This window comes from Plectropomus leopardus, chromosome 3 (assembly GCF_008729295.1).
Source record: "Plectropomus leopardus isolate mb chromosome 3, YSFRI_Pleo_2.0, whole genome shotgun sequence".
NCBI lineage: Eukaryota > Metazoa > Chordata > Actinopteri > Perciformes > Serranidae > Plectropomus > Plectropomus leopardus.
The window spans coordinates 22,623,299-23,170,298 of record NC_056465.1 but is presented as its reverse complement, the minus strand read 5'-3'; the positions used below and the strand labels follow the sequence as shown (position 1 = coordinate 23,170,298).

Genomic DNA, 547,000 nt, shown 5'->3' with positions numbered 1-547,000 from the left:
ATCTATGTTCAGCATCAGTAAAAAGGGTCAGTAAAAATACAAGATAGCTCAGTTTCATTCCACATGTTCAAAGTCATGCTTTTATTTTGATAGTGCTGCAAATCCTCCCCCTGTGAGGATATTGAGACACTGAATACACTGAGACCTGATATAAGCACTTTAAATTACAAACCAGTTTCATTTAAACAAATAAAATGAGGTGCTACATAAACATATAATAACAATTTATATAATATTTCATAAGGTAAAATCTAACAATTAAATCAGCTTGACAATTTAATAAATATAGGCTATGTAAAAAAAATAGCACAGCACTGAGACAATTAATTCTGACAAAGTTTTTCATGTAACAAATCTAGACACTATATATCCCTGCTCTTTATGTAAAAGAGATATTTACAATTCATCATACACACACACACACACACACAAAACATGCACTCACACACACACAAAACACGCACTCACACACACTCGTCATAGGTCACAAGAAGCAGAGGGGTCCCAAAACAACAGTGATCTCAGGTACAAGGAGAGATAATGACCTCATCTCTACACCCAGATCTCTGACAGGAAGTAACTCCATATCACCTCGATGTAGCTCCGTGTTCCCCCGAACCGTCACAACCACCTCCACCTGCCAAATGATCAGACAGAAGAGAAGTGAGGAAAAAAAAACCGTGCACTTTATTTCTTGTTTATTTTTTTCTGTGAGCTAACCCTTTAGAATTTTTTATAAACTACAATAACTGTCTTGTGGTTTTTCTGCTTGCGCGCAGCCGTCAAGTCGCTCTTACAGTTTACATCCATGTCTGTGAGAACATGGCCTTCTGTTCCTGAGTTATGACGCCAAACAATGGCCAGAAAAATTGTTTTTGCAAAATATTTTCATATCAGGGTGAAGCTGACCTTTTGGCATTTGACTCTTATACTCTTCATCAGTATATCCTCTAAAACATTTATGTGATTTTTTTTCATAACTGGCATATTAATTCTTGAGTTATGGCTAAAAACATATTTTGTGAGGTCACAGTGACCTTGACCTCTGACCACCAAAGTCAAATCGGTTCATCCTTGAGTCCAAGTGGATGCTGAATTTGAGGAGATCCGCTTGAGGAGAAATTACGTTCACGAGAATGAAGGGACGAGGTTACAGCAATCTTGACCTTGGACCACTGAAATCTAATCAGTTCATTTCTGAGTCCAGGTAGACCAAATTTGTTTGCACCAAATTTGAAGATATCGTGTTCATGAGAATGGTACAGATGGACAACCAGAAATGTTGTTTCCATATCTATTCAACACTGGTGATTTGGGAGAATTCAGTGGTTATGCTGGAAAAAGATGCAACGTTCACATCGTGTTTATTCATACTTGAACTACCTGTCTGATTTATACGAATTTGCAAGCTGTCATTTTCTTTCATCCAGTAACAAAGGGCTTTCGTCTCACACAAATACAGCACCAGTTTGGTCTACAGTAGCAATTTCTATTTCTATTTTTGTTCTTGAGCTGCCCTCTACACACCTTTGTATTATTTGTTATACAGTTTTTACAGTTACAGAAAGCTGGTAAACCAAAAAAAAATCGTTTTTTACCACAACAAAAATATTTTAGTCTCACCTCGTAGCCTCTCCTGGACACTCTGGTGAGGTGTGAAACAATTTCTTGGCCAGAGTCTCCCAGGAAGTGAATGATCCTATTGGCTGAACTGGTTGTGCCAGTAGTTGTGGACTGGTTTGCTGCACAGCTGACAGTCATGTGCTGGAAAGATGTGTGGCTGTGTAACCGTAGAAACCTCAGCTGGACAACGTCCATGCCAGCGTACTCAAACTGTAAGAGACAGAAATCATTCCGTTTAAGTCTGAGGAAATGGATCACTGATGTTAGATTCACTAAATGTTTCTCAATTAAAACACAAATGTGTTTCAGTCTTACCTTGTTTCCATCGTGCTGCTGACTGAACCACTGCACAGAGACTTTTGATTTCTTCTCTTCTGGTTCCCAACTTAATTTAATCTAAAGAACAGAGTATTACTCGTCTGTTTAAAGCCATCAGTGTATTTATATTACTGAAAAAAGTATGAATCAGTATTTCCAAAGAACTGTTTTTATCAATAGGCTCACACTGCTTTGGGTAAAACTGCTTTATGCATTCTGCTTCCTACACTTGAAATCTACTAAAAAAAAAAAAAAATTGCAAACATAATACCACCTGACCAGCAATGTTATAGGGCATGCTATATATTTTAATGTAAAATCATGGGAATCATGTCATGTTTTTATGACAGTTGAAACAACAGATAGATTATTTTCTTTTTTCATATAACTGTGCTGCCACAAGAAAGTGAACCCATAACTCACTAGAGCTGGGTCTATTTCCAGGTTTGCCAGTACAGTCAGAAGTACCAGTCTAAACTGGTACTGGTTTGATTCTATGCAAACTGGCTTCACCGCATTTGTCATTATGGCACGTTCTTGCAAATTAAGTAGTTTACCTCAGCAACCCATGCAAACAGTGTGACGGCACTAAATCCATCTTGTTTTTCATTATTGCGCAATATATCAAGAGCAACTGACCACTAGCGGTGGCTAGTGGTCAAAGTCAGTATGACAACCTGGTCCAGTTTTTAGCAGAACATCATTTGGAAATGTTTACACTGGACCAATCCTGCTCCTCATACAGCAGCTTGCTTGCCAGTTTTAACCCTTGTCGGTGAAAATGAGAGTACCTGAGACTGTAAAGGGTCAATGCAGGTTGTTCCTCCTGCTGTGAAGTTACAGAACACCTTCACAGCGTCATAGGGACAGCCTTGGTTGGGGTCCATGTAAAAGTAACCTGAAAGAAAATCAACTTGAGATCATATTCTTATTTGGTGTACAGTGTGTTGTTAGAAACAGATCTACATATGAGACTATTCAGACCCTGACCATCCTTCAGATGTGGGTGTATGAGGCCGAGCTCGTAGCAGGTGGTGGCAGGGTCATCTTTGGTTCCCTGGGGCCAGCTGAAGGATTCCTCAACCTCATCTACTTCAGACCATCTTCTGGACACCGACCTGGGCCGCTACAGAGAAATCCACCAGACATTCAATCATCCAATTCAAGCTATCATTATGCATCCCCATAAATGTAAAGGATAAATAAACAAAGTGAAATGAATACATTGTGTAAATAAAGTGTAAATTGAGAAGAAAGCTTGTACCAACTTTTTGTTGTCCTTTCTGTTGCTTCAGGAGGCCGGGTGTTTGTCTGAATCTTTGCAAATGTTTCAGTTTCAATCTTGTACTTGGTCTCATTTCAGGCCTCAGCTTATTTCTCTGACCTGGTTTTGGCTTGTTTTTTGATCCCTGTCTTTGTGTTGGCTTGCGCTTGCCTGGTGCACCTGGTTTTCCCTGTGAAACAAATGACTTTGCTTGAAGATCAAGTTGTAAATCTCTCTGCAATTAGGCAGTATTCAAGTTTCAAATGCATCTTCAAGAAATAGTTCAGATTTTTTGAAGTGGGATTTCCACAGTCAGAGTATTACATACAACAGATATCAGCTGGCACGTCCCCAGTTAGGACAAGCAGATAGGAGTGCAAACACAGAGGCTCAGTAATGTACTGCTTTGAACGGGGGGAAGCAACAAAGTGTATTTTATTCACAAAAAAAAGCTATATTTAGAATATTTTCATTGCTTTATCTTGCTGTCAGTAGCCCTTTTGTCAGGGAACCGAATCTGTTATCTATGCTCTCTTCAAAGCCTCTAGACTCCTTTGACAAAAACAGTAATTTTACGTCGCAGAAGACAGGAGTTGGTGGTCTCCTGCTGCCTTGATAGGTTAGTTGCTTGTTATTGTGTCACTTTAAAGGGTTAGTTTGGATTCACCAAAGTTACACAATAACACAAACAAACTAAGCAATCAAGGCTGCAGTAGAGCAGCAACTCCTGTGTTCTGTGAGGTAAAATTGCTGTTTTTGTCAGAGACGACTGGTGGCTTTGAAGAGAGCATAGATTGATATACAGCTTCAGTTCCCCGTCAGAGAGGGCTGTTTGATGGCAAGATAAAACAGTGAAAATATTGTTAATACAGCTTACACTTAAACTAACATGCATTTCTGTTATTAGGTTAACCTTTTTTTAGGTGACAAAAATACATTTTGCTGCTTCCCGCATCCATATTGTTAAGCTTCCGTGGTGCAATTCATTCCTGCTTTCTCCAAACTGGGGGCTGACCACCATCTACTATGAATAAGTAGTCAAGTCACTAATAAAGGACATTTAAAAACCAAAGTGCTCTCCAGTTGAGCCAGATGGGTTAGGATCTGCCACAACACAGGTTTACATGATTAAAAAAGTAACGTGTATAAGGCAGCAATACAATAACAGAGATAAGGCAGGAGAAGTTAAAAAGCTAAATTAACTTTCGCGATAAAAGCAAGAGCAAAGTAAAGAAAGATAATTCAAAGAAAAAAATGTGAACTATACCTTTAAAACTTTACAGTAAATTGCAGTTAAGATTTTGAACAGTATTTGTCTACTTTTACTGTGTGAATACAATGTCTTACTGGAGGTCCACGCTTGCCCCTCACTCCCTTTGGTCCTCTTCTGCCTTGGACACCTTTCATTCCCTAAAAAAAGAGCAAAAAGTCAGTCAGGCTCATCAGCATGCGTAAGGAAACTTTCACTACTCACAACCAAGTTAATGACAGACCAGACTAAAAGACTGATATCATGTCAAGTTGACTACAACTGTCTACCAAAATGCTAAAATTGCCTTCAGGATGCTTACTTCTCCTATTAAACAAATAAAAAAGGACCATGACCAGGCCAGGTCCAGGAAAACCCACAATCCTGCAAACTCATCCACACAAATCCAAAAACACATCTCACCTTCATTCCAAGCTGGCCCTGTAACAAAGACAACATAATTAACTTCAGTACAATATACTAGTGAACTATTGTATATAGCAGAATATAAAGACAACGTACAGTTAGTCCAAGAAAGCCTTTTCGCCCACGTGGACCACGAGGACCAGCATCCCCCTATCAAAATCAGTCAGAATAAGTCAGTTGATTAAAAAGTTGCTTCCTGGTGAAAACAGTTTAAAAAGGAAAGTAAAACACAACTCGCCTGCTTTCCTTTATGACCTCTTTGACCTTTCAGACCCTGCAAACCAGGATTCCCCTGAAATAAAAGTTAAAAAGTGGTAGATCAACTGAAATTATGCCTTTTTTCTTTGCATTTAAATCATTTCATGTTTCAAATAATTTCCACCAACCTTTAACCCAGGTGGCCCGATTGGTCCCAGTGTTCCCATATCACCTGGCAGACCCTGAAGAAAAGAAGGTTGAGCATGGGTTAAAAAGTGCTCCTCCTTCAGCAGTTTCATTTTTCTTAGACAATGTGACTGTATTTTTCGTCTGATTTTTACACATTTGTCAGGTCTTAATGTAAAATTAAGACCTGACAAATAGTCACCTATGCACTTAGCACTTGCACATAGCAAAATCCAGAAGAATGCCATTGTTGTCAATGACATTTTGATGTTTTTTTGTTTTTTTGGGTTTTTTTTGTGCCCTGTCTTTTGTTGTTGCCATGGAGCAATTAGGGTGATGTCTTGTGTAGTGTGATGTGTTTGTATGTTACTGCGAGGTAAGCAGCACTGTGTCCAAGACAAATTTCCCTTCAGGGACAAATAAAGTATAATCAATAATCAATAACACTGTAAACATCAGCAGATTATGGGCAGGATGTATTTAGGACAGAAACATGAGAAGCAATGTGAGAAACTACAATAAAGCAAAAGCACTCCTTACGAAAAGTATACATGAAAAAGGTTGGTACCTACAGTACATGAGTAAGGCGAAATCAGTAAATAAGACAAGATATTCTAAATATCTTATTATAAAAACAAATTTTGGCAGAGAAAACTTGTCTTATTCAGGTAAGTGGTAGCAGTGCACTCTGTGCTTAACTTTTACCTTTGGACCAGCAACTGCAGACTCGCCCTTCTCTCCCCTCAGTCCTGGAATACCCTGTTACAAGACCAGGAATGATGCAAATGTTAACCAGAAAAGGTATGATTTAAAGGAAAAGTTTGCATTAAAAAAAAAAGTACTAATTTCTCCTCCTACCTGTAGTGCTATTTAACAGTCTAGACTGTTTTGGCGTGGGATGCAGAGTGTTGGAGATAACGTCCATAAAGATGTCTGCATTCTCTCCAGTATAATGGAACTACATATCACTCAACTTGTGGTGCTCAAAGTGACCCAAAAAATATGTTTCAAAAACTCAGCTGCAACATCTCTTTCCAGAAATCAAGACCTGGTTACTCAAGATGATCAGCACACATTGTTATGAGAAGTTTCACGAAGGAACTATTTTCTTTCTTTCAAACTACAATTGCCAAACGTATCACAGAGCACAAGACAGCGTGCATCTACTGCAATCTCATCAGCTAAGCTCCCTGATGTTACAGCTCAGCCAAGGAGGGCTCTGATAATGTTTATATCTTGGCCTGTCACGAGGACGAGCCTCACGTTCATGAGTAGATGTATGCTTCCTTCTGCACAGTGATACGGTTGGTATCTGTAGTTCAGTTGAAAGAAAATAGTTCCCACATGAAACTGCTCAAAGCAAGGTCTGTGGATTATCTTGAGTAACCAGGTCATGAGCACCACCAGCCAAGTGCCATCTAGTTCCATTATATTAAAGAGAAAATAAACATCTCAGCTGCTGATATCTCCAACACTCAGCAACTTGCACCAAAACAACACGACTGGTGAGCAGCACTACACGTAAGAGGAAAAATATGTCTTTTTCATTTTAAGGTGAACTGTCCCTTTAAGTCTATTAGTGACATTATTACTATGCTGCTGAACAAACGTATGTACCTTTGGCCCCATCGGTCCAGGGGGCCCCTGTTTCCCTTTTGGTCCACTTTTACCCTGAGAGACACAATGGGACATCAGTAAGACACGTTAACTACGGTTTTTCTTGTCACAATGAATTACATATTATATTATAAAAATCTTCAGAGTGAACATACTGTACATATAATTATGAACATTATTTTAAATTTAAATTAATGACATATTATTATACCTTGAACCCTGGTGCTCCAGTGGTTCCCCTGATCCCAGGAGATCCAGGTTTTCCCTGCAACATCACATTTCAAATTAATTTGACTTCACAAAATTAGGCCAAACTGACACAGATACTTGTGAAAATTAAAAATTCCCATGGTTTTTACAGTGCGGGTTTGCAAATTATCCACGTCTGTTTTGGATCTTACCATTTTGCCTGGCCTGCCAGGTGTTCCAGGAGCTCCTCTGAAACCAATATCACCCTTTGGGATAAGCAGGAGAAGGACTGAATTTAGTACAAAGTATGAACAGCAGACTAATCTGCAGTATGACATATTTTTACTTACAGGATCTCCTTCATTACCCTCTACCCCTAGTAAGCCATCCAAACCACTCAGGCCCTGAGAACAAGATCAAAAGACGAGAGACCAGTCATCAACACATTTCCTCACTAAAAAGTTTTTGTGTGCTAGAATAAAACTACATCCTAACAGCATGGGATACAATGCAAGCTTGCCTGGTTTGCCTGTTATTTCAAATTCAATATTTGAAATGATCAGTGATTTCAGGTAAGATTTGGTGATATATGTATGTATTTGATTGGCCTAAAGGGATACTTGCGGGTTTTCCAGGTCGTCCAGCGCGTCCTGGTCGACCGAGTGGGCCTGGAGCTCCCTACAAAACAGACCGCATTACCTCAATGTCCAGACCAAGACTTCAACATACAGAATTAAATGGATTTGGGTTATTTAATGCATTAAAAAGTTCAATACTCAAAAATAATGACAAACATTGTGTGAATATTGGATTTCAGAACTTATTTTGATTAAAATAAAACTCACACTTTTTCCAGAAGCTCCTTTGTTTCCCTTTCTTCCGTGCTGGGCTCCTTTTCCCTTTACAAAGAAATTATCTATATTTTTCCAAGTTGTTTATTTCTGTTTTAGATTTTCATCTGAGCTGAGCTGGGCTTTCTCTTACCTTTGGCCCCCGAATTCCTTTAGTTCCTGGAAGACCTGGAGGACCAGCAGGTCCAGGTCGACCTTTAGCACCTGAAGTGCCAACGAACCCTATCTTCCCCAAAGTCCCCTAAAAAGTAAAGTTATACAAATAAATGGTACCATAACATGACCTCTGTTTACTAATAATATAGATATTTTAAACTGATTAAATACCAGAACATTAAGAAACAATGAATCATAATTACTCAAGTTAAAAATGGCAAACTGAATACTTATGAGCTCAAATATGCTGTTTTACCATTGTGCCTCTTTTTCCTGGCTCTCCTTTTGCACCACTTTGACCTCTAGCGCCCTGGGGATTAGAGAGGGAGGCATTGCGTCACTGTAGTTACATTTTTACACGCATTATTAGTTATACTTCATCAGATTAGCGATGCAACATAAAATTACATCCCACCATTTTTCCTTTTATGCCTTTAGGACCGAGCTTTCCCGCCTCACCATGACGACCCTGAATTACACAAACAGACAGCCAAGACAGTATTAATGTATTAAGTGAACCCTCTTAGTGGGACAGATCACACTTACAGCACTGAAGCATTTCAATACATCCGAGTGAATGAATAGTACATTACACCTTTGTTCCAGGGATCCCAGCTCTTCCTGCAACACCTCTCTTGCCTGGCAAACCCTAAAAAACACATCAATAAAGTTAAATTAAGTTTTAAAATATTAAGAATAAAACCAAAACAATAAAACAAGATCGGGCCTTAAATTGAAACATGTCTATTTTGTACAGCAACCAATTAATGAAAAGCAGGTTTATGTACAGTATATTCACTCTAAATGTTAAAGTTAAAGCAATAGTTTACCCACAAACTTATCATATGTGTATTGATTACTCATCCCTGGTTAAGGTGAATTGCCAAAGAAAACTTTACTTTTCTCCCATGCCTCCACTGTGGATGCAGAATCCTAAAAAGGTGAACATTCTTCATGATACGGAGACGGAGTTTAACAACAGCAAAACTATATCAAAACATTTTCACAAAGTCTTACAAAACTCTTCCCAAACACATGCACTTTTGCTAAAACATTATGATTTAAAACACATTAGTAAAAATACTCTCATGCATGGTCAAATAGCGTGCCTAGGCACATTGCGTATAAACCTTCAAGCGGAGCTCATACATACGTGTGTGCAGCATACTACTGGATAAATGAGGCCCAATTATGTGAGGGTTTGTAAACTAATGTTCTGATATTGTTTTGCTGTTAAAAGTGGATCCCATCTTATTCAATTCACGAACAATGTTTGCCTTCTTTGAATGGCTCTTTCACTGTGGAGGCATTTTCTTCATGCGTAACGATATACAAACGGTCGTTTTGCAGGTAAAATGTTCGTTTAACACAAGCTGAAACACTGCTTTTGTTGCCAGTAAAGAGTTCACATCAGGATGTAACTACACTGAAACTTTCAGCCAATAAAAGTCATCATAAACATTGTATAATGCCATAAAAATAAGTGGGAAAATGTGGTAAATATGTTAATGCAAAATTAAACTGAATAACACATACTGGTGTTGGTGGTCCAATATTTCCTGGGGGACCTGTACTGCCAGGGGGGCCCTGAAATGAGAAGTCATAAAACAGTTTATTACCAGCTGTGTCATGTTGAAACAAAAGTATCGACAGCATCTAAATAAAGAATACAATATAGAATTTGATTATGTGTGTCAGTGACGACACTTGACACAAAAAAGGTACTATGACTGTAAGCATACTGTACAGATATATCTAACACGTAGCTCATTATGATTAGTCGTAATCATACAGCATTTTGGCAACAGTGACAACCAAACAATCAAACTGTGTTACTCACAGTGAGTCCCCGAAGCCCCTTCTGGCCTTTGGCCCCTGCAGCCCCAGTGTTGCCCCCCGGTCCAAACTGTCCAGGCATGCCCGATGAACCTCTAGTACCTGGCTCACCCTGAGAAAGTATCATTGTTGTCGTCGTCGTCATCATCATCATCGTCACACATTTCGGACTCGATCACTTTTTAACCCTTTAATCACCATTTAATGCATGCATATGACTAAATACAAAGTCAGCAAAGTGATTATATTGGATTTGATATTGGATAAAATTAAGAAAGCAACAACAAAAATTAACATAGATAAGATACCTTGAGAAAAAAAACAAATAAAAAACAAAAAAAAGAAAATTAAAACAAAAAAATAAACAAATAGTGCTTTGATTGCTTGGGTTTAGTTATATGTCATGTAGGAGTTTTGAGGATGGGTTTGGTTTGGTGTTAATGATTTTTTTCCGTTCATGCCTACACACACTTTAAAAAAAAACCAAAAAAAACCCAACCTTTTTCTTTTCCTATGCTGCCTCCCTCCTTTTCTTTTCAAACTCTATACCAAACATTCAGCATTCACTTTGCAGACTTTGAAAACAGTACGATTTCTCAGGTCATGTTCAACATTTTCTGACTAAAATGACTGACCTTGAGCCCTGTAACTCCTTGTTTTCCTCTGTCTCCTGGTGAACCCCTGTATCCCTGCAAAAAAGGGTTTAATAGTGAACACAGGGCAGAGGAAAGACATTGTGCTGTTTTGATTCATTTAATTCAAAAATATTCAGCACACTCCAGTGGGTCTGTATTAATATTTCAGACATCTGTGGCTGCAGGGCTGCCTGACTTTTATAGTCTAAAGATGATTCTGATGTATTTTCCAAGCAGAAAAAGACAAGGATGCAGATAACACTGTCCCGTGTCACTGTATGAAAGTGAGAGAGAACAGTATTCCAGGAAACTACATTTTAGAAATAATTCCTCACACCTGTTTCCCTGGTGCACCTTTTGGTCCCTGTGGCCCTTGGTTGCCTCTGTCTCCCTCAGCTCCCTTTGACCCTTTCTGTCCAGGAGGCCCAGTGTTTCCCTTGTCACCCTGAGATGTAAGTAAAACAGAAGGTTTCCAAAGTTTAATTGATTGATTACACTCTATTTTTTGCTGCATTTTTAAATTCTTGAAAAGGTAGCATCACGATGAAGAATGTGCAGAAGAAAAATCACACTTTTATCCACAGTTTTGAATAATGAAATGACAAATTTACTCACAGAAAAACCTTTTTGTCCAGCAGGTCCCTCAGGTCCCTTCAGTCCAGCTGGACCCTAAACACAAAAACACTGGGTTACTCGTACATGTGATCGGACTTAAACCCACAGACTGCATCAACATATAATCCTGTAACATTTTAGTGCCTTTGCGTTCAGTTAAATGAGAAAAGAAATGAATCAAATCTGTGACAAACACAGTCTAATCAATCTACCTCCTCACCATCGAGACCAGCAACTCCCTCCTGCCCCAAAGCTCCTCTGGATCCCTGAGAAGACAATGGAAACAACTGAGAGATGAATCACTGAGCTGATTGTTTCTTGATACAGTTAAAACAAGCTTTACCTTATCTCCTTTGATACCTGCTGATCCAATTGGTCCTTGAGGTCCATCTTTACCCTAAATGCAGAAAGAGTAAAGCAACAATTGCACAAAAATACTTCCTATTTCTGCCTTAAAATCTCTTCTCAAAGTGTCCCGAAGAAAGCGTGCTCATCTAGGTGAGCTAATTTTTGTGTACCTAAAAATGTATTTGCATTTGCATGTAAGTATATTACAATACTACAAGTAAAGACTGTGTGTTTATTTTATTATATGACTTTTATCAAAACACATGCAAAATACCATGTTATGAACTATTCTATCATATGGCATACAGGAAATGATACAAACTTTGGTGTGTGAATATAGCTAAAATATGTTACAGTTTCACAGTTTTTATGGTATCTCTGCAGCACATTTTGGTCTGTTATCTATTTTTGTTTTCTTTCTTTTTCTTTTGTTTTTGATAGCTTTACTAGTTTATTTTGAAAGGCAGGTGGTGACCTTGTTTTCATTTTTCTCTAGAGACCGACATATAATGTGTTCATGCTGCTATCTTGGCTCAGGCCTCTGTCCCAAACCCTCCCTCAATGGCATGACAGGTTATTAAAGGTGCACCCAAAACCTCCATGTAAAGACGGATTTTTCTTTAATTTTTCTTTTTATGTTATTGTACTATTTTTATCTTCTTGACACTCCTATGACAACAAAAGCATACAAATAAACTTACTGGGTAACCTGTAACTCCAACCGGGCCAACTGGACCTTGTGGCCCTTTGTCACCTGAAAGACCACGGGGCCCACCTTCACCCCAGGGTCCAATGTTCCCCTGGATACCCTGGAGGAAAGAAACATGTATTCAGTCAGGTTTTTTTGTGTATCATCTGCAATGTTTCAACCGGCCTTACAAACACGCTCATGTGTGACCGTGTGCAAAAACTAACTGAAAGCAAAAGACACAGAGGCTGCACCATGACAGAGGGCACCTTGAAAAGCTTGTTTGTGTTGACTGCTAGACTTTTCATTCTCATTTTAAACCCAGCACTGCATTAATCTAATCTCTTGACTTTTTTGAATCAAACAAAATGCAAAAATGCCCGAAAGGGAACCACATCTATGTTTTCCATTATGAGAATTCAAATTGTATAAAATTTAGAGCACATCTGTAAGACAGGTTCAGAGGAGAAACACTATCATACACTGTACACACAACTTGTATAAAAATCAAATGCTTTTTTATCATTAGAAGCCTCATGAGCCTTTTGATATTTCAATAATAAAAAGAAGTTGACGAGAATGAGGAAGTAAAGGACTGGATGCAAAGAACAAATGACATCATCTTACATCAGGTCCTCTGTATCCCTGTGGTCCGGACATGCCCATCTCCCCCTAAACACAGAAAAAAAGAGCAGACTTGCACTCAATAACATTTACACAATGACATAAAGTAGCACAGATTCTATACAAACTGTTACAATGAAAACAACAACAGGAAATAATTTACTTACTGTGCGGCCTTGTTTCCCCCTTGCTCCCTCCTCACCTCTCTTACCCTTCACAACAAATATAACAAGGTGAAGAAAACACGTGACATTACAAAATGTAATGAGTGAGTAACCATGTGAACACATTTGTCCAACATGACAGACCAATATTCTGCATATAATAAAAGCATATACAAACTTTGAATTAACAAATACCTTTAAGCCTTCAACTCCTGGAAGTCCTCTTGGGCCTTCTTTACCTTTAACCCCCTAAAGAAAAACAACAGTCCTTTAATCTCAACGTGCATTCAAAGTATCATGTTGTGGCACTACCAAATATTCAGAGCAAAATTACTCCAAGTGTTTACACTGTAACTTCCAAAAGTAAAAGATGGCGATGCCATATCTCACTCTCTGTCCGGGTTTTCCTGGTGTCCCCTTCACCCCCCTGCTGCCAGCTTCTCCCTTTTGATTGACACAAATGTTTGGTTATTTTAATTTAACGTATTCATTCACCACCACATACTCAGAAAAATCCCATTTCATTCCAGGAAACAAAAGTGAATAACACTCACACTCTTCCCTACGGGTCCTTGAAAGCCAGGGGCTCCTGTCTTCCCAGGTAATCCCTGTGCAAAATATGAAATAATAACTTAATAATAACTATATTTGTAAAGCACCTTTAAAAAAAGAGTGCGCAAAGTGCTTTGAACACACGCAAGAAGAAACTAGGGTAGAGCAGAAAAACATTATAAGCTGTGGACAAATAATGCAGGATGCAGGATGCTTAATGTCAGTATACAATAATACAAAGAAATAGACCAAAAATAACAATAGAAACAATAAAAGCAATAAAACCGCAAGTAAAAGGAAATCAAAGAGATAAAACATAAATTAAAAAGGTAACATTTTATTTTTTATGTATTTATTTATTTAACCTTTATTTAACCAGGTAGGTCCCACTGAGATTAAGAACCTCTTTTAAAGGGAGACGTGGTCAAGACAGTCAGCAGTGAAAAACACAAAATTGCAGAAAGAGACACAAAAAGAGACAAAATACAATTAACAAGCACTAAAATAAGCATTAAATAGATAAAAAAATAAAAGAAACAAAAAAAGGACAAAATAAAAAGATGGCGTCACATAAAAGCAAATCTAAAAAATGGGTTTTAAGAAGTGATTTGACTGAAGTCACTTTAGTAGAGTATCAGTTATACATTTGTGACACTGTGAGGCAAGCAAGTCAACTCATCCAGTGTTTTTACGTTAGTAAAGTAAACTCACTTTTGGTCCTTGCGTTCCAGTGTCCCCATTGATTCCATTTGCACCAATTGGTCCCTGATAGAAAGATCAAACTTGTTTAACACCATCCTTAACCTGGTCAACCCTTTAATATCAGTCCTACTGAAGAGTAATTTCTGAGAAAAATGAATGTTTAGCTCAAAAAAAGAAAAAAAGAGAACATTAAATTGAAACTTTCTAAGTTTGGTGTATTCACCAACAGTTTTTATTCAGTTTGTATTGTATATCTTTATGAAACAAATCTTATTCTAAAAGCATTTGGACACTTTATTCATGGATTTGGACAAATCGCAACATACTAAAGAGGCCTTTCTCATTTAGAGACCGGGCTACGTTAAAATAAACACGCAGATGATCTCCATGAGGTGATCTGTGATTGTTTGAAGTTGGAAATAAGATCATAAGTCGACATACTGTTTGTCGATCTTACCAGGACTCCAGGAGGTCCATCCTGTCCCCTGTTACCTGAATGACCTTGAAATCCCTAAGATGGCACACAGATAATATTAATATGGCTCATTAAATTCCAAATTTCTGTTCACCTACACCGGAATAAAAGGTTTCCATCACATTCAATAACAAATATTTGGGTCTTTCTTATACCTTTAGGCCTTTCGGTCCAGTCACTCCAATGAATCCAGGCATTCCCTACACAAAAAATTCACACATATAAAAACAACATGGTCCTCGGAAACATCTACTTTAGCAGTTGAGGGAAACCATTAAAAATAGAAATTGACTTACAAATGGGAAACTAGCGTTTGAAATAAATTTGACACTGTAGTCACATAAGGACAGAGTAAGAAGTGTAGCCACATAGGAACCTTAATACCAGGCTCTCCTTCACGTCCTCTCTGTCCAGATTTTCCCATCTCTCCCTGCAAGCAGAAAACACAGCCACACCATTAACATGAAGCATACTGATCAGCATCTACAATAAACTTAATCTCTACTGACTCATACTCACAATTGGACCTGGCACTCCAGAAAATCCTGCTCGACCTTCTCGACCCTTTAACAGGAAAAATGATCAAAATCGATCATAAAGTAAAATCCACACTAGCATAGCTTCAGCACATGAAACAGGATGTATTTTTTGCCAGTTGCAACAATGTAGCAACAGCTGCTATTGTTTTCATGTTGTGAGTCTATGTTTGTGCGTGCGTGTGTGATCAAGTCTTATGTCCAGGTGGTCCTATTGTGGCGGGAACTACTACAGAAGTGGTTTTGAGGGTTTTACCAGATGTTTACAGTTTTTTCTAGGTGTCTGTCTGCTTTTTTTTTTTTAAACAAGATAACATCACAACCGTGCAAAACAAAGTCATCAAACTTTACAAAAGTGTAGCTGAGATTAAAATGAAGGCCGTGTTCAGTGAGGGCTGTGGTCTGAGTAAGGGGGGGCAAAGTAGGGAGCTAGGAAGTACCTTGTCACCTCGAGGCCCAGGAACTCCTTTAATACCATTTTGCCCTCGATCTCCCTATAAAAAAACCCCAAAAACATGTACATTCATGTATTCAACACATGTACACGTTTACAAACATTATTCTATTCAGCTGTCTTGAAACCCACCTTTGATCCATCTTTTCCCTGCTTCCCTTGCTCCCCCATGATGCCATCTAAACCCTACAGCAACAAATGCGGGCGCAAAACAAAAGCTGATTATTACATTTGCATTAGTATCGGCAGTAAACATGTCTTTTCATTAAGCTTATTTTCACTCACACTGGGTCCAGGAGGTCCTGATGGCCCTGTTGGTCCTCCAAGTCCCTCAAGTCCTGAAGGGCCTCGTCGCCCCTTTAATCCTTGTTTACCTGGAGGCCCTGGAGGTCCCTGTACACAAACACAAGATGGTGAATCAATTCACAAGTAAATAAACTGATCAATTATCAACTGAAAAAAGACCGAAAAGATTAAACTCACCACGTCTCCTTTAAACCCTGGATCACCCCTCTCGCCTTGCTTGGTTTTAGGGCCCTGGTAGAGACAAGTGCACACAGACACACAGACACACACACACACACACACACACTTACACATTTAGCTCAATCAACTGTTACTGTATAACGGATAATTGATGTAAACATTTTAGCTGCAGTCAATATTGAAATTGCTTTAAGTAATCTTACTGGATCACCTGAGGGTCCAGGCTTTCCTGGATTCCCATTGGCTCCCTGAAATGAGAAGGCAACTAGAATTACCGCCTCTGCAAACCGCAAAAAACAATGCAATTACAGTTTATATCCATGTCTGTCAGGACTCATATGTAGCCATGACAGCAGACAATGCTTCAAATATTGATGTTGGTGCAAAGATGCTTCAAATTGTAAAAATTTGATTCTTCATACACATCTTCAACCTGTTGGCTCAGAAGATCTATACGATCAGCAAAGTTTTAAAATCAACACCAAAGTTGTGATAATGAGTTGTGATGTTGAATTATGGCTAAAGAAGTGTGTTTGCAGAATGTCAGTGAAGTTGACCTTTGACCCTTTGGATATAAAATGTCATCACTTAATCATCTTACTGAATTCCTGAGTTATGGCCAAAAAACATGTTTTGTGAAGTCACAGTGACCTTTGATCACTAAAATTGGTAAATCAGTTCATTGTTGATTCCAAGTAGACATCTGTGTCAAATAAAAGAAATTCCCCCATGGGGTTCTTAAGATATGACATTTATGAAAATGGGATGGACATATGTACAGTACAGTACAGTACGAACAACCTGAAAACATAATGTCTCTGTCTGTGGCTTTTGCTGGTTTGGACGCATAAAAAGCTCCAACATGACAAACACATGACAGAACATTTGAGTTCATATTTTCTCTTAATGCAGCTCGTGCAGAGGGTTTTGCCCTGTTGTCTTACATTAAGTCCAGGCGGTCCAGGTTCCCCTATGTCCCCTTCATCTCCTGGATCACCCTGATGAAACAGACCATCAATGATAGAGTTAAACGATGACTGCAATCTACTGCTGCCTTTACAATTTTTGTTTTCCCTGTATACTCACAGGGTCTCCTTTAGGACCTGGAGGTCCATCTGGTCCTGGGCTTCCCTGTGAGAAAAAAAAATCATAATCTTTTTACTTATATTGATAAAACTGAAAAGTATGAGTCCTATATGTGGAGAACTTTTCACAAACTGACCATCACTACTTTGTCAAAACAAAAACTTGCAAGAAAGTAAAGCACATTATTGATGGTCACAGTTGAAGGAGGGGTGGAGTAATATTCCTCTCCTTGCCCCTATGCAAACCAGCTCACAATACTTTGCATACTACTTTTGGTTTATTTCTTTGTATTATATCATATTGACATTACAGATTTTGCATTATTTGTCCTCTGGTTTTAATTCTATCCTAACTCTACCCTAGTTTCTCCTTGTTTATGTTCAATAGGACTGGTTGGCTTTCATTGTTGTATAAAGTTATTATTATTATTACACTGGGCTGTTAGACTCTTTATTCTACATGTAATAAAACACTTTTAAAGGTTTCGCTTTACCTGAGGGCCACGGACACCAGGTAACCCAACCACTCCATTAACACCAGGGTCTCCCTTAAGAAATACAAATATATATGTAAACAATAGGCTTTTATTAAGGTAAGTAAATGTCCTTAGCTTACCATTATCTGGTCTCTGTAAGAAAGAGTACATCTGTAAGTGTCTCGTCACCTGAGGTCCAGCTGCTCCTCTTGCGCCTAGTACACCTTGATGACCCTGATAGCATAAAATATTGTTTCACAAACATCTGTTTATTAGTCAGTTTGGATTACAACTTCATCAACTAGATCTTTACTTACCGGAGGTCCTTTAACTCCTAAGACACCTTTTACTCCTCTGGGGCCCATTTTGCCCTAAGCAGAGGACAGATACATAAACATATGCACCAGCATAATTATTTTGTCCATTTTCTGTAGACAATATGATACTAAAATTGTATTAGAAAACTTACAGGTGGACCTGGTGGTCCACTAAAGCCTTGAGCTCCAATCTCTCCCTGAAAAAAAACAGCAGTGTATTGAGAGAGAATATCAGTTATTGACGACATCAGGGACTTTGAGTGTGATAATCTAGGTGATTGTTATTTATATAGATAGTTGTCATTTATATGGATAATTGTCACCCAGTGAGCTGTCTGAAACTGACCGGAGGTCCGGATGGTCCTGGAAAACCAGTAGGACCCCTGGCTCCTGGCATTCCCTATAAACATGCGACAGTCCAGATGTTTCAAAATACAAATTTACAGCATAAAGTAATTGTTTTCAGCACAGAAAAATGTAAATGTTTATTTGAATTGTCCTTTATAGTGACATTATAACGATGGGGCCATGAAAAGGGCTGTCAGCTTCTGGCATTAATTGGAAGATCAGCCATGTGATATCCAGCTCCTCCTGTCAGCATGTAAAACTATCCTTGGACAAGATAATGAACCCCAACTTGCCCCCAAATGTGAGTGAGTGTGCATGTGTTTAACTGATGAGTGGGTGGCACATTGTACAGCAGCCCCAGCAACCAGTTTATGAATGAGTGGTGGAATTAATGGTCAGAAGAAAGGTGCTATACAACTGCAAGTCCATTTTCCATATAAATCATGAAGTCACCCATACTTACAATGTAGCCAGGAACACCATTAATGCCTCTGACTCCTTTATTCCCCTGGTTAAAGCAAAGACAGGAAAATCAAAATAACACACAGTACCCCCTCTGCTCCTGAAGGATATGTGTTTGTGTGTGGTGAATTCTGATTCTGACCTTGTCTCCTTTTTGTCCTCTATTTCCCTGCAACCCAGCCTCCCCATGATAACCCTGAAAACAGAGAAAAATAACTACAAATGCAATGCTTTGGTCCAGCAATATAGTGACTTTTCAAAAGAATACAAAGCACTTCTGCAAAAAAGCTGAGACATTTAGATGCAGAGAAGAGAGATAGAAAGACAGACAGATACATAGAAAGACAGACAGATACATAGATAGACAGACAGATACATAGATAGATAGATAGATAGATATTAAGGCCTCCAAAATTTCTGTCCCCATAACATTAGAAGTCCAGGCCACTCTTACCCACTCACCCAGCTCCCCTTTGCTGCCCTGCTCTCCTCTGTAGCCTTCGGGACCCTATGGAGCGAAACACAAAGTGAATTTATCAAGCTAAAACCGGATTACACTTGGATGTACAATATGGGTGAAAAGGAATTTAACAACATATTAAAGGCCTACTTGATAGCATTACAATGATGAAAAAACACACATCGTTTACATGTTTCTATGCAGATTTACCTGTTCTCCAGGTGGGCCTGGAGGGCCTGGATCACTGTCCTCTCCTGGGGTCCCATCTCCTCCAGGTCGGCCCTGGGGTCCTGGCAAACCCTGTGGTCCAGGATTGCCCTGAAAAACACGAGATGTAACGCAGTTTGCCCGGTCTCATGAGAACTTTGATTGCAGAAAAAATAACTTAGAATTCACAAAATTCACAACTAATACATCCAGGTTTTCCAGCAAGTATCCTGAATGACAATTTCATTACAATAATACAGTGACAACAGCCCTGAACATCCTAGCCACCACCTTACAGTATAAGTCATCACAACAATTATTTAATACACCATAACAATCACATTAATACACCCCATCAACTTATAACCAATCAAACATAAGGGAAATAGTGCAGTGGAGTGTATGCGGTGAACATGAAACTAAGAAGGCAAAAGCCATCTGGAGCGCAGTACAAAAGCAAGAAGAAAATGAAAATTTTAAATTTGCACATACCATATTCTCTTATTTTTTGTCATTAATGACTTTTTTCCCGTTTTCTGTCAGCCAAGTTGTTTCTTTGTGCTGATTTCTCATAATAATAGTGGCTTTTTTGTGGCAAGGAGAGCAGAAACTAAGTAATGTACGGTGCATGAAGCGTAACATTGTCTTTCTAAATGACTGACACTTGAAGAGGTGTAAATAATAAAATCCTTGAGGAGGTGGTGCGTGTTGATGTGATGAGGTAGCAAAGCCTCATTGTATACTCGCCTAAGATGTAAATAAAGTGGAGATACCTACGATTTTCCCCTGAACTCCTTTTTGTCCTTGCTTCCCAGTAATTCCAGGTGGCCCCTGGAATACAAATTTAGCCACAGGAGTCCTCTTACAATCTCTCAATGTTTTGTATTCTTATGGTATGATAAAGTGTAAATAGATATAGCTTTTGTTGACTTACAAGTGGTCCATCATCTCCAGGAGGTCCAGGTGGCCCTGGAGGCCCTTTAAGTTTCTGAAAATTAAAGAAACGCAGTCATAAAGTAATAATAAAGTGTGTTGATGGAGTTCTGAGCAGGTGTACAGGATGTTGACTGAGTTGTATCAGTGAAAGAAAAACACCTACCGGCCAGGAAGAAATCAGCTTTTTATAGAACTTCTTTTTCTGCGAAATAATGAGAAAGAAAGTATTCCTTTAACAGAGCAAACCTATTTATCTCACAAATAATCCTCAAACAGAAGTGCATTGAATAAAACAAACTTTCAGGGCAATAGCCCAAGCATGAGAAATATAATAATGCAAAAAAAAAAAAGAAGAAAAAGACGCTAAATATGTATCTAAACTGGCAAAGTTGAAGTTTTACTAATGAAGCACCTTCATCTAGTTTGTGGTATATTAAATCTTTTACCATAAAATATATAGAGGTCACAATAGTCCAACATGCAAAACATTAATATGAATACATGTGTCACAATGTGACTAATATTTACAAGACAGTGTAATAGTACTCATACTACAAAACTGCTATTTTGTGAAGGCTCAATACACAAAGACTCACAATATTTATGTGAAAATCAGTAAAACTGACAGTCTCTGCTGTTTCAGCATTAAACTAAACTACTTTTTTTCCATGTAATGTATGTGTTTAGTATACTGCCGTAATATTGCGCATTTCTGTATGTATATCTCCATATTTGTACTTAGAGCATAACTTCAAGTGTGTAGCACCACCATGAAACGACTTGTTACTGGGTCAGAGCTACAACAGCGGTTTACCTTGAAAGCCTCCCACTCTTCTTCAGAGGTTTTATATACAACAATGGCAGGCATTCCAGGAGGACCAACGGGGCCTCTGTATCCTGTCCGCCCGGTCCTGCCCATAACGCCTTGATAACCCTGGAGGACAGAAAATATAATTATTTTTGATGTGGAATAAAGGAAGAGTCTTGATTACACTGTTGACATTTTGATCAACACCAGCATAGATAAAAATCTAAATTTATCACTCAAGGCTGCTACAATTCATTTTTTGAGGAACTCAAAATAAAGGTGACAAAAAACAGCCCTGCAATATGAACTGCCTACCAAACCCCTGCGGTTGTTGCCATGTCATTTAGCTTCAGCATGGCAAAGATTAATTGTTTAAAATGTGTAATCTGGAAATGGATTTAATCTGATTGTGGTTTCCTCACAAGATTAAACTGATGTGGTCTAAACCAATTTGCTCTCTCTGCAGAAATCACCTCACATGGCAGACAAAAGCCACTCAATCTGAGGCTTAATTTGGGTAAAGGTTTTGTTGATTGTCTGAAGTGAAGAGGCCACTTCACATCTAACATAAATCAACAAATGAAACAAACTATCACAAATCATTTTTGTAAAAACCAGTCCCAGAGTTAGTTTGGTTTTAGAGATGTAGGCCATGCAACAGTTTTATCAGGGCTAATATATTTCTATTTACTTGATATAGATGAGGCAGAAACGCAATTTAAAGTTATATTTAATAATTAAAAACAAACTTTTAAGTAAAATTAAAACTTAAACATACATAAGCATGTGAAGAACTACCTAAAATTACAAAAAACATTTGACAAAAATGATTTGACATGTACTTTAAGATTTTAGTTTGTACCACCTTAATTCAATTTTATTATAAAGCGTGGAGTTTTGGACCTAAACTTCAGTTTAGGGATGTTTTGGCTTCACTTGTGTGGAAGTTTTCCATCTTTATGTACAATGTCTCTAAGCTACAATTGCTCTGCTGTTCACTAATTTCTACACAACCTAAAAACATGGTGTTTAGGTGTTTTAGTAGATTTTATGAGAATATATATTTATTTGAATTCAAATTGTAGTACAAGTACAAGTAGGCTTCTAAACTACTGCTTGGCTGACAAGAGTCTATGAACCAAAGCAATGACGTGACTCAGACCATGCTTAAAGCAGTTTCTAGCTGTATACTAGGGCTGCATAGTTGGACACTATCTTATTATCACTATGAGGAATTCAATTTGAGTCTTTCGATTCGACGTTGATGCGAAAAAAGATGTCTTGATTCAAGTTTAGTTTAATACATACTTTGTCTCCTTTAGGCCCTGGTGGTCCTGTTAGCCCAGGTGGACCCTGCAATCCCTGAAGAAAGAGTGAGGTGCTGCAGTTAGATCTGGATTTACATCAGTAACAAAAAATAACTGTAACCCAACTACAAAAACAACCCACTAGGACTTACTGATTAATGACTAAACTTTAACTTATCCCCAAGACAGAAGACAGTAAAATTAGAGCACAAATGCAAATACTCAGGGGCTATAGTGTCTATGATTATGTTACTGTTTGTTTTTTGTGATAAAGGGAAAGTGTATGGGCTAGAAGAGTTTGTTAACTTAAGGTGTCAAAACAATCTTTGGTCTGAGAGATCAGATGAGCTACAGTACCACAGTTTGGCCAGGAGAGGGTGACAACGGCTTTCACTGAAGAGAATAACCCCTCCCTTCTTACACAAACTCACACACACACAAACTCACACATACACTTGCATGGCTCTCTAGGTGCTAGAATTGACACAGATATATGTTGCCATCTAAGTCATCAAATCAGCTCAGCGCAAACTCAATTTCATCCAAGGTCATGACAGAAAACGAGATGAGAATATCACACAAATGTGATTAAAATTTCCTATATGGTTTGTTTATGCATTTATAACATCATTAACACTCTGTCCTCAGTGTCACTGCGAATAATCCTGACATTTAAAGTATACCCAGACCTAAAGTGACAAAAATGACTTTTAATGTGAAATCCAGCTTTGATTATTGATTATGAAGCTTTACACAGGTAAACGGTGTCTTACCCTCATCCCAGGTCTTGATCCTGCCCTGTGACGTCTGGATTCAGTCTCTGATTGGATAAAGGAGTCTACAGTGCTGAACTGGGAGATCCGATCAATTGAGGAATGATTATAATCCTCAGAAATGTCAGCGTCATCATCATAACTCTCTGTTTCTATCTCTGCATGTGTGTGCACTTCCTCCTCCTCCTCCTCTAAATCTATCTCATCTCCATCTGTCTCTGTCCCACTTGCCTGCTCTCCACCTGGAAGTGGTTGTTGTGGTGATGTTTCTGCTCTGGGCGAAACAGTTTGCAGTCTGTCCTCCCTGTCCTCCGTTTCCTCTTTTTCTTTTATCTCACTGACTGAAACATTACCTGTCTCAGCCTCTATATTCCTGGCGCCTAGTGCTTCTCGGCTTTGTAGAGTGGTGGTTAAAACAGTCAGGTTTGGGGCTTGATCTCTTTCTGGTACATCAGAGTCCTCAGTTACATTGTCTTCTCTCTGTCTTAAGAGTTTTGCTGTGGGGTCTCCTGAAACTGGAGGTATAATGACTAGTGATGATGCCTCCTGTCTTGCCTCGCTCACTCCTCCTGCAGTTGAAGGGTTCGTGCTGGAAGTGACAAGCCCTGGTTCTGTGATGGGCCCCGAGATAAGAGTGGATGTCGTAGCAAACTGTGGCCCAGTAGAGAAAGATGTCTCTGTTTCTGGATCTCCTGATGAGACACCTGGAGCTGTGGGGATCTCAGGTTGAACGTCAAGGCTTGAAATGGCTGTTGCAACACTTTTCAGGACAGGTGTGTCACTTGTTGTTGAGTCCTCCTTTGCTACAATGATCAGCTGATGAACTTGTATTGGGTACTGAGCAGTTTGCAGTGCGTGGACAGAGGGAGTACTGGATATGATACTCCCCTCTGTGCTCCATGGTTCCTTCATTGTCCCTAATACATCAGAGGTCACATTAGAAAGCTGCCCTTTTTCAGTCAGAGAGGGAAGCTGTGGTTCAGTATCTCCTCCTTGTTTTACCTCCTCACTCGCAGCTGTTGGTTTTTCTTTTTCTCCGTCGGTCGAGCCTTCAGTCAGAGTGTCTGTGTCAGTGAGGCTGATGACTACAGCTTTAGTCTCCTCTGGATCAGGGTGGGACTTCACAGGGGACCTGTTGTCCACCGGATCCAGTCTGGGTGTCAGCTCAGTGGGAGCAGTCTGTAGAGTCGTGCCGTACAGGGGATTTTCTGCTCTGGATGATACCTCAATCTCAGGCTGATTGGTTGCCTCATCTATAGCTACAACCGCCTAGGAAAAATGTACATAGGGAAAAATATCACCCTGTGTCCCCAAAACTCCTCTTTGAGTCTTCATTTTCAAGCTTTTGTGAGAGGGACAAAGACCTGAGAGCAGGAAATTGTAACCAACAACTGCACTGATGTTATGTTATATTATTAATGCCCAAAGGATATGATTGGGATCACATACAAGTAAAACATGCAGTTAGTGTCCAAAGCAAATCAAATTTTTAGGATGTTAAACCTCTCTGAGACAAACACTCCCGGTGTGGCTTCCACAGACAGACAGGAGTGGTGCACCCACAGATGCAGTACTGTGGATGAATACTCTGAAGGATCACAAATTCACATTAACATGCCATCAATAAATAAACCGCACCGCTACCATCTCAGGTAGAACAAACTCACTTTTTTGGAACTGCAACCATTGGATGATGGCTATTATGGAGTGCAGCTGAGAGAGATTATTTAAGGTCCTACACTCTCAGTTCACCAGCAAGGGTGCTTTCAATTATTTTGCCTAATCAGACCTCCTTTAATAAGACTGTATGGGCGTGTACAAACTGAGATTAACTAATATCTCCTTAAACTACCGATTAGCTTTTTCTTGCATAAAGTTTGGTGACATCCCATAACCCCAAGCATAGCTGGCATAACTTTTTCCTGTTGACTAATTTCTCAAAGATAGATTTTGACAGTGTCTTAAATCAGTTCATCTTTTCCATATATCTGTGTCTCTTCCATGACTAGACGCACGCTTCCTTCTGCACAGTTACATGGTTGGCGGATGTAGTTTTGTAGAAAAAAAAGTTTTTACATTAAAATATGCTTACAACAAGGCTTGTGGATTATCTTGCGTAACCATGATTTCTAGGAAGAGACATTGCTGTTGAGTTTTTCAGATCTTTTTTTTCTTTTTTTTTTGGTCACTTTGAGCAATCACAAGCTGAGTGCCAATAATATTCGAGAGCAGGCAGACATCTCTACGGCTAATACGTCCAACACTCTGCAGCTCACACCAAAACAATATCAAATGATAAACTACACTAATACAGTTTGATTTTGTGGTGAACTGTACCTTTAAGTCCCCCCTCCGCCTTTATTTTTGTGAAACTGTCTATCAGGCATTAGAGTAAAAGTAAATAAAGACTGGCCTAACTACGAGTCGACAGACCACTGGGGCCAATGTTTAGCATTTTGCATATTATCTGTATCAGCATTTTATTTTAATGATCCCCGGTAAAATTAATTAATTACAAAGCGCCATGGAAAGTGTAAGCGTGGGTGGAACTTTTACTTTGTAAAACCTCGGGGAGCTATTTTTATTTATTCATATTTTATCAAAATGTTAACTTTATTTGATTAAAATTAAAAGTTTGCTAGGAACCTGCTGGATATGATGTTAAACATTTCAGTTTTGATTAAACATTTATTAAAGGCTTTTAAACAAAGTTTTATGTTAAAGTTTATTATATTCCAAATTCTAAATATTGACGGAAATATTTTAATTTTTATTGTAAATGCATATCGGTTCCAAACGTTTGGCTATCGGTCTCATTAACTACTAAAAATCAGCATCGGCCCTGAAAAACAGTCAATCAGTTGACCCATGGGCCAAACACTACAGACCAATGTAAAATATCTAGAAACTGGCCCCAGAAGTCTCATCAGCCCATATGAATGTAACACCTGTGTGGGTGTGCCAGGGCTTTATCAAGATTCAGTGATAAATATTGCACATAAAAAGCAAAAAAAAAAAGGACATGTTTTTGGATTAGCAAATACTATGCTTGATGGAGCATTGTGCCTGGCTGTAGAGTTTATAATATCAGAAAAAAAGAAACAAAAGAGACGTTATTAGAATGTAAACCTTGCGAGTAAAATCCAAAAGTTTCGTAGCAGTGTTTGGTAGCAGACAGTGGTGTGTTTTTTGTACCTGTGTGTCTGTCAGAGCCGGGCAGGTGCTGCTGTGATCTTGACAGTGCTGCTCTGCTGCTGTAGGATCTCCCAGGACAAAGATCATCTGCTGGACGGTGCCCTGAACACACCACAGACACACAGGAGACAAAACAAAACCAGCTTTCAAGAGTTTAATCCAAAATCTGGTTTTAAAGCTTCAGTGATGTGAATTTTATTTTAATGATAGCAGTCAGTGTTTATTGCTGTCTGCTACAGTGTCTGTTTTGATGCTTCCACTAGAAGGCGCAGAGGTCAGACATTCAAATTTTACATATACAGCTTTAAAGATACATTTGGCAACTTTTACAAAAATAACTTTGTCATATTTGCTGAAACTGTCACTATATTCTGAAAGACATACATGAGATAGTTTGTGAAAAAAATCATGTCCCTCCTCTTCCTGCTGCTTATAATGGGATTGTCTAGAATAAAGTGTGGCATGCCAAAAACATCACTGCTTTTGACCTGTCAAACTGGGCAGCGGTGATAAAATATGAATCAAGATTCTGTTACTGCATTGCTTATTTTTCACCTCAGATGTTGACGTTTTAATGTACTGTTTAGCTGTAAAATGTGAAAGTTTGTGACCCTGCCACCATGTCGAAAACGGTTGACCAACATACCTAGGACCGAACAGTGCACTAAAATGGTAAGAAAATAAACAATACTGTAACATAATCTTGATTTACATTTTATTTGTGTTGCCTAGTTTGACAGTTTGACTGCAGATCACGAGCAGCGATTGACATGATTGACAGCTGCATTAGAGACTCCTTTGCTCCTTGACTCCTAAATGGCTGTTTTTGTTTATATGCAGTGAGATGTAGAAATTAATCTGAAATGCTACAAGGCAACAGGGTAAGTAGATTATCTGTCTCATTTAGTGCTGTGTGGAAACAGTGACAGAAAATATGAAACAAAGTTATTTTTATTAAGTATTCTTTTTTAAGATTACCATTAAATTTATTTAAATAATATGATCACAGTTGGAGTCCCACATACGTTTTCTTTGCTCTCTCCTAACGGTCTGACTTTGGATTACATAGTACTGTCATTTCTTTTAGCCCTTTTCATTGAGAGAAAGTGAAGGTGGAAAATAGAAAAATGGAGACATGAAATGTGAGCAAATACGGCTCAACTGCAGCTGTGATTGTGACTCAGTGTAGATGTACAGCATGACTAAGTTAACTAACTGACTACATTTTTAAAAAATAGATAGATGGATAGATAGAAATGGCCATGCCTGAATTGGAATAAAGATAAAAATAATAAAAACGCTGTTAGCACTGACTTTGTTAGGTAAGTTTATCCACTGCTTTGTAAATATGTACATCACTCCTTTAAGTGCAGAGGCACGGAGCCAAGAGATTTCAAGGTTAAATTAGTCTTTCTGCAATTGCCCATGGTGACATTTTCTACACCGCATTTTATGAGATTTACTTGTTGATGCGAAAATCTTTCACTGCCTTTCATCTGCTCACATGCACATGTAACAACCCCCTAAACCGATGCAGAAATATTTGAGCTTCTGGTGATACATAATGTAACTAACAAAGAAACTGCACAGCCAAAAGCAATGCCTCCATTTACAGAAAAAAACCCACTTTAACCACCTTAAAAGCTACAGAATAGCTAGTTTAAGATAAGAAAGTCAAGTTTGACTTCAAAGCCAACATGTTGATGTATATAAATTCATTACGTATTTACACAAGGCATGAGAAAAATAAAACAAAAATTGTAACAGTTACAAATCATCTTGATCTATATAGTGCTCTGAATAAATGACATTTCTAAAAAATAAACATGCTTTTTAGAGCCGTTTACAATTTACTTAGACATTCAAAATCTAACAGTTTTCTCTGTTTTACCCTAAATTGTCAGGAAGTCTAAAAAATGTAACCTGAATCCATCATCGACATTTTAACAGAGACCAGTGATAGAGACGGTCAGACTTACGCAGCTCAGTAGCAGTAGCACCACCGCAGCACCCTGCATGGCTTCTGATAAAGGTAACTTCTGCACTCCTCTGACTGTAGCTGCCTTACACACTTAAGCTCAGGAGCTGAACTAAAAAAAAACACACACACACACACACACCCCTCCCTGGAGGACTAAGCCCAGCACGGGGCTGGCTGACCACACGTTTACAGCCCAGAGGGGAGAGATGATGAAAGCAACAGACCAAGCCGGACACCCAAAGTCTCCAATAAACACACATTGACACACATATACTCAGCATATATCCCTCCAGCTTCCTGTGGCAGCACAGAGCCAGACAGCTCAGGGTCGACCTCTTAATACTCAGCAGGTTAGAACAGAGTGTGAACAGCAACAGACTAGAGCCGTCCCTAAACATAAAGCAATATAACCAATTGGTCTCTGGAGGCCCCCTAGAATTTTTTTTTTTTAAATAAAGAGACAATAAAACAAAAATTTAACTTTATAAAAAAAAAAATCCTGTGCCAAAAAAAAAAAAAAAAAAAAAAATGTGACAAAACAATGAGCTCTGAGACTGATGAAATAGATAATTTAGGAAGGCTAAGGCCCGGATGAGATTGAGCGGGTTTCAGCAGCCTGAGGCAGATTTTTGTAATGGCCTCTGATGAGAAGGAAATGTTCTGCTCGCTGCTTTTGCAGTGCTGAGTGCCACGTACAGTATATTCTGCTCTATACACAACGCAAAAATCACATTTTGAAGTTGTGTTGAATGTAAGTTAAGCAAAATTAATGAACAACAACGAAAGTCAAAACAAACTGGGTATTCTTCACAACTTCACAAGCTATTTTTTGACAGTTTGCCACCATTGCAGGCTGTGGTTTTAATTCAAAAAAATAAACAAATGCATCTTGGAGGTTGGTTTAAGAGGCTCATTCATGGGATAACCCTAACCCTAACCCTATGAACAAGTGCCCCATAAATGATGCTACATACTCTAGGTTAAGTTACAGTAACGTTACTGTGGTTAGGTTTAAGATAAGAAACATGATGACGACGGTTCTTAATGCATTAAAGTTCATTTTCTCCTTCAGTCCCACCCTTTACTCATGACACCACAGCCGACCCAAGTACACAGGTTATACATGAATTACTGGCTCATGATTATGTGGGATATGCACGAATTTTGGTGCTTTACTTTTCATAGAAAAACGTACAAACACTGCATGAAAGCCTGAAAAGTCTATTTTAAGATAGTGTATCTGCTAATAGGCCCACTCCAGAATTGTCATGCTTATTTGAACATTATGAGTGCTTAATCTCGCCCTGCAGCAGACACTTATGTGTGGTTTACCAGGTCTGTTGCTGTACAGTCAGTGTAAGTCCTTTGTGGTGATGGCAGATTGATGGTGAAGGTGAGACAATAGGAAACACAGCTGTCACTGCTGTGGGCTGATGATGAGGAATGAGTTTCCTGAGAAGCTCATCTCATCAGCCTCCTTTCATTCTAGTCTTATTCCCACTCCAACTTCACCCGTGCGCACAAAGACCTCCAGATTTGCCGGCTCAAGAGTTACTGTGAGACGAGTAAGAACCATCTGTTTTTTTTCCAAAGTTTTCACAGAGGACATCATGAGATCGTTCACAGGGATCCTGTGATTACAACAGTTTTAAGTGGTTTGAAACCCCAATTTCTGACTTTTCCTTTAATTTTTAACAAATTAACCAATTAATGACTGCATTATGCCAAAATTTGACACTGAACTTCACACTGAGCCCTCCTCCCTCCATCGTTTTTGTCAGGGTCAGGAGGGGAGGACTGTGGCCCAGGTGAGGAATGTGACATGAAGACCAGAAGAGCGAGGGGCTGCTGCCCGAGGTCGCTTGGGGCTTACGGTAAAGGGTGTGTGATGCAGACGTGAAGCTCCTCCCAGCAGCGTCAGGCCTAAAGTGTTGATCTGCAGTCCCAGGCCCAGGCGCCAGGGGGTGCTCTCCTTCAGACAACAGTCCAGATACAACTCCAGTCTGGACAGAGAGACGGACAGGGAGAGGCTGTGCCACAGGCCATCCCACAGAGGAGCCGCAGGAAACCTGTCAATCAGACCTGTGAGAATTTTACTGTCACATACCACAAATATGACCAATGATTTTGTGGTTCAGATTTTGAAAAAGTTTCTGTTGAATCTCAATCTCAGGCTGGAGATATACTTGCTGCTGTTCAACCTAGTGTTTGTGTACACATCCCGCATCCAGCATGAGTGTTTTGTATATATACTTGCCTATACACAACGCGTGTTACTGGAGGACCTCTAGAGGGCACACGAGAGAACTCAGGCTGTACGCAACTACACAATGAGTGGGATGTAAACAACAGACATGCAACGCTCTCTTGTTTTGTTTTGTTTATATACATACTGTGTCTTGCATGTGCGTTGCGTTTATTTTTGAGGACGCGCATAGCTGACATGCCAAACTGACACAGAGGACATGTGGCAGCCATCAAGCATACACTTAGTTATATTTCTGGCCTTACAAGGTAACTTAAAGGCAGCGTATGCAGGCTTGTTGGTTGCTATTTGTAAACTCAATCGCCAGAAAAAGTTAAAGTAAAAGCCAACCAAGGATTTCCTCTCATTTGGCATTTCATTTTGCTATAGTTGCACTACTTTTGGGGCAGTGTCTCTTAAATCCCTGCTGCTTAGACATATGCAGACATAGAGTACATACAAATTTGTGCAACGCAGTCCATAATTTCACACCCTCCTTGTGTCCTGAGTTTAGGAGATTCACTAACAGAGAGATGACAGAGTTTTTATACCTACTCAGGCATCGCCTCCACATTTAGGTGGAACCCCTTTAGTATCTATACTGGATCATTGTGTCTTTGTCTGTGGTTGTGTGAGCGTTTTTGTGTTTTCTCACTCATAGTGTTGTTCCCAGGCACTGACGACAGTGAAGAGTCTCGGCCCCACCTTCAGCTGAAAAAGCTCCTCCCCTTCCTGCCCTAAAATGACCAATAGGGGCGTCTCCTGTGACCACCGTTGACCCAGACGCAGACGCATCAGCACACTGAGCTCATCTGGAAAACTGTCATGTAAACGTTAGCACATACACAAATAAATGTACATATACAGACGACTCTTACACACACACACACACACACACACACACACACACAGTCATACACGTGTTCATATGCACATTTCATTTACTGGACATGGACAGTTGTGAGATGAGAATCCAGGACGGTACAGATTTTAAACACACGGTCGTGGTGTCACTGAGTGACCGAGGACTTTCCTCTTAGAGAGCCGCTTCACACGTGAATGTAAACTGTATCACAAAGCTGACACATTCAGACGGCATTAGCACCCCGTGTGTGTAGACACTCAAGGTCAAGTTAAACACCAAAGCCTTCAGCTAAATCCTTTCAACCTACACATGATGGAAAGAAAAACCGCCCCAGATAAACAGGTTCACCGCGGTCACGTATGACCTTGTCAGCTCTCTGGAAATGAAAAATCAGTCTTTGTTAGAAAAGATATAGATTTTTAGTTCAAATTTAGCAATGCTAGAGTGTAAATTAATAATATTTTACAAATTGTGTTCGATTTTCAAGAAATAACATGAATTAAAATTGGAATACATTGACGGACAGTGAATATTGTGTTTGTTAGTAAAATATGCTGATAGAAACTTTTTATAAAATGTTATTGCTGCTAAGAGTTCTAAGGTAAGAAACTCATAGTACTGTAGTTTTAGTTTTAGTAGTAGTTTTTAGTACACAAGCATAGCTTGGTTCAGTGTGGAGTCAAGTGAGTCTGACATGACTTCCTTTTGGGACCTTTGATGTAATTTTGTCATGACCACAACACAGCCAAACCCTATCTACTAACTGAAAGTGATGCAGTAGGTTTTGACATTAGCTCCTGCTTTCAGCCGAGTTGAAAATACTTACAGAGGGCCAAATATCGTAGCTGTTGGTAGGGAGAGTGTGGCATATTGTCCGATCTGATATGCCCGACATCCTCGGTCATCTTGTGTAGTTGAGATATTGTAATGACTGGCTGACTGCATGTCCAAGAGCTGTAATAGATCCACAACTGCAAACACAAGATGATGGATTATTAATGCGGTATCTGATTTTAACTGACATTTCTCACAAGACTGACGCTGCAGAATCCTGCACTGCACTGTTTGGAAACTTACCAAGACTATCCATAAATAAAGTGCAACATTGGTATCATTAGCTCTGGGAATCCTAGCTTCGGCCCCAAATGTTTTATAAATAGCCCCCAATCTAAATATATAGGCTTTTTTTTTTCTTTTGTCCCCAAAAAATAACAATAGGCCTAACAGCCCTGAATATAATAATCTGCCATTCTGTTTATACGTATACTTAAATTACGTTCTTAGTTACATTTCACCATTTTGAACATACATGAATTAAACAATTTTCCATTGATAGTCATTACATTGTTAGAGATGGCAGTTGTTAAGTATTTTGTCTCTACTCAATACTTATTACTAACAACTACTGATATTTTCAACATCACCATTAATTACTTAAACTGGATAGTTAAAAAAAGTTTTAAGGGTTAACAATGTGCCAGAGTTCATATATATGTAGGTGAAGGCAAAGCCCTCAATGTTGTCAAATCCTAAAATCTAGGATATTTATCTGGAAAGGTTTTGGTGGATGGTTTACACCTCATATGGACAAATCACAGAAGGATTTAAGTTTTTTTCACCCATTTAATTGCAATTTAAAACGCTTCTTGACTTCAGAAATTACAAATGTGGGAAGTAAACAATACACTGACATTAAAAAGGATACATCGCTTTTTTCAACCAGCATTGTATCGCAACAATGTGGGTATTATGTGCAAATAGAGTGTGATAAACCTGTGAGATAGATCTCCCTGCTCACCTCTGAGTTAAAATCATTGTGGCTGTTTCTGGGGCTTCAGTCAATCTACAGTTAACTACTGCGGCACTTTCATATGCCATCCCTCTGTCTTATATGCAGACCAAACGGTAAAACTAGGCATTGCTGATCAAATATAAAGCAAAATTGTGTTACTGTATTCCCTATTTCTACACAAAAATGTCTTTATAAACATAATAACGAATTGTTTGGCTCTAGTCGGAGAATTTATGAACAAGAAGCCAGTTTCCCTGTGTGATAAAAAAAGAAAAGAGACTGAAAAACTGAGAAAAAAACGGTAAAAACAAGTAGTTCTGCTAAAATATAATCCAAGATTTTGTTACTGCGTTGCCTATTTATCGTCTGAAATGGTTTCAGAAACATATTTTAGCTTACCGGTTAGCTGAAATTTGAGGCCGTTTGACGGTTGGTTGCCATATTGTTTTCTGTGGGATAAATGCATCACCCAGCAGCATTGCATTCTGGTAGTTGTAGGTTTTCTACCTCTTGGGCAAAAGCACACAGTGTCTATGTGCAGCACACTACAGCCCTCTTCCCTGTTTTCTCTGGTCATTTAGGACCAGTTTTAATAGTATTGTTGTTTCTCTATCACATAGATAGCCCAGTTTTATGAAAACACCATCTTTCAGCAGGAAAAATGCACTGCAGGAAGTGCATGATTTCATCAGCAGCAACATACCCAAGCAACCAGGTGGAATTTTAATTAATAATAATAATAATTTTTCATCCTTCAACTCCAAAGATGCAGTTAGATGTCCAAAGATGTAGCAAGATCAAGGACAAATTTTTATTTCATTTTTTACAATTAATTTTTAATACCCAAATATCTACCATTATGATATGTTATAATGGGTAGTCTTTTGACCTATGCAGCCTGTTGGTGGTAGAGATTGCTGATTAAATAAAAAAAAATTAAACTACTTGTTATGTTAATGAAGTAAAATATTATGAAAAAGTTTTGAAAATGTATTGCTAAAAATGTGTGGGAACCCTGTTCTTAACACCTAGATGAGATTTCTGACTAATCATTCACTCAGCAGAATACAGGAAATTGCCTTTTTTTTTTTTTTTTTACAGTGGATGAGTAATGCTCTCAGTCACAATAACTTGGTCATTCGAAGCACAGGTTCTTGTCAGTCTTGCCCAAAAATGTTCCTTTGTGTATCACTGCCTTTAGACTGCCCTAGAAGTACTGAAGTCACATTGGAACAAATGTAACATTTTTCCTCACACACAGCCATTAGACATTTATCTCATTCTTACTTTGCTTACCTTTCACGCCTGCAAGTGTCTCATTTCCTCTGTTCCTCCCACGATCCTCTGCTTTAGGATGGAGATAACACTGCTGTGGAGTGCTCACTGCCTGAGACAAGCCATCTGGTTTCACTATAAACAAATAAAGTTGAACCCAGCAGAGCACTGAAAGCAAAGATGAGCTCAGCATCATGTTCTCAGCAGACTGCAGAGAGAGAGCTGGTGCTGGAGGAACATCTCAGCTGCTGGTATACATGGACCAGAGGGCCGGGTCTAACTGGCATCTCTGTCTTCTCACAAACACACTCGGCTCACGTTCTGATCTCTCAACAGCAAACTAGATATCTCACCTACATCACTGCTCTGTTTCCAGGACAGTGACACCTTTGCACCTGGTTATTTTGGAAATATGTGAGCATACACACAGAAATGCAAAAACACACGTTCCCTGTAGGAGTCAGTGAGCTCAGTCAAAACCATAAAATATCACAGTATCATAAAATGCATTACATTCATTTAAGTTTTTTCCTTTTTAATGTGTACTAATTCAGAAGAATGTTTACAGACAGTGCATATGTGTTGGTATCCAATTTACAAAGGCCATTATATCCTTTGGGGTGTCACATGCAGACTGAAAGTTCTCCTAAATGCTAACTGTGTAGAGGAACTACTGCGGCAGACGTTAAAAAAACAAATAGCTCTATGAAGAAAGCTTGCAGCAGCCAATGACGGTACGTCACGATTGTACATCATGATGTATCTGCTGAATCTGCTTCCATTGCACTTATTTGCATTTAACTTTTACCTTTTTTAGATTTTCCACCACCCCTAAAAACGTAAGCAAAACATATCTAAAGTGTAGCTAATGACAATGCAAATTGTTTTGAAAAGCATTTTAAATGGCAACAATATATGGTTTTGATATGGCTGTTTTCTTGCTTATATGGGCTAGCTACAGCTGAGCTAAGTAAGTTAAAACTAGAAATGAGCGAGTGTCACGTTATCTGTATCTGTATTAATCAACCGACAAAATTATCAGTAGCCATATCTGTATTTGGAATATGCGGATCTTAAACTGGAAGTGGTTTGGGTTGTCCTGGAAATGGGTGTGGTCTAATCTTAAGTTATTTTTTAGCCTGAAATCGATATGAGTTGATCAGAAGTTTTTAGAAAACTGTTCACAGAACAAACTCAGAATTGAGCATAAGCTCATTTTCAAATGAGAGTGAGAGGATTTTCCTTCATCACGACACTCGTACTTGTACTAAAAAGCACATTATCCATATTGGATACCTGTTTCATCTAAATATTCTGCTTAACCCCGGCTATAACATAAACTGTAGGCTGACACCTAGGAGTTTAAGGGCAGATGCCCTAATTTCCTATCAATTTACTGTCAAATCTCTGATAAAGACAGAAAAATCCCCTAAAATGTTAATAAAGTGAAATATTATGCATTGTTAAATTCTTGAGAGTTTAACGGTAGTAATATCAGCCAGTACAGAAAAGACAAGTGATCTCTCTTTAATGGTCCTTTAAACAGATATGTAAACACTTCTTATGTTAAAGTCATAGACAGGCATCATATTTCAAATGAAATATAAATGGTGCAATAAATTAAACATGGATTTATTTTGTACAGTTTATACTACATATTTACCAGAAAGCTTCTCTATCTATGAAATCCAGGCTTGACAGGGAACTCTTTGGGTGAGCTTCCCCAGGCACAGAATAGGTTGTTCTGTACAGAGATGGACATCAATGTTACGTCCTAGGCTGCACTGTACATGGCCTAACCCAACCCTCGGCCCTATAAACTACAGGCTAAAGCCTTAACCTAACCTGTGCACTGAATGAATCCAGCCTTGGAGTTGACACGCTTCAAACGGAGTTTTCTCTGCTGAAATACATCTTTTTTTTAAGCCCAGGACTTCCTGTGGGGGACTCCAGCAGGTGACCCCTTCTGGCCTTTGGATCCTCAGTACAGATAAGTCCTGTGTTCACATTTCAGAAACATGTCAAACTCAACATATTACGTTAACACAACAGCACATGATATAAATATACATCTTATTTAGGGGGAGCATCATAATGTTTGGAATGTTCAGAGATATGGACAGTGGATGCTGTGAAGTTTCTCTGCCTGCTGTTTGGCCTATTCTGTTGGTAAAAATCCAATTTAATATCATGAATACAGTTCAGATAAGACCAATCTGGCAACTCTAAGACACATCTCTCTCAGATACCTCACCGTGATCATGCATGTGGGAAATACTATAACTCTGGAGCATAGAAAATACTGTAATGTTTGTTTCTACCAACCAAAAAACGTGACGAAAACAATGTGGCATTTAACATACAGACAAACCATACTGTGCCTGTGACTCCTCTTTTGTAAAAGCATCCGTGTTGCATCACATGTAAAAAGGATGTTAATTTCTCATCATCACATGAAAAAAGGCAACATATCCTAAAGGAGTTGCGTTCCTGGCTCTACGAACCGAGAGAAAATGGCTTTAGTCACCTTTTTGACAGCGGTTTTCCAGCACAGAAATGTGAAGAGGGAGCATCCGTTTCCCTTCACGCAGGCTGTCTGTCCTACAGATGGTTGTAGTCCATGGACAGAGTAGACGCAGAACACTTGGCCTGTGTGAAATCTCCACTGGTCCCGTCCGTGTGATGGTTGTGTCATGTTGATATTATGCTGACTGGCCTGCAAGAGACACTTCTGATTTTCACACACCTTCATTTGGGTCCATTTTCTCAGAAGATTTCAGTGGGTAATATATTACAAATTCAACGGTCCAGTATCCTGAGACAAAACATCTCTGATTCTGTAATCTTTTCAAGACCTTTAGCATCTTTTTCACGCCACGGAGTCAACAAAAAACAACATAAACCTGCACTGTGCTACTCCAGTTGAAGGTACACTGCCATCATTTTCACATAAGGACAGAAAAATAACCATTGCTAGAAGTTTTCTTACTTTAATGCCTAGAACATGACTTTCTGTATTGACTACTTATTGATTAGTGACTGTATAATGCCCATGAGCCACGTGGATACTCTCCTTGTAAACAGGAACTGTGTGGAATGGCTGGTTGCCAGTTGCACACTGACAAAAACTGTCTGAATCAACCCCGGTTTCATTGCTACCCTTACAACCACACACAGTTAAGACCAACAGCAACCTTCTCAAATGACCTGAACATGAGAACCAAAAGCTAAAATACATTCATCGTATTACATTTGTACATGCTACCTCTATGTTCACCTACACAAAACGCACTTAGATCAGTTTCTTGGGTCGACGTCTCACCGTATTTTGTTCAAATAACAATCAAAACACTAACTCGTGTGGGAAATCTTGGCAATGCTTAGGTTTGCCTGCAGTGATATAGTACAGTCAAGTCTCTGCTGTTCTCTTGATTTGGCAACTTTTCTCTATTGAGAGCACACACACACACACATAAATACACACACACGCACACACAGCTCCCTCCAGCTAAAACACACACACAAGATCACGTTGCAGACAGACACCCAAGTATCCAGATAATTAGCAATGGAGTTCAGTCCTGCCTGTTATGCTACTGGTGCTGAGAATACAAGTCTCTCAGAGCCACAGAGGAGCTGAAGCCTTGTTGCGCCACGTGGAGTGTCTCTGAGGTACCCAGTCGCTCTGTGCATCCTCTTCGTCTCTGGTTTCTAGCAGCGGTCATCCTCGTCTGTATCACTTAGCAGCTCGCTGGCTCCAGCCGGACTCGCCTGGCCCAGGTGCTTTCGGAAATGCCCGTTAGGAACTTGCCAGGAGTGTCTGAGCTGAGGGGCAGAGCTTATGGCGTTGGCCCGTCCCAAGCTGGTTGCCATGGCAGTCTCAAAAGTAAGGGTCTCCTGCCCATCGCCTGCCTCTCCACCGCTGACATCCTCATGGAATGGGAGGTAGGGCTCTGAGATATAACGGTGAGGGGACGGGTGACTTGGTCCTGAGACCTGACCTCCAGATGACCCTTGACCTGCAGTAAAGGGGATGCTCTCCTTGTCAGGTCTCCACGAGGTCTCCGTGGAGCCACCAGCACCATCCTGAGGCACAGTCTGTCCCTCAGAGGAGGCTGCTGGTGTGGCAGAGGAGTGGGGTTGGCAGACCAGGGGGGAGTAGGAGATGTATGGTCGTGGGCGAGAGGGTGTTTGCGGCAGCTGGCGCCGATTACGAGGAGTACTGGACTCAGAGGCTGAGTGGGCGGGGCTGCCTGATGTGTTCCCCTAAAAACAACAAAAGCACAAAGTCTATAAGACTCATTTTCAGATTTTTCCCTCTGTAGGAGAAACTGAGTACTGCTGGTTGCTTCCAGGTGATCCACTGGATTCACCTCCAATCACAGGTAAGAAACAGTCCCTTATTTCATTGAGCAACACAAACCTGCACACTTTGGGTCACAAATTATGGTCACAAAAACTGGCATAAGACTGCTTTTGCTTGTTTATCTCTTTAAGCACTTTTTTCTCCGAATGTATCTACTAATTGTTTTTTAATGCAATTTTAATGTTTTCTGAATGTATTATATTTTATGTATTTCTACGCTCCTGCAAAGCACTTTGCCTTGTGTCTGAATGGTACAATCTAAATGAACTTGCCTGGCTTTGTTGTACTCCTACCTGTCTCTGTAAGGTGTGGGTGCGTCCTTCGCTCGGTGAACGGGATTGTCCCCTTTCACACGATGGCTCACGGCTGCGCTCCTCAGAGTTGCAGCGGGACACATCGGGAGAAAGCAGGTGGCGCCGTTCCTTAGATCGCCCTCTCTCATGACTGCTTGTTTCTCTGTGGTTAACTCTAGGACCTAAGAGACATGTAGATTTTAGTTAATCCAAATATTGAAAAAAAGTAAAGAAATACATCCTAACATATCAGTGTAAAGCATATCCCACTACATCTAAATGATCCAATACAAAGGCCCAATTCATACCGTTAACTCCATAAATTACAGGTACAATGACATAATTTAAACTTAAAGAAATTACATTTCTTAAACATATTCTGACAAAATCAGTTCAAGACTGGTGCTCAACTACTTTGAATTAAATCAAATATATTTAGTCAGACTTTTAACATACCGGTTCTACATTGAAAGCTAATAATAATATTCAATGTTCAGTATGCAATGAGGACTTTTCACTCAATCCTTTAGGCCACTGCAGCTAAATGTGTTGATTTTAATATTAAAGTCAACTATGATTCTTAAGCAGTTGAATTTAAGCACAATAGCTTAATGCAGATACTGAACATTTACTTTACTTCTGTGATTTTTAAACATTGTTATGATTATGTATCAGACCATATAAAGCGATGCAATGTGTATTCAGTGACCTCTGTAGCTCCTTTGACGAGGCCTGTATGTGTCGTCGGGGCTGACTCTCTCCAGAGAGTGTTGCTCCTGCCAGAGGCCGTTCACACACTGGTCTCCGATGGTGGAGAAGGAGCGCTTCATCAGCTTACTGTCTGCTGACATCCCGGGCTACAAACACATCGAAAAACCAGAGGAGGAATCACTTAAGTAACAACGACTTACATGTAATCAGAAAACACACTCTCTCATATACAAAAATACATACATACTGTAGATCACAATATGTAGAGTCAAAAGCCCACAAACAAATTGGATTATTAAAAAAAAAAAAATGAAACACTTTCTACCACAAGATTTGTTACATATTGAGTATAGGTTTGAATAAATATTCAGTCTTTATTACCTGTGGATCAACAGCCAGTCGGGGCATGGAGGACGCTCTGATCGATGCAGTCCGCTGAGGTGATTTAATAACTGTTGCATCTTGCCTGGTTTGCTGCATCGCTTTGTTATACTCCACTACATCTGACACCTACACAAAAACCACAGAAAAGGGCTGTTTGTTACTCATATATTTCTCCTTCCAAGTCTCAAGAGTCAAACACGGTCTCTATAGAGGTGCTTAACATGGTTTAACAAGAAGAAAAGTAATAAACATTGTGTCCCAGTACAGCTGTTGCTCATAGGTCTTGTGTTCACTTAAAGGTTAAACAAACACCCCTATATTATCATCAAAAACAAACTTTTTCCACCAAAGAGTCCCTTGTGTAGTTTCTCCTCCTTATCGGCAAAGCTTCAGAGCCACCAGCAATAAGTTTCTTGGAGAGAAGTTTGGGTCAAAAAGAGGAACCAGCTGACTGTTCACACTGTAAATGATCTAATAATGCTGAGCAGTCCGGCTTCAAAAACAGAAAATCTATATGTGGCGCTACATGTTGATACCATGGTGGCACAAATAAATGAATGTGTGATAAACCTGGCCATTACATTGTGTACTCAACATTTATTTCATTAAAAAATGCATTTTCCCACTTAAAATATATAAATTTATTATTCTCCTGCAGTAGTAAAATTAGAAAATAACACAAGACTTCCACAAGGCTACTGTGGGATTGACTGCTGAGGGGTTTTGTTGACCTTATGTTCACCTTCAGATAGCTCGAGCAGATTCACCAGCTGCTGACAGCGATTAGGCAGAATGAAAATGGAGATGTAGGTGTTTACCAGTGTGTGTAAATGATGGTGATGGTGGTGTGGGTGGAGGTAGGGGTGGTAGGGTGAACTGTAATCGTCGTCCTCCTCCTCTTCCTCCTTCTCCTCCCTAGAGCGGGACAGCGGCTGCAGGAACATCTCTTGTGGAGAGATGGGGCTGAGTGCCACAAAACCTCCTCTGGTGCTGAAGGAGCACAAACAGACACAGACAGGGCAACTGCATTACAAACCCGCTAAATCAATTATTGTTAATGACCAGATTCCAGCTCCAGAAAACCAGATTTTTGTACTCCTGCTTGAATAAATAACTACAAACCAATATAAATAACTGTGTGGGGAAAATCAAAGTTGAATATTTACAGAGCAGATCCGGCACTGTGCCTGAGGAATGAAAGGGATCTGGCATTGCATAGGATTTCTTGAGGCAGAGAGGAGGCATCCATACGCTGGAACATCGGAGCATGTTTCTGCGGGGATTAAAAAAAAACACACGGGGGAGATGGGAAATTAAAACAAATACGCTCCTTTGGACATACAATTCACATTAAATGTTGGATGAACGTGCTGTCTCTCCAGTTTGTACATACATTACAAACTTAACTCATTTCAATTAAAATATGACTTATTTATAGTACATACTAATCTTAAGCTAAATTTTGAATCAAACATAAATCATCCATAATGTAATATTTTAAATGAAGGTGAAAAAGAGCAAATTCATGCAATAAAATCCAGCACATCAGTGGCTGCTGGGTGTTTCTTGAGAGTATTGTAAACTCAAAATTAGTCATAATACATGTAAGAAAGAAAAGTACCTGTTCCTCCAGTTGCTGTCGGAGCTTCTTGGCTTTGCTCTGCTTGTAGTAGTCCATGATCATCATGGCGGCATAGATCTTCCCAATGGTCATGTCACTGGCTGAAATGGAGAAACCATCAGACCAGGCATGTGCACAGAGAGACCCGAGATGGTGCTCAAGCACCTGCCCTTTTGATGTCTGACTAGATAAGTGCCCTTTTTGCAAGACCTTTTTTTTTTTTCTTTTTATAAGTTTAAAATGAGTTTAAAAATTTGGACCCAGGAATCGATTCTCAACAAAAGCAGGTTGTAGCGGCGGACAATTGCATCTATGTTCTAATTCTGCAAGGCTTCAAGTTGCCCTGCTCTGTGCATGTAGCACAGATATGATTGTGGCTTACAAAAGTAGAGCGGGTCGTCCTCTGAATGGAGGTCAGCAGTTTGATCCACATCTCCTCCAGGCAACATGTCGAAGTATACTTGGGCTTGATAATGAACCCCAAATTGCTTCCGTTGCTGCGCCATCGCAGTGTAAGTGCGTATGATTGTTTACTGATTAGCAGGAAGCACCTTGTACCTTTTTGCCTTTTTTCGCCTTTTTGTGTATGTGTGAATGTGACGTGTAGTGTAAAAAGTGAGTTTGAGTTTGAGTGGTTGGAAGACTAGAAAAGCCCTATACAACTGCAGTCCATTTTACCTGTTGAGACGCCATACATGTAGGTTAGATAGAGATTTCTGCTGCATATTACTATATACAAATGTACTGTCTGTACTTAGGCCTCAAGGGCCCTTCTGGTGTCGACAGAAACATAGAAACCTCTCAACAGGGCGTGCTTCGCAAGTTTAAAAACTCTTTAAAAAGCATGCATTGCGCAGATGGTTGACCTTTTTTTCTTTTTACTTGAGCACCTGTCCTCAAAAATGTCTACGCATGGCACTGTATCAGACCATAAACCCCCTCAGGATTACATTATCAAATGAATTTAACTAAATGGAAATTACCATTTACTGCTACAACTAGCTATGACAGCAAAACATATTTTCTTCTTTTCACTGATATATGGATTAGAGTACTGTAAAACTTTAGAGTTTTGAAGTGAGATTGTTTGAGAAACCTATCCATAGTCGGTGTATTACCTACAGAAGATGGTGGTCAGCATGTCCCCAGTTTGGAGAGGCAGACTGGATTACTTACACAGAAGCAAAGCAATGCATCACTGTGGACAAGGCAGCAACAAAACGTATTTAAGCCACCTAAATAAGTCAATATCAGTGTACATGTACAATATATTGAGAATATTTTCACGGCTTTACCTTGCTGTCAGACAGCTCTTTCTGAAAGAGAACAGAGTTGTTCTCTATACTCTTTTTAAAGTCACCAGACTCCTTTGACAAAAGCAGAACTTTTATCTTGCAGAACAGGGGACTTGCTGGTCTATCGCCGCTTCGATCGGTAAGTTTGTTTGTGTTATTGTTATTTTGTCAAAGGACCCTGGTGGACAACAAATGCCAACTGTTACATTGTCTTATATCACCTGTGGGTTGGCCAAAAAGTTGCACCTGAACACACCACAAAGACTACAGCCGACAACGTTCTGCCCCTGTGTGAGATGAAATACCTCTCTATGGCAGCAGGCCAAATAAACAGTATCTGCTTAAGAGCTTAAAGCCTAAAAAAATCTTACCAATTATGACATGCTTGTTTTAATCTCATGCCCTCTTGACTTTGGCCTTTTTTTAGCTTTCTGTTTCTTGTCCACTGAGCTGAACTGCCAATCAGAGTGATCTTATTCAACAAGCTGAGTCGACTGAAAAAAAAGCTGACAAGGAGCGACTAGTGCCAACAATGCTGGACACACCACAAAAACTGAACAAACAGATGCTAATAAACGACACAACATTAATTGACGGTCAACCGTCAGCGTGGTGTGTCAGGGCCCTTGAAGGAAACATAGATGACTGCATTAGGTTCTTGTTGGAAAGGGCTCTCTGGCGGCAAGATAAAGTGGTGAAAATATCCACAACATATACACTTAAACTGATATTTATTGTTTTAATTGTTTAAAATAACTGTTTTGCTGCTCCTGTCCAAAACAGTATATTACTTTGCTTCTGTGTTGATACTCCTGCCTGCTTCTCCAAACTGAGGGTGTGCTGAGTGGCATCAAGGACCTCATACAACCCCACTTAAAAAACATCTCTTTAAGATGCAGGCTGGTGTCACCTTTGTGGATGGGAACCAGCAGGTCCAAAGTCTTCTGAGAAAGATGAGGCCAAATAACACCGATTTCCTTCTGCAGGTCCAGATCCATCTGATTTCTATCCTCCCCTCCTGAAGAAAAAAAACCCATTAAGCGCAATTTAATGAGTTAAACATCACAGCGCATGTGTGTCTGTCAAGTTTTGATACTCAATCTGACCTCGGGCTATCTTAATCTCCAGGGCAGTGCGGATGAGGGCCATGAGGGTGGAGGTGAAGTGAACGGACATGTCGTCGTCCACAGGCATGTTCATCAGGACGAGTCTCTGATGGCAGCAGAGAGAGCATCGTAGTGAGACACAAACCACCACACCGACAATTATACAACATGTCACAATGCAAAAGTGGAGCCCAGAGCGGCTGTGGTGGATCATCATGTTTTAGGACATCTTATAATGTGGTCAAAAGGACTCAATATTGTCACCATATTAAAGTAACAAATTACCGTTTTGTGGTATTTATCTTTCAAAACCCAAGATGACAATTAATTTAGCTGACAGACCGTTTAAATTATCAAGGTCACACACAGGCAGGAATGTCACTGTGTAGCTCTGTTATAAACAGCATTTGAGTACGTTTCAGATCAAAGTGGAAACGCTCAGCTGGAACATGATAAGTGAGTTGGCCTATTTGTCCATTAATATGTTACAGAGTTAATTAGAGAATCACATTGTGATTTTAGGGCAACTAGCTTGAAATAAATGGTGAGCAACCATGACCTTTCTGGGCAACAGCTTGCATTTTAATCATGATTCCATATAGCATAGTTTGCACTATTTAAATTCCTTCAAATCTGAAATTAGAGCACAAAAGACAGATACAGAAGGATGGAGAGGGCAAGTTTTTAATTATACTATTATTTATTTGATCTTGTTTTGAGAAAACAAGTGACTGTCAAGATTAAGAAGTTATGATGTATAGCAATTTTGCAACCTCAGCAAAGTGAGGTAAGGATGGGAAAGAAGATCCAGCTCCAAATTCTCTATTGGAATTGAATGCCTCCAAGCTTATCAGTCCCTTTTCTTGATGCTGGCATGTTTTTCAGACAGTTACACGGTGCAAAACAATGACATCCAACTCATGCTCCATGCGCAGCTGGAATCTTGCAACAAAAAGGAGTCATGGCGGAGAGGTAGAATTGGTTCAAAGTGTGACTACTTTCACGGAAAAAAAGATGACAACAGTGGTGCTGTAATGTCTGTAGATGATAATATCAAGTAATGGTGAAAACACCAGCAATATGCTGAAACATCTCAAGTTGCCAAGTATCTGACAGTATCAGCCTGTGCTTACCAACCAAGCACCATGTCTGTTAGCAAGGATAAATATCCTGTCATAATGACGTCTGTGTCATGCAGGCAGGCTCAGCAATTGTTTTCTCTGACTTAGAACACTAAATGAAAACAAATGCTATACAAATAGACTCTCGTTTTATCGACAGAGGGTTCAAACTCAGAGATAACTGAACAGTTGCATTGACGCTGAAAGGCTGTGCTGGCCTACATTTGTCCTCACAGAAAACTGATCAGGAATCAATAAGGGAATCGATAATGAATCTGACCAATAGGCAGATCTATAATGCCAAAGGTATCAATACAATCTTGTCAATTCCCATCCATAAAACAAGGTAAAAAAAATAATTACAGACAAAATTACTTGGCCTCTCCTGTCCTTCTGCAGAAGAAAATCTAACAGTGAGTGCAGTTTATTTATCTTTATAGAAAGAGACAGAAAGCACTCTGCAGTAAGAGAACAGCACTCATCTACGATGAAGCATGCTCACAGGCTCACAAATTCACACAAGCAACACACATACACAGTCAGTAGGTGATTTGTTAATTTTTAACAGGCTAAAGAGTTTAGAGAATATTATAGATCCAAGACGAAACTGACAGAAGGGCGGCAAAGTACAAATTCGTCTGCTGCTTCAGTACCACGGACAGCGCCATGGATTTATCAGTACACAGCACAGTTAGACTGCTGATATTTCAGAGGTTGTTGCACAAACCTCAGTCACATAAATGATCAGCGAGTCAAGCAGAAGAGAGTAACAGATTCAAGTAAACAACCCTTTTGCCCCTGCATTCTTTCTGCTACTAAAGGGTGGAAAGAGGGGACGCAAGGTTAACAAGAAGTGTGCAATTTGGTCATTTTGCTAATAAGGGGACGGCATCCCCACTCAAATCGCCTACTGCACACAGTACATTTTATATTACACACAGATGTAACACTGGGCTGAGGCAGGAGGAACATGCATGCATGTAAATGCAAGAAACAGAGAAGAAGGTATGAAAGGAATGAGAACATTTAACGCAGACTTCAACAAATGACTAAAGATGAATTAAGCATGTAGATGTTTGACAACTTTCTGATTAATGTTCTCCAACAACTGCTCAGAGAAATAAACTCCACCAAGACTCTTTCATCAGATAACAGCAAACAGATAATGATGTCTTATTTTTCTGCCAAGATGCAAAGCAAAACAGGCAAATCATTACTGTAGCGCTCATCATCTGCCAATGAAAAACACTGGAACTTCAACAAGCCATACTGCGTCAGATAAACAACATAAAAAATGCCTGCTTTCCAACGTGTGACACATAAAATGAGAATTGATGTGCCTGTCCTCGTTGATTAAAATACGAAGGCCGTGGCTCTAGTTGTAAGTCTACCTTATATGCCACTTTGGAGGGGCATTTCTTGCCCAGGCCTAGAGGTGGCGACATGTTGGTCAACATCTCATACATGTCAGTGTAATGGATACGACCACTGGGGGCGCCAGGTAGCCATGATGATGGAGGTGAGAGAGAGGTAAAAAGAGGGAGGGAGAGGAAATAGGGGGAGGAAGGGAGAGGGATGATGTTGGAGGAGAAATTAAATAACAGTGGAGGAGTTGGGGAATGCATTCCCAAAGGATGGAGGAGGAAAAGAGCGCAGGAGGGGGCGGAGGGTAAAGAAGAGGAACGAGCATGGAGGAGATACAAGAAAAAGGATTATTACAAGGCATCGCACAGGAGTAGGGAATAAAGTAGGAGGAAATAAAACTGGCTGTATTCTTTCTATGCTGCCATCAGGGCATAGAAATCTGGGAAAGGAGAAAACCTCGGACAAGATGAGCAAAGGAATGACAGCCTCACTGGATCTGGTGCAAATATCAAATACTTACGTTGCATGTGTGTTGAGAGAGAACTAAAAACATCTTTAAACCAGATCCAAAAGGTAGAAAGAGACAGGATTGCCCCAAATTGCACTGCACAACTGCATAAAAAATAAGCATTTTAAAATGACATTTGTTGACTTATAATCCTCAATGAGGGACGTCCTGTGCCTTAGTACCCTGAGACTCGAGCTTCGTCATTCTTTGACTTGAGTAACACACCCCTAAAGGTCAAGTGGGGCAGTGACAGTTGGTGAAGGGAAGGAGAGAAGGAATAGGAGGAGGTCAGGAAGGATCCCACACGAAAGAGGCAGAGGGGGTTTGTTGATACGGGGGAACCAAACCTTGCATGCCACCCTGTGCGGGCAGTTCTTTCCAAAGCCCAGGGGAGGTGAGATAGTGCGAACAACTTTGTACATCTCCTTATAGTGGATCCTACCACTAGAAAGAACATACAAGGTTTTAGTTGTGTGTCATTACAGCCTTTTAGTGTACGGTGAGGTTCTTGTCGTCTAAGAACAGTTTCAGAACATTTTAACAGCATTAAATCAAACTTTTTTTAAAAATCTGTAACACGTGAATAAATATTTTACATGAACAAAACATGTCATTATTATTGGTCTTTTAAAGGAGCTGTAAGCGTCATTCAGTACATGTATATGACTGCGTTAGGATTGTCTGCGCAACATTGGAGTGGCTGAGCTGGCAGCTAGCAGCTAACAGTGCTAACAACACCAGTGCTAACAGGGCAAACGGTGTTAACCCAACCCATGTTCTTCACCCCGTATATCAGCTCCTTCCCTCAGGCAGAAAGTGGTGACAATTAGCTAGCCAGTTGGATACACATGCAGGGACTCTCACTATTATGCACAGTTGGACTTTCTACTAGAAAACAAAAAGAGAAGCTCAGATTACAACACAGAGGGAGAGTGACGTCATTCTCTGGTCAGGACGCCATCACTAAACTATGTCTTAAAAATCAGTAGTGTTTTTTGCACTGAATGTTCCATACAGCTCCGTTAAAGAGTACTTTTCTGTAGGTTGGTAAAATTGTTTGGGCATGGTTGTTGTTATTCATGTATGTTGCTGCTATTTCAGATGCTGTTAAATGTGCTAGACACAGACACCCTAAAACAGTTTTTCACCTCCAACATTGTCACATTGTCAACTGAAGTAGATGAGGACTAATAAGAGTTTATATTTCACAGCGTGACCTTAGAACACAATTTAAAGGGGATCGATTATATTCATTACCAGGTTCACGCTTGCATTTTTGGTTTCTACTCAAACATGTTTACATGCTTTTACATTCAGAAAACACTTTACTTTTCTCATTCTGTCTGTGTTGGAACGCCTGCATTGTCTGAAACACTCAGTTTTAGTGCCTGTCTCTTTAATTTTCCCACAAAAAAAGCCCAGTCTGCTCTGATTTCCAGGTCTTCCATATCTCTTTACCGCACTTTCTAATGCGAAAAATCCTCAGTTAAAGCTTCTCAAACAAAATCTTCACAAGCAGACATTTTCAAGCAGGAACATGATCCGAAGTTGGGGAGAAATGATCTGCAAACAGTGTTACATGTTTATCATGTGTTAGCATGTGGCTACATGTAGCAGTGTAGTCTACATAATGTAAGCACTTGCAGTAACATGACTGGAGCGGATGTCCATATGAAGACATCCATCTACAGCTGACATCAGCTTCTCTCGAAAGTAAAAAAAAAAGTTGGAAATAGAGTTTTCAAAATGGTCTGAAGCTCACAGAGATAACTTTTACCTGTGTTGAAACTTTGGTCATGTGCAATATGAACACTGGACATTGTAACATCATATACGTGACAGAATATACAGAAAAGTATAAAAATTCCTCTTTAACATCACAAAACCATAGGATTTGTATATGTACAGCTGCAGTGTTGATGAAATGTTGGTGTAGAATAAAAACAGAGACACTGACCAGGCGGCTCGGTCATACTCCCCCCAAATCCGGACAAACTCATCCAGGTGGTGAGGACCCAAGATAGAGGAGTCCCTCGTCAGATATTCAAAGTTATCCATGATCACAGCCACAAACAGGTTCAGCATCTGGTCAAAACATCAAGAGAGGAAGGAGGGGCAATGACATTTATTCATTTGTGAACAGCTGCTCCTCCTACACTAGACAGTAAATTTATTACATCAGGTTCAAACATTAAAAGAAGTATCATTGCAACTTAGCTGAGTCATTCACTCTCCAGTTTCCTGGTCTTACCAGGAAGGAGCTGAAGAAGATGAACGAGACAAAGTAGAAATAGGCAAAGTCAGAGCCACAGCCCCCCTGCTCAGACTCTGGTACTGCTGGGGAAAGCGAGGGGTCCGTCTCACACTTCTTTCCCCCCAGACACGACAACATGATCTCCTGCCATGACTCCCCTGTGGCACTCCTGGACGGGGACACACACACACACACACACACACACACACACACACACACACACACACACACACACACACAACAACACAGGACTTGAGCAATCCAGCTCACAGTTTATTCACAGTTACGTCTGCCATCATCTGGAAGGTGGTACTGAAGCATTGAGTCTCTCAGCACTCGCTTCAGAGACAACTTTCAGAGGATCCAGATGTGAGACCTAGATGTGTAGTCTAACATACATTTACTGTACGTTCTGTACACAGTAGTGCTGAACATTTAATGCCTTTAAACATTATTCTAAATCTTTTGTCTAGTTGCATTTTCACTTTCATTTTACTGCAAATGTAATGCATCTAGTTAGTTATTCTGTCATGTTTAATTTAAAAGTTGTTTAGATAGCCAGAGTAGGGTTTTGGCTCTCTGCCTGAGTTGACTGGCTCTGACCTGGTCTGCAGGGTTTGGCCTTGGCTTGCCTGTAATTTCTCCCCTGAGCTTGAATCAGTTCAGGTTCTTGCCAATTAACTGGTGTTTGTTTTTTCATTTTTTAAAAGTAATTAATCTTATTAAACTAGCACAATATTCTTATACCTAAATGGCAGAAGTTGCACTGGATTGAATCAAGAGGGAGGGGGGCCATGAAAGAGAAAAAGTGATAGAACAATTGAGCAATATAGTGGATTACTGGGAAGGAGAGATAGAGCATGCATGAGAGAGGCACAGAAAATGAGAAAAAGAGAGATGGGGAACTGCAAGGTGACTTGGTTTGCAATGTTTGCTTTTGCCTCAACAGCAGGGAAAACTGTGCGTGATGTGCAGCAGAGAGTGGTGATCATCATCTGCGGACCACCGTGTGCACTCAAGGACAAAGACATACAACAGACAATTGACATAACAGAAGGAGGAGAAGGAGTTAAAGTGGTGCAAGAAAACACTTCAATCCTTATCTTGTAATAAATGTTTTAACATAAAAAAATTACTATATCATTTTAGAAATTCAGATTTTAATTGGTCTTGGGCCCAAAACTGTAGCCGTGGTTCAAGCTCAGGTCACGCTTGGACAGAAACTTTGTGTGTTCACATAGGGTAGGGACTTTTAGGGTCTGATCAAAGCTCTAAGCCAGAGCCAAAGGGACACAGTTCTTATCTTGTGTAAAATATACATATTTTCTCCACGGCTTAAGAGAACAACTTCAATTTCAGAAATAAATCTAATATAAACACTCAACACTTTAGTCCATATAGCTATTTCATTATTTGACCCACTACTCTGCTTCGCAAAAATCTCAAAGTGTCTGTGACGCTATTTGTTGAGGAGGTAAGTGGTACACTGCAGCATCTAACAGCTCTTGACACTGAGTAGCCCCTTGAGAACTTAGACAGCAAAGTCTAACTGCGGCAACCTAGCAACATTATTCAGACAACATTACGGAAATGTTTTATTTAGCTTGTAACAAATGGTGTAGTTTGGATCACGACTGGATCTCAATTTAACTGAGACACAAAGATGGTAAATACTCTGGGGTAACTGAAACACGTGTTGAAATCAGATCGGATTATTGGAAAGCTCCCACTATTGTTTTTACATTAATCTCAAGTCCAAAGTTACCAGAAGAGCGGGACTGTAGATCTAAAGGTGTCCTACCTGAACAGCAGCATCAGAGCGCCAGAGAAAGTCTTGAAGTTGTTGTGCTGCGTAATGTGAGTCTCCTCATTAAGCTTAATGTTCCCAAACACCTGATTCACACAGATATCAACAAAAACACATTTAAACTGTGTAGGGCATGACATAAGCACTTCCACTGTTAAGGATTTTATATGATCATGAAACAAATATACTTGAATTAAACTGGTAAATACAGTATACGATATGCCATCTCCAGTGAGACACAGAGATCCATCAAGCATCTTTCTAACCTGCATGCCGATGATGGCGTAGATGAAGAAGAGCATGGCGATGAGCAGGCAGACATAGGGCAAAGCTTTAAAGGACTGGACGAAGGTCCACAGAAGAATCCGGATGGTGTAACCTTGTCTGAGCAGTTTGATCAGACGAGCTGCTCGGAACAGCTTCAAGAAGCTCATGTTGAACTTATCAGACTAGAGTGAGGACACATGGGAGGGGAGGGAAAATGTTGTTTACAGTGAAGAATACAGTTCTGATGTTCACATGAAACCTTAACATTGAGGGGAACTGCAGAGAAGACAAGAAGCGGAAATGCACTCTGTTATCAGAGTAAATCTGTCGATAGTTAAAGCTGGGGTAGGAAGTTTTCTGAAAAAGGCAAAAAAAACCCAACCCTGCCGGAATTTAAAAATACACTTTTCCTGCAGCTCTCCAACCTCTGTCCGACACCCCTCCCACCAGACGAGCACAGGCATATGGACAGACTACATACACTAACATGCCATTTACCTAAATGTACATATACCTACAAAAAGTATGTGTAATTTATATGTATAATCAATGTAATCATGATCAAACAATTCACATATAACCCAAATAATTAGACAGACTGCCATTATGTGACAAATGCGCTGACGAGAGTAAAGAAGGAAGCAGTACAAAGACCAAAAGTCTGTAAAAGGAGGTAGGTTGGTGTCTAACAGTCACAGAAATTTCCCCACGACACCTGTGATTGAAATGGGAAACCAAGTGTGCTTTAATGTAAGGTACGTCATCACCACGTTTCTTTTCCTAAATCTAATCTATATAAAGTTACGTGCCCAAAGCTAACTTATGTAACTTTATGTCAAGTACATAATGTCATTTGTGGGGCGCTAATTTGTTGGGTATCATACGAACCGTTCTATGAAGATACTTTGAAACTGTACAAGTACTAGTCATTCATTTTGATCATCCTGTGATACCAAAGCTGTTACCATTTGGATTTCTTTGCAAACTTTTGGGCCTGTAAAATCCTTTCAGATGACACATTGTGAGTTCAGGCTCTAGCTAATGCTAGATACATAAACATGAATTTGAAGCTGCAGCCATGAGCTTTTGGTTCCAGTTAGCAGAAGGTTGAACTATCAGGAATATTTTCTCTCCATCACTGAAATGCTTCAGTGACAATGACATGCATTTTATTTCATTTATTATCAGACTCTCTTTTATAAGGCTTTTTCTGGGCTGCTGGCAGTTGTAACCAATGCATGAATGGTAACTTTCACCGCAGGATTTTTGGAGATTTAATCAGGATTTCACCAAAGGGCCGTTCACATGCAACTGCATATGTAGAACAGCCAATCAGAGCCCCTTCTCTACGACATGACCTGTCATTGGCCAAAGTCTCCCATCAGGGGCTAGATTTTCTAAAGCCTGAAAATCAAAGCCAAGAGGAGGCAGAGAAGTCTGTTTTTTTCAGGTTAAATACATTTCACTTAAATATCAAAATTATAAAAAGAAATGTTTACAGAAAGATTTTTTTCCAAAGACCAATCCCCACCCCACCTGCTTAACCCAGCCTGAATCATGTTTTTCTTATTACCTGCAAGTCTACGACAATTTCTGTGATGCTTCCCAAAACAGTGATGAAGTCGAAAATGTTCCATGTGTCTCGAAAGTAGTTCTGTGGAAACAGGAAAGATGCTGAGACATTTCGAAAGAAGATCATGAATTCACATTCAGGCCGTGTGTTGCTCTTTTCTCTCACCAGAAACCCGAAGGCCATGATCTTGAGGACGCATTCAACAGAGAAGAGAACAGTGAAAGCTGTGTTCAGGTGCTTCAGTACGGCCCCGTATGCCGTCGGGGCAGGATAATACTGAAAACAGAAAGGCGGCAGAAATCTGTGTTATGAAAACTGTAAAAAAGTGGAATATGCCCCAAGCAGCTCACTGCAACCTCATGATACCAGTCTGATATGAGTGTGAACTTCAGCCCCGCACCCTGCAGATCTACAGGTTGATGGAAGATTCCTCCAGACCCATAAATAGTGCCTCAGTCTCTGCACCTCTCATCTGTCGCACTATAAAAGGAGTCATTCCTCTAGGGGTGGCAGCCACAGTTAATGAGGTCATGCTAAATAGCAGCCCCTGGACATTATAGATCAATATTTAATACAGGCTGAGTCACCATGCGTCTGTCTGTCTGTCTGACTGAACAACCAGCACAGGCCAAGAAAAGACCAGAGCAGGAAATAAATAGAAGTGAGAGAGGGGCGAAAAAGAAACAAAAACACCAGCAGATCCAAATGAAAACATCACAGTGTGTTGAGATGGTGCTGTGGGGCTTAAAAAGGACACAACACTTTCTACACATCCATGTTTCCAGTAAGGAGTGACACATCTCGGCTCATTTTAAAACCAAAGTGTTAACAGTCGCAAGTCCATGACAGAATATGTTGCTGAGAAGCAACACACAGTGTGTTTTTCCTGTGATAAGCAAACAAGGAAATGTGGAAAATGGTACGTCAGTTATAGAAGTGAGAAGACAGACGTATATAACGGTAAAACCTGTCACACCAGTTGTCCTCTCATTCTGGTCCTTCTAAAATATACTGTTTAACTGCTTTTGTGATTTTTCTTTCTTCTGTATCCTCACCTTCATCATCAGCACAATGGTGTTGAGAGCGATCATGGCCAGCACAGTGTATTCAAAAGAAGGTGACACCACAAAATGCCACAGACGGTACTGGAACGTGTGCCGGTTCTGGGGCATGTAACGGGTCAGGGGCTTGGCACTGATGGCAAAGTCAATGCAGGCCCTCTGAAAAACAGAGAGAGCAAAAAAAGAAGAGTGAAACAGTAAAAACACACAGAACGCAGTCCAACTATCCACCTTGTTCATTGCTGAGTCTCAACCAAAGCACAGATACCAAAGACCTTGAGGTGGTAGTCCGACCAAACCACCAACTGAAAGCCTTGGTATTTGATGACCTGGGAAAGACACTCAAAAGTCTACTATCTTTCTTGAGAATTACACTTTGCACCTTCAACGACAGGCTTGTTTATTTTTTCTTTTTTTCTGTAAGCTATACACTGGGGCTGCAACCAACAATTATTTTCAAAAACGATTGATCAATATTTTCTCAATTAATCGTTCTGTCAATAAAATGTCAAGAAATAGTACTAAATGCCTCGAGCAATTTCCATGAGCCCAAGGGGACGTTTTTAAATATTATGTTTTATCCAACAAATGAAAGCATCAAATTCTCACATTAAAGAAGCTTGAAACCAGCAATGTATTGCATTTTGCTTAAAGAACTAAAATGAATTGATCAATTTATCCATTAATCGACTAATCCAGGGCTGGGCAGCCTGTTGCTATGGAGCCACATTCTGCTCTTTAGCCTGGCAGAAAAACACTTTTTTTTTTTTTTTTTACAATTTAAATTTTTATTTATCATTGTTGTAGGCCCTAACTCTTACATTCTCCAGTTGTAAAAATGTGGAGCATAATGACTAAATAATAAAAATGTGCTTCATATGTCTATGGCTTGGCACCTTTTAATCTTTATTTTGACAGATCTCAATAGTGTTGACTAGACTTGAGTAGGCTAGCTAAAGATTCCAAATTCACAAAAGGAAAAGTCTTGGAAGAGAATAGAGAATGTGTGGACATATTTGTTTGCTTTCACCACCAATGCTGCTAAGTTAAAGTACCAAATAAGAACAATAGCCCATCACAGAGAGTTTTTACCTTTGTGGTAGAAACATTTAGACCTGTTTCTTTCACAATACAAAAATCACATAATAAGTATGTAATAATTTAAATGATACACAGTAGCAAAATGCAATGGATGTGTTTCAGCCCTTCAGGCTTCCTTAGTCATTACACAACCCAATTCAGATTTTTTTTGTTTGTTTGTTTTGGGCCAAAACATTTATGGCTTTACAGTCAAAGTAAATTTGATCTATTTAGGCTTCAGACTGTAAATCTATACTTTGCATAAATTAAAGGCAGAGAAAAGAAGAGACAGGGAAGAAAAAGTGTAACCAGATTATGCGTGAAAAAGTAAAATGAAAAGGCTGATTAAAGAGAAAAACTAAAAGGAAACTTATGAGTCATTAACCACATAAGACAAATAGAGAAAGTGTTTGTTTTTTCACCTCATTCTTTTCCAGACTGCACTCCTCCATCATCTTATCCCCCTGTTCCTGGAAGGTGATGATGATGAGAGCTACGAAGATATTGACGAAGAAGAAAGGAAAGACGACAAAGTAGATGACATAGAAGATTGACATCTCCATCCTGTTTCCGTGGCTTGGACCTCTGTCCTCCTCTGTCACATCCACTGAGTGCTGCAGAACCCTGGAGGAGCAGAGACACAATGCTCACCAATGTTAATGCTATTAGGAGAGCTTCCACTGTTGAGCATAACAGAAACAGTACAAGAACAGCAATTATTTATCAAAAAAATCAATAACTTTAGCAATAAATCTAGACTCTTGCATAATCACTGCTACTTATTGAAGCTATTAGTTTTGAAGAAACTGTTAGAAAGTATTTGCTCAGTTGGGGTGGGGATCAAGTACCAATTTGCAGTTTGGAGGAGGATATTATTTCAATTAATTTCCACAGCGGCAGTCAATTAACGAGGGTTGGAACAGTACAAACCCACAAGCACTGTCAGTGAAATATTAGCGTAACCTTATTGTGAGATAAATGAATGGCAAAATCTTTGTTAAGTTAATCACATCTATTATATTTCCTTCGTCAAAGGTCAGATTTGACCATTACCAAAGAACAAGCCAGATGTTAAAAGGTTATAATGCTCATAAAAGCTAATGAGCCCTCTAAGAATGGAAAATAAAACGTGGGGAAAGTTACTGCTGAAGTTCCACAATCAGCATGAGAATTGGCACTCAGCCGCTGATTCCAGTCAGACACTCACTGAGGCCATCCCTCTCCAGTGGAGACGGTGAACAGAGTCAGCAGAGCCCAGATGACGTTGTCGTAGTGAAAGTCGTGTCTCTCCCACTCTCTTTTCTTCACCTCTTTCTTGTCCTTCCCATAGTCAATGTAGTAACCCCTGGAAGAGGAAGAGGAGGAGAAGACCAAAGACAACAGAAGAAGAAAGGTTGTAAAAAAAGAAACATCTCATAAGAGAAACATCAAGAAACTGTAAGGATTATGGAGAATTTGGAAGGATCTGGTAAGATAATAACCATGTTTATTGTCCTAAGAGACTAATTTAAGAGGATATGGAGCCAAAACAACAGTGCCTATAACAAATAAACCCAAAAAGGGATACGTGGAAGAAAAGGGAAAGAGAGATGAAGAGAAAATAAAACGTTTTTAAAAAATGGTTTATTTGATCATTTCAGTGTGTAATTTCCTTTTTTAAAAACTTTTTCTCATAATACTTCTTCACTTTTCATGAACAGTTCAAAAAGAATAAAAAAAAACTAAAAAATGCCCCTCCTCTAAATAAACAAATAAATAGAAAGAAAGAAAGAAAGAAAAAGAAAGAGTGAGTATTACTGGCAGTCCTTCTTTGTGTCCTTCGAGCTGTCGGTACAGTAGAAAAACTTCCCCTTGAAGAGCTGCACAGCGATGACAGCAAAGATGAACATAAAGAGCTTGTAGACGATCAGGATGTTGAAGACATTTTTCAGAGACGTCACCACACAGTCAAACACCGCCTGGAAGAAGGACATGTGGGACAGACAACATGTGGTGAGATCAGGGAATAATAAAATATTCAAAATACAGAGTACACTTAAAATGATATTTATATTTTTTTAGGTGGTTAAAATACATTTTGTTGCTGAACCTGTTCATGGCCGTGCATTGCTTAATGTCTGTATATCTACCTGCTTCTCCAAACTGGGGGCGTGCCGATCACTTTACTGTTTTTACTTGTACTGTGTGAACAAAATGCCTTACTGGAGGTCCATGTGTGCCCTTCCCTCCCTTTGGTCTCCTGCTTTGGAAGTTAACTCATTCAACCCCACTTCAAAAAATCTGAAGGTTGAAGTTTCTCACCAGCACTCACAGACAGCAAGTATGATTTTTTTTAATGGCAAGGATTGAAACCAGTATCTGCCTAGATGGTAAGAAATTAATCTAAGTACATGATGTGATGATATGTCAAACCACTAATGGCCCTTTTGGTAATGTTTATGTTCTTTACTCCCGCTCGAAGTGAATAGAATGAGATGTATCTTTCATTTATAGCTCTGTGTGCATGTGGCAATCCCAAAATGAGTACCTGTTAGTGCACTCAGACAATCCTCCAGCTGCCTCTCAGGCTGCCTGATTCCCTCCTCTCTCTTTTTGTCTGTTTTTCCTTCATTCTCTTTAGTTCTCCTGTCTGAAAATCACCACCTCAGCTTCCATTTTCTATTATTTCTTTTCCACTGAGGGGTCTGTTTGAAGACTTAAAGTTTTTCAAGAACTATCCACGTGCGTATGCAAGAGCTTTTGTGCTTTGTTTTCTCCCTGTAGACAGACAACGTGTGAGGTTTGACAACAAGTCTTCATGCCCTGATGCTCACAGTTTGTCACTTCACCGTTTATCCCCTCATCTGTCTACTTGCTATGCCGCTGCTCTCAGATCTGCAACCAAAGAATCTCTGACCTTGAGTTTTGGAAGTCTCTTGATAGTCTTCAGCGGTCTGAGGACACGAAGCACTCTCAGAGATTTGATGGTCTTAATGTCCCGTCCTTTATTATTTCTATACAGAAAGACAGACATTGTGAGCGTCACATCACTGCAGTGAAAAAAATCACATTTGTTTTTCCCATCTTATTCTACCTTTGTTACTAGGGATGTCCCGAACATGTTTTTTTTTGCCCCCGATCCTGATCCAAGACATTTATATATTGAGTATCTCCCAATACCAATTTGTGATGCAATACTTTTGTTTTCCCAGATAATACGGCTACACAGCGCACACTTTAAGAAGGCTTCTTCATTAAAACATATGTGCATCCAAGCTGTTCTTTAATGCTTTTTTAAAAAATGTATTAGCTTATTTTTATTATTTTTCAACAAAATAAAGTATAAAATGTTCAACCCTCCCTTTATACTTGTTGGCCTCCTCGCTGTCTCGAGGGAATGTCTCTGTCCCTTTCAGCTTGTGTTCCAGTATCCTAAATGTTTTGTTTTCTTTGAGTGTTTATTTTGATCGTCTCATCTGCACCTCTCTTGGGGCGTTTTACTCTTCATTAAAAAATAAGCCATGTTGGCTTTTGACCCACGGTACTTTTGTTTTACTGTGGTCAGTGTGGCTGTAGTAAGCTGTGCAGCAGTCCCCTCTGCTTTTTCTGAGCAGGGTGGAGAAACACCATGTGCAATAGCTGAAAGAAAACCATTAGACTCCCATACTGAGCAGAAATGAAACAAGTTGTCATAACTTCGCTAAATAATGTAAATAAACAGTTTCATACTTCATTTTCGTGTATGGTGTGTGGTATTTCGCGTTGGGCAGGGCTAAGCCGCTTCTCTAAAGTTCAGCAGAGAGGAGAGCCAAGGAGCATTAAAGTAATAACATTTATATGACATCTGACATAAAACAAAGGATCAGATGCTCTATAAGCTAAATATTCCTGATCCCAATCAGTCAGAAAAAGCATTGATCAGCCCCCGGTCTGATGTTTGAGATGGGATCGGGACATCCCTAATCGTTACATGATGGTTACTCTGCATTTTGCACATTTAAATATGGTATTTGTTCTGAGAAAGGAAGACTTTCTGGATTTTTACCCCAATACATTGCTGCTGGTCAATCCCACAGGTGCATCACCCACAGATGGAGAAAAACAGGAAAGAGGGACAAGTATATCAACAGTTAAAATGTTATAAACAATATGGAAAAGCTGACTGCGTGAAGTGAAACATTTACTGCAGAAAGGCTAATTTATGGCTGATTAAAAGACACCTTGACATTTAGACATGACTAGTGCATGTGATAAAATAAATCATGTGACTGACGATAGGGCGAAGGCCACCAACGCTCCCACCACGACGATGAAGTCGAGGATGTTCCACAGGTCTCTGAAGTAGGAGCCATCGTGGAGGATCAGACCCTGGTCAATCATCTAAGACAAGAGTGTAAAGAAAAAAAAATGTCCTTCTCCAGGATAGTTTGACGTCATCTATGAATTTATGTATTTTAAATGAGCACCGGGCCTGACAAAGCTGTTTGTTACATCGAGGGTAACATAAATCAGTGGCCCCCAACTTGACACAACAATTGGACTATTTCTTTCAGACATTTCTTGAATCTTTTGCCTTTTTTGGAAACAAGTACAGTACTTAAAACAAAACGGGCCGACCTCTTGGCCTCCGGTATTCATGCTTGCCACTTTCTCAAGAACTGCTTAGCCAAAGAACTTCACTCTCAACATTTTGCTTCTTCGGGTCCTGAGCAATACGCCTGCCATGACATAGTTGCAACCCCTAGCAGTACAAGAGTACTGTATATGCGTAATTTGCTAAAAGTTTGCTATTTGGACCCAGGCTATTTCTGGGAACAAAGGCGTTCATTCCAAAAGTTACATCACTGATGCATGAAATGTTTGAGTCTGCTATCATGTAAAAACTGCGGTCTCTCTTTTTGCATCTATTCTTGAATTTACTGTAGTGAGTGATAGAGTATGAGCTGTGCCCAGCATGCCATTTGATGGTGTAACAGTTAATAAGGGTCCCTTCTAAATACACCACACAGTGTGTATTTCATGCAGTAGTACGCACGATTTATAAATATGCCTCGTAGAGCTCACACTTGACACTTCACTTCCTTGGGTCCTTAGAATTACTGTCGCCAAGTGTGAAGTCCATTGGCTGAACAGTTGCAGAGTAAATCAAAGGAAAGACAGACAGACAGAGACTTGTTCCATTTTAGTTAGATTACTGGTAAATTTGATGTCTTTGGGAAATTACTTAGAAGAAAGAATGAAAAGGGAAAATGTTTTAGTTAACTGGTCACAAGTAAACACTGATTTTGTTAAACAGGGGTCATGACCTGACATAGTTGGAAACTGTGTATCAAATAACATACTTTGGTTTTAATTGGATATCAATTGTCCCATCTTCACTGTTGTTTTATATACGGTAGACAAGCAACAGGACTTTTAAGGGGACTTTTAAATATCTGTGGCTCTTTGGTCAAAAAAAGTACATTAACATGTTTCACCACCATCTTGTGGTCAATCACAACACATTTCATTATCATACCATATTTAAACTCACCTTTATAATCATTTCAAATGTGAAGACTCCGGTGAACACATAATCAAAATACCGCAGAACCTGCAATGAGTGTCAAACAGCCAAAGAGAAAGATGAGAAAATCAGATATATCTTTGATGAAACATAGATAATGTTTAGTTCTTTACAAAAAAGGTGAAATTCTCTAACTTGTTGCATTGATTTCATTAAAATTTAGGACTATTTTAGTTCACAGTATCAAATCTTGGTATAAAACAGTCCCCTTAAATGATGATTAGCGTAATGCCTCCCATAAACAGCAAGGCTCAGTGTGTCTTAGACTCTAATTTCCTCACTCATCAACAATTTAACTGCCCCCCATCGAGTCACATTAGCAGCCTTTTGCAAAACAATTTAGAGATAGTTTTTTCTCAGGGTACTTTTGCTGCTTAGTGTAGTTGAAGCTTTGAGGCCCGAGGCATAGATAAACAATGACTGAAATCGAATCTCATAGGGATCTAGGAGATGGTAGAAACAGCAAGAATATTATGGTTTCTAATGTCAAAGCTGTCAGACAGATGGTATTAACATGAATGTGAACACACAAACCTTATTCCGGTCAGAGGAGGTGGCCACAGGGTCCTCAGCAGCCAGCGCTATACTGCTGGCAGCTATGACCAGCAGGATGGACATTTCAAAGTACCTGAGGTTCACCACGTAGTGACATGCTCGACGCACCCTGAGGGAGAGCAGATGGCAGAGTGGAGATGTGATACAAATGTCAGGTTCCATATCTACTAAGAGTCAGTCTACAACGGCTTAAAGGGACAGTTCACCCCAAAATTGAAAATATACATTTTTACTCTTACCTGTGGTGGCATTTATCATTCTATATTGTTTTGATGTGAGCTGCAGTGTGTTGAAGATGTTGGCTGTGAAGACTGCTGCTTTCTCTTGAATATTATGAAACTAGATGGTATTCAGCTTGTAGTGCTCAAAGCACCAAAACAATGAATCTGAAAAACTCAATAGAAATGTCTCTCCAGAAATCATGACCTGGTTACTCAAGTTAATCAACAGACCTTATTGTGAGCAATTATACATAAACGATTTTCTAACTTAACTATGATTTCTGGAAAGAGACATTGCTGATGAGTTTTTTAAATGTTTCTGGGCAATTTGAGCACCACCAGCTGAGTGCTGTTTAATTGCATTATATTGGCAAGAAGGCAGACATCTCCACAGCCGATATATCTAACGCTCTGCAACTTACACCAAAGCAATCTAGACTGATATGAGTAAGAGGAAAAATATGTATTTTTGATCTTGGGGGAACTGTCCTTTTAAGATGGCTGAAATTTAATGATAGAAGAGTTAAACAACATCAATTTTTTTTGCAACAAATTTTAACTAAAAAACTCATGAAAATGTCCCAGTGTTGGCAATTTTTTCCAAGTACATGTGAAGTTTGGAGAATTATCACTCCTCAGTATCATAAAAGTCCATCCTGGTTATAGCAACTTACGGGTTGTCAGGTTTGAAGATGAACATGCTGACTGGAGTCACAGTGTTGACAGGCTTTGTCTCCTCTACATCCTCTTTCTCTAACTTGCAGGTTTCAGGGTCCTTACTGTTGACTGGAGGACAGGATAAGAGGACGATGAGGAGGAGAAGAAGAATGAGGAGATGGTACAGTTGATACAAATAAGGAAGGAGGCCTCACATTATAACTCACAAACTTAGTTTTCAAACCAGGATTTTAATCTGGAAAAAATCAGCTGAGAACAGACCAAGCCCAGCAGCAGCAAGTCGAATCAGTGAGCTATAGGCCTGAGTTCAGGTGATAACATGACTCACCGCTTCTAAAAATGCCTCAGCTGTGGAGGCAACAACTTAGCTTAGGTGTAAAAGATATAGAATGAAGCATGACTCTGCATGGCCTATTTCTCGTCTCAAATACCTGTGATTGTAGAGAGCTCCAGAGATGACTGAACATTAGGAACCTCGATGATCACACTGGAGCTGAGCTGAGATTTGTTCTGGTCTTGCTCTGTGTCCTTCTCTTCGTTGTTACTCTCTGGGATGATGGGAGGAGACGGCTCTGATTGCTGAGGTGGCTCTTCCTGCCTCTGAGGACACTGGTCACCAGTGTGACTCTGGTTGTCTTGTGGGTCATTTTCTCCTCCTTCAATGCCGTCACCCTGTCTGAATATACAGAGACAAAAAATTTACTGGGCAGACAGGAGGAAAGTGACACACTTACAATAGGGTCAGTGCTGTCAGATGGTGAATCTATTGCTGACCATAAACCACAGCGTCCCTTTGTTCATCTGTGCTCAGCTGCATATCGTTTCCCATTTCTCTTTCCTCATTTCTGTAATTTCTCTACGTTGACTATTAGTCCAGGTAAAGCAAAATCAGTGATTACTTTCTAAACACATTAGAAATATTAGACAATACTTGTTGAAATGTGAAAAGACTGGAAACTGTGTAGTACTGCATTGTGGAGTTAGCAGATTTATTATTATATATTATATTATTTCATGTTTATTTTAAGTGACATAGCATGAACATCTGTATAAAATACATAAAATACAAATGTAAATATGCCAGAGTTAGCAGGACTGCTAATTTACATCTATAGTCCCTTGGCAGGTAACAGACAATAAATATATGAAAGACTGAAAATAAGAAAGAGTGAAAAAACAAAAAAACAAAACAATACAACAATTCATATGCAGAAGAGTGCATTAACAGTAGCAATGTATACTGTATGGCATAAAATGCATGGTATTAAGTGCAAGGTGCAAGGTACCTTGTCTATGTGTCTACAATTTTGAAAGTTAATTTTATATACTTGGCTTTTTTTTTTTTATAATTTCAATTTGGCTGGGTGGTTAATGACACGTTTAATGACAGTCAAACTCAGGACACATATTTATAAATTTATCTGCTTTACCTGGACTTTAAGGCATAGATTAATGCCTTAAAGGTAAAAAACAAGAAAACAAAAAAGCCAACAAGCAACCAAAATTCAATAGATGTTGGTAATTTGAGTGTAAAATAACGAGCACTGACATGTCTTGCATCTAAAAACATTCTTGCTCTGTTACGTCCAATGACATTTCTCTGGCCTCTTCATGGAAGACAGCTGCCTCTCTAACTGTGTTTCAGCTCTGCCACGCCCCTCTTTGAGTGCCTGGATCCCCCACACCTGAAATTCATTGATTATCAGCGGCCACTGAGCTGTTTATTGGCCTGACTTGTCTGCTGCTGAGTTTTGAAACTGTACTTTTTGATAGTAGCTTGATACAACTCTGTTAATCCATCCTTTGTCTCTGCTGACTAGTTAGTAGGAGTGCCTTGTTCCTTGTAAGGGTTCATTTATCGTCCCTCAAGGTGTGAAAAGAGATGTGTCCTTTTCAAATGTTGTCAACATCATTGTCCTCATTCTTTCATGTGTACTTTATAATAGCCTAGATAGAACCAAGAAAGCAGTGTCAAAAGTTTTGGACAACGAGGCGACGGTAGAGGATGTCGAAATAATGTAGCTTTCAATGCAGACAGCATGTAGGCGGCAGTGGTCTATGAGGCCATTAAATACATCCGACATGTGAACGGAAAATTCCTCAGCTATTATTTAAATTTCTTCGTTGTCTCCAACTGTCGTATCTCGCTCTTGTTTTGTTTTTATCCAAAACAAAAAACAAGCTCAAATACAGATGAAATGAATGCAGAGTACAGACAAAAGGCTCCATCTGTCTCCCCATCTAATGATGAGCATAAATGAGCCCTTAGTCTCGCTAACTTTAAGAAAGCCTTTTAGGAGTTCTCTGCCTTTATTTTACTTCTCCTTTTTATTCATTTTTTTCTGGTCAGTTAGGGAGTTATTATGGTCTTTTTGTTTGATTCTACAGACCAACTGAGTTTTGATTTCATAGTTGTTGTGGACTTTTTGTTCATTATTTTGACCTTGGAGACCCTGGTGCTTTATTTGCTTCAATTTCTGCATTTCTGTTAGCTGGTTTATCTCTGCTTATCAATTTTCTCTTAATAATTGTCAACCATTTTTTGTTACAATTAAAAGTGTTTCAGCAGCCTCTTGTCTGTGTGGTCCCATTTTTTCAACAGTTTTGGCTCAAATTATATTACTCCCTGTGGTCATTCAGACATTAAGCAAAGGTTGTAATATGTATTCACGAATCTAGTTTGTGCAGGGTGCTGAAACATAGTCAACATATAAATGTGAGATTAATCTTCGTTGCATTTTATTTTCCTCTCCTCTTCAAATTAGAGCTGCTTTTCCTTACTTTGACTTCATCTGTTTCCAAAATCTGAAACATAATGCCAAACAAATGGAAATGAACATGTTGGTTGAGCAGGTGTTTGTGTGTCTCACCTGCTCTCATCAGGTTTGGACACCTCTTCCTCCTTATGTGTCTCTGCCTCCTTCTCCTCCACTTTCTCTGGAGTTCTTCTCCTCTCTCTGCTGACCGAGCGACTTTCCAAGTGGTTTCCATTCCCAGGCGATGACCCCTGACTTCTCGCCCTGCTCTGATGGTCGCAGTGATGCAGCGCCCTCCTGCCCCTGATCCCACCATGGCCTCCCATCTCAGGAGTCAAAGAGTCAAGATTATCTGGTGGTCTGAACTTCTTTACTGCTCTGTGTTGACGCTCAGCATTCAGGCGGGGGCTCCGGCGCTCACTAATGGTGTTGTGACTCTTATTAGCAAGTTTTCGGCTCTCAGTGATGTGGTCTGATTCAGGAGGCTCTGGCATGGCTACAGACACAGATGCATCAGGAAGGGGCTCGTTTGTAGGATCCAATGACTCTGGCGCTAGTACTGATGGTGGTTCAGGTATGTCACCACAGAGGGCAGCGTCCAGAGGCATATCCAAAGACATGGAGGAGCCTGAGGCCTTGACTGGAGAAGTTAAGGGGTCCATCGGGTGCTTCAAACTCCCAGACTGTGTGTGCTCCATGACCTTGCGGTGCAGTGACACGGGACGTCCATGGTGGGCCTGCGCTGAACCAGGGGGCCCTTCCTTCTCCTCGCTGGGGCCGCTGAACAGGATCTCTCGGCTGGACATCTGGTGGTGTCTCCGCAGCTGGCTGGTCCTCTGCTCCCAAACCGACATGGTCATCCTTTTTCTTCTCTCTCTCCTGGACATGAAAGAGTTAGAGGGGTTGAGAGGTGGGGGTGGGCGGCCCTCCCTGATGCTGCCCTGGGCCTCCTCCAGGGAGCAGGAGTAGGTCGGTCGACTGCGGTGGATGGCTCTTTTTCTGTACAGGTAGGGCCGCCTCCTCCGGCTTCCCCTGAGAAGAGAAAGAAATGACATAATGTCAGTATATAGAAGCAATTTATTATACGCAGCCCCACAGTTAAAGCTGGAGTAGGCAGTTTAATTTTGGTGTCAAAAATCCCATAATTAACTTTGAGTATATTGTCAGTACAACTGACTGAGAGAAAATGAGTCTTTTGCACCTCCTCATGACTCTGTGTTCAGGCTTGAAAATTTCTAATCAGTGATGGAAAATTTCAGCCAGTCAGAGGTCATTTGAAATAGAGCGCGTTCCTATTGGCTGTTCTACAAATACAGATGGGAATGCACATTTCTTCGGTGAAATCTTGATTGAATGGCAGACAACCCTGAAGAGAGAGTTTCTATTTTAGCACTGGCAACGACTGCTTAAACAGGAAAGCAATCCAAGAAAGGAAGATTGACTTATCAAAATGATTACAAAACGAGTTTAAAAAATGAGTCTGACAATAAATAAAATAAAACATATCAGCAAAGCTTTGCAACGAAGGACAGAAAATGTTGCTAATAGTTTAGACTGCTGCTAACCCAGATCTAAAGGCTTACATTTACAGCATCAAATTCATGTTTATGTTGCTGACATTAACAAAAGCCTCGAATCACAGTGTGTCCTTCACCTCATTCCCCACCACTACAGACCATCTTCCCAGGAAGACAAGGGCAGCAGCTCTGTAGACTGACCCGCAGTCATCAGCTGCAACAACCCTGAATCCAGCCAGTGCAAACTCCAGCTGCGGGGGGACCGGACAGCTTCAACTCCCCCCCAGATCAGCTATCATGTTAGGTCCAGCGCTGCAGCTGGCCACCAGTCAGTGCTGGTGAGAAGGTTGCCGGCTGAATTTGAGCCTGGGCTGAGAGCTGGCCCCTTTCCTGAGCTGCAGCCTTCTCCCAGGGAAGCAGTCCACAGCTGTGGGGAACAAGGTGAAGGGACGGTGGGGTGGCTAACGTTAACTCCTTCCTACATACATACTAAGTTTAGGGCCTAGTGTGTATGTAGCAAGTGTGTGGCCGAAAGAGAGAGTGAGAGAGAGTGAGAGAAACAGTATATATGTAATATGTGTCTAAAATATATTTCTGTAAATGTATGTAATAATTTAATAATCTGTTATTTTGGTTTGGCAACAATGTGACAAACATTCATGCCAATGAAGCTGATTTGAATTTGAATTTAAGAGAGAGGCAAGGTGGGGCTGAGTGAGTGAACGTGCTGTGTGCAATTTTACATTGGAATAAGATTAAATTAATCAATACATCGGAAACACTGGGTGAGTGTAAGAAGCATGTGTATATGCCAGTGGTTTCTGGTGGGACAGAGAGAGGGAGCTACTGGAGGAGGGTGAATTTTTAAACTCTATGTTTGTTTTTTGTTTTTTTTTTTTAAACTTTTACAGATTTCTGCTTACCCCAGCTTTAACACACATAAGGTTTAAATTAAGGTTTATTTTTCAGTGTTAGATCTCCATATGAAACATTTTATTTTAGCTTGTGTTGTTTACAGATTTAAGTCTCTGACCATTTTTGTTTGCATGCTGTGTATTCACCTAAAAGTCTAATTTGTCTAATTTGAGTCAAGTTGAATGAATTTGCTTTGTTGGACTTGAAATTCTCCTTGGTTCCCTTTTTGTTTAATGAAATGTAAATTAGTGATTGAGACATTTGAACCAAAAAAAGATGAATATCACAGTACATGTACTCAGAAGTGCTTTGACCTGATATTTGAGTGGTTTACCAACAACAAAGCCCTATTTAATGTCAACATGAAGCATTTTACTGGATCAATGAAGATGTTAGGTGGTAAATTAACCAAGCCAGGAACTGTTGTGTGATTGTATTAACAAAAAAAAATGCAGAATGAAACCAGTGAAAAAGATAAAAAAAAGTGGAACAAAATAAGGCTGGAGAGTTTGGAGGTACAGGACAGAGCATGAACACAGGGTGAATCTGGGACATTTAACCATTTAAGAGAAATCAGACAGGCATTAGTGAGAGATTCAGAGAGCTGAACAGACAGTGTTACTTACTGGAACGTGGACTCTTGTGTGGTCCGTGTTATCAATGAGCGATTGGTTGAAAACAAGACATTAGTGCTTTTGTGGGCAGAGACAAAACAGACTGGGAGACACACAGCAAATGATCCTCAAAGATAAAGACCAAAGTCATCAAAACAACTGTATGAAGACTGTTAATGCCATTTACCAGCTGTTTGGAATTTGTTATTCATTGAATGTGCGTAAAACTGCTCTTTTATGAAGGACTACATGCTCATTATTAATCATTTATTCAACATTTAGTTGCTACATCGTGTATTCTGTTTGCTGCAGAATATTTCCACCACACACATCCCTTCTTTAAGTGTTTGCAATGATTAAAGATATATTTGAAGGTCAAAAACTGATACTTCGCTGTGTGTCTCCACCGGAGCCAAGCGGCACATTGACAAACAAGATGGTAGCAGTATTAGAAACAATTAAACAACATTCATAAACATCAGCAGTAAGCGCAACATTGATAAGAAGACATATTAAGTAAGACTGAGATGTTAGACAGTCTGAGCTACAGTATGGGTACAGGTAGAAAACATAGAGATGGACTCCATCAGCAAACACAGGAAAGAGTGCATATTTAGAAACCCTTTGGACAAAAACCACCACACTAGGATGCAGCTCTGAACACCACCCTCACCTCAGAGCACTCACACGTTTGCATTCTTTTCAGACATGCTAGTAGAGCTGAATGAGGAAATTTATGCACAGAGCTTCAAAATATTACTTAAAAAATATTCAGAAGAGCATTTGGGAGAGGGTTTAAAGACTCCACAGCGGAAGAAAAACTGTACACACACTGGAAAAAACTATCCAAATATTCCACAATATTAATATCACTTGTTAAACTGTATGTGAATAACAGCATGTGTAATTTTGTTTTTCTTCCTTTAATCATGCCAGCCAGATGCATGCGTTCCCAAAGTGAAATCATCATCAGCCTCCTACATGCTGCATCTCTTTTTTTAGAGAGCAAATGCTGTCATGCAAGTTTCTTCAAGGTCAGCGGGGGCAGGTACCGTCGGGGTTTCATAGCTGACATCGGAGATGAGACCAGAGCCCCCAAAAGTTCAGAGTGTCCTCCCTGAATGCAGATGGCGGCCCAGACGACCCCGTGGTATTCCTGTCTTCTCTATGGGCTCTGACAGGAGCCTGACCCTCAGCTGGCTAAACTGAAACTGATGCACATCTCTAGTTTTCTTTCTACTCTGTTCTAATTTCATTTCTGTCGTGTAGGTTTTAGGAAAATGGCAAGGCCTCTAAAAAGAAACAAAGTAAAACAGAAAGTAGGGCTGGACAATCAAAGTAAATATAATCAAAAACGCGATATGGCCAAGTGAAAAATCTTAATCACAGCTGCAATATTTGAAATAAATGTGTCAAAACATACCATCATGAATGAAGATAGTGCTACAGAGAGGCTGCAGCCTAAAAATCATATACTAGATGTAATGGAATATCCTTGTTTGGTACAGACTTTAGCTGAAATCACATCATTATAATTTTTTAATGTTTTTTTTTTCAGTGAAAATTAAATCAGTCTCTCCAGGATGTTGCAATCGCAATAATTCACACCAATTCGGCTAATCCCTGTGAATTTTTTTCAACCTTGCAATTTTCTCCAATCCCCGCCACTTAATAGCAAATTTGACTATGTAAAGTTAGGGAAATGTAATTTTATTGCAGAGCTGCACACAAGGTATTGATTTGCCCACCCCCCCCCCCTTATTATGAGACTACTGCTGCTAGACTAGAGCTCTTTTGCCTGGGACAGTGTTACACACACAGTGACACGGCTAACTGTTAGCATCACACGGCTGACATCACCCATCGGTTATTAGCATGTTTAACGACAGAGCAGAGCATTTTTGGTGTCAGTTTGAGATTAATGGCTGCTGTGGGGCTTTGGCCCAAGAGGAAAAATATGATGAATTGGGACTAGATCAAGTTGTTCTGTGTTATCTTGTGGTAAATAGGCAGACAGAGTTGGAGGAGAGCAGCTCCAAGACACTCTTTCTGTGCTGCGTCAAAAGATAGCAAAAGCTAATTTACGGCGATGCTGACCCCAACTCCGGGACAGCATCACAACTATTTTTGCAATTTCTACTTGTGCCTGCAATTTCACTGCAAAAAATATCTATAGATATCACAACATGCATTGCAATTCTTCCAAAAATCTGCTATGAAAACAGGCATTTCGGGCTACAACAATCCAAAAATCTACCCTGCAAATCCTGGAGGGACTGTGAACTGCAAAAATGATCATTCCTGCTTAAATCACAACTAATTGCAATCACAGTAACGGTCAAAACAATCACAATATGTTTGTTTTTACATATTGTGCAGCCCTAACAGAAAGCAAGAAAGAAGAAAGTGCTATCTTGTTAAATCTTCCACATGCCCATGCAACAAACTGCTTGTTTCTCAATACACAGCGTGCATACATAGCTGGAGGTCCTCACTTCTGTGCATGCACATGCACTTCCACCACCTACGACGAAACACTGTGCAAATCAATCCCTGAGAAAAAAAAAACAAAACACAATCTACTCTGCAAGCCGGAAACCTGAGCATTGAGAAAACAAGGTCACGTTATCAAAATTATCCACAAGTGAGATGAACAGATCATCTCCACACACTTTATTACACCTCCTTACTAGCAACCACTTTGCAGATTTCAGAAGTATACTACTTTAATGGACACACCATGTTAATTTGGACACTGAGTAACCCTGTCGCCATGACAATATCATAAGCACCTCCCACCCCGGAGTGGAGCCAGTAACCATGGAGACATAGACTTCAATTTGGAGCAAATTACAGTGCGTGGAGCAGGCAGAGGCTACATAGTAGATCTTCAGTAAAGATCTATTAACAAGTCTCTAGTGGGACAACATTGAATACTGATTCTGTCAACAAGACCTAAATGACATTTGGATGCACAAGTTGAAGCTCTGTATTGATGACCCTATGACTGTTCTGCATGACGTGTCCTGTTAGCTTAATCTGCTGCACCTAATGATGGACTCGCCTTTTGCTGGAGCAACAAGTGTTGCTGGGTCAGTCCTATATACACAATCCCTGGAGGAAGGAAGGAGGGAAGGAGGGAGGGAGGGAGAGGGAGGAAGAGGCAGAGGGAGGAGGTCAGGCAGGGAGAGCGGCTGCAAACAGCACTTACTCTGAAGACATGAAGGAGGACAATGGTCCAACCTCCTTTGCCTTCTGCAGAGCATGCTTCTGGTTGAACGCTGCCTCTGCTTCCTCTTCATCCTGATCAAAAGAGGAGAAGAGTCAAAGGCAACCAAACAACTGTAGCATCTGTGAGTTTAAATAATTGAACAGAATCAAAGTACGGAGAGGATATGAGTGCAGGACTGGACATGGCAGAGTGGGGAGATTATTAAGACTAATTTGCATTAAGTAACAGACTCGAACAAGAATAAGAGCAGGCTTGTTCTTTTATTTTCAATTTTTATTTTACCTTGGTGAGTTCTTGTGCATTGGCGAGGTTATCCACAGCAATGGCCAAGAAGACATTCAGCAGAGTGTCTGTTCACAGCTGAGTTAAAGTGCAACTGTGCAGCCCTTATAATACTGACAGACACAACACTGACAGACAGGTTCACAAGGATGGATTGCGGGCACTGATAGCACTGCGAAATGCACATCACTTGAAGTAGCTATTTGCCCCAGCTCAAGGTGCAGTTCACTACAGATAAACAGGCTTTACAGCTGAGCACAATTTGCCCTTTTTTGGGTCTGATTGCAAGCATCCACGTACCAAAGTATAAATGATGTCTTTGCACAATGAACACACTATAGGTAGAACAATGGCAAAAAGAAATAGGAAACTGACATTTTCAGACCACCAGCTAAAGGTCCTGACCAATGAGGCGTAGAGGAAACTCTTAAAAGTTGAGGTGAAGAATTTAAATGTGAAAAACAGAAGCCTAACTTGGGTCAGTGCTGGGTGGGACCGCCTTTACAAACGCACGTCAGTTAACCGCCAACTCTCTGAGGACACTTATAATTTTACTGTAACTGCATGCAGCTATTAGCTTGACTCTTTGTGAACTGGACTGTTTTTGCAATAAAGCTTCTTTGCATTGAAAAGGGCCATTTTTTTTATTTTGGTCTCTTTTAATATTTTATATATATATACATATATACTTAAGCATGACGAAACAGGTGAGAACAGGCAAAATGGACAGAGCTTAATACATCAGGTGACATGTCAAGGACCAGTTTTGTGGCTGATGTATATATATTACCTCTTTTAAATGTATGCAAATAGCAGAGGAGCCATGAACAGCTATTTGCTTTGCAGCACAGTTATGGCTGCATTCCGAATTTTGCGAGTGTAATGAGAATTACAAAGATTATTTTTGTCTTATTTGTGCAGCTTTATTGTGCTTGCAAAAGCTGTGCAATCCTTTTGTAAATTCACCCCAGGTAGTGGCACTAGAACTGCAGACCCCCCCTTTTTATCAGGAAACACACATAAGTTTTAAGAAATTTACTCTAAAATGACTGCTAAAACTTTAGTTGATAAAATAAACTGCAAGGAGACAGTTGCACAGTCCTCAAACTAAAAATAAAGACCATTATTAAGACAAGGTATTCACAACTTCAAAAATATATGACACAAAATAAGAACAACTTACTGTCCCTTTTTAGAATATTTTAGTACTAATGGAAGTTAGTTTAGGTTACCCTCTAAAAAGAAGGTACTGAGTGCTGTATCTGGAAGCTAGGAGTGAAACCTTTCACATTCCAGTAGAGTGATAAAGGATACAGTTTCCAAACAGTGTGAGCACTATAAAGTAGATAGAAGACCACATGCCAGACTTCACTCCTCCTTGAGAACGAATGCCATTGTACATCACCTCGTTCCAGTCTTCACCAGTTAGGATCTGATAAAACACAACAACTCAGAGTATATTATCTACAAAACTATCCTGAGCATCGCTGTTGAGCTTAGCTCTAAACTCCACATCTGCCAAAACTGCATTACCAGTGTATGTGAGTAATAAACTTGTGTGAAGTAGAGAGCAATAAATTGTCAGATTTATTTCCAGACCTGAAAGACTGTCATGATGGCTGCAGGAAAGGTGTCAAAGTTTGTCGGGGTGTAGTCTTCAAAGATGAATCTGTGAAAAAGAGACACACTTAAAAAAGCAGAGCTGGGTCTACTTCTCAGTTTATTTTATTTTCTCGGTCAGAGAGAAATCAATTCTTCTCCTCTCCAACTGGCTGGCTGATGTTTTTTTTCTATGTGCTCTGTATTCTTGAGGCCGGCTCATACACAAGGCCAGCCTTTATTGAAGTGACAGCTTGTGGGAAACAGCATCGACTCAGGGGAAAACAGAGCCACAAAAGCTGTATGTGTGACGGAGAAAGTCTGAAATCTCCACCGAGCTCACACAGTCTGTTGGTATAATGAAAACAACTGTGAACAGGACACGAACAATCTATTCTCATCTCAGCTGTGTGTATTCAGTAACAAGGAATGTACCTATCCATGATGTCTACTTCAGCCTTGTTTATAATGTTTGTAAATGTGTCTTTACTGCAACCACAAGAAATGAGTAATGAGCTGAGTGGGAGAGAAAAACCATCTATGTTTTCTGCCAGACTGATTAGATTTGTCTTTCTGCCCAAGTGGTTCCTCACTTGACTCAATTTCTTTATGGACTCATCTGGAGTGATGCACAGAACTATAAGCATTTCATTCTGTAGGTGACTATTTAGTGTTACCTGCCACCGAAGAGCTGCATGCCAAGGAGTGCAAACACAACGATGAAGAGGAAGAGGAGGAAGATGAGGGAGATGATGGATTTCATGGAGTTCATCAGAGAGACGACCAGGTTTCTCAGAGACGCCCAGTACCTTCAGTCACAAAATATCACATTAGTATAAAAAATATTTTTAAATGTCAAAAAATGTGACAGTTTACTTTTATATTTTTTAAGAAGAGATTTTTTGAAGTGGGGTAATATGAGGTACTTATCCATAATCAGTATATAACCTAGAGCAGATAGTGGTCTGCAGTGAAGTAAATACATTTACTCAGGTACTGTAATGAGGTTTTGTACTTTACTTGATTATTCTAATCTGATACCACTTTATGCTTCTACTGCACTCCATCTCAGCAAAAAATATTGTACTTTTTACTCCAAATTTGTCTGATAACTTTAGTTACTAGTTACTTTACAGGTTAACATTTTTGCACACAAAGCTTATGAAAATGTAAAAAGAAGTGTTGCTGACATGATTAGTCAATTATTGATTGAGAAAAGATTCATTAACTGGCAACTATTTTGATGATCTTGTAAAGTTATTTCTCAAGCCAACACATTACTAGTACTTTTACGCAAAGGATCTAAATACATGTTCCACCACTGGAAGTCGGCACACTCCCAGTTTGGAGAAGCAGGCAGGAGTACAGACACAGAAGTTGAGCAATGTACCGCAGTTAACAGAGGGCAGCAGCAAAACATATTTTAGCCACCTGAATAAATCCATATCAGTTTAAGTGTGCGCTATTTTCAGAATATATTCACTGCTTTATCTTTCTGTCAGACAGGCCTTTCTGGCAGTGAACTAATTATTATGTTATTATATCCATCTCTTCAAAGCTAGACTCCACTGACAAAAACAGTAATTTTACCTGTAGAACAGAGTTGCTATATAAGCATGCCACTTTGTTGCATGTAGCTTTCTTTTTGTCAGGATTCTGAACATTATAGACATATATCTAAATTCTTAGGTTCCTGTTAGTCCTTTGTGGTTGTGTTTCTTATTGTTTTGTTTTAGGCTGGAAGAATTTATTGTTTGCTGCATAAATATATATTTTTTAAGAAGATATGAAATAAAAAAGGACTCCCTACAAAACACAAATATAGAACACTGCATATTACACTACACTACTGCTAGCTCTCAGTCAACAGGGAAATGCTCCATGTAAATAACATGAAACATCTCAACAGATGGCTTAGAGTGAAGAAGGCTGCAGCTCTAACTTGGTGATCTTGAAGATCCTCAGCAGACGGAGAGCACGCAGGACACTGATGCCAAAGGAAGTGCCAGGCCTGAAGAAACCCCACAGCACTTCAAAGATGCTGCCAATGATCACCTACAGGCACATATATGAACACACATCATCAATAAAAACAGAGAGGAACGAATGAGTCTATACCAACAGCTATGACAAAGTGATGGAGAAAGAGGAAAAAGAAGATGAAACACAGAGGAGGCGAGGGATGCTGCTACATATTTTAAGGACACAAGCAGTTGGATTTTGAGGAAAACAAATATGTAGATAGAGAGACGGAGTACTGACACTGCAGTCAAAACAGTTGAAGGAAGAGTGGAAGTACAGACGCGGTCCCAAGCTGTACATCTTCAGAAACATCTCAGTCAAAAACAAAGCGAGGAACAGGAACTCTGCATAGTCTGGAAAAACAACAAAAATAGGAAACTTACATACATGTAGACAGTCATATGATAACTTTCATAGCTAATTGACTGATGCACAGCACATACACCAGGTGCCTCAAGGTGTTATTGAAATGAAGTGTGACTCACAGAGGAAGTTGGACAGCCAGACGGGCTGGTTGTGGTGAACGATGGCCACACACAGTGTGTTGAGAGCCACTAAACCGAGCACTGTCCAGTAGAAAGTGTGTGTCTTCACCACACGGCGGATGGAGATGCGCAGGAGACGCTCTTTGCGGCGAAAATATGCTGTTGGACCTCGCTTGGCACTCCTGATACTCGCTCTTGCCATGGGGATGCCTTGAGGGATAAGCAGGAGAGGGAGAGGGAGAGGTAGGGAGATACTGTGGTTGAACTAACATTTCTTGTACAGCATGTTCCTTCCAACACTGTTTACAATGAGGCTGCAACAGAGCTCAGTGTGCCCTACTAGAGTATGCCTTACACTTTATGTGCCCATATTCATGAGGCTGTCCAGACTCCCACTCACCCACAGAGGAGATGTCACCATATTGTTCCTCCCCTGGTTGTCCTCGATGCACCATATCCATCCCTCTCCTCTTGATGGTAGTGGCTCTTTTCAACACTGCAGACAGAGCATGTTGAGCATAAACACGATGTTCAAACTCAATATACAATACATTCGGTGAAATTAGAGGGAACATATTGTGAGGATAATAACAAAATAATGATGAAAATCTTTTTTAATATAGCTCTTTGCTAAAGAAGGTTTAATTATTAAAAAAAAAACAACAACAACAAAATAACCCCAAGAAGATAAAAAACAACAATTAACAACACAATCAACAGAGGGGTCATAAAAACATAAAAACACTAGAGGGGGAAGATTAAGTTACTGAACATATAAAAGCCAGGCATATTATAAAATATGTATAATAGGATGGTGACACAAAGCAGCAACATGGCCACAAAACACGATTTAGTTTTAACATTAATTACAATGGGCCTCATTCACTAATAAGTGCACAGGAATGTTCTTACTTTGCATACAAAGCAAGAGTGCACCCAAATTTACCATAAGATTCATGACACATGCACATTGGCCAATTTAGTTTTTCACATGGTGTGTCTGTCAGTGAATTAAAATCACTCTAAATTGACAGTCACATGCCTGTTTTTTGTAACTGGCATACTGCTATGCCCCCATTTCTCTATATAAGGAATCATTTTCACCTGGAGGTGTATCATGGAGAAAACGGTGAAGTTGTTTCTACGCACATAGTTAGTGAATGTCTAATTTATATAACTGCAACCAGACACAGCTCATGAGGAGACCATCCCTCACTCCTTTAGGCATAATCTTCCTTCAAGGCCAGATATCTTAACACTTGTTTAGAGTTAAAGCAGAATGTTTTATAAACCCTGCCCATCAACAGGCACTGTTAATGTGCTAGCAATTACGACTGGCTATATAGTATGTGCAGTTTATATGGCAGTAGAAACTGGTGGGAGTGGCTGACCATTATAGGCCAAATAAATAATAACAATGAAAACAAAAACTTATACATTTCACTGTGAACATTTTCATATTCTCCACTATAAGCTTTTAAGCTTTTATAAGTTATTTAATATTTTTGGCCAATCATAATCAATATTAATCATTATTAAAGTTTGTTTTTATGAATATGGTTTTAACATGCTATGTTTTTAGATAAAAGGTGTGAGTTTACATTTTCTCAGACAGCTGGGCCTTCATCTCTTGTGCGTGCCATGGTCTGAGGCAGTTCTAAATTTGTTTACAGAGTATGAACAAATTCAGGTAAGAAAAAATTGATGAATCATGGAGTTTGTACACACGGTTTAAGCACAGATTTGTGCAATGTACTGTTTGTGAATAAGGCCCATTGTGCTGAATCAGTAAACAGATGTTTAATCTTTTACTGATTTTATGTTTACATGGCTCAAAAAACTGCTTTGTGTATGGCCACCTTATCATCTTTAAGACACTAATAGGGAGACTCAGGCAATATGCAAGTGTGGAAACTTACAATACAATGAAAAGAAAATGATATAGCAAATGATGAGAAGAAATAAAAACGAAGACACTGCACAACAAGCTAGTGTCTTTGAAGTTTCAGCTGAGAGGGAAAGTTAAGCTCATTAACGCTGTAGTTGAATGGGATAAAAATGATCATTTAATGTGCAATGTGTAATGATCCAAAAACCTTCTGCTGCTGTTTTATGATCTCGTCATGGCAAACCATGCTCCGAGGCGACTTGACGGTCCATGCATTTCTCTTACTAGCGCTGCTGCCACATGGTATCATATCAGGGACACACCGTGCAGTGCACACATGCTGGAGTGAGTGTGATGAGTGTGTTCTGACCTTTTTGCTGTCTGTTCATGATTACCTTTCTTCCTATCCTACCCCCACTCAAACACCTTTCTGCTACCTTGTGATTTCTGAATCTACTTGCAGTCAATATTTGCTTGGGGACTTTTTTTAATAAGCTGTTGATCAAACACACACAAAAACACACAGATACACAAAAAGATTGCTGCCATTGCACACTCACATACAGGAGTGTTTGCTAAAGGCATGAACATGGAGTCCTGTCAACACACACATACACACACACACACACACACACGCACACGTGCTGCTGCCTTTTCAGACCAATGGTTGCTAAGGCAACCACAGTGCACCGCCTTTCTTTCTAATCAAAGCTATCAGAGCTTCTGCATTTATTTCCATCCGAACAGCTGGAGCCACTATCTGTTTCTACTACAGATTTGCATCATTCAATATATTTTTACCTTGTCAGAGTGTCTTTGTTCTTCAAGTGAAAAAAACATACTGAACAAGAAACACAAAGCAAGCAAAGGATTTTCTTTCCTTTTTCTATGTAAAAGTGTTCATATTTGTGAATTTGAGTGGCTCTGTGTGTGTGTGTGTGTGTGTGTGTTTGTGGTAGATGAGGTGGTGAAGTTGGTGAGGGAAAAAGCAGAACAGAGGACGGTTCTCACCATAGGCACCACCTGTACTCCACTCTGGGAGGCTCCTGAGAGCTGCCAATCAATCAACATTATATAAAAGCCGTGCTGGTTTAGCGAGGAGGAAAGGTCACAGTAGAGTTGAGAGGGTCAGAGCAGGCACTTACAGTCGCTGTCTGTAGGGCACCATGTCTAGTGGCACTAACAAAGCTAAATGTCTCTATGTGGCACTGAGAGTTTGAGAGTGATGTAATGGTGTGGTGATCTGTGCAAGTGCACTACACTTAATGCAATATGTCCTGAACTACAGTAATATACTGGGGTGTATTTTTTTCTGTGTCAACTGGGGTCAGTTTTAAATCATTTTAAAATATTCTAGCTGAGCGGTCAAATTTCAACAAGACTAAGGGTGCTTTCACACCTAACATTTCTGATTCCAATAAAAAAAATGCCTAGTTATTATGATTAATTTAGGCTGGTGTAAAAGCTATTAAACAAAGCGAACCAAACCGAGTCCTACCTTACTTCCAAATGAACTCTGGTGTGGTTTGTTTCTGGTGTGAAACTTACCAAAGGATTTTATGATAGCAGATATGTGGTTTTACCAATAGGTCCATCGGCTGATCGGGAAATTTGCCTTTTTTTTTTTTTAAAAAAAGGCAAATTTATAAGGCCAGGTATATAACCCATTTATGCTAATCATTTGGTAACCATGGTAACACATATGTATGTCATTGTAGGTATTTGCCCTAATAAAAAACCTATTAAAACTGCTGCGCTTGTATCCAACACCATGTCCTTTTTCCACATCATTTTGATTATTTAAAAGTGTATGACAGCTATCCTACATTATTAATTTTTTGAAGACCTAAATCATTTCTGTACAAACGCATCCTCTCTGTCCTGTCTCTTTCCATTAGTTATTAATTATAACATGCAATTCATTTGCGGTCTAATACTAACGATGATTATAATGAGAAAAGTATTTGTAATTTTTTTTGTGACACCAAATAACAAACATCAGACACATTAAAAAGCTGCATAATTCCATGACTTTTGCAGGCCTGGAAAATGTGACTGATAAATTCGATGACTGTGGGAACCATGTGATTAGCACTAATCAGTTTAGAATAGCTGAGACTGATGGGAAGGTAATTAGTTTTGCAGGTATTTGGTGATAAATCAAAGTATTGGACAAATTAAAAATTTGATGTGATGATAGGACTAGAGCAAAAGTTAGATCACCTAATTCTGTATGATTCATCAGAACAATGAATGTTTGAACAAAAATCCATGTAAAAGTTATTGAGATATTTCAGTATGGACCAAAGTAGTGGATAAACAGTTGTTTTTATTTTTCCTATATCTGTATTTTTAAAAATGATGTGTCAACCTATAATCACGGACAAATACATAATACAGACTCTAACAGCATTTGCTTGGATATCCTTTACAAAGCACATTTGCAACAAGTGTACATGCCAGCATTAAACTGATTCAGTCAAAGAGAGACAGAATGTAAAGCAATGTGAGGATAGCAGAGAGACAATGTGCACAATGACAACAGAAAAAAATAAAGATCTTTGCTGACTTACCGTCGAGGGCAGAAGGTCCTGAATTCTTATTCTCCTCGGCGAGCATCACTTCCTCTGGAAAGAAAAAAGTCAAACCACAATCAGTCCTGTGCAGCCGATGATGGCTCAGACGGAAACAGATATACTGGCATCTTTTGTGACTTTATCTATATCTCAATTACAGTGGGACAAACAGCTGGCAGAAAACAGGTTGCATCAGATAGTCCTAGTTCCACTATTGACAGGATCAGTCTTAAAGCTTAAAGTGAAATATCGATTTGCTTTTCTCATCAAGAGCCTTGGTCTCTCTGCGCTGTGACTACGACTAAAGCCACCTGCTCTGTCGATCCAGGCCCGGTAACCGTTGAGCTCTCTCTCAATCTGCTGTTGGCGTCTCAGTTTCATGAAGGCCCTGCGGTTTTCCACCCTCTCCCTCTCCTTGGCAAATTCCCTGCAGAACAAAATCAAACCACAGAATCATTTATTTACTCTTTGAGGGCACAGGGATTTATAGTCACATGGGTAAATAATTCCTCTTGGAGACAATCACCAGGGGAAGAGCTATTGTTGTATTGAACTAAGCTCTTCTCATTGTTCATTCAACCACAATAGGAGAAGAGAGGAGAGCATCGCAAAGGAGGTCTCTTCTCTTTCTCAGTGGAGATAATGATAATGTGGATCCCCCATTAACCTTTCTGTAATACTAATTAACTCCTATAGACTTTAACACCATGCACTGAAACAACACAGTTTGGCTTGACAGGAGCTCGTTTGCCAGCCACTCCACCTGCAAGTGAATAAGCAACTTGTAGTGTGCCGTTTGGCTTCCAGCCTGCCAGGTACTTCATCAACACGACAACAAAACCAACTGACTGTGTAGCTGTAGCCCATTTTTAGGTCTGTCCATTTTACAAGATGCAATGTAACCTTGGAAGGACCTGAAAACTACAATGAACCTGTCCACATTTGACAAAAGAATCAGTCTTTCTTGACAGAGACCATACTTAACGTTGCATTTGAGCGACCCTTAGTGAAACTAATCCCTTTGTCCTCTTTGAAACATGAGGCCACACAGAGATCTCTGAGCAGTTTTGATAACATTTTTTTGTAAGGCTGCTAATGCCATGCCCAAACCCCCGAACCTAGAGTGTCAGCATGCTGTCTTTCGAAGATAATCAACTGAGACAAATCTGGCCTGGAAGCTGAAACTCCCACCAGCATAACTCTCAGCCTCTCCACACTGTCTCCAAATGGTCCTCTTTAAGTCATTAAGTCAAACATTTACATGGATCACCAATAAGTTTAAATGACCACCTAAAGTTCCATAGGGTGGAAGGTGGAGCGGTTGTCTAAAGGTTGGAAGGTCAGTGGTTCGATGCTTGGCCCCTGCAGTCTGTAAGTGTCCTTGGGCAAAATACTGGACCCATTTAAGTTTGTGATTAACTTTGTATGGCAGCCTTGGGCACCGATGTTTGTGAATGTTAAGTGCTCTGAGTGGTTGGTAGGACTAAAAAGGATCCATATAAGGCATTTCATTTACCATTAAATAACTGACTGGCGTGCTATGGGTTGTAAAGGCAACTAAGGGCCAACAAAGATATGCAACAGTGGTGTCCTGCCAATTCACTGGCATTACTTAAGGCCCTTTCACACCTACATTATTTGGTCCAGACACTCAGACTTTTCAGTTTGATCTGAAACCAAAATTACAGATGTAAAACCCCGTGGTCCGAACCAAAACATCCAAACCTTGGTCAGACAGAAAGAGGATGTCTTGGTCTCGATTAAACCTAACCATGGCTATGTTTGTTTCTTGTGTGAAAACACTTCTAACACGGTTCTTACTTTCAGACTAATTACAAGATGTTCTGGCAGGCTGTTGTCATGTTATAAGAGTAAGGGAGCTCCAAGCTCAGGGCTTAATCTGTACATAGCAAGTGTGTGGCTGAGAGAGAGAGAGAGAGAAAGAGAAAGAGGACATGTACTCAATGCAAACAGGTGTTGCTGATCAAAGAACGGGAGGAATTAGCGGTAAAGTTGCCAAGTGGTAGTAAATGAACAGTGACGGTTTCAGTGTGTCTCTGAATAAAGACCCCATGAGACCCTGGTAAAGTTCCAGTACCTTGCCTCTGAACTGCTGAAGCAGGACATGGTTAACAGAACCAGAAAAGGGAAAAACAACACAACAAAACAAACTAAACTGTGGTAGCATGGGCAGAGCAGGAGTCTGTTGGAAAAAAATCACAAAAATTTGGACACTAGAGAGAGGATAAGAGAAGATGGTAAGCTCATTGACAAACCAATCATCTACAAGTATCAGAATCAGAATCAGAAATCAGAAGTATCAAGGGACCCTACTTATGTAGGTGGTGACAACAGGATGTAGGTAAGTCATGTACACTCCTTCTGTGCACTCACAAAACTGCAACGTGAAACCAGAACTAACCAGATCAAATTTACACTCTGCAATGAAAAAGCAAACTTGGTTGGGACCTTGGTTTGGACTTTCAGGATTGAAAAGGCTCATGGACATAAATGGGCTCAACTGAGACAGTTTAAATCTTTCAGGAAATCAGGGACCTTACCTTCATAGAAAGTTGCATTATTGTTGATAAAAGACGATGAAGTCAACATGGCAAGAATTATAAAAAGCTAGTAAAAATGTATATTGATGATCTATGAGCTAGAAATGCCTGATAAATCTCCCCACAAAAGGCTGAGATATTGATAGTTTAAATTAACCTGAATTTGAGCTTAAAACTTTAGCATGCAGGATTGCCGGTTACTTTTTATAAACGTGCTCACCTGCAAAAGTGAAAGTAAAAGCCAGCCCAGATTAATTTGGCATTCAGTCTCGCTGTATTTGCATATTTTCTGGCACTGTGTCTCTTGGATGCCTGCTGGTTAATGTCTGACGTCAGGTTGCTACCTTTTTAAAAGCACCAAACTCACTTAAGTGCTGTGGTGATACACACCCACAAATGTCCCAAACACAGAAAAAAAAGAAGAAAATAAGAAAAAATTCAGGCAGAGGGAAGAGTCTCTTTAAACGTGAACCTACCCAGAGAGGACTCCCAGCACCAGGTTCAGGACAAAGAAAGAGCCGATGATGATGAGAGGGATGAAGTAGAGCCAGTTCCAGTTGGAGCCCAAGGCATCATTGGTCTAAAACATCAAAATAAATGCTAAATTCAGCAAAATCACGTCACGGCAGGAGCAGACTCATGCTGCCATTGAAATACGAGACAAAAATATACAAGTGTAGGTGTTTGGGTTACTGCTGAAAGTTTAAGTCAGAGTGCAGTCAGGGCACCGAACAGAGACATTATTGATCTACTCTGGCCTCACAGGAAAAGTGTGGAGGAGAGTGGAGGTATTCTGCACCGGACAAACTACTGTATGAAGTCAATATAGAAACAGTATTACATCTATACTTTAGTCACTTAGTCTGTATGGTCAGCACTCCTTTTTCAGCTGCAAAGTAGCAGCATGCTGTCTTTCTCTTTCCTCCCTCCCTCACTGCTCAGCAGCAGAGCTCATCCAGCATCACTTTAGACAACATAATACAATCACTCTGGAAAATCATCTGCCTTCATCCATCTCAATAAAAACTGAAAGAGCAGGCAGCTGACCACAAATTACACCCCGGCACAGCATTTTGTGTGTGTGAGTGTGCTTTCGATTGTTGCTTTCCTGAGATAATCTGAGGTAGAGGGAAAACAACAACAAAAAATGAAGTTAAATTCATCATAGGTGCCTACTGCACAGGGTGGGTAAGGCTTATACTTTTACTCCTGTGATTGTCTGTTGATTTCCACATATTTTATTTATTGTACCTGCAAGAAGCATACAATAATGCCCTCCAGCGCATACTTGTCTATCCTTTTTTCTTTTCTTTAGATTAAAACTGGCTCAGTTGATGAAAATATTTAGACTACAGCCTAATAAGGATTTTGCATAGAATCCACTATATCAATGCTAGATTAGCAAAGATGTACCCGGAGGCTAGGGATTCCTGTAATAGCTGTAAACACTCACCCGTGAACTTCATCCATATGTCATAATACTTTACCAGGATACTACATTACTGGGCAATAATCTTTGAAACTCTGCAGGATTCCTGCACCATGAGCATCAATCCCAATCCAATCACAGTAATATTTGACGTCCCTCCTAAAGCAAATTTCTCATGCCACTGCAAACATCTCATTCTTTTTAAGTGTTTCAATCCACATCCATGATGGATGGATTAAATAAGTTTGACAGTGTATAAAACTTGAGAGACTAAGACTCTCTAAAAAAGGCACCTTGAATACCTTTAAAAGGCATGGAGCCCCTTTTTGGATGCATAAGTAACTTAATGCCTGACCCTGAGGAAAGCTAAGCTCCGGCTCTTCTCTTATCCCATTTTCTTTTTGTTTGTTTGTTTGTTCTTTTGTTTTCTGTGTGTTTTTTCTTGTGCTTTTCTTATTCAGGGTGCAGCTAGGTGGGAGGTGCTTAGACCGTGGGCACTAATAGTTAGGTTGGAAGGTCTGGTTCTCCTGGGTGATAACTCACAGGCCCTGAGCATGTTTGATTTGTATTCTTATTTACCTGTGCAAATTTGCAATAAATAGAGTTGGAAAAAAACTTCAGCCTAATTAAATTGACTCAATTCAGTTCATTTCAATTTTATTTATAAAGCCTCTGTTCTTGGACATTCAAAATCATAAAGTCCACCACTCTGACTTCCAAAATACTATTTTCCTAATACTATTTTTGGCCTTGGGGGAGTATTGCAACTATTATTATTTTATCCTAATAAATCAAATTTTGGAAAAGGTTCCTTAGAGCACTTTAGACCTTGAGTAGCATGTTTCCTTATTTGTTTAAAAATGAATCAAAGATTGAGCACTCCAAAATGTCTGGCTACAAAAGCTTCTGAACACATAACTTTTTATAATTTTCTATGTATTTATTTTGCCAAAAGTATATTACAGTAAAATGCACAAAAGTTTGGAAAATGGTCTAATCTCGTCTAAAATAATGCAGTATAAATTAAGAGATCAGTTGTGGTTATGGCAGCAATAAACCAGGAATTTGAATGATTAAATGAAATAATTTAATATAATAATGTATCCATGCTTAGCAAATTTTAAAGGTATCCAAGCCTTCATGAGCAGAAGGATAATTTTTTTGGAAAATTATATGTTCTTTTGGATTTTCAACAGTGTCCCTGTCTGAACAGGATCTTTTCATTTAGCTGCAACCAGAGGTGGTCATCATTGGACTTGATTTGTTGGATGGTCACACAGGCAACAGCTTTATCAAATTAGCAAATGGTGCCACTGCCTGCCTCTCTGACTACATACTGTCTGTCTGTGTGTGTGTGTATGTGTGTGTCTGCTCCTCTTACTCTGACATAGACTCTCAAAAAGCACACTGCAGTGTCTCACTGTGGACTGAAACCCAAGTTTAGTTTGAGTGAGACAGAGACAGCTGCTTGGAGGAAGAGAGACTTAAACTAGTCAAGCTCTGAGAAAATGTTGTCTTCTGCCTTCTACTTAAAAATGCTGAATTTAAACCTCACAACAACTTAAAATGTTGCAGTCTTTAGCATTTGTTTCTATTGTTGGCAAAATATGCTGCACATTTTCTATCCCTTATTAGCATAGTAGCCCATATTAGCTTGAAGGGCTAACTTTTACTTTATTATGTGATTGTCTCTGTCATCCTGAACATCCTGCTGAACCCTGTTCAAATTCTCAAACTCTATATAGAAAAAAAGGAACAAATAAAGAAACATCTTGAGCAGCCAAATATGATTTGACTGACATAATTCTGAGTCAGGTTCAGCCCTAAAAACTAAATTGTACCTGGTTTGACACTCACTGGTGAACACTGAGTATTTTGCTGTTTTCTTTTTTGCATAACTGTAGAAAAATTCAAAACACGTCTTCTTGCTTTTGCTGTTTGACTAAGAGTCCTTGAGCATAAAAGTCTTAACTTCCTATCAATCCTACAGCGCAAAAACATTTCTGACTCAGCCAGCTCTTATTCTGAATCAATCTTTGAACGATCAACTGCTCCGGAGGATGCTCCCGGAGGACTTGACGATGTCAATCAAGCTGGATGCCAAAACTACACACCGTTAATAGCATTATATATACTGATCCACTGTATCACATGAAGATGGGGGAATAATAATTCTTTGAGAGGCATGGTTCAGGGAGACAGATTTCTGCTAACCTTGCCTGCGATAAAAGAAATAATAAACATTGGTTCAACATACTAAAATATTTTAAAAGAGAAGCAGAAAGAATATTTATAATCCACTCTCTTTGTTCATATTCACACAGTACATAGCAGAGGTGTATACAGTCATTAATCCTAGATTACATTTATAGAGATTTTAAAGCGTGCCATATTTCATAACTAGTAAGTGGGCAGTCTAATCTCTATTCAGCCCTTGCAGCATGTTGCAGCAGGTTATACATTTCTAAGGATAGATGGAATAAAAAAGGCAAGCTGAGTGCAAAACAGGAATCAACAGAGCACTCTGCAATTTCAGCACTTAAATCACAAGCCAGCAACCCTCTGTCCCCACATATTCTCCATCCACAGGCAGATCGTCTGACAGGGGAGGATGTAGAGGTGGCAGACCTTCACTCAGCTACCATCAGTGTGCTGGAGCCAAAGCTGCATGTCCTCTTTAGGGTAAATTGAGTCGATATTGTGACAAAAAGCTGCTGCATCTCAATAATTTTTGTAAACTGAGAAGAATATTATGAGTGGCACGTGTGTGTGTGTGGTCTTACATTGTAGAGTACAGTGGTCCACCCCTCCATAGTGATGCACTGGAAGACAGTGAGAACAGCAAACAGGATGTTGTCAAACTGAGTGATGCCGTCATTAGGGCCAATCCAAGTATCGGAGCAATTGTACTTGGGCGGACACTGGCGCTCGCCACATGGGAACTTGTACTCAGAGGGGTCCACCGTCTCATTTTCTGAACAGAAGGTTCCATAGAGGGAGAGGAAAAAGGTAGAAATATGTCATATGTCTTACATGATATCGAAGTTCCAAACAACAGACCATGCTTTGTTCGATAAATAAACTTAAAAACTATCATGCATTGAACAGTTTTCACACAGAATCTGAGCGTATAAATCTGTCATTTTCATGCCTGGTGGTCTTTAAGCTTCAGCACATAAATATTATTTTTAAAGATATATTTTAGGACATTTTTTGCAGTGAAAGGAAAGAGGGGAGAGAGAAGGGATGACATGCAATGGACAGCCATGGGTTGCATTCAAACCAGATCTTTGCCAAGGACTCAGTCTATATGGGGTGCAGACTCTACCAGTTGAGGGAAAGTTGAATCATAAAGTTTGACTCTAAGAAACTCACGGAAATACTGATGATCTTAGCCGATCCATTGGAATCAACCATGTAATACTAACTTCTCATAAAGAGGGCTAAGGGACAAGTCATACCAAATTTTGGCATGGCCATTTTCACAGGGGTTCCTTGACTTCTAACCTGAAGATGTCTGAATTAAAATGGGTCTACAAGTCTTCCCTTTACAGATATATTCACCGTGCAATTTTGGGCAAAAACATGCAGTACAGATGTGTTATTTTTGCCCATTGTGTTTAAATATTTCTGCACACTGAGTCCCTAAACAGCCTTGAAATTGCATAAATTGGATATGACTGGAAAGCTAAGACTTTTGTGGATTCAGTGAGCTAAGCTTTAACTATGTGTGAAGATGTTAGACCCCTAGTAGCCATTTCATTGTGGTAAGAATATTTTTTCGAGAGGAAAGTGTCTGCATAAACTGATATATTGTGACCTAATAATCACAGCCAAAGGAAAACTTTACAAAACTTTACACCCACAAACTAGAGACCTTAGCATTCAGAGGATGTATAGCTTTCATAGCTATACTGACAATAAGAGGGCTTCTCAGCAGTTTCCAGAGCAGAAGTGCTTACCATCCAGTCCTCGAAAAATGCAATTCTTACCAAATTCTACAAATGTCAAAAGGTTTTTATACTAAATCACAGATTCCTCACAATCTTCCTCAAATTCTTAGTGTCTTAATGTGATATTATGATATATACCACTTTGATTTGGCGTATACTGTTGAACTGCTATCTCCCCCTAAAGACCCCCTGTCCCCCTTAAGAAAAGGGAAAAAAGGGTCTATGATGGCTCTCAGAGGGTGAAACCAATATACAGTATATACCCAGTGAGTCACTCATTATTGCTGTACAATTAAATTGTGTGACAGTGATTTTTTTTGTCTCAATGAAGTGTTATTAGCCACATGTCACAACATGCAGAAAAAAGAATCAAGCAGAATAAAACACAGCCCTCTCTATCGAACAGTGGAGCAGCCTGTCTATCTGTAACGTGACCACTTAGTGACAGAAAATACTCACTTCAGACTGTCTGTTTTATCTAAATGGCCATTCAGATTCAGTGTGACGGGAACAGCTCAAAGGTTAATGACAGCCGTGAATGTACAATGAGCCATTGTAGCAAACTGCATTGTTGGTTTTAATTATACGGGACAACACTGCTAGTTTAGTTTGATCAAGCCTGCAGGTGCAGGCTGAGATGCCATTCTCTGCATGTGTGAATGCATTTGTGATTACAACAATGAATCTACTACCTAAAGAATTATGCATACGTTAGACAGCCACACACATAAAATATACACCCACTCAACAAGAACAACAACAGAAGCTCAGTCTTGACTCTGCTTTTCAGTTTTTGATGCAGTTTGCTGTCAAAAACAGTTCTAATATTAGTCTTTTATCTGTTTACATTTATGAATTATTCACAACCATTTCAGGCCCTTTCAACAAATTGCTCTCTTTTGTTTCATTCATGCCATCAGTGTGTGGCAGAGGTGCTGAGACAGTTTGCTCTTTTGTCATGCAATTCATATTAGTGCTTGGCTTAAGAGTAATCACAAGATGTCACTATTGGCTACCAACACAAATGGAATTGTATGAATCATTGCTTATGTATATGTATATGTGTGTGTGTGTGTGTGTGTGTGTGTGTGTGTGTGTATGTGTGTGTGTGATTTAATTAAGACAAATAACTAATGGGCTCACAACATATTATAGGGACTAACACACACTTCTATAAGCTGGATGACAATGTCTGGGCAGGTTTGTTATATTGTTATATACAGTCAGTGTGTCTGTACCCAGTATTCCAGGCAGTGGCGTGCAGGTGAAGTGCAGTTTGCCGCTGTAAAACTCCAGGCCAATGATGGCGAACATAAGGATTGCAAAAAAGAGCAGCAGGCCGATCTGCAGCAGAGGAACCATGGCCTTCATTATAGACTTCAGGACTATCTGCAGACCTGGAAGCAGAGCACACAGTGAGCAGCAGAGTTAAGGTCAAAACACAAAACACTAATGTAAAAAATGTGGGTGTCATAAATTGTAATGTTTTCAATGTATTCAAGTAGAGCTGAAGTGATTAGTGAATTAATCCACTGGCTGATCAACAGAAAATTAAATGAAGCTATTCTGTAAAAGATGCAGTATGTAACTATGGAGGCTGATAGTTGTTTGTTAGGTCTCTTTCCCAGGTCATCACACTTTGGGTTGGTAGTCAGACCAAATGTTGGTATGTGACGACCAACAAATGAGAGCGCATCTGTATTTGACGACCTGGGAATAAGACCCAACAACAGGCTCAACATCTTTTTCAAGAGGTACATACAGAACTTTTAATAAAGGTAATCAAGTAATTTCATGATTCACTGATCCAAACTTCTAAATTGTAAATATTTACTTGCTTTTCTTAGTGGTTTAAGATTATAAACTAAATATCTTTGGATTTTTGAATACTGGTCAAACAAAACAAGCAATTTGAAGATGTCAATTTGGGCTCTGAAGAACTTTTTGGTGGAGGAAATGTTTTTACAATCAGCAGATTCATTGATATTGAAAATAATGCTTAGTTGCAGCTCTATGTCTAGGTCAAACCAATACTCCATGCAGACACTGGCCTAAGATGTAACATGCCTGGTTAATTAAGTAGTTCAACCCTTCGTTAAATAAGGAATTCCAATGGCAGTTGTGAATGGACCAAAGTACAACAAAAAGGACAACAAAAAATCTAGTTCCACAGACAGTTTTGGTTTTATTTCTTTGGAAATGCTTTCTGTTAAAAAAAATAGTCCAAATGAAAACTGTTTAGATTGTGCATTATGGATAAACAGGGACATTGTCTCTAAAAAGAAATTTATAATGATATATTTTAATATACTACATAATATTCTACGTTTGCCTGAGGACCACAAACATTCAACGGAATGGACACTAAAATTTCAGAGGCGATGTCTGAAAACTATCTTCACGATTAGATAGCACTAGGATAATGAGAGATTTTTTTTTTTTTTTTACTTGACCCTTCAATTCCTCCTCTTTGGTACTCACTGGGGATGCCTGAGACCAGTTTCAGGGGTCGGAGCACTCGTACCGCCCTCAGGGTCCTCAAGTCCACTGAGATATTCATATGCGCCCCTGCAGCAGCCAGGATCCTGCAGAGGTGAACGCAAACCCACATACACAGAAAAACAAAGTCACGGAGCAGAATGCTACAATGTTCCGCTTTATAATCTGCTGCAGAGCCGTGTCAAAAAGGGGGAGTCACACACATGCATGAACACGCGAAGGCCATCGCACACAGTGTTGGAGGAAGGCTGCAGTGCTTAGATATGGAGTGTGAGGACATGAGGGTCTCCAGCAAGCAGAGAGAAAACAGAGAAAACAACAGGGGTGTTTTGGGGGGTTTATGGCTGTTTTGCAGTGTGTGGGAGGATGGCTGTGACAACTGCTATTTAGAAGAACAAAGAAAGACACCCTCAGGCTGGAGAGACATGAAGCTTGTGGACAAACACATACGTGGACACACACACACTTGTCGCAAACACACCGACTTCTTATCTGCTGCACAAAGTCGTGAAAAGTTTCATTTTTACTTTATCTTGTTTTGTTTCCTCTGTTCCCCCTGCCCTCTAAATATACCTCTGTGGCTTTCAGCCATCACACTGATGAGAAAAAGAAAGACAGTGTCTGGTGATCTCCCCCCGCCCGGCATCCTCATTAGTCTGCCCTCTTCCTTCTTTTTCTCTCTGCCCTCTGTACCCTCATATCTCACTCCTCATCCCTAAACCTCTCTACTCTCATCTCCCTCTTCCTCCACCTGTTTTTAAAACCTCATCCCCAATTAGACTTGCACCTCTGACTCTGTTTCTCCATTTTCCACTGACCTGAACACACATTTATTCCCCTTTCACCCAGATGCCTACTGAGAGAAAGACAGAGACAGATGGAACAGTGAGGTAAAAACAATAGAAAAATTGCAAAAGGGGAGTAGAGGAAATGTTCTTGCCAAGGAGAGAATGGAGCAGCGTTTTCTATCAAGACTTTTGATGACAAAGTTTCATAAGATTTACACTCTCCCAACTCCAAAACTTTAACTGTAAGTTAGTGGAACTTGCTCTACTGGCCAATTGAATCCATTGACAGTTAAATAAACATTCTCATTAAAGATTCTGTATCTAACTTTCACAAAATCCTTTCCCATGACACCTCATTTGAGGCTGTTAATTGTAAAGTTGATGTTAGACTCAATTTCTTAGCTAATGTTAGCTACTGTTGCTAATTGTAGTGCTGTAGTGGAGAGGGCGGCCTTAATGGCTTTCTGCCAAGAAGGGATTTTTTGGATATCAAGCATCATCATTTGGATTTTCCAAAAATTTTTGGCCTGTGTAGGAATCAATCAACAGGCTGTTACAGGCAACTGAGAAAATGGTGAAAGGACTTACTGGCAGCAGGAAACGATTAATACATATGAAAAGTTACGTACAGTACATTTAAATTCACTTTAATCATGAAGACAGGATGAATATAAAGGCCACAAATTATGAAAGAACAATTTCTAAGGCAATTGATAGGTGGATTATGTAAAATGATTGCAGCTTTGTAAACACATGATTTATGTGGTACAATGTTAAAGAACCATCTTTAAGTGCAGTACTATAATTTGCTGTGAGACGATAGCATACTTGATTATCACACAGCTAGAAAACAGACCCAATTACATTCCTGTGATGCAGTGGTGAGAATTAGCCTTGTCTATATTATTAGGAGACACAAAGCCTCATCTGATTTAATTAACAGAAGAAAGAAAGAGACAGAGAGAAAAGAGAGAGTGAGAGAGAGGGGGGGGGGGGGGGGAGAAAGATTAAAATAGCTCACCATCATCTACACAAATACAGAAATAGAATGATCCTCACAGGTTTCACACGTCTTACTACACCCCTTTGGATTTTCTCCCCCTTCCTTTCTCACCCAGCACTCTACGTCTTTGTACTTTTCTCCACCTTCCCTCCTTTTACTCCAATCACTCCCTCCGCTGCCTCCTGCCACCTCTGTCATTTCATCCCCCACTTCCTCCATCTCTCAATCTTTCTCCAGACCATTAGTCAGTCTTGGCTGCTCTTTAGTTGTTATGGAGACTAGGGGATGGAGAGCCTAAAAATGGCTTCCTCATTTGGTCCGCAGTTATTCTGTGGATGTCCTGAGCCCTGTTTTACAATGGTGACAGTCTGTAGAAGTTAAAAAACACCCAGACAAACTTGTTTCTTCTTGGAGACAGAAATCATGTAAAAGCGACTTTTGTTTGTCAGCTTGTTTAGGCCAAGATGTTGTTTGTGTTCATGCTTGTGGTAAAGAAAGAGACAGCTAGAAAGATAATGTTTGCTGCTGGTTCTCAGTCTGTGTCTCTTTAGTGTCTGTGTATTGGGCAGGTTTCTGGGTGTTAGTATCACCATTACACTAATAGAACATTTGCAATTTTTGGTCAAGCAAATACAGATTTAAATTCAATGTTTACATGTGATGTAAAATTTATGCAGAAACTTTCCCAAAATTACAGTGAGGCATGAGCACGCGAGCACAGCTATTGAGCTGTCCATGGTGCTGAAGACAATGATGAATTCATACTACAGTAAACTGGACTGTTTCACTGCCTGTAAGCCACTTTTTATTTTATATGTAAAAAAAAATCTGCCATAAATCAAAAGTCACAACAAATTTCACAGTGGGATCTCATTGAATTTTCCTGTCCTTTCTCCTCAGGTGAAGGTCCAGTCTGATGCCAATCTACAACTAGAGAGGCCTCTCTGCTCTCCTCTCCTTTCCTCTGTAAGTTGGTACTTAGATTTGGGTGCCACACACAAAAATAAATCAAAGTGTTTGCCTGCTACCTCCTGACTGATTAGTTTTTGACCTTTTGGTTAAACAAACCTCTTATATCATCTCTCTTGTTATCATTTCCCTCAACATCATCATAGAGTGCAATTACTAATTTCACACTTACCATTATTGTAATATGACATGCATCTGTTTCTATTATTGCTGTGCCTCTCTCCCCCTCTCTCTCTCTCTTTCCTTTTTTGCCATGATTGTATTTCATTTGCTATTTACGACATCTATTGCTCGTCTGTCTGTCCTGGAAGAGGGATCCCTCATCATCCTCTACCGCTCTTCCTGAGGTTTCTTCCTTTTTTTTTTCCCCGTTACAGGGGTTCTTTTTGGGGAGTTTTTCCTTGGGTGATGTGAGGGTCTAAGGGCAGAGGGATGTCGTACACTGTAAAGCCCTCTGAGGCAAACCATGTTTTGTGATAATGGGCTCTATAAATAAAACTGACTTGACTTGACTTGACTTATAGGCTGTTTTGGCCAGGAACTGGACATTCCCCATCAAAGAGGAGAAATAAATGCTCTATATACACAGTGCAGCATGAAATGAGATACATTTCATGAATTTATATGAACATATTGTCCAAAATAACCCAATAACCTTTACTTCCCTCCTTCCCAGTGCTTCGCAATCATCATTACGACAGCTATGCTTCACACTCCTGCCGTCTGGACATTGGCACCCTCTATATGACTGAGATGAGGAAGGTGAAGGTTGGCCACACAAACTGGCAGATGTAAATCAGCCAAGGGAAGCACAACACATGGCAGATTTGGCACAAATGAAAGATTTTGGCAAACAGTTGATTTCCTCCCTCTAGTTTCCCCTCTCCCTTTCATAGGACAATTCATTGATTTGTTTAATGTTAGTAGTAGTTTAGATCTTTTTTTGATTTAAATGGAAACATCAACCACTTTTATATTCATAGTGAACCTCTGTGGTTATAATGACAGTATAGGCTTAGATTAAATGAAATGAATGATTTGTTAGTTTATTATAATTTCTAAGAGTGTCTTAATTTCAGAACACTAGTGCAGTGCTCATTTAAAACATGCCTGTTTGGAAGGGGCCGATTGCTTGACCTCCACCTCAACAATGTACTTCCTTGAGTCCTACACTTGCCATTATATAACTACATCGCCAAGCAATACAAAAGCATATATGTCATTTGCTAACAGCTAGCTATTTGGGACCAGGCCTTCTTTTTTTTTTATACTTCTGCTTTGTTTTAAAAAGAGAGTAAATACAGGGGTGAGGGAATGGTGTATGCATCAATGGCTCCCTGGCTAGAATCAAACCTGGGGTGCTGCAGTAGGGACTCAGCCTTAATGGTACCTGCTTTATTCTGTAAGCTACCGGCGCACCCTAATGCTTGAAATGTTTGAGTTTGCTCTAATGTAACATCTCCGCTCTTTTTTCATCTGTTCTTGGATGTACTGTAGTGAGCAACACAGGGCACAGGGCTTTACCCAGCATGCTAATTGGCGATGTAACAGCTCATTGGGGTCCCCTCTCAGTACACTACACGGTGTGTACTCCTGGCGGTAGTAACTAGGGCTGTAAATCAAAAGTTTCATCACTATACAAGATTATGTAGATTCTTTGAAGAGCAATACAAGACATGGTTATATCATTAAGTCTGCCACGATACGACAATGACTCAAATCAAATCAGGGGCCTGCGATCGATATGAGACCATATTAGTAAATATCCACATTGCCTTTTTCTCAGCCGTCACTATTGTCTTCCTGGTGCTAGGCCACTCACAATATTTAAATGTTTACACACAAATGGTTACACAGACGTACAATGGGAATTTAAAAATAAATCTTCAAGATGACAATATGTAATGATATTTTCACTTTGCATTGATAATATTGGATTGTTGATCACTGAATCAAAATAAAACATATAGTTACATACCTACCAGTAACACTCTTCTAATAAATCTGATCTCAGAGCTCATTTTTGACACTGCATTTTCTTTGGTCCTCAGCAATGCACCAAGTGGACCAAGTTGATCGGATGAACAATTGTTGTAATTTTTGAAGGACAGACAGAAAGACAGACAGAGACTCCTTCCATTTATGTTAGATTTCAGAAACCACCTGACAGTTAAAGATCAAATAGATTTTGCAGCCCAATTCAGTTCCTGTACCTCTCCCAATTTCTCTATTTTGTATCTTCCTCCCAACCAAAGTAGAGCGTAAATAAAACTTGGGTTTTGGATTGGTTGAACCCCGGCAGTCACTTTATCTACACTTAAACTGATGTCAGAGACAACACCCATCTGACAGGTGCCTGGTGCATCTACAAGTCATTTTTAGTCACCGGTAGCCGTTGCGCAGGAAAAACATCTTTGTTCACCGTGCACGTATCTGCAGGCATGATGTGAGATACACACTGCAGTGAACTGAGCTGATGCCCTGGTCAGAGTTGTCAGCCATGATAAGTGAGTAACAGTGACATACCCTGCAGAACTGACAGCTTGCTGCTGCGTGACAAATCTGTCGTGACAGCCGGCATGCCGTGATACTGATAACGTTGTGACTTATGCTCCATGTCACTGTCAAGCTGCTAACTAATGTGATATGAGTGCACCTGACTATTGTAGTGATATTAATACCACTGCATGTGTTTTTTACACCACTAGGTCTGAGCTCAAGGTTTACAGTATAATTTCGATATATCACAAGATGCTGCTTAATAATAAAAAGCTGCAAGGACATATCTACTTTTATTTTTCTTTATTGCCACTATCAATGTTATCAGTTAGACATGTGCTTTTCCTGCAATGACATGTCAAAATATCTGCTTCGAAAGAGGCCTTTTCAGGTTATTTCTATGTATTAAGGTCAGCTAAATGACTTCCATACAAGCTATTTGGTGATAGAGATACCTTTTTTTTGGAAAGGTGGGAGGTTTTCCACCCAACAAAAAGCAATATACCATATAGTATATAATCATTAATGTTTCAGTGTGTACAGTTCAACAGTATGACTTGCAGTAGATTGCATCAGCAGGAAGAAATCCAGCAGCACTAAGCACTTTGAGAGACACACCAATAAATGCTGAAGTCAAGCTGGATGAAAATGTGGTTTCTTTTTTTTTTACCTCCCTTGTTATGATTTAAGGAATATTTTGGTGTAATATTGTGAAAGAATGACAGGGGATTTTATACAGCAATAGATGATGCAGTTTTCCTTTGGCATTTCTTGGCATGTTCCTTCACTGTAGGTTGTGTTGCTGATATCTTCCAATGCTTCCGGCTGTATTCAGTTATTTTCTGATCATAAATCGCTCCCCTTTCCTCACCCTGAACGGACTGGAGCATCTGCTCGTCACAGGCTCCAACTACTGGCTCAGTTGTTGCTTTCAGACGTGACATGAAAAGAAATTTGAATAAGAGTTTTCCTGCAGTTTATGACATTTTTAGAGCATTTTAGCCACAGGGCCACAATCATTTTTGACAGATAATGAGCCTCTTTTCTCATGGTATTTACATGCATCTTGTGTCTGTCTATTCACACCTGGTATTAGAGTGTGTCTCCACATGTGTCGAGTGACCATTTGTGATCCGCCTGCACGCACACAATAACGGGGCTAACCTTTAGCATCACACAGCTAACATTAACTAATGGTCATTGACAGACAGAGTCGAGCCCTTTAGATGTCGGTGTGAGTTTGCTGGCTTTCAACAGCTGCTGCTGCTGTGTTAGCTTGTGTTAACTGGGGAGACGTTGAACTGACTATTTGCCAGGAGGAGGGCGGCTCTGGAGACAGTCCTTCAGTACTGCATCTAACCTGTGTAACAACAGCAACAGATGGAGTCGGAAATGCAAGAATACCAGCTTGGGCAGTGTGGTCCAGGACACATTAGCATACACAATCCATAAAAATGTGGCACTGAGGATGCATTTGGTGCACTCACATCTTTACTTAGAGTTGTCCACTCATGAACCGAACACCCAAGGCACATGTTAATATCAAGTGCAAAGAGGACCATGATCAGCAGCAGTGGTGAGATAAATTTGCAAATGTCTACATCTGTCTGTAATATAATATTGTGACGGAATAGCTCAAGTGAACATTCAATACTGTGGGTGCAGATTTTGATTTTTAATTTTTTTTTACTACAAAACAAAATATTCAGAAGAAATTAAATAACAACCTATCAGTCTTGAGCAAGTTTGTTTCAAGCTACCGGTCTGTCACACAGTGAGTTGTCAACATTTAGCACCTACACTCCTGTACACTGCAGTCTGACCTCTTACACATTCCTACATCATGAAGGCCTGTGATTCTGCAGGACGATGGATTCATATATCTGCTTTGGTGGCCCACAGTGCAGTGGGTGGTGTGTGTGTACAGCAGATTGTCTTGACAGAATAAGGAATTGTGTGGAGCAACTCCTACAGCGTTGCTCTGGATGGTTTAGTTAATATAAGCCTCTCTACCTCCCACAGTGTACTCTCTCGTTTTTACCTCCCCCCTCATTCTTTTTACTCTCTCTCTGAAACACACACACACACACACACACACTGAACCCTCCACATTCACACACAAGATATCCAAGTTGTTATGCAAGATCAAATGCTACCGCTCCTTATATTGACAGGCTGAGACACTGGCCCGGCTTGATGTGAATCAGCTGAGTATCAGCCTGCATATTGGTTTATGTGTCAGTTAGGTAAATGTTTGCTCTTTGGCCAGAATGAATAATTGATTTGGGTAAATGATTTATTAGCCATCTGTCGGAAGAGAGAGAGACAGAGACAGAGAGAGAGAGGGAGGAATGTTAATTCAGTACAGTACAGAGATGAGTCGTTAGCGCATCAACTCTTTCGAGATCTCAAAAGTTCACATGAAGCATGAAAAACCAATGAAAAAATTAAAATGACACTGTTGCATCATATCATTATCCAACTGCCTCCATACTGTATGTTTGTATCAATATACCCTATTACAGGCGAGGCACGAACCCTGCTGAATTACAAAGTTTAAAGTTGAGAAAAACATAGAACATGTTACTAAATAAGAAGACATTAAAAACTTCAAAGCAAGGTCATGAAATCCAATTCAGATGTGTTCTATGGTCATGAGAGGATTGTGAAACTTTGCAGGCAGGGGTTTTAGACGTATCAAGATTATACAAAAATAAAATACAATAATACAATGTAAGAATAATCAATTACGAGAAGAAGACTAATATTTGTTTCATTATATTATTGGATTATTGTTACTGATTATTGTTAAAAAGCATTTATTCAGCATTTAATGTCAGTTCAATTCCCTTTTTTTAAACTGTTGAGTAGTTAAAGGAGTATTTCACTGCTGGAAAGATGGTCTTTTCATAAAACTGGCATTCACTCAGCTTAAGAGACCAATACACACTTCCACTGGTTTGTGACCTAATGTGAGCTTCTCGGAAATCATATGGCGTCTGGCTGGTACCAAACAATCTTGTATTGCAAGTAAACAGTGTAGTAAAATATGTTTCTGAAAACATCTGGGATGAGAAATAGGAGACACAGTTACAGAATCCTGGTTCATATTTTATCAGCACTGCTTAGTTTTACGGTTTGAGCTACAATACAGAAAACAGTGTGGCACCCACTTCCTGTTCACAAACTCCTGTATTACAGCCAACCAGTGCACTAAAATATGTTTCTGTAGATATCTGAGGGTACATAGTGAAATAATCTTGAATTATATTTGATCAGCCCCGCTTAGTTTTACTATTTTAACTGGGTTTGAGATTGAGAGAGTGGCCGTTCTATGTCTTGATCCTGTTCTTTGGTGATTGTGGTGGCGTAATTCAAGCGACAGCCTAGCTGAAAATCTGACTGAAAATCCACAAACTTTCATTTTAAATCCAAAATAATGTAAAGCATTTTATAAATAATAGCGGAGTTACTTCTATGATACTGTTGTGTATGTACAGTCTTTCAGTGGAGCAAATAGGAACAACAGCTGTCAGATAAAGGCAGTGGATTACTTCTCTTTGAGATGTAGAAGACTTTTTTAGTGGCTTATTGGGTTTTCTTTGCAAAATAGTGTGGAAAACATCTAAAGAAAATACACATCATAATCACATCTATCACATTTATGTACTGTATATATTCTTTAAATATGCAGAAATAAATGTAAATGCATTTAGGCTTGGTGCTCTGTCTAGTCCCCGGCAGACAATGAAGACCAGAATACAACACATTGTCTTCTTGGCAATGATAGCACTCTGACAGCACCACTGCTCAAGAAGCTTCCCCAGCGCTGACTCTGTAGTGACAAGACATGGTGTCCTCAGAAAACCCTGCACTTTATTTAAAGTCTCTCACTTGTTATCATCTTTATACATTTTTTAAAAAAGTGTACATGCTGGATGCACTTAGATTGTTTCAAACTTCAGACATAACTATGATGATTAATTGGATATGTAATTTTACTGGTGCTTATTATGGTTGATTAACTGGGAGATCCTTTGATGATGTATTTTCCAGTACAGGCGGACTCCTGCAGAGCTCAAAGGGGATTTTCTGTGGGTCAAAGTCTGTTTAATTCACCATCAGCCATAGTTTCTGCATTCAAGCTTAGGGCTTAATTTAAAAGAAGTACTCGGATTTTTGTGTTGTTTAGGGTTCTTATCCGTAGTCAGTGTATTGCATACAGTATATGTCAGACTGCATGCTCCTATTTTTGGAGAAGTGGCAGAAGTGCCGATACAGAAGCTAAGCAATGTACTGCTGTGGACGGGGGAAGCAGTGAAACATATTTTAGCAACCTAAAAAACAACCCACCTAAAAATAATCAATATCAGTTTCATTGTACGCTACACTGAGAGTATTTCCAGCAATTTATGTTTCTGTCAGACAGCCTGTTTTCCGACGGAGAAACCATTAATGGATTCATTTCCACATCGATGCTCTCATTAAAATCACCAGACCCCACTGACAAAAACAATGTCCATGATTCTCTCAATGGATTATGGAATGGAAATAGAGGAATAAAAATGCTTCAGTTCCTCATTGGAAATCACTGTTTGATGGCAAGGTAAAGCATATACTGTATATATAGCGTACACTTAAACTGATACTTATTTTTTTAGGTGAGACTTTTTTTGTGGCTAAAATATGTTTTATTACTGCCCCCGTCCACAGCAGTTTGTAATATCCCCGTAATATTTGTGTCAGTAACCAAATGTAGAGTGTTAGACTGAGGCTAAGTGAGACTTGTTGTTTTACTACATTGAGGTGATTTTGTTGTGCTGCACGAATCCAAAGAAAATGTTTTTGTCTTTTATTTCACTTCATTTTCTGCCAATGACAATTCAGCACACTGGACCACGGTGCACTGAACACTGGAGATATTTCAAACTACCTGCAGTCTCTTGAATTTCTCTCTGGTACGTTTAACATCCCTCCCCTCTGGACACTCATCCATTCAATCTAGCTCCTTGTCAGAAGCTCTCGCTCTAATAATTCTCAACATCCTTGGCCTGTAACCAGGTAAAGCGAGGAGACACGGGCGTTAGATAGAATCATGAAATGTCCAAAAACAATTTCTCCAAATTAGCTTTGCTTGAGACTCCCATATGGACTGTGTAAAAAAATAACTGACGATTTCTAGAGAAACTGAGGCTGTAACAGAGAACACACTTCTTTCTTGCCAACACCACTGATGGTGATTCTGACGCCTCTCATAAAACATCTGATGCTGGTTAAAACAAAATGGACTGCCATATAAACACTGCACCCCCCTGTGATTTTCATTCAGCAATAGAAACAAGTAATTATTTTAAATGAAAAAGACGACGAAGAAAAATATCTTTAGCTGGGGCTAGGTATTTCAGAATCCGGTTGTTAGTAGCAACAATTACAAGGTTCAACCCATACATCACAGCAATTAGGTTCAATCATGGGCCATTATTTTGGCATTGTTCACTGGCATATGAACAACCGCTGTGAGTGAGTGGTTATAAAGGATCCCATTAACTGACATCTAATTGAACAATAAAAACAACATTAACTACCAGGTTTTACAAATTAATGAATAAGGCCATTGACTTCTGGAGAAAACTGATTTGCATTGTGTTGTTCTGACATAAATTAAAAGCAAAATCACCAAAGTGTCACATAAACCGAGGAGGCAAATAAAAAAGCAAACAGCAGCCACCGAGTGCTTTGCACATCTCACCACAGGTGAGGACTTTGATTATCACCTCTGTCAAGGAGATTATGTTTTTGATTTGGTTTGTTTGTCAGCAGGATTACAGGAAAACTATTGGCCCAATTGGAAAGGTAGATCATGGTCCAGATAAGAAGAACCCATTCAATTTTGGAGCAGGGTTGATACACATAGTGTTTTTCACTTTTGTTAAGTTTTGGAGACAGAGCATTTGGCTCTCAGGAATGTCTGCACTCTCTGGGTGCCCTTCTAGTTAGTAGATGTTGTTAGATTACATGTGTCAGTAAACTCGTCCTTCACCTCCAAGATATGCAGCAGTATTTAAGGACAAATTTTGATTTCATTTTTTAAACTACATTTAGAAAAATAACTAATACATCTACCTTGTGCCTTGGATCTTGTGTATCTGTATTTATATAAGTATTGTATTTACATTGTTATCTACAGTAGATCTGTTAACATTATGTCAGAGGAATAGATCGACATTTTGGGATATACACTTATTTGCTTTGTTGGATTTAGATGAGAGGATTGATAACACTCTCATGTCTGTGTGTTAAATATGTCTCTCGAGTCAGCAGCTGGTTAGCTTAGCTTAGCAAACAGATTGGAAACTGGGGAAACAGCTAGCCTGGCACTGTCCTTGGTGGGCCATCAATTGTCAACTATTAAATTAATTACCAATTAATTTAATAATTGATTAATCTTTCCTAGTAATTTTTCAAAGTCAATATTCTATAATTCCAGCTTCTTAAATGGGAACATTTTCCAGTTTCCTTTTCCTTCCTTAACAGTAAACTAAATATCTTTGGTTTGTGGACAAAACAAGATATTTGAGAGTTTGGGAAACACCGATTGACATTTTTCACAATTTTCTGACATTTCATGGACCAAATGACTGATCAGTAACTCGAGAAAATAAATGACAAATTAATCAACAATGAAAATAAGCATTAGTTGCAGCCCTATTGCCCAATTGTAACAAAAATATGCCTGTCAGCACCTCTTAAGCTCACTGGTTGAGATGATATAACCTTTTTATCCTACAAAAACTGACTTTAACTGATGGAGACTTTCACTTTTGCCAGGGAACAAAATTCTTGTTTGAGCTGACAAACTTGGCCCACAGGCCACTATCAGATTAGAGATGATCCAAATGACAAATTTTGCAGATGTTTAAAAGGAAATTGAACATTATATTAGTTGACTAGTCTAAGTAAGCAAGAAAACAGTCAAAATTGTGCACAATTTAATGTATAAGGCGAAACATGGGCTGAAAAAATTTTTTTTTACATAAGAGCCATTTGAAATCATTTATCGTAGTGACCAAATCTTATTTAAATGCTGCTGGGGTGTGTGGCACTTTGCACCATGCATTATAAACATTGCACTTATCCTACAAAGATAGCAACAACTCACTAAAACATATTCTTGAGGGAAGTAACTATTTAGGAAAAGTGCCTGATTATTACAACGTGATTTTCATTTGGTGAATGCAACCACATGAATCAATAATAATCTGAATAATACATTTAACCAACTAGCTTTTCTGGTGCAGACTAGCAAATGTAGCAGTTTAATGGACTTGATGATTAATCCCTAATTGGCATACCAGAGTTTCATATTAATACTTATAAATATCATGTAATATAAACTGTCATCAATCCAGTGCAGTGTGTGTGAGCCCCACTCACTGTGACGTGAACAAGGTCTTTAACTCAGACTGCAGTCTGCCCGGCGCTGTCACCTGCTGCGCCTCTATCTCCGTCTGTCTCTGAAACATGTAATTTCATTCTGAACTCCGTCTGAGGAGATTCAACAGTAATTTCAGTTCTTGGAAGACCGCGTTCCCCGTGTATTTTGTTATGCAAGTCTTTTGCTGGAGCCTGTTCAAGATGAAAATGTCAGACTGAACTTAAAGGGGTTGTCTGCCTGGAATTAAATTTGTAAAGACAAATTGCTAGTCCATCATCAAGAAATGCTCTTGTGAATTTCAGCTCAACCCTTTTCTAGTTTTGTAACTTTCACTAGGATCTGAACTGGATTTAATTTGACATGAGTTCCAGTTAACACCAGGACCGCTTTCATCTCAGTGTAGCACCTCATCGTCTCTGATCAGATACTAGACTAGACTGCATCAAGGCCCTTGACATAGTCTTTGTTTCACGGCCCACTCAGCCTCTTTATGATGACTAGAAACACGGAAAGAGAGAGAGTGGGGCGGGGGGGGGGGCGTACAAGGACAGAGAGTGAGCTTGTTAGACTGTCAGTTTCTTCAGCACCATCATCATTATTCACTCACTTAATTCAGGATCACAGCTAAAACACCACTTTTACTCTGAGGATTACATTTGAATGTCACTCTGTCTCCATCTCAATCACGTCCATATTCTTGTTTTATTTTGTTTGATTTGTGAAACAAAGGTTTGTTGAAAAGTGAAAGAAAAGTGTTGCCAGTGCTCTGCATGTTCCCTTTTCTGTCACACACACAAAAAAGCAGGTGTTTAAGTACATTCCCTCATCAGACTTATAGGAAAAGACAAATCTATCTGGTCTGGTCTAATTGTAGAGTCATTGACCATACAAGCAGCAGGACCGGAGCCAGTGACAGCGTAACCTGGGGCGGGGTCCTCCGTCACCACGGTAACTGCTCAGGGGGACATATCCACCCCATGCTGCGTCTGAACTCATCAATCGATCAGACAACAGATGGAAAATAAGATTGGAGCGGACAGGTCTGTCTGTGTAGCCGTGTCTGTGTGTGTGTGAGACAGTTTGAGATAGCCGGTCCTAACAGGTGTATGACTGCCAAGCAGACAGACGGGGGTGTTGGCTAAAAGACATGCAGTAGTGGCACATTCGGTTCATACACATGAACGCTCCAACACACACACAAGCAGACACACACATCGAACAGATTGTGGTTTCAGCTTTCAGTGAGTCAGGTACAGTGACAGTGTGTTCACACCCCGACAGCTTCTCTGAGATAAGAATATCATGTAACTTTAGCAACACAAGCAGAATGTTTCTGAAGGAAAGAAAAGGAAACTACAGGAAATGAAATGAAAGGGGAAAGGGCAATAATGTCAGGAAAGAAATAAAATCAAAATTTCCTTATATAGGCAACAAAACTCACAATATTCTTGCATTTGTCCCTCAGGCTCATATTGAGGTTGGTATGATTGATGTGAAGCTCTCATGTTACCTTTCACTCCTGACAAGAAGTGGTGATAGAGTAGAAATAGTCCAGTTTTGACACCCAGTGAGGGATAAAGACTGATGGCTGCAGTGTCTATCTGTTGACACAGCAAAGGGGAGATGGACTCTCTCTGTTAATCAACACTGGAGGTCTACGGGGTTGAGCACAACTCCACCATGACGAGTTATGCACCAAATGTCATAGAAACAACTTTGAAAAAAGAAATTCTTAATTTATTTCAACAGATTAAAAAAATGCATATTGCTGTTTGAAATGAACTAACATTAGGACATTTTCATTAACTACTGAAATGCAACAGATCATTTAAAATCCTTTGAGATCTAAACAAATTTTTGGAGTTTTATTGAGGGGTTTATCTAATTTACTCTTAACAGAACGAGGTATTTGAAGCATCCTCCTGGTCCAGTTTAAAGGGACAGTTCAGCCCTCTCTTTACTGAAATCATGACCTGGCGAATCAAGACCATCCAAAGAAGTTATTGTGAGCAGATTCATGTTTCATGTGGAGCTATTTTCTTCTAATAAACCACACCCGCCAACCTTATCACTGCACAGATGAAGGCGTGCATCTATTGCTAGCTCACCGAGCACCACTGAACTAGCTGTTACAGCTCAGCTGAGGAGGACGCTATTAATGTTTACATCTTGCACTGACATGAGCATGAGCCTCTTGTCATGGTTTTTAGAAAGAAGACATTCAGTAAATACAGTATAGTCAAAGCTTTATGAGGTTATCTATTCTTCTCAGCATTTCCTTTAAGCGCTTTTATGAATGAGTCCTTAAAGACTCTCCTCTCCTGTCGCCTTGCTTGCATATTAATGCTGTTTCTCATCTTCAATTTTAAAAGAAAAAATGCTGAACCATCTTGATTAAGCAGAAATATCTGTTCTCCTAAAACTATCCTGTGGGTAACAGTGATAGAGAAAAGAAATGCTACAAGGCTCTTGCTACCCCATCTTAAGCTCTTATCAACTCCATCCGAGCTAACTCCTCTCCCATCCCCCTACAAGTTTCTGGCACACAGTGGTGACACAATCGCTCGGAGGGCGTCGCCCCCTGCCAACTGTTGCCAGTCTAATGGAGGGCTTGCCAGCAAATGAGACTGCCAAGGTGCCAATTAGTACGTACGATTACGCAAAGAGGCATCCCTCTCATTTCCTCCAGCTCTATCTCTTCTCTCATCTCTTTACTTTGTTTCTTTTCTGTTGTTGTTTTCGTGGTTACAACCTCCTCTGTTTTCTGTCCCTCACAACTCACCGTTTTAGCAGGAGTAACAGGCTGGTAAGTAAAGCAGAAAACCCACAGCCCCCCTATTTGAATTTCAGTCACAACATATCTCAGCTACACGATAACAGCCTTTAAGGAAACAGCAAGTGCCATCTGTTTTTTCATACCTCCCTCCCACTCCCTCGCTTTCTGTGTAATACAGGCCATCTTGAAACACCGAGGAAGCTCGCTGAGGTAATCATGGCCTCAAGCGGCGACACTGTTCACAAATGATTCCATAATTACACATGTTCACACGTAATGTTGAATGTGAGTCAGGGGTATCCACTGTGGAAAGGTTCACATGCTTTTGTAGTCTGAGAAGTGTGTTCTGCCTCTAAGGGAAAAAATGTCTACAATACAGTAAAAATGAGGGTTTTCCTGCCTCCTGTATTTGTGTATGATTCAAGCTGTCATGTCAACATTCAATCAAATTGATCTCTGAGCAGTCGTGTGAGTTGAATCAACACCTCTCTGACAAAATGTCAACAAGACTAAACATGAGCTTCACAGATTAAAGGATTTACTGCGGGGCAACTGCACTGAATTAGATCATACAGGAAAATTAATAAACCAGTAAGCCAGTGTTTTGGCAATTTTTAAAGACATACTATACATTGTATTTTCTGCAGGGGCTTATTTTCTTCTGCAGAGTTACGTTACATCTGCAAAAAACTCTTCTTGCTTCTGCTTTGCCTTGTTTTGTCAAAGCACTTTGTAAACTGTTTTTAAAGGTGCTATATAGATAAAGTTATAATAATTATTATTATAGCCCAATTACATTTACACCTGTTATTAATATGTCTGCAGTGTCCACATTAAGATCCAATTGAGATCCAGTCGCTTTGACCAGTTCAAACAACCGAACGGTTGCTTCAAAAATGAGTCAGCTGCTATATGAATGGACAAGCTTTGCTCGTCTATCTTTTCTGGATCAAACTGAAAGCACTTTTTCTCGTCTTGACTCCATCCATGAGTCTCCTTGACATCATAAAGGGTTTCTTTTGCCACCAGCCCAGTTTGCTAACTAGCTAATGACTGCTACCTCACTGGCTTGGAACAGTCACACGTGTTTAGGTATTTCCACTCAAATAGTTGTTGTATGTGGATTGAAAACATGACTGCATTTACATTTGTGTTCACAATGCATCCCTGACCACCTGTGGAGGTGCCAATCTGTCCTCAATGCATTTTGGCTGACTGTACAACTGTACTTTCATGTGGTCAAGCACTCCCCAATTTGATCCAATTACCCAAAAGACATTTTGATGCATAGTGTGCAAGGGGTCTATGTTTCATGTCATCCCCCTTTCTCTCTCCTTTCATCTATTTACTTCTCATCCACAATAAAGCATAAAAATACCCCCAAAATATGTCATATTAGTAACTTGACCAGTAGTTCTACTTTTCCTTCTTTTTAAATCCTCTTGCTGCCACTTGAGATCAGTTTCTCATTCACTCACATCTTTATTCCCCCTTTGGTAATTATATATGCAACCATAATGTGTCTTTGCAGTTACATAAAGAAAATGTTTAAAAATGATTATTTTCACAACACAAAATATTGCTAATATGTGCCTCTAAAGGCAGGGACTCTGGAGAGTTATTACAGAAAAACAAATACATCTACTGCTTATTCTTTAAAATAATTCCTATACCGTATACATTATGATGGTAAATGTTTGCATGCACACTGTGTGTGTGTGGGGGTTTGGGGGCTCTGTGTCTGTTTGTGTAACAGTCTGTGACCCTTTCTGTCTGTAGAGGCCTCCTAATTACTAACTGATGGACAGCACTAGTGACTCATCTAATATTATCAGCAGATCTCATAATCTTCATTCACTCTCTAATAAGGTTGCAAACCTCGAGTGATGGCCTGCAGGTGAGTGAATGTGTCCATGTGAGTGTGAGTGCGTGGTGGATAGTGTGCGTGTGTTTCAGAGACAGAGAGAGCGAAACGGACCGAGAACATTTTCATTAATTTGTCTTTGCTGTGGCCAGAATGATAATTTAGAGAGGGCTCTATCTGCAGCTTAATTCATCATGCTGAATATTAATAAAATGAGAACTGGAAGGCTAATTCATCCAGATCGAGCACGTCTAAATCACAATCGGTAGCTTGAAATCAACCCACAAAAGATGCCTTCATCTTACTGCCAAATAGTGATTCAGTGAATTACTGAGAACATTTCGAGTTTGTGTTTCCAAAATGAGTATCTGCCATTTGAAAACTATTTGAGGAAATATGCCACTGTATTTAGATTGCAATATTCTGAGCGGTCAAATGATTTCAGCCTCAGCACAGAGTGATGTCTACACCAGGAGAAGCTAACACATCAGTAAGAGCTGCCTGATCTATACACAGAGCAAACAGAAAGGTAAAGTCTGATTACAGCATCTGTCACCCTCGGGGGGCCTTGACAAGCCCTGGTCTCCTCTCCTCTGTTCCCATTCAGGAAGGTGAGATTAGAACAATCCATTAGTATGTGTCTGTCTCACTGTGTTTTAATTAAGCTTCTAATTTTGGTCGTATGGTTACAAGCCGCGGGGTTGAGTGCCCTCAACACTGTCACACATCAGCTGAACAACAGGTGAGATGAAGCTCCCTAACCAAACCTCTCCCTACCTTCCACAACACTTCTCTTTATGTCATCCCTCCCTCATACTCTTTTCTCCTCCTCCAATCACGCACCCTTCCTCTCTCCAACAGTGAGTGGAGTATCGTTAAGAAGCCTGAGCTCAGCTCATCAATAATTGAACAGCCAGAATCATGTAGAATTCTCTAAGAACCCTGCCGCCCTTTGTACTTCTGCGCTGTGAATTGATTAATATTTCCTTTGTGTGTGTGTGCGGGACCTTTTTTTTTTTTTGGAAACCATAAACATTTCCTCTGTCTGCTCTGACGGTGAGGCACCTACCTAAGGTAACTGCTGTAAAATGCTCCTTAATTTAACACCTTACCCCCACAGAACAGACTAATGTAAATGTACTGTACCTCAGCTGGACCTTTAACTGCCAGGTCACTGAAGTACTGTAAGTGCTCAGAGTGAGGCGATGGTTTACAAGCTGTAACCGCCTACAACAACCCTTGGCTGCTTGTAGTATGACTTCATCTGGTCTTTAATACAACATGTGTAGTGTAAGGCTGCCTTCTTCCAGCCTTAACTTCATTTTTAAAGTTTTTTGGGGGGGCTTTCTGCCTTTAAAGGACAGGACAGCTCAAGTGTGAAATGGGGAGATAGAGATAGGGGATGACATGCAGCAAAGGGCAGAAGTCAGAATCAAACCCACGGCGGCTGCAGTGAGGACACAGCCTCTGTACATGGGGCACCCGCCCTACCAACTGAGCTACTGGGTGCCCCCTTCCAGCCTTAACTTTAAAGGTTGGATTACCTTAAGGGCTATGGGTAAGGAAAGTACAGGGACTTCTTCTCAGTTTCTTTGTCTCATTTCTTATATGTCCACTGCAACAGTAGGACAACAACTGAACTGAACTGCACACATGAGAACATCAGTCATATCACTCCACCATCTAAATAATCCTTGCCCTTAAAGGGAAGGTGCACCACATTAAGTAGATCCTTTTAATTTAAAGTAGGAGCGACTTAAAACACTTTAATGCATCTATTTAGCATTAATGAAATTAACTTCTCTAAATTATTTAGAGAATAAAATAAGGTTATCCACCAAATAAAAATCAAACTTCCCAAAAAGAAAATCTCATCTTACATTCTTCCCCTTCTTCAGATGAAACGTCCTCATTTCAAAATCTCGTGAAAAAATAAATCTCATTTTAGCAACTGTCAGTAGCAACAGGTTCTAGTTAAAGAGGCTTTTTCTGAAATCTCTGCATATTTGTCATCAAGAGGACGGAGCAGTCTTTGCTGCTCTGCACTGGCTTCCTGTGTAATTCAGAAGTGATTCCAAGGTCCTCAAATTTGTATACAAATATCTCGATGGGCTCAAACCAAGCTACATTGCTAACTCCCTTGTCAACTTCATGTCTACATCTTTTTATCTTTTCAAACGTTGCAATCATCTGCTGGTGGTTTATTGAAGGTACACAGCAACACACACACACACACACACACACACACACACACACAAATCTGTTTTCTTTCCTAAATAACTACTTTACTGTGTTTCACTAATATTGTTATTTATGTGATCTGTTGTTAATTTCATTCCCTGTATTTCAACTGTACTTGTGCTTTGGCAACGCATGTCAAATGTCCTGCTAATAAAGTCTTTTGAACTGAATATAAATGTGATATCAGTTTTGGGCAGAGTCATCTGTACTCTTTGAGCGTTGATTCAACCACCACCTTAACAATTCTAATATTGCAGGTAAAATGTTTCCAAAACTTCCCAGAAACCTTTGTGTGACTTTTCTATGCAGGACAGTGGTATGTTCTATCTCGAGTTAATAGGTATGAATATTCAGGAAAAGACCAACAAGCAACAAGGATGGAAACTGTCAAACTCGAACAAACAAACCAGCTAGAAAAAAAAAAAACTGAGAGCCTCAAACAAGAGCTCAAGAACATCTGCTGTTTTGAATACAGTAAATCTCACAGAATCACCACCATCCCTTTCAATTCATAACACTAATCCTGTTTCACAGATCTGCATCCAAATATATATACACACACACACACACACACACACACACACACACACACACACACACACACACACACACACACACTGTTGGACTTACCCACTGAGAACCACAATGAAGTCCATGACGTTCCATCCGTTTCTGAGGTAGGAGCCTTTATGAAATACAAAGCCCAGGGCAATGATCTTTATTCCAGCCTCAAAACAGAACATCCCGATGAAGTAGGGCTCTGTCTTTTCCTGTAAGGGTAAAGCACATAATCAGAGTGATAATAAGCTTCCAATGATTTGAAATGAAGCGCTGTGCATGAAGGTGTCATGTCTGAATTCTCTAAGGAGCTAAAGGCTCCGTTTGAGACAGTTTGGAGTTGTTTGACAGAAAAGACTTAAAAGGAAAGTGTGAAGTGTGGTTGGGTGTGTAGATGTAACCATGTGTGAATCTCTTACCAGTCTCTTAGACATGGGCGTTTTGTCCTCAGCAGGAAGGTGCTGCTCCAGAGCCAGGACGATGCAGTTGGCAATGATGGTGGTGAGGATCATGTACTCAAACGGAGTGGAAGAAAGAAGTTAAGGAACTTATGACCGACATAATGTTGAGTGTCTGTTAAAGTAAGTTAATTTTAAAGGTTATGGCTGGTGATATTGCAGTCTCCCTTACTCCAATTCATCAGGAATTTTCTCTGATTCTGGATTGTTCATTTTCATCTGTTGACAGTAAGAAATTTAACATATATTGCCAGCCTCATCCTTTAAGTGAAGTATTTCAGCAACATATGGGTTATTTAAAAGAAAAGCAAATAGACAGAAATGGAGTAAGCTATAAACAGGTTTCTAGGTCACAGTTAAACAGAAATATGATGTGATCCATTCATCAGAGCTCAACAGTGCTTCAAGAAATGTTTAATAAATAAATGGCACTGCAAATATTCCCAGAGCAAAGAAACTCTTCATTCTTAAAAAAGAGAAAACATTTTGACATCTTTACGATATCATTGAAAATATAATTTCGTTAATCACAGTGAAGCAAACTCAACAACACAGCAATTACAATGTCATGTAAGCACAGACAGACAGGCTCACACTGATTCCTCAGTATGAAACAGAATTAACCTGCATGTTATGAGCCTTGGGGCTGTAGACACAACCAGACACGAGCTGTACCTTATCTGAGGTCAGCTGCAGCAGACACACACACACAACACAAACACAAACACACACACACACACACACACACACACACACACACACACACACACACACACACACACACACACAGAGACAGACATCCGCATGCACACAAACACACTGAGGCAACAGAAGGCTTATCGGGGAGGGATGAGTGGGTGGGCCAGAGACGTGATCCCATAAACAGGGTCACTCTTACTACAAGCTTCACTGCCTGTTCCCTGGGACCTGCACTGGTTGTCGGTTCAACACCAGCCGCTCTGGGGTTGAGCTAAGCCAGCAATGTGCTCTTTATCTAATCCCTGCGTGGGCAGACCATTTTCTCCTGGTTATGTGGAGAAGAGGTAGGAAGGATGGGAGCTTAAATCTGCAGAGTGGAGACAGGCAGGGAGAGTGGAAGTCAGAGGGAGGCAGAGATAACAGGGAAGAATGAAACAGGAGAAAGTGATAAGAGGGGATGACGGGTGATCAGTGGAGAAGAAGGTGATGCTTATATAGAGTGTCAGAAGCTTGCTAAACAGGTGGGTGAGGAAGAGGCAATGAGACCAGATAAGACTGACACCGGACAGATCGATGCTGTGCTGGCAGCTGTACCCAGCAGGGTTACTCAGGGACATGTGAGGGACAAAAAGCTAAAAAAAAAAAACAAAGCAAATAAAATCTTACTCCCACCAGCCTGTAGGGGTTCCAACTTAAACCCGGGCTGAGACACAGATTGGACTCAGTGATTGCAAGTTAATCACTGACAGATTTTTGGGGAAAAAAAACTACAGTAGCCACCAGAAACCTGTTCACGATGAGCATGAAAACAAAACGTGGTTCAACTGCGTATCTGTCTCAGTCTGATGGTTTGTTTTCAAGTTTGTTTTTATTTGCTTTTCTTTTGATTTCCTACAATAACTAGCATCACTTTAGTCTCGGCGAGAGCTCTGAGCAGCAGCATGTCATCACGCCCTGCATTCCCTCAAACACACATAACAAGCAGGAGGAGAGGAGAGGGGAGATGAGACGGAGGGAGAGACAGAAGAGCAAGGAAAAGGCAGGAAAGAGAGAAAATTAAGATAGAAAAAGAGGGGTATCCACGGCAACAGGCTTCTCCTCCAGCCAAAAGTCAATGCCACAACACGGTTACTGGGCAGCTGAACTATCTTTGCAGTTACACACACACACACACACACACACACACTGAGGCCACAGCATTTAACCACAACATGACATTAACAGGTATTAACAGTAATAACAGGTTAGTATCAGTCAAATGATCAATAATCAGACTTCATCATTATTGTCAAATTCATCACACACACACAAAAAGTTTTTGACACTGTCCTATTGTAGATAGGAATGTTCCTACAACAGAAAGTGATACATTCATAACCCTTTATCACCCACTTCAATTACAAAAAAACATTAACTCTTTATGCAAACTAGACTGAATTAAATGCAAGTCACATAAGCAACATTGACTTATTTGACATTACTTACTTTTTTTTCTTCTATTATTCCCCCTTTATTTTTGGCCAATTAGGTGCAGCTGGAAAGGCTATAAGCACAACACTAACATGTCATCACTCTTCAAGTGGGTAATGCAAACATGTCAATTAAACGCTGCCAGGGCTGTTACACATCTAGCAGATAAGGAGCAACATTAGCACAAATTCAACTCAAATATTTAATCTCATTTAAGCTCTGTTTTTGGTCTCTACCAACTCCTCCACCAAATAAGCTCTTAAGTTGTGTTGAGGAAGTTAGCTGCTAAATGCTCCATTATATTTCCAGTTAGTTGCTAAATTTGTCTACTTGCCACTTGATGTTGGGCACATAGTACTTTGTTGATTTTTTCAAGCTTTTTTTAAATGAAAACAACTGTCTGCATTGGTACAAAGTGCTGCTATGTTAGCAATTAAACCTTTGAAACCTGAGCAAATTGTCTTGATTTCTTTCAATAACATGGGGAGTAGGCAATAAATAACAAAAAAAGAAATGACGCAGAAATTAGAAAAAAAAAAAATTCAATTACCTAAAAACTATTTTTAAAACATAAATAAATCAATAAAATGTAAAAAAAAAATAAAATAAAAATAAAACAAGGACATGATCTGGAAAGTGCTTAAAAATTCTAATAATTCTGTAACTGTAAATCTGGTATTATGATGATACATACAGTTTGTCCCTAGCTTTGTTTCATATTCCTCCTTAGCTTTTTAAAAATATTTTGCAATATGTGGAACATTTCTTACCAATATGTTCATTGCCTTTTTTCCCATGTTTTTTCCCAAATCACACCAATGTGCTCAGGGTTTAAATACTTGCAAAAGGCATCTGAAAGCAGCAAAAGTAAAATGATGTTGTTCCAGGTTTCAAAGGGTTAAAGTGAACAAAAAACAGTTGTGGGCTGGAAAACAAAAAAAAAATGAGCTGAAAGATGGTAAAGAGCTCTGTAGAGCTTTAATTTTGAGAAAATTTCATCACAATAAGCAACCCCCCTCATACAGTCATATTATCTACTGTTAAAACTGATTTGGCCTCAGCAGCCTTACTGATGCTCGCTGACTCCCTAAAAATTTTCAATAAATTCTTTCCATGCAGCACACAAAGTTGAGTTCATCAGCAGTTTAACACTCAACAAGTGTCTTTAACCCATCTTCTCTCCTCTGTGCTGCTCTGGAGTGTGACGCTGATTATGCATCGTCTACCAGCTTTAGCAACAAGGCGTCTCGTGACCAATCCTGTGAGTCACAGTGACGCTGGCACTCTTCCTCGACTCTCAAACATGCGTGTAAAAATAGACATGGAGACAGAGTGTGATGCCCTGTGCATCTGTGAATACGCTCAGGCCCAGACTGGATCCAAGCCCCTGTGATTGTTATTACGTTCGAGTGAAAATTAAACTGACTCACAAGCATCGGAGCATGGCTTATTAGAAATCTGTGAATTATCAACAGTGTGTGTGTGTGTGTGTGTGTGTGTGTGTGTGTGTATCAAAGGCGGAGAGAAGCATTAAATATACAAACATAGATGAAAGCCACCATGTAATCTCCATTTCGAGTCAAATTAACTCTATTTCAGCCTAGGGAATGAAAAGACTAATATACTACACCTTACAACTCTATTGCTGTGCTGTTATTCAAATACGCAAAAGATAAAAGATTTTGTCAACTGAATGGATTCAACGGACTGTGGTATCAAACACTGCCCAATCTATCTTCAGTTCAACATCATCTCCACACCTCAGTGGTCTGCTTGAGCCAGCCGATCAATCCTGAGAATAAATGTGGCCATAGTCCAGTCAGTCCTGTTTATATGCAGCAGCTCTGTGAGCAAAACATGTCAACTCTGAGCCATAGCTGGTCTTAAACACACCTCTCTGTGAAGACATAGGTGGGTATACAGTAATGATACCAGAGGAGTATTGAGCATACCTCATGTGATGTTTTGTGGATTGGTTATATCACCTCTCTGTGAGCAGATTAGAGATCAGTGCACACTTAAGACACTGCACATTTACTAGCTTGATTTTCTTCATCTACATTCACATTGAAAATCTGCTCCCATTGATGGAGTAAAGAGCAAGCAATAAGCAGAAAAACTGTTTTTGTAATTGGAGATAAATGAGAGTCTGACCACAACTACACTGGGGACACCAGGGTCATTTCCTTGCTAATTTTCCATTTCCATTTTTCATGCAAGGATGTGATTTAGTTAGAGGGAAATTAATGGTCTTTCTCAAGTTTGAGCTGACTCTGGAGACATTTGCAAAGGATTTACAACCTTAAATGCACCCTCAATTAAATTACCATAAATCCCAGTTAAGACTTTGTGTTTTAAAAGAGCAGTGACACTTCCTGTCAAATATCTAAAATGTCTACCCGGTTTCACACCTAACTCAAAGCACATGGTTATTTTAGTGTGTACTGATGAAACAAACTATTAAATCTATCTATCAATTATTTAGAGGAGTAGCTTCTCAATGGGAAACTTCCCACTGCGGGGGATCCCAGTGGGGATCAGACAGGAGGAGCAGCTGTCGGTCCTCACCACGCCTGCCTCACTAAACTCAGACAGTGGGCTTAATTAGCCCTGCCTCAACCCTGCCAGGCCCCGATCAGCCCTACATCGACTGTAACCTCAGCAGGTAGAGTACGCACATATGTACACACACTTTTAACAACCTATTACTCACGTGAGCTTGTACAACAGCAAGAAAGAATATGTACTCATATAAATATCAAAACAGAGAATAATGTGCTCTTAAGAGCCCACACACAGCACTCAGGCTCCAGACGTCTCTGGATAATTCCTGAACTGATCATTTGTTGTTAATTGAGCAATCAGAAAAAAAAGGTTCTCTGACAGCGAGGTGACAGCGGCAAGTTGTTCTCCAAACACATGGCTGACCTTTAGCAGACATCCCGCTGAGAGTGAGCGCATGTGTGTATGTATGTGTGTGTGTGTGTGTGTGTGTGTGTTCGCTCTTGTATTTCTATCTGTGAGGACGGATTAGAATTTTAGGCGATGGAAGCAATGGCATAGTACAGTGCAACAGAGCCGAGAGGCTGTCAGGGGCCCATGTAGGAAGCTGAATTTTCGTAATTTGGAAATCAGGCTGCGGTGGTTTGAGTTCAGGGCAGGCTCTTAGATAAGGGGTGACAAATTTGTCTCTTCGGCTGATTTTTATGTTGCTGATCAAAGGCTGGTGTGAAGGATAGCTAGGAAGCTGCTGTATTTTGGCCTTCGCCGGGAGGAGAGCCAGCAGCAGCTTACGGACCGCAGTGGAAATAACACACCAGATCAATCCTCAGGACGGGTCTGATTCTGAGCGGTCCTGACTCAGGCCATATTTAACCCCTGGTTGTGTGTGTGTCCATACTTAAGTGTGAGAAAGAACGTGGACATGTGTGTTTGGGGCAGGCGTGGGCCCAAGAAAAAAAAATGGCACCAGAGCCTATCGTGATTATGTTACACTCCTGGGTAAGAACAAGGACAGTGTGGAATATGAGGATGTTTCATAGTGGTTTTTAATTATTTAAATGACTGCTTATATTTAGGATTAAAAATAAAAGCGGGTCTGTGTTAAGTTTAGGGTAAAGGGTGAGGTTAAAGAAGTGCAAAAAGGGATTTGTACTGGGACTCACAATGATGACAACAATGCAGGAAGTCACTTCACTACCCCTGGTCAAGTGATAAACCCCTGTGAAACTGTAAAGTGCCATTTTATACTTGGGTTTTACAAATGAGATAGGCCGTGTTATCTGACAAGCTATAAAGGTGATGGTGTGTGTGTGATTTTTTTAACCCATGGACCAAGCCAGGCTAGCTGTTTCCTCCAGCCTTTAGTCTTTCAGCTAAACTACAGTAAGTTATTTATGACGAACCAAAAGAGGATTATCTCTTGGTTCTGCAGCTCCCCTTTAGCTTTATGGAGCTTTATAGCGAGTTTCAGCTCATTGTTCAGCTGTCTGACTGTTTTGGTTCACTCTCATCACTGTCATAGCTTCACTGTCATAAGTTGTAGGCAGCTGTTTTCAACAAAAAAAAAGTTCTAAAAACCCACTAACAGCACCAACTCAGCACCAAACAGCAGACAGACACGGTCATTAACTAGGTGGCAAACATAGAGGAACACAGACTACCTAAGTGGAATAATTAATTAATGCATTGAAATAAGAATTTTATGTTCGTTAACATTTTAACACCTGGACTGACATCCGTTTTCGTGTGCTGCATTGAGTCACCTTTTAATAGCATTTAAATGTCAAAAACCTGGGATTTAAAAAAAATATATTTCAAAAACACAGGAAAATGTATTTAAAATTATATTTTAAAAAAAAGGAAAAAACGTATCAATTTTTCTCTAGCTGTTGATATGTATGCACTGTAACCAAATGCCACAGGGAAACTGACACCATATTCTACAAAAAGTATCGAAACTCTAAAAGTCTGAAAGGTTCAATACACTGACATGAATCAATACAAAGGAACTGACACTGTGAAAAGAACCAGTCCACGAATCATTACTTCATATTAGTTTAAAAGGTGATGATATGGCAATGTTGTGTTCACAACTTGTTTCTGCTGCGTCCTGGTGGCCAAAGAAAATACATTATTGCAGGTCTTAGTATAATTTTGCCTGCAGGGCAAACATTAACATTGCTGCTTCTACTAAAGTAAAAGATCTGGATACATCTGGGCATTAATTAATGTAAGGAAAGAGGCAGAATGCATTCTGTTAATAATGGTCCTCACAAATATAGAAACACAAACGTGTGTGTGTGTCACTACTTACATGTTCATACGTCTCTATAGGTTCAGTGTGTGTTCTAAGTAGTGTTTTCTGTGCATGAATCTTCACCCTCCAGACATGATTCACATACTGCAGAGAGCCACTCATCACAGCCACAGTGGATATTGACCAGAACACAGAAACACTCAGCTCAGCATCACTCCCTTCAAAACCATATTAGCAAACAATATAATATAGTATGACTCAGTGAGTAATGACTTGTTGTAATAGCATATGACACTGCGATCAGACATCATTACATATAATTCCTGTTAATGTCTGTTAATCAGATACAGTAGAGCTCATTAGATGTAATGAGACACTCCCTTCACTACAGCACATTAACCTGGAGGTTATTCAGTCTGGCTGCTTTCCTTCTGGTCACTACAGCACACACTATCTTTAAATTGATGCAGTGTATAAGATGTGCCTATAGGTGCAGATGTAGCATCAATATTGGTTATGACCAAACCACTGGGGAGCTGAAATATCTGTAATATGATAACCAACACACACACACACACACACACACACACACACACACACACACACACTTTAACGCTTTCTTCCTCAGCTGTTGATTGAAATTCATCCTGTTTCTATTTTTAATCACCTCAATGGATGGGCAAGCCCAGGGAAAACAACAATAGACCATCATCAGCAATAGAGACCCACTCTTTCTATTTGCTGGGTTTTTATAATCAGCAGTAGGCCAGTCAGTCAGTCAGGAAGCTTCTGAATAGAGCAGAACAATGGCAGAGAAGAGGCCACACCTGGTCCCGGACACCTGGTGAGTTGCACAGCAGCAGCACAAACACACCACCAATGGACATTTGCGTGTGGTCGTCCTCCTCCGCAACAGGCAGGAAAAATAACACAGTCTCTCCCTTTTCAATAATGCAGGAGCGAGTCATGAGGTTTGAGAAAACAGCCAAATAATTATTACTGAAAATCATTAAAACTGTTAATATACATATATGGATAATGCCACACTCTGATTTAATAGCAGCATTTAAGCAGATAGTGTTAGATACATTCTAAGTGGCCAGGGCGTGATGTGTTGTTGAGTTTAGGGCCATAACACAATGTAAAATAAGGCTAAAATACTGATCAGAGTTTTCAAAAATCCAAGGAAATGTCTTGTTTTGTCTGATCAGCAGTCCAAAATCCAAAGATATTCAGTTTACTGTGATATAAAACAGAGAGAAGCAGCAAACTCTCATACTGGACAAGCTGGAAACTTCTTACTTCTAAAAAATGACTGAAATTATTAAAATATCAAAATAGTTGCAGACTCTTTTTATGTTGTTTGACTTTTCTGTTAACCACTCAATCCTTGCAGTTCTAGTTGAGCTTGATATATTCATTGTATATAACTCATCGGGGGGGGGCAGTATGGTGGCAACAGCAGGTCCTCATAGCCTTTTGTTGACAGAAAAGATTTTCAGCCATAAACAAAGAAAGTCCTGTGTGTTCCTCTAATCCACTTTCCACTGACACCTCCTCCCTTTCTGCACTTGTTTCTGTATAGATAAAGCTATTGTCATAACTGCATATACAATTTAATTCACTAAGGGATAACTGTTCCATAAAATAGCCAAAAAACGCCACTGGTACCCCCAAAACTCAGATCAAATGCTTGTTTTCATGCCCTAAACTACTTGCTTGATCCCTAATTCCTTGTATTGGATTATATTAATATTGATGTATCAATATTATAGCGCCCAACATCATGTATTTCCCCATGTGTGCTGTCCATGGTGCTGAAATCTAAATTGCACAGGCAAACTAGGGGCTACACACTAAAAGTGAATTTGGCTGTTTAATTAAGGACCTCAGCCTTCTGGGACATTGTGTGCACGTGTGGAAAAATGTGTTGTTTATTTGTTGAGCACAGTTTACCCACCTCCTACGTGACTCCATGCACCTCTTGGATGAATGTGTTTGTATATTTCACGCCTTAATAGACGCTTCATTTACACCGTGAAGCAGAAAAAGGATATGGCCACTCAATGATTTTCTTGGCGTACTTCCTCACCACGTTGTCCTCGCCAAAAATGAAGAGGGACCTGTTGACGGTGAAGCAGTTCTCCCGGACCGGGATGGGGTTGTACAGGGCCATGGTGCGGGCACGCTGTGCTTTGGTCTGCTTGAAGGCTGGGGAGATGCCACCTGTGGACACGGCCGCCCCATCGCGGTTCCGGTTGCGCTCGGACCCTCCATCCCCTGAGCTCAACAAGCCCGGGACATCGTCTCCAAAACGGGCCATTCTGTCGGAAGGGGAAGACAGGGAAGGAAAAAAAAGGAGGTTATAGTCTCCTAGAAAGCAAGGGCGCGGTGCTGCGCTCGGTGTGACAGCGGCGGAGTGGCGAGACCAGTTTCAGTCCATCATCAGTTTTGTTCGCAAAAAAAGCACCGAAGTCAGTGTTCCTCAACTTCAAAAATGCTCAAACATTCACCGATTTTCGTCTCGAGTCGGTCCCGTAAGAAAAGCACCTCAATTTCAAGTGCGCTCTGCGTAAAATAAAGGACACAAATCCAAAAAGTACTTCAATCCCGCCTCATTTAAATCCGTAGCTGTAAAAACGGTTTCATTTCGCTGCGTTTTATCCATCCAAACACTAATATCTTAAAGAAAAGCTGCAACAGGTCACGTCTTCAGCCATCCTCAGTCCCCCGAATGAGGAGCAGAAGAGCAGGTTGATCCATGGATTTTAAAATAAACTAGCAATAGTCCTCTGAGTAATTCAGAGCACATCACTCCTGTCTCCTCTCTCCTCTTCACTGCTGACCACCTACCATAAGAGCACTATCCTACTGCGTGCGTAAGAGGACGATCGGGGAAAAAAAACTTTGGTATTTTGTACGACATTTTTCCTCGAAACAACGGGAGCAAAACAAGCTGACAATACGTGGCGTAAAAGCAAATCCGTCTTGTCTGCAGTGAGAAAGTGAGGGAAGTGTCTCTCTTTCCCCTGCACTGTAAGAGCAGGAGGAGACAACAGTGTCTCCTAATGCGACAGGCACCTCTCCTAACCTCTGTCCAACCCCACACATACACTGTCATATGGGCAGGCTGTAAAGGATAAACAGAGATCAATTGATTAAGTCACAATGTAATGAAAATAATGAAAAGATGCCTTCATCAAGTTGAGATTATGTAAACCAATTACACTGAACATTTGATAGCATGTAAACCTGCAGATAACAAGACCTTCACTGACTTGATGTTTTTGATGAAACTCTATAAAAATCTTGCAAAATGCTAAACGTTTATTGTGGGATCACTCCAGCTCTGAGTGGTCATTTGAAGATGGGCCACGCTGTGATATTTAGTTAATTTATGTTATTCACCCTGCACGGTCCTCGGCATCAACAAACTGAATGCTGGTCACGCACCGAGTCTGGAGAGGAGTAAACACCTGTTGTGAAATAAACCACTGCCAGCAAAGACACTCAGGGGGCATCAGCAAGCATCTTTGGCTAATTAAAGGGTTCAAAACCTGCTATTGAAAGGCATGATAGTGAGGGGGAGTTGTTCTGCTGTGTGCTGGCTGGAAGTGATCGTATCTGCTCTCATGAGGATGAGGGAGAAATAAGATGAGAAAGGGAGGAGCAGGGACGCATGGTGAGTCGGAAGGGTTCAAATGTTTTTTCTGTCACATCTGAGAAAAATGACTATACGTCAAGCAATAAAGAAAATTAGCCTGGATGTTAAGTTTGATGATATTATATATTTCTTTTATTGTCAACAAATACCCCGAAAAGAGAAAAAAGACAATGATAAACAGTATGTGTTTATCATTAAAAAAATCCAACATGTTTCGACCATACTGGTCCTTGTCAGGGCTAGAAAACTAGTATGTTGTAAACGCTATCTTTAGCATGTTAACAATGTCTGAATGATACACATAATAATAAATACAATTAAAAATGTTAAAAAATAACAAATTGTTATGCCAATCAATATACTGTAGTAGATACAGAGATATTTTACAAGATAAGTGAAAACGTTCACCTGCTGGTGGTGCAAAAGAAAAATTCAGAGGATCATCAAAGTCATGAGGGCACATTCTTAAAACTTAATAATTATCTACTTAAAAGTTGTTGAGCTATTTCAGTCTCCATCAACCCAAGTGGTGAACTGACAAGACATTGCCATCTGGTAATAACTATTAAAAACAGATCAGTGTAACGCACCTTTGCAGAGTATAACATGTTCTGTCATTATAATGAATGTAGGCACTGTAGTTTATTTTGAGTCAATCACACATACTGCCCACCATCCTGCTGCTGTTGGTACCATAGAGCACCAAATGTGTATTAATCCACTGCTGAAAACAGTCCAACAAATGCACTTTTAACCTTTATTTGAGAAAGAAGAAATTGTTGAGCCATTGTAAAAACTAGAAATGATTTGTCTGTGAGCCATTTTGTAAAGATTTTCATCGTCAGTAGGAACCATTGAGCTTGAGGCTGTCTGCCACAGACAATTTAAAGTAACTTTAGAGATGGACTAAAGCAAAGGTGATTTTGGTCTTTGCATGAGATTAAGATTGACAATGACAAATATGTAGAATAACACCACTCTTCTCCTCTAAATGAGACCCTGAGGCTCCTCAAAAAAACTCTCCCAAAAGATGTAAAGAAAAAAGTTTTTTAAAAACTGAGATGATAAACTGATGTTGACAGAAACAGCGGAGACGATGAACCGCAGGAGAGAGTTAACCATGACGCTGACACTGATGGGTATTTAGTGATGGTGGTATGACGAAGGCAGTGATCAATGGTGTGTGGCCTCCAACTCATTAGAGCTCCAACACATTATGGGCATTAAAAATAGAACACATAACAGACAGATTTCTGACATCTCCTCGTTATGAATGGTGAGAAGAGACAGTGAAATTTTCCTTAACGGTCTCCTCCAGTTAGGAGGCGAAGAACAGCTGAAAGAAAAATCACACTTGACTCTCTTTTTGTTATTTCAGTCTCAGCTAAGTGAGATAGGAATGTTACTTGTGCCACTTCCTCTGTGCAGCAGTGATATCATTACATTGTTTTCTGTCAGGAGGATAGCATGCAGCAGCCACAGCTCTTTTGGCTTAGAGGTGAGGGGTGAATTATGGTAATTAGGTGTTAGCAGCAGCGATGATTAGGGTGGAAGGATGATGGCTCTTTCCTGGAAAAAAGGCAGAAAGTGAGCTGGTGGAGTATCTTTGTTGTAGATGATGCTTTGAGTCTTTGTTCTTTAATTAAAAAAGGTTACTTTGTTTAAAGAACAGTGACTGAACCCAAATGAAATATGACTATTGTCTTTGCTCAAAGGCGCAGATCAACCACTCACTCCAGCTTTGAAGAAATAAACAAAAGTTTTAAAGAGACAATCTGATCCTAAAGCAGCTGATAGCTGATAGCAATTTCTAATTTACAAAGAGCTAAAAAGTTGTAACCAACAGCTTTATTGATGGTAAATAAACAATTTAACAATGCTTCACAGATCAGTTATGAGATATTAACAAAAATAATATTTGTGTTGCCAGGTTGTAAGAAATCAACAAAAAGTCAGTGGTATTTTTTGGATTTGGTATTTTGGATTACTGCACAAAATAAACTCTGTGGCAAACAAAAAATCATGATACTTTCACATTTGCTTAGCAAAATACGACTTCTGTGATTTTTGAAGTGTAAATGCAATCCCCAGGAGTAAAAAAGCTATGTTATGCAATAAACAAACTACACCACGGTCAAATGACTTACACATTGCCATCACTAAGCTTGTTGATTTGCATGATTATGTTTTATGTCCCTGAAAACCTCTGTAATCTCATTTACCAACAGCCTTTGTAACACACTTGAATGCCACAAATTGACAAGCGAGGTATTTGCTGAAGGTTTATGTCATAGATCAAAACTCTTAAATTTCTGTAAACAATAGATCTTATTTCATCTAACCAAAGTTTGCAGTTAAAAATTGTCAATAATTCCTGATTCTCTGCAATCATTTTTCAAAAAGTGGTCATACAATCCATTTAGGTGTCTCCTGATGAACTGAGGAGTCATCTGAAAGATAAAGCATGCGTCATGCTGGAGGAGGATTTTTCACAACCTAGCAACCTAAAAGTTGTTCTGATGAAGTGGATAAAACTATCCAACCAATAAGGTCATTAGTTATAGCTTCTAAACCCTTGATAGAGAGGGTTGAATTAGAAAGTCTGTGTGAGATGGACTGATTATATTTGAAATCATATAATTCAAAACACTGGGTATTGAAGCTAAAGTTGTGTAAATGTTTCCAAGAATCTGATCGAATTAGGTTGGAGACATTTAATTTGACATCATAGACATGTCGTCAATGTTGGAAAATCTTCTCCTAGCTCTAAGAGACGTCGAGCTTAGAAAAATCTTGATGAGGAACGCGAGGTTACCAAGGTTACTTGCTGTTATGACAGCAGTTTGACAGTCTCTGCTCCAGTAATGGGACTAAGTGACACAGGCCTGAGGTGAGAACAATGATTTCAATTCAAAAATAGAACGTGTGAACAGAGATACCTGGCAGGCTTGTATCTGAAACCTGGTCATTATCAGGCTCCTCGCTTAGAGGAGCAGTGTGTAGGATTTAGAGGGATCTATTGGCAGCCATGAAATATACAATTTCTAATTATGTTTTCATAAGAGTATAACCACCTGAAACTAAGGATCACTGTGTTTTTTTACAGCTCAGCTTTTACACGTGCCTGCAAAAGAGCAGTGCAGAGCATATAGTTAGAGAAGAGAATAAAAACAATGAAGCTTGTGCAGCCTGGATCTTATAAATCAGTTCTGAACAGAAGAAAAACTAAATGAAAGACTTGTATTCACAAACACCTCTGGCTGTTAATGTAGGTGTTTTATTTTTGCTTCTTTGTGGAGCATTTTAGTTTGAAACCAAGTCAGGTAGGTGAACAGTAATAAGGGAGAGAAAAAATAAATATTAATCACTGAATAAATGACAGGTAGTGTAATTGGAGGAGTGTAAAGGCTGGCAGCTATAGTAGAAACACACACAGCTAGACTCATTATTTACACAGCGCAAAGACCTCAGATAAGGAATCTGTGTGTCTGTCTGAGTAAGACATGTCAACACATTTTCATCAGTGTGGAGAACACACTTGTTGACAGCCATGGGAGGGGCTTTTAATGTACAGGTATAAAAGAGCGGAGCACAACACACAGGAAGAACACTCAATACAACAGCATTAAAGTGTTCATGATTTATGCCATCTCTTTTATCCTAAACACCTCTGATGAACTAAATGCATTTTTTCCCTCTGTCTTAATCTCAGTCTACATTTCATTTAATCAGGAGGTCTCAAAACCATGTGACAAATAGGAATATTTGCACCAAAGAATCCTGGCTAGTGTGGTGTGTTGTATATCTCAATCCACAAGCGATGAGCAATGAGGAATGCAGTATGGCACAATCGTATTTACTAGTCTGGTTTAAACTGAGCATTATCTAACATAAAATTGTTTTCCACCTCTCATTGTCATATTGGTCTTTATAGCAACAAGACATCCGTGGAGAGATGTTGTCCAGCTTCAACACACTGCCCAATTTTGCTGCAATAACTGTACTTTGATCAGGGCACAGCTGGGGGGGAAGAAGGGGTCCGATTTTGGGACCCCAGAATTGTATCTCTATTCTTTGCAGATGATGTGGTTCTGTTGGCTTCATCACACCACAACCCTCAGCATGCACTGGGGCAGTTTGCAGCCGAGTGTGAAGCTGCCGGGATGAGACTGAGCATCTCCAGATCGGAGGCCATGGTTCTCTGCCAGAAAACAGTGGATTGCCCCCTCTGGGTAAGGAAAGTGTTACTGCCCCAAGCGAAGGATTTCAAGTAGCTTGGGGTCTTGTTCACAGGTGAGGGTAGTATGGAGCGTGAGATGGACAGGAGGTTTGGTGCAACATCTGCAGTGATGCAGGCGCAACGCCAGACTGCCATGGTGAAGAGGGAGCTGAGCCAGAAGGCAAAGCTTTCAATTTACCAGTCCACCTATGTTCCAACCCTCACCTATGGTCATGAGCTCTGGGTAGTGACCGAAAGATTGATTTTGCAGATACAAGCAGCTGAAAAAAGTTTTCATGCGCAGGGTGGCTGGGCTCAGCCTTAGAGATAGGGTGAGGAGCTCAGACATCTGAAAGGAGCTTGGAGTAGAGCCGCTGCTCCTTTGCATTGAAAGGCAAAGGCTGACATGGTTTGGGCATCTGCACAGGATGCCTCCTGGGTGCATCCTGCTGGAGGTGTTCTGGGCATGTCCAACTGGTGGGGGGACCTGTGGCAAAGACTATATATCTCATCTAGCCTGAGAATGCCTCAAGGTCCCCTAGGAGGAGCTGGAAAGTGTGGAGAGGAATATCTAGAGTATAAGCGGATGACAATGGATGGATGGAACTGTATTTAAAGTACACTTACCCATCAATGTTGTGTCTCTGAGAGGTTATCAGAACATTCAAACACATATATAGTATATTCTGAAGTTAATTATACACCACAAACGATCAGTATCATTAAATGAAGACACATTTTCATAAATAATGTCAAATATAAAATAAATACATCCACAAAGTCTAAAACTGTCACACACTACCACAAAACAAGAAAATGCTGGATACGAAAACATCTCCTCACTTATCTTCATTCAACATCTATTCAACCTCTATTGGATTATCTAAGCTTGCGGTCCCAAAGACAATTGGATTCATCCTAACTCTCACAGTAATTCATAATTCACAATCAACATTACAAGACAACCTTAACACAGAGGGTGTCTCATTTCAGACAATAACCTCTAAGCTCAGTTTGACTATTATCTAAAGGTACAACCTGTGTGTTATCAATTGTGTGCCTGCCTCCTTTATGTTTCATGCGTTTAGGGAGGCTTGTGCGTATAACTGGACAGGATAACTCCAGCTGACTGCACATTCTGCTGGATTTGCAAGCTACACAGTTGGCAAGGGACAGCTGCAAACCCACAGGTGTATTGAGTAGGAGAAACTTTAACTTAAAATTCAGAGAAACTTGGAAGGGAGCTGCACTGAAAAAGTTTGAAAAAGACTTTTAGAAAGAGAGCGGCTAACATTTGCTGGGCTTTAAGGTTTAGATAATGCATTACATATATCAAAAGAGTTAATTCACCATCTCCATAGTGAAGCAACGGCTATACAATCAACATATCGAATTCAACTTCAAGTTGAGGATACGTGAACACAGAGCCATAACCTCCTGTCTGCTCTTTGTTTGGTGTTTTAACACAGTCAGATATCGTGTTCATTCATCTCTCTCGCAGTTTGTGAAGAATACTGGTTTATTACTTTTTCTCTTTCCCACTACCACCTTCCCACATACCATTTGAGAAATTAGCATCTTTTATATTTTCGTCTGTTATTTGCATGCTTTAATCCATACGCAATTATGGAAGGGCTGATTATTAGATGCAAGATACCCTTTAGATCAAACAACACTTACAGGGCAGTGTGTATTTGTCCTTTGCCAGAAAATGCACCAAAGATAAGATGCAAAAGGTGCTAAAGCAGTGGCAAAAGCTGAGCTGTTGTCTGTGTTGCTGTTACACCCAAAGACATCACTCCAACTGATTCAAATTCAAATTAAACTTAATTTGATCTCTTGAGCTTGCAAAGATACCGTTGTGCTGTTATAGAAAACAACATGTTACCATAATTATGCAGATGACACACAAATTTACATATCCATATCACCAGGGGATTATGGTCCAATACAAGCACTAACAAGCACTAAGTGCACTCAAGAATTTAATGACTGGATGTGTCAGAATTTTCTTCAGTTAAACAAACAAAACTGAATGGGTTGTTTTGGAGCCAAGGAAAAATGATTAAAAGTCAGTGCTCATCTTCAATTGTCAAAGTTAAAAACTACAGACTAAGCGAGAAATCTTAGTGAAATTATGGACTCATATCTAAATTTCAACAGTGACATCAGGACAGTCACCTTAAGAATATATCAATGATTGCAGGACCTGGATCTCAGCAAAAAGTTGTCCATACACTTTCTGATCTTTAGCTACATTATGAACCATCCAGACCTCTCAGGTAGTCTGGAAAAGGTCCGCTTTCTGTCCCCAGAGTCCAAATTAAACACTATGAAGCAGTTTTTAGTTTTTAAGCACCATCTGGAACAAACTTTCAGAAAACTGCAAGTCCGCTGCAGCTCTCGGTTGTTTTAAATGAAGGCTGAAGACTTTAGAATTCCGCTGTCTTATTCAAAATCAAATAATTATTAATCTTTTACACTACATTTTATTTTCATATTTTACACCTGTGTCATATTCTATTTTAGCTTGCTTTAATTTTCTGTTCTTAGCTCTTTAAAGATTGCTTGTAATTGCATTCAAATGCCCTTTTATGATGTGTTTTTTTCTGCACTTAAAGCACTGTTTTTGCTAAAATGTGCCATATGAATAAACTCCCTTTGCTTATGTTTGGACTGAAATCAACTCTGGTTTTGCATATCATTTCACAGATATGGCTTGATACAAAAATAATCATGGACTGCTGGAAAATGTAGAAATGCATCAGCACAAAAACAATCTGCTAACACAGTCTGTTCCTGCACAGCTGATATGCTGAATGTCTGCAAAACTAATTAATATGAGTGAAAACAAAACCACATTGGCAAATCTAAAAACAGAATATTTTGAGTGGAAATGAGGTCTGAGCACAGTTGGGGACGCAGATGACCACAGAGTTTGATCTTCTGCATCAACAACTGTTTTCAAACTTTTACTGATGCAAATATTGATACTGCATTATACTGTTAATCATCCATGTACAAAGCAACAACTGACACATGACAAGGTATGATGTGTCAAATGTCATGCTCTCATTATTTAGCCAATATATTAGGTGCTGCTTTTAAATCTCCAAAAACCTAACCCGTCTTAAACACATTAAGGTCCTCAAAATAACCGCTGTGCTGGGTCAGTGTGCCGTCGGCAAGACCACAGACTTCAACCTGACACAGAAAAGCCCTGGGCAAACACAGAAGGACAGACAGACGACAAAGCCAGAGCTATTGATGTGGCGAGATGAAGGGGCTGGGGGATTGGACTATATTTAGCTTCATTGAGATGGAAATGGATGGAACATGAGAGGACTTATGTGTATGTGTGTGCAGCTTTGCATGCGTTTGGGTGTGTGTTAATGATGAGCTGCACGAGAAACACCGTTTGAATTTCAGGGCTTTACGTTGAAAAAGTGTTTTTGATCATAGAAACAGGAATAATTACAAGTGGGTTTGGCATAATCAATAGTCATCTCTGTTATAACAGCGTGGAAATAGCAGCACTGTTGATGTCTTTTCTGGTCTTGATCAGCGCCCGAAGGAAATATGATGAAACACATTTACCCTGTGGCATGATTTCTCTGCCTGTCTCTCTCACTCTTTCTCTGTCTCACCCTCTGCTATCTCTGCAGCTGTCTTACCCTCTCTCCTCTCTTCCTTTACCCAACCCAGATTTATGCCTTCCACTGTTGTCTTCCTCCTACTTGTTTCCTAGCAACTGAACTGACATGCCCCCTATTCTCAGCCCCGTGAATCTGTCACCATAACCCTAGATTTTATGGAATAAGCTATATAAATCATTGTTCCCTGTGGGGGGGGCTGAGTTATGATCGTTGTCTCCAGACAAGCGTCTCCCTCTACAAGCATGTTGTTAACCTGGTTTCCGCCTACTGCAAGTAAAGAGTGGTCAAAGCAACAGATGGGCGGTGAATGGTGCACTGCAAGCATCAACTAGATAACAAAATGCTGACATTTATAGGGCTGTTTGAGATGCTGTTTGGATTAGCTGTACACTGACCAGCTGATTTTGAGAGATTCAGTCATACAGACTTTACACAGCTTTTGAAGCTTGAATAAGTTTACTAGCAGATGAAAACACTGCAGTGCTGTCTTTGGCAGCACACTGAGCATATGCAAGTATGTGACTGCTGGAAAGATGGTCTTTCCATAAAACTGGGCTGTTTTTAAGCCAGTAGAAAAATGTGAATACTATAGAAATTTGGTGCTACACTAGAGAAGACAGAGGAAAGGTTTGTGGTATCTGCTTTTGCTTAAGAGGTAGGAAACGTGCAACTACCAGAAAGCACTGGGCCACACTGGACTACTAATTGCTCCCGCTGGTGGGTTACTTAATTTGAGTTTAGCTATTTTGACACTGTAAACCATATGGTGGCTGGCTGGTAACAGGAATTTCAAATCAGAGTTACACATTAGGTTAAAATATGTTTCTAAAATTTTTTTAGGTAGGCAAAAGTTAGGGCAGTAACAGAACCAGTGCTGCTTAGTATTACAGTTATTTTTTCCAGCCTCTTTTTTTTATACTCCAGGAAAGGCACCTACTTCTTGTTGGCAAATTCTTGTGTTACAACCAAACAATGCACTAAAATATGTTTCTCATGGCAGTTTAGGTGAGAAAGAGGAAGCCCAGTGACAGAATCTTGGTTTAGACTCGATCAACACTGCCTAGTTTCCTCCTTTGATCTAGGTTTGGTTTGAGTTGGTGGGGGGGCATAGGAAAATGTGGGAGTACGATATGTAGTTCAGGCAACAGCCCGAAAGCCAAAAAAAATCTGATCAGAGCTGGGAGATGAGCAGGGAGACCTGCATGATGGTAAGATGGTGGGAAGTTTACCATAGTTAATTTACACACCCTTGTAATGATACAATGCTGACTGAAAATCGGTAAAGCATCTCTTTAATACACTCAGTTTATTAAAAAGCCCCATCTAAAATTGTATTTAGATTTTATAAAAGTCAAATTTATAAATTTTGATAAATCTTGTCCAATGTTTGTCTTTTTAGTACAAGAAATGTGAATTATTACAGAGTTTGAATAGCATTGGGATTAAACTTTTGTTTACATTTTAATCAGAGATTGCATGTTTTGGTAGCTGTTTCTTGCGGCTATGTGAAACAACACACAGATGATACAGAAAACTCTGGGAAACATTACATCTTGAATCCTTTGTCATGAAAAAATCAGAGGTAGTATTTCATATTCAATAAATGTCTTGTGTATCAGTCTGATGCTAATCTGTGCACTAGCACAACTATCACACTATGCATCCTAAAATCCGTGTGATGCTGCAAAATCCTCTCCTTGAATGAAGTCAAGGGTGTTGAGAAATATGATTACTGAGTGATTATCTCCATCTAGTGGGAGATAGGGGTACTACATTGTTTAATGGGACAGAAAATACATCAGGTTTAAAATTCTGTTTGGATACTTCAAAGATGTACTTGTAATTTGACAAATAGAGTACATGGTTAGTCATATTTCTATATTTTATTACAAACTATTAACATTAGCAGGATAGGCCTATATATATTTTCATGGTTGTGACCCACATGAAGGCCATTTAGTGTCATGACAGCTGCCTCAGTTGTTTTTTTTTTTGTTCAGTCGGCTCCTCAGTCCCTGTCTCCAGATGCTTTTACCAGAATCATAATGCATTTCTTAGGAACTTTCCAGACCTGTTATTCTCCATCCATCCACTAGATGCTCTCAGACTCTCCATGTCTCCTACATCCACCTGCTCACCTCTTCCTCTGCTCCAAACTACCCTTTGCAGGATTTATAACAGGTCATCTCCATGTGCTCCTGACCTGCTCAACAGTTTTACATTTTTAGATTTATCTGACTTTTCAGATTGTCATCCTGTTGCCACCCAAACCTCTGTGTGACTATTTTGTTAAATTCCCTTCATGCTACCTACTTGCATTTTGTGTGTGTTTGTCTCCAACTGAGTCCCCCTCCATCTATTGCCTGAATTCACTTGTCATTATATTTACTTTTTTCAGCCCCCTTAAGCAATGCAAGCATTTTCTCCCTGGTTGCAATTGTCAAATTTCATATGAAAGAGCTGAAAGTAGCTTGAGTGGAGGAAAACACAGGTCTGCAGAATTAACACCTCAAAATGTAGTTTTCATGTTCAGCAACAGTAACACATTTATGAGATTTAGGAAATGTTTCTGAGACACAGCATCAACATGCAGTGGTTTAGACACCATTCTTAGTCCAAATATTTCAGGAAAATGGTGCCAAGAAACCAAGAAAAAACTCTATTAAATCCTGATGAAGGAAATCCATCATAATATACAGCAAAAAGGAAGCAGGTGGGTTAATCAAGAAAAGCCATGAATGAGGATTTCTCAGTGACGGAGTGGTGCTGCACCTATTTATTTTTTAAATTAAACCATCCATAAGTCCATATATCTATCTGGCTCAAAATTAGAGTGAATGAAAAGGGTGTTAATAATCAAACTGGCAGCACGACAGATCAATACTGTCAACAGGCAGCTGTAAATTTATCACAGAGGTGTGCAAGGGTCTGTTATTCATAATCAGAGGGCTGGTAGGCTGCTGGATGCTTTACTCAGATTACTAAAACTGTCCCAGCAGTTGCAAATTGGGTATGCTTGATTTTTCACTCCACACGACAGTATTTCCCCACATCATTACCTAATGGCTTCTTAAGTGGCAGCTGCTCTGATCTGGAAAACATACTGTGCAGACAGGCTCAGCTGAAGCTGCAGTGAATCACTAAGTCTGCGGATTATGACTGGCCTCTGGTGGGCTAAACAACGTTAATCTAACACATGCAGGATCAAATCAAACTTTGGCTTGAGATGAATAAGATGGAGGAATGATTCATCAGTTCTCTGTGTTTGCAATCCAGACAGCTGCTTCTTTTTACTGATGTTTCAGCATGCAGGAGGAGCTCCATTGTGACTACTTAAATATAAAAAGAGCTTTAAATATGTGAGGTGTCACTTTTTTGTTCTCATTGTACCTCTGCATGAATAATTCTCAAGAAAATCAATTTCAATTATTCCTCCTCGCCTGTGAATCACTCCAGCTGGATTTTGATGCCTTATTCAACACATTTACCCACTAATTACAAATGACATCATGATATAAACAAATGATTACCTCTCAGGTTAAAACACCATCCATTTGTCTCATGAATGCATGCATGAGCCTGTCTGTGCAGTAAGCAGTCCTCAGCAGCTCCACTAGGGGTCACAAACATGACGCTGAAGTTGCAGTTTGCTGCTATGTTGGATATTGATAACGACTCAGTTTGCTTACCCAGCATCCCTCTCCCCATTTGTCACAGCAACTCCCCTCCTGGAGCAACATAAGTCATGCAGCTGCAACATTAGGGCTCTCTCTGGTTTTGAGCTGAAAGTGAATGTGATGAATAACTTGCACACACACTTCAGGCGTGTCTCTGGCTTGTTTCACTGCATATTATTCCCCAACAACAGCTAACGTGTGGATCTCGATGCAGGCCACATACTCCACAACACGTCACTGAATTGTAATCTGAAAACAGAGGCCAAAAAAAGGCAATTTAGATGTAAAGCTAAGGCCCCCTGCGAAGCCCATTTGGCTTGAAAGCATCAGTGGCTGAAAGAAATCCTGTTGCACTACAAAGCTAGTATTTGCTCCAATAAGCTAACAGCATTGAACTCTCAGAGCACAGCACAATCATCTTTGATATTTAAATCTGAAGCTTTGAATAAACGGATGTAAGTGAATTCAAGGTCTATGACGGGGCGGACATTCATCCCCCTCAGCGTGTCAGGACTTTAATGTCCAAAGAAGCACATGACATGTAAGCCAGTTCCAGCATGTATGGAAACAACACATAAACACAGCAGAATCCATGTATCATTTGTGCTTTTGATATTCAATTTGAAATACAAAATTGGAAAATTAAAAAACTATTTGTTATTTATTTATGAATAGGATAGCAAAAAGCAAATAACGGTTTGTATTTCATTCTGTGGACTTCATTCTTAGATCAAAATATGGCAAGGAAAAAACAGGCCATGAGCTGAACTTGATTTTGATATCTGTCTGATTTATTATGACCTGGAAGTTGCTCTTATGTGTTAGCTGCTATCTCGTGGTTCCTCTCTGCCTCACTACCAGAAAAAAGGACTACTTTTGCTGTAGGGCGAGTTCCTAGCACCTCCAGAGAGACGGAAACGGACTTGCTCTACGCTCTAACGACTCGAATTCACCAGAGCTAACCTGCTAACCCAGCGTGGGGTGTCACAACGGGCTGTCAGCTTCTTCCCAAACAGTTTTTTTTTTTTAACATAGAGTCAGTACTAAAGCTTTGTTTGAGGCATAATAGAAAGGAGCATGAAGGACTTTTTTTACAAGTACACTTGAGATGATATTGTCAACTAGTTCCTGACATAAAGGCATTATTGCTTGTTTGCAGTCATGTGTCTATTAAGATACGCAAATAGAGGGCAGGAAGTAAATAATGCATATACTGCTTGAATTGGAAATAGAGGAATGTGAACACATAAAAATTTTAAACTTGTGTTGGATTTGATCCATACAAAATCATACCTACTAATGTAAAACATTCAACTAGTCAGGTAGGCAGCGTCAAGTAAAGGAGACAGTGGAGCATGCAGGAAATATATGGTAGAAAGAAGGGCGATGAGGGTAGGTTTAGGGATTAAAGAAGTGCTTGAGTGTGGGGACACCATGGAGGGAAGGAAATGGATATTTAGGTTTTTGAAAGCAATGAGACTAATTAGAGGACTATAGCAGCAGAGACAAATACTGGATCTAACCAGAGGGAGGCAATAATGCAATTTAAAGGATGAGAACTAAACTTAACTGAACTAAAAACCCAGGGACAAAAAAGAAGACTATTTTGTGTGTGGTAAGGTCCACAACAAGGAGGGTCAAAAGAGGAGAGGTCACGGTTTCAAATTATGCCACAGCAGTGGGGTACAACACATGCACTGTAAAACCTGGACTGCAGTTGCTGAAAGGCTCATCAAACCAAAAAGTCTGTGATAAAAGAAAATAAATAAATACTGTTTCTATGGAAATGCGCTATTGTGTATTGGCCACCATCAAATTGAGTGTACCTAAAAGTTTTGTCAGGTTTAGTCCACCTAAAGAGGCTAAAAATAACACACCTAAAGACCACCTCAGCATACACTGTCCCTTTATTACTAGCGCCGGCTGCTGTATCTATCCTGACGGTGCTACAATGTATGATGTTATATGCAAAGAAGCTTTTATAGTAACTTTCCAAAAGAAGCAATGAAATTATGACAGTGTTTTTGTTGTTTAAACAAGTGATGTGAATGTAGTTTTCATTAATATTACATGTTTCTGGAACTGATGATATGACTGGATTTCTTATTTTTAACATTTTGCAACCTGACAGTCAACAGGAACATTCAAGACTGACTTCCTTCCTCATGTTAGCTGAAAGCATGCTCCTGTTTTAAAAGGGGGGTTTCAAGGGGTCACTTCTCTAACCAAACATCATTACATGAGGGTGTTTTATCTGTTTCTCTGTGTGTGCACAGGTTGACAGGTCACATTGCTTCCTGTGCTAAATGGTTTCATATCACAGAGCGGAGCAGGAGGTCAACACAAAGTACTGCTTTATCCTGTGCAGCAAACCAGCTGTTCAGAAAAATCTAACTCTCCAGCGAATAAATCTGTCTGCAAGTAGATCAAGTTAAAGTAATTATTTAACAGGAATTCATTTCTATTTTGACAGAGGCTGATAGAAGATGCTTTCAGGTCAATAAATAATGGATTTCTTAATCAAGTGTTCAGAGTAACATGGACTTAGTTTTATGTTCCTCAGGCAGCTTTCTGTTTTATTTCCCAAAATTACAGTTAAGACATCTACGCTTCTCAGAGTGGATGCACTTACTTAAAAATAAATATAACATGAAGCATAGAAGTCCATCCAGCACAAAGCCTGAAACATTATTTCAAGATACTGCATGTGGCAAGTGAGTTATTGGCACATCTATGGTCATGTTAATTATTAAACAGACAATAAATGGTCTACATTTGCAAGTGCAAGTGCCTGCAAACCAAATGCATCTTGACTCGAGCTGCACATCGTGTGTGCGTATCTGAATGTGTGTGCAATAAACGTGCAATAGTAAATGAGAGAGCAGGTGGCTGTCGTGGTGTTGAATAGGAGATCCAGAGGCCATATTTCAAAGAGAGCTCCCTCAGGAGACATAGTTGGTGTCAGTAAAACGGGGCATGTGCTGGAGATGCATGGTAGTAACATTTAAGGCTGTAATACTGAAAGAATGGGGTACAGAGAATAGGGGCATGCAGATAGTTTTCTGTGTTGAGATAAAATATAGGTCATATGAGGGTGCAAAGCCCTGAATGAACATCACTTTATGAGTGAATCACAAAAAAAGCAACATTGATATGTTCATGATCCCCTCAGGATGAAATGTAAACACTTTAATAATCTCTTAAATTGTCATCTAACATCATCATCAGGTCATAAATTTAATTTTAGCCAATACTTTGGTTTATGTCTATCCTGACATTCCCAGAGCAAATGGCATCTATGACTTAGTCTGGAACTTCTTGGTTCATTTTTGATTTCAGAAGGGCATTATCTAAGGATTATCAACATGTTACGCTGGGCATTTACTGTTCAGGTCCGACCATGGCCCGCATAGACAGCCAGTCACAGCACATTAGAGCGGAACTTGACGCTAAGGTGGGCAAAAAAACAATACCACCTAAGTGATGGAAAAATGTAAAAAGACGCAGCGCACAGAGATGAGCTGGTATATTAAGAGTTGGTATAGTAAACTTTTGTCAAATCCTGTCAGTGGATCGACAAATACATCTTTCTTCTCAAGAAAAGCTTTAAAGGTCTAGTGTGTAGGATTTAGTGGCTTCTAGCAGTAAGGGTTGCAGATTGCAACGAACTGAAACTTTTCTTATGTGCCAAGCATGTAGAAGAGCTAACTGACCAACTGGCCAATGAGAAAACACAAATGCCCTATCTAAAGCCAGTGTTTATTCATCCATTCTGGGCTTCTGTAGAGACAACATGGTAAACTCTGTGAAAGATGACCAGCTCTCTATTTAGAAATAAACAGTTAATTCTAAGGTAAGAAAAACACAACAATTCTTATTTTTAGGCGATTATAAACTAATAAAAAGCATAGTCATGAATATTATATTCCATTTCTGCCAATGGATGCTCCTAAATCCTACAAAGCAGACCTTTAAATGCAATTGATGGTTCTTTTAGGAAAATTATACAATTGTTCAATACTGACACATGGCGGCTTCAACAGAAAGTTTCACATCAGCTATAGCCATTTTGGTTGTTTCTGAAAATGCCTAAATGGCATTCCTCTTTACGAGCCTTATCTTAAACATGTCATATGTGAGATTAACAGCTGTGATTGGCATGGCATGTCTTAGGCTGATGGAAATCAGTCCAAAGTGATGGGAAACAGACACCGCTGCCACAAGCAGCAATCTCCTGGGCAGAAAAATTAAGCCAACACGTTGAGTGCCAAAAGCTGCAGTTCCTTGAACGGCCACTTGAGGCTGGCTCCAGAAGCAAGTTATTGCTTTTAGACCTTCATGTTAAAATGTCCAACTTTACAGCAAAAATAAAAATGTTTACAGCCTGGTTAAAGAAAAAAATTTGGTCTCTACAGCTAAATTCAATATTTATGACAACTTTGCTTAATTATTTTATATACCCGTTCACGTTTTACTAAAGCATAAAGTTATGGATAATTAAGAGATGGCTGCTTTGACTGACAGGCTGTCTGTGAGGCTTTGCTGCAGTCTATGAGTAAATGGAATGCACTTGTATAGCGCTTTTCTAGTTTTCCGACTGCTTCACACAAACATTCACACATTGGTGGCCAAGGCTATCGTACATGGTGCCACCTGCTACTCAGTAACCAATCACACACACACCGATGGCGCAGCATCGGGAGCAATATGGGATTCAGTATCTTGCCTAAGGATACTCTAACATGTTGAATGGAGTAGCTGGGAATCTAACTGCCAATCTTGCAATTAGTGGACGATCCCTTTTAACCCCTGAGCCACGGCCGCCCCAAGTCAGATCCACCTACCTCTCAAGCCACACATTCACCCTCTCATCCAGATATAGTCACTTCTTGCTCGAGGCTTCAAAATGGGAGTCAACAAACCAACGTGCGACATCAGGATCACTACGTCGAAACACCAGCATATTGTCATTGCTGGCATGCTGACATTAGCACTGCTGGGATTTTTGCTTTTATTGACAGTGACAATAATGATTGACAAGTACAGGGGGGCAGAAAGGGGGAGGGATGACATGCAACAAAGGTCCCTAGCCAGAATTGAAGCCAGAACATTGTGATAATACAAAAATGTGCCACTAAAGCCATTTTTAAACACTAATTTAATCAATCTTCGCAGCAGCTTAAAAAATCAAAACCAACGAGGACAATGAGTATCCAATAATAAGAGCAATAAAATATAATTGTTATTAATCACATACTTTTTAAAGTTTGACAATAAAGAATCAATCTATCTAATCTATCTACCTAAAGTTCACAAATATGAAAGCAACATGAGGTCGTTCAAACACGCACAAAAAATTCTGTCATCACTTCCCTCTGTATTTGTATGTCTTTGCGGAGACTTTCCCGTCCCTTCACTGTCTTTATTTTAGACCCCAGAGCAACATTTAGTCAAACTTGGACACCATCATCTACTGACAGATCACACATCCTGGTAACTCATGATCACCCTCCATCTCTGTGATGGTCATCAACAGTGTCAGTTTGCAATGTTTTGCCATCCAAACACAGGAGAACAGACACAGAGAGACAACAAACATAGAAACAGGGAAGGGTGGAGGCAGAGTGTGAGACTGAATGCAGCAGTATATAATTTTATCACTTAATGAGAAGCTCTCCACCCTTAACGCTGCACAAACAAATACATTCGTGTCATAAAACAAATATGCCACCTTGAGTGAAATGAAAACATTATTACAGAGCGTGCAAGTGATCAAACATTTCTACCCTTCTCCCTCGATACACACTCTCCCTCGATAACGCCGCCTTGGCCATTTCGCATATTGTTTGACAGACACATGGTTTTGTGGCACGGAAAATGGCTTTTCAGCGTGTCATCATTAATAATTCACTTATGACAAACAGCTCTGACATTTACACTGCGCTGGGTTTCTGTCTGACTCTGACAGGGAGACAATAATGAAGGAGAAGGAGACAGATACAAGAACAGACAGATTCTCCTTTAGTCGTATACTGATGAAATTAGACAGGGCCAGGCCTAATAAAGTGTCAAACCTTCAGGAGTAAAACACTGATGGTAGAAGCAAAGCTGCTTAAAACTACCTTTTTGGAAAATCATCAACTGACCTCAAACTGAGCTTAAGTCAGTCACTGTACAACAATGTGGAAGAGTGAAGTGAATCTAAATTTAACTTAAGACTGCAGTTGAGCCCTTTAAGCAAATTTGTGAAATTGGTATGAATGAGCAAACATGTTTGCACAATATTTAGATTGCATACCCTGCTCTCCAATTACGCCTCTGTTTGAAACATCAATCACATCCCCTCAGTTTTCCAGAGGATGTGTGAATGAGCCGGTGGCGGACTTGCTGGCTGGCTAAGTGACGGACTTGTAAATCCCTGAGTCTTCCCTCCTGAATATCTGTCTCGCAGCTCAACAGGTTGACAATAAACCGATGTGTGAGGCCCTCCAAGGGCAGCAGAGTGCAGACGGTCTTTCAGAGCTAATGCTTTGTGGACAGACAAACACTGAGAGAAGCAGACAGATTGAAACCAGAGGTGGTGTCACTGTTTCCCTGACGAGATTATTGCTCTCCACTCTGCAGAGCAACTTCACAAAATGCTCAAGGGCAAATTTACAAAAGGATTGCACGGCTTTTGCGGCCACTAAACCTGCACAAATAAGACAAAAAGAAACTGTGTTATTCTTCAAGCACCCACGAAGGATGAAAAGCACCTCTAACTGCCAAGAAGATAGCGTCTCCTGTGCTTTTTTCACGTATTTAATCTATGTCATATGTATACATTTGACATGTGATTGGCCCTGTTCAATGCAAATGAGCCACATGAAATAATCAGCAGTTGGTGGTAACTTAAGCATATTCATAGGTGGTGTCACACCCAGACTTTTCAATGATCAAATTCCTGGCCTCAAATGCCTCTGCTCAGTAGGTTTCAGAGTCTGAAAATAATCGCAATCGAATGCAAATAAAGGGCAAATTGCACTCAACTGCAAAACTTTATGGGCATGTTTGCACTGTAATGTCATTACCACAACCTCTTTAATGAATCAGATCTTGAGACACAGTCGATAGCGGTTACAAATGATGCACAATTTATGGTGCCATTAGCAGCCGCAGTCTACTCTTTGTAGACGTTTCATTAACAATAGACAGACATGAAAGCAACAACCCGCACAGATCAAATTGTGCAGATATTATTTTGTAAATGCAATGTCAAAAAATTATTACAAATCTGATAGAAAAGGAAGAAACAAAGCTAGAGGATTTTTCTAAAACTTATTGGCTAAAAGAAAAGCTTTAAGAAAAAAGGAAAAGAAAGTCAAAACCACAAACCTAATGGTGGCACAAGAGGAAAAGTCAAGGGAAAACCAAGTCAGCCTGCTTCTTTCTTTGAGGACCAAGAATGCCTGTATAAAATGTAATGGAAATCTATCAGTAACTAATATTTGAGGTATTTCAGTCAGGACCAGAGTGGTCGACCGACATTGATATTCCAAGAGCCATGCCGCTCACAACAACTCATTTGGTTATGGCCTCACTATACTCAGAATGCTTCATGTAGACATCAACGAAAACAATAACCTTGAACCCTGTTCTTTTTGTGGAAAATAATGAGGCTTGTGCTTTGTGTGTAAAGAATGAAAACACTGACACTGCTATAAATAGGCAATTTTCCAACTGCAGCTGTGAGCAATGAAGTCAGGCGGACGCTTTATGGATGGCCAGCGGCATAGCCAGTGTGCTCCAATCAGGTTGTGATCAGAAGAAATGAGGATCACACACACTGTGTCAAAGTCTGTAAACACCCCTGCCGAGAATAGAGCCAACACGGATGGGACGCACAGCCCTGCACAGATAACCACTGATAACACAATACACACACAAACACACACCCAGAGTGGCCATAGCAATGATGATGTGCTGGAGTCCTCATCTTTCATGTGTAACCTCTGAGGCCTGCAGCAGCATATACAGAATACATCACCTGTGAAATATTGCAGGGATTGTTGATTTGACATCCCTCAATCTGTCAGTGTGTACATTTTTATGTACGTGTGTGTGTGTGTGTGTGTGTGTGTGTGTGTGTGTGTGATTTTTCAATAAGCCAAACACCACACCAGACATACAAAATTTTACAAGGTGTCGCACATAACTCAGTAGCAGCTTCCAAGTACAACATAATGACCCCTCACCCCAACAGCAAGCAAGCAAGTTATGTTTTCCCCACAATGATCATTTTTTTCAAAGAAGAAGAAAATTTGGGCCAATTCTAAGTTAGCAACGTTAAACAAACTTTGAATAAAATAGAATGCATTGTGTCCTTTAGTCTGACTTTTTACACTGTGACAATATATTGGAATACACATTTTTTTTTTATCCATCTTTCCCAATGCTTCTAGTAAAACTTTACAACAAAAACAGATAATTACTGATGTTAACTCTGTGTTTGTCCTTGTGTTTGTGAAGAGGAGGAAAAGCAATTGCCATTTACTCTTTTTTTGAAATCTCTTTTAAAAACACCATGAAGATGCTTTAGTAATTACTGTCCGATTGAATCATCCAGAGACTGTGGAGAGCTGCTATTGTAACATCACTGCACTCAGCCACTTCAGTCTCATTCATCCTGCATTTGCTTGCTGTAAATGTGCACCGCCAGTGCTGAGGAGAACGTAAAGACCCTCAGACATGTAAGTTTTTCAGTGCTGAAGACAAAAACATAAATGGAAGTGTGACATTAGACCCTGAAGAGTGTAAATCAAAGCAAATCAAGGAGCTAAGACACCACATTAGGATTACTCCCACCAGTACACAAACAATCTACATGCCACAAAATGACTACTAGCTGCTTCCAGAAAACATTAAAAATCACCCTGGGGTACAGTCTCATTCACAGTGCTGTCACTTGGAAACTGGCCTTGTGCTCAGGCTCAATAGTCTTGCCACTCTTTCAGAAGTCTGCTCTGGCTCAGTTTCCAAGTTCAGTTTAATGAGTCATGGATTTAGCATATGCTGCCATTAGTTTAACAACTCTAACTGCCTTGAATCTTTGGCTTGCATCATTTAAATTAACCACACAGCCAGCAGCTCCCCTTTTAATGCAACTCTCTTTACTTCGATGAGACCATTCTGAAAATGGGGTTTCTGTCATGCCATACCAGCCACGACAAGTGAGCTGGAGACTCTTCTGTACATGGACATAAATAACCGTTTTATGATCGGGTTTTTGGAGTATCCATTTATGTTTCTGTATTTCAGCATGTAAACACCAGATCCAGTTTCTTAGACTGGGAAAAGACCTTATTCCATTTATGAGGCTCCCGTACATGCTAGGTCGAGTACTCCAAAGGAAATTGGGATAATACAATGGCAGCAGCTATAGCATCTCTTCTGAAGCAATTAAGAAAGAGAGCTGTGTCTTTCGTTAATGAAAAGCTGCGTTTTCACCAAGCAGTTTGGTTAAGTTCAGTTCTGTTCGGTACACATTTTTTGCATCGCCATTGTGAAAAGTTGTGGATGGTACCAATGGAACCATTCTTTACCATCCCCATTTTTGGTCACCCCTCTGCTCAGGGTACCTGGCACACTGATCCGGCACTAAAAGGTGGAACTAGAAACACTGGAGTCCTTTGATTGGTCAGTGGGAAGTCAACCCTCTGTGCTCAGGGCTGAGTTGTGGCTGGTTTAACCACTGTTCATACCATGACAAGTTTTTTATACATTAAACAGTAAACTATAACTATAAAGTAAAAGGATGTTTTGCAGCCTCTAGCAGCAGCTGTTAACTGAGAAAAAATAATTTAATTCACTGGGCCGATTCCTGGCAACTTTTAGGGTGGTACATTTACTTGTGATGTTACTCAATGCATGAGCTGACGATGTGAATTGATCAGCACACTTTGAATTTCAATAAGACAACTTTGACCACTCCATCTGTTTTTATAGTCTCTCTTCAATGGCAAGGAGTATGTAAACTACATATATATTTTTTTTATCCTCACTTGGAGAAAAAAAAAACTTGGTGGAGCGTTGTTCCTGTGCACTCCAACAGCATTAACCCCCTCTCTTGCCTGACAAGGAGTCAATGCACAAACTAGCTATTTTTTAATATCCCATTAAGAGAGAGACTCACTCCACCCTTCTCTTTTTTGTTCTGAAAACGTTGTTGTGCAGCCCCATTCTGTGAACAATGCAGAACTCACTCTGTATCACCGGTGAACAAGGAAATACAGCGTGTGCTGCTGGATGGAGTGGTGTCAAGTCAAGTTTTATTTATAAAGCCCATTATCACAAATCACAATTTGACTCAGAGGGCTTTACAGCATACAACATCCTTCTGTCCTTAGACCCTCACAGTGAGTGACAAAATTCCACCATCATGTGAGAGTACTGTCTACGCCAAACAGATCTAGGTTCTAGTTGCATGGTCGTAGGTCTTACTTTGGTTCAATAGGTACAATACCTAAAGCTTTTCTCCATCCACTGCTACCCTGTCCTACGTGTTGGTATTGACAGTGACAGACGGGCACTTGCCAAGTGAAGGACAATGTTGTAAGAGTAGCAAAGCTGCTTTCAGGAAGAATGTCAGATGAATTAGGCAGTGTGTGTGCTGTTGAGAGAGAGGGAGATGGATGCGATTAGAGCAGACAGCTGTTGGCGATTGGAGCACAGAAGAAATTACCTGTTAAGCTGTAAAATGGATGTAAATGTGCAGTGTAGTGTTCAGTATTTTCTGTCACTCTCATCTCCCATTGTCTTTTTTTGTGAAAAACACGCTGTCGTAATCACTAGCAGGCTACTAGTATTTATCAAGTATATGGGGATATGAATTACCCAATTTCTCTGTGCTCATGGAAACATAATAGACCGAATATGGTCATAAGCAGGATACGTTTAATAAATGGGTTACTCATGTCCATGTAAACACACTCTGTGTTTACAAAGATTCCTCATTCTGTTTGTCAGGCCTACTTATTGTGAAATGTGTATAAAATAATATTCTCTCTTCCTCTCTACGCTACCCTTTCCCTCAGAAGTGGAAAAACACACGTTTCAAACACAAAAACACACACCGCCCCAAGGTCAACGCATTTTTAGTGCTGTCCTCTATTTGTGACCAGCATTTACTACTGATGCTGTTTAAATGCCAGATTGATTTGGTCTGATTACTGTCATTAAGGCCATGTGAACCAGAACTCTAAGTACTGTTATTTCATCAAGCACTTCCGAAAGGATGTTTTCATCCAGACTGCCAAGTGTCAAATGTACATGCACCCATATTTACACACGCATGCATCTGCAAATACAGACACAAACATACAAGACACACTTTAAACCTCTGCCGAAAGCAGAACAAGACACCAGGATTGGAGGCTTAATTGCTTCATTTACAAAGCAGTGTTAGCTGTTTCAATATTTCTTTCACGTGGAGCTTTGTTTGTGACATGCAAATCTCTCAGATTGGAAGCGCATTAAAAAAACAAAAAAAACAAGACTAAGACAAAGTCAGGGGCTCACAGAGGCTGCAATGCTCATTAACATCTACAATACAAATGGTTCAGAGGGAAACAGCACACTGATGGTTTTGTTTTTCTTTGAGCAAACCAACCTTGGGCTAAAAATGAGCAGTCTGACAAAGTGGCACTTCAGACCAGGGGACTTAAATAAGTTCTTCCTCCTGAGATAATGAATATACTTGGCAAAGGTTATCAGGCAGAGTACATATCTATGTATGAAGTGTGAAAGTAGAACTGTTAGGGCCCTATTTAAAAGATGGGAAGTGCATGGTCTAAAGTGCATGGAGCAAGTACATTAAGGATGTGTCCAGCATATCTATCTGCACGCAAGGTAATGCACAAGGGGCAAAGGGGTTTTATTAAGTCCCTTAATTAATCATAGGTGTGTTGTGAGTGTAACATGAATTCAACTAATGTCATTTCTTATTCCCTTTAAAAGCCAGGGGGCCTGCACCTGACAGTGTTAATGACATGGTTGATTCTGCAAATTGAAGAAACGAGTAGTTTTCTTCTGAAAGTAATGCAGTAAGAGCAACTGCTGCTACTTGTACAACAGGAGTGCTGACTGTTAAAATGACAACTGCGTCAGTCAGAAACTAGCAATGACAGTTGTGCTGCGCTGTTTGCCTGGTATAAGATAGGGCCCTTAATTCAAGAGAGGTGAAAGAGGAAACACAATGCTAGCTGGTAGTTATCTTGTGTACAAAAGTAATGATTTGACCACCGGGTGAGCAGAAGGGAAGGTTACGTCAAAGCCACTTTGCACAGAGATTTTTTTATGGCCCACTGGGAAGTCTGGCCGGATGATGACGCAAGAAAAATTATCAGGGAACGTCTTCTGGGAGGCATGAATGTCCACAGCAAATGCCAAGTCAATATAGCCAGGAGTTTTTTAAACACTTTGAATAAAAGTATGAATTGAGGGGGGATTTTAACATGATGGTAGCTCTCCATGAACGGTCATGCGGTCACAGTAATTTTAAAAGTAGTTCACTGGGGACTATAAACGTCCATCCAAAATTTCACAGCCACAACCAGCTGAGATATCTTGCTACAGGCTAAAGTGAAGCAAGAGACAAACTGAGTGATGAACTGAATAATATTTCCATGCCTGAGCTCTGCTGATAGCTGGGCAAAACTGGGCAAAACTCACATAAACTTCCCTTTTCATAACAGCTCTCATTTGGATTGAAAACAGGCTAATTTCCTTTGAAAACAAAAACAGGTGCACACTCTGGCTCAGGTGCAACACCTCATTTTCCGTCCTCCCGTCAGGTGGCTGTGGGTTTGTTGCTAAGTGGCCCTGAGAGGTGGATGTTCATGGTTGTAATGCATCCTGACTCACTCATTGTCCTTTCTGCAGATGGAGTGTACATCTATCATGAAGTATTGTAATAATCATATCAGGCAGGGGAGTGAATAGTTATTGGGTCCATGACGGAGCATCTCTACAGGTCTGGTGATCCAGTAATCAAGCACATCAATAAAAGTGTCACACGGACTTAAATATCAAATGCAAATTACGTAGGAAAGGTCCTCATCCGCAAATTACTCCTCTTATTTCAACTTCACATTTTGTCTCTCCCCTCCTCATCTCTTCCCCTGCATTCACTGGACATCATCCATCTCCTCTCCACCTCCCATCTATCCTCCCACTTTCTCTCTGCCGTCACGCTCGCCAAGCCTGTCTCTTCAGCTATAGACACAACTCATCATGGGATGTGCCATCCTGTACCTGTGGTGAGGCAGGAGGGAAGGCACAGAGGGTGCCAACACCACAAGAGGTGAAGCCTCAGCTTCAGCAGGGCAAACAGAGGGGGGCGTCACTGCTATAATCAGCTAGAAATTCCACAGCGCCACAGGGCAGGAAACCAGAGAACACACACACATACACACAGAGAGGCTCTTTAACATTCATGCATGTGCTATGAACATGTGAATGAGCATACAGTACACACACACTCACACACAGAGCTATCTGTAAAGGATGCAGAAGCCAAATGTTTATCTCGGATTATTGAGAATAGTGGCCATAATCCAAAAATCTTATTCAGCACCATTAAATCTATTATAACCTCACTCTTAGACCTGGCCTGGACTGCTCAGCAATCAGCTACAAGGACATCACAAAAAATCCTTTTAAACGAGGATGAAATATCAGGCTGACTATATCTCCCCCTGATTAGCCAATTGCCATTCCACAAAAGAGTCTGCCAGCATTTGATATCTAATTGCCTGTTTCTCTTTCCATACTTGATAAAATTATTTTGGCCATAAAGCTCATTACCAGCTGCATTGATATTGCTCTAACCAGGTTGCTGAAAGAGGTTTTTGGGAAAATTGGCTGGAACATTCTTGATATTATATATAAGTATGAAATCTGGAGGAAGGTGTGAACACAACTTTTGAATATTTTCTCACTGAGACTTTTTCTGTATTCTCAACTGATTGTCTAGAAAACTGACATAATCACAATAAAATCACTGTGATACCACATTTTGTTGGTATCATACATCTGACCTCTGGCTGAATACTGTCATTGGACTACACAAAAACAGTGTTACCCAAAGTGTGACCTTAACAAAGCTGAACCCATTTTAGCACCACCATAGGTTTTGATTCTAGGAACCAACATGCTGACTATTGAATTTTGTCACATGATGTTAATGGGACAGTTCACAGAGAAATCAAAAATACAGATTTTTTCCTCCTACCTGTAGTGCTATTTATCAGTTTAGATTGTTCTGGAGTGAGTTGTCGAGTGTTGAAGATATTGGCCAAAGAGATGTCTGCCTTTTCTCTAATATAATGGAACTAGTTGCCACTCGGCCTGTGGTGCTCAAAGCACTAAAAGATTACAAAAAAATACATTTGGTAAACTCAACAGCAATGTGTCTTTCCAGAAATCATGACCTTGTCACTCAAGATGATCCAAAGACTGTATTGTGAACTTTTCCTGTCGGGAATATTTTTTTTCTACCAAACTACAACCAACTACTGTATCACTGCGCAGAAGGAAGTCTGCATCTACTGTTAGTTCATGTAGCACCACTGAGCTAGTTAACGTTAGAGCTCAGCCAAGGAGGACGCCATTAATGTTTACATCTCACACTGTCACGAGCACAAGCCTCTTGTTCTTGGCAGAAGATGCGCAGTGATACAATTGGCAAGAGTAGCTGCAAAGAAAATAGTTCCTACATGAAACTACTCACATCAAGTTCTATTTGTGGATTATCAGGATCATGATTTCTGGAAATGTATTTTGTGCCACTTTGGGCACAAAATAAATTTGCCGAGTGGCAACTAGTTCCATCATATTGGAGAAAAGGCAGACATCTCTCTGACTGATATCTCCAACACTCGTTAGCTCACACCAAAATAATCTAAACTGATAAACAGAGGAAAAATATGTATTTTTGATTTCAAGGTGAACTGTCTTTAATAAACCAAGTTACAGTATTCACAAATGGTTAAGACGTTATGCAGCTGTATTGCTGTTGTCTATTTGTATATGTCTGTATTTAAGATACAACTCAGGAAATTTAGCCAGGGTTCTATACTTATATTAGCATTATACTCACTCCCACTCCTTGCGTCGAGCCTGCGGTGTGCTGTGAATCTTATGAGCTTGGTGCGCCTTGACAATGTCCCTCTGCTCAATCAGGCCGCCTCGACGTCTCTTCATCACATTGGGACTGACTGCCAAATCCCCATCTGCCACCAGCATTCCCCCTCCGACGTCAAAAGTCGAAGCCACATCAAGAGAGAGGCCGAGGCGGCTCGGATGTAGAGGGGGAGCGTGGTCAGACATGTGTGGGAGGTAGAGGGTGTCGTAGCTGGTTGAGAGACTTTGGGGTTCCAGTAGGGAGTGGGACTCAGACAACAGGCTGGACCTTCCAGCCAGCCCTGCACGATGCTTCTGCCAGTTCTCACAGTCTGCTGGGGACGACTTGAGCATGTGGTGCCTCGGGGTGCTGCTACCACACATCGCCCCCATGCCCAGACCACCCACCGGACACTCCGGTCCTGATGAGGCTCTAGGTAGCCCCAAAGCATTGTGGTCCCCTGTCAGAGACTGAGAGCTGACCGAACAGGAGCCCATTTCCAGCATGGTGGGAAGGCTGCCCGGGATCTCAGCATAGTGCTGCAACAAGGAAACAGAAAGGGAAAGAAGAAGGAGTGGAGAGGAAATGGAGTACAAGGAAGGAAAAAGTCAGTGACACATAGTATTAATGTTAAACTAGGGGTGGGAATCACCAGAGGCTTCACAATACAATACAACCACAATACTTAAGTCACGATGCAAAATTGTGATTTTAATTTTTTTTTGCTATATACTGAGTACCGCAATAACATTTTATGATATATTGCAATTCATTACCCTTTTTTTAACTGTAAATTTTGTCCCAAATGAAAAAATTGCCAACATCTGTTTTATCTAATAAGATAAAATGTTTATTCTTTTCATCTCACTTCAACCCTGTTTATTGTTACAAAATGTTTCTAGTAGACTGAAAATGCAATTGATTTTATTAATCTAATTGGCTACCAAAAGTAATTTGTATTTTCAATATTAGTAATCTATAAAACAAAAAATCTAAACTTGGCATCTGTGTATCATTACAATATTGTCACGTAAAATATTCAAATACACGTTCTAAATATTAAGGGGGCCGTGTCCCTCCTGAAATCTGGACCTAAATTAACACTCATCTGGCCCACTGCAATCCTGACTTGTATATTCCTTATGTTAAAACCCCCTGTTCTATTTACCCCAAAACAAAAAAAACATAGCTTTCATTTCAACTCTGTTTAGATTTACTATTTAATTTTTTAAAGATGCAGTTTATATACAGATTTAAGAACAAGATTTTCTATAACTTCCAGAATAAGCCCTGCTCACTTCCAGCATGCTGAAAATCAGTACACATAAACAGATATTGTCATAAAATTAACAAATACAAAAAGTTTGCATTACAAATGCAGTGCAGATATATGATGTAGCAAAAATAAATTCTATTTACAGGGTCACTCTGGCTCACCAATTGAAAAATATTCCTATGTCTTTTATGGTGTGACAACACTGTGGCTGGTTTAGGTTTAGACACTAAAAGCTTTTGGTCAGGGTAAGGGAAATCTAATGGTTTGGGTTAAACGATCACTTGAATCATGAAACAGGAAATCTTGTGGGAGTTTTCATGGATCTGGGGTTACCATCTAGACACTAACAGGGGCAGAAAATCATCTATCTTGAGCCTGGGTGTTCGATCATAGTGACAGTACATTAGTCAAAAGCCTGAACAGATCCAGCTCCAGGGTAAATATGTTTTGTTCAGCTAACCCTCTGAGGCACTTTGCCAATGGCCCAGCAGCTCTTGGTGTCTTCAGTGAGTTTAAATATTACCAGTCCTCTGAGCAGCAGAACCAATTAGATAAGCTGTAACACAACCCTCAAAACAAATAATCATATGATACTGCCACTGCTGTGCTTGATGTTGCAATTAAGAAGTGGGAAGAAATAGAGGAAAATTAATTAATTAATTTTATCAACACATCTTCTCCCTTATCAAGTAAGAACATTAAGGATTGAGGACATGTGCTTAGCAAGATATGCACACAATGCATCATCACAATAATAGGGGGCGTGTAAAAACAAGAAAATTACCCCAAAATTGGCAAAAAAAACCCCAAACAAATACCGACAAACAAATGAACAAAAAAAAACCCAGAAAGTATAAGACAAAAAACAAACAAGGAAATGACTTGGAAAAGTGCTAAAAACTAAAATATATATCTATATATTCTGTAACATATTTTAATAATATAATTATAATAATCACAAATACCATTGTTTCTGTACATTTTTTCCTTTTTGGGGGGAAAAATGTTTAATATTTCTCTCTCTCTCATTTATTTATTTTTTAACATTATTTTTCAGGTTGTTTTATTGTCATGATTTACCTGTTTCTTGCAATGTGCTCATTGCCTTTTTTCTGATGAATAGAACTGGAAAATGAAACCTCTGTGCTCAGGTTTCACAACTTTAAATACTTCTTAAATACATCTAAGTGCAGCACAAGAAAAACTGATGTCCATCCAGGTTTCAAAGGGTTAAAGCCTGGCATGCTGCAAAAGCCTTTGTGCTGCTGCTGTATCTACTGCTTGATAGAGCCCTCACTATTTCATTTAGCCTAGTGATAGATTTCTGGTGTTACAGTCCCTCAGAGAGAAATAGTTCTAAGTTACTTGTGTGGTGAAGATACTGAGCTGTAAAACAAGGATGTCTTGTAGTTGTACAGGATTGATAAGAAAGGATGAACGCTATTTGACTGTCTTGAGCATCTGCTTAAAATGCATCAGTGTGTTTAAGCATCCTAAGAGCCTTTAATTAGACTGCTGTCAATAGGTGGACACACTGCTATGAATGAGGCACTAATGATCAGAAACTCTCTTGAGCTGATGATGGTATCACCTAGCTCTGACTTAACTGCGTTGCATTTGCTTCACACTTATGCACTGCTGCACACCTTTAAAATGTTGTACTTTCCTCAGTTTTATACAAACTATTTTTAGCTTTATTTTTTTTATTAATATTCTCTCAGTGGGTTTTATTTCCATCTTATGTTATACATTCTGTGCATTTTTTTTTTTAAAATCTTACTTTTACCACTATTACCAAGTGTGTTTTATCCATGTGGAAATACAGTCTATGTATGCTATTCTGATATTATCTTATTTTTTAATGCAGGTTTATTATGTCTTTATGTCTTCTGTCTTTTAATGTAAAGCATGTAATTTCTTAGTTGTAAAGCATGTTGAGCTGCATTTCTTGTATGAAAGGTGCTGTACAGATACAGTTTTTTGTTGTTATTATGATGATATGATTATTATTATTATTATTTTTATAATTATTATTACCTGTACAAGAAGCTGCACCTCATTGATTTCAGGAGGCCTCCTGTAACACCTCTATATATCAACATTTTTGCCCAAACTGAAATAACACCCTGCTTGATTTGCTAATATCTTGTGTGTACTGAAGAGGATAAATCCCAATAAGCTTCAGGGTGAGAAGCAGCATATGAGAGATTTGTTTCTTTGGACTTTGTTTTCCGACAACACAAATAAACCAACATCAATTTGATTTATTAAACTAATGAAGCAGAAAGTGACATAAATTCTACAAAACTAATTAAATAAAATGAAAAAATGTGGCAAAAATCTAACCCAAATTAATCAGACATCAATCTTTTCCTGGGGCAAGAGAGGCTCAGCTCATAAGAGAAACAAAACAACTGGTAGTACAAATGTTTGTCAGCTGAACAATGATTCACAAAGTCTCACATTAACATTGTAGTGTCTAACTCTATGTTTTATAGTTTTACACTTTTTGACCGCTCTTATTAAGTTAAACCAAATGTAAGCTAGCAGCTCAGCACAGAACAGCAGTTAGCCGACAGCAGCTAGCCGACAGCAGCTAGCCGACAGCAGTTAGCCGACAGCAGTTGGTGAATAAAATGGAGCATTTAGCAGTTAAAAGAACCAAATATTTCCCTCAAGAGTTAAGAGACGATTCAGTATTCACTTACATCTGTCAGGTGACCAAAAAAGAAACTTCATATGAGTGATGGTGTCGCTATCCGATGATGTCGCTCCCTGTCTAAACTGTAATACAACTTTAAACGCTGTATGTAGGTACGTCCCGCCCGCTCTGGTCAAAGCTCTTCCTGTGTGGCTGGAGGTGAATCATCCTTAACCCTCTATGGTACAGCGTTGCCACATGGCAACAACCCCATTTTAAGCCTTCTACACACAGATAATACATCCTAAGTTATGATGCAATGCATTAAAAAAGAGGTGGGGTTCTAAGTAAACCAATAGCAGTGTTTAAATTTGTCACATTACTTTCTATAGGCCATTTTGAAACCCTTTTCTGCAGACATCATCGACGGGAGGAGCCTCACCATTTGATGCCTAAAAATTCAACAAAAAAAGTGTTTTTTTGAAGTTTTTCAACGGGAAAAAAAATATACACTCAACAATAGGTTAGTTAAGTTCATTATCATGTAGTTTCTTGCACTGTAGTCGATCAATAAATAATAGAAAATGTTAAAAATGTGTACGTTGCCATATGGCAACACCGTACCATTATGGATTGCTAGCCTGGCATGTTGATAACATTTTGTATATAGGCCTACTTTGCAATTGCATTGGTGTACACTGATCTTCTATAGTCTCTAAACTATAATAATGCACTTTGTGAGTCCTTTCCACATTGCATATGATGATATTTGACACATCTTTCTTCCATTTACAGAATGAATGCAAATTTTTTTTTATGGTACATCGCGAAAAAGGCTGAACTAGCCCTCCCACTAGATGATAGTGAAGATGACAAAGAATTCAGTGACGAGGAAAATGAGCTGCTGGAAACACAGAGTGAGAGTGATGAAGACAGTGAGACGGATGAAGATTATGAGCCAGAGAATGAGGACAGTGGGGACAGTGAGGACAGAGACAGTGAGGGCAATGGAGACAGTGAGGAGAGGGAGGACAGTGAGGATGAAAGTGAAGTGACAGGTATTACCAGTAAGAGAGTGTAAAATGGGTAACACTTTACTTGACGCCTGTTCAGGCTACTGGGGATTGTTTATACTATAACATGAGTTTTAAAATAAATGTTACATACAATTTTAAACAAAACTCTCATGTTTTCATTACTTTCCATTATGGTACGGTGTTGCCATATGGCAACGAACCCTAAAAACTACTAAAAAAATAATATTTTTTGAAAATGTCTCTACATTATGTTTACTTGGTCTATTTTAAGACAAAAAAAAACACCCCAACTGGGATCATAGTGCGTACCATAGAGGGTTAAGCCGAGCTCTGCTAAAATAAGTCGATAAAATGTAGTATTTATGATTTTAACATGACCAAACTATTGTTGTGTAACATCCGATTCGTCCTCTGAGAGTCCCGTTGAGTTTTGTGTTCGTTAATATACGTTTTAATGAGTTTAGCGTCCTGCTTAGAAAGCTAACGCTAGCATTCTACGTTAGCTTCCGTTACTGACAAACGGTTTCGCGCTGTTTGATGTTGCCATTTTGTTTCTTATTAGGAGGTGTGGGCTCAACGGCCGTCACAGTGTACACACAGCTCATTGATGTCATACTATTGTACAACAGGTATGGAGATATTTTTATGATTCATTTTGTTGTTGTTTTATATATTGTAGTAAAAGTTAAGCTATTGTAGCTGTTTAATTTTAAGAAATGTTTGTTCATTTTTTAAGTTTCACATATTAAATATGAAATTCTATTTTCTTCATGTAAAATGACAACAAAAAAAAAATGTAATTCTAATGCATTGTAATTCTGTTGTACCACAGTAATGAGCAATTGAGCCAGTGCTGCTTCCTGTGGCATTATACCAACCCAGACCACAACACAGAGAGAGAGGAAAAAGTCACATGGGTTAAGATAGCTGCATATATTATTCTCAAATGGACCACTCTACATGATAAGTACTTTTGATAGTTTAAATAGCTACATTTTGATATAAATACTTACTTATTCTTCTATTTAAGTAATGCAGAGCAGCAGTTTTTTGCACTGTGGTATTGCTACCTTTACTCAAAAAATATCTGAGCACTTCCTCCACCTGTTTACTTTAAAAAATGTTTGACTGTACATTATAAATTGTACAAAAATGTAACACTTTTGTCACATTATTTTTTAAATCCATGGAAGGGAGCACTTCCATCCACCTGACAGGTGTGGCACATAAAGATGCTGATTAAACAGCATCATTACTACTACACAGGTGTGCCTGGGAATGGTCACATGGTTAAGTGATTAACCTAAAATTAAATATTGTTGTATAGCCATGTCTTGCAATGTGTTTCGTAAATAAAATAAAAATATAAGAAACCTTTCTCGGAAGAAGGGGGCTAATTCAGGACGTTTCTGAATCCTCTATCCATCTGTTGACTGACTAAGTGAGGTTGACTTGTGTTTTTGCCAGTATCGCTGTCACTTTTAGCTTTTGGAAATGGGGGTTGGACAGTTCTTTTCTTTTTTCGCTTTGCTGACTCTGCCCCAGCGTCAGCCATTACCACAAAATATGACATCAAAATTCTTGCTACCTTTTAAATGGCATACTTCTCCTTTTCCTAGATAATCCATCCACCTGACAGGTGTGGCACATAAAGATGCTGATTAAACAGCATCATTACTACACAGGTGTGCCTGGGAATGGTCACAGTGAAAAAAACATTCTTAAAATGTGCAGTTGTATCTCAAAAAAGGACATTTATTGGTGTTTCACTGAAATCCACTTAGACATTCCCATTATCACTAATTTTAAAAAATTCTGACCAAAATTTAAGAGAAATAAGTCTTTGTGTGTATAAATAAAAAAATCTTAGATCTTTAACTTAAACATTTGAAAATGGCAAAAACAAAAGCAATCTTTCTTTTCAATCTTGTAATTAGTATTAAAAACGCAGGAAACATCATGCAGTGATGCAATTAAGCTCCAAATCTAACTTAGCAGGGAACTACCCTACGACTACAAGATTTTTCCAGCTGTTTTCTGAGCGAAAGCCATTTACAAAATGCATATTAATCATAGAGAAATAATGTGACAGTCAGAGAGTTTCAACTACAACAGGTTTGATGCCTAGATAACTAGATAAATAAACTAGATAGATAAATAGAGTTGTTTTTAAACCACAGTGCTGCAGGGGGACTAATTGTCCACCTTTTTGGCAAATCTTAAAATACACATAATTTGCACACTAAGTAACTGGCAGATAAACAAAATGGAATAGTGCAACTGAATGTGTTTCTCTGTGTGACAAAAATGACTAAAATCAAAACACTGCACTTGGGGTCCTTACTGATTGAAATGACCAACCCTGCCAGAAATCAGTTAAATGTAACTCATTTAATGAAGCACACTGTTACAGGTTTTCTTTTTTAGACAAACAATCTGATGTTTTATAGCTCCTTATTGATAAATACCATTGATACTTTGAATTTCCAGATCCCTGGGGGGGGTAATGGTGACAGCGCTGCTGCTCTGAGGACTGGGATAAAAGGTAAAGAGGTGGTAAATGTATGTGGTTGTTTAATGATTAAGATCTGACAGAAAAACAACACCTGGTGCTGCCAAGTACTGCCTTCTCTCTTCTCTCTTTACTGACTCCCATAGAGTGAGATTCACTCAAAGACGGCTGGTGAAATATACATATATTAGTATATAAACTATGAATTTGTTCATACACAGTTTTCCATTGCAGTGTCCCTGGCAGGGAGAGCACTGAGAAACTGCGGGGCAGTTTCCATTGATCCGGTGCTTACTGAATCCATTTTGCAAATTATGTTTTCAAACTGGCTGAACAGGAATGCCAACACAATTTAGCTGATATATCGGGGTGTTTGAGCACAGACAGCTGAATCTGGGTATTATACTCCTAGAAAACCACCAGTCACACAGACAGGAAAACACAACAAAGACAAAACGTATCGACCAGAAAGGTGCTGCATTCATGATCAATAATAATAAAATAGGCTAAACACTCAAACCTTTTTCTCAACAAATATGATTAGTAAAGGACTGACTGACAAATAGGCCCCTTCCAGAAGACCAAAGCTACAAAATGCAGACATTGATGTTTGCAAGAAAGTATATGTGACAATAAACATGGATTTGTATATGGCCACAAGCACACGGCTGCTCTTTAAGTCACTCTAGATCTTATCAGCAAACAGGTGCACGTGGCTCATCTGTGGTGCATTGACGTAAAGGCCATTTAGCCTGTATTTATGTACCATATGTGGCCTTCAGTATAATCAGTACCGACATGCTTAAATTACTTGTTTATGGTCATCTACCATCTGCTAGCGAGATCATTACAGCGAGATAAAAAAGAGCGATCCAAATATGCTAAACAATCTTTTGTTTTCTGTGAAGGGAAAAGATATCACACAAAAAAACTGTTCATCCATGAGCTGCCCTCTGTGTATGCAGCAGCCTACAGAGCAGTGTGAAAGTAAGGAGGAGTACTCATTCTGCAGCTAAATCTGGGGAACATAAAGTCCCCAGAAGTAGACTGCACACAGACTGAAAAATAAAACAACAACAAAACAACCATTCGACTTAAGTGATCTGAGTCAACTAAGGGGGGGCTCCAACTACTGATTCGTATATTAATTTTCAGGGTTGCCTTTGTATCTTTTTGTGACCATGTAAAATTAATAACTGTATTATGGCAATGGTAAAACAAAGTGTTATTTAAGTCATTAACCTAAAATTAAATATTGTTGTATAGCCATGTCTTGCAATGTGTTTCGTAAATAAAATAAAAATATAAGAAACCTTTCTTGGAAGAAGAGGGCTAATTCAGGACATTTCTGAATCCTCTATCCATCTGTTGACTGACTAAGTAAGGTTGACTTGTGTTTTTGCCAGTATCGCTGTCACTTTTAGCTTTTGGAAATGGGGGTTGGACAGTTCTTTTCTTTTTTCGCTTTGCTGACTCTGCCCCAGCGTCAGCCATTACCACAAAATATGACATCAAAATTCTTGCTACCTTTTAAATGGCATACTTACTACTCAAAACAAAACTTTACATGGGAAATTAAAAACACTGGCTCTTCAGGTCTGCATGCCACAAACAATTTTGTCTGATTTTGCATGGAATCGGACCTAGCGACAGGCATTAAGAATAACTTATTTGCTTACGGAGGTTACATAGAGGCATCTGTATTGAACTGATAATTCATAACCACTTAAAAACTCTTTGTAGCTATAATTTAAAGGAACAATTAGATTGTTGTGACCAGGCATGAGAAGGAAAAATAGGTATTAATCTGTGTAATTAGAAAATCATAAAGGCTTACTTTTATAAAACATCTTTGTTTTATTCCGCATCCTCATGCGAGATCATCAGAACAGAACCATTAGCACAGCCAGACCCACACCACCAGTACAAAAACAGACCTTTACCACAGTGCCTGAAAAGACACCCACACTGCAGAGCAATGACTAAAACATCAACACTTCTGCACTCCACTGTGGTTGCTCCACACAATTATCAGAACCAGACTGCCAAGAAAGTTGACTGTGGTTTGATCTGATTCTCCTAATTAGCTCTTAAGAGGTTGGTTGCTGATTAGTCACCAAGCTTTCAGACTGCCATTATCTAACATTGTTCACAAACTATCTAATGTGTTATTCACAGCTGTGCAGCGACTTTCCAGTTACATAGGTCAGACACGAACAGACATTGTGAGTCTTTATGAAAACTGAACCACAGAAATTGTTTTAACGCTCTTTGTTTGGCAGCCAGGTGTCTGCGAGGTTGCTAATGAGGAGTGAAGGAGCGGCTGAGGCAGGCGAGGAACTCTCTCACACCTGCTGCCCCTGAACGCCCACACGACTGCCTGATTATACATCATATTTCACTATATCCTCCCCTCAACCTGGATGTCAACCTGGTGAGTGACCAAACATGTGTCAGGAAGTGTTATGTCATCTGAACCTACTCTAAAGGGAGATGGGTTTGGAAGGAAATCTGGCGTAAGATTTGAGCCAGCTAAAAATAGGCCTAACCATCTTTGGTACTGGAGATTTAACCACAATGTTAAGAAATCCTGAGGGCACCTTAAAGGGTCCAAAAGAGGAATCAAGGAAATATATTTCACATTTTTTACATTTTTTTAATAGTAACTGATACTATTTTCTATTATTTAAGTTTTTCTAAATATGTTTCTTTGTTTTACAGACAAAATGGAAGAATTTTGAAATAAGGTGATAGATTAAAACAGTAAGAAGGAAACTTTTCATAACTGCAGGATTTATTTTTGTATTTTTCTTTCAAATCACGTCTTAAAACCCATTTGTATAGACTTGCTTTTATGTGATGCTGTCTTTCTATTTATTTTACCTATTTTATTTATGTTTTATTCATTTCGTTTTATTTGTGGTTTGATTGCTTTTGTTGTTTTTGGTCTGTTTATTTGTCTTATTTTATATTGACATTTTGCATCTTGCATCTTGCATCATTTGCCCTCTTTTAAATTGATCCTAACTCTGGTTTTATCTCATTTCAGTAGGACAGGTTGTCTTTCTGTTGTTGCATTGCCCTCTATGTATCCCATTTCTGCTTTTGCTTTGCTTATCAAAGCACTTCGTAAACTCTGCTGTTTAAGGTGCTATATAAATAAAGTCATTATTATTATTATTATTATTATTATTATTATTAACTAGAGTTTGAATTTCAACGCACTGTAAGACCATAGTCTATATACAAAGAAGGAAGATGCATCTCCATTTCCTAAAATTGTGCAAAACAATTCTGGATATATCCTGGATATGGCTGCTGCCATCTTTGCAATGTTGACGTAATTTGGAGCCAGTATCAAATTTCTGCTCATACACCTGTCCAGCCAATGGCGAGAAATGCCATTAATCACAAACATACTGATTGGCACATGCAGCTGTCAATCATGATGTCAATTCCCTTTTAATAGCATCAAATAACTTATAGAGCCAAATTTATCAAGAAATTATCAATTGAATATATATCATATTGATAACAACTACCTAAAATGATGGAAACCTTTTTTGGAAAAAATGTGTTTGACGTGTACTTTGATTAATTTTTTTTTTTTTTTTTGCCAATGTCCCATCTGCTAACATGGCCTTTATGACCTATACTGCAGCCAGCCACCAGGGGGCTATCTAGATGTTTGTTCTCACTTTGGGACAGCTGTCATTTAATTTATCTTTATCATGCAGTTTGTGTGTAAGACCAACTAACAATATTCTGTCCACACATACTATGTCTCAAAAGTGTCAAAGTTAAAATATTTAATTATTGTTGTTCACACTGTATGCTGTGGGTTATCTTATAGTTTTGTTTGCCTTGTACAGAGGAACAAAGACCAATTGAATAGGCAGCTCATCCAAGAATAAGAAACACTGACCCAATATAAATACTTTAGCAGCTGAGGAACATATGAATGTGCAAGTATCCCTTCAATGAGAGGTCTAATTTCCTCTATAGCTCAGCCAGCCTCTAATTTAGAGCCTTGACTCTCATAATACAGCCACTGCATATTACTGTGCTGTATTATACAGAGTGCATCAGGCAGTGCCAACATTCACAATTTACAACTTTCTATTACACACTGTGGTGCATTTCAGTGAGCAAACGGGAGCTGCAGATATGCAAATATAGAGAATGTGATAGGCAGAATGTGTATTAAACTTTTCTGAATGCAGCATCAGGAAACAAAGAGGATAAAAGAATGATGATATATCTACATAAGCTAAATAATCTACAACATATTTAAAGAGGAATAGCACATATTACAGCTTTGAACTAAATGCTACTGTCAGCATGCCAACATGCTCATGGTGACAATGCTAATATGCTGGTGTTTAGCAGCAGGTAAATGTTTAAAGCTCTAGTGTGTAGGATTTAGTAGCATCTAGTGGTGAGATTGCAGAAGGGAAATTTCTCCCGTGTGTCAAGCGTGTAGGAGAACTTGGGTGGAAAACAGTTTTAAAGGTGTGATAAAAAAAAAAAGTTGTATAGCTCCAGAGGGAGCTGCATGAAGTTTGATAAATTGCCTCAAGTGATGTCATTTGGGTCCAGCTCGGTTGGAGCTGAAGAAACAATGAGATACTGCAGCTATTGAGCTATTTACACCAGTGTTGGAATGTAACTAAGTATATTTACTTAAGCACTGTACGTAATTACAAATATCAGGTACTTGTACTTTACTTGAGTCCTTTCTTTTCATGCCACTTTATACTTTAGAGGGAAATATTGTACTTTTTACTCCACTACATTCATCTGACAGCTTTAGTTTGAACAAAAATTAAGATTTTTGCATACATGTTAATATTTACTGTATAAAATATGATGATGTTTGTTTTGTTAAACTACCCAACAGTTTATACAAGTACAGCGAAATGAATAGTCAATTAATCAGTTGGCTGCAGAAAATTAATTTGCAACTATTTTCATAAACATGTGAGCCTTTTTCTTGTTGTTTGTTTCCACATTTTTTCATAGTTTTGACTTTTTGGGGTGTTTTTTTTTCTTTCTTTTTTTAAATTGGGTATTTTTACTTTTCATACTTTAATGCCATTTTCTCAATTATACTTACTTAATTTCACTTTTACTTTAAACAGAATACTTTCACAATGTGGTATTAGTATTTTTACTTAAGTAAAGGATCTGAATACTTTCTCGTTATAGCCAATCTCAGCTATTTGCTGAGATTAAAGTGGTTTTAATTTATGAGAAAAAACTCACAAATGTACCACCAGAAAGTCAGGTGACATAGTATAAAAAAATGACAGTTCACAAACTGAGTAAGATGTAGTAGGTAAACGGGTCAATCATAGGACTTTTACAGGAAACTGTACTTCAAGTGTCAACATTAGCTTGTTATTGATGGACGTAGGTGACTTATTATCTTTAGTTTTTAGGATTTATAACACTGCCAAGTGCACACTTTTTACAAACTTCAGCAGAATAGTTGAAAAGACCCCTTTGTGTTAGCCTCATGTTTTGATATTGCTATGACACCCAGGTTTAAATAAACACATGGGCTTTGCAGGTGTAAATCGTATTGTTGACTAAGGACACCTGGGTGCAAATAGTATCTGCCAAATGAAAAACAACTGGAAGTGTGGAGCCTCTCAATCACCCATTCACACACACACACACACACACACACACACAATTAAATGTAAGGCACTTGCCTGCCCATCAGGAGCATCTTGGGGTTCACTTTGACATGCAGACAGGAGCAGCAGGGAATCGAACACCATGATTAATGGACGATCCCTCCGTTTCCTGAGTTACACACACCCCAGCATAATAATAACTAGTGAAAGATACAAAGGTGATAACTAGACCAGCAAACTTCCACTGTACCTTGCCAGCACAATCTATTCCACCCACAGTCACTATTGTTGTCTCTATTATTACTTCATCTCCTCTGTATCTGGAAAAAAATGAATGTATTTCATGACATAGACAGTTCTTTTCAACCTACACTTAATCTATGCAGATGTGACACGTTCTGTAGACGTGTTAATCTGAATACCATGCACGTTTTGCACATCTTGTATGTATGATGTGAACTCCTTTTTGCTCCTGTTTGATATTATTTTGCACATCCTATATGTGTGCTGAATACTTTCCTGTAATTTGCATTCACATCTCTACTTAAGTCTTCCATTGTACAGTGTGGTGCTATAATTTACGTTCATTTCATGCATCCATTTATTTTAATCTTATTTTTAGTATCTGTATCCTTCCACTAGGATATTCTGCAACTACAACAAACCAATGTCCCCACAGGGTTTATTAAAATTTCATATAATCATTATGTAAGTGTTGTGCCATTAACAGTAAATTACCTCTGTTTAAATAGATCAGTTGGAGGCTTGAGTATAGTGAGCATAGAGTCTAACACAACTTGTGGATTTGTTTTCAGTGTTATCTCTTAACATTTGTCTTTTATAGTGGATATTACGAGAGAGTGCGCGGTCAGACCTTGTGAGAAACATTATCAAACAACATAGTATCATTTTGAATTCATTGTTTGTATGTGTTGGCAAACTTGGGAGCTACTGAGCATGGATGAATTACTAAACAGGCCTACCGGGCATGGGCCCAAGGGGCCTAAAGTGTTTGGGAACACCGTAGCCTTCACCTGCAAATGCCATTTACCATACAGGAAGAGACACAAAAAAGACCACAAAGAAATGTAAAGACACTGCAAAGAGACACAAAATAACACCACTACAAGTACCACTACAATGGGAAGTCACCAATGAAAAGACACTAATTTACCTAAAAGAGACACAAAAACGACATGTAAAACAAACAGGAAAAAATAGGCAAATCCACCACAAAAACTCTGTGCCTTCCCTTCATGTAGCAGAGGTGGTGGGGCCTTTTATCATATCTGTGCCCAGGGGCCCATTCTCTAATAATCCGCCCATGGTACTGAGACTTACACACCCACATAAGCTTTGTGCTCATTTTCTTCAATAATTTATAAGACAGTCTGGCTTTCTTTAATTTAACCTATAAGAGCAGCCATGTATACAATGACAGATGCTTCTCAAAGCTATCCTTCTGCTGTGATGACCTTCCAAGAGAAGCTATTACATAACACCACTGACACATCAGGTCAGTAATGATCAACACGACTAATAGGTCCGCCACACTGTCATGGTTCAGTCAGTGAGAGGTAAAGGAGCTGTTACTATTATTTTAGGAATTATAATCTGGCATCAAAACATATAGGGCTGTGCCTTTATATCAATATTATATCAATATTATTATGAGACTTGATATTGTCTCGGGTTTTGGATATCATAACATCGTAACATAACATAACATTCTTAACATTCTTGAGTCCAGCTTCTTAAATATGAATATTTTCTGGTTTCTTTACTCCTCTATAACAGTAACTACAAATCTTTGGGTTGTGGACATCATCTTGGGCTTTGGGAAACCCAGATCTACTTTTTTCCTCACTTTATAAAACTTTATAGACCAAACAATAAATCAGTTTACAGAGAAAATATTTGACAGATCAGCAATGAAAACAACTGCAAAATTTTATAGTGCGGGACAGCCTCACTATTGTGCAGGGTAAACTAATTAACAGATTTTATTATGAACATTTTAAATATCACAAACAACCAAAGCAAGAATACTTAAATAACAAATAACAAACACTTTAATCTAATGGGATCTGACCACAGAAGTAATTGAATTTAGTGGAAAGGAATTGTGAGAGCATAAAATCATAAGAAAAAGGCTTTTAGGACATAATAGCTGCACAATGGTATTACAGCAATTAATCCATATGTATATGATATCAGCAAGAATTGTCTTGTTATTGTTTTTTTCACAGGGAACACATTGCAATAAGGCTACTGTCATTTTAATCTTTGCCAAATTCATCTGGCTCTGGGGAAACCACAATGTCGTTTAAACATAGACTCGTTTTAGTGCATGTTTATCTTGGTTGGTGCAGAACTAACTGTGGAAAACAGTTGCAAATAAGTATCTGTTGTATTCAATACTCAGATCCAGTGTCAGTTTCAACAGGAAACCACTGTATTACTGTACTGAAAACTGTAATTGTAAACTGGTTCATTTCCTGAAACAAATGCAGCAACTGCTTTCTGAGCAGTATGTGGTCAGTGTTTTATTCATGGACCATTAGACATTTATAAAGTGACAAACTACATCCTTGCAACACAAAGTTATACTGAAGCAAATTTCGAAAACAAAATAGCAAAGCATGCTGTTGATGGAGAGATGAACTAGCACAAAAATTGTAAAGTTTAGTTCAAGTACAGCTGTGCATTTTTGTAAAAGCAGCACCGAGTCTTAAAACCAGACCTGCTCACTTGTTCTAAGTAGCAGCAGCAACTGAATGTAAAAATAATTCAGTGCATGAAATGAATGCATTTGCTAAGAGAGTTTGTATCAGATTTGGTCATATCAATAAAAAAATGACCTGCCTTTGTAGAGATGGTACACTTAAGTGAAAACAAACAAGTCAGAGTCAGTTAGGACACTTGTATTTACACAAAATAGCGTTTTATTACTCACAGACTACTTGAACAGTTGTACGAATACTCCCTGATACGGGTGTCTGCTGTCAGTTTATCTTTTTTTAATAGCATATGCCAACGTAAAAGGTACAATTTTGTAAAATGTATAAGGAGTGCATTTTCCTAAAAATCCACCTCCCCAGAATGTTTCAGACACCTTGTTCTGGGCTAAAAAAAAAAATATTTACAATAGTAAAACATGTATAAAAAAAAAAAAATACTTAAAAAATACCAATAGTAACTATTTTTAAAAATATTAATAAATATTTGGTTTATAATGTTGTGTCATAATGAATTTGTCATTTGTGGCCATGTATGTTAATATTTAGATTTCCAGTGCAAATTGTCATGTAATAAGGCACAACTTCTTTATTATCAAAATGTCAGTCAAGTTTGTAAATCCTTTAAAGGGGCAGTTCACATACATAAAAACATAATCAAACTTAAAAAAAGAAAACAGTCACATAAAAAAACACATCGTTTGGTTTTGGTTTTGTTTTGCCTTTTCATTATGTTTATTTTGTCTCTTATTAATGACTGGATTTTTTCCTTCTCTTTAATTACCTGCGCCACAGGGTACAGGGTGGTTGTGGAGGGCACGGCTTTAGTGGGTAGAGGAAAGTGGAATAATTGCATGATGAACTGTCATCTCTCTGCGAAAAAATGAATCAAATTTGCTTCAAAACTGCAAATAAAATGTGATGAATTGTCAGAGGGTCTTCACTTTGAGACCTAAAGTGAAGTTGGCGTGGCTGTGTATAAGCATGGTAAATGGCATATGCTGCTTTGTAACTTGCTCAAATGGCAGTGTCCCAAATGTCCCAATGTCCCAACCAACCCACCTCTCCTCTCTACTGAAGTCTGAACAAACTAAATAGCTCAGTCACAGACAATCTCTAGACCTATAGATTTTAAGCAGAAGTGAATACCATAGGTTGATAAAATTAGTCCAGAAGGTTTGTTTTTGCCTCACATTAATAATAATAACTGTATTTATATAGCACCTTTAAAAACACCATTTACAAAGTGCTTTGACAAACAAGAAAAAGCCGAGGCTGTAAACCCCAGAGTTAACAAAACAATTTAGTCAATAATGTTGACAAAGGGCAGACAAGAGTGAAGGCAGAATACAGTAGGGAATTCGCACAGGGACATATTAGATAAATACGGTAACAAAAAGGCAGTAGACACAGAACACTGATAATCATAACAATAACAAAAATAAGCGGGATCAGGGCGGAATTAAAACAAAAAAAGTTAAAAGATAAATTATAGGCTAAAATTAAAAGACAAAATAAAAATGTGAATAAATAAGTTATATTAAAAGATGAGACACAAAAGATAAAAGACACATTAAAAAACAACTCAAAAGAAGAATTAAAAGACGACATCACATAAAGGCAAGTCTATAAAAATGGGTTTTAAGAAGTGATTTAAAAGAAGTCACTGATTCTGCCAGCCTTATCGCCTCAGGCAGATCTTTCCAAAGCTGAGGGACCCTGATGGCAAAAGCACGTCACCTTTAATTTTAAGCCTCAACTTAGAAACAACCATAGGGGCCCCATCTGAGGATCTAAGGCTGCGGCCTGGCTCATATGGGGTTAACATATTGGTTGCCTTTGTCTTTAACAGAAAGACTGACAGTTTGTGGCAAGTTAACATGAATCCAGTGTGCACCCCGAGGCTATAAAAGATAGGATTATATCATCTTTGCAAATGATGAATCACAATTATTCAGTATTGTGAATACGCATTGCAGGAGGAAATATACAGCTCGTCACAGTTCAAGAGGTACAGTCAGGTTTCGTTTTATGCTGAAAAGAGGCACTAATTTATACACCATGAAAACCAATTTGCACCCTTTGCCAAGGAGAGTGGTGTTATTCATCCAGGACAATCAGAGCACTTGACAAAAAAAGATTAACAAGAGACAGTAACAGGAAAATATAGCCAAACTAGACTGGAGGTGGTAAGTGACAAATGTTAATGTGATGGAATAATTAACAAGATACGACTAATCCAAGCAACGGCCCACTTGCCCTCATTCAGAGGAAGACTGTTTGATCAGTTCTAGCACAAAGCTGATCACCTGCTTATTGAACCACTGATCGGTAACTGGGTGTTTTGGAGAGAGCATCATTACTGCAATGTTAAGTTCCCCACTTAAGAAAAAAGAGAGACGTGAAGTCGATGGGGAACTCAGTGTTTGCCTCCAGCAGCCTGTCATCTATATCAAACACTGACTATTCAAACTGCCTCTTCCTTTATTGTCAAATTCCTCATGACTTTAGAAAACAGGTTGTTGTTCTACATGTGATTGATTAGTTTGTCTAAATACATCATATAGGCGTCTTTCAAAGAAGATAGTAAAATAAACAAGGTCCCAGGTCGTAGAAATCCAAGGGCAGAGACAAGATGACAGATGGGTGACATAAAAAATGTGTGGCATTTTAGTATCCGAAACCTCGTCAACAACTTGTCAGACACACACTTCCTTTCTATTCACTGCAGCAAATGTAGTCTCGATTTCCTAAACTTTAATTAATTCTTCCTCCTTGAGGTGATGATCGATCAACATCTGAGATTGAACCACTGAGAGATTTCTTCTCTTGCACTTGAAATTGTATCATTATCTGGTCCAGGTCCACTTAGTAATTAGCAGAACCTAATCCCAGTCTGGCTCCGTGTGGCCCTAACTCTGACACCTGCTCCGTCACTCTGAGCAACACACACTGAATATGAAGATTTGAATCTTTTTGTATTAGTATGAGTCCAGTGACTCGGTCTCCTGTCTCATCCTCTTGCACAGTGAGTAGTTCTCTGTCATTGTCCTTGCACATTGCTCTTTGTGGTTGTTTTTTTTTTTTTTTTTGGATATGAGATTTAAAACACAGCGTGAGCAGAGTTGAAAAACAGCTTCCTGACAGGACTAAACATTTAGAAAAAGAAATATGCCCCTGCAGTCTCTTAGACACAGAGAGGTCTTATCTTAAAGGCAGGGTAAAGGGTAACATAGAAAAACACTGAAAAAATGAAATGTAATTATAATTTTTTTTTAAAAAAAAACATGTTTTTATATCAGCAACTAATTTAAAAAAAATATGCCCTCAACACTATCATAGAGACAGATGAGTTTTTTTCTTAAGGGTAAAAAGTACCATACAAAAACACTGGGGGAAAAAAAGTATTGTAATAATAATAAGAATTTAAAAAACATGATTTCATATCAGCAAAACATGCCCCTACAGGCTATTACACAGAGGAGTCTTATCTTATGGGAAACTGTAACATACAAAAATATCCTATCCTAAAGGCACAAAGTAACCTTCAAATCTGTTGTAATGTATTGTAATAACTATCAAAAAATATTTTTTTTAATATCAGATAAAACATTGAGAAAAAACTCCTCCCCACAGTCTGTCTTCACACAGATGAATTATCTTATACAATGTAACATACAAAAATATTGAAAAATGTATTATAATAATTGAAGTATCATAAAAAAAGACTGTTTTTACATCATCAAAACTGCAGGCTATTGTTTTTTTAAACACAGATAAAAGCTTCACAGTCATCCACTCATCTATTGATGATCAGTGTTATTGATCAGTATTATCACTGAAGACTGAAGCATCCTGTTCCTCACACAAACACAACCTCTGCCAAAACAGCTTTAGCTCAGTACGGCTTTTTATTCCCAGCTAACACCTGTTTGAAAATATAAACAAGGCTGGATTTCTTACCTAAAAAGAGAGAACTCCTTTCCATGTCGTTCACCTTTCCACAGAAAATGAAAATGTGGCGGCTGATCCGTACTATCGCCCTGCCAGTGCAGAGGGAGGGAGAGAAAGAGAGAGGGAGAGAGAAAGAGAGAGGGAGAGAGAAAGATAGAGGGAGAGAAAAGAGGGGGGGACGTGCCAGGTTATTAGCCAGAGGGAATCGGGGGAATTGGAGCAGTTGCCAGTTACAGCACCTTTTATTGAAAGGACCCTCAAACGCAATAAAAGCCGCTATTACATGACATGTTTGAAATCTTAATGAGATTTCATGTAACTATTTGTTTAGTTACGCAGAGTGTTCTCAAAAACAGAACAGGTAACCTACTTGTTGCCTTCTGCATGGTCAAACACGCAGCCATAACCTGGAAACCTAAATGTTATGGCTTGGTGGTTATGACAGGTGCACTGCAGTTTGTATATTTATGACTCAGCCGTTAACAGTGAGCACACATGCTTTCATCAAACTATTCCAAGCTTCTGTTTTTATCTTTTTTTTTTTCTTTACAATGTGCACTCCATTTGTTGCCATAGGGACCAGTTAAAGAAAATCTAAGCTCGAGCCCCAATAAAAAACAGTCAAATTAAATACATGAAGCGATGATGTTGGTGAAAAATCAGATAATCAGGAATCGGGGTTAATGGGCTATGGTAGATTTTTTTTGAATGAGGCAATGCGATGCGGAATAATTTGGGTGCATGTGTGTTCATGTGTGTATCTGAGTGTGATACACACTCAGGCCGCTGGGTGTCAGTATATGCATAGAAATTGTGTTGATTGTAGTAACTTAACTGTGTGTTTGTCTGTCCTGACTGTAGTATGCATGTATTTACCTACAGTTTATGACTAAATATTGTTTTTTCAATTTAACGTTTGTTTTTGCGTTTTTGTTTTGTTTTTAAGAAACTCAACAAAATTGGCTATGTAAACAAGTCTCACTTCAGACATTGTAAGAACAATTAAACTTTCAAATGTAGCCTTTATATTAAAAAATCGATTTTATGTAATTATTTTGTATATTATACTGTCAGAATTTCTTGATAAATACATATTTTTTTCTCAGGGAGCCTATCAATTAACTCTGTTCTTGTGCCTAATAATTTGACTTTTATCATACCTTGGCTTCTCTTTTTCTGTTCTGAATATGTACATTTTCTATTATTTTCTTTTTTCTAGAGTTAGCAAGAAAAATACTTCAATTTTCCTTTACATCTTAACATTATGTACAAAAAGTGTGAGCACAAGTGTGAGTTTTATAGCCTATATTTTTTTCTTGTTTATTTGTGTTTTTGTGATAATTGTTTGACTTTTATTGTCCCCTGGTTTCTCTTTCTCATGAATGTGTGAATTGTGTGAAAGATAGAAAAGACAAATTATTATTATTATTATTTAAAATAGTGAAACCCTTCAGCAAATATGTCCATTGATGTAGGGTGTGTTCAGTGAAAGTGTGACACTGATCAACAGTGCTATTAAACATCTGCAAATGCAATCTGACACTCAATATACTGTACACTTGAACATTAATTTGGGCTCATTTGTTTAATACAATTTAATTTATATACCTGTACGTGATATATTCAAATTCATTTTACGTATTCTTTTATTTTATCGTATTAATCTATTTTATTTTATTTTATTACGTGTTTATTCATTGTGTTCTTGAGCCTAATCTGACGTTTTTATTTCCTGGTTTCTCTGTTTTTATCCTGAATATGTGAATTTCTACATTAATTGAGTTATTAAGAAAAAAAGGGAGATCTTCCTTCGCATCTTTACATCTAGCTTATGGACAAATAGTAAAATTCAAAGCTAATATGCCAAGTGTGCATATGTGTGTAGGTTTTTTTGTTTTACGGGGTGGGGCTTTCCTGGCGTTTGACGTGGTGCAACCCTCGCGATATTTCGGTTTCTCAGTTATCTACCCGTCTTGGATACTCCAGTTTCAGCGTTGGGAAACATCAACATAGTAACCCGGGAAAGGCAACCTCAGAGGCGGGTAGCGACATTTCTTTCTAGGAATCTCACAGCTGACCTGGATATTTGGTTACCCGGTCAAACGCTTGGATAACAACGATGGGTGCATGTCGCTAGAAAAAGTTGCTAGCTTAGTTTGCACAACTGCTTGCTAGCATTGGTTTGCTAACGTTAGCTGGCTAACGCTAACGTTAGCAAACAGACAGCTGAACGAAACTGAAGAAGAAGTCCGGAGAAGTTGGGATTTTCTTATCATGAGGACATCGATATGAATGTGGACATCTAGACACGTCGGATCGTCCCCCCAAAGGTATGTGTTACGTCTCAACAAGGAGGTGTATGGCTAAGTTAATTCATGACTTTCCTGTCAGCTAGCGTTAACGTCAACTCTCGAGTGAGCGGCTCCGACTATTCCCTGGACCGAAAACATTTCGAAATAAGTCATCCTGAAGTTAGATGTTACTGTGAGTTTCAGGGATCGCTTTAGACTTACAGGGATTGAGCTGGAAAGGCAATCATGGTTATTTTTTAAAAATCAGGGTTGTTTAAATAATACTTGGAATTTTATAAAACATTAATACCTTGGCCGTAAGTTCACACCCGAGAGTAGATTAATGATGAATTGTGTTGTCCGAGCTACGGACGAGTAATTCCCGGACACGGCTTGTTATTCGTAGCCTTAACACAGGTTATATCTCGACTCTAAAGTGGGTATTTAAGTGACCATTGCTTGCTGTTTAATTCGCTATCAGTATAATATATTACACGCAACGTTATTAGCTCTAACACAAACGACAGTTTGCGTTTAAGTAGTCCATGTACATAATCCTATGTACATCAAACGTGAACCCACCTATTAAGTTTCTTGACATTTTTTAATATAATATTGAACATATGAAGTCACTCAATAGAAGGTAAACTTTTAAGCGACCTATTCGCGGAAAAAAGGGCGATGTTAGGTGGATGTAAAGTTATAAAAACATGATTTACTGCGATAGAGTGAGAGTCATTAGAGTTGAAGTCAATACAAACCATGTAAAGTCAAAGATGGCTTGTAATTTCTTCCTCGCTGAAAGCTGGGGTGCTGTGAAGCAGCCCTCTGCACATTTATGTCAGTAGTGGTCGGAAGCTGTATTGCAGCAGTTCAGGGGCTTACATAGTGTTTTTGTGACCTAGCATCCAACGATGGGTGGCAGCACGGAGCCGATACTGCAGAGCAGGTGTTACATATGTGAGCGAAGAAGAAATTATGCGCCATCTTGGAATTTGCACGGATTGTGTTTGTTTTCGTGGAAATCATCTGCCCTCTATTTGGAAAATTGTGTTTTTGTCACTTAAAGTTCACTCGACATTGTTTGTTTCTTATGCTGATCGGTCGCTGATGGGTTCATCTTTCATCTGATGTGTTCGTAATCACAAAATACTTTCGTTAATAATTTTTCTGACCCTAAATGCCCGATTTAGATTAGTTTACTATGGCAGCAATACGGGACCAGTACAGCGCCGAAATCATTGATCAAGGTTGCCTTTTTTAGACTTTTTGACCGTAAACTTGAGCGAATCAGCTGGTTACGGGTACCAATAACAATAGTAAGTTTGCTTTGCAAATTTCATTTCAGAAATTTCATAATTCATAAAGTTAGCTTCGAACAGGGAAGTGTTTCATATAATGCTGGCGTGTGCACTTCTTACTCACAACCTTTGACTAAAGTAGCTAACGTCAGCTTTTCTCGATGGTCAAGATGACAACCTGGAAACGTTGCTTCCGTGTGCTTTACGGGAAGTTTAACGCTATACCGTTTTTCAGCTGTTCTTGGCACTCCTACCACAAGTTTTTGGATTCAGTCCCATATGGTTTAGCAAAAAACGAACAATTCATGCGATCTGCACAATTGTTATTTTGAGTTTATGATCACAGTCTTCGCTGTTTGACCATGTGATAGTGGGAAGAGCTGTTAGTAAGAAAATCTGTTAATGTAAAGTGTAGAATTGTATGTAGTTTTCTTCCTGTTCGCCCTCTCGGCCTGAGGTGATCGTCACAGGGCTGTGTCACATGATTGTTATGAGTAAAATGCCTGACTACCAAAGAAACGGCTTGTGACTCACAGGGTGTTAAATATGAGTAAAACACTCATAATGAGCCAACTAACTAGGCCAGACTTGAAGAAGGTACTGATTAAAATGACAAAGTTGTCAACAAATTGGCCTAGTGTTATCTCAGGAGGAGGTTTTCCTGATCAGAACAAAACTCTTTAACATCATTTTGTTGTATGCATTATGAGAGTAGGACATACATGTTGGTAAGACTGGACACCTGTACTCTAGCTTTACAGGTTTTTAAAGTAAACATTACATGACTAACAAACACCAGTTCTGCTTACCTTCCCACATGGAACATTTTTGAGGAATGTGCTGTTGTAGGACCGGTTTTAAATATCACTGTGACATGTGTTATGCAAGGAAGTAATTGCGCTAAACACTTACTATTTCTTATGTATTTATGCATGTTTGTCTATATGTAATCTGTTCAATTGCTGGGCATTGATAACGGCTCACTTATAGACTATTGTTTCAAAGGCCTGTTTCAATCCAGTGTTTTAAAGTGCTTGATACGTTTGGTTCTGTGTATTATTCTTTTTGTTTTCAGTTATTGTTTTTTGTTTTATCTGCCCCTGAGTACTGTGTACATTATAATTCTGTTTAAGAGTACACGACTGCATACTTTAATTGATGTTAGTGTGTTGATATTATTTATGCCTCTTTTACCTTACATAGTATTGGTTTTCATTATCTCCTGTCTTATCTTGGCTTCAGGTGAATGAGAGAGATGAGGAGCAGCAGGAGGACTGAGGTGTCTCCTAAAAGATCTGCTCAGCAGCTTACTGATCATAATATTGGCACAGGTTTGTTTTTTGTTTTGTTTTGTTTTTTTTTTAAAGCAGTTTAGTTGCATTGTTGTTTATTCTCTGTTGGTATAGTGTTCATCCAGAAACTTAATTTCTTAATTTCATAATGTAAATGTGTCATAGGGATTGTTTACACATCAAGATGTTATCGGTTGAAATGTAATGAAATTAATTTTCTTTCTGTTTGTCAGAGCTGACAACTGCATGGAAAAGTGTGTCTCAGTCAAAAGCTGCAGTAAGTACACCGGGTACTGTTTTCTGTTGAATGGCTTTGCTTGTTTGTCAACTTCTCAGAAGGAAGTGTCATTTATAAAAGTAATGAGCTCAGCCTGCAAAATCTAATAATGATAGTAAAGTCTTTAATGTTACATAACCCAAGGAGTCTGACATGTGCATTATCTGTCTGTAGTTGCGGCATATAGAAAACCGTCTAGAGGCAGTTCCAGGGACAGGGGTTCTGCTCGACTCTGTAATGGACCCCCCCAAGAAGAAATCCACCAGGGCTGTCCGCTGCAGGGGTGAGTTACTGCAAAATGCCATTGTGATGAGTTTAATTCGACACTTAAACTATGAGTATCTTAACATTTCTGCCTCTATCACAGATGGACAACAAGCTGATGACAATGGAGGGTCCTCAAAGCGCAGGGGACGAAGTCAGCAGAGTCCAGAGAAGAGCAGCTCACGCAGCCCACTGAGAAACACCACCCAGGACAGCAATGTCCGCAGGAACAACAGCGTGGAGTTCAGGGAACCGCTGGCCTCCTACAGGTACAACTACTGCGTGAAAACGCATTTATCAAACATCCTTAGCCACCTGTCTCTTGGTATATTGATAGAGTATGCTTTAATACTCAGGACTGGATATCTGTGGTTGATGCTTTCAAGCACAGATCACAACACTTTGGTGATTGCTTTTCAAATATTCCACATTAAAAAAGCAAACTAAAACTATACCTAAAAGTATAAATCAATTATTGCACATGTATAAAAAAATTTAATCAGTACTACTATTTTAATGATAACAATATAGTCATACAATATAGTGTGTGTGCTCTGTGGAGTGACAACAGAATAAGAAGGTGTTTATTCCCTCCCGGGCTGTGATATTTTCATTGCAATTATTGCATCAGCTCATTGTTTTAACTTGATACATCAGGAGAGCCTTTTCACCTAAATAACAGTCAGTCCCCAGCGCTCTGTACTCTTCAAGACTTCTGTTCAGAGACCATATGTTCTTGACATCTCCTCTGAATAACTTGTAGCTGAATGGCTCACAGACACTTCGGTAGCTTAAGGCTCAGCTGTTTGCAGTGATGCTGCAAAACTGTACATTTTGTCTCTTAATATTATCGCTAAGTGTAAAATAATTACTGGATTTCATATGTGAACATGTTTTTTAGAGCTGGTAGAGAACAAAAGCCAAGGTAAAGGAGAATTAATTTTGTACTTACATTCGCTAGGTGTCCAGAAACACGACTCAACACAACAAATTAATGATGATGTGGCTCTGTGTTTACTGGATGCATAAAAAGTTTATCTTAGATGTAAAAGGTCATAATATGTCAATGATGTGTACACAACTTGTTTCAGCTGCCCCTAAGTTGCCAAAACATCGGTTATATCAGGTTTCAGCAAGTCAAGTCCGGGAAATGAACTGTTAGAAGTTTTTGTCTGTTTTGCTATTACTAACAAATGCACACAATTGTAACATTTTGATATTATGCTCAGGGAGCTGCTAGTAATCTTTTTCTGCTGTCATGTCAGTCGTGAGGGCAGTAGACGTGTACCCGATTTTAAAAATTCCACATTTTCTCTTCATTATTGTTATGGATTTTAAGTAGTTTTCATTATTGATTTTGGTTTCCAAAATCTACCAGCCACTCAGTAGATTACCATTGTTTCTTTGGCTGGCGAGTGATGCAAATCTAGGAGCCACTTGCACATTTTACCGGCATTTGGCTGGTGGCTGAATATGTCAGTTCCACCCTCTATACCCTTTGACCACCCAAACATGTACTGTTCTGTATACTCAGTGAGTGGTAAATTAAGAGTAAATCTTGATCCCCTTCCTGATCCCATGTAATCTTTTTTTTCTCCAGAGAGGCCACCCCTCCACCACATCCCTCCTCTCAGCTGGAGGCCTACAGTTCGCAGTCAGTGCCAGGGTCTTCATACCCATCCTCTCCGCCTCCCTCAGATCCTCTCCTCAGCCAGCTGGTCTACCAGAGAGACACCAGGGACAAACAGACAGACAGGGACCTGGACAGCACACACTCCTCGGCTCTGGAGAGCACCGAGGTCCGCTACCTCAATGATCAGCCAGCCCTGGACACCCTGAGAACTATTGGAAACCAGTCACATCTCAAAGGTGTGCGAGTCCCTGCATGGGAACGGACTGAGGAGGAAAGCACTCCACAAGCACAACGTGGCATGAATAGCCAAGAGTCAAGCTCGTGTCTAGCTCCGGCCCCGGGCTCCATACGGCGAGGGGAGAGCACTCCCTCCACCAGCCCTGGCTCAGCTTCCCAGCGGTTGGAGAACCTAAGGCGCCATCAGCCCGATGATAAGCTAGAAAAGCTCAAAGAGCGCATTCGAAGACAGAGACAACATCTGGAGGAGGCTGCGGAGAGAGAGAAGCTGCTGGGTTGTTTAGAACAGCCCGTTATGGCTGCCGTGGGGAGTAGCAATGCTGGCACTAGCAACATGCCCACAGCCAAAATACGGAAAGTAGCAGCAGCACCGCCTGCACCTATATACAAAGGTACCCAAAATGTTTAATCCCTCATTTTGACTTTTTTAAAATGAGGAGGTAATAACATGTAAATAAAAATTTAAGCCATATAGTATCTAACTGGATGCTACAGCTTACATCCTCAATCTTTTTACTCTCAGGTTTCAACAGTACTGAGACAAAGATCCGGACTCCTGATGGGAAAGTTTGGAGGGAGGAGGAGTTTCACAACATCAGCAGGGAAATATACAGAGACCTGTCACGTCAGTTTGCTGGTAAGCATAGGACACAAACATTTTCTTTTTGGTGCCCTCGTTCCAAATTTGTAATATTTTCTGATATGGTCAGGATGTCAAAGATATTTTATTTTTTATGTTTTGACCTGGGCTTTTTTCTGGGATCCTGAGCTAAGGTTTATGTGGAAAATGGCAGTGATGGGTGATCTCTGACATGCCTGGGTCCTTCTATGTTCCTGGGCTTTTATCCAGGTTTTAATGCCCTATGACATTACATATAGACAGCTATTTGATACACTGCATTGCACATCATTGCATAGCCTGGAGTTGTATTGATCCGTCAGAGACGCAAAAAGACATTGTATCAGCTGTTTTCCGTAGAGGAGGTCTGCACGAACAAACATGGTTTATGCTCAAAATCTTTGGTTTATAAGATCAGAGAATTTTAACCCCGGGCATTGGGTTTGTTTTTCAGCCAGCAGACATCTTTTCATTTAATTTAGAAATGTTTGTCAGTTTGTGTTGCTTTGTGGCTTATTCTCTGCGTGTGTCATCTGTGTACAGAGAGCACCAGATCCAGACATCAGCAGCAGAGGGAACAGAGAGCAGACAGGTCCAAAGAGAGGAGGCCTCCCAAACCAGTCAGAAAGGTCCACAGAGCTGCCCCTTCTTCTGACCTAAATGCAAAACCAGGTATAATAATCCTTTTTTATGTAGGAGGGCCAAGCCACCCTCTGATCTATTTTTAATTAGTGACAGTTGGAAAGCTAAACACGTGGAACAGTCTGGCAGGATTTTATCATGGGTCAGTGCATTTGGTCCAAAACCAAGAGCCTCAAATGTTCAACTATCGATGTGCGTAGACGTTTTTTCCTAACTGACTTTGCTGCTCTAGTTACTCAGCCTTTTAGAGGTGTACTGTGCAAGATTTCCTTAAAGAGCAATGTGTAGATTCACACCAAAGTAAAAGTAAATCATCACTCAGGACCCGTTAGAAGTGTGTGGCAGTGTATTTTTCTGCAGAGACTCTGCCCTCTGCCTGTATTTTCTTATTGTCTTCTTATTTTTGGTGCTCTGGACGTCCATTTGCGTGTCCCCCCACAGCACTCAGGTGAGAATGGGGCTTTATATATACTGTAGGTAGCAGGTACCAGAATGCAAGTAGCAGGCATCCTAGAGATGCAGCGCCAAAAAATGCAAATATCGTGAGGCAAAACGGCATGTGACAGTGAATCTGGGGTTGGTTTCTATTTTCACTTGACTTGTGTATTCACAAACAGTAATCTGTAATCATGCATACTAAGGCCCATTTGTTATTTTGAAGGTCTTATCTACCCTTATTCCCTTGTTAATTTCAGCATGGATTTAAAAAAAAAAAAAAAATTAACTGCACATAGACGCTCGCTGATGTGAGTTAAGTAGTGATTTCTTAAGTATTTAGTGTTGGACAAGTGTATAAACAAATAAACTGTACAGTATGTATTAGTTATATAACAATAAGTCAATGCATTCCTCAAACAGACAGCAGAAAACAGTCTTCAGACAGGATTCAGTGTTTTCTTTCCATGGACTCACTTGTTCCATACCAGGCCTGTGTGTGTTCTAGTACATGAACCAGAGACATTGCTGGCCTCTAAAGCCGTGTTAAGAATCTAATCCCTGAAGAAATGTTCAGTATGTTTGACATGCAGTTTGTGGAACATACAGATACCCACATAGAGGAATCTTACTGCTGTGCCCGCAGTACAGCAAACCTCTGACAGCTGGCAAGTCCCCCCTTCCCATTGACAAAGATGCTTCCAAAGGCACACGTGTAAACATGATTGGTAGTTATCTTCATCTCTGTGTCTGTGCAGACCTGAACACAAGGAAAGATATTGTAATAATGGTATTAGTTTGGCATGATTATCCTAATAAATGCTTCAGTGCAAAAGCACTTAAAACATACAGTACAGTACCAAAAAAAAAAAAAAAAGGATATCCTGAAAGCTGACTGCAAAATATCTCTCCTCTGTGCTCACTCTCTCATTCACTGTGTGCCTGGTATCCAACTTTTGTGTTGTCCCTAAAGTTTGGCTGGTCTCTGTTTCGTGCTGGCACAGCACTATAAATAGCCCTCTGAAATCTGTGGCTAGGTTCAGTTAACTCATCCACCCAGTACAAACAGCTGCTTGGTTAGTGGATGTGCAGTTTCATTACCAGGAAGTGCTCTTAGGTAGAATACAGTCATAGTGAAAATAGCTTAATCCATGTAAAGACACATTGCTGTTTTTGAAATGTAATTTTCCAGTGCTCTGAGCACCACAAATGTTATTCCATGCACACTCATTGTACTGGGCTGTTGGCATAAAACTGAGCAGCAGAGATTGTCATGGATCGCTGTGTGAAATAAAAACAAATTTATCTGCCAGATAGTTATCAGGGGCAAAGAGGAAATGTTCTTGGGGGCGATTTGGGCAAACTACAAAAACAAGATCTTTGATTTCGTCACCTCTCCCACACAACAACTTCAGCAGCTTCAAAAATGTAAACCCAGCCAAGAATTTTTTCTTATCACTAGGTCTGGGTTAAGTGGCCATTTATATTGGTCCTACTTATGCCATGCACCTTGTTTTGAAAATGCTGTCCTTGTGTCTCTTCCGTTCTTTAATCTCTGTGTATATTTATGTTCAAGTGAGTCTGGGCCTGTGGTCACATATCTAATACGCCAACACATGCCTCATGTTCCAACATAAACACTATTGAATTGCATTGCTCTTTACTGGAAGCCTCTAAGGTGACACTGTTCTTTTTCACTGTAGTGATCAGCCCTGCATCATGGCGGGAGGGACAAAAGTTGGTGAAGATGGTACTAGGTCCAGTTCCAAAACTGCCCAGGGAGGAGGACAGACCCCAGACAGCTGACAGACTGAGCAGAACAGGTGGGACCTGGAGACCTCAACTCTTACCCCTCTATACATGCATCTACAACCCTATCTTATATTACTGTGTGAGCCCATTTCATGATATCAGCAGCCGACAAAGCTTGCCTGTGACACAGTCATATCTGCTGTAACCATTTCTCGTAAAACGACATAGATAGAAAATGTGATTAGCTCTCTAGTAGGGTTTAAAGAGCCTCTAAAATGTGTGCATTATTTACATCCAGTGGCATGTAGGAAAGGACCTTAACTGCGGATAAGGTTTTCCTCTTGATCGTCTCCCTTCTCCCTTCCCTTCTTTCAGATGTTTCGTCATTTTAGTTTTCATCTTTTCATCTTAAAAAACTAATCTTATATTTCTGCACTGGCTGCAGTTACATATAATGGAGTATATCCATGTAATTGGAAGATTTCATTAAAAAAAAGTACCTCTAGTTTTGCATGTCTGGGACCTCAGTTAGACTGGCAACTGCGCCTGCCAAAGAATATCAATAAATGAAGAGTCTTTGGCTGCTGCTGCACACACACAGACTCACACTGTCTCACACACTCTTATTCTACCACACTATCTGCATCTCCATCTTTGCCAGCGAAATCTGTACTGGGTACCACTGACCGGAAGGAATAGAGATTGACTGGCTGTTCTGGTTGGGTGCACAATTAGACATGGCCTGATTTCCAGAGGTTGCCCTCTGCGCAGGCTGCATGCACTCTGGGGAATGGCAGAGTGGGGCAGAGAGAGGCTCACTGCAGCCATGTTCTGAAAAAAAAATCACTGTCTGGATTAGATACTGTAAAATCTAGATGGGAATTTTCAATTTGGCCCAGATTAGAGTTGTCGTGGCAAGTCTGCCACCCCCATCCCCCCCCAAGCCTCATTTAGTGTGCATATTTTGTCTCGGGCTACTGCCTTGGCTTGGAGTTTGTTTTAATCTGCTACAGTCACTTGTTGGAGCATCCAGTGTTTTGTGAGCTATGACAAACCTGTTTGTTTAATATTTTTATCATATGCAAAAAATTGAAATAATTTAAAGGATTTTATAGGTTACTGTTGGTTAAAAAAAGTAGTTTAAAGACTGGTCAAACACCTTTACCTCTGATTAATTATGAATCGTGAAGGAAAATAAGAGGGTCTTTCATAATGTCTGTCAATCGTCTTATCAGCAGCAGCTCTCGGGGGGGAACTGAGTGGACCGTGCTAACCTGCCTTAACCAGGCTGACTGACGGCAGGAAATTCACTGAATCAAAACAGTTTTCATGTCAGCAAGAAATCAACTGTTTTTATGTATTGATTCATTGATTTTAATTACCCACCAATAGCAAATGAGGGAAATCTGCCTGTAGTGGAAGACAAGGTCACAGACAGACTGGGAGCCATGATCAATTGATGTATATATGGTTAATAAGTTTAAAACACATATAGTCGGATATGTTTTTATATTTAAACTGCTGTTGTTAATGCAGATTATGCTTCACTTAACATGATGGAAATAGATGTGAAGCGTAAGAAAACATGGTGAGTCTTTAACTGCATTAACGGCATTAACTGTACCAACTGTAACATTTTGCCTTTCTGTAAATGTCCACCAGCCTCCCGCCATCGTTCCAGTTCAGACCCACGCTCACAATCAAACTCTCAGCCTCACCCTAACAGCACAGAAAGGCCTCGTAGTGGATTTCAATCCAAAACCCACTCCACGACCACATCTACTCCCTCATCTGCAGATCGTGAGAGGCCCCCTGTGGGTGTTAGCACGGACCTGTTGTCAGCGGACATCCAGGGGATACTTGATGACCTTCAGCTGGAGTGCAAAGCAGCTGAGAGGGAAGAGAGAGCCCGGCAAAGGTCACGGGGTGGGAGCAGTGGTAGGAGAGGGAGAGGGGGATCAGGGTCACAAACACGGACTCCAGTCTCTGTTTGGGGAACTACTGCGGCAACAGGTAGCTCCTCAAGAGGCTGCCGCAGCGCCAGCCCCACCACACGCCGATCTGAGACTGCTGACTCAGGGCACAAAAAGCGACACTATGATGCAGACACTGTTCGCCAGTACATTTCCAGGCAACAAGAGGAGAGAAAGAGGCATCAGGCAGAGGAGAAGAGGGCACTGAGGGAGGAGGCAGAAAGGAGAAACCAGAGATTGCAGGAGCTTTACAGGAAGCAAAGAGAGGTGGCAAGAACAGCGGCCCCTCCCGGCGACGCACCAGTGGCCCCCGTGCAGAAGCGACTACAGGAGACCTACAACAAACTGCTACTGGAGGAGGCACAGTTGGGTCAGGAGGCCTCCCAGACACAACCTGCTGCTCCTTCAATTCAAATGGTACAGACACAGGAAACATGGTCACTGTATTTACATATGGATGCTGTATTGAGTTGAAGGAGTAACTAAGTGAAATAAAGTAATGAAATTATCATACGTTAGAAAAATAAAGACTATTTGACATATGGTTTTACATGTATTCTGTTACAGAGACCGATGTACCAGCCCTCAGGAGAGTCCGACAAAGAGAACAAAAGGCTAGAGGCCCCACAGAGCCCCTCGAGCAGTGACCAGTCTTTGAATGATCGGCCACCTCCTCCATTATCCAGGTATACACATTCACACTGCCCGCTCACCTCTATTAGCCTCCAGAACAACAAACACTCAGATTTATTGACCCAGATAAAAAAAACAAACAACTCTCTGCACAGTACACGTATTCTTCTATCTACTGGAAATTATGTGTGGGTGGTAAATTCTAGAGAATCACCTGACTGTACCGAACAGAGAAACTGTTTGTTCCCAGATGGTTTGTTTTCATCATCACCCCTTGTAAGTGCCCCTGAAGCTGTATTGCTCTGCGTTTTAGTACAGGATTAAACAAGGGCGGTTTTGCAGTCACTGCTCCTATTTCAGATGCATGAAAGAACATCTCCGATAATTGACTCAAAATAGAGATGAGGGTGTGTAAACAGATATAATAATCATCTTTTTCTGTGTGTATTCAGTTATTGTACCTATTCTGATTCATAGCTTTCCATTCAGTTACAGTGTCGGCTCTGTCCTGTTCATTATGTTTTGTTCCATCAACAGCTACATATCAGGCTGTTGAATACATTTATTCAAAAACAATGGTTGTGAAAAATATGCAGTAATACATAAAGGGTTTTGTTGCAGGTGGGAGTGTATATATATATACTGTATATATACTACAGGTATTCACAATGACATTTCTGTCATTTGCTCTTTTCAGTAGCAAGCAGGATGAGGATACTTGGATATCTATTCTTTAAATGTCTTCCTGAGATTTTACCAGGGTATGACGTTGTTAGCATACAGTGCTACACAAACCCAAACTTGACTGAAACAAAATAAAACTCACCATCTCAATTTTAGTTAGGCTTTTCAGTCGTTTTGTTTAGACTGTTTCAGCAATCGCCAACTCTGGCTTGGTCCAAATAAAATATAATTCACAGGGTTAGATGTGAAAATATGCTCTTTTTCCCCACGGGTTCTCTCTGTCATTGCTAACCGGTTGTTTACAGTAATGTTATCCCCACCACTATCACTTGCAAGTCATGTTTGCCTCTCAGCTGTCGGTTCCATCAGTAGAGACTGACCTCTGTTGGCACATGATGTGCAGTACAATACATTTTCATTATTCTATATTATCTAGTTAAATAGAAAGGAAAAACATTGTAGTTAAAATTTTATTTTTTTGTAGCATTAAAAATCAGGATTTCAGGATTCTAAACACAGAGGTACTCCATAATACAGAGATACAGCCCATGTCTAGTTTACACCTCTTTTTCACTTCTCCTTTCTTTGTTGCTCTCTCTATTGCAGGAATGATCTGGATGTTGGAGTTTCTTCTTTGCTTCAGCCTGACCGTCTGAGCCCAGCTGTTCGACCGTCGACTGGTCCCAGCAGCAGTGCGTTAGCCCCTTTTGGTGACCATCTCTTCTCTCATCTGCTAAGGCTGGAGACTGCAGCTAATGATGTCAAGCACACCCAGCGGCCAGCGACAGCACCTTTCAACAGGTCGCGATCCAAGATGTCCCGCATTGAAGCCCTCAAAGCCACAGCTGCATCCCTCTCCAACCGTATAGAGAGTGAGGCACGGAAGCTTGCTGGGGAGGGGATCAACTATGGTACGGAAACTTCAATGGACGTGGATACTATTAGGCCTTCTCAAGCCAACCTTGATGATGGATGCTGGGCAGAGCCAGCTGCCACAGAAAACGATGATGTAGCGTTGAGGATACAGAGGATTTTGAGTAGCACAGGTCATACTTCATTCAATGGCACAGCTCTTCCAGGAGTGGGAAACCTGCACGCCCTCAGGGGACAGAAGGAAAAGAAGGGTACACACACGAGTTTTATCAATCCACAAACACCTTCAGCTGATGTAGCGGGGCCAGTTCTCAACAGGAAGGGGCTGGTCAATGGCTTGGAAAAGGCAGAAAGAAAGGATAAAATGGAACAAAGGAGAGGATATGGATTAATGGAGGACAGGAATCAGACAGATCTCCATGACTCAAGTGCCGGTTCCATCAGTGAGGGTCCTCTTCTGAGTGAAGGGAGTTTTTCTGAGGATGAAGCCAGCCCCCCTCGTCCCTCTAACAATCATGTTCCTAAACTGGCAGATTGCCTTGGGACAGTGGGATACTGTGCGGGTCAGAGGAGGGATCACCAGCGGTTGTCAGAGTTCCAGAGAGAGGCAGCGAGGTGCTCGGCCCTCAACTCACCCTTTGCACAGCATGACAGCAGCAGCAAAGCAGCCTGGGAGGAGCTGAACAAGGGAAGCCCTCTCAGTGTAATCAACATCTTCACCAAGAACCTTCATGATCACGCTAAAGGTTGGTTCACAAATGAGTACCTTTTCTCCAAGAAAAATCTGACAGTTATGTAACCATAAGAGCTACGCAGAATGTTTGACATAGTGAAACTGTATTGTTTATGCAAACAACCCGTACAACATGCTCACAGTCTTAGACAAGATCATAAATGTTTCTCTGTCTGTTCTGTCTCGTTCTTGTCCTGCAGCGAGTGAGAGGAACTCTCCCACTGCTCATTCATGGCACTCTGGAAATGGCCCTGTAGACGCAGCCATCTATGAAGATGACTTTGTATCATCACATAGCAGTGGAGCCAGTGGTCAGTTAAAGAGAGGCTCCAATTCACGCAGGTAAGAGAAAAATAAGTGGATGTTAATTTTTTAAAGTGACCACTGGAGGGCATACACGTCACACAAATAAAAAAGCTTATGCAGCCCTTTCAGAAATCAGTCCACCGCTGTGTTCTTGATCTCATAGATTTTTCTTTGCAGATTTCTCTGAATAGGAGTACAGCTGCAATGATAAACCAATTAAGCCACCAGTTTTTAACTAATAAATTGTCAATTAATTGATTTATTGCTTTGACACATGAGAAAAGGTGAAAATTATCTGATACCACCTTCTTAGATGAGATTTTTGTTTCAGTTTTCTTTACTTTTCTATGACAGTAAACTAAATACTTTTGGTTTGTCGACAAAAAAAAAACATTTGCAGATGTCATCTTGGGCTTTTGGAAATAATGATTTGGCATTTTTCACCATTTTTGGTGTTTTATTGGCCCAACAACTAATCAAGCAGTAAAAAAAAATCAACAAATTAATCAAAAAATGTTTAAAAAATAAATAAATTATTAGTTGTGGTCCTAATGAGGAGTAACTGATGCAAACACTCAGATTAACTCTGCTTTTTATCTCATGCTCACTGGACATGTTTCCGATATGTTACTTTTTTATTATGTCACAGATTCTTAATTTTATTTGAGAGTGATTAATCTGACATCCCTGTCCCCTTTTTGTCAGCGTGAACAGTCATTTTGAGGAGCTGATGAGGAGGTCTCCTTATGACAAAAGTTCAGGAGGCATCAATTCCCACCATTCGTCCTTTCACTCATCTAGTCACTCACCACATCTTTCCTCCGGTTCAGCATCTGGCTCCTCGCCCTTCTCCAAGCAATCCGCTAGAAAAAGAGGTGAGCATGAATATTTTTGCATAATTTCTTGGGCAACTGAATTTAAAAAGAAAAAAAGTTCTAAGGAAATAAAGTACATGACTCTTTGTGGTCAAATGCTGTGTTTTGACAGTTAAAAATCCCTCTGCACAAAAGAACCACTCCATTTTCCTCTGCAGGCACTGCATCAGACCAGAGTGATGCCACTCTGGTGGAAGAGCAAAGAAGCTCCTGCTCACCTCCTTCAGAGGAGTTATCCTCTGAATCCAGGAAGAAAAACTCTGCTCACAGCCAGGCCAAGAGTGTCCTCTCTAATGACACTTCAGGAGAAACTTCTGGGCTTTCTCACCAAAGGTAATGATCTTCATCAGACTAAAGTAAGGGGGAGGTTTGTTACTTTTGGTTTAGTCGAGTGCTATCAAACTTTCCACATGCAAGGTTTCGCTGTGAGTGAAAGATATCAAATTGAAGACACTGCAGTGGTGTAAGAGAGGCGAATGAATGGTGAATGGTTTTCCCACAAGTTTGAATTACCCACACATCCAACTGTCTTTGGTATTTCCTTCCTTCCTGGTTTTCCGTAACCTTCAGTGCAACACTGCTTTGTGGGAGGAGTTGTGATGGCTTACTTTGCGATATTTTTCAACTGTTGTTGTTGTATATGGTAGATTATGGATCTTAATTTCAATGTTATTCCCAGTTATTTCACTGGTTACAAATTAATTTTGAAAAGAAACCAAACTGCATTTCCAAGCATAACTAAAATGTCACTTAAAAATCTGTTTGCACTCAAAGATCAATGAGATCTTTCCAGCACCTGGTCATCTCAGCTGTTGCCCTCTCAGCCACTCAGAAACCTCCAATTGGTCTATGCTGTAATCAGTATTAGGTTAATTTATCTGGGCATGACTAATTACTAAAGTATGTAATTAGTCAACTAGAGAGCCCTAGTTGAGGCTGCCAATCTAAACAGTCTTGTGGCTTGCTGTTCTGTTGAAGGCTTGAGGGCTGAAGCAGCCATTTAGTGCCCGGCAACAGGAGGAGGCTGCAGCTCAACCTGAAACTGAAAACAGTGGTTATTTTGTGTTGAGGGGCCTGCAGGGTGGTTTGTCAGGTCAGCCAGCTTGGCCACAGCCTGGGCCTGCAGCCAAAGGAGAGGAGAGAGGTTTTTTTTTCTTCTAATCTCAGTGCCCGGTAGTGACATGTGAGCCTGTTAATGGTACTCTAAAGCCCAGGTGGCAGATTCCTGCCACTCTGTGGAGCTTATTTGTCTTACACGATAAAGGCAAGACATTCAGACAGGATCATGTCCTTCTTTGAGCCATTTACAAAGCAGGATGTTGTTTAACTTTGGTGGTGATTTAGTGTTTATAACTGTATTTTATTACTGTGCTTTATTTCTTTAGGGGCAGCACGCATTCATATCTGTTTTGGTTATGACATCTAACTGTTTTAGCATTGATATTGTGGTAATATTGCTGTGTTATGAGATGTGACTTGAAATAGGATTGTTATCCCTGAGGAAAAACAGTGCCACAGTCTGCTGTCCTCACTAGGGGAATGAAGTTTATCCTGATCTCTTCAGACATCGTCCTTGGCCTCTGATCATCTCTCAGCAGCACAATATAGCCATTCATACTTTTGGCCTCTCACTGCAGGGTTACGCTGCCTCAGTCAGTTCTAGGGTTTGCAGGATGAGGGGCCCCCTCTTTCTTTATCATTAGGTCAACCAGGTCTTCTTTTCAAACTGTTCAACCCCCTCTGCAAAGCCTGTAACATCCCTTTTCCTGTGAATAGTTTAATAAACCTATTTTGGAGTTAAAGAAACAAAAAACAATTTGTTGTATTTGAATCATTTTAAAAACATTTTGGAAAATATAACATTGAAGCCTGATACCAATGCACCCATAGACTTTTAATCTGAATGCCACAGATGTATCTACTTTAAGAGATGTTGTCTGGTTTCACAAGAGTAAGTGATCTTTCCTGTTTTACCTGAGCTTGCTTTCTTTTTCTAAATATATTTCTAGTTTGGGACTCCACAGTAAGAAGTCTTCAGCAGGCAGGCCCAGACAGGCTTCCCGATCTGGCTCTCCATACTCTGGTTCTCCTCCAGGAGCAGACTCTCCCAGTGAGCCTGTGAGAAGTGGCTCTCTAGGAGCAAATAACACAGGCACCACAGGTCGCAGTGGTAGAGCAGAGACCAAGACCACAGGTAAATGAAACACAAAATAATATAATAAACAACAGATGTTTTGTAAAGAACTTTTTTGAGAAAGATTTTGATAAAGCATCGTGCGAGTCTCCAAACAAGTTTGACCTTTTTGTCAGCACTATCTAAAGTCACAACTTTAAGACAGAAAAGAAAATATAAACTTAACTGTTTGGTGTTTTACTCCTTACACCTATTAAAGAATAGCATGATTCACAAAGTGCTACACTCCAAAGACATCCACCTTTATTAATATCGCTCTATCTGCTCCTCTCTCTACTCAGGTGAACTGCAATACTCGCCTGCTGTGTTGCAGCAGCGTATGGCAGCAGAGCTCCAGTACCTGGAGTCCATTGAGGAGTCAGTCCGACAGCTGGGCGACATCGAAAGGGTTATGGGTGTGTCCATGGCTCAGCAGGAGAGCGTGTCATTGGCCCAGATGCTTAAGGTGAAGAAAGGGTTTGTTGCTAAAAGCCCAAAACATGGAAAGCGTCTGACGCTCATGAATTGAAGTAGACCATTTTTTTTAAACTGCCGCCCCTACTTTGACCTTGTTTTGATTTGGGAGGTCAAAGCAGGGACCAACGTCAGTAAATTACAGCTTAATGTCAGACCACTGGTGGTTACGTCACACAACATCTACAGGTCTTAAAACCTAACTTGCCGCATAAACCTGACAACAGCCATTAATTATCATGGTATCAAGTTGTGATCAGCTGTGCTTTATGTGCATTTCATCCACCTGAAAGGAAAAAAAAAAGCTGAAATGAGATGGCTGGTCTCCTGTGGCTTTAATGCCAACCAACTCATGAGAGCAGCAGCACATACCCAACAGCTGCCCTCCTGCATTATGTAATGTTATAGGTGTTAAAGCATACAAACTTGTGCCCGCCTACATATTAACAGTAACCAGTAACCTCTTAAGTATTGCTGGTTCAGTGGTGCTGGAATTTTAAATATCATGCCTACAGTGCACCATAGTGGCATCTATTGAAGCATGTCAAGTGAGTCGCTTCAATGATCACTTTCAGTGCATTTGGTGCTTAGGAGGTAGAAGATAGATTTATTGGTCATTTTTTAAACAAAGTTTAAAAAACGAAATTACAGTTATCCTTGATCCTGCTACAGCTTTTGAATTGTAGGTTGAGTTGAGTAACTGAAAGTAAGAACTACAAAGAGGCTGTGCAGTGTATTAAGCTGCGTCTTAAGTGTTGTTATTTCAAAAGTTGTATTAATGTTAAAAAATTAAAGTTAAATTACACTTTTCTTTTTAGCTGACTCAGACATTTTATATTTAGCTAAATATTAATGATTATAAGAGAGCACATACTCTGTGCCTTTTTATGTACAATACTAATGGTAGTTTCACATATATAAGTTATTCCAAGTAATTATATTTTTCTGGGACTTAAATGAGTTATTGTTGCTGCATAACATTTAAACAATATATACTTTAAGAGCCTTTTTGCTCCCCATATATGTCAGTGACTTACTACCTCACTAATGTCTTTATTGATGCGCTGTATTGACCTGCTCGCTGAACTTTGACCCTGCAGGCAAGAGAGCAGAGCCATGCGCGTGAACTCTACGAGCTGAAGATCAAGGCTGAAAGAGAAGCCCTGGAGACACAGCTGCAGCTGGAGGAAAACAGGCAGAGAGTGGCCAGGGTACAACACACACACGTGCATGCATACACACACAGTTAATTAGTTAGTCTACTCTCGCCAACAATATATGTGCATTTTTAAATAATAGCTTTAGTGTTTGCTTCCTCACCTTTTGAATTCTAAAGTTTGAGTGCTTTTATTTTCCTGTGTGTATGATATCCATGCTTGTTTTTCATCCAGGCTCATTCAGAACTGCAAGAAAACTTGGCTACAAATCAAAAAGAGACCTTGGAGACCCTCCAAGAGGCAACTACGAAGATGATGAGTCAACAGGCTGAGGCAGCGCGGTACACAGCCGACACTGCCCGACACATCAAGGAGGTTAGCAATCCCTGCCTTCCTCTCTGCCTGGAAAACAGCCCGCGTCCTCATTTTATAACAAAAGCTGATTGATTGTTTAGTTTCAGTAAAGTAATAACAATACATTTAGAGGAAAAAAGTGTAATTTTCTCTCAAAGACTCATCAAATCAAACATTTGATTTGTATATTGTTCTCTGTCTGTTAGATGACTGAATTGGCACGATCGCAGATAGCGGGAGCTTTGATCGTTCCTCATGATGTCTCTGATTCCTCCATGTTGGACAAGCGGGAAGAAGAACAGAGCTCCTATTCAAAGCAGCGGCAGGAAAAAACTGACTCTGACAGGTAAACTAAAAACACCATTTGTTAAATAACTGCATTTTTAGTCATTTACACTGCATGCTGTCTTTTATTTTAAATTTTGAATCAGTGTCTTATCTGTATGTCTTGTACAGCTTCCCTAGTGAGGTGTCGAGCAGAAGAACAAGGCCAGAGGAGCCACTGTCTTCTCTGAACAGTCTCAGTCACTCTGACTCTCTGTCCTTCAGAAGACCCAACATCAGGTACGAGTCAAACCTCTCATGTAACACTAGTCTCTGTTCCCCATTAGATTTGGGGAAGATACATCTAAAGAGACACTAAATATGTCCCTTGCCTCTTTCCTCAGTGGTGCAGACTCCAGCAGCCACCATAGCCCGTCGCATGTTTTATCAGACCACAGAGAACAGACGAAAAAAGGAGCCATAGAGGCGAAACGGAGGATGGGAGCAGCCGAGGAGAGGAAGGAGAGGGAAGGAGGTAGCAGCTCCATAGAGGACGAAGTTCTTACTGCAGCAAATGACTCCCTCTGCAGTGACAGCATCCCCTCGATAGTGGATGAGAAAGGTACCAGCATGACATGTAGTTTAAAAGTTAACATGCTTTTTATTGTGGCGTTTGTTCATCTTTGAGGGGCTGATGTTACATAAGTGTCACCACCACTGTTAGACAACGTGAAAACTGTATCACTGTTATTTCATAGTTAATTTTTGATGAAATATGAATCTTATTTTTCTGGCCCTCCAGGAGACAGTACATCTGTGGCAACTGAATACTCCCTGAAGTTTGATGAGTCGATGACAGAGGATGAGATAGAAGAGCGCTCCTTCCGCTCTCTGCTGCCATCCGAGGCGCACCGCCGTGGAACTATGGAAAAGAAATCCCGCCACCATGACGAATCAGAGGATGATGGAGCCAATCACAACACAACAACAGCGTCAGGGGCACACAATATTTTAAAGGTGAGAGGGCAGTGTTGTTATACCAAAACTTACCCAACGAATGTCCTTTTTTTTGCCTTGATGAACCTTGTGGTTTGTCTTTCTTTTGATGACTTACACACAATATTACTTTTCACTGCCTCATTTTGCGTCTCCTGTTTTCCTTTGTTTCCCCTTTAATCTCCTTTTCTCCTAACCCAAATCTTTTCACCTTTGCTCTCATGCAGTCTCAGGATGCAAGCATGGCCTTTGCTGGCGGACAGGACAGCTTTTCCCAGTTCACCATGGACATGGTGCGTCAGTACATGAAGGACGAGGAGGTAAGACTGCAGCACCAGAGCTCTCTGCTGCATCTTCGACAGAAAGCTCTCAAAGAGAAGACCAGAACTGAGCTGGCTTGGCTAGAGCATCAGAAAAAGAAGCTGAGGGACAAAGGAGAGGATGACAAAATGCCACCAATCAGGAAGAAGCAGAGGGGCCTTCTGTTGAAACTACAGCAGGAGCAGGTACATGGAGGCAGAAATATAATTACAATAAGTGACAATGAGGCTTTGAGGTATAGTGTGTTCTTAACCAGCAACTGTGCTCATGTTTGTAGGCTGAGATCAAGCGACTTCAGGAGGCCAACAAAGCAGCCAGAAAGGAAAGGCAGCTGTTGCTGAAGCAACAGGAGGAGATTGAGCGCATGAGAAACTCTACATTCAGACTGAAGGAGCGTCTAAAGTGTGCTGGCGGTGAAGCGCCACCTGTGAGTAGTGCAACAGTCGCTAGTCACCTCACCACAAAGAACAGATAGATTTAAGGGATTTCTTTTTAGTATTCTTTGTTCTACACATGTCAAATCTTAATTGAATCAAGATAAAGCATACTTACAATTTCAGAACATGCCACCATTTTTTTGCTTCACTAATACTTGGTCTGTCTTCATGACCATTCGTCCGTCCTCCAGGAGACTCCTGTGTCAGAGACCCCTGTGTCTGAGGCAGCCTCCCCAAACATGAGACATGCTGAGGATCTCCGCAGCCCCTCTCCCTCTCTCTCCATTTCTGGAAGTGAGACCAGCAGCATCATGCAGAAGCTCAAGAAGATGCGCTCTCACATGGATGAGAAGTAAAGACTTTTATTTTATTCTCCTTATATTAAGTGGGTTCTTTCTTCTTACTGATAATTTGACGATTTATCAGCAGTCATACTCCTCTATTAGTGTTTTTAACAGTGCTTACTCCAGGTGTGTCCTGCTGCCTTTCCCCTTGAGGTTTGCTTCTTTTGTGGTTTTAAAAATATTTTCTAAAAAAGTAGGAAAGCTCACTAACTTGTTTTTTTTACCTTTTTTTTACCTTTGCCTTTTACATTTCTTGTTTTGTTTTTGCCACTGATCACATTCTGAGCACTGTGGGATGGACTGTGTTAACACAGACTGTGATCTAGTCTTACTATTTATTGCATTGCACTGCTGCACAATTTCAACTAAGCCTAAAGTAGGACTTTTATAAAAATTGTTAAAAATAGTTAAGATGTGTTTGACAGCATTGGCACACTGCTTTATGCAAAAGTGCGATTTTTTTTGTATTCATTCTATCATGACAAGTCACAAAAGTCAGAAATATTTTAATTCTATCCAAACGGGATTTTACTTTACAAGAAGCTAATATAATGAAAACTAATCAGTTTATGCTACCTTTCTTTTGCTGCCTAAATGCTGTAAATGTGTGAATGAGTGGATGTGAGGATAAGCATGCTCCATGTTGTTCTCCATCTAAACTAGACAAGAACACACAGTCTCTGCTGCCATGCACCCCTTAACATCAGATCTGACCTGTAACAGTGAGAAACTGTGCTGAAAGTTGCAATCTTAAACAAATTATTTAAATCAAAAACACCAGACAATATTAAACTTATATAATTTTAACACTATGTATCTTTATACGGAAACTTTCAGTTGCGGAGGCAATTATTTTTCAGATAATACAAAAAAGGTTGTGCATTTCATAATTTTTATTACACACACTTTCTCTTGTGTTGACAAGTAACTGCGTGTGCTCGGAGTCCCTGTATGTCCTCCAAGAGTTTTAGACTTGGCACCAGCTCCGGTCAGGTGATTGTCGAGCCTCTCATGACCGAATAACTCCAACAAATGGGTTAATTGTTCTGGGGTTTAGGATTTATAACTAGGCTATAAATCAAAGGCCTTCCTTGGTAGCACTCCCAACTTTTTTAGGTCTAGATTTGTTAAAAGTTACAGTAGCAGCACAACTTTGGATTTGTTTGTGTTTCTATTGATTTTTAATCAATATATTATGCATATTATTATATTATAGTCAACAGGTTTAGGTCTAAATCACAACAAAAGAAAGGATCGTGCGTTTACTGGCTTGCTGGGTTGCTTGCCTTTTTCCTTTTTTATTGCACTATCAATTGTTTCTTCCCTTCCCTCTGTCACTCTCTATTACCACTGACTATATTCAGCTTGATATAACAAACTAACATAGTTGTAATCATTTCACTTAAGGCAATTTCTTCATACTGTAGGTGTTCTGATGAATCTATCATGTAACCCCTTCCATAATCAGGTTTGGCAGTGATCTTACCACCAACCAACCCCCTGCGCTCAATGCCCATACGCTAGCTAAAATTTTCATGGTCTCCCAAAACATAGTCATTTAAAAATAGCCATATTCTAACAGAAACCTGACAGGCTGACACCATTGGTGCAATTAAACCGCGTTTGCTCATATCACTCTTCTCTCTCCCTCTCTCTACTTGTCTTTCCCCTTTATGTCCTTTGTGTCTTTGATGTTTTCCCCCTCTTACATTGTGTGTTGTTTATTTCCATACCCTTTTTTTGTGACTCTTTTCACTTTGTTGCGTGCTTGTGTGTTGTAGACACTGTTCCCCTGTCCACTACTTCTTCTCTGTGTTCACGGCCCACCACTGGGCCTCCCTCAGTGTTTGTCTTCCCAAACTCCACCCTAAATTCCAGCTCTTTATCTACAACCAGTTGGTCAGGTACTGTACAGTGCTCTCTACCTCTTGCCCAGCACCTCCACTTAGCCCTGCCCTGCCTCACTCCCCCTCCACCCCATGGAACATGCTTGTGTTCATCCACTGGCACTGGGAAGTTGAAGGGGAGGGACGGTGAATGATGATTGATGGGATGGGTTGGTTTGTTTCCAGGATGGATTTTTTGGGGGAAACAGTTTGAGTGAAAGCTTGAGAAGTGCCCAAGGAAGGCTGCCTTGCTGAAATAAACTAACCCTTTGACATCTTCACTTTTAAATATAATAATTTTTATGCCAGTTTTGCCAAAACATTCTGATTGAAAACAAAAACAGTTGTTACATTGAGATTATTAGAGGTTAGATCAGTTTTCTTTTGTGAAGGTTGAAGGTTGTGTTTATTAATATAGGAGCCTTCCTTGTTGGATGGGAATCTCAGACTCAATGCTGGGATTTCTGTGGTGTTAAATTTGTGACTCTTCCCCTCTTTTTTTCTTGCCTCTTGGAATGAATGTTTCAGTGCATCTCTCTTCAGTGCCCTTCATATTTTGGCTGCTGGTCGGTCAGCTCCGGCCCAGTCGTTGATACAAAATGTTTTGAGATCAAACCACACTGTGACATGAAAGTAAAGGACTTTTTGCAGAAAAAGACCAGAGATAGAGTGGTCTATCTCTTTAATGAGCCCACTAAATCTTAACTAGCACTCTTTATAAGGTAACTGTTGCATAGGATTGGATAATAAGTACAGATGGCCATTGGCTGTAATAGGGTTTGGGGAGGCACTAAAAGGAGCCCCTAGTCTGGTTCTTTAGTATCTGGTCTGTCATCAGTATACATTAGGTCAAGAGAAAGGCCTCTAAATTAGATCAAGGCTAAAAAATACTGCACTATAATGGCACCCATAGCTGTGGGAGACCACATTACACAACAGCTATACCTGACTGCACTTAATTCTGATATGAATATACAGAGATATGTTTGTAAAAGAGACTCAGTTGGATTCAATTTACAAATTCTGTTTGCTTTGCAAGACAAAAGAACTGTTGTTTAATTTTCATTGGTCAGCGGATGAAGATGTCTTAAAAAAGAGACATTCATACTAGGGTTTCTTTTTTGCTACTGATCCTGATCTGAGTCATTTGATATGGAGTATCTGCTTATTCTGAGTCCCGATCCATTTACCTGGATAATACAGCTGCACACTTCAAGTACTTTAAAGTTATTAAAATCAATCCAGTGTGCTTGCTTGACAGATTAATAGCTCTGTAATGCAATACAAGGAAAAATGACTGCATCCAAACACTTCCTTAAGGATTTTTTAAAATTTTATTTTCACAAAATAAAAAAGTAAACAAACTAAATATATTATTTTATGGCGCTTATCACAATTCTACTAGGTGCAGCATTTGTTTCTTCAACAAAATAACAGAATAAACAAACTAAAATGTTTCGGCAGAAATAGCTCTCAAATCCACTTAGTGTAGCATAGTAACACAAGTACAGAACACTGTAAATTCGAAATATAATCACAATTCTGCATTAAAGTAGTGATATAGCTGAACTTTAACATTCCCAGTTATAACAAAGAAAGATTGGTCACAGTTTTGCTTATTACAGCATTATAGTAGAATTAGTTCACTAAAAATGAACAAAAAAAATAAATTCCCCTTAAAGTAAAGTAGCAGCTTAAGTTGAACATGAAGATAATCTGTCACGACCTCTGTGTTATGGCAGATGTAAACAAAGGATCAGGCGGGGCTGCTCAAAATAATTGATCCCAGTAAATTACAAAATGCATCGATCAGACCCGATACCAATCCTTCCAATTCGATCAGGACATCCCTAATCATGCTGATGTAACTGCTTATGCTTAGGTTTTTTCCTGCTCCTGTAACTACTACATTTGTTTGAGGTGTGTGTGTCTGCACCCAATCAGAGCTCAACCTCTGGGTTTCAGTCTGATGCATGAATCTGACATCTTCACTGTTATTTTCCTGCTTTCCTTTTCTCCTGAGTGACATATCATCACTTTACGCTTGTTTATTTGATGGGTGCTTGTACACATCTTTATTTGAATAATTATTCCAAGGGAAGAAATAAGTCAAGCAAGTATTTGGTGTGAATGTGTGTTTGAGATAGAGGTTTGAGGTGAGTGTGCAGTGATAACTGGATGTCCAGGTGATTTGGATCTGCTTGCCTCTGCAATGTCATGTTTAACATTCCTTATGCTAAATGTCAAACTTCTCTTCTCTCCCTCTTCACTGCCACCTCAACTTATCCCTCACCACCCACCTTCTTCCTGTCCCCTCTCTCATTTTTCAATTTCCTCACTTTTCCTCTCATCATCGTCTCTTCCTCTCCTCCTTCATCATCTCTCCGTTCTTTTTTCCCTTCATTCTTATCGTCCCCTTCGCCAGGTTCCTGACAAAGCGGGAGCAGCAGCTGATGCAGCGGCGCCACCATGCCGAGGAGCTGCTGCAGTGGAAACAGCGTCTGGACAAGGAGGAGGCAGAGGTCCGCAGGATGGAAAAGGAGGCCCTGGCTGTGTGGGACAGACAAACAACTCGGGATGGGACAGAGAGTCAGGAAAAGGAGATCTCCGACATTAGCCCCAGTCACCATCAAAGCTCAGAGCCCAGAACTGATAGTGAGAAAGGTGAAGCAACAGGATCCTTGCTGGTTTTTGTCAGGTTAAAAGTCAAAATTAGGTCAAAATTAATTTGGTCAAATAAACATCACTTCATGTTTTATCTGTTTTCAGAGTATGTGAGTGAGGGCGACTGTTCCTCAGCGACTCCCGAGTCCAGCATACACACAGAAGGCCTGGGGTCCCAGCAGCCAGGAAGCCCATCTTCGGCACAACCTGCGTCAATCCCTGAAACACCTTTGGCCTCCGTGCAGAGCAGCGCTGCAAATTACACCCAGGACTTCACTTCAGCTTCCCACTCACCGACCAGACAAGTACGCAAGTTTGGTTTTCTTTCCTTGTTGATTTTCAGTGTTTAGTCTCATCCCTGACAGGGTGTCTGCAGGTCCTGAAGTTTTAAAGAGATAGTTTACCCAAAAATAAAAATTCAGTCATTATCTACTCACCCTAATGCCGATGGAAAGTTAGGTGAAGTTTTATATTCCACAAAACACTGCCAGATTGGATGGTTACCAGGATTCAAAGTTAGAAAAATGTGTAGTAAAACCACAAAATGTCTCCATACTGCTTGTCGGAAGGAATCAAAATGTCCTGAAGCCCCGACGTGTCAAGTTGTTTAAAAAAACTTCACTGGCATCATGTGTTTAGCCTTGTTATAGCCTGTAGCCTTTTTCTCCCAGTGTAGGAGCCGTGTTTATGTATGTGCACTCGTGCAAGACCAGAGTAGTTTTAAATCTGACAAAAGGACTTGTTGCGTGTTGCAACCCCTTAAAGACCCCTTTCTTCCCCTTCATTTGCAACATTTTTTTGCATTTGCAAATGCGCAACGTTTTCTGCAGATAGTTATCAATAAAAGTCAGAGACTATTAACATGCTGTAAATTCACCACTTCTTAGCCTCATGATGCAGTCTCTCCTCCTCTGTGCAACTGCCTGCAGGTCCGCAGATGCAAAGAGTAGCGTAAATGTCAAGAGCACTCACTCTGCCTTCATGACCACTCACTCTTAAGTATCAGATACCTCCAGACACCCTGTTTGATAGAAGATGAGTTAATTTTGAGAGTAAATGTTGCTTCTCTAAGACTGACCTCACATATCTGTGAGAGTGAACAGGCTTTAGTCAGTCTCATCCCAAATAATTCTATTTAAATGTTGCTGGGATTATTTCTATTTAATTGCACTGTTTAAAATACTTATGGTTTATATTGTCTGAGGGACATGCAGGAGTGTAACTACGCAGTTGTTAGTTTATCGTGCATATAAAATATTAATCCAGGCATGCCTCTATGAGCCCATCTGACAGTGTTGTTATATCTTGATAATATTCCTTTCTCTTCCGCTCCTCCTCTTTAGTCTCTCCGGTCTCCCTTCAAAGGCAGCCACAGCCCTGCTGTCTCTCCTTCAGATGGCAGCAGCAAAACCAAGATGCAGCTTCGCTCCTCCTCCCGCACCGCCAACCAGGCCCGCACTCAGCCATCTGAATCCCCCATGCCCACGCAGACTGGTGAGTTACCCAAAAACTCAACACGAATGTGTAATATTTTTTGGGTGGTCATGATGGTTCCTGGTAGGTCTCAGAGAAGGTAGAAAGGGGCAGGAAGAGAGGGTGGATGTATTGCAGCTATATTGCTGGTGCTGTGTAGCCAGGCATAATGTGATGCTGCCAGGAATACATTATGCAAGCACTTCCTTGATACATAACCTGCTTAGCTGTGTTATGGGTGGAGAGAAAGCTTTGCATTGGACTTAGTTACAGCACCAGTAAAGACAGTTCTGCTGGCCCAGTATCGCACCTGAATGTGTTTTATTCATTTTCAGGCCACTGTTTAAACCTTTAATCTTGGTTATACTGTTCGTTCATTGTGCACAAGCCAGAGCAATACGCACAAAAAGGATCCTAACTCATTCTTAGTAAAGAAAATGTACACTAATCTCCGAAGAATTGGGTTTGAGTTCGAGTGGGCACAAAGTTGGATTACCGTCTGCTAATCGGAGATCTGGCACTGGTCTCACATTCTAACTGTGATTTATCATCAAAATTTTCCTCCAGAACCCATTTCAGACCAGAGTGACATAGAGAGCCGAATCAAGGCCCTGAAGGAGGAACTCAGAAAACGAAAGTTTATGGCCTACCAGCTGAAGAAAGAGCAGAAGAAGAGGCACAAGGAGCGCCTGAAAGCACAGGAGGCCAGTTTACTGAAGCAGCTGGAGGTAAGTGTGTGGGTTTATGCTTGGTTGTGTGTTTGAATGATCAAACTTAGTTTGAATATCCAAACAAACTTGGAGGGTTTGGCTTTTGTTAATGAGTGTGTATTTGTGTTGTTTTTCTTTCAGAGCTATGACAATTTCATCGAGAAAACTAAGGCAGAACTGAACAAGAAGCCAGACTCAACTCCTGATACAAACAGAGACTCCACCTCAATCGCAGAGCAGTCCAGTATCAAACCACCTGCTCACAGGTACCAAAAACAGCTGTAAACATGACAACATATCTTATACTGTAATATGTGCTTGAAATAAATGATGTTCAATTTAAATCCTTCTTTCTCAGGTCTGAAACCAGCAAAATCTCTGACTCTGACAGGACACAAATTGATGCTTCGTTAGATCACAGTAAGTGATATACTCATTATAACTAACATTTACATCAAGTTTTCTAAAAGTGTGTTTTGATGGGCGTTCCAATAACAATGTGACCCTTTCCTCTTATGACAGATGCCCTTCCTGAACCTGATCTCAGTAGATCCACCTCAGTGCCTGAAGAATTATCTGATGAAGACCCACCAACAGTCACTCCAACCCCAGTACAAGGCAGCCCAGAGTGTCCGCCCTCAGGACAGAGGAGCCGTCTGTCCACCGTGGATCTTCTTGAACCTTCCTTGAAGGAAGCACAGTCGCAAATGATTGAGTCTGCAGATGAGAGCATTGTGTCTTATCAAAGATCTGACATTCAGGAAGAGCTAGAGGTGAACGTGAGCTCAGCGTTTGAGGAGGAACATTCTGAACATCTGCTCCAAATAGAAAAGGAGGACAGACTCGACTCCCAAGAGAAGCGGTCTACATCTGAACATGTTTCTTCTTCCATGAGAGAAGAGCATCAATATTCTCCATCTGTCAGCCCAGAACAAGATAAACAAATACAGACAAGTGAAAAATCAGACGCTGAGGAGGCACCAAAATCGAACATTATCTCTTCTAGTAAGTCACATTCAGCTGCAATGGACATCAAAACGTCGACACATCGGAGCTATAGCCCTGCATCCAGCAGCCATTCCTGCTCGCCTGACTCACTTGCTTTCTCCTCAAAGAAGGATGCTCCCATAAAGGATGACAAAGTCTCCTCTCCCATAGCAGATAGTTATCATGATGACTTTGAGTCTTCAGCAGGTTCTTCACCCAGGGAGGAACGTCACAGTTCCAAGCCTACTGAGATCAAGGCCTTAAGAAAGGAGTCTAGCAGAGCCACACCGTATGACAGCCAGGACGAGGAGGTAGAGGAGGAAATAGCTGAAGAACTGAGTCATCATTCAGGGGCAAGTAGCCACCAATCTGGGATACTGTTGGATCTTCATAACCACACAGAAGACAAACATGACAGCAAGGACATTGTTAATTCCAGCCACTCACCACCAATCTCTCCTCTGCAGACTCCTCTCTCTCCTGTTAAAGATGAAATGCCAAGTTTTACCATCGGAGATCGTGTTCTTGTTGGTGGCGTTCAGCCTGGGACTCTGAGATTCAAAGGTCCAACCAGCTTTGCTAACGGCTTCTGGGCTGGCGTGGAGTTGGATAAATCTGAGGGGAGCAACAATGGCACTTATGATGGGGTGGTGTACTTTGAGTGTGATGAAAGCCACGGTATCTTTGCTCCTCCAGACAAGATCTCACACCTGCCGGACAAGTTTGAGATGTACACAGACACCACGGAGGATGAGGACTCATTCTTTGATGGTCTGTCGGATAAAGAAGGGGATAAACGTAAAACAGATGAGCACAAATCCCAAAAACAAGGAAATCTGAAAAGTGAAAATGAACAAACATCCGATAAGATCCGTGAGTCTGGAGATAAAAAGGCCACAGATGAGTCTGTCCATAAGCCAGAATACCACATCAATTCAACGCATTACAAAGAATCCAGGCATCCCATTTCTAATGGCAACATAACATTGGATTTTGAAGATGCACCAACCACCCTCCTCATCTCTGACATCGACACTTTTGGCCAAGGGAAGCAGAGTCAGAAGGTTGTTACTACTTTTGTTGAGAATGAAGAAAAAGACTCACAACACCAGCGTAGTCCTGCTGATCTCTCCACAGATATCAGGGATGATAAGAGAGAGCAGGACAGAGACTCGCTGGACACATTTGCAGACAAGCTCCTCAACAACTTTGTGAAAGACACTTTGATGCAGTTTGTTCAAATTAAAAAGGCTAAAGAACAGAAAATAGAAGCTGCCAACCAGATGAATGGAGATCTGTTTGGAGAAAATGTTGAAGAAGAAGAATGGTTCTCTTCAGTGGAACAAAAAGATGGTTTACCCTTCTTCTTACCCACAGAAAAAGAGGAACTGTCTTCTCCTGAGCTTTGTAACCGACCGGTGAGTGTATATTTCCTATTCTTTTCTGAAAATATGTATTTCTGTCTCCATTTATGTTGTAATATCAAAGACACACTAGTCAGTGTGCCACTATCAGGGAACAAAACCTTAAAAACTGTTATAGTGCTGTGCATGATTGAGCTGTGGAATTTGCATTGAGTGGAAACACCAGTGATGACACTATCAAGTTTGTGGAAAACAGTGCTTGTTGATTTGACCTGGAGAACCCTTGTTTTCACTATGTGCTCAGCCAAAGTCCAACTTAATGTTGACAGACTTTATTGACTTTTGGTGCTCTTTGTGTAAAACCTTTTGCCTGAAACATCAGTAAGAAAGAATAATCTTTAAGTCCAGAAAAATAGTGTAAAACCATGATTTGTGATGGGGCTTGTTCTGTCATGGTTCAGTTAGACATTCAGTTCTGGAAGTTTTTAATCTAAAATTGTAATTGAGCATGAAATTCACGGTTTCCTATTTTTCTTTTACTACAGGAGAGTCCAGTGTTGGGTGCCAGCGGTCAGGAGGAGCTTGCCAAGCGACTTGCAGAGTTGGAACTGAGCCGCGAACTGCTCGATGAGCTGGGTGACGATCAGGACTGGTTTGATGAGGACTTTGGCCTCAGCTCCCGTAGAGAACAACAGAGACTCAAACAAAAACAGAGAGAGGAAGAAGAGGAGGCGAGGCTGGCGAGGTCTGGCCTATCAGCCGGAGCAGGCCTGGCGGGGCTGGTCTCACCATCAGGTGGTGAACAGCAGGTAAAGACTCCACCAAGACCTGAGCTACCTCTCCCCCTGCCCCCCAAACTACCTGAGCAGCCCGCCATGGTGGTGCCACACACAGCCTCAGAGGTGGAGAAGATGGTCCATGCAGCCACTCAGGAGATCTGGGAGAGCTATGGCCTGGGGAAAGAGGGAGCAGTGACTCTTGCACAACAGCCAAACCCCAAACCCTCAGAAGAGTATCTGGGTAAAGAGGCCGGCAGCCAGGACCAGGAGGCCCTCTGTGTCTGCAGCTACAGAAAGGTGAAAGGAGAACTTGCCTAACATTTTTTAAAAACAAAGACAACCATACACCAGAGTCCTGCACGGGTCTAATTTTCAAGACCAAGTCCAGAACCAGTACAGCAATGTGCAATATTGCAACCGCCCTGCCACCTGCACATATGACAGATTAGTTTCGCAACCTGACCTGAATCAGGAACACAAGATCTGCGGCCCGACCCAAATCGGCAAATCCTATAATAAACATGTTTAACCCAGAACTTAACCGAGAATTTAAATTAAGACACAATGCCACCCGCGAATCACCTTTATGCAGGTCATCAACTGTGTACCTGCAGGTATCCCATGCGATGCTGGACTCTGCCATACAGTTAGCCCAGTTAAATGAAATATGTGTGTATTATACCACAATCTATAAACTTGAAGTGAAGTAAGATTAGCATCCTTGACTTCTTTTTATTTCCATAACAATCATGCTGGTGAAAATCAGCAGACAGCTGTCCTGCTGGACATGCAGCAGTGTTGTCTTGAAAACAGCACTTACTCTGAGTGAGGTTAAATGCCAGACGAGTTTCCATTATTCAGCAGATTCCTCTCTGATTAGCATCCTGATTTGTTTCAAGACTACTCTGCTATTTCAATGGATTATTGTCTAACAACTACGAGATATCCCTCTGCCTCTGACAGACTTCAGACTCTGGCTTCAGATATTTCCTCAGTTGGTCAGAAGCTTTGATATGAATGCAAATACTAGAGCTGTTAAGCAGTAGATTCAGACATTTTTAAATGTTATCTCATTCAGTTATATTCACCTAATATAGGATTACCGAACCTGAGAAACCACTGTTATTTTTCAGTTCACATTTATCTAAAGGTTCTGCATGTGACGTTCAAAGCATTTATACAGCAGCAAATCACAATATGCTATGTAAAGATATCGTGGAGAATACGGTGTCCTAAGCAGAGTCATGCCTCCTCAGTTTGTGTTGTAGTTTGAGCTTCTCTGTGGTTTGTTGTGGTGAGCTGCTCCAGCCAAGCATGCATGTTAGTGCATGTGTGTATCCCACTGGCTAGCAAATTGTGCCACTCTGCACTGCGCTCATATGGCGAGTACCACTGCTCTTGGGACAGTGGCATTGCAGAAGTGTAGTGAACACCCCAACTGTTAAGTGCTGTTGATATTAGCTACCTGCTTTGCCACCTTCTTGTGGAAAACCAGTCCAGACAACTCATACTCTCTGAATTTTGTATAGAACTCCTTGAGTAATATATATATATATTAATTTATATATATATATATATATATATATATCTCTGTCTTTCTCCAGGCTGTGTATGACCTGACGTGGGAGATGCTTCAGGAGATCTTTGCCGAGGACCCCAACACTGATCAGCCTCAGTGGGTCAAACCACGTCGAGTCAAGTCCTCCTTCTTCCACAGAGTAAAAACAACAGGAGACCTCACCAAAATCCAGGTACAGTACTGCAAGATGGTCCCCTGCAACAACAAGAAAATGCGCTATATTAATGTGTCTGTATATTCTAATTGCTTTACCTTTAAAGTTTGCTAGACTAGTTAGACTATAGTTGGTTTGTTTCTTATCTTCCAAAGTGACTGGAAGAGTAAACAAACTTCACAGTTTGGTTTTGTTAGGTCACCTCACTTATCTGCTAATTTTATGGATTGTTGTGATAAAGTCCTCACTGTCTTAAAATTCAAATGCAGTGTAATGCCCTTTACACACCTGATGACATGATATTTTTCTAACATTGTGTACTAGGAACTCATCTCAGCAGAAGTACTGAAACTGTACGGTTTGACAAAAGATCACAACCAGAAGACTGACTGGCAGAAGATGCTCAAGTTTGGCAGAAAGAAGCGAGACAGAGTTGATCACATTCTGGTAGGTCCCATCCCATTATCTAAATATTATCGAAATCGAAATATGGCCAAGTGCAATATCCAAACTGCAGTTCCAATTTTCAGATAAAGATAAAGTGTGTCACAACATGCCATTATCAATATAGATGAAGTATTGTGGTGCTACAGAGATGCTTCGTCTACAAATCATATTCCAGACAGAAGGAAACATGCTGGTTTGGTACAGACCTCAACACAAATCATCATTTTTATTTATCGTTTATATGCAAAAATTACAATTTCCACTAAAATGTGACTGATGTCACAAATAAAAATGTATTTCAAAATAATGATTGAATAAGTGAACAATGATTTTATCTAAGTTTTTGTATGTTGTAGAGCCCTAGTTCATATATGATTTGAACATAGACAACATAGACATGAAGTGGACATAGACAATACTTTTTGCTTTAACTTATCATTATGGAGTAAACGTTGATTGTACACTGTAATGCAATTCTTCTGCCCACCTGTGGGTACAATTTTTTTACCATTGTCCCGTTGATAGGTTTTTTGTTTTTTTTAAATTCAGATAACAACAGAATCAAATTGTTTATTTACTGTAGATGGCAACAGCAGTTCTACAAAATGTTTGTAATTTAAATTTGGTTACATTTAAGTTAAGCATTACAGCCTTTATTTTTATTTGTTTATTTTTCAGTTATAAAGAAGTAGAACTCTATCTGGCACCCATATAGTTTCACACGTGTACAACTGTGTTTTGTTGATCCGATTCTATTTCGCAATCTATCTGAGCAAATTTAGGCAGAAAAAACTGACTTTGTCTCGGAACAACATGATGTTACAGAGGTGATTATAAATGTACTCGGCCCTGAAACTGTGATTGACTGGATGATTTTATGCGTAGGACTTACTGTTGACATTAAATTAATCCACTTTACCCTCTGAAATATGAACCACTGATGCTAGTCACTTCAATAGTTGACTCTGTTTGTCTTTCAGGTTCAGGAACTCCATGAGGAGGAAGCCCAGTGGGTCAACTATGACGAGGACGAGCTGTTTGTCAAGATGCAGCTGGCAGACAGCATCTTTGATGCTTTGCTGAAGGACACTGCAAACGTGCTGACGCTAATCTACGACAAGAGGGCCAAAAGAGAAAACTCTGTCTCCTGACAACTCCCCTGTTCAGATTTTAACTACAACCTCTAGCTCAATCCCGGTCTTTCCTCATCCCAGTGAACTCCAGTCGACCTCCCACCGCTCGGTCTTCCACCAGCTAATGTGCCAACAGCAACCCTCAGATGCCTTCAGTCTCAGCATTACCTCTCAGCTAAACAACTCCTTCTTATTTCTGTGACTTTAATTTGCTGAATTTTGCTTCAGCTTACTGTAGTGGTTATAAAATTTGTTCGACACACAAAACGCCTCTCGAGCAATCCAGCCTTCTTAAACCTTAACACCACCTAGTCTCGATTCTCACCTCCTGGACTGGTCCTTTTATAAATGCCAGTTGGAGAATGAGGAGATGTTTTGAGTGGATGGACTGTGCCATTTGTTCGCATATAGAGTCCATTAATGCTGCTAAGTCGATTGTTCCAAAGGGGACTGTAATATAAAATCCACCTGGAACAAGTTGGTTGTTATATTTGTGTTGAACCTTAAAGTAAATATATATATATATGGATTCAGAAAAATAGAGTAGCAGATAAAGAATATGCAGTGTAGTCCATATGTGATTTGACACTGACACATTATTGTGTTGGCTTTGTAATTCAGCTCATTGAAATTGAATAATGACTATATGGTTAAACTTTTAGCTTTACTTTGAGGGTTTTTACATCCATTTTGGGTGATAAGTAATCAACCCCTAATTTAAGGGATCTGTGAGCCTGCATTAAATTTTTTAAAAAATCGGTGAAGTTTACGACTCAGAAAACGTTTCTTGATATGGAAATGGTCATGCATTGAACACCCTGTTGTGTTACGCAGGCACACTGTCTTGAAAATCTGAAGGGTTTAGTTCAGTTCAATTCAAAGGGGCTTTATTGGCAAAGTAAATATACATTTACATTGCCAAAGCAAGTTTAAAATAAAAACAAAAATTGTATGTACAATAAGTAAAGAGCTACCTCAAAGCCCTTACACAGCATTTCAAGGAAACATGTAGCTCAACCTCAAAAACCTTTGCCAAATAGCGCGCATCGTTTGTAGATTGAATGTGCCCCTTGTCTTGAGCAAGTACAACACATGCGAGGTCACGCGCCTGACTCGGTTTATCACGGGTCGGACCTAAAAGTCCCTGTTTGCTTTGGCTCTATGTTTAGTATCATTGTTCTGCTGCATTGACTTTTAATTGGATGACTATGTATACAAAAAAACTGAGTCTAACTTAATAATTATTGTTGAATTTCAAATCCAATGTGCTGAAGGGGAGCTGAAACAGTTGGAATGCGTCGAATATTGTGAGACTGCGCTGCGTAGGAGCGTCACTGAGATCAGATTTGTGTGAAAACATTTTGCCTCCATAATTATATTATTTATTGCGTGAAAATGTTTGATTCCAGGAGAAAGGAACATTTTGAATTGTAAATGAACATATAGAGAACAGATTTTAACACCGAATAAAACTGTAAAAAGCACAAACTAATGCGAATGTGAACACGGCAATATATTATACAGGAGGTTTAAAGAATGCTATTGAAACCAGAAAAAAGGAACATGGCGAGAAATTAACTATTTTAATATTTAAACGTTGTAGTGTTAATGATTAATTGAAAGTGTTCTGTATGACTTTTATTGTGGTCACATCTGTCCATTTGGTCAACACAGTCAGTGTCCCACTTTCATACTGCACGAGTGCTTATGTTAACAGTTTGAAAACTACTCATTTAACCAGCAAAGAAAAATAATATTTGTGCTCTAACTGAAGCTGTTAAACACTGTTTTTCTGTTAGCATTGGGGGAAAACATGTTTTTATTGTGCTGGCATTTTTTAGATTTCTTTTGGTCTTTTTTGAATGAAAACACTACAGACTCAAAACACAGGATGAGTATACGGTATGTGGGTGGGACACAAAAGACTGGCAGTAGGCCTGACTTGATATTTTTTAGTTTCACATAACAGGACAGAACTGAAATGCTGGATTTGAGCCTTATTTTTCCTACAGTCCATTTACTTCCTATGACCTGAAAAGACACCTGTTGATGTCTTGTTTTTTCATCGCTCGCCAAGTTTGCCAGCTGAACGTTTGCCCAAAAAACACTGAGTCATGTAGCAGCATGGTTATATGCTCCACTCACTGCTGTGAAAGATTTGGCTTTACAGCGATCAGCAAGTTCAAACTAGCCGTCAGAATGTAGCCCGGCGATGTAGTCAGACAGCAGAGGTAGTCTTTCTCAACATTCGGTGTTAAGTGCCTCTTTAAGTTGATTTCTGACAAACTTTGTTGATGTCTCAACATCTTTTGGACCTATTTTCTTTGAATGTCTCTTTCAACTGCTGTATACAACCATTTTGTAAATGATCCTTAAATGACCGCTGTCCTTCTAACCAGTTTGCCAATACTTCAGTTTCTGCCTTATTAATCTTTCTGTATTGAAGCATAGATGAGAGCGCTCGTTTTCTGTGTCTCATCCCGAGGAAATGTTTATGCTAACAGAACTGCTGACTCACTCTTAAGGTTTCCTGCTTCTTATCCACGTCACCCCTGCACCTGGTCATATAGACACAGTTAGATTTTTTTATTATTGATAAACTGTATCAGGAACTAGATTGTTGACACTCCACACACACACACACACACACACACACATACTCACACACACAGGGTGAGTCATGGAGCTCGTGATGCTGAGCACGTAGGACCGTATCAAGGGCTTGTTTTAGTCCTCACTGTCAGCGCTGCTTTGATCCAACAAACTGTGTACAGACTCATTGCGGCATGACAGAGTTAATCTTCACTGACTGTTCGGAGCTAAAGTGACCTTAAACTCAGTCTTTTTTTTTTTTTTTTTTTGCCGTCAATGTTTTAAGTGTAGCTAATGTGTATGCTCAAACTGTAAGTTATGTAATGTAGAAAAAGACCAAAAACATTTGACACCAATCTTCTCCATGCTGTATGACTTGTATGTCTGGTCTGTAGGCATATGTAACTGTAATGGTGACATGATTAGGACTTTAGAAACACTTTCTATAAGGCTTTATCTCAAACCCTCTAGGATTGTCGTCTTGATTTGATTGTATGTCGGGGGAAAGTTACGTTCCCCTTTGTAACTATGCAGTACTTGGTCTTATGCATCGCTCTGTATGTGTGGACCAAACAGCTTAGACTTCTGCTGTAGTCTGTAGATTAAAGAAATCGTCAAGGAGCTTGAAGCTGTTTGGTGTAGTGCAGAGTTTCTTTTATCTGCCGGTCTGAGGTGGATAGAGCAACTTTACCTTTAAATAGAGCTTGATCTGAATAACTGAATTAAAAAGTAGGCACAAACAATTTGATCATCAAATTAACCCCAGTTAGAGTAGATTCACCTTTTGAAATGTTTATGAATATTTATAATAATGTGTTGTGAGTGTGCGCCAAGTGCACTTGAAGACTTGTACAATTCTTTTAAGGGTGTAAATATACTGTTGATCCAATCTGACCCACTGTTACTGTAACCTGAACGATTGTTGTAAAATAAAACACTGTTTACTTTGCAAATATGTGCAAAATATATATTTGTTAACTAAATGAACTTTGAAATTGTAAATAAAGCTTCCATTGTTTCTAAAGGATTACTGACTGGTGTGGTTAAGTGTCGTTAAACATCCTTCTCATTGTCCAAATGAAAAGATTTTTCTATTGGTTCCATCTAATCCATGATAGCAATTTCAAAATGTCGCAGAATTAAAGCCTGTTTCTCCTGAACAGATTAAGGAGTTCACATCATATAATTACACACATTTTTCACATGTTGTCTTCCTGAGGTTTCTTCAGTTTTTCCCTGTTAAAGGGTTTTTTGGTGGGAGATTTTTCTTATCTGCTGAGAGGATCCAAGTGCAGAAGCTGTTGTAAATCCTTCAATGCAATTTGTTATTTGTAATAGTGGGCAACATAATTACAATTAACTTGACATGTTTGGATTTTTAAGGCTGATATTTATATGTCTAACAATGCTAGGCCCTGATCAACAAGTGTTTTGAAATAAAAGCAATAAAATATTAAAGTTTTCTGATGCTATTAGCCATGGCACTCAGAGGTCCTCCTGCCTGTATCTGCAAAATGTCACTTAAATTACTGTAACACATACCAACCAGGGGGGAGACTCAAAATGACTATGGAGAGATGCATAACTTTTTACTAATTTCTTGCTAATTTTTGGGCCATTTCTTTTTATCTTTCTCGGGTTTCAAAGGTTTAAGGAGGATCTACCTTTGACTCATTTCCTATAAGGTAATGCATATTGGTATGGAGATGTGTGTATATATTTTGTATGTTTTCGTTTGCTTGTTTTTATTTTTAATCTGTTTAGTAATTTTGTTTTTATGTCCCCATTATTTATTGGTTATAGGCAGTTTTTTTTTATGATTATATATATATTTTTCATTTTCTTTTAATGTTTGAAATAAAAAATATCCAATTCAAAGTTTTGCCCAAGGTTTTATGTTCTCAGTGACCCAAAAATGATATCTCACTGTGGAGTCAGGGACTTCACTGAGACCAGTATAATGGTGGTAAAGCAAATGATAATGAGAAACTGGAGGAAATCACGTGAGCCCCCTTTTAAGGAGTTTTCACAGAGTTGGCAAAAGTGGCATGATATGAATAAATGTCTTTTGGCTGTATGGATGGGACTGAGAAGTATGTAGCCAAGTGGAGAGAGTACTTGGAGTACATAGCTGACATGAACAGATAGTGAAGTAAATTGCAGACCATGTGCATAAGACCCACTTACACACTTTATGGATGTCTGTGAGATCACCTCCTGCGTGTAGATCATGATGCATATCCATGTAGAAATATTTAATAATTTTATTGAATTTTTTTTTTTGTTTTTGTGTTTTTTGTGTATTTTTAATGTATTTTTTGATTATATATATATGATTTATGTGATTTAATGATCATAGGTGACACAAAGTGAAAAAAGTTCAATAAATTATTAATGAAAAAAAAAGAATATTCAATTCAATTAACTTTTACTATCAACCAATATTCATTGTGTAAAAAAATATTTAATATAAATGATTAATAATATTACTTCCTGTATGAAAGCCGCGAAGGGGCAAAAAACTGCACATCTCGTCTCGCGCGTCTCCCGTTATCGACATTTCATCGATCAGAAGTTGTACAGAGATATTGGTGACGGTGGAGAGGGTGTGTTACTTTGTTAACTGTTTTTTTTAAAGGACCAGGAGCTCTTCGGGGGGAGGACCCATGAAGCCTGCTGACCGGGAGAGGAAAGAGGGGGGAAAAGTTGTGTCAAGTTTTGTGACACGGAGGTGAAAACTTTAAGCTTTCACACCGACGGTTAGCAGCTCGGACGGGGAAGATGGCGCGGCGCTGCGGCCGTGCCACGTCTCGGTTTACCGGAGAAATATCTCCCAGAAAGACGGCAGCATCCGCAGTTTGGCTGTGTTTTTGTCTCGTTTTTCCTCCTGCTGCGGAGGCTGGACTGTACACCGCCTCCGACCAAGTCATCTTGCTGAGCCCGGAAAATGTGGAGTCGGTTTTGGTGAACTCCACCGCAGCGATACTGGTGGAGTTTTATGCTTCATGGTGCGGACACTGCATCGCCTTTTCTCCGGTTTACAAAAGTCTGACGAGAGACATGAAAGGTTAGTACGGACCTGCTGCAAGTCACGTAGCTGCAGCTGTCTATAGTTGTAATTAATTATGAGTGTTAGTTTTTCCTTTTACTGCAGTTTGTAAACTATTTCAGAGCTCGTTTTATTCACATGACAAGCCAGCAAAAACTCTCATAATTAAACTGTTCGAGACTAATGTGTCTCCGGTTTTAATATCGCCTCGGTTACATCCCTATGTAGCCTATTATTGTATTTTTTTATCATATGCATTGAAACAATGAGAGTACAAGCTGTTTCTGTCTGTTAATTAGAGCGTGTGATCTAATGAATGCCTTTTTATTCTGGCTCTCCATCACATCCTCCTGCTCTGCAGCTCATGAGCCAAGAGAAATATCACAGAGCCATGAGAATAAATATAATTAGGATGATAGTGGAGGGCAAAGTTTGTGATGATGGCAGGAAGCCTGACACAGTCATGGGGTATTTCAGTCTCACTTGCACACAGTAAACAGTGATAACTGATGGCTTGGCATGCTACCAAATGCTTTGCTTTGGAGTTAAGAGCTGATGTTTGAGTAGAATAAAAGGGAAACTCAGGTTGCATGCAGATGATATCGCTGATATCTTGGCCTCAACCTGTGGACCAGCTAGAATACATCTATTGATAACATGTAAAGTGTTCAGATATTTCGTAGAAACAGTCTGCAGAGTCCTATCATGTCCAAAGTCCGGTCCAGGGGCCAATTGTGGCCCTCAGACTGATTTTCACAACTTTTCACAATATAATTTGTAAGTAACACAACGTGGTTAATCAAGCAAGATTGCTTTGCATTTATTTTCATTTACCTCATGATGGCAGGACAATTATGCAGTTCGTATACATGTTTCAACACAAAGGATTTTTTTTTCTTGATAATATCATAGGGATGCACAATAATATCGGCCTGTCATCACTATCGACACTTTAAATGACACTTTAATTTTGCAAATTTTAACTAGTTGAAATAGGTCAGATTTGCCCTGGTTATGGTTACTGTCAGGACTGTCTTAGGGGGAGCATCATCCAAAAAGTGGGATGAATTTTACAGTTGTTAAGGGATGCACGATAATATCAGCAGATATTGGCTTTAAAGTGAAATATCAGAATCGGCCAGCATGCAGATTTCTGCTGATACCACAAAGTGATATTCTTTTTACTGACAAAGTGAACATGCACAAAACATCAACCCTAAGTTGAAGTGTTTTTCCTATTTTGCACAAGAAATGAATATTACATTTCTTGAAACACATTGTATTTTATGTCTCCATCTGCTGGTGGGCCTTAATGATAAGAGTATGCATGATATGACGTAATTCCACTACAGAGGAGACTTGATGATCACTAAAGTTAGGTGGGGAAAAAACTGAATATATCGATTTCGGTATGTGTTATCCAATATCCAAAAAATCCAATATGGTGCATCCCTAGTTTAGTTTAAAATTTGTTTCATAAAATAAATATTGCATGTTTTACATGTAATCTAGGTTAAAGTATTTTCACTGTTGTGCCCAGTAAATGTGTACATTTTAAAAAGCATTGACTTTTATCTCTGCGTCTGCCACCCATCACGATAAGAGTAGGTGTAATATGTTAATTCCACTACAGGAGAGACCTGAAAAACCTATGTGTATTTATCGGCATCAGCAATCGGCCAAGGTGAGTTAGAAAATATTGGCAATAATCCAGCATCATTCATCCCTACAGTATGGACTTCTTTTGTATTGATATACTGAAGTGCATATTGGCAGGCATGGCACAAGGTCAGCACAGTACCCCATCCAGTGTCAGCACCAGGTCCAGTCGACAGTACACTAAATATTTACTGTGACTCTGTTTGATGTCTGTTCCTCAGAGTGGAAGCCAGCTGTGGACCTGGCAGCTATCGACTGCGCCATATTGGAGAACAGCAAGGTCTGCACCCACTACAACATCAGAGCCTATCCCACTATAAAGGTAATACACAGTATGTAAACTGTTTACTTTACATAAGCCCTGCACACTATAGTTTCCATTCTTTTATGATGGCTGGTGTATGAAATTCACTTATTTATCCAGTCGAGCTGACGATGAGGGATGGATATGATTAGAAGATGATAAACATTTTGCACTGTTGCTAACTTTATGGACTTTCAAAGAAAGAAAAGTATGAAGCAAGTATGAAGCCAATTTTATCTTACTGTTAACCCATTTGAAACCTGGATATCACTTTTTTGTGGTGCTTTGATACATCCTTCACAAGTATTCAAACCCCTCAACTTTGATCATATTGGTGCAGTTTCTTTTAAAAACCATGGTAAAAAAGAAAATGGCATTTTGCAACTTGGAAAGAAATGTTCAGCAAATAGCAAGAAATTGGTTGATTTAGATTTTTTTTAATTAATTAGTTTATATTTTTGGTTTATTTTTTGTATTTGTAATAGAATTTTTGTGATCTTTTAAGCACTTTTTCCATGTCTGCTTTGTTTTGTTTTCACAAATTTTTAGGTAATTTTATTTTTCTTTTTTTTCAGGCCTAATTTGATGAGGAACTGTTTGGTTTTTCCTTCATTTAAAAAAACAGAGAAAAAGAGATGCTGTTGAAGCAAAACAGCAAAGGTCCAGTGTGTAGTACTGAAATTTCTCCTGTGTGCCAAGCACGTGTGAAAACACGAATGTCCCTGTCTAGAGGCAGTGTTTGATTTGTCATTCTAAACAAATGAAAACATAGTTAGTTATGAATATGATATACCATTTCTGTCAATAAATGCAGTTAAATCCTACACACTGGACTTTTAAAAAAGCCCTTTATCTTTCCTTATCCTTTATTACCTGACTTGAATAAGGGGACGCATCAGAAAGAGCTGCACCATATTTCAGCCGTGCTGCAGTCTCTATCTTGCAGCAACACACCAGACTACATTCAGAAAGCTACAATTTCTAGTCCCTTCACCTCCATGCTTCTCTGATACGTTTTCTGAAGTGACCATAAAATCAGGAATGTTCACAGTTTTGCTCGAGCATGACCAGGAGCTCCTTTTTTTCAACACTGCTACTGTATGTTTGGTTTAGATTAGCATGTAGTTTATAATGTCCAAAGGCATGTGTGGAAAACAAAGGACTTATTAGCAGGTATTTTTCAGTTATTTAACAGGTAGCAGTTAAAGAACTTTTCATTCCTAATTCACGGGGCTCTGTCTGTCCTATCTGTTAATGTGATTTAGTCACAGAGTTCACTTTTTAAAATGTATTTTGCTATTATTGATGTTTCTGACACCATTATACAACCCTAGTTCTGAAAAAAGTTGGGATGCTGTCAAAAAAACAGAGCAAAATGCAGTGATTTGCAAATCCTTTTTGACCTATATTCAACCGAAAACAGGACAAAAATATGATGTTAAATGTTCAAACTGATACTGAAACTTAACATTTTTTACTGAATTTAATGCCTGCAACATGTTACCAAAATAATTGAGACAGGGGCACATTTATCGGTGAGTTACATCACCTTTTCTTTAACAATACTCCTTCCCTCATTCCCTACTAAGAGTTTGGGAACTGAGGATACTAAATGTTGAAGTTTTCAAAGTGAAATTTCTTTCTCAAGCAGCCCCCCAAAATCTTCAAGATTTAAATACTGTCTATGTGGAAGAATGGGCCAAAATCCCACCCGAACACTGCAAGAGATTAGTTTCTTTGTACAGGAAGTGTTTTGAAGCTGGGGTTGCAAACAAAGGCTTCTCTAAGTATTGAAAAAAATCAGTTAACGTGTTGAAAAATGTTTTTTTTCTGTCTCATTTCACTTTGTTGCACATCACTTTTATTAAATAAAATGTTAGAATTTCTTTATCTGTGTAGTTTAACTGAGTTAATACCAATGTCTGGTGTAAATCTCATGCACATATATGCATTAGAAATATGTTTAATGAAAAAAAAAAAGATTAGTTGAATACTTATTTTCCCTACTGTATATGTCGAAAAGGACAAATCATGGCATCTTGCTTTTATATACACAGCGTCCAAACTTTTCTGGAATTGGGGTTGTGAATAAACACTGAAGCAAAAACAAAAAAAAACAAACGACATAAAAGTTGTTAGTAAGTTAACAAGGGACTTTCTCCTTGTATCAGTAGTAAAGTAATTTCATTTTTTAAGCGTTTAAAGAAAATGTGACAGCTTGGTTTAGATACTGTAAATATATCAGTCTATTCAAAAGTTGTGTAAACTTTTGCACACTGCAGAAGCACTCCAGCGTAAAACATCTGCGTTTGTATTTGTAGCATATCTGATTAGTCAGCAATGTTGTGTGTGTCAGCCTCTCTCCTCTCTGTCATCCAGTTAGAGCCAATGAAACAAAGAGCTCCTTCTGTTTGAACACACAACGGAGCTTTAACATCTGCGACTCATTTTAACCAGGAAGGATTTAGGGGTCAAGGCAGACAGAGGAGAAAGCTGGCCCCCCACAACTTACCACCCACCCCCACCAAACTGAATATTACACAACACGTCTTTGCTTCTCTCATGGGCCGTGTGAGGGCCGTGTCATCTGATCTCACTTCTCTATATCTCTGCACTTCCTACGTAACCCATACCTGCTCTCTCTTTCACTTTGCAGTTCTTCCATGCTTATTCCAAGGCTAATGCCACAGGACAACCTTTTAAAGGTACTGCTACACCAAAGAGGCAACAAAAATAATTATAAAAAATAATATTATATAATAATAATAATATAAAATGAAATTGTCTACAGTTTGCTGTTGTTTTGTTTACATGCTTTAGTTAATGAATAACCAGCAGCAGTGTTTAATGCTCTCTTGATGCTCTTTGACCTCCAGTTGCCACGCACGATGTCCGGGTGCTCCGTCACAGGGTCATAGACAAACTGGAAAACCATAGGGAGCCCTGGCCCCCCGCCTGCCCCCCACTGGAGCCCACAAGGTACACACGCACACACGTCTGCGCGTGCACACACACTCACACACACACACCACACACACACACACACACATCATTTTCATTGTCATATCTTTGTATATCTATATGTATTCTGTATACTTAGTTTATTTTTGATTACAGAAAGTATGACTATGTTTACAATATGTTAGTAATATGTGCTGTTATATACTCTATCAGGAGGCTGTGAATAAATAATAATAATAATAAATAATAATAATAATAATAATAATAATAAAATTAAAATATTATAATCATCATATTGTGATTCTTTTTTACAGATACTGTGATATGAGTTACAATTTTATAGGGAATGGTGATTTTTGCATTTTATTGTCACTGAAAAAATGTAAAAATTACAATGATGTGAGTTTTGCTGGTGTCTACACCAAACATTTATGTTTCCTTACATCCAGGATATGATTTAAAGGCCAGGACATCTCTGTGGCTCTACAAGATTTTATTTATAATAGTATGTTGTGACAAATTTAACCTCTATCAAAAAAAATGCAGCTCCAATAATTTGGATATTGCACTTGGCCAGACTGTGATTTTGATAATATTTCAATTAATTGTGCGGCCCTATTTTAAACCTGTAGTTACATACACAGTATAAAGACTAAATGTAAGTGAGCTGATTCAAATATTGTACGATATACCCGTACGTTAACATGTTTGTTTACGTAAAAATGGCACCAAAATTTTGTGTTTTTACATAGTTCCTAAGCCGAATCAGTAGAAAAAAAACAATGCTGAGACATGTTTTACTGTTATTTCTGGTAAATTAAGTTGGCTGATCTTTGAAAGGGTGTACTTATATTATTTTACTATGATATTATCATTATATCAGTGGTACAAAAGGGTCTTAAAAAGGCAACAATATTGTTTATTGTAATTTTTTTCTGGGACAATATATTCTAGAAGTACACCTACTTATCTTATGCTTCTGTTAAATATGTGACGAACTGCTGTTTTCACGTCATTTGATCCCACAGCGTTGTGATTTGTAGTTCCATGTTTAGCTTCAGTGTTTCTCTTATCCTTGGTTGCAGTCTTTTGCGTTTGTTGCTGTAGAAACACACACTCCCATATAATCTCACCATTAGCTGCTGCACTGTTATTTATTAGTGACAGAATGAGAGATCAAAATGTTTGCACTAGGAAGGAGAGTCTTCACTGCTAGGCCATCCTGCCTTTCCCACATACTGCCAGATACTGTATCTATTCAGACATAGATAGATTGGTGTAGAGAGTTTATTACCATAGCGGTGCAGGAAAAGGAAGCAGGAAGTCAAGTTTATTTCTTTTTTTAGTTGAAAGGAAAGTACTGTTCTCCTCGCAGAGTCATAACATTTTCTTCATTTTCTTCTTCCTCTTTTTCTCCTTTTTATGTCTTTTCTTCTTTTATAAAGAATAAACATGGATTTGAACCACAATGCTGTTTTGCATTACAACATTTCTCATCCAAAAGAACATTTTCAAGCAGAAATGACATACTTGAAACTACACAGTAGTTCTAATATTTATGGTTGTGGGTGTGGGTGCTCTTCAGATAAAAATAGGAGACACAAGGCAACCAAAACTCAGTAATAAAGATCTAAATACACTTACATCTTTTTAATTCAGATAAAATATGTCCATAAAATCCTTCACATATTTAATTTTTCCTCTTTTCTACTGTATCAATGGCTGATTCCTTTAAGATTTATTAGTAATGTTTGGCATTTTTTCACGGCTAAGCAGAACTTGTACCTCGGATTCCAGTCTCATGGGTTTTGTCTGCTCTTTTCTCTCTCTCCAGCCAAGCAGAGATTGACAGCTTCTTTGAGACCAACAATGTTCAACACCTGGCTCTGATCTTTGAGGACACTAAGTCCTACGTCGGCCGAGAGGTAACGGCTCATGTTTCCTTCGACTTGAGCTGTGTGTTATTTCCCTTCTAGAGTATTATTTATTTTTGGGAAACAGAGAAGATGTAGCTCGAGAAATACCAAATATAATTTATCTCAAGTTATGTGCCACCACTTAACAAAACTCTACATTCATGGACTTTATAAAACGATATTTAACTGTGTGTGTGTGCTGTGTTCTTCAGGTAACTCTGGACCTGCTGCAGTTTGAAAACGTTGCAGTACGGAGAGTGCTGAACACTGAGGAAGGTCTGGTAACTAAATTGGGAGTGACTGAGTTTCCATCCTGCTACCTTTACTCTCCTGGAGGCAACTTCACCAGACTTAAAGTGTGAGTATCTGTGCAGTCTTTAATGTCCACTGTATTACAAACTGGTATGCAATTTAGATTTTCAGTATTGTCATCCTGACGGTAATTGGCCGCTTGCAGTTGTCTTTTGTAAAATCCTTATGGCTTCTCCTTCACATCATTCCTTGACCTTGTTAAGATTTAAATTGAGGTCAAGCAAAAGTGAAAATTATATATCTTAAGAAGACCTACGATGTAATTTTTTTTACTATTCGACCGCAGCCAGGCTCTAGAAAGGGCCTTTTACCTTTTTACGTCACCTAAAGGCCACTGTAGGCTCTACAGGCTTGGAAAGACACGTCCAGTCATCCAATCATGCCACTTCTTGATCCACAGCACCTCCCTGCCCCCCTGTGACAGGGTGGCAATAAGGGTCTTGGTTCATGAGGAAAGCAGGCTCCTGCCACCAAGATCAGCCAGTATCAAAATTCAACTGCAACTGCCAGGTTTCAACCTTTAGAGGGAAGTCATTATGCATATTTATAACACAATATGTAGAATTTTAATACTTTGCACTCAGTCGCAAAAGTTGGACCTGAATCAATCAACAAAACAAATACCCAAATTTATTTCTTATCAACAGGAAAGAGTGATTTGGGGGTTTAGTTACTCTTTAACGTTAATGCCAATGTTTAAAAACAATAACTGAAGAGTCCTGCATGATACACCTTTAAGAAAATATAAGATAATATTTGCAAAGATTTGTAAAATTTCAGATTCTGTGTCCTTAAAAACAAACATAATGTAGTCCTGAGATTTACGACAATAATAATAATTAGCATTTTTTTACATTTTCATTACACGTTGTCCCTACTGTTTATATAACAAAATAGGGATCTGCCTTACATTTGCTTTTACAGTCAGTGTCTGGTCTGGTAGGTCCCACCCTGCTAAAGGATGTGATGTGTTAACATTTCAGGCATCAGTTGATACAGGTGAGAATTGTTTTTTTGTCCTCAACATCTGTTTTAAGTCACACAGATGTTGAGGACAGTCTATACATGTTGTAAAAAGGTGTGAGATGCATTCACCTCTCTCCACTATAACCTAAACATATGTCAACATGGTTATACCTCACTTGTTCAGCCTTTTATTTATATTACATACCTCAAAACATATGGTGTGTTCTTCTTTTAATAAGAAATTGAAAGTTTTTGAAATCCACCTTATTTCCTATCACCTCATGTTTTTAGCCACACTCCACGAGTAAATTACACCAGCCAGATTTTGTTCTGACTGCGCTATGAGGTTGGGAGAGGTTACACAGAGGTGGCGTGGTTCTGTTCCACTTTCACCTGAGCAGAGGTCTTATTAACCAGAATAAGTGGAAATACCTGTGTGGGTTTGCAGGATTCAGTTTGCAGCGTTTGCCCTGTTTTGCTTCTGTACTAAAAATGAGAGGTTCAGGAGAATGAAGTCAGCGGCGCAGCAGACTTATAGTGTGAAGTTTTTATTGTTCACTTCCATTCAACACTAGCTGGTTTAGGACAGCCTTAAAAATGACAAACCCACTATGTAAATATGCAGACACGAAGCCAGAGAGTGGTTAAGCTGAACTGTAACACTAATAATGACTACACAGTGACAGGCACCTCCTTTATAAATATAGTTAAGGTGCAAATATCCTGCAGAACTTACTGCTTCCTGTATACATTTAGTAAGTATGGATGCTTTCAGCAGCCACACAATTGTTATTCAAATCTTAATTTTTTTTTTTAACCTTTTCATTCTTTCTGTTCAACTCGTAGCTTCTTTAGTTTAAAGAAGTTCAGCTTTCATTTTTCCACTTTCAAAGATATTTCCGGCAATTTGTAATATATTTCTCCATTTTCAGCCATGGTTTTGAATTAATTTCAGCTTTAAGCATCCACACGTATGTTCCGCAGGAAATGCATTTTCCAGTTTCCATTTAGTCTGGTCTGAAATACACAAACACCAAGTTTGTTTCCCTTTGGCTCCTATTGTTCCGTATTCGACAACTTTGCTTTCTGCCGTAAACCTTCATCGTGTGCTCATTATCTGAACCCTATTCATGAGAATACTTTTAAACATCTGGCCTCTTAATGGGATCAGAGCATCAAAATCGCTCCCATTATTCACTATCATAAAGCGGCGCTGATCATTCCTCACCCTGCAAATTCATCTGCTGTTTCTGCCTCTTTGTTTGGCTGTTTCAATAACTTGGCATGCAAAGAGGACTCTTTTTAGTTGACAAATGCAAAAAGGAAATGATTTATTGCTGATTTATTTATTCACCCTCCATCTCTCCCCTTCCAACCCCCCTCATCTCCATCACTGTACAGAGGGGAGGTTTTTTAATTTCTTGCATGAAAACAATGCCATAGCTTTTCTGGCTTCACCTGCCAAACAAGCCCCAGCCGCACACGGCAACAGATGGCCTCCCATCATCACTGAATGTCTGATTGATCCTGGGAGAGCGGAGTTTGCCTGTGTGTGTGTGTGTGTGTGTGTGTGTGTGTGGCTGCGTGTGTGCGGGGGCGTCTCACATCCGTCATGCATGTAATGTGTACTGGTCCCAGGTGAATGCATTCCCTCCCAGCCCACCCTGATGCCTGCCTGCCTGCAGGCCCTGGGGATCACTGGATGAATGGCTCTCCCTCCACATCTGTACACTCCCACCAGACACGCAGGTGTAATTGAGTCCCGGGCTGGTGTGAGTGAGCGTGGGCCTAGAGTATCCATCCTCCTTATTACCATCCTGTTCCATTTTTACGATGCTCTCTCTCTCTCTCACTCACTCTCTCTCTCTGTCCCTGACAAGAGGAGAAAGCAAATGAGGGGAGGATGTGAGAGGTGGAGGGAGAGAGAGAGCACATTAATGGCTGTGGTTCCAGTTGCAGGGTTATCACATGGCTAAATGATCAGCGATCTCTCTTTCAGTTCCACGCTACTCTGGCACCATCTGCTCAGTGTTTAAAATGCATTCCCGTAAGTGTGTAAAATATATGGCCACAAAAAATACAGGTCATAAAACATTTTTTATAGCAGTGGACTGCTAAAACAAAAGGTTGAAATAAAAAAAAAAAACCAACAGTGCATTTGTTTCAGGTGCAATGCAGGATTAGAGTCTTAACACATGGCTATACAAACTGGGACAGCCAAATAATTTATAAAAAAAAAAAAAAATTGATGTTGAATTTATTTTACCAGGCAGTCCCACTGAGATTATGAAAAATCTTGTACAAAATTACAATTTTGAAAATACAGCAGCTAATTGACAATACAAAGGAAGAACAGCTATTTAACACAGTGCCCTCTCAAGAAAAACAACCAAGTTTCTAATTTTAGATCAATTTGGATTTTTTTTTTTTCCATGACCAGTGCACATTGTAGGAACATGTAGTTTTCCCCAGATCTGTCAAAACCCAGGCACATTAAAAAGCAACCAGTTGGAGAAACATTGCTGGTTACTAAGACAGATAATGTTACAGAAGTACGCTGGAAGTTTACCTAGTGCATTCGGTATTACCTTACACCCACATGTGATTTTTGAACATCTTGTTCCAAAACAATGGCCATTAACATTCTTCTGTAACCACCTCCACTCTTCAGTGGGAGCTTTATACAAGATTTTGGAACCCGACTGCAGAGATTTCCTCCAATTCAGCTACAGAGCATCAGTGTGGTCAGCCACTGCTGTTGGGTGATGATTAGGCTGTCGTTGCAGTTCATCCCAAAGGTGTCAGATGGGCCAGATTGTTTCACACCAAACCAGAAAACCATTTGTTTATGGACCTTTCTTTATGCATTTGATCACTGTCATGTTGGAACAGGACAGTGTCCACATACTTTTGTACATATAGTTTATGATGAGTGACCTAAGGGTCATCCTCACCTGTCCTTCTTTCCCTCAGCAACATTGAGGCTCGCGCTTTCTACTCTTACGCCCTCCAGAGGCTGCCAGGAGTGGTGCGGTCAGGGAAGCCTCCACCGGTCATCACAGAGGTCCTCGCCAACAGAACAGAGGAGCCCTGGAGACCCTTCAACAGGTACGAACTGCACAGAAGAATATTTGTGGGCTCTTCCTCATTGTTTTTTGACATGATGTTTTTGATCGTGTGCCCAGGTCTAGGGTGTACATGGCAGACCTGGAGTCAACGCTGCACTACTCTCTACGTGTGGAGCTGGCTGCTCATACTGCCATCAGAGGAGATGATCTGACTGCTCTCAAGAAGTACATCTCTGTCCTGGCAAAGGTAAAGTTATCAGAGTATACACACATAGACTGCACAAACAAGACACATAAAATATGTAAACCAAACAATATTCAGTGATCTGGTCTCAGTACTTTTCATTTTTAAATATTGAAAGCATTGAAAATGGGTGAATATTGTGTAATGAAATCAATGAAGTAAAATATCTGATTTAAAGAGATAACCCTTAACCTGCAAACATATTGTATTTGATTCACTTACTGTTGTCATTTTTTTAAGGACTTGTAAATAATACAACAGCTCATTCACTTTCCCCCTCATTTTACTCTTTACTTTTCATTATTGAAAACATTTTCCTGGCTGTCCTTGTGAGCAGGGCACAGAGGATTTATTTACTGTAACTACTGTGATCAGTAAAGACAACCGTTTGAATTCACAGGGATATAAAATCTGTTTGAACTGATTTGTTTCTAGAAAATAAATTCAGTTTTGTTGTCTGTAATTTGATCAGGAAACAAAACTGATGAGCCTCGTTACAAAGTTAAAACCCAGATAGTTTAATATTCAGTCAGCAGAAATGTGTAGTCACCGCAGGTCGCCACTAGATGGAGAGTGAGACAGCAGAATATCTGCTCTCATTGTAGATTTGTTGTTTTGCAGCATGTAGCTCAAGTTTCCCTCCTCCTAACATGTCTTTTTAAATTTAGAAACCAATTGATTATTTAGAGAATTTACCTAATTAATCATTTTGTCAAATGAAGTTTAGTTTTTGGCCGCACACATTGAGGCAGAGGTGGATGCCATTGAGTAGAGCAGGAGCACAAACACTCTCATGGGTGTTGTTGACCCCCTTATGTTGGCTCCCAGGAGGATTGAAGTGTGGCTGCCACCCAGTAGCTGCCCACAGACTTTACATAGACACAACTGCTCCTCCTCCTCCTTCTCCTACTCCTCCTCCTCTTTTTCCTCATGCACTTTCCCTCCTTTGGTTCGCACAGGAATCTCTGTAAATACTTGTGAAGTGATAGTCCTCTTTTACTTCTTCCTTTTTCCTTTTCTGCTCTCTTTTTTCTTTTCAGTTCTGTTATAATTTTTTAACATAGTATCATGTTTGTTTGTTTGTTTTATTTATAAGTTATTATTTACATGTGTAGTTCTGTGCAAAAGTCTTAGGCCACCTTAAAATTTGCTATTTTAGCAAGGTTAGAATGGTCATATGTATTTATTTCCCAGTAGCCTCTCTACTAAAATACAACCAGAACATGCAGGAAATATGTATACAGTAATAAAAACACAAATATTTTATTTATTTTTACACTTTTGGCCATTGCTGATCACATGCTCCCTTTTTCCCTCTTTTTTTCTGGCTAAAGTGTGCCAGCCAGGCAAACATGTTGTGATGATGAGGCCTGACCTGCTAGCCCTGTCCCTATTGGCTACACACCAGGCTGCCTCACTGCCCTAGTCTGCCACCAATCTCTCTGATTATATCTCACTCTCTAGGGAGGCGTTGTAGCAAGCTAGTGTGTATTAGTGTATGTGTGTTTGTGTGTGTGTGTGTGAGGGGGGGGGCAGAGCACTGAGGCCTCCCATTAGCTCCAGTTTGTTTAGTCAATAGCAGCAGGTCCCAGTGGTATTTTTAGCCTGTCCCCCTACCATGATGGACCAGCCGCTCAGCAGGGCTTTGTGTAGCTGAGGAGGCAGTCATTGTTGCAGCTGACTTCCACTTGTGACAGTCCTTATTGTCGTGTGACTGAGCGATCTCGCTACAAAGAGGCCAAATCCTTTCAGTCAGTCGGCTTGATAGCAATAGCTCATATAAGACAAGCAAGGAGACGTGAAAAAAGAATTTAAGGAGATTTGGGATGAGAGTGGATGATACCTACAGTGGCAGAAAATGCTCATGAGCCAGCTGGTGCACTTTGAAAAGTAAACATGTATTGAACTGGTACAGTTGATTCAAATGGTGTTCATATTCTAATATGTTTTCTTTCCTTTTTTCCTCTGCTGTTGTTTTTCGTCTCTATTCAGACGACCTTTGGTTTGAGAAACTATTTCATAGCTAAACAACACAATCTTCTTGATTACTGACGCAGTATGTAAAACTACCTGCGTGAGTCATGTGATTGGATTAGCGTGAAAGTGACTCACTATGTCCTGACCACAGTGAGTGTCATCACTTCACCTTGGTGACACATTTTCTCAATCATGACACACTTTTTAATTTTTACCAAGTGGAATAATCAGTGGAGTGTATTTGCATACATGACAGCATATATTGGCATGAATGAGTTTGCATGGGCTAGTCGTCATGCATGTTTTTAGGGGCTGCAACTAATTATTATTTTCATTGTTGATTAATCTGACAGTTTTTACTTCATTAATGGATTAATAATTTTCAAAATAAGACATCAGAAAAGTGTGAAAAATGCAAATTGGACATCTTCACATTACATTTTTGGCTGATTTACAATACTAAACTCAAATAGTTGTTAACTATAAAGCAAAAGCGTATGTTTCATCTCAACATACTAAAAGGGGGATTTAGGGGTTATTCGCTAGAAAATGTTTAGTGTCAAACACTTAATTTCCTACATTCTAGTTAATTTTTATGCACCAATTTGTGAATTGCATGCCTCAATATATGGTGTAAATATCTTTAATTTTGGCCAAAAATGTAAGTCCTCAGCTGCTTTTTGTAGTGGTGGAAGGAAATGCACATGTCCTGATTAATTTAATGATGTCCCTGCTGTGTTTACTTTAATGAAAGACAAAAAATAAAGCTGTAGGAATCAGTTTTGCTCGGAAGTTACTTAAATATCAAAATATTTGCATATAAATACTGTACCGATTGACCAGTTGTTGTTCTCTACATCTTGATACATCTCATCCTTAGTAATTTTTTCTACATGTATTCATATATTTTTCTCTGACCTAAAAACAAAAACACCCTGTTCTGTCCAAGAATTGTAATTCCATGACTTGTTTGTTTCTTTTCAATCCACAATCATCCCATCATTGCATCTCCATCCAAACATGTTAACATTGGGGTTGTTTTTTTTTCGTTCTATCTTTTTTTTTTATTGCACCCAGTCATAATATTACTAGATTTACTATCTTGTCAGGCTGAAGCCGGATTTATGAAGCCTCTACATGTATATGAGGATTAAAAAAGTGGATCTTGGGAAGCATGAGAGCATTACAGTGAGGTTTTTAAGGATTACACCTCTATCCTGCTTTTCTTGAAAGAAGCCCTTCAGCCCAGAGGGGACAGAGGGGCAGGGGTATAAAACAAAGAATTAAGAGGGGGGCTTTGGTCTAAAGGGACACAGGCTTCGCCCTTCTCACGCCAGAGCTCAGGACATAACGTTCTCATACAACTATATCACCAAACATACTCTTCTTAAAAACAGCTGTCCATGTAATTATGGATAATAAGACTGGTTTAAACTATTTTCTTACTTTCTTTTTTTTCATTTGGCTGTTTTCAGTTGTAGTTTCCCCTTAGTAATGATAGAAAACAAGTAAACATTTGTGCAAAGATGAGGCTGCTGTGCTTGGCACGTGTCTGCAGCATCCCTCCCATGCTCCCTGGGTAGAAAGAAGTTAGATTATGACCAAAGGGCCTCACCCCGGTCTTTTCCCCCGCGCCTGTCCTGGTCTGCCCTGTTGCAGCCAACAGATGCCTCTATCTCGGGAACCTCACCACAAGGAGCTTGCGGTTTCTCAAGTGCTGCTGATACTAATCGGATCAGGGATGACATATTGCTGGGGTGAAGGGGATTGTCATGGTCCAACTGGGATGGGGGCAGGAGGGATACAGGCTGAGAGGAGGGGAAGTGTCTGTGTTTGTGTGTGTTTTCCCAAGATGGAGAACAAATGTAGAGGCGATATCTAGTAGAGATTGGGGCTGCACGATATGCAAAACAAAGTCATATTATGATTATTTTTGACGGATAATACATTTTTTTGTGGGAATGGTAACTTTTAAATTTCACAGAAAAAAATTTAAAATTATGGTGGTGTAATTTTTGCTGGGGGCTTTACCAAACAAGTATGTTCTCTTATGTCTGAAACATGATTTGTAGGCTGAGGCATCTCTTTAGCACCACAGTGCTTAATTTAAAATTGTATGTTGTGACACATTTAACCTTTGTCAAAAAAATTCTGCTTCTGTGATCTGGATACTGAAATGGCCATATTGCTATTTTGATAATATTTCTATTAATTGTGCAGCCCAAGTAGAAATGATAAAATGTAGCGTTTTTACAGTATTTACAATATGTCTACAAAATGTGTGTGTATGTATTTTAGTGTATGGCTTTGTAGATGTGCATTTATGTGATTCTTTTTTCTGTTTTAACTTATGAAGTGCCTCCTGTGGAAAGGTCTTGCAAATTAGTGTTAAGACAACGCTCAGAAAACAGAGAAAACTGAGCATAATTTAATCTGTAATGTTAAACATAAATAATAAAAAATTAAACATAGAAAATATTGTGTATAGGAGCCATTTTAAATCGTTATCACATTTGTGATGTTTGGCACTTCAAATCAACAGTTTGCTTAAAAAAGTTCACAAATAAAACAGTTTTCTTTAGGAATGTAAATGTAAGAAAACCTGATTATTACAACGATATTTTCATCTGGCTTACGCAATCACATAACATAATAATAAGTTTAACCAAATAATAGTTTTGGTGCTGACTAGTGAAGGTAGCAACGTTTAATCAACGTGTTGACTATTGTGCACATCCTAATATTGACTGACATTTAAAATGTTATTGGGTATTACAAAATGTCTAGTTTCCAATAGGGTTTTAAAATGGGTTTCATGTTGTTCTTGTGTTACCATGAGGCTTGCTTTAGATGCATCATTTACAAATAATACAAACAATAAAAATAAAAATAATAGATTTTTTTTAGAGTACACTTTACATTTGAAACAAATCTCTTACACTGTAAGAATGAGCATTCATCTCATAAGCGGAAAACGAGCAGTGTTATGTTGGTATATATTTTTTAAACCTCTTTAGTGGCTCATTTTATTACTGCAAGTTTGTTAGATTCAATTTTAACTGTCCCAATTGTTGCCTGACTGTTGGCTATGACTTACCCTGTCTTGCCTTCAAAGCCTGTCACTATTTTTAGCACATAATTCATCAACATATCAGTGAAATACACTTGGCATATTGATTGAAATTGTGCACCATCAACGATCAAGGCCAAGGGGGAGGTTAGGAAGACAAATCAATGTAAAGTAAGGCGTGTAGTGATGAAACACAGCAAAACAACACTGACTAATGTGTTAGTCCGTAAATATTGTTTGTACAAATAAAAAGTTGAACGTAGTGAATGTTTCAGTTATTAGGTGATCACCGGACCCAGAGAGCTCGTGAAAAGTGTTGCTGTGGTGATGCTGAGTTAAGTCCATTAACGGGAAACACCTGCGTTTTCTCTTCTGGTTAAATTCATGTGGCTGTTTAATGAGCTTTTCTGGCCGGTTAGCACCCGGACCTCAGATCTAGACCTAAACCTATTATATCACTTTCCCAGCAGTGAGCAGAACACATCAGACGCCTTTGTCTGCTCTCTACATCCCACCTTTAGTGTCGAATTTGTGTATGTTTGTATCTGTTTTCGTGTTCATGTGTGTGTTTGTATCTGTTTTCGTGTTCATGTGTGTGTTTGGAGCTGGATCTGCTGGTGAAGAGAAAATGTTTGCTGTTGTAAGAATAGTGGAATCAATTATAGTAGAGGTGCTGAATAGTAGAGATTTTTAACTTTTTGACATTGTCTTGTCTTATTTATAAGTATACGTGCATTTGCCTATGATTTTACTATGTAAGGCAGCTGCTTATGTGTTGCTTATAGTTCAGACTGTAATGGCCAAGTACAAACTGATATGTTAAAAATCTAGTAGTTTACGCAGCAACACAGTTTTCTGCAGGCCAAGTTGATGAAAGGTGAAAGGCACTGCATGGAGTCGGGAGTGTTCTGGTGCAGAGGGAACGACGCATGACAGAGCAGGACTCTGTTGCCCTTGGACAAGAAGGTTTAAGCAAATCACTGGGGGTCCGGTTAAGTGGTCAGGGTGTAACACACCGATCCTGTTAGTGGGCGATGAATAGACGGCTGAGCCGTGGACTGAAAGGCATGTGTATGTGTGTGTGAGAGATGGCCAATGTGTGCAGGTGTATTTAGTTGGACACATGGTGCAGGCCAATTTAAAAGGACTCAGTGAAGCAAATCGAAAAAAAGTCCACATGTTGCAAGCTCACTCTCTGTCATCTGCTTTCTTTTTTTTGTATTTGTATATGTTCTCTCTCAGATTAATCACAACTTAAAAAACTATAAATCAAAATAGTTGAGTGATGCTTTTACCTTGTTCTGTCATTAAAAAATTAGTAAAACACACAACAAAAGCTTAACTGGAGCTGCAACAATTAGTCAGTTACGCTTAGTGTATCGTCAGAAACTTGCCCCCATTTAAAAAATTTAATAATTGTTTTAATCTTTGTTTACTTCTGTAAAAATCTTTTTTTAAACAAAACTGTCAAACCTTTGCTTGATCCAGCTTCTCAGTTGGCAAGATTTGATGCTTTTCTTTGTTGTACATGATAATAAACAGATTTTCTTAGTTCTGGGCTGTTGGTCTTACAAAAAATACATTTGAGGAAAACCACTATTCCCTTGTGCCCTGGGAAATTACAACGAGAATTGTCACTGTTGACTAAACAGTCTATCAGTTATTCATTAAAAAAAAACAAAAATCAGCCAATCAATTGTTAATGGAAAGTAATCCTTACTGCGTACCCAAACGAAAGTTTCCATGGAACTCGTCTATTTGCCTGTTATTTAGGTCTTAGAAGAGCTTGATCCCTTTGCTGCATTTATTTCTGAGAATCAGGACCATTATCATAAACTGTTCCACAGAGAGGCTTACAGTAAGAATAGGAAGCACATTTAGCTGAAATTTGAAAAAGTGCACTTTTCTGAAGACATCAGCTGTTTCTATTGTCAGTACCTTATCTGTGAAGACACGTTGGTCTGTGTCTGTCTTCACTCTGTCATCACTGGTCTCAGACAACCATCAGCTGGATTTCCTCTTTCTGTTCGTGTACCTACCACTGATAGTTACAGTGTCATGTTTCCTCCCAGTTGTGGTTGTTACTATGGTAGTGCTGGTTTGAACGGATGTAAATATACAACAGGAGGAAGCACTGAGTAGACATTGGCTAAGTGGTTGTTAGTGGCTTAGAAAATGGATCTTAATGAAGGAAGAGGCTTAAGTTCGGCTGCTGTCACACTCAAACAACAACGTCTGTGCAGTATGTAAACCTTGTGCACTCTGCTTGGCGCAAAGTTTGCATCAGAGTGAGAAAAATCAGGTTGATAGGAGTTTAAGATGTTTATTTGAATAGTTTATTTAGAGCAAAAGGGACAATACACCCCCAATTCAAAAATACATACTTTTCCTCTTAGCTGTAGTGCTGTTCATTAATCTTTATTGTTTTGGTGTGTGTTGCAGAGTGTTGGAGATGTCTGCCTTCTCTCAAATATAATGGAACCAGATGGCACTCGGCTTGTGGTGCTCAAAGTGCCAAAAGAATTGCATTTGAAATACTCAACAGCAATGTCTCTTTGCAGATCATGACCCCATTACTATTATATAGGAACTATTTTCCTTCTACCAGACACCACCCGCCGACCATCTCATTGTACAGAAGGAAGTGTACATCTGCTGCTAGCTCACCTACCACCACAGAGCTAACTAAGGTTACATCTCAGCCAAGGAGGACGCCATTAATTTTTACATTTTGCGCTGTCACAAGCACGAGCCTCTTGTTGATGAGTAGATGCACACTTCTTTCTGTGCAGCGATACAGTGGGCGATGTAGTTTGTTAGAAAATATTTCCTGCCTAAAACTTCTCACAACAAGGTCTGTGGATTATCTTGAGTAACCGGGTCATTATATCTGGAGAGCGACATCGATGTTATGTTTTCAAATGTATTTTTTGTGCTTTGAGCGCCACAAGCAGAGTGCCATCTAGTTCTATTATACTCAAGAGAAAGTGGACATCTCTTCGGCTGATATCTCCAACAATTGGCAACTCACACTAAAACAATCTAGAATGATAAATAACATTAAAGGTGAAAGGAAATGTGTATTCTTATTTGGGCATACACTGTCCCTTTAACGAGATCTACTTCAACAATTTACAGGTTTCAGAGTACTGTAAAAGTACTGAGTCCTTATCAAAAATTATTTTATTGATTAAGACAGAAGTGAAGAAGCAAACAGAAAAACAGTGTTTTTGAGATGACCAGCTGATGCTTTACATGTCAGACTCAAGCCAAAAACAAATCCTGCTTATTCTTAAACCTTGTCCAGTGTGAACATATGTGTCGCTCCACAACACTTCACAAACAACCAGAGGGGCTGTTATGTGGACTCAGCAGTGTGATGTAATAATCAAAGAGGTGACATAACGCTCAGTGTGATGTACATGAAGCCACCTCAAAAGGAGCTGAACAGCAGACGGCTGATCCGCTCTTCTCTGTGAAAGTTAGAGTGGACCTGCTGCCGGTCCTGTCACAGTATTCAAATTAAATGCAGAAACATCTCGCTGAATTTTTGATCAATTCACTCAATAAACACAAAACTCTCAGTGATTGGAGGGAAAAACAATCCATCTGTAATTTAAGATACAACAGAACATTTTTAAAATCAAAGAACAACAGCATATTCTCGTATTAAGGTCAAATCATTCTAGTATTTTCATGTGGAAATTAATAAAAAATTGTGACCAAAACAAACATGTCTTTTTGGTTATAATACACAGGAAAGAAGTGTAGACCTTTGCCATGTTATCCCTGTACCCAGCTGACAGATTCCACTTCTAAAGTGAATCAGCACTGATTTTTCTTGCCCTTTGTGATCGTAAATTGAATAATTTGGGGTATTGGGCTGTTGGTGGGATATTTCTGACAATTTTTCAGAAATTTTATAGAACATGTCCAATTGATAAATAATAATAATAAGAATAAATCTTTAGTTGCATTCCTTCTTGCATCTCATCTGCTTCAAAAAAAAGTTTTGTCTTTGTCATTTCATAGAGTTAACTCCTTTTTCTATTGTGCTCTATCGTTTTATATCTGCAGTACTTTCCAGGCCGTCCAGTGGTGATGAACCTTTTGAATTCTGTAAATTCTCAGCTACAGAACTTCACCGGCAATGAAATTTCCTATGAGGAATTCAGAGAGATGCTGGATAACAAAGCTGAGGTGAGTCAAGACCGAGACATGTAGATAAATATCCAATAAGTTTTGACCTTGTGCATCAATATTGCAATGAACTTGGGGCTCATTATTGTCAGTCAACATCCAAAGTATTCTTGGTTAACTTTTTAAGTCTGTCTTCCATCTTTGGTATTCACTGGATTCAGAAGTGGTCTGTCCATTACACGCTGCATCGAGGAAGCACATTAATGCAAATTGAGAAAAAGAACAGACTTTTGTGAGCCTGAGGAGGCATCTTAAAGGGAGAGAAGAGAGGAGCAGACAGGTAAGCAGCTGCAGGAAGAAGAGAGGGCAGGGCATCACAAAATGCACCCAGACTAATGTAAGGACGTCCATCTGTGAGTAGCCTCTTCAAGATATCAAGGTCAGCTGTCAGTATGGCCACACAATCAGTTAACAACCACCTCAGAGGCACCAAAATAATGCCCACTCTTTCAAAGAAATATTAAAATGAGATCCTGAAAACTTAGATATAATGGATAAAAAGATATTTTATATATATTTGGATATTTAAATATTAACTTTGTCCTTGTCTCGGTGCCAGAACATGCAGCTGACGATCTATGTGATGTTGTCTTTGGAAAGAAGCCTGCGTGCCTCCAGTACCGCCCCTCGCAAATTGAAAGAGTCACTTACTTACATCATTAGCTTTTAGCAGGCAAATCAATTGATCAATGAATCAATGGGAAGGTATGAATAGACTTCATCCTCAGAGGAAATGGACTCTGTACACACACACGCATACTCACACCAAATCTTTACTATTGACATGTGAGTAACCCTGTCAGTCACACCAGCGATGGCGATGCAGTGCAGCGAGAGAAACGACTTTATGTCAGAGAAAATATGTTATTGGATTCAACTGTGGCTCGTGGTTAGAGATCTGGATAGCTTCTGTTCATTAGTGGAGGGCTGAGCTATTAACCTGAGATTGACTTCTTATTGATCAAGAAAACTACGAGGAACAGCTTTTATTAAGTTGAACAGGTTGGGAAATGCTTGAAAGGCTCGACTTTTTAGAGAATCTTTAGAGTTTCGTCTCATTTAAATTGAATATAAACACTTTCGTTGCTTTAACGTATCATTTTAAAGTAAATGTTGATTGCACGGTGTAATAGCTATAGAATTATGACACCACTGGCATTTAGATTGGTTCCCTATAAGCTGCGCTTTCACTATGCAATTCTGTTTGCCACCAAGTATGATCTTCCTGAAAAAGACAGCTTGATTTACAGGACAGAGGACACATGTCAGCTATTGCACAATCTATACAGGACGCTTTTTCCCCCCAATAGCTATTGGTAACCATCCCTGTTACCAAAGACAGGCAATTACTATCCCCAGTAGCAGTAATGGTCAATGGTGGAGCAACTGAAGTAGAGGAGGGGAAAACAATACGCTGTGTTGTGTTTCTGTAGTACTCGAGTCGAGTCTTGTTTGAAGTCTTGCACATGTCTTGGTCTCGAATCAGCTCTGTCCTCAGACTCTCATCCACTGCCGCTGTGTTTTACACAAGCGCGGCGTGCTTGCTCGGATAATAAATAATTGTTTGGAATAACTGTTAAAGATGCATATCGCAGTCATGGTCCACAGCAGTCAATGCAATGTCTGTGTTTCTCTATGGTTTATCTGTGTAGCTTAGTTTTCCATGTAAATGTTCGTCCTGGCAACAAATCCCATGAAGGCTGAATTTCTTTTAAGAAAATCTGGGCAACATAGTTTTTAAGGAAACATTCAAACTCAAACAGGATTAAAAAATGTATTTGCTTTATTTTCATCCACGTATGACTCACAGTGATTCCCCATCCAGGCCAAATTTCCTTGTCAGCATGTTTGTCATACTAAAAGCACATGTCAAGAGTGTGGTGTTAATAGTTTTTGGCCTGCAATGGAGACATAAAACAAAGAGAAACAAGCTCTCTCAGGCTTTGGTTACACAGACAGTACTTGTTAATGGAATAAACTCTTTGTTAGTTATTGGGATTTTTTAACAATAAGAAACATATAGAATATCACCAGTCTGATCCTGTAAGATTTTTCTCTTTGTTTCTTGCTTCTCATGTGTCTCTCATTTGTGTTTGTGTGTTTGTTTTTCTTCCTCGTTCTCTCTCTCTCTCTCAGTCTCCAGACACCGCTCTGCCTGACGGTGTGAGGTGGGTGGCCTGTCAGGGTTCACAACCCCACCTGAGACGTTATCCTTGTGGAGTGTGGACTCTCTTCCATGTTCTCACTGTCCAGGCCAAGAACGCTGGAGGCAGAGGTACACACACACACACACACACACACACACACACACACACACACACACACGCATACACACTGAGATTGTATTGCTGTGAATGAAATGGGGCACTGAAAGTTCATGAAGACAGGAGCGGAGGGCTTTGTGAGGCTTTGTAAACAAATTAGCTCAGGAATGTTTGGTGCTTTTTTTTTCACACTGGCCAGATTTAACATCACACGATGAAAAGACTGAGCACACACAGAAACAAACAAATATCACAGTGAGGTGTTGATCACAATCTTTGAGTTTTTTGTCTATGTTTTGTCATTTTGTCACAACTAAAATTGAGCCTAATTGCGGCTGTGTAAAAAGGGATTATGTTAGATTAGTGGAATGTGAGTGGTTAATAAAACAGGCTGATGACCGGAGGCTCCACTCCTGGCAGGGGCGTTAATCTCCCTTCAACACACACACACACACACACACACACACACACACACACACACACACACACACACACACACATACACACACACAGAGGTTAATCCCGAGGTTTACGGACCATCATGTGACCTGCAGATGGACTGGTCAAAAAAGGGGCGTCCATCTGGCCCCCCACAAACCACCAGCTGAATGGATGGATATGTCTATATACTGCACAGTATTGACCATCATATAAAACTCTATTTACATACACATTATTAAAGGTGTGAACACATTTGTAAAGGTTTGAATACAAGCCCATCCTTATTTTCACAAAGAGCTCTCTTTCTCTCTCTCTCTCTCTCTCTCTCACACACACACACACACACACACACACACACACACACACATACACACATACACATACACACAGTCAGTACGGTTCATCTGAAGGTCCTGCTAAGCCGAGAACAAAAGCAAACAGCTCCAGGAAAATATGTTTGTGGACTGTTGAAGTCCTGAGACAACAGCATGGCCACCATTCACACAGAGGGTTAACTGTATTTAATCTCCAGATTGGGTTATCCCATTCACATAGATAATTCATCTCAATGTGGGGTTAACCCAGCTCTCTGTGACTCCTGGCCCACATAACCGTGGGAATCCAGGAAGCTCTGGACCCGCACTGCCATAAGCGAGCAGGTTAATGTATAGAAACAACCAGCTTTACAGTAGCAGTTGTGTTTGTATAAGAGAAAATGGCTGATTTCTACTTGTTGAGAGGAGGTAATGTATGAGATTTTGCATGTATTTATACTCCTCTAAAGAGACTGGGTTTTTTTTCTAAAAGAGTTAACCACCATTTTTACTTAAGATGTTACCACAAAAACATAAACATATAAAGTGACATTACCAAGACATAGAAAGCTCATCCCCATTCCCATGGCATCAAATATGGCATCTTGGTCAATGGACATCTGCGGAAGATTTGGAGGTATTTAGTGTCTGTATGAGATGCCCCGGGCTTTCAGCTCTCTCCAAAGTAAACTTTTCCTTGGCAATGATGTAGTATAAAGAGAAAGAAAGTCTGAGAAGGGTGGAAGTTAGGGGTGGTGGATTGGTCAAACAATACAGGACTTTCACCTAGGTGATTGGTGTTCATGCCCCGTGTAAACCTCAGACAATGTACGGACATTGTGCTGAGTTTCTTTCACACATGTAACACACAACAGAAGATTGTGTCAGAAGTGTTCTCATCTACTGGAAATATGGCATCTGGGTAAAACATGCAGAAGGCAGGACATGACGTGGATTACATCGCAGTCACAAAACCAGTTTGTAATTTTATGATAAACGACAGAGTCTCTTGCTATTCCTGGAATTTGTCTGACAATTTTGGCTTCGGCCTTTACTGACAAAAACTCCTGAATCTCCTTATCCTTGCAGTTAGTTATTTTTGTTGCCATCTTTGTTTAAATTGTCCTTCTTCATAACCCTCGGGTGCTTGTTTTCTTCCCTTCTTCGTGTGAGCTTCATGGTAGAAACATTCTCAACACAGCCACTTGGTCACTGTGATCTCTGGACAATTACCTGCTCGATTCACACATGGGCCTAATCTGACATATCATATTTGTTCTCAATAGCTGGCAGGATGAAGTCTGTTTAATGTCCAATTCATCTGACAGTTTCTCACATAGAGCTCCTCTGGGTAATGTCTAGTTAATTCAGATTTGCTGTGCATGTGTGAAAGGGGCTGAAGTTATGGTCATTTGACATACGTCACATGACACAGATGTTAACTTACTTAAGTTAGACAACAGACTTTCTTATTTTAACCCAAACCATGATCTTTTTTTCAAACCTAACCAAATAGTTTTGTTGCCTAAACCTAAAATAGTTTTGATGATGAAACCTACATTTACTGTGAACATGGACATTTATTTTGAAAGGCACTATGCGACCAGTGGGGATCAGAATGCAAACAGTACACATCAAAAACTGATGCTGCAGGGTTACCTTGAGTGACATAGTTTGCAGTGTAGGGCTACTGATCAGGCTGCTGCATTTGGCTAGTTGGGATTGAGAACGTGTTTACATGAAGCAAAGTTTGTGTTAACAAGGAGTTTGTGGTGTAGTTTTTATTGTGAAATACACAGTACATCTCATTTTGATCAGATTACTGGTGCTCAATAATAACTGACAGCATAAAATGTCTTTTCCTCCAGATTCCCGGGAGGTGCTGAGTGCGATGAGAAGATACATCCGCCGCTTCTTTGGATGCAAGGCGTGTGCCGAGCACTTTGAGACCATGGCGAGGGAGAGCATGGTGGAGGTGAACACGCTGTCGTCTGCAGTCCTGTGGCTTTGGTCCAGACACAATCGTGTCAACAACAGAGTGGCAGGTAGGAGCCAGAACAATCATCTTTAGCTAGTTTTCAGAATCGCTTTTGGGGCAAAGTAGAAGTGATTCTCTTTTTACTATTTTAGTTACAGCTGTGGTCCTTAAAATAACAGTAAAGCAGCTGTTGAAGAAATTATAGCATTCATAATGTGACATATCTCAGTGAAGTGCAGAGTGCAAGAGAGTGTCATCAAAAATATTTCAGTGTTAAGATCGAAGAAGAGCAAATTTGACATACATCACCCAAAAATGATTTATCTTGGCATACACTGAGAAAACTTAACCATCAACACAGGACTGGAACTTGGAAAATTTGTATGTTTTTGTTTTTTTAATTTTATGTGTCTGAAAATGAAAAACATTTTTCCCACAAACTGCTTTCTGTTACCAAGGGAATGTGTGCTTTTATTTTAAGCCCAAAAAAGACCTCAATAATAACAAACGTAACTTCAAATGAGATAAACTGATATGAACTCAATCATGTCAATCATCCTTCATGCAAAAACACCAGTCTTGATCTGGTTTTCAGTGTCTTAGAGGATCTGTTTTGTACTGGGAGTCAGAAAAAACAAGGAATTTGAAATTTTGGTTCATGGGAAATTATAATGGCCTTTTATTGTCTGTTCTCTGACATTTTATAGACAAAAAGACAAAACTGATACAATAGACCTTATGTAAATGCAGCTTATGTAAATAGCAGATGTTTCATTGTACATCATATGCTATACAGATAATGCAGTTTGTGATAATGGCTGAATTATGAGACAATGGGGCCCTCGGCATACAGACTTTATTGTTGTTTAGCCTCTTGTTGTTATTTTGCATCTCTTTGTAGTTGTTATGCTTCTCTCTAGTTTCATGTCTCTTTTTGGTCATTTTGAGTCTCTTCATAGTTGCTTTGCGTTTACAGCTCACAGCATATTGACAGGACACAGTCTCTGGCTTTTGTTTGATATCTAGTGTTGGCAAAAAATATGTTTGTGCATTTGCAATCCGTTGTTAGCACCATTAGCTTGTTTACTGTATGACATGAATGCTGCTGTCACACTGCTGTCCCACTGTGCCGCATTCAAACTTCACATGGAAAACTAAATGAATCATTTTATATTCGTATTGAACAACCAAATTCAGTTCCACTGGCATAATTCTGAGTCAGGTACAGTCCTACTGTCCAGTAATCCATAGACTATATGACAAATATGAAAGTTGTGAAGCTGATTTAAGTCCACGTTACATACCTGAGTGTGCTAAACCATCCCTGTCCCTCCCACTCCTCTTTTCACACCTGCGTCTATCCGTCCACACCTTAAGCATTACCTGACTCAATTCTGGGGGATATTTTTTAGTTCTAGTTTCCTCTCACGGTCAGTTAGTCTTTTGTAATACGACTAAGAGGGTGAGGGGAGGATGGATCCTCAGATCAGACACCAGCTGTCACCCCGTCTTAGTCCTCCAAGTATCATCTGCTTCTGCCTCACCCATTTTCTCCTGACCCCCCTTTGCCATCTTCCGTCCTTCTGCACATCCTTACTTTGATTCTCTCCCACATAATCAGTCAACCATTTCTTATTCATATCTCCTCTAGACTTATTTCCTTGAATCCTGCTGTTTGACCTTATCCTCATAGGTCTTTACTCCAAACCCCGCCCTAACCACTTGTTCACTTTTTGTAGGCTGTACAAAGAAATGAGAATCTTCACGTCTTTCCTTTTTTGCACAGGGTTCCCACGGATCTTTAGAAAGTCTTAAAAGGCATTGAATTCATTAATCCCAAAATGGGGCCTTAACTGGTATTAAAATGTCAAATAAATCATAAAATTCTTCAAATGCTCAGACATGGGAAATAGGATTTTATAATTTTTTTTCCTGAGGTTACATTGTAAAACTCTTAACTTCTAATGATAATAATAAGAACGATTATTATTATTATTATTATTAAAAATATTTTTTCAAAATTTAGCATATCCCTAAGTCATGATTTATATTACAGTAAATATTTGGGCAAAATTGTCCCTATCACTGAGTTACTGATGTTGGTTCATGGTTGTTTTTTGTTTGTTTGTGTGTTTGTTTGTTTTTTTAATTCAGTTTGGCTGTTGTGAAATTGGTCTAAAATTTAAATTCACTGGCATTAAAAAAAGTCTTAAAAGGTCTCAACTTTAACTTGCCCTGAGCTGTGGGAACCCCAATGGATCAGAATGCACTTTTTTTAAGTCTAATCACCAATCCTGTCTTGTCTATCTTTTCTTGCTCTGCATATAAATCTACAAAGTTTTCTCTCTTTTTTTGACTGTGTTGTATCAGCATTTACATTTCTGCACATCCGTCTCGAGAGCATTAAACAGCTCCTAAGCGTCCCTCCTCCCTTGTCTGTGTTCATATGATTTTATTAGGCGCAGGGCTGTCATTAACAGCCCACTTTGTTAAATCACTATCTTTTGTTTGTGTTGACTGCCCCCTCTTCTAGCTCAGGGACAGCTTGTGTCCTGAACAGCAGGGGCCAGAAGGACACCCGTCCCTGCGTGCGTCTGCTCCCCAGACACTTAAACACTATTCAACCCGCCACCTTCATCCATCCGTCTTCCCTCGCTTCCTCTATCTCTGTTGCGGTCTTTCTCTCTTTCCACTCACCTTCCCCTGGGACTCATATCCTGCGCTTGACAAGTAATGGCACAGCATCCTTGCAGGATGGGTCCCCCAGGAACCAGCCCTCTTCTTGCCCACACACACACACACACACACACAATTCCCAAGGTATTGTGTGACAGCAGGTGGCAAACACCATGACACAAGCCACACACACTCCCCTTCCTTCCCTCCCCCTCCCAAACACACACACAGCCTTTCCAAGCATGGGTCAAGTTGTGGCGTGTGGCAGGGGGAGTTAGTCATGGCGGAAGGTGAGTCAGGGTCCACGGGGGATAAGTCGGGTGAATCGGAAAGAGAGAGGGAGGAGACGCGGGTTTTGCTGTGTTTGTAGCAATGAGTGGCGGCGTCTCCCTGAGGAGAGCACACTCCATCCCTCCATCTACTCAACCCCTCCTCTCGCCTTTGCCTAAAGTGGAGCTCTTTAGCAGGCCTCCCCGCCCCTCCTTTCAGGAGCAGCCAAGCATGAAAGAGCAGCTATTTGTAAAGCGGACGAACAATTAATTTAGCTGGCAACAAAGAGGCCCCAGGGCCCTCGGCCTCCTCGCAGCAGCAGAATTAAGACCGGTGGCAGCTCAGTCCTGTTGCTGCTTGTCAACAGGCTGAGACTGATTCACATTTCTACAGACAAACGGCAGCAGGCCGGGCTGCCTTCAGGACTGTGTGTGTTCTCGTGCAGCACAGGGTCTGGCATTTCTTCATACAGGATAGAAACATCTTTTAAAATGTTTCCATTCTCGTGCGAAAACAGCTCCTATATTTTTTATGACTGATATGACATTAGACGGCATTGACTTAAAATATTTTGCATTAAATACAGTATTTTTATATGAGTATTTTATATGATTATATTCTTGAAGATAAAAAAAACATAAATTTAAATTTGTTTTCAGAATAGTTTGTCTTATTGGGTTCTTAGGGCTTCGAATCAGTTGTTGCCATAGGTGTAGATTTTATTTACAATTAAACCATGAAAGATGCAGCTGACTTTTCTTTAGATGAAAGTATTGTCATTTCTACCATAAATTGATGCAGAAAAGGCAAAAAATGATGCATTTAAATTCACCGTAGGAAATTAAGTGTTTAATCCTCAATATTTCCTGGGAGAGGACCCCAAACCCAAAATTTCTTTTGTGTCCCCTTGAAAATTTAAACAAAACCTACATCCTTAGTTGACTCTTGTTCTAAACTTGATACATCTACTTTAGATGGTAAAATAGGTTTGTTGTGTTGCCTCCTTTTTGCCATTAGCATGTTCTTGCACTGCTTAAACACTAACTGTTTCACCTTAGGTCTCACCTTTTACCTCCATACTAAACTCAGCCCTATTTTGGAAGTAATCAACAACATTACTTCTACTATCAGCCATGTATGTTTCTTTATTCACAATATTATGCATCACAAATCCTTTTAAGGAATATAAACATGTTTTTTTTTTAATTCAATAAAAAAAACAAAAGTTCTCAAATGTCAAATGTTGTCCAAACACAAACAGTCATATAAAAAAATGAACTAAGTAATCCAGAATTTGCAAAATTTTGACTTAAACCAGGAGCTGTTTGAAGAAACAGTTAGTGAGGGCTGAGCTGGGCTTAAACCCAAGGCCACATGTTGGGAGACGGAAATCCCAATATCTTAGATGGTTACCCTTAAACGAAAGAACTTTTAAAGTACAACAAAATGTGGCACATAATAATAACAGAGCCTCAATTATCTGTATGTGTGTTATTTCTGTCAGACATTAAACAAGATAGGTTTCATCCTGAGTATTTAAATTAACATAAAATATCTGACATCATGAGCTCTCCCCAGCTGCAGCCACGATAGCTCAGCGTGCCGTGCGGTGTGGGTGATCCTCACTTACAGAATTAGTGCTGAGGAAGCTAGTTTGACGTGCTGAACAATACATATTTATACCTGATGAATATGTATGTGTGGCAGCGGCGATGACATCTCCGTGACAGGCCATTGTGGCAATCTCAATATGGCTGGTATGGCTAAAGTCACCCTGGCCGCAAACGTGGCAAGCTGATTAGAATAAGGAACGAGATCTGATCTGATCTGATCTGTGTGTGTGTGTGTGTGTGTGTGTGTGTGTGTGTGTGTGCGTGCGCTCTCACCTGCTGAAATGTATAAAAGCCCCCACACACACCCACAGACTGCACTGCAGCCCATCCAAGACACAGTAAAATTGATGTATCCTTTATGTAAAGTACTGTATGCAGAGTACATACACACATGCATATGACTGAGATTAATCTTGAGCGGCAGAGAGAAGGAGGAGGGGGAGGGAGCGGGGATGGAGGTGGTGGAGGATGTAAATTGACAGTGCTGTAAAGTGACAGACCTGCTGCTGCTGCTGCTCTGCTTTTTTTCCCTCTTTTTACACACACACACACACACACACACACACTCTCTCTCTCACACAATGGCCTGTTGGTGACAACAAGCAATTTATTACTGGATGCTGCCCTGTGTGTGTCCTTGTGAGTTTTCATGTGTCTGTTGTGCATGAGTATTTTCTTGTGCCTTTTCTTTTACCAGTCTGTTGACATGGATGCCGTGTTGTGTGTGAGTGACGAGGGGCGTTAGTGGGCAGTGGCTACATGAAAGAAAACATGCTAAAGAAGGAAGTTTCTAATTCATTAGAAGGGCAGCTCCCCTCTGAGGTTTCTGTTGCTCTCATGTTCAATTTGGAGATTGGACTTTACTTTCAAAGGGGTGTGAAGGGACAAGACAGGTGGTCCAGAGCACCGAGGCCTGCAGCCTGAAAACAGGGGTGTGTGTGTGTGTGTGTGTGTGTGTGTGTGTGTGTGTGTGTGTGTGAGAGAGAGAGCGAGAGAGAGAGAGAGGGAGAGTGTATGACAGGGTCTAACAATGATCAATGGGCTTCTGGGATGTCCCAGTGGGAGGGGTGGTGAGATAATAGATGTGGCCAAAGTGGACAGCTACCCCACATGTGTGTGTGAACACACACACACACACACACACACACACACACACACACACACACACACACACACACAGAAATATCAATCCTTAGATTACATGCGCACAAACACAGACAGATGATTTACATATACACACTTAAACACATACATACACATATGCATATAGGCACTTAGTTTTTACGAGCACTGTGACAAGATCAAATGGGTTCAGCACAGATTGCATCCAGTGCTCAGAGCACTTACATCCTCAAGTTGATGCACCAACAAGGAGAATAAAAGAAACAACAATGGATACTGGGCACTTTATGTTGTGCAATTCCAGGATGTGGCAACGAATTGGGACCCCTGCAACATTGTCTGACCTTGTATATTATCTGTTGTGAGTTAGTGAAATACTTATTAGATTATTAGGGTGAGAAAACTGTATTACTGGCAGAAACACACCTCTTTAGTTAAATTCATGCATCAAAAAATGCACTTAAACAGAATACTGGCAGCCAATGTACATAAAGGGATACTTCAGCGACAAAATGAGCATTTGTGCATCAGTCATTCACTCTGTGTTAAGATGAATTTGAAGACAACTCAAAGAAAATATTGTTTTTGTGTGAGTGAGGAATCCAAAAACTAAAAAGAAAAAAAAAGTAAGGATTTGAAGAAAAAGGGGTTTGCAATTAACAACAGCCAAACTATATAGACCAGTCACTGACACACACTGACACAACTCGTGCAGTATAATCCAAGTCTCATTTTCTAGCTGTATGATCATTATTCCCAGAAATACATGAATTTTTGCTAAAGCATTACTACTTAAAATACCTCTACATGAACAGTGTCATGCACAGATGAGTAGGCAACAGGGGCAAGTGCATGCATTTGAATTCTGCTAGATATACTAGCAGAATTTGGGAAGTACTGAGCATATGACTGGATAAATTAGACTTGAATTATACTGCACAAGTTGTGTGAGAATATGTAAATAGATGTTGTGATATTGTTTTGGCCTCTTTAACTTCAATTCATCAAGACTCTTTTGAGCTTTTTAATTCTTTGTTCACTGTAGAGGCATGCCAGAAAAACATTTTTGTGGGTCAGGTATTCCTTCAAGTATCACAAGTACTGTACGTGTAGCAATGGATCATATTATCTAAGTTAATCATACGTTTAACAGTCTACAGTAACTGACTAACTATATCTGTCAAATGAAGACAGTGGAGTAAAAGTACATTTTCCTTAGTGGGGTGGAATTGAGGTCTTGTGTCCCAAAAATGGAAATAATCTAGTATTGAAGCTGCTTTTGTCAGTGTACTGAGGTTGTTTATTTGGTAGATTTATGGGAAAAATTAATAAGTCAAGAACAGATGTCAGTATGTTTAATTCTGCTGCTCTCACAATACTGAATTTTACATTTTCAATCACACAACTTCCTTTTTATAGTCACAATTTAAACTTTCTCCCTACAATACTGTTGTGTGCTCGATCTTGTCCCAGTGCCTAAGTGATCAGGGCTCAGTTGTGTTGTGCTGTGTAGATGCACAAAAACTAAGATAGCAGTTCACATATGCAGCATATGCAATTGCTAGTTATCTGGAGAAAAGATAATATATAAATATTTGGTGGTTTTGCCTGTGAAGAGCTTGTTTGGTATATTAGCTAATTATTTCCTTTTTCGCATGATTTTTTGTATGACAGACGGGAAGATGTTTGTAAAATAATGGTCTCACGTAGTCCCATGTGGGATGAGCCAAACGTTTGGCATGATACAGAAATGAATAAAAATGAATGAATGGATAAATGAATGTACAATACTGTAACTCTACTTCTGTGTTTATCTTTGCAGGTGCTTTGAGTGAAGACCCAAACTTCCCAAAGATCCAGTGGCCTTCACCAGAAATGTGTCCGGCCTGCCACACGGTGAAGAACAACGGGGATCACAAGTGGAGTGAAGACCATGTTCTTCCTTTCCTCTTGTCCTACTTCTCTTCCAGCAGCATCCTCACTGGTACGGCTTAACATCGGAGTTTCTTTTCTGAAGTGCGCATTGCTCATAAATTCAGTGCTTTTTTTACAGAACTACAGAAATGTATTTTTTCTCTCTGAGAAGCTCAAAAACACATTACATCTGCCTGTGTATCTGTTGTCTACATGTGAAGCAAGCTGCCCATTAAAAAAGATACCTGCTCCCAGCTAGTAAAGACCTAACACAAAAAAAGGAGTAAAAAAAAAAGAGAATGAGGTAGCAAAGAGAGTACATAATCCCACTGTCACCATTACCCACCCAACTTCCTTGTGCAATGTATTTGAACTAATTTTTAGTGTGTTAACTTTTTGAAACCTGAGCAAATTCAAAGACAACAACTGGCAAAAAATGTCTGAAAGACTGCAATAAATAAGTAATAGTTGACAAAGAAAATGAAAATCAGTTTTAACAAGGGGGAAGAATAATAACAAAATTATAAAAATAAAAATAAAAAAGGGAAAAATGTCCAAAAAATATATTTCTGAGCATAAATAATATAATTGTGTATTTGAAATTATGCTACAGAAAAAAATTGTACATATATTTATATTTTAATTTTCTGCTTTTTTTTCAGGTCATTTTCTTAAGTGTTTTTTGTTGTTTTTTTTCTTATTTTAAGGTAATTTTTTGTAACTTTTTTACCAGGTTCTCACTCTTTCTTTGGGTATTGTATGTTAAGTTACTCATTGCCTTCTCCCCATGTTGAAAGAAATCAAACCATTTTGCTTAAGTTTCAAAGGGTTAAATATCGTTTTTTAATTTCATGCTGCATCGTACTTGATTTGGGTGTGCCAAATTCTAGCAAATTGAAACAGTTTATTCTCTAGATTATATTCAATCTTCTCTGAATGTAAAATATGAATTATAGAGAGTAGTTTTTCTTCAATGTGAGTTTTTTGGGGTTTTTTTGCTCTGTAATGAGTGAATAGCAAAGAAATAGCTAAAGGTTCATCATTGATCCAGATGAATCGAGGATGATTATCAGATCTTCTGTTTCTAGGTTTGAGGTGATGACTTTAGAAATAATGTACCCATGTCTTTGTTTTCCTCAGACTACCTCGAAGATGAAAATGTGGTCGTGTCAAAACAGAGGGAAAAACACGCAAGTCAGCAGCGAGCTTTAGAGGCTCAGAAACGTGTCGAGAGGAAAGCCAGGGAAGCTTTAGAATCCATGACACATCCTCTGCCATCGCAACCCGCTGCACAAGAAGAGGAGGAAGAGGAGGAGGAGGAGGGAGAGGAGGGGATGCAGGATGAAGAGGAGGAAGGTGGGGAAGGAGCAGCAGCAGCAGCAGCTGAGACGACCCCATGGGCCAAGCCTGAAATGGAGATGGGTCGAGCCCGACGGCAGGCCTACAGGAAGCCGAGCATTGTGGGGATGAAGATGCGAGAGCCGCAGGAGGACATCGTTGATTTAGACTCATTCGTCAACCAGCACTACAAGGTCAAGGCGCTACGGGTGGCCGCCTCCAGCCGCGTCAAACAGCGCACCCTGCAGAGGAAGGAGGAGCAGGAGCCGGGGCCTGTGTTCGGGCTCGGCATGGAGCTGGACGCGGGGCTCGGGATGGTGGGGCTGCAGCCTGTGGATGCAGACTTTGAGCTGGATATGGAGCGGCAGAGGAAGAAGCGAGAATTGACAGGTCAGTACTTTCTTGAGAAGGCCGAGCTGAGCCACAGAGGACGCTGGATGTCCGTGCTGAGCATTGGATTCTCCAAAGTGGACATCAGCCTGTGTGTCATCCTTTATTTCCTGTCCTCCATGTGTCTCCTGGCCATGTACCTTTTCTTCAAAAACCGCCTCAGGCTACGGCGAGCTAAAGTGTCCCTGCCCTGAACCAAAGTTTTTCCTAATCTGAGTCAGCAACGATTAACATTCATTAGGTTCCTGTAGGCTGAGGTTGGGTTAGTGTAAGGGGATGTGTCACGACTAGAGCGATCTTAGGTGGTCCGCTTAACTGTTACCTGCAGACAAAGAACAGTAAAATCTGACAAATTGATTTTACTTAAAATAATCTTGGAAACCCAGTGCCTTGAAATGTATTGTAATGTGAATGCAACTATTAATCTTAATCAACTTTATATCTAATTGTTGTTTCCTTCAAATCTAGCTGTATTTACTTAATTTTGTGAAGTGGTTGAGACCTGGAAAATGACAACTAAAATGTACTTGTTTTTTCTAAGTGTTAGCAGTCTCATTAAATCAAGTTAGTTTGAATTAACTTCATCGTGATGAAAACAAAAACTTAAAAAAAAAAAACATAGGTACACATAACTAAATTTTAAGTAAACTTAACACTTAGATATAAGGTAAACATCAATTAAAATTAATTGTTATATTTACTTAAATTTTTCAAGGCAGTCAGTTTCCTTGATTTTTTTCTAAAAGTAAAAATAATGTTTTCAATTTTACAGTTTGACTGGAGAGGAAGAGAAGGGATAATTAGCAGATTATGCTCCAGATCTTTCAAAATTGGGTCAGTTATTTAACGTTACATCTATCTGGCCTCCAGAGCTTTTCAGGCAGCAGCTCAACTGTGAAAAAGTCAGAGCATATAGGTGTTTATTTCCACAAGTGGGCTTGGGATTTGCACCTTAGTAAAGGATAATCAATTTGTCTTTTTGTTGAAAAAAATTTTGAAGGAAAAAAATTTGAGATGAATATAATTTTTGCAATTTGAATGAAGTGAATGCAACTAATGCCTTTTTTTGTACTAAGTAATTTCTGTTGCTTTAAGGAAGTGATGGTCATTTGTAACATTGCGATTTTAAACTTTTTTCTTTTTTTTTTTAATCTCTGACAGTCGGGTGAAGACTTCCCTGTGTACTATGACCAAAAAAAAAACCCAACTTAATTTTAGTCACAATTCGTATATATTTACACGTAAAAATGTTTGAATCATTTGAACTTATTACTCATATAGATTATTCATTGATTTAAGAAATGTTTGGTTGTATCTTAAATTACAGATGGACTGTTTTCCCTCCAGTTAATCACTGCGAGTTTTGTTTAAAGTATTAATTGAGATGTTTCTGCATTTCATTTAATAATCAGATGTTAAAATCCGTAAGTGCTTTTTGGGGTTTAATACTTTGTTGTAGGCTCGACAGTTGCATCATATTGCTGAATACTGTGACAGGACCGGCAGCAGGTCCACCCTAACTTTCACAGAGAAGAGCGGATCAGCCGTCTGTTGTTCAGCTCCTTTTGAGGTGGCTTCCTGTACATCACACTGAGCGTTATGTCACCTCTTTGATTATTACATCACACTGCTGAGTCCACATAACAGCCCCTCTGGTTGTTTGTGAAGTGTTGTGGAGCGACACATATGTTCACACTGGACAAGGTTTAAGAATAAGTAGGATTTGTTTTTGGCTTGAGTCTGACATGTAAAGCTTCAGCTGGTCATCTCAAAAACACTGTTTTTCTGTTTGCTTCTTCGCTTCTGTCTCAATCAATAAAATTATTTTTGATAAGGACTCAGTACTTTTACAATACTCTGAAACCTGTAAATTGTTGAGGTATATCTCGTTAAAGGGACAGTGTACGCACAAATAAAAAATACATACATACATAACCTTTAGCGCCATTTATCATCTAGAATGTTTTGGTGTGAAATGCTGAGTGCTGGAGATATCGGCTGTAGAGATGTTCACTTTCTCTTTAATTTAATGGAACTAAATGGCACAAGCACCAAAAAAAAATACATTTTATAAAAACTCAACAGAAATGTCTCTTTCAACAATTCATGACCTGGTAACTCAAAATAATCCACAGACTGTGTTGTGAGCAGTTTCATGTGGGAACTATTTTCTTTCTACCAAACTACACCCACCAACTGTATCACCGTGCAGGAAGTGTGCATCTACTCATCGACAAGATGCTCGAGCTTGTGACAGCGCAAAATGCAAACATTAATGGCGTCCTTCTCGGCTGAGATGTAACGTTAGCCAGCTCAGCGGTGCAAGGTGAGCGAGCAGCAGATGCACGCTTCCTTCTGCACAGTGATACGGTTGGCGGCTGTCGTTTGGTAAAGAAATTAGTTTCTACATGAAACTGCCCAAAACAAGGTCTGTGGATTGTCTCTGGTAATTTCTGGAAAGACACATTGCTGTGCAGATTTTCAAATGTAATTTTTTCGGCGCTTTGAGCACCACAAGCTGAGTGGCATCTAGTTCCATTATACTGAAGAAAAGGCAGACATCTCTACGGTTAATATCTCCAACACTCAGCAATTCACATCAAAACAATCTAGATTGATAAATAACCCGAAAGGTGAGAGGAGACATCTGTACTTTTGATTTTGGGGTGAACCGTCCCTGTAAAGTGGAAACAGGCAGCTTTTCATTAAAGCATAAAAACTTGCCTATTTCCTTTTTAAATACCCATCAATCACACCTTCTTTTTACCAAATAACATTAAATTACACAAGGGGTGAAGCTTGATCACATCTGTATCAGCTCAGATGTCAAAATATGTTTAGAGAACCGCCCAGATGTTTTCCACTGCAGGTTTGGCAAAAACAAGATTTTGTGTTTGTTTTTTTGTTTTGACTAAGACATTCAGGACATGAGGCACGAGCACCGGGGGTGCTGCATGTAGAAACGGGGGGTTAAAGCATCCAAGGTTGAAGGAAAAAGCCTGTTGCCATCTGCTGTGCAGCGCAAGCTAAATCCTAACAATTTCATTGGGATTATAGCAAGTGAATAATCCAGCTTTCCTTTAGGACTAGAGGGGAGAGATTACCCTTGAGGATTAGCTCCCTGCAGATAATAAACTTTATTAAAACGCAATCGGCTTTCGTGGGGCTTCTTTCCTCACACACTTGGAGGTGAGCTCAGCGGGGGGGCAGGCAGGCAGCAGCAGACCCTTGGGGAGGGCGACATGGGTGAGATGGTTGGGTGAGGTGGATGAAAGCAGCGGCAACAGTGATCGTGTGCGGGATGAATGGACGGAAAGACGAGGGTCTGATGTGGTCCGGATTACAACAAGCCCATCGAAGGACAACCGACACTTGATCTTGAGCTTTGTGTTTTCCTGGAACAGGGACTTGAATTCCCTTGACTCTTGTCTACCTCACCCCCCACCGATACACACACACACACACACACACACACACACACACACACACACACACACACACACACACACACACACACACACACACACACACACACACACACACACACACACACACACACACACACACACACACGCTCACAAACACATAGACATAATCTGATCTCATTCAAAACCACACTCCATCTCTTTATCCTAAACATGTTTTCAGCAGTATGACAGGTTTTGATGGTGAATTGGTTGAGTAAAGGCAGTCGATTCCTCTAACATCACACACACACACACACACACACACACACACACACACACAGACGCACACACACACACATTAATAGGCTGATTAATAGCCCTACATTAAAGCACAGGAGCATCAAGGCAGAGCAGCTGTGGTTCTGTGACTTAATCAAACTCTCACATACTTTGAATTAGACCCTCAATGACACATTATGATCGCCAGAATGGACTGAGAAAAACAGTTTGTCACCGGGAAGCTTCTGCAAGTTATTTATACCTTTTTCAAACATTATTCCATATATCACTTGACAAAATTTAATATCAGGGTGTGCTGTGTGTTTTTTTAAACTTGGGAAACTGTCAAACTAAAAGAGGTATTATGTGTCCTTCTTAAACATTTTTTGTGTGTTCAACAACTGTTTGTTTTGAAATATCTGACCGTACGTTGCTTTTTTGTTTGCCTATGCTATGGCTTAGAACTAATGTGAAACACATTCATGACTTGACTTTTGGTATAAGTACCTTTTCCCCACACATCCGATCTGTTAATCTGTTTAAATGTTTACCTGTGTTTGTTATAGGATTGGAGTCAGCACTGCTTCGTGCTGCTTACTCCACAGAAGCCCTTTATCAGGCGCCGTGAGCCTCGGTGAGCTGCAAGTGTTATGCTGGTTCAGACTAATGATGGTTAATGAGGAAGTTGGCAGCGGTATAATATCTGTTTGCAGCTTTGCCAAGACTGAGGTGAGTGGTTCACCCTCAAGACAGACGCTTCAAATTTAAATCAGGACACATCTAGAGCTGTTTATGTTCATTGTCTGTTTCAAATCAGAAGAAGAGTTCGGGGAATTTAATTTAAGGGTTGTTCCTGCTGTAGCTTTTTCTTGAAGCTGTATTTAGACTGACTGAGGAAAATCAACAAAAGTGTCATTGTAAGGTGTTGTTTAAAGGCTTAACTAAACAGCAATTGTCCTTTAAGAGATTTAGGAGGACATATTGTTTAAAATTTAATGTAATACCTATGTTTTTTTAGTGAATAAGTACCTGAAAATGAGAATTAATGTGTTTTTATTTACTTACAATGAGCTGAGAGCATCACAATACACACAGACACAGACTGTTTCAATGTTTCCCGGCTATTTAAAACATTTATGGCTGTGGGCACAAAACTCCAACCAAAGTGGGATTTTTTGTCTGTATCTGCGGCCAGAGGGGAGGAGGATGAAGCGTGGGTTGAGGGGGTGACAGGGGTAGTGAGCTATTGTAAGTGCTCTAATAAGCTATAATAAAAATTGGGAAACCTAGTTTTCAAGGTCAAGAAAAAACTTTGAAACTCAACTTTTAAGCCAACATTGAAGTCTGTAAAGCAGGGATGCTCAGCTGGCTTTGTTTGGGAGCCACTTTTGCAAAATGACAGGAGGTGAGGGGCCAGTCGCAGTGGCCGAATACATGTTTCATGCATTTTAGGACACTTCTTAAATTTTACCTTTCTCGAATTTTAGGATGTTTTTAGGATTTTAGGACATTAGGGGCTTAGCTAGGACCTCTGTTGGGGGGTGTGGGGAATCCTCAACTGGCATTTTTTTTTATAAACAAGCACTATTTTGATGCTGTTTTATCTACTCTGGCACATAAAAGTACAACAACAATTCTCTGTGTGAATCATTTTTATTTTTATTGTGAATTAGAAAATGGTTGGTGGGGCCACCTGGCACCCATTTGGGTGCCAGATTTGGCCCACTGGCCCCTATCACTGCCTTAAAGTAATGAAGAAAGTGTTTTCTGTTGTTGTTGTTGTTTTTAAGAAAAGAAATTGGAACATGGACAACAACACTTGGACAAACTCTATCCACAGATGAAGCTTTTGATTTGACTAAAACATCCAGCAAAAAATATCACAGAAATCGCCCAGTTTGCCATCCCTCCTCCAGGTACACACGAGCCATTCAATCAAAAAGGCAGGATTACTTTCTTCAGAACTTTTTATGTGTTTATTCAGTGCAAAACAAATGCTGTGTGCTGAGATATTGTTGTGTTATGAAAGCAGAGAGTGAAGGGTAAAAACCTCACCTTGCTGCCCTGTTGTTGTCTTCCATAAATTAGACAATGTGGGGTTTTATAGTCGCTCTTCTGCTGTATGCTCTCTGCCTCGATGTTTATTACCCCTTCGGTATTGATATTAAAATGCAGGAGGGGCCTGATGCATTTTTCTGTCATCTCTCTTTCTGACTTTAATAATACTATAAAGCTTCCTGCTGTGGACAGAGAGAGAGAGAGAGAGAGAGAAGGAAGGAAGGAGTGAGGGGGGGTGAATAAATTATGAAAAAGAGGTTAATATATGGTGTTGGTATATATCACATCCAAACTAAGCCAGATCCCCTTTCAGTTTTAAACATTCAGCCTTTTAAAGGCAGGAGTCAAGTAGGGTCAGATCCATCTCATTTTACTGCTGCGTTCCCTCCCCCTTCATGTGGACGCTCATCTGCTCGTCTCCCAAACATCTCGTCTCTCCATCAGTGTGTCGCGATGCTGTTTGAACCGAAGAGGCTGCCACTTTGTTGCAGTGTTCAACCAAAAGAAACTAAAAGAAACTTGGAGTGTTGACATAGAAAATGATTACATATAAAAGTATGTAAATGTAATCATGAATAGCTGTATGAACGTATGATTCATCCATGATCATGTTTAGGTATTTTCGGAGACCTTCACTGTCTGCATGCAGGCATGTGAGGAGGCTCCAGGGTGTCTGAAGGTGAAGATACTGTAAGATAAAGACATGTAGATGTTTGGACTCCAATAGTAGACACATACAGTATGTATGACATTTGTATTACACTTTATAAGAGTGACTCATGGAAAAACATAAAAAACAGTAGAGCCACAAGGTCTGTACTGAGAGGGGACTGTGTAATCCTTTACAGGTCCACCACCTTCATGCTGCTCTCTGATAGCTTCTCAACTGCAACTCTCTTCCCTCTGATATAAGACACTGTAACACCTATCACACCTTCACACAAAGGCTCAAGGCCTGGCTTTTGGAATATCAGACACGTGAACATTTGTAATCAACACAGCATTGTTCTCTCAAACATTACTGTTATATTTGCTAACCTGCTGCTTACTCGCCTTATGTCTTCTGCCCGTTGCTAGGCAGCCAGCTTTGCATGGGTATGCATGAAATACCTATTTTATTGACAACCTGCCTGACGTTGTGTCGCATAGACTGCCTGTGTTTGAGTGCATACGATCATATTGTTAACCCGTAACTGCATATTTTAACATTTTATTAAGGTCTACATTATGACTCTTGTATTTTATCTCTTGTTGCTGTTGCTGCTCTGCATGTCTGCATGTTATGTTTAGTGTGTGTCGTTACTTCTTGCTGCGTGCATGACTATTTGTGCTAAAAAGTTCTATGTTGTTGATTCACTATTTGTGGTAAAAAGTTATACGTTGTTGCTGTGCTATTGCTTTGTACTGTTGTTTTACTGTCTGTTCTGTCTTGGGAGTTGCTGTTTGTTGTAGCTGTTGCTGTCGTTACGGTGTCCTGCTACAGTTGTTATGTGAATTTTATCATTTTATAGGTGTCAAAACATCTTTAATCAAAGACTATAGTCGAAAATTAGCCTGATGGCTAACACTGGCACATTTACAGAAATGTTCATTAATTTGTATTGTCCTTATAAATAAAATAAATCTAATTAAATTAAAACTGCGTTGTTTCTTTACGTTTTTTGGTGCGTGTAATTGTCCTGCTATGTTTGTACTGTAGCAAGAGCTTCTCAAATCTGATTGATGTTGTCATTAAACTATATAAGATCAGCTGTGGCTCATCAAGTTTAGTTATTATTCATTGAAATGAAGACTGTCCAAGAAAACAAGTTTTCTCTGTATCAAGTGTATTTTTCTGTCTGTTCTTGTCCAATCAATACCTGTGTGTGACTGCTTGTCCTCCCATGTTAGTTTGTGTACCTGCAGTGTGTGTCCTGAATGACTTGAAGGAGAAGTATCTTTGATTTTTAGCAAATTGGGAGTCCTTGCAGTTCATCTGTGCACAGCAGATAGAGCAGAAGTGAGGACAGAAGGGAGGGAGGATCAATAACTTCCTACTATCAACTGCGTTTAGGCCTTGATAATATGCTCCACTTTGCTATTGTAATTTCAACACAAATCCGACCTTTACTTTTTCTCTTTTGCTCTGTTTCTGGTCTTTTATGTTCTGGTCTCGCCCCTCCTCCTCCTCCTCCTCCTCCTCCTCCTCCTTCTGCAGAGTTAGCATATAGCTTACAGGAAGTGTAGGTAATGACGTTGGAAAAGATCCAACGCTTGTCAGTCACATTGTTTTCATTCACTCAGCAGACTTGGCTCCTGTCAGTGAAGTGGGAAGATTCACTCCTCGCTTTTCACTGGAAATCTTGAGTTATAAAAGGCTTTTAGTATCTTTTTTTATCATTTATCTTTTATTTAACCAGAACAGTCTCACTGAGATATTTCTTCTGTTAAGGAGTTCAGTTACAAACAGGCAGAGATTACATCATAAAAACATGTCAAAACATAACAGCAGATACAATACATGCAAGAATCAGGAGCTGAAAAGAGTCATGGTACTTGTTAAATGCAATAACATTTGTAGTAATGAAGGGGTCTTTAGCACATGTATGTTTAAACTTTTCTTATGTAAATAGCAAAATAAAGCACTTAAGCATGTGATATTTTAGGCTGATCAAAGTTTTAACTGAGATGTAGCCTAGACTATGTTGTGCCTTGTTAGTCCTCAAAGATTTGTAATTCAAACTGATTTAGCTACACTCTCAAAATTAAGGTCACCTTTCGGAGACCCTCATCTCGAAGACCCTAAAGGAAAGTTGGTTGCAAAAACGTATTAGCATTTTGTGCATATTTGCTCATTGTTACATTCCCTAATCAGACTCAAGGGATGCGAGCTAAATAAAGGAAGTTATTAAGAAATAAAAAGGTTCACAACCCGACACTTAAAGGCAACAACTGAAAACTACTTTCTTAGCAAAAGGGGAAAATGTCACAGGTTTAAATATTAACTCTGCATTTCCCAAACCTCCTCTCGAATACAACTTCTCCTGTTTAGATCCTTCCCTGCTTTAAAACAGCTGATTCAAATGATCAACTCCTTATAAACTCCTGCAGCTGCTTGATGACGAGCTGATCATTTGATTCAGCTGTGTTACAGCAGGCAGAGCTCTAAAACATGCAGGAGAAGTGATACTCAAGGAGAGGTTGGGAAACGCTGTATTAACTCTGAAGGAATTGCTATAACACTAGCTCAAGCCACTACTCAAATGCAAGTAAGCATACAGCCTCTCTGCTGCCGTCTGGCTCACTAACCCCATTGTCACATTTCTCCAGTCCTTCAAAACTACTCATAATGAGCAGATCAAGCAGGTGTCTGCAGAGGGAACACAAGAGAAAACAGAGCACGCAACATTATTTAAAGGTTGATTAAATATCTGTTTTTCTTTTAGAGACAGCTTTTTGTGTTGCAGTCATGGACAGATTATGATACAATCGATCCCCAGACACAGATATGCAAAATGCCCCACCACCTTTCCTACATAGAAGCAAGACACTTTTACCTCTTTGTTGTTGTGTCTTTATAGACAGTTTTTGTCCCTTTAAGTTATTTTTTTGGCTTCTTTGGTCTTTTTGTTTTTCTTTGAGACAATTTTGCCAATGTTATTTTGTGTCTCTTTTTGATCATTTAGTATGTCTTTGTTGTCAGTTTACGTCTCTTCTGAGTCAGTTCATGGTATTTTGAGCGAGCTATTGATTGGCTCAATGCAGGGGAGGTCCCTGGCACTTTGGGCCCCTGCGTGGATCTGTGCCCAGTAGGATCCTTCAGCAATTTATCATGGTTGTAGTTTATGTTGCACATTCATCTGCCTCATTCAGACATTATTGTTTACAAGGTCTCAGATCGGTAGGCAACGTTACATTTCTCTCAAAGGAAAGAGTCATACTTTTCATGCAGGGATTTGGATCCAGCATTCCAGTCATTTGCTTCCCAGGTTTATCTGATAAAGGTGGTGGGGGTCTGGAGTCTATCCCAGGATGCACTGGGAAGCATGCATGCAGGGTAACACCTTGGGCAGGTGCCAGTGAATCATAGGGTTTAAAATTAACTATATATTTAAATTATGTCTTTGCTGTCCAGAGAAATTTCTATAAAAGTATCTCTAGAGTTTGTCAGTGCATGTCTTGATTTATTACTAATAATAAAATGATAATAATGATGATGACGTCTTTTCTATCATGTTTGTGACAGCCTTTAATCCTGCAGTGTGTCTTGAAAATAATGAAACAACTCTCTCGGGTTATTTTCAAATCCTCCATCAGGTCTTTCATCAGGCAGCCTTGGCTGGACTGTTGCACGAGTTATTTGAGTCAAATGAGCCTATTACCGCCTCGTCTTAGCACGACAGGGTCAGGTTCAATCAGGGAATTGGAAAATATCATTTCTGACGGGAATAGATTTCGTTTGTTCAACCAATCTCTTCTACTAATTACCCAAATGGACAGGAGCTGTCAGGAGACAATAACTATTCCCTAATAGAATTTGCCCCACAAGTGCAATTTAATTTTCTCCTCGGTGCTCTCTGCTAAGGTTTCCCCCCTCGCCTTTCTGCCTCTCTCCCTCTCTCTGCTCCTCTGCTGCTTTCGGACCAAATGCTTGGGGACACGGTGCCGTCGCTACCTAATGTTGTTTTGTCAGGGGATGCTGGAGAGATTGTGGACTGACCGTTTCTGTGCAAGAAAAACTGCTGAGAAAACCCCATCATGGAGGAGAAGAGGAGGAGGAGGAGGAGGAGGAGACAGTCTGCCTCACCGGCGAGCTGCGGTGATTAGGTAGGTCTGCACGCTGCTGTTATATATTCATGCTGCAAATATAGATTTACACTATTCAAAAATATGCATCGTCTCTGAAATGAAGTCACTGAGATATAATGCATTTTGTTATTATCGATCACAACCGTTACAGTGGATTGTTTATGGTGTTTTGCAGCCATTTCCACAAAATAAGTGTTGTCACCATTTGTAATGCTCTTTTGCCTTGAACCCATTTGATATTTATTTTTGCTTGTGTGGGTGCAAAACTGGAAATAACGTGCAACAGGTTTATCCTGTATTTGCATACATAAAAATAATAAATTAAATGCGAATAATATATGATGTTTTGGCTAATGATAAAGCAGGCCTTCTGCAGAGTTACATGACAACAGCGTGCCACACACCTGTATTATTCTCCATATAAGCGTGCTCTTCCTGCAAAGATGGATGTGTTTCTGTATTTCCCTGCACAGTATAACACGGATCTGTGGATCTCACATGTCAATGAACTGGTCCACTGAAATATTAGATCTAATTAGAGGTGGCTGGGTCAACAGCGGTGGCAAAGGAGTCGCCCTCTGCGTGAATTATTGCTGAGCTGCTTCCTCAACAGCCCCCCCTTACAGTAGCACCTACATATGAAGAAAGATCTGTCATTGCACCTATCTCAGAAAGTGCATTATTCTAATAATTTGGTCATTATTCTTGTTTTCCTGTCTGGTGTTTGAGTGCATTGTTTAGGGATAAAAATGATTTGATATTGTGTCAAATTCGATTTATGCGAGAGCAGTAAAGAATTGGACGTCTTTTTTTCCAATATTAAAATATATATATTGTGTAGGCCTATATATATATATTTCATATTACCCATCCTTTGTTAAATATTTGCAGTCAGCTTGTGCAGTATTAATATTTCTTCCAGATGTGTTTTTTTTTTTTTTTTTTGGAATCCTCTTTGTCATTCCCATGTTTTCTTTAAATGATAAAAAAAAACGTAATTTAGCGTCCCTCTAACCCAGATGTGCGCGCTCGTGTCTTTTCTCTTTCTGCATTTTGCATCCGTCAATTATTCTAATTGTGTTGCCCTTTGCTGACAGGTTAAGAGCATTTTTATCTGCATTGTTTTCCAGGGCAGCTAAAGGGTGTCTCGATACCAACAATCAGAGTAATTGAATAGTTGAATAAATTGAATGATCTTGAGGGGAAAAGTGTATAATGAAAATAAAGTAAGACCAGATGATTTCTTTGCCACACATACATGCACGCCATGGATGGATGGATGGATGGATGAATGTATGGAGGGGACACCTTCCTGAGAGACTGCAGCTTTGAATCGGTTGTATATACATATATATAAAAATCCTGCATTAACCCAACCTCCTTTTTTTAATCAGCTTGATGTGCCTTTTCATTTTACTAAATTACATTTGAAACATTAACCACACAAGCAAACGGCTTATGGGATTGTAGGTCCCTCCAGTATATAAACGGCGTGCGACAATAGAATAAACAGTCCGTGTTGGAAATATGGAAAAAGATGGGAAGATAAATCTCATAATGCAGGAGAGAAAATGGACACGCGCAAAATCTCATTTATTTTCCCAAAGCAGAATATTTGAGTGTCCAATATAACACTAATTTGTTTTATTTGTACATTTTCTCCACGCTGTGTTTGTATTATTGATAATCAAGTTTTTTTGAAAATTCCAAAACAACAAAAAAATACCAAACATTTTCTGCGATTATGTAATAAATCTATATTATTATTATGATTGTTATTATTATTATTGTTGTTGTTGTTGTTGTTGTTGTTGTATATAATTTAGTTGATTGATACAATGATAACTATTATTTTCAATTAAACGTATCAACATTACAAAATTACTGAAATTAGGCTAAATCATATTATGTTTGCTTTATATGCAATCAAATTACATGCAACTTCAATTTTTGTTCGAAATAAAGTCTGTTGTAGTTGAGCGTGTATCCAGATGTGGTGTGTGTGCAGATGTGTGTGTGCTGATGTTGTGTGATCTGCAGACGGTCTCTGTCGATGGAAACAACCTACGTTGGTTTTGGAGGCGGACTGCCGGGAAAGCGCCTCTGTGTGCTTTTCTTTCCACGCTTGAAGTAAATTGGAAGCGAAGATTGAGTTCATCTAGCTTGAACTAGCGGCCCTCCGGGGGGAATATCTTATCCGGGAGAGCAGTCTCAGACGATGGGGTTTGAAATGAACAGTGTCAGGAGGACTGCGCCCAGACTCCTAATCCTACCTGTCACTGGGAGACATCCAGCTGCTGCAGGGCGCTGCTGGCTGCTGCCACACAGCCGGAGAGAGAGCAGCTCAGCAGGTGAAGGTGCTGTGGATTTTATTCAGACACGTGTCCGATAATAACACTTCTGTGGAGTGTGGCTTCACTTTTGCTCCGAGTGACAACTCAGTGTGGCATATTTTCACTGTGAAAACATGTTTAAAGTGATGCAACAGGGCAGATTTTGAGGGAGAGTGTGCCAACGAATACCCTGCATGCACTTTTTATATTTACAACTGCCTCTCATCCTTTTATCCTGTCTTACCTTTTTGTCTCTTTAGCACTAAAGCAGTTTAGTAGGCATGAGGGGCCCTTTTGTTTGGCATTGCCATGTTTTGGATTTTAGGAGCTCATGTTAGAAGCTTGTCTTTTCTTGATAGGGAGGTTTAGGAGTGAACGTGTGAACTTTTTTTCTGGGGTTGCTTCACACATTGAAACCTGAGAAACCTGGCAATGAGGAACTTACAAGAAATGTTCCAAAAATGTTCCATATATATATTTATATATTAAAGTAAAAATAAAAATAAAGACAATAATAAAAAACTACAAACAAGGTGATGACCTTATAAAGTGCTTAAAACGAATAAATCTGAAAAATATGTTTAGATACATAATTAAGATAATTAGGCCTATATATATTTTTTTTAGACATTTTCCCCTATTGCTTTAAAAATAATTTTATTAATAATTTCTTGCAATTTGTGGAACACTTCTTGACAAATTGCTCATTGCCTTTTTTCCTGTTTTTAAAAGAAAGCAAACTAATGAAGGTCTTTGAATGCAGCACAAGAAAAGTCATCCAGGTTTTGAAGGGTTAACCATGAAGTAACAAATAAACAGTTAAATCTTGATTTCTGATCAACAGTTTGTAGTTGGCCTTACACGGGAGTGGGTATAGTGGTGGAGTCACACTGCATGTTATGTCTACGCTCCCCTAGACATTGCACTTTAATTGAAAAAAAAACCCCGAAGAAAATCCATTTGATTGTCTTAGTTTGTCACCATCCCACCTGCTGATTATCTATAAAACTTCTATTTTGGGTTGCACCTTTTCTAAAGCACCTCTTTATCTCTCTGTTGTCTGGATGTGCAGCAGTGAAATCTCCAAGGACATTTCTTTATAATGGTATCTTTGTCGATTGCTAAAATAAAAGTGTTCCTCATTTTTACTGGCTGCATGGATGTGACCCCCCCCTCCCTCCTCTTCCTCCTTACCAGAAGGAGCCCTGCTGGCCCGGGGCCCCTCCAGGAGCCACTGCAGTGAGCTATTTATGGTCTCCACAGGAACAAGGTCCCGCCTCTCCGGAGACATTTTCATATACCATGTTAGACGCCTCTCCTCCTCCTGCTTTCTCCTCCTCGCTTGTTCACCTATGGAGGATGCTTTCCGCCCGCGGGGGCCTCCTCTTCCTGCGCTCCTATTGGCCCTCGGTGAGCCTCTGCCGCGGTGACGTCAGGCCCCCGCCGCCCCTGCAGCGCTGAATGGACCGAGCAGCCTGTCTGATTCACTCCAAAACAGCTCGGCACGGCACGGCACGGACATCATCCCGGGAATAGAGACATAACGGGGACAGAGGCTTGACCGGGGACAGCGAGGAGAGAAGAGGAGAGCCCGCAGGAAGGAGTGAGAGGCCCCAACATCAGCAGCAGACTTTGTTTTTCTTCCAGAAGAGGACGGGGGAGTGCGCCCACCGTGTTGCGGGTGTATGTGCGTGCGTTTGTCTCCCGGTTTGGATCACGATGATGCAAAGTGCGGCGGTCCTACCGACAGAGAGTCCTGTAAAGAGTTTACCGGAGATTCTCGGAGTGCCACTGCAACGTAAGACATTTTTCACACTCCTAATTTCTGGTGTCGATTGTGAAAATCAGTTGGCGGGTGCATCCTGTGGTGCAGGGCTTTGCTGTATAGAGAGAGGGGTTTAGTTTCTGTAACTGAGGATAAGGAGGCTGGAGCTCTCTGTCTTAGACTGTCACGTACAGGCCAATGATGTGTCACGCTGCTTATATTTCAGCGAGCATGACGTCTTAAATAATACTAATTATTGGCCTCAAAGCCAAGCAGGGAGCATCCCGCATGTCCATGAATCTTTGCAGCCTGTAGCCTGCAATATCCTGCAACGCTTACAGTGCAAAGGAGGGCACTTTGGTCATTTATCCCATCCCTAGAAAAAAAAACCCAACATAATGTATGTTATTTAAAGCAACAGTATTTAATTTTCCAATTTGGCTCTAAACTTTGCTGCATCCCCTGTCCGGTTGTTGGGCTCACAGGCAGCTGTTAATTTGTAAACGAGGCTGCATGGTCAAGAGATCAGACGCAGTTGTCATCACCCATCAGACAAACACACACTGACTTTGACTGACACTCATTACTGGGTCAAATAAACGCCTAATTTAGTCGTCTTCGCATCTAAAGCAAGGCCTAGAAACCTCAGTTTATATGTTTTGCAATTAAGGATGATTTCAGGCCATTTTTTACCACATATTTATGAGAGTTATTTGTGCAGTATCTTAATACATTTATACCTTGCAGCATCAAAGGCGAGAATTACCTTACATCTGTTGGTCCCGGCGTGTTAATCTGTGCCAGGCCCTTTATAATCTGATCGTGCAATCAAGATAGAAGTGCAACGGGATACATCTCTGCTCTGACCTAATTATTTGGAGGCGAGTTACTCAAATGTACAGATGGACCCTCTCTAATAAGCTTCTCTAATACACAAAATAAAAAATAAAAAGGATATAATACAGAGAGATAATTACTAGACATAAAACACTTTATTTGTCATTGTAGATGTACAACGAAATTATGTTTGGTTATATCAGGCTGACAGCTGTACACAAATGTAATAAAACATTAAATAAAAGCCAAGTTAGAACATTAAAACAAGATGAAAAAAAAACAAAACAAAACAAGGCAAAACCACAAACAGTGACGAGATAAGACAGTGACAAATAATTTTAAGCAGAAATAGTAACAATAATAAGAAGGCACCTTCAAAACACTGATAACAAAAATGTTCCTTCCTGTAACTAATATTTGGCTTTCAAATAACCCCAAAATACACATCTAACATTGTTTTCTTTGTGTCACACTGTTAAGTGTGAACTAAAGGCAAAAAAATTACACGTGACATAGAATATGGCTATATTTTAGACTCCCTCGCAGCCTATTCACAAAATTATTTAAACCTAAAGAGACTATATGTGGTCGGCTTATGCTCTTTAATTTTATAAATCGAGGCAGATTAAAAGATTGGATAAAGATCCTGCCACTCAGCCCCCTGCGGCACCAGCATTCATCCTGGATTTAAACCTGGATTATTCCAAGAATAAAAGCAACAGAGAATTTATCTAAACATTTATTTTACACCGTGGACAGAGAGCTCTGCTGACTCAGGGCAATTACACCCAAACTTTCACCTGCAGGCTATTAGTCTGGGATATAAAGTGTTTACTTCACGTTTAATTACCACAAATCATTTGACAATTGAAAGTGTGAGTGGCTGCCAGAGTGCACTTATTCTTATAGTGCAAGAAAAAAAAACTGTTAAAGCAGTTTGGAGTTCTCTGGAAATGTGTTTTACTTCCTGTGTGAGTTGACGGAGGTGATGAGGCTGAATTGTGGAGTGAATTGAAAGAGTGGAGAGTGGAGGCAACAGATACCGAGATATGAAGACCTACTGAACACACGAGGGTTTCTCTCTCTGTCTCTGTCTCTCTCTCTCTCTCTCTCGCTCTCTCACACTCACACACTCACACACACACACACACACACACACACACACACTGAAGAAGCTGGACGGTGGACCCTCTGCCAAGATCGTGCTACTTTCCTTTCAGCACCACTTCTCGGTCCCGCTCAGCTTCATCCACCCACCACTTATCTCCAGATATTTAAAACGCCTATAATTTCTCCTCACATAAAAAAAAAAAATCACAAATTAAGATGCATTTTTTAAAATAACGTCTTTTATCAGCCACGTACGAATTTACTCACTATTGAGGGGGGAAAAACAGTAATCCTGTCTGTGTCTGTGCAGGAATGTTGCTCTGTATTCTTGTGCATCGCTCTCCTTCGGTGGTTTTTATGCTGCAAGATGAAGCCACATAGGCCGAATATTTTCAAATTATATATGTTTTGTTCTTCAGAAAAACGCGAACAAATTTTAAAAAACATATAATCTGTTTCCCCCTAATGTTCTACTTTTAAATTCATTTAAATATTTCAAAATGTCTCAAATTAAAGCTGGATAATGTCGTTGCATGGCCTTCGTATCTAAGGGCTCAACATGCATTTTAAATATATGGATAAAATGCGTGTGTCCACGTTGTGTGCAGGCTGTCTCGGCCTGCATGCTGCATTATCCAAGAGCTTTGTTTTTTGCAGACTGTGTGCTGTGAAGAGATTAAGGCATTTGGAGCTTTAGACGGTTATTGTTGGATGATGTTTTGTCTCGACGGTGAACAGCCTCGCTGCCGCAGCTCGTGTGTGTGAGTGTGTGTTTATAGCTACTGGCGTTTTCTGACGTTTGCTCTGTCCATTTCTCCTCGATATTGATTTTTCATTATCGGATACCATGTGAATGTTTCACTAAGTGAAGGCGCGAGAGGAAATTTAGTAAAAAAAAAATAAAAATGCATTGCTATTTACAAAATAATTGAAGATTAAATGTTGTTTTTGAGACGCTATAGGACGAGGCCTTTATCGCGATATAAATCTCTGTTAAATAATGATCTGTAAGATATAACGCAAGGGATCTGTTTAATTATGATTAAAGAGACATTTCTATAAAATATACCAGTTCTTTTATAACATACTGTGTCAGCAGTATATAAATAGATTAAATTGTGCCATTTGGTTACATTCAACTTTGAGGGGGAAATATGCATTTTGTTGCACATCTTTGTGATTCATTAATTAAATTTTACTTTTTGAAATCGGCAATTTACTGTAACAGATCCTTAATGCCGCTTTAGGTGAAGGAAGGTCAAACACCTACCACAGGTCCCTGTTTCTGTCCGTGCATGTGGTCTGCTGCTGCTTCCCTGTTATGTATTTGTCGTCTCGTTTTTTCCGTGAATCTCGTCTTGACCCTAAATTTACAGCACAGCTCCTAGAAAAGCATCTTAAGAGATGATCAGGCTTCAGAGGAACAGAACAGGGTAGCAAAATTAAAATAAAAACAAACAATATTGTCGAAAGTAATTCTTTCTCTGCATTGCTGGGAAACAGCTCCGAGTTCAGCACCTTGGACAGTGACGGATATATTTCACAAAGTGCTTCAAAAATAAAAGTCGACTGACAATTGTTGTTATTTTAAACAAAGCGTTTTATGTTTTTTATTTTTAGGCGTAGTATGGATGATAAAAAATGGAATTCATAATGTAATTACTATGGGTTTAAAAAAAGAAAAACAGTCAGCCAAAAGTGGGCCAAAAACTGAAAAAAAACCCAAATAGGACAAAGGTAAATACATCACAGGGTGGGTCAGAAAATTAAAAGACGAGACTGATTAAAGCTTAATACTAAATACTATATACTAGCTAAAATACTTCTTGTGTCTTAGAATATCATAATGAATATATATAGTTTAGGCTAATAATATTCATAATTTAAATGTAGGCTATCACTTGACAAGTAAAGGCTTAACCATTTGAAATCTGGTGTAATGTCACTTTTCTTGTGCTGCGTTAAGATGCCTTTCACAAGTATTTTAACCTTTGAACTCTGAGCAAATAGATGTGATTTCTTTAAAAAAAACACGGGGAAAGGACAATGAGCAGCTTAGCAATATATGTTTCACAAACTGCAAGAGATTAGTAGATTTAGAAAGTTCTTAAAAGGCTAGGGGACTTGGGGAAAAAGAAAAAAAACTACTGTAAAACTATAATTCTCATAATTAGCCTATATATTTGAAATTATGTTACAAAATTATTATAATTTTTAAGCACTTTTCCAGGTCATTTATTTGCTGTTGTTGTTGTTTTTTTTAATTTCTAATTTCGTTTTTCTTTTTATTCGATACATTTTAAGGAAATTTTCTTGTACTTTTTCCTAATTCATTTTGGTGCTTTTATTGCTCATTGCCTTCTTCCCATTATTTTTTAAAAGAAAATCAAGCCAAAGTTTTTATAGGGTTAAGGTAAAGAAAAATCCCACTATTGATATATTGTGCCTTTAAAGACTGCACTGCAGGCTGACACACGATGCAGTGGAAATCCACCTGTTTTTATGTGCGACGTTTGAATTTAAATTCATATAGGCTCGCATTTAGAAGAAATTGTTACTTTTAATGTCCTGTTTCATGTTATTTATGCTACCATTTTCTATTTATCTATTTTGTTGTGCAGCACTTTGGTCAACTCTGTTAGATTAGATTATTTTACCGTTTAGCAATATTTGCATAAAAAAAGTTTATATCTGTGGATTCATGGTTGCTCACCTCTCTCTCTCTCTCTCTCTCTGTGTGTGTGTGTGTGTGTGTGTTTTGTCGTTTTTCCCCGCTGCAGAGATCCCTCAGTGTGCCGGCTGCAGCCAGCACATCCTGGATAAGTTCATCCTGAAGGTGCTGGACAGACACTGGCACTCCAAGTGCCTCAAGTGCGCCGACTGTCAGACTCCGCTGGCGGACAAATGTTTCTCCCGGGCAGGAAGCGTCTACTGCAAGGAGGATTTCTTCAAGTCAGTGTCCCATTTTTTCTGTCTTAGTGATGAAGTTATATATTTGTGCATATATGTGCATACAGAGTTAACGTTAAGCTTAAAAACCGAGCTGGTTTCTTGGCCTGAACTGTGACAGGACACACCGACTAATGTCAACAACATTCAGACAAGCTAACGTTAGCTTAGCTTAGCTACACCCAGAGGAAGTAGCATTTTGTCACTTTCGATACTAATTAGGATGAAAAGTGACTAATTATGACGAAAATAAGGCTTTGAATAATTCGACATTTTTTAATATTTACCAAATGACCGACTGGTTTTTGTTCTATCTGAAAAAATGTGACAACATTAGCATAATTTGTTAGCCTAATAGTAAACTCTAACTTTAAGTTGCTATTAGCATATTAGCATAAATCTGGTATTTCCCATTTGTATCATATGTCTAGAAATTTAAAGATTTTTAGAGATTATAATAAAAGAAGATAGTTCAGTTATTTTTTCATTAAGGTTTTATCATCTCACTTATTTCTGAACATCCACAGGGAGAGCTAATAACTTAAATTCATAATATTTTAGTGAATAATGGTCTGTATTGATTTAATAATATTTTTAGTTTAATATATAATACATTTAACATTTATTTATTTATGCTTAATTGTTAATATGATTTTGTAGTAATATAAACACCTATCACTTTGCTGGTCTGTTAGAAATTGGTGCCATTATATAGCACAAGGCACCATGGTGGGCTATTTGATTTATTTCTGAATTGAAATATGTGTATTCATAATATTTAAAATATGCCTTCATAATTCCCCCTTTAACTGGCTGTTTTGTTCTGCTGACCTAATGACAGTAATCAAAAATTTCAAAATAAGAGCGAAAAAAAATCCTTTTCTGTTTCAACACTGTTGACATTTTCTTTCTGTCTTTCTTTTTTTCTTTCGAACGATTGGATTTCTGAGGCATTACAGAAGAAAATTGAGTTTGACTTTTATCCAAAACAGGATCAGCAGATCCAAGCTTTTTACTAAATCATGTTTGAAAGGTTTTAATGCTCAAAGCTTGAATGAGACCTGAAGAGCTCTGGAGTCTTAACTGAGAGCTAACTGTATTAGCCGACCCCGGGGGACGGGCGGGGGGACGTTTGCATGTTCAGACCGTGGCGAGGGACACGTGTGTGACTGGAGAACATGCACGTACATAAACACAAAATTACACATACACACAGATTCAGTGGTTTATGCTCCTCAGTAGTGATTTCGAGGCTTCACCTTGCTCTTTTTATTTCTGTGGGTTGGTTGTGTGATTTAAAGCCTCTCCTGAGTCAGTGTTTTATTGGTTCTCCTCAGGGTGTGTTTACTGTGAGCACCACTCCTCCTCCTCCTCCTCTTCCTCTTTTCCTCTTCTTCCTCTTCCTCCTCCTCCTCCTTAGCTTTCAGTACTTCATCTGCAAACACATAAACATGCAAACATGCACATACACACTCACACAGGCGTGCACACACCACACAGTGCATTGATCCTCTCCATCCATCAACCTGCGGACAGGTCTATCGTTAACAGAAATGCATTCCAGTGCTGATTTTTCTCTCCACAACAGCTGGAGCTTCTATTAATACAGACACTGTGCCATCATTCTTGGCTGCAGTTGAGGAAATATCTGTCTGGCATGTGAAATTTTAATCTCGGCTGGTCTCGCCATCTCCACCAGCCTGTAAAGTGGGCATAAATAGGAAAGGGATGTCAGTCTACCCCGCTGGTGTTTTGCATCAGATGTTCTAATGGCAGCTCTCCTCCTCGTGTTTTCCTGCAGGCGTTTTGGAACAAAATGTGCATCATGCCAACAAGGGATCCCTCCGACGCAGGTTGTGCGGAAAGCGCAGGACTTTGTGTATCACCTGCACTGCTTCGCCTGCATCATGTGCAGCCGACAACTGGCCACTGGGGACGAGTTTTACCTCATGGAGGATGGGAGGCTGGTGTGCAAGGTGGATTATGAGACTGCGAAACAAAACGGTAGGTCTGCATGCATCCAAATACTAACATCAATTGAAAGGAAAATACAGGTTGAAACTTTATTTTATAAGATTTGTTTCAACAGCCACGAGCCATTTATATCCATACAGTCAGCCTATGTGAGTCAGCCAAAACTAAATCTGTATCAAAGTGGAGGATGTCACAAATCAAGCCATGTACACTATAATGCAGTGAAATGACCACCGACTGTGGATCTATGTTGTTTGTCGTCTGGGTGTGTTTGCTGTCTCTCTCCCTCCCCTCTCTTCTGAGATTTCCGTGCGTCTCTGATTGATTATGTAAAGTGAAGCAATGCTTTCATATGGTGGGGCCCCAATAACTCCGTTCCTCTGGCACTCCGGCTGTGTAGATTTATGTCCTCTGCTGTGGGAATGGGACAGATGCACAAGGACAATAATACACTTCCATACATGACCATTCACTTCATTTAACGCGCATACACTCCACGCAAAGGCCGAGGGGCACTGGCTGTTAAGGCAACGTGACGAATGTAAGAGGAAGTCACTCACACTTGTAATGATGTTTGTAGATGATTCAGAGGCGGGGACCAAGCGACCGAGGACCACCATCACGGCCAAGCAGCTAGAGACCCTCAAAAGTGCCTACAAGAACTCACCGAAGCCGGCACGCCACGTCAGAGAGCAGCTGTCCTCGGAGACGGGGCTGGACATGAGGGTAGTGCAGGTAGAGGGTTTTGTCTTTTGTCTTTATTCCTGCAAGAAGGCTTCCTGTTATCTCCAAGCTGTGGAAACTGCAGCAGTAAGAACAAAGCATCATTTCAGCCTGATTTGAGCATCTTTTAAGCTACGATTTTTAACACTTTAAAACATGAACAGAGGGTGTATATAGAACACTTTTAAGAAAATGATTTGACCTGATCACAAGGTGAGGTCCTTAGGTACCTAAATGTTTGTTTTAAAATATTGATTGTGTACATAGGCCTTTATTATCATACTTTTGGAGCTAAAATATTGTATTTAATATATTGTATTTTTTTTGTATTTTGATAGATGATACAAAAACGTGATAAAAAATGCAGACCCAGAAATGATAGATGTAAAAATTCATATATTTACTTACTTACTTTATTGCTTCTGCTTGAAAATTTCTTTCCACGATTTTGTGCTCTTTTTGCTGAGTTAATATTCAATGGTTAATCTTTTTGTAACAGCATTTTAAAAAGTGTTTTTTGAGATCATTATGATAGGAGTCACTTAATTAATTTAGACTAGGCTGGTTATGTCTTCTGCCATTTTTCAAATGTGTTCAAATGTGTCAAACAAAATGGTTTTTAAGATTTAAGCTTTAAGATTTTAACTTTTAATTTGAAATATGAAAATATTCAAAACGTGATTGAACTGAAAAAATATTATATTAATCATGAATTGAATAATTAATTACAATATTATTCTTCTAATGATCCAAGATCAAGGTTGAAACATAGTTGAGATTGCCCTTTTGTAACTGTAGCTCCCAAACACACTGCCTGTTTTTAAAGTACATCTTAAAACACATTTTTATTCTCTGGCTTTTAACTTACCAGGAGTGTTGCCTTTTAATATTACTGTCCTTTTGTCTGTTGGTTTTTAAACTGATCGTTGTGTTTGTACTGTTTTTTTTTTATGTTTGTGCTATTTTTTGATTGTACTGCAATTTTGTCATCTGTTGTTGCTATGCTTTATAAAAACATTTAAATTTGGATTGGATTTTGGATAATGATAACTGTTATTATTTCCATCAGGTGTGGTTCCAAAACCGACGAGCAAAGGAAAAGCGTCTCAAGAAGGATGCAGGTCGACATCGCTGGACTCAGTTTTACAAAAGTGTCAAACGCAGCCGAGGAGGAACAAAAGTGGAGAAGGAAAGCTCGGCCGATGACGCAGGACTCAGTGACAGTGAGCTGAGCTTCAGAGGTGCGTTTTCTGTATAAAACTTTAGCCAAGCCCATATCTGCTATTGCTTAAGAGAGAGATTCCTGAAAGGGAATTGTCTATTATGCTGTCGTGCTAATGGGATTAAAGAAGCCTACAAGCTGCTAAATGATACGGTGCAGCAGCACTTCAATGTGTCTTTGTGGCAATTAATTTGTTTTCTTGCATTGTGAAATGCACGGTGTCAGGAAAATCCAAAACGGCATCCTCATTTCACATTCCCCTCACACGTCCCCATAGCCGCTGACGCATCCTCCTGCTTCTGTTTGTCACCATGATAGAGCTTATTGGAAAACAGAGAGGCGTCTTAGTGGGATGCAAACGGCATTTTAGACATCCTTGTGTTATTTAATGTTCGCAAAACCCGTTTTGGGTAGTCATAAAAGTCTTCGAGCCACTTTTAAAAAGAAGGCCATTTTTATGAGAAATGAAAACATGGTGACAGAAACTCTATAAAGCATGTGAGGCTTTTAGTCAATTAGAGAGAAAGCGCTCTGGGGCATTGTTGTTATTGAAGCCGCTCGGGGGAGGGATAGAGATGGAAACAAATATTTCGTGCTGCAGTAATTGCACACAGACAGACTTCCTTTGTCAGAGAAGAAAGTGAAGCACATCCTTTCTCACCAACAAAGCTCAAGTGCTTATCAGATACTTAGCAGTAGCTCAGCGGTCCACTTACTGCACCTGTGAAATCCACGTAATGTTGCCACAATAAATCGCACTCATAAAAGCACTTAACTGTATTGAAATATAACAACTATATAATGCTTTTGCAGTCGACAGCACTGTCGATGTGTTAAAGTTTTTACATCTCTCATGCTAAGTGATGGTATCACCCTCACAGATGACCAGGTCCTGTCAGATCTCGGCCACACCAACGGGCTTTACGGGAGCGTCGGTGACGTGACAAACAGCGCAGTGCTGAACGGCGGCTTTTCTGTGGACGCGGCGGGACAACCCTATCACGACATCCGAGCAGGAAGCCCGTATGGTCTTCCTCAGTCGCCCTCCTCCATCACCTCTCTGCCCGGCCACACCCCTCTCCTCAACAATCTGGGCTTCAGCATGGACAGTCTGGTGGCGCAGGGCGGGCCCGGCGGTGTGGGACAGGCTCTGAGGGCCATGGCAGGGGGTCCAACCTCAGACCTCTCCACAGGCAGCAGTACGGGGTACCCCGACTTCCCCACCAGCCCCGCCTCATGGCTGGACGAGATGGACCATTCCCAGTTTTGAATCTTGTCAGAAGATCGCTGTGGGGATAAAACAGACTCACAAAGCTTTTTACATTTCTTTCTATCACCCTCCAAGACTGGTATGTTTTGTGACTTTGGGTGAAGAGGCGAAGGAAGAGGAGACTCCCTCAGCAGTCGTAACAGTGAGAGATCAACCAGGTCGAGATGTGTAGTCTGGAAAAAAGCAGTGAAGAACACCTCCTGAATGTTCAAACTCAACACTGTATCATACAACTTTTGGTATCACCTGACTTTATTTTGTCCTTTCACTCTGAGAATGACACTCGATGGATTAATGCTCACAGGGGAGATGATATTGTCCCCCGAAAATAAACCATCCCTGTTTAACAGCTACAACAATAGGGCTACAATCTAGATAAAAGTCCCTATGAGACCCAGGAGGCACCTGCATGCTTCTGATTCATAATGAGTAGGACTGCTGTCTGGCCATATCGAAGCCTTTTACATTGGCGATGCACTTTACTCTCCTCTTCTTTTTCTATGGACAGGAATGCAGAGTGAGGATGAGAGAGAGAAAAAGAGGAGAGACATATGCACAAGGCAAAAACACAGTGTTTCATTGGGAGAGAAATTTACAAGAACAGTGGCACAAGTGTGAATTTTGAACCATGCTGATATTTTTTAAATGTATTGCTGAAGCTTACAAGTTATTAGGAAGTAGATGGCCGTTGGTCTGTCCGTCCGTCTGTCCGTAGAAACCGACGTCTCCTCTGTTTCAATGAGGGCAAACATTGTTTGCTACACAGCAGGTCTCTCTTCTATATTTATAGGTGCTTGACTTGTTCTCATCTGTGTAAAAGCTGTCTGAGACCGAACGTCTGTCAGTATTAAATGATCCAGTCTCACCGGGCATCAAAGTTTAGGTGTTGGAGGACAGTCAAGAAGTTTGGGGTTGTGGAGAAACTCTAGTAATATATCACACATTTAAATTATTAATTTATTTTTTTGAATGCACAGAAGACAAGCAGATGTCCATTTATAAGACATGCAGATTCAGAGCAAATTAGATGGTTACACAAATACAAAACATTGTTTTGCCAATCAAAAAACCAAGAAGTATTAGCAGCAAGTCCCTTTGTGTTGGCTCCCCTGTTTCCTCAGTCCGGTCCAGGCTTCTCTTGGTAATCTACTCAGTCCAGCAGAGCTCTAGCTTTGCCTGCTATCAACCTACTTACTGACCCCAGATGTGTTGTCAATCTGTTCTCCCTCTGCCTGGCCTCCATGCCAGAGGGATTACCACAGAGCCCCCCACTATCACCCTACTGTCGCTTCAGTGCTGGCGTGACTGCTAGGCCGATATGTTTCAAACTGTTCAGACCACATCAGATACATCGTAAGCCCCCCACAACAACTGAGACTGATCTTGAAATGCAAACTTTCTTTGAGTTGTAAGAGCAACGAATAGTTTGATTTGACCGATTTAGCATGTCAAAACTAGTAGCTATTCTATTAAAAACTCCTCACCCTTATTTCTGAAGAGATAAATTCAAATCTTAGATATGTGGTCACCTTTTCATGAAAAATTGCCAAGTCCTTTTATTTTACCAGAGCATCCTATAGAGTGCTGCAGGGATGAGTCCTACAACCTGGAAACGACTGAGAATTTTTGCACTACTGCTCCCTTCGCCTCAAAGTCAGTGGGTCAATTGAGTTTTTGGTTAGAAGCCTTAAATAAGGTCTGTGGTTAACACACGCTAATGAGACTTTTAAGGGTTTTTTTTTCGATCACATAAAATACATCAGTAAGTACCAAACTCACAAGGTTTGAAGCTTTTATGTGTCTTAAAAAAGGTGTTTGCTAACAAGTGGCTTAATGAGACTACGGGGTGTCGTAACACCAAACACAGCTTTACAGCTGGCTGCATTGTAGTTAGTTTATAGCCTAACGTTAGCTTTTAATCTCTGATGATTGCATTTATGCTTCAAAAATTGTATTCATTTGTGAACATTATCTTGCTGTACAAGTAACATAAACTTTTGTTTGCCACGGAGGTTATTTTCTGCAATGATCGAAAATCCAATGAAAAAATCCCATTGGCTTTTTGATGACGGAACCAGGGTGACCCTAACTTCCTGGTTGGGCCACAAAAAATGTCATCCCTGCAGCACTCTATTTAAAAGCCAGAGAGCAAATCAGCAAACTCAAAGTGACACTAAAAATAAACTCAGTAACACTTCAGACTACATCCTGCAAACTGCAGTATAATTACCTGGTAAATACATAGAATCAATGAAATACTTACTGTTAAGATATTCTGGGATTAAAACAGTACAGCGGGTTAGGGGATTAAGGGAGTTTAAGAATAAAAATGGGTAACAGTGTCGATATTTCGGTAACATTAGTTGTGGTATAGTTCATTTTAAATATTATTGGTGTTTCTGGGGAACAAAACAGTTTTTCATGACCAAGCTAAACCCTTTCTGTGCCCTTCTCCTAATACAAATTGGTTATTATCCCCAGTATTCTCCCCTTTTACATACCATTTGATACCCAGTAAGTGTTTCATTTGTACTACATATGTGTAAACTATTTCCAGTGTAATTTGCAGGCTGCAATCTAAAGTGAAACAATACACAAACACATTACCACTACAGTTTTGTTAAGTCTGTGTTGCCTCAGAAGTTTGCATCTAAATTGTTGTAAATTTTGTACAGTTTGAAAAAACGTGTTGATCGTCTTGTTTCATGAGCGCTATTTATTATTATTGCCATGTGTCTTTGAAAAAGATGTAAAAGAGAGCACTGAATTTATTCATTTATGCCTTCTGTGTAATGGTATGAACTGTGTACAGTCAAATCTATATGAGGAAAATAAAGCTGAATTGTCTTTGGGTTACCCTCGTTTCTCTTTAATAGTCCCAGCTAGCGGTGATGAATGTGAGAGTTAAGATTTTCAGCTGAACTTTGTTTTCAATACATCAAAAGAAAAATATCTGCTGTAGGTGTTTTTATTATTTTTGCCTTATCTAAACGCTCTTAGGGCGAGTTAACCCGCAAATTCATTTACCCATTGAGAGCATTTACCACACACTTAGGCCTCTATTCAATTGTGGAGATCCATTTAGTACCACCAGCAGACAGTGGTCAGTCAGTTAACAGTGATTGATGCTGCTTTCCTCTCTCGCTCTCGGGGTGGGGGTGACAAGAAAGATACATGAAGAGAGAGAGGAAGAGAAAAAATAAAACAAGTGGGGAAACAGATGCCTCACTGGCTTCACTGATCCTCTCAGTGCTAAAGAGACACAGCAGCAGATTGCAGCGCTGCACTATCAAATCTATCCTTAATCCCTGTGCTGTTAACTAATTGTAGAGTGCTTTGTGAAATATGGGAGAATATGCTTTGTGGTCAGGCAAAGAGGGAATATGGCCCATATGCCGGCAGTTAGCTTGTATGTCAATATGTCAAGCTGCTAAAAAGAGTATAATGCAGGACTGTAGCCAGCATTTTTAACCACTGAGGTTCAATTTTCCTTACACAACAAGACACCCTTAAGGAAATATTGTTTCAAAGCCTTTCACTGCTCCTTTTTTTGTAATTTTGGTGGAATGTTACTTTAAATTTGCGTAATATCAGACAGAATTGTCAATTTTTTACACTCTGTTTCCATCATCAGTCTCACATTGTGTCCATGATATCTGTGGGAAAGAAGGAATTTGATTTTCCCTAACCAATCACAAGAGACCAACGTATTTACAAAAATCCAACGCCATTTAAGTCTACACTGACGCACAGCCATGCGCGCACACCTGTTTTTCGTGGGTTTGAAGAATGGAGCAAAGCAAAGTAAAACCATAGACTGTAAAAAAAATGGATGTAGCTACCACAACGTCACCCATTGGTTTGTGGACTCACATTTTGAAGTCTCAAGTTCAGCATTACGGTTGTGGCCGTCTTGTTTTTTTTGCAGCTGGACGTGACTATATTTGGGTGAGAGGCTGGCTCTGTGGAGGAGTAAGGGTAAAGTGTGACTGAGAAGTCAAGGACACTAGCGGCAGACAGCTTCTTTAAGTTCATCCCTGTACAGCTGACATATTAAAATTAGCTAAAGAGACAAAAATATTTCTCAATTGTTGATTTTTTTGTACCAGGCTATAAACATGTTTATTTCTCCTGTAAAGTTAGACATTTTAACATGGGGGTCTATAGGGATTGACTCGCTTTTGGAGCCAGCCTCAAGTGGCCATTAGAGGAACTGCAGCTTTTGGCACTGACGTGTTGGCTTCATTTTTTAGCCCCAGAAGTTGCTGCTTGAATAAAAGAAAGTACGATGTTGAGTGTTATTCAGAAGACATGTTGAATTATTACAGCCTCAATAGCAGCATCTATCTTGTCTACTGCGCACACCACTGTTATTATTACTCCTGTCTGGCTAATTGTTAGTCCCCTTTTGGCACTCATTGGTTATTTTTTTTAAATTTATCCACAAAACAACTGTTTCATGTCACAATAACAGACAAATCAGTGAACTCAAACTCGGTGGAGTGGGTGGATTTAAAGGTCTGGACTCAGGCAAACTTTAAGTTGTATTTCATTTTGAAAAAAGTCAAATTGATATAAAAGTCTAGGAGTCTGAGGCTATACTTACAGGCAAAGCAGTGCTTCAAGTTAAATGCTAACATGTTCTCAATAACAATGGCAGCATGCAGATGTTAGCAGGCATAGTTTACCAAGTTCATTTTCATCTGTAAGTAGTTTTGCAGGCTTTTAAACCAAAACACTGGACAAATTAAACTTCTGAGCTGATGATGGCACTTGATGAAAAGTGGAGGATCACCAAAGTTTTTGCAATTCACCCTGAGAAAACATAAATATCTGTGCAAAATTTTAAGGCAATCCATCAAGAAGAAAATAATGATAATAATAAAAACCGCTGGATTAGGAGTTAAGACTATGAACAACATTACTGGTTTGCATCCAGCCGAGGGCCTTTGCTGTATATCATTTCCCTTCTTTCTACTTTCTAATAAAGTATCCAAATGATTATTAACACATGTCTTTAAAACCCACATTTTTTTTTTCAAACAATGTGGAAGACTTCAGTGTTTTCATCTGTAGCTCTGGCCTTAATCGTGTGTGTGTGTATGTGTGTGTGTGTGTGTGTGTGTGTGTGTGAGACTGCCCCGCTTTTACTCCTAGTTGCTGCTTTGCTAGAACCTCTCAGGTTACAGTGGATTTATTCCCTGTAACTACGGTGTTGGCTAACTATGTATAGAATTATAATGAAATTACACCCCAGTGTACATCTGTATGAAACTCATTTGTATGCAGCAATGTGCAGCACTTGTCTGAGAGCAAGCCAACCTAACCCAAACTTAAGTGATATCGATTCCTTTGTGTTTTAGCTATTCCTGTTACATTATAAAAACAAAAAGCAAAGAGTCAGCCTGGTGGGAGTTTGCACGTTTGCATAAAACGCCACAAATTGAGCTGATTTTTATTTAAGCATTGATTGGCTGGGCTATGGGCATTAATGGATAGGCTCTAATAGTACGGCCTTACAAAGATGAAAAGCCACACAGACAGTTAGGATAATTTACACGCCACTTACAGCACTAGTATACAAATAAATCTGTGGAAACTCCACCACTGTTGCTTTTGCGAAGATGACAAACACAAGCACAAATGCCATTATCATCGATCGCAGGGCTTTTATTACAAACTTCCTGAAGGAAACAGTTTTGTTTTTTTTTTCTGTCTGAAGCAAAAGGGAATAAATTAACATGCAAAACAGAGAGAATTTGTTTTGGCCCGAAAGTCAATCTCGCAGCATGGAGACAGGGCATTTTTCTCCCCAAACGACTCCATCGGGCGGCAGTGAACAATGATCCGCAGGATGACGGAGTGAGTCTTAAAGAGGGGCTGGAGTCAAACAGAGGCCTCTCAATGACACCCTCAAGGTTGTGAGCTCGATGCTGTTTTAATGTGAAACAGGGCCTTTTCCACTCAATAATTATCCTGCTGCACATATTGGAGAGATGACAGGTAACCAAAGGAGGAGGGTTCACAACCCCAAAGAAAATGTGATAAATACTGCAGTGATGATAATATGTTTACTGTATTGAAGGCCGTGATCTTAAGTGTTGTTCTCAATGTATGTAAGTGACAGAGACGCTGTGAGAGAGTGTAAAAAGACTCTTTACTGTTTGTTTGAAGCTCCTCAGTGTCGGTGGATTACAGAAGCGCTTTTTCATCATCATAAACCTCTCTCTCTCACACACACACACACACACACACACACACACACACACTTGGTCACTAGTGAATGAGCCTCTGATATTAGTGGGAAGTGTTTCAGCAACAGAGGGATTTCTGCTTACTGTTGGGTTCCCAGCCACGCTGCTCAGGCTGGGTGTGGGGGTGCTGCAGCATCGAGAAAAGATGGGGATGGGGGGGTGAACAGTTGCATTAAGAGCTGGCCAAAGCAATGACATGGTATTGCTTTTACAGGAGAGAGAAAGGAGTGGAGAGGTAAAAGACAAGAGAGCCACTGTGCAGAATGACGCTGAGAGAAAGATGAAAAGGGGAGTAATGAGAGCGAGGAGGAGGAGAGCTGGAGGAGTCCCTCTGGAGGGATTGTTTAAGAGTCGTGCACAATTCTACAAATACATCACGGGTTTCATGCACATTAGTATCCCACTTATGAGTCTCATGTTGGGGATTTGCTGTTCACAAGAAACCTGATTATTGAAATTCCTGCACACATTATTCTTAAAGGTTTCTTATTGTCCAATTTCAGTAACCATCGGCTATTGGTGGTGATTTAGCCTCTGTGTGATGGTATGGGTTTTGTGTGGGTTTTTTTTTCATATTTTCCCTGGATTTTTTTTGGCTGCTGTCTTTGTGTGCTTTCAGAGGCTGGGTGTGGCTTCCCGGTGCTGGAGCTCTGCATGCACACCTGCAGCTCATTCAACACACATCAGCTGCAGCTTTAAAACCTCTCTCTCTCACTTTCTCTCTTCTGTGCTGCCAGATTGTTTCTGCTCTTCACAGTGGTGCTACTGGCTTTTCTCCAGTGTTGTTTTCATTGAAGCAACTGCCAGTGTGATTCTCCAGTGTTTTCAGTTTATGACAATTTGCTTTTTTTCCATTTCCAGTGCCTCATTCTTCCGAACTTCAGCACCTCAACCACATGCTGCCCAATTAGCCTCTCGCCACCTGCGCTGTCAGCCGCACTGCTTCCTTGCTTCAACCTACAAACCTTCAGTGCCATAAGCCACATGGTTTTCCAGCCTCAGCCTCACTTCAGGTACTTTAAGTCCAGCCTCTCACCACCAGCCTCACTTCAGTCTGCCTGCTTCATCCACCTGCAAAACTCAATAATAAACTCCATTTTACCACTTTTCCCTTTGTCTTGTGATCTTGCTCTTGGGTCCAGTAAGCTGTTACACTCTGCAGGCATTGACCAATATTTTGGGGTTTTTTGGTGTTGTCAGTGGATATCTGGATGCGGAATATCTGGGCCAAGACGTCCTCTCTCGTGCATCTGTCATTGTTTGCAGACTGATTAACAGTTCAAATTGTGGTGTCTTAGAGAAAAAAATCTTATCTCTATAAATAGAAATCTTCATATGAAGACGCAGATAAATTCAGAAATTAAAAAATTCAAATAAATAAATCTTTCATCAATGATAGCTGATGGGTTCCGACTGCATTTTGACTGATAATGTTCTAATCTCCATATGGATTGTTAAAAAGTTCACCTAAAATGCCTATCTAAGGCTTAAAGTAAACTGATCTTGTTCTATTTTTAGCACATGTACATGCATGGGCTTATTTAAAAAATAAAACTTTTTCCTAAACAGTCAGAGGTTTAGCTCCTCAGCTAATGATTGGTTATAGATCAGCTGGTACCCCATTCAAAGCTCCTATTGGCTCAGTGAGCTCTCTGCTGAAACCTTTTGACCAGTTCTCTAAGATGGCGGTGAGGATCATGGTCTAAATGGAGCTGAAGGAAGAATGTTATGAAATATGAATCTTTAAAATGATGCAATTGTAGTTTGTGGATATCTGTGGAAGTAATAATGGGTTTGGACTAAATATTTCTTGATTACTTGATTTTGAACATCTGGAGGTTTGGGAGTTTATGTGCAACATTTACAGAAACAAATATGGATATTTGGATAACAATAACACTTCATAGGTGAGTAAGACCTCTATATTTGTTTGTAGTTTGTCTGACAGAGGAGTTTATGGAGCCTGCTGTGGTGGTTTGTATGTTGTGTTGGTCAGCAGTAATAGCACCACAAGAAGGGCAGCTTTTCATCAATATGCTGTACAATACTACATAAATACCAACAACAAACACTGATGTTTTACGCTTCGTAGCCACCCTACTGAAAAAACATCTTGACCAGCTTTTTTGACCAGTTTAAGGTATGTTATCACCTAATTTTCAATGGTTTAGCTGGTTATACCAGCTTGTGGTGGTCGCTGTAGCTGGTTAATTCAATGATGTTCCTGTAAAATCGATGTCCTATTTTGAAAAATAACAGTGTCATGAGGGGGGAGTATAAAAGGCAAAGGGCATGAATCGGTTAAGTCTTCTGTCATGTGTTATGCATAAAGACAAATGCTCAAACCATCAAAGACCAGCGAGTCAGGACCACACGACCATCTTCGACCAATTAGCTGCCAGCAAAAGCTGTTTTTCTGCAGGGCAATAAAAAAAAAACTTTTCAGGGCCTGTGGATGGGCTGTTGGATCATGTAAACTCTACAAACAGATATCTGCATGTGTATGCAGAGGGATTTTGGTACTGGAAGCGTTCTGTTTGTGTTTGTAGTCTGAATAGTACTCACCGATCATGTTTGAACGACAGCTGAACAGTCCGTGTGGAGAGGCAAAACACACTGCCCAAAATTCAATCGGCTATTGTCTGGCAATGAGTTCGCTTGATATTAGCTTTTAAAAAATGTGTCTGCATTGGCAGTCCTCCACCCATGTATGTTTTCTCTTCTGTTTTTTTTTTGTATGTATGTATGTATGTTTTGTTTTGTTTTGTTTTCCTTGTGTTGTTGTTGTTTAACCCTTTACCATCCTGGCACTGGCGTGGTCTCTCGCATTGTTGTTGTTGCTGTCTGTTGACAGCTTTAGACTGGAGCTCTGGACATTGACCCTCTGCCTTTTATTTGTTGTTTTCTGTAGATGGTGCTGGGTGCTTTGTGCCTATTGTTTCTGTTTGTTTTGTGATATTATTGTAAAAATACATTAAAAATAACATATTAATTTTTTTTCCAAAAAAAGTATCTGCATTCATGTGCAGATATCTACTTATAGAGATAAGCCGAAATATCTGTTGCACAGAAAAAGAGAGGAAGTCTTGACCAGGATATCAGGTGGCTACACTGGATCAGCCTGCAATATTGTCCCTCGCTGCCAGACACTTATTGTTGTCAGACCGAAAGATGATGGGTTCTGAGATTGACCTCCATGCAACCAAAGCCAGCAAAACTTTATTGGTCAATGCTACTTGGACTATAAACAGAAACCGCTGTTATACCAAAATCTTGTCCCACCAGCTGCAGAATCTGTACTCATATGTAGGTATCTGTTTATAGAAATAAATTATCATCTGCCTGCATGTGTGGTCCGATTTCTAAACACTTCAGCCACTTATTTTTTCACTCCTTTGGATTTAGAGTCTCCATCGGATCACTGGTAATAGAAAACAACAGTCACTGTACAATTTCTGTTCTGCGTTGTTTTACTGAGGTTACACTTTCTTTTTATTTCAGCTTTTTGATCGTCATTACGTTACATCATTTACCATCATATTTCTTACTTTACTGACAAACTTCTATGTAACTTGACATAAAGATGCACATATGGCAGAGACTGGTCAGAAACCTGGGAAAGGTGTTTACATGCTATTGTATACTACTGGAGCACCACAGCTAGCATATCCAGTTTTCTTAAAACCAAGACAGGGTGTTCACATGAACAAAATATGACAGGGTTACTCCAAAAACCAGAATACTTGTGTTGATATGACCATAATGGGGCGATCTCGGGGAATGAAGCCCCACTCAGACAGTGAGTCATGAAAATATGTTGAGTCATCATCTCCAAATTACATAATTAATGTGGAACTGGACAACAAACAACCCTGTAAATTGTGCTGTATATTAAGCCTTCATTTTCCCATGAAAATCATACCTAGTGGCAGAACTGCATGGTGAAGGTGGGGCTTATAGTGAACCAGTCGTTGAAGGTGTCATTATTCTATAGCCATCACATTGTGCAATCACCATTTACTTCAGTTAAAGAAAAGAAACTTGTATATAGTCAAGTAAAGTGGAAATAGACGAGAACACTATGCCAATGATTCAACATGGGGCTGCACTTTGGTGACAGTGTAAAGAACTGTTGGGGAATAAAAATTCTTTCTGAATTTCCTTCCAAAATGTAGTGCAGTAAAAACATAAAGATGCCCAAAATGAAAGCACTTAAACAAAGTACTGGTACCTCAAAACTGTCCTTATGTTTACTACTTGACAAAATATAGTTTATTACTTTTCACCTCTGAAAAATGCATAAATATTCAGAACGGCTGAACAGTATTGGACGTGGGGGGGTGTGTGTGAGTCTGCGGTTTGTAGAGGGAGGGAGCTGCAGTGTCAAAAGTGAAAAGCTCAGAGGAAAATTGAAGCCCCATAATGGAAGCATAATGGGCTTAGTGTCAGAGTCTCGCAGACGAGCCGGGGGGGAAGCACGACTGCCGTCACCCTCTCTTACCTCGAGCCAGTATAACGGGGTTTAGGAAGCAACGAGGAGACAACAACGGGCCCCAAACAGGCTTTAGAGATACACCAACAGCCTAATGGCTGCATGTGCGTGGAATTCATAACAACAGCATGGTCACTGGTTGTCTCTTTGTGGGATTGTAGCGCATCACATCTCAGACTCAGGTTGAATACTCAAAAGGTTTTCTCTCAAATCATGTACGGTTCCTCCTCAAAATTCATGAAGGGAGAGGCAGAAAATTTCATTGAGGAAGTCTGTGTGGCTGGAGTTTGCAAAAGTGAATGATGATACTTTTGGAAAAAAATAGTCCCAGCCCTCTTCTACCGTGTGATTTTTGAAGGAGGGAGTGACAGGACATGGATGCAGATGCAGACATCATGAGGAGGCATTTTAATTCTCCTCATGCATAGCACAGCTCACTTGCATCGCAATTTACTGCAGGCACTGTACAACAGCTGTCAAGACAAAAATTGAATTTGAAGTGGTGCCCCCAGTGATGACTACAAATGCTGCATAGACCATCCACTGCTGTCATAGATCTGTGAGTGACTGACAGGCTGCAACCAGACATGTTGAGGCGGTTATCTAACGCCTTGTGTTGAGGCAGATTTCGACTTAAGTAAAACATTTGGGGGATAAGGGCAGGCGAGGAGCAGGGGAGTGTGTTAGAGAGTGAAGGATTAAGCTTTGTCCCCGCTGCTGTGTACAAAATGTGCATTTGCATCTTTGTGAAGCCGTGGTTAAGATCCAGGATCCAGATTTAGTGTATTCTCATCTGGTGGAGTGACTGTGTGTGTGTGTGTGTGTGTGTGAGAGAGAGAGATGGAGAAAGAGAGAGAGAGGGAGCTGAGGCGGAGAGAATGTGCTGATCAGAGAGGCTTGAGGATGAGTAAAGCAGATTTGGACTCAGACCATGTGTTGGTTATTGTTGGAGAACATCCAAATCTCTCCTATATGACATAACACTACAGAGGCAGGTTGTAGAGTCCAGTGTTGTGTGTACAGTATGTTGTGTCATTGAGTGAACGATGAAGACGGAAGTGTGGATTAAGTGTGGCGCCTGCTGTGTATCAGGCACCGTTTGGAATAATACTTCATTAACATTAGTCAAGAGTTTTAAACAGTTTTTTAGGCTATTTTAATAATTTTGTCATATGTTACAAAGTTGTATTAGTGCTTATTTGTATTGTAGCATACTACTTGACTGGACTTTGAGCACAGTCATATTGTTGGTGGTGACACAATCATATATTCAGGGCGCCTGTAAGAGTGACCCATGAACCAGTACGCATGCCTCATTCTGCACTGAGGAAAGTCCAACATGTACTGAAACATTTGCACTTTTTGCACCTGATGCACCATTGCACGTTTGTCACTGTCTGTACAGACCCACAACATGCAAAACAAAGACATCTGAAATCTAAACTTAAGTCTGAGTCATTTTTTATTCTGTATCCGAATCTTCCTTTGCTACATTGTGACATTTTTCTTACTTTCGCAGCAGAAAAGAAGGCAGACATAAGAGTTTTTCAAGGCACAGCTCATCCCATGTCTACCATATATCCAGGGTTCCCATACATATTTAAAAAAAAATTCAAAACACTCCATAACCTTTTCCTATATAGGGATACACATATTGTTAGATGCCTTCCCAGGCATTTGCAGATATGCAAACTGATAGCACTTGCTAACTTAACTCACTTGTTAGCCAGTAGTCCAGACCAGCACGTACAGGTACTTTGCAAAATGTCAAGGCCGTGCCCCTTTTGGGGCAAAACCAAACCAAAGATCACATAGCTATCAATGCAATTTGATGTGCGTTTGGATTATAGTTTTGACATGTCTATATGCATAAATTTCTTGTTAGACAAATGTTTGTTTTATGGACATTCATGTCTATTTATTTTACGACTTTGGCTGTACCTAAGGGTTTGCAATATCTTAACAAATTGAGGCTGATTGCTGTCATGCCCCTTCAGTCTTTTCCTCATTCAAGTGGATCAATAACCCAGCACACTGGCAGGATATCGTTCATCCGAACATCTAGTGCCTTGGCGATGTTGGTATAGTTTATGTGTATCATGGGATAGTAGTGACGTTTCAACAGTCATGGTATTTTGCATAAAATCAGGTCTGGGGATTTTTATAAACATATTTTAAACAATAGCCAAGCAATCTATATTCAGAACTTTTCTAAAACATTCTTTTAATTCCAAACCAATTTCAAAATTTCTTAACTTTATATTACCCTGTATATTTGTTATGTGTATTTTATCTGCCTGGACTTTTAATTTTGTGGCCTTTAAAATTAGAACTGGTCCTGGTAGGTGTCATCATCTGTGTGAGCCCCCCCAAAGTTGTCTTCCATTAAATCGTTTTTTTTTTTTTTCAATTTTACCTGCTTTGTAGAGGATATTTTATGAAACTTATTTGTTTTGAAAAGCACTTGAACTCTAACTCTAACCTGAATGAATGTATGGATATTTGATTTGGGTTCAATGTGGGGCTCACTAAGGTGGGCTGCAAGTTTAAGTTTTTCTAGTACAAAGGCTACATTATACATAATAAGTCAATGTATACTTGCAGTGTATGTTTGTACTATGAATGTTATATTATGATTTTCAGCATACAAAAGTGTCATCTGATTTTAAGTTATTTAATGAGCAGAGAGCAAGTCAGAGGGAAAGTTTTTGTTGAAGACTTTAATGAGATAAATGACAAATGATTAAAGCATTCCTTGAATGTAACAACTGAATCATGAACAAACGGTCAGAGAGGGCTGACCCAGACTAAAAGGCCTGGCTGATTGTCAGACCTGGGCAGTAGGAGTGGGTGATATGTATAAAGTATGCTATCACAGTATGCCATTTCATATCGCTTTGACATGAATTTTCTCAAATTTATACTGTTAACGGGTAAAATAAGTGAATGGAAATGTCTTTTTTTTTGTTCTTCCGGTGATGTAAATACCTGACAAATCCAGATATTTCATCACATCATTCCAGTATTACCAATAAGCAGTCCTGCTTATGGATTTTCAACATGGCCTACAGTAATGGAATATAACCAGAGATATTTAAAGGTATAACTACCTCAGTGCAGTGCTCACAGTAACCGTCATATCACTCATCCCTACTGGGAATGTAAAGTCAATATTCAGTATTTAGATGAACAAAAATACATGTGGTGTGCTTCATTTCATATGTCTCATCAGATGGAAGGGCTAACATTTACAACCTGAACTTCCAAAGAGCTAAGCCAACAAAATCAAACTCACCTCAAGTATTTGGAAATCAAACCAAATAAAATTGTTGTAATCCTGGTCTACTAACTGCTGGGGATGAACAGAGTCTCTTCGGGGATGAAGGAGAATTGAGGAGGATGGGCGTATGAGAGAAACAGGGATGAGACAAGGGAAGGAGTAGGGACCAGGTGGCGGCAGGTTGGTGATCTAGCCTTTCGGAGCTGTGTACTGACGCAGGAGAGAGGAGATGGCACTGGATTCAGTGACCTCCTCAGGGAGAGAGCCCTCCATGTCTTTAATGGACGGGTCAGCTCCGGCGTTCAGCAGAAGCTCCACAATCTCGGCAAACTCGCACGCTGATGCTACAGAGACAAGAGAGAAAGATAATGGAGGAGTTAGAAGGAGAAGAAAACAGTAAAGAAGATAAATAAAAGAAGTAGAGGACAGAAAGCAAATATATATGCAACAATTCTGCAAGGCATGTAACGTATTAGCCATGCTAGAAGCTGCACAACTGTCCGTCCATTCGTTGGTCCACCATTTTGGTCCACACTACAATATTGTAACAAGTGTGGATGGATTTTTATGAAACTTGATGCAGACATTCATGATCCCCAAAGGATGAATCCTAGAAACTTCGGTGATCCCCTGACTCCATCATCACTTAAAAATTTCAATGTGACTTGCCCTACTCTCCCTCTGAGTGGCTATCACTGGTTGCCTTCGTTGGCTGAGTTGGTTAGGTTCAGGCAACAGGAGTGAGATTGGTTAGGGTTAGGGTAAGAACATCAGGGTACGTCAATCAGAGGCCAACGAAAGGCCATTGCATGTCAAGTCTGTATTTTTCAGCTTCTTCATGTTGCCAAGGTGCCAAATGCAAGATGTCGTCAGAGAGTGGCGACAGCCAGGGAGGTACCTCCAGTGGTGAGAAGCAAGGCAGTGAGTCTGCCTTTACAGTTAATCTTGTGTTGAAAGTTTTCACAACGAATAGAGAAATAAGGAATAATATTTCCAAAGCAATATTCAGATGTTACTTAGATGTTATTTAGATGTTACTGAGGATGTTACTGAGGACTGAGATTACAGACATTTTTTCATGAAAATGTAATGTAATGTGGTATGTGAACAATAAGAACACATTTTTAACATTTTTTGATGTTTATAGAGAATGTCACCCTAACTTTAAGAGGAACATTCAGGGAACTAAAAGAAAACTTGCCGCTAAAAACATTACTAAAACATTGCATTGGTTGAATTGCACCATTCTCAGAACGTTTTAATTACCATAATTGCTAGCTGAGGCATCGTTACCTTGTCTGTCTTTTATTCTTACCTGGATAAATATCATAATGATTGATTTTATGAACCACTGCAGCTCATTTTGGAGTGTTATGATGATGTGAACAAGGTTTGAGTAAATATGGCTCATCCTTTTCCTCTGCGTTTAGTAGTTTAGTACAGTATGCACGGTGCTGCAGTTAATGAAAAGCCCATCTGCCGGCCCAGCACTGACACCGGCCTGGACCTGTGGTTCTCTCAAACACTTCATTTCTGCCCCATTGGCAATTTGTGTCCCACTAAAAGGGTCTCCTCTCTCTCCGCATGAGGGGGAGGAAGTGGGGGAGGCTTGCACTTTCTTAACCCAGTTAGCAGGTCCCTGCTTTCCCAATGCACCTCTGGCACCTCGCCCCCTCCCCATCCCCTCTCTCCTCCTCTCTTGTTCTGAGTGCTCTCCTCTGTCGGTGTCAATCGCTCGCTCCTCTTAAAGAGCAGACTCTGTGCTGCGCCATGATCGCTGATGTCAGCAGCCACAGTGATTGACAGTCAGGCCTTTTAACCTCCAGCTCAGGGGTGGCTGGCGGGCTGGCTGGAGTGTGTGTGCATGAGATATGATGATACATCGGAATGCACGCAAGTGTGTAAGCAAGTGTGTGCTCAAGTTGTGTCTATGAATAGCACAAGGTGTGTAAGTATCAAACACTATGAGAACCACTTATCTTTCAGCCAAATCAGACTAACAAAGCTTGGCTTATTTTTCCAGCCACGCTTGCAGTCCTCCTCTTGTTGCTCTAAACAGTATTTTATTTAGCCAGTGCCAGTGTGTGTGTGTGTGTGTGTGTGTGTGTGTGTGTGTGTGTGTGTGTGTGCGTGCGTGTGTGCGCATGTGCGCGTGGCGGGTGTCTCGCCTGGGCCTTGAGCTGTAAAAAGTGGCTGGCCCTCAGGGGAGCCGTAGAGGAGGAGAACAATTTATGGTGAGCAGTAAACCCTCAATTAATCACTTGCCAGCCACTGTGGCCCTGTGCAAAGAGAGGTGGGAATGAATTTTCATTCTCTGCTATTTGTCTCTTGGAGTTCATCGCTTATGTTTATTAGTCATCTTTTTATGCCCCATCCTCGGGGCTTCCTCTGCTGAGTGTGTTTGTGTGTGCAGATCTCCGGTGGGTGATGCAACATGCCTGCACCAACGCCACAAAGCTGGGGGACAGATGGTGTAGCCACACACACGCACACACTCAGAGGACAGGGGAAACGCCCCTGAGGGACATTTGTGTTGGGGCACGAGAGGGTCAGGGGAGTCTAAGGACCACTGCTGATTTCCTCTGGGAGGCATGCCGATTATTACACACGCACGCAGAACAAAACCAGGCAGGCATCCACACATACATACCAAAGCACACACACAGACACACACAGGACACAACAGAGAGGAATATAAGAAACTGGGTGAAAAACAACGGTAGAAAATAAAGATGAGGAATGGAGGAGAGAGCGTGGGAGGAAGAGGAAGGAAAGATGACAAATGTTAGACAAATGCTGCTTTCTATAAAAAGAGTGTGCACACACAAAACATAATGTCAGTGTACGATAAATGTGAAGAGTTTTGTTCCAAAATGAGATATTCACCATTTGCAAAATAAGTACATACACTTACAAAATGCTTTATGGCAGAAAAATACATTTAAAGTGCATATACAACACTTCGGACTGCAGAGATTTAAAAAAGAGGCCTTCTTACCATAATGTAGCGCTGTCTGTCCTTCATTATCCTGTAAGATAGAAACAAGTCTTAATAATATCAGATGTAACAAAATATATATCCTGAGCATTGGGTATGAGAGAAATTGCTTTGCTCAAACTTCCCAAGAGTAAACAGGGAAACTTTGAGCTACTAGAATACCAATCACCTCCTACTTGTTGGCTACGGACAAAGGGTGCCATGTTTTCATTGTAGCAAAGGGGGATTATGAGACGATGAGATATTGATTTGAGAAACACGTGACCTGCAAATCAAATTGTTCAACTTGCAGGTGACTTCCAGCTCTAATCAACCTGAACCAACAAGCTACTGAAACTAAATATGTTACGGTGGAGGTGCCTCCCGTTGTATCTACCTCCCAAAAACCAAATTTACATCTCAACCCAAATGGTCCCCAACACAGTCTCAGTAGAATCTAGATGGAAAGTTTTATAGAGATTAATGTTGGTATTATTCCATATGTTTTCTATCAATACACAACAATGCATTATGCTGTATTTAAGTAGTTTGGGTAGAACAAGAAGAACAGGAAAATCTCCCATTATCTTGTGACTTGGAAGTGTTCATGCTTTATTAAAATACAAATGCTCTTTTATTGTGTTACCTAAATGTATTGGTCGGTCAACAAGGGAAAGCAAAGACAAATAAATGAGGTATAGCTTAATTTCAGTTATCTCGATTGATTCAGTTAGTGTTGATATTGGACCGTGGACATCATCAGCAATTTCTGTAGCAATGTTTCAGACTGTTCACAGTTCTGAAGTTTTTTGTGCCAAATGGGAGATATGGTAGTTGTCAGAGATCTCTGATGTGAGGGTCCAAAGGTAGAGGGTGTTGCATGTTGTAAAGCCCTGTGAGGCAAATTGTGATTTGTGTTATTGCAATTTATAAATAAAACTGAACTGAAATAACTTGAAAATCGCGGATTCAGAATTATAACTCGGTGGCTTATACTGATGGTCTGAACAATCATCAGTATTGTCATTTTGACTTTTTGACCTACCTATCACTTTTATGACTTCACTATCAATCTACCCTAGGCCCATTTGTTCCAACTGAATATGCACATCTTAAAAAATGTCTCACAAGTATATAGTTTCACGTTATTATTATTTTTTAGTACAGCCCGGCACTGCAGTGTTTAGCAAATGTTACTCAAACCGGCAGAAACAGTGCATCAACAAGGGACTATTTTCCATCTTGGATTAAGATACATTTGTAGGTCTAGCAGCAGGATGATGTATGTGGGATTGACTCAAAACAAACTACAGTGTTTATGCTCATCAAAACGAAGGAACATATCAGCCTGTGTACCCTGGTATCAACATGGGTTGCGGTGATTCCAACACACATGGACAGCTGTGAGATATTGCCATTCACACTGTTTATCACACGTCTCCAGCACACTTGTGTTCTGATTTTTTGTTACTGCCTACATCAGTTACACTAGACTGACAAAAGGCCACGTGCAGAGTTATGACATCCAACACTCTTGCTAGCTGCTCAATAGCATTCTCGCTAGTTGTGTTAGTGGTTGTGTCAGTACAGCTGGAGATACTGTCCATAGGACAAAACGATGGATGGTCATGCAAACCTTCATCCAACTTGTCATAAAACTTTAAGATTAGAGTGTTAGCACATAGTCACCATACCATCACCACGTCCTGCATTGATGAAGTAGTCCTTGTCAAGGATGCATCAGGATACATTAGCATTTACATGACAAAAGATATGTGATCATATGTGCCCAAGACCAGCTCGACGAGCAGTTTAAGTGGGATCATATTACCCATAACACACATTAATACCAGTTGTAAACAGGTCTGTTGGTCTGTTTATAATAGTTTTTTGGACCTCAGTGGATGTCTGTGGAGGAATAAGTGATATCAGGTTTTAGATAGGCTGAAAATACTTATATAGTCTTGTTGGTTTTGGACTTTTGATATGATTTTTTAACAATGAGAAAAAGATATATACAGCCATACAAGAATATTTACAGCCTTGTCTTTTAAATAATTTTACCATGGAGGCTACAAGACCCTGACACACAAGAGCTCAGGGACAATGGAGAGAAGACTCAGTGTAAGAGGGTGACCAGAGAATCAGTGGTGGTCTCCTGTGTGCATGTGTGTGTGTGAGAGTGTGTCTTTTGAACAGTAAAAATGATACTTGGGGTCAAGGGGTCAATGGTGGAGATATAATTCTTGTTAGAAGTGTGGATTGCAGACAGGGATGGGGAAATGTGTGTCTCTGTGTATGTGTGTATGTGTGTATATGTGTGTGTGTGTGTGTGTGTGTGTGTGTGTGTGCAGGTATAATAAGACACAATATATGACAGGCATCATCAACAGGAGATTCAGTTCTTAATCACTGCTCCAGCCTGCCTTTGCACCTCATAATGATGATAAATGGTCAAACTGTTGCCTCTAGTCTCAGAACAAGAGCAGTCGTTAGGCCGAGCACAATGGTCTCAAACGCTCAGAGACAGATTAAAAACCAGCAGGCGCAGTGACATTTCCTTCTGTGCCGTAAAATGTCACAGCAGTGGAAATACCTCCAAATTACCAAGACTGTTATGGTGAAATTATTCATTAGTCTTTCCACCTTTGCCCTTCTCACAGCATGCACCTTCCTGTTTTTGGTTACTTCCATGTCCTTCCTCTACTCCCTTCCAATCCTTCCTCCTCTTCTTCTTCCTCTGACCCTTTTTCCTCCAAACCACACCTCCCTTGTCATTACCTTGCCCAACGTCACATCTTGCTTTCCCCAGTCACTCCTCTTCTCTCTCCTTTCATTACCACATCTACCTTTCTCCCTCTTTTTCATTCAGTCTCCTCTTCAATCTTAATCCTCTTCCTTTCCTTCTTCGTCCCTTTCCTGTCTTCCCTCTTGAGCTGGGCCCAGTGCAGAGTGATCCTATTGTTCTCTCTCTCTCTCTCTCTCTCTCTCTCTCTCTGTGTCTCTCTCTCTCTCTCAGGGGCAGCACTTCGGGGACCTGCTGATTGGATTAGAGCTTTCTATTCCCTCTGGGTGGATCACAGAGCACAGATGCAAATCGCCACCAGCGTGGAAAGCGTGCCGTAGTTAACCCAAGACAACAATGCTGTCTGTCTGCGAGTCAAATCACAACCTGCGATGTATTGTGGACATTGTGTTTGTCTCCCCCAATGATGCTGATTCTTGAGAGAGAAAAAAAGAGAGGGAGAGAGAGAGAGAAAGAGGAAGAGTGCTGTGGCTAACGTGTTTATGTTTAGGCACAAAAAAACACCTGGTTATGGTTATGAAAAGATTATGTTTTGGATTAAAATTCCTTGTTTGGGGGGCACAATCCTGACAGGAATAGCAGCAGTGTTTACGTATGAAACAACAGCTTTTTCGGCCATTATCTCAGCAGGAAAAGCAGTGATGTCTGTAAGAAACAACCACTTTTTGGGCCACTATGCTTGGAAAAAAAAGCAGCAGTGTCTCGCTAAAAATGATATGCTGTGCAGGTCACTATACCACTTGAAAAGGCAACAATGTGTTTGTAAAAAGAAAGCCCTTTTCATGCCTAAAAATCAGCTAGAAAAACACCAATGTGTTGCTAAAAACATCCATGATTGGTACCTAATAAGCCACTGGGAACACAGCAATGACTTGCTAAATCACAACCGCCATCCACCATCTCCTCCACCAACCAATGACAAAGTCTGCTTATATATTCAATTTCAAAATGTTGATTTGATATGTAAACTACAAACAAATGTAACGTATTTGTGGTTTGCAGAAATGTACAATGCCAACATTTTCTGCTGGCGACTGGGCTGAATTTAGATGCAATTGCATAGAGGAAAAAAAACTCAACTGATTTTCTTTTTATTTACTGCATGGTGTGCACGTGCACATACACACACACACACACACACACACACACACACACACACACACTTACTTGGGCCACAATGGGGCAGTGACAGATGTTTACAGCCGGGGCCAAGTGAAAGACCTTGATGCACATAAATACATACAGTTATAATTAAAGTGTAAGGGGTTTAAGCCCTAATCTGCAGTGAACGCTAATCTGCCGTTAGTTGTTCAACAAGCACACACACACACACACGCGCACATTCACACACACAAAGTATGAATGAAGGTTGATAATTCACAAACAAAAAATATATTTGCTTTAAAGTGCAGTGACTAAAGTAATAAGACAAAAGAGATACAGTATGTTGCCTGTATCCATGCATGTTTGTGAGAAAATATTTTGCCAGTGTGTGCGCGGCGTACATGCTTTGTGCATGTTCATGTGAGGGGTCAACGGCCTGTCCTCTCAGCGTTCCCTAATGCCCCTTCATCCAGGACGGAGGCTTGATGGAATCACAGGAAATTGGATTGTCTTCCATTTGCTTTGGAAGCAGCCTGAAAGAGACACTCCCTCCCCTCCTCTTCTCATCCCACCACTCTCCCCCCAATACCCCCACGTATCCATCCCTGACACTTCCACCCCCCCCCCCCTCCACCACCCCTGCCCCATCTCTAGTGCACCCCTGTTCCCATCCCATTATGGAGGCATGTCGCACCGAAACCCTGCTTTTACATGTCATCCAAAGTTTCCCCTTGCGGTGCAGAAATGCTGGGCTGGATGTCAGCAGAGTGCTCAATAAAGCCGCTGCTTGCACAATACCAGCAGCAGCAGCAGCAGAGATCCAGCACTGTGTAGTGTATCACCCTAATGGGGTGCAGCAATATGCTTAGGAGCAGCATGGATAGGGATTGATCTATTAGTACAATTGCAGTTTTGCTGAATTTAAGTCACACCAATCTATCATTTCTACCACAAAAGCGATGTGAAGCAAGATGGATGAAAGAGAAAGACAGCAAATCAAGGATATAGGCAGATATGAGCACACAGTCTAATTTCTTTGCAAATCAAAATAGTACAGTAACTAGTCCAAAATTGGCCCAAAGAAAGAGAAAACAGAGACAAATGATTGTGTGTATATGTCTTTTTTGGTCAGAGTGTCCTAATAGATGGCAGGACGGACCAGAATCAGACCGAGGCCAACCAGGATCAAATAAAACACAGTCTGTAACTCTGTTTATCTGCACAGAACACACAAAGGGACTGCCACAGATGTTGTGTTCATTTCTGGAAAGTGGTTTAACTTGTTGTCCCCGTCAGTCTGCCTTCACGGACGTCGGACGACAGGACAAGAATACTGCAAATGTTCAACCCCAAGCTGTTTACACCGGCATGAAGTGGATGGATCAAGGGCACATCAGAGGCAGAACTTAACTCAGTCGGGGACACAAATAGGACGCAGATGTCCCTTGAGTCTATTTCTATTTGAAAATAAGTCTGTCTGTCTGTGTTTCATTCGGTTTGTCTTTGTCGAGGCCAGAGGAGGGATTGTGGGTTAAGGTTAAAGGTCTGCCGAATAAATTGCAAGCTGTAGAGTCTGCTGCAGCACGAGACTAAGGAAAGCACAGTGTGTGTGCGCGTGTGTGTGTGCGTGTAGTGTGGTGGATGTGATCTGAAGGCCACTGTTAGGACCGTCACACTAACGGCAATATTGCAATATTACACTATTGACAAGCCAACTGCAGAGGTGGCAATGACCATCACAGCTGCAATGTCCTTTTTTTGTTTCTTTTTTCTCATGGAAGAACCACGAATTTACACTCTGCATCAAATGCCAACAGTGTGATGAAGTGCTGATTGTCTTTTTCTGTTTGTCAGGAGTTAAAAACTATTCAACTTTGTCTGGGGCTCCCCCTAGAAAGTTGAAGGAGATTCGAATCATCAGTCTAACACCCCTAAATTGACTGAGATTGCTTGTAGTTGAGCAGTCGTTTTTTGTTTTCTTGCTCGTCAGTGTGCTGTTCAGTGTGCGTCTGGAGATGTTTTTGTTCCCAGATTTTGCTACAGATTGAGCGTTTTTGATTTTAATGAAAATCTTTGTTACAGACTGCAGCAGTTGTGATGTGCAGCAGGGAGGTGGAGAGACTTTGCACCTTAAGTCTCTGAAATAACAGACATCTTTCTTCTGCTTATGAGTGGTGAATTTACAGCTCACATCAACTTATTACGACACAGTCTCTGGCTTTTTGCAAATGTTTCTATATGTTGTTCGCACTGTTAGCTTGTTTACTCTATCAAATGAATGCCACTGTCACACTAAACGTACTGCTGAGCCCATTCAAACTTTCAAACTTTGTATGAAAAAAAAAAACAGTTTTACTTCCCTGCATATTCTATATTATAGCAACCAGATGTTACCAAAGCATTTCAGCTGAAAAAAAATGCTGTGTCCCCTATTGTTGCCCTTCTGTGTTCTGCATTTAACAATTATGAAGTATTTCATTGGTTTCAAAATGGTTCAATGTTTGTCATTATAAAATCAACACACTGAAAAGCCTAATAATAAAGCATTTTTACAAAGCACTAAAAACAGGATAAATTAAGTAATTTTAAAAACAACAAAACTTAGCGGTAATACAGCGTATCAGTCTGTTGGGGAAATTTCTTCACTATGACAGCAGCTACTGGAAGGATTTCCTTTCCTTGACACAGTTTTCTTTATTGCCACTAAATCAAGCCAATTCTCTTTCTTATGTGTCGTCTTTTCAAAACCTATTAATAAGAAATGTGTCATTCTCAACAGTAACAATAATTAAATTGGTATTCATCTTATGATGGACAACATATTATCGGCTTCATCGCTGTCTTTCACTAACAAATGTTTAGTCTGGAAATAAAAATACTATTTAAAGGTGCTGTAATTTAACGTCAATAAATCATCGCTACAGTCATTTTGAGACATTAGTGTAATTACTGCACACAAACAAAACCTTAGCCAAGATGACTGGCAGTCATCTCTGCTAACAAAACAAAAGCAAGGTTTTTATTCTTCTAGTGAGAAGTACAACACTTTCAGAGGAAGCAGAGTACCTGCAAAAAAAATCACTTCCAACATGTTTCTCAAGAGAAGGAAACACTAAAGCTGAATACAAAAGTTAATGCAGACAAATGCTGAGCTGAAACTCCGGTAACGGCCACCACGCACTTTACTGAAATTCAACTAGATCTATTTCTTTCTTACCATTATATCTTTTTGTGTCTCAGAAAACTTTCTCAGGGCTTTTCTTCTCCTCCTTCCCCGCCTCCCCCTTTTCTCCCCCCACTGTCCCTGACAGCAACATTAAACAAGTGGGGAAAAATGGACAAGCAATTATGATTTATGATCAATGCATGCAGCAGCTGCTGACTTTTATAATGACAGTGGTCGGGGGAGGGAGAGAGAGGGTGTGTGTGTGTGCGTGCGTGTGTGTATCAGTCTCCAGGGTGTGTGTGGGGAAGATGAGGGGTGAATCGATAGGCGACTGGGATCATTGGTATGCAGATTCCGGCAGATAGCATTATGATGAGCAGGTGCCATTAATCAGAAAGCAGAACACGGATCTGAGTAAGATGGAGGAGAGGAAAACCCTCCTTCACCGCGTCCCATCTGTAACCAGAGCAGTTACTGTAGCACCAACATCAGGGACAGAACCAACTTCTGGCACTTTTTAGAACATTTATTACAAATTCTGCAGACATTTGTCATTTTTAAACATACAGTGCCATGATTTCTTTTGAGTGTTTGTTTTGTTGCATGCAGTATTTTTGGTTTTTAGAATGAGAAGAACTTTAATTTGCAGTGACTTGAAACCTGCTTGACAGTGGTAATCTACAACAGGGAACATTTATTCTGCTTTATTTAAATGTTAAAAGTTATATTATTGTCACATATTTTATTTGATAATGTATGGAAACTCTAACAGGGATATTCAACTTGCTTAGCTTGGGGGCCACTTTTGCAAAATGACAGGAGGCCAGGGACCAGTCGCAAAGGTCCTATTTCATTTATTTCATCACATTTCTATGATTTTAGGACGTTTATCTGATGTTAGGGTATTTCTACGAATTTAGGACATTTCTGAGATTTTAGGATGTTTCTGATTTTAGGACATTTCTAGGATTTTAGGATGTTTCTAGAGACCTTTCTAGGGTTTTTAGATGTTTCTGATTATAGGACATTTCTAGGATTTGATGACATTTATAGGATTCTAGGATTTCTGGACGTAAGGGCTTGGCTAGGACATCTGTCGGGGGTGCGGGAGATCCTCTATTGGCACTTTTTTGATAAACAAGCTCTATCACGATGTTGTTTTATGCACTATGGCACCTTATGTATTCTAAAAGTACAAAAACAATTCCCAGCTTGAATCTCTTTATTTTTATTGTGAATGAGAAAATGTTTGCGGGGCCACTTGGCACTCTATTGGGGGCGGATTTGGCCCACTGGTGGTAGATTGAGTATCACTGTTATAACATCTAAGATTTAAAAGTCAGCTACATAATAAAAGCTTTATCATTTTATTGTTAGAGGTATACGGGAGTAACCCCTGGGTAAATCCCGAGTTAAAATGGTATGTGTTAGCAGAAATGTTAACATCATTAAAAATACCATGCAGAAATAGTAATTTGTCTATAGTTTGCATGAGCGTACATCCCGGGGGTGACAGACTACCTTGCTCGTGCAGAGTTTTATTTGCCTCTGATTAGTCCAGAAAGAGAGACGTCACGTCTCTGAACTTGTGATTGGTTAATGGGCGGGATGAGGAAGAGAGCAGGTCCAAGTTACGACGACAGAGATAAGACTGCAGCAGGGAAGCTAGTGGTTGGCTTTTCTCCTTAAAGGTAGCGACCAGCTAACAAAAGTGAATGAATTTACTATCTACTGATAGTTAAACATCCTTACAAGAAGTCTGTCAGTCAGCTCAGCGGCATGCCCTACAGTGCCTCTGCCAGCAACTCTTAACTTTGTAAACTATCATCGGCTGATAGCGAATCCGTTAGCACCTAGCTAACGACCGGCTCGCGCTGGACGAGTGGACTACCAGACAGCGCCCCGTGTGACCGGGAAAGCACGGGTGTCCCTCTGGCTTCAAGGAGATCCGCCGCTGCCCTTCATCGTCGCCACTGAGGCTGTGATTGGACTCATGTTCGCCTGTGAACTGTGAGTAGCTCACTTAAGCAATATTACACCAGAGGGGTGTGCTTTAGCGTTATTTGCGGCACGAGCGCCTCGGTCTGTAAATATCACTGAAGTATAATATTGCGATCATACAACTATTACCAACAAAGTAAACTATATAATGAAAATATATTCATGTCTAGGGTCAGTTAGTTCTCAAAATAGCAACTTTTCGGCGACAGTTGGCTCCCGTTTCCATGGAAAGACAAGGAGTCTGACTAATAACTGAAAAACAATCACTCACGTCAGAAGAACTCTCTATATAATGAAACCTTGTTTTACTGCTCCAGAGGGTAGGTCGGACCTTAGTAACGACCTAGCAACGGGCACATATTCTATCCCCAGTTGAGTCCGCCGGCTAGTTTTAGGTTTTACTTTCCGAGATCTTGGGGTTTACCGAACAAAAAAATACCCCATATTAGTCTTGCTATGGCTAAGATATCTGTTGACAAAAATATGTTTCCATTTACAGATTAAGCTACTATGTCTGCAAACTTTCCCTGCATTTTTAAAGCTAGCAACGCTGTGTCACTGGTACAGCTAATAGAGGGTCCCATACATTTTCCTCAAAAGTCAAAATTAATGGAAAAAAAAATATATAGAAAAAGTAATCATTTCAAAAATTCACAAAGTATTGTTATTTGCACCAATCCATATTTGATGGCGTTTAGCAATTTTAAAACAATGTTTCCACTGCAGTCACATTCACTGACTGCACATGTTGTAGTGACACCCATGCCTCCCATCATACCTATAACTGAACTGAGTAGTTTATAGTTTGCAGTTAAGTTGTTTTATGCTCCAATTTGGCAGTGTCACTTTTTGTCAGTATTTATAATGTGGCTATGATCTGGGCTTTTACGAAGGACAGCATTGCTGCAGAGGCACAATGCCTCCCACTTTAACTCTCTCAGCTCTGTTAGCTCTTTTTCCGTTGTTAGCACTGTACGTGCTAGCCACTGGCTCAGCCTCCTCCATGTTGAGATCCATGTGCAGACAATCCTGGCTCAGACAATTAACCATAGAGTTGCTCTGAGTGTTGCACACAGCTGCTACAAATGATTTAAAGTAATAATAAAAAAAAAAAAAATAATAAAACAGAGGCCAAATGTAAAAACCCCCACCAAATACACACAGTACTGTTCGTAATAGTATTGTGAATCTTGTATTTCACACAAGCAGCTGATTCTGAAATCCCCTTATATGCACCAATACGTTTTCAAAAGTCTGCTGAAAACTGTATTATGATGACATAATTTTGACAAAAGCGAACATAGAAAAACACATCTGTTGTGACAGATTAATCTCAAATTACCAGCACCAATCCTGAAGTTAAGGGATTAAACTAGAAAATGTGTTTGGTGTGCTTCTGCTAACACTTGCTACTAAACAAAACATGATTTGTACGAATGTACATGCAGAATCATTATTGAAAGATGCAGCTAAAAATGATCACACAAATGTATGTATTGTGTGTAAGTACGTACTGGCCTGCATGCATGAGTTTGCCATGTGTTTGGCGTGTGTGTTAACTGACAGATGTGTGTGTTTGTGTGTGCATTGGGAAGGCCCCCTGTGTTAAAAGGATCTGCAAACTGGGGCCAGCCTTAATTGAATCTGGGTCTCCTCTCAGAGCAGGGAGAGGTAACCTTGCCACTAAGCGTGTGAGCACTGCCACCCATGGTCAAATTAGCCTGACACCAAAACTCACTGTCCTTCACACCTCCTGGGGGTGTCCTTCAGGTGCCCTGGTGATCCCCCCCTTCCCCCTCACACCCACAGCTGCCATCAGCCACATCACAGTTTGGGGGGAAATCCTAAATGATTCACAGGTCCAGAGCCTGACAGAGGTCCCAGAGGATGACAGGGATTATAGATATTTATTGTGTCAGAGTTGTCGAGAGGCCTAAAAGTGTGACACACCTGGGGCTGGGTGATATGAATAAAAATGATATAACAATAAAAATTTTTATATTGGTCTATATCGATAATTGTCACGCACAGTAATTCAATTCATTAGGCCAATTTCTTTGAAGTTTATTAGCTGATATTTGCTTCTCAGTAAACGCTGAAGAAATCATACAGTTAATTGTGGCTTAAACAATTATTTTTTGCCAGAACATGACAGAATTTTCCAACCAGCAAATCTGAGGTGGATTCAAAACAACTATAATCACAAAATATAAAAACAATAAGGAGATAAAGAAAAACAAAAACTCAACTGTGGTCGGTACTTTCTGTACAAGTTTTACACCCACTGTATTGATTTCTGTAATTTCTCAATCAAAACAATAACAAAAGACGAACTTTAATGACATTGTGAAGTAACGATGAAAGTCAGTCTGCCGTGACTGAGGCAGAAGTTTACATATGAGGAAATTTATGAAAGTTTTACTCCATACCATCATACTGGAAATAGCACTAAAAGTGGACGGTCTCGGCTTCTTCTTCTTCTACTACTAGGTCTTTTTCTGGGTAATTGTGGATTTTAACTGCCGTTTAAGGTGCATTACCGCCTACCTCTACGGGCATATGAGGAGGATTTATCAAACATTTTATATCATTATCAAGGAAAATTATATTGACATTATTATTGTTATTACTTTATCGCCCAGCCCTAGACACACTTGACTTCAGCACAGGTCGTCCTCAAAACAACTCCTGTTTGTCTTGGGTAAAGGGTAATGTGAGTATTTGAAGCTCAACCTGAGTGTAAAAGCTCCTTAAGAAAGGCTGGGCATACTTTTACCCACAATAGTCATATTTTCTCACCCTTCTCTGCCACACCAGACAAAAGAGGCCTCTCTTTCTCTCCAAATCTCAGTCCTCTCCAACAACGCTTCCCCTTTCCCCTCTTTACCCCCCCTCCCCATGTCACTGAGCTTGCTTGTTCCCGTGGGACACCTTAGCCTCCATTAAAGCCATCAGAGAGGAGGATGAGGTTGAGACTGAGAATTAACATCGCCAGAGGCCCTGTCTGTCCTCCTGCGGCTCATCGATGATGTTTAAAAAGAAATATATGAAATAAATAAATACATAAAAGAGTGTAATATGAAAATCAATGGCCAGGCAGCGGGGGCTGCGGCTGAGGCATTTGGAGTGAGGGACTCATAAAGCTGAGTACTGCGGGAGACTGATGGAAGGCAAAACACTTACTTTGTTTATTCTCTCTCCTCACCCCCGTCCCCTCCCCTCGCTGTCTGAATCCAGCTCTCACTCTCTCACTCTCTCTCCCCCCTCCTCTGTCTGAAACGGTCGAGGACAGCTTTAATGCTCCTGACAATTTATGTGGACGGTTAAGAACGATGGAAATCAAATAGTTGAGTGTAGGCAAGGCCCAGTGAGTGGCCAATAAGAAAGAAACAACAGCTGATGATGGCAAAGAGGACTGTTACCTGCTGGAATGACTCTTTAGGCCGCACTATTACTGTCAAGTCGCTGGCTCTTTTCTGAGTGCTCATATTATAGATTCACAACTGTATCTATGTCCGATAGGCCCTTTTAACACGGCGCGGCAACAGCTTTCATTTCATCGAGTCAAGCTAATGTGCAGCAAGTACTAAATATGAATCCTATAAGAGCTGCTTACAGTGTGGCATATAAAATGTCGAGTGGTGTGTGTGGTTGCTACGGTGCTTTTTATGTGTGTATTATACTTTACCAAGGTGTGCTGTGATTCCTCTGCTTTAATAGATGCGTGTAGACACAAACACACACGATTTGAAAATGCAGGAGCAATAAATTACACTTGGACCTATTATAAAGGGGAAGCAAGGGACGGCTTTCTTAAATATCTGCATTAATGTGTGCACTAAGCTGTGGGAGTGTCTGAGTCCACTATTAATCTGTTGCAGAGACACGAGTGTGTGAAGGTGCTCACTGTAGCTCTGACTCCCTGCTTGCATCCACTCTCAACTAAATAGACACAATTTACATGCTGTAGGCTGTAGACACATGCAAAGAACATGCATGTACACATTTATCCTGTCTGTGTGTATGGTCCTGCTTCTTACGCCTTGTTTTAAGAAATTTGTTTTGTGTATGTATTTCTGTTTAGTATACACGGTATGCCCCTGGTGTTTTTGCTTTCCAATTCTGTTCAGTATTCACCTGGAGCAGTAATTAGACGAAAACAGGACACATAATGCATGGTGACAAATAAGGAGGTCGGCCTGTCAGGTAGTTTTTTCAAAGATTTTGTTAAAAGACGTTTGATCCACTGTGAATGCACAATGTGTTTACACAGCTAACAAAGTTTATCAAGTAAATATGCCATCAAACTTTTACTGTAGAAAAACACGTATAAATAGTCCTTTATTCATCAGTATGTTAGCAAATTCATTTTTATGTTAACTTACTGTGGCACAGTGCATACAGTCTGCCCAAAATCTGCCATAAAAGTTATTTTTGAGCATTTTTGCCTTTATTGGATAGGACAGAGAGATAGTTGAAAGAGGGAGAGAGAAGGGACGACATGCAACATTTTAGAAGTGCAGACAAGAAAGTACAAAAATGTAACCATGTTCAGTGAAGGGCATAAAATCCTTTATCCTGTTAGAATATATAGTTAAAAACATTCAAGATCTGAGGAGTGTATCATAAAAATGTGGCTTAAAACTGAATAAAAAGTAAATTTATGACAGTTTCTTGCAGACAACCACAACCGTGACGCAGGAGCAACAGGGATGTGACCTCACTGATAAGCAACTAAATGAAACTGACCATGTTATATGACACTGGTCTAGTTGTTTTTAGATATTATATGTGGAAAAGTTAAATACTCTATCTTTGATACTCTCGTGCAAATATCATATGATACTGCCATAAAGCTGTCATGCTGATTGATTTATGAGATGGTAAATAATGTCCTAATAAACCCAGAGAGGTGAAAGGGACACATACCATGGTATAAACAGTATGTGTACAATTCATTTCTTTGTTTACCTGCTCTATTTCTCCCTCCATCCTATTTTATTCTCCATTTTTTATTCTTTGAATCCTTAAGATATTCCGTCTTCTTACTTTCCCACCTTGCTGCCTCCCCTTTCTTAAAGACCCTATATATTCTGGGGGATAGGTTTCACAATTACAAACACACGTACACACACAAACACACATGCGCGCACACACAATTATGACGAATCTTGCTGGATATTTGTTATGACTGGCCTGACTGAGCCATTAGTTATAGGAGGCAGTGCTGGGAAAGGGGAGGGATACAAACGTGTAATAATGCCTCCACCGTAGAATTTCAATCAACCACCACGGTGTGTGTGTGTGTGTGTGTGTGTGTGTGTGTGTGTATGTGTGTGTGTGTGTGTGTGTGTGTGTGTGTGTGTGTGTGTGTGTGTGTGTTTTTTGATCACACAAGTAGTTGACACCACAGTAGAGGACACAGATGAGATGGTTTAGTGTTCTTTGTTTGCTCCAATAGCAGCCTGAGCTTAAAAATCTAAAAATCTAAAATGCTCACCGTAGAGCTGCATAATATCCACAATAAAGATTGCAGTATTTAATTTTTGCTGAATGTTGCGACTTCGATATGAAATGTCATAAATATTGATACAGGTTTACTACGCTTTTTCATGAAAAATGACTATGAACAGATGCTAATGCTTACGATTTGTTCAGTTTGATTAAAATGGAATATTTTCTCTGACGTGCAACTTGATTTGTGAGCTGGCGATTTGGCACAAACCAAGAATAGCTTCTTTAGAAAGCAGTCCGAAACACTTTTCCTTTGAGAAAAAAGAGCCGCCTTGTGCTATTTGGTAATTGCAGTGGTCCATATTTATACAGCAGTCTGATGATTTATATAATTTTTCCATTCATTTAACATCCAGTACATCTGCACTGTTTTTTTTATAGCAATATGTAATTATTGAACTAATTAGCAAGATACAATAGTTTTCATTAAAAGCGGCACTAACGTGCACATCTTGCAGAACGGTCAGTGTTTTATGATGATTAAACTTTTAGTCTACTAATAGAAAACAAATCTGCAAACAATTTGAATGCTGATACATATACTTAAGTTAGCTACTAAATGTAAGATTTTTCACCTTTTTTTCTTTTCAATAACATTTAAATCTTAAATTTCAAACTTGGGAAATAAATATGTTTCGTTTATGGGCTGTTGGTTGGATGAATCAAATAATTTCCATCTGGTATTTAATAGGCAAAAAGATGAATCGGTTCAATGATAAAACAGTGGTAAGTAATGGTAGGTAACTGGTAGGCAATTGGTAACTAACCTGTGGGCAACTGGAATGTAATTGATAACTGGCTGGTAAGTAGTGGGTAATTCATAACAAACTGGTAGAAACTAATAATTGCTAACTAATTTTTTGGTAAGTGGGAGGCTATTGGCAAATAACTAGCAGAAAACTGGTTGATTATTGGTAACTAAGTGGCAGGTAACTGAAATGTAATTTTAACTGATTGGTAGGTAGCTGGTAGATATTTGGTAAGTAACTGGTTGGCAATTGGTAGGTAATAGTAACTAACTATTTGGTAACTGGTAGGTAATAGTAACTAACTTGTAGGTAATTGGTCTGTCTGTCTGTATTAGAGTTAAATATTGGTAATTGAGAGTTTTAATCCTTATAGGGCTGTCAAATGATTAGTTTTCTTTAATTGCAATTAAAGAAAACATTCTGAGAAGCAAGCATGATACTGTTGCTACCACTGGATTCCTCGGGTCTCCAAGTGTCAAATTATATCTGTATCATCATTGTAGCTTTAAAACAGACTAGTACAACGTCTTAAAGACAGAAATGTCAGTTGGCAATCAACGCAATTAAAAAGAAACATGTCATGTACAGACCTTAATCTCATCATGATTAACACATTAATTCTGACAGCCCTAATCTTTTCTTGCATAATTTACACAAAAAACAAACATTTTGATAAGAATTTGGGCAACAAAAGCTTGTGACCAAAATCTGTGCTGCTATGGGATACTTTACAATTATACAATCAACATGTCAGAGCTCTCTGGTGAATAAAAGACACAATTTCTAGATTACCTTTAGCATGCTTTATCTTTGGCATTCTGTACTGCAATGTCTTGAAACTTATTAACCTACATTTACTGAAACTAACAACTGCAGTGACCTAATATTAGAGATATATAAGTCTGGCTGATTTTATGTTCCAGCTTTAGAAGGTAACAAAGGCTAATGTGAAAATGGGATTGTGAACTTGCATGAAGTCAGAGGAAATAATCTTTTATATTACAGAAGTTCTTCACTGACATCTGATAGCATTTAATAGATAAGATGAGTTCTCACACAGTCATAAATTCACAGTTTTATTCTATTAGATAGATACATCAACAACCAGAGTTGACTCACACTACTAACATTAATTTCAAATCAGTGGATCCATACCTTAAACGAGACTATGCCATTATAAATCAGCCATTTACACATGTATATACACAGCTCCCTTGCTCTTAGCAGACAAACACAAACTACCGATACCAATGAAAAATACTTTCCTACAATTTGACTAAAATAATAAAACTGTGTAATGTAAAAATGTAAGAACATGTAAATTTAATAAGATAAGCCAGTCTGCCAGTCTTGAAGGTTCAACTCTCACACACACACACACACACACACACACACACACACACACACACAGATATTCCTGCAGGTTCCACATGCAGACTACGTGTACGAGACTTGTTGTGTGCTCTCTAGCCACCAATTGTAGGCCGCCCAGTCAGATATTTATTACTATTGATCTAGCTGGTCCTGGCTGGAGACTTTTGTTCTGCCGGCTCGAGGCTCTGACCTCAATTAAGTTATGAATTTCTATCTGATAGACTGGGAGCGCTTGGGGCCTGCCGTGGCCGTGCTACCACGCTGGATTAATTAGAATTAGCGGTGCTGCGAGTCGCCCTCCCCGCCTCATGGATCATGTTGTTTTAATACAAAGTAGAGGCGGAGGCGTGGGAGGGATGGAGTGAAGGGGACGGGAGCTTTGGGGGGAGGGGAGAGTGATGAGGAGAGGGGAAAGATGGAGACAGACGGAAAGGCAAGAAAAAAAAACAGGCATGGGTCGAATAAAAGGATGTGAGACGCAACCATGTGCTTAAAACCGGCACTGCCTTTTCCTTCAGTACTTTAAATCTTAACAATGTGTCCTTCCTGGCATTGTGTTTGTGTTGTGTTAACCTGCCTCTCACCTGTCCTTCCTCTTTGTCAGCCTAATCCTACCTCTGCTCTGTCACTTACCCTCTCAAGTCAGACATTGTATAAATCTACTCTGAGCCATTCCTGACCTTTGCTATAGGTCTACGGCACCTTCGAACTAAAGCCCTGCCTTTCCGACTCCAGTTCCCATGAATGAGCATGGCTCTTCTATTAATGCATATTTCCATGGCAACCTTAAAGCTTGTTGGGAAGTTTAGAGGAGGGCTTCAGGTGGGCTTTCAAGCTGTGGGTGTGGGATTACACTGTCTGGACAGACGATGACCACAGGGAGAGTGGACACACACAAACACGTTTTGACCAATGAAAGGGCATAATACTAAGCTCTTAGTCACACAAAAGGAAACAAATACCCACAATTATCTGAGTGTCCAATTTTGAATGTGCCATTTTCAGTGGAACACTTCAATATTTTGGAAAACGCACTCATTTGCTTTCTTCTTAGATGAGAAGATCGATATGACTCTCCAACCCAGCACATGCCAGGACTCTCATGTCTGTGCGGTTAACGAAAATGTGTAGGTGGTGCCAGCAGATGGTTGGCTTGGCTTAGCACTAAGACTTGAGAGCAGCAAAAAAACAAACAAAAAAAAAACCTGGCCCAACACTTTGTTGTTTTGGGGAAATGCAATCATTATTGTTTTAATTAATTTTTGCCTTTAAAGGAGAGGTAACAGCGTCATCACTACCAAACATTCTTATTTTTATCAATGTTTTTTTAAAAGCAAAATTTCTGAAATGCATCAGTATTTATTTATGTCCTGAAAGTATACAATAATCACTTATGACACACTACAAGTGTGTGCTGGTGTATTTTTCTGTAGAGATCCTTTCCCTGGGTTGTATTTTCTTTTTTCTTGTTATGCTATTTTCATTCAAGTTCCTGGGCACAGCGTTAAGGTGAGGTCTGGACTTTATAAAAAAATGTAGCAACCAGGTGCCAGACCATAATCAGCTTGTATCTAAGTGCAAACTACAAAAATCACTGACACAGTGCTGAAAAAAAGCAGATTTGGAAAACGTGAACCTGAGGTTGGCTCTCTCTTTCACTTTTGCTGGCAGTTTTGTTTACAAATAGTAAATGACAATGTCTGCATAGTACACCCAGTGTCCAAAACTTTTTGATTCGACGGCTAAGGTGGCTGGTAGATGAAAAAATCCACCACAGCAAAGAATATTTTTGTTACCAGCCAAAATAATGAATTGCCCACCTTGTTCCACATTTGTTTCGGTACATTTAATTGCGATAATAGTGTATGATGGAGTAAAATTCTTCTTCTGCATATATAGAACAGCTTATCACCGCAACCTCAGCATGTGAGTAAGTTCCCTCTGGTAAGCAGTGATGCAGTGCATCTGTCTAGGGCTTTTATTGTGAAAAGTAAGAATGGAAAAAGTGGTGCTGATGCTGTTGTTGACAGTGTAGGGGGCAAAAAAAGACTTTTCTGTCTTGGTTCACACTACAGGGCTCTCCAAGTTATTCTTTCATAATCTTTATCAGTATGCGCGCAACGCTACCTTGTACCAGCAGCAAGTGATAGTTTAGCGGATCATTTGATGTTCTGCACGGTAAACAGTGTCGCAGAACTAGTGGCACTCGAGGCATCAGGTTTAGCCTCACTGGCACAGATGTGTGTTTGCATGTGTGACACAGAAGCCACTCAGGAGCAGCAGAGTTGTTCGCCCCTAAAACACCAAACACCAAAACGTGGCAGAGACAATCAGTATAGTTTAATAATAGACTGTATAAAGTTTGACTAGTTTGATATAGACATTTACCTGCCAGCGTGGCAGATGACCCTCCGAGATTCACTCGCCAAACAGAAAATCTACCTGCATTTGGTGCTTGGCGGGTGTTAATTTATAACCCTGAGTATACCATCAGTAAGAAATAGCTGCTGAAGAACTTTGTTGTATAAAATATAGTCTACTTAACCGGAATTAAAGTTCATGCATTGGATATGCTCTTAGAAAAGTGCTTAGATACATAAAGTATAAACAGTTTTAAATTTCACAACTCTGGTGAAGAACAGCGACTAAACTGACCTTGTGGTCAGATATTATTGACAACGGAAAAATCATTAATCAGAGAAAAAGTGTGTAATCTAAGAATCTGAGCCAGCATTTATTGCCAGCTTTTGCTACTCAGGTACAAATAACTATTTTAGTCATTACCCCAAAAAATATATAAATGTGACATCTCGCTTTATTTGTAATGTCTTTAAAACAATTAGACTTCTCCTAGTTAGACAAAATCAAACCTTAATTAGCGATGAATCTGTACTGCGGGGTGTGTTTTCACTACTGTTGTGATATGCTGGAATGTCCTAAACATAAGCCTATGTCTCATTAATGCTCTTAAATACATTCTAGCACATAGAATGTCCGTCCAGTGTTTAAGCCTTAATTTCCATTATGACATTAAGTGAGATTTTGCTGTCATCTTTCCCACAGTTTGTGCCCCACTTTCTCTTGGTGTATTAGCTGAGGGAGCTATGATATGGGGAGTTGGTGGGGGGTTTAATGTACAGGACAAACACCAGGGCCTGATCTACAATTGGCAGGTGGCAGAGCTGTGATCTGTGTATTCAAACACTCACACAGAGCTACCTATTGTGGTCACTCCCTGCCTTGATCCTGGATTAACTATCAAACGAGCCTTTAATGCAGGTTACCCGGGTTTGGGAACAATTCACTAAAACAATCAGTTGATTAATTTCAAATGATTTTCCTCCTCTGCCAAGCAAATAATAATACTTTTTGTTTGAACTCTCAAAGTCCCCCTCCCCTTTTTAATCAACAAATTAAGCATAAATCATGTTTGATCTTTATTTACTGGTTGCTCGGCAGTTGGTAGAGGTCAAGAGAGATTACTGGTTGGCTCAAATAGCCTGCAAACAGCCCAAACATTCCTCTATTCCTCTTGTGCTCTTTATTTCATGTGGCAGGGGCTTTGAGCAGAAAGGACAGGGACATTAAGCTGCTCCATCAAGTTTTTATTTTTCTCCAATATAACAAACTTTTCTGTCCTTCCTTAATTCCTTTCCTCCATGACTTCACCCCAAGTGAAAAAACAAAACAAAAGGATGTTCGAGCAGATCCTAATGAGAAGCATATCGTTCTGTAAGCTTTACATAGTGAGATAATTTGGCATTGCGACAGAGTGGTATGATTTAGCTGACTATATTTTTCTCTCAGCCACGTCTTTGCCACCTCATAAATCTGCTACCAGTAACTCTGCTGCAGAGGTCCGGTGTCTTTAATATTCAGTCTTCTCCTTGGCCGGCCCCATCTAACACCTGAGGGACAGGCAGGTGAAAAGGTCCTGATGGCCTGAATGCATGAATTCAGGATATGTTTGTGCACAGATTGGCTAAAAAAGACATGCTTCTGAAACATTATTTTGTTTTCCTGTCTTTCCATACACATATTTGCTCAAAAAGGCACATTAATAAAGCAGAAATATCTTTAAATAATTACACTACAACAAACCTCTATATTGCTACTACCCTCTCTCTGCTACATTAAAAGTGATTCAGGATAAATTGGATTGGATTATTTTCCTCAATGAGGGTTCCTAAACCTTTTCCATTTCAAAGTTCCACGCTCTTTCATACTCAAATTTCCAGACTTCTTGGTAGATATTTCTTAGGCCATATTTGACATCTGAGTACAAAGCCAGATCTTTATCATGTGAATAAATGTAAGTATTTCATCAGTTGTGATGCTATGTATATATGCAGTTCAAAGATATTGCTGCATTTTCTTTGAAACTAAGTTGGTTGCAAATGTCCAGATTGGTTCAGACTTGGAGCGAAGCTGCAGGTTAGGACGTACAGGCTTGGGGGGGCAGCTCTGCATAAGAGTGTGCATTTAGTCACATGCCATACTTCTTGCCTTGATCTCGAGACATTGGTGTGCTTGCTGCCTGCTCCAAACGTCATGAAAAACGCACTGCTTGTATGATCAATTTTTTTTTTAAATTCTGGAATTTCATATTTTAGAAAACAGAATAGGAGCAATAGTCTGAAAACACAAATGTTTAACCTTACTTTCTTTTCATTTCCCATACTTAAACAGATCTAAAAAACACTAAAATCAAATTCCATATTTTCTTGAATTGCACAGGAACCGTCTCTTTATCTTAAGATATGAAGAGCAATCAAAAGTGTGAGGGACATCAATTAAAGGTCTGCTCAAATTCAGCCATCCATTTTCCCTACCTGGCCAATGATTTATGTTTCCTACTTTGACTGCTGAAAAATCTTGGCACATTGAGATATCAATTTATATTTCGTTGATAGATACATGACTGTAAATACGCAACATCTTACAAAAGGACAAAAGCCTCCGTCTATACATCAATCCTCCTCTGCTGTCATTATCTTGATATGGCTCTAAATCATTAGTGAAGTGTTTTCGTAGTTATCCCACTGTTAAGTCTTTTATGAACCATTCGCCACAAATCCACCCCCTCCCTGTGAGCATTCAAAACAAAAGGGGCCCACGCATGACCACAAAAGAGAAAGTCATTTGTGAAATGTCCTGATTATGTGGGGTTGTGCAACGTAAAACAATTTGCCTGATTACTTCCAATTGATTCGGCCTTACAGTTAAAGCCTCAGTGTGCAGCCCAGTGAACTGCACTGTGTCGTGCCGCTGGGCAGGGAAGAGGAGTAATTTCTCCGATGTGCAGCTGAGCCAGCTTACCGCCAAAGCTAAAGCCTCCTGGATGCTGCTAAAACCTCGGGGAGGCTAAACACTAGGCTAGCTACCAGCTAACTCTGTCTGCTAAAGCCTCGGGGGATTTGTCTGTGGTACAAAGTGAATTAAAGGTGACCTTCTGGAGGGGATGGAGAGAGAAAAGAGAAGGGCAATGGGGATGCTGGAGATGTCACTATTTGCTTTAGGTTTGAATGTACATGTGTGCACAGCAGTGTTGCAAAGAATGAAAGGACTCCTGTGACTTTCCTTTTATCCTCACCTTAAATCTTATAGTTAGACACTTAAACATGCATCGCCATATTCTGCGTTGACATCTACAACAAAATACAGCCACTAGACTTGTGTCCTTGTTAAGTAAATTGTTGCAGCATATCTTTGTTGACTTCAAACAAACACACTGAAGTTCTATGGTGGAGAAAAGCTTTTGTATTGAGTGAATATGAGTCATTACAAAACTTTGCACTGCATGAAAAAACTTAGAAAAACTGCCCCTGACTCCAGCTCTCAGGTTTAGGAATTTTTGCAGTTATAGAGGTGGAATCTAATAATGAAACAAAGAAGGCACGACCAAGACCAGAGAATGTATTGAGATTAAGACAAGACCAAGTACGAATGCAGTTGAGTCTGAGACAAGACAGAGACCTTCAAAAAGTGGTTTCGGGACCAATAACACTAGGCAGGTCTTTGGTTCTGCCGTTAACTTCAAATAACACAAACCAGGCAAATAATGTAGAGGAATCCAGGGATAGTTTGGCTTCCACTCATGCATTTACAAATGAATCATCACAGGAAAAACCCAGAAAGAGAGAAAAATGCCGCTCACCTGACTGTTGATGTCAGCTTTGTGCTGAAGTAATACAGAAACCAGCTCCTTGTGTCCTCTGTCACAGGCCCAGTGCAGGAGAGCCCGACCCTTTGAACACAAACATACACTTATTTATACAGCTTAACGTTACAAGGACAGTGTACTAAGGATGAGGAAGGTTAATTTTTATTGAAATTGTTACCATTATTGAGACTCATTAACAATCCGAGTCTTTATCTATGCCACTATTGATACTACTCAGTGACAGCATGTTTTTAACAGAACTGGTTTTGCTTTTATTGCTTAACAAGTGACTGTTTCTGAGCAGAACAAAAAAATTCCAGCCTTCAGTAAACATGGCTGATGTAACAGGGCCCCTTCATCATAACATAAAACTAACAATAGCAAAAATATATCAGCAGTACTAAATGAAAAACATTTTTTACATCTCTACTATCCATTTTATACTCCTGAGGAAACAAATTTCTCACCGAAACAACTGTATTATTCTCGCCAAAAACGAAATTTTCTTTTTCTTGATGTTACATTTGAACACATCATGATGACGTTTTATCTACCTTTGCCTAATAATCATTTTACTTAGCAAACCTTGAACACCTTGCACTTATACAACCTCGTTTATTTAGCTAACTAGCTCTTATCCTGCCGATTTCAACTTGGATTTCAACATTGGATTTATGTTTTTAACTGATGGGACTTGCAACAAAGTTTGTGTGTGCTTGGATTGAAATGACATGACTGGACTTGAGCTGTAATGTTACATTAAAGGACCCCCGGGACTTGACAGCAATATCGAAAAGCTAAAATGTTATTGCTTTTTGGATTTTGAAAAAAGTGGAACTTGGTCCTCAATAGAACCGGGTTGCAATCCCCATCCCTACAGTGCACGTTAATAAACATTTCTGTAAATGTTCCAGCTTAGCCAATACTTGACTGTAGTCTCTGGGCAGGTGTGACAAGATTTTGTATGGTATGGTTACACACTTGATTGTCCTATGGCCATGATGTTAAGTTTTCTGTATGACCGATATGTGTCACAGTCTCCGATGAGTGTTGGTAGGCTCTTCCATGTGTGAACTGCTCTCACTAAGAAAGATGACTGTCCGAATGCATCAGGTGATTGACAGGAACGTGCATACTTAAAATGCCACGTACAAAGGTTTGCAAGTACGGCTAAATATTTAACACCACAGGTGTATGATTAAATTGGTTTAATTGCCTGCAAGTGTCATGACTGTCATTTGAGGCAATGTGGATCAATAGCCTACACAGCAAAACAGACAGTGCTCCTCCTCCTCCTCCTCCTCTACCTCATGCTCCTGAAAAATTAACTTCAGCTTCAATCTGTTTCTTTGCTTTCAGACAAAATAAATTATGCACGACAATTCAGAACTCAGAGCCTTTGGGCCTCAGTTCCATAATGACCAGCGGACAGAGTGACGAGATGTGTGTGTGTGTGTGTGTGTGTGTTTGTGTGCTGATGCATGTGTATGTAAAGAGCTGTAAGGTGGAGCACAGAACGAGGAGGGCTCTGTCTGTCTGTCTGTCTGTCTGTCTGTCTGTCTGTCACACAGACACACAGACACACACACACACACACACACAATCCACTCCTTAGGTCCAAGATCCTTGTTCTAATAAAACCACGCAAGCTCATTTTTCAGTGAGGCCAATTAGGCAAAGCAAACTCTCCAAGTTCAATTCTGTTGCTTAAATCATATTGATCACTGTGGCTGCATGTTAAAATGGATACTTATGAGCCGGGCCAGAATACCAATAAGTCTCTCTCTCTCTGTCTCCCTCCCTCCCTCTTTCCTGCTCTTTTCCAGGTGTTTCTGCTGCTGACTGCCGGCCACATTTTCACCGAAGACCAGAGTTTACTACTTCCAAAGGGGTACTGCGCACACACACACTCAAATTAAGTGGGCCTTTTGGGGAGTTGCAGTGATTAATAAAACATTGAATGTGTCAAATAGAATAAGTGCAGCATTCAAAGTCTAGCACACACCATTAACAGAAACATTCAGAGTTTGGGCGAGCCAGTTTGGGCATTAAGAAAGGTCTCTTCTGATTAGAGCTCAAATAGTCCTATTCAGGAAGGTAAACCGCGGGTAATAAATGTTAAACACTCTGCTCATTTGAAGAGGTGGACAAACTCTCCTGTTCACTGTGGAGTAAAGAAGCACTGCTATATAGAAAGATCAGCAGTTGCTAGCAATGGTAAAGAAGAGGTTATCTCTTACCAGACACTGATTTGGACACAACATGCACACTGGGTCAGTATTTGTGTGCAAAATGTACTGTCTTCTTCTGTTCCCTCTTATGAATTTTCTATTTCCCTATCCTCTTCCCTTGGCTTGGCCAAAATACACACTTTTGGTTTTGTATGTTTGAGTTGGTATGAAATGGTATGTGGTTTAGGTAAAAAATCTGAAAGCTGCCAACATACAGTAATATAATAGTTAATTGCATTGCAAATAGCAGTTAAACAAAGTAAAACAAAAAAGTCATAATCTAAAAAAAGTGTTAAAATATGTTAAATACTTAAACTTTTTCCAGTTTACTATGAATCTTGAGCAGTTTCTCTTCAGATGTGTATAGATGTTGTCGTATGCAGATATTTATTGAGGAATATTCCACAATCTTGGTCAATAATAAACCGTTTGAAACTTCTTAGTCTTGACTGCATGTACACTTGACAAACACATGATGCATACTTTCTAGTAGTAGGTTTTGGGTGGTTTTCAGAGCAAAACTGTATCCCACAATTCAGGAACTTCTATTCTGCCACACCAGTTCATGTGGTAGTGAGTTGCCTACAGCTTGGTTTGTGGCAACAATGATCAAATACAAAATTGAATGTTTTTTAGTCAAATACTGTGGTATAGCAGACAGTGTTTCTCATTTAAATAAAACCACTCTGCAATTATAATAAGATTAAAATGGCTATAAAATGCAAGCATTTGGATGATTTGTGTAGAGCAGCAATGATCAAAGATATCAAAAAGAACATATTAATGACAAATAATGTAAATATATAAACTAGGCAGCATCTCCCAAACTGAAGGAATGCAACACTAAAACTACAAATGACATCTATCTCGCTTCAGAATTGTTAATCAACAGGTTTTATTTGAGGTCAGCACCTGTGTCCTCTCTTTTGGCAAGCATTAAACAAATTTCATTCATAACCAAACAATGCACGTCATCTTGTCGGGCCCTCCAGAGGTGACTATCAATATTAATGCTAGCTAGCTCCATTTAATGAAAATGTTGCATTACTCATTTGGTTTGCTATATTTTTCCTGTTTTTGTTATATTGTTGCTAGAATATTACTGTGATTTTTAGATGGCTGTAGTTTGATAATTATATGAAAAAAATAAGCCCCTAAGGCTTTGCAACCAACAGCCATGAGAAATTTGCATGAATGACAAAATGAGTTCAATAACCAAGCATATTCTCATATGTTCTTAAAGTCTAAATTGGTACTTGGCTTTGTTGGCAACTACTAGAAATATATAACATGGGTGGATATTTGGCCACACACCTAAAGGGTGAGTACTGGGAGAGAGACTCTTTCTGCCTCTCTCTCTCTTAACTGCAGAAGCAGATCAGGCTTCTTGCTGATGTGAAACTTCACCACTGCCCTCTGCTGATAAGCATGCTGTGCTGCAAGAGTGCAAACGATAACAATGGCAGTGGACAGACAAAGCTTTCCCTGCTGAGGTCCCTCAACCATCTGGCCTCTGACTGGGAGCTCACCAGCCGACTGCCCGCTTATCTTTGAGTGGCTGTGATGAAAGGGAGGCAGGGAGCGAGCCATTTGGCCAGGACGATAATGAATCAGGGACAGATGAATGGATTTCAGGGTCAATCCAGAAAACACCTCGCGATGGTAATAGCTGTTTGCACAATTTACTCATCTCCGCCTCAGGAGTGGTTCCCATGTGTTTGTGGCTGCAGATCATTGAAACCATTATGTAACGATTGCAAAAAGAGCTGCATGAACCATCCCCCAGTGACCCGTATTTTCCATCATACTCCGCTGATCATTTTCACCTGCCCTCCTGCATAAGGGGTCAGAGCACAGGACAATAACCCTGCGGCTGGTATGGTGCCTTGCTATAAGACACTTCAGCAATGTGAATCCCTTCTGAAACACTGAATATGGATCCTCTGGTTGCCTCATACCAACGTTATGATATTACAGTGTTGTCATAGCACAGTCATGTACACTAGAACTATTATTAGCAACTCTCACATGCCATCAGTACAGTTTTACTTGTTATATTCCTTGGCACTGTGTTCTGTAGTTACCTCTTCATCTTTAGTGTTGACGTCCACTTTCTGGGAGATGATGGCCTTGCTGATGTGGTCGATGTTATTTTCTCTGCAGTAGTCAAAAATGTTCTTATCCTCTTCCCTGAGAGTGATACAGAATCAGAGAGAGAAAGAAGAGTAGAAGATTGAGTCAACTTTGTTTTTTTTGGACCATCATTTGCACTAAAGAATCGTAGGACTCTGCATCAATGTCGTTCATTTTACTTGTCCATCTTTAGATCTGAGATGTCATTTAAAGAGCCTCTACATCAGAAATGCTCAACTTACTTTGCCTGGGGCCACTTTGCAAAATGACAAGAGACCAGGGGCCATATAATAAACAAACATTCATAATATTTATCAGTATATAGTAACTGTGTGTTTTCAGCCTTTCAATATTTGCTGTCATCACTCATCTTTGCCAAGAGGCATATATAGCAACAGCAGCCCCACAGGTGTTTGCAGGGGTTTCTCTAGAATTTGAGGATATTTGGGGCTTAACCTGATCCTCTGTTAGAAGGTTTGGTGGATCCTCTCCTTGCCCTTTTTTTTGGTAAACAAGCTGTTTTTTTTTTTTTTTTTTTTTATGCACTCTGGTGCCTTACATATATAAAAAGTACAGAAAAAATTCCCAGTGTGAATCATTTTATTTTTTATTGGGAATTAGAAAATGATTGGTGGTAGCGCTGAACGATAAAAGACGATAATGCATAGCATTGTGATTTTTTGTGTGGCAATATTGTGTCATACACAGATGCGTTCTGATTTTTTCATTATATAAATTATTGGTATTGCAAAAACAAAATAATCATCAAACATCAACTGCCTTTTTTCAGTCCAATAGATAGATTTTGCTGAAATATAAATAATTAAAGTGAGATGAACAGACTGAAATGTTTCTTACTAAATGGAACAACTGTTGAATTTTTTTTTTGCAGACATAATCTGCAGTTGAAACACATAATAAATCATAATAGATATTATCACAATAGTCCATATATTTCATGTTATGTGTGAAATTGCAACAATATCATATCGTGACTTAAGAATCGTGAGAATATTGTAACGTGATGCCTCTGGTGATTCCCACCCCTAGTTGGCGGGAAACCCAGCAGGCCAAATTTGAGTATTACATATCTAAACCAACATAATGGAGGGAAATGGATTTTGTTAGTGGTGCTTACAGCTTTTTAAAAAAAATCTTGAAAAATGAATATAAGCATTTCTGTATAGATTAACTTTACTGTGTTTTTACTGGAACTACTTTCATCTGTAGAATTAGTCCTAAAGATAAATGTTGACCGTATGTGTAGTGCATTATCCATAGACGCATAGACACTGAGAAAATATGCTTTTAGTAATTTGTGTGAAACAACCCTTTAAATGTCTTGTGTGTCAACTGAAGTGCTTTATGTGTGAAGTGTTTGCACACCCAGAAAAGCAAACACCAGGCGCTACTGGATCATTTAGTCATCAAACACACAGATGCAACAGATAACACAAACACATAACTGCTCTCTCTGTCTCAGACACAAGCAGCAGCCACACGTGCCGCATCCCTCGGGAACACTGGCACACAACACACACCCAACCACACACACACATCCTATCCCACCTCTGATTATATCTCTGTGTCTCTAATCACCTCCTGGCATTGGGGACAGGAGTGAGTGCTGGGGGAGACAGGGTGCAGCGGTGGTGGTGTGCTGCTGGGTGAAGGGGAGAGAAGGGGCGAAATCTCATTTAGAGCTTTACGCCTTCCCCTCCCCTCTTACCCAACGCCGGCCATTCAGATTGATTGAATTTAGTGCTCTATTGTCTGACAGAAACCCTGCATACCAGCCGCTTAACCACTCCCACGCAGTAAGTCAGTCATCCCCAAGGCCAAATCCCCCAGTTCCTGTCTCTGATGCCTGCCTGCTGCACTGCACTGGGCCTCACAAATCCCACAGCGCACACACCTGGCCTCAGTCACACAGGAGACACCGCGGACCCCCGTTAAGACTGAGGATGTTGTTTAGCTTTGTTTTGAGGATATGTGGTTTAAAGTCTGTTATATTTAGATGTTGAGTTACTTTCACAGCCCGTCCTCTGCAAGCATGTCTGGCTAAAGGCCAACCTCACAACCAGAGCTGCAATGATTAGTCAATTTATCAATTTGTCAGTCAAAAGTAAATTAATCTCCAACTATTTTGATAACCCATTCATTCTTTCAGTCATGTATTAAAGCAAAACATTCAAACATTTGTTGGTTTTAGCTTCTTAAATGTGAGAATTTGCTGCTTTTCGTTGTTATTTATGACGGTAAATTAAGAGATTTTAGGTTATGGACAATTGGTTGGACAAAAAAAGCAATCTGATGACATGTTTTTGGGCTTTGGGAAGTTGTTATGAACATTTTCACAATTTTTTGACATTTTGAAAATAAATAGCAGATTAATCCATGATAAAAAAAATAACCATAAGTTGCAACCATACTCGCAACCACTGAAATGTTTTTTCTGAGGATTTCCAAAAGTCTTTATACTAAAATTTGGTTATCAATCCTACTTGCAGAAACATGCAACTCAAATCTGAACAAAAAACATCTGTCAGCATCACTAGCAAGTAATCTGTGATGTTTAAGTGCTTAATAGGCTCGATAGGCTGTGTATCAGTATGATACAAAGAATAACTGAATCAAAGAACTCTAGCGTAGTTTTTCTGTCCCACTGCGACCCGCTACCCTCTAACATCCGCCTTCTCTCCACAAACAGCCAGATCAACTACAACTTCAAACTTCCCCCAGAGTACTTAAACCATTCTGACTCATAATCAGCACTCTTTATTGTTGACTCTGAGATTACACAAACAAAGTTTTGTCTGCCGTTTGTTCTTTAATGAACCTCTGTACTTCCCTTTCTTCAGCTTTTCATCTACACGCTTTATCTCTCCCGGCTCTCTCGTTCCTCCCCTCCCTCTTCCTGCCATCCCCTCATCAGCCCATGATGAATTATGAATAACTCATTACACTTTTATCACTGCTGGGTTATGTATGAGCACATTCATTTACATACTCCTGATTACCACTGCTATGTTTATTCATGAGTCTCCACACTGGGCCACACCCACTTCCTTCCTGATGGCCATGGTGACCCCAAGTGTCCCTGATGTGTGGCCGCCATCCGTCTCCCCGGCAACTAATCAATAGGCCAGCTCATCAGTCTTTCGTCGATGGTCGGACAGGGCTGGCCTGACGGGCACATGACATGTCCTCACACATATAAAGCACAAGCACACATCTAATGTAGTGTGAGGTTATATAATATGCACAATAAGCTCACATGTGAATGTACACACACATACAACCAACACCTGTATTCAGTCCACACCACAGTGAGAAACACACACACACACACACACACACACACACACACACACACACACACAGATCGAGGTGAGCAATGCAATTATCTCTGTCTGGTTAACATGTGTGTAGCTGTTTTATATGGTGTGTGGGAGGTCATAGGCTACTCTGTCATCACATAAGCTGAGGGTACCAAGGGTTTTGTGTGTGTTTCTGTACATCTGTGTGTGTGTTGTGTGCTCACGTGTGTGTCCGGACTGGTGTACTGGCAGATATGTCCTTCATCCATCAGGCTAAACTGGCCACAGTGGTGGAGAACACTCATCTACCTGGCCTGAGCCTCACTGATCAACACCATGGCCACGCCATCCATCACACACACACACACACACACACACACACACACACACACACACACACACACACACACACACACACACACACACACACACACACACACACAGAGCCCTACACAAGCTGTCATCACATCCCCTATAGGACCCCAGTCGACGCTCCCAACATGGCTGAGCTCCACCGAAGTACAAGAAACAATGAGAACTCAAAAATAATTCGGCAGCGGCTTCCAGCAAAGTGTCCGGACAACAAAGCCTCCAGTGTTTATGGGAGTCCTTTTTCAAGGCGGCTGTGAGAATTACAAATGTAGCATTCAAAGCCTCTTCAATCACACACTGATCAGCTCAGTAGCCCAGGGATATTGCTAATCAATCCCGCTTTTGTCGATACACACACACACACACACACACACACACACACACACACACCACACACACACACACACACACACACAGATCGAGGTGAGCAATGCAATTAACTCTGTCTGGTTAACAGGTGCTTAGCTGTTTAATATGGAGTGTGTGTGTGTGTGTGTGTGTGTGTGTGTGTGTGTGTGTGTGTGAGAGAGAGAGAGAGAGAGAGAGAGAGGAAATTGAAATGCAGCAGAGCAGTGAGTGTGACAGTTCCGGCAGGTTATGCATGGATTCGCATGCAATTGCGTCGACATATAGCGGCGAGTGTATGTTTGTGTGTGCACACGAGTGCATAAGTGTGTGTACGTGCCATGTTAATGACTTTCTCCATGCTGGATTCCCCCTCGGGGCATCGTTGCTACTGGAAATCACCAAGGGGAGCATCGTTCTGGGAAACCTGCTGTACCTGCCTCCCTCTGCACGTCTTCATCACCCCCCCCCCCCCCAGAAGTACCCCCTGAATCGTAAAGTAATTAAAAAGGGGAGACTCTGGCCGCCTCTTCCCAAGACCGTGCATACTAATCACATACAGCCATTTAGGAGGAAAACCTGCAGGATTCACACATCTCATTTTCATCTCCAAAAGAGCTCTTTTTTCATTGAAATGAAGATGAGGTTTTTAAGCTTGAGTAAGTCTGCCAGGCAGAAGTAAATGGAGAATATATTTCATTAACATAAATCAGAACTGTATGACGTCTCCAGGCCCTGACTGCAGTTACGGTCTGTTGAATAGAATCAAATACAGCATCAAGACCAGTGGTTAACAAAGCCAGACTCGGATCGAGTTGACCTAAGCATTAAATAAGTAGTGATTCACAACTGGGGGGAAAGCTGAGTCTGTTCCAGCACTATCAAGATCTGGGAAATTGCATTTAGATGCTTTGGCCTCTGAAAACACAACCTGTAAGAACTCAGAGTTAAATAACAAGTGTATGAGCCATGTATTGAGCCAACAATTCACAATGTGTGCCTGTGAAACCCTACGGGATGCTTCCCCAATTAATTATTATAGCTGTTCAGATACCATGCTTTCCTTCCTGATACTGACTGCGATACCTGAACTTGCGTATTAATGGATGTGAGTACCAATCTGATTGTGCCGATCCACTGACTAAAAAAAGAAATTTTGCAGCTGTATACTACTAACTCATTTCTGTGTCAAACAACCAAATAGACTTATATCGTATATCTTCAGCTCTGATTTACTGATGCTAGAAGAGGTTGAATGCCATGTTATTCCATTACACCTGTCCTGAGATCAGTGCTGTGACGCAGTCAGCAACACAGCCTTTAATTTGTTGACAAACTCAACTCAGCGCTACACTGGATTACAAAGCCTCCGAAAGAAATTTGATCACACTGAAGCGCTTGTTGGAAAGCTACAACAGTAACAAAGCGGAGGCAGTTTAGAGAACGTTTCTACACTGCAGTGTTGCGAAGATATTCTACAAATAGTAAAATAGTGTACTTTGATGTTGTATACAACATCAACGTCCTCAGAGGTTTTAAGTTTGTTACAAAATGAACTTTCATTGCATCTGTGCAAAGACCAGATCCAGCGTTTTAGGCAGTATCAGAGGGATTTCTGATACTAGTATCAGAGCAACTGTAGTTGCTGATGTGTGTGTGTGTGTGTGTGTGTTTGTGTGTGTTCAAATTCTGATACCTGATCATCTCTTCCTGGTATAGAGAGCTGACTGCTGCTCCTCCAAAGCCTGTTCTTCTCGTTTCTCCCCGTCTTTCCTGTCAGATACGAGACAGTCACACATTAATGAACAACATCCACCTTAGACACAATAAAAACTAAAATATGACATGTCGATCACTTTTAATAAACTTACTGCTTGTTCAATGATAGCTAGTGTGATACTCTGACCTAGTCTAGTTTGGCTTAGTTCTGCAGCCTGTGTTGCTGTCCTATATGGAGAGAGGCACTGACCTCATTGTTTTGTGTGCTCAGTGCAGTACAAAAGGGTCATGTTCTTCTATTCACTGAACCTATAGCTTTTAACCTAAAGCCTTTGCAAAGCTAATGCATGATACAGATCAAGTTCAAAATGTGCAGTTTTGAAACAAGCCTCTGTGGCTTCAGACATGACCTCATAGGCAATAAACGTCCAACAATATGCACAAGATCAATATAAAATATATAGCGCCTTAATTTGTGACTCTTGTTAATCTTCTGTGTTTTACATTCAGTTCAGCCAAGACTTTATTACCCGGCCTATTCTTCACTGACCAACGTTGACTAACAAAAGAACCCACACAAATCTGATTTCAGAAAATAGCGAGAGTGGGGGGAGAACATGACAAGCGAAGCAAAACAACTGTGCGTGCACTTTTGGGGACAACCTAATTCACTTCAGAAACTCAGAATATTCGCTGATGCACTGGCCCTGCTCCTCTGCAGTGTAATGTAATATAAAGCCAGTGTCTGCTCAACAATTGAGGCAGGACAGAGGTCAAATTCTGCCCATTATTCCCTCTCCTGCTTCTCTTGTCTATGCACTCCTACTTACACTATTTGACTGTGCTTCCACAAGAATAGCAACTGCCATGCTGTGGCGCTTTGTTAACACTAATACAATCAGCCTCTTTTCAGGGGGGCATTTGTGCATTTGCTGGCCTGTCTGCCGGCCTCTCTGCTGGCATTGTGCAGATGTGAGGGCAGAGTCAGCGTGTATTGCCCCGCAGCAGGGCCGAAGAGAAAAGAACGTGTCAGGATTGGGCATTTGGTTGACAGTGACGCTATTAAAGGGACATAAATATGGGCGGAGAGGAAAGAAGGGGGTGGGGTATGAAAAGAGTGAAGAGGGGAAGATTAATAGAGGAAAAGCAGGTAGCATAAAGGTGGAGAACAAGAGGAAAGTGGAAAACATGCAGCAAGGAAGAGGTGAGGGAGGAACCAGAGGACAAGCAGAAAATGAAAAGAACAGTGCAGTAGGTCACACAGGACACGTAACAGGTCTCTTAAGGCACACATTCTTTGGCTTTTCAGTTCATGCAAAAAAACAAATGAAAACAACCTACTTCCAACTCTCTGAGGCTGTGCTTGTAAAGCATTATGTGACTGTGAATCCATCCCCGTTTGGAGAGTATGCTACACTCGTAGAGGGAATTCACACTCTGTCCCCACTTATGAGAAATAAGGAGCTAAAGAATAAATCAGCAGGAGTGTTTCTGCTGTGCTCATAGGCTTCTCAGAGGTTTCCCACCTCTGAGGGCAGATAAAATACACAGAGTTGAGACTTGTTTAAGTTTTCTTCTGGTTCTGTCTATCACAAGAGCTGATTATTTCAGATAAAGAAGAGGGAGAGGAAAAGGCATTTTAAGATATTGAATTGGGATCAGGCTAAGACAAGATAAAGGCTTATTTCTCAGGAGTTGAGTTTAAGAAGTATGAGAAAATGGTCAAAATCTCATATTAATACTATACTAAGATAAGCTATGTTTAGGAGAAATAGCTGGACAATGAAGATATCTTATTTTGAAATGTCCTTTCCTCTGGGTTAAACTTTCCATGTTAGCAATACCACACAAGCTATGGCAACATAGCACAATACCGATTATTAGTAGTTAATGAGACCGATAACTGATATTTGGAACCATTATGCATTTACAATAAAAATGAAACTCTCTCTCAATAGTCAGAATTTGGAATAAAACAAACTCCAACACAAACCCTTGTTTAAATGCCTTCAGCAAATGTTTAATCAAAACTTAAACATTCAACATTATATACATCAAGTTCGCAGCCCCTTTGTTATAAAGTCAAGTGAAAAGTATAAAATAAAAAAGTAATAAATAAAAAAAGCTCTCTGAGGCTTTACAAAGTAAAAGTTCCTCACATGCTGACACTTTTGCACTTGCACTTTTTAATTGATTAATTTTATTGGCAATCATTAAAAAAAAAAAAAAAAAAAAAAAAAAGATACAGATAATCATCAAAATGCTAAATATCAGTCCCAATAATTGGCCAGGCTGATAATCTGCCAACCCCTAGTTTTAGAGGAAGAAACTTTTGAGAAGGTGGAGCTCTGCTACGTCAGTCATGATGAGGATCTCCCCATTTTTCTGTTCTTTCATTCTCTTTTTTTCTGTCATTTATGGACAGTGTACATTTTAACTGTTCGGCTTTGTACGTATTATAATGTTTTGATTGTCTTAGAACCAATACACAATTAGTTAAAAGATATATAGATAATATAGATATTTATTATCACAGACATAAAAGCTGTAGCCTCACAAACTAGACATATACAGGAACAGGGCACAACGGTTTATTTCTCATTTTCTTTATAGTAAGAAATTTAATCTCATATCAAATCAATATGAAGTTGAGCCCATCAAATGTTGTTTTTTTAATTTTGAAAATTCCCCCCAACAGAATGGTCCAGTCTTAATCTAAAACAATGCAGACTAAAATCAGAAAACAATTGTTGGTCTAATAGCAACCATCTCAGTTTCAGAAAAAAAAAAAAATTCACGTAAAATCCTCAATGTGTAGACAAAGCAAAACTACTTCAGTCTACCTAGTTTAATGTTTACATTCATTTTCACTTGGATCACGAAGAACAACTTCATATTCCAATAACAGTAAAACTTTGCTCTTTTTACTAAGCAGAGTACAAATTTGTTGTTGTAACTAACTGCCTCTGCTGCTGCCCCAAAGGACAGCCTATCCATGGCAACAAAACTCTCCTGACACAGTTGCATGATGTGACACAGGAGCGTGTGGAGATGTAAACAGTCCACTCATATGTCGCCATACACACAGGCACATCTCAGCGGCCACACTTTGACAGCTTCCTGCATTATTCATATACCAAAATGTCAGCTATTGAGGAAGACAACATAACCTTCTCATGCATTTTTCATGCTACATGTACAGAATAAAAAGCCACTGAAAGGCCAGGGACAAAATGACACAGTGACACTGACCTCTACTGGCAACAAAGCTGTACTGCATCTTAGAGGAGCAACAATGACATTGGATGTTTCTTTGTCAGTCTTTTTAGCTTTCTGTGGAACCGAGCTGAGTCAGATAGTTATGGTTATTTGAAACACCTCTAAGGGCTCATTTTAATGAACATGAAGGTGTGTGGGATTTGCCATTTTGCAAAATGTTATCCGGAGGGCAGTGTAGAATTTACTAAACTGTAGTAGGAGCTTTTCTCTATTTTGATGATATTGACCTTCATTTCAGTATCCTTACAGGTGACAAACTCCACTGGCACTGATTTGTAAGCAGGACAAAATGAGTGCTGTAAACAAGATATGTCTTTATTTCACCAAGTCTGCAACTGGTTCACCATCTGTGATGGTTACATCATTTACTTCAGTTTTCTGAAACCTCTCTGTTCCTGTCCTTCTGATTCCAACATATTAGGATTCAGAATAATACAGAGTTGCATAGCATAATAGTCCAATAATAATAATAATAACAATAATAATGATATAATAATGATATGATTATAATCAAGATAGCTATGGACTTCTTAGAGATGGTTCTTATTACCTTTGTGCAGCCTTCAGGGTCTAACACATTGACACAGGAAATGTACTCCTGCATTGCCTGTTCTGCGTCCATGTCTCCAAGCTGCTTCCAGGCTTGCCTGTAAGGGAACCATGAATGCGATAAAGTGACATTGTGTTTGTGCATTTCTGTTTGTACCATGAGTGGTACCATATTACAAAGTCTCTGTGGGTTAAAACAAAAAACCCCACAAAAATACCCTTTTATTGGGCTTTTAATGCCTTTACTTGATAGGCTAGATATAGTGCGAAAGGGAGAGAGACAGAAAGGGACTGACATGCAGCAAAAGGCTGTGGGTAAGCTGATGAGTCAAGGACAGCACCTTTATAAATGGGACACCTGCTTTACCAGGTGGGCTACTGTTCAACCCAGAAACACAAAAGTAACAGGATTTAACAGTCAAGAAACTTAAATATGAGCTGTCACTGAAACATAAACAGATTTTAAGAACATGTTACTTGATATTTTATAATGTATTATAAATAAATTCTGTTTCAGGTGTTTTTGGGGGGTGTTTGTATGTGTCTGTATATATGTTGAGGGGGGACTGGTTTTAGGCCTGGTTTAATTTAAAACAGTTTAAAAAAACACCACCAATCATATTTCATTTTTTTAAAGCAAGCAGTTGCCAAGGTTGCAACTATATAACATTTTCACTGTAAACATCACAGTATCACAGTATTACATAATTATTCTTTTTCTCAGTCAGAATGACCCTTAGGGGGACCTGGCGGCTCAGTGATCGAGCGGGCGCCCCATGTACAAAGGCTGTAACCTTGCCTTGGCTGCAGGTTTGATTCTGGCCTTGGCCTTTTACTGCATGTCACCCCCTCTTTCTCTCTCCCTCTTTCATGCTTACACTATCACTACAACCATAATATGGCTGCAACCCTAGCAGGTGCACGTTAACTCATGTGCAATGTGTATAGGAATGCTAGCGCTCTGTCTGTCTCTGTCTCTCTCACACACCCACAACTTCTATCAGGGGTGACATGCATGCCTGTAACGTTTAAACATATATTTAAACTATATTTAGAAGATACATACCATTTTCTCTGTCCTTCAAAGTCAAAGAAGCCAGGCTTTTGTGTATTGCACTTTCCCACCTTGGCCTGAAACCGAAACAAAACAAGTGGGTTATTCAGCTGATCCAGTATCATTTAGATCTACCTAAATCAGTTGACAACAGAGAGGAATCAGAGCCCGCCAACTGCATCTGTCAATAATCAGTGATGACTGACGGATGTGGGGGATTTAATGTCTGTAGCTCTAATGTAAAGCCACTTGGTGCCAGTATTCGAGGGGTTAAATTTGGCCTACACGACCACAGAGACATTCAGTCCGACCCTCACCTGTTTGTAGCGTGCGTACAGGTACAGCAGTTGGTCCCTGCTGGCCGTCTGGACCAGGTCTCGGACGCGATCGGCTGCAGACTCAAACTCCCGCTCCAGCTCTTCTCCCTCCAGCCGGTCCCCCATCTCCATGGCGCTGCAGTCAAACTTACCCAAACCCAGGTCCGAGTCCGAGTCCGAGCCGGCTCCACCGAGGGGCTCCCCTGTGTCGGGCCGGGCTGGGTCTGTACCTGAGCCCGTCGCAGTGTCCGGAGAGGATGACGGCGACCCAGAAGCCATTGTTATTGTTGTTTATAACGTTAGTGTATCGCCAGACACGACGTGCGCCGTAAATCCGTATGAAAATCGTTAAAGACGAACAGACGGTAGCTGCCTTAAATAAAATTTTTACGTATTTAAGCGCCGATTTTGTTTTTTAATCCGTTATCGTTAAGAATCCATGACAGTCGGATTTGTTTCCACAGTTGGTCCGTCTCTGGTACTGTCAAGTAAATGCACCGGCCAAACTTGATGCCAACAAGAAAGGTTCCGGTTGCATCCCTGTTGGTGCTCCTTTGGTGAGAAATAATAATTCGGCAGAACGGTTTATTTCGTTATGTATATGTACAAAAAAACATCTACATGTAAATAAAATCGTTGGGGGTGTTTGTCATGTATTGTGGGTGTAGTAATCATTCGGTTAGCGCGAAAACAACTTCCGTTTATTTGGCTAACTGACGGTCAGTTTACCAGTTAACGTTAACGACGCTGAAGTTAGCTTTCGAGTCGTTGTTCCCGATTCAGCAGGTAAAGAGAAAAATAACTCCCAATGTTTGGCGACCAATCCTCGGCTTTTTGCTCCTTTTACTGTTGTGAGAGCGCCTCAGACATTTAAGGTAAGGCATCGACACTGTCTGAAACCCACTTTCACATTGAAAAAATTATTATTCTCTTTGTGAAAACTCCCAAAAGGAAAATGTCACTGCTTTTTTCACGTTTACCACATTAGACCAGGTTCAGATCAAAAACGACTACACCTAGGCAGATCAAGCCTGGACTAGATTGCCCCAGAGAGGCTCAAGATTAATATAACACAGTTACAGATTTGTGAAAGCTTTACTCACTTTATTTTCTATCCAGATCTGTCCAGTCTGAGTGTAGTGGTGTTGGATCTGGACCTTTTTATACTTTTGAAAAACACAGCTGAATCTTTTTTTTCTTTTCTATTGTGCATTTTTACAAATAATAAATGTTTTCACAAATCTGACACTGTATTGTGATCTTGTTCCTCTCAGGGATATTCTAGTCCAGATTTGACCTGTCAAGGCAGGCCTACAGTGTTTTCTTTCTTATCTGGAACTGGTCCAATGTGGTCTACTTTTGAAAAACGCAGTTAAATCTTCCCTTTACATGATTCTTAAATTGTGTTTTAACTAATTTCTATAGCCTCTTTGGGATAATCTAGTGCAGATTTGATTTTTCTGGGTGCAAATGTTTTTGATCTGGGCCTGGTCCACATAAAAAAGCAGTGACACCTTTGTTTTTTTTTGCGTTTTCCCAAATGTAACAAATATTTTCTTTAGTGTGAAAGTGGGCTTTTCCTTAAATGTCTAACATGCTTTCACAACATCGAAAGGTGCAAAAGTCCGAGGATCACTGAGGCCTCTAAACAATGCTAGTTTCTTTTCCTTAACTTTAGCTCCTGAGTCGGAGGCTACGATTTGGAAACTAACTTCGGCGTGATCGGATTATTTCAGTATGAATGTTTTTTTTTGTAAATAGACAACAAAATAGACGTGAAGAAAATCTTTTAGAGCGTTTTTTATTTATTTATTGTGGGTGTGGGGAACATTCAGTTCACGTGAAAACAACGTTTTCCGTTTATTAAGCTAACTGACTGTCAGTTCACCAAAAAACAGAAAGCCTAGATTGAACATTTGGACCAATAGCTAACTAGTAAATAAGCAAAAGAAGCTTACAGTGAGTCGACTGATTGTTTGGACTGGTCAAAAATGGTTGATTGAAATCTTTTCGAGTATAAACTATTTACACTGAATGCTATTTTCCCGTATGTAAAGTGTACGGCTAACGTTTAGCTTGTTAGCTCACTAACGTTAGCTAACTACATGCTGCTGGGAGATAGGTGGTGATAGCCTCAGTCCATAGCCAGGTAGGTGACATGAATTTGAGCTTTAATCGGCAAACTTTACGTTTAATTACTTTTCTGTGCATATTGAGACCAATTTATCCAACTTCGGGCTAAAGATTGTTTCCCTAGGTTATCTTATATTATAATTAAGTCAACTTATTTCATTTTGGATTTTTTTTGTTTGTTTTGTTTATTGACACCTGTCATGGGAATATGCAGCAGCCTACACGCTCTGGTGGTAAAATGCAGTGGTGCAGTTTGTCCAGCAGATGCTGCTGTTAGTATGGGGATGAATTGTTTTCTACAGGAGACACTGAGCAGTTGTCCTAAACGCGTGAGGAGGAGGGCAACTTCTTTTTGTTTTATTTTCTAAATATATACATATCATGACCCTACCTGGAGCTACAAATATTTTTCGTTGAGCTTCCCGAGTGACTTGGTTGCAATGCATGACACCTCTTCACCATCAATAACTATATTTCACAGTTTCTAGCTGTGAAATAAGGTGCTATTATGATGATTTTTAACGGAAACATATCTTTTAACCCTGCTTGTGGGATGTCAAATCCAAAATCATAATTCCCTCTTTGCGCCACGCCTCCCCTGTTAATAAATAAAGAACAGTGTCTAAATAAAAACTATACATTATACTTTAACACTCAGGACAGCCTGCCCAGCTTGTTTGGTATGCTTTGGTATGCTACACTGTCATTAAAGTTTTTCATTGCATTTGCCATTGCTGTAGGGAACTTTGAAGGATGGACAGCATAATGAGATCCTTTTGAAATATTGTATGACTAATGGTAACCTATTATCCTAAAACTCTGCGTTTCAAGAGCACAAACAAATGCCTCTGTGAGACATCCAAATAGCCTACCTATTATGCACTGTCTCATCTCCAGGTAATATATAGAAATGGGCAGAAGGAGGAAAAGGACAAAAAGTTTGCATGCCCATAACTCGAATGGGATTGTTAATCAGAAATGCTAACACAGGAGAGACATCGAGATAAAGGCAGACAGTCGTGATCTTTAAAAGTATGTTTGCATTCATTATGTTATCCTTAAATTGAGTTTACACTCGGACTGTTTGCTGGTTGGATACAAAACACGGAGTGTAAGCTTCAATAATGTATTCGATAATGTGTTTCTTCTGTAGAATTGAACATTATTCTCTCTTTTATTGCAGGAGTAATCTGTGTGGAAGGAGAGGGGTTTCCTGACCGCACTGCCAACAACTTTTTACAGGAGGTCCCACCAACACCCGGTGCCAGTGCGCGCTCCTCTGACGCAACCACGTCGCTGTGGCTCAACGCGATGGCGGACCGCAATGTCCCCAGACCTGCCCAGGGAGGGACGGAGCAAAGTCACTGAGCCACTCTCACCGGCTCCGTCAAACTGACCACCTGTTAAAGAGAGCCCGCCGCTGCCATTGCCGTCCCTCCCGTGAAATAGTATGTGGGACGGGATCTGCTCGGAGTGCACTGACCGGGACGATCCAGAAGTGGAGTGAAGAGGAGCGGAGTGCGCCGGGCTGACGCACCGCATGTTGAACCAGCAAGTTGACTGAAATAACAAAAGTCGCGTCGACGGGGAAGGGGACAGCCGCTCTTGGATTTAACGGAGGTTTGAGGGGACAGTTGTTCCGGCAAAATGAAATTCGCGGAGCATCTTTCGTCCCACATCACTCCAGAGTGGAGGAAACAGTACCTTCAGTATGAGGTAAAGTGAAATTTATTTCGTATTAGAAATAAACTCATTATGAATATGGGAATAGCCGAAACTCCCATAAATTCACTCTTTTTAAAAGAAAGTGGGAGACAAGATTTAACATTAACCATGAAAGAATGTAAACGCTTTTTAAATAATTTGTTTTTAGTTTCAATTTAGTCTGCTCCCGAGAGCAATAAACGACGGGAGAGATAAGGGATGTCCTATTGTTTATGGAGGGGAAATTGACTGCGGGTGTTAAGAGCCTTCGGGAGCATTCATTTTTATTTATTATTGCTGTTTGCTGAGTTTTAACACCTAAAAATGAGCAGAATTAATAATTTACTGAACAATGAAATGCATTTCAACAGTTAATTCAACAATTTTGTCATTTTAACAATACACAGTATTAATATTATTAGAATTCTATAAATAATTAATTTCTCAAGCTTCTTTGTGGGTTTTTTGTTTTTGCTTTTTCTTTGCATAGTGATCAGCCATTGATTTCAGCAACATATTGTTTTGTTTCATATCTTGATTTCTTTTATTTAGTTTTTCATCAAATAACAGAGGGGTGTTATTTGAAAAGGGGGAAAAGATGCTTATTGTCAATTAGTTTGATAATTCTGTCCATTAAATTTACATTCTTCATTCATTTCTTTAATTTTTATTATTTTCAACAATCTAAACGAAGGCACAGCGAATCTCCCCCGCACTAATTATGCATCATTGCAAAATTGCAAATATTCTTCTTTAATCATTTCTTGTTTTGGACTACAGTTACATATTATTTTTAGTTTATGAGGATATAGTTGGTATTCATATTTTGCACAGTTGAATAGGAATCTCCATAAATCACCCTGCAGAACATCATCTCACAGGATATTCAGTCTGGTTTCTGATGTCTGTGGATTTACAGAGACCTTTGTGTGCACACATGGTCTTTGTTGGATGGTGTTCAGTATTTGAGAGCAGTATTTCATATTCACACCCCACTTCTTGCTGGCTTTAAGAGCTTTATTGCAGACATGCAGTGACAGGACATGCTGCTCTGTTCCATTTAGCTCTATGAATTATAGACAAAGACCCTGTTCTCTTCAACCTCAGCAGCCTGCATCCCAGACTCAACAGAAGCAACCTGCACTGGTTTTATTTTGGAAACATGCCCTGAATCTGCTTAGTAAATTGGATGATTGCTACAGCGGACATTTGGATCAGTCCAGCTGGCTGCGAGTGATATGGTGTCATCATTGTTTGATAAAAACATCTTCAGTTACAGTAATTGAAGTTGAAGAAAATTAAAGAGATGTCAGATGTGTAGTAGACACACTTAAAAGACAACTTTACTGATGAATTTAATCTGAACTGATTATGAACATTCATGCACAGCCAGTGTGAGGTATTTGTACAGACTGACGCACAGTGAGCCCAGGGACAGATGCGTGGCCATACCAGCCATTTTACACCTCCAGTCTTCAGCTCGGTACTCACTGACCTGAGATGGATGATAGATTTTCTCTGTCATCCCTGCCTAATGTTTCTATTCATTTATATTAGATGTAATCATCTTGAATTGACATTAACATTTTAATGTTGTAGTAATATTAAGTAATACAGCAATTTTCTTCCAAAAGTTGATTGCAGATGATTGCATTTTTCTTACTGGAATTGTGCACATCTCTTTTTGATATATCAGAGGATATGACATCACTTTATTACGGGAATAACTGGTTTCCACTAGCCTGAAAGATAGTTTGATTTTATCCGTCCATATTTAGTACTTGCTATTTCCTTATGATGTAAAATGAAAGTAAAGCAACTGTTATTGATACGTGATTCATATGGAGGGAAGATCTTTGTTTTTCTTTTCTTTTCTAACCATCCCAAAAACCCAGATTATACAAACATATTGTTCTTACATGTGTTGCTATTGTTGATTTATGCAGAACAACAAGGCCGGTCTGCTGTCCATGCAGTCTGCATTCTTCCTCATATCTGAATTATACATAGGGTTTTCAGGAAGGATGGGTTTGCATGTATTTGTGGAACTGCAGCTGCCTTGAGTCTTTGTCTGACCTCTGTAAATGCCGCTACCTCCTGAGTGGGTGGGAAAGAGAGAGATCAGGGAGAGAGCTCACACCCACAGATGATGGACATCTTATTCAAGGCTTTTATAACCCCTGAAATAAGTCAAGGTCAAAAACAAAGTTATCTGCAGCAAGGAAAATCAGTTGACTTTAGGTAAGTGGGTCACTGAGATTAAACAGACTTTGAAATAAATCAATTTTAATGTCATTCTGAAAAATGCAAAGTCTCGATATGCTGCTGTGATGCAACAGAAACAGTGTCAGCCCATGGACTCAGTTCAGGTTAGGGAGCATTACAGATACCTGGAGAAATTCAGATAAACATTCAGTCCTTATACATAGCCGGCAGTCCCTCATGTATTTATTCTGCATTATTTGTAGTGGTGGATACGACAGCCAACACAACTGTTATATTGTTATACAGCTGTCTGTCTATGAAATAAACATACTGACAAATTATTCCAACAACATGGGTCATTTTTACCCACACAGTAAAAGACATTTTATGTGGTACATTCAATATTACAGCTGACCACATCCAGATTGACTGTGGTTTGACGTGATATTCTTGCCTTTGTGTGCCAGTTGGATTAATTAACCTGCTGCCCAGTTTTCACTCTCCTCCTTTTTTTAGAGTGTGCTATTGTGTGGAAAGCTGTGCGCTGTCTACTTAGATTGGTCAGCCAGTTTCTATGCAGATGTGAAGGATGCGGCAAAGTGGATGTTCCAGGAAATGCCGGCTTTAGTTAGATGAACACTTCATTTAAACGTGGAGACATTGACGGGACGATTGAGCGATAGAGTAATTAGGTATCTGCTTCATCCTTTGGGATTGCAGTTATAAACCTATATGCTAAACAGCTGTTTGGTATGGAGGTGTGCATGTCCTGCCGACTTGACAAAGGGCAGGGGATGCAGGTTTACTGATAGGGAGAGGATTTGCCCTCAAATGTAATAGCTACTAGGTGCAAATATTTATCAAAAAAAACGTCTTTATGAACTGAGTTTACTGTCTACTTTTCAAGTTCATTTCTCTACATGTCCATGGGTTTTTCAGGCAAACGAGAATGTGCTTGTATTACAACATTTAAGAATTGTGCTGTCAATAATTAGGTGTGGCAACTGTTGAATTCAGATGTATATTGATGAACTAATGTGTATTGAAGATTAGAGGTATATAGGAAGACTGAGAGCCAGAGCTGCAGGTTTGTGTGTGGGCGAGAGAACAAGGCCACTTATGCATTTACCTCCGCAGTCTAATCACTCGTGTAAGCTTAGATGAGGAGGAGGAGGAGAGTGCATGTGGAGATTTGCATTTACAATTCAAACCAGCAAAGTGACATTATGTTTACGAAAAGCAGGTGCTTGTCTGATTTCAGTGAGTGATTGCTGTTTGTTCAAAGGTGAAACCTTGTTGTTTGCTAATTAATCGGAGTGATGTCGTTTAAACCTGCCCAGTGAGCTTGGTATTGTCGCACATGTCATGGAAACGGTACTTAAAATATACAGCATTGCTCTCATCATCTGTATTTTGTGAAACGAACGTGTGATTTATCAGCATGTTCAACAATATGAACATTATGTATACAACAGGCATGGCATGGTGACTGCTGAGAACCCCCCTTTCTATACCCCTCCTCCTTCCTCCCATCCTCACCTCATCGTTCCTCCCCCACTGGGAGGACATCTGGTCCCCGACCAGACCTGCCCTCTGCTCCCCCTCCCTCCATCCTCTCCACTCCTCCTTCTACGTGCAGGGATCCACTCAGACACAGAGACAGAGATTCAAGTGATCCCACTGGCTTTCTAGTTGAGCCAGAGATCTCTTCAGACTAATAATGCACTCTGTGTGATATCTGCAAGCACGGGGATGACAAGTGCAAGCATCATAGAGGAAGAATTTGACTATTTAGCACTCAAAATATTTTGCTTAGCGTCCACTCATCACTTCACTGCTATGAAACCACTGAACTCAGAAACTGTACGTGTAGAACAAGCTCAGACCCTGCCTCACCCCTTCTGTTTAAGACATATCTACATGCAATCATTCTCTCAGCAATATCCCAGTTTGGTCCCTTAGCACATAGGAAACCACTGAACCAAAAGCAAACAACAGAACCTACAAGATCCATGGAAACCTCCTCCTTTGGACTCACCACTGCACTGCCCTCTTACAGTGCATGCGCACTATACGCGAACAATTCGCCTCAGTTTGCATCCGCCCTGCCCCACTGGTCTCTTGTAATCATCGGAATCCCCTATTCTAACACTATTTGATAATAGGACATAGCTGCAGCCACTTGATTTATACAGGTAGATGTTAAGCCTGCTTGACTCTAAGCCTGCTGCACCTCCACTGTTGGAGCACCGTTGCCTGTTCAGTTTGCTGCAGCGTCATCAGCTGGGGGCCACCATTCACTGATGTTTCACCCCTTATCTCAGAACATCTCCTGGTGGTGGAGCAGTGAACGGGGACGTCTCCCTGACACTCCCTGCAGCCAACCTACTTCAGGAGTTACGAGCTCCTCATACCTTGTCCCGCCTCCTAAGCCAGAGCCAAAAGCTCGCTTGTTCTGCCTCTTCGGCCACCTCCCTGGTTGCATTGCCCAGAGCTCTTCCATGTAGCCCCAGGTGTTTGAGTAGGCATGTGGTTGGACTCTACAGATTCTCCCTCCCTGAGGAAGTGGATCCTTTGTTGGTTCCTCATTGAACTGTCCTGGCACGCCTCCAGCCTCCCTCTTTCAACCAGCTCTGCCAGTTTCCTCAGTACTTGAGTGTACCGCCACCTGTACCGGCCCTGTGTCAGTGCAGTCTTGCAGCCTACAAGAATGTGTTGGAGGGAGGTGTTGTTGGTCCAACAGAGGTCACAGGCCTGCTCCGTGCCCAGCCACTGATGGAGATTGTGGGGGGAGCGAAAAGTGTCGTACGTCGCCCTGATGCGAAAGCTGAGGAGCCTGTGGCGTTCTCCAGAACTCTGCCCAGCTGATTGCCGGGCCTGTGACAACCTCCCATGTTGTCCAGCCCCCTTGCTATGCCTGTGCCATTGCTTTTGCCCTTTACTCTTCCTGCTCCATCCTCCACCACAGCAACAACAAGGCCCTTCCTCTCCTTCTTGCTGGCTCTTGACCACAGGCTGGATGGATGGCCCCCTTAAAGGCCTGCCTGCCCTGACTGGACTTTGCCCACAACTTCCTGGTGCTGCAGCCGGCCAATAGCCTTTCTGACTTCTTCCCCTGCTTTCCATTTCCTCCCTGTCATCACTCTGGCATGCATGTCCCTCACTGTGCATCTGAGGAGTCCCTCAGCTCCATGACATGTCTATGAGGCTGCCTATGTTTTGTCATTGTCTCGTCTCTATTGATCATTTCATGTTTTTGTGTTGCCGACAGCAACACAAAATAAAAAATAAAAGAGTTATTGCCCGCTCTATACAGATTTGGCAACAAGTGGGGAAACTAGGTAACTGGGAGATGCATGTCTCAAAATAAACTCCTCCGTTTGGATTAAAAAAAACAATCATGTTTCCTACATTGTCTAATGCTGGCTTTTACACTCTTTCTCTCACGTTATGGATCATGGTGGCCTAAGATCTTTCGAGGATCTTAAAAGCACATATAATTCGTTTAGAAAAAAGAATTAAATGAAAACTCAATTGACAACAACCAGAGTCAGCCATCAAGTCTGGTACTTGTGTTATGAGCATGTTTGGTTTAGTGAGTATGCATCATCATCACCATTTTAATGCATGGTCATTCAAACTGACAGCCCCATTAGGCTTGGCTTAGTTATTGTCCACAGGTTTCACCACTGATTACTGCCAAGCCTGCAGGTTTATCCCAGCTCCCCAAGGAGCCCCCCACCCCCTCTCCCATCACTGCCACATCACCATGGCAATGCCTCCCTGTCTGAATCTGAATGTCTATTTCCCACCTATTAGTCAGGGGGGCCTTTTTGCTCACCAGAGATTAGCCAGGGCCAGGCCCTGCTCCAACGACGTGTTTGTGCACAGTTGGTCTGCTGTGATCTTCATCAGACAAAGTAGAGACAACATGCAACATACAAATAAAATGTTCACCCCACAGATTAAACTCCAGTGTCAGAGTCTCATTGTGTATGTAACTCACAGAGGAACTCAAGCATCAACTACTAATGCACAGCAGTTTCCGAGTGGTTTCTCCACCCACACACAGGATTACTCACACCACTCATTCTCTGTCATGTTACAAAAGCAGAAAGTTATATAGGAATCATGGATAGAGAGAGAGTAGTTTGATATGATGAGTGGTTAAGATGGAAAATATTCATGTGTCAGATTTGGATAACAACATTTTTCCCATTTGGCTGCTCATTTCATTTACTAACATTCTGTGGATTACTACCTGAACTTAATAAAACTTCATTAAGTTAAATAAATTATTATTTTTATTTTGCCGGGTCAGTCACAAAGACAGTCAGGAAACAGGATTCAGTTTCAGGCTTTTCTCTGATTACCACTGATATGTTCAGATGAGCGAGCATGCAATTATCTGTCAGTGTCCATTATCTGCAAGATCAATCTTATTGCGGAGAAACAACCTCATTTAACCACTGCAGCTACCTCTCTCTCTCTCTCTCTCTCTCTTTCTCTTTCTCTCTCTCTTTCTCTTGTATCTGTCAGTTAGTCTGCCTGCCTGTCTCTCTTTCTCTGTTCAATCTGCTTTTATAATTAGACAGATTTACACTGTCTATTAAACTCTTGGTCAAAGAACCATTTAATTAAACCTGTAATATATTTTTCATTTTGAAATTCTGGGCAGTCTTTGTTGTTCATTGTAAAGTGATGTGAAGTCAGGCCATCTCCTTTCCTTATTTGCCTCAGTCTTTTAGATCAACTAAACTAGAGTGACAATACAGCATACGGAGCACTAACACCCAATTTCCACCAGTATGGAACAGGTTCTCTTCCGTTTACTGTACATAATTTTGACCTGTTCAGAGCATTTTGACCAAAAATAAATTAGTTCAGAACAAGAAACTTTGGTTCCCAGCAGGAACCAAAAGAAAAGCAAGTTTCCCTTGGCCTGAAATTCAAACTGTGATGACATCAGTGGGCATGTCATACAGAGAACCCCAGCAGTGGGTCCTAAAACCCAGAAATGAATTAGCATTTCAGCACTTCCATTTCCCCCGTCACAAAGTCATTGTTTTTTTGATTGAGTTTTTGGTTATAGATGCCTAAAATAAGGTCTGTGCTGAACACAAGCTTAATAGACTTTTTGTTCTACTACATAAAATACAACAGTATATACCTGACTTGCAAACTTTGAAGCTTTTACTCGTCTTAGAAAAGGCGGCTGCTACACGCGGCTAAATGAGACTACAGAACATCATAACGTTGAGCTGCACTGAACACAGCTTTACAGCCTTGTAGCGGTAACAATGTGACCGTAATGTAGTTTGTTTATGGTTTAACAATAGCTTTTTACCAAACGTCCCTAGAACTACACTGCACAGCAAACCAACGAGCAAAAAACAACCAAACAAGCAGCATGGTTTTAAAAAAACTGAACAGAACCGGTTCAAGAACCTGAGCGACTTTGGTGGAAACAAGAAGTACCACAAACTGGTTGTGGACAAATTGTTGTTGTATATGGCAATCACCCTGTCAAATATGGCAAATTACCATAATTGACAAAGTATTGCCATATTTGACAGAATGTTCTCAGCTCTGTGAGCTATTGCAAGCTCTAGATGTCTCTGTGTATTAGAATAACTTGGAGTAAATGAGACCATTTAAATGCCAGAGTTTGTGCATTGTTCATTATGTTAACAGCTGTGTGGCGGTTGCTGTAATCTCCATATGGAGAACAAGAGTTTAGTTAATGGCTCTCAAATGGCTTTAGAGGGTTTAAATGCGACTCTAAAAGCAGATGGTGCTAATAAATGTGTAATGCCTCACGGTGTACTGTAAGCTTGTTTTACTTGTGCTAGTGTATGTAACTGTAAATACACTCTCCTCATTTGATCTAATGTGGAACAGACTGATCTTTTTAATGACTCCACAGTCACTCCATGCATGTGAATACTAATCCCCTGTATCTATGAATGCTATAACATCCATGTCAAAGTACATAAAGTACAAATCAGAATGATGTGTTACATGGGTCAGAGTTTGCAGACACTGATTTCGTTTTCTCATTTCCTCATCAGGCGTTCAAGGATATGCTGTATGCTGCCCAGGACCAAGCCCCGTCCATAGAAGGTAAGGAGACCCCCTGTTTAGATAAACAAACACAGACAGACAGACGCACACACAGCCACAGACACTTGCATACCCACTGCCCCCTGCTCAGGGCCTGTTTGGGCATCCCCAGAATAACAGCCCTTCGTCTGCTAAAAATAGGTAGAAATCATTGCTAACATGCTGCCACTCACTCTGGTGGCTGTGACTCAACCAGACTAAAGCCAAGTACCAAATCCTTACCTTCCACCTTACTGTCTTTCTTTTTAACCTGCAGGAATTGGTGGACAGCACAAAAGTTAAAAAAAAAAACATGCTGTAAAATTACACTTGGTTGAGTGATTAGGGTTTTATGTTGCACACATGCTTTGGTTGAAAAAGATGTTTCTTGAAGTAAGCGCTCAGTGCATTAAAACAACAGTGTATCAGAAGTGGCAGACCAAAGCTGAGATAAATGTCTGGCTGAGTGTTGAGTGTTGCTACACAGCAAAGATAAGGAAAGGCCTCTGGCTATAATTAATCTCTGGCTTTAAACTGCATGTGATGTGTGATGAGGAAAGAATGTTAACCATTTGTTTTTATTTTAGATACCCGTTTGTGGAGGTAAACAACTTTCTTTAGTTGCAGACTTGAGACGTACTTTATGACATGGTGACGTTCTGTCTGTGTGACTGTGGGACTGTATCTGAAGGTCCAGGCTTGTCCTGAAATATAGCTGCACAAAACTGACCCCTGTGATGGGGTCAGTGTGTGCCCTCATGTCCAAATGTGTATATGTGTCTGATAGATTTTACAGTGTTGTGCAACATGCACCCTCACAGAGCTGCAACTCCCAGAGCTCAGTTCCAGCTGAGCGGTCTCGATATGGATGGGAATATGATGAGATTCTATCCATGAACAACTTAAACGTAATAGACAGTCACAGTGTGTAGAGGATAAGGCTCTGTCTGTGTGTGTGTGTGTGTGTGTGTGTGTGTGTGTGTGTGTGTGACTGCTTAATTAATAGGCAGTCAGGTCACTTCCTTTGGCTCTAACCTACTTGCATGGTTGTAAAGACAACTATCGGCTTTCTCTTAAAGACAGAGAGATGCAGCTGTTTCTATTCGCCTCCCCGAACACAATTTCACAGGTCATTTGTTTTAAAAAATATTAAGTGCTCTGCAAGAGCCACGTTCTCTCTGTGCAAACCCACGATACGCGACCAAATTGTCCAAATTCACGTCCATCCTGCCACACTGGTCACTTGTATCATCCACAGTCCACGGCCCTCTTCTCTACCACTGAAAGTTTCACTGTAGTATTTTTCAAATTTTCTTTCCCTCTCCTCACTTCCAATACAAAATGAATAGGAGCAGGTTTTTGGTCACTTCTGGTCGTGCATAACGGCCATTCATCTTCATGTAAGCACACAATAATTTTATACCAAATTATGTTATATATCATAATTTATCTCGAGAAACAAAACAATTATGTAAAATCAGGGACCTGAATGGGACCTGATGATTGGAGGCTAGTAAGAAGTGTTAAATAGAGAGTGTTGTTTGTTAGTGTGTGTTATCTAGAATATGCGCGAGTGTTTCTTTTGTTTGTTTCTGTGAATGTTTGGCATTGTTCTGTCTGTGTGTGTGTGTGTGTGTGTGTGTGTGTGTGTGTGTGTGTGTGTGTGTGTGTGTGTGTGTGAGTCAGTTTCAGGCACAAAGACAGACATTTGTTGACTTTATTTTGACGGCAGTAGGCATGAAATAAGACCCTCAGGAATTATTACGTAAAATATTTGATGAAATGTGATTTGAATGCTCATTTTTTTGGGTGTATGAAAGCTTTTGTACATGTTTGGTTTCTGTTGGCATTGCATGGTCCTGAGGATTGCAGATTGCAACGAGCTGAAACATCTCCTGGTTAGAAATCCTTCAGTGTTCTTTGTTTTTTTTTTTTACCCGGACCTGTGTTATCCACAGAGTTCTCCTCCTCTCCAAAACAAACAAACAACCTAGGTGATTAAAACTAGTAAAAACACTTAATAAAGAAGTTTTATGTTACAAATCAGTGTTTCTTTGATGCTGTTTGGCATGTCAGAGATGGGCTGCTAGCCTAGCACCTGCTAATGTCTCCACCTTTTTTATCTAATAACTTAAGATCCAGGACATTCAGGAGGCTTTTATCAGGAACTGAATTGTCAGCAGAGGTCTCCTCCTTTCCAAAACAAATGGACCAGGTAACTTAATCTGGAAAAAACACTCAACAGAGCAGTTTCACATTAACAAAAAAAGTATTTCCAACAATCCAGTTGTGGAGGGACGGCTCACTATAGTTGATGCGAAAACACAAATGGCCTTTTATTGAGCCAGTGTTTGGTTTGTCCGTTTTGAGCTACAGTAGAAAAACGGCACTGCAACACAGCAATATTGGTTCGACAAGGCCCCACTTTCTATGTAGATTTAAACTGCTCATTACAAGGTAACAAAAACACAACAATTCTTATCTTCAGGTGTTTATACACTAAAGCAAACATACCTTTTATATTGTCTCCCATTTAAGTCTTGCACACTGGACCTTTAACTCTACTATTGAACACACGTCTTGTTCGGTGATAACATACGAGCTGTGCCTCTCCTTTGAGCGCTGTCTCCAGAGGCTGTTAGCCATGCCAGGCGAGCTCAACGTGAATGATAAATCGTTTCCTGTCTCAGGTCTGAGCTGTACCCATGGGTCACTGCTCTGCCTGTCAGCTTGTCGCAAGATAGGTGAGGCTGTTGTATGAATAGAGACTGGATCAATCAATCAGTAGAAAATCCTACTGTGTCATTCATCTGGTATTGTTGTGACGTTCCAACAGGCCCACTCAATCAAATTGATTTGTGTGCTTTTCACACTTTTTTTTCACACACCAAAACACTGTAGCAGGTGAGTGCAAAGACAAGAGTATGAGCCATTGCATTTATTTTGTAAAAGAAAGGAAATCTTTGAATGTATCAGACAGTTGTCTCTTCCTTTTGCTGTTTTATAGGAAAGAGAGATGCTGTAATGGAAACAGCAGTAAAAGCAGAGAAACTGTGTTACTGAGCCCTGTCCAGTACTCTCTCCTGTGGCGGAGAATGTGTTGACTTTTCATAACAGAAACAAGATTAGCAGGTATAAACTTGAAGCTTACTGCAGCATTTTCTCTTCACCTCTGCCAAACCCAATCTGTCAAATCTGATGGAATTTAAACTGGGGCAGAACGATAAAATGGACTGCACCTATAGCATATATAGCATGTATTTATTTATTTATTTTTTTCACCTTTGTGGACAAAGCGCATTACGATTTTCCTACACACACACACACACACACACACACACACACACACACACACACACACACTCACACACTTGCACACAAGGGCAGCCAAACTGTGCTGAAGTGCTGAAGAATCAAAAACATTTTTGACTGCAGACTTTGCTCAAGGACACTTTGACATTTGGACACAAAGAGGAGTATCTAACCAGCAACACTAAGATAAATCAACCACCTCTTTGTGGCCCGCTGTTTTATATCATATTTTAAAAATCATATAAAGAGCATGTTTGTTCGTAGTTTTTCTTTTTTCTTTTTTTTTTTGCTTTTACACTTATTTCAAAATTGAGTTCCAAAGTCTATAAATGCTTGTTAACTTTTAAAAAATGTCTAACTTATGTTGCCATTATTGAATAATCTGTCAATACATTTTCTTGAAAAATCACTTCGTTGTTTGGTGGATAAAATTCCAGGAAATGGTGAGAAATGTTGATCAGTTTCCCAAAGCCCAAAATGACATCCTAAAATGTCTTGTTTTGTCCGTAACCCAAAGATATTTGGTGGATTTTCATAGAGAAGAGAAACTAGAAAATATTCACATTTAGGATGGAATCAGACATTTTTTAACTCTTGATCAATTATAAAATTAATCGATCATTAATTTAATAGTTTTGCAAGATTATTCGATCAAAATAATTTTCTATTTATTGTGTCATTGATCAACTGATAGTTGCAGCTCAGGAAACCAGTTACCAAAACTGATTAAAATGCACTGAAAGATAATTTTTTATGATATACTGTATTTTATATATTTTTTGTTATTATTTATTTTTAAATTTTTCAAATACAGAATATAAATGGACTAGTTTTTAGTTTGTGTCACATTCCCATGCATATATTTTGATATTGATGGTGAAACAATGTATTTCAAGCCCAAATTTGAATCTTGATCATTTTATTCAATCAATTCCCTGAGAGGAAGGCTAATAATGAGGATCTGATTCAAGGGTGCTCTCCTCTCCCTCTCTCGCTCCCTCTTGTCTCCTCCCTCATTCATTACAAAAAGCAGCATTTTTGGTATTCAGAGGATGTTTCCCTTGCCTGAGGGAGACAGTTTACTGGGTTATAGCTACTTGCTCACCCACTCTGCTCTCTCACTGAACACCCTGCTGTACCTGATAGAGCTGTGCAGCAGACAGACACATCTCTGAACAGGAAGCACTTCAAAGCCTCTGTTATGGCCTCTGCATGTGTATCGTTGTCAGGTTGTGAGACTGTCACTACACATGGCCAATAATGTAGGAAAAAAATATGTCTGATAGTCATAGTTTGATGTTTCTGTAAGTGTATAATCGTCTCTTATGCAGTGCTACCACGTTTTTTGTTTAAACAGACACATTAGCACCTCCATACTTTAGAGCCTCTGTGAGATAATGCGCTTCTTTCAGCACCTTTTTTAGTCCAATTAATCAGACAGTTTCACCAAGATGAATGTAGAGTAATTAAGAGAGCTTGTTGTAGACAAAAACACATGCACATTGTGGTAGCTCTGCTGCTGCATGTGACCCTTCACCCCTCGTTAAGATCCTTTGTTCGCTTTCCCTCCGTCCCTCTATTGGTCCTTGTGTAATTGTAATTAAAATACGCCTGTCCCCGTACTGTGGAGAGCCAGAGGAGGACAACAGAGAGAACAGCTGGTTGGATCGCTGGTCCTCGCTGTTCCAACTATTAAAATGAGTTATGCCACAGTTTAGTTCAATTAGTCAATAGAATCTGAGAACAATGGCCCTGGATAATGAACATGCAGCTTTAACAGTAATCTCTCTGTGTGTTTGCTTGTTTTACTATTTCCAGCAATGTTCACATGCTGTACATGCCACACATGACTCTATTTATATTATGGAACATTTATCTAATCCTGCTGCAGGGGGGAGGAGGTTTCACACTGCAAGTCATTCAGTCGCTGTGCCATTCAGTCACTCATTCATTCATTCATTGTGTTCTTCATTCTTCTACTCTGTAAATGGTCAGTCAATTACTGTGATGGTATCTGTGCTGGGCTGGAGTGAAGGGGAGCTGTGGAAAGATGACAGCGATGGCACTGGAAGTAAGGGTGGGGCTCTGTCTCTCTCACACACACACACACACACACACACACACACACACACACACACACACACACATTGTCCGAGGAGGGGAATGGGGTGCTATGTTATTGACCTACAGCTCAGGGAACCAGAGAATGGATTTTCCTCTGAGTCACAGGGTCTAGATGTCAGAGATGAATGAATCAGACTAAAAAAAAAGCTATGAATGGATGAGTTCTCATCCATCTCAATTATCATTAACTTTTCTATATTATATAGTTAAACTCCTCCAGGAACTGTCCATGAAATGTTCGCTACTGTCTTGTGGCTTGCCTGTCAGTTGCCTTGTCCCTTTAGGGCTTTTCATGTTTTATGCAGTCAAATCAATAACAGTATAAAAGCAGTGGTGTGAAAAGAGGGTGCTTGCAGTATTTCTTTGTGTGTTGATGAATTGTTCTACCATTTCCTTTAAAAAGAAATGTGAAAGTATTCAGTAAATAGTCTAGTAGCCTCATCAGTTGTGGGTTTTACTGTGTTGAAATCCACTTTTATTTAGGAAGTCCAAATCTATCCCTGTAAGGAGTGAGAGGATGTGTGTGAAAACCGAAACCTTTAACCTTTAGAGAAGCTTAAACATGATTTAGATGTGATATGATTTCTGAGTGTCTTTTGTCACTAGCAGTCATCACAGCCATGTCTCATTTGTTGGAGAGATTGACAGTCTCATTATAAAGCACACTGAAAGGAAAATATGTCGAGACTGTATGAAACTGCTGATATGGCTGTTGAGTATGAATACACTGTGTTTGAATGCACATACGTTTGCATGGCTGTATGCATGTGCATGTGTGCAGGTTTGTCTCTGTGCTATGACGCTGTTGTAGACTTAACATTATAGGGATTGTTAATGTGCTTAAATGCATCCTGGTGTGTCAGGCTTGGGGCCGAGCCATTCGCAGGCCAGACCGTGTTTGTGTTTAAGTGGTCCAGGGTTGCTCGGCTGCTATCAGAGTGGGAAGAGAGGACAGTGCATGTAATTTCTTCAAAGAGCAATATGAAACCACTACTCAAACTTTACAGACACGTGATCGAGACAAAACAAAGACAGCAGAATGCCATAAAATAGAGCATGAAGAGTACCTCTCCATGGAGCCAGATCGATGTATGAATGGATGAAATTAATGTTTCACTCTGTTTCTCATTGAGTGAGAACAAGACAGCAACAGAGCCAGATGTTCATTTTTCCATCCCAGACCGCTACACCATCACAGCTGCCTGGTCTCTGCTGCGCAGCCTGTGAGGCTTTCATTCCCACGCTTCCTCTAGACAACATTGGTCTTCCTCTCTTTCGCGTCTTCTTGGCTTTGAGGACAGGATCATAACCAGAACAGGAAACCTGCAGACCGACTGTGACTTTTTTTTAAGCTCTGCACCGCTCTTACAGCTTCCTAATGAATATTTTTGTCTCTATGCGGGAGCCATCATACCTAATCTGCTTAATAAAAGCGCACCATGAATCACAACCACTAATTACCTCAACTACACCTTTCCGACAGCACTAATTCTGCTATTTTCTGTTGTCCATGCTGCTTACTCGCCCGCCATTTTGTCTGCTGTTGACGAACATGATGAGAGGTTTTTCAAAGGCTTCTGGCTGTGTAATACAGTGCTGATTGTTATTCTGCTGGCGTATATGATGGAACAGCAGCTGTTATTACTGTTGTTCGTCCCCCTTGCAGTTTGTCCTCGCTCTCCGACGTAGAAAAGCATTCTGATTTCTGTAATTTTCTCGCTTTGGCATGTTTATAATTGATGTTTTTTATTCAGTCTTTTTCTTATTTCAGTATCCTAAATGCTAAATGTTGCTGTTTACCTTGCCTCTCTTTGTCACTAGATTAGTTTGTTGCATTCATGGTGTCCCTTTTTTTTGATTTATTTGTGTTTTTATAGGTTACATAAACAATAAGAAATATTGTGTCCACACTGGAATACTGTATAAATTATGAACAACCTTGGATGGATCTCTACAGTAGATGAATAAATGAATACCTGCATACATACACTGAGTCCCTGCAGCCACAGCAGCCCAAGCAAACATGCATAACAGACACCCAGGCAATGAGGTTGAGAAACACATACAACTCTGTGTGTGGTTAGAAAGACAGGCAGATGCTGGCAACATGGCAGGAGGTCAGGCAGGAGCTGAGAAGGTGAGATATGGGTGGAAGGGAGACAGATGGAATGGCAGACAGACAGGTAGACAGGCAGGAGGCTTCGACAGGACAGTAGTATGGCAGCCCGGGTCTCCCACCAACCTGCATTATTGATGGGCTCTTTGACAAGCTGCTGCTCCGGCGCACTTCCATGCGCTAATTGTGGGTTTTTGTGGGGGTTGGTACTCCTTAATCTTGGTGCCATCTTGAAAGTAGATTCAGAGAAATTCCAAGCAAGTAAATCAAATTGAGCAACAATGGCTACATTTACATGCGCACTAATATTCCACTATTTTCCTGAAATACTGCAATATTTTAAATTTGATAGGAGTAATATAAACATCATATTTTGTGTGGATATGATGAATTAAGCCTTTTTCTGATTAAAGCATTTTCCAGTTGAGATTTGGGATATGCCGTTATTATTCTGGGTTTAGGACATGTGCTTTCAGAATATGTTTGTCAATTGGGGGTTTTTACTGCACTTTGTGACACACCGCCCCTTGCCTGTTTATGACCGGCTCTGTATTTTGTCTCGGATACATTGTAGATAAACAAACCAGCCAACAGTTTGCAAAGCTGTGGTATGTATGCTCAAAAAAAAAAAACAAAAAAAAAAGCCAATATTTCTGGTCAGAAGGAGGAACACAACTACATTTGACCATTATAAAAGACTTAAATTTGAACACATTTTTTAATATTAGTAAATATCGTGATGCTGACCTTTTCAAGAAGGTGGTTGAGGGAAATAATGAGCGAGGCTGCCACTGATGGAAAACTTAGGGTGAAAAAAAGCTATTTTGATGCAACGCGGCATCAAGCGGATCCAGCTGTTCCACTTTTTTTGGAATATTTTGTTGTAACAGTATTTTGAGTATGCATGGCTGCATGTGAACGGGAATATAAGTAGAATATCAATTTTAATTATCCATGTACAGCCTAATAGGAATTTTGTCTTTTCCAGAATAATGCAAAAAACTGAATATTTTGTGGATTTTAATATAGTCAATGAAATATGCCATCTGGAATTGGGCATGAAGGATCTAATGGCCCAATCTTTTAGCGATCCATGAACAAGATACATTTTATTGTTGCTGCTTTTAGAGAAAACCTTATTTATTGTCTATAAAGAGATAACTGAGGCTGTTTTTCAGCACCTGTTTCTCTGCTCCGTTACATCAATATTTTCAGGAGAAGCAAAGACACCTGAGGCTTTTTATCCAGTGTAGATTATTAGTCTACAATAGACTGCCATGAAGTGATCCTTTTTTAAAAAATTATACACCTAATGATGTTTAAACAGGCAATTTCTTGAGCAGTTACATCCATAATCAAATCAACAGAATGGGTTTCTCCTCACCCAAGCAGGCTTAGCTTCCAGAGTGGATTCAAACCAGCCTTGATCCTACAGAGCAGTGAAGAAGGGAGGTGGTAGTGGACTGGAAGATTGGTCCTTTGATGGGGCTTCTAACGGTATTAGAGTGGAGAGAAGCAGGGGGGTCAGGGTCAATACAAAGCTAGGATCACTATCCCAAGGTCAGGGACTAATCGAACTGAAGTAATGAACGATGGAAAGGGTGATAGGTAATTGGATGAAGACGTGGATGGAGAAAGATGGCCAGCACTCTTTGCTTTTATGTTGGATGTGATAATTCTGTAACAATAAAATGAAGGAAAGTGGTTGGAACACAATTAAAAATTGATTGAATTGGACTGTCAATGACCATTCTGGAGCAGAAAAAGATAGAAACATACAGTGAGAGAGATCCTTCAGGCTGCAGACAGACAAACAGACTGAGTGGGAGGTCCCTGGGCTCATCTCCAATGCATGTTGCCCTGCATTAGCACTACAGCCATCCCACAAGAGAAAGACACAGAGAGAAAGAGAACCTTGATAGATGAAAGTCTTCTATCCATCCGTCCATCCATCCATTATTCATTGGTGAATTAGATCTCGCCTGAATGAAGGAGAGGAAAGAGGAGGAGGAGAGGGGGAGAGAGGGAAAGGTTGGATGGTTTAGGGGAGGAGGCATCTGGATTGCTGTAGCAGTGTTAGGAAAGGGTGAGGAGTTCAGATAAGGATGTGGCTCCAGCAGGGATGGTATTTTTAGATTTGGGGCATTTTACAGTCTGAGTCTGGGAGGATAAGATTTCCACTGGTGCAAATGTGATATTGGCAAAATGGGATGCAGGTTTGAGGTGTAGAGAAAAAGCATAAAGAGGTGGTAGGGGCTGGAGTTCAAGAATGGGAGAAATGATAGTTATGTGTTTGTGTGTTTTGGGGAAGGGATGGATAAGAACCTTTTATAGCTACAGTTGGTAGCTTTTATAAAAATAAAATTTTGTCATATTTACTGAAACTTTCACATATCCACACAGTAGTATTTGAGAATGATTTTTTATTTTTACTTTTTTTGCCAGGAAATATACTGTACACTTTACTTCTGGGACCAGGGATTTTGTTGTAGAAGGAAAGCTCTTCACTCTCACGCTACTCTTTGGTACAAGCAGTTGCAGACATGCAGGCAGGGGCACAGAGGGGGAGAGAGAAGAAGAATCCACCCCAAAAATACCAAGCCAAAAATAACTAATCAGAGCCAAGGAGCCTCTAACGCAGTTTATTCTGGCCAGCGAGAGAGTCTTTGTTTTGGATTGACTGATTTCAACATGGAAGTCTAGTCACAAACTTTATCATTTTACTGTTAAACAGTACACTAAAATGTGTTTCTGAAAACATTTGAGCCGAGAAATCTTGGTTCATATTTGATTAGTGATGCTTAGTTTGACAGACCGATTGCAGTTCATGAGTAGTTATTGATGTGATTGACAGCTGTGTCTCTATAGGCAGGGCTACTTCAAAAACGCATTAGGCCAAACAGCGCATTGCGCCTGTGGAGTGGAGCTGCCTGCAACACCGCCAATAAAATATAATTAATGAAAAAACACACGAACTAATCTCCTGTAATCCTATAATTACATGTGGTCTGTCTGTCTCATGGACAGAAGCCTTCATTAAACAATTATGACATGAGATACAAATTTCCCCTTCCCTCACATACTCTGTAGCTCTCTCATACCAACAGCTTATTAGCCAGCTTGCCTATTTATTGCATTATACTCACCAGAGAGATTCACCCGACGGCTTACACAACTCCATATATGTTATTGCTGAGTAATATTTGAATAATGGGGTGACCTTCTTTGTGATTAATTGCTGCTTATATCAACCTTTGGTCTGCATTAGTCATTGTCCCACATCTACTGGCATCAAAACTTGGTAAATCCTGGCTCGTGCTTGATTTGAAATTTGCCTGGGCCAAGTGTGACAATGACGAACAGCACAACATGCCAAGTTGAGAATATTTTAATGTCTTAAAATGCTAGACAAATGTGACTTGTGGTGCAAGGAGTGCACATTGGGCCCGCTGTACCATAGGAAAACAATGGTTTTACTGGTCACGTTCTAGCATCGCCTCTCAGTGTGATTGGGGCCTTAGAGACTCCTCAGCCCTGATTGGTTAGTCTGTTCATGCAAAAAAGCCAATAACTACAGCTTTAAGGGTTATGAATCCTTACATCAACAACTTTTCATTACTGTGTATCCCTGTATGTGTGAGTATTTACACAGTGTGCATGTCTGCTCCAGCCTTGGCAGGAATGTCCTGATTTTTATGCTTTATGAACATGTTTTTACTCGATTGAGAATAGGCATCAGATCAGAACAGGCATCTTCAAAGATGGACAGAAGCTTTGCACTTATGCTTAAGATAAACACCAAGTAGTCTTCTCAGACGCCAACCCTTCACTCCAATAACAATATAATCTTATAAAGGTTAAATAAACAGACAGCATAAATCATATGATCTGGCTGTTTGCCAGGTGCACAATTGAAGATCATATACATAGAGCAACAGCAATCTCAACAATTTCAAGCATGGGAGGCATGTGAACGTAATGAGATCTGACTCTGTTGATTAGAAATCAGCTGTTGAGGTCTCGGGGGTTTGGATTTGTGTAGCATTAGTAGGCCCTCCGAACCTTAATCTAACCTCTGTTATGAGGCAAGTTATTGTTTTTAATCGGCGATGAGAAGCCTTAGCTTTGGCTGTCTGCCAGCAGATCGGCCAAGCTCTGCTGAGTGTAACCAATCAGTCAGAGCTGACCGCATGGCATTTATTCAGCAAGGATTCACACGAGGCTGCTGTGATGGATTAATTTGAATAGTTTTCTGTATTGAATGAATTGCTTGGCTGAAATTGAAAAAAAAAAAACCAACAACTTAGCAGTGAATTGCAATTTGCAAATTTGGATGTCATGTGCACTCATATGGCATCTGTCCTGTGTTCAAAGATATAAGAGGATTGAGAAATACAACAGAAAATACATAGAAGGGAGGTGATGATGGATAGATGAAGAGAAGAATAGAGACTTGTGACCTTGTCGCTACTGTGTGTGTTTTGATGTTTTTATCTCTGCACACTACAGTTCAGTGCTGCGCTATCATACAACTGACTGCACGCGCACACACACACACACACACACACACACACACACACACAGACACTCAAAACAGGCACACACAGGCACATAAGGAGCTGTGTGCTCCAGGGGGTGTGGGTGTGATTGTGAGCTATAGGTGATGACAGCGAGGCCATATGCTGATATATTTCTGTTTTTTGGCACTGCAATTAGAGAGCAGCCAATGAAATCATTACACACTATCCACACTCTGCTGCAACCTTTAATTTTCACATAAATGTTGTGTGGAAATGATGAAACCATTGCTCTACAAAAGCCAGATAGCGTAAAGATTATAAGTGTGTCACTTTCAGCTGATTTTTACCTGTGATATTTAAATTAATTCTCTGCTCTAGGGTTGGGAGGCTCTTAATTGTGTTATTTTTTTAAAGTGAAATGATATATTCGCAATGGATGTTTGTGTAGTTTTTGATTTGCATGTTTGAGTTATACATGATTGTACGTGGGTGGGTTTGTACTGTACGTATCAGTGGGCAGGGCACTGCAGAAGACACAGTGTCCTTCACTGTACCAGTATGCGGCATCGTCTCTCTGGAGAAACGGCCAGAACCTGGCCCAGATTAGCTCAGAGGCAGAAAAATGTGGTGAAGTGTACCGATCACATGAAGCTCATAAAATACTGTCTCCCCATCTCTATATTGCTGTATTGACTTTCAGCTGATTGTCAACACAGTTACAGGCTTCAGCACTACACCTGGCAGCAGAGGGATCTATTACAGAATTGATATTTGATGGAAACATTTCTCGAGCAGCAGAGACTGTAAATGAGTCTGTCTCCATGGGGGCCAGCGCAAGTGTGCATGATGTGCATGCATGTGTGTGTTTGGATGGTAGGCTACAGAAGTGGCATATATATTTGTGTTTGTTACGTTCACTCCATACGTATACTATACCGCTCTTTCCAAACAAAGGGCAAAATAAGAGTGACACTGTCATAGAAAGATAAAGGGCAAGATAGGGCGTTGAAGGCTAGAAATGACAAGTACAATGAGAGGGGAAGCATGAAAGACAGAAAAAAGAGAGGTGACATTGGTGGTAATTTGAGGAGAGGAAGCAAAAGCCTCAGGGAGCCTCCTTTTCCAAACGTTACTATTACACATAAAAGATGTGTGAAAAGAAAAAGAACCGCAGGCAGAAAAGACATGAGAGCCTGGCTGAGGCTCTTTCATTTGCTTATTCAATAAATTTGAATTCAAAGCACATTTTAAGTTCTTGTCAAAGATGGCAGTAATAACTAGCTGTAATTTACGTTTAATACTTTTGAGGTCAGGGCTTTGTTCTTCAGGGGTCAGAAGAATATTGGTCCAGATATAATTTCTCCTTTTATTTACACTATATCGCCGTCTTCTAATCCAGAGACAAGAGGAGAGAGAGATATCAATAATTCAAAGCTATTGTTCCCTCCCGGACAGCCCGTCTGTTTTTATATTAAATGCTGAATTATTAACAGTGTGTGAGATTGGAAATATGGCGAATCTCCCACCTGACACTCATGAGCGCTCGCAAACTGTCCTGTCAGGTATTGGCAACCACAAGAGTGCCCAAAACAGGTAGATCATTAAGCAGAAGGTAAATTAAAGTAACATGAGAGTATTTACTGTTGTAAGGTACATTTAAAACAAGTGGGGAGATTAGATACTGAAAGACAACTCCGCTTTATGATGGTGCAAACCCCTTGACACACACTCTAACACGTCTTTAGCGTTCTATCACTTAGTTTAAAGTCACCATGTCAGAATAGTTCAAGCTGATGCATGATAAGGTGCTCAACACTGAAATACAACAGAAGTGATGTAAAATGTGCCTTAACTTTTTTCCTTTTATGCACCTGAAGAATATTGCTATGAGACAGCATCATATTTTGTTTTGCAGTTTGATTAGCTAGTCACAGTATATACATATATAGAGAGAGATATAATAATAACTAGGGATACACAATAATATTGGCATCATTGGTGTTGGCAGATATTGGCTTTTAAATGAAGTATTAGAATTGACCAACATGTTAATTTTTGATGATATCACAAACGGATATAATTTTTTTTTTTATTGACAAAGTGAACATCTAAAAAGCATCCACCCTAAGTTGCAGTATTTTTCATTTTTTGTACAATGAATGAATGAATGAATGTTACATACGTTGAAACTCACTGTATTTTATGTCTCAATCATCCATCATCATCTTGTCACGATAAAAGTATGCATAATATGATGTTAGTTCCACTACAGAAGAGACTTAATGATCACTAAAATTAGGCGGGAGAAAAGCTGATATATTGATACCGGTATCGGTCATCGGCTAAATGAGTTGTTATTTATCAGCATATCAGATACCAGCAAAAAATCCAATATGTGCCTCCTTATTAATAACTAGATACTGGATGACCAGATGGCTCCTACTCATTTAAATGTAGTTGCTCACGTGGTGCATACTCCAGAAAAGTTTCTTGCTTCCGGTTTTACTTCTGCGGTATGTGGCCCACTGACTATGCACAGGAGTGTTTCGTCCCCCTGGCCCCGCCTGCAAGTTCTGCCAGGCTCATTGACTCTAGATTGTGATGGCGTCACAGATTTCCTTTTTCTCTACTCAGAGAAAGTTTTACAAATATTAAACCTCAATGGATTAAAAATGAATGATAGAAAGAGTCAGAACTGACATAGTTTACAGTTCAAGGTGTCTTGTCAAAAGTTTTTGTCTTTACAATGGTGGTCCCTTTTACAGTCCCGTGGGCCTGGCCTCTCTACAACATCTGCTAGAGTTTTGTGTATCCCTGCCTGTGCATAAAGAGCATCATAAAGGGCAGGACTCTATTGACCAGATCAACAGAATGGTTTGCGGACATCTGAAAATACTAAAAATGCATATCCTTGTCCCTTTCCCTCAGTTATTAGACCAAAACATATTCACCCTCTAGCTGTCTTATTTGGTTCAATGGACACACTGAGTACGTTTAAGTGCACAAAATAGTCTGGTTTTTGCCTTTATTCTGCAAAAGGCAATATTCTTACAAAGCTGCGGCCATGCGTAGTCCAGTTACCACGCCCTTAATGTGTCATTCAGCCCATCAAAATATGGAAAAGTAGAACAGCTCGAGCTGCTTGTTATTTTTCTTCTTTGCATCAAAAAAGGATTTCTTCAAAGTTTCCTACCATTAGGGGACTTGTTGGACTCTCTCCGTCCTTCCTTTACCTTCTTAAAAAGGTTGGTGCTGCGAAATGTGTGCATCCAAAAACCTGACGATATCAAGTCTTTAATGATGTTTAAAAGCAGGAGTGTTTCTCCTGTCTTCTTTTGCTTGCATTTCTACACCAGCCTTGCAAACTGTAGGCGAGTTGGTTTGTGTATAATATGTCTATGACAACGCACAGAGCCAACAGAAAAGAGGCCGTGTTTCACATACTACAGTAAAACCCCCAGTTGAGACTCATATTCTGAATTGGCTGTACATATGCCCAAATAATGCTCCTAAAACCCGAACAATACTAGCGTATCCTACATGTCTTAAACGGAAAATGCTAAATTCAGAAAACGGCCCAGTTCAGAATATTTAAACAGAATATGCTGTTTACATGGCTCATGTCAAATTAAGAATATTGCCATATTTAGAATAATAGGAGAATACTGATGTGCATATAATTGTAGCCAATGACAACCTCCTTTTCTTGCACTCCTGATGTCTTCTTGGTAGTAAAATCTCCTCCTTTTCATTTAACTCAACGACCTCATCAAATCCCTTAAAATGCAAAAGGATACAAAGTAGAGCAAATTTTCAAAACAAACAGCTGTCAGAAGGATAGCCTACGGATCGAGAGGATTTAACCACCGACACCTTATACGTAAGCAAAAGTTGAAACGTTGTACTGCTGCTTTATTTTTGTCAAGCGACACTCATCAAAAGTGTCTGTCACACTACCATATCAGGCGATGTTTATCTGTCTGAACAATTCCTCTTAACCATCCCTGCTACCATATGATGGCCTCAGGGAATATACATATTTCATATCCTTCTCAACATGTGACTAATGTACTCATGATGTACCTTAATAATAACTGATGACTTCAGTGCTGGCAGGGTTGACTCACTGTTAGGGTTGAGACTTGTGTGTACATTTCATTTTTACAGCATATTTGTGCCCAAAGGTATGATTTCTGACTTTCTGCCATGCCTGCCATCTAGAGAAGTGTCCTCTTGACTTCTACCCAGCTATATTATAACAGAGAGACGCTCCGTAGTGGCTGTTCAGCAGAAACAACAGTTTTTCTGTTTTGCATTTCGTCCTCGGGGCAAACTGCACGGCTTCTTCTTGACAAGTGCCATCTGATAATTAGGCTTCATAATCACCCTATTAGTATGCAGCTCAATTGAGCAGAGAACAGCTTATTGTTCCCCTGGCATGAGCAGCAGCCAGTTTTAAGAGGATTATTGTAAATTTGTTGTTGCAGGTTTTATAAGAATGAATCATATGTGTAATGACTTAAATTGCTGTATTGTTAATCTCAGAGGCATTTATTTTTTATTGTATCCAGAAATCTGGGTAGCAACATTATAGCAGTTGTGATAAACCCTCAATTAGGATGCAAGATATTTTTTTGTGAGCAGAAAGTCAGTGGGATCTGGGGAGTGGCACCACTTTAGGAATGCAACCTTATTTTGTGTACCTTTCTGTGGACACATTTAGCTGAACTGAACTCTTTTTATCGTAGTTACCATGGCACTGAAGAAAGAGACCAAAATCACTTGAGCCTTGTTTTGTTGTGTGACTTCCAAACACAATAAGGGTAGAACATGAAGAACTAAGGGCTTGGGTGTTAGGTTGAATTTTAATACTGTGCTATGAAAGCATGCTGATACCTCTTGAGAACCCAAACAATTTAGGCAAAGGAAGTAAAATTATTGATGTTTTAAACCACTATGTGCTTTCCAGTGCTCTCCTCCTTGAGGACCTGTTGATAGTGGGATAACACCAGTACTACGTATATACAGTGTGGCAAAGTCAGAATTATTTTTATAAAAATGTGTTTATTAGTGTATACTATTTATACCTGTATTTTTCCTTAATTATCGTCTAGCTAAGTCACAATCTGTTAATTGTGTTTTTTTTTTTTGCCACTCCAAATACCATAATATTTCACTACATGTCATCAAAATACCAGCAGTAACATGGCGAAATCTTTTGTTTTGTCCCGTACTTTTAATCTCAGTTGTATTTGTTTTAATGCTGGCTTTATTTGGTCATTCAAGGGGTTTACCTCTTAATTTACCCATGTTAAGACAGATCATAGATTTAACAGCATCGTCTGTGCCTGTTTGCAGTGAGCACTTGTCGCATTAAACTTCATAGTTTAAACGCTTACTAAGCAGGATTGTGGGCTTATGTTTGTAAACATGCGCTACAGTGAAAGTGAGAGTAAAAGCCAACCCTAGATTCACTCTCATTTGGCCCTTTGCTTCCCCTTATTTGCATTTTTTGTGTGTCTTTGCTGCTTATAGTTTTGCACCTGGTCACTACCTTTTCATTAATCCCTGACTACAGGCAGAGATCAGAGTCTCAGCTGAACAGTGTCACATTCTTGTCGTGGTCATAGGTGATGATTGAGAGAGGTTACTTCTGTATGAGTCTATACGTGTTTTTCTTAGTTTATCTTTAACTTCTGATGGTTTTTGTTTAAATGAGTTATTTCTGGGATCAAGTTCTCTATGGTTTTTAACATATTTAACTTACGTTTAATGACATGCTTCAAATGGCACAACATTTTCTGTGATCTGTGGGATCTCAGGCTGCTAGGTGCTACTCTTATGCTGACTCTGTAGGAGCTTTTTAGGGTGCGGAGGCAGGTTGTGTCTGAGGTTGCTAAGTGACCATAACCAGCACTGTGTTATAACCTGCTTTCCAGAAAAAAATGCTCTTCCAGATCTTCCAGGTGTTGCATTTATGGGGATGTACTGGGTATAAAATGTTATCAGATGTAACATTTGGGACAGACATAAAACTCTGAGTAGCCCTGCACTATAATGATCAACTTCTTCTCCATATTTATCATAGAGCGATGTTTATGGAACAAAGGTAAGATACCTACTGGCTGTGATTGGTTGTTCCTTGTCGCGTGACATGCAGTGTGCATTGCTGCATTAGAAAAGTTGAACTTTGTCTGTCCCAGCCATCGCGCCCTGAAAAACAGGTGCTTGGTAATGCTTGCGTGCCACAGGAGCGTCACTCTCACTTTTGAGTGTGCTTACCGCAAGTCTACATTGAAAATAATAGATCTGAGTGTGCAAGAAACTCTGCATGTGTACGGGCCCTTGAACACTTAAAATGCCTGTTTGTTGTGCTTTTCATTCTTAGTATGAACTTGTTTTGCCTTGGCTTCACTTCCCTTGTGACTTGAGGAGTGTGTAGTGTGTGTTTGTTTATGTTTGTGTGTACAACCCAGGTTAACAAGGAGCAGAACAGAACTTCAAGGGTCGATTTGTCTGTCCTGAAAAAACACCATCCAGATACTGTTTGCTGCAGGGCTTTCGGAGGCTCAGTCAGAATGGTTCATCCGCTCACACACACACAAACACACACATACACACACACACACACACACACACACACAAACATGCACACCACTCTGAAACCACATAAATCTCCGGCTCTGATTTGGTGGTCTATTTGTACTGAGGCTAGATGAAGGGGATGGATGGGAATTCAGAGCCCCAGTGCTCGTTGGTGGTTGACAGACAGTGGCTGCCTCTCCCCTACATGCTGCTCTTTAAACTCAGCTAGTATCTACCCCATGCTGCTGAGTGACACACAAAGACTCTCACACATAGCCACACACATCACACAAATGCCACTCACAACAAACGTTCCTCAGTTTGTAAGTCACCATACATATTCTACCCAGCATGCTCGCAAACAAACCATGTGCCCCATATGCTCCCCAAACAACCCCACAAAACGGTCTATCTCTATACTCTATACTACTTGCACTTTTGATATACATAAGGTGTCAGTTTTTGTTTATCAAAAAAAAGTGCCAGTGGAGGATCCCCAGCAACCCCCAGACAGTAGTCCTAGCTAAGCCCCTAATGTCCTAAAATTCTAGAAACATGCTAAAATCCTAGAAATGTCATAAGATCCTAGAAATATGTATTGTAAATATGTATTCTTACTTTAACGTTAACTATCTGTCAAAAGGGATTTTAGCTGCAACAAGGTCAGCTAAGGACATCTTCACTTTACAAAAACTTCTTATGTCCAAGATCTGAGCCCAATAACAAAACATGTCAGCCTAAACTCTTTTACAGTTGTTTGATAACTGTATCCAGGTCTATGGTTGATAATTATCCAGGTGATACATATTACGTTTCAGTAGTTTGAAAGTGATCTGGAATCAAAAAACTGCTCATCAATAATAATTATGATTTATATAAGCCTCCAAAATGTAGCTTTTAGCTTTTTTAAGAATAATGATTGTCACCTGAAAGAATGAATGAATGCTTTTGTACTTCCTGCTCATGTAAATGATTTAAATGATATTACTCTCAGGCACCAAGGTCAGTATGCTCCTAATCTGATTGAGTCAGGAAATTGCTCCTAATCTAATAATATCAAGTATTGGATTCCTTCCTCCTGCCTGGGTGGCAAAGGTAGAATGGGCACTATGATGGGTCATTCATAAGTTAGAGTTACAGTATTGCTATAAGGAAATGGATACAGAAGTAGCAATGGAAAAGTTGAGCTGCAAAATTGCTTATAACTTTAACCTGATTTTAACATTTTTAGTGGAAACATATCAGATGGGTACTTGGTGTACTTGCGACCAATACGCAAGTTTAGAAATTGGAATCGGCATCATCAGGTAAAATACTGGTATCAGAACATCTCTAAAACTAACCACTGCTTACCTACTTCTACTACTAACTACTTTGGTTATGGTTGGGATTAATATTAGGCTCATTTTAGGGCAGCAATGTTGCAATTTCTATAAACTTGTCATGTCAGTTGTACACTGAAGCATTAGTAAACATGTCAAGTACATGTGTGACACTAATGTGCTGATTCATAGAGATGTAGTATGTGGAGTTGAAAAGTCCCAGAAAACGTTTTGATTGTTCAGCAATCTTTCTTTTAATCCTCACTTTCTTTTTTGTTTTTCTTTTTTATCCTCACTCTTTGATTCTCCTGCTAATAAATCCTTTTTGGGCTCTTTGAAGCCTTAAATGCCTTTTCTTCCTTCCTCTTTTATTTGCTTTTTTCTATATTGTACCTTCTCACCTTTTATTCTGTCTGCCACAGCTTCTATTTCATCTTCACTTCTCCTTCATGTGTCTTTTTTTTTTACTCTTCATCTGCTTCCCCCTTTACAGCAATCCACATACTGTAGAATAAACATGTTATAGAAAGTTATTACACTCAGAGATGTACTGAGTGGATCACTTCTGACATAATATTGGAATGTGCAGTTTAAGGGTGCATTCACTATAATGTCAGCTCTGTCTGACTGCAGTTTCCAGACACTGCAAAATGTATTCTCCCTCTCTGAGGAAAATGCCTTGTTTCATGTCTGCTAATCTGCTAGCTTGTGAATATCTGCCATATTACAGAAATATTTGTGTGTGTGTGCATGTGTGACTGTGTCAGTGCGTTTTTCAAAATGTTTTCCTCCTTACATTTCAGCTCATTTTGTCCTCAAAGTGAAGCTGTTTAGTGTGACTCTTATCGAGAGGCTGCAGCTGCTGTTGTGAGAATACCACGGCAGCCTGGAGGGACACCTTCACACAATTGCACGCACGCACACACACCTTGGTTTACCAACACAAAGCTGACTAAGGCACACACCCCTAAACAAGCATGAATAATAGCATGTTGTTATATTTACCTGCATGATGATATGACTGAGGGATTCTCGTGAGAATGAAAGAGCATCTCATTAATTGTTCCCAAATTAGGTTGCTGCTGAAAGCATGTTCTGTGAACGTGTGCTATTCACACAGTTCTTTTAAATATGCCATTTAATCATTGCTCATGAAAATTAACAATGTTATGTAGTGATCAATATTGTTTATGCAGGATTTGAATGTGAGGCAGCAGCAGATGTTTAAGTGCTGCATATGAATTTGAGATGGGGAGCTGTAGGATACTGCATATTATTAGCTTGCTAAATAGAATATTGCACAAGTCTTGATATATGATGACGTATCGTGGCCGACATACTTGCTCTCATGTGTGATGATGTATTTCTGAATATGGCCACCATGCTGTTGGTGTGGTGGATATAATGTTACCTCTCTGACCCCCTCTGTTAATGGCGTAGCCACCCTGTAGGTTAATGGATGCTGAATCTCCTCCATGTCTACAGCGTGGCCTCGCTGCGTCTGCCATGGTTACAGTAGTGGAGCCTGGACTCTTATTCTGCTTAGATTAATGGTCTCAGCTTGGACTATTGACACAACACTTATCTTGTTTTTATGAGTGCAGCGGCTTCTATCTATAAACCTTAGAGCCACACGTGTGCACAAACACACACATGAGTGCACACACAGACACCAACCTTGTTGTGGCTCATACACATACAGTTCAATTACAGCTATAAATGCTGTTTACTCATTGCATCACAATTGATGTTTCCAGCTCAGTAATGGCTCTGAGCTTAAGATGATGTTTAGGACTGAACTGGCCTTTTACACATTGCACCCAGCACTCTATCCGAGGAACAGGGAGGCAGACAATAATATTTGATGCTCTGGAGATTGAAGGATTACATAAAAGTATAGAAGAAAGGCTGGTCGGGCCAGGTAAGGTAAAGTGGTGAAATATTCAGAATATATTGTATAATTAAACTTGAAGAAAAGGTAGTAGACCCACTCAGGTTTTATTATCACTAAACAGTGTAAATAAAATTATTGAATATTTGTATAGCATTCATTTTTATTAGGTTGTCTCAGTCAAAGAGAAAATCTGCTTTAGCCGCCTGTGTGGCCCTAATGTAATTATAACAGGATATTTACCCTCAGTAACAGATGTGTTGCTCAGTTAGGAAGCAGTAGCTCCTGCTTATGGAGAGCGAAGCATTGTATTCCTTGATTTTTAAGCCCATGTTACGTAGAAAGATGTTTCAGTATATTTCTGGTGTTTTCACTAGGAGTGTGCCGTATTATATCGTTCAAGATAATACTGGTATCATTTTTTATATGATGAAAAAAATTAATATTGTGATATTAGCGAGATTTTGACATAATGACATCATAATGTGCAAAACTGCTTCTTTAAATGTACATTTGAGATACACTTAATTAAAATCATTTACTGATTAATTAGTTTGTATGTAAATGGTGGTTGATTTCTTTTTGTTGTACTTTTTATGTTTCACAGAGAATCTAAGCTTGCTGCTGTCATTTTACAAACTAAAGAAATGAGAAATAATTTTTATTTATTTTTACTGAATATTTGTAGGCAAACTTACATTTATATTGACATATGCAGCTTTAACACTTATTTCGGGGCAGTTTTTGTTTATGAAATTATAAGTTCAGTATGTTGTCACTTTGTCAAGAATATTGTTATTGCAAAAGTACCCTGTGCATACATAGTGGTATAATTGTTTCTAAATGACCAGTTCCAATTATATAATTATTTATTACCTGTGCACCATTTTTTTCAAGGACCACTGAACAGCTTAACTATATCACAACTACAAAATACAATTATATAGGAAGAAAATTTACTTTTGAATGTTTTATTAAATCTTTTTTTGGAATCTAAGCAGTATGTGGACTCCTATTTCTACTTCTCGTTTTTCTTCTTCCTCAAACCGAAGTAGCGGGCTTCTTTCCAGAAAGACGGCCTCCTCTTTTTCTCTGGCACTTTCTCCTCAGAAACCTGGGCCTCTGTCAGGAGTTCAGGTGCCTGTAAACCAGTATAGGACTCCTCTTCATCGCCCTCCCGCGTAAGAAGGAATTCCTCCTCAGCGTCCTCTTGCTGGCAGACCTCATACTTCAACTCATCCATGAGTTGTGGTATTTCTGTGTGGGGGACAAAAGGCAGTAATAAACTTGGTGCTGAACAGAACAAAAGTAGATACAAAAATACAAAAATGGGATCTGCACACTAGATGATTCTCCCATGAACATTTATTACCTCCACGTGTTTGTGTTTCTGTGTGGAGGGCCTCTTTTTCAATGTTTGTTGAGGTCTGTTCCTGGAGTTTGACTTTCAGGTCCTCCAGTTCCCTTTGGAAGGGCTTCTCCCTCTCAGAAGCATCTTGTCGCAGGAGATTGATCTGCCGCTCCATCTTCTGTTGGAGGTTGTCCTTTTCAGCTGTCAGCCTCCTGATCTGCTCCTGGTACTCTGACTCCTTCTTAGCATGAAATTTAATTGCTCTCTCAAGTTGCTGCTGAATGGTGTCACGCTTGTATTTTTCAACTCTGAGCTCAGTTTCATACCTCTGGTGGATCTCCTGACATGAAACTCTCAGTATCTCAATCTCCCTCTTACTTTCCCTCATCAGCAGCTCTTCCTGGTTCTTTTGATGAGCCAACTGTGATTTTGTTTTTTCGAGTTCCTGGCCAAGTGTGATCCTCAGTGTTTGCTCCTCTTTGCAGAAGAGTTTGCACTGTTGCTTTGACCATGTCTTTGCTCTGTGGAGCTCGTTGGTCAAATATGTCACCTGTCTCCAGAGAGACCGGTTTTCAGTCGCTGCTGACTTCAGCTTTGTGGTGAGCTCTGTGATATTTTGCTTCAGAAGAACAAGCTGTGACGAGGTGGGCTCTTGTGTCCTTTTGTCTTCAGCCTGCTGCTCCTCTGTTTTAGGAAGATCCTCATTTTCTTCCCTGCTGAAAAGGCAGGAGAATAGCTGCCTGGCACAGTTAAAGGTGCCCACAGCTGCTAGAGTCAGGTTTAAAGTCATATTGCTTCTGAAGATGCACTCACAACAGCAGGCCTGTGTCTCCCAGAAAGGTCCAAAATAAAATAAACCAACTCTGGATTATTATTTTTTGACAGTTTGATTGTGTTGATATTCCGCAGTTGCTTAGTTACAGTTTTTTTGGCATGTTTACATTTAATTTACACAAACCTTCCCTCAAGTCTCAGCAGAGATCAGATATGCAATCCCCACTGGGAAATGCGTTGAACTTTGTGGCCAAATTAGGTGTGGCCAAACCACATAAGTACCACATTCAATTCCTTCACATGATGCCATTCAGCCCAAAAATAGTTTCCCCCAGATGTCTGTAAATCAGTCGAGTTTAAGTTTAAAGTTTAAGAGAGCACCAAGATTAAATGATTTTATCCCCATTCATGTTAGCGGACAGCTAATCTGAAAGGTAGCCACTCGACCGGTGGGAGTCTCTTGTGTGTTTGCTCTGTGGGCCCAGTGATGCAGAAGATCTGTGTAACTTTACCCCTTGGAAGTTTAACTTTTTTGGCTTCATGCGCCAATGAGCAACTTTCATAGGAATGAACGGGGTCCTGCCTTTAATGCTGTATCCAGTTCTGTTTATACATCCATTAGATAAATTTACATTAACTTTACCTAACCTTGATAACGTTACGTTAAGTGAAGATGCCATTCTTTTGGTGCTAATTCGTTAGCTATACAAGCCATTGTATGAAGATACAATATGATGCCAGCTATCTCTTTCTTTACTTTGTGTTTAGCACTATACAGCAAATTCTTAGCATATTTTTGAAAGCTTGTCTCAGATGTGCTTTTAAATGTCTGAAAAAAGCAAATCTCGAGAAAGACACAGGCTTGTTAAATACAGTTACAGAGAAGGTTCACCAAGCCCTGTGTATTGGTAATGTTTGTATTGTTATGCAGCTTTGCAGCAGATCAGAGGGAATGAGGATGAGCGGATGAGATGTCCCTGTAGGTTTCGCTTCCTCTGTACCTGGAGGATCAAACACAAAGAGTGAACCAAACATCACAGGAGCCGTCAGCCACAGTTAGGCTAACAGATTGCCTTGCCCAAACTTATGTCTGTCAAAGTCATGTGGGTGATGTGGGTGATGTGTGTTTGTTTCGGAGAGAAAGAGAGAGATAGCGATAGAGGAGAGGAATCAGTGCGATGCAAACTATTACACCTACGCCACATGCAACCTAGCTCAGTCCATGCTGCAGCGCCTCTGTTGGCTTGTGTATTCTGAGACACACATACCCACACACACACACTTGCACTGGGTCTGACCAGCAAATATGTTGGGCAATAATATGCTCCAATAGAGCTGTGTTTTCATCTGTCAGCTTCAGATAGCTTACGATGCAAGCTGCTGAGTCCCACCAGACCAAAGTGGAAATATTCCAATATCTTGCTGTGTTTTTTAAAATTGAATATGTTCGATATCATGCAGTTTTACACTTCACAGCTTAAAGACCATGTTTCTCTGCTGGGATAGGTTAGTTTAAATGACATTTGTGTACAGTTTTAGAGAGAAATTGTGAAATGTAGATTGAGGCAGATAAGAAGAGCAGAAAAAGTCATCTGGATGCTACAAAGTGAGAAAAATGAAGTTTGGGGGTATAGTAATAAGCTCTCTATAAACTGCTGCAACAGAAATGATTGGATTTAGGAAAAGCAGTAATTGCTTTATAGAGTAGCTTATTGAGCTCCAAATAAACAAGACAGAAAACAAAGTTCACCAGCTGCATTTCTGTGGCATGTAGTTTAGATGTTGAAATTACTGGCCCAGAGCTGTTACTCAAACAGCAGTATGATGACACTATTATGTATAGTTCTGCCTCATCTATAGCAAATGTGGTTAAGAAGCTGCAATCTGCTTTTAATGTTGTTCAGAGGAATCTTTGTAAATTGAGATTTTCACTAAATCCTGACAAAATCAACTATGTTCTTTTCAAAATCGAAGCAGACGGCTGATAGTGCACATCAGATTGTTACTGTAGGTAATAAGGTGATTGAACAAGTCTCAGCTTACAAATACCTCTATTTTTTCTTAGAAGACCATCTGTCTTTAAAAACGTCATCTATTATAGAAATTATAGAAACAAATGCTGTTTCTCTTTTAGTGCAAGGAAAAAACTGGTTCAAGCAATACTTTTGTCTGCAGCTGATTATGGTGACATTTTGTATGTGCATACTAATTCATCTTGCTTGAGAATGTTGGATTCATTATACCACGCTGCACTGCGATTTGTTACTGACTCAGGTTTCCATACACATTAGTGCAGTTTGCATGTTTGGCAGGTTGTAACTGCCTCTTTATTTATGTTCTCTACTGAGTCCTAGAACTGTCAGTAGCGCCAATCTTCAGTCATGTGGACTACTTATGTATGTCATTCCTCAAACCTGCACTATCTTTATTGAAAGAGCTTTTAAAGTTTTTGCTCCGTCATACTGGTGTCAGCTGCAGAGTCACCTTAAACTAGACACTATTTTAAGCCTGGGAGATTTTAAAAACAGGATTAGGGACCTTTTGACACTGAATGCACATGTCCAGTTTCTAAACGCTGCCAATTGTTTGTTTTAAGGTTGTTGTTTGCTTCTTGTGTGTGGATTTTGTTTGTTTTAGCTTTTGCTTTTGTGTTTTTAGTCTGTTTGTTCTTTTATGTGAAATTCTCCAAGTTGCTGTCATAGCCGGGAGTCCCATGAAAAATAGATTTTGAATCTCAATGGGACTATTCCTGGATAAATAAAGGATAAATAAAATATATTTTTTTAAGAAATTAAACAAGTGTACACATATGGTACCTGGACATTTGGGCATTCACTGAGCTGGTTGGCCGTGATAATAGCTCCCCGCTGAACAGCAGCTGCTTGACATCAGTCATGATTGGCTAAGGTGGGAGTTGATGCTGGTGATTGGTTGATGGTGGTTAGATACAGACTGCTGATGCTAGCCGCCTGGTTGCCTGGATACAGCCATCCCTCACTGTGTTAGTGGCCTTGGCAAAGTGACGGACAGCATAAGTGCTCTGCAGAGGAATTTGTCAATCTGTTGATTCTGCTGAGAATCTCTTTATCTGTCTCTGTAATGGATCTGTATCGTTTTCTGTGCGACTGTACCTCTTCATCTCTTTTCCACATTCTTTTTCTAATGGATAATGCTGTGTTCACGTCATTTTATCACTCTAATCCAGAGCAGCATATCTTTGTCAAATTTCCTCTTACCTGTGTCCCACCCTCTTTTCAAAATCCAGTTTTATGTTCCTTTTTGGATCACAAAAATCTAACTAAATACACTATTGTATAGCAACTGTCAGACTCTGGCTGAGAATATAAAGTGAGCAGCTTATTTTGCTCGAATACACTCCAAAAAAAAAACTGCAGAGGAGTACCATATTTAGCATCTTTAGTACTATTTTAGAAAAAAAAATGAACATCTTAATTATCTCCAAGATTTAGTTTTGGTTACCGTAGTAGAAATGTATACAGAAATGCCCTTGGTGCTGTTCATCAGTCTTGATTGTCCTGGTGTGAGTTGCTGAGTGTTGAAGATATCATCTGTAGAGATGTCTGCCTTCTCTTGAATATGATGCATCAAGATGGCACTCATTAATGGTGTCAGGGTCAACATTTATTGTGTTCTCCTCGGCTGAGCTGTAATGTGAACTAGCTCAGATGAGCTAAGAGTATTGAGCTATTTCTTAGAATATTATTGTTGCTATTTTTAAATCTCATGCAGTCACAGGCACAACCCTCTTGTCCATACGTAGATGCACGCTTCCTTCTGCATGGTGATGCACCTTGTGGGTGTAGTTCAGTAGCAAGAAAATAGTTCCTATGAAACTGCTCACAACAAGGCCAACTTATTATCTTAAGTAACTGGATCATGATTTCTGAAAATAGACTTTTTCTAATCACAAGTTATCATAATTTTGTATTTTTCATTTGATTTGAAGTTTTTCAAGTAGTTTCTAGTGCATTTTACTTTAATTTTTATTGTTTGAAAATATGTAGTATTAGTTTAGTTTTTATTGTTTTAGTTTATGCAATTGTCTGTGTGTCTCTCTACATATAGATATTTTTAAACCTAGTTTTAATTTTTTGTTTAGTTTTTGTTCACTCTAATAACCTTGGTTTCACATAATTCCACTGCAATCAAGAGAAGGCAGATTTCAACAGCCGATAACTCCAACACTCAGCAACTCACACCAAAACAATCTAGATAGATAAATATCACTACAGGTAAGGGGAGAAAATATGCACTTTGATTTTGGAGTGAACTTTCTCTCAAAGTTTTTGTCCCCTCTATGACCTTTGTGCCGCAGTCAGGTTGGATTTCAATTACATGTGCTGTGGACATTCATGTTCTCGGGAGATTTGGCTTATATTGCAGCAATGACCAAGTCACTATATATATAATCACATATGTGTAATGCATTATCATTCTTTCACTCCCATTTGTTAAGACCAAAGGCAGTAAGGTAGAAAGACTATACTCCTGTTGGGCCGGCAGCCACGAACTGCACTATGTGGTTACTTCGTCAGTACTGCATGCACTGCCCATGCTCCAGACTCAGTAGACCGCCTGCTAATTTGTTTCTCTTGGGGGTCAGACAGAGGACTCCAGGACTGCACATTCTCCTCGACACTTGGGATCTCAGTGTGTGTCTGTGTGTGAGTGTGTTTGTGCGCGCAATAGTATGGACAGTTCATCAGAGGTGGTTCGTTTTCGTCTCCCATGGAGCTTGGCCACAGACTGCTGCCATCCTGTGAATGTCTTCTGCTGTTGATTCATATTTCTGGCACGGTGTTAATCGTGCACACACATACATATGCACAAAAATACACACTGCATTTTGCTTTGAGAAACATAAGATAGCCTTTTAACCTTTGCAGTCATGTCTATTACTAAGAGAGAAGTGCAAAGGCGGGAGGAGAATGTGAAAGTGAGATAAAGACATGAGAGGAGAGAATACAGAGAGGTAGACATTTGAGAATAGAAGCAGTGAACGGAGAGAGAAAGAGAGATTTATGTCAGAGCTCTGCAGTCATTTATCTGTGGACACACAAAGTAAATTAACTCATTAAACTTAATGTGCTCAGTGGTCAGTTTAGTGGTCAGCGGAGCATAAACAGACCTACAGATGGTTCTCCACAACTGAACTGTAGTTAAATAGGACCATTATGATGTCCCTTAACCTCGTTTATCACCTGCTGTGAGGCAGACATGTGTAGTTCACAGCAGCAGAAGCATCAGGGATCTATGTGTATTTCTGTCTGTGAGATTTTTTTTAACTGACCTCACCAATACACTCTTTGCAGACATGACTAAATGACTTTCCGTCAGCTCCCTGTGTTTATGCCACCTCAGGTACCTCAGCCCCTCCCTCCCTGATTATCTCTCAAGGCCAGTGACATGCTCCCGTTGAACCCTCGCCTCAGTTGCCTTGACAACTGTTCTCGCACTGGGCGGGGTACCTCTCACTTTCCCACTGATGGCGCGATAAGTGCTACAATTATGCAAATTCTGCACAACCAAAGTGTTTTTGCAGATTAAACATAGCTAGCTGAAAAGCTCTTGTCCCGATGCTTTCAGCTCTTAAGTTCTGTAGTTAAAAATGCATCCTGCATTGTTGCATCACTGCACCCCTCTGATTCTATCTTTTGTTCATCCTGGAAACAGGTAAACTATCCATCTAAAAGCAGATAAGCGGATAGATACAGTATTAGATATACAGATAGGTCAACGTTTCCATATGGAGAGACGTATGTAAAGGAAGAAGATATAGCCCATAGCTGCGAACAGATGTCTCCCATCATCATTTACTGTCATCACTGACAGGTGTATATTTAAGGAAATGCCACTGACACTACTTTGTACTCCACTGGGGATTTTTAAGGACATTATTAAGGACACCATAGAATGCATTTACTGTATTTCACACTGAGAATTAGGACACTCAAATAACATGGCAAGGGCAAACACGGTGCACTAGGTAGATAATAGGGAGTAATTGTGAAGACAGCCCATATTAGCTATATTTGGCTAGCTATTTTGAAGAGTACAGTCATAATTTTAAGCTGCATTTTTTTTTCAAAAGACTGATTTGAAAATACTTGTTTAAATGTATTTTGTTTTAATGTCCTTAAAATCTGTATTGCTGCAATGTCTTGTTTTGGAAAGCAGAATGTCCTGTCTGCACAATAGTTTGATCCTTAGGAAACCTTGAACCTTGAACATTGATTATGTTCCAGCCCATAAAACTAATCTGGCTACTACTGTATGTTAAGCAATTTGTGTTTATGTTTTGTCTTGCAGATTTAGCTTAGATATGGAACATTTCTTCTATCGACTTTCTTAAGTCACACAAAACTTAAGGTGTACTTGCAACATATTGCCTAATCCTTGTTGGAGTGACAAATTATTTGAAGTTATTCATGCATGTTTGTTATTCTCCAGTCACCCTCTGCTCCATCATCTGTTTACAACCAAACTGTGTTGTTTAAACAATCCTGTTAGTGATGCTTTAGTCATGGCTTTCCGTGCATGTGCTGTGTGCATTTTGAGAGAGCTCTTGTTCTCACTTTCAATAACAACCCCGTCCCTAAGAGACAGACTCTCAGGGGCTGCAGCATTGTAGCAGCAGAGTTTGTCTTTGGCTCGAGCTCTACTGCTGTAACGGGACACAAAGTGTCTCCCCTGGGAGCTAAGGCTTGGATCCTGGCATGTCAATGTGTTGCCATTCTTCTCCCTGTTGTCTCTGCAGCTTCATGATTTTCTGAATCAAAACCAAATCTAACTGTATGTAATGTATAGCGTAAGGCCCTGTGCACACGTACTGATATTTTTGAAAACTGATATTTCTCCCCCTTGGATTGAAAATAAAAATTCTTTTCACATGACCTTTGCTATACAAAATATCTCCACCGCAAACATATTAACATGGTGTTAGCTGTCCTCTGCCGTCTCCCCTTGTCACAAAGGTTGTAAAATGTACAGATCACTTTTTCCAAAACACCTACTGGAGATGCCATCACTGTTGACTCCCTTTTGATAAAAGGACGAAGGATACAAGTGATGCACTGGATATGTTCAAGTTCATCTTCCACTTTCAAAATTGTGCCATCATCTGCTGGTTTCACTGGACCAAGCAATGCTTAAAAAACTTAAACAAGTCGGTAGACCGCCTTTGCTGTTACTGTTGCGGATACAGCAACAATGGGCGTATGGGCACTGATCTCCATTTTAGAGACCTAAAACTCGACAAGAGGCCAAAACGCTGAGTAAAATATCAGTTTTCAAAAATCTGGGATTAAAACAGAATAGTACTATACGTTGAGAACTTTGTTATCACTGAAGAGAGGAGAAGTCATGTTTTAGAATTGCATCTCCATGGTGAATTATAATATAGTTTATAGAGAAAGAGTTTGTGTGTATAGATATATGTATGTGAGTGTGTATATACTTGCAAAAGCAGATACTACTTGTGTAGATGAAATGAACTGGGGAATGTACATTAGAGATGATTGTTCTCCACAGGGAGCAAAGCTGCAGCTAAGACCAGAAAGCCGATGCCACATGTGGAGCTCTGCTACTTCAGCAGTGGTGTTTTCAAAGAGAGACAATGCTTTAATATCAGAGTTAAGAAATGACTCAGCAGCTTTCTGGCAAACTGGTCTGAAGGCCAGTTTCATTCTCCAATTGTGATTGCTGTTTTTGCTGATCACTAATGCCCTTGCTTGTAACATAACTACCATGTAGGCTGTGTGTGAACAATTGTATGTAATTAATGGATGACAAATGCACTTCAAATATTGAATTGACCCACATCTAAATTACAGAGTTGAAGAATGCTTAAGTCCTGCTCTCAGCCAAAGTGCACAGGTGATATTTGCTTTTATCTGTTTGTGTATGAGCATGTCTCTGTGCATTAATGTGTGTATTCGTGTGTGTGTGTTTGTTTTTGTGTGTGTGTGTGTGTGTGTGTGCGCGCGCGCATGCGTGCCTTGTTGAGAAGATGTCTATAGAGTCTTCAAGAGCCCTTGGACAGGAAAACCATCATTGAGCCTGTTGCCATTGAGTCAAAGTGTCCCCTCATTACTCAATACAGAGGGATAATGATTGCGACCATTCATAAATACACACACACACACTCAGTTCAGTGTTACTGTAGATCTCAGATTTATTGCACAACTAAACCCACAAACAATATGTGAAAATTCATTTCTACAAGTGGATAGAAGACGATTCAGGAACTATGTTTATTGTTGTATGCGTGTGGGTTTTTTTAAGCACATAGTAGATGCTTGGTTGAAAGGTTTTTTTGAACTTTGGGGCAGCATGGGTCCTTTGCTGTCTATCTGTCAGTCCCCCCGTCTCTCTACACCCCCTGTCACTCACCCAGCATCCACCCATCCTCTCCTGCCTCATCTCCCATCCTCCAACCACAGCTACAGGCTCTTTCATCTACCCTCTGTTGGATGAGGAAGAATTGAGTGAGTGTGTGTGTGTATGTGTGTGTGTGTGTGTGTGTGTGTGTGTGTGTGTGTGTGTGTCCACAGTAGGTGTACAACGGCACAAATACGAACATTTCATCAGTAGCAATTTGACCTTTCACCCTGTGTGTTGTTGCCATTCATTGTGTGACTGGCCCATCATGCTCAAATAAGCAGTCTGAACACCGGAGATGAGCGCTGCTGCTGCTGTTGCTGCTTGTAGATTGGAGATACATGTGCGCGCACACACACACACACACACACACACACACACACACACACACACACACACACCATGACATGCTCTATGCAGAGTAAGATCAATTTTGCCCCTGGTGTCCTTCTAACTGGCTTTAGAATGGCATTAGAATGCTAATAACCACGATATCAGCCGCAGAGGTCCCAGCTGATAAAGGTCACGATGGACACTGAGGGAGCTCTGTTTGTGTCACACAGTGTGTGCCATTCACTAATTTGAGAAGAAATGGTCTCACTTTATGCACAAAATAAGTGCAGGCAAAAATACTGTCTGATTTATTAAACATGTTCTCCGGCCAATTTTTTTCCTATCACAGTGCGCATGTTGGTGAGTCAGAGTCATCCATTAAATTGACAAGCACGTGCCTGTTATTTGCGATCAGCATGTCGCCACGCCCCCATTTATGTACGAAAATTAATTTTTTTAGTAGAAATGTATCATGGAGAAAGCGCGAGCTGCAATATCTTCCAGCAAGGCTAGATGTCTTAACACTTGGAGGTAAATCTGAATCTTTACAATTCAGTATAAACATATTGGTGGTATGACAATGTTTGATGATGATGATGAAAATGTATCCATTTTATCATTTTTTGAATACATTTGGACAATGCATGGCCAGTAAATTAATGGTTATATGCTATGTTGTCTAGTAAAGCTTTTTTTAATAAATGCAGCATATGCCATCCATTTAATTAAAAGATGTGTGTTTTCATGTTATATGACACCTGGGCCTAATAATTTGTGCATACACATAGTCTGAGGAGGTTCAAAGTGAAGAAAGCAGATTTTGTGTGAAGAAAGAATTTCTTTCTTCACACAAAAGAAAGATTGATTGATTAATGGAGTTGAGCAGCTGAAAAATGATTGGCAACTCTTTTGAGAAAGTGTTTAAGTAATTTATCAGGCTAAAAAATGCCAAGCATTGGCTGGTTCTATAGCTTCTTAAAGAGAGTTTTTTTCTGCTCTGTTTAATATGACTGGAAATTAAACACAATGCTATTCAACTATTGATTGGACAAAATTAGCATTTTGAAGGTGTCACCTTGGGCTCTGAATACCAATGTTTTCACATTGGCATTTTTCACTTTTTCTAAATGTAAACTATTCTATCGATAAAAATCACCACATAAATTGATAATGGAAATATTTGTCCACAGCCATCCTACAATGCTGACTAGTTGGATCCAATGCTGAACATTCATAAATTACCGAGATGAATGAGAGGATTTTACTTTTTCTTCATCTTCCGGTTATGCACGTAATTAGACATGAAAATTTCCTTGTTACGGATTTTCCAGAGGGACAAACAGGACATAATAGGATTCTCTGCATTGACATCCAAATGTATCCATGGTAATGCAATGAGGCGCCCATTACAGGGTCAATGCATTCAGTAATGTACACGCACATACGTACCACACACAAAAGACACATGTAACACACACACACACACGCACACACACACACACACACACACACACACACACACACACACACACACACACAGAGCCTCATTAGGAGTTGCAAAGGGAGGGGCTAAACCCTCCTCCTCTACCAGTTTAGTGGAGGGAGATGCAAGAAGAACATGTCACTTCAGCAACAAATCTTTGTAGGAATTGCTGTGATTGCACATGAAAGAGATGCTTTTAGTAGTAAATATACGTTGAAGGAGTTTGTGTAGATACTACTCACAGCTAATAATGCATTCCTTAATTGTAGAATGTCATAGGTCATTTAAGCGAAAAATGATCCTCATCCAACCCTTTTAGTAGGTTTACAAATGGAACTGACTCTCCAGGTTTTTTTTTTCTCTCTTCGCGCTGTATCGTCCTTCTCTCAGCAGACGCATTGTTTATCACTTGCTCTGTTTTCTGGCCTCTATCCATCTCCTGCTGGCCTCGAGACCAAAGTCCACTCAGCTGTAATCACTCCTCTTTAGCCTGCCTGCCCACACAAGACCTTTGTACTGTCATTGCCACTGTTGATACAGAGGAAGGACCGCATTAGTTTAGGCTTCCTTGTAGGATGGATCATAGGCAGAATAGACAGACAGCTGGGGAAAGTGTTATGTAGGAAATGTCTGGTAAGGAGACTAATGTAATTCAGAATAAACTTGCCCTCAGATAAAGTTACAAGTGCTTATTGCCTGAAGTCTGTGTTTGCCTGAAGCACCATGCAGGCAAAGATGTTGAATTGGATTAAAGTTTCCCGTCTGTGACACCAGAGCTGGGTGTGTGAACATTTATCACAGAATAACTGTGGTCTGCGCGTGTATGAGGACTGTCATTTTGACAAAACAGAGTAAGTTTGGTGTTTCTTCAAAGTCCTATTCATCACGTTGGGTGACTGGAAGAGCCTTCATAGAACTGCTGTGTAAAATACACTCAGGAGCTGCAGGTGTACAGACAGGCTCAGATATGATCAACATGTTTCACAATCAACACCTGATAACTGACTGAAAGCAAATGAAGCACTAGCAGGGACCACTGTAGATTTTCTCTGTAAAATATTAACAGACATTTTCCCTGAAATTCTTTCTACTAGTGTGCAAAGTTAAAGATAACATAAGATAATAAACTTGATAAATCTCACACCGGGGAAATTAAGTCGTTATAGCAGCTCAGGAGTCAAAGCAAGAGAAAGTGAAATGAAATGAAACAAGATTTTTTTTAAAAAGCATGACAAAAAATGTAATAATTTAAAAGCTATATACACCTTTCACATACAGATATATCCATCCAGAGGAACATGCTATCTGCTCCAGTGCACCATTCAGTCTGAGCTTCACAGCGGTCAACAGCAGATACATTTTGGCATCAGGTTTTATTTAAATAACTTTGTCACTTGTTTCTGAAATTCGCATCATTTCTGTTTATCAATGGTAAAAATGTTTCCTGAGCAAATCTGAAAAAATAAAAACGATATCGTATGATCAGTGTGCAGATCCCTAGATGAGATTAAATGAATCTGATTTCACACCTCAGACTTGGGACCTTATCATAATTGCTTTGATGATTGTCTTAGGCCCTTTACACATGCAGCATTTTTTGCACGCTCAAATCAATTGTTTCCAATGTCAATGCGCTGAAGGTGCATTTCGAAGCAAGACCAACGCCATCACAACGTGCAAGTGTTCCTGAGCACCTATTTTCAGTGCTCAAAAGATTAATTGACAACAACACTTAAAGCCCCCAGAGGTAGCACTAAACCAGGGAGATCTGCTTTTAGCTTCCTACAGTGCCATTTAAAATTCAGATAATTTGTATTCCATTTGGTTAGTTTAAAACCCTAATATCATGTTTTATATTTGTTATGTGCAGTAGGCCTGTATTCTTCATCTTTATTAAAGAGAGTTTTCTCTCAATGACTTACCAAGATTAAATAAAGATTGTATAAAAATCCATCATCGCTAGTCATGAAAATATTTCAAAATAAAGAAGTTACAATTAATGTTCAGATGTGTACTGTTAAATTACATAAGTTAAAGTGCAAGGCAGTACAGGACAAGCAGTATTTTGTGTATTTAGAATATGCTTCAGTGACTTCAACTACAGTATGGTGGGTAGAACACAGCTCTAATACTAATTTACAGTACACTTACTGTAGAAACTATGTGCTAACTGCGTAATTAATAAAGTGTAATTAATTGCCTCCACTTTTGTGTAAAATCAACAGCTTAAAGGCTAATCTTACAAAGGTCAGATTCTGTGCAGGAGGGTTAATACCTGTAGATCCAGTACATCCATCACAATAAAGGTGTTTATGTTGAGCACAGCTCTGCTCTGTGGCATTTTAGGGTCCTCAAAGGACAGTTGAAGCCTGCTGTAATGAATAAGCCATCAGCTAGACTGGGGCTCCCAGCCGCCACAAGGGCCTTTCCTGTCACATCCATCATCTGCTGGGGGGCTGCTCTGTACAAAGGGAGGACAGCTCAGCCAAACGACTGGGGTACAGGTGTGTGTTCACAAAGGGGGATGGTTTGTTTGAGGGTCTTGTATTTTGCTATCAGGACCAGTGGTACTAATGAGCTTTGTTGATGGGAACAAGGTTTTGAGCTTTTTTTGCTACTTGCTAATAATACATTTAGGTACAACATGTGAAAAAGACAGAAGTGAGGAAGAGGTGAGGGAAATATGGGAGTAGGAATGTCAGTAGGGTGTGGGGAGATGGTGGTGTGGGTGTGAGAGGGAGAGGTTGTCCTGGTCCACAGGGGTTTGAGAGACACAAAGAGCTGCAACTCTCAGGGGACTCTCCTCCATCAGCCCACCCTGCTTTTATTACTGGCCTGATTAAACTCAGCCGCCCGCCAGTAATGTAGCTATAATATATGTTTTTTCTCCGCCACCCACACACACACACACACACACAAGCTTCTCACAGGTATTCTTAGATCCGCATGGACACACCCCTGTGGTTTGTCACATGACTAGCTTCCATGGTAACATGAGACAAAGACTTATTAGCATACTTGATAAGTATTGTATATTTGTCTCTTTATCTGTTCTGAAAAAAATGTGCCCTGGTGTGTTTTTCACCTGTGGTGCTGAAAAAGAATCTCTCACCACATACAAGCTGTATTCTTATAGTATCCAGTCAATATTTGTGAGCATCAACTCTAAACATAGAGACCCCTGAGTCTGATGTGTTGAGTCTTCAGAAGACATTCTGTGGTGTAGCTCAATGTTAAGTCAGCTGATGCAAACACAATTATATACTGTGTATCTTTCTCCCACGTCTGTGATATTTCCTAAAATACTGCCAGAGATTCAGGCACACTAGGAAAGCAGGGAGTTTTTTAGACACACATGCTTCCAGTGGGGCCTTCAGTATAAAAGGGTTTTCATGTTACTGTGCCAATGAGTGCCTGGAGTGTTGACTCCGCTACATAAAGGGCTGGTGTCAGTGTAAAGGTTAGAAGATTGCCAAATCCATTTGTCTGTAGGTGTCTAGATGGGATAAGTGAGTCCTCTGTCAGCTGATTCTGAGGTGTTTTTTAGCAAAGAATTTCATTTCCCCAACTTGGCTGTATCAGCAGCCCAGTTGCCGGAGGAAAATGTTGGCATTGTACGTTTCTGCACACCAAGAATACATCACATTTGCAAGTTTCGTATGTATTGTATCCACATTTCTAAAGTCACATAGTACAAAACTGGTAGTGTTTTTGAAGAGTCATTGCATGACAGCTCCCCAAAAGTAAAGCCAAAACCTTTGATTGTCCCCTGATGACTGTCTGCAGTAGCCTTTAGGTCATAAACCCTATCCCCTTGATGTTAGCAGATGGGACATGGGTAAAATTAAAAACACTAAAGACTATTTTCTATTTGATCATATGAGGGGGTTTGACATCATGACTAATAGCTGAGTGCTTATAAAAAATGGTGCTTCTTGTGATTAGTCGGACAGGTGTCCAAATGATGTCACCAACGCAACATTGCCACGGCCTTGACCAGGAAATTTAGGCTTAATTTTTATACAGTGGGAGTAAGTACAGCCATAATTTATCAGTGTTTGCAGAAACATACAATGCCAACATTTTTTTTGCCGATTTGGTTGATACGAGAGACCACAGAGCTACAAATGTATGTAACTCCATTATGAAGACACATCATACATGCTCAAGTGCTGCTTATCTTAGGAAATAACAATTTGTCTACACAGAGAGCAGCTCTGCTGACTTTTCTCGTTAGGTGCTTTGAACTGGATGTAAACATAATGTTCCATCTACAACTAAAACGCTCTCCTCTGATGCCTTTATGTACATTCAGCGTAATTTGTGTTCTGGGAAACTAGGCCTGCACTATCGTTTTATTTGCCCATCTGTCATGGACTGGTGCTTTTTCAGTCTCATTTCCCAGTCAGTTGGTGTGTACTGCTCTTTTCCTCTGCTCAGTGAGATGTGCAGCGCAGTCTAATCAGAGATCAGTGTATTGATTTCTAGGCACACAGAAAAAGGGCTGTTGCTTGCCATGCAATACAAAGGTACTGAGTAAGCCTAATCAACACCCATTGATTATTTTACGCTGACCGCTTCCTTCTGGCGTGCAGTTTTCTGTTCAGCATGTCTGGTATGAAATGTGTGTGAGTGTTTCCTTCTGTTCTGTCGCTTTAGAGATAAAAAGCTGTCACTGAACATTTGTCTTAACACAGAAATAAATTGGGAATAAATGAGTAACAGTGAGGCTGCATTTGATCAAATAATCATCACAGATGCACTCAATCATGTTGTTATCATAGAGCCACATCCAGACATGGACGCATGTCACATACACACAAATGCAAAAGAACACCTGCTCATTCGCATGAATGCACACAGTGTCACACAGTGATGTGAAAGCAATTGGCTGCAGCAGAGGAGAGGCCAACTCCCGGAGTTGGTTGCTAATGGCTACAGGATCCAGGGGAGCGTGGAGAGATGTCGATAATGACAATGTCACTCCCAGCCAACCAGGACTCAAAAATGGGACAGGACACACACACTTACACGAACACATGCCAGTCTATTGGTGCATTTATGGTGCATGCAGGCACACACATACAAGCGCACACACTCCTAGACGCTGAAATGGAAGAGCAATTTTCTTCGAACCAGGTGGCTGTGTTATTATAGCCGTCAAAAAGCTACTCTCCTCCAGAGGGCCATTTTGGCTTCAGGTACAATGTTTGAATAAAGGATTTTCTTTTCTATTTTACACTGCAGTGCAGGTATAATCAGCATATGATTTCCCTAAATATTCATTTAAACTTCAAGGTCAACTTGCAGCAAGCATTTAGATCTGTTTCTTTTTGTCTTTCAACAATCTTGTCACCTTAAAGGAGCGGTGCTATGATTTAAGAGGGTTTAATGGCATCTAAGGGAGCTGAATTATCCAAGGAGGTCTCCTCTTCTCCAAAACAAACAGACCAGGTTAAACTGCTTAAAACACTGAAAAAGCAGTTTTTCCGACACTGCTCATGACAGGGGCTGCTAACAATGATGGCTGACGGGAAAACACAAATGGTCCTATCTGGATCCAGTCTTTGGTTTATCTTTTCTGGGCTACTGAAGAAACACGGCAGTGCGTCAGAGGTCGCTGTGGACAAGGACCTGCTCCCATATGTAGATGTAAACAGCTTATTCTAAAGTAATGAAAACACAATGATTCATATTGTCAAGCAATACACTAAAGAAACTATACTTATTATATTTTATTCAATTTCTGTCAATATATCCATAAATCCTTCGCACTGGACCTTTCAATGCAAGTGTCTCACTCCGTTGTTCAGTTCTTTAAATGTTATTACCAGTCTTTTTGTAGAACATTTTATTATTTAGATTGGCCAGAGAGCTCCTCTGTGTTACAGCATATTGTGTGTTTCCAGTGTAACAGCAGGCCAATGGAGCAGGCCAAGATTACAATGGAGCTGATGGAGATGATGTAAGATCTTGCAAAACCTACAGGACAGCGACTCTGCTCTGCTGTTCAGATTGTTTACTTGTTCAGGCTTTAATATTGAATGCCAGTTATCACCAAGTGAGCAACACATAAACCAGAGAAATAAAGATAAGTGAAATATTAATATATGTTGAAATGTAAAGTGCCTGTATTGCCCCATCATCTTTGCCAGGCGCTGAAGAGCAAATCAGAACTTGGTCACCAAGACAAAGAAAAAATTTGGGACACAGTAGGACACAATTTTAAGTTTTCCAGCCACCCCGTCTGACAGTAAATTGCTGTGCAGTGCAGCTGCAAAGGACCCTGATGGTTCCTCTGTGGCCTCCCTGTACAGACGTGGCCCTGACATTTTCCGTATGAATGCAGTGAGTCTAGGATGCCGCCTTTATTCCTTCCACTTGGTTGCATGTGGATCAACTGAGCAAGCTCATTGGAGAGGAAAGATGTGAAGGGAGAAGGGTGAGAGAGAGAGTAAACATGCATTCTGCCCCCAAAAAGAGCAGAGGAGGAAGTGATAAAGAGGCAATAAAAGTGGCAAAAGGAAAATTGATCATAGGGTCCAGTCGCCCCTCTCCAGCAGAGTGGTGAAAAGAGACATCAGCAGCACAGAAAAGCCTTCCTGATGCTCTATTTTCTCCACAGACTACATGATGATAAATATCAATCATGTTTACGTAACGCTGAGAGCAGAACATAAGCCTTATTGTTATCTAAATGAGCCATGACCATGTAGACCAGCCCTGACTAATGGGGTTAAGCTGTTAGCTGATGATCCTGAGAGGAGATTGGAGACTCTCTGCTGTATCTATTCACAGGGTTCACACTAATTTATTCAGTTTTCTCTGCTTTAATAGGAAGCTATATTTTTAATGGATAAACTCTCCTCATCTGTATTCTTTGCTCATTTGGCCCCATGTAGGAAGTGATAAACAAACTAATCTCCTCATATTTTTTTTTTTTTTTTTTTTTTTTTTTTTAGTACCCATTGATCTCTGGGATTCATCAAAATTTTCCCATTTTTTCTTCTGTAATAGAAAATTTAATGAGTGTTTAAAGAGCGCTCTTACCAGGATGAGAAAAAAAGTTTTCACAGTCCACGCGTTGTCTAATGCAAGGAACCATATGTTTTTAAGTTTGAGAGACATAAAAGAGGCATGGATATCATATAATCAAAATCATATGATTATATGTTTTAGAGATATCTTAATTATTAGATTTTTACATTTGTGTGATTAAGAAATACTAATGGTCACTGGATCCTCATTAAGACTTTAAAAACCATCAGGCGTTCTTTTGGTTCCATTTTCACGCTTTTTTTCTTTTAATGTCAGTTTCTTTGCATCCTTCTGCTGACACAACATACACAGCATCACAAAGGTTTTACCATTGCTATATTTTTCTATTTTCCTGTAATGCCAGTACTGACACTCTGAAAAATCAAATGATAACCTTTTTTATATTTATATTATTTATATTTACTGCGGAGGTTCTCCTTAAAGCCTTTTTTTGGTAGCATCTTTCCAATTTTTGGACATGTTGCAAAGTATTTGCATGCAGCACAACACATGTCCTTATATAGTGTTTAAGGAGCATTGCCTTTGCTAATGACAAGCACTTGGCCACGTGGCTCAAATAGATTTTAATGGATGGATAGGAATTCATCATTCAGGGAGGATTTTGTGCATCTGCAGTTGACTTCTCAAATTTTTCTATTAACAGTAGACTCTTAGAGGATATAAGAGAAATTTAAGAGAATGTTAACACATGAGGCCTTGAAAGTCATAGATGATAGCTGTTTTCAAAAAGGCATACTATGCACTACATACTCAGCAGTATACGTTTTCAGACGCACTGAGCTATAAGAACCATGTCACCTCCTGAGAGCCTTCTTGTCAGTTGGATACATGTAATCCTTGCCAACCTCAACTCTACTGACAATTTAAGAGTAATTTTAATAATAAATGACATTTAGAAAAGTGAGATCTTACACTTGCACCTAAATTGAAGCATTATTAATGTTACAGAGCTGTCTCAGTTGCTGTATGCCATTTTCCGTTATGAACATTTTGTTTCTTTTCTACCCATTTGATTTAGCAATATTTATGACAGGGCAGTGTCCAGTGTTTGCACTCTAATTTTTCACCAGAAGTTGTCTCTAATTCACACACTATTGCTTTTCAGACCCACTAACAAATCTCACATTCTGTTTTAGTGTACTAAATATGTTAGTGTGGAATTTTGGATACAGCAAAGGACTTGTGTGTTACAGCTCACTTAACACTGGAATAAAATATTTTACAAAACCACACAATACAGTAGAAGATGCATGCATCCAAAAACACTCTCACGCATAAACACACACAAACGGACAATTTTCCCTCAGGCACTGGACATATGCTATGAATTCACACTATGCTAATGAGACCTGGTGTCCTTCACCCCTCGCCCCACCAGCCTCCCTCTGGTCTCCCTCATCCTCTTTCTCTGGTACTCCTCCTCTCCTTCCTACACTGGTGTTCCTGTTGCACACCCTAATTTCTTAATAAGGTTTTGCTTCGTATAACTTAATTTTTTCCAGTTCAGTGAATCACTGAATAATTTTCCAAGAGCTGCCTGGTATGATGACTCCGTGAGCTCTGTGCTGCCATACTGTCCAGTCACAGTCACAGCAGGTTCATACATATGCAAACCTGTGCACTATGAAGTTAATGCAGTGACACTCTACTGTATGTAGGAATATCTCTAACCTCTGAAATGTGAAAAACCAAGAAAAATCCACAATTATCTCGCTTCACTCTGCTTTCCAAGACTTTAAGAAAGTTTCTGATGTCAGAGCAGAAGTTTTCATATGCATGCAGTCTTTGGAGCCACTTGATTAATGCTCTCTGTTCAGACAGATGTGCATTATCTGAGTATTACCGTAGATGTCTTATTCATTCAGTCATTTTTCTCAACCTTATCGACAGGCATCCTTAAGTGCAGGCAGGAGATGTTTCACAGGAGATGGCTATCAAACTGGCGACAGCCTCTAATCCATAAACACATGGATGTACTTCATGTACTGCACTTGAGGCTTCATGTAACCACAGTATTGTCAGATAATGGAGGAAATTCAAGTAAAAACAGACGCACTTGCACAAACACATACACAATTTGTGGTTGTACAGTATATTGTGGTAGGAAGTACTACAATGGCCTGCTGCACCTGATGTATTCATGTGTTTCTCTGTCATGCTGCTTTCTCTGCTTGAAATTTATACTAAAACTATTTTGATGTGTTAGAGTGTAGATATGTCTTTGGTATTACATGGATATAGCACATGGGCAAAATATTCTATTTTTTGCCCTCAATCCGAAAAGCACAATAATACCCTCTATGCATTTTTCATGGCTTATGAAAATGAATTTTCCTCTAATAGTTCTGTTTACATGCAGCCTTGCATACTTTTAACATGCCCTAACATATTGTAAGGTCAAAATATGGACTAGTGGAACAGCTGGAGCCACTTGTCAGCTTGCTTCTTGGTGTCAAAATAGTATTTTTTTCCAAAGTTTTACAATGGTGACAGACTTGCTGTAATACACAAACACAGCCTCCATTTTTCATTTCTTCAACAGCCTTCCTGAAAAGGTCTACATTTTGATATTTGTATCACATCTGATAATATCCAAGTCTTTCATAATGTTAAAAGTTAATGTGTTGCTCTTTCCGACCAGAAATGTGGGCTTCTCCTTTGGGTATGCATTTCACAGCCCCACAGCCATTAAAACAGTTTATTTGTGTGCAATGCATCCATAAAAACACTCAGAACTGAAACAGACAAAAGGCCAAAGAATGCTCTTAAAAGTCGAATAATACCAGTATATCCCTGATTTTAATGTGATCTTTTCAAACAACAGGAGAATAATAGTACATACTAAACTGTATTCAGATTAGCCAGCATGTTTTGTTGAAATGTATAACTCTGCATTGGAGACTCTGAGTAGAGTCATCTTAAACTCACCTTACAGGCTCCACAGTGACTGTTCTCCATGATCCTCCATGAAATCAGACCTTATCTCTTAAGATTAGATTTGCTTCAATTAATGCTTAATACGGGATCTGTGCAGTGCGTGAGTTTGCATACTGAGACATTGATACTCGTCCGCATCCCCCATTGGTCTACAGCCACAAGAATAAAGTCTGGATTATCCAAGCCATAGTAGAGTGTGAATAGAAATATGATATTGGCAATAAATATCACATTAAAAATGTAGCATTAATGTAGCTTGGAATGGGAAATATAATGCTAATCAAAGTATTGTTTGTTCACACTAGACGGTGCAGCTCAGAACAGGGTTTATAATACAATATACTTCATTTTAGTTTATAATATCCCCAGAGAGGACGTCACTGACAGATTCAAAATATTCTCAAAGGATTTAAGATGTCTGACAAAGTTTGAGAGACGTGACTGAAGCTGAAAAGTTCAGGCGAGCATTTCCCCCGATGAGATGAATCAGACAGCTTTTAATTCACGCTGTTATCAGCTTGCCTTTTCCTCCGGGCTCTATCTACCTATAGAGACACGCAGGGAGTCAGCGAGACTCTCACAGAGACTATCGTGATCTTCAAGGCCCTGTGTGGTGCTGGGAGGAAAGAAAGAGAGAGAGGTCTGAGCGAAACTTTCCCTCACTCTGACTGTCAGAGATAACACTTCACAGCAGCAGCTTTGTAAAATAAGAAGAGGCTGGAAAGAAGGGAGGGAGAAATACTGCCCTCTGAAGAATCAGGAGTGGGAGTGATTAACTTTCCCATCAGCCCCCTGGTCAATAATACTGTTTTCTGTAGACTTCATGTTTGCCTGATTGGAAGAATTTGTGGCCTACTTCTCCTTCCTGTCCAGTTCCACCTCATCTAACTTCTTAACTCACCTCCCTTTTTCCTATTTAACCTCCTCTGTGCTTTTGACCATGCCCATTTAGCCCTCCACTTAACTCCGCAATGGTTTTTGTTCCTATGGTGTGCTGACCAAATGTGTGTGTGTGTGTGTGTGTGTGTGTCTCTGTTCTGCAGGCAGCTGAGGTGTATATATGGGCATAGAGAATGCATGAACTGTCTGGGATTTAATGCAAACATGCTAAAAAAAGGTAAAGGTAACTGACAGGGCAGACTTTTTACATAAAAAGGCCTCATACATTTTTAAGCAGTTTAGTAGGTATGCACACATCCACAAACACACAATGTTGTTTTTTTTCTGTTTTATGGGAATTACTTAAGGACACAACAATAAGCCTGTGGAATAACAAACCTGACCCACTTCATGTGGTTCCCAGAAACTTTGCCTGTTAGTGCAGGCAATTTCCATCAGCCAGCTGACTCAACCTCTACGTCTTGTCTCGGGACTCACTTTGGTAATTACTACATAGTGAATTTTTTTCCTTGTCTTTTACATTCATCATTGTGTCCTACATTTATATGAAAGTAATTTTCTGTTTCTGAGCAACAAAGCTGAAACAAATTTTGTTTAGATGCAAACACACTGACATGAGACTCATACTGACTGATATCAAATAAACCAGCCATATTTTTTTCTTTTTACAGTGCAGGTGTTCATATCCCAGCAAGTCATGACAGTGAAACAACAGCCAGGATGCTAAAACTGAGCGGATGAATGGAATTCAGTCATTACACTCTCTAATGTTTACTCATGGACATGTCAAAAAAAATTTGGAAGAAGGCCTATTGCAGCTCATTTGTTATGTGATTTTAACCCAGTTGCCAGGAAAAATGTTGGCACTGTAAATTTCTGAAAACCCCATATATGTAACATTTGAGCACTGTCATGCAACCAGTATGTTTAAACTTAACATTTAACCAACTCTGTAGATAACGTGATTGGGTTAAGGGAAAAAAACCCCCAAAACACTTTGTGTGTGGAAATGCAGTGACGTCTCTGTAAAATACAAGTCCTTCTTCCTCTTTTTCTTTCTATGACTTTCTTTATGTACCATTCTCCAGTATTTTTGGCATTGTGTGTTTTTCATCTGGTCCCTGGGACCATCTCACACCCCATCTGGCCTCTTGATTTTACTTTTTTCTTTTCATAATATATTGACTTGGCTGCCCATCCCATGTGCCTCACACTCTCTTTCCCTTACACACACACACACACACACAAAAGACCACAGGACAGAGATATTAACACTTCTCAGAATGTGTTGAATTTTTTATTCTCTCCATCACATCATTTTCACCACTCTGCGCCGGTGTAGTTTGTCTTTTTGGAGCTGCTTAGCTTGCAGTCTGGCGGTATAAATAGTACACAATGGATTGGGAGCTACAGTAGTTCCTCATCCTGCCTCCGGTTGTCCCTGTTTGGCAGTCTAGCCCAGTGAGTGTGCATTCTTAATGCTCCCCTGGCCTCGATGAGAGAGATGATTGGTAGAATTAATTGTGGCTGGAGGGCCGAATGGGAATAAGTGGAAAAAAAAAGGCGAGATGGAGGGATGGAGGGGGGGTTATCTGGCTGGTTTTAGTGTTGTGTTTCCTTCCTTAAAGCCTGGCACTGGAAGTGTAGGCGCTGTTTTTATGTACTCAAACACTTTTGTCTCTCTAGATTAATATTAGCTCAATCCTATTCTCTTTTATAGCTCAGTTTGTCTCTCTTCTTTTGTGATTTACACCTGTGTGCTTGGGGGAAAGAGATAAGCGGGGCTAATGCAGCCACAATCATAATGTAACGGTCTTCTCAGCTCCCCCGACTGCAATGCTACCCGAACATAGCTTATATCCCGCAGTGAGGTGTCATTAAATGAGGTAAATGGAGCTTGAAAATGGGGACATACAATTTGTGTGTGCCTCTGAGTGTGTGGGCTTGTTTCTACTTGTGTGAGCCTGTTTGTTTTGGAGGATATTGAAGAGATACACACGGTGTCCTATCCCCTCTCTCCAAGCCCCAGTTTAATGACGGATCATAACTGAGCTTATACCTAATACAGATGTAACCATTGCTGTTCTTCCTCTTAGCAGGTGCCATTTCACTTTTCTTGACTCTTCTAACTTGACAGCAACAGATTATCAGCATGAAACAGGTGGAATAATACAAAAACCAAAAGCAATTTGTAGTTGTGACGGAAATGATACAGAGTGTGTTTGTGTTAGTTGTTGTTCTCTCTCACCGTCAGCAGACTGGAGGGTCTCCATGAAGGATTTATGTGCTGGCTTTATGGGGTCGCGTCATAGAATGCCTGTATGGGAATATAAGAAGTTGGGGGTGGGGTTTGTGTGCATGTGTGTGCGTGTGTGTGTGTGTGTGTGTGTGTGTGTGTGTGTGTGTGTGTGTGTGTGTGTGTGTGCGAGAGAGAGAGAGAGGGGTTTCGGGGGGTTAGAGTAGTAGGGTTCTGGGGAAGCTGTCTCATCATTTATTTATACAATCTACAGAAGAAGGGGTTAGCGGAGAGAGGGGGGCTGCCTGCTACAAGCCGCCCTGGGAATACTGTAGGTCAAGAGTTGTTTTTCTAGCTACCAGCACAATTCTTTGTCTGAAAAACTGAACCCAATGAATGAGTGCACTACACTGCACTGGATCTACTCTTCTTATAGCATGTTGTACTCAAGTATCCCTCATTATCTTGAATACAAAAAATCCCTTGGTACCCTTGATACACTACTGTTGAGGCTCCTGCATCTCCTGCTTGTTAAGACAGTCAGGAGACAGTGATAGTTAAAATTAAGAAAAATGGCTTGGAGTTGATCGATGGATAGATTGACACAAATTTTATTATCAACTCTTAATCTATTTAGAGAAGGTGCCAAACATCAGCTGGATTTAAAAAGGGTTCATTAGGTCATTGTAAATTCAATCCTCAGTTTTTCATTTATTTTAGGGTTTTGTTTGTCATTATTTAGTAGTCTGTCAGTTATTAAACGAAGTATATTTGACCTATAAATTTAAGACAATATTATGTTATTTTGTGTGATAAACAGTCAACAAGCACGAAGAGTATTAGCAATTTTATGAAATTGAGAAAATCCGTAAATTCTCGTTTATTTTTAAAGCTAAAGCTGAGAAGACTAAATGTAGGCCTCACCTCTGCTGTCTCTCACTTGGTTATAAATACACTGTACTTGACTTGGCCACACCACAGACTGTATGGGTTGTAGCTGCCGCAGCAGTGAGCCAAAATATGTTGAATTAAATGAAAGAATGCCTGCAGTGATTAGTTGCAAGACAAAACCATGCAAATAGTATTTTACTCTGAGTACTTAAAAGGATTAAATGCAGGTATCATTTTGATTGGAAAGTTTTGGTACTACAACCCAATAGGTTGGTTCATTTTGTTCCTGAAAGTTATTGAGCCCCAGTTTTGAAGTCATTAAATGTTCCTAAGTCTAATTAAACCACATATTGATTTTTCTGTTGCTTTAAATAAATTAGATCCTAGATGCATAGTATTTATGTCACCTTCAGCAAAGTGCAGTTTTTCAGCTGCAGTCAACGCTCAGCACTGGTTGGTCAAGTGCATAAGCACTGTAAACTCATGTCTGTTTAGTTCTTTGAAGGCAAAAGGGAATAGTGTCTATTGTGGACACTCTAAAACGCACAGTTTAAACACACACACACACACACACACACACACACACACAGGCATACACACACACAAAGCAGAGGCATATGTCACTGCACAGCCCTACAGGGACAGAACCATTATTCCATACCAAGGTGCTCCATCATCATCTCTTTGGCCCGGCCACACACACACACACACACACACACACACACACACACACACACACACACACACACACAACTCTGTTTAAGGTCCAGAGTTTATTTGCCGATGAAGCAAGCGTTATTGCTTCCCTTATCCTGGATGCCAGAGCAACTAGGACTGGGGGAAACCTTTGAACTTGTCTGGAGGAAATGGTGGACTTGTCCTCTGTGTGTCCTGGTGCCTGTACGTTAGCATAGAGGCAACATTAGTCCAGGACCTGGAGGAGGTAACTGACAGTGGAGTTGCTTACAGAAAGAAATTTAACATCTTGAAATGAGATTTCATCAGTTAAAAGGTCACGTTGAATTGTCAAACAAGTGTAAGACAGTTGTCAAAATCATCATTTTTGACATATGTTTTTTACCTTTGCATGTGCATTCTGAACATATTCTTAGGACAGTTCTCAAGTTTTCCATCCCGTCACTGTTAAGCTCTTGTTTCCCATGAAGTTCAAGCTCACATCCACCTTGATATCCCTCAGGTGAACGCTGTTGGACTCTAGAAAGACATCTCTATAATCATCCACCCAGACGTGTGATAATGAGAACCCACACTGTGTAGCTGAAAGAGGGGCTGTCAGATTTACATGAACACTGACACCCCAGATTTAATTAAAGATATGAATGGATGCCATAGTAGCTGCGTGAATTCAGAATGGTTTTGTAATAAGGTTTCAGTGCATTTACACTGAAGAACAGTTGATGTTAGGAGGCAGATAAAGCGTTGAGACAATTTAATTATGAGATGCAAATGATGCTCATTTGTGTTGATGCTGGTTGAAGGTAGAGCATGTGGCAGGTTGAGGGGAAACAGATGACAGAAGCGTTTCAGCGTCGATGATAGCAGAGAGCCTCAGCAAAACACAGCTGTGAGGATGAACCGGCTCTGACTGTGGCCTTTGTTCCTACACTTCACATGCCTCACACACTTATATGCACAACCAAAAAGAGAAGTGTGCATGTGCTGATATGTGGAAATACACATGCACGCCTCCGACGATGTGCTCAGTAGTGCATGAGGTCAGCAGGAAACAAAGAGACGGGGGAGCAAGGTCATTTTATCACCCCCTCTATACCTGCAAAGCAACCTCACATCTACACTTTGATCCACCAACACACTCACTCTGTTCGTCAGCATCCAAGTGGCAGAGAAGGTCATTCCACCCAAAATGTACACATGTGTTTTTCTGAAACACCTCTGTAAATATGATTTACACTCTGGAAGTCTGCAATTATTTTTAAAACAGTTAAAACATAAGTGCTCACTAATAGAATTTAAGTTTTTACATTATAAAATTACAAGTAATTTTGTTAACATTTCACTGTTCTCCCCACAAGGCTGCAACTAATAATTGTTTTTATTATTTATTAATTTGTCAGTTATTTTCTTGATCAGTTGATTAATTGTTCTGTTAGTGCAATGTCAGAAAATAGTAAAAAAAAAATCCCTGTGTAATTCTTTAAACACGTTTCTAAATGGTGTTTTATCTGACCAACAGTCCAAAAATCCACAGCTATTTAGTTTATTATCATGTATAACAAATAAAGCATCAAATTAAGAAGCCTTAAAAAACTGGAAAATGTTTGGCATTTTATGCTTAAAAATTTACTACAATGATTATTTGATTATTAAGATAGTTGCCATTTATTTTTTTGTAGATCATCCTAAGCTCCACATGGACACCTGGGATCAAATTCCATTAACTATTTTTATCGGACAATCAATGGTCCCTGAAACATTGCACTAATATTATCAATTATAATTGTTACTTTAGGACCATTTAATGCCACAGATATAGTAATATAATAAAATAATAATGCAAGTAAAAAATTTCGAAGAGCAACAAACTTTTAATCTGACCAGAAATGTTAGCAAAATGTGTCTGAGCATAGTTTTTTTTTTTTTTTTGTATTTTGTTAATTCAGCTTAGGCACTGTGAAAAAATGCTAAGGCACTGCATCCGAGTCTTATAATGGTTGGGAAAAACTCTGCTGTTTGTTCTGGCTACATTTTGACCAGAATATTGGGGACACTTGTGTGTCAACAAAGATGCTTGTAAACACGGGAGTAACACTGTACTGTAGATACATTTATGTTTGGTTTATAAGAAAATGTCCCATAAATGTTAAATGATCTGCTCTTCATATTTTCCCTTCTGTTGTTCTGCGTCTCTAATCCTTCAGTGCTCTTTCATACAAAGTGTTCATTAGCTGTGTAACCTTTTACTTTGAGTTACAGTACAGCTCAGTCTGCTGCTTGCCTGCAGCTCTAACTAAAGGAGCATGTTGGACCATTAGTCATTCTGTCATGACACACTGACCGTCCAGGCTCTCAGTCAGTTAACTAACCTGCTCGCTGGCCGATTGGTCAGCAATTCAAGCATGCATCCCTCCATCCAAACAGTAATCCATCCACTCGTCTGCAGCAGCCAGTCTGTCAGCTGGCAGCTCTGCATCGTTGCAGGGCTGAAAGAGTTGTGACTGCAGATGAACTGTGCAATTGTGTGGAAGTGCGAGGCAGATTGGAGACCATCTGTTTCCTTTTCTGTCTCTCTTCTTATTGTTACTTTCTCGTTTGGCAGCCTAATCTTCTTGTCCGTCTTCCATCTCTTAACCTTGGCTTCTCTTGCCCTCTTTATTAAGTGGGTTTGTCAGGAGCTCTGATATGCAAATTCCCCATTCAGCCAGGTACAGCAATATCTATGTAGGATAGATAGAAGATCTCTTTTCCATCTCCTCACTGGATCTATATCATTATCAGTGGACTGCAAGAACTTTGTTCTCTGTCTCTCAGTCTCGGTAAAAAAGTCACTGTTAATGCCAAGTGGAAGTTTGTTCTTGTTTTTAAACTACTACTGTTATGCTGTTCCATTTTTCAGTTGTTGTCATTACCATAATGATCTTGTTTTGGATGTTTAATGAGCACTCCTTTGATACACTTGTAGAAGTTGGCTAAGGTTATTATGCAGAAGGTCTCTACATCTGCTGAAGGAAGTTTTCCACTCTTATGATTAGGGTTTGTCCTTCTACAGTACAGTAGTATACTGTAGGCTGTACAGTGTTTTCCCCTGCAGATCACAGTTTAATTAACTTATAATTGATTATCTTATCGAGTGTGGAGGCAGTTTCTCATTTATTTTCCTTGTAAAGCTGTTGGACTTTAAAGCTGCATTTTTTCACCTTTTCATCACAAGCTTATACACCCCTGCTGCAAACATGCGTGAGTGCTTGTGTGTGAATAGAGCAGTAACATTGACAGGCTTCTGCCCGGGGCGTCTCTTTTCTATTACTGTGTTGAATAGAAAGCCTCTCCATTTACCAGTTGCAGCCAAGGCTCATTTTATATAATAGCAAATGTTTATGATGCAGTGTCCCTGTTGGATCTGATGCTGTATCTGCTTTATCCAGTAAAACCCTTACTTCTGCTCAGAATGAACATCTTTGTTTGACATTTAGATACCAATAACACACCAGGTCTGACTTATGACCTGGTTAGCTGTTTATGGAAAGAACACGTGAGACAAACTGTAGATGAATTATTTTGTGATATTTGATAAATGAGTAATGGGAATGGGAATCTATTAGACCTGGTTGTCACATTATGTTGTTGCTTTGGCCCAATGTAAGTTTAAAATCCTTAACTGCAACTCTGTGTGTGTGCGTGAATATGACATCGAGAAACAATGTGTGTGCGTGTGTGTGTGCGCAGTATGTGTGCTTGGCAGTTAACTCGATGCAGAGTTGCCAGAACAAAATGTTGGCTTTGTACGTTTGTGCAAACCACAAACATGTTGCATTTTCACATTTCATACATATCATATCAACATCGCTAAAGTGACATTATATATAAACTGACTTTGTCCTAAGGAGGTGAAGGGGATGGTGGATGGCTTGGCCATCCAGGATAGTGGCACGAAAATGCTTGCTTTTTACCATGACATCGCTGTTTAAGCCAAAAATTATCTTTTCATAACTAGAACCAAGTGGTTATTGTGCCTAAACATACCCATGATATAAGGTGCAAATGTGAGTGCCAATGGGTTGTAACTGGCTAAAGGCCTCATATTAAAGTCTGTCAGGTTTCAGATAGCCTGCTGTGAATGATGCAGATTACACTAGACAGAGCATCAATGCTGATTGAATTGGCTGGTTCCGAAAAAGACATCCAGGGTTTTGTCAGACTGAAGAGAGACGGAAGGAAGTTGCTGATTGAATTGTAATACCACACTGATGTCTCGGTTCAGACAAACCTACAGGAACACACCTACAGGGATATGTTTCAGTAAGGACTGGCTGAGTTGGACACTTGAAAAACATTGACACCAAAATAAGCAACTGTGTATCCTTCAAGCTTACTCTAATTTATTTTACTCATTTATTCTTATTTAATCTTTATTTAACCAGGTTGGTCCCATTGAGATTAAGAAACTATTTTCCAAGGGAGACCTGGCCAAGACAGTCAGCAGTGAGAGCACAAAGTTGCAGACAGAGACACAAGGAGCTACAAAATACAATTCACAAGCATTCAAATTTGCATTAAAAGAAAACAATCTATGAGCCAAAATAGAACTTTCTGGTGGTCAATTGTACAACCAGGCAGGCTAAAAGCATTGACATCTATAGAAGACTTAGACTTAGAAGTCTTTCATTTTAGATTTAAAAACATTTAATGACACCAGCTCCCTGAGTTTTAAGTCATTCTGCAACAAATTCCTGGCTGAAGGTGCAGAGTACCCAAAAGCCTTTTTCCCTATTTCTGTTCTAGCGTTTAGGACCAAGAGCTTCTGAGAATGCGAGTACTAATAATAATAATAATAATAATTGCTGACACTGTGTAAACTGATAGTTGAACTTTGAATGACTTTTTTCATTCAAAGATCAACTTAACTAAATTATTGCAGTTATTTAAGAGTGAGGCAAAGATTTTGACTCACAAAATTCTGCAGTGAGCTTATAGGAAAATCTACCCAGATGATGTTTCCTTGACAGTAAGCCAGCATTTTGAATGTGAGCCAACATTATCAATTTCACTGAAATTGATAATTGCATATATTAATGTATTTTATTGTTCTGTGCTGCATTTTAACTGGAGGTTGTGCTTGTTCTTTGTAATGTGTGATAGTTGTATTTGTCTGCTTACATTTATTGTTATAACAGTGTATTAAACTGGGATTTTTAATCTTAGTGCGAATTTTACCTAGTTAAATAAAGGATATATATAAGACAAACCCAAAACCATAAAAATAACAAGTGAACAGTCACAGGACAATCCTCACCTATCACTGTCTGTTATAAAGGAGAAACCATAGCTGTTAATTGCAGCTGAAGGAATATTTCATGAAGCTATTTCCACCTCCCCTGTATTGAGATGAGGTCTCACTTGTTAGCACTTGATATGTACGCATGGACAGATCTGTGGGGTACATGTGGGTAGTTTTTGTGGTGTTTCTAATCTCATTACTTGTGCTTTGGTCCTCCAGTGTTGTACAGTATGTTCAATCTTTTTATTATTGTCCTTTAGAGAATGTTTTGACATGGCTTCATCTTTCAGTGCTTCTCACCACAATATAAACTGTGCTTTTTTTGTTGCTTTTCAGCTATGTAACATAACTGTGTAAATAGGAATGAAAAAAAGAGCTACATAATCAAAGACCCCTCTGTGGGTCATTATTCTAAAAGTGCAACAGTGTTCTATATATTTACATACGTGTGCCCTTCAGCAAGCAGCTAATCACAGTCTGTTTGTCTTTTTGTTTTTTCTCCAGTCACAGATGAAGACACAGTAAAGAGATACTACGCTAAGTTTGAGGAGAGGTTTTTCCAGACCTGCGAGAAGGAGCTCCTGAAAATCAACACATTCTACTCAGGTATTTATTCCCTTCAGTTTCATTAATGACTGATGCTGACTGCAAACTCAAACTTAAATAAGAAAAACAGCTTTAGATCAACCAACTCCAACAGTAAAAGTGTGATTATTGGGCTGATAGTCAGAGAAATTCTTTAACTGATAAAAGTATCTATATTAAACTGTTTTAAAATGATTTAATTTTAATAAAAAAAGAAAAAAGTTGGATCTCATGTTATATTAACTTTACTTATTACTAACTTAACAATTTTACGTATGTTATTTAATCATATTTTGTACAAACCATAATAAAAGATTGTTAAAAGTATCAGCTGCTACTATTAATCATCATTTTAGATGTTGCAAATGTTTTCTGCTCATTTGATTTACTCTGTACAAAGCTGCCAGTTTCAGTGCTAAATGACACTGTGTCTAGTCTTGGTCATTTGATTGAAGTAGCCAGTGGTTGTCATGTTAAGGCGAGCAGGCCTGAGTGTATTTCAGGGAGTTAAGAAGTATGTGTGTGCTGTGTAACATGAGATGGCAGCCATAATATATTCTGGTATTCTGGTACCATAAGTGTGCCTTCTGGTCTCGAACTCAGGGGATAGTGGGAGGTATCGGCAGATGAGTGCTTCCTCTAGAGGCTGTTTGAAAAATTACGGGTCAGCTGAGGGCCAAGGTTGACTGGCAAGATTGTTCCAGCTCATAATGATGGGACATAACTGGCAGATTGATGGCAAGAGCAGCAAACAAACAAGATTTATATCTTTGCCGATCTTGTTATCAGGAGGTTGATTTACTGACATACTGAAGAAACTTTGATCCTCAAGTTTATTTCTCTCTAACAACAGTGCCCTGATTACTGACATATGTCAGAAGCTTCCTGTTGCTGCTGTAGAGGCCACGTCTTGTCAACTCGTCTTTTATATTCCTGATCCTTTATCTGCTGCAGATAATGAAAACATAGTTCTGCTGCTCAGGACAAAATAGTCTGTGGGTAACTATTTAGCGCTATATTTTGTGGTAGGTAAACACTAAATAAATGATCTATAATAACACACTTTCATGTAGTTGCAAACATTGAATGTGTTTATTAATGTACAGTGTTTTTCAGCAATTAAAACTCCTCCCTCAAAGACAGATTTTTCTGGTAATAATTATCTTTTGCTGCGTATGTTGTTATTCATTATCTGCATATACAGCAGCTTCAGCTTCTAAGTGCCCACAGGAGGAATCATAGTTGTTGATAAATACAGTAATAAGCATACTTTATATCTGCTTATAGCTGAGGGTGTAGCCATCCATCCATCAATGCAAAGTGAAAACATAAATACATATCATCTTTAAGATCATCTTTATTTTGAAATTCCCATGGTACGTATGTGCCACCATTTTTGTCCAAGCACACCTCCATCCTAAACATTCAAACAGGTCAGCGGTCTAGCACCAGGCACATAATGGCAAGCAGCCAGAAAAAAGACAATAAGGATATTTACTGCCCTCTCAGGAATTAAGCAGCAGCATGCAAATATTTTGGATTTCAGAGAAAAGACAGGTCAGCAGACAAAGCAAATACCATATGCAAATGATGCCATTTGCGAGATTCTATAGCAAACTGGCCTTGTGAAGAATCACAACATTGAATGCTGTGTTAGTGCAAGCATTAACGTGTCAGATGTGGGCACTATAGCGAGCAACAGGAGGTTAATTTTTATTGATTTGATTAAAAAAAAATATTACTTTCATGTAAGTCTCTGGAAGGGCTTAGTAATACAATTGTCAAATCATATTTTTGCTGTTTTTTGTTAGTGTTAGGTCATATGATATTATCTCAATTATCTAAAATAAAGCACAGAAGAAAAAAATCTGAAAAGAAAATCTGAAACATAAAATCTGATTTGTAATCAAATGCCTTGGGAAACATGTGGGTCTTTAGCATAGCACTTATTGAAAATGTTTAACTTTTCCAAAGCTATTACAATAAAACTTGTGATTTACAATCCCCACCATTGTATATGGGGAGATGAAAGTCCGGTAAAAGGCTTAAATAGCCATTTTCCCTATTTAATCATTAAAATATCCTCAAAGTTGTGAGATGCTTGAGTTTTAAATCAAAAGTTTCTTTCTATATGAATAAAAACAAAATAAGGAACAGTACAAAACCATCACTTGGTTGTCATTTCTGATGTTGTCAGTGCTACATGTGATTTGTGTAAGTCTGTTGACAGCAGAGTTGCATCATATCGGTATCACAGTCAGTGAGTCACCATTTCCTCAGCAGTCCTAGGCTGCGAGGTTGGTTAAATGTTGTGTATGAAAACATCATCTTCTCCTTCCTGCTCTCGGGCGCCTTGTTTATCCGCCACACACAGGAGGAAATTTGTGTCCGACAGGCAGCGTTATCTGATGCCAGTTACTGGGTGTATAGTGTGTAGTAGTTTGAAAAAGCTGGATAGGTTGTGAGAGACACAGCGTGGGTCGGATGGAGATAAATCGTGTGCTGACTTTACATAAGACACTTGCCTCCACAGAGCTCTCTCTCTGTCTCTGCCTCTGAAAGGGGTCCTTGACCTCTCAAAGCCATTCTGCTGCATTGCACTGAAATGCAGCCTGTTGAGGAAACTTTCATCTTGATGGATTAAACACACAAAAAAGACATTTTTGCAGGCTTCTTTTTTAATAGAATATCCTTTCATCCTGAGGTATGAGGAAGAACAACAGGCTCTTTAAATTTCTCTGCTAGCCCCACACCAGGGGAATCCTAAACCATCAACACCTGTCTATTTACGGTCCATTAGCTCCACACACATGAACTGTCTAGCCATGTCCTCTGTTGAGAAGTGCACTGCAATCCTCAGATATAATCTAAAGCTACTTGTGGCAGTCAGTCAGGGTCTTGACTTTCTCACGCCTCCTACTGTTGTCATGTGTTCATCCCAGCATTGCTGTGACAGCCTGTATGCGTCGAGTAGAGGGATTACTGTGAATTTAGATGTCAAAGAAGCATTCCTGTGAGGAAGGTGGTGTGATATCTGGAGAATGTGTGGGTGTGTTGAAGCAACAAAGCGTGAAAGTCACCAGTGAGCCCTCCACATCATCACTGCTGCTTTTTCCCAGTTTAGAACAGAGGAGCAGCTTTTGGAGCCTCGGCTCCCCAGACTGTCGGGCTGCCAGTATGCTTCAAACCAAATCAGATTTGGTGTGTTATCAGACTGCTGTCACAAACAGCACGGCAAGGAGATATCAGTGTTGTTATTGTGAATCCAGGTCTGTTCATTTAATGGTTTCCACATCAGCTGGAAGAACTTGCAAGTCACTGAAGGAGCAGACATGACTTGCAAATTTCTTAAAGCAAGAGGAAGAACAACAACTAGCTTTACACTAAAGATAGTTAAAAAGGTACCTTTGCCAATTTTAACAGGCATAACAATATGAGTAGTATGTCTAAATGAACTCTGGTAAACTCTTTTCCATCTTACCAGTGTCTGGATCTCTCTGCACCTCTTTCAGCTCAAATTGAGCTGATTTTCACTGGCTCTGGTGATGTTGCTGCAGATTGTGTTTCAATTTTTTATATGCCCACAACCACAGACACAAAGAGCATAAAAGTGGATAAAGAGACAAAGACCCGCCTCTTTGTCTCTCAAACTCAGATCAAATGATAGAATTAGTGCTGATCAAATAAAAACCAAGACTCTGTTACTGTATTGTCTGTTTACTGCCTAAAATGTCTTGTGAAATATGTTAACGCACTGTTTGGCTGCAATACGAGAATTAGTGAACAGAAAAACGTTGGCATGATGGTTCCTGTATTGTAAAAATGGTAAAGCTAAGCAGTGCCGATCAGTGCTGATATGAATCAATATTCTGTTAATTCATTGCCTATTCCTTGCTTCAGGTGTTTTTAAAACATTTTTAGCTTAATTTCAATTCAAGATCATTTGTTACCAGCCGCTTACCATATCGTGTCCTGTGTAAAAACATACATGCGCATTGTGTTACCCACCAGCTGAAACATTGGTGTGACGCAGTGCATTCTGGTATGTTTTCTACCTCTTGAGAAAAAGCAAATGCCACAGCCCTTTTCATCTCTTTTCTTTGGTCATGGAGCACCAATTTTAAGACAGACAGCCCAGTTTTATGAAAATATCATATTTTCAGCAGTGCAATACTTCTTTAATTAGTATATCTGTGACCTAAAAATACATCAACAAATGTTGACATTGGCCTGGTGGTGTATCGAGGTGACTCGAGGTAAGTCCACCGACTGATGGCCTAATAACATCAGCAACTCCATGGTGGTTCTTCTTTGGAATTAATGAAAACTGCCGACAAGTACCTCTGTTTTTAGCATAAGAATAGAATATAGAGGAGAATAGGTGTAGGAGAAAGTAAAGGGGCAATAAGGATGTGAGCTTCATTGTTCAGTGACTGAACATGTTATGACTTTTAATTGGTTTAAAAAAAGAAGCAGCAGTAGTAGAATGAGGGCTAATCTGTGTTAGAAAAGCAGGTAGAAGTACAAGAGAAGTTAATGAAATGCAGGTTACTGCCCAGGCCCTGTGTGATTCCTCCCCCCTCTCTCCCTCTCTCTCTGGGTATATTAACCCATCTCTGACCCGGATAATGATTCCTCCCTCTGCAGCATTTACATGTCAGCTCAACCTAATAGTCTCCATGCTTCTGCTTCCTGGAACAGACAGCAGGAGATGGAGGAGAGCAGACGAGACAGGGTGTATAAAAGGTTTTTTTAGTTGTCACTTCTTCTGTAATTGCTCATTATTGAGATCTGTCCTCTACTGAAATTGCTGGGGTCAAGCTGAAGTAGTGACTTGACGTTCCTTCCCAGCAGATACACAGGGAAAAGCCAAACTGAAGAGCCTTCTCTCTTGTCTCCCTTTGGAATAATAATTTGATAATCTAAACATTACCAACAAAGTGAAGAACTGTTTTCTTAATAGAATTAATTTGTAATTTGCAATTTGTGGGACATTTCTTGCCAAGTTGCTCATTGCCTTTTTTCCTGAATTTTTTGCAAGAAATTTTCTCAAGGTTCAAAGGTTTAAAATAAATACTTGTGAAAGGCTTCTGAAAGAAGTACAAGAAAAGTGACATTGCTTCAGGTTTCAAAGGGTTAAAAGCCCTTCCCACGCAGTTATAGTTACTTGAATTAAATTAATCAAAACCAGCAATACAATAACAACAAAAAACACTGAGTAAGAATAGTGGGTTCACTTTATTCTGCACACCTTGTAAGTGTGGTTATGTGCATTACAAATATGTCTTGTGAGCAGCACCACAATAATAAGCAATAAAACAACCTAAAACTTCCTTTAAATACTTTTTTCAATTATTGTCTCCCTCTTGTAGAAAAGCTTGCTGAAGCCCAGAGACGTTCTGCCACGCTGCAGAATGAGCTCCAGTCTTCACTGGATGCTCAGCGTGAGAGCAACGCTCCGCCTGGCCTGCGAAGACGCAAGACAATGTTCCACCTGTCGCAGGAGGAGCGCTGCAAACACCACAACATCAAGGACCTGAAGCTAGCCTTCAGCGAGTTCTACCTCAGCCTCATCCTGCTCCAGAACTACCAGGTATCACTACGCACACTCAAACATTCACAGACACTCCTACAATGGATTTATGTTGAGAAGTTCTGTAATATAAACAAGGAAGGAGGAAATCTTAAGAATAATGATCAGTAACATTTTAATACAAATAAATGTGTCATCAAGTTTCCTGCAGCAGATAATTTGAAATAAATGAGCCTTTCAGTCTGTTTGTCTGGTATGTAACAGTTGTTTCCTTGTTGCCGTCCACAGAATCTGAACTTCACTGGCTTCCGTAAAATCCTGAAGAAACATGACAAGATCCTGGATACATCTCGTGGGGCTGATTGGCGTGTGGCTCACGTGGAGGTGGCACCTTTCTACACCTGCAAGAAGATCACACAACTCATCTCTGAGACAGAGGTGCCTGCTGACATATGCACAAACACACATAACACACTATAATATTATGAAAAAATCGTAATTTCTTTGTTGTTTGTGTTTATAGACCATTGTCACCACAGAGCTGGAGGGAGGAGATCGTCAGAAGGCCATGAAGAGGTTGAGAGTTCCTCCACTGGGGGCAGCTCAGGTCAGAAATACAGCTGGTTACACTGGAAATCAATTATTGATCAAAGCATAATTTGTGCCTCTCAAACCTTATAACCTCTTAAACAAACCAGTACTTTCTTGCAAGTGTAGAAGAGGGACAGTTCAATAATATCAACCATTTTCCTCTTCAGTTTGTGTCATTTGATTTATTGCTATAAACTTGGAGGCTGTAAATTAAATAAAATAACTAAATCAAAATACACAATGACAACCAAAAAAGTGCACTCAGTAAAGTGCACATCTCTGCCAGGCGGGCCGTCTTGACTGATTGCAGCCACTCTTGACAATTATTGTAATTTGAGCAGACACACCGCAGCGTGTTTCAGAAGCTAAAAAAAATGCACGCCCTGTCTATTTTTGACAGAGCTGCAGTGCACAGAGTGCGTTGTGCAGTGCAAATTGAGCTTCTCTGCTAACATTGTATGTGAAATATGGTACAATATGATGATAAGGGTGAATGTATTTATAATAATTGAAACACAGCCACAAATCTTTGACCCATGTCATTTATAACTAGAATTTAAACTGTATGAACTTTGTCTTTAGGCTAAAAAGTAGGAAATGAAAACAATATACACAATAAAGACAGACAAAAAAGAAACCTTTTAAGCACATTTTTTATGTACTCACTTATGTTTGAGAGATACATATCATAGAGCAATGACCAAATAAACAAAATCTGCAAGTCCACACAATTGGATAGGAAAAATGATCCACTTTTGATATGATCCCAGTGTGTTATGATGCAATGCAGAGGACACAAAAAAAGGGTTACAGCTGCATCCGGTGGCATTGTCCCTCACTTAGTTACAGTTAAGATGGCGTGCAGATAACAAAAATGGGGACTACGTCATCTCTTATCATGCCTAACTTTAGTGGATCACAGCATATCAGGTATGCAATTAATGTGGATGCACAAATGAGACAAAACTTTTCTATGGATGTAAGGCTTGTTCTTTTTACCTGAGCTAATTTCCACAAAACATGTAATACCATACCAGCTGGTTGGAGTCAGCAAGTCAGCAGGAATGGAGTCCTTTGGGCATACAATCTTTAATGTGCACACAAAATATTAGGCTCATTGGTCCAGTAGTTTGCAAGATTAGCTGTGGATAGACAGATACACACACACGCACACACACACACACACACACACACACATAACCAAACACATGACCAAACACATGATCCCCTCCAGACTCAAGCCTGGCGGAGATAATAAATATGTGTCACATTTTTCAGTCTCACAAGGCATCTTCCCCTCTACAGTATTAAATTACCTGAATACAAATGTGTTGTCCGTGCCCAGCAAGAATAATCTTTGCATGCATCTTACTGTAATTTTGGTTTAAATGTTTTGCTGCTGTTGAATAAAGGTTAAAAACAAAAGGTGAGAGGTTTGTTTGAGAGAAATGGAGAGAGGGAGGAGGATGGGAAGAGACAAAGACAGAGAAACCATGAGAGCCTTTAGTATTGATTTTATAAGTGCCTTTCCATTGTTGAACAGGATATCTTTCAGAAATAATCGAGGCTAGTGGCACTTTGCCCTCCTATGTTGCATCTACTGTTATTAATGCATTAATTAATGTTTGACTTGAATTGTGATATGTGACTATTGATCTCTCCATTTCCCCTGCAAACATATATATAATAAATACATATTCAAGCAGATAAAAGAGTTAGAGCTTTATATAGAGACATATTCAATTCAGAAGGTGTAGATTTGTAGTTGTAGAATTGTAGAAGTTGTACAGTGTATTTGAGCTTGTTTATATGTCTAGTTGAGGGGTTATGTGTCTCATTAATTAATATTATAAAAAGTGTTAATATTGTTTTTCTGTATTCCTCTCTGCTGGGTTCAGCCTGCTTTGGCCTGGACAACCTTTCGTGTGGGGCTCTACTGCGGCTTCTTTATCATTCTTGCCATCGCCTTCATTCTCTCTGGTAAATCAAACGAGCATCCAGATTCTTATATTTTTCATATCCTGTTGAGTTCTGCACAATTTGTTAACTGTCACTGTACGATAACTGGCAGATTTGGTAGATTTTTAAGATTAATAAGTAGCATGATTGTCAGGTTTTTATTGCTGTTGTTCCCTCAGGTGTGTTATCAAACAGACATGCAGAGTTTTTTTTATCTTTGAAAAGCTGAAAATCTGTTGTGCTTTTATCAGGTGCTGTGTTCATCCGCTTTGAGAACATCTGGCCACTGGTGCGGATCTATCGAGGCGGTTTCCTTTTGATCCAGTTCCTCTTCCTGTTGGGCATTAACACATATGGATGGAGGCAGGCAGGAGTCAACCACGTCCTCATTTTCGAGATCAACCCCCGAAACAACCTCTCACACCAACACCTGTTTGAGGTCAGAATGGGAAAACCAATTTATTCTGTAACTGGAGGAAGTAGAAAATAACTTTTTTTCCCTGGAATGAAGAAAAACAACTTTATCGTCAGATTGATATGAGTGATCATGGAAAATGTAGAAGGAATGATTTGGGTTGTTTATTCTTCAGGGTAATCCACATTCAAAGAATACATCACTGTTTATTTCATTCAGCAGAAACAGTACATACCTAATGCCCACAGGGTTTCATTTATACTCTGGAGTTACGCAACACAACATGATTTGCACTGAATTATTCAGTTTGCTTTGTTAATTGTGATTATGTGTCAAAATTGCTTTGTGTTAATGCCAGTCTCTTCTGTTTCTCCCCTGTGTGCTGCAGATTGCTGGTTTCCTGGGTGTGTTGTGGTGTCTCAGCATCCTCTCCTGTCTCTACTCAGAGTACACATACGTCCCCATGCAGATCAACCCGCTAATCCTTTATGGCTTCATGGTGCTCTTTCTCATCAACCCCTTCAAGACCTGCTACTACAAATCACGTTTCTGGCTCCTTAAGCTGCTGGTCAGTCAGTTTCTTTTATCACTTTTGCCACTTTATTTCCAGAAATTTTGCATTGGTGACTTTTGAACTGGCACCGATCATACTAACTCTGAGTATCTGCAAAGTCGAGCTGGATAAATGAGCCCAACAGTCAAGGTTCCTGTATACACAAAGACAAATGTTGATTAAAGTGAGCCCGCAGTGGGTAAAGCTTTAGAGGACTGCCATAACAAAATGTGTGCTAACAAGATGAGAGTATGTGAGATACCTGCTCGGTATATGGGCTGAGGATTAAATATGGTATTGCAAACATGTCTTCAATGCAGCATAATTGCTGCCTGGATTATGTCAAAGACAATTTTTCTATTAGGTAACGAAAATCTAAAGTCATGTACTGCAGAGGCTTCTGACGGAAGTGTATTGGATGCATGACAGATGTACAAAGTGCAGAACTGTGACACCAGAGCCCCAGGTTTGTGTCCAGACTCCTGTCTTAGATTTAGGCAACAGCACTTTGCTTCAGGTTAGGAGAAGATTGTGATTTTGATGAAATGTTGATCAAAATAATAATAATAATAATAATAAAATGCTGCAAAAAGTTGAAAGTACCAATTTCGATGGAAAACAATTGAAATATGCTATTGTTAATCATTGTGCTGATACGTTAAGTGTAAAAAAAATTGCGACTTGCCATGTTTGTTAATTAGTAACATTTCCTCATTATGTTAATAGAAAGCACAATTTGTTCTGCAGTACATAAAACCTTCTTGCTGTTTGAAATGAGTTATATGGAAACATAATTTTCAGGAGACAACCAGCTCTTTTACTTTAAGCTTAACAAAAATTATATTTATATATAAAATTTAAACCCCAAAACAGAGACATAAAACTCAACCAAATAAATGTTTAAATAAATGTATGAGACACTGAAAAAAAGCACAAGTAAAATTTTGTACTCTATAACACAAAAGGTGATGGCGATATATATAATTTTTGGAACACTAATGTAAGTCTCTATATTTATATAATTATGTAGCTCACTGTATGTCTATCAAGCAAGTGAAGAGTCATAAGAAAATCATAGTTATCTCAGAAAGACTGGAGTTTTTTTTGACTATATCCTTAATGACAGAATGAGTTTGATTTTTTTCTGTTGTGGTTTGTAAACACAATATTCAAAGTTGCCCCTCCTCCTCCAGCCCAAACTCCTTTTGGATGCATGCATACGATCTGGCAACTGGTCACTATATTTTCATATAGTCTCGCGCTCACACCCTTCGTGTTGGCTGAGCGCCTCACACCGCTGCTGAAAGGTTGATGCCCAGAAACATCCTGAACACAGCAAAATAAGAAAATAGAGGAATAGAGGCATAGGGCAGTCTTTACCACACAGGTCTAGAGGGTCATAAGTGATATTCACAAGAAATTATTTTTGTATGAGTCTGTACATTGTGTTTTTATGAAAATCTTACTTTAATATGTGGCATGACAGGTCACTGAAACCTGGTAACTGAGGCCTGAAGAAAACAATTAAAAATGGGTTTGTCTCCTATTGCTAATTGGGAGCTGCAGTATTGTGCGGCTGACTCAATTTGAATATGTGTGTGTGTGTGTGTGTGTGTGTATGAATGTATCTCTTTCTCACACAGTGAATGCATGTACAACTCAGATATCCATCTCAAGCCTCATGTTTACAAAACCCTCCGATGTGACTCTGTTCTTTGTCTAAGCTGAGCTACAGGGCTGCAGGAGTGAGGGTGGAGTGTGTGTGTCTGCGTTTGCCTGTGTGTGTGCATGTGTGTGTGTGTGTGTGTGTGTGTGTGTGTTTGTGTGCGTTTAGAGGGGGTGTAGTGAGACAGAGGGCAGAGGGTGGAGGGATAATAGAATGCAGCCTCGTCCCAGGGGAGGTGGAGGTTGTGACTGCGCAATCATTACAGGCATAGATCTATCAGTATGCTGATGCCCTGAGCTCCTCTGTCCCTCCTCCTCATTCTCCTCTTCCTCCTCCCTCCTTCCCTCTACCCCAGCAGCAGCAGCAGCAGCAACAGACCCCCTCCCCATATTCTTGTCCTTTCCTTCACAGCTCCCCACAGTCCTCAGCAACACTCCCTCAGCCCTCCTCCACAGCCTCAGTCTTGATTGGTCCCTAGTAATCGTAACAACCCACAAGTAATTAGATATGAGATGTTTTTCATGGCTGTCATACATGTTGCCTCTTTGAATAGCCAATAGGTAATTAGGGATGTTTAAGGAGAAATTGTAGTTTTATTGGAACAAACAGTCTGATGTTTCTATGCCGGATGTTTTAATTTCCGTGGCAACAGCAGACAGGACAAATATTTCATTACAGGACAAACTGCAGAGATAGCACCTGGATTACAAGTGTTTGCTCAAGAAATGAAAACCTAACCACATCACTGCAGAGGGCTTAGCCTTGAGACGTCCACATGTATAGAGTGGATATAGGTGAGATGGCCATTCAATCAATACAGACTTTGATTGACAGATTAAGAGAAATATGTAATGAGCTGATATGTGTAAAAAATAAAAAATCAATATTCTTTGACATTTTCAGCGGAGGGAGAGTGTATGTGTGGGGTTTGTCTGAAAGTGTACATGGAGAGAAGCGTACAGTCGCTCCTGAATGTCAGATGTGGCCTGGGGGGGTAAATGGAAAGAGTCGAGCAGAGTTGGATCATTTTACAAAGCGCGGTCAATAACTGAACTCCTGCCAAAAGTCATATCCCAAATAACATGCCCATGGAAACCAGAGCACGCTACAAAACGCTGCCAGCCGCTTCATGTGTTTGTGTCGCACACCAGTAAGAAGTGACACACAAATAAACAGATACACACACACGGACACAAAGTGTGACTCATTAGGTTGTCCTGTGGTGTGCTGATAAGGTAGTCCGGGGCTCAATCTCTTTTTGTGTTACAGATCATTAATAGAGGTTGCTCCCCGCTTTGCACTTCTCTACTGATGAAGTGCAACAATTGCACGCTAATTAATTGTTGACTAATTCAGTCCCAGTGTTGAAAGCACATAAACACAGTCAGAATTTACTGTAGCAGTGAGCTCAGACAAGGTGCTCTCTGAAATGCATCAAGCATTTTTCTATAAATGAGGAAGGTGTATGTTTTTGATGATTTTATACTTTTCTCAGTGGATGTTAGACTTCATGAGAATAGAATAAATACCAAATAAGTGCTTCATTTTAACAAGTCTTTTTCACCGTCTCTCTCCCCTCTCTTGTGTGTTTTCCAGTTTCGTGTCTTCACAGCACCTTTTCACCGGGTAGAGTTCGCAGACTTTTGGCTGGCAGATCAGCTCAACTCTTTGGTGTTTGTTCTGATGGATCTGGAGTATCTCATCTGTTACTACATCTTTGAGCTGCAGTGGGGCAACAGCAAGGGCCTGCTGCCCAAGTTTAAAGGTGAGACATCAATCCATGTCCAGAATGGCTTTATAGCTCTGTCCACTCTGTGTGTGAATACACCCTGAAGGACAGGAAGGTTAATGATAAAAAATATATCCAAAAATACAAAGCTTTAGTAAAAGAGCTAAACAAATGTGATTTCTGAGCCTACTTTGCATTTCATGAAACATTAAAGAGAATGTTTTGGTAGCAGCCCCTAATCTTCAAAGAGAGGGCCTGTCTCTCTAAACTCACTGTTTCCCCTTCTTCCCTAAAGACTATTTGTATAAAATATATGTTTGTAGTCTTGAGTAAATGTTTTGTTTTGTTTTTTTTACTGTACTGGAAAATTGAGTTTGCTGTGTTCACATACTGTATATGAAGAAACATCATCTATATGCTGAGTTGATACCTGTTTTCAGGGCGTTACTGAAATGAAATTTAGGAAACTTAAAGGAAAACACACCAAATGAAGTAAATGTACGAGGCCTTTGGAAAGTGGGAACACCAAATATTCAGTGAAATCAGACTGTCATAATAACTGTTTTTGGTGGACTACATATTATCCCAGAAATAATTGTGATAAATGTAATCATTGCAATTTGAAGACCATTTTATGCATGTTAATGCACCCTTTCAAATAGAAATGTAATTTTTATTATTAAGAATAGTCAGATCTTGGAATTGGGTTATGGAAAAAAATATTTAAATAAATATTTAAAATAGAAATACATGTGTTTTTGTGGAGGAGCTGAGCCCTGCTCAGGGTAAACTTGTAAATGTTTTGGACTAAGTTGACTCTGTGCCAGACAGTCGAGATGTCCCGTCAGGAGATGTGATGTGAATAAGGTTTTAATTGCTGTCTGTCCACTCCACCAACAGTGACACTTCGGCCTCCATGCAGCCAATTAACATGGAGCTAATGGATCGTAAATGTTTGGCCACACAGAGGTCGCCATGTGACTCTCATAGTGATGAGTCTCTAAGTGAAGGGGAACATTATGCTGGAGAAAAGAGCAGGAGATTAAAATAATTATGCGCTGTTTTTATTCTACTCCAGATCCTGATGACCACGTATGCCACAGTTACTCGTACGGTTTGCGTGCCATCATCCAGTGTCTGCCTGCCTGGTTCCGCTTCATCCAATGCCTGAGGCGTTACCGTGACACCAAGAGGGCCTTCCCTCACCTGGTGAATGCTGGGAAATATTCCACCACCTTCTTTGTTGTCACCTTCGCTGCGCTCTACGCCACACACAGAGGTATGTTACAAATATATACACTCAGAGCTCTATCTTTTGTGTCATACACCGCAGGTTTGATCTGAGCTGAGTAAACATGGTGATGTAAAAATGCATCGGCTGTCAATTATGATGCTGTAAAATCCAGCTCAGAATCAGAGAGGAGCCCAGAGGAGCAGTTATATTTGTGTGTTGCTGTTAGAGGAGCATGTCAACAACACACAGGCTTTTCTGAGCCTTTGAATTGAGTCGTGTGTGCTGAGAAAGCAGAGGTGACCTTGAGTGCACATACTAGAAGTTGGCCTTGGTTTCCCTGTCAGTGCCTGGAGCTTTATAATGGAAATGGGAAAGGTTTGTCAAACACAGCCATGGATAAACAAGGTTCTGCTCTCACAATATGGCATTCAGTATGTGAGCATGAGGCCAGAGAAAGAGGAGGCAGAGTGGAGGAAAGGAGATGTAGCAAAATAGAAAAATAGAGAGCAAGAAAGAAATACTAGAAAAAGATCTGAAGGCAAAAAGAGAGGAAAAGAGAGAGCGGTTATTATTAAAAGTCAAGTCACTCTCCCTCTGACAGCTTCACAATTAGCTTGCAATTATTCTCATTCAGAAGCCATATCACAAAGGAGTTCATGTTCAAAGACACAGCACCCAGGCAATAAAGGCGTCCCTTCAGCTTGCATCCTTTGTAATTCAGTCCTCCATCACAGATATTTGTCTACGCAGTTCGTTTGAAAGCAGGTTATATATTTATATCCATCAGCAAAATGCCAACTATGAAACCTCATCTTCAACCTTTCAAACCGCTAAATGTTATTTCCCAGCTTGACTTTATTCTCTTCTGATATAAATTCAAATCAATTCGCTTGCTTCCTAAACTGACCGCCAGTGATCTGATATTGAATGAACCAGACAGAGACAGACAGACAGACAGAAAGATCTCTTTTTCTCTTCTCCAACTCGGTAGGAGAGGGATCCATTAAACCATATCCTCCTTCCTCCTCTGGTCTGAAGCCTGTAGACTAATGGCCTCTCTTCATGTGTTATTCTGTATGAAGCTGTCTTTCATCCTGCACGATAATGGAGGCTGAGACCAATCGCTGGTTAAGCGAAGGAGCAGTGTGGGAGCACATTGATATAGTGAACGGATGGTTGAGGAAATTGCCTGTTGTGGAAATTTTTGATGTATCCGCTGCAGAAGTTATTGTTCTGGTACATTTTTAAGTCTTTGATTAACAAAACAGGCATCAGTGTCAGAATGTCCTGCCTCCACACATGGAGATTATGAGTAAATAAAACAATAAAATTACAAAGAACAGGTATGAGAAGAGCCTGATTCTCTCTGTGGTCTTAATGTAGGCTAGACAGATGCTGCTCAGTTGTCCTCCATTACCCAGCATCTGCTAGCACAGACAGCAGGGTGATGTCGTGTTCACTCTGCTGGGTCCAGCTGTAAAAGGTGGCTGGAGTGTCAGTTGCTATCTGGCAGGGCTCCCAATGTCTGTATGGTGGATGTGTCACCTTCATTTCTAACCTGATCACAGTCCTGATGGTGACTGGGTGACCTCACCACTACATGGCCTCACTCATTCCTGGAACTGCACACATTCAGCTCCGGGAAAGAAAAATACTTAAATTGTAAATGCAGCAAATAAATCTTGAGCTTCCCTGTCAAGGACTGAGAGGTAGTCAGTATCTTGTTCTGCCATTTATAACCCTGTAAAATGATGAGGTACAGTCATGGGCTGGTAGTAATGCATTACAAGTGATGCACTTAAGTTAAAAAAAAGTAAAACTTTTTTTAAGGAACCAGTCCTTTAATGTTCCTTTTATTAAAATTGTACTTTTACTCTTAAATGAAATATAATTTTGAGCCAGCAATTGATTGAGTACTACATATGCTATTTATGCATACGGTACTTGTCCACTACAGATTTCAAGTTTCCAGTTGCCTGGAGGAGAAAGAAGCACCACCTGTGTTTTGACCACAATACGATGATGATGGAACAAAACCTAGACAGAAGGTAGCTTCTAGCGACAATCACTGGCCACACTTTTTATACCAAAATCTATAAAAGACAACAGTTACATGATGAAGTGCTGCTGTGGTTCCCAAAAGAGATTTCCACTTTGAAAAACTCCTCTTCTGACTTTCGCTAGGACATTGTTAGTTCAAGTAAGTTGTATACGTAGGTGAAAATGTAGTTAGTTAACATAAGCTATGTTAATTTATCATGATTAATGACACCAAATACTTTTTGTCATTATTTTGCACTGGCCCACACACCCTAAAGGAAGTACCTTTAATTTGAGTAAATTATTAACCGCTTTACTTTTGACTTTTTACTTGAAAAAACAGAACCAAAAAGAGCCAGCTTACATTATGCATGGTGTAGTAGTCTTTTGAAGCAGTCACAGGCCCTCTTGTATAAGGGAGAAAAAGTAAGGAATGGAAAGAAAAGTAACAAAAATGACAACATGTTTCAACACAGTGGCCTTTGTCAAGGCGTGGAGATCCAGGTGTGCTGAGATTATAAACAGAAGTAAATATTTCTTTGTTGAATGTCATGTGATGTGGTAATATTTTGGCTTTAGGAGTAGTGTGACTAGTGCAAAAATAGTAAAATAATTGAAAAAACATGGTAATTTTTTTACTTTTCAATACTCTATCCACATTGGGGCACAGTCTCCTCTCTGGTGTCTTGTGGCAAACTGTGATAAAGCTTTTAGTGAGAAACTTTTTTCTTTTCATGGGATTGAAGTTTGGATAATTTTTGATATGGTGCAGCGAACGAAGCAGATTTCTCCCTCAGAGGAATGTTGGTGTGACAAAGTGATTGGCCACTGTCATGAAACTGTAATCTCAGCGGATGCTCAGAGGCCTGTAACCAGAGATGATGGAGGACTTCCTGGCTGGTTCAGGCAGAATTCCCAAATCCTGTAAGAGACCATATGAGGCCTGATGATTAAGCAGATACTTTGCCCAGGATCAATACAGGCTCAGCTTTATGTACATTGGCTTGAGACTTATGGCTGCTTTAGATGCTGTGGAGTTACAGGCCTAATGTTAATTTAAACCCGTGGGATTTATCTCCTGGACAGGCAAAGGAAGAGGAACAGGATGTTGCATGGTGGGCAAGAATAGCCTCTGATAGACAGGAATGCTGTTTGGAAGGGGGGAATTACAAGATGCACCGGGTTAATTACAAAATGAGAGATCATTGATGAAGGTAGGAGGGAAGGAGTTCAGGGGTCTCGGGGTCTTGTTCAGGAGTGACGGTAAAATGGAGCATTAGATGGACAGGAGGTTTGGTGCAGCATCAGCAGTGATGCAAGTGTTTAATCAGACTACTGGTGAAGAGTGGGCTGAGCCTGAAGCAAAGCTCTCAATTTACTGGTCCATCTTTGTTCCCACTTTCACCTATGGTCATGAGCTTTAGGTACTGACCAAAATGAGTTTCCTCTATAGGGTAGAGATAGGGTGATGAGCTCAGACATTTGGAGGAAGCTCAGAGAAGAGCTGCTGCTCCTTCATTTTGTAAGGAGCCCTTTGAGGTGCTTCGGGCATCTGATTGGGATATCTTCTGGACGCCTCCTGTTAGAGGTTTTCTGTGTGAGTCCAAATGGTAGGAGGCCATGGGGCAGACCTAGGAGTGCCTCAGGATCCCATAGGAGGAGCTGGAATGTATTGACAGGGAGAGGGACTTCTGGAGTACCTCACTTAGCCTCTTGTCTCTGTGATCCCATCCCCGGATGAGGTGATGAAAACAAATGGATAGAAAGAATAAATGAGACAAAATGCAGAGGTGTTTGTCCTGTCAGTGCACAGTTGGTTTAAAAGACAACCATCGATCTGTTACATCAACATCAAAACTCCCCAAACCAGCTAATACAACCAGGACCAAAGAGGAACGTTAGTCCTGCTGGTCTCTGTGAGAGGCTGACCGTGGGAGTGAGGGGCAGAAATAAATCGAGTCAGGCTGCAGGGAAGGATCAGAAAGTTTAGAGCTGATAGAGCACAGAGGGGGAGGTACATATGAAAGGTTAGCTGGAGAGTGGAAAGAAGTAAAAGAGAAAACAGGAGAGGTAGGAAAAATCAACATGAAAGGGATGGTGAGTCACAGATTTAATAGATATCAAAGCATGAATAATGATACTGAGGAGAGGAGAGGAGAGGAGAGAGGAGGAGGGGAGAGGAGAGGAGAGAGGAAAGGAGAGGAGAGAGGAGGAGAGAAGAGGAGAGAGGAGGAGGAGAGGAGAGGAGAGGAGAGTGTGTAATTACCAGCCTGCGGCTGAACACATGTCTGCTGGACTCTGCAGGAATAGCGATGAGCCCTGAGCTGACAGCTTTTATAACTTCATTTCATGTTCTGACCCCTCATTCATTATCAGGAGAGGAATTGCTGCACACACACACTCAGTCAAACACACACGTTAACCAATGAAGATAAAAGGCACAGCTCTGAGTCAGATTTCTCACTTTGCCTGCTTGAACTCTAATTCACCCCTGCTGTGGCCAAACAGACTCCTGCCACAGTTAATATATTTACATCAGTAGCAAGAGCCTTATGCAAGTTTTTTTTTGTATTCTTATCCTAAAACTATTTTATTTTTCTCTGTGAGATTTGCTCATACCTGTGTGGTTTTATTGTCCAAGTCAGATTCATCAAACTCCCTTAACTGCACCAGCTTGTCGTACAGCCCTTGTTTCAGTCTGTTAAACGGCACCTTTTCATGTGGAGGAGAGCGTAGTGACCTGTTCTGTAAACTTTTTTTTTAAACTGTGCTACCTTTACAGGGATTTGCTTCTTGATTTGCTTCTTGACTGTCCAAATCACCACACCACAGTGACTGATTCTTTTGCATTCACTTATTATCACTTAAAATAAATTAAACAAAACACTTTCAAGTCTGGCTGCAAGGTCATAGACTGTACCGATACCCTATTTGACATATTTCTCACGTGATTGCTAAAGAGAAAGAGAAAAAAAAATCAGAATCCAAAGATAGTTACATAGAATATTAAGTTGTCATCCATTTATAACTTAAAGAAAATGTTAACATTACATTAAATAAATTAGAATAATGTGAGAATCAAATTTTAAATTAACTCAAACAAAAAAAAGGCTCTAATGTTTGAGATTTGATCATTGGCATTATCTACCTCCCTAACATTTATTATATAAAGCTACCTGGCTGCTCCATTTTGTGCAATTATATTCACCAATGTGTTACCAACTAGAAAAAAGACAAACGTCTGTGTGGAACTTTCTCCTGCTGTTGAAAATCCTCACAATTAGTGGAGTCAACTCAGTAGTGGTACTTTTTGTGTACCAGAATAATTTAGAAAATATGGTTACACTTTACTAAAAGTCCTCCCATCAATTATTAATTTTGCTTTCAATTTGTCTAAGTTATATATTTCATTTGATTTTTTTATGTAGTACATTTAAATAAATAATAAATTAATTTCAATAAATTAATTTGAGGGATTATAGGTCTAAAAGGTATACTGTGCCTTTAGTTATCCTGATCATCACTTACAGTATAATACATAAAAAGTGTGTGATGGTGTATTTTTCTGCAGGCACTCTGACCTCTGTCTGTATATTCTTATTTTCTTGTGTTAATCAAAGGCTCTTAGTGCTCAGTTGAGGTTAGGTCTTTTTAAAAAGGTAGTGAACAGGTGCCAAGACAGTAAGCAACAGGCAACCAAGTGCCGAAAAAAGGCAAAACGCCAAATGTGAGCGAATCGGCTTTTACGCCAACTTTCACTGGTGATTGTGTTTACAAACAGTAACCAACAGTCCTGCATAGTATACCTTTAAGTCAAGCAAGTGTTTTTTGACGTGCAGAAAGAATCAGAGAGACTGTGTATGACTGGTGTGACACGTCCGGACCACTTGAGAAATTTGTTAATTTTTGTTCAATTAGTGAAATCAGCAAGTGATGCTACTTAAGAACAAATCTGTTTGTATGAGACGTTTCCTGCACGAGACCCAGTTTCTCTTTACATTTCAAAGATGAAAATCTATGATTAAAGAGTGCCGGATTTCATACATGTATATTTGTTTGAATTAGGTCTCTTGTTGAGTGATCTCCAGGTGCAGGATTTTTTATTACCTCGTTAATGTGTTGGGTCGTCTTGGCAAACAGATGAGAAATCAGTCTTAACAGCAGGGACTGATTGTGAATTTGTTTTCATTGGTGGGATCTGTGCCTATTGCAAAAAATGAACCTGTGGACAACCATGTGTGTGTGTGTGTGTGTGTGGGTGTCTGTGTGTCTGTCTATCTGTCTGTGTGCGTTACAGGGTACTAGCAACTGAGTGTGTGTGACAAGAGCCAGTGACCACCTTTAGTCCTTACTGAGCATTGAATCGATGTCCATCCCACCATGCTTAACCTTTTAATGGTCCAGTGGCTAACCAGCCTGGTGGGAAGCACATCAGCCCTAACAGAAACTGAAGGGTTAAATACTTCAACACTTTACAAGCTGAAATCACATCAGTGGATATTCTCCAGTGAAAAGAGTCTATTGTCCAGGACTGAGTTTAATCTACGGCTGGGAAATCTCAGTGTGGCCGTAGGGACTATACTTCCACCCCATTGCTCAGCCGAAGGAGCAAACAGCACAATGGACGCGGCAGTTAACAGAGCAGTGCAGCAGTAACTCTCTGTTTAAAATGTCCCTGCTCTGCTCCCTGGCGTCTCTTTGGCGGATAGCGGGAAGAAGCAATGACGATGACAAATGGGAGCGAGTTTGGTTTCTGTCTGGTGGCTGCTGTCTCTGTCTGTGTGAGTCACTGCGTTAGGCCACTGGGTGCTGATTTATGTATCAACGCCTACTGAGGAACAAGCAGATCACATCCAGTTATTCTGCACGCACACACACACATACACACACACACACACACACACACACACACACACAAACACACAAACTGCTGAACACCGCTAATCACACACTGACGTTACACAGTACATCATGCACTGTGCACAGTCTGCCACTGTAATATTTTGTCAACAAATGATTAAACCTTTTGATGCTGACATGCAGCAAATGTGATGCTGGATTAAACAGTCTAATGGTGTCAAAAGTTACTTTATCTAGAAACCAGAAAACCTTTGAAGATGTAGTTGGTAATGTTCATGAAAATAACTTTTTGGGGCAACCTCTGGCTCACCTGGTGAAGACTATGGCCAATGTGGGCTGGGGCCTTTGCAGTGGCCGGAGTTCATTTCTGGCACATGGCCCTTTGCTGCGTGTCATTTCCCTCGGTCTCCCACATATCCTGTTTAACGGAAGCTGTCCTGTCAATAATGGCAAAGAATGCTCCCCCAAAAAATCTTTAACAAAAAAAGAGAAAACTTGATTTAGCTTTGCTAAAACTGTGACTTTTTTCACCCACAGCACTAAATGAAATGAAAAATGATCTGTAAAAAATCATCGTATTCCTCAGCATACTCTTTTGCCTTGTAGCGTTTCCAATGGCCTCATTGCATCTGAACCAAAACAGATTGGAATAATGTCTAACACAGCTGTCAATCACTGCCCGTGAGCTGCGGTCAAACTGTCAAACTAGGCAGTGCTGATCAAATATGAATCAAGATTCTTTCTTCCTGTTTCTCATCTCAAAGGTTTTCAGAAACAAATTTAAGTCTACTCTTTAGCTGTAAAATGAGAAAGTTGGTCCGGCTGGTGGGCTGTGCTTCGTGGCTGCGTCATAAACGTTCTCATTTTACATCTAAACAGTACACTACAATGTGTTTCTGAAAACTTTTGAGATGAGAAATAGGCCGTGCAGTAACAAAATATTGATTCATATAAGATCAGTACTGCTTAGTTTGACAGCCTGTGTTTGTCTCTTCAACTCTGACTGGTTGTTTTTGGTGCACCGCTGTCGATTCTAGCAAAAATCCAGCAGACAGATTTTTTTTTTAATTTGATTTGTTTTCTAACATCATCTGTCTCATTTACTTCTTTCAGAATATAATAACTGTTCCAGCAAATATAACAATATGTTGTCATAAAAAATACCATCTTTATGTTTCATCAGTTGAAAAATTATTTAGGATTTGCTAAACAGATAAACACATATGTGAAATGTGAAAAATAAATCTTATGCAGCTGCAGTTGCATGACATGCGGTTGTTTGCCTGATAAAGGTCTAGTACCAAAAAGTTGCAAATAAAGTGATAATGCAAGTTAGACAGTGTGCGGGAGTCCTTTTGCAGCTTTTTGGTCGATCTGTGCCTCTCCACCACACCTGTCCATCTGATAGATGTGCAAAGTTTTATCTTGTCTACGAAGCTGCAGTAAAATAAAGTTGGTAGATATAAGACAAACATTTACTCAGCCATTAATGAACTGAGTCTTTGTAGAGTCTCAGTACATTTAACACAGGCTAAAGCATATAAATAGTCATTGAAACAAATGATAAATTATACTGTAGATTGATGTAATGCATATTACCACGGTCTTTCCTTTAATGATGGTTTGCACCAACTAGGACACATATATGTGCAAACACAGTAGGCTACAGTAGATGCACAGTTTAATACAAAATGGCTTAACCTCAGGAGGAAACATACTTGTCATTTTGTTGAACACTGAGAATTTATTAGATCAAATCTACATGAAAGAATTGAATGACACATGATTTTGTAACTGTATGTAACTGCAAAAATAGCCTCTTCTCCATAAAGAGGGAGCAGTAGTAGTATTTGTAAAGAACCCCTTTATAATGCCAAAAAAGTCTGTGTTTTATTATTCAGCAAATGAGCACGCTAACACTGTGTAATTTAATGTTTGGTCACCTTCCATACGCTGGTGTTATGATGTAGGTGCAAATTAACTCTGAACTCAAAAGTGTCCGCAGGGCAGCTATTAATCATTGCAAGTGTATTCATGACAGGAGGGCTCCCTCTAGTGGTCAAAGTATTGTTGCAAATGTTGACTCACTTAAGTGAGGTCATAGACTCTGTAAACCTTCATTAAAAAAGAAGTGCAGTTCCTTCATGTCAGATCTTTGAACAGATTTTTAAAAGAAGTTTAAAATTAAAACCATGTTAATTCAGTTGTGTTTGTGTGTTTTTTCCAGAGCAAGGACACACCGATGCCGACATGTTCTTCTACCTGCTGATCGTGTTCTCCACCATCAGCTCGTTGTACACACTGATCTGGGATCTGCGTATGGACTGGGGTCTGTTTGACCGCGGAGCTGGAGAAAACACCTTCCTAAGAGAAGAAATCGTTTACCCACACAAGGTAGAGTCTGAAAGGAATCTCATGTCTGTCTCTCTCTCTGACACACACACACACACACACACATATCCTAACCCTGTCTCATCTGTGTCCAGGCCTACTACTACTGTGCCATTATAGAAGATGTGATCCTACGTTTTGCATGGACGATCCAAATCTCTCTGACCACGATGACCAAGATCCACTCTGTGGGCGACATCGTAGCCACGGTGCTGGCTCCCCTCGAGGTCTTCAGGTGGGTCTAAGTTACAGTAAAAAAAATTTTTAAACACATAAACTTAAAGTCACATGTTGCTCTTCAAGCCACTCATCTCGTTTAGTCCCCACACTGATTCCTGAAACAGTTTCACCTCTTGTGTCATGTTTGTCCCACTCACTCTCTTACTCACCCACTCTCTCTGCAGGCGTTTCGTGTGGAACTTTTTCCGTCTGGAGAACGAGCACCTGAATAACTGTGGTGAGTTTCGAGCTGTGAGGGATATCTCTGTGGCGCCGCTCAATGCTGATGACCAGACACTGCTGGAGCAGATGATGGACCAGGAGGACGGCGTCCGGAATCGCTCAGGCAAGAAGACCTGGAAGAGGTCCTACAGCCTGTCGCTCCGACGCCCCCTACTGTCCTCTTCACAGTAAGACTTAACAACTGGCTCATGCACTCATACATTTTTATTTCACTGTGATCTATCAACACTGAGGAGGTGAAAAAAAAAGCACAAACAACTGTAGACAAAAAAATCTACTGATGTTATACAATCAGATATCATGAAGAGACTTTACATTTCTTATGATTTTTGTTATCAGATCCTTGAAAAAAACAACAGGGTACTAAAAATACTACTTACTTATTACTAACAACTATTATAGTATTCATGTTAGTTTTTTTGACATCACAATAGTTTTAATGAAATTCAATATATTAGACTTTGGGATAGATTTAGGGAGTCTTGGGCTTATTTCCATTGTTCCTGGTGTTTTGTCAGTCCAGAACCCATTTACAAACATGAAGACAAATATTAAAAGTCTGTCTTCAAGAAATATAGAAAACAGGAACTAACAAACTAGAATAGTGTATCCTACAACAACCCAGGGTATCTACAAGTCCTTAAAACATTTTTAAATGTCTTAAATTCATTTGTATAAAAAGTAATCCTTACATAAATAATCTTAACTATGAACTTGGAGGCTTGATTGCCACACATATTTCATCTAATTTAGTTAATCCATATTTTAAATTATTTTTGTCAAAATAAGCTGGTGGGAAAGAGGTTGGCTTAACTTGATATGTTCCACCATGATCTAGCCTTGATAATAAAGCTTTTTATCATAAGAAGAGTGCTTCGGTTTAGCCCTGCCTACATATATCCTACTTAACTTTATACCTACCCACAATGCTTGAATAACAAAACAATGATTTGTCCCAAAAAGTTGTCTTAAAATTGGTTAATAATGATCTTTAAAAGGTCTTAAAAAGCATTAAATCATGTGTGTCAGATGCATGTGACTGTGTGACAATGCTCTTTCCGTTGTTGACAAAAGTTAGGAAACACACACACACCTATGCACTATAGTATGTGCGCATGCAGCACAATAGATGCAGTTTATTACAAAACAGTCTTACCTCAACAGAATACACTCATACTTCAAATGTCTTTTTGTTGAACGCTGAAAAATTATGTCGTCAAATTGATATGAAAGAATAACATGCATATGATTTTAGTGCATGTAACCATAGCCTCTCCTCCATAAACACCACTTAACTTTATACCTACCTGCAGTGCTTAAATAACAAAACAATGATTTGTCCAAAAATCATTTTTAAAATTGGTTAACAATATCTTGAAAAAGTCTTCAAAAGCATTAAATATATGTCTGATACCTGTAGACACCCTGCAAACAACAATGTGGGAATTTTGTAGCTGTATTACTGGTGTTGCACCACTTATAAAATGAAAGGTATCATTAGCACCTAAATTACATCTCACCACTAAAGGTTGTGTGACCTCAGTAAAACAGAAAACAACATTAATGCATCTGTTTTAATGATCATGTGAAAAAAAGGCTAGGTTTTAATAAAAAATAATTTTTTCAATCCTCTTCCAGATCGAAAAAGGACACAAAGGTGCTTATTGAAGACACGGATGATGAAGCCTTCAGCTGAATCCACAATGTCAGTATGTACAAACACAAACACACACACAGACATACTATACTTAGAGGGACCTCATTTACTAACACTCAACCTCAACCCTTCTCCCTTGTAGTGATAAGAGTAGTGACCTTCACCCTCAGTCTAAACCTCTAAAGCAGTGTGGACCTCAGACTGTCCTCACTTTGGACAATTTACCTCATCTTTACGTTCCTGTGAGTATATTTGGTCTTTATAAGTATAGAAAAACACACACTGTAACGCAGAAACACACATAAAGATAAACCTGCTGAAGCACAAACATAGTGTAATATTGCTACAGTTGATGAGAGAGCTAACACAGACAGACAGATGGACAGACGTCACGGGAAATCTTCTGCACATAAGAGGAAACACAGACCACACTGCCCTGGGATTATTCTCTTCCCCTTTAAAGGACTTTTTTTTAGTATGTGTTGTTTACTTTGAGATGTTTGCGTTTATTTAGATCTGTCTTTACTTTTCCTGGATTTATTTTGGAGACGCTGCAGAGACGACTGTTTACACGCCTTTTTAACTACACTAGGATCAACAGGGAGAAGACAAGCCAATCAAAAGACTAGTTATTAATCAATAGAAACCTGAGGAAGGACTCAACACACACAACAGCATATCAAAACAAATCAACTGGTTTCAACTTGTTGATTCTTTTTATACTCCATCTTTTTTTCTTTCTGGTTGAGTTGTAATAACGTCCGCGTACAATCACAACCTGGAGGCACTTGCAGGAAAAGTGCATTTAATATACAAAACACAAAAAAAACAAATTATAAACAAAAAGGGATGTTATGATTCAAACATTTCTAATCTGTGAAGTTGCTTTGTAATATATTTAATATATTTTGATGTGCATTATTACTCTATTGTAGTTGTTAAGTACTTCTACATGTGTTGTTTATACTAGTGAGACTAGTTTGAGCATCCACTTGATGATTGTTAATGTATTTTATAATGTTTGGAATGTTTTTATTGGTTAGACTTGTGCCATGTTTTTAATAAGCTCATAGTTCGATTTGTCACCGACCTCAAATTAGTGCAAAACTGACCTGCGAACCATCGTGTCATGACTTCTTAAAGTGCCCTATTAGATACAGTACACGTGTGCATTGCTATTCTTTGCATTAACTACCAAAGCTTAATTTTTCTGAATGTGTCAATCCACTTTATTTTAAGATTGGAGTGATCTTTAACAAAAGTTCATAACTGTTTTAGCAGGTAGGATCCGTCTTGTTGGAGTGTGTCAAGAGTGATGTGATGTACCGCTTTAAATGGTCAGTTGAATTGTCAGTGAGTCAAAGTGTGTCAGTGGTTCTCAAACTGGTAGAGGGATCGGGTGACTTTTTAAAATCATATTGAACAAGAGAGCTCTGATGCTAACAAGAATTTCAAGATCCAGGTCATCAAGGTTTATTCAGACGGAAAAATGTCATGTAAAGTACAGGATGGACCGTTTTTTGACAGGAAAGAAAATCAAATACATTGCAATAGACTAACAGAAAAACAATGTCTCTTTACACTAACTTGGTACTATAACTCGGTAGAAAACCTCCACGTCACATACATAAAATAAAACAGTCCTGAGCAAAGGCTTGCTCAATCAGTTAATAAGAGCCCCCCCCCCCCCCAAAAAAAACATTATCAGTTAAAGTGTACACTACATTTAGAATATTTGTATCACTTTATCTTTCCATCTATAATTTTACTTTGCGGAACACAGGAGTTCCTGGTCTACTTAGTGCGTAAGGTAAAGGGATGAAAATATTTCAAATATGGTGTAAACTTAATCTGATTTTGATTTTTCTAACAAGTTTGCTGATTTTCCGTATTTCTGCAATTGAAATAAGTTGCCAAGGAACCTATAAATAATATTTTATATCTCCCTTGGTTGTCTACCCGGACGATATTGTTGTTTTTATAGTGATGTCACTGTGATTCGGTCTATAGCCTCACACACGCATCCACGCATTTATGCAGCTGTTTGTGGAGTCATCTCTCCACAAAATCTTGTGCAAGTCTGTGAATCCATTTGGAAGTTATGTGCCTTTTCTGCAATAGGCCACTCCCATTACTACGCCCTCTTCAAGCCAATTGGCTTGAAAACAAATACTAAGTTATAAGGAATAAGGAAGTTTGAGAACCACTGGTACATTGCAAAACACTTTATATGGTCAACAGACACTAACAAAAGCTCAGTGTTGCCAGATGGAGCAGTTTGCACAGAATTGAGCTACTTCTGTGTAATTGTGCAGAAAAAGTGTACAATTTAGGTGGTTTCCTCCAACATAAAGTAATGCTTTCACCAAAAAAGGCAACTTCTTTACTCTATATATTATTCCCATATTATAAAACAGAATGAACATGGATGCGCACCTCATCCAGCATCTGTAACAAAAAAAGTTTAATTTTATGACAAGTAGGCAACTTCGAGACTCATCAGTGGCAATCAAATCTGGCAACACTGCAAAATCTCTCTCACCACATCATACCTGTCAGCAGATACATGTTTGTTTGTTTCTTGTGTTCAGTGTTGACTTGCTCATTTTAGCACTTTCAAAAAAAATTGATTTCAAGTGTTGTGATTTGTTAGATCAAATGTAATATGCTAATCTTTGCTAAGGAAAGTTAGTAACCACCAGGAAAAATGTGCTGTACATCTGACATCCACTTCTGCCCCTTTCTGTGTTGTTGCTGCTGTTAAAGGCCCCCTGGCTTTCAAAAGGATGTTAATTTAAATGCTGGTTTGTACGTTTCACTTTCTCTTCCTGTTTGACCCTGTCACTCTGCTCCGCTGTTCCTCCCTGTGGCTTCACAGCAGCTAGTCATGAGACTAAGCCCAGTGAGCCTCAAGTTACAGAAAGTCGTGTTTCTTTTTCTTCCGTTTTTCCCGTAGTGGCTAAAAGACTGAAAGCTTCTATGTGCAATGAGCTTAATGTGAAAACTAGAAAGCTAGAAAAAAAAGTTAAAATGTAGAAGATGGGTAGCTTCCCGATCCATTTTAATACACTAGACACCATGACTGCATACAGGCGTAAAACATGACACACACACACACACACACACACACACACACACACACACACACACATACACACAGCCCACATTGCCTCTCTCTCTTGTGTCGGAGAGCACAACTCTACAGCAGATAGTTTTGTAAAAAGGCTCTGTTGTCTTGCCTGCATGCTGCTTTAGTTTTACATTGTACATAGGTCTTAATTTATTTGACATGATGTGTATATTAGCAATCATTGTAGCTACTGTGACAATGATTGATTTCATACGTTGCCATTTTTGCTCCAAGACAAGCAGTATTTTTTAGGCGATGAGGAGCTCTTTTTTCAATTGTTCACGGTCCTGCACTTCATGTGTAAATCTGTTGACAATGTGTTTGTATAAAAATAGAAATCCATAGAACTGGAGAATGTGATTGGTCGTATCTTGTTGGTGATTCCTTCTTATTTCATTCGAGGCTTTGCGTCCAGGGCTTGTGGAGGAGGCGTGAGGGGCAGATGTCCTGAAGCTGTAATACTGTTTGTACATTTGTGAATGTGCATGAAAATATTGTGGATCTGTTGTTGTAAACTGCCCGGCTGACAGAAGCACTTTGACATACTGTAGGGCACAGGAACAGAGAGGACCCACACCATGACAAGATACTGTTAAACTGATCCCAGATCTGCCCGAGCTCCTCTTGAATTCGCTCTTAAACAGATCCAGGATTTTTATTCGAAGCTTTCTGACATGCTTCTCTGCGAGAAAAACAAATGTTTCGGTGACCAGTGTCTGTTCACAGTATGTGTAACCCGCTGCCAAAAACAGAAAAAAGGGTTATTTTGTACAGTTTGTGTCTGATGAAATGATCCTCAGCCCTTACATCCCATTTTTCTCATGGGTGATTTTGCTTCCACTGCTCGCTGAAACCCCCATGATGTTAAAGTGCTTGATATGTGTCCGCCCCTCCCTGCCACTCTCTTGATGTTGTTCGTACCCTTTCTCTAATCTAGCTGAACGTGATAGTACCTGTAGTTTGGTAGATGGATGTTCTACTTTGATAAGATACAAAAAAAAGATAATAGAATAAATACATTGTGGCTAAATGTGATTTTAAGAGACATAAAGAGAGAAAATGTCTTACAGTCTGAACCATCTCCCACCCGAGTCCCTTTTACAGAGTAGTTTGTACATGTCAAGTGTATAACGCCATTCTATGATGGTTTTCCTGATGGTATTTGTATTTCTGTATACACTTTGGTGATCCTGTCATATCTGGGTTTTATAAACCACGATTATTTTTAAAACTTGCTCTGCCTCTTGCCTCTTCTTTTTTTTCCTCTTTCACTATTGAATCTTTAAGTTTACAAAGTTTTAGTGGTGGACAAGAATGTGAACGTGAGGGGCCACATGGTCACTGAAAACTGAACAAGAGATCAAACAAATACCAATGTTAGTGTGTCCACACACTCATTTAATTCATCTTCGTTTCTCTGTTCAGTTCAATACTCACCCTCTGCTTTCCAGAGACGCCCTGTGCAAGATTTGGCCTGGCTCTATCAGGACTTTCAAAACCACCTTGAAAAGATGGTTAAAAGCTGCTCAGGTCTGCACTCACTGACCTTGAACTCTGGATTTTTCAACTTGTGTAGTTTCATGTTGCGTCTTTTTTTTTTTGTATCACTTTACCTTATGTGCTATGTGTGTATTATTTGTCCTGCATGGTTTTTTTTTTTGTTTGTTTGTTTTTGCCTTTTTTCTTCTTCAACTTTGTATTGTCATGTCATCGTGCTGTATATTTGTTCTGACCTGCCGAGGGACTGCAGATGCAAATTAGCTCTAAGCTATAATCTGGTACGATGCGTCAAATGGTAACATTTACATTTTAAACTGTTCATGGTCCCTTTTAAATAATTAAATACATAAAATAAATAAATACTCCCATCAGAGACTGATTGCTCACACCTGCACTAAAGAGGGCTCAGGTGAAGGGCACAAGGTGAAAACACACCCGTTGTGCTAAAACAGACTGTAATGATCACCACTGGGATCTTGTTTCCAATCCAAAAGAATGTTAAATGTAAAAGTTAAATGTTGAAAAAAGGGGAAGAACACCAACTAAAGTCAGAAAATTAATTTAATAAAACAAACTGTTGTTTTATGCCAAGTAGTGGGAGTATAGGAGGGGCTTAACTTCTGACCATCTGCAGAGCCACTGCTGTGGCCAAACTGAGGAGCCAATTAAAGCCCGCTTTCAAGGTGATGTAACATCTGCTCTACTTTATAATCATGATTGATATTCATAGTTTGTTTATAGTTAAGTTGAATTGGAATTTATTGTTCATTTATTTATTTGTATCAATAATACACTCTTGTTTGGTATTTTAACTTAACTTTTAACTTTGTATTGCTGTCTCCATCACAGGCAAACAAGGGACCGCCCCTTTAAATTGCCTTTTTTTGGTTTTGAGAGAATAAATCATCCTAATCTGGTACATCTGTGTCCTTGCCAGCCTTCCCATTTGTTTGGGAGGTCTAATCCAGTGTTTATTGGTACACTACCTTCACCTCAGCTACACGCGTGACAAAGGACTTTTGCTGAGTGAGTATCTCCCCTTTAATTGGGGCTTTGATTAAGCTCTGGGAATATAAGTACATGCACATTAACGTGTATTGTTGGTTGTGGTTGTCATGGTGTTTCTGTTTTCTCCTCTGACTGCATCACTTTTATTTTTAATGTCTTTGCAGTATTTAGTAGTGCACTTTGAAGTAGATTAGTCATTCACCCCATTAACCTTCAGGACTTTTCAAACTTTTGATGACTTAGTGGATTTAGGGAGACAGGATATGATTGAGAGCCACACAGGAAGAATGCACATATTGAGATATCCTCTCTATCTCACTTACAAATTAAACTATTTTATCAAAATTGTTAACTTCAGGTAACACTCACGAGGTGTCAGAAGTTACCATGCAACAATCATTGTCCACTAAATTGTCGATCCAAATCTATTAGACGCGTCTAACAAGTGTAGAGTATTAAATGTAAGCTATTCAAAGTGAATGTGATGAAATGGACCACAGATAATTAAACTATAGTGCAATCATGTTGTGTCACAGTAACTCAGCGGCCGCATAAAATGATTCTGAGTACTGCCACTGGCCCACAGGCCACAATATGAGAAACTTTTAAATATAAGAACTTTTTTGTTTTGTTTTTGTTTTTGTTTTTTTACTTATTACAAAAAGCCATTTTTTTTACATACTACACGCTACAGTTTTTTTTTAAATAGTTTTTGTTTGACACTTTATGACTTTTCCAGTATTTTATGATAAACTATAGTAGGACTTTTTCTGTCTTTTTTAAACATTTTTAATTAATACTGTACTATGACATTTTAAACAACTTATTATACAACTTTTTTTGTATGGTTGTTATGACATACTATACTATGACTTTTTTTTCTCTTTTTTATTACTTATACTAATGTCTTGTTTTTATGACATACTATGACTTTCACTCTTATGCTAAACTATATTAGGATTTTTTTTAAATGTACATATACTTTATTTACGTAATACTATACAATGATTTTTTACAGTTTAGTTTTTACAGATACAGATCAGGACAGTATTCTGTTTTATTACAGGTTTTCTGACATACTGTACTAAAACATTCTTAATTTTACAATTTGTAGCACAGACCTGCACAGGGATTAAAGCCTGACCCCTGAACTGAAAAAGCTTCTTGGATGAGAGCCGAAACGTGTTCAAGAGACTAACTTGTCCAGTTGCCAATGAAACAGCACTTATGGATACCATGACCTGGATGGCATTTTTTCATGATTTTTGATGACCTTCTATACTATGAAGTGACGACACAGCCTCTATATATGGGACGCCTGCTGACCACTGAGCCACCAGGCACCCTTTTCTCATCATTTTTGATGACGTACCAACCTATGACCTTTTTACATGGTTTTTGGATAACATACCATATGTGATGTTTTTCATGATTTGTGACACCATACTATACCATGACGTTTTATGATTTTTGACAAGATACTATACTATGATGTTTTTTCCTTGATTTTGGACAACATACTTTACTATGACGTTTTTTTCATGATTTTTGATGACACAATATGACAACATACTATATAATAGGACCATTTTTTATGATTCTGGACAACATACTATACTTTTGGGGGGAAGTTTTGACATACACTATGATGTTTTTTCATGTTTTTTTGATAACATACAATACTACAACTTTTTTGTGATTTCGGATGACATTCGTTACGATGATGTTTTTCATGACTTTTATTTCATGATTTCTATGAAGTTTTTACGTGATTTTTGACCACATAGTATACTATGATGTTTATTGCTCATTTTTGACAACATACTATATTGTGACATTTTTTCATGATTCTTGACGACATATTATACTGTGATGTTTTTGCATGATTTTTGATGACTTAGTGTACTATGATATATTTTAGTGATTTTTGACAACATATATGATGGATTTTTTCTTGATTTTTAACAATATAATATACTATGATGTTTATTCTTGAGCTTTGCCGACAATCTACACTGAGACATCTTTCGTAAATTTTGATGACATACTATACTGGGACATTTTTTCATGATTTTTAAGGACATACTGTACTATGATGTTTTTTGGTGATTTTGAACGACATGGTATACTATAAAGCTATTCATGATTTTGGACGACATACTATACTATGAAATTTTTTTCATGATTTTGGATGACAAACTATACTATGACATTTCTTTGTAAGTTTTGGACAACATACTATACCAAGACGTTTTCATCTGATTTTTGACACCAGACTATACTATGACGTTTTGTCATGTTTTTGACTGTCCTATACTATGTTGTTTTTCTTTTTTCATGATATATGATGATGTATGATGCTTTGTCATGATTTTTGGGAACAAACTATTTTTTACTATTTTTTGTGAGTTTCTGATAACACACTATACTGTGACATTTTTCATGATTTCTGACAACATACTGTACTATGTTTTTGTTTATTTTGGACGGCATACTGTACTATGACTTTTTATGTGATTTTAAAACGACATACTGTACTATGACTTTTTTTTCATGATTTTTGACGACATACTATACCATGATATTTTTTCATGATTTTTGATGTACTATAATGTAATGTTTTATTGTGATTTTTTCATGACCTACTATACTGGGATGGTTTTCTATAAAGTTTTTATGTGATTTTGGATGACAAACTATACTATGACATTCTTTCATCACTTTGTGACGACATTCTATACTATGACTTTTTTCATTACTTTTTAGAAAATACTATACTATGACGTCTTTTCATGATTTTTGACGACATGATTTTGGATGATACACCATACTATGACTTTTTTTCATTGTTTTGGTGGGCATACTATGCAATGGTGTTTTTTGTGATTCTGGATGATATAATATACTATGACGTTCTTTCCGCTAGTTTTGGCAACATACTATTGGTATTCTGTCTGTTGCTACTGTTGGCGTTTGTGACAACATTATAGTGGCTAACTCAAGTTCCAATCGTGGGTCGTGGTATTCATCTGACATATTGATAAGATGTATACACCCTTTTGTTCCACATCCATTGACGTCCATATCACTATACTATGACCCAGTTTCTGTGTGTTTTTTTTACATGATCCGGAGCGACAGTACTACAACGATAAAAGCTTTAGAGCCATGGCTTATACAGACAATCTGGATTACTTATTCCACTTGTTTTTCAGCTGTTTTTGGGAACGTGTCAAATTTTGACATTTTGACCAATACTATAGCCTTGCATTTTGGGTCATATTTTTTCGACATGCCTAATTTATGGTGTATTAAGGGGCCGTTTTTGTAACTATTTCTAGCTATGGCGTGTTTCAGCACCTATTTAATTTGTTAAAAGTGTTTTCAGCTGTTTTTGGGACGTGTCAAATTTTTTGACATTTTTGCCATACTATAGCCTTGCCTTTTTGGGTCATTTTTTCGACATGCTCATTTTATGTGTTTTTGGCACGTTTTCAAACTTTCTTTGCTTTGGCGTGTTTGTAAGCACGCTATTTAAGCTGGTTTTGAAAGTGTTTTCAGCTGTTTTTGGGACGTGTCAAATTTTGACATTTTTGCCATACTATAGCCTTGCCTTTTGGGTCATTTTTTCGCATAACATGCTATTTTATGTGTTTTAAGGCACGGTTTTTGTAACTATCTTTATGCTATGGCGTGTTTAAGCATGAGCTATTTAGGCTGGTTTTTCAAGTGTTTTCAGCTGTTTTTGGGACGTGTCAATTTTGACATTTTTGCCATACTATAGCCTTGCTTTTTGGGTCATTTTTTCGACATGCTATTATTATGGTGTTTTTGGACCATTTTGTAACTTTTCTATGCTATGGCGTGTTTCAGCATGAGCTATTTTAGCTGTTTTCACCTGTTTTCAGCTGTTTTTGGGACATGTCAAATTTTGACATTTTTGCCATACTATAGCCTTGCCTTTTGGTCATTTTTTCGACATGCTATTTTATGTGTTTTTGGCCGTTTTTTGCAAAACTTTCTTTGCTATGGCGTGTTTCAGCATGCTATTTTAATGCTGTTTTCAAGGTTTTTTTCAGCTGTTTTTGGGACGTGTCAAATTTTGACATTTTTGCCATACTATAGCCTTGCTTTTTTGGGTCATTTTTTCGACATGCTATTTTTTATGGTGTTTTTGGCCATTTTTGAACTTTTTCTAATGCTATGGCGTGTGTCAGCACGCTATTTTATGATGTTTTTAAGGTGTTTTCAGCTGTTTTTGGGACGTGTCAAATTTTGACATTTTTGCCATACTATAGCCTTGCTTTTTGGTCATTTTTTCAACATGCTATTTTATGTGTTTTTTGGCCATTTTTTCAAAACTTTTAATGCTATGGCGTGTAAGCACGCTATTTTAAGCTGTTTTGAACAGTGTTTTCAGCTGTTTTTGGGACGTGTCAAATTTTGACATTTTTGCCATACTATAGCCTTGCTTTTTTTGGGTCATTTTTTCGACATGCTATTTTATGTGTTTTTGGGCGTTTTTGCAACTTTCTATGCTATGGCGTGTCTCAGCACGCTATTTTATGCTGTTTTGAGGTGTTTTCAGCTGTTTTTGGGACGTGTCAAATTTTGACATTTTTGCCATACTATAGCCTTGCTTTTTTGGTCATTTTTTCGACATGCTAAATTATGTGTTTTTGGGCCGTTTTTGCAAAAACTTTTAATGCTATGGCGTGTTTCAGCACGCTATTTTTAAGCTGGTTTTGAGGTGTTTTCAGCTTTTTTTGGGACGTGTCAAATTTTGACATTTTTGCCATACTATAGCCTTGCTTTTTGGTCATTTTTTCGACATGCAAATTTTATGGTGTTTTTGGCCGTTTTTGCAACTTTCTAATGCTATGGGTGTGTCTCTTGCACGCTATTTTAAGCTGTTTTTAAGGTGTTTTCAGCTGTTTTTGGGACGTGTCAAATTTTGACATTTTTGCCATACTATAGCCTTGCTTTTTTGGTCATTTTTTCGACATGCTATTTTATGGTGTTTTTGGCCGACTTTTTTGCAACTTTCTATGCTATGGCGTGTTTCAGCACGCTATTTTATGCTGTTTTGAGGTGTTTTCAGCTTTTTTGGGACGTGTCAAATTTTTGACATTTTTGCCATACTATAGCCTTGCTTTTTTGGTCATTTTTTCGACATGCTAAATTATGGTGTTTTTAGGCCATTTTTTTGCAACTTTCTAATGCTATGGGTGTTTCAGCACGCTATTTAATGCTGTTTTCAAGTGTTTTCAGCTGTTTTTGGGACGTGTCAAATTTTGACATTTTTTGCCATACTATAGCCTTGCTTTTTTGGTCATTTTTTCGACATGCTATTTTATGGTGTTTTTGGGCCGTTTTTGCAACTATTTCAATGCTATGGCGTGTGTCAGCACGCTATTTATGCTGTTTTAAAGGTGTTTTCAGCTGTTTTTGGGACGTGTCAAATTTTGACATTTTTGCCATACTATAGCCTTGCTTTTTTGGTCATTTTTTCGACATGCTAAATTATGGTGTTTTTGGCCATTTTTTTTTGCAACTTTCTAATGCTATGGCGTGTGTTCAGCACGCTATTTTATGCTGTTTAAAGGTGTTTTCAGCTGTTTTTGGGACGTGTCAAATTTTGACATTTTTGCCATACTATAGCCTTGCTTTTTTGGTCATTTTTTTCGACATGCTATTTTATGTGTTTTTTGGCCGTTTTTGCAACTTTCTTTGCTATGGGTGTGTAGCAGCACGCTATTTTATGCTTTTTAAAGTGTTTTCAGCTGTTTTTGGGACGTGTCAAATTTTGACATTTTTGCCATACTATAGCCTTGCTTTTGGGTCATTTTTTCGACATGCTATTTTATGGTGTTTTTGGCCGTTTTTGCAACTTTCAATGCTATGGCGTGTTTCAGCACGCTATTTTATGCTGTTTTTAAAAGTGTTTTCAGCTGTTTTTGGGACGTGTCAAATTTTGACATTTTTGCCATACTATAGCCTTGCTTTTTGGGTCATTTTTTCGACATGCTATTTTATGTGTTTTTGGCCGTTTTTGCAACTTTCTATGCTATGGCGTGTTTCAGCACGCTATTTTATGCTGTTTTCAAGTGTTTTCAGCTGTTTTTGGGACGTGTCAAATTTTGACATTTTTGCCATACTATAGCCTTGCTTTTTTGGTCATTTTTTCGACATGCTAATTTATGGTGTTTTTGGCCGTTTTTGCAACTTTCTAATGCTATGGCGTGTTTCAGCACGCTATTTTATGTTGTTTTCAAAAGTGTTTTCAGCTGTTTTTGGGACGTGTCAAATTTTGACACATTTTTGCCATACTATAGCCTTGCTTTTGGGTCATTTTTTCGACATGCAAATTTATGTGTTTTTGGCCGTTTTGCAAACTTTCTTTGCTATGGCGTGTTTAAGCACGCTATTTAAAATGTTTTTCAACTGTTTTCAGCTGTTTTTGGGACGTGTCAAATTTTGACATTTTTGCCATACTATAGCCTTGCTTTTTTTGGGTCATTTTTTCGACATGCTATTTATGGTTTTTTGGCGTTTTGCAACTTTCTATGCTATGGCGTGTTCAGCACGCTATTTAAAAGGTTTTCAAGTGTTTTCAGCTGTTTTTGGGACGTGTCAAATTTTGACATTTTTGCCATACTATAGCCTTGCCTTTTTGGTCATTTTTTCGACATGCTAATTTATGTTGTTTTTGGACGTTTTTTGCAACATTTCTATGCTATGGCGTTTCGGCACGCTATTTTAGATGTTTTCAAGTGTTTTCAGCTGTTTTTGGGACGTGTCAAATTTTGACATTTTTGCCATACTATAGCCTTGCATTTTTGGGTCATTTTTTTGGACATGCTAATTTATGTTGTTTTTGGTTGTCATTTTGCAAATTTCTTTACTATGGCGTGTTTCAGCACGCTATTTGATAGGTTTTCAAGGTGTTTTCAGCTGTTTTTGGGACGCGTGTCAAATTTTGACATTTTTGCCATACTATAGCCTTGCATTTTTGGTCATTTTTTGGACATGCTAATTTATGTTGTTTTAGGACGTTTCTGCAAATTTCTATGCTATGGCGCGTTTCGGCACGCTATTCTAGATGTTTTTCAAGTGTTTTCAGCTGTTTTTGGGACGTGTCAAATTTTGACATTTTTGCCATACTATAGCCTTGCATTTCAAAACACTGCTGAAAATACCTTAAAATAGCATGCTGAGACCCACATTGCATTGGACGTTTCAAAAACGTCAAAAAACAGCATAAAATAGCCAAAAAAACAACCCAAAATGCAATACTATAGTATCGCAAAAAATGTCAAAATATTACATTTCCAAAGAACAGCTGAAAACCACATAAAACAACTTAAAATACCATGTTGAGACACGCCATAGTAGATAACATTTTAAAAACGTCATCACGTACATCATAAAGCAGTATGTCAACAATGACCTAAAATGCCAGTCAGCGAAAAATGTCAAAATATGACACGTCAAAAAACAGCTGAAAATCACACAAAACCAATTTATATACCCTGACAAGACACACCACAACATAGAATGCTGCAAAATCGGCCTAAACACCAACTATCATGTCAAAAAAACAACTCCAAATGCAATACTATGGTATGGCGAAAAATGTCAAAATTTGACATGTCCGAAAAACTGCTTTTTTGTTTCGATATTCTATACTATGACGTTTCAACATGGTAGGTTTGGCTCAGTGGGTAAATCAGGCAGTTAGCGTGCCTGAGGTTGCTGGCTCAAGTCTTGTGACCTTGTAAGGCTGCTGTCCAAAGCACAGAGCTAAAGGGAATGTGGAAAAATGCAACATGTCAGGAGGTTTGGCTCAGTGAGTAAATCGGGCAGTTAGTGTGCCTGAGGTTGCTGGTTCAAGTCTTATCTGGGACAGGTGAATTTTGAAGACTGCAGTTGGGTTGAGAGACAGAAAGGACAGTCAAAAGACAGGAAGTTGGGGGTAAAACAAGAAGTTAGATTAAAAGACAGAGTAAAAGGTTTGGTTAACATTAAAGAATTGTGATGTAATAACATATTTTGTCAATTAGAGAGTTTTTGCCAATTCCATTAATTTTCAGTTATGGATTTTGTACTTTGTTTTTCAAAGTTATTCTTTAAGATGTTATAATAAAGTATACTTTTTTATGCGTTTTTTTGATGACATACTACAATAAGATCTTTTTCCACGTTTTATGAAATACCAAGGTATGAGCTTTGTTTTTAAACTTGTAGCACACTATTTTTTCCACCGCTTTTATGATATTTTTCTCACATTTTTTGTCATGCTATACATTGTTTTACAGTTTTTTTTTAAAATCATCCTGACTTTTTTAAATTTACGTTATTTTTACAACATACTACACTGGCCCACTGAGAAACAATGCTTTACATAGCTGAGTGGCCTAGTGGTACAAAAAAAAAGTGGTGTTGTTGGCCCTGACAAGATTTAGGGGTTAAAAGCAGCAAATTCGACACATTTCTGCTTAAAAAAATAAATGAAAATTATATTATCAACATAATATAATATTTCTGACGATTAACTAATCAATTATTCACCTCAGCTTTAATTCAGTTTTTTTTTCCTTTTTCTTTTTTTCTTCTCTCAAACAAACAACCTGCCAGTCAACATCTAAGAAGGTCACAACTAGGTTGTTTATTTTATGATAACTGATACAGGATAAATGTTATACATTCTATTTTAACACTGATATTTTGCTTTTATTTTCAATGTCAGTATGCAAAAAAAAGACAATACAAAGTAAACATTTAGTATCATGAATATGATACATAATTTGACTGCTTCCTCCATATTAAACCAATTAATTTTAAGGACACCTTGTTGCCTTGGTGATAACTTGTTTAGCTACAACACAAAAAAGGGAAAAAATACAAAAAACAAAATGCAAAACATCAAGAGTTGGCTGACAGCAAACACTGTAAAGAACCACGTGATCTTAAGATGTATCAATCAACTCGCGTAGATGCATATATAAAAATACAGGATCCCTGTTATATATATATATATGCACATACAGTAATAATGCAATTACTAGAGTTGTAGAGCCTGTACTGGGCATACAAACAGACAAAATGAAGAGCAGGATACACATACATACACACGTTTACCTTTATCTCTCCATATAAACACGCATAAACCAACCAACCAACCAACAAACAGAAGGCTCTCTGGCTTTAGAAGCTAAAAACTACACTTGACTTAAAAAAAAAAGAAAAAGAAACAGACATTCACATTTCTGAAACAAATTTCATGATCTCATAACTTCTCACCTGATCGATCTTCTCCATGTCCATTTACTGCCATGAGAGAAGCTAGAATGATGATTCTGAGGATGATGAGCTCCATTTGTGCCATCGTGTCCGACTCGTCCCTCAATCAGGACCGAGTTCATTCTCATTGATTACTTCACTGTCTGTGTTGGTCCTTTTTCTCCACGTCATCACTCCTCTCACTGCGCACTCATTCACTGACTCACTGTCCACCGCTTTAAAGAGTCTAGAGTCTGCACTGTGGTACTTCACCCATCAGTGGAAGTGAAAGAGTGAACATGTTGTGGAGGAAGGTGGAGAAATGGGACTGCAGCTGTTCATGTCTGTGATTAGTGTATGAATGTCCTGTACGTCCATGCATTAACCTGTGTGTGTGTGTGTGTGTGTGTGTGTGTGTGTGTGTGTGTGTGTACACTGTGTGTTAAACTCTATTCACGCCTCTAGGGGGAGGCTGGCGCTTTGCTACCGCTGTAATGAACTTGGTATCTGTTCACCGCTTGCCCTTTCACCTCAGTTGACAGGCAGGTGGTCTTGCAGGGGATCATGTCCTCTGCTTCCTCGCCCATTAGCCAGTTCTGCACTGAGCGTTCAGCCAAGGCCGTAACATGATTGGCCAACCAGCCCTGGTGCCACTTGTCAAAGCGTTCGTGCTGGCTCGCTGCCACTCTGTGCTGCGACTGAGGAGTAGGAGGAAAAACTGTCAGACACCAAACAGGATTTAACAGGCAGAAAATGTACAAGCAAGGTTTGATTTTCCTGACACACATTGTCACCCAGATTTTCCACATCGCATCTCCAACTCTAAAAACCCACCAACACAGGAAACTATCGCCTGAAATTAAAAACAGACTCTAGCCTACCTTCCTGGCTTTGACCAGCGCTCCTCTGCGGTACATGTAATCCTCAGAGTTCATGACAAACACCATCTTGTGAGTGTTGAGTTTAAATCGACAGTCCAGACTCCCGGCGTTCTCCACGCCTAGCTGGCGGTGCCACTCTCTCCTGCAGCGCATTGCCTCGACCTGCCGCACCTGCCAGCGACGGAAGCGACGCAGGTTTCTGTAAGAGGAGACCAATTTAGTAAGACTTTAACATGCTGATTGGATTATGACATGTTTTGACTGAATGACATATTAATTAGACCCCATTAATTTTTACCTCCACCAAGGAAGTTGTTTTTGATTCAGTTTGTTTATCAGCAGAATTAAAGAAAAACAACTGTCCTGATTCACAAAACTTGATAGAGAGGGAGATTATACAATTTTGGAGCAGATACACAAATTATTTTTCAGTTTCATTAACATTGCAAAATATGGCAGAAGGCCTGGATGAATAAATACCATACATCTTAAAATCCAGTAGATTGTGTTAAATTTCAGAAGTGACAAAACATGGCCTTCTGTGGAAATAGGAAGAGTCCAAATCCACAGTCACTGGTACCAGGGAAGCCTACATATGTAGTTGCTAAGACTTCATACAGAAAGCAGTCGATATGGAGCACTAGGGGGAGGTGTTTCCTAGGAGAGCCGCCACAACTGTAAAACAACAACGCCTTTTCTCAAACCATGGAACCATAAACCCACACATCATAAAACAAATTCTATGTATCACACGATCCTTCCTATATCACACGATCCTCACACCCAAATGTGAATTTTCTGCAAGAAACATTCAGGAAACATTCAGGAAAAGTTAAACATATCCAATTCAAAAGTACATGATAAATACACAGCTGAGCTGATGAGGCTTTCTACAGGTACAACCACATTTTGAAATATTTCTAATAGTTTTGGAAGTATATCCAGACATGCAGTATGAAGTGGTAGCATGTGCAGATTTGCATATTATAGTAGATTGGACTATAGGCATTAAAAAAGGTCTGGGCTCTCCTAGTTACAAAAACAATATCACATGAAATTCAGATTTAAGTTTAAATAGAAATCTTACTCTTCTAGAATTTCACACTTTTAACAGGATTTTTCCAACATTTTAAACTCAGTACAACAACTTCATATATTGGCATGTTCTATACAGAAGTGTAAGGTCACTCTACCTGAGGAAGATACTCTGACCGCACTGTAAACAGAAGCTCTTCATTATTTTTTTTTTTAAGTTTCATTTCCAAGTTAATGTAGGTGAACAGTAAATACTACAAATGTTTTTTAACAGACCATGTCCTCTGTTGTGAAAACTCAAGCAGATGTTTTTTTCCAGCACAAGAGGACTCGTATAATCTACTCTCATCAATCAAACACATCAGCGTGTTTTGTCCTGCAGGTTACTTTTTGCATTGTTTGTCTGTGAGAATGTGTCAGAAATATGTGGATTTATCTTCATGGTCTTCATGGTGTTTTACTAAGTGATCACAAGCTGATCTGGCTGGATTGTTTATCCTAGATAAGTGGCTATGAGATTTGTATCTGCATAGCTAAAATGATAAGGTGAAGTCTACATCTACAAAGACGTTGAACTGTTATACCTGGGCAGAAATACAGGTTTGAAGAAGTAGCCCTCTGCTTGAGAACAAAGACTGGACTCAGTTCCTACGAACTGCTCCATGTAGCTCGACAGGCACTGAAAGAGAAGACAGCAACGACAGGAATAATAGCAAAGCATGATCCATTAAGATTAACAAATGTGTAACTATTTATTTCAAAGTGTATCGGTCTGTTTGTCAGTATTTTTACCTGTACATCTAACGGGTCGTCAGCCTGCGCCTCCTCAGTGTCCAGCAGCTCAATGGTCATCGTCACATGACCTTTGTTTTGAAGAAACATCACCTGATGGTACAACGAAACATCAGTAAGTCACCTCAAATTAACATACAACAGCTGAATAGTTTGTTGCAGGAATTAGGTTTTTTGTAGGCAGACCTGGAAGTTAGTCCTGGGAAGTTGCCCTTGTCACAGAGCCTATGGGACTTTGCGACTGGATTTTGGATTATTGCAGATTATAAACTCTGTGTTAAACAAAGGTCCATGACACTTTCATGATTTCTTCAGCAAGATAATTTTTACAAATGAAAACCACTTTTATGATTTTTGAAGCATAAATGCAATTCTCAGGAATTAAAAGTTAACGTTATAAAAGTTAACGGCTATAAAAGAATTACACAGTCACATGACTTAATGTCGCCACCATGACGAGGCTGTAAAGCCATGCTTGGCGTGATGACATTGTGTAGTCTGAATTAGCCACTTGTTTGAGACCATCTTTTTTTAAGACACATAAAAGCTTCAGAGTTTATTTACTATTTACTGACATTTAATGCTGCAGGACAAAATGTGAAAGTCTCTTAAGCTTGTGTTAACCGCAGACCTTATTTCAGGCATCTAACCAAAAACCCATTTAAAAAACACATTAACTTTTAGATGAGGGAACCGGGAGCACAAAAAAATGCCAACTCATTTCCGTGTTTTAGGACTCACTCCTGCAGGACTCTATAAAACCAGGAGATTAAAGCTGTTAAAATCTCTAAAGAAGGATTTTGGTACTAAAGAGAGTGCACGAATTATATGTAATTTAATTTAAAGTAACGGTTTATTTTGTTTAAGGACAGCTGGCTGTATATAAGCACTTCTCACGTCTATTCCCAAATAAATGGTAATATTGTAATTCAATTCTAGGCTTTAAAATGTCTAGGCTGTGATGGGAAACTTTGGCCAATCACAGATCATTTCATAAAGCATTCCTATTGGCTCTTCTACAAATGCAGATATTCGTGCATGTCCCTTCAGTTGGTGAAAGTCTGATTCAATGGCGGAATATCCTGCAAAAAAACTTGTTATTCCAGTATAGGCAACAACTGTCTATACCGCAGAGCTAGGTATGTAACGATTCACTCAACTCACAATTCACGATTCACTGGGTTCACAATACAATTTTCCCACTTTTTAAAAAAACAAAAACAAAATTAGATTAAAAAAAAAATCATGAAAAAAATCAAAGTTTACTTTTGCTTGAAGGGAAAGCAGAGAAGGCAAAGTAGTATCAAGTACAAAGTATCAAGTTGGCCATTTCCCACTCTTGAGTGGTAAGTTGGACACTCTTTGGCTCTTGTATTTTTTTGGGCAAGTGGGGTTGCAGATGCGCTATGGTTTGGTCTTGTAGTTGTTGTTAAGGAGGAACGTGTGTAGGCGGGGCTGACCGTAGCTTTGGCTCGCATGCTGCATCATGTTAGTTGTACTAGTTATGTAGTTCAACACCATATTGCAATATTTACAAACTGTTTTTGTCTTTCTGTTATCTTCTCGCCTTTATTACTTTCTGACTGGAGGAAGCTCAAATGCTGCCACACTTCCGAGTTATAACTGGAGGGTGCATCAATATTGCCTGCCGCGGAGCCTTTGCTACGTCTTATTTACATTGACTAGCTGTCTCTAGTCTCAGGCGTGTTGTGGGATGTTGAGCACATAATGATGTAGCACATCGTGCAAGGAAGAGAAAAGTAGATTACGCCCTCTGCTGTTCAAAAAGAGCATGGCGGTTCATTTGTCATCTCACCGATTTGAATCTAACATATTTTGTCTCCATTTTGAACTGCCTCGCAATGCATTATTACATCTCTTTGCAGAGTCATTCCAAAAAGGAAAGATGGACTTATCAAAAAGTCTAAGAGAGTCTGAAAGTAAAACACGAATCAATATCAGAAAAATGTTTCACATTTGGAGAGAAAATATTGCATATAGTTAAGTCTTTAATTAACCAGAGCCAAATGCTGCATACACACTATGAGCGACAATAAAGCAGCGTTACCAGCTACAGTTGCCAATGAAGTGTTGCTCAAGCAACAGATGACTGATTGTCATCTAGTTAACTAAGCTAAATAACAGCGTGATTGGTTGTCGCTTCACCACGTAATTGAAGCACTGAAGAAAGTTGAAACCAGCTCAACTTTCAACACCCATCAGCAGTGACAAGTGTCGGGCAACGGTTTGTCGCTTCATGTCACTGGCTTCCATTGAAAATGACTTGTATCCTGTTGCCGTGTCACTTGTAATATGAATGCAGCAAAATACTCACAGCTGTGACTAATTCAAGTTTATGTTTATGTAGCTAATGTTAGTTAAAGTCTCAAATCACAGTGCGTCATCTCAAAGGGCTTTACAGGCCCACAAGTTGCGGAGAAAACAGGGCGGTATTTCTCACAGATTTGCTGCTGCAGCATGAGGATCATAGTCATGATCAGGACGATTGTAATGAATGACTGGAGCTTAGTCAAGTTACTGTATGAAGCATGTACATATATCTGTGCACATCTGGTGGGAGAGGTTTAGGATAAAGAGGGAGGGAGAGAGGGAGAGAAGCTGCAGGAGGAGGGTGTTTCTTTAAACTTTGGTTTTGCCTTTTCTATAAAATTGCCTACCCCAGCTAAATACATGAGATGAATAGGCAAAGTTAGTTCTGAAATTTTAGAAAAGCAGGCAGCAGCTCTTTCTGATCAAAACACCCCATTGTGAAAATAACTATAAGAGATGTGCTTGGCTTTTCTGGGAACATGTTACTGTTGTGAGATTTTTTTTACTGTCTGCTAAAATTACTGTACAAGTATAAACAGCATATTTCCACTGCAGCCAGAATAAAGGTTGATAATAGGAAATAGTTTCTCTGCCCCAAGAAGCAGAAAAATGTCAGAGCCAAATATGTAATCCAGTTCTTCATTCTTCAGGACTGTGCTCACCTTGAAGCAGTTCTCCTCAGCCATGACCCTCTCAGCTTTCCACTGGTAGCTGGTCTCCCAGGCTGCTCTAACACACTGCGAGGACAGGTTTCCCCCCGCTGCCCCTCTCTTCCTCTCAGCCAGGTACAGATCAACCACCTGCAGACACACCTCGTCGCTCACAAGATGCTGCAGCTGCAGTCAAAGAAAAGTGGGGATAAGAATATGACACTGTTCAATGATGGAAAAATCGTAACTGTCTAATAAGAGCACTCAGAGTGTAGGAGGCGGGGAGGGGGTTCTTAGATGAATTGCGATTCTCTCTTAAAAGATTATGTCTTGATGCAGAAAAAACAATATGCAAATTAAAACCTACTTTTTGACATTATGATTGCCTATAATAATTTTGTTAAAATGGGCTGTAAGTTTCTTAAAGGTGCATTATGTAAGATCTGGACACAATTTTTGTTTAAAACATTCAAAAAATGAACTAACCCTATCAACAGAGCGTGAAGAACTTTGAACTTATGTCCAAGAAATCCATGTGTTGTATTGCATAGATACCACTGCTTAACAGCCAGACAGGGCCATCCCTTCTGTAATAATACATCCTGGCCTGAGAGGTGATAATGAGTCACTGTGGCCTCTAGTGTGCCACAGGAAAAGATGAAGGTGAGCTGGCCAGTGTTGTATCGAAGTGTGTTTCCCTGTCAGACAGTGTTTCCCCCATGTTATTGTTAATGTGTAGTGGACTGGGTGGCTGGATCTTACAAAATGCACCTTTAATGCTTAACAAACTGGACGGTGAAACAAAATACACCTAAACATGTGTATTGTGTTTGCGTTCTAGGCTTGTCTGCTGTTGTGTCAGAAATTCCATTGCAACATGCTCAGCACGTGAAAATATGTGATTTTTTTTGTTTGTCTGAAACCCTAATATAAAACCAAGAATGTAAACTGTGTACTATTTTCTGAGAAATATTACTGTTTTCAAACACTGGGCATAGCACTGGCATAAATATTCCACCATGCAATGCATTAGGACAATGTTCAAATCACTCAACAGTGGACACTGACCAAGACTGCTCTTAAATGTCAATAACACTTCCAAGCTGAGGTGAGAAAGATGGCAACTGCTATTCAAGGAGATAACGTTACAGGACAGGTAAAAAAAAAAAAAAGAAGCCTTCTGAATCAGAAACCCCATATGAAGTGGCTAGAGACTCCCAGTCCAGTCAACATGAGGGTAAACTTTTCTTACCTGTCGAATAATGTTGTGGATGACCTTGTCAATGGTGAAGCCAATGTAGGCGTGGATAGTGAACATCTCTCTCAGTGTGTCTTCATACTGTGTGGAGTCGAGGTTACCGTCCAGCAGGCTACGCACCATATCCAGGAAGGCCGGGTAGTATTCCTCTAACTCCACCTCACCTGTGGAGATATGTCACATTTGTAACAACAGCACTTTAACATTACAACGTTATGAAGTCATTTCTGCTGAGGTGAGAGTGGATCTGTTCTAACAGGAAGGCTTGGACAGGATTTAGATGCCCTCTCTTCACCTCTGACATGAATAAAATAAGAAAGTTCAAGCACAGTTTTCAACCAAAAGCAGAATTTAAAATTTTTTGTGCTCTCTGCCTTTTCTGTCAGCTGGCGTGTGCTGTTTTGTTTGTGTCCGTGCGACGTCACAGACAGGAAGGAGAACAGGTAAACAGTAGAAAGCAGCTGGAACAGAGATCTTTTACGACTTTTCAGAGGTTTCTTATCTCTAAATATCTCTTGTTTGTTCAGTCTCTCAGTTTTTCTCAGTTTTAGCATTGTTTCGGGGGATTATCGGTTCTTAGTGACGGCGCGTCATTGCGTCTCGCCAGTTAAAGAGCTGAAATTACGCGTTCACCCGGGTGTTGCGTTCCCATCAAAGCCGATCAGAGCCGGCGATAAAAACCCATGTGTACTGCAGTCATTTGACCCGGGCGTGGATGCTGCTCGTACGCATTCCCATTGCATTTAAAAGCCAGATGTTAGCGAGCGTTAGCGGTGCAAAACGTTTGAGAGTTCCAGCACAGTATAATACATTTATTTTAATGGTTCCCGACCACTGGTCGGACTAAGCAAGACATTTAATGGCAGCAACTTGTGCTCGATAATGTTGTGATGCCATTGTTCACAGTTTTATGATGTTGTATAGACCTCCCTTGAAAGGTTTTACATTAGGAAAAGCATTTGCATTATAAAATAGCCAAATCAGTTGTTGATGATGGCGCTGAATGGGATATAACAAATAAATGTTCCGAAATGGATCAGACCTCATACAGCATGCTAGAGATGAAACGGTGCAATAATCTCTTATCACAACTATAGTGACAGAAATTATCACAGTCATAAGTATTATTACATTATGGTTAAAATTTGCTTAAATTGTCCAAAAAGCACACACACGTAAATAATTTCACAAAGTTTGATGTTGAAAACCACAAATAAAAGCCCTGCTAAAGTTTATAATATAACCTCTATGATTCTGATAAATCAACGGTGTTTGTGACTGTGTGTGTAAAACTATAACAGTGCCAAAGCCTTATGTAAACATATGAAAACCATTTCAAATGCCCATTATTTAACATTGAAAATAGCCTGTTTTGTAAACACTTGCTGTGTCTCTGTTGATGAGGTCAAGGGACTGAAAGCATCACTGAGTTTGCCTGCTGTAGGGACAATGTAAACATGGGAATAACAAAACAAACCTACATTGCAAGCTGCACCACCGTATGGAAAACTGTTGCTAAGTTTAGTTGATGCTGGGACAGTACTGACTGCAAGTTTTTCAAAGCGGGGTAATCAAACATGGTTTTCATGATAATTAAATTTTTAAATGGTAATACTAATCGTATGGAATTTTACTGCAATTTATTGTAAAACTATTAATCATTTCATCCCTACAGCATATAAATGAATCCCTAAAAATGTGGCCGTGAGTGGCCTTGATACTAACCTTGCAAATCAAGACAGGAAACCAAAAACAAATTTTGTGCTCAACTGAGACACACAATATACTACACTAAGCTTATTACCAGGGGTAGCCAAATAAAATCCACTCAACAGTGTATCTGTTATTATTTTGTTTCTTTTTTTCAAAGTTAAAACTCCACTTCAAATGGCAGGAGGCCAAGGGAAAGAACAGCATCAGTCTTTCAACACATCTGGAACAAGCCTTTCTCTTTTTCATGTAGTGTGATTATGACTCAACACTGTGAAATCCTGGAATAATTTAGGTAAACATTAGAAACAGAATTAAATGCACTTTGTGACTCAGTGCTCATTACCAGTATTTAACTCATCTCCCTAATTAACTTAGCTCTTGATCATAGTTTAAGAATTTAAAACAACACAACCACCTACACTGATCTTTGTCCATTTAAACCAGATATGACTCAAACTAACTCAAATTGCTACTTTTTTCGGACCATTCTAGGATTTGCATTACCAACCAGCAGCTGGACTTACTGGGCTGTTTGAGGCGGAGCTCCATGGCGAGGTCACAGGCCTTTTCTCTCCTTCCCTCGGCCATCAGCAGCCTCTCCCTGCTCTGCTCAGCTCGGTGCTCCAACAGCTGTCGCTCCGCTTGTCGGTAAACCCGCAGCAGTCGAGAACACAGAGTCTGGTGCAGTCGCAAGAAGAAATACCAGTTGTTGTTGACGAAGAAAAGGTTGTAGACACCATCCAGCTCCTTCTGGTGCTCCGCTTCAGGGTCACGCAGGTCCATCTTCTCACCAGTTACGCCTGAACCTGTCTCCACGGGTGTAGATCCAGGGGTGGATGTGGCCGTCCCCGCAGGCTGGCTCATGCTACTGGAGGTGGTGGAGGCCTCTGTGTCTGCAGGTTGGGATGGGCTGCAGCGCCTCCGCCTGGACTCACCGTTGAGCTGCTGCTGGGGTTGGGACTGGGTCTGGGGCTGGGGCTGTGACTGGGCAGGTTGGGGGTGAGACTGACTAACTGTGGCGGCTGCTGCTGCTCCTGATGCATTATTAGAATTACCATTTCCTCCTCCTCCTCCTGCTGCTGCTGCTGCTGCTGCTGCTACTGCTGCTGCCGCCGCTGCTGCTGCTGCTGCTCCACCTCCTACTCCCCTCTCTCCTCCCTCCTCAGGCTCAACCTCCTCATCCGTCCAGTCTTCAGTATCACTGAGCTCGCCACGGCGGGAGAAGAACAGGTCAGGGACAAAGTGCTGGATGATGCGCTTGATGTGGTCCTTGTCGTCTTTGTGGATGGTGGGCTGACGTTTGACATGGTAGATGATGAGTGAGGCAGCATCTTCAAGGATCTGTTTGTCCTCGTATGTAAACACCATGTGAGGCTCACTGGCTGAGGCCGCACCAGAACCATTACGGTTCTGCTGGCCAACTCCGCCCTCTTCTGTGCTCTGCTCCTGACGCTGAGAGACACAGAGAAACAAAGAGATGATAGAAGCAAATTCAGAAAGACACACTTTACAAGTAATGAGTTTATCAATCTTAGAGAAATGAATCCCTCTTTATAAAATTTAAGAAAATATAATCAATACCCTTTCAGCTACAGTTTTCATCTAAGAGCAGAACTACACAAGAATGAAAAGAAAACAAAGAAATGACAACAATTTCAACTCAAGCTTTATTTACTTGCTTGTTGTGGACCTTGACTGCATCACACAATCATCATTAGGTGATTGCGGATGACCATAAATGGATTTATTGTTGTGAATGAATCTTGAGTTGAGATTGTTATGGCAACTGTTTCCAGAATCGAGACTAAACTGTAAAGCTTAACTGTACAAATGAAACCATAATTAAAGAAAAAATACCTATAACCTTAAATGAATGCAGAGGTTGAATATTTTTGAATATTTTTTTAAACTGAAGGAGTTACCTAAAATGTAAACTGTAACCTCTTTCACAATAAACTACAGTTAAGTTCCACATGGTTATTATTACCATTTCAAAATTTAATTATAAAAATGCAGTTATCATTAAAAACGGCAGATTACCACGTTGAAAAACTCACGGTAAATCCTGTCTAGCATCATTCAAATTCAGCAAAGGCACTTTTGAAGAGTGTTCCGTGACAGAAATTGAAGAGCAGTGCAACGTTTTAAATTTATGCTTTGGCAAAATGTTTTAGTCACCTCGATGGTAACCTTTGTTTTTTATGCTACAAGTCTATTTCTGTCAGGTTTAGTGAACCGTATTCTGCAAAGAAAGCTGTTTATATCAGCTGTATATGTGTTTGTAACTTATTATTCGTATATTAATTAGCCCCCAGTCTGTCTGTGAGAGGCAGATTCCCCTCACCCGCTACAGTGGACTGATTATAAAAACTGCTGTATCAATGAATACAAACACTGTTGATTTCTTCCTGTGGAGCTGACATGAAAACTATTTTTGTTCAGTAAATATCTGCCATCAGTCAGAATGGTGAAGGCAATGTGAACAGCCGCTGTCGTCTCAGCTTCGCAGGAGCTGCTGCTGACAGACGGCTGCTTCTGTGGACAGATACACTGACTGCAGGTCGAAGTCTGTGTGGACTGAAAACCATCACATTGTGTGACAAAATATGATGTTGCACGGTACATGACAAAACTCTCCTGGTGCGCAACACGAGTACAAAGAGTCGCGTGACACTTTTTTCTGTTGAAAACATGTCATTTCAAAAAGGTACACATAAATGTTAGTTGACACATTTGCACCTGATTATCTTTTATATCTCTTATGAGAGCTCTAGTGTGGCTGACAGAAATAAAGCTTTTACCTCGTCATAAACACTCTCAATCTCGTTGAGAAGACTCTTTGAACGCAGGGCCTTCATATCATTCTGTTTGAAGTTGACCCCTTGGTGATCGAGGGACTTCAGGTAAGCTTTCTCATACTGCTCCCTCCAAATCTTATTGAAACCCTGCTGGGCCTCTCTCCACTCCTCCTCCTTGGCTTTCAACCTGCAGAGGAAGACAAACCTTTAATGTACACAATTTACAAAATACATCTATGTATATAAATATGCTATGTTACTGAAATTGCTTGTGCACAGCAGTGTAGCTGTTAGGGTTTAAGTAGCTGTGGGAGGGAACATAGAACTTTTCAGAATGCATTCTTTATGTGAAAGACTGCCACATGTTAAAAGCACATTTCCATGTGCCTGCGTACAAAATACTGAATACACAGACACTTTTTTAAAACGTCTGGTGCTGGTATCATTCACCTTTGTTGGCAGGACGCACAAAGATCACTGCTTGCCTGTTGATACAAGGATCTTACTCATACTCTGAGCAAATCAACATTTCTATCATTCTGTCACTTAGTTAAACCTCCCTGCTGGCAATGGAAATTAAATGTGCTGTCTAAATGCAAGCAACGATCTCCTTTCCACATTCACAATGTTGATACACAAGAAAATTAGAACATTCTATCAATATGTGCGGTCAACGTTAACAGTAATACATGCAAATCAAGATCGTAAACACAAGGACACAGCCACTGAATTTCTTCCATTAAACATTTTACAAGTGAAGAAATGTGAAAAAAAGACAGCCCTGACCTCTTGAGCACCACAGGCACAGCGGTAGCAGGACTCCTCTTCAGTCCCTCGATGATCTCAGGGGCTTTGTCGCCATAGATGCGATACACGGCACGACGCTGGATGACCTCAGAGGTGCCGCCAAGGCAGTCGTCTAATCTGAACCGGTCCTGGTCCTCTGGGGAAAGGCGGGAGAGCTTCTTCTGGACGCTCTCTAGGACCCTGATGGTGGCCAGATTTGTCTCCAGAACCACATCCAACTTTAAGTGTAGAGTTACAGACAAAGAGCTTTGAGAAGGCAGCCACCAACTACTGGTTATTCAGTTCAATTTAACTTTATCACAGACACAAAGGTCTATATCTGTATATAAACAAAATAAACACAAGGACAGCAACACAGAGTGATCACAGAAGTTCACAAATCCACAGTGATTAAACATACAGAAATTTACTCCAGTGTTTCCATAAACAATATAATTTTGTTAATTTGTGTGGGCTCAGTAAATGCCAATATAATCAGCACATAAATTTGTACCTAAAATTCCTTAACACAGCATGAAGGGCAGGAACATTACTAGTCACAAACATGTGACTTGCACTTGTCTATCTTGGGAGCTTGAGCAAGATTCTGAATGTATCATTAAGAAGTATTTTACTGCTGGAAAGAACGATGCAAGTACTTTCGAAATTGGTGTTTTAAGACCAGAGAAAACATGCTGCTTGCTTTTATTCGAGAAGCAGAAAACCTACAACTACCAGAATGTACAGCACACCATCAGACGAATAAATGCTCCCGCTGATGGGTGATGTAATGTGAACTCGTCCATTTGACACAGTGGTAGCTGACTGGTAACAATGTCATATTACAGTTAAACGGTAAGCTAAGACATGTTCAGAAAATATAAAAATATGCAACACAGTAAAAACAATCTTTGATTCAGATTATATTTGATCAGAGCTGATTGGTTTTACTGTTTGATCTCAGTTTTTTCAGCCTCTGTTTTCACTTTGCTGTGAACAGTATGGTGCCCACTTCCTGTTCACAAACTCTTTTTATTACAGATAAACAGTGCACTAAAATACGTTTCGAAAACATTTTAGGCAAAAAAATAGAGGCAGAGTCTCACCAGGAGGGCAGCAGGGAAATCTAGGCACTGGTTAGATGGACAGAAGTTTACCACAGTTCATTTACACAATCCATCCAAACTGTTTTGATTCAAAGCTGGTTGAAAATAGGTAAAGTATTCCTTTAAATGCCACTTGAAGCCTTTTCATTTTTGCTCTCCTCTAACTGCACCACAACTGTGCTGTAGTGAAGTACAGTCCGCTCTAGAAAGGGCTGTTTTAACAAAATTTATACACATATAAAACTTACATGCCAACATATTGGCTTGTGCACAGAGTTTACAACACTGGCGGTGCATATCATCATCATCATCATCATCATCATCATCATCATCATTACATAGATCATCCCAGATGATGTGACCCAAATATTTTATTTTGTTCACCACATTTAGCACTCAGTCTGCCAAAAGCAATGAAGGACGTTTTTGCTTCTGATCCTCCTTGGTTTTAGCGATCATGATAACACTCTTTCAAGAGTCAAATTTAATTTGTACTGCACACAATTTATGTAGACTCTGAGCAGTCAGAGCACTATCAGGAGACAAGACGTACTTTATGTGTTAATGCTTATTACACAAGAGATAAAAACATACATTGTGCAAGTTGTTTATACAAACCTCCCTGCGCTACAAGAAGTGTAAACAGAATCCTTCATAGGTTGTACGTACCTCAAATCTTTCATCCTCGCAGCGATGCAGCTGCTCCTCATAAGGAGTCTTCTTCGAACTGACGAAGGTGGAGTCCTCTGACCAAGAGGGAAATGACACCCAGGTGTCGTTCAACACCTACACACATACAGACACAAAATCATCAATGGGAAACCGTTTCTATAGGAATATAGTTCACATTGACATACTCAGTATTTCTATCATGTGCCACATTTACGCATGAAAACAGCATAAGGTAGAAAAGAAGACGACTGCTATAATGTAAACATGGATGTAAACAATGCAAATGTTAAATGAGGTTGGAAATCCATTAAACAGCCTTCCAGGATACACACAATGCATCTTGGCAAGTAATTTTCACCAAAACAAAAACTTTTTTTTACAAGAAAACTCAGCATGGCACCTTTAAGCAATGCACTAATCTACTGACAGCTCTGTAGGAAAAGTAAAGTGGGTGTACCTCCTTGCATAGGGCAGTGCGCCCGCTGCATTTAGGTTGCTGGTAGGTCTTGGGCAGTGCTCTGTAGCTGGACCCCAGGCGCTTGCAGGAGGCATAATCCACCTCCCTGCCCCCTCCCCCCTCCATGTAGCGATCCGACAGCCCTGACACAGCATGAGAGAGCTCTTTGTCCCCCAGAAATGACTTGAACTGTGTGTACAGTTCGGGAAACTTCCTGGAAGGAGATGGATGAAAGTATGAGTGACAGATGAATCCAGAGAAGAACAGCTGAGTGCTCCATCAGTGTAATCCTACCACTGATAAAAGATAATGGGAATAAAAATCTGAATTATGTCATGTTAGTTTACTTCTTTTGGTAGTTTGGTCCAAAATTCTAAGATCTCATCAGTAACTTAAGAACCATATAGAGCATTCCCACATATTTCTAAACTTTTCCATAGCTTTTCAAGGACCCATAGTAAAACAGGTTTTTCTTGCCCCACCGGCATTTCAAATGTATCAAATTCAAACTCTATTAAAACATAATTTCAGCTAGCTGGCATAGATAGGAGAAGACAGAGCAGGGGCTGAAAATGAAGACACGCACATAAGTGATGGTAAACGAAACGCCACACATCAACGCATATCAGAGCTCTGTTATATCAACAGCCTCAGAAAATAAATTTGCTGTTATGTTACATCACTTGGAAGGTTATTTGCAGAAGATTACAGTGCCAGTTTTATTAGACCCAACAAAATTCCATGACTTTTCTAAAACTTTTTATATTTTTTCACTAATTTCATGACTTTTCCCATACCTGGAGAATGTGATTGGAAAACTCAATGACTTTTCCAGGTTTTTCATGACCATGGGAACCCTGCATGTACCTTTAAACATTCTTTAATGGTCCTAAAAGCTTTATATAAGCCAACATTTTTAACAGTGGTTGCCTTCCTGCAGTAACACCAGTATGCCTCCTCTACAACACCAGACATTAGCATCTACACTTTTTGCTGGCTCCCTGCAGCTAGTGTATCCATTTTTCTGATTGCATCCAGCTATTTCAAACATTTATGCAGCTCAACCATCTTTCCATCCACTCACCCCAGGAAAGGAGTGACGAGCTGTAGCAGCTCCGCTCCCGAAACTACTTCCTGGTTAAACAAGGCGATGCAGCGCAGGAAGTTCTCATATACCTCCTGGCTTTTAAACAGGCGACGAACCTGAATAATAAGTGTGTTGACAGGGAAGTCAGACCAGTTAATAAAAAGACATTAAAAAAAACTGTAGCAGTGGGTCAAAAGAACATTATGAACTGAGGAAGAAGGAAAGCCAATACCACTGCCATGGAAACTGATGCCTCACCTTATCAAAGAAGGAGAATTCTCTTAAGACTCCATGTTTGCCAACCGAAGCAAAGGACTGATCTTTGGTACAGGAATACTTCATTTTTTTCTAAATAAAAAAAGAAATGAAAGCTTTATGACTGTTACATTGATTAGTTATCCCAGTTATTCTACTTGAAGCTTTGAGCTGTTGCTTTAGGAACGATACAAAGGGTAAAACAAGGACATGTGTACATTGGTGCATTGCCTGAGGCCATTATTCTAAATTGAGAGTTTACCTTGAGCAGTGGGGACATGTGCTGCAGTAGGATGGGCCTGGGCCTCTTTTTGTTCTGTTTGGTTATTGAGTCGTCTTCCTCCGGCCTTTTGAGCTGCTCTTTCCCTCCCGTCAGTGAGCTCCCTGTGAACTACAGGGCACAAGGCACACAATTTTCTTTTAAAAAAGTGTCAGAAAATAGTGAAAATGCCCAATCACAATTATTGACAACTTCCCAGAGCCCCAGTTGACATATTAAAATTTCATGTTTTGTGGCAAGGGTCCTGGGAAAAACACAGCATTCACATTAGTGAAGAAAATAACTTAAAGTTAATAAATTAATTAACAAAAAACTTGTCAATAAATGTTCTGTTGATCAAATAATCTTTAACATCGTTTCAGCTTTACTTTGGACTTGCATTTTCAATTTGAAGAATGTTGAGTAAAAAGCACTGATTTGCAGCATACTGGCTACCAAGAATATATGAAAATGATGATAAACGGAGAAATGCCACAGATGCGCAACAACCTTTTTCCTTTTTTTATGCAGTTTGAACTTGCAACATTATTTATCTTCGTCTGCTGCTTTACTAACCAATGATCTCTTAGCATCAGGCAAGAACTGTCCAAACTCCGCCAGCAGATCTTCCTGCCCCTTAAAAAGACTGGCAACTTTAGAAAAGACCTCATCTTCAGTCATTCCACTGCTTCCCCGGCTGCCTCGACTCTCCTTCACCTCCAGCTGCTCCTTCTGAGGGGTGATACATGGAAAATTGTGACCAGAGGTGAGGAACCAAACTTAATTTAAAAAAGATAACATTTTTGGGCCTGGCTGCACATGGTAGTCATAGTCCTGGTATAGGAGACACACTCAAAGGAACTGACTGCTGTAACAATTTGATGCTGGACAAGAAAAACTTCAGCTATGAACTTCATTAACTTGTTCACATCTTTCTTAAAATACCATAAAGCCGGTTAGAAAAGATGCAGCTCCTCAATAGAATAATAGAGCTGATTGCTAAAAACCTTTACGAACAGTACAATCTTTAAGGTGGAACAAGAAGAATGCAAGAAACACTATAACTCAGCTACTGAAGAAAACAAACATTGTTTATATTATGTCACCTAAAGCAACTTAAATCACCACATTTGATCTCTACAGTACCTGATATGTGTGAAGAATCTCTAGGAAGGCTCTGTAGATCTCTGGGTGATCCAAGAAACGGTTTTTAATCTTGTTTACATAGCTGATGGCACTGTCAAACTCTACGGGGCTTGTCTCTGAGGCAGGCGGGGATACAGACGAGGTGGTCGCTTGATTCTGGCCCTCTCTGCTCGTCAGGGGAAGAGAAAGCCTGCTGGGAGGCTCTGGAGGTCCTGCTGGGGTAGAGGAGGAGAGGGACTCTGACGGGGCCACCTTGACTTCACTGGTCTGGGCAGGTCCAGCTTCAATGTTGGCAGCAGAGGCACTACCTGAGGTTGCGGTCACTGCAGAGGTGGTGACACTCTTCCCCTGCTGGCCTGGGGATACCTGGACAGATGAAGAGGGAAAAGGCTTAGCTGCTTGGGTTACTGAAGTTGTTTACTTCATGTAAGATTTGGGAAATAATATCTGTCAGCCAAGATGGTGGTTCAGCAGTATTGATGCTGTGCAGTTTTGAAACAGAAAAAACTTTTAAAAGCTTTTTTTTTTTTACTTGTCTCTGTAATAATATCACTTTCTTAGTTACTCGTTCACTACTCTCTATATAACACCCTTTTCTAATCCAAATAAACAAAAATGCCCCTTTTTTTAAACCAGAAAAAATGCATTATAAATAGGCAATAGACTGCTTTCCTATTGACAGTAGACTAGAGCAGCTATCCAGACAATAGACAAATATACCTTTTCTGTTTGCTTGTTTTTTGTGTGTCTCGTTCAACACCACAAACAGGCTGGAAAACAGGTTGGTAAACAGTAAAAAGCAGTATGGAGGCCAATAAAAATGTTCATCATCTTTATATCTCTTAGTTATTAAGTTTCTCGCCCAAACTCAGTGCTGATTTTTTTTTATGTCGTTTGAGCACTTCTTGGACGGAGGTGGAAAGTATTTTGTGATAGCCTTTCACTGCATTGTGCCAGTACAGAGGCTAAAACCAGCACGTCCATCCTGATGATGTACTTCCATCCCTGCCGATCGGAGCTGAACAGAGCTGGAACCGATAAATACCCTGGTATTTTGTGCAATGGGCAAGGGGCTTAATTGACTCTACAGTGAGCAGTAAATTGCACTGACTACATTTTTTGAGGAGACACAGGATGGAAATGAAGAAAAACTACAACTCTCAGTGACCACTTTTATAAATGTTGCAGCAACAAAATGTGGTACAATGCATTATGGGATTGTTAGCAGAAAGTATTGTACATGAGCACATGGGACAAGTTTTCCTAGTAGGCTTTCTCCCAGTAATCTAGTCATTTTACCCAAAACCACAACTTTTTTCCTAATCTTAACCAAGATGATTCTGAACTGGTAGAGAGCTCTGTAGCAACTTCTCCTAACTGCTGTTCATGTCATGGACACTACTTTTTCTACTGAATTATAAGACTTTATTAAGGCACTTTATAGCGCATACATTTGACTCTCAGACTTTAGAAAATGTAATAAAATGGCCAACAGTAAACACAGTGTACTATGTAGTAAATAAAGAGGGAGATAGTAGGTGTTTATCTTGAATCTACAATTAAGAAGCTTCAAGTTATGCGTAACGTTTCTCAGTTTTTAAAATTATGCATCTTTTGTGTCTACTTTACTTAAATAATATCATGTTTATAGAGTGAAATGTATACATTCAAAATCACATGTATGATGACTGCGCTAAGATGTTAAGAGAAAAATCAATACAGGAGTTACCACTTTTTCTGCATAAAAAAACTGGTCTGAACCATGTTCAGAGACGTATTCTGTTATCTGCACAGCTGTCAATAATGGCTTCAATGCAAATCTCTAGTAACATTCTGCAAGTGTGTGTGACACACAGCACTGCTGCTCCTCAGGTTGCCCAAACAAATTCCTTAGTCAAGACATCCAAATACAAAAAATCTCTTACTGAAGACTGGCCTTTGGTTCTTTACATTAAAACCAAGATTCTTTCCCTCAGTCAGGAATGCTTTTTAGGCAGCAAAGGAATATTAAAATCTCTCATTTAGTGTGGCATGTTGGTCTGCCTCAGAGTGACTGCAGAGCGGTCTTTTCTGTGACTCTTTTTTCATCATCAAAAGCACCTTAAAGTCCTCTGCACTAACTGCATGTGAAAGTGATGAACCTGAAACTGGTCTCTGCATTCTTTATGATTTTTTTTCTGTTAGCAAAACTGAAAATACAAAAACTATTTTATCATACCAAATGTGTACTGAATTGAAACTAAAAACCTCATTAGTTTTTAGCCAGTGCACCATGACAAACTTCTTCTGCATCTTTTATATACCAAATTGCACACAATGTAACTATATATCTACCAAACTCTCTACGGGATACGTGATAGATACCCACCGCAATGCATTTTTTATATACATTACATGTGCTCTGCGAGTTCATTAGTTACACCTCACCAAAACAAAGGCAGTCTAATACAACAGTTATGTAAGTTATGATGTTCATTTTTTATTAGAACTGTTTTAAACTGGCCCGTCTTGGCCCTCCTGCCTGGAGTTTGCATGTTCACCATGTAAAGGATTAGTAGTTACCGATAATGGATGTTTTAAATGTGTTGATTCATGTTTATGAGAAATAAACTGGCAAATGAGTGTATGTGTACAATTCAGCATAGCATATTACGGATCTTTCAAAACATACAGATCTTGACTACAATTTAAAATTAGTGCAGCAAATTGAAATTCAGTGCACAAGTAGCAGACCTGTTTCCTCTTAAGAATTTAAAACTTCAACATAACGTACCTTTCAGCACACTGAGTTTGTAAAGATGCACCTGCTTAAAGTTTCATACTTTTGAAGATAAATAAAGCACTAGTTTTACGACTGTATCATGTTCAGTTGTAGAGCATCTCACCTGTGTGGAGAATGGAGATTGGAGGAAGGCCACTCCATTTTTGGGGACTTCTATCCGATACCCCGGTGGTAAGAAGGCATTGAAGCCCAAGACTAGATCTGGGTGTCCATGGAAGAGCTGCGACACACGGTTTATCACCCCTGGTGTGTCGATGCTATTCAAGAGAATGAGTAGTACGAGACATATTAGTGGTGTGGTCGAGAGAGGCAAGAAAGAGTAGCCTGTTCTCTCATATGCTGCATGATGACAACCAACTGCTTATCAAAAAACAATGGTACAGCTTAATTTAAAAACAAATATAGCAATTTTAGTCACCCTACAGTGAAATTGCAAGAGTATATAAACTGCTGGATAATCAGTGTGGGGTGCTATTTGCAATTTCTTACTGATAAATGCCTTCAAATGTGTGGTTCATCCCTCGGTACTTCAATTTTGCAACGTAATCAAAGTCTACGCATAAGCACTATTCCAAATCTCAAGAGACTGTATAAAGGAATACAGTCATTAAAATGCATCACTAAAACTAACTTACTAAGTAACTTCTTGCATAAATACCTCTGTGACTTGAATTCTTTCATGATGTCGAGAAATTTGTTGTATATGCCAGGATCGTTTGCAAAACGAATTTTGACTTGGTCCAGATATGACAAGGCATCTTCAACCTAAACAGAGAGAAAAAAAATATTTAATGCAACATAAAATACAAACAGTCTTATCTGGACATGTGGAGAATTGTTATAACAAACATCCTGTTTGTGCTGTTGATGAGGAAGGATCTTACAGAGATGTCAATCTAGCTCTTGAACATGTATGCACCAATGGCTTTTTTTATTTCAAAGTAGGTAAAGGTGCTATATAAATACTGTGAAAGTATCAAAACGCTCAATCCACAGAGAATTGCACAAAGTCCATATTCAGAGAGTGTGCCTTTAAACAAGCCATTGGGACTTCCCCGAAGTTGTGATTTCACAACTACACTTTGTTAAGGTAAAAAGTGCTGCTACAGTGCCATTAAAGTGATTTTCCTGATACAATGATGGTGCAAAGACGCAGAGAGAGCGCAGTTGTTGAAGACCCCAAAACACTGACCAATCAGAGCAGAATGGGCTTTTTCAGGAGGGAGTCTTAAAGAGACAGGTGTTAAAACAGAGTGTTTCAGACAGAAGGTGAATACAGGTATATCAAGCCAACCAGTATGAGAAAAATAAAGTATTTTTTTCACATTAAAGCATGAGAACATGTTCTAGTAGAGACCTAAAATACAAATATGAACCAGAAAATAAGAATTGTATGGGACCTTTAATAGGTTTTGATAAATAATACTATTAAATTTATTGGGTGCCACTGAAATCTTCATTCTACAAATGTACATTTTTTCACATGAAGTTAGGTCATGTTTGCTTTCCCAACTGTCTGCTAAACTGCTATATCAACAAATGCACTATTTAGCAATACAATCTGTACAAGTAACCGCTAAATAAATAAATAAATAAATAGCCGAATACAAGAACCACCGAGCAGCTTTTGTTCACTGGACCTCTGCTCTCTTTATTCATAACACCCAAGCTATGTGAGGTTACGATGAAAAATATGTGCTCACACAAAGCGTTGTCACAAACAGTCCACATCTAGAGGGTTGTTTAAGCTAACGTTAGCCAACAGCCAGTCAACTGACGATAATAACTCCACGAACACTTACAACACCTACCCACATACAAATTTATACAATACGTTTAGTCACAGCTGGTCCCTCGCCAACAGTATCGTGTTGGCACAAACAGCATGATAATAATCAACAACTGCGATAACAAAGAAACGTATAATGAAGCTGCTAATCAACTGAAATAGCCGATCTTGGCTAGCCTGGCTGACGTCCTCCACTTTGTTCAGGGTGGCTGAAAAAACGAACAAGGAGGAACTTCCCACAACCGAGGTTTGAGTTAACGTTTGCTCACAGTGGCTGTTATTGACATCGTAAATAAGAAACTACCGCTAACTGTGCCACTCGACTGTCACTCAGACATTCATTAATGAAATACAGCTTCCACGTCTAACCTTAAATGTCAATGTTCGGCTGTTTAGCAATGAATTACTTTTAATAGGCCAGCGAGCTAACTAACGTTAGCCAGCCGTTCCTTTCACTACTCTCGACGTTAGAGGAGACAGAGAAAAGCCTCAAATCCAATGCAATGATCCGACGAACAAAATGGTTCTGACTCTGAGGGACTTTTCCCTTGTCGTGTCCGTTGTCTTCTTACCTTCAGCTTCTGGAAGTGCTGCTGCTGCACTTGCTTTTGTGTTATAACGTAAGGCTTGTCTTGAATTTGGTTTATTTGCTTCGCGGTGCTGTGCGCCTGAATCTTCGCCATTATCCCGGCGACGGGAGGCTTGTGAGCCACTACCACAACTTGAGAGGGAAGCTTCGGTGTTACCTCCAGTTGTTGGCTAGCCGACAAACCTTCCTCTCGGTCGGGAAGCCAGCCTGCCAGCGAGCAACCCTACTTTGCCTAGCTGGACAGTCTCGGCACAGCGCAAAAGGACGGAAAACCCAGCAGAGTGGAGGGTGATGACAGACAAGCTGCTACTAGCTGCGACTTTGATCAAACATCACCACCGAACTAAACAAGCTGAGGCAAGAAGCGTCGGAAAATAAGCAAAGGGACAATGGTTGCCGTTTATCGTATTTAAAATAACTATCGCCTGTCTCTTTAAATTCGGCGGCAGCGGTCTGTCTTGGCGTCCGGAAGCCAGAGTAGGAGTGAAAAATTGAAAAAAAGAGGAGTGAAAAATTGAACTGCGCAGCCGCAACGATGGGAGGAGCTGAGTTCACAAGAATCAGATTGCTCCACTCCCCCTTCACTGCTACAAAGGAACAATGTTACTCCATGCAAAACGATACAGCTACATACTTCTTCACTGTGCCCGCAACTACAAAATCAACCGTGGACAAGAGCACCGACTGTGAGACCGATCAATACCGGGCTAATGATAGATATCTGCGGCTCATTCTGTAACGAGCAAAGTGCAGCACTGATCAGCTTGTTCAACACAAGAGCAAGAGGCACCTTTATTTTATTACTGCATATCAAGGAATATAGGACCGGATGTTTGGATTTAAATGTATTTATTAGTGACTGACTTTTACATGGTAAAACATCAAGGGGATTACAAAAAAACGTGCACTTTCTCACTATTGTAGCATGGTCATTTTGCAAATGAAAGGTTCTGTAAAGCAGTGGTTCTCAACCTCGTCAGTGTGAAGGACCCCTAAATGATACACTTTTAGTAACACTATTTTATAAGATTTAACTTTAGGGACTTCCATCTGAAAAATGAACTCAAATTCAGCCAACCCCCATGAATTCTGTGACAGCAAAATTTTCTCCTATCAGTGCAACTCCATCACAAATTTTACTATTTAAAAGTGGTAAAATCTCATTACTTTCTTAAAGCAGAATATTGATTCACTCATCCTCCCCCCACATCAATTAAATGGCCCAATTGAGCTATAACCGTAATTCAACTTAACTGTGCATGTAAACATACTGAGTGACAGAGCCAACTGATAGCTGTTACACGGCTACTGCTACGTCCCAGTTATCAGGTTTAACAACAGAGTCAAGCTGTTTCAGTGGTGGTGTGAATGGCTCGGTGTAGAATGTTACCTGCTGCTGCGGGGCACGCTGCCCAAGTGGCAAAATATGGCAGGTAGGGATGAGATCTCGTTTTGCTTTGTTAGTTCGCGCTTACCGTGCAGAGGGCAGAAGGAGAGCTGTTTACAGAAATGATCCTTCAGGGCTGCTTTGGTTTTTTAAAAAAGGTGCAGTGAAATCAGGTATTTCAGGCCGCAACAATCCCAAAAACAACCTGCAAAATGCAGACGGGACTGAATAGTTGCCAACTATAGTTGGGGAGATAACCCTCCAAGAAGTGAAACCTATGATCAGAATAATCACCCTTATGTCACTTACTCACAATGGGCTTACTTATATAGCAAATTAGATGGTGAAAATAAACTTATCTCCATTTTTCTGGGGATCACCAGGATCAACCCCTAGTTGAGAACCACTGCTGTAAACAATCTCCTTAATATTGTGTGTATATATATTTATTTTATTAATGATATGGCATCCCTTAAGAGGCTTTGGCAGCAAGTTTCCACCTCTGCAGCCACTGTTGAAAAGTCATTCCTCCTTTACTGACATCAGGCAGGACGTGCTGGGCTGGCCGATCCCACCTAAATGTATGTAAACACAAAACAAAAAGTTCACCAGCAAACCAGACCCTTCAACTCCTGGCTGAAGGTATAAATCTCAAATAACACAATGTATTAAAGTAAATAACAAAATCTATATATGCAATCAAAGCAGCAAATATTTAATCCAGAGTTTACGATTTGTGAACAATGTAGAAAAACAACCCAGTTCTCTTTCTCATAGTGTTGGCGATAACTTTAATCAATCATAAATTTGACTCAGCTTAAGGCTGGGCAAAATGTTTAATTAGAGTACTTTGATGCTGAAGATCTTATAGGCAAAAATAATTGCAAAATCACAAAATAAATTGAGGTTCAATACAATGTACTGTGTTTCCCTGTTCTGCACTGGATCATGACTAAAACTTACCTCAGTTTCAATGTTTAGAATCACAATTTGCCGAGAATCATTTAACAAAATTCAGTAAACGATAACACCATACCTGCATAGTGCATCATCAAAATAGGATTCCTGTCCCACTAAAAAAAAAATACTGAACTTTGATCACCAGCCATAACCTGTCAATAACATTTAAGTAAACTTTCTCTCCATAATGGACTTTGTTATAGCAAAAACACACAAGTACTCAATCAGATAACAAATTTGCAGAGTAACACAGGTATCTAAACCAAAATCAAGGTAAATAAACACATCATCAATCAATCAGTGCAATTACAGTATCAAAGTTAAACCAGGAAGGAGCTCTTGGGAAACTGTGGGATTTTTGATAACCCGTCACATTAACTTTCATTTTCACTTACAGATGAGGTTTTGGTTACATGGTCAGACTGCAGACTTATGTAAAACCTGCTGATTACTCACAATGCTTGCCCTCATCTACTCTAGAGCTGTCAGAGGGGCTCATTCCCCAAAAGAAATGTGATGAAAAAAATAATTCTCTCTTATAAACATCTTAAAAAAGAAACTACACACTATAAAAGGGATTATTGCAGTGCATCGATTGTCTTACAATAGGTTATCTACTTCAGAAATGTTTCTCACCAGTAAGAGATGGCAGTTTTGACTTGGACCCCATAGGAAAGGCCTTGGGCGCTACGCTGGGTGAGGCCTCTGACTCTCGGTATCAGAGCCTCCAGAAGCTTCTGATCCTCCTCCGTGACTCTGGACAGCAGAGCTAAGAGGCATAGTGTAGACAAACAGTACTTTTGTTGTATAATTCTTAAAACTTTTCTTTGCCCAGAGCATTAATTCTTCATCCTATACAATTTGTGTACAAACAGTCAAAAGAAGCACTCCTTATCGTGAAATTTAATCATGATCAAAACTTTGTTTCCCTGATTACCTTTTTGATCTGGTGCATGCAGCAACTCTGCTTCCTTCTGTAGTTTCTGCACAGTAGCAGAGTGAAGTTGCAGTAACTGACGGAGAAAACGCAACTCAAGCTGCTGGGAGCGCGCCTGGGAACACAACTCCTCTGGAGCCTGAAGTGTAAAATGAAAAAGAAAATTTAGTTTGAGTCAAAATCAGAACGAGGGGAGAATGAGACGAAATTCCATGAAATAGATCCTATATAAAATTAGAAAACTACACAGTCGGGGCGCCTGGTGGCTCAGTGGATAGATTCGGCGCCCCATGTACAGAGGCTGTGTCCTTGCTGCAGCAGCCGCAAGTTAGATCCCGGCCTCTGTCCTGTGCTGCATGTCACCCCCATCTCTTTCTCCCCCTTTAACACTTGGTCTGTCCTATCAGTTAAAGGCATGGAAAGCCCATAAAAAATAATCTTAAAAAATGCACAGTGAGTGTCTGCAAGACAATAAAATATCATTAAATAGCTGATTCACTATACTGTAAAGTACAATACTGTTGGTATGCCTCTGTGAAGTACAACTGATTTTCATGGATAATATTTTTATCAGATCTGGTGAGAGGACTGGGGTCAAGCCATGGCGTTGACAGCCAGCTCGCTAATCAAAACCACTCCGGGCATGTGGAGTTTAAGGAGCAGTGCAAACTTTAGGTATTGCCAGCAAAACTTTTATAGGAATGCAACGAGTGTCCACAGGCACGCTTCAGATGCAGAGTTACACATCAATGATCTACCACTTTGACAACACAATTTTAAGGTCTTTTGTGCATTAATTTAAAACTTTTGTAACACTTTTTACCATGTTAAAAATGCATATTAATGATCATCTCTGATCACATGTGTCATATTTTTATATCATTTAAAAAGAGAAATGATTTTTTTCCTACATAGTTCAATATTTTAAACAATTGCATTTAGTAGGTACTGAATTGCCTTTTAATACAATCATCAACCATTAAACTGACGTACAAGTACTGACAAGCATATACAGTGTTGCTCTGGGTAAGAAGATGAAAAAGGAACTGTCACTGCAGACTGATGCATCAGATTCCCAGACTCACCCTGTACAGAGGGAATGCCAGGCTCTGACACAAGCTGCTGAAGGTTGGGGACTGTAAACGATGGATGGACAGCCCCGATGCAGGGATTCTTTGTATTCTGGAGAAAAGAAAAAACAAAAAAACCTGTATTGACTGGAGTTCACCACTTCAGGTATCAGGCAACTTATTCTTACCCCTCAACAGTCCTACGGTCCAGGGCAGGAAGTGAAACCGTTCCCAACTGTCTGGCCTCCTTGGAAATGGAGTTCCTTTGACTGCCGGCTGCAGTGGTGACAACTTCAAACTGTGGCACCAGTTTGTCCTGAACAAATTCCTGCAACTGAAAAACAAGACGGAGGGGGATAAATCCTCAAATGTTCAAAAATGTTCTTTTTGTGGAAAATGTGTTTCAGCTTAAAGAGGTCGAACATTTCTCTTTCCACAGACTGAAGCAAATCTTATAAATAATGTCTCTACTTAAGCGTCATAGATGAAGAACATTCTCACCTCTGTGTGCAGATGAATTAGCTCTGTCTTTGCTGTGGAGTTCCCCTTAATCAGACCTCTGATATGCTCCTGTCTGAGAACCTTAAGAGACACAACAAACATGTTTAATGATATGTCGGAGAAATACTGACGCCTCTGTGTTTTAAATTCATGAAGGGTTTGGCAAATCAAGATGTTTATCTACTGACTGCCAACAGCACACACAACTAAATCCTCTAAACCGCATTTTCATACATAATTACTGATATATCTGATATATTTTGAAACATGTAGCAAATGCTTGATCCAAGAGTAACCCTGGCAAAGGTTGTAAGAGATCTTATATTGTCAAATTCACTCACCACTAGTTGTCTGAAGTCAAGGATGCTCTGCCACTGGCTGCGGAGGTTCCTAAGAGCCTCCTGTCGGCTTCTGGCATGCTGGTCAAGTTGGATACATCGGTCTCTGATATGATCCCTAGCTGCTGCCTGCATCACACACTGAAGCTCCAACTCTAGAGCTGACCTAAAGATAAAACAAAGTAAATGCTTTTAAAACAAGTTTTTCATTTGCCCAGGTCACATCAGTCTCTTATTTGACAGTTAGCAACATGTTTATTGCAAATGCAAACACAAAAAATGCCAAATACAAGTTTTTGGGTTTGTTTTTTTTAAATAAAGCATCCAAAAATAAGAATGCATTGAGAAAAATATTAAACTAAATTGTTAAATTGTCAATAAAATCCTCGAAAAAAATGAGCTCCAATTACACAAAATAAAATAAAAAAAACAGCTATTCTTTGAAACTCTATCACCAAAATATTATTACTAGGACAATACACTGTTTTCATTACTTGTGAGAACCTCGTTAACAACACAACACCAAGTGTGCTTACAGTGCCAAGCTGTCGTTGTGGAGCTCATCTGCAATACCGGACACCTCCTGCTCAGCCTCCTTCTTGCGGGCCTGGAGCTGGTCTTGGAGCTGCTGAACCCTGGAGCGGGTCTGGGCCAGTTCCACCAAACTCTGCGCCACCTCTTCCCAAGCATCCTGAAAAAACAACAAACATGCGATTCCATAAATACATTTTCTTAACCACTTATGCCAGAAAACACGTGAGCAATATTTTATTTTACTTTGAACTCTTGTAATATTACATCACAGTGTAGTATTTGTGTTTGTGCTTAGCACCTCTAAGAGGCTCTTAACCGATGGCAAGTCATCATCCTCTTCTGCTGACATGTCCAGTAGGTGATTGCTTTCATAGCGAAATCTGCAATTAAAATGCCACATAAGTGCTCTAACATTTAAAGGTTTTTTAAGAAGAGAGAACATTATTTCAATGTTTACCGTAGAGCTGTCACATCCCGTGTCACATCCAGACAGGCAAGTTTCTCCTCTAGCTCCTTCTGCTCTTTGGAAGCTAAATATTCCAATGCTGAGAGGACATGGTTTGGAGGATAATTGCCCAACAGGTTCTGATGACATGACAAACAACATGTTCATTTAAAGTGGAAATTACCACTACATAAGTACCAAAATCTTAAGTGAAATTTAATCAAAATACACCAACCTCCACAGCACTCAGCCAGTACTGAAACACAGCAGTCCTTTGTTCACGACTCATACTAAGAGGAAACAAAAAGAGAAGTGATTAATTCAAGAAAGAAGAAGCTGTCAATATTCTGAGGGACACTTGTATGAATACTTGATTTGTCAAATATCAACTATAGTCCTTACTGTTTGGCTGCTGAGTGCGACATTTTCAGCTCACTCTCTTGTAAAGACTGATAGAAGTGGACCCTGTCGTGACACAGCTCTCTCACATCACGCTAACGGGAGAAAATAACAGAGATGTGATTTCCTTCAATCTACAGGCATCGTGTTCTGCATTACTCACATTTGTGTGAATAAATGCTGATCAACTGGTAAAATTTCTTCCAAAATGTGTAGATGTCCACAGATTTTTTTGAGCAGCTGGCATAAGAACATAAAATCACTTTGTCTCAGCATCTTAAATACTATGAGATTACTGCCAAGAAGGGATAACAAGATACACAATTGAAATTACTGACAATTAAGACTTGCTATCATTTACAGATGTAAAGTCACATAACTGCGGCGCAATGCGTTGAGTGGTTGTGAGCAAAAAGTAGTGTATGTCAGGCCACAGACACTCCTTTTTTCATTCCATTATGTACATTTTTGAGGGCACTATTAAATGAATCCCACACACAATTCAGACGCTGAAATAAAATCAGTGATAGTAAATATAGTGCCAAATTTCTGACATAACCGCTGTGTAGCATTTTTGTCTGCTGGCCTGCCTACTCATTATTTTTCTGTCTGAAACATGCACTAATTGATAGCAGCAATATACCAACACTCATGCCAGATAAAGTGCTCTCTAAACCCTACTCAGTGAAATACAGAACTGATTGAGGCAGCTCTTACCAAGACCTGTGCCTCTGCTGCGACTTTAGAGTTGAGGTTGTCACCATCACTGCTGCCAGAGGGCTTATTATCAAACAGCACTTCAATCTCTGCTTTCCTGCAAAACGAAATACAACTCTTACAGACATACTACATGATTAGTACAAGTGTGTAAATAACCCCACTTCATTCATTTTTATTTCAATTCAACTTTTAGTGTTCTTTCTTACTTGGCCATTTGTTCCAGTGCCTGGCAGTGTCCACTAATCCTTTGCTTGTCATCAGAGAGCACCTTGCGGCCCAAGATGCAGTGCTGCCTGAAGGCCTGTAAGAGCAACTCTCTTCGCCGACTGTCCTCCACCTGGGCCCAGGTGCAGCTGATGGACTGCTCTGTTAGTAAAAAAGTAGAAAACACAAGCGTGAAGAATTACTTAAGATATTGTTCAACTATGGTAGCTACTCAAACAGCAGTCATGAACTGGCTTTCTACTTTCCGTAATGTGGTCTGATCAGATACCCAGCTCTTACCGCATGTGACGGACTAACCTTGTGTAGCCAACTGTTCCTCTGTTCCAGTGATCTGAGAGTCCAGGTGACTGATCTCAGCTCGCAGCTGCTCGATCTTCCTCTGAAGCTCTCTCTGCTTTGCAGCCTCACTCTGGCCCTCGGCCTGCTTCAACTGTGAAACACAACAGCAGATATAAGCACAATTCAGTTTATCCTTATCTCTTTTACTGAAATAAAAATACCATACTGTGCATTATCAGTCAAAATTAATTAAGTACCACATCGAGCAGGTATGAAACGAGGTAGAAACAAATGACAAATGAGTAAAACAAGTTGTAGCCTACCTCTTTGTCTTGAATAACTTTGTACCTTGAAGATCATCATGTCAAGAAAATTATTGGATAAATGCTACAAACACAGTGGTCATGGTGGAGGAAATCAACTTGTCTTTTACACATGCCACTGCTGCAAGTCAGTGCTACCAGCCACATACATTTTTTTTACCAGCATTTGGCTAGAAACTGTTAATAATTAAAAGTATAGGAGGGCACATTTTAAACCATTTTATGATGGGTTTATAAGAAAGTATAATAGACAATTGACAAGACATAGCAAGAGAGAAAGAATAGGTAAAAGCCCTCGCCACTTTTGAAACAAGGATATCCAGGACTCCTTAAAAGAGCATACACTATGTGTATGCCACCCTTATCAATGACAGGAGCACCAAGGTGTTCAAGGAGCAGCAGACAGACTGTACATTGACCAAACATAAGCATACAAACAGCATCAAGTCTTGAGCAAAATATAGGCTCTCTTCTGCCAGAGTGACCTTTCGCCTATATTTAAGAACACCTAAATGACCAAAATGTACATATAAAATTGCCATGGCCACTGAGGAGATACTACTGTCTTTAAAATCTTCAATCAGAGCCAGAAAGGATACCACTGGAGATTGCCACGTATGATCTTCACATTCCTGGATAAAAAAGAGAAACCATCAGGAGGCTGTGAACCATTATTTGCACATCAGAGTGTACAGAGGGTGAGACTACAGTTTATTTAAGAGACGATCATATGCCATGATGTTGTCGCACCTGACCAGACAAATAGTGACCGAGTGAGCTATGTGATGGCATACAAAAAATTATCCAAAACATCGACAAGTGATCAAGGGGTTGCAGAACAGGAAAGCAGACTAACCTTTGTTGAAACACGTGTTGGATAATATATTTCCATATTGACTTCCCTGACCCAATACAGAGCCTAGAAAACAAATTAACAGCATTGCGTTTGTTCAGTTTTGTAAATTAAGCGACAATTGTGAGGACCTGTATCACGCGTTCAATTAAAGACAAGTTGATACCCACGTTTTAATATAGCTGTCATTTGGCAGGCTGTCCGGGGGCAAACTGAATTCCTCTGTCGCCCAACGTTTCAACTCCCGCACAAGATTTCTGTCCGCCATCCTTACAGACTACAGAAAGTAAACAACTTGTAGCGAGCTAGCTAACGTTAGCTAACACCACCAGCTGACTATCGTTACTATTCTTGTTAGCAATCCTAACGTTAACTTGAGTTGATCAACTTTAGCCAATTATAGTCTTTGAACATACTCGTGTGGAAGACTCGACTTAACTTTAATATACGCACATTAACTTGATAATGTTTTTTTTTCTTTATCTGAACAGCTCAAACTTTCAACTTCCCGCCCGCTCAATGTATTTCCGCTCACGAGATAGGTCCTGCCCTGCTCTCTCTCTGATTGGCTAGTATTCGTTGCTTTCATTGGTTTGATTGGTTGGGTTTTGGTAAGCGTAATACGATTGGTTTAGGGCTGGGGTAAGACTTTTACAGTTAGCCAGTCAGAGGTAGAGTAAGCCGAAGTTGGGCGGGTCGTGCCTTTCCGGTCATGATATCATCGCAGCCCCGCCCCTGGTTGTAGTCGATGGTTGCCATGGACACACAGTATTTATGGGTGTGTTTTTATTAATGGGGAAATCCCATAACATAAAAGAAAATTTTTAATGAACATGCAACTCAGCCGCATAATCAGTAAACAGCCAATATAACTGCACAATATTGAATTAAATTGTAAAATAAACACAATACAAGCATGAAAGATGTTGCTAAATCACCACTCAAAAAGTGGAATTTTTCAGGATTTCAGCGGATGATAAAAAAAAAGTCTTAAAACGCATTCAGTTCATTCATATATAGATAAGACCTTAATTGGTGTTAAAATCCCATAAGACATTGCTAAGACATTGGAATTAGAATATCATGAAATATTTTTTCTTACATTGCATCACAAAATCTTACAATAATCGGTAATATAAACTTTTAAAATAATTTATTGAATTAAATTTCATACATATTGGGATAGACGGACTGACAGTATTCATATATATTAACAACATCCAATCCAATAAAAAAATGAAAACTTTTATGCATACTTTTATGAAACATAGTATGTTCACTGCTTTTCACGTTCCCTTCCAGAAACATTGGGAATTTTCTCGGCATTTGAGGTAGATCATCTTACTTTATATATTGACCAAAAAGCCATGTTTTATGTTGAAGTAAAGATTTGGGAAAAACTGTCCCTAACCCTTAGTGATTGATGTTGATTTGTGGTTTTTTTTTCTTTCTTCATTTTGGGTTATTGTACAATTGGTCATAATTTTCATTCCAAGTGGCACTTAAAGTAAATCTATATTTGCCTAAAGCTGTAAAGAACCCTGATATAGATGAGCTGCAAAAACTTAACACAATTATGCTTTTTATATTTTAATGTTCAGATGCAGCCTTACAAAATCTAATCTAACAACAAAAGTGCAAGTAAATAAAGTGCTCCCCAAAAATGATAATTGTATTTGTAAGGCAAAAAAGAAATATACACTGGTTCTTCTGTTCCATCATCTTTTATTTCTTCCTTTACTACAGAGAATCAACTATGTAGTTTATGTCTTGATGCACAGCATTAGACTTTCTGCCCACAGAAGCAAAACTGCATTATTTTCGCCAACCACTCTCAACTGTAGTTCTCCAAGGATCACAGTAAACGTGGTGCACATACTGTAAAGGCCTTAAGTGATAATGTTTAGTTTTTATGTTTTAGTCACAATATGTAAAGGTACTTCCTCCACTGAAGCCATTGCAGCTTTACAAAAAGTTTTTTTCTGCAGTGTTAAATAAATAAGACCTGAGTTAAACAAAAACTAAAAATGCTCTCTCCACTTTCCAGATTTCACGACACAATATTTTAAGTAAGGCCCATGATTTTGTGTCATGAATACAAAATAAATGGAAATCAACTTTAGTTGTTTTTTTTTTAACAAAAAAATACTACATTCATAACGAGAGCACAAAATTAAAAAATAATTTCGCACACATTTGTTGGCATGAATAGAAAACGTACTCAGTTGTTCTCACTGCCATTTCCTCTGTGAAAAAAATGTCACACAATGTCTTAGATTGTACTGTATGTCCTTAGCACCACATTGATGAGCTGTCCAGTGATGACGCCAGGATCCACTCAATATAAGTTTAAGACTTTTAATATTTTCTTAAAGTTATCGTATCCTAGTGAAGAGATTTAAAACTGATACGGATTCCTGAAACAAAATATAAAGAAACATGGTTAATGATTTTGCAGATATGCAGGGGTCTGATTACAGGCTGCTGTTCCCAAAAAGTACCCTCTCACCTTAGTTGACCTTGTTTTACTGAATACGTTCCAGAAGCGTAGAGTCTCATCTCCAGCTCCCGTCACAATCGCTTCACCATCCGGGGACATGGCCTAACATTTAAAAGAAACAGTTTATGAACCTGGCCTATGTTCTGTCAAATATGGCCACATTTTGCATAAACATGACATACAGCAAGATCTCAAGAGAAAAAAAATACACACACTGACCAGGTAAAGCACTCTGTAGGAGTGTCCTGTGAGTTTGGCAACCTGAGTGAGAGCTGGATATTTCCACACCAAGATCTGGTTCTGAGAGTAGCCATGAGTGCTCACCTGGAAAAACAGGCAACACTGTATAATCAAGACAGATGGAAGTAACTTTATTAATCCCAAAGGGAAATTCAGGTTTCCAGCAGCTCGGTACCCTCTCACACAGACATAAAAACACGAGAGAACAAAACACAACAAATGCTAAAAGAGATATAAAATATAAAAGAATATAGAAGAATATACATGCAAAAAACACCAAGAATAAAATAGCCATTAAAAGGGTATTCCAGTGCAGAATAAAAAACGTGGTGTTTGCCATAAGATAAATTAATGATGATAAATATATTACTGTTTAACAGTATGTGCAAACCTGAATTAACAGAATAAAGTGCAAATAGAGCCCCTGTACTATTTAAATAAAGAAATAAGTCTGTTTTATGCATCACATGCATTATCAGGCCTCATAGTCTTCCTCCTCACTCCTCCCTCGTCCCATAGGAAGCTTTGTGTGATTAACTATAAATTAGTAATGTAAAAATATATCTATTTATCAATACATATTGACTATGACAATTTGGCACAGTTTCAATGCAAATTTTCTGCAGTATCGATACTGCTATTACAGCTGCGCTTTCTTGCTCTCTGTAATTGTTAATGTTTATGACAGTCATTCTGCATCACGGCTACTAACCAAGGAAAGAAAAGTTGTCATTGTTTTAACAACTTTGCCATGTCTATCTTTTAATGAGAATTAGAAATTGTATGCCCACATTATCAGTTTTCCCAGTAATATAAGAAATGGTTTTGAATATATATGTTTAACAACAGCAAAACAATCTGTTTAAAAAGTCAGCGTGAAGCATAATCCAAAAACCCCCAAGTATTCAAATCTGGCTTTGGGGAGAGCATAAATAAGTTTCACTTTCAGTTGAATTTTAAATAGTACGTTTTTTGGGTTTTTTTTAGCAAAGATGCATGTGTTCGAGAAGTGCTGCGCAAACAATTGGAAATATGAGATTATACTGCAGGAAATGGGTGTTTTGATGAAGTTTTACTGTTGTTAAAGGCAGTCCTCAATCAATAAATCGTTACATTTGCCATTTCCTTGGAGGCATGTGAGCAAAACGTTTTATTCATGAATTCAAGGTAACACAGCACAAGCAACTGATTTACAAATGATCATTTTGAGGGTGAAGTATTTACTCAACCCACTTGGACTTGTCTGCAGGTTGAACTGCAGTGGCAGTGGGTTCAGGAATAAGTAGTGTCAGTTAGTAAGGCTGACTAATAAATGGAGACTACTGTCAAAGTGAGAAATCTCTGCAACTGCCAGAAAATTTAAATATAAAGTCCAACGTCTTAGAGGAACTAACTGTCGTGACACTTAAAAATTGGCCATGTCTCAATACAAGTGTGACCTCTATGACAATTGTTTCTTTATCATTTTCACAGTCAGCAAATCAACTGTGCACAGTGTGTGTCTGAAGTCACTTACCAGCTCATTAGCATGTTTGGACCAGGCCAGGTTGCAGACCTGAGAGCCGGTGTCCATACACTGCAGCGGCTGAGAGGTCAGGGTGTTCCAAAATCGGATGCAGCGGTCAGCAGTGCCGCCCCCAGAGGCCAGCAGGCCGTGCTGGTGGGGGGACCAGGCGATGGCTTTCACTGCAGCCAGGTGATCTGTGTAGGTTTGAACTGGGCTCACTGAGGAGTGGTTCCAAACCAGCAGCTAAAGGTACAAATAACAACCCCAACAATGAATGCAGTAAGTAAATGCAAAAATATGAAGGCATGTTTAACAACAATGTCATCTGTACCTTGTTGTCGTTGCCACCAGAAGCGAGCAGCTGATGGTCAGTGCTCCATTTTAAGCCACACACTTCCTGTCTGTGTCCCTGCAGCCGTCTCTCAGACTGGAGTGGAGGGGTCCGCACATCTCTCTGAAGAATCATGCGATCACGGCTTCCCGAAGACAACTGGTCTGCGTTCCACGCTAACGCTCCTGCAGACATAAAAAAAGCTTAATTTGTGCCTAATTTACTGCCTGATCTACCCGGTAACAACTGCAAACTTATTTTTAAACTTTATTTTAAATTATTTTTTAATGATCTTTTTATCTTTGCACCTCTTGGCTGAAGTTTTGTTACTGTGATTATTTTTATTTAAATAAAATCATTTATTACTTAAGTTTACCTTTAATATCTTTTCTTTGTTATTGTATATCTGTATCCTTTACTATGTTTTATATCTTATTGCTCTGTAAAGCTCTTTGAATTGCCTTGTTATAAGAGATGTGCTTTAGAAATAAAGCTGCCTTGCCTCGTCACACTCTCAACATTTGACTAAACTGCATAATTGCTGTCTGGAGACAATTATCAAGAACTTTAAGCATTAATTCAGCTTTCTAGCTTTTTTGTTTTCCAGTTCATTTGTTTTTACTGTGACCTGAGTGTCCCTGTTAAGTCCCTTCATAACCCATTTTCAGAGTTTAAATACGGCAAATGTACTCACCAACTCTGGCTGTGTGTCCCTCCAGAGCAAAGAGTTTCTTCCCTGCACCAGCGTCCCAGATCTGAACATAGCCTTTGTGCGTCCCCACTGCCACCAGGTTACCCTAAAACATGAAGAATCCTTTCATCAGGAAAAACTTACGACCAAAAGTTCACTTTGACAGTGTCCTGAACGCAGTAAGCTGTGTGTACTTACCCTTTCAGACCACCCAACAGACGTGACTGAGTCTCCCTCCACTGATAAATCACACAGCCTTGTTACCTGAAGAGAGGGCAATCCAACTTTAAAGTCACTTTGGTGTGGAATTGTTATACATGCTGCCAATAAATACAGATATATTACGATCTGCAGTACCTGGCTGGTGCAGGCACTCCACAGATAAACACATGTACCCAGCCCAACACTGAGCACATTAAGAGATGACCAGTCCACCAAGTTGAGGTAAAAGTCATCCTGCAGCTCGGGAGCATCGAGGACTTTAAAAGGGATCTTTGAGATCTTCCGCGTCGGCTTTCTTGGTGAACGAAGCAATTTCTGACTGCAATGGGAGAAGTTGGACATTGTGAACCCTTGCTGCCAAAATGTATAGTTTCTTTGTCTCAGTGCTATCAACAATAAGAGGTCTAAATACACTAAATACAAAATTTTGAAAATGGTGCTTCTACCTTTTGTTGCTGACAGGTGATAGAGAGTAGGGGGAAATGTTGGTACCATCTTCTGGTGACGGTCTCTTGGTATTGAGTGAATACTTCAAAGAACGCACAAGCAGAAAAAACATCATATTCTCTGACAGCTTCATTAAAATAACAAAAATCACTGAAGAATAGTGGCGTTCTACTCTTTTATATTGTCCTTCCCAACTCAAGACTAAGAAATCATATTGTATTTGTGTCTGTTCTGACATTGCATGATCATATGCTTTATATTTCAAAACACAAGGAGTGCGAGATGAAATGTTCATACAGTGAAGAGACTTCTCCTCTCTGGGGTTGATGGCTGTAGACGCCTGTCTTCTGTCTGAGGGTCCTGGATCTTCTCTATTCCTGCTCCCAGCAGCTCATTTTTCAGCAAAGCAGAGTAGGCCAGCCCGTCTGCTGCATGACACAAAAATATCATTTAAAACACAAGCACAAAACTATAATCTTGGGCGAACATAAGCAAGTAAAAATAGCAAAATAACATTTAAAACATTTATTTACCTTTGATGTTGTCAGAGGTGGCATCCTTAGTTTTTCTGTTCTGACTTGGTGACTTCTCATTTTCCTAAAAAAAAAAATCACAAAGTTACTGTCATTAATTTGCAATTGAAAAATTTCAAAGACAGAACACTTAAACAGCAATCAACTTCACCTTTAGACTCTGCCTTGTATTACACACATGATTATTACTTTTCACTTGCAAAAGCAGAGACACACTCCTCAACACATGTACCCCCAAACAGGCCATACATTGATTCTGTGGAAGTTGATGCTCCAGTTTGCCCCCGCTCTCGTTGGAATAAACCTGTCTCCAAGCTTACTGGGTGAAGACAACGGGGAGCCGGTGGGTGTCCGACCACGCGGACTCTGTGTCAGTTTCTGCAAAACCAACAAATTATTATACAGCATATAAAAGTATTATAGGAAAATATTATTCTATATCTATTTGTAAATGTATGGGTCGGGTCACTTTTCTAATTCACTTTTTTCAGTATATTTATAATATAACTTAACAATAATACAGGGTTGAAGTTCAAAATCTACATTTTAAGGAACAAAGAAAAATAACTAAGAGAAGGACGACTCACAATAGGGCTCAAGTTGTCATTTTGGATGTTGATTTGGCGGAGAAGGCGATGTTCATATTCTAGATCCATCTTAACCTGAAATCCTGATCCCACAGCCACAGGCTGGGACGTTGAAGACCTGGCAACACACAAAAAATGATCTCAACATGATCTAAACTGAAATGCTATTTTTTGTTTTGGGTATCACATAGCATAAGGTTAAAAAGTTAAAATAAGTTTATGTGACTATTATCCTGAAAATTACTATTCAAACAGAGTTATCCATGTGTTCCCAAGGCCCTAATCTAGCCTTCAGTTGAGTTTTGAGCATGTGTCTCTGTATATATTCAAAATTGTCAGAGAATGGTCAGGGCAGTTCAAATTGCAAGATAACAAAGAGATTTAAATGGTAAAAAAATAAATTTAACCAGTGTGGGGATATCAATATCTAAATTGGGGCTGCAACTAACAATTACTTTCACTATTTTCTTAATTAACTGATTAGTTGTTTGGTCTACAAAATGTCAGGAAATGGCAGAAACTGTCAATCAGTGTTTCCCAGAGCCCAATATGATTTCCTCAAATGTTTTGTTTTGTTCACGACCCAAAGATATTCAGTTTACTGTCACAGAGGGGTAAGGAAACCAGAAAATAATCATATTTATGATGGAACCAGAGAATTTTTGTCCCTTTCCAAAACAACAACAAGTAATCGTTGATCAGATTAGTAGGCGATTGATTTAATAGCTGACAACTAACTAATTAATTGTTGCAGCTCTAGTGTTAAGTTAAAAAAAATTCTTGTCTTGCGAGGTCGAGAGCGTGGGCTTCTGGGTGATTTCTACATACTGACCCAGGGAAATACATATTAAACAAATGCACTGACGAGAACATAAAACCTTATGAATGATCTCCTTAATGTGTCACATAAAAAGGATATTAAGATAAGAAGCATAGGGCCCCTCAGACCACAGACATGGCCATTTAAACATGAAAAACTACCAAGATAGCTAGCTTAGGAATTGTACTTCTGTTTTTCATTTTTCACATATATCACAGCACTTTTAAAACATATTCTGGTTCGTAAAATACCCACTGATTATTAGTATCAAGCAAAGAATCATAACAATATGTCATGTATTCAGTGCAAATATATCTGTAAACTCAGCTGATGCTACATTTAGAGAAAGTATAGATTAACTCCGTTAACGTGACACAGCAACACAACCAACTTTCAACCAGTTGAAGGCAACAAATAGAGCTTTATAGGGCCTTGTTTGAAGGTATTAACATGAAATTGACTTCTTTACAGTCGTGTTTGTACTAAAAAGGGAGAGCTAGGTAATGATAACTAGCATTAGCTAATTTGGCTAACGTTGGTGGTTAATTTGCTCATAATATCTGCCACAGAAAACATACATACAGCAGCCAGCCAGTCCCTGCAGATCACCACACAGACGCGACACAGGAACAACGATTCACGGAGGTACCAGATGAACACAAGCGATATATTTTAAGTTTTTCACCCTCAGATGTTAAATGTTGCTCAGTTTAGCTTAGGTGAAGCTTGCGTTGCATTGTGGGAGTTTTGTCACCCCGTGACGTATGACTTTCAAATCAAAACACGGAAATGCGACATTTGTCCACGGCATGGTCCACAGTGGGAGTTTTTTTCATGACTTCAATAAAACTAAATACAAGTATTTATCCATATATTCTCCAAATGAATGACAAATGCGGCTTCTGTGACAATATTGTAGAAGCATTAGAACACTTAATTTTTCAATGTGACAAACTTCTGAACTGAATCTTAGTTGGATCTCCAAAGACATTTTGGCCAGGACATTTCACTCAAAGAGCCCGATTTATTAACAATATCCAAACATCTAAATTTCTCCAAGAATGAATAGTATATAATTAATTTGCTCATTATTTTAGATAAATTTTACATTCATAACATTAAAGTTTTACTTTAAAATCCGATATAGATATATTTGTAAAACAATATCAAAATTAAAAATATGTACTAAAAAAACTAATTAAAACTATTCTTTTATGCAAATCTTACGGTTTTATTATATAAATGATTGGTTGAACCTCTGTGTGTTTCCATACTTCTATCTATTTTATTTTATTTTATTTTATTTTATTTTAACTGATAATAAAAGTTACAAAAAACAACCTGTAATAACACGTTTTAAGAGCTAACTTCTAAAAGGTATTTAGAGTATTTCAAAACCAAGACAGTAGTACAACAATCTGTTCCAAACTGTACTTTCCTACTTAGGGAGTAATGTCTGTCAGTAAAAGTCTTCAGTTACATGGAAAATCACATTGGTGAAACTGTAAACTACAAGCATGTTTACTACTTGTGCAATATTAGGAACCTTTCATGTGAGTTAGATCTAAAAAAGGGGTAAATTACACAAGTTGTGTACCAGTGATTGCTGTCATGTGGCTGAGTTTCTTGTCATGTCCAACTATCAGACATAGAGGGCGTGCTGGTTCTTTAGTCAAACTAAGCCACAGGCTGGAGTGCATTGCGGCAGTCTCTAACCACAGCCTGTTGCCAAGCCCTAAACCAATCTAAAATAAACTTGACCATTTCTGGTTTTGTCTTGTATCCCCAAAATCCCTTGTAGTCTGACTAGCACACATTCATTTTATGCTACAGTCAAAACATGGCCCTCAAAAGGGGGCATAACTGTGTGACTTCAGGAAATCAACAATAGTCCTATCACATAAAATAAATAAATAAACAAGAAGCGATACACTTAATTCATCACATGCAGGGAAATTAGAGTAGTATCAAAATAAGTAACACATATGCAGTGAAGGAATATAACTAAGACGTAAATTTACTCAAGTACTTTACTTTGGAATTTTGACATGCTCGTACTTTACCTGAGTAGCCTATTTACATGTTATAGCCTTCTTCTTTCTTTTTATACTTGCACAACATTTTAGAGGGAAATGTGCTTTTTAGTTACTTTTTACATAAAAAAAAAAATGGTGGCCTTTACTACTACTGAGATGAAGTTGCACGCCTAATATAATAAGAATCTTCCCAGCAGATTACAGAGAATTGAAAATTGCCCTCATATTGATAAATCACATTAAAATGCTCTTATGTGTATTTATTAGTGATTAAAAAAAAGTAATAACACTATGAAAGGATCCATTCTGCATTAAAAAATACTTTAACTTTTGATACAACATTCTGAATTCAAGAGTTTTAAGGGGTATTTTACTCTGTTATATTTCTACTTTTACTTTAGTAAAGGGTGGAAGTAATTCTTTCAGTACTGCTAACATGATACGATGCCCAAAAGAGATTCTCATTGTACTTTGTAAGACCAGTACTGGACATGTTTAGTGTAATGCAGTTCAACTGTCATGTAATGCCTTGCTTAAGGACACTTTAAAAAACCGGATGCCTCCTGTCTGTAGGATTAAATATTACCTCTACTCAACAGTTTTGTGCTCATTATTTGTCCAAAATCCCGAGAACAGTGAAAACATGACTGTTCTGAGAAAAAAACCTGCAGATGCAGACAGTGATGAAATATTTGTTAATCTAATCAGACGTGAAGCCGGGGTGTAGTTCATGACAATTCAGATGTATTTTTAGATCCGAAGGCTTGTGTGCCCTTCTTCCTATTTCAGATTATACTGTAACAGGATTATACCTTCAGTGTGTATTTTTTTGCCTGTAATAAATGTTAAGAGTTTGTTTACATGTTTAGTTCTCATCCAAAAACACTGAATGTCCTCTTCTGTCACCACCTGTTTCTATACAATAACATTGTTTCTGCAATGCGCTGCTAATGAGCATGTAGTTACAACAAAAGACTGAGCACTGTGTCTTTAATGCTGACAAGTGTAGTGATAATAATCACACACAGAGGGCCCCCTGTGAACTTCACTGTGTGTTTTCTGGTGAGTGAGCCTATAGAAATGTACCACATCAGACACACAACATAGTTCCACAAGTGTGAAGGAAGCGCCCCCTCCTTCTCGCTCCCTGTCTGTCTATCTGTCTCTCTCACAGACACACCCACACAACACTGGCGCCAACAAGCAAATCCCCCCTTCCACCCCTTAACTGACCTCTAATTATGTCATGCGAAAAAGCTGTGTCCCATTGAAAAGCTCTCTTAATCAAACCCAATTAATTCCGCTATTTTCCCTTATTGTCCTTTGCGAGGAACGCGTCTCTCCAATAAGACTGTTAACTCCAGCCGTGGCCCTTTCAGATCTACTGGGGTGCAGGAGCGAAATAATAGACTGCACAATTAATCAATTAGTCATTAGGGACTCTGTTGTTGTTAATGAACACAGTAACTGTGTAGTCGAGGTGAGGTAGAGCTTCCTCAACATCACCTGTCTTCCTGTTTACAGTTTAGTTAACCTTTAATTTTTTTGTGACATCTTAATTTCTGTGACATTAACAGTTAGATTACAAAGGAAAACATGAAAGTGTGCAAATTCTAAAATGGATTACCTTTATGCTGATAATACTGGGAAACATATATTTTATTACTCTGCTCCTATAATCACCAGGCAACACATATTTCTTTCATTTATATGCAGAGTTTTTTGGGTTTTGGGGGCTACTGTAGTCCAAAGTAAGTCTAAAGTTTTTAAAAGCAAACTGCAAGACAATTTGATAATTCTCAGAGTAATAGAGTTAGCTAACTAAAACATGTATTAAATTCACATTCAAATTACCTTCAAATATGAGTTGACCTTCGCTGCTTGATGCACTGCACATTGATTATTAAAACTGTGCAGCATTTGAATAAAACATGGATAGTAGTGTTTTGTTTTTTTTCTCAACTCGAGTCACATGATTTGGACTTGAGTCAGACCCAGTTCACAAATTGATAGCTTAACACTTGACAAAATCAGAATACATTTGCAACTCAACTTGGAATTTAACAACAATGACTTGTGACTTCACAGCATCCGATCAAGTTGCATGAGAGACTCACAAAGGCCTAATGTTACTTTACTGAGTGGCAAATGGGAAAAAAATACCAAAAGATCATTTTATTTGTGCACAAAAGGTACGTAGTGGTCACCAAAATTGAAATGCAGTGTGCAAAACATACTAAATTCCAGAGACGCAACAGCTTCCATCCAAGTTATTTTAACAAATAAATACAATATTTAAAAAGCAATCATGATTTTTGTAAATTTGATAAGTTATTAGTTGTCGTTAAAATGTCATTACATTTGTTGAAGAGCGCATTATGACTTGTTTAGGACTCGAAACTCAAACTTAGGGACCTGGGACTTGCCTGTCTTGGATTGATACTTGGGACTTGAGCACACAGACCTGGGACACTTATTTGTGAATTGCAAAACAGTGACTTGGTCCCACCTCTGCTGACACCTAGTCCTTTAAATAAAGCTATGCCATATATGTTTTTATTAACATTTTTTGTTAATTTGCCTGTTTTTGTTCAAAGTGTTTAATTCTCATGTCTCTTGTCAAGTCTTTGCTGAAGGTGATGGAACACAGTCAAAAGCTGCAGGAACAGCTGAGTCAACTTTACAATAAATATATTTACCACATAAAGCGTGTGTCTCCAAGGTCAAGGACTACAACTTATCTCCATGCTGAATCACAAGTTTACATTGTGCGAAAATAAGTCTGATGTCTCTGCTTCTATATATTTGTGTGCTTCTACTTGCAGATGATTACCTTCTGACAGGTAGAGGCTTCGTTATTTGTAATGTTTCATCAGTAAACGCTTCATGGTTGTGTGAAGAGACAGACTGACGTTCAGATTGATTGTCCAGCATCGGGTCGGAAGGATTAAAGGCTGTTTTCTTGTGTCTTAACACCACAAGACTCGGGATTTTTGCATCTTGTGATTTATTTATTTATTGTTTAACATCAATCTGTATGTGGACAGATTGATTTTCAGTACAATCCAGATGTCCAGATTAGATTATGCTTTGGATGTGATGCTGTTATAAGATGCATCAGCAAGGAACACTGAGCTGAGACAATGTTAACATATGGTAGTCTCTCTCAGATGTTCACACATATTTTACTCTCTAAATGTTCAATAATTTTAGATAATAGACACAGTAGCCTACTGCACAAAGTCTTAGGCCACCTTAAACTTTGGTATTTTAGCAAGGCTATAATGACCATACATATTTATTTCTTGGTAGTTGGTAGCAGGCTGAAGTTGCAAGTGTATTTACACTAGCTTGCATTCAAGACATGTCCAAAGCTCGATATTGATTATTCGAGCTACCTGTTGTTATTTTTCATACTAAATATTGACTTCAGTCTGAAGAAGCCATGTTGTTCTGACTTGGTGTTTTAATCCATTGCACATGTTCTCTATATTCTTTGTTTGTATCTTAATAAAGAGACTGAGAAATAAATATATATGTATCATTATAAATTTGCTAAAACAACAAATCTATGGTGGCCTAAGACTTTTGCACAATACTGTATATTTTTTGAAAAGTTCAGGGAATTATTAAGAGGAAAAATGAAGAGTAACTTACAAAAACAGCAGAAAAAAAATCTTATTTGGCTCACATTTGAATAATTTGGGGATCTTTGCAGCTTGGAGAATAACTCCACGATTACTTTTTTTCTCCATGTTGATCTGCCGCTGCTCTTTTTCCCATGCTTTTCTTTGAGCCACTCACTCCGGTTCAACGCATGCCTACCCCGGGCCCCTAACTGTGGCTACAGCCCCGACCCGGCCCCAGCTGAGCAGTGCCAAGCTGTCCCGCAGTTAGTTAGTGTCTGTTCAGGCCCGGCTCGGCTCGGCCCGGCCCGGGTACTAATCCTCGGGCTGTCAGAGGACCCCGCTCTGAACTCATCCTGCAACACAGGAAAACGCTCTAATTGGGGGATTTTCTACATCATTAACTCTGATGAGCAGCCATCCCTCCCTCCCTCCTCCTCTTCCTCTCCACTCTTACTCCCTCTGTCTCCCTCTTGCTTTTCACTCCCACACTTTTCTCCTGCTTAATCTCTTTCTTAATGTTTCTCTTTTCCCTTTCTCCCACTCTGACTTCCTCACATTCTCTGTCTCTCTCCTTTCATCCTTTCTTTCCCTTTTTTAATCCATTCAGCGTAATGTTTGTTCATGAGATGTGATCTGCTAAAAAAAACAAAAACGTGGAAGTAGTGAAAGTGCAACAAGTCTCTCAAACTTTTTCCCCCTGTGAACTTGTTAAAATTTATACAGAGTGGAATTCAATTAATGCAATCCCTGAAATCTGAGCTAAAACATGAGTTTTCTTTTGTGTCTAATTTAAGTTCTGTCACATGATTCTAAAGTGAGTCCACTTTTGCTCAATACCAACTGATGGCCACAGTTTGTGCTGCTCATGTATTACCATTACATTTGAGTCGTAGAGCCAAGCATCTTATTTTCTGAAAAATACCTGACTATCATTGAAAAGCCCTTAAGCTCATTTAACAAAACTTACTGAAGTTCTGGACATATGCATGAATAATAATAAACTTTATTTGTATAAAATGAATACTCTAAGCAAAATAAAAATAATATTCTGTTCGCTATACACAATAAAAAAAAGATTTCAAATCAGTTTCCCAAGTTGCAACATTTTTTTTCCTAAATGTTAGAAATGACATATGACCTTGCTTTTGCCACACAGAAAGTATTAACATATTCTTTTATATTAAATAATAAAATACTGAAAAAGCAAACTCTAAAGGAGCAGTGTGTAAGATTTAGGGGGATTCAGTGGCATCTAGCTGTGAAGATTGCAGATTGCAATTAGCTGAAACTTTCCCAGTTAGAATTCCTTCAGTATGAATTACATGAAATGTGAATTACGAGGTCTCCTCTTTTCCATAACATATCAGGTAATTAAAACCGTTTTTAGAAAAAAGTAAAAATTAAAAAAAAATAAAATTCTGTGTTTTTCCAAAGCCCACGTTTCAGAGGGGCTGCTAACCATGGTGGCCTCTGCAAAAATGTGTAAGGGCTGTACGTGTGCTAACTTCTATTGTTTTGAATGAAGACGCGTGGCAGATGTGCTTATAAACCATGCTGATGCTGTCGCGATGCATTCATGAGCTCCTATTTTTCAGGTTGCTGCACCATAAGATAAACAAAATTCAACTTTTGGAACGCAGCACTGCACACCACATGTCATCTGACAAGAAAGAACCAATAAAAAAAAAAAGTTTCCTGTCTTAGGCAAATCTCAGTCTCTGAGAAGTATTAATGCAGGCCTGGACAACATTTTAGGCCCAAAGGGCAATGATACGGTGCTTGTTATGGTCGCTTAGCAACCTCAGATGCAACTTGGCACAGAGTAGACACCCAGTGCCCGACCTTCCAGGCGGTTGAGATGCAGCATGTGTACGGCCCCTTAGGCCCTATCTATAACCACTGTTTGGTTTGTCAGTTCTAAGCTTCTGTAGGATAGATCGATATGATATAATATGAAAACCCAAAAATCCTCATTTTTAAGGTAATAATACACTAAAGAAAACATACTTATTATATTTCATGTCAGCCCATATAGCCCCCTAAATCCTACACACTGGACCTTTAACCCTTTGAAACCAGAACAAATTAGTTTGATGTCTTTGGATAAAAAAACATGAGGAAAAATGACCAACTTGGCAAGAAATGCCCTACAATTTGCAAGAAATTAGTAAAGGTGACAAGAAAATTAACTGGAAATTAGGGTTGTTTTTTGTTTTTTGTTTTTTTAAAAAGGGGGGAGGTTATTCGAAAACTATCAAAAAAAGAGAAAAAAATTCAAAAATTCTATTTTTAATTATTATAATTTTATATATAAATTGTTTTACAAAAAAAATGCTTGTTTTCAGGTAATTGTTTTGTAACTTTTTTCTAATTTCTTGCTAATTTTGGGCCATGTGTTGTTAATTTGCTCATTGCCTTTTAACCATGTTTTTGAAAGAAATCAAACCAATTTGCTCAGATATCAAAGGGTGAAATAAATGAAGTAATTTTTTTTTTTATTGTACAACAGACATTATTTTTAATCCAGGTCGGGAGAGTTTTTGAGGATTCTGTACATGACTTCAGAACAGTGGTAGGTATTGTTAAATGTTTTTCTGGCTTAATAAAAGATCAACCTTTTCTGAAATTCAACTGCTCAGCTATGAAACTTAAATGTATTTGTAATTCATAAGTGGGGTTGACCAACAAGACACTTCAGGACATCTGAAAACATCTCTCTGTTACATCCTCTGGCCTACCCATATGGCCCTGGTAGTGAGGTCTATCCATCTGTCAAAGAAAGTAATTCACACGCTGAGGAGGCCAGCTAGCACAGCGGCGCTGGTCTCTCTGTGAACATGTGTTGCAGCGGCTGAGCCTGTCGGCCTGCTTGCTTGCCTGGGGGCAATTAGAGAGTCGGGTCCTGCAGCCAGAGGCCCCCCTGGGAAGCCCTGATTGATTGGAGTCTCATCTTCCTAACAGGCTGGCACCCTGCCACCGAACCATGGAACAGCGGAGAGGATTGGGAGGGGTAAAAAAAAAAAAAGAGAGAGAAAGAGCTCTTATATGACACACAGAGACGTGTTAGAAGAAGTGTTAGAAGAAAGGAAAGAAAAATGTCTCTGCCCATGTATGTCAGATGATAACGATTATACTGTAGTAATCTTGGAGTGCTCTTTAGACTTACTGGGGTAAAAAAAAAAAAAAAAACAGTGTGGGAATGAGTGCACAGGTCAACATGAAAGCACCGCAGTGAGAAAGTGGAAATATTCTATCAAACTATATTTATTTTCTTCATTCTTTCCAGAAAATGGACATCAATCAAATCAAAAAGAAAGAAAACAATGATATCACTAAGGACAGATATTACTAAAACATGTAAGAAACAAAACAGCCATACAGAAAAATATCCTGAACATTTTCACATAAAAAAAACCCTAAAACTGTCAAATTTCTAGTGCATTTTTGCCTGTTATCTAACCTTTGGCTTGTTCTTGGTCCAAAATCACATTTACCTAAAAATGCTCTTGATGTGCAAGGTAATCCTCATTTCTTCTATGGTGTGAGGTCCTGGCATCGTCCAATAGGGAGTCTAAACATCACTAACATTAAAAAACAACATGAGAACAAATGACGAGCAGCAGATGAATAACTGTTTTTCCCTCGCTGAGCAGTAACAACAGGCTATAAAATGAAATTACTCTAAAACTTGCTGTTCTTGCTGCTGTAGGCGGTATAGATGTATGACTTGCTGTCAGCACAACTTTCACATATGAAAGTGAAATATTAAAACCATAAAATAGGTAGTCTGGGGGGAAATTTGTCTGTTTAAAAAATATATATATAAAAAGTAAAAAGGAGTCTGAAATTGCACTTTAAGACGAAGGATTTTCTCTCCCTCTTATTCCATAGTAAAGTCAAAAAAGTTACCAAATAGCTCTCCTGCCTGTTGCTAAAATGTACTAAAGACAAATATACTTAGCTCTACTGTTCATTGTGGTTAGGCATCTCTACATTTAAGACAATCAGACAACTCTGTAACAGATGGAAAGGACCAATATTGTGTCTCTAATGACCATAGCAGCTACGATCCATGTTTCTCCTCCTTTGATTGAGAAAGAAAAAAAAACTTCCATGACAAAGTGGTTACAAGGGCCTATTTAGTGCAGCCTGAATCCGTCCCCCCCGCCCCTTCAATTTCAGACAAAGAGGATACACTTGGATCAATTGTGCCGAACAAAGACTAAACTATGTGGGGTGACGCATCACACAGGGTTCTTTCTGCTGCCCTGCACGTACACGCAGCCACCCAACACTGAGCTGCCAACAGGTTTTCTCCTCCAACAGCCACTCAAGCAAAAACAGGGTTACTCCGCTCTCTAGTCTGTATCTCTTTCCTTTATACGTCCTTCAATCTTTAAAGCATCTCAGCAGAAATCTGAAAAAAAGTGTGCAGAATATTTTTTTTGGTATATTTTCAGCCATGGTCCGCTTAGAAGGTGCCATCACATCTCTGATTCTAGTCCAACCAAATGATTATATATTTTACAGCATATATACTGAAAACCACAACATCAGGCCTCATCTTTCTCCAGTCAAACCAGGCTATCTATAAGCTACAGGGTAAAATATCTAAACTAGGCAGCTGGTAAGTAGCAACATATTAACCACACTATTATTGGGAGTTTAGCTGAAAGCCAGTTACACAACTTTTAATAAGTCGACAGATTAGTGAGACATGCGTTTAAGAGTCACAGTCAGTGACGCTGCCCAGATTTTTAAAAGCTGCTCTCACATTAAACGGAGACTTTCATTCACAAAGTCCTCTGAGACTCTGATTAGCTGACCCATGAAAATGTGACAATTGGATTAATTAGTAAAAACATAAACTTGGAGGAAAAAAATGGGGAAAAGGAAAGAATGATCAGCTGAGTGTAGGATGTTTTCTGTGACTCAGTTTTTTAACAATTTGCAGAAATTACAGAAAAGTGATGAGAACAATAATGATCCTCATATTTGGGTGATTTTCACATTAGCTTATTTCCCTGTTCATGAACAGCTGTCCTCTGACACGAGCAATTACAAGAGACATTATATGTTCAATGGACGTTTGCCAGAGTTCCTATAAAGTATGAAAAAGTGTGGAATTCGATTTTAGTAATTTCCAGGTCTGGACAGGTATGGAAAAAAGAGAGTATTGAAGAAGATTTGCATCTCCAAACTATTGCCCCTATTCTGTTTTTTAAAATATAAAATTCTGAATTTCTAAAAAAATTAAAATTAAATTGTTTATACAAGCAGTGTGTTTTTTTTAAGGAGCAGCCGAAATACTCACCACTGTGTGTGAGAGTGCAGCCAGAGGGAGCTTGATGTCATTGAAAAGAAGGCAAGAACTGGCCTCCATCTGAACTGCACATGTTTAGAGCTGTCTCTATGCCTGTACGTCACAGCCTGCAAAACAGCTTTAATCCAAGTGCAAAGATGGATTTTAAAACCATTTGAAGGTCCAGTGTGTAGGATTTAGGGTGAAATGTTTTAAGAAATTGAGTATAATAAGTATGTAATCTTAAGTGTACAATCACCTAAAAATAAGAATCATTGTGTTTTTGTTTCCTTGAAATTACACTGCCTCTAGATAGGGCCATTTGTGATTTTTGCATTAGCCACCATAGTTGGCAGCTCCTCTGTGATGTGAGTGTCAGAATAACACAGTTTTTTGTGTGTGTGTGTGTGTTTTTTTACTGGTTAAAATCACCGGCCCATTTAAAAAAAAAAAAAACAGACCTCTCTGGATAATTCAGCTCCCAGTAAAAACCTCTTGAATGTCTGGATCTTAAGTTATCAGAAAAAAAGGTGAGCACATATTAGCAGGTGCTGGGCTTGTGGCCCTTCACTAATATGCCAAATGGCATCGTAAATCACTGATTTATAACATGAAAAAGCTTTATTTAGTGGTTTTACCAATTTACATCACCTGGTCCGTTTGTTTTGGGGTGGAAGAGACCTCTGTGTATAATTTGGCTCCTAGTAAAAATCTCCTCAAAAGTAAACACTGAAGGAATTCTAACCAGGAGACTTTTCAGGTGGTTGCAATCTGCAATCCTAATTGCTACATGCCATTAAATCGTATACACTGGACCTTTAAATACGTAACAAACAGCTAGCATTTGTGCGCAAATGTCAAATATGGTCTGAAAAATCCAGCGAGACAGCTGGAATTTTAAGTCTGGAAAAGTGTGGAATTTTTAAACAGAAAATATGAAGGAACCCTGGTTTGTGATGTATGAAAAACTGCCTGCATCACTAGACAAGCTGCTGATAAATATGGATAAAACTATAAATTCATCAAAAGGCAGTGCCTGTAAAGATGCCTGTAAAGATGTTATAAAAAGTGATTGTCAAGGAAAAAAAATGGTCACCAAGAAGACATTGGCTTTAACAGCTCCCATAAACAACGCTAAACACTTTTAGATTGGAGGGAGAGCAGATGTCTGGTAATTGGTGCTTTAAAATTAACATTTTAAGAAGACTGTAAAGTTCTCCTGTCTGTTTCATGTCCTTGAGATGAGGAAAAAATAAAAAAGAGTCCAAAGAAAATACTAAAATCCTCAGTTTTCACAGTTCAAATCCATTTCCTTTGCTCTGTGGGTATCTGACGAGTCACTGCCATATTCTCCAACATTTTACTCGGTGCCTGAACCCCAAGAAACAACTTCAACGTCTCCCTTTCCCAGTGTCGTTCACATGGACTGACAGGTGCGTTAGTCACATGGGTTGCCAGGTCTTGTCCATAGACTGGATGTGTTCCTTAGCTTTCATTCTCAGTGCAGCAATACTCGAGCTGCGCTGGTCTACGTCCTCCAGAGGGTATTTATCAGGGTACGGCGCCGTGCACTGGTAAGGAGGAGGAGCCATAGTCTGCATCCCCTGGCCCATGGATGGATGAGGATGAGAGTGAGGATGAGGAGGGTGAGGAGTGGAGTTGAGGAAGCTGTGGCTGGGGTAGCTGGGCTGCAAGCCTTGAGCTGGACCCATGAAGCCCGGGATGCTGTGGACCGGCGTGGCGCTGGACAGAGGAGAGGACAACCAGGGGTCCAAGGGGAGGGAATTGGTCATCGGACCCATGCTGGAGTGAACTGGTGCTGGGCGGTTGAAGGAAAGCATGGGCGAGTCGTGGAGCTTCATGGTGCTGGCATCCATTTTTTCCTGTCGACGCCATTTAGCTCTGCGGTTCTGGAACCAGACCTGAGGGAGAAAATCAAGTTATTAGTTATAAGTGCCTGAATATGGAGGACATAAAACACATTTTCAGGGATCTGACTGTGATTAAAACATTCATTTAAAAGAATTTGTTGTACAGGGATCAGAGTGTACATGTTTCCCGTTTCATCTATTTTTTTCTCTATTAGGTAATGTTAACTAGATGATGTCCATATAATTTTACTCCTTCAAGTATGTGGGAAAAATAAATATGTATGCCCATATTATGCTCATTTTCAGGTTTGTACTTGTGTTTGGAGATTCTACTAGAACGTGAAAAATACCTTTGGGTCAGCTGCTTCTCAAATGGGTTAATAAAAATAAAAAAATAAATATCACAAACAAATAAGACAAATGCAACTGTTTCATTTTCCAGTGAAAATGTACTAAAAAATAAATAAACTCGGGGGCACCCCATATGGCTGAGGCTTCTGCAGCGGCCTGGGTTAGAGTCCGGCCTGTGTCATTCTCCCTTCTCTCTCCCACCTTTCCTGTCCATTTTACGCTGTCCGGTCAATAAAGGGAAAAATACTCCCAAAAATAATCTTAAAAAAAACCAAAAAAAAACGAACTCTCCCCCGCTCCTGAAAGCGGCGGCCCTCGCTGTCAACTTTTTTGCTGTGTCCATGCATGCCATGTAGCAGAAAGAAGTGTCTGCTGCTTGTTACCAGTTGATTTGCTCGTTGTCATCTGTTTACAAAAACACATTAGTTCTGCCTACGTAGTCTACAGGGAAAAAATGTGAACTACTAATTTTGTGTGGAATTATAGTTTATTTTGAAAGTCAAGCTGAAGGCTGTTTAAAATTGGTCCACGGGCCAGATTTTGGACATGTCTGTACTAGAAAATTTTAACATGCTTTAAAGTTCAAAAACTCATTAGTTTTCTCGTACTGGAATGTACTTGTGAGGCCCCCAGGGAGTGAATGAGTACACCATGCTTCCAGGCAAATTTTCATAGTGGCCAAACAGTGTAACTACACCTTTTACACTGATACACGATGCCTTTGGGCCCACGTGGACTTTTTTCCATTGACTTACACTGTGAAAGAGACATTATAAATCAGTTGATAAAATTACTTGAGTGTCGCAACCATCCTGAAATGACTTGTTACACTATCAGGATTTGATCTATTCAGTCCGATAACTGAGAAGCCACACAATTTTATTTCCATTTTCAAGTTAGCTGAGTGCTAAACCAGAAGTAGTCAGCTCAGCTGGCGGAAGTCCCTGGGGTACCTGCTCTATGGGTCACAGTGTGGAAACAGCGCTGATCTTCCAGGTAAGTTTGTAAGTGGCTTCACAGAGGTCCCAGTAACTTGTTCATGGTCACAGTTTCTGAATAGGGACTGTGTACATTTCTCTGTGAATTAAGTGCTTTAAAACTTTTACAGTATTTATATAACACCTATACCTGCTTTATATTATAAAAAGACATGGAGTCTGACTTTTTACAATATGAGACCTTTAAAGTTCAACACACAGAACCACTGTTCAAAGAAAAGTTATTTCTACCTAAAGTCCTACATATTCTACACTGCAGGTCTGATGTGAAGGTGTCACATTAAACAAACATTTCTTGAGATGTTCAGCTTTACTGTTCATTATTTATCATTTCATGATATGTCCACTCGTTGGAAATGTCCCAACAACTTGTTCTCACATATTAGATACTACATATTTAGGTCAAATGATAACAGTTTTTAGTTCTCCAAGAAAACGGAGCAAACTTTAAGCACTGATGAAGACTGTGAGATTCAGATGCTCCTGAAATACCCAGTATTCTGCTTTTGTGCTAAGAGAAATGTATTGCTCTGATTTGCAGTTAATTTAAACCTTCTACTGCTGAACCTGGTTACGTCTCCCAACCTTTAATGTGTAATTTTATAACTGTTTATCAATTAATCAATTAATCAATTAATCTTAAGCCCTCTTGTTTCTCTAAAGAAGCCATCATCCTATTTAATAACAACTCTGTGTGACGTAGACATGTGTGTGTGCGGAAATACTCACCCTGCTTGCGTAACTATCTAGTACAAGCTCCTCACCTGAATACTTGACAAGCCAAATCCCTAAAAGCTTGGCGTGTTTCTGCTGTCCTCAAGAGCACCTCAGCATTTGGAAACACACCAATTTAACTCTTTAGGTTACCCCATGAGCTTGTGGTGCTAATGTTTGATTATTCAACTACAGTGATATAGAAAAACTTAAAAAATACCCTGAACACTTGTTTGTGACAATGGACAAAATATCGTTGGCTTTATCATCGAGAAAAGTGAACATTTTTTTTATGACAAACGATTAATAAACTCATGTGGTGATGTTCTTGTTCCTATTACCTGAACTCGGACTTCCGGGAGGTTCACCTTCATGGCGAGCTCCTCTCGGCTGTACACGTCCGGGTAGTGGGACTTCTCAAAGGCACGCTCTAGCTCGTGCAGCTGGTAGGTGGTGAAGGTGGTGCGGTTGCGCCTGTGCTTCTTCTTGGGCTGATCGTCCTTGCAGGGCTCTGGAGACTTGCCTTCATCACTCTCTACACTCTTCCTCAGTTCACTGAGCTCCTCGTCACACTTGTTTGTGAATAAGCCCGTGTCTGTTTAGCACATGAGAAAAAATGAATTAGGAGTTATGAAATTTGTGATTATCAAAACAATATAAGAACTAAAATTCTGAGGAAAAACAAAAGCAGAGTGGTAAGCTGAAATGAAGAATGTCGTGCCCACTTTCCAGTAGAGCAGACATTAATTTGACACTTGCAACAATAGGCTACTGTAGGTCAGTGAAGCAAGCAATCCCCTGAACTTCAATGAAGCTCAAAAACATTCCTAATCGGATTTAGAAAAGTTGTTTCCAGTGTTGATCTTCTCCAAAGGTAAACTGTCCTCAAAAAGATGTTTGGAAACAAGACTGTTCCCTTTCTTTTTATGGACTGAACTGTGGACCTCACTGTTGTTTCCACTGCATCACATAACAGTATTTACTGTTGACAGTGGACTGCAAAACCTCCAGTTTTGTTAATTCCCACTGAATAGTTGATTTGGATTAAATCAGAAGCCACAAAAAAAATGAACACGTCCTGTCAACATTTGTTCGCATCATCCAGTGATAAGCTACTGTTTACAGACACTACAAGGATTTAACTGCAACTGTCTCTCCTCATAATGCTTGAGGACAAACATCCCATTTAGTCCCTCCTCTCCTTCATTCCTAAGCTCCCATTATATTTTTGAGTATCACTTTAAACAGAGAGAGAGACAGAAAACATCGCACTCAGAGGACTGTATAAAGTCTTTAACCCAGTCAAGAGGAGACTATCAGTCTAACCAGAAAGTAATTGAATTAAACAAAGTACAAAGATGATGATCTGGCAATCAGATCAGTTGCTCTTGTGAAACAGCTCCAGACCTCAATCAGGTACCTACATCATTCTGCATGTGTTGCATAAGATTTCAATTACACAAAGTAGATTAAATTGACTTTCTCTCTCGATAGTAAAAGTTGGCAAATTTGGTACCAAAGTGGAAAGAATCAATTGCGGGGCACCCAGTTATAGCTGCCTTAATTTGCAGTTTATTAACATAAAATAAGTTTCTGGAGTCAAGAATCAACTTTGACATTAAACTTCTTTAATATTAATCATCCTGATTTTAGTTTGTGTTTTTGAGGTTTTCTCAGCATCGTTGTTGGATACATGTTGACATCTTTCTAGTCCACCTGTCATTGCTTCAGTAAATCAACTGACAGTATACAAATTTAAATGTGAGCATGTGTCTGTGACTGAGATGTGTTGATGGAGATAAAGGATGTGGGGGTCATTGTGGTCTTTCAACTGGCAAACAGGAGCGGAGGCAAAGCAGGATTTTTAGGGACTTCATTTATCCACCTCTCATTAAGCAGCTATGACAAAGGCCAGGCTCTGACAAAGGCAGAGGTCAGGTCTGGTTCAGTGACCAGCTCTTGGCTTGTCAGCCCATCACAGCCACTGGTCTGAAGGCTGCCCACTGTTTATCAGCCAGCAGAACATCTCAGCTCAAAGAGGAGGGGGCGACTGACACCAGACACAGAAAAGTTGCTCATTCAGGGGGAACTGGGCTGACTTCACAGGATAGTTACATACAAAAGAGTGATGTCACTGGTGTTGACATACGTTAATCAAGAAAAACGAGGGTCCGTCTGGACCTAGAGACTGATTTTGGACAAGATATATCCACCTCGAGTTCATGGAAATTACTTTTTTTTTTTTAATGTCAAAATCACCAACCACCTGCCAGATCCTGCATATGAAAATAGCTTCAGATTAAATGTGATGAATTTTATTCTGAGACAGAATGATAACAATAACACCCGAATGAACGACTGTACAATCTAATCTGCACAGAAGAGAAGATTAGGGGAATTCCACAAGGGGATGGGATTGGGTTTGGGGACATAAACCCCCTACACCATCTTGTCCTGTGATTTATCTCTCAATCTCAGTCCACACAGTTCACACAGTTAATGCAACAGGCTCTGCATGGCAACAGTGATTGTGAATCTGCATGTAAGCGCTTTATAATGAAAGCAAAGAAATGCTGCACCGACACATTCAGTCCAGTGGTACCTAACCTTTATTTAAATGGGTCAGATTTGTAATTATCATCTGCCTTTGTCTGTCAAACAGGATATTATATCAAAATGATGCTCCATTTATTGTTTAATTACATTTTGTCAATGCCATTGCAGTTAGTGATACCTCCTTTTACGTGTCTATTTGCATAGAAGAATTGGATCTGATTGATCTATTTTGCATTTTAACAGGAGGTTGTGCTCGCTCTTTGTTTTGTGTGATAGTTGTATTTGTTTGTCTGAATTTGTTGTTGTAGCCATGTTTTATGCTGCCCTCTTGGCCAGGTCACTCTTGGAAAAGAGATTTTAAATCTCAATGAGTCTTTTACCTGGTTAAATAAAGGATATATATATATAATTACTGAATGGGCACTGGCACAAGGGCCCAAAGTATGAGTTGGGGCCCCTAGCCCTCACCTGCCAAATGTTACTGAAATTAACACAAGTACTGAACAGGAAGAGATTTTAAATGACCACAAAAAGATGCAATACAAACTGCAGAGGCACAACCTAACCAAAAAAGCAGCAAAACAACCACAAAGACACAAAATGACCCAAAGGCCACTAAATAAGTTCAGAGACACAAAATGAGCAAAAAAATACACTAAAGAGATGCTCAGAGACACAAAATGAGCAAAAAAAAGGCACTTAATAACCCCAAACACACACAAAACATCCAAAAGGACACTAAATAACTAAGAGATACAAAAAAGACACTAAACAAGCTCAAACAGACACATGATGAACAAAAAAGACACTAAATAAGAACAAAGGGACACAAAATAACCAAAAAGACAAAAAATAAGCTCGATAAGACACAAAATGACCAAAAAAGAGACCCTAAATATGCTCAATGAGACACAAACGATTACAAAAACAGTTTAAACAACCACAAAGAGACACAAAATGAAGAAAAAAGACATGAAAGTAGCCCAATAAGACACTAACTGATAAAAAATTACAAACAGATTCATTACAGCTACAAAAAGATGAAAACAACACACAAAACGAGGCAAAACAGTTAAGTGTGAAATCAAGTGTGAATGTCTTGCTGTCATGTAGGAGAGATGGGGGGCCTTTTGCATATCTATGCCCAGGGGCCCATTGTTTGATAAACCACCCCTGGATATTTGTGTCTGAAATTGTTTTTAAGCTGTACGTTTTAGTCATATGTCTTTTTAGAGTATGCTCTGTGTGTTACACATGCTGTTTGATATGCTCCTTCCTTATCTTATAATAATTTTCAATGTAAACAGCATGAACTCACATTTATGATCTGAAGTTTTTCGTGAGTTCACAAGTTGATTCTGGCTCTTGAATAAACCATGAAAGTCTGATTCTGTGTTGGCGGTGTCCAGTAAACTTTAGAGTCAGTTATTATGTTTGCTCGCAGGCATCAATACTCCAACTTGAGTGCAGCACAATCAATTAAATCTAATCCAAGTCAAATCTCAGTAACACTGAAGTCAGTGCTCATACGTATCCAGCCTTCCCCGAGCAGAGGTGCTGCTGATTGATCAATAATCTAAACCATCTCATATGTTTTGAGGCAAAAGATCAGATGATTCACCGACTTTTTCCTCAATAACAAACTTTGAAGCAAGAGCTGCATTGAAGGAAAGTTAAAAACAGGTGGTGTGAAAATCTTAAAGGTGATGTTACTGCAGAAAACATGACTGAGATCATCAGCAGTAGCCTGACTCACCATGGTACTGCTGCTGCTGCTCTGTGCTGCTGTTCCTCAGAGAGGAAAGGTGCCCACTGTAGGTTGGGTGTGACGTGGACTCCTGCTGCCGCCCAGGCTCTGCCAGGCCATCAATGTCCACTTTATGGGGTCGTGGGGCCCCAGCAGGACTGAGCAGGGGGTCCTGGTCTTTACTGAAGCCCAGGATGACATCAATGCTGTGGACGCGGCCCCCCACAGCGACGCCGCCACCTTTCCCCATTTCATGGAAGTTGCTGGGCGAGAGGCAGCTGTCTTCCACCATGCTCATGGTATCCAGTGATAAATGCATTCGAGCGTCTGGGCACTGCAATCAGAGGAAAACGGTTTAAGTGAAGGAGTAAAGATACAGGAGTGATACGGGAGTGGGTCAGAGATCACCTGGTTACCTTAGACGACTCTGTGCATCCATCTAAAACCGCTTATCCTCTGCAGGATCACAGGGGGTCCAGAGTCTAATTCTGAGACTCTGAGAGCTACACAACAGAGTACTGATGACACAAGTTCCTTAATCCATACTTTTTATCACTAATACTGAATCATCAGGACCAATGACCCTACAGTGTTGTTTGTGAATAGAATAGAATTAACCGCATTAAAAAAACACAAAATTTCCCTTTTTATATAAAACAAGTATTTCTCACCAAAACTAAACCAGGATTTACTACTGTGTGTACTGGTGGAATGTAATTAAGTACATGTACTCAAATAATTCACTTAAGTACAATTAATGTATTTTACTTGAGAATTTCCAATTTTTGCTGGAGATTTAGGTTATTAATACAAATAAATTATGATGTATTAAATGAATAAAGATAACACTTTTGATTCCTTGGTCAAATTCACAAGCAGCCTGGTAGTAAAACATTAAGCCCACCTTTACTAGACTGAGAATTAGAGCGGTGTTCATCAATATTATAATTCAATAATACAATAGCCCATATAATAGTCTGAAACGGCCCATTCTGCATTATTAGTACTTTTCCTTTTTGTTCTGTTGAATATATCTCAATTATAATGATTTTTTTTTTTACTTAATTTGAATACAGGACTTTTACTTGCAAAAAAGTATTTCAAACTGTTGTATTACTACCTTTTCCAAAGTAAAATTTCTGAATACTTCTTCCACTTCTGACTGTGTGTAAATGAAAGTCTCTCTCTATTGAAATAAAAACACAACTTTTTTTTTTTTTTACATATTTAGACTTCAGTAACACATATCTCAACATTAAACTCATTATTTAGTAGTGCACATCACTTGACAGTCTAAATAGTGTTGATATTATGTTTGGTGAGTATCGATTGTAACTGTAGCAAAGGTTCCAAATCTTTGGAGCAACAAATGTTCATCCAGGAACAACAAGTGTGATGTCTGCAGATACTGTTTCTATGAAGCAGTCCATTTACATGGTATCAGTGTTAATGCATGTTGCTGTAGGATAAAAGAGGTTTATGTCCTGGAAAAGATGATGGAAGATGAAAAAGAGCCTTGTAGCCAAATGTGGGACATCACATTGTGGTTAATATACACTTCAGTGATTGTAATTAAAGTATTGTACGCAAAATTGATTCTGCATTCTCTCATCTATTGTTTGTTTTCTGCTATGACATAGAAATAAATCTACAGACATGTGAAGAGCAGATATCAGTCACGCACACATAGAGGAGTATGATAGAAGAGTAGCAGTGTGTGTTTGCTCAGTGCATCCTGAGATTTACCTTCTCAGCACACCGCTATCTTTATACACTCACACTTCTCCTGTTGTATGACCAGTGACACAGCTGAAGTTCAGTAACAGTGAAAAGTATGACAACCATAAAACAAGACGGTGGTGGAGCTTACCTTTGGGAAGTAATTACGCTGAACTGTTAAAGTTGCTGATGCCAGTGCCACCTGTTCCTCTCTCCTTCAACTTCACTCTTCCCAGATCCGCAATGTGCACCGCTTGCAGTCACTCAGCCGGCTCTGCTTACCTCGCATCTCTCTGAATAATTTTTCTGTGTGAGAAACAGTCCTGACAGAAACACTCCAGTAAAATGCAACTGAATAAAGCCGCAAAAAAGTGCAAAGAGCGTTCAGCAGCTGAGTTCAGACGCCATGCGCTCCAGCCCAGAGAGGAGAGTGCAGGAGGAGAAAGACAGAGAGGGAGACAAAGCTAAGGGGGCGTAGGAGGTGAAACGAGGGGATTAGGAGAGGGTTATTAATTGGAATCCTTCCCCTATAAGAGTGATTGGCAGCTGGTTTCTGCTCAAGTAATTGTTTTAAATGTCATTTTCATTCACCCCAACAGCAGGAGGTTCAGGCTAATGAAGCCTGGACAAGACTTTCTTTCATAAATTTATTGTTTTAAAAACAAAAGAGCCACTGAAAGTTTTCACTGAGCACAACCAGCAACTACATGAAAAGAAGAAACTTTGAAATGATAACACACAAGGTAGAAACTAGACTAGCTTCATGTTGATGTGGACCTATTCATTTATAATAAAACTTTTTTAAAAAGTATAATCCCAAACATAGCTTTAATTTAGTAAACATCAAATTATTTAAGTTTGTGCACATTATGAGCAAAACACTATATGAGATTAATTATTTTAATTCTGCAGTAATTTACAAAACTCAACAGTCATGTCTCTTTTTCAGGAATCATGACCCTGTTACTCAAGATAATCTACAGACCTTATGTGAGCAGCACTACTTTGTCAATTACATCTGCCAACCAGATCACCACACAGAAGGAAGCGTGCATCTACTCATGGACAAAGGCTCATGCTCGCAGCAGCACAAGATGTACTGTGATATATTGTGTTACGGTTGACGGTTGTAGTTCAGATGAAAGGAAGGTAATTCCTATGATAGTGCTCACAACAAAGTCTGGGGAATATTTTTTTGTTATTATTATTTATTTTTTAAAAAAGAGATATTAATGTTGAGTTTTTGCGAAGGTTTTTGTCTCGGGTGGGTGGCACTTTAAAGGTCACTATACAACTGGTTCCATTAAGTTCAAGAGAAGGCAGACATCTCTACGGCCAATATCTCCATCACACAGCAAACTCACACCAACACAAGAGTGATAAATACCACTACAGGTAAAAGCCTTGTAATGTTGCTGTTATCTGCTTTTGACAATGATGATATGATGATAATAAACAGACTCCTCAAGGTTGTGATGCTTTATGTTAATGGGAAACAAAACCTTGCTGCTGCTTCATTAGCTTCACATACTTTGAAGTTGCTTCTTTATGTACTGGAGCCCAAAACTGTTTGCTAGCAGCCTTAGAGCAGTGCCATTGACCCCAGCTTAATGTCACAGAAATCAGCCGCGACTCTAAAGTCCTAAAGAGATTACCCATGACCTCAAACATATCTAAAGATAAGTTAGAAAAACATCGATTTAACAGCTGATTCAGTTTCAGTCTTTTCTATCAGGAGAATGAGTACATAACAAAATCTAAATGTGGTCTGCTGAGACACAAAACAAATAAAAAAAGATAATTTTTTAAAAAGTTTGGATTTCATGGGTAAAGTAGAAATTTAATATAATAAATTCTCAGAAATGAAATGTAAAGTGTGTTCTTCAGATCAGACAATCTGTGATTTCAGAATGTCTTTATCTTGTTTTTCTATCTCTGCTCAGTTAAATTCACCCCCTTAATGTGCTTTACATGTCAACCTCAGCGTTTACCATGAACTACATTACATGTAAGACCTCCAACACATCAAGAAACCTCAGTTTAATGTTAACTGGTACTAACTTAAAACATGTGCCAACTGGTAGAAAACTTGTTAACGCAACCCTGTCTTCTAGCACTTATGTTTGTAAATCACTTAACCTTTTTCATAATTAAGTTGCATTGAGAACATAATCAACAACTTGATTGTGTTCAAAGACTACATTTCCTTGAGTCATTGAAAAGGTGCCCACGGTGGATGGCGGATATACGAAGTGCAGGACTGTGAAACCAGAATTCCACATTTGTGTTCAGATCAGGGTTCCTGCAGACTATTTAAGACTTTTTAAATGCCTTTCTGACTTAAATTTAGGACTAATTTCACAATAACCAAAATAACAAAACAAAGTAACACACAAAAATGGGGGTTTTGGCCAATTTTGGCCAAATGTTTAATGTAATTTAAAACATGATTTTTGTTGGTTCCACTACCCTGATAAATTAATTAATACAAGTGGCATTTGTTTTTTAAAAAAATAGATTTTAGAGATATAAAGAGATATGTGTTACTGATCATTTTGATTTTTTTAAAGTGCAACCTTAGAAATCAAAAGATTAATAGAAACTTTCCTTCCACGGCCCAAAGATTTTTTAAGAATTCTGAAAGATTGATTTAAGACATTTTAATACTAATTAAGGCCTTACTTTTAGATTAATGAATTCAATGCCTTTTAAGCCTATTTAAGGATCTGCAGGAATCCTGGTCCAGATTCCTGTCTGTGGCAGCCCAGTAACCAAAAGAAAATGTTGACATTGTACGTCTCTGCAAACCACCAATATGTTACATCTGCACATTTCATATGTATTATATCATTTCTTGAGTGGCGTTGTGGAGGGGCTGACTTTGACTTTGGATGAGGTGGATGGTGTGATATCTAGGTGAGACAGCTGACAAGATGCAGACCACTGTTTAAGACCAATTACCACAACAATGCTGTTTTTTGGCTAGATATTGGCAGCATTTTCAGTGGTGATTGTGCCATCAAAACCTGGTACTTCCTAATGCGACATCAGCAGCATTTCCAGCTACTATTGTTGCAACAATAACAAGAATTTTAAACTAAAACATGATCTTCTTCTAACCATAACCAAGTGTTTTTTTGTGCCTAAACCTAACCACATGTTCACCACAGCATCATTGAAACATAAAGGAATGTAAAGTTGCCAACATTTATTCTGGCAATAGGGCTGTCTGTGGCTAGATTTAGGCAACAAAAGCATTTTAGATAACATTTGGAAAACATTGTGATTTTAGATATAAAAAAGGATGTTGTCCATGTCTTCAGTTTTAACGGTGATTTCAATATCTATGAAGTGAAACAAAATTGCAATCTGGGTGGTAAGAAATCAAGATAATCTGGCTGTTCTTTTCTAGTGTCTTCTGATGCATATAGATTGTCATGAAGGTACTGCATGCTTGCTGAATACTAATAGCTCTTCGATACCACTGTTCTGCAAGCAGGACACTCATTACAAACTGATGCTGTGCAGCCAAACCAAGCAAAAATCTATCTTAAATTCTGGTGGAAATCTCAAAGTTTACAAAGATATCAGATTTATCAACCTGAATTTTAGGAGAAAACATCCAAAAAATGATGCACAGGATAGCTGGAATACTTTCTACCTGGTGGGACGGTGCATTCCTAAATAAGACATTGAGTCTACAAATGACAGTTCATTGGAATAACTCAAACTGGAGAAGAGAGGGTGGCAGAGAGTAGATGACTATAAAATCAAGTCTTCCTATAGGTCAAACTGTGGCTGCAGCAGAGAAGAAAAGCTTAACATAATTTAAGATTTCAAAAGTAGCAATGGAAGATTATTAGGCCTCAACAATCCTTCGTTCCCATTATCAACAGTCTGTTTGCAAAATGACTCTCACTGCCAACAAGCTTACAGAGTAATGATAGTCTAAGGTGCTCGTTTATCCCCTCATGATTTCGTTAATACATTTTTGTCCTTCCACTGTTTCTCTGTTATCCTAATTGTGCATAAATTGGTTAAGAAGGAGCAGTGCAGTTATCAAGCTGCTTAGTTTTATCAGATGACAATGTAAGTCCCCCTGATCCTATTAGAGGTAAAAGCAGCTAACGTGTAAATGCGCAGTGTCAGCTTACTGGGGGAAGTGGAGAGAGACGATGGGGGGTGGGAGAGGGGTAGGAAGGGGGAGAGAAAGGGTGGTGTAAGGGGGAAGGTGAATTCATGTGATTCTCCGGTTCTGTCATGCAAAAGCACACAGTGGAGTCTGACTGTAGCCGAAGCAGCACATAGATCAATGGTTTATGCCCAGACCGCATTAATAACTGAACTGTATTGCTTTATTATCCTGTTTGTGAAATCAGCGGTTCTGCATTTGGTTTAAGTGTGATTTAACTCACTTTTTGTCTGATTCTTAAACCATTTTGCCAATATTTGTGGCTTTGATGAAACAGATTGGTGTAAACTAACAATTGCTTAGTGTTACATTAACATACTTAATTTGTTCAAACTCCATCTCAGCTTGCTAGCTACCTTCTAGCAAGCAATTTAACATCCACTTAATCCTAATAATATAATGCTGGTGGCGTTGTCATGAACTGTAAAATTGCTAGCAGGACTGTTTCCCCCATAGGAGTGATTTGTTTCATCAGCAGACATGAAGACCTGCGTGAACAGCACCGATATTTTTGTTGTAAATGTCAGTCCAGCTTTCTTTGAATGCAGGATCCCCATTCATGCATTTTAAAATTTGTAATATGTGTGCTTAAACTGACACCATGAACATCCACATGCCCTCACATAGCCTACGCTATGGCATTTATTTAGTCTTAAAATCTGAACACATAGAAACAAGCCATGTGCACAAGATATAAGTGCACAGTGAAAAAAAATCCTCAAGAGGGAGCATTTACAAAAAACAAGAGAAAAAGGACACCCAATCATTGCTTGACACAAGATAAGACAGCGTACGAAGGATAGTTCCATCTCTGTGTGAGTTATTGGGAAATATTAATGTTTCTTGAAAATGAAGATTTTAGCATGTCAGCACTGCGCAGGCATCTCAAGACGTTGGGGCTGTTCGGGCGGAAAGCCCAATCTGACGCACTCGCTTCCTGCAGGAGCACTTAACCCAACATGGGATGCTGTATGGGTATAAATGTATGCATTTGAAATGCATCCATGCCAGCTCAGCGGTGACTTAATGGACTGTCCAACACCTGCTCAAAATCCTAAATCCTCAAGGAGTACAACTGAGGCAACAGAGCCTTCTTAGACAAGGCTTGCACACAAATATAGGCCCCAACTTCTTATGGCATGTCGATTTATACACAAACTACAGCCATATGTTATATATGTATTAATGGTGGAGTTGGTTCAGTTGCCTCAGCTGTACTATGCATTATAAGGAAGTAAAAACAGATTAATTGCCATAGCGCCATCTTTTACTGTCTTATCTAGTATTTAGCAACAATTGCTAATCCTGATCCCATAATTCCAAGATCTTTTCTCATTATTATGAGACCTTTCTAGTAATTACAAAGCCAAAAATGTCTTACTTCCATGTGTAAAACACACTGGATCTTCAACTCTGCTTCTGCACTGTTGGGCCCATAGCAGCAGAAATTGTGTTGCTCCACAAAGTTACAAAAAAATAATAATAATTGCGTTGCTCCTGTTATCGGGCCATAAGGATCAAATTCCAATAATTGAACAAATCAATTTGTGGGAGTTGTGATGTTAAAAAAATGTATCTACTGGTTTACAGACGTCCTTTTCACAATGTAGGTCTGTGGGAAACAGAACAAAATCTGACAGACCCTGGAGCTGTAATGCAGTGGTTTGACCACTCTTTCAAATTGGCTTAAAAGCACACCACTGTCCCTGGGGGCTTGGCCTCTTTGCCCTTCTGAAAATCCACTGTCCACTGTGGTCTTGGTCCGCTCTCTCCCTGTTTTGTAATTCTCTTTCCCCGCCCTGCCTCTCCGCACGTTGCCTCCCTCATTAGCTATAAAGAAAACCAATGTGTTTAATTCAGATTGTGATATTTTTTCTTTTGTTTGTAAAATAAGTAGTCCCACATTTACATATATGATTGAAAATTCACCCAAAACAAAATGTGGTACTATTGTGCTGTGTACTGTTGTTTACCCATTTTGGGAAGTTGGTCAGTCACCTTGTCACGCACCTCTAATGTCAGACTATGACCAAGAGACAGACGGCTGTTCTTAACCTTATTTAGGTAATTGAATTACAGCTGACCCCCCCAGAATAAGCTTTCACATTGTACAGACAGTGACAGCATGTGTAGATTCACCTGGTCTGCCAAGTTAACTGATACTGACTCTCTCATATAATAAAAAAAATGTATTTAAGGTCATATCATTCTCACCTTGGCACAGTTTTATCCTCATAGATTTGATATCAGCATTGATACCAGCAATATATGTTACAGGTTGGGTTGTTCCTCTTGAAATATTAAATTCAATTTGTTTGGTTTTTTTTTTTAAAAAATGAATAAATATTGTGTTAACAGTTACACGAACAGGACCATAACAGAGATAATTATGTGTATAAGAAAAGTTTGACATTCCAGCAATAATATCATCTCTGTCACCACTCCTTAGTGGTAAAACACAATCCATGATGCATTTGGACGGTCCTAGCCTGGCCTACTTATCTATAGTACAGCATTTTCTTGGATAAACTTACTACACACAGGTCTTAATTTTTAAGAGCTTTTACTGGGAACTTGAATCTTGTACACGTTGACGTATGGCCAGACTACTAATGCAAAAATCATTATGTTCACACCTGCAACTGCTGACCTGGGTCAAATTAACAAGATGTAGAAAGCTGCTTATGTTGACGAGTGGGTGCTGACTGACAGCGCCTCTCGTAAGTGTTAAAGTCTGGTCATTTGAAGAGAAATATTGTATATATATATATATATATATATATATATATATATATATATGTATACATAAACAACAGTTTGCATACACTTGTCACTCCCCTTACTGCTGCTTCTCGTGTCCTGCATCTCAGTCTCAATATATACATGCACCTGTGCCTCCTCATGCTTGTTATGTTGACAAATTTGACCAAATTGCCAAAGACAAAAATAAAGACATTTTCTGTATATTTTTATTTTATTTTAGCTAGTTTTGTAAGTACATTATCGCTTCAGTTAGTCCTTTTTTCCCCCTAAATTCTAGTTTCTATTTTTATTTCAGTTAATTAAAATGTTTATTCAAACCAAGTTTTAGTTTTTAGTTTAGCTGGAGTTAACTATGATAACTTTGGGGGCGCCTGGTGGCTCAGTGGATGTACAGAGGCTCTGTCCTCGCGACAGCGGCAGTGGGTTTGAATCCGGCCTCGGCCCTTTGCAGCATGTCTCCCCCTCTCTCCCTCCCCCTTTCACTCTCACACTGCCTGTCAATTAAAGGCATTTAAAGCCCAAAAAAAAATCTTTAAAAAAAAACAAAACTATGATAACTTTGACTGATACTTGCATTTCTTTTCACCTCCACAGCACTGTGTTAGCGACAAGGAAAGATCTTAAGGCACATATTATCATTCTGCTATAGGGCAAAAAAAAATACATACACAATACATTACATATATAATTATGTCGGGCGGTGCTGAGCCCAGGATGTAGCGATGTCGCTCTTAATAACTGGTGCCATAGATGAGGCCTTACTATACTTTAACTCTGGAGGAGCTCACTGGGCGTGTTTAAACCAAAGGAAAAATTTGCTAGCTGGCTGTGGCTCTAGCAGATCATTATTACTCCAATATTGCAGAAGCTTGAGTGAAGTGGAGCAGCTCCGTACGTTAAACAGCAGTTTAACACACAGATCATGCTATATAGCCACTACAGTCTCCTCTTTGCACTTTTACACAGAACTAAATAACGGAGGCATCCTTCAGCTCCAGTGTGTGATTGTTCACTGCATCCCACAATCGAAAGAGGCATGACAAGCTCGACATGTAACAATGTGTGACCTAGTCTGCACTTACGATGACATCAGATGTTAATAACAATTATTTACCTTCTCTGTTATATGGCGGCTGATCTCGTCCTCTGCTCACAAATCTCATTGTTTTCCTAATACGTGGACATTTATGACATTTATTCCTCTTTGAATTAGTCACTAATAATTAGTCACTAATCTCCCAGGGTGTGGTCGCCAACGTAATACATGATCAAAACACCTCCCCACCCATGGTCACGCCTTTCTGGCTTTACATTTAACACAAACCTCATTTAGATGCCGTTGCTAACTCAGTCCCTGGCTCAGAGGCGAGACAACTTTGTCTTCCCTTTCTGTAACTAGACGCTATATACAGAACAGCGAGGCGACAAAAGGACGTCATATGCCCACCTTGAACTTATCATCACAAATTGGTGATTGGTGAGTACTGGTCAGGTTGAACAGGGCAGTGATCTTTTGATGGCTTACACATGAGCAAGTTTCTGAAGCAGAGGAAGGCACCTGTCCGTGACTGAACAGATGCTCATTTGATTCAGTTTTCTTGGAAGAGAATCTTATGTCTAAAACCGATTAGCTCATATGAGCTCCTTTCCGTTGACCTAAGACCTTTTGAAGTGACCACAATCTACTTAAAACTAACCAAGATAAGCCTCATGAGGTTTGTACGCAGTCCTTTTCAAACTGCTGCACGTTCAGAAACTGTCAGGTGCCGCATTGGCTCCAATCAGAGTCGTACAAAGGCCCCTAAAACGGCTTACATTGTGCAGTCGCTAAGCTGTATAAGTGGTAGAACAGTTACACTCTTTTAGTTTGTTGTCTTTGCTCTGTAATCCAGCAAACTGGATATGATAGACAGCAGTGACTAAAAGGGAAAATGAAGACTCTCAGCTTTGATTTGGGGCACATTTAAACAACTGAACCCGACCGCCCCTCTTCATCATTACTTACTACAAAATAAATCTCTAAAAGACATCTGAGACCAGACTGAAGGCAAAGAGCCTCAAAAACCAGCAAAAACTGAGAGTGGCTGAAGTACAGGCAAAGCATCACCAAAGAGGATCTACAGATGTCTAAAGGCCATAGACTTCAGCCAAAGCATTTACCACAAAATATTAAATAGGATGGTTAAGAAATACTTCACCTGCAAAGTGAGCAATTGTATATCAGTTATTCACCATGTGTTTCCTTGAAGTCGTGGAGAAGACTTGCATACCTCCATGGTAGATGTAGAAACCCAAAAGGGAAGACATTCTTGATGACCTGGATTAAAAGGGATCCATGCTGAACAACAGCTAAATTATATCAAAGCATCCTTTTACAAACTCTCACACAACTCAAGCAGTGTGTCCAAGTCTCATATACCCAGTTGTATGCTCAGTACTTCCCAAACACATGCATCTTCACTTAAACATAAACTTATGATTTTAACTTATGACAAACTTATGATTTAAAATAAGTCAGTGCAAATAGTCTCATACTCGGTTGAGTCACCTGGGCACGTGCATCACCTGAATACAAGCAAAGCCCATCGTGCTTATGCATGCTTAGGGTGCATGCACTACTATTGTCAAAACGGTTTTATATTGTCATGTGTGCATGTGTTTGCGGAAGCACTGAACATACGACTGAATAAATGAGACTGAAATATACTGCAGGAATTGTGTGAGAGTTTATAAACTGATGTTCTGAAATGTTTTTTGTTAAACGTCCCTTATGACTTCAATTCACAAAGAATGTTCACCCCATTTGATGTCTTTGCTCACCGTGAGAGCATGCAAGAAAAACTTTTTTTTCCACAAATTAAATATAACAGCGAGTAATTGGTATACCGAATTGAAAGAAAAATGGTTATTTTGTGGGTGAAGTATTCTTTTAGAGGGTTCTTTATTTGTCCAAGTATAGGTTATCCACTAATAATTTGGGTGCTACTTGAGAACTCAGACATTAACATTTGGGTACCAGGATGAAAGCTTTGCCCTTATGTTCCGGCATCAGTGCTATAAAAATACACACTAATAAACAGCAAAAGACAAAAAACACTGGTATTCTGAGAAAAATATCTTTCAATCAATAATATATAACCTGCCATCAAAGATGGCAAATCTTTTATTATCTTTTTCTATTTTTTTTTTTTACATTTGGTTCATTTATAAATCCTTGTCCAGAAAATTGCTGCTCATCCCATCGGAGCTTCAGGAAAACACAGAGCAGATTGAACAAATCGTGGAGGACCCTCGCTCTCACTGACGAAGGATCAAGCCTCAATTTGGGGTCTGTCTCCTGGGACAGAGACAAATACCAGGCTTACGTAGACTTAAATCAAATGACATCTTTAATTTGGTCTTGTGACATGACAACAATCCAAAAAAAAAAGGCTTCATTTTGTTGTGAGTTTTGAACTGAAAGTGCATTTATCTCATCAGAATGATGAACATTTTATCACATTCCTACCAAAAAGCAGCTGACAAACACACCAGTGAAATGGATAATAAATCAATAAAAAGAATATGTTACTGTGTATGTGATATAATCATGTTCAGTCCAAAGATTAGGAAAGCAGAAAACATTCTGTACCTGCAAAAATCTCAAGAGGACGGTGGATAACCCAAAGTCTCTCTTATAATCTCAAAATCCTCATGAAGAGGGCAGAGAAAGTAGTGATGAACACTGCATGTTCCACAATGTAGCCTCAGGAAATAAATTAAATTTGAATGAATTGAATCAAAGTCCGCCCCAAGCATGCCGACTGATGGAGTTTGATGGACAAAGTGTCAAAAATACAGCCCAGTCGCCAGAGGTAAATGTTGGAATTTTACTTTTCTGCAAACAATGGATATGCGACATTCATATGTTTCAAGATTTCTGAAGTGATGGAGTACACTGGCTTTGTCATTGGGAAGTGGAAGGGATGGCATGTTGCCTAGGCAAGATGCCTGCCAAGCTGCAGACTGTTCGAGATCACCAAAGAACAAAACCAGTTGTTTTTGGTTATCGCTATGTTACCAGGAACTTTCTATGCACCAAAGTGAGAGATCCACTGTTTCCAGTAGATCAAGCTAAAACATGATCTTTTTACCATATCCAAGTGGAATTTGTGCCTAAACATAACCACAGATTAACCATGCTGTTGTTGAAACATAAAGAAGAAAAGTTTTAAAGAATTTGCTCCATAATGACATACACTTGCAACATATTTACAGAAACGTACAGTGCCAACATTTATTCTGGTGATTCGGCTGCAAAAATAGAATAAATTTTGGTTTCTAAAAAAGCAAATCTGAAATATAAAAATGCCAAATTCATCTTTTTTTCCTAAAAAAGGTGCTGAGTTAATCACAGAGAATCTGCTGCAAATAACTGTCCTTATCTTCTCTGGACACACGCAAAATGCTGACTGTTCTTTAAAATGTGGATTAAGGAATTCTTCTCTTACTGCAAACCAGCAATAACATTAAATATTTTCACATTAAGCCATGAGTCCATGGCATATTGTTGAGCATTAATGCTGGGATACAAACAGATTTGGGTGATCAGAGATTAAATCCATTTTAACTCTTTCTCCATCTCTTTACTGCCCATACATGTAATCTCTTTCTGAAATCTCTCCCTGACATGAAATGTAAATAAAGTGTGTTTACTCTTCATGCAAAACTGTAGAACTTTGATCATACAGAGTTTATTTGGCAATAAATAGACACTAAAACCCAGCTGCTCTGATTGGATTGACTGAACTGACATTTAAACATATACCTCATTCAAGTTATTCAAACCTGAATGAGGCTGTGCATCGTCCAAGGATGAAATATCGTCCTTTTTAAAATCAGAATAAAATTGCATTTAGTCATTCCTTCTTGTAGTAAAAAATAATCAGTAAATATAAATAATAGATAAAATATTAAAATGCTTTATTGGAATATATTATATTACATATTATTTATTATATACTGGAATGTTTTTTCTGTTTTTACGCACACCCCAGCTGATTGAGACAACAGTGGACAAGTAACTACAGTGTTTTGCAAAGTAAAATTACCGTTTTGTTAATGAAGTCCTTAACATAATGGCTTCAGATATCCATTTGCAACCGCTGTTTGAAGGCAAGGTACAGTGGTGAATATATTGTTAATATAGCCACACTTTAACTGATATTGTTTTTTATTGTTGTTGGGCCTCTTTTTAGGTTGCTCAGAACTAACCAACTGAGCCAGCGATTGCTCAGCACTGTTTGATTTTATATATGTATATGACACAGATGTTTTACTGTCCGCAAGTTACTGTAAACAAACACTGTGATTTGTTCTGAAGAAGCCTATGAGAAAAAGACCCTACTTTTCACCTCATGTATTACCTCAGAAGACATGCTCTTATGAGTTTATGGTCGCAATTGCTAGTTTCAAGTTTTCTCCATTACAGCATGATGCTCATTTTGTAAATTATGGTCCCATTTAGAGGAAAATAGACGATAAAGCACGGTATGCTTTAGGGCGGTGGTACCCAACTGGTAGGTTGCGGTCCAAAAGTGGGACATTAGGTCCATTTTGAATGGACTGCAAGTGACTTGCAAACATGCCAAGTTTATAAAAAAAACACACTTTATATTTTGTACAGTGAATTTCCAGTGAGTGAAAACAGACAGCTACTTAACAGAGGCAGCAAATTAGCTTGACATTGTGGCGCTGGATATATTATTCTGTGTGGACCTCAAACTAATGAGTAAGGAGAGATCTGGAACCCGTGGCTGGACCAGTTGGGAACCGCTGCTTTAGGGTGTCGCTATCTCTTGGTTGACAAGTAGCTACCGCGGCGAAATATCGATCATGATAGAGGTGTCGTCATGCATATCCTCCAAAGCTCTACTGTCTTGACCAAATACCAAAAAAACAAGAGGGTGGCTTCCAGGATGCCCATATCATGGGTTCAAAACTGTAGTCCAGACTTCACTCTGACTAAGTCCACTTTTTTTATACAGTCTGTGGGAAAAGTTCAGAAATGCTCCATTTTGTCTTGGCCGGCTGCAGAGGTGTGTAAGAGACTGTGGTACCAACCAATCATTGGGATTTATCCTCTAGGAACCATGAATGTCTAAGTCTCATGAGAATGCACCAAAATATTGGTGCAACCAACAAACCCACATTGCCATCCATACAGTCATGCTACCACAGCCTGATTCACCCATGTTGCTTTGCTTAAATCCACTCGCGCAAAGTTTTGTATTTTCATGGCTCCAACTGTTAAACCCTTTCTCAGTGGCATTACATGATGACCAGATGTGCAGTGGCTGTCTTTTCCAATTTGCTAGATTGAGGGAATCCAGTTGGAGCTCTACTGAACCATCTTGTGTGATGCACATCAACACGGAGAGGGCGACAGTGTGTGTATTACCTGTCTATCAGCTGACACTTTCTTCTCATCACCGTGAATTCCAGATTCACAATCAAGATCAGCATCCAGAACCAGAGCTGCTGCCATCTCGACGCTCCGCCCCGGGGCTCAGGCTGCATTTACCCATCTCTCGCTCAAGTTTCTCTCTCAGCTTGTGGAAAGCTGGTCGTCTTCGAGGCTCCTGCTCCCAGCAAATCTTCATCAAGGAGTAAACGCCAAGGGGACACTCCTCTGGAGCCTCCATGCGATAGCCCCCCTCCACCCTCTCCTTCACCTCCTTCAGGGACTTCATGAACAGGAGAAACAAGAAAGAAAGCAGGTAATAATTTGTGAATACTGATAAGCACGTTTTTAACAAAATTTTCCGGTCTGAATGTATAAACAAACAGTTGTAATCCTGACTAAAGACTTAGGAAAAAAGATTTTTAGTCTCTTATGAGTACTGTGTGGGTGAAATTAAGCATTTGTGTCTTTACCTTTTTATTATACATGTTAATAGCAATACTAATCACACACACACACACACACACACACACACACTTCGTTATCTGCCAGCAGATAACGAATTACCCAGCGCCGAGGTTAATGGAGGGGAACACAAACTTGACCCAAATAAATCAAACTGCATTTATATTTACAAACAGGCTTAAATTAGGGGGTAATCATCCGCATTTAAAAGGACACCACTTGATGAACGGTGCAAAAGAGACGTGCTAACCGTCCCTCCTATTAATGCTGCCTGATCCTGTTGTCCTTAGTCGTCCTCAGTGAACCGCCGGCCTCAGCGGTCATGGGGGCATGGATTACCTGAGAGCAGCTAGTGTGACAAACAGAGCTGTGTTTAAGTAGCATAGTTTCCTCCTTTAAAGAATCTCTCCTTTACAGTGCCAACATGATCCAGTGCTCATGTGACGTCTGACTCTGCTTCCTCCGTTTTGGCCCGTTACCAGCTGCTAGGTGCAACCTAGCATCGTTAAAAAAGTAGATTATTTAACAAGAGAACAATAAGATTATTTTTACCGTGGGCACTAAACCTCTATCCTCAGTGACGCACTTCCATGATCTGAGTGACCTGAAGTGGTTTCCTGCTCAGACACAGTAAGTCAATCCAGAATATGATGTTCTAGCGACAAATCTGACCGAAGGCCTGGCAGCTTTCCAATGACACACCTACTGCGTGTTAGAGATGTCAATCTTGACATGACATGGTAAAAGAGTTTCGTAACAAGCTTGATACGCTCAAGTCCAGGAGTCATGAGAGGAAAGATTTAGCTGTTGTGTTATTTTGCTAATTGTTTATAGGGGTGTCCTTTTCCAGAATCAGCTTTTTTATTTATAAGCACACAGAAATAAAGACTACATGGGATTCTGCAACTTCTCAAAGAGTGGTTGCAAAGTTGTTTGATAATGAGAAGTTCTTGAACTTTCAGGTTTTATATGCAGGATTGTCAATTATGGTTTGTAAAGACATGCCAGCAAAAGTGAAGTGAAAAGACAACCCTGGATTCCCTCTTATTTGGTGTTTCACCTCCCCATATATGCATTTTTTGGCACTGTGTCTCTTGGATGCCTGCTGCTGATGGTCGTGAGCCTCGTCACTACCTTTTTACAATGCCCTGACATCAACTGAACACTTTAGAGGTACACATCCATCAACGTCCTGAACGCTCAAAACTAAGAAAATCCAGCAGAGGGAAGAGTCTCTGCAGAGAAATGCACCGCCGCACGCTTTCAGTGGGTCATAAGTGATGAATGAGAGAGATTACTTTTGTTTGAGTCTATAAAATGTTTTTTGTTTCTTTTTAAAAGGAAAGTCCTGTCGAGTTAATTTTTAATTAAAGTCATATTAGTCTCATTAATCAACTCTGAAGTTCAATAGATTGTTAACATTAGGCGCAAATCTTCCACAAAGCTCAGATAACGTTACAGACAGAAGACAGTTTAAGTGAAGTCAACTGGTCCAGGCAGAGAAATGCTTCAGTACATAACCCTTCAAAATGAGATATGATGTGATAATTAGTGAGTTTTACAGGAGGTTGTAGGTGGATTTTGTTTCCTTTGGGTAGTGCCAGACAAGCCCTTTACAGTTTTATGCTATGCTAGACTATCCATGGCCTGCAATGGTGTAGGAGGATGACATATATGAAATGGGGGTTGGTGGGGGTCCTCTGTGAAAAAATATTGACCATCCTGAATTCTGGTGATTTTTTTATGCATCCATTTATGCCTTTTTCTGCATCCCTTTCAAGTGTAAATGTCTTAAATTGTGTCTAAATACAGGGTTTCCGCAAATTTTTATGTATAAAATTTTAAAACTTTTCCATGACTTTTCAAGGACACATAATAATTTTTTTCTTGCCCTTCGTGCCTACTAATTTTCAAACATAATTTCAGCTAGCATAAAGGGGTGAGAAAGGGAGAGACGAACATGGGGTGAAAATAAAGAAACTAGAGCTACGTTATATTGACAGACAGAAGTCCACTGTTATGTAACATTATGTGAAAGGTTGTACATGGAAGATTAGTGTAACAATTTCATTACACACAACAAAATTCCATAACTTTTCCAAAACTTTACTGATTCCATTTTCACTGATTCAATGCCTTTTCCAGGCCTGGAGTGGAGTGTGATTGTAAAATTCCATGACTTTCACTGGTTATTCATGAGTGTGGGAACCCTGTAAATAAAAGACCCCTGCTACATTTTCTGATTTTATTGGATGGGACAAGAGCTTTAAATTTAAAAAAAAAAAATTCAGGGGAAAAAGTGACTGACATGTCTGTAACGCACTTATGTGCCTGTATATAACACAGGCAGGCAAACAGACACACACACACACACACACACTATAACAGTATAATTATGATGAAAAGTGCTGCTACACACCATTTTGGGGTAAGGTTGGCGACCGTATGAGAAGATCTCCCATAGAAGAACACCGTAGCTCCAAACGTCTGACTTTGTGGAGAATTTCTGCAAGATGGGATCAAAAACAGACACATAAAAATGCAGAAACCTTTTGTAGAGGATACTTCATGAAAAAGTCTTTATGTGGTCAAACTCTAATATCCAGATTAATAAAAGAATAAAAAGAAAAGGGAAGTGATGTTACACCAACCTGCTCCTTACTGATGGACTGTTACTGATTATAAGGCATTACATAAATAATTTGTTAACCGTTAGTAGCACGATATTTAAAACCTATTGGCCCCTTATAAATTGTGCCATATTTTAAGTACCAAAACTGTGATTCATAGCCATCCCCTTTTTGTTGTTTATTTTACTTTAAATTAAGGAAAACAATAATTGAAACCCAGAAAATTCTGCAGTGTTTCCTCCTAAATTAATTTGGTGTCATTTTAGTGACACTAATTTAAATACAAGCATGCATGATGGATCAAGTAAGCGCACACATCAACAAAGGGGAAAAAGCAACAGTTGGAGCTGCTGGAGTATTTCATATAAATGACCATGAAACACGTATTATTATGTTGAGGCAGACACAGAATTACAAAAACAAATTCCAAGTAGAAGAAAAGTGCGACAGCAGCTCCTCAAACTGACCTCTTTCTTCAGAGCTTCGGGGGCGGTCCATTTGACTGGCAGCTTGGCGTTATCTGACACCTTGGAGTCCAACTTGGTCAGGCCGAAGTCGCTGACCTTGGCCACTCTGTCGTCAGAGACCAGCACGTTACGAGCTGCCAAGTCTCTGTGAACCAGCTTCTTGGACTCCAGGTACTCCATCCCCTCACACACATCACTGACCACACATGTAAACACACACAAACAAGTGTTATTAGAATTCTATACAGTAAACACACACACACACAGTTTGATGTTTATACTGTTACAAGCAGATGTTGCAATCATCTGCTCTCATTACAATTTCTGTAGTACAGAACATGAAAATCTTTAAAGTTGGTGTTTGAAATTTGAACTCACAGAGCAAAGCGAAGGAGCTGAACAAAGTTCACAACTGATCGTCCTCTCGTCCTGAGGAAGTTAACAAGGTTTCCCTGCGACAAAAACACATACATACAGAACATTTAAATAAATAAATACCTGAAAAAGCTTCTCTTTAAAGATTCCTCAGTTAGTATTTTGAAAAAAAAACTACACTTAAACAGAAATCCTAATAGCAGGGAATATTCTTTTGGTTTGCAAATCTATTAAACTAGTGCTATGTTCATTGAAATTATTTTGGTCAAATAGTAAAATTGGGTTTCACTCACTACTTGTATTTTCTGCTTATTCTGTGATATAATTAGGCATATTCAATGTATGCTTAATATTTATTCACCTCTTACTATTATTTTGCTCTTACCAGTTGTTAATATAATCATGTTTTATCTTCCAACTGAGAACCACTAATAAATGATGTATTTTCTGTACCTTAGTCATGAGCTCTGTGACAATATGAAGCCCTTTGTGAAGGATGACCCCCAACAGTCGCACCAGGTTTTTATGCTGGAGCTTCCTGGAAAGAGTAAATCCACATAAAACAACACAATTCATTTCAATACACAATGCAAATACATATACATACATTTCATTCAAAACAATATGATTTCTTGCACAGTGAACCAAAATTAGTTTATTTCTCATTGAGCAAACTTACAATTGTTTTTATTAGTAATGAATAGACAGCAAGTGAAAGTGTTTTAACAAGAAACATAAAAAATGAGTAAACCTTCATACTCACGTCATGACTGTGGTCTCCTGCAGAAAGGCCTGAGCGGTGACATCACATTTAATGGTCTTTACTGCCACCCTCTGGCCCATATACTCTCCTTCATATACAGCTGAAGGGGAATCACAGTGTTCAGAACACAACCGCACTGAGACAGAGTTACTGTTTTTTGATGCTGGTAATAAGATAAAATAAAATAACTCACCACCAAACTCCCCTTCTCCAATATTCTCCCCCAGTTTGAGCTTTGTGATGTCCAGCAGCCATCCAGCTGGACAGAGACATGAACTGTAAACCTCATGCACACAACTACATGCTTTAATAATCAGTAGATGCAGTTTTCTTGACATCAGACTCACTTTTGGACAACTCCAACTCAGCCGACTTGGTTCCTTGCTTTTGTTTTGGCTTCAAAAGAGTTGTAGCGATGGAGCCTTTGTTCTTTGAGTAGAACTGCAAAGATGGAAACACAAAAATAAAACCGTCATAACACCTCCACAGTATGCGGGAAGCCAGTTAACCGTGGTTGAGGAGCAAAAAACATAGGAAAAAAACAATTTTAAATTTAGGAATCATTCGAAAAAACGTACCACATACTTCGTCTGTATATCATACAGTGTCAGTGTAAGGTCTGGGTTTCTTCACAACAAAACACAAAGCATCAAAGAGCAGCTGTTGAATTGAATTACATAAGTAAATTATGATACAGTGACACATCAGGGCCTGGTTTTATATTGTCAGCAGTCTTCCAGCACTGGGATGAAGCAGTTTTAACATGATTCAGACAAAATATTCATCTGGGCGTCCACCCTCTGTGCTCTCGCAGGAGCCAGTCAGCCGTTCTGACTCAGGCTTGAAGTCATCTGTGACTCGCAGATAAGATGGAGCTGAACAAGAGTTGGCCATTTCTGCCAAGCTTGTCTCCAAATGTCACCGCAGCAAAGCTTTCAGTGCACCCGAACACACAAACAGGCCAAGAATAGATAAACCATATAAGGCGTGTGCTTCATGTGTTTTCCTGTCTCTGCTTCAATGTGATACATTAAGTATGCTTTTTTACACTGGTGTCAGTCATGCTTGTGTGTTTCAGTCTGACAAACACTTTGGCCGTACGTACAGCAGGCTTCAGAGCGTCTGTTTTAATTGTCTCGTGACATCTCAGATTCCTCTCTCCAAGGCTAGATGCCAGCGGCCGAGGAGTGTGTATGAAAGAAATTTGTTGATGAACTTTGTTACCAGCAGCCACAGTGTGGAAAGGACTGGTGTTGTTTTTATCTCGTGAGTCTGTGTGTGTGGTGTCATCATAGAAAATGTGGTTAAGGTAACACAAAATACAGCGAAACGACCACAGAAGCAATTTCCCACAGGTGTAAATGTCTGTCTGTGGATAGATTTTGTCAATGTAATACTGCTACAACTGTGCAAGATGCAGTCACAAAGCTTTACAGTTCTGCAGTTAAAATTAAAATTAAGGTGGACTTAATGAAGAAAAAACAACAATGTCCGAACAAGAGGGCCAAAAGTAGACGTTAGGAGTCGGGAAGGGGCTATTACCGGATTATTGTGGCGTTATTACAGCGGATCTCTGTAACACGGCTGAAGTGATCCCATCTAGTCTATTTGTTATGATCCCCATAAGCGGCACCTTCCTGATTATTTACGCTGCAACATCTGGCTGAAATCTGAGTCTGAATTTCGGGTTGTAACAGTATGAGATATGACGGAAGGATAACTGTTTCAGAAAATATTGCGGTTTTACAGTATCACGGTATTACAGAATTGTTATTATCAGTCAGAATGACCCTTAAAGGACTGAAAACAGAAGGGTTAGTTTTGTTTGAACAAATGTTTTATCACTTATTAAGACTTGAAACCACTTTTTTAATCGAAGTCATATCAATAGTGTTGACATGCAAATGTACACAACTTTCATATCACGGTAAACCTTAAAACCGGTATTTTGCTGCAACCCTAGAGTCAAGAGGTCAACACTCCAGCAAAACCTTAAGTATAAAGAAAAATGTTATTGCAATATGTTTCAGCTTCATTTGGAAAATCCTGATGAAGCCCACATGCAGGATTTCTTTTACATGCTGATGTATTTTTTCATACTACAATCGATGCTGAAGTTCTGGCCTTTTTTCCTTTTTTTTGGTTTATGGCCTTTTGCCTTAATTGGTGAGGACAGCGGAGAGTGACAGGAGAGGGAGAGAGAGGAGATGACATGCAGCCCTGGGCTGGAGCTGAATTCAGACTGGTGGTAAGGACACACAGCCTTCGTGCACAGGGCACACGCTTGACCAGATGAGCTACTGGGACCCAGTCTGGACAACTTCAGACTTTTTCTCTTGTCCATGCATCTTGGAAATGGATGAAGTTCTACCTGAAATCCTTATTCTGAATTCTGAGTAAAGAAAGTACCGGTGGATCTGATTGTCACTGATTGTCTTTGATGACGTGTTAAATAATGTACATTTAGTCTTGTGTGTTTTTCTCTTCACCTTCATGAGATATGCATAGAATTAAGACTGAACGTAACCAAGAACCAGAAGTCTCTTACCTCTATCATGTCAATGAGGTTGTAGAAATACTGTGTGTTGTCGATGGTCAGCTTGTTGTCCTGATAAATCACCCGGTAGTGGATGACCTCTCCGGAGACACTGATACACAAGACGTAGTCGCCCGGATGGCGGATGGACTCTCGAACCAGGAACAGGCCATCCTCGGCTGGCTGCAGCTTACACACCGCCTCCGGACCCGAGATCTTCCCATGAAACCACCTAGAGACAGAAACATAAGGTGAGCAACATAAATACACACACACGAAAAACATCTGTCCCATAAATATCTCACATATACTTATTTCCAAATAGATGAGGCATGAAAACATGTCAGTACTTTACACACCAAAAAAGGAAGTTGAAGTGATTAGTCCCAAGACAATGTTTGTTTGTACATCCTGCCTACGTGTAGTCACAAGATGTGTTTTCAAGGTTGTCCATGGCCACAGCTAAAGTTAGAAACTGGTGTGCCTCCGCGTCACAGTCACACTGCTTTTAAACACGGGTGCAATTCAAATGAGCAGCTGAAGGAAAAAAGTGTAAAACTGAGAGGAAGAGGGGACCTACGGCATGAGGCTGAGGCTGGGGTCGACACGCAGAGCTTCTCTTTCACGTACATTGGTGGAGTTTATGAGTCCTTCCTCCCCCGTGGTGTTGTGTTTGGCCTTGTAATATCCCTTCCTCTAGAAAAGCGCAATTACAGTGTCAATGACAAAAAACAATATAAGTCTAAGCAAACGCTGTCTGTAGCTCCTTTGAATCATGGCAATAGGCCTACCGTGCTCGTGTCAATGATAGTGAGGATGTCTCCTTTGTGGTACGCCAGTTCTCCAGGTTTTGGTTTTTGGTGGCCCCCCTTGGCTACACACTGTGTCCCGGCAGCCCAACTCATCTGCAGAAGAAAATAATAATAATAAGCATCAGCACTGTGCCTTTAAAATATCAGTGTCTCTCAGATATATATATTTCAATTTATAAAAAAATATGATGAATAATTTTCATATTTTAGTGAACTAAAATGTTATTACCAAATGAATCCTTTAATTTCTCTTTAAAGGGTTATTTTAATATATTTTAATCCTGAAATTGCAGTTAAGTTTTGCACTGCTGTTTTTCTTTTTAAATTTTTCTTTAGTGTTCCATTTTTTTCTATTTAAAACATTTCTTGTGTGTTTGTGTCTTCTTTCTACTGTGTGTATTTTTGTGATTTTAAGTGTAGAGCTTTTTGTAACATTGGTTTTGGTAAGTGCTATATAAATAAACTTTATTATTATTATTATAACTTGAAGTTTCCTTAAAAGACTCCCTGTATGTAATTTGGTGTTTGTTATGACAGTGAAAAAAAGAGACAAAGCTCTGTTATCTTAGTCATTGTTGATTTCCAGGGAATTATCTTTAAAGAACAGTTTCATTATTACTCAATACATTTTATCATTAATTATTCGTAACTTCATTCTCCCTGTTAAAAAGATATGCTCGCCTGTACAAAAAAATTCTGCGTGAGCTGCACTGATAAAGCACTCAGGGTTAACTTGAGGGTGAACCAACTTCATAATGCTTTTATTCCACCTATAATCACTACCAAATAACACAAGCCTTTCTAGGAAACTTAGGAAATTAAAAGGAATTAATGGACCGCAAAAATAATGTATCACACAAAAAACACTTTTGACTTTTGACGTTTTGTCCCTTTAACAGGGCTGGCGTTTATGCAGTGATCGCATGTACTGTAGATCAATATTATACTCCAGTGAGAACTGTACAAGGAATTTACTCCAAAACACCTTAAACTCATTTTAATAGCACAGATTCTTAACCAGTTAAAAAGCATTCTAACATTATTAAACTGTTTTGACTGACTTTAGACTGTAGATCAGACTTTTTTTTCTTTCTTTTTTTTTTTACATTTAGGCTATTTAAAGTGTGTTTTTTATATCCTTGAATATCGTTTTTTTTTTTTTTTTTTTAACAAAACCATGTTAACAAAACATTAGAAATTAAATAGCATTTGATTTACCTCCTTGTATTAATGGAACTACAAAACACACTTTGTTGTACAGTCACCACATACATACCTTTGCCATGAGCAGGGCTGGAGGGTTGAATAATTCTGTGTTGAACAAAAAAATGTCTCTGAAAGATGGAGAGATACAGCAGCTGCTGTCGAGGATCCAAAAATACAATAAAGCAAAAAAAAAAAAAAAAATATGAAGATGATAGCTGGTAGCAGGATGCTGACAGCTTTGTGCCTGGCTGCTCCTGTCACAAAAATTAAAATCCACCCGCCCCGGACAGCTTGCTCAGGCTGGTTTCTTGTCGATATAAATGTTTCAGTACCTGCGGCGGTTCTCCGGACTGATGCTGACAGCCTTTCTCCTCAGGACAGCTGGCACCGCAAACTGGAAGCAGACGACTTCAAAAATCCTATTCGAGTTATTCAGCGATGGCATTTCTGTCAAATTTCTACATGAAAATAACTGAGCAGGAACCGATACTGTAGATTTGTTTCCCCAGACACTGCAGCTGTGGAGAGACCGCGGTTATCAGTCCGTCCGACCACTTCCTCAATACTTAGGAAAAATGCGTTTCATATTTCATGAGGCGACGCAATAAATGACGCTGTGGGTGACTTGACTTCTTCCTGTAAACTCAAAACGACCCCCACGCGGTTGTATACCTCCGCGTGCCGGTGAAGTCCGCTCAGTTTCCATCCTGGTCTGCAAAAACGGGGACCCTGCAGCACAGAGGGTCTTAACAATCAGCCGTTTCAACCCAAGATTAATGTCCACAATTCAGTATCTGACCAAATGTCTCCCTTATGTTTCCAAGTAAAGTTTTTTTTTTTGCAGATTTTACAGTGACACTGACCTTTGATCTTCAGGATAAAAAAATTCATTAAATACTTCTGTTAAATTTTATCATAATTAGTGTATGAATGAGTTATGGCAAAAAACATGTTTTGTGAAGTCAGAGTGACCTTTGACCACCAAATTCTTATCAAGTGGACATTTGTGCTAAATTTAAGGAAACCCCCTAAAGGCCTTCGTTAGATGACCTTGACCTTTGACCAACAAAATCTAATCATTCTTTGGTCTTAGTGGACATTTGTGCTAAACTTGATGAAATACCCTCAAAGTGTTTTTGACATATCACATTTATGAGAAGGAAATGGATGCAAGGTCACAGTGACCATGACCCTTGACCTAGGACCATCAAAATCTAAACAGTTTATCCTTGAGTTCAATTTGTATTTGTGCCAAATTTGAAGAAAAAATAATCTCTACAGGTGTTCTTTATATATCCCGCTGAGAATGACATGGACAGACGGATGGACCGCTTAAAAACGTATTGCCTCCTGCTACAGCTATCTCCAGTGCGTAGGCATAAAAATCTCTTAAAAATGTGATCAATTTGGTTAAAATATGCAGCGATACAGACAGCACAATCCAGGACACAATCTGGCTTACAAGTGTTTTAATATCTCCCCTTAATTTTAGGCAACACTACAAAGACATTCAAATAATAAAAGGACAGCAACGTTCACACTTTCTGTTTAAACAATACAAAAAAGATTCCTTCAGAAATAAAATACGCAATACTTATATGATGCTCTTGATAAATGAAAATCAAACTAAAAACGGCACGATAATTCTCTCAACTTTAAGCCAAATAGTTGTGCAACTGTCCCTTCCCTGTCTTACATCTTTTGTGAAGTTCATTACAATATTGACCCGACAAAAACATAAATGTTCCCCGTACTCTGTAATACACAACATGATGCAGGCACAAGGAAGAAAGTCAAAGGACTACTTGATCATTACAGTAGATATTCAGTCTTATTTTTCGCACTAAAGCTTCTCTCTTCTGCTAACCATACTCTGGAAGAAAAAAGATTACTAGGCATATTATTTAAATGATAAAATTATGGCTGCATACAGTAACATTGTCATTTCTTAAGTGCTTAGTTCCCTCAGCATGCTACAGACTGTGCAACATAAGTCTCTCTCTCTCTCCTCAGATAGATTTACTCTCCAGTGTGACCACAGAAAAACTCACAAGGCAGAGCTTCTCTTTGTATCGCGAAACCGTAATGACGTCGTTTCAAGGGGAAGTTATTTTAGTGTAGCACTGTTTTGAAGGTTTGATGCACATATTTTAGATTTCAAAACTTTTATCTTCTCAACATGTATAAGGAAATGTTGAAACTTTAGAGGAAGCATAGAGGGCATGTAGAGAACCGGTGAGGTTCATTCAGCAGCGTCACACTATTTTATTACTCATGTGTCATCTTAGGCACAATGATCATCACAGTACTGTTTGTATGTAGATCCTAAACAGTATTCTGTGATATTTCTCACAGTTTCAAAGCTTTAAACTTGATCCCCATATTTCTTTATTTTAACAGACTGAAAAACACATTTCAGTGTACAAACACCATGCACTAACGTTAGTTCAGTACTGACTCGAGCAGTTCAGACTGCCGTAAATAAAGCTTTAAGGTGCTGATGATTTACTGGAGGCTTTAAAGGGAGACTTGTGTGGATCTTATTTTCAGAGTTTTGTGTCTATGTGACAAATGGAGACTTTTTTTTTTTATTTGTTCTGCTATTTGAGAGAGCTGTATGGAGCTGAAATGGTGCACCATCAGTTTACATCCATTAAAAGCACTTGTTTTTTTTTTCGTTTTTGACAAGCTTAGATTGTTATTATAAGTATCCGAAGACATTAGAGAAAAGACCCTTCAGAGAAACTACATGTTTTTCTTTTGCTATTACGGTCTGTTTCATAGCAGGCTCCCTAAAATTTCAGGCAGGTTAGATTTAAGACTTTTTAAGACCTGTTTTAATGCCACTCAGGATTAAATTCAAGACCAATTCTATTTTCACCAAAACTGAAGGAAAAAATGAGTTGACTAAAATTACTCAGTGTAACAAATGTTGATTATCATATGAAATATGGCTTTTTTTTCTCACTCTGCATGTGAGATTCCACTGCTTTCAATCACATCATGCAGAGTTTTTTTTGCATGACATACACTGAGCCACGTACGCATTGCCATTGTATCGGTCTAAGCCATGCTGCGAAATCTTCATTGAACATCCCAATGTACTCCAGGGTACAGAGACAGCTAGCTACCAGACAGTGGATCCTCTGCTCTGAGCGTCCCGAGCAGAAAGAAAATATGAGAGCTGTTGGTTTGACTATCCTGCCATTTGGTAAACTTCTAATTTAAAAAAATAAATAAAAAAAGATGTTACGAATTATTTTGACATTTAACAAAGAAACACTGGGGAAAAAAATGCAGAATTTTAGGGTCTTATTTTACGATTAATGGATTAAATACCTTTCAAGACTCTTAGAGGATCTGCAGGAACCCTGGTTAGTGTGAGTAATGACACATCACTCAAAGGGACTGCTCGTCCTGAAATCTTGCTGATTTTTCCACATGTCAAAATCAAAATCAAAAGTCTTCACTGTACTCCTCTCTGCAACTTATAAGTTTCGACCATTTTTTCTCCTGCTACGCGACATTTCAGAAAGAGGCTTCTCCGTGAGAGAGACTTTTTCACACTCACAGACAGACAAGAGAAAGGTAAAGAAAAACTTTCATCTGCTGGGTCTTTTCTAAAATATTGTCTGACAATCTGAGCCTGTCAGTGGCAAAACAAGTACTTTTAGTGGATGTTACTTAAAGGTGCTTAATTACCTGTAAGGATTACACTGAAGCCTGGTTCGCCACTGCTACTTTGCTCAATTGTGAACCAATTTTTAAAAAAATCTCCTTCATTAGTCACTCTGACACAAAGGAAAATAGGGTCCAGGTTAAAAAAATACCAAAGCCTCCCTTTAAAATCATAGAAAACAATAAAAACTAGACGGTAGTGGTTCAGCTACTGTGAATCAAGAGGGGAGGGATGGTCAGTAGTTTGTGTGCAATGATGTCATCAGTCATTTCCATGATTTTTTTACTGAGCCAATTTCCTCTGCACACTTTTGAAGACACTAAATCGGCGTGAATTTACTATGCGAGAGGATTTGCAGTACAGGTTCTCAAGCTTCAGTCTCCTCTTCCCAACGCATTACTCTTCCTATTTCAGGGGTAGACATGTAACATGTACAGTCAGTTATATTCATATGTGTATAGCTGCGTGTTAAGATTGTTTTCGAGATACGAAAAGTTTTAAGTTGTGACATTCTACCAGTCTCTAAACTAGCAAACGGCTCCGCTCTGGAGGCAGAGGTCAAGCAATCAATGCTTCTTCCTTCTTGTCTTTTTTGCCCTCCCCCTCCCCTTCACCCGTCTCGCTGCCATCCCGTCGGCGCTTACGGTTGCGCGCACTGGCCTTGGACGCTGGCAGAGACTCCATGCCAAGAACTTTGTGGATCTGACGGAAAGCAAGCAGCCGCAGAGCGTGCTGGAATCAGAGAGAAAGGTAAAATGTAGGTATGTTGAGTTTTTAGATGATTGTTTGGGCATTTTCACCTTTATTTCAGAATTCACAGTATAGAGGCAGACAAGAGACGAGGGAAGAGAGGTACGGCGTGCAACAAAAGACTGTGAGCTTCTCTTCTTTCCCCTGCACCAGTTGTCCTGATTGTGTCAAGTTTGAAACATTTTTTTGCATAAAATATACTGAGCCCGGCATGAATTTCCTTCAATCTGTTTCAGCCATTATGTGAAATCTTGGTTAAACTGCAAATTTTCATTGAATTTGCCAGGGTACAGCGACAGACAGCTAGCACACAGCGGATCTTCTGCTCTAAGCATCCCGGCCGAAAGAAAAATATGAGCGTTGTTGGTTCTGTTGTGCTGCTTTGTGATGTTAATGCAATAGGCATTTGGTAAAATATATATTTAGGGCTTTTCAATGCAGCATCTGAAAAAAGATTCAGAAAGTTTGCTCAGTTTGCATACCTGTGCGCTGGCAGTTATGTCCTCTCTGGCTTGAAGAATCATGCTTTCCAACGCATCTGTTGGCTCTTTCTCACAGGGGTCCATCAACCCTGGTCCATCTGAGTCAGGGGAGGAGAAACAAGATAAACATGTAAATGTGATAACAGAAGTTACTGAATCAGAGGCAGAAAAAAGTGAAATGTTCTCTATTCAAAAGCTGATTTTGTAGCACCAGAGGGAGGCACAGACGATAAGAAACGTCCTCGGATTATTAAAAAAAAAAAAAAAGACATGAAACAATTGATCTTTTTCTTGGAAGTGATAAAAGTGAAATAATCCACTAATTCACATCTCATTAACATGTATACTTGTCTGACCTGGTAGCAGGATGCCTGTAGAGATGCACTCCAGGACTCGGCGCATGGCCTCTCCTGGGCTTAGCGGGCCTGCAGCACTGCTGATCACTTTCTCTACCAGCAGCTCCATCGCCTGGTCGGAGTAACACACAGAAGAAGACACTTTAGAGCGCTGATATTTTTGTAAATATACTTTTAATGTTGTTGTTCTCTCATAGATAGTCAGTAGAGACGGACATACAAAAGGACAAAAATTACAATAGCTAAAAGTTAAAAATGAAAAAAAAACGTATATAGCACTTCAAAAACAAAACTAAAAAGTCATAACAGAGAGTTGAATCTTACCCAGCCAGGCATCTTCCCCCACGTGGGAACCCGCTGACATAAATCTCTCAGCACCCGAATGATGATCACGCAGGACTGCAGCCCGTTGGCCCGAGCCTTCAGAAAGTAAGAAAAAACTAGAATTAGTGCCTCAGGGTTGTATGCCTCCACCAATAAGTCAAGCTGCAGTTTACATCCATGTCTGTCCAGATTCATATGCAGCCACGACAGCAGACAATTCTTCAAAAACGGATGTTGCTGCGAAGAATCTACATATTCTAAAGCACGGATGCTTCATTAACACCTCCAACCCAGCAACACTGAAGACCTATACAATGTTTCAAAATGGGCGTCCAAAGTAAGTGTCATTAATTCAGTATCTGACCAAACGTGTCCTCTTCTGTTCCTGAGATACGGCATTGAGTGATGGACCTTTGACATTTTGGATTTAAAATGTCATCACTTCATCATTTGTCATTAATAGCATATGAACTGTTGAGTTTTCAAACATGTTTTGTGAGGTCCCAATGACATGACCTTTAACCACCAAAATTTAATTAGTTCATCCTTGAGTCCAGGTGGACATTTGTGTCAAATTTGAGGACATTTACTCAAGGAGTTCTTGAGATATTGGGTTCATGAAATGTGACAGACAGACAGATGGACAGATGGACAACCAAAAACATTATGCCTCCAGCCACGGCTGTCACCAGCGAAGAGGCATAAAAACACATTGCTTATTAATAAAAGGGCATTTATTTGAGATAAGGTGGGTCTTGAAAATTTAACTGGTGTCTTAAAATGTGTGTATTTGAAAAAAAAAACAAAAAACAACATTATGACTCTACAAACTATGACAGTGACTGATATTTCAAATATTAATCTTAATACTAATATTAAGAACAATTTACAACATCTACTTTTGGACTTTCCTGACAATAAAACATGGATATTCTCAAATGCCACAACAGTGAAACAAAGTAGTTTTTTTTTTTTTACTTCTGTAGAACCGGAGACAGCAAAATACCAATGAAAACCCCACATGTTTGCCTGTTTTTAGTCTAAAAGGAAGTGAGATCAGTGTAATGGCCAAAATTGTATGTAACTAATATAATGGAAGATTTTATACGACGACTAAAGGATCCTAGACTCCTTGTAGTAGCATAGAACAAATGTGCCTGTTATATTGCAGCTGTGTCTGGTGAACTGCTTTTTCTTTTTTTGTTTTTTAAACTCGTGGCTGGTGGACTGTGTGACTCATGAACTGTATCTAGACTCTTAGATCATCACTTTGGTTTTAGTTATATCAGACATTATGTTGACAATGATACTATAACAAACATAATAATCTATGTTTGTATAATAATAACGTCATTTAACCACTTTGTAACCAGTTGTTTACAAAGTGTTTTGCAGCAACTCAGGGAATAATAAGATCAGCATCAACAAACATGCCAAACAGAGAAAGAAACAACAATCAAACTAAGAATTCTATGTTTGTGTAACTCATCAGGACAGTAAATCCCATAAAGGCTTGTCGTGTTTTGCTTATTCTCAGGATAGGGGGATTCCTCAAATAGGATAGGAAAGGGGGAAAAGTAAATAACACTGGGTTGGATGAGTGAAGTACAGTTCTCATGTCTCATTAATTAATAGATGTATATTGGACAAAGACTTGTTGATTGACCAAATGTACATAGGACACTGTTAGTGAACCCTCATCGACCCCTGTGAAGACTCTTGGTGACTCTTTATCTGACTTTATCATCTTGCAAGACAGAATAAACCAGAATAAATACAAGTATTGTCTGATTTGCTTGAGTTGTTCATACTTCCACTAGAATCAGCTTATTCAAATTCCCCCTCTCATCTACTTCTGCAATATAATACAATATATATTTTTAAATAAAAAAGGATATCTCCTCACAAATTATAGGCCTTTTTAGGACATTTTGACATGCTTGTGCTGCATTTACCTGGAACCATTTGGCGTGGCGGAGAGCAGCAAGGTATTCGAGACATTTCCTCTTATTCAGAAGATCAGTTGGGTCCTTGTCAGCCAAACCTGATGGAGATAACATGAAACAGCTCATGACTTGCAGTCAAACTAACGCAAACCCAAATGATTACTGCAACAGATAGCAAGAGTCGCTGATCAGACATGAAATTACAAAAACACTAGACGATCATGTTTATCTCATGTGACCGGCAATTTCCTCGAGTCCTGAAATACTCTTCAGTATGTTTGTGAGAAAAATAATGAGGGGAAAATATGAGAGAAAAAGAAAACATTTAACAATCTAATGAGGAAGACTATAATGTTTCTATGTTTTACAGATATATTTGTTGGTGTGGACGGATACAGAAACACATGCAAAAAAGAAGGAAATCCAAGAAATTCAGAATGATGACTATATATAATATTAGATATTTAATTTATAGTTTAAGGTGACTAAACCACATAAGACCTATTGGTTTTATTGTGACATCCAATATGGACCACATTATCGTCTGCCTGAGTGCATCTTTCTTTAGAGAGACATTTTAACTTGTCAAACATAGGTGTGAAATATAACTGAATAATTTCTACATGACATTTAAAGGGATAGTTCAAATGTTTTAAAAGTAGGGCTGTATGACGTACTTATCAATAGCTAGTATGTTACCTTCAGTTGATCAACATATTTTAGCTGCTTTATTTAGATTATATCTTGCCGTTTATATATATATATATATATTTACGTTTTTTGTCGATGAAATCTGGTGCTTTTAAAGGGAGCATAGATTAAAAAAAAATATAGATTAAAATATAGATTTTTTTCGGTAGCTTGCTGCCCCCCTTCACAGCAGTAGATTGCTTAGCTTCCGGGTCATTACACTTGCCTGCTTCTCCAAACTGTGAGCGTGCCGAATGACATCTGCTGTTGGTAATACATATTTAGTGAGTACCTCATACAACCCTTCTTCACAAAATCATAACTATCCCTTTAACCGTCAGTGCCAAGGCTGCGGTAACGGGTACGATGGTTCACTAGCCTGGCTTACAGGTGTACAGTTAAAATGAAACAGAGCATTGGTTTTCCGGCATGACAAGTCAAAAATGTCCACTATAAGAAAGACTGTTTCATCATATGCTGTCAAACCCATTTTCTTCTCACTACATACATTTCCTTCTTTCTAAAAATGGAGCCTCACCACTCTCAACATCTCTAAAACATTTTGTAACCTTACTCCAATTCAGGAACTGGTCATTGTTAACAATTCTACCCAACAATTTTTATTCATAAAAAAGGCTTCTTCACACCATTAAGTTTTTAAGCATTAACTTAAAGAATTTCAAAATATAAGAAACTCAAACTCTGAGTTTTTTGGATTCCCCCCTTTTTTGCCTTTGACTTTGCACAAGAGCCCAACTGAAACAGTTTGAGCAGCTGAGCTTCAGATCCAAATTTTCAGTAACTTTAGATCATGAACCACTGACTCTATCCCTTTAGAAATGTTCTCATTCTGCATCAAATGTTTTATTTGGCTCTATAATTGCATAGATACTAGCAATGGTTCCCATTATTCCTCTGCAATCATGTTTAAAAGGAAACGTCTCAAGCAGATAAAAGCACAAGAGCAATGATACTGCTTTCCCTTTTACGCTTTCATATTTTAAAGACAATTTCAACATCAAAAAGCAAACCGATTAAATTTCATAAAAGTCATATCTATATCACAAAGCCCAAGATTCATTTAATTAGTAGTACTACAAATGTGAGAATACAAAGTTATGTTTAAAAATAATGCTTGTGTCCTTGTAGAATTTAGACATTAATAAAATAGTTTGTGGAAGTTTGAAGACAAAATTAGGACACATTTACAAAACTGTAAAGTCACCCACATATGACAAATGACAGATATGTCCAAAACATTTAATGTGGTTAAGGATGAATGTGATGAAGTCATATTTTACAAGATTAGCCTGGGGGCTTTCCACACTTCTATGTTCACTAGAACTGAAGCAACAACAGGACATCAGCGTTCTTACAGGGGAAATACAACAAAAACAAAGCCACTTTTTTGAAGTCTACACTACCATACCACTTAGAATCAAAGACCCATATTTATCATGCCTCTTAGAGAGGGGAGATTAGATTTAGCAGTGGTGAATCCCCTCTGATGACAGTGAACAAGAGGGGTTTCCTCCTCTGAAAAGCTTAATAAACATGGGCGACCTGGTTCCTTTAGTGTTTCTATTCTTAGTGGTATGTGAACAAGTGTGGTCTTCAGATCAGCCATTGGCTTGCCTAGGTCTGCTGATACAGAAGTAGGGGCACTGATCAACAAACCCAAACAAAATTTATAAAATAAAAGCCACAGAAAACATCTACCATGTTTTCCAAATGGGAAAAAAAACACATTTAAATACTGACATTATTGGAGCAGGCGGAGGAGTGTTTGCAACACAATGATCTCAGAGATTACCTTGATTGTTGAATGAGGGGGAAGCAATGATCATGGATTTACTTTTTATCATTTGAATACGGATCATTGTGAGGCGATAAAATGACACTCCATCACCTTTTCATTGATAATGCCACAGTGTGATGCAGGGATGAGAGACGAGGGAGTGGGAAGTCACTGGACCTCAGAGTCCCCTCATCGAGGTATTGTGACCAGAGTGCAACAAGAAGCAAAACGTTTCGCAAGTCTAAAAATAAATTTGATAAAAACAGTAAGATCATTTGAGGCATTTTCATCCCTGGGCATTATCTGAACACTGATCATCACTTTCAGTCTATTATTATACTTTCTCAAAGGTTTTATCTGAGCATGTGTTCACAGGACAAACACACACCCTCGTGGCACAGAAAGGTCGGAGAGCCCGGCTTTTGATTCCCATGTTGTGGAAAAGAAATAAAGAAATTGGGGACTAGTGTAACTGCAAAAAATGGGGGAAATGAAAAAAGTGGGACAAATGAATGTGTGAGTTAATTCTTATTTTAGGGGTTAAAGAAACAAAACAACTTGAATGTGGGCTTGGTTAAAAGTCCCACCTCTCATTTTGTGCAATTTAAGAGCTTTTCAGCCTAAAAGTTTAGGCTGCTTATGGGTGGAAGGGTGAAGCAAGGGGTATATAAATATATATAAGTGTTTTGCACACATTGCTTACATCTGGTTGTCTGGTACTGAAAGCTTTGGCTTCTCTAACCTTTCTCAGCCGCTTTTCCTGCTGCCTGCTTGTCCTTCTCAGTAGCAGGGTCCTCCCTCATCAGCGGCGAGGTGAGAGAAATGGTCACCTGCATTTTGGGCTCCTTGCTTGAAAATATCACGATGTTCGCCTCCTCGGGGTGAGCCTGCACCTCATACTGATCTTCAGAAAATGTCTGCCGGTTAAAAGGACACTTGGGATTACTCACTACAGAGGAGGAGGGGTGTAGGGGCAAAGAATAGCCTTGTTTGGCAAAGGTTACAGGGCGATACTGTTATGTTGTTTAACCCTGGGTTGTGCAATTTCTTTTGTCTCTTAAGGTAGTTCCCTTATTTAAACAGGGTTCACGACATTACCATAAATATTTTTCTCAACAATTCATTAAATCATTAGAGTTGAAATATTTAGGAAAGCAATGGGCCAGGTTAAGAAGAAAAAGCCCCCATCTCACTCTGTAGGATTCAGGTGTCATAACCAGGCAGGGAATCTAAAGATCAGTCAAAAGCATCTTTAATAAAACTCTCATTACAGCTAAAGCAGGAGGGAGGAAGAGTGAGGAATTACAACACATCACAACCTTGTATTTGGTCCAATCCTCTGTGCGTGTGGAGCTTAAATGGAATTGCCAGTGAACTCATAAAAGTCAGAGTTTTTTTCTTTAAGCTAGAGGTCATTCAGTCATCTGTGAACACGCAAAAATCTCTTCCGGAGCAAGAAACCACACAGTAAAGACATAGTAAAATCAGTAGTCCTCTAAGAATAAATAAGAAATTAAAAAAATTATTTACACTAAGCCTGTCACGATAAGAACTTTTGCTGGATGATATATTATCCCATATCAGATCGACAGATGGGAGGAGGAGCTGCTGCAGATTGGATGCAAACATTTAGAACCAGCAAAAATTAAAGATGAAGTTTATTTCTCACTGTGCCTGGCGTTCTGCTGCTCCATCTGTGCCCAGAATATGCTCTGTGCTCCAAGAGGGTAGTGTATTGAATTATCCCATGGTATATACAGTAGCCTATATTCCAATAGTGCTCCTAATAAACAGCTCAGCTTCATTTTAATAAATGAATGTGTGGGAAACCCTGGCATAATAATGCAACTACATCCTTAAAAAAAATAATGAACTTCTAAATATTAAGAATATTCAGACAATGGAATATGATAATAATAAACATATTTTTAAAAACACACTTTACTTGGCATTTTGGCCAACAAAAACAAAATCAAATTTGCTGTTCATTCTGGCCTTGTGTTGGTGAAATGCTGGTGATGTTCTTACGTAATCATAGCCATATCCACATCCATATCAGGTCCATATGTCCTATGATAAGCCGGTAACAAAATTATCGTGACAGGCCTAATTTACTCAATTAACTTTACAGAGCAGCAGTTCTGGACCACAAAAACATTATACTGTTTATCCACAGAAAGTCACCTCTAGCGATTTACTTTCACTGTTAAGATGTTTGTCATTATAATCATCAATACCAGTGAGGAGGATAAACTGCTGTGTTGTTTCTGGCTGTTAAGGAAAGCTGTACATGTTCACCGATGATAAATAAACTGCTCTAGCATGTGAGAAAAACCCATCTAGGACGAAGTGATTCAGAAGTGGAATTTTTTTCTGGTTTTAACACGTGGCAGCACTGCGATTACTACAACAATGTTTGGTTTTGTTTGTTTTTTATGCAGTGTAAACTTTTCATTCCCATGCTGTTTGTTACATAACTAGCAGCTCTTATGACACAAGTCATAAGGCAGTGGATGACAATTTCCTCTTTTCAAAAATACACTGCATCTGACAACATGATACAAAGCAAACCACCGTTAAAGTAAGCTTTTTCTGGACCTTTTTGGTCATCCATATGATCCTACACCCGAAACTTTTTAATAAATTAAGATCAAACTTAAAATGTAAGAATGTTAGTGTTGTGAATTCCAAGTTTACCACAATTCTTCCCTCCCTCAACTTCAACCAACGTCCTAAAACAACTGCCGTCACTTTCTTACCTCCAGTTCTTTGGGAAGCTGCTTGGCGATATTCTTCAGTAAAGAGATGGTGGGTTTCTTAGCAGTCAGCAGGATGAGCTCAACATTTCTGTCTCCACGCAGCAGCAGGCCTTTGGCCAGGATGCCCACCCTCATCACGCCTTTAAGCAGCCGTCCTGAGTTCTCAGTACTGGCAGGAGAAACAAACATTTCAGCTGAAGTGTGACATGAACTTCTATGTAAGTGTGTGTATTCTGAATGATATATGATACCAGAGATACTGGTTGTGTTTTCAACATACAAGGTTGTAAACTTATACTTCATTTTTATTAACTTATTAACATTTCAAGGTTTATCAGCTATCGATGGTTTTATGTATTCCATAATTGATCGTTTCAATGTACTGTCTTTAGTTGCTATGTAATAATATATTGACTCAAATTAAGTGTCTCAACACAGTTGCCAGAATAAATGTTGGCATTGCACATTTCTGCAAACCACACATGTTGAAACTTTGTTTCAACAATTCTGTGGTTCACAGGCAGTTTGGGATAGGCACAAAAAAGCTTGGTTGTCTTTTGGGAAAAAAATGCATTTTGACTTAAAATACCCGCTTTGGTGGTACAATCACTGCTGGAAAAATAAAGTAAAGTAAAGAAACAACGGCTTTTCATGGCACTAACCCCAGCAGGAAACGCATTGGTGTCTCGTAACCCGTCTGTAAGCACGCCAATGGCTCAGCAAAAAACAACCACTATTTGTAGCCCTATCCCAGCACAAAACACAGCATGTCTCTGTAAAAAAAACATGGCCCTATCCCAGCTGGAAACACAGCGATGTCTCTGCAGAAAACAACCTCTTTTTGTGACACTGTCAAGGCTGGAAAAACAGTGATATCTCGAAAAAACAACCGCTTTTTGTGGCCCTATCTTTGCAGAAAACACAGCAATGTCTTGTTAAAAACAATAATTTCGTGGCAGTAACCAGGCAGAAAACACAGTGATGGCTCGTTTTTGGTTGTTTTTTTTAAGTATCATGAGTACTAATGTTAAATGTTGCGAATGAACTGATAAACAGGTTATATATGTATGCATGTATCTATCTAGGACCTACTTAGCAGTGTAATTTTCTTTGTAACATCAGCCAATGCTTTTGATGTGTGAATAACCACTGGTAAAATTATGACACGCTTTAACTACCCTAATGATTTTACATACATGCCCAAATAAAAATGTGAAATATCAACGAGAAGTCACTCTTTACCCTTTTTCTTCTCCTCCTTCAGTAGCAGCAGTATCAACAGCTGGTGCCTCCTTCTCCAGCAGGGAGTCTGACACCAATTTTAGGGCTCTCTCAGAGTGGGAGACAATCCTCTGAACAGCTTGCAACTCCTCCTCTACTGGGTAGATGGTGGAGTGTTTGGCCATGATGTGACGGTCATCAGGAGAGTCTGGTCGACGCACACACGTCTTAACAGACAGAACGGAGCAAAGTTTCAGTGAAAGTTTTTTTTTTTTTTTTTTCAAATAACAGAGAAAAGAACAACAGTAGCGGCGCTCACCAGTAGAGGGGGTACTGGCATACCAGGGCGGCTCATCAGCGGTGGAGGCGCCATCCTGCGTCTCTGCTCCCCCCAGTACATCTGCTCCTCCTCCATCCTCCTCCAGTACATGTCCTCCTCATAACGCCTGCAGGAGAGGGGGAGGTTTTTAATGTTGTTCATTAAAAGTCATTTACTCCCACAGGGGAACATTATGGCTGCCATTAACAGAACACAGCAGTCCATAAAAAAACACTTTACCAAAACATTTTCTCTGAACTACTGTTGATTATTAAGATAATCATTATGCAGAGGTTTTGTGTCAAAAGCATTAGTGTTTGTAAACGGTAATCCAGGTTTACAAAACTGACATTTCCTCTTGTAACACAACAATTACAACACAGTCCTGATGCAACAAACATTTAATTGTGTATGTAGGAAATTTACTGAATTAGATCTGGCTGTACAGTTTTAATGATAAAATTCTCATAAATAATTCAAATAGTATGACTTTCTCTGCATGTTGTGCTGCATTTTACTACACATGCAAGAAACCTGTAATTTACAAGAAAACAGGAAAAGAGAATAAAATGAAACAAGAAATTCCTTTTTTTTCATGTGTGCATGTGTCAGCTGATCAGCTTTAGGACTTCCCCATTTCTGATATTGCCTGAATGAAGGCATCTTTCTCATCTTTTCCCCTTTTCCTCTTTCAGTCTATCCTTTGCCAACCAAACTTGAATATTCAACATAAAGGTGGAAAGAAGTTTAAGTTACTAACTTTGGCCATGGCCCTGACCTCATCTCCATGTGCCAGCGCTGCTCATCATCTCTCTGTCTCTTCAGCACCGCCTTCTGCTTCTGCTTCTTCAGCTTGCTCTCCTGCAGCTTCCTGGCTCGGTTACTGGGCTTGATCTCCACGGGAAGCTCTGGGTTCACTTTCTTCTACAGAAAGGAGAACAGAACAAAATGTAGAGGGAATAGCACAAGAACGCGCACATGGGATCCTTCTCATTCTCAAGCCATTACTTGTAGTGTCGATAAAATTTAAGAATAATCTTTTCCTTTGTGTCAAATTTGAGGAAATTTCCTCAAGATGTTCTATAGATATCGGGTTCACAAGAATGGGACACCAAATTCGAATCAGTTTACTCTTGAGTCCATGTGGACATTTGTGTCATTTGAGATGGATGGACAGACTAGCAAACAGACAGACAGATGGACAGAAGGACAACCCAAAAACATGATGCCATGGCCATAGCCAATGCAGAGCCATAAAAAATCTTCAGCGATTATCTCTAAAGATGTCCTGTGCATGGCGTTCTTTTATAAGAACACAAAAGTTAAGTTTACATTGTGTGTAATGGTGTTACTCACCAAAACACATTTTTTGTAGTATTTGGAAAACCAATGTTTAAGCAAAATCACACGAGCGGGAGTGATGTACTGTATATCATCACAGCTGTGATGACAGACTTTGTGATATCAGCAAATATTGTGATGTTAATCAATTTAATATTGTTTTATGATCAAACTTGTGATTTACAATCCTAATATGAATTTTCTTGTGGCCTTCTTCTTCCTCTTCTCTGACTATTGCCACCTGCTAATTAGTGTGACGGCATGACGCCACTGGTAGAATAGTGTATCATGTAAACGATGAGCATACAGCAAAATAGGGACAAACTCATAGAAAAACAGCTCTACTGTGGTCAGAAATTCCACAGGTAACCTTTAAGAAGCCAACTTTTTCATAATTACATACATCAGACTTATATGGCACTTTTCAGAGTTTTCAAATACGCTTTGTATACTGCAGAATAAAAAAAGAGTAGTTAACTCTCTGAGAAAGACTATAAGGATAATGTATAAAATGAAAGAAAAAAATGTTGATTAAGAGTGTATTTTTTGATGTCTCCAACTTTTTTTGACTGTGAATTTTGTGCATCAATGCAGCCTCATATTATCACATAATGCAGGTGTCATCATCAACACATTTCTATGTTTAATAAGCCATTTCTGTCTTTAAAAAGCAGTCCATCCATTTCCACACTAGTACAGTTAAAAGCTAGCATCTATCACCTGTGATCAAAGCACCATTTCATGCACATGTAGTAATCTGGCAGAACTGTCAGTATCTGGGGAAATCTGGATTATGTGCACAAAATAAGTGAGAAGAACACCTGCTAAGATCAAACGCAACGCATCTGTACTTCTGTTAAAAGCGGTCCATACATTCAACCTCCCTCTTTATCAGATAGATAATGGCTGAAATACCCTGATTTGTTGGTGTCCAACCAAAACAAGAGGAGGAGAAAGAGTGAAAAGAACCCTGCTGAACAGTTCCTGTAATCTAAAATACCAAAAACCTTGAAAGTATGCATCTCAACCCTGCTCATTGTGTCTCTCTAGGTAACCAGTCAGACAGGAATCAGCTCAGAAAAATTTCTTACCTTGTACTGAAGTCTGTGTCTTCTTCCCTTCAGGTGCATGTCTTTAGCATTGGGGTCATTGAAGCTGCACTCACACAGTTTACAGTGGAATCGAATCACTTTGCCGTCATCGTTACGGACCTGAAACAGACACACAGTTCAGGTAAATACACATCGAGCAGAACAGACAACACAACATAAATTATGGTTTATTCCAATTATAAGAAAAGGACACAAGCAATTTGATATTGTATGTCACTGTATTGTTGCAATTTGACAAGTATAATAAACTCTTATTAGAATTACTGTTAAAACTTGAAAACTACTCTTTTGGGTCCAATGCAAATGCTGTACAAATTTGGTTTAAAAACTAAAGACCCAAACTTTATTGTTAGTAGAGCACTTTACAGATTACAAGACAGACAAATTCTAACTGCACAAAACCCCTCTCATCTGTTACTCTACACTGTTAACTCCAATTTAGGTCCTATGTTGTACTCTTCAGCTGTAATTAAAGATGATAACATCGTAATTTTTCCTCTCATTTCCTGCTCACCTCCTCTACGTAGTCGTGTCCCACTGGCTGGATGTCTCCTTGGCTTCCGGCTCTGTCACAGTCCTCATCGTCACTGTGAGGCTCCATCCTCTCAACTGACTGCTCCTCAACCTTGGCAGCCACCGTCGCCGCTGCCGCTGCTGCTGCTACTGTCACTGCAGCTGTCACTGCAGCTGCTGGAGCGCTGGCAGGCTTATTGGCTACGTGACAAGATATTACAAATTAGAGAGTTAATTTAAGGATAGTACCTATTTCCTTAAGATATAAGCTACCAGAAATATATGTTTTTTCTTAAAAGGTTGGTAAATAACCATTGATAAATTACTATTCAAGGTCTTACAGCTACAGAAATTCTATCCTAAAAAGCATTTTGTGATTTTCTGTGTTAACCAATAGTTATTTAACTTGTTTAAATTTTTTGATATTCATTTATGTTATATACGTGTTACCTTGCTTTGACACCAATATGATAGGTAGTAAAATGGAAGTTCAAAGCTGAAGCTTTAACATCAAAAAATAAACATATAATTATCACAGACAGAAGAAAAATATTGATAAAGGGACTCTGAGCAAAATTCAAACTAACATGCGAAACTGAGAAACTAATTTACTTTGACTTATTTTATCAAATTCTGCAGGTTCACAATGCTAATAAAGTGATGCAATTTTCTGAAAAATGCATTTGTTTTGCAGATGTCAAAACTGGGTCCACCTAATGTAGGTGTGCATTGGATTAAGTGTGCACTGTGCAGCTGTGTAAGAGAGGTAAACATTAATATCAGATTTGAGGTGGAGCATTAGTTAAATAGTTCTCTTATCATCTAGGACACAAATCAACAAACTTACAAATGAGAGCTATTTTGGAAGGAACTGGTTTCTTCTGGACTGGTGCCGTTGTTTTAGCCGTTGCATTTACTGCCACCTGTTTGGGTGTTGCAGTGGGAGTTGAAGTGGTTGAGACGGCTGCAGGAGTGGATGTGGAGGCTGGAGGTTTCCCAGCTGTCGAAGTTGTGATGACTGGAGCTGAATTCACCAACACAGGCTCAGTGGAAGGTATAGGTTTTCCTAGCTTGGTGTGAAGTTTCACCACCTTTCCAAAGATGAGAGACAGAGGGAGATACAACCATTTAAGGCTGCTGATACTTAATCCCATCCCAAATCCCTAAGGTGGGTTTTGTTCCAACACTTGGCAGCTCAGACGGAACATCACATGAGTGCACCACAGTCATGTCCAACAATGAAAGCATGCTACGTCAATATCTTGAGCAGCTGCCTATATTTTCTTAAACAACAAATATTGAAACACTTGAAGAGAAAGACAAAAGCTTCACAGCTGTGCAAACCTTCTGATGTTTGGCTCCACGGATGTGGGCGGCGTAGGCGTCCACTCCGGTGCAGGAGACATCACACAGCTCACAGCGCAACTGAGTCTGGACCCCTCTGGGCCCGTTACTGGCCCCTGTCTGCCCCCCAGATTTAAGGGCAGCCTCCTTTTTCTTATGCTTCTGGCCATCGAGGTGCTCCCGGTACGTCTGATGCAGTGAATAAATCAGTTAGCAGGACAAAACTTCCAAATGTACATACAGTAACAAGCAGATTTGTTAGGTTTTTTTTTACTATGAAAACTCTACAACATGTTTTCAGATACACATTAAAGGTCCAGTGTATAAGATATAGGGAAATTTAATGGCATCAAGCTGTGGGGATTGCAAATTGCAACCAGCTGAGACATTCAGTGATTTCCCTCAGTGATTTTTGTTCAGGAGGTTTTTATTGGAAGCTGAGTTATCCGTAGACGTCCCTAAATCTCAAAAACAAGCAGGTGATTAAAAGCAGTAAAAACACCAAATTAAAAAAAAGTAGTTTTACGTTACAATCCAGGGTTTCCTTACACATTCAATTATTTGTGGCGGCCCGCCACGATTCATCTACCACCACAAGCTGGTTGTTTTTTTTTTTTTGGAGCTGGACTGTTCATTATGAGCGCTGTAGAAATATATATACTGTTCGGTTATTCACTGCACCTCATTCTCTGAGCACAGAGGGTACTCCTGGCACAAATGAAGCAGCAGAAAGTCAGGTGCACTGAAAGTGAAACCTAACTGTTGATTCTGCTAGGTCTAAAAGTTTGTATTCACTCTGAGCAGCTGTTCATCCATCAATCTGATCAGCTGTGGATGGACTGACTATCAATTATCAACCCTGCTGCTCACAAACTGCTGTTGAGGAAAAATTAACAATTTAAGAGCCCCATCTGTGCTGTGTTTACAGATATTAAAAATCTGGGATTTTCTGAGGCTCTTGTCACAGAGGGGCTAACTACGTTTGCCAATGCAAAAAATGTGAATGGCCCTATTTACAGTCATTGTTTTTTTCCATTCTGAACTACTATAGAAACATGTCAGAGCAACATGACAATCTCCATACATGAGCGCCCACTCCTTATGTATGTACTCCTTATGTAAACAGCTCATTCTAAGGATACAAAAACACAACCATTCTTATTTTCAGGTATTTATGCAGTAAAGAAACATACTCATTATATACATATATCCTCCTAAATCCTACACACTGGACCTCTTGTACTCTGGTCTCCTAAATGTTAATATTGTGATGTGTTCTCATTTTATTATTTGAACCAAAAAAGAAAAAGCTTTTATGTGAAAATATTAAGATCCCGTCCCATATCATTATAAACTCCTACCTGAGGACCTGCACAGCTAATCTTGCAAATGTCACAGTAATGGAGCTGGGGCTGTTTTGGAGGCCCTTTGGGCTTCTGCAGCTTGCTCTGATGAAACGTCGGCTTTTTGTAGGTGTTTCCAGCCGGAGCTGTCACCATGTTGCTGCCCGAGTTGCTCCAGGAAGAGCTTGTCAGCTGCTTGGGTGGCGGCTGTATTGGGGGGGGCTGCTGCTGTTGCTGCTGCTGCTGCTGCTGCTGCTGCTGCTGCTGAGGTTGAGGCTGTGGCTGGGTGAGTGTCTGCTGGGCTGGCTGGTAATAGGAGGGGGTGGATGTGGAGGTGTAGCCAGTTGAGTCATAACTGGAGTAGCTAATGCCTAAGGGTGAGAGAGCAGGAGGAAGAGAGTGAGGATGAAGACTTATTAGAGATAAGAAAAGCATACAAGATCTGGGTCACTTCTGAACAGTCTGGAGTCATGGAAGCAAAAAGATGCACTCTTATTTTACCGCCATCCAAACCGACAAGGACAAAGACAAGACAATCCCAAAATTGTCTTTGACGGGTGTCAAAACATGTAATAAGAAACTAAAGCTTTAATTAGCAGGATATCAATATTTGTATAGGCTTGTCGCCGCCAACCAGAGTCAGCCCACACCTCTTTGTCACAGATGCTCTCCATTTGTGTTTCCTTACAATTCTCATCCAACTAAACACCTGTGACAGAAACCAAATACTTGAAACTCTCAAGAATCGCCAAGAACTTATTTCTCAGGCCAAATATGCAGTCATTCACGAAAGGCCTGCTCATACCAGCGTGTAAAACAATACAATCAGTGTGCTCGTTTGCAGGAGCAATTTTTTTTCCAACAAGTTTATCTCTGACCTATAAATTCGTACCAAGTATAAACTGCTCCTTCTGATGAGGTCACGCTGTAGGTGTTTCCAGTGTGGAGCACAAAACAAATACTATGAAAGAGAACTGCTACACAAACAAGAAATGGTTTGTTGACAATTATAGGACAAGAGTTGATGACACGAACGAATCAAATACATTACTACTACATTACTACATTAAATAAATTTGCCATTATGTGAGCCTACACTACGTGAAAGGTTATAAACAAAAGACTACTGCAAGAATTTTAATTAACACAACAAAATTTCCATGACTTTTCCAAGACTTTCAATGATTTTTAATTATTCCAGGAGTTTTCTTGGCCTGGAAAACATGATTATGAAATTCCATAACTATGCCAGGTTTTTCATAACCGTGGGAGTCCTACACCCCAGATTCCTGTGCCTGTAACATAGTTACAAGGACACACCTTCATGTAACATTTTTTGCATGCAATTTGTAGCGCAGCAACCGCTACAGTGCACTTTCATTTAAGCGTTACAATCATGTATCGTTTGCATCTCCCTTCATCTTTTGTTTGGCTTTACTGTGTATGCATACACAATATATTTACACTGCTATGAATATATCTATTTGTGCATGTATATGGAGAATGTTGGGCACCAATATTTCCTTTGGGATATATGAAGTTTTATAAATAAATCTTACGTTACCTGAGTAGGTTGTGGCTGAAACGGTGGAGCCAAATGAGGAGCCAAGGGTGTAGGATGAAATGGGGGTGGGCGGCTGCTGGACACTGGTGGACACTGGGTAGATGTTGTAGCTAGTGGACACAGAGCTGGAGGGGGCCAGAGGCTTCAGGGCCGTTACCTGCCTCTGAGGTGGGGGAGGCTGGCTGTACACAGTGGTGGGGGCTGGACTATAAGCACTCTTTACTCCCACTGATACAGGAAAGGGTGGCGGGCAAAGAGGAGAGAGGGGAGAAGAGGTGGAGAGGAAGGGTATTAGAGTAAGGTGTGAAAACAGCAAAAGAGATCTGACACATCCATCGCTTCCTCTGGGACTGCCTGTCAGTGAGTTTTTGGCAGCGCAGGAAGGATTCTCATTTCACAAGCAAATGAGCAGCAGACACATTCCACATACATCATATCACATCTCCAGGAGGGAATAAGAATAAATAATACCAAGACTGATGACCAGCAAATCCCCCAGCAAGACTGAGGTGTGTGTTGCTGTTCTACACTGTTTATTACATCTGAAACTCTGTAAAAAGTGAACTTGTTTCTGCGAAACTGAAGCAAACTACTTAAGTATTCCAACTACACACAATACTCAAAATTTTCATTATTATTCAGCCAGCATACATCCTGGTACCGTTATCATTCACGCTAAGCTGAAATCAAAATAACAGCTGCCATGCTGACAGATCAGTCGAGGACAACCGTCAAGACTTTAAAAGAGTACTCCACTGATTTAGCAATGGACATTCATCTTCCTTATCATAGACTGTATAAAATTATGGCTGTAGACTTAAAACCATTAAAACAAAATGTAACATCATTTACTGAAAAAAACTGAGCATTAGAGTCCTTAGAGGGTCTCTAAGTACAACCAAACACTGAACAAGACTTTTTTAGGAAACCAAAACATTACAATCAACTTTGATGAACTGAAAACACACTAAATTAGCAACAGCTACACCCATACTCAGTGAATCTAGGGTTAGGCCATAGTTAGGCCAAGATACCCTCGTCAATGTTGACACCATGATAGTGACCAACGGACAGCACCCATTTTCACTCAAGCAGCCAAGCTAATGCATAATTTTAGGTCTTAAAAAATGTAAACAGGTCTGTAATATAAAGATTCATCCCTGTAAAGTTGCCATGACTGTTGAAATTAGCTATAGCGACCAAAACCATTTTTTGTACCAGGCTAAAAACATGTTTATTTCTACTATAAAGTTGGACATTTTAACATGAACGTCTATGGGGATCAAACTGTTTGGAGCCAGCCGCATGTGGCCATTAGAGGAACCACAGTTTTTCGTACCTTCTCTTGGTTTTAATTTTTTTAGCCCCAAATGCTGCCACTTAGTCAAAACTTTGTTTTCCACCATGTAACTCAACCATCACCCATTTAATCAGAGATTTGGGAGTGTTTTGCTGGCTGCGAAAAATGCAGCATCAAATTGCTAGCCTCAGTCAGAGATGAGGATCAGGCTCAAGAGGTCTGGTAAACTAATTTTTTACCAAATCCGCACTTCCAGATTTTTTCAAATGTTTAAACTTGTAGTCTTTAGTCCCAACCAATGCTGACTCACTTGCGGCATTTTATCAAATGTTTTGGAGTCGCAAGAGGCTTTAAAACAGGGGTTTATATTTTTAGGGGAAAATCTAATTTCAAAACTTACCGAGTTTGTTTCACCAGAAAATGTTTTTGTTTATCAATCTGTGGAGTGAAACAATGGAACAGTTTTAATGTGGAGCTAAAACGATGTACAGGTACAGGGATGAAAAGTAGGTTTGACAATCACCGGGTGTTTAAGGAGGTGACTGTTTATTTGTTTGGTTACTTCACATTTATTTTTCCTAGTTTATCATCCTGTTTTTTCTGTGTAGATATTGATTAAAAATGTTGATATTTGAGTTTGGGTATGTGGGTGTATGCATGTATGTTTAGTTAATTAAAGTATATGTTTAAATTAATAAGAAAGTTTGTACTTCTTCTCACTCCTTTTTGAATGTGTGAACCAAGTCTTCATGTGTTTGACCTTTTCTTTTGCTTTATGTTATACACTGTCTGTAAATATTACTTTTTTTGCTTTGTTTGCTTGTTCGTTTAATTTTTTCTCTTTTTTCTTTTACATGTTCGAAATGAACAAATATAATAAAATAAAAAATCAAACAACTTTTCTCACATATGCAAGAGCGTACCCCAATAGCTGCGGACGTGACATTTCAGTGGAAAATTCTCCTAAGTTATCCTTTAATATTTGGATCTTTGGACTTAACATAAGAGTAAAAATGAACTCACCGGTCTGGTAGTAATTCTCGGTGGGGGTCCTCTGAGCCGAAGCTATACTCGTCTGGTAGTACTGTTTATTATCATAGGTAGTCACAGCAGCAGGACGCCCGTAGCTGTAATTGTCCTGCTGGTGTTCACAAAAGAGAATTTAATGGAATGGGAAAGCATATTTAGGTAGAGAACTGCAGCAAGATATTTTTTAAAAACATATCATATCACTGCATGAAAGCCACTGTGTGAAAAATGAGACCATCCCAGTGACAGCTGGTACAAAAGGGGCATGCAGTGTCTGACTCAGTGCCTTAAAGTGAAAAAGTCATATCATATGACCCAAAACAAAAGCTTTACATAAAATCCAACATGACCACATCATGCTATAAGAAACTGAGAAGCAGAAATCATAAAGGCAGCAGAAAGCGACTGACCGTGTCCGAGTATACCTGGTACGTCTGTGGGGTGGTGGTGGGCTGTGGGGGAGCTGGGGTGCCTGGCTGCCTGTAGGTGTAGTCAGGAGGAGCCTGGTGGCTCTGATAGGTTGGGTAGGGAGCGGTGACCACAGGCCGGGCTGCCTGGACTGGAGCTGGAGAGTAGGACGCAGTCACTGCATGAGCCACGGCAGGAGCCTGCTGGACACTGTAACTGGCTGTAGAGGGGTGGGAGTAGGCCGGGGGAGGCTGAGCACTGGAGGAGGGGAGAGGGAAGAAAGACATCATTGAACATGTCTACTTGAGTTTTCACTGTGTGAACAGTTTGAATTAATCCATGTTAGAAGTGCAAGAAAATCTTTTCTTCCATAAAAAATAACTAAAGAAAAAAACAGCTTTGATAGTGCAGTCCTCAACTACACCATAATTTACACCTAGTGCATGTTAGTCCCAGTTTTTTTTTTTTACCATGACATGATATTTCTGTAAATTTTTTATTTTTATTTTTTTTAAAGATCATTTTTTTGGGCTTTTATTGCCTTTAATCGATAGGACAGTGTGAGCGTGGCAGAGAGAGAGGGGGAGACATGCAGCAAAGGGCCAGGCCAGACTCGAACCTCGACATAGCCTCTGCACATTGGGCGCTGCTCTATCCACTGAACCACGAGGCGCCCGATATTTCTGTAAATTTTAACTGCAACTGACCCTGGTGCCTCCTTAACAGTGAGACTGGTTAACAACTTGGGCTACTTTTAAAAAATGCAAATAATATAATTCATCCATTTTTGCAACAACAGTTTACCTGCTCCCGATTTTTTTTTTTTTTAATAACACCAAAAAAAAACAAAAGTTCTTCAAATGTGTTTATGTTTAAGGGTGAAGTGTGTAAGATTTAGGGGGGATTTGGTGCCGTCTAGCTGTGAAGGGCAACCACCTAAAACCTTATCCGGCTAGATTTACTTAAGTGTTCTTCTTTCAGGAGTAATTTAACAGAAGCCCTCGGTGGAGGTCTCTCCATAAAAAAAAAATTGACCAGGAAATGCAAACAGCAAAAAACACAGAATAAAGCAGTTTCGCTAAGATGCAAGTCGTCTTATCTGGAGCCAGAGTTTGTTTTGTCCATTCTGGTCTATTGCAGAAACATGCTGATCTCCATAAATGACGACCCGCTCCCTGGATGTAAAAATCTCATTCTAAGGTAACAAACACACAATGATTCTTGTTTTCCAATGATTATACACTAAAGAAAATATACATGTTAAATTACAACTAAATTTCTGACAATAAATCATACACGCTGGACCTTAAAGTGTCTTTCACTTAGGAAGAATAGTAAATACTAATCTCACCAAAGAGATCACCTTCACATCTTTACTAAAGTGCTGGACCAACCAAACGACCAACTTACAAACTAGCAGACCAACATGAGTCGTGCAGTTAGTCTGGCTAAAAACAGGCACAAATCTAATCCGACATGTCAACACTGAACCAAGATCAATCAATTTTGGAGGACAAAATTGTGATCACTCAAGTAATGCGACTCACTGAACCGCCCTGCATTGCCCTCTGATTAATCTTTCATTTTCATCAGCTGATAACGCCACAGCAGCCTTGTTAGCATGGTTTGGGATGGGGTTGGCAGTTACTGGCAACAACATCATTAACTGATGACATCTGCATCTTTATTAAGATTTCAGTCTCGATAAACGAGATGAACATCAGCGGGCTAAAGCTAAATGACACCTTAAGGTCATTAAAGAGCATAGACTCAAAATGCTGTGATAGTAATCGTAACACTATCTTATTCTACGAAAAAATATACTGGATCTGACGTAAACAAAACATACAGGAAAATTTTAAGAGTACCACAAAGGGACTTTCCTAGTTGACAGTCTGTTCATTGTTCATTGAGTCACTTAACAGTTTCTCGATAGAATTGCCGTAATTTCATTACTGGGGGCAAGAATTTCCATAATCTAGTAATGAGATTATGTTAGTGCCGCATGTTTTGTCGTGCGCTGGTATTTCACCCAAAAATAAACAGGAAAAGAAATCAATAAGTTGGGTTGAACGCTCAGCTGTTGACCTACTTATCTGCTCTGACACATCCCTGCTACCAAAACTGCATTAGGAATGCCTCAGTGATAAATATTTAAAGCTCTGGACGAGAGATACTCATGCTTTCCTGATACTAAATGGAGAGCAAACCTTAATACTAACTCATTGTATATTACAAATTACAGATAAGGTTGGGATATATTACAATATACCATGAAAATAAAGGAAAAAAGAATTGACAATCTGATGTATAAAATAGACTACTAATGTTTTTTGCTGCTGTGGTAAATAATTAACAACATTTATTTGTAAAATTGCTGAATCACATTTAAATCATGGATTTTTTTTGCCTTTCAATCTTTGATGTGTGAGAATATTCAGACACTCCAGTTGTGACGTTTTAAAGACTTCGGACTGTCTCAATTTTTTAAGACATGCTTGATGATAAGGCAAAGAAACACCATTAAACAATGCTCTTTATGACCCATTTTTCATTGCAGATTTTGCTGTAGCTATGCTGACGTGGACGCTGATTAGCAAATTGACTGTATGGAGCCTCTGATGTGTGGAGTCTGTGTCTTGATAACAGAAATGTAATTGCATTAAATGCTTTAACTTAAGATAACATCGACTGACCCGGCAGTTTTTCTATATTCATCACCTATACTTAGTTATGCTGTCGTAGCAAAGACTTTAATATCTCTGGGTGTGTGAGGTCAACATGGGAAATTCTGCTACCAATGGGCAGAACTATTCAATCTGACACTGATATATGGTATCATGCTGATGTAGCATCAGACAGCTGGACTGGGCATAACTGACAATGGAGCTGATCTATTTAATTCAGTTCTATATCTACAGTATGTCTGCCCGTTCACTGTAGACACACAATGTGGTATCCAACATGTAATCACACGGCACAGCTGAGGGGGCAATGAACAAGCATGTCAGCTGTTTTAAGATACAGTATTTCACATTTGCTACGCCAAGAAGTTGTATGGTTACAGGCACTTAACCTGACTCTTCTCCGCTTTGCCCTTTGGGGTAAATTAAGTCAGAAGGTCCAAAACCCAGCACCTAATGATTATCTAGCACTGACAAAGTTGTGTGATGTTGTATGTTGACTGTCATCGTAAGTAGTGATACTGAGATTGTTGAATCTCAGATGCTGAGATCGCTACTGGTTATTACTTTGGTTTAAAAAAAAAAAAAAAAAAGGGGGGGGGGGGTGTGGGGCACTTTCTCTGCCACTAGGCGGGAATACCTGTGCCCAATCACACCTGAAGCACTTTTTGCACTTACTAAGGGTTTTTTCCTTAAGTCTAAATTCTTGCTTGTGTTGTACGTCGCTTTGGATAAAAGCGTCTGCTAAATGAAATTGTAGAATTGTAGAATTGTAGATTACTTGCTACATCTGTTAATTGGGAAGATTTTCTTTTTTTTTTTACCAAGTTGCTAGTGCACCATTCACATTTTAATCAATCATCAGTTTTTAAGTCAAGCCTGATGTTGCCTTACACATAAAAGAATGACTCTAGTCACTTTAAATTGCACATCTCATTCTCACTCTCTTGCTCACTGCTTTCTTAAAACTAAATCTTAAAATAATTTACACACCTTTTTAACGTTTAGATACTGGTAGCATGTTATCATATGGATGTATTTAATATTTTGGCATTTTTATGATTTTGTATCCAAACATCAATTCAATCAAGAATTATGATTAGAATTTAATAATGATCACCAGTGAATTTAATATCAGGAGAAGTGCAGACTCTAGTAAGTAAAGTAAGGGCATAACATGTACAGAGAAAATGAAGACATCAGCACTCTGTGGTGCAGAGAGAACAGTCCTCTCCTGTTTGTCAGGTCTGTTGGCTTGTCAGGAGAAACCAAACAGGAAACCTTTATAGTTCACTAACTGCAGTGATTGATAATTACATTACATGCTAATTACATCTAATTACCTGGCAAAATGACAAGCTAAACAATTTACCTGTCACATAAACTTGCATAACACCAGTCCATACAGCTGGAGTTTCACTGTTGACTGGATACATTGTTAACATGACAGACAAATAAAAAAATATGGTGGAAACATTAGACTTATTGTTTCAATGTATACAAATGACTATCTTCTGGACTGATTTTCAGTCGGATCTCCAAAGATATTTTAGCAAGAACATTTCACTCAAAGAACCAGATTTGTCACTAATATTTAAAAATCCAAATTTCTCCTAGAATAAATAAGTATGTATATTAATGTGCTTATTATTTAAGATCATTTTTACAATCATAAAAAAAGTAAATCAAAAGAATTTGCCCACTTTTAAATTACCACTTTCAAAAAAATAACAACAATATTTACAAACTTAAAACAATATTTAACTTAAAAATATGTAGTTTAAAAAAAAACAAAAACAAACCTATAAATATATGCAAATCTTATAGCTTTATTTTATTTTGTTTGTTGCCAGTTTACTCTTTTTTTTATTCCACAATTTCCCCCCGGGATCAATATTTCTGATTCTGACTTCTTATATACCTAATTAGGCAAACCTTGCGTGTTCACACGTGTGTCTCTTTTACCTTAATTTATTTTTCATTTATTTTTGATCAGTGAATCAACTGATTTAACAACAGCTAATAAAACAATACAATTTTAAAAAAGATAAGTGCAGTGTTTGTAAGACACGGGACCTTCAGTACAGCTCAACCAGCGTTAGCCTTCTTAATCCTAAAATATCAGCCGTCACAACTACACCCTCCTCGTTTAACTGCGTGACACTTACTAAAGCCTTATTTTTGTTTGACGGTTAAGTATGTCGAGTGGTAAAACGCTGAGGCATTAGTAGCTGAAGATAACCGGACCGGTGTTCACCTAATGTCAGGCAGCGTGTCGGTAAACGCTGGCCTGCGAGCTCAGCTAGCTAACGTTAGCTCACCGGACTAGCGGCTCGAGCTAGCTGCCTCAGCACCGCCGCGCAGTGAAATCACCCCGCCGACCGTTACACATCAACGGCTGACAAATGTGACTCAAAACACACGCTGACACCAACCTGCATCACTTGTATTACCTGTATTGTGGACCGGCACCATGTGTGAAGCCGAAATAATTGCTTGCAGCCATCTTGGCATCTCCAATACAGTACAGTACTGGCAGACAGCGGAGAATCTCCTAAAATTGAGCGTCAAGATAGTCCCCCCTCCTGCACTGCAGCCAATGGGAGCTCCTCTCTGCTACACCGGAACTGCGCAGGACGAAAATATATCTTAAACACATTGTGGATTAACTCGTAACATAACAAAACAGCAAAAAAAAAACACGAGATGGTGTATGTTCATGTTTTGTAAATGTATCATTTCAGTTGATTTACTGTTAAGGGTTTAATAGAAATTGTTTTTCACAGTTTGCTCTTTGCGTTCCACGTAGCTGCGTCACGCATGCGCATCAACAATTTGAAAGACTACCATAAGAAAGGTTTTGTTTTGCTCGTGACAGTGAGAAGTAATGGGAATTTAGGAACATTACAATAAAAAGCAACGAATTGCAGATATGAAGAGGGGGAATTAGGGAAAATAAAAGAGGTTGATAACTGTTAGAGTGTAGTGTGTATCAATCGTTTTAAGAAGAAAATCCCATCAGAATCAAGAAAGTAGGCCTATTTATTACAAAGTAGGTTTTCACTGAAATTGAACTTGCCTTGTTTTACAAGTGCAAAAAGGAGCAGCTCTTTAACACAATAACCCTGCCCCTTTACTATTTTAAAAGTACTGTAATATAACAAATATGTACAATAAAGCTGTTTTGATGAAGCTGTACAAATGTTGTGCAAGATGTGCAAAACTATTAAGCAGGGGATGTACAAAAGTTGTGTTCAATGTGCAAGATAATTAATGAAAATAAATGACACACAAAACAGTCAATTATTTGTGCCTAGTTTAAGAAAAATGAAAGCTGCATTGTTAAAAAGTTTAAATTCTCTACAACTGCGTAAAATAGAGGTTTTCAATCTTTTTCTACCAGGGATCCCTTCATGTGGGCCTGTGTCCCTTGATATAATTTTACATAACTAGTGTAATTTGAGTATTTTACTGATATATAATTCATTTGATTACAACATAAACCAGGTGAAGCTACAGGTATTGTTTTTTCCCTATATTCTCCATCTTCAAGACTACTTTGCTCTTGCTCTGTTATTTTGGCCTTTTATTTTAATCCTGCCTTCTTTTTATGAGGCCTTCTGTTTTGTTGTATTACTTTATGCAAGCTACTGCCTTTTATGTACCTTTCACTTATTTAATCAGGTAAACATGTATTGCAGCAGATTTTAACCCATCTGCCTCAACTGGAAAGCACTTTGATTCATCTCATATTGTTCAAACATGCCATATAGCCCCAAAAAAAGATACTTGACTATGATCTATTTTCGATTTAAAATTTTTTTTTGAACTATGAAACCTTTTGTAAATATAAATAAAATTACACATACAATTAAATAAAATTATTAAATCAATTATTCTGAAAATGTTTTATAGACCTCCTTGCAGCATACCCCGGACCTGTCTGGAACCCGGACCCCACTTTGAGAGTCACTAGTCTTTCAAAAAAAAAAATAAAAAAAAAAAAAAAAAAAAAATGGATGCGAAAACGGAAGTAGATTGCAGGGAATCCTCTCGCTGTGCATGCAGCTCATGTTCACTTGCGGTGTCTGTTGAATATCGCGTGTCCGTCAGTCATGCTTGCACCGATATTAAAGATATGTTCTAATGTAAACCATAGACAATATAATATATGATGCAAACCCAACTACCAGGTTTGCAACAAAATCAGGTTCAGATTGTCATTAAACCGCCTGAAAAAAAACAAAATCTTTCAGCTACAGAGATGAGAACGACCTTGAGTTTTAAAGGCATCACAGCAGGAGCGCCACAAAATTAAGGTCAATTATGCTTTATATGTAAAAAGGGATAAAAAAAAAAAAAAAATTAACCTGCGCATAATTACTACTATGGATTTATTAGTTGAACCACTAGAGGCACAAAAAAGCCTAAATTATAGACAGAAGTGTCTGATGGGAAAATGCAGCCAGCAGCATGCTTTGCAGAGAAACTGGGCAAGAGTGATATGATTGGCTGGATGCAAGTGAAGCAAGGGACTGAATAATTAATGTGAGGGGAGAGTTGGGGTATAGAGAGTGGGGTGAGGAGACAGAGGAGGGGAGAAGCTGTGGATGGGGAGAGAGATGCTGTTGCCAGGGAACAGCAGCCCCATAG

General features: G+C 39.5%; 12 protein-coding genes and 2 long non-coding RNA genes across 25 annotated transcripts; 4 read left to right on the top strand and 10 right to left on the bottom strand.

Annotated features, from left to right (window-relative positions):
- Positions 1–3,333: 3,333 nt before the first annotated feature.
- LOC121962352 lies at positions 3,334–4,889 on the bottom strand. The gene is made up of 3 exons (XR_006107125.1): positions 4,878–4,889; positions 4,553–4,615; positions 3,334–3,395 (listed from the first exon to the last, which is right to left on the bottom strand). It is a non-coding gene; the product is annotated as an uncharacterized LOC121962352 (long non-coding RNA).
- A 10,970-nt stretch (positions 4,890–15,859) lies between these two features.
- On the bottom strand, positions 15,860–16,243 carry LOC121962323. The gene is made up of 3 exons (XR_006107122.1): positions 16,190–16,243; positions 15,992–16,099; positions 15,860–15,892 (listed from the first exon to the last, which is right to left on the bottom strand). It is a non-coding gene; the product is annotated as an uncharacterized LOC121962323 (long non-coding RNA).
- A 20,022-nt stretch (positions 16,244–36,265) lies between these two features.
- LOC121963620 (voltage-dependent R-type calcium channel subunit alpha-1E) lies at positions 36,266–121,041 on the bottom strand. The gene is made up of 46 exons (XM_042513900.1): positions 120,440–121,041; positions 111,416–111,521; positions 111,069–111,208; positions 90,846–90,949; positions 89,603–89,761; positions 87,195–87,385; positions 83,459–83,562; positions 80,733–80,848; positions 80,419–80,472; positions 76,358–76,453; positions 75,958–76,167; positions 75,713–75,825; positions 75,393–75,505; positions 74,128–74,259; positions 73,451–73,520; positions 73,166–73,283; positions 71,852–71,919; positions 71,549–71,640; positions 65,406–66,323; positions 62,967–63,211; positions 62,532–62,643; positions 61,616–61,745; positions 61,049–61,108; positions 59,789–59,895; positions 59,561–59,572; positions 58,433–58,529; positions 57,334–57,494; positions 56,744–56,881; positions 55,959–56,160; positions 54,451–54,615; positions 53,561–53,671; positions 53,396–53,476; positions 51,822–52,004; positions 51,550–51,641; positions 49,746–49,917; positions 49,452–49,579; positions 47,013–47,109; positions 44,501–44,606; positions 44,305–44,412; positions 42,100–42,200; positions 41,645–41,751; positions 41,297–41,468; positions 40,476–40,604; positions 40,093–40,240; positions 39,384–39,565; positions 36,266–38,990 (listed from the first exon to the last, which is right to left on the bottom strand). Exons 1-46 carry the CDS (start codon positions 120,703–120,705, stop codon positions 38,436–38,438), a joined length of 7,071 nt encoding a protein of 2,356 aa, XP_042369834.1. The 5' UTR covers positions 120,706–121,041; the 3' UTR covers positions 36,266–38,435.
- A 49,524-nt stretch (positions 121,042–170,565) lies between these two features.
- cep350 (centrosomal protein 350) lies at positions 170,566–208,693 on the top strand. Of its 2 annotated transcripts, XM_042516982.1 has the most exons (38): positions 170,566–170,888; positions 173,393–173,481; positions 173,676–173,719; positions 173,894–174,002; positions 174,087–174,252; positions 175,584–176,245; positions 176,377–176,490; positions 177,016–177,144; positions 179,253–179,372; positions 180,964–181,691; positions 181,842–181,960; positions 183,198–184,210; positions 184,398–184,539; positions 185,209–185,378; positions 185,537–185,711; positions 187,388–187,572; positions 187,854–188,017; positions 189,126–189,236; positions 189,417–189,557; positions 189,743–189,882; positions 189,993–190,100; positions 190,205–190,422; positions 190,603–190,817; positions 191,024–191,302; positions 191,395–191,544; positions 191,746–191,906; positions 193,680–193,802; positions 196,210–196,448; positions 196,554–196,753; positions 197,792–197,942; positions 198,489–198,649; positions 198,773–198,897; positions 198,990–199,051; positions 199,154–201,036; positions 201,528–202,058; positions 203,366–203,512; positions 203,819–203,941; positions 204,922–208,693. In XM_042516982.1, exons 2-38 carry the CDS (start codon positions 173,397–173,399, stop codon positions 205,090–205,092), a joined length of 9,564 nt encoding a protein of 3,187 aa, XP_042372916.1. In that variant the 5' UTR covers positions 170,566–170,888; positions 173,393–173,396; the 3' UTR covers positions 205,093–208,693. The 2 variants fall into 2 exon arrangements, with proteins under 2 accessions (XP_042372916.1, XP_042372922.1); XM_042516988.1 differs by lacking the exon at positions 193,680–193,802.
- A 1,518-nt stretch (positions 208,694–210,211) lies between these two features.
- On the top strand, positions 210,212–246,367 carry qsox1 (quiescin Q6 sulfhydryl oxidase 1). The gene is made up of 13 exons (XM_042483986.1): positions 210,212–210,733; positions 212,596–212,696; positions 215,335–215,383; positions 215,555–215,657; positions 217,474–217,564; positions 217,768–217,913; positions 221,807–221,941; positions 222,019–222,148; positions 231,270–231,392; positions 233,529–233,667; positions 236,280–236,456; positions 243,893–244,054; positions 245,125–246,367. The coding sequence occupies exons 1-13, from the start codon at positions 210,448–210,450 to the stop codon at positions 245,904–245,906; spliced, it is 2,424 nt and encodes an 807-aa protein (XP_042339920.1). The 5' UTR covers positions 210,212–210,447; the 3' UTR covers positions 245,907–246,367.
- A 13,929-nt stretch (positions 246,368–260,296) lies between these two features.
- Positions 260,297–270,427, top strand: lhx4 (LIM homeobox 4). Its single transcript, XM_042484195.1, has 6 exons — positions 260,297–260,375; positions 265,070–265,241; positions 267,040–267,242; positions 267,793–267,947; positions 269,005–269,176; positions 270,039–270,427. The coding sequence occupies exons 1-6, from the start codon at positions 260,297–260,299 to the stop codon at positions 270,425–270,427; spliced, it is 1,170 nt and encodes a 389-aa protein (XP_042340129.1).
- A 13,446-nt stretch (positions 270,428–283,873) lies between these two features.
- On the bottom strand, positions 283,874–326,090 carry acbd6 (acyl-CoA binding domain containing 6). The gene is made up of 8 exons (XM_042481019.1): positions 325,627–326,090; positions 325,322–325,386; positions 324,257–324,353; positions 320,405–320,481; positions 314,623–314,728; positions 310,302–310,391; positions 287,452–287,482; positions 283,874–284,797 (listed from the first exon to the last, which is right to left on the bottom strand). Exons 1-8 carry the CDS (start codon positions 325,903–325,905, stop codon positions 284,643–284,645), a joined length of 900 nt encoding a protein of 299 aa, XP_042336953.1. The 5' UTR covers positions 325,906–326,090; the 3' UTR covers positions 283,874–284,642.
- Positions 326,091–326,365: 275 nt separating this feature from the next.
- On the top strand, positions 326,366–422,010 carry xpr1a (xenotropic and polytropic retrovirus receptor 1a). 4 transcript variants are annotated; one of them, XM_042483775.1, is made up of 17 exons: positions 327,663–327,775; positions 328,943–329,475; positions 337,740–337,791; positions 392,486–392,587; positions 397,939–398,159; positions 398,388–398,537; positions 398,623–398,706; positions 400,589–400,670; positions 400,901–401,088; positions 401,453–401,632; positions 404,880–405,048; positions 406,091–406,291; positions 415,374–415,540; positions 415,633–415,772; positions 415,942–416,166; positions 417,638–417,704; positions 417,799–422,010. In XM_042483775.1, exons 2-16 carry the CDS (start codon positions 329,407–329,409, stop codon positions 417,693–417,695), a joined length of 2,088 nt encoding a protein of 695 aa, XP_042339709.1. In that variant the 5' UTR covers positions 327,663–327,775; positions 328,943–329,406; the 3' UTR covers positions 417,696–417,704; positions 417,799–422,010. The 4 variants fall into 4 exon arrangements, with proteins under 4 accessions (XP_042339708.1, XP_042339709.1, XP_042339710.1 ...); XM_042483776.1 differs by having other exon boundaries at positions 417,638–417,708; XM_042483774.1 differs by lacking the exon at positions 327,663–327,775 and adding an exon at positions 326,366–326,501 and having other exon boundaries at positions 417,638–422,010.
- A 9,927-nt stretch (positions 422,011–431,937) lies between these two features.
- Positions 431,938–455,423, bottom strand: sin3b (SIN3 transcription regulator family member B). Its single transcript, XM_042482673.1, has 19 exons — positions 454,946–455,423; positions 453,243–453,349; positions 452,688–452,841; positions 449,803–450,168; positions 449,233–449,388; positions 448,660–448,788; positions 448,401–448,490; positions 448,140–448,258; positions 447,056–447,269; positions 446,596–446,712; positions 444,821–445,059; positions 444,038–444,221; positions 441,761–442,688; positions 439,518–439,687; positions 438,278–438,451; positions 435,285–435,377; positions 435,077–435,171; positions 433,458–433,656; positions 431,938–433,274 (listed from the first exon to the last, which is right to left on the bottom strand). The coding sequence occupies exons 1-19, from the start codon at positions 455,054–455,056 to the stop codon at positions 433,038–433,040; spliced, it is 3,882 nt and encodes a 1,293-aa protein (XP_042338607.1). The 5' UTR covers positions 455,057–455,423; the 3' UTR covers positions 431,938–433,037.
- A 371-nt stretch (positions 455,424–455,794) lies between these two features.
- On the bottom strand, positions 455,795–464,437 carry haus5 (HAUS augmin-like complex, subunit 5). Its single transcript, XM_042482796.1, has 19 exons — positions 464,104–464,437; positions 463,937–463,999; positions 463,680–463,712; positions 463,081–463,105; positions 462,776–462,908; positions 462,460–462,619; positions 462,251–462,347; positions 461,537–461,628; positions 461,370–461,424; positions 461,147–461,274; positions 460,988–461,069; positions 460,692–460,846; positions 460,159–460,321; positions 459,818–459,898; positions 459,505–459,650; positions 459,332–459,428; positions 458,247–458,385; positions 457,946–458,078; positions 455,795–456,924 (listed from the first exon to the last, which is right to left on the bottom strand). Exons 1-19 carry the CDS (start codon positions 464,199–464,201, stop codon positions 456,822–456,824), a joined length of 1,983 nt encoding a protein of 660 aa, XP_042338730.1. The 5' UTR covers positions 464,202–464,437; the 3' UTR covers positions 455,795–456,821.
- Positions 464,438–465,638: 1,201 nt separating this feature from the next.
- Positions 465,639–472,541, bottom strand: LOC121941363 (fizzy-related protein homolog). 3 transcript variants are annotated; one of them, XM_042484143.1, is made up of 14 exons: positions 472,390–472,541; positions 470,992–471,109; positions 470,654–470,782; positions 470,405–470,468; positions 470,169–470,299; positions 469,871–469,953; positions 469,560–469,743; positions 469,401–469,466; positions 469,206–469,308; positions 468,512–468,696; positions 468,190–468,423; positions 466,653–466,757; positions 466,443–466,535; positions 465,639–466,350 (listed from the first exon to the last, which is right to left on the bottom strand). In XM_042484143.1, coding segments are annotated over exons 1-14 (1,539 nt in total). In that variant the 5' UTR covers positions 472,392–472,541; the 3' UTR covers positions 465,639–466,308. The 3 variants fall into 3 exon arrangements, with proteins under 3 accessions (XP_042340077.1, XP_042340076.1, XP_042340078.1); XM_042484142.1 differs by lacking the exon at positions 465,639–466,350 and having other exon boundaries at positions 466,369–466,535; XM_042484144.1 differs by lacking the exon at positions 465,639–466,350 and having other exon boundaries at positions 466,369–466,535; positions 472,394–472,541.
- An 11,633-nt stretch (positions 472,542–484,174) lies between these two features.
- Positions 484,175–491,334, bottom strand: rx1 (retinal homeobox gene 1). The gene is made up of 3 exons (XM_042484019.1): positions 491,025–491,334; positions 487,054–487,307; positions 484,175–484,700 (listed from the first exon to the last, which is right to left on the bottom strand). Exons 1-3 carry the CDS (start codon positions 491,332–491,334, stop codon positions 484,221–484,223), a joined length of 1,044 nt encoding a protein of 347 aa, XP_042339953.1. The 3' UTR covers positions 484,175–484,220.
- Positions 491,335–503,055: 11,721 nt separating this feature from the next.
- matk (megakaryocyte-associated tyrosine kinase) lies at positions 503,056–515,921 on the bottom strand. The gene is made up of 12 exons (XM_042481120.1): positions 515,456–515,921; positions 514,159–514,272; positions 513,948–514,063; positions 513,380–513,599; positions 511,179–511,272; positions 511,025–511,090; positions 510,832–510,931; positions 510,522–510,606; positions 510,072–510,145; positions 509,694–509,889; positions 509,016–509,102; positions 503,056–506,414 (listed from the first exon to the last, which is right to left on the bottom strand). The coding sequence occupies exons 1-12, from the start codon at positions 515,462–515,464 to the stop codon at positions 506,187–506,189; spliced, it is 1,389 nt and encodes a 462-aa protein (XP_042337054.1). The 5' UTR covers positions 515,465–515,921; the 3' UTR covers positions 503,056–506,186.
- Positions 515,922–516,839: 918 nt separating this feature from the next.
- Positions 516,840–544,913, bottom strand: zfr2 (zinc finger RNA binding protein 2). Of its 6 annotated transcripts, none has more exons than XM_042516864.1 (19): positions 544,801–544,913; positions 539,666–539,921; positions 539,250–539,367; positions 536,927–537,154; positions 535,381–535,733; positions 534,020–534,208; positions 533,523–533,766; positions 532,677–532,876; positions 532,142–532,261; positions 530,470–530,633; positions 529,710–529,836; positions 529,412–529,617; positions 528,170–528,338; positions 526,153–526,327; positions 522,932–523,020; positions 520,977–521,072; positions 520,653–520,764; positions 520,297–520,394; positions 516,840–519,796 (listed from the first exon to the last, which is right to left on the bottom strand). In XM_042516864.1, the coding sequence occupies exons 1-19, from the start codon at positions 544,851–544,853 to the stop codon at positions 519,623–519,625; spliced, it is 3,171 nt and encodes a 1,056-aa protein (XP_042372798.1). In that variant the 5' UTR covers positions 544,854–544,913; the 3' UTR covers positions 516,840–519,622. The 6 variants fall into 6 exon arrangements, with proteins under 6 accessions (XP_042372798.1, XP_042372820.1, XP_042372805.1 ...); XM_042516886.1 differs by having other exon boundaries at positions 530,488–530,633; XM_042516871.1 differs by having other exon boundaries at positions 539,250–539,364.
- Positions 544,914–547,000: the final 2,087 nt, after the last annotated feature.

Excerpts from the sequence above, each read along its gene's own strand:
- haus5 (XM_042482796.1), bottom strand. The coding sequence starts at position 464,201 with ATGGCGGACAGAAATCTTGTGCGGGAGTTGAAACGTTGGGCGACAGAG. Across the intron at positions 463,106-463,679 it reads ATACGTGGCAATCTCCAGTG|GTACAAAGTTATTCAAGACA; the intron begins GTATCCTTTCTG and ends ATGATCTTCAAG. Across the intron at positions 460,847-460,987 it reads CGGTTAAGAGCCTCTTAGAG|GATGCTTGGGAAGAGGTGGC; the intron begins GTGCTAAGCACA and ends TTGTTTTTTCAG.
- sin3b (XM_042482673.1), bottom strand. The coding sequence starts at position 455,056 with ATGGCGAAGATTCAGGCGCACAGCACCGCGAAGCAAATAAACCAAATT. Across the intron at positions 449,389-449,802 it reads AGATTCTTCACACATATCAG|AAGGAGCAGCTGGAGGTGAA; the intron begins GTACTGTAGAGA and ends ATCACCCCTCAG. Across the intron at positions 439,688-441,760 it reads GCTCCGCCTCAAACAGCCCA|GTGAGGTGGAGTTAGAGGAA; the intron begins GTAAGTCCAGCT and ends ATATCTCCACAG.
- acbd6 (XM_042481019.1), bottom strand. The coding sequence starts at position 325,905 with ATGGCTTCTGGGTCGCCGTCATCCTCTCCGGACACTGCGACGGGCTCA. Across the intron at positions 324,354-325,321 it reads TTTGAAGGACAGAGAAAATG|GCAAGCCTGGAAGCAGCTTG; the intron begins GTATGTATCTTC and ends GTTCCCTTACAG. Across the intron at positions 284,798-287,451 it reads ACAGACAGCGCTACATTATG|CATCAGCGTGCGAGTTTGCC; the intron begins GTAAGAAGGCCT and ends TTGTCTCTGTAG.
- cep350 (XM_042516982.1), top strand. The coding sequence starts at position 173,397 with ATGAGAGAGATGAGGAGCAGCAGGAGGACTGAGGTGTCTCCTAAAAGA. Across the intron at positions 184,540-185,208 it reads AGAGGCTCCAATTCACGCAG|CGTGAACAGTCATTTTGAGG; the intron begins GTAAGAGAAAAA and ends CCTTTTTGTCAG. Across the intron at positions 203,513-203,818 it reads GAGACCTCACCAAAATCCAG|GAACTCATCTCAGCAGAAGT; the intron begins GTACAGTACTGC and ends ATTGTGTACTAG.
- xpr1a (XM_042483774.1), top strand. The coding sequence starts at position 329,407 with ATGAAATTCGCGGAGCATCTTTCGTCCCACATCACTCCAGAGTGGAGG. Across the intron at positions 329,476-337,739 it reads AACAGTACCTTCAGTATGAG|GCGTTCAAGGATATGCTGTA; the intron begins GTAAAGTGAAAT and ends TTTCCTCATCAG. Across the intron at positions 416,167-417,637 it reads CCCCTACTGTCCTCTTCACA|ATCGAAAAAGGACACAAAGG; the intron begins GTAAGACTTAAC and ends ATCCTCTTCCAG.
- matk (XM_042481120.1), bottom strand. Across the intron at positions 509,103-509,693 it reads CCGAAGCTCTGAAGAAAGAG|AAATTCTCCACAAAGTCAGA; the intron begins GTCAGTTTGAGG and ends CCCATCTTGCAG. Across the intron at positions 506,415-509,015 it reads GCCAACCTTACCCCAAAATG|TCCCTGAAGGAGGTGAAGGA; the intron begins GTGTGTAGCAGC and ends CTGTTCATGAAG.
- LOC121941363 (XM_042484142.1), bottom strand. Across the intron at positions 470,469-470,653 it reads TCAACTTCCACAGAATCAAT|GAAAATGAGAAGTCACCAAG; the intron begins GTATGGCCTGTT and ends TTTTTTTTTTAG. Across the intron at positions 466,536-466,652 it reads CCTACAGAGTGCTTTACCTG|GCCATGTCCCCGGATGGTGA; the intron begins GTCAGTGTGTGT and ends TTTAAATGTTAG.
- LOC121963620 (XM_042513900.1), bottom strand. The coding sequence starts at position 120,705 with ATGGCCCGTTTTGGAGACGATGTCCCGGGCTTGTTGAGCTCAGGGGAT. Across the intron at positions 76,168-76,357 it reads TGGTGACATCTCCTCTGTGG|GCATCCCCATGGCAAGAGCG; the intron begins GTGAGTGGGAGT and ends TTATCCCTCAAG. Across the intron at positions 47,110-49,451 it reads GAGTATGACCGAGCCGCCTG|TGGTCGTATCCATTACACTG; the intron begins GTCAGTGTCTCT and ends TGGCGCCCCCAG.
- qsox1 (XM_042483986.1), top strand. The coding sequence starts at position 210,448 with ATGGCGCGGCGCTGCGGCCGTGCCACGTCTCGGTTTACCGGAGAAATA. Across the intron at positions 217,914-221,806 it reads AACTTCACCAGACTTAAAGT|CAACATTGAGGCTCGCGCTT; the intron begins GTGAGTATCTGT and ends TCTTTCCCTCAG. Across the intron at positions 221,942-222,018 it reads CCCTGGAGACCCTTCAACAG|GTCTAGGGTGTACATGGCAG; the intron begins GTACGAACTGCA and ends TCGTGTGCCCAG.
- zfr2 (XM_042516864.1), bottom strand. The coding sequence starts at position 544,853 with ATGGCTGCAAGCAATTATTTCGGCTTCACACATGGTGCCGGTCCACAA. Across the intron at positions 539,922-544,800 it reads GGTGCCGGTCCACAATACAG|TGCTCAGCCTCCCCCGGCCT; the intron begins GTAATACAAGTG and ends CCCCTCCTCCAG. Across the intron at positions 529,618-529,709 it reads TGCCAGTACCCCCTCTACTG|ACGTGTGTGCGTCGACCAGA; the intron begins GTGAGCGCCGCT and ends CTGTCTGTTAAG.
- lhx4 (XM_042484195.1), top strand. The coding sequence starts at position 260,297 with ATGATGCAAAGTGCGGCGGTCCTACCGACAGAGAGTCCTGTAAAGAGT. Across the intron at positions 265,242-267,039 it reads TGCAAGGAGGATTTCTTCAA|GCGTTTTGGAACAAAATGTG; the intron begins GTCAGTGTCCCA and ends GTTTTCCTGCAG. Across the intron at positions 267,243-267,792 it reads TGAGACTGCGAAACAAAACG|ATGATTCAGAGGCGGGGACC; the intron begins GTAGGTCTGCAT and ends TGATGTTTGTAG.
- rx1 (XM_042484019.1), bottom strand. The coding sequence starts at position 491,334 with ATGCATTTATCACTGGATACCATGAGCATGGTGGAAGACAGCTGCCTC. Across the intron at positions 487,308-491,024 it reads GCAGCAGCAGCAGTACCATG|ACACGGGCTTATTCACAAAC; the intron begins GTGAGTCAGGCT and ends TGTGCTAAACAG. Across the intron at positions 484,701-487,053 it reads TCCCGGAAGTCCGAGTTCAG|GTCTGGTTCCAGAACCGCAG; the intron begins GTAATAGGAACA and ends TTTCTCCCTCAG.